This window comes from Manacus candei, unplaced genomic scaffold (genome assembly GCF_025592945.1).
Source record: "Manacus candei isolate 608988 ecotype Guabito, Panama unplaced genomic scaffold, ASM2559294v1 h1tg000027l, whole genome shotgun sequence".
Classification (NCBI taxonomy): Eukaryota; Metazoa; Chordata; class Aves; order Passeriformes; family Pipridae; genus Manacus; species Manacus candei.
Window position 1 is genome coordinate 5,733,216 of NW_026138075.1, and position 533,049 is coordinate 6,266,264.

A 533,049-nucleotide genomic window follows, 5' to 3' on the forward strand; every position below is an offset into this window, starting at 1 on the left:
CTTTGTTCATTACTAGTTTCTGTTCAGTGAATGGCAGGGAGTAAGTAACGCACAGTGTGCCCTTTCCAAGCTCTTTCTAAGCACACTGAATACGCTGTCTTTTGCTCTTGGAAGTACAGCACATGATACAGCCAGTTCCCAATTAGAAAATTAAAATATAATGTGTTCTATTTCACAGTATGCCAGGTATGAAAATAATATTTCTACAATCAACAGTAGTTGTAATGAGGTAAGTTCACTGTCATACTGGATTTCTATTACACGCATTGTCTACATTGACTGATTAAATATAATAGTTACTAAAGAAATATCATTGCAATTCTGCTATTTCTCTCTTTGCTATCCCAGCATATTATTCAAAGGACCCAAAGGTTGTTTTTCTGTGTTTTGGTTTATTTTTCCTTTTTCTTTTTGTTTGTTTGTTTGCTTGCTTATTTGAATTTTAAATGAGAGGATAGGGAAAATCAAACACCTTTTCCTCCAATATTCTACTGAGGCTGTCGTTTTTCAGTGTTTTAAAATAGAAGTAATTTAAAAACATTCAACCTTAAGTCACATTCTCATTTCAAGGGTTCACTGGGCAACCTGTATCTACGCTATTCTTTCACAAAGAAGCAGTTAGTTAACCCTAATTTTAGATGTCCCGGCAACTCTGTTTGTTGTACAAAGAAAGCCCTAGTCTACTGGTCTTTTTCAGTTAGGGTTACTTCAATAGATCACAACCACAACAATGTCTTCTCTGTTGTCTTCTTTTTTTTTCAATAATCAGGGATCTTCAGCACTTTGAATAGTGGAGCAGTTTTCTTTGATATAATATGCATTTTTGTTTTCCTTTTTTAAAGAGATTACATCCTTCTTTATTATCATCATAATTACCTGAATTTAGCCTTTTTATGCAGATTAATTTGCCATTTACTCATGAACTTTCAGTTTCTTCCCTTTGTTCCAAATACTTTTCCCAACAGCATATGGACTTTTGGGCCAAAAGTATATGAAACAGAAGTGTATGAATCAAAAGCATACGACAGTTTTGTCAGCAGTTCTTCTCAATTCTCAATTACATTTCGCATCACTGTTATTTTCCACCTATAGTAATATGCAGCTGATTTGATTCACAGATAATTTTCCTTTACATTATTTTTTCCCTTTAACCATTTAACATAACCAGAATTTCCTCTAGATAGTTGTAGCAAGTCAACCTGGGCAGTGGTTATTTTGCCTGCCTGGGTATGAGATGTTCCTTTCTTTTGCTTTCTCTGGTTGTAGCTAAGTGAGTTTAAGTGAGAGAGGAACATACAGGTTGGGTTAAAAGAATTGCCTACCAAGGTGACATAAATAGGAGGCTGTGGACAATGCTTCAGAAAACAGTATGCACATCCCAAGCTCAGAATAAATGGTCCCTCCTTTGTGACTGCTCTCACAGAATGAAAAAGACCTACTTTACTTTAAGTGAGCTCTTTCTATGACTGTGTGGTGTATTCTGGGTGCCGTAACTGAATTTCTCCACGCGCTTTACCCCAGTCTGGATTGCATTGCTGGTGTAGTTTAACCCCAGCCAGCAATCAAGCCTCACGCAGCCACTCACTCACTCCCCCTTCAGTAGGATCAGGGAGAGAATCAGAAGGGTAAAAGCCAGAAAACTTGGGTTGAGATGAAAACAGTTTATTAGGAAAAATTTGTGCAAACAAGTAAAGCAAAACAAAGAATCAACTCACTGCTTCCCCCAGGCAGGCAGGTGTTCAGCCTCTCCAGGAGAGCAAGGTCCCATCACACATAACAGTGACTTGGGAAGACAAACATCACTGATCACTCCAAACTTCCCCACCCCATTCCTCCTTCTTTCCCTCATTTTATATACTGAGCATGATGTCATACGGTATGGAATGTCCCTCTAGTTGGCTGAAGGTCATCTGTCCTGGCTGCATGTCCTCCCAACCTCCCATGCATCCCCAACTTCCTTGCCAGCATGGCAATACGAAAAGCAGAAAAGGCCCTGGCTCTGTGTAAGCCCTGCTCAGCAATAATAGAAACATCTCTATATTATCAACCCTGTGTTCAGCACAAATCCAAACATAGCCTCATACCACCCACTTTGAAGAAAATTAACTATCCTAGCCAAAACCAATACAATTGCTCAATTTTCAAAATAACTAGATAAGAAGAAAGATAACTGATCTGCAAATTGAGTCTTTTGGAGATAATAACAAATATCATAATTCCTAACATAGTTCATCACACTCAAGAGGTATCCTGACCTTATTTATGAGACTTAGTAGCACCAGGAGAAATCATTATAAGCATTAACAAAGAAGAATGATGTTCTGCAAAATGCTCTTAAGTTCGGGGGAACCAACAGGATCTGTCATTCTAGAATATGGTCACACTGGCAGAGAGGTGCTTACCAATCCTGGAGAACAGGTGTGCTACTACAACACTTTTTTTTTTCCTTCCATACAGCAATAAAAAGATGAAAAGAAGTTTTACAGGGTTTCATGAGAATTGAGCTGAGCAAGTGAAAAATGTTCTGTTATGTTCAGTCCATGAGAGATGACTGAAAAGTACGGCAGGTCCTTAAAAAATACAGCCTGTGTTTGAATACCTCCCTATTAAATTGTGAGGATACAAGGTAACTGACTTGGGAAGAATTGAAGTTGGAGTTTCTTTTTGATTATATTACATAAATTTATTATTTATTTTTTGGTGATGAAAAGTTTGAAATAACATTTTGCACAGAATAAATTATTATGGAAAGTTAAAGGAACTTTTAAAAGAGACAGATAAATCAGAAAAGGATATGACATTTGCAGATTTAGAGGTTTCAGTGACATTTCCTGGACAAGCATGAAATATTGATGTGTATCTTTTGGACATCAGCTTACATTTCCCTGAGTTTCTGCAAGATCTCATGGTATTTGTAGTCTAGACTAGGAGGCTAGTTCCTAAAAGAGAAGGATGATATAGCTACATGTGTTAAACCTACTATAACACTTCAGGAGCATTCAATAGTATTGATATTCAATTGATTGGCCTTGACATTAAATAATTAATTCAGTTTGTCTAATGAGGATCCAGAAAAGGAAGACACACAGACTGTGCACATCACAGCACCAAGATACTGCACAAGAAAACACCTTGTTCTGGGTCCTGTCATTGTTTTGTAATGTTTTAATGATTTCAACACTTCAGTTATAGGGGTGGCAATTAAAATAAAACTGAAAAGGTGAATGTAGGTTGGCATAGAAATTATAGAAAGTAATTTCTGTCTTGCATTTATTTATATATCACAAAAATGACTAGAAATATCTTCTGGACATTTTTTGTTAAGGAAACAGCCAAATTTGATCAATGTAGAAATCCTGACTACCAGGATTTTTGCACTGAATTTTCTCACTGCAGAATTATACATAAAGGGCAGAGGCATACCCATGAAACTTCATGAAATCACATGGCTCTCTTTGTGCTTGTACTGCCTTTAGGTAACGCCAGTCACTTGATGCTTTCCTGTAGTGTTCCCTCCAATGACCTCAGAGGAGAACATCCATAGAGTATGTGAAATCTGTCGGGGATCAGGGTGAACAAAGGGGAAAAGAAGGCCAAGGCATTGGACATCCATGCATCCAGAACTGGTGGCAAAATCTATGTTAGCAAATAGTGACCCTGGTGGTAGAGGTTGGAAGGCTTTCATCATTGATCTTCAGTTATAGCTGCTCTGGAAATTAGATTTCAGTTTGAAATAGTGGCATTTCACTCCCTGTTGTTCTAAATGGGAGAGTGATTGCGTATTTATGGAAAATTACTATCACAGCTATTCTCTGACTTCAGACACAGCAGATTACTTGAGAAAGAAAAACACATGTAAGCAATGCCTTTAGAAGCACATCTGAAGCCTACGCATAGAGTGGGCTGAAGATCACAAAGAAAGGATTTAAAAATTATCCTAATACTGTGTTAAATCTTTGAAATGCAGAAATGGGATGAGACTTTTAAATGGAATGAAGATGGATGACTGCAGAGAATTTTTCAGAAGTTAACTCTAAATAAGATTCAGATATCACATGCTGCTGTAATAACAGTTAAGTAATAGTACAAATCTTTGAGCATTTAAATAACTTTAAAAATCTGCATATCCTTCTAAAATCACCAAAAATAAGTAACATGAGTTTGGACTGCTCCCTTTACAAAGAGTTCAATTATACTATTTTCAGTCCTGAAGGTCCATTTCTCTACCCTCGCTGAAGATATGCTCCTGTGAGCTATCTTGTCCCTTTGGGTCTTATTTCAATACACACTGAACATGTGCTTTAAAGTCACCTATTTGGTACTCAGAATCAAAAAAGGATTTTGGTTCAGAAGCCAATGAGTAGCTTTCATTTTTATATTTCAGTTTGTGCCAAACCAGTCATGATTTCCTTCGAAAGTCACTTCTTATTTTGCGAATTTGAGAGAGAATTTTTACTGCCCTGTAGCTTAGTGCACCTAGACAGTCCCAGAGCATGAACACTAAGAGCTCTGAAGCTTATATAATAATAACTGGATGTCATGGCCTTCACTCATGTGAGCAGCTCTCCCGAGTGCAATAGGACAATATCTTATATACAGCAAGAGTAATGTTACAGAGGTGGCCAACCTTTTGCTGGAATGGAAAATGTGGCCAGGTCCCCATGGTACGTGGATGAATTGTGCAAGAATGCCACATTTTTAGAGCTCACAGAGTGGAAAAGGAAACAGTGACATCAGAGGATTTTTGTTATCCCTGGCCTAGCTTTATCTCTACATTGATAGCTCTCCACGATGCTTCATTATTCAGTGTAAATGGAACAACATGATGAAGCTGCTTTCTATTACTGTTAGCACAGCTCAGAAAAGGTTAAATGGGCAACTGCAACACTATATGTCTCTGTCTCCTAAGAAAAAACCTAGGACACAGGAGCATGGAAAGTACTTAGTCTCCCTTTCTACTTTTCTCTTCCCCTTCATGCACAGACTTCACATCTGTTCCAAAACATGCGTGACAGCTGTATAGATATACTGTTCCCTAGCAATAATCTTTTAGTTTCTCAAGGCAAGCTCCAATATTTCATGTCACTCTGAAAACAGTGTTAAAAAAAATATGAGAACTACTTTTGTTCCACTAACCTTTATATCTGCTCATGTCCATCTCTTTTATTCCCCCCTGAATCCTAATCCACATAATGTTTTATACAGTAAAGTTTAAGCTTTGAGCAGAAAAAGAATTACAGAAAATCTGAACTAGCATATTTTTAAATATTTGAATGAAAATGTGGGCAGACTAAGATATTTTTTCATTTCTCTATAGGAAATAAAAATTAGCAACTACAACATAACTGAAAGCTGTCTCTAAGAAGCACATGGTTGTACTTGTTTAAAACTTAGTTAATATCTCTTCTGCAGTAATACATGAAGTACATAATTGTAGTACTCCTTTATTCTTTTACAGTAGTAGTAAATAATAGGCATATTTACAAAGATTATTACTTTTTCAATGAATATCCATAGATGAGGTCCCATCTGCTAAGTGCTATATGAAAGGGAACACCTAGGATCTCAGTTTCCTAAATAAACAGAGCTGATGCAAACATTTTTCTTATTTGTTCTCCAAAAGCTTCTAGTGTCACAAGCCAGTTTAAACCAAGATGAGAAAGTTAAGATAGCAAGTGTTGGGTGCTAGGCATCAGTTCTAAATGCACCTTATATGATTGCAGGTCATCAACCATGCTTCAAACACTTTCAAAAAGACATATTTTTTTTTTATGTTGGTATAAGTACAACCGGTAAATGCTTCAGAAGCAAATCTGCAGTCCTTCATCCTTTGTGGGGATGAAAGTTGTAGGCTTTGGCAGCAGCAGAGATGTAACATCACTTAGCATGGCAACAGCTTTCTTTCATCCTTGTTTTAAAATGAAGTCTTTAATAAGTCACGAGATCTACCCTGAGAGTAAAGGCTGAAAAACTCTTTTCTAGTAAAGTAAATATATAAATAAAATGTTGCATCAGCAGTATTTGTTGGTTGATGCTTGAAGTTCAGACATAAGAAGGTCTTTAATGCTTTCAGCATCTCTTGATCACTAAATTCTGAAGCAGTCACAACACTTGGAGTTTCTGAATTCTAGTCAAAGTCTGACGGAAAGTGACTGGGTTATCTTATATTACAAAAAATTATAAAAAATTTACACATACTTTCAGTTTGGCAGAGTGGGAATTGACAGGAAGGAACAGCTCACTTGAAGGAGGTCTGTGCATGAGAAGCTGGGAACCAAAGGATCAAGCAACTCTCCCCCAGTGCGTGGAGAGGTATTAATAAGCTATATATGCCTTCTTTTAATTTCCTTCAAATTCCTCATTGCTTCGGTAGTCCCTCTCTCTCCTTCCATTCTACCTTTTCTCTTTATTCTTTCGTAGTACTTATTCATGCATTGCCATTTCAGAAATGTCAGTTTTAGACCTTGCTACAGGTGACCTTAACTCTGGTTCTGTCACTGAAGAGCACAGTGAAGCTTCTGTTGTAGTCTTAGAGTACTGCTTATATGTTGTGATATTTTGTTGAAATAGTGAATTGGTAAAGATAGGTGTGTGTTTGTGTGAAAAAGTCAGTTTAAAATAACTGAAAGTGAAACAAAGATGAAAGTGAAAATTTGCTTGTGGATTGTTTTGCATTAGCAGTTACCTACTCCTATGATCATCAGATGATATTATTTTATTTGGGCTTGAGTGAGATACACTAGGTCATTCACCAGAAACTAAGATTGAGTAGAGATGAAGATAAGAAAGTCCAAGTGCTCTTCTGACTTTGTTGTATGCATTGACAGGATGGATTAACCTCTCAGGGACAATACCCATAAGTCATTCAATTAACCGACTTTCTGTGGTGAGAAAGTCCTTTTAAGACAAGGTAACTTCCTGGGTTAGGCCAACTTTGGTTTTGTCCCAAATCTGATGTAATAAGCACATTTAAATCTAGCAGTCTTTCTGAGGGAAAAGCATAACGAATTACTTGTGAACAAAGGTCTCTTTGGTTTGGATCCTTGAGTTTGGGTAAATGTCAATTCAGAATTGATCCCTTTCTAATGTCGTTAATAAACTTTGTAAGAAAATACTATACTTGGAGTAGCAAGTGTGAAACAGAATTTTCAAAGATAACATTAACAGAGCAGTTTCTGTTTTCAGTGAAAAGTAATTAGAGAAGAGAATTTTTTTCTTTGTAGTTTGTGTTTATTTATGTTAGTAAGTAGGTTCAGATGCTGGTGTATGCTCTACTGATATTCCTTTCCCATGTAAAAGAAAAAACACCAGGTCACGGCATCGCTACTGTTTCCCTACACTTACATGGAAATTCCTTAGCTTTTGTTTAAACTAAAATATTACATTACAGCCTACAGCTGAAAACTCCATGCTCTCTGTTGAAATTTATTTTTCTCACTGATGTTTTTCTTTTATTTTCTGATTTTCCTTTCACAATGTCAAAAAAAAAAAGGTATCTTAACTTACAGAAGAATATATTAAAAATTTTCACTTTCTTTATTTTCCAGACTCACCTGGAGTCTTTCTCAGACAAACAAGTAATACACTTCACAAAGACTGGCAAGGTAAGTTGATATGATTTCACTACAACTTTTAGCTTTAGACCTATCAGTTATTACAGATACTTCCATAACTTAAAGTACACAAGAAAAACAAATAAGAATGTTTGCTGTTTTCCGTGTCTCTAGAAGGAAATGATGAGGGTCAGTTGACTATCCAGTTTCGTTAGTGCTATTTTATTTGTATTAAGACCAAAAGAACTGCAAACTATAAGAAGAGAGAAAGGAGACAAATGCCTGTTGATCACATCAAAATAAGTCAAAATGAATGTTTGGATCTGTAAATTCAAAATACATGCTCCACCTAAAAAAAAATTGACTATGTCAGTTGAAATGAGAAAATAATTTTATTTAACCATTTGATTTTGGTCTCACTGGAGACAAAGGATTTTATTGCTTCTATGTAATGCATTTTAACACAAGTAAGTGTAAAAGGGAGACCCATCACAAAAGTACTATGTAGTGAACAGAAGCAAAGATGAAATCAAAGAAAGATACCTTCAGGTGTTAGAAAAATAAAGGTAATAAGATCTTCTACAAGCTGCATCATATACATATGACACAAATGCCAGGCTCTTGTAGTGGTTAAAATGCTGTGCTCTGCAGGGTTTTGTTTGTGGAACTGTCTTTCAGTTGTAAGTGCCCTCAAAGCATACTGAAGACAGACTTAATAAGAAATTGCTGTGAGACTAGGGGAACAGTGTGGGAGAAAGTCAGGAAATAGGTCTGTGGGAGGATAACACAAAGGAAATAGGAGGGCAAGTAGAGGTGACTTTTTTATTTTTTTTCCATTGGTTTCCCTGGGAGAAGCATCTGGACCGAGCCCCCCCCCGCCCCCCCCATACCTCTGGTTTTGTGGAGGTGGTGATGGGTTTATGTGCTTCTTTCAGCTGCAGACCAAGCAGGGTGTGCAGCATCCTACTGCTCTAGGGCAGTGGCTGGGAAGCAGGAGGGACTGGGTTATGCGAAATAACATGCAGCTGGCCAGGAAATTTGGTTGAGAAATACTTCTGATTTCCCACAAAAAACTTTCCTGCTTTGTGGAGTGAACCCCCAGTGCCTTTGCTGATGCTTGGGGTGCAAAATATGCACACCCTGCACTCCTGACAGTCCACCTGGCTTGATTTTCTTATGAAAATTCCGTTGTTAAACACACCTCTGTCTCTGTTTTTATTCATTGGATGCTTCACCTTAATAACAGTGTAGAATAAACATTATCATGTTTTATACTACAGCATTTACAAAAGCATGTTATATGCCTTTGTGTAGTAGTACACAAATCTGAACAAACAGATTTGTTGTTGACCATTGAGGTGGGTTAATAGAAATTAATTAATCCTTATTTTTGTATTGTCAACCATTTCATCTTCTTTAGCCAATAACACTGAGATATATCACCAGTGGTCTGATATGCACAATGCTGTCAGTGCCTGTGAATGTGCTTGACCCAGTGCTGTCCAGGGTCGTCATGGGTTGTGGGATCTCCTGACATTTCTGGAAAGCACAGAGCAATGCCATTTCCTCAGTTCCTGGGGTAAAAGCTGGGAGAAGACATAAGTGCACAACATGAAGCATAAGTTTCAAAGCGAAGGGAGATGGGAGGTGGTAGAAGTAGATGCAAAAATATGGGCTGGAATATTATACAGAAGGGTTGGGGTGGGGAAAAGTAATTGAAGAGAAGAAAAGAGACAGAAAGATTTATGATGCCAATTGTGCACAGTGAAGGTGACAGTGGGAAAAGAAGAAATCTATTGCTAGCCCTTGGATCCCTGCACTTTTTTCCTGAGTTGTATTTCAAATTAACTTTTGTCTGAGATGGTTGACAGGTACTTCAATAGTGTGGACACTGTAAGGTCACTTTTTTTCACTGTGGTCCCAGCTGAGATGCCCCTATATACTTGAGTCCTTATATACTTCTCTAGTAACGCAAAGGAAATGCATCAGTGGTCATCACACTGTAATTGATGTGTCAGTAGTTCAGTTCTCAGCATGGATATCCATGCACAGCCACTGTAAAAAGGAAATAATCACTACAGGGACAGATTTTGTTTTCTCTCTCTCTCTCTTTGTTTCTTTTTTTGAACATAATTATTTAAAAAAATAATCTATAAGCAGTGAAATAATAGATAACACTATGAAAAATACTTTCATGAGACTATTTTAATGATAACGGTGTAAAAAAGCACCTTTATTAGAGTGACTTTAAAATATAAATATGATAGTGACCAAAGTACTAGTCCTATGGATTTTGTTTGGATTCCTGGGAATTAACTTGTCATGTTCATCTGAAAATGTTCTATATCACCTAATAAAGAATCATCATGGCTCTAAGAAGTGTCTGATCTTCTGGCTGTTATAGAAAAGATAACAATTGTTTCAATTATTTCTTACAGTAAGAATTCAAGAGAAAAAAATGGATGGTTTCCATCCTGAACACTTATTTTGTCCCAATGACAAATCCCAATTTGTCCCTCAAATGCACCTTCAAAACAAACTATTTTTAATTTGCACAAGCCTCTTACTATTAATTAAATACTAATTCTTCAAATATGCAAGCATAAAACTGTTAACTGTGTTGGTATGAATATTTCTTGTTGCAGGAGAGAGTTGAGAGACTAAGTGAAAATGCAGATAAAAAGAAAAAAAAAGAATGAAAATCCAGAGTGAATTCCATGGGAACTTAAAAAGTTTCTGGGATACTTATGTGCGAATGAAGTTACTTAATTGTAAGGTGTCCTCACTGATAAATGGTAACCAAAATATGCTTGAATAAATTCCCCATTATAAAATGAGAAATTATGTCATGACTTTGCCCTTTCCATTGCTCCTTGAGAAAGGTGAACATCTCTAAAAAAAATTATACCACCAGAGCTTCAGGTCTCTTGCACTGCTAATAAACAGATGAACTGAGAAAACATCATCTTTACAACCTAAGAAATGCCAAAGCTCAACTACTTAATAAAATAGAGAACAAAGAGAGAAAGTTTTAAAATTATTAATCCTAAAGGATGTATTTCCCCAGTAATTCAGTTCTGCAAAGAAGCAATCATTACTGCAAAGAAGTACAGAAAAAAAATAATGTAACTTGTTTTCTCAGCAGATAAATTTGAAGCATGTATTTAAAGTACATGTATGTCCCCCTTTAGTTCAGACAAAATGACAGAAATACGCAGTCCCGGCTCAAAACAACCCATGACAAACTTTGCCTTATGGCAAGATATGAAAAGCTACCACAAGCTATGCTGTGCTACTTGATGTCAAGGCAACTTGTTTGCCAGCGTCTTATACCTCCACAACAGCAGGAATTTTGTCAGCTGAAAATGCCCACATTATTCTGCTAAGGGTGTTTGCAACTGTAACGGACTCTGGATACAAGAAGAATTTGATTTTTGGGGCAAACTAGTATGTTTTGTTCCCTAGACAACACAGTGGAATAAGTGGTAGGTTCACAATCCTTTTCACACATTTGTAAGGACAACAATCCTAGAAATAGTATCATGCCCTGGACAGAAGGAAATAAAAGAGCAGAAAGACAAAGCAGTCTCTCACAGTCTGTCCAAGGGCAGAACCTTGCTTGTCCCATGCCAAGCAAACCATCTGAGGATGTAGGATGTGTCTCTGTGGCCAAGAGGCCCCTCTTGACATTTCTATCTCCAGTATCAGAAGGCAATATATTGAAAAATAGTTACATGATAGAGAGCAAGCCCTTTGTATCATTGCCCAATTCCTTCCAATTTCTGTGCCTTTTCAATCAATGATGCAAGTTACTCATGTGGCAAATAACAGTCATTCTAGATCAAAGGACATTTATCTGGAAATGTCATTGTTTCAATGACTGCTTGAATGGAATTGTAAAATAAACTTCAGCTAGTATTCCATTGTTCAAGAAAAGGTTGCCATGACTATTTTTCTATCTAGTGTGGTGCTGGGGAATGAGAAAATATGTAATGAGAATACTGTCTCATTATTCTCATTCACACATGTTCTATTTTGCGTTAATTAACGTACACAGAAAAATAGGTCACTGGAAAGATCATTTTTATGGTAAAGACTAGGTCTAGAAATAAAAAAAAAAAGTTTATTTGGTTCAGTACATTTTCCTGCAGTTCTGTATGTGGAGTAGATGCTCAGACCTCAAAGTAATGTTTATTGATGATTTACCCATTGTAAATTTTTTGACTACCTCAGCATATAAAATGCTGTGATGGTCTCTTTAATCTAAGAATATTAAACTGTAAAATGCGTCTACAGGAATAGTTTATAGAACTTCTTGTATAACTACAGCAGGTTTATTCCAAGAATACATATTGCAGATAATCTTTAAATTTGCTGAAAGTGCTTACTATAGAATATAATAAAAATCAATTGTAGAAAAGGAAATCAACTGCAGCATTGCATAAAAAGGCTCTTGCTTTGGAAAACCAAGGTTTTATTGTCTTGCTGTAGGCAAGGTATAATGTTAGCAATAGTAAATTCTCTGTTGCTGTAACTTATACTGTTCTGCATAAATAGATCCAAATAGTGATGTCTCTGACTAGATGATATGAGTTTAGGTAAATCACAAAAAACACTTACAAGAAAAAGGTTTAAATAGGCCATGGAAAATTAATATTAAATTTCCTGTCGTCTCCCTCATTACTTTGTTAGATGACTTGTATTAAAAGCAGTGAAGCAAAGAATCAGTAACCTGGGCCTTTGCCATTTCTGCAGTGCAGCAGATACACATATCACAGAATTTATACAGAAATTATGTATGTTGAGCATGCTTTCCTGGAATATAAGTGCAACAGACTAGAAATTATGACTTTATTGTGATACTTCAAGGTTCTGCTTTTTGAAATTATCCCTGAAAGCCATTGTTATTAAGATGCAGAACTGGTAGGTATCACAAGAAATATTCCTGCGCGTACGTTATCCTTAGATGAGGTTGCATGTCTATATTTATAATGTATGTCCACTTAAACCTGTGATTGCATAAACTGTTATTCACAGAGACATGGAAGCTGTATGTGACTACATCTGATTAAACAGAAATAATTACTGTTTTCTGGAGTTATTTAGTTTTTTAAAAAATTATTACAAGGAAAAATATTTTGACTACTGGTCTTAAAAATGGTGTTGCTAGAACATGCAGTTTTTTTTCTGAGAGTATAATTGAAACCCAGCTTTGGCAATGCATAGTCTTGCTGAGAAACCTCATTTGAGGTAATTGGAAAAAAAAGGACATGTAGGCTAGAGGAATTAGATGCACCATGAGATGCTGGTTTCAGTGGTGAATCTTGAATGCCTCCTGGAACTTCTGGAGCTGTTCCTGTGCAATCACTTTTGTCAACACAACCGTTTGTGTGTGGGACTGCATCATCAAACAGGTAGGAAAAGATAATCCAAGAAAATGTTGAATTTTTTGCCTTTCTTTCATTGAGCTGTTTTCAAAGTAATTTCAGTCCCTCTGAAAATTATACTGCTATGGTAAATGAAATTAAAAGGTGAAGTCACAGAAGAAATGAAACCTCTTCATCCACCTTTGCCACAAACTCCAGACCTTTGCAAGTCAATACCTTGAGAACTGGACCCAGCCTGCCAATATGTTTGATTTTAAAACCAATATTACATTGTTATTCACAGTCCCTCATTTTCCAAAACTGGAAGGAATTCCTTGGGTCGGTGTTTTAAAACTTAAAAAATAATTGTCATGATATTATAGGTTGGGTATGGGGAGAATTACTTCATTATTTAAAAGAGAAAGAATAACTCTAAATTACCCACAAATTTTCTTTGGTTTAATTTTAGAAGAAAACAGATGTAATCTGATCTGTAAGACCAATGGTTAGAAGTACAAGTACGAATCTTTCTTATTAGAGAGAAAAAACCAAAAAAGTTAGACAAAAATTTTAATTTGAATTAGAAGAAAGAAATTTCAGGTTTTTCTTATTGTTAAAGGTAGTAAAGAAGACATGGGGAGAGGACTCTTATTTCTACTAGACAATTATGGTCACAGAATATTTTCTTACTACAGCTACCTTATACATACCTTATGAAAACCATATGTACATTTACTTAATTGACAGGACCTTGGGAGCTCTTGTGCTCTATTGTTATACATGTAGTGGAGTTCCAGTTTTTGCAGAACTGCATAAATGCATTAGCTGATGGACTGAAATTACTCAGAAGTGCCACTATTGGCTATCACTTAGTAGTTCCAGTTATCAAATCACGTCACCTTGCTAAAAATATCACATGACATCTACAAATTCAGTGAAGGAGACCATTGTATGTGATTTGTTACTTACATTGAAATACACCTATTCATAAATATGGTCTTATTGTACTCTTCATCTTTTTTAATATGCAAGCATATGCAAAACTCAACACTGCTCACAGGATATGCTGACAATCTAATAGTGCTTTTAATCCTCCAATGATTCAGATGTGATGTTTTCATTACTTTAATTCCTTTTCATCTCCTAGTCTTAATTTTTTTCTTCCTTTGCTTCTCCCTACCTTTTTTTTCTACTTTACGTTTTAAAAACTGTGAAACTTGTGTATAATCTCTTCTCTTACATCAAAGTCTCATGTTACAGAAATCTGTAAATAGACCAGGCATAGATGAATTGAAAAAGAAAGGGAGTATTACCTGACTCATGCTGAAGATGGATCAGCAATATGCCCTTGCAGCAAGGAGGAGATAGCAGCCTCCTAGTCTGCACTGAGAAAGCATATCTAGCAGGTCATGAGCTCTCTACTTGGAATGTTTCTTCCATTTTAACGCCAGTTTACTACTGACACTGAAAATCAAGCACAGTTTCTTAAAAGTGTTTGGCTTGTAGTCTGGATCTGTGCCTAAATTTAAGTATTTTTATGGAACATCCTTTTTAAAAAAATCATTGCTAATGGAAACTCCTCTGTTTAACAAGCCGTAATCATAGCTGCTTTAAACTTCTTGTTTTTCCTCCATGAGTCCTGCAAAGAGACTTTCAGACTTTTATCTGCAAGTTTATGGTTGTGCAGGTAGAGTTTACAAAGGACTATAGGAAAAGCAAGGTAGTAGAAAAAGATGGGACAAATTTAACTCTGTAAAATTTATAGGAGGTTCCCCACTTCTAAGGAGACACAAAACCTGAAAATGGTATTATACCACTCCACCTTAGAGACATCCCATGTCATGAAACACAATTGTACCGTGAAAGGCAGGGAAACTTTAGAGAATGTTAGGGAAGGAAATTTGCAGCAGACATCACCTGCTGTCACCAGAAGGCTTATCTCAGAGTGCATATTACCCACTACTGGCTGCTCTAGGTAATTTTCTAAATTTATATTTATAACCTAATTTGCTAAATTAGGTTATAAAATGCTTGGGAAGAAAGGCAAATAATGGTACTTTTTCTGAGAAAGATGCACTGATAGATTCTTAATCATTCTTATCTATGTAATATCACCTTAGTAGCTGGTGTATTAGAAAAGCAGATAAACCTAAAGTAAAAGGAATGTTGAAATTCACAGTAATCAATTTGATATCTAAAAGAAAGTCAACACGTTATCTTTCCAACTAGTAGATGCTAAGTTCACTATAAAATATCTCTAGGAGGTTTTCATACATTTCATACCTCGAATGTAAACTCTCCGTTGAAATAAGGAAGACAAATAACTAGCATTGACTATTGAAATAAGATCCCTGCTGTCCCATTCAGTCTTGCACAAAAGGAGAAAAAGTACATTTTTATTCAATAGTTACTCAATATTTATTCAACATAGATACCCCTGGTGGGGGAAGAGATTAGGAGATACAACCTTCCCCATTTGACAGGTAAATTAAGCATAATTTGAAAGCTGCAGTGAGAAATTAATTTTACTTTCACAGTGAATTCGTAATATATGATACAGTAAAATTAGAAGTGTTACTTACTCATATTATCTAACCAAAGACAAAAAGTTGCATACATTTCATCTGTCTAGTTCATAGATTTCTTAGTTTTCCCAAAAGAACAAAAGCCATATATATGGTATTGAAAATATATAAAAAAATATATTTAAATATCTCTTTCTACATTATTACAAAGCCCTGGATGAACTTGGATCTATTGAGTCCTTCACGAGAAACTTTCAGGTTTGTTATTGCACTTTATTTCCTGTGTAAAACTACATTTTTCCCTTCCCCAAAATTAATATCTCTGCCTTTCCACTTTTCTTACTTATCTTATACATTCTTTCTTGTGATTTAGGTTTGTGTTTCCAGAACCTGATGAAAAGAAAAGAAGATTTAAGTATAAATTTGATGTTCTATTTTCATGAGAAACATTAGAGATACTGGGGTTTGTTTAGAGAAATAGAAATCATAAATGAAATCTTTAAGATTGATCAATATGGCCCCTTTTCTTTTGACTTTACTTCAGGTTGTTTCATCATTAAATGCAAATACATGAAAAAGACCCAGGCTTGGACACAATTCAGACTGAATCTGTTGTTAAGAATGCCCAGAAGCAATGTTACTGTGCTGTAGTTCCTGTGTAGTATCAAGAGAAAGGTATTTCAAGGTAATTTTTATTTCTTTACTTGGATGGGGTTGGTAAAATAGGCTTCTCTACTTTCCTTCTACATCTCAACAGTAACTCAACAGTTACTGTAGTTTGATCGAAACAATCAAAAAAATTGAATAATCATTTTGCTAAATAATATTTGACTTTACGTCTTTTATATATGAGTATATTTTAGGCTTGTCTTTCAAAAATTCCAGAAATTTTCTTTGTAGAGCCAAATTTTCACTTTAGGAGAAAGAAAATCTGTAGAACACTTTAAATATAACCCTACTATTATTACAACACTAAAATTTGCTGTTAGCAAGTCTAAACCAAGTGATTTGAAGAGCTCCCACATACTTTCTTCTACGCTTAAAGGATCATTGTTATTATAGAAACAGATCTTCCACACTTTTCATAAGAAAATAAAAAGGTAACTCATTTTTAGATATGTTTTCACAATTTGGCAGCATAATGATGAATTCCATAAAGAGACTGTATGTTTCTAATGAAACTTGAATAAAATCTGTCTGTTAACTTTCCAGTGTTCTGAATTGTAGTAAACAAAGTGATGGACAATGCTATTTTTGCACTGGTATAGTAAAATGATGCCAACATAATCCTTAAAAATTCACTTTCAATATTCTCATGAGGGAAATACAGTTGAACATCTGCTTTAGTATTTCAGCAGTTATGTTCAAGACCAGCTTTGACAATGGGGAAACTTTAATTTCCCTTTTAAATGAAGGGAAAGTTACAGTTTAAACATCATTCTCAGCTTTAGCAAAATCTCTGTGCTTTCAGAAAGAAATCCTCAGTAGTACTACTGAATGCCATTTTCAGTGGTTTCCTCTTTCATTTTCAGTGAAAAATTTTCAAGGCAGCCAATATATTGAAAGCTGGAGATTGCATTGCTTCTGAGAACCCTGCTCTCCAGGGTTTAATGTCTTGTTCATTACAAATTGTATTATTCTAACACTTATAAGATTGAGGTGGAAAAGTCCTATTAGACAATTGACACCATCAAAGCGCAAGATATAGTCTTGACAGGAAACATATGAAGTATTAGACTGTTGGTGAACATGATCAAATCAAGCTGAAGTACTTCAAACAGAATTTGTTAAGAGGAGAAAATTGTTGCAAAAAATATGTCCAATGAAGATTTCACCTCTCTCGGAGGCAGCAGCTAGATTTTAAGAATTTGATGAGTGACATGAAGGGTTTGAATCTGCATCTGTTTTGATTTATCATCCACTGTACTGGAGCTGTTACTTCAGACTTGCACTTGAGATAGCTTTTGTGTTTGATTCATTCCCCACTGCTTGACATCTTGTGCATTTATGCTACTACTCAACCACAGAAATAATCTAACTATGTGTTTCAGTAGTTTCTCTAAGAAGATTCCAAATTTTTAGGTAATAAATAAAAAACAACTGTAAAAATAGTAAAATGAAGTGCCAATAATTTAGGGATTTTCCCACTAGAAAGCAAATAATATAAAATAGAGTTTCGTGGTAATGATTATCAAGGTGCAAGATTTTTATATATACTTAGTATTGATTATTTGTGTAGTGGAAAACCATTCAGATTAGAGAGTCATTGCTCTGCAGATTTTGCAACATTTTAAATTCGTACTCCAAAATTTTCAGAAAGGAGTTCAGAAACTGATTGATATCACAATTATCATTGTTCCTCCTGTCTTTTTGCAATGACTTGTGAGGAAATAATCTGAAGTGCTGCTGTAGGCCTATCACTACTGGGAGAAAGAGAAAACAAGAGAAGGATTAGGACCAGCTCTTCCAGATATAGATACTTTCCTCCATGAAGTCTTGCAGTTAAATTTTTTCTGGGACTTGGAACAACACAGAGAATACAAATATATTTGAGAACTATAAAGAAAAGGCATAGTCAAATGATTAAATGAATTGCAGACAGTATGGTTATGTCGAATCCATGAATATGTGTTGCCCTTCTATTCATTGAAATGAGAAGTTCAGGTTTAGCCTGGATAAACCTAATCCTGTCTTTGATGTACTTGTGCTGCAGTATTTAGAGATACTAGCTAAGCTAACAGAAAAAGGGAGTATATAGGTCAATCTTGTACTTAAAATTCTTAAAAAAAAATGAAAAAGTGACCTTTTTGTTCAGAAGAATACATTTCATAATATCGGTAGTAGCTAACAAACATGTTACAAACAAGGAATGAGAGAGTGATTTCAGCTTTACTGCAAAAACTATGAACATTTTTATGCAGTTCAGTACACGAGATTTTGCTGTTGACATTTTCATTCTCCATTATTGCAGAATGGCTTAAAGACAAGTGTATCACCTACAGGATAAATTACAAAATCACTAAAGTAAACAGTTACATGCGGAACGTAACTCTCGTGTGTGTGTGTGTGCATGTAATAAAGAACCATATGCAACTGGCAGACAGAATGAAGTTGTTTGGCATGTGTCTAATGACAAGGTACAGTTGTTTGTGGCAAAAGAAGTGAAAACATTCTTATTTATGTTTTGGGGCTGAGTTGCTTCCTTGAACGTATTGAACTGCCCACAGTTTAGGGGAGTTTGTTGGCGCTTTTGTATCTTTTGGGGTTACTTGTATACGAAAATTTTGTTTTCATCCAAATTAAAATATTTTTTATTTTACCTTTTTCTTCATTGTTTCTAAGATGCTTCAGTAATTTTCTTAATGATTTATACAGGAAGCGACTAGGCAAGCTTATGTTAAGACATCTTTGTTGTATTCATTTAATTAGGAAAAGTTCACAGAGCTGATTTCAGGTTATGAATTGCTAAATTCTAATTTTGGTTTACCTCATGCTATATTCTAAGGCATGCTAAATTCTAAGGCATTCTAAATTCTATAGCATTCGTTCTTGAACGTATGGTGTTTTTGCTGCACTGAGAATGCATATTTCAGAGGCTGCTGTTCACCCACTTTGATGACATAACATATGGTATCATAAACTATAATCTAGTACTTTATTGGTTGCACATTTTTCTTTAGGCACATTCAATCCACTGCTGAATATGTGAAATCTAATCCCTTTCGATGTTCAATAACAAACAGTGCCACAGATCATTTAATTTGTCTGACTTTATATAAAAGTTAATGCTAATCAAGGGAAGTAGGAAAAACAACATTAGGAGAATCTTCCCTCTGCCTCTGGCAATTGAAAAGTTCAGGGCTCATATTTGAATGTGGTAGGAAATGGCATTTTGGTAGTCTTCTGTAAATGCCTTGTGTGTTCCTCATAAGAACTTGTTAAAAGCCATATTCATATAAGGTATACATCTTTATTTTCACAGAGTAGTAAATATCAATTTGAGTAGTAGGAGCAGTTATAACTTTCTTTAAAATTATCAGAATTGGTCAGAATTATGCTTTAGGAGGTAAGTTGCTTACTAGAGTCTTCTACTGCTGTATTTAATTCCTGATGCTATTTCATTGTAGACAACTTGAATTTTGCCCCACAGAGATTTTAATAAGAATTTGTCATGTCTTAGACTTTGTATCTGAAAATCTGTCCTTGAAATATACATATACCTTTGTGTATGTGTGAGTATATGTATAAATATAAAAATATATTTGTGAATTGAAGAAATGTTGGAATTTATAAATTTGAAACAATATTAACTCTTCCAACTCCTGTGTATTCAGTAGTTACATTTTTTTTACTTCATGATCATGTATATTTTTTCAAACAGTGAAGGATATTATAAGATATCTTGGTAAGATATCTTGGTAAGTATCAAATGCATGAGATTTTGCTTTCTAGTTACATATTGCTTTACTCTTTATTCCTATAGTCTTTTTTAAAATTAATTTTCCTGTTATTTCAACCTATATTTTCTTTTAAGTACTGCATAATTTCCTTTGTTCCTCCTGTTTCTTAAGCTGAGGCATGCCTGATGGAATCAGAAGTGAAAGAGAAGAAATAAACTCTGTGTCATGTAAGGGTCTGCAGGGTTTAAGCTGTTCCAGTATCACTGGACAGGTCCCATGACACCAGACTTCCAACTCAGCTTTACCTGGGCACTTACTCTGCAGTGCTCAGGTTCAAAGGCCTCTTCAGGGTTGCCTTCTAAAATGCACCAGCTTGTTTTACATTTGTTTCAGATTTGTTCTCCAAGGCACTGATCCAGCAAAATTTTCAATTGATGATTCAGAGTTGTTTTAATTTAAACTGCTTTCATAAAAACATGATCACCTGGGAAAGTAAGAAGAGATAGAAGGCTTTTCTGAACATCCATATGCCAGGCAGCAGTTATGAAGATGGTATTGTAAAGACCTTGATGGAAAGGGTTTTTTCTGTGTTTTTGATTCCAACACAAGGATATGAGAACAGGATCCCTTACTGTTAACTCCTCTAAGGATGGTTTGAGAGGACAGAAGTCATTAGCTAGATCTCTGTCTCGCATACCGAGATATTTAACTGTGACCAAAAAAAACATTCTTTGTTAAGAAATCACATAATATATACTCTTTATCCAAATAACAAGCCACCCACAAACTCTATATGAAACAGGAAAAGACTTATAGGGCAATTTTGAGCTTGGTTGTAGTGCACATGGGAGAAGTATTTGTGTCTGTAAGGAGTAAAAATGAGTGAATTAATTTGTCACAGAATCTAACGAAGTCAGGAAGAATGAATATAATAAATTAAAAAGAATCACAAGAATCCTCTTTGGTTGCCGGTTTATTACAGTTCATTATACATTCACTACTGTAGAAAACCAAGAGACCTCTTGATACACACTGTGTTAACTTATGGTTGGAGGTATGAGAACGTGGCTGTGTTTGATATTTTCACAGCGAAGAATAAATATTCTTTCAAAAATATGCCCAAGAAAAAAGATGTTTTTCCAAGAAAAACAGCTATTGTGGAGTGGTAAATTAAGCTTTTTTTTCTATGGCTGTGTCACAGTTAAGTTGAACATATTTAGTTTACCTTATTTATCATATAGGACAATTAAACAGAGCAAAAATAGAGCTTTTGCTAAGTCATTCAGTTCTACCATTCCACACATTTCCCCTAACACCACCCTTAAATTACAGATGCATTCTGATTTTTTTAAAGGATAGAAAGCATATTATTTAAAATACTTTTGCAATTTTTATTTTTTGAAAATATTTCCAGAGTTATAAAAAGACCACTAAAACTTGACCATATTCTTAATGTTTATAGTGATTGCAATGAATTTTTTGGTATATTCCTTTTTTCTAACAGAAGACCTTTTGAATCAAGTGACTGTTTTTATCAATCAGAAAACAAACAAAAAAAACCCAATAAAATCCCAAAACCAAAGAGTTTTTGAGGATAATGTGTGCTGAAGGCAAACTAAAATTTCAATTTGTCAACATCTTTAATATTTACTCTGAATGAAGATCGTTCTCTGAATACCATCCTGAGTTATCTTACTGGAAAATAATTGCATCTATCGATTCTCCACTGAGGAAAAACTGATGAAACTATCTTGAAATTAATGATTATACCCTAAAATACAACATTTGGACTAACATTACAAGAGGCACAAATCAAACACACCTTAATAATACAAAAGAAATCACAGAATACGGCAACTACTCAGAAAAGTTTCTGTTCTCCCTCTGCTCTCCTGCTTCTTCTAAACTCCTTACTGGGTGCTAGTAGCTGTTTTCCTTAGAGGTTTTGGCCAGCCAAGATCACCATCTCCAACCATCTCTTCCTGCGGAAGATAAATCATAGATTTTGTTCTGAAGTAAAGGGAATAAGAACAAAAAGCAAAAATCCAAGCACACAAAAACCGGGCCAGAAGGGAGGGACAGATCTGTAAAAGCAAAAAGAAAATTTACTTGTGTTAGCCTTAAGGGTTGGTCGATCCAGACCTTATAAAGGCAACGAGTCAGTTCAGTCTGTGTTGATACTAAGCAAATTTGTCCCAGAAAACTCTGTAAAGGAAAGTACTCTGATAAAGCTAAGCTGTGACAAATTTGGAAGAACCTCTATCTCTGAGTATGAAAAATTACCTAAAATTCCTATATTAGGGCTTTGATGTTCTCTTATCTGTCTCTGTTTTCAATAAGGGACACATATAGATACACACCAACATAGTGCTCTGGTTTCCTCTGTTCTAGAGAATGTATTTGTTGAGTAAGGAGGAGCTCACTTTACTCTCAGGATGACCCATGTTGACATGTCTGCTAAACAAATTTCTTGCTCAGCCACTCTCAAGAAGAAAGGAAAAAACAAAACGAAAAAGTAATAAAAATCACTGATTCTCTTTAACGTCCTTTTTTTCAGCAGCTCAGCCACTGAGTGATTTCCATTTACTGTTTCACTTAACGACTTCCTGAGTTCATGGCTATTTCCACTGGGATTGGCATAGGCTTTCTCCCTTCAGCAGTACTATCAGCTCTTAGTCTAGGAAAGGCAGACATTACAATTTCACCTATTCGGAAGTTAATTCAATGCCTAATTATTTAAAATTATATAAACCCCAGGTCTATTACCACAGTTAGTCAGGTCATAACCATACACCAGGGCGCTTAGGAAGACAGGATACATTTTATCTTTGCCTTCACCAAAAAAGTTAGTGTTTTAAGAGTTAAAGTGACATAATACTTGCTTTATATTATAAGTTACTAGAGAAGAAGGAGATGACTTATACTCAACATCATGCCAGGGCCTTGCACTCATCCACTTTAGACTGCCAACTAATTCATGACAAAACGGTCTAAAATTTGCTCTAGGTAAAATTGTTGATCAATTAGCCACAATTAGACGTATGTCAGCTAACTTCTTACTGTCATATTTAAACGGAAGAAAGTTATTGAGTATATGTGGGTAATAAGTGCCAGAGGTAGATCTAAAGTCTGTCCACTTGAGGAATTTCCTTCCCAGTTCCTTGTCTGCATATGAATGTTTCCTTTAGAAGGGAAAGAGTTACAATAGGACCTAACCCTGTTAAGGGCGTACACCTAAAGTGAGGGTTTCCATCTGTCCCACAAATGACTCACAGATTGGTAAAAGAAACAAGGGAATTCTGAATGATGAGAAGCACAAAGAAATGTAGCAGTATAAGCCAATGTTTTCTGACATACTGTGTGAGTTACCTGCAAGAAATAACATTTGCTTCTGGGCTTCATTTGGCTATTTAAACAAAACCATTTAATTTCTTGGTGAAACGTAATACTAATATTGATTTCAAATGACAGATAAAGGCTCCAGTTAACTTTTTTTCTTTATATACTTTGCATTTCAATACTTCTGTCACTTCTGGCAATTCTAAAGAGCTGAAGTTTATAGGACTTGATAAATTGCTTAATAATTTTTGAAGCCTTTTCTTTGTATCTAAATTTAAAAATTATTTAAGTTTGAAAGCATTTACTTGAAAGTGAAAGAAATACATCTTACAGTAAAATCATAATGAGTGAAAAATATATCCACTTAGTATGACTGCTTACGTTACTACTCCTTATCCTGAAATTACACATGTAGACTTGGAAAAAGTATGAAAAATATTTATTAATTTTTTTAAGCATCAAAAGTTGTATTAATATCCAGGATATGGCAGCTCATTTCCATTACGGTCCTGTGGGCAGAAACTAAATATTCAGTCAATTGACAAGTGCAAATCAGCTCCCAGGAACTTCCTCAGCATGGGAAGAGCATAACTGTGAGCCAAATGCATTGTTTTAATTCTCTTGGAGCAGTTTTTGTGTTGTTGCAATGGAAACTTATCATTGTTTTATGACCTATGCTGTGAATGTCTCTGCAGCCAGGCAATATACAAGGATCAGATATGCAGCAGATACACTTTTCAATTTGACTCTTAATTCTGATTTTTTGTCATAAGGTTAATTGCTCTGTTAAACTAAGCCTCTTATGAATAGGCAGACAAGAAATGAATACTCATGGTTAAGTCTATATGATAAGACACTGTGAGTCTTTTCATCTTAAGGTGATGTCTTATGCAAGGACACCAGAACTGCAGCACACACTGTGGAAGCAGTCTAACCCACAGTATAACGACTTAAGTAGATTTCATTGCTTGATGATCTACTGCTTAATCCTGTTTGTTCCATTCTCTCCACTTTATAGGGGATGTTTAAGAAAAGAACTAGCACATTTCTTACACAACTTTCTTGAGGTATCTTCCTTCTATTCACCATAGCCGCAGGCTTAGAATGTGTGCTAGTGGATGGGAAATCCATTATATGAATTTTTCCTGTTCCAATCTTCATATGGTCAGAGTGCTAGTGCTATTTCTTGAGCCTTCTCCACTTTCCAACAAACTGATAAAACATAAAAGCCATTTTCAGCCTATTTCAATTGTGATAAATTAACAACAAGCAAGTTTTTGACAGGCTGGAGAAGTGGGCCAATGCAAATCTCATGAAGTTCGACAAAATGAAGCGCAAAGTCCTGAATCTGGGTCTTGGTATTCCCAGGCACACCTACAAGTTTTAACAGAGAAGTGATTGAGAGCAGCCCTGCAGAAAAAGACTTGGGTATGCTGGTTGACTCAATGTACTCCACAGGTGTGCAGTCACAGCCCAGAAAGCCTGTTAAGTCCTGGGCTGCATCAAAAGGACTGTGGCCAGCAATTCTGCCCCTTTGCTCTGCTCTTGTGAGACCCAGCCTGCAGCACTGCATCCAGTTCTGGTGTCCCTAATATAAGAAGGACGTTGAACTGTTGGAGTAGTCCAGAGAAACCCACGAGGTTGATAGGGGGACTAGAGTATGTCCTCTACAAAGACAGCCTGAGGAAGCTGAGGCTCTTCAGCTTGGAGAAGTAAAGGTTGTGTGGAAGCCTCATAGCAACCTTCGAGTATCTGAAGGGGGCTTACAGGGAAGCTGGAGAGGGATCCTTCATCAGGAACTGTAATCACAGGACAAGGAGTAATGGATACAAATTGAAAGAGGGGAAATTTAGGCTAGATATTAGGAAGAAATTTTTAATGTGAAGGTAGTGAGACACTTGAACTGGTTGCCCAAGGAGGTTCTGGATGTCCCAAACTGGGAAGTGTTCAAGACCACGTTGGATAAGGCCTTGAGCAACCTGTTCTAGTGGGATGAGTCCCTGACCATGGAAGAGGGAATTGAGACTAGGTGATCACTGAAATCCATTCCAACCCCTTAACATTCTATGATTCTAAAATAAGTAAAATTTATTTAGTTGCCTTGCAATAAAAATTGGGAGTTGAATATTGACAGCTTACAATGAACGGGTAATTTGATTTGTCTTTATATTCTCTGTAGAATTTTTTGTGCCTCACTGCCAAATCTTACTGCAGGAATGTTGAATGTTAAAGAGATTTTTTTTTTCCTAGATAACTCTCTTTGGCAATAAAAGTCTTATTTATGCAAAATAGTACCAAAATTACTGTAGTGTCCATAAGGTTATTTTCTGTTCTTAAAATTCATACATAGTCCATGTTACTATGACATGTTGGACTCTTTAATCAAGATAAATAATATATTTATTTCAATAAGTAGCAACAAATATCTACTTTACTACAGAAGAAAGGATCAGAGAACAGTGTTTCATCTAGAGAATATATGTGATTCTGGCATTGATGTGATGACGTCCTGTTTCCATAATTTGGACCTGGCTGCTGGGAAAGTTCTGTTTGACTATTGCATGTACTTCCCATAGTTTTCACTTACCTTAATTGATTGTAATTTTATAGTTTGTAAACTATGTAGGCAACTGATCTATACTAATCTGTAGGCAATTGATCTCTTTTATTCTACTCTAATCATGTTTTCATTTACTAAGAATTAAGTGTAGCGTATTACCTAGAGAAAAGCATTGTTTTTTATCCTGCAAGTGTCATTTTCAGCTGCAATATGTTCTCTGGGTCCATCTTTTTAGTTTTTGGCTATATCTAAGCCAAGCAGACTGACATCTTCACTTCACTGGCCACCAGTGTTTTAATGTGCATAGGTGCTGAGAAGAGGTTATTTTTTTTCACTTTGGAACAGATGTAGACTTTTTTTTTTAACCAAGGGAAAGTAACTAACCAGCTAGGTCCCATTGTCTTTAGTTTAATTCTGCCAGATAAAAGTTTAGAGAGAGCTTTTCAAAGAATTGTGTTATATATCCCAGATGTTTATTTGTGAATGTTGTTTGCAGAATTTATGTCATATAATGAAAGACTGGAAAATCCCTTGGTCTGTAACTGCATAGACAGCTTTAAAAAAAAAGTGCTTATATTTTTAACAAAGTGCTTATATTACACATTTAAATACCAATACAGTTCTACAGCAATTCCAACCTATTTGCTACATAGCAATATTCAGGATTTTTCACTTTTAAGCAAATCGTTTTCCCAACAGCTGGAAATGTTTTCTAGCTTATGGTGTATTTATGTTTTTAAGTTGACTGGTGTCCAAAGTCAAATTTCTCTTAAGTCTTTAGAATGAAATGACAAGATACAAAATCAGAGGCTGATCTAAAATTCTAATGTACAGTCAGCTGAAAATGATATTGCAAAAATAAAAGGGAAGTTATTATGAGTATTTTTTTGCTTATGGTATCTGCATATTTCTAGTGTCAGTGTTTTTTTTCTGAAAAATGGGAAATGCTGAGTGGTGCTCTCCCAGTAGCTGAGAGTGTCATTTGTGACTACACTCTCTTCTGTTGTGCTGCGTTCCCAAACTGTAAGTCCTCAGTAAGCATGGGTTCCATAACTTTTTGGATAATGCGACATGGTGGGGAATCACAGTTCTCAATCCCTAGACAATGTTTCAAGGTAGGACACCAGAATTTCAGGTTTTGAGAAGATTGGGAAGATTTCCTTTTTTTTTTTTTTTTCCCCAGCCAATGCATTACCGGTGTCCACTTTGCTTGTCTGCATTGTCTATTCATTTCACATCTGTTGTGTTCTGTCCAGGTAGTCAAGGAACACATTTACCAGGCTTGCTAGTCTTTTAAACCCATTATTTAACCCCACTCTATTATTTTACCTGAAATAGGGAGAATTGTGTTCATTGTGAGCACATTAACAGAAAATTCCAGGGAGATTAGTTTGACATTAGAAAACATCAATCAGAACACCTTGTTTTCTGAGCAACATTAAATGGCATCTAGCTAGCAAATAAAAGCCTTTGCACCTCTCTTTCTCTTTCTCACTTGGTCATAGTGGATCAGAGATGTCAGTGAACTTGCTTCTTGAAAAAAGTTAGATTCTTTGCTTTATGTTGGAAGAATCCTTTCAGAATGTACTTTACAACGTAAGATGGTAGTCTGTCTTCTATGGTGCTCAATCACAATTCTCTTACCTTCCCCAGAGATATCAAGCAGGGTTTAAAAGTGATAGAGTTCACAAGCACCAGTTCTGTTATAATTTTTCTTTTGCTTTCTAGGACTCAAGCCTGCCAAAAGCATATTATGTTGTCTTCTTTAACTGATATATATATATATATATCTATTGAAAAGTTAAGAAAATCAGACACATCTTTACTGGAAGGTACAACGCAGGTAAAGGAGTTCAAGCCTTTAACAGGCAGGATGCTACAAATCAGTGATAAACAATTAGTGTGTAGCACTTTTTTCTGAGAAATCTGTGTGTGAACTGATTTTTGAAAGAACCATGTCGGGCTCTCCTTCCATTCCAGACTTGATATTACAAGTATTCCCATAGCTTAGCAGTCTTAAATCCACAAAATCAATATCACTATAGAGAAGCTAGCTGACTGTTCTGACTCTTGCTTTTCTACATCTCTCTGCAACTGTGGTCTTTGCTGAACAGCCATGCAGTTACAGTCCTGCAAAATTATTTCTGTTCTGAGATGGGAGCAGATGTACTGAATCAGAAATATGCCCACATTTTATTCCATTGCACATGTAAACATAAATTAAGTGCATATACTGATTTGTAACTATATTGTGGGAATATGAGATTCATGACCTGCTCGAGTTTAAGCTGCACTAAGATGTGCAAAAAACTTATTTCATTTCACTGTATGCAGCAGAGAGGAAAACTGCTATGTTTACTTTTATCTTGAAAAGTAGTGTGATGGTTTCACTCTAGGCCTTCCTGGAGACCAGCTTGTAACCAGGAAGGAGCTAGGAAAGTGATCATGGAAGCATTCCATGCTATTCCTTTACGTAACTTGATGTATAAATAAAGCCAGCAGGAGGGACCTCACACTCTTCCTTTCCGGCGAGGTTCGAGAACGGTGGGTCCCTGTCTCGGTCTGGCTTATCTGGAGCTGAGGCCTGCAGCGACTGCTGTTATCTGCCACGTGTGAGGGGAGAGCGCTGGGCCATGTCTAGCCATCCTGCCTGTTCAAAGGGAAGTGGTGAGATTTTGCTAATTTACCTTCAGTTGGCTGGTTGACTTGTTTGGTCTTTGTCCCTTTTTGTCCTTTTCCCTTCTCCCTCCCCCTCTTCCCTTTTTGGGGAGCTGCTTGGGATTTCTGGAGTTGTGGTTTATAGTATTCTCATTGTATATATCAGTCTCATATTTAAAACATATATATATTTTTACCATAGCTTTGGCTGCATAAGTCATTTCTTTTTCCACTTCCCTCTCTGGGAAGCAGGTCCTTGTTGTTGAGTTTCGAGGACTTGGCAGGAAGCCAGCTTGAAACTTGCACAAGTAGTAACATTATTTGAATGCTTGTAATTTAAAAGAGAGAAAATTTTCATGGGGTCTTGAACCCCTTCTATTATGGTCAAAGAAGCAGCTTTCATGGAATAGTGGGAAGAGGGGCCACTTCCCACTAGTAATAGAGGAAGACTTCCACAGAGAAGCTCCTTGTGACTTCAGAGGGCTGTTAGATTTTTTATTGGTTTGGTTTTGAACTTTGTTCCTTTTTTTTTTTTGGTCACAAGTTCTTGCTTTGCTGTAGCTTAAGCTTTTTTGTTTTAACATATGTCCAGTGCTAATCATTGTTTGGGGTCTACCAGAGTTTAACATACTCTCTCTCTCTTTTCCCAACTCTAATGTCCTTCCTCCAAAAAGACCTTTTCTAGACTGAGAATCTACCACTACATTGCTCTGCCATTTGGAGACTGCAATTGGTAGGAGAGAGAAGAGTTTTTTGTTTTTACTGGAAAACCAGTTTATGTGAGGGCAGTAGTGGGGCTAGGAATTGATTAGAGAACAGAGACAACAGTTTTCTCTGAGCTATAGTATTCCAGATGTAAGAAAAAAAAAACAACAAAAACCCCCCATGCATCAGTAAACAACTCCTGCAAAATAATCTTATATCAATTATCTTCTGAATAGATAAAATTCAGGGGGAGCTGTAATTTACAGACATTTTGTGCTCCATTTTAAATGCAGTTTATGCACATTAAAATTTGTATTTTCTTGAAAAAGGATGGAAAAGGAACATTTTTCAAAGTCCTCAAATAAAATGTTTTGTCAGAGCTTTTTGAGTCTTGCCAGCTACATTCTTCTTCAACTTTTGTGTTCCATCTCATTTTGGGTGCATTATTTATCTACATTGTGGGCTATTTAGTTTATTTGTATTATATTTTCAGCAGCTGAAAGGCCAAATTGAGAAAGTTGAACTACTAGTTTAAGAAGGAGGAGGAAAGCAATCATAGTTGCTAATGATGGCTATAACAAATAGAAAGATTCATTCAACTAAATCCTTCCTTTACAGCCTGCAGAGTAGAGAGAGGCTGCTTTAATGGTATGGAGTAAGAGAACAAATGTGTTGGCAGTATTTTTGTTTGATTGCTGTGTATATTCTCAAAGAATCTCAAGATCCTATGAAAAATACCATACCCTTTATATCTGTTTGAGTAAAAACAGTTTGGAATTTCTACTGAGTCCAGAAATGCAAGGCAACATGTTTCAGGATGTGTATCTAGAATCTGTTTTGTTTCCAATTGCTTCTGAGATGTAATGTGTTTTGTTGCAAATTCTCATTCAGATAAAACAGCTTAGACTGAAAAATGGAATCTGGCAGGGAAATAGAAATTAATGACAAATTATTTATTGCACTGCTGTGAGGAAGTTTTATTTGACTGAATTATTTAATTGAAAATCTACATTTTAAGTGGATATGTGAGAATATTCCTCTGGAGTTTTTAAAAAGGGTTTTGTTTTTTTTTTATAATTTCATGATTAAATAAAAAAGAAAACTTGAGGGGCTAAACTCTTGAAATATAGAGTAAGTACATGAGGAAGGGCATAGGCGCACAGGGTAAACCACTGAATTAATTAATAGTATGCTATAAAATAATAAAGTATTGTGCCATAGTTAAACTACCATTACAATTTGAACAAAAGAATTCCCACAGTCTTTAGAGACTTAAATTTCTCCTTCTCTCTGGCTTATGAAGTGGTATTCCTCCTGACATTTTCAATGTACTTGGGTTATTAAGACTCACTGAGGGAGGACTGACTCACACAGAGAGGGATTTACCAGCCTCCTAGAGCTTAAATCGTGGATGTCTTCCTCCTGAGTGCTTCTTGGTCTCACCAAGAGTAGTTAGCAGTCCTGCAAACACACAGAGTAATGGTCTTGTTTCTGTCAAGCACAAGTGCTGAGACTTGGCCTTTCTTCCACAAGCTCCTCTTTGCATAATGCACAGAGGTTTAAAACAACTTGGTGCATACAAACTTCAGCATTTTTTGAGGACCCAGCGAAATTATAAGGCATTATATGGTTCAGTTTCATAAAACCTGAACCGTGAAAAGCAAGTATTTGTCAACATTAAGTTTTGTTTTCTTCATGACTGGGAGTCTGAAAACAACATTATGAATATCTGTGCAGGAATTCCTTTCTATGGTGTAATAAATCTTTCAAGAAGTACCTTTTTCTGCCATACAAAAGTTCTCAAGGTCATGTCGTCACTTGCTAACAATGACATGGCAATCTTTAAAGAGGCATTTTCAGTACAGTAAAACTAGCTAGAAAGCCTTTGAACTTGAAATGTGCTCTAAGAACAAGGACTCCTCAGTGATATGAAATCTTCTGAGTAGTAGGTGGAAAATTACACTTAAAAAGAAAAAAAAGTTGCAGGAGATAAAAATAATAGCGGGAAACTTGTTCAAAGTTGGTGATTTGGAGCCAGGCTTTCCCTGAGAGGAAAAAGTCAATTTGACCTGTAACCAGTATGACAAAAATTATGAGTTAGAAGCTCTGACTCAAAGATATGCCCATCCTTGTCCTCCTGTACCCTGTGCATCTAAAATTAAAGCTTAATTTTCTGTGTAAAGTAAGAGTGGGGAAGAGAAAATCTTCCCACAGAAATAACAAGGAACATGATTTTCCTGATGCATTTTCTGGACTGAAATTCTTAAGCAGCATATCTATTTCACCTTGAAAGCCACAGTCTGGTCCCTTAAAGTCCACTTTCATTGTATCATAACAGAACCAGTGTACTGGGTCTGGCTGATTTCATTTCCCAGTAGCCCTCACAATGCTGTGCTTTGCATTGGTAGCTAGAAGGGTGTTGATAACACCTGGGTGTTTTGGCTCCTGCTGAGCACAGCATTAGCACTGTAACATTCCTTCCTCAGTCAAGGGCAAGATCCTGGGAGGAGATCCAAGTAGGCCAGCTGATCCAAAGCGACCAAAGGGATATTCCATACCATATGACGTCAGCTCAGATATAAAAGCTAAGAGAAGGAGCAGGAAGGCAGGCACTTGTCTAATGGCTGCCTACTGAGAAACTGTCCTGCATACCCAAACCCTGCTTCTCGGGAGTGGCCTACCACCTCTGCTCATGGGAAGAAGAGAATAAACCGTGTTATCTTTCGCTTCACTTCGCTTTTGCATGCACAAGCTTCCACTTTGCTTTTGCTTTAAATAAACTGTCTTATCCCAGCCCACAATTAGTTTTTCCACCTCATTCTCTCCCCTGTCTGGCTGGGAAGGGGAGTGATAGAGCAGCTGGGTGGGCACCTGGCATCCAGTCAAAGTCAACCCACCACAGCCAATCATCTTCAGTTTCAAACCTTCAGGTTATATGCTAGTTCTGATTTGAATTTTATTTTCCTTCTCCATTTGTCTTCCTCTGTAGCATCAAAGCTGTCTGTGAATAGGACTAGATTCACCTCTGTATTCATCATCATGGCTAGGTTTCGCGAACGAAGATTTGGGAAAGGCTCTATCCACATTTGTTACAAGCACGCTGGTGGCTAATAAGGCCAATATGAGATAGACATGTCCAACTGCAGAAGGCACAACAGAAAGACTCCTTAGGTGGTATATTCTGCAAGGTATGATTCTTTCTGCATTGTCTTTTCTCCTCAAGGGTGATCCTGCGTGCGTTCTCAAAAGCATCAGCAGCGTTATAGATGGTGTGTCTCCAGGTTTCCCGACTGGAGGCCAGAGTAGACCAGTTATGTTGATCAATATGGCCAAGGCTGAGATGTTGGTTCAGGGAGTCCTTGTATCTTCTCTTCGGGGCTCCTCTCTTGTGGCAGCCGGTGGCAAGTTCACCATAGAGCAAGATCTTAGGGAGGCAGTGGTCCTTCATCCTTGAGACGTGTCCTGCCCAGCGCAGCTGTGTTCTCAGCAACATGGCCTCAATACTTGTGACTGCTGCTTGTTCTAGAACAGATGTATTGGCCACATAATCTGACAGTGGATGTTTAGGATTGTACGGAGGCAGCGTTGATGGAAGCGTTCTAGGAGACGCAGGTGGTGGTGGTAGATGGCCCATGATTCAGATCCATATAAGAGAGTAGACAACACTATGGCTTTGTAAACATTAATCTTGGTACTTTTCTTCAAGTGTTTATTATACAATACTGTTTTATGGAGCTTTCCGAAAGCACTATATGCTTTTGCTAACCTGTTGTCTGTTTCTCCGTCAATCTTACCGTCCGAGGAGATGAGGCTGCCTAGGTAATTAAACTGCTGGACTGATTTGAGCTCTGATTGGCCAATGGTGATATGAGGATGATGGAAGACTTCCTGAGGTGCCGGTTGATAGAGAACTTCTGTCTTCTTTAAGCTGACTTCCAGCCCAAAGAGCTCAGCAGCCTCAGCAAAGCAGAATGTTAAACACTGCAGAGCTGCTTCTGTGTGGGCAACAAGGGCGTCATCAGCATAAAGCAGCTCCCGGACAAGATGGTTTAAGGTCTTAGTGTGGGCCTTCAGTCGCCTTAGGTTGAAAAGGCTTCCATCAGTACAGTATCGAATGTAGATACCATCCTGATCATCGAGGTCTGCTATGGCCCTTTGGAGCATCATGCTGAAAAAGATTGTGAAAAGGGTTGGTGCAGGAATGCAACCTGGTTTCACACCACTGGTAATTAGAAAGGGCTCAGAAAGTGCATCACCATATCTGACTTGGCCGCGCTGATCCTCATGAAGTGAGATGATCATTTTAAGGAACTTGGAGGGAAAACCTAAACGTTCCAAAATCTGCCACAGACCTTTTGTGCTCACAGTATCGAAAGCCTTGGTGAGATCAATGGTGAGAAAGGTTATGTAGAGACCTTTGCTCTATTCCCTACATTTCTCTTGCAGTTGTCTGAGAACAAACACCATGTCTGTGGTGCTCCTGTTGGCTCTGAAACCACACTGGCTTTTAGGTAGAATTCCTTCTGCTGTAGCAGGTATTAATCTGTTCAAAAGTATTCTTGCCAGGATTTTGCCAGCAATGGAGAGCAGAGTAATACCACGGTAATTTGAACAGTTTGATTTAACTCCTTTTTTCTTATACAAAGTGATGATGACTGCGTCACAAAGGTCTGATGGTAGTTGGCCTAGTTCCCAACAGTGCAACACAAACTCGTGAAATTTAGCATGGAGTGCTTGGCCCCCATGTTTCCATATTTCAAGTGGAATTCCGTCAACCCCAGCTGCCTTGCCAATTTTCACCTGCTGTATGTCCTTAAGGGTTTCTCCCAAAGTGGGGGTAATATCCAAATCATTCTTCACTGGTTGTTGTGTGATGGACTGAATTGTTGAGTCTTGAACTACATGGCTAGTACTGAAGAAAGTCTGAAAGTGTTCAGACCACCTCTGTATTACCAAGTAGATTACAGCCCAAAATGAGCAAGATATTTTCTGAGTTTGAGATGATGTCCTAAGTATTTAGGAATTGTAATTCCATTACAGCAAACACCATTTCATATTCTTCTGCTCTTAATTGCAAAGTTATGTCTCAGAAACAGCATGCATTCTTTCTCTTTTTTTAACCTTCACTTTTTCCTTTTTTTCTTTAAGCTAAATGGAAAGCTGTGCCTTACAGTGATAGCAGGAAATTCACATTCCTACCCTGTTCACAATTTTTTTCATAGTCATTGCAGATGAAATTTGCTATTGTGCAGAGAACTGGTAGAAGATCCAGGTATTCTTTAAATGTTACCTAAAAGCAGTGTGTTCTTGCCTGGTTATTGCCTCCTACGTTCTGCCGTGCTTTTAGTGCACCTCAGAAAATGTTAGTGGCCCTACTGCTGCTCTTGTCCCAGGGTTAATATCAGCTCTGGACTGGAGGTAGAGGAGCCCATGCAGCTGCTGTTGAAGAGTGTTGCTTCAATCAAAATCAGTGCTCAGCTGCTTCAGGCACCATGCAGCTTTTGGCAGCTGTGGCAAAGGGATTAGCATCCATCCAGGGCTCTTGCAACCTACGGTAGTGAATTATTGCGGGAACATGCTGTCTTCTGGTATGTTGGATAAAAGATAAAGGGGAAAGGCAGGTGGGAAGGCTTTTCCAAAACAAGTTGGGATTGAAGACCTGCAAGGTGGCGTGAGACAGACGGGCAAGAAGGAACAAATGGTGACGCTATGGAACACATCAGGTTTTATTTTCCTTTTACAATACCACCTTTGAAAACAGTGTGTCCATCTGCTCAATTCATTGACATGACAGAAACAGCCTAAGTTCATCTGTACTCTCTGGTTTATACTGAAAACACACATTGCTTTTGAATACCCCAAGGCATTATTGCACCCATAAAGAATTATTTGAAAATATTTGTTCTTAGTTGTTTTTCTACAATCTTCACTCCTCATTTCAGACTCAGATATGCAAAGATTTGGCAATGATTTTGAAGGATGTCACTTATGCAGCAAAAGGAAATGTAATGGTAAATTTTTTTATACAAACAGAATGATGACTTTATAAGAAATTTTTTTATAATAATGAAATATGTTACGTGCACACCAATGAATTCAGGAAATCATGCAAAACTAGGGATTTTCCTTTCTGAAGTTCAACGGGCAGATAGATCTTGCATCAGTCTTGCAGAAGCTTAATGATATAGATATAATGGGTCTTTAAAAGTATTCCAGATTTCAGGACAGTGTAGCATTTGTGATTATAAAGAACTTTAACTCCTTATAGTAAAGCAAAACAAAAGTGCTGGAAACAGTAGGACCCAATACACAAGCCTATTCTAACTTTCTTCTCTCCATCCCATCACTCTTTTTTTTTTTTCTTAGCCATTTGTTTCACAGATTGCCTATCTGCTTTTCCTGAAATTCAGCTAATACTAACATGTTCTGCAATGACCTAATGGCTTAGAGTTTCTCTGGGTGCTCAGGGGACTTTTAGCTGCTAATTTTCTCTTTTATCCATTAACTTTTCAACAAAGTGAAAAGAATATTAATTCCATAATTGCTCTAAATACTTATCTTGAAGGTACATGTGTGCTGTTCTGGATGTATATAATCTTCCAGATACTATGTTAGGGAATAGATTCTCTACTTACCTTGTTTTATTGGAAAAAGTAACTCTAAATTTGGAATAGAGGAAACCTTACCTGCGCTAATTCTACAACTCCACCTGAAATGCACTCAGTGCATTATGGTGCTAGGTTCTGGAACTGTTAACTATTTCATGTGCCCTCCTTCTCCTGTATAATATGTTCTGAACCAATATCATGCTTACAAAATACACGTAAAATAGATACAGGTTCTTTCAAAGGTAGCTAATTTTGGCTATTGGCAATGAAATACTGGGTTTAATTCTAACTGAGTTTGTAGGTTTGATACTTTTTTCCTTTGTCCGTGCTGATCTCATTCTCCTCCTCTATGGGAATTCCTGCTTTACATTTAGCTACCAGGACCAAGGAGAGTTAGCCTTTAGTTGGTCAAGTACTTAACTGTTATTCCTGATTTTATTTTCCTGACTCTTCTTTGACCTTGTCATACCTAAATGTTTTACTCCACTGGTGGCCCCAAGGAGATACATACGGAATTTCCTTTTCCCAGTCTGAGCAACACAGTTTGACTTAAAATATAAAAACTGTTGAGCAGCAGTGCTCTAATCCAATGGTTTATTCAGCTGCATATCCACTCTGTCACTTACGGACTTGTTTCTTTTGCTGCTGATACCTACTTCAGTTGGTGCAGATCAAAGAAAAACACACCATCAAAACCAAGTATGCTGGTCTCACGGAGGTTTCCACGTTGGTTATATTTTCAATTAAACTTTGCCATTTCCCCATAAACATATTTTACTTGCAAATACTTAATTTTTTGTGTTTAGCTTTATGATTTTCTCATAATACTCCTTAAGTGTAATCATTTCACTTTTGATTGGAACTCCATATTGCTCTTACTGAATTTATCGTAGCAAGGATTATTAAGCAAAAGATGAATTGGAAGATCATTTGTTTCACTTCTCCCTCCCTTTACTTCTTTCAGTATTTTTTTTCCTGTATAACTTTCTCTTCCGGCAGCTAAAAAAATTGAGGATGATAAACCAACCCTCTGACCCACCTAAATCACTCTACTCCCTTTGTTTTCCATGTTTCGTGGTGTCCCACTTTTGCAGAAAAATTGCTAGAGCACAAAACCAAAACTGCCAAGCTGATTGTTATCCTTTTTGTCTGGCTACCCTGGGTGGTGCTGAACATCTTTATGCATCATTCATGGTCACTGGAGTACACTAAAGTAGAGCCGTCCGGCTTTTCTGGCAGATTATTAAGTTTCCTCTCAACAATTAAAAATTAAAAGTGAAGATTATTCTTGAAAACACAGTTTGAAGTACAGGTATCATTTTGGGGTTTTTTTTCTGTCAAGCGCTCCTTTGTAAGGTGTGAAACTGTAATATCTACCTGAGATTTGCAAACCTAACACCTTGAAGTATAACCTGAACCAAAAATGGAAATTATTACACAAATATTTCTGTCCTCGTTCAGCCCTGTCCTGCCCTGGCTTGTGTCTTTTCGCGTTAAGGGTTGTTGACAAGAAGAAGTAGTGCCTAATGGAATTTAGAACTGACTACTGCTTTTTATTCTATTTGGTTGCTATAACTGTGCCTTCTGCTGTTTCTTTTGAAAATTTTCTGTCTATATAGTAAATTATTTAGCTTGTAAACAAAGAACTATATAATTATGATCGAATTCTAATTAATATTAGAACTTAATGATCATATGCAAATCTCTTCTACAAATAGCAGTACCTTGTGTTAAAAGCTACATAATTGAACTAAGAAACACATTTCATTCTGCTTGCAAAGCTATATTAAAAAAGACCAAACAATGAGTTGTGTCAATTAAAAAAAAAAAACACGAGACAAAACTGCCAAATTATTTATCTTTCATTAAGGAAGAAAATCACATGTTATTATCTATGCTATATGAGCACATTTGCTGCAAGTTGGCATGGAATTGAGCAGCAATAACCATAAAAAATGCAACCCATAACTATGCTGAATCTAACTAACTGTTATTAAGTAAATGTTAGAAAATGGGAATACAGAACAAGGACAATATTCACTAAATAGTGCTGCATTCTCCATAGTCAGAAAGGACTACTCATCATTTGAAAGTATAGAAGCAAAATTATATGGTTGGAACTTAATCAGTGAGTGGTTATAATGTACGTCTTTGTAGCTTTCCCATAAACAAATAACAATTGAGCCCTTTTTAAATTAAAGGAGGTTGATGCTTTGAAATTAAGCAAGGCTGTGATGCTTTGTGGTTTTATTCAGGCGTTTTGGAAAGATTAAATAGTAAGCACAGAAGGGAAATATGAGATCTGAATTTGCATTTCAAAACATCCTTTGCTTTTTATTGCTAGTTAAAATCTGTTCAGTAGCTGATATATTTCAGCAACACGAGGAGATCTAGTATCATTTGAGCTTACAAAACTCTAATCAGGAATACAGTCACCTTAAGAACTGTCCATTACCTGTGATTAGTATACAAGGATTTCATTTTCTACACCGTTACCACTTCATCGGCAGCTATAAATATATAAAAGGCTAGATGTGTTTTGAACAGTTTCAGTAAAAGACAAATTGCAGGGCTTTGTAACCTTTCTGTGGGAGTATATGCTGTAGCGCATAATAACAGGATAAACCCCTCAGTTTGGACACTTTACAGACCAGGATACTTGTTCTATTAGATTAATATTTTAGTATGTCTCTATGTTTCAAAGTGAAATTGCAGAAATTGTTTAAATCTGTCGACATACCAAGTAATTAACAAGACAAACATTCATTATTATTATCCTGATAGAAATCATAGTAAGTCCTTCAGGAGCTTTGAACCAGAATACCAGAAATTTAGACTAATTTAGAAAAATGTTTAATTTAGATCAAAACCAAATAAACTTTACAATCTTAAAAATTTAACAAAGCTTTAAAATGCATTAGCAGAATAAAATTATTTTTAAAAGTCAATGGTACTTCTTCCTCATAATCAGTGGCTTAGCATTTTTAATATATTTATCTGAGGATGGAATTTTCTTCAGTTGATACTTACTGAAGTAATGCATTTTACCCATCACTTCTTTGATGTGATAGTGACTGAACACCTAAGATGAGCCCAAAAGAAAATTCTGTATTTTTATTTGCTTGTTTTTCTTGTTGTTCCATTGTCACTTTTTAAATGTGTTTAATTTTATGTTAGGATTGAATTTACCTTGCATGCATCTGTTTGTTGGAACCAAATCTTGTCTTCAATCAAAACCTGGCAAAAATGTTTTAAATACCTTTGAATATTCTGCTTATACAATAAATTTTAATCATAAACCAAAACCTGCTTCATATTTTTGAAAGTGTTTTGTGAAATAAAAAAAACCTTTCAATGCACTTCACATAATCATTCTCCTCATAGTTAATCAGTGCTGAAAAACAGCCCATATCTGTGATCAACTTATCTTGAAAGTATTTTTTTGTGCCAGTAGGCTTTTCTGAAGTGATTTTTCTCATGCTCTAGGTACTTAATCTATGTATAGTAGGTCAGAATGGAATAAACTAGAAATAATGAAGATTTTTTTAAATTATTGAATATATGAGTCATATTGCTAAATTTGGAAGCTGTCAAGAACGTGAGCCATTCCTACCAATTGGTACACAGCTGAAAGGATTTATATCAGCTCTCCTGCAGTCAGTAGGGATTCAAAAAGGTGGTTTGCAGGGAGGAGATAACCCTTGGGGAAGACAAAGAAGGTGATTTTACATTGCTTTACTGCTTTGCTATGACTTGGAAGGTTATATGATTCGCCGTCATATTCCCTTGACAACTGCAGCACTAACAATGAAGGTTATGAATAGATTGTGTCAGTGCAGCTGTGCTCTGCAAAGGCTTTCCGGAGGGACTATGCGTAGGGTTGTTGCTGGTGGTTTATTAGGCACAGTTTGTGTTTTAGGACCTCATAATCCTTATGCTTTGGATCTGGATTACTCTGTGGGTGAAATCCTTCAAACCAAGCCCACACGTAGCTGATTTTGATGAGGATTAGTGCATAAAGATGAAATTTGTTATTCCATGTATTAATTTTCAGTCTAGCTTCACAGTGATTGCTCTGAAGAGAGCTGACAAGGGTGCAATTAATAGTGAAATCCTGCTCTCCGCAGCAGAGATGTTTCTTCAACGCTGTGAACTTCTGCTTGTATGAGGGAATACTTAAATTTGGCTTAATTTGTATGATGACTGTAGATTAAAAATACCACCTTTATTTTTATTTGCTTTGATGTATTACCGAATTCCTATGAATGCATACAATATTATCTTTATCAGAAAACAATGAAATCTGTTAATCTTCGCCTCTAACCATAAATAGGAAACTTCAAAAGCAATTTCTTACTGGCAGTCTATAGAAAGAACAGTGGGAAGTCTTAAATGTTTTTCTCTATCTGTCTTCTATAGTCCAGATTTTGGGCAGACCTGCCTTACTCAATTGTACCTAGACAAGTTTCTACAGATTCTACTGTTTTTTTCAACTCATTTATACTAGTTTGATGTATGAATGATCTCACATCTTGATCAGAAGATAAACTGTATTTCTTTATGTGTGTTTCTCTGTAAGGAAAGACAATCTATGCACTCCGTATGAGGTGCTTAGTACAGCAGCTTCCTTGGAGAATGCATGCAAACAGATTTCAAAGTCTTTTACACCTGCTGATGGTATATCTATCTTTGAATTAGGGTTAAGGTATGGGGTAAAGGCTAAGAAGGTGAGAGACTAAATGTCACTTCTAGCAGGTAAACCTTGGCATATCTGTCAGTCTGCAGAACCCAGCAAAATGAGCTTTCTTTTGGAGCTACTGCTACTGTGGCTCAATTCTAGTTCCCTTGTTCATATGTGAGGATTTTTTACGGCTGAGGATATAGGGGAGGATCTCTAATAGAAAACAGAGAAACAGATTCTTTCATGTGACTGCTTGACTTCAAACCCACCAGCAAAGCAGTGTTTCAGTCAGAACTTTCAGTGAATAAATTATCTTGGGCTTGTAAAAATAAACACACAAAGTTCAGAGCAGTTCTGGTGGTTAATATAAACCATTTGGAGAAGCTCTTATCAAAATAAAGCTGAAAATCTTTTCCCCAGCAAAAGCTAACTAAAGTAGAATGTTATCTCTTTGTTATTGCTTGTATTCTAGGCAAGGGTAGGGAGTGGGATGGATTGTTGCAGTAGACAGTCAGACCTTAATCTGAAGATCCATTTTTCAACTCAAAATTTTATGATACCTAATACACCACAGCCAAGTTTAACACAGTTCGTAATATCTGGTTTATGTAAAGATATATTTTTAACATCTGAAACTAAAGAGTATTAGAAAACTAACACTTATCATGGTTTTAAAGTCCTTTCTGGGAATTGGTCATAGAATGATGTTTTATTCCCCAAATTAAACAGAATATGTAGAGTCCTTTTCTAATTTAGCATATCAAATGCCATAAGTAGGACCAACCAATCCAAATAGGGCCCTTTGCATTCTTTTGAGGAAAGATGCAGTGGTGCATGTGGAACTGGTAATTACTACATGATGTAATTTCAAGAGACTGGCTGACCTTGAATTTGGAGTGTCCCTTCTTCATTCAGTGTATACTGGAGTGACAGACAAATTCTTTAGGCTTTATTTAATTAAGTCGTCAACTTGTTTTGAATTGGCCTTTGAAATTAATAGAACAATTAAATCTGTCCTGACGCTCTTCCATCTGCCAAAACACTCAAAAACGCATTCTGGAAAGAGTAAATTCCACTATTATTTTTATTCTCTTTTCCTGTAGGGAACAAGATAGTGGAGCAGTACTGCTTGCTTACATGTCCTGGGTTCTAAGCACTGGGATAAGCTGCTGTGGGTTAGTGGTAATTTAAGATACCATATTACTAATTTTTTGGTATGAAAACGCAATATATACAAAAGACTATTATTACATCAGTAGTGAGAATTAATAAGTTTTAAAATTTATATTTTGAAGATGAACAGAGTAAATCTAGTAAAGTAAAAAATAGCTTAACATCACTGACTACTTCAGGAAACAATGACAGGACCTTTATATTATTGCTAGAAAGGATCCTCTAGCAACACTACAAATGTGACAGTTTTGCAATATGAATTTTTTCAAGAAGAGAGTCATGTTCATGTTTTTCCAGACTACTATTTCGCTGGAGTTGGAGAGAAAGCTAAACACTTGCAAAGGATGGCTGCTGTGAGGGTGTTTGGAAACTTGAGAATGTATATAGTGGGCAAAAATAACTAATAGAAGGTTAAATCATCTGCATCAAGGTAGTGCTCCTTCAAATTAGTACAGAAGTAGATTAAAAAGCACAAAATGAGTTTTAAATGAATATAAATCTTTACAAGGCATGGTTAAGGTGGAGAAATTACTGTACTTTCATCCTGATTTTGTATGTTCACTTTGTGTCTCTGTGTCACTGTTTACTGAAAGGGGGAAAATAATCTCTTCACAGATAAAAAAACCCCAAGATCTGTTCTTCAGTAAATACAAAACTAAAAATTTGCATTTTCAATCAATTAAGAAATAATATAATTTTTGGAAATAGGCAGTTTAAGGAAATCAAGTCCACAGTCAAATTAAACATATCATAACAAACAATATACAAATTTAGGTTGTTTAACAAACTTCTCTTAAATGCTAATTTTGGTGAGAACAATATTGAGTAATGGTATATCCCTCTCCCTTGAACATGCAAGTCCACCCTTGCTTTTATCACAAAACTGTGACGATATAAACTGTTAAAAATAAAACTGAACTTCTTCCAAACAACCCCAGAGTGTGAGTTCTCCATCTGCCCTTTACTCCATTTCTGGGAAACATGTCTACTGAAGGAAGAATTTGAAAATGTTAAAGATTAATTACCTGTTTGGATGCTATTAAAGTTTTGTAAATGTTAACAATGTGAGTAGACATGTGCATGAATATTAGAACATCTTCTTTTGTCCACTGTTGCAGAGACTGCAGTGGTACACAGCCCCATGACACTGATTCAGTGGACATGAACTGAGGTGTTGAAGTTACCTGCAAGTGAAGAATGGGAGGTGTGCTGGTTTAAAAGTTAACCAGCAGGAGGAATGAACCCAACTCAAAGGAGAGATTATAAGTCAGAATAACAATTTATTAAAATAATACAGTAAGTACAATAATACAAACAAACAATTGGTCTCAACCCACAAAAAACCCAAATGTATAACCCAGTACCCTGGGGCCTGAATAAAGTGGTGTTCCTTGGGCCCTGTTTGAGTCCAAAGTAAAGGGAGAGGGGAAGAACCTGCTGGTGGGTGAGCTGCTGCAGTCTGGTCAAAAGTGGTGATTGCAGTCCAGTGGTGGTCTAAGTCTGGTTGAGAGCGATGAGATGCAGCCGTCCTCTGGATCCCACGAGTGGGTTGAAAAATGTTCCAAAACTCCAAGATTATATATCCTCCAGTTCAGGCAGGAATGCTTGGTACTCTCCTCAGGGTGGGGAGTTTCACAAAGGGTGTGAGGACAGAAACATCCTCCTATCTCACAGGCCTCTTAACACCTAGTTTATAGCCTGAGGAGTCAGGCTCTATGGGCAGAGGGTGCGAACAGTCTATTGACAACAATAGTCTAGTTTCTGGGAAATGACATGGAAGGCTATAGAATACAGTTTTGGGTTACACCCACCATGATGAACTGATCTCAGCTGTCCTAACTAGGACAGGAGGACCCTCTACTTCCTAAAGAAGTGCTTCCTGAAAGAAAGCACTAAAAATATTAGAAAGTGTGTGAATCAACCTTCTGGACCCAAAGATGGTCTGGACATGGTAAGAAAGCTCTCTTCATGGGATGCCTTAACAACCACGATGGATTCACTTTACAGAGGACTCATCTACAAATTTAACTTTACCTTTTTATGTACCCTAGTCAGCTTTTTTCAACTGCTACTAAAGCCTCAACTTTGATTTTAGTATGTTTGAGAACAACAAAAGTTTACCAAAAGACCAGCTCAGAAGATGCTTTAGCACAAGTCTGACATCACAAGGCTGTCTAGGCTTGGTACAATACAAACATGAAAGTTATGATACAGCTCCTAAGATTTATACTCAAGCTATTGAAAATTATCTCTCAAGAGGAGACTTTTTACAATTTCTCAGTACTATTTGGACTTCAGTGCTGTCACAAGAACCTCACACCATGAAGGTGTCCTGTTGACACTAATAAAGTCTGTCACCCCTAGCTTTGGAGGGACGTAGTTTGAGTCTGTTGTGATGCTGTTCATTTCCATTAAAGTGAGGAAATTAGAAATGTACAAGGCTAACTAAGGACAAGTATAAATGCTCATGGTACTAATTTTTCCACTTTACACATTTTAACTTCTTCAGATGGCAGCATTTCAAAACTACAGGCGAAAAAATCATGTTAAAATCATTTGAGAATGAATAGATTCCTAAGTCTAATGTTTTTTTCTCTCTAGCCTTGTACTTGCAAGAATTCTAAAATTTTACCCATTTATAGACTTTGCTTTCTCAAATGAAAAAGCACAACCTTCTCAAAACCTCTCCTAATCATTTCCCTTCAAAATAAAGGAACCACTGCACACATCTGGTCTGACACACCAAATTCCAATTTGATGTCATTCAAATGGAGATAAGTGCCGAAGACAGAAGTGTATAGAGAAAGAATACAAATTCAGCTTTCCTGTACATATATCCCCTTCTGTCTATAAAACCTGGAACAAGACATTCATTATATCCCTTGACTAGTCAGAATTAAGTGCCATCTTTATTTGAAATAGGCTTAACTTTACTGAGAATACACATTTTGGAAATTAGAGAGTAATTTAAATCTTGCCCCAGCATTCTATTTATACATGTATTTAAACTGACATTGCAGCTGAAGCACTCGTATTCTTAATCAGGCAGGGGTCTACTGTGACCTTGTTTCTGGCATTTCCTAATACGTCATAATTTGATGGGATACTAAAGATTTTAACAGAGAAAAAAACCTCAGCACATTCGGTATAGAATTTATAGCAAAAATATGCAATACCTCTTGGTTTGATTAAAATATGCTCAGGAACACCAAAAACTTTCACAGTTTCAATGTTTCCTTTGGAAGTTTATGCATTATACTTCATAGGTCAGTGATGGTGTTTGAACGTCCTTTTAGGTTTCTGTAGGAAAGTACTGAATGAAGACATTATATGATCTCTAGTTGCTTTCTATTCAGTCAATGAAAAAGTGTATGAAGAGGTTCTGTTTGGTTTGAATGACATGATTTTCTTCACTAACATGATTAATGGTAACTAGTTATCAAATTCTTATGTTTGTTGGAATGGACCATGGTTGGAAATCTGGTAGATTGTATAATAAATGACATCTTGTTTCTGCCCTTTTCTAGGATCAGTTTAGTTTATGATTCATAGTAAAGGGAAATACAAAATGGCAAGAGGTATTTGAACTCATGGCTTTAGGTTTCACTTCCTGAAATTTACTGCAGGTTAATGCAGTTTTATCTGGTATTACAATGTGAAGACACAGCCTTGGTTTTCCTGATTTGTAGTAAAACTCAGGCACGAATAACTCCAGATAACACAGTGTCTGTGTATGTGTATGTTTGTGTGGAAATGAGCAGTCTATGAAGAACTCAGTATTTAAAGTTAGGTTTATTACTTGTCAAGTAAGACCTTCCAGACATAGACTTTTCAAAATATAACAAACAGGCATTTTAAAGAAGCAGTTGGCATGAATATCTTAATTCTTATCTTGTATCTCCTTCTTGGCAGATTCTAACAATGGTAGAGTATGATTCAGCTTTCTTGTGGTAATTTAACTGTACATGTAGGATTATCTTTGACAAGTGACTGGTGTCTCAGAAAAAAAAATAGAATATAAGAAAGAGATTATTGAAGTGGAAGAGAATTTTTCATTTTTTAATTTAGTGAATGAACTTTCCTGTTTTGTTCCAGATTTACAGCACAAAAATAAGATAATTTTGGTCAAAAACATATCAATATTCCTTGTGAACAGAAACAAATGATCTCCCAAATACTAACATCTGGTCTAGACACATGCTTAGATTTCACGGCATATCCATTTAGACATTGCACCTCCATATGATGTCTGAAATGACTAAGTCTGAACCAGGATTTTTGAAGAAATGTATGTGAAAAATGAAGTGTACAGAGAAGTTTGAAAACATACACTATTTCTTGAAATTTCTCATGATTTACATTTGTTAAATATCCTCCATTAGCATTTTGTCTCTAAAGCAGCTTTGTGCAAGTGATCACATAGGAAAGTCTTTTCTTTTTGATTTTTTTAACACTGTAAGACATTAAACCTTCTTTTTTTCTAGGAAAAAGATGAAGTTGTGTTACTAAAATACCTTCGAACATTTCAAGAGGTGGTGCTGAGAGCTGCAATGCCAACTCAATCAAAGCTCTGATGTTTGCTGCTATCTCCATGCATGTTTACAGCAGCTGACATATGAAAAGCCAGGGAATAATTTGAGTTTGCAAGCTATGAAATAAGTCCATTTTGGATCTGAATCTGGCTGTCAAATCACTTTGATGGGTTAATCTGACACAAAATGAAAGGATACAAATGAAAGAAACTTTTGGCAAGCCTGAAAAAAACGGATGCACATCTGCAAGGCAAGTGATTAGCTTAGCAGTGTCCTTTCAAAAATCAACCAGGAACCCCTTCCCCCACCCATACAGAAACTAGTCCTTTTTGTTCTTCAAATGTTTATTTATAGGATTATAATGGGGAAATGGAGGAGAGAGGGCTTGTGACTTTGATGATAGTGAAAGTCTGTACCCCCCAAACGTGGTAAAGGAGATAAGCATTATAGGATTAAATAGGCATGACAAATTTGTGTTTCAATTGGGGACACCATTTCAGGCAGAGATTTTTCTGTCAAAGCAGAAGATTTAACTAATACATTCTGCAAAGGAAAAAAATCAGCAAAGGTGGGAGGTTTTTCACTGAAAACAGATTAATTGCCCTTGGAAAACAAAGGAAGGAATCATGTGCTAGGGGGTGGTGCTGCTCCTCTTTGAATGTCTTGTGGTGTCATGTCTTACACTGTTATTTACTTTTACACAGTATCTCTCAGACCAAAGTGTGCAGAATACTGTATATGGGAGATGAACATATATTTGGGGGTTTGGACTCAACATCTGCACAAAATTGCTTGCTAGCAGTGAAATGTAATTTCTGCTCAATATCTTGCTTACTCTTTGAAAAGAGCAGAGAAGGCAGAAGAGGAGGAGAAATGGCAGGTGGAAATGTATCATAGGTTATAAAGTCTCGCTGGAACATTGTGCCCGTGTCACACTTACTGCAACAAGAAGTTGTTGAGCTAGAACAGAACTTGTGAACAAACATGCCTGTGTTTGATAAGGTGAATTATTTCACAAAAGCAAAAAAAAAGACGCACAATAAATACCCTGGATTCTATGTCCTCCATTTCCAATGACTGCTAAGAGAGAAAGAAGGCACACATTATGGGTTGTAGAAGTTCTAAATGAATTCAATGGACAGTATACACCGAGTGGGGACTTATCTTGGCCACCTTACTGCTGACTTGAACTTGACTAGTTACCCTTCACTGTCACAGACAGAGAGAGCAGAAAGAAGCAAAACAGCAGAGAAGATGCCCTGTACACCCTGAGAATGCTTGTCCAGCTTGCATGGAAACGCAGGCAGAAGACTTCTGGAGGTTACTCTCTCAAGTTCTGGTTTTACAGCAGAAATAAACTTTTTTTGTCCCTTACACAATTATCCTGTAAGCCACAAAAAAAAAAAAAAAAAAAAAAAGGGAGAAAGAGCCTCAGAAAAAGGCTTAAAGAAAAAAAGTAATTGGTTCTACTCTGATTCATGACAAGCCCATGTGCCAAGTTAATTAAAATGAAAGTAGTAAGCAGACTCTTCTGTCATACTCATAAAAAATCTTCATTGCATGTTGAAGAAAACATTTCACGTAAGTATTAAATTCTACAATTATTTTCCAGACTTTCTGTTTATGGAGGTAGTGGGAAAGCATATAGGCTTAGCAGGGCTTTTTTTGATGTCACTGATCATACTTAAGAATTGGATGAACTTTAATTTGTATAGATTTAGTTATCATAGCACATTACATCACCATACCACTACTGAGTCCCTTGTAAACCTTCTTCTGTTCTCTTGTTTATGTGGTACACTCTCATTTTTCTTACAAGGACACACTGCAGCTTCAGATTCACTTGAAGATGGATGCCTAGTATGCTAGATATAGTACAGTTGAAACCATGATCAGTGTAAGAAAGTAACAATATGTCCATTGTTACACTGGTTACAGCAAAAAACCATAGGTAAAATATTAACTAGAAAAGAAAATACCTCCCTGAACAAACTAGACAGAAATAATTGAACAGGGGTATTTCAGGAGAGGCATGCTATTTTTTTAATCAGCTCTTCTTTCAGATGTTTTTCTGCTTGCTTTTCTTTGTTTGCTGCACTGGGTGCCTTGCTCTCGCTGTCTCCTGTTTCATTTCACTTGCTTTTACTGGGTGAAATGGGGCGGGGAAAAAAGGGAGGATTAAATAAGTGGTTTTACTTTCCCTGAGCATTGCTTTGTGTCTTGGCAGGGGGTCTCACTGGCTTTTTGCAGAGTTTTTAAGCTCCTCTTAACATTTTCCTTTAAAGAGGAAGTGTGTGAGAAAGTTATTATAGACAACAAGAAGAAAAAAATATTTCAAAACACTGTATCCTGACTGTGAACTTCACTTCACCTACAAATCTTCTGTATGCAGCTTTCCTGAGAATATATAATAGTGGTTGTGTGGGATTTCTTTGATTTTGAGGAGCAGACTGAAATATCTGGAAAACGAGCCCTAAAACATGGTCGACATCTTTTGAATTTTCTATGCCTTTGTGTCAATCAAGATTACTCATATGTTTGAGAATTTCATTATTAAAACAGCATTTGTCAGAATAAATATCAGGCAGTGCTCTGAATGTATAATTAAAAGAGAAACGAAGACAGATAATGGTAAGATATGTCTATAATAAAATTTACCTAACTAGTCATACCTAAGAGAAGTTAAATTCCACCTTATGATTTTAAAGATAGAAAAGCACATGGTTTATCTGCTTTTGGGCCCCCTGGTGGTCTAGTGGTTAAGATGCAGCGCTCTCACCGCCGTGGTCTGGGTTCGATTCCCGGTCAGGGAACTCCTCCGGGCAGATGGAGCTCGTCAGCCCTGTAAGGCCATCCATCTAAGAGAAGGGCACTCTAAACAAACCTACGTCCTGAGGACCTCGCTGCCACTGTCCAAGCTCGCTCGGCCCCGGCAGATGAACCTCAGGATTAAAGGGTGGGCTCAGTTCAGCGCACACTGTGTCTCACCTAAAAAATCCACTGCGCAGGCTCGAAGGGTAATGACCTTTCCCAAATCTTCATTCACGAAGACTGACCATACTATACTATCTGCTTTTAATGGAAAGATTGATATTTGGTTTTATGGCCAGTGATGATATTAATTTTTTTTATTTTAAATTCTACTTTCTTTATCTTTTCTTAGAGAAGTTGTTATCTTGTCTAATTTTGCAAATGCTTTATAAAACTATCCACGGGTTTCACAGACTTCAAGCAAGTCAACTTACTTTTTTCTCAAAACTAGGGTTTTTGAGGGTGTGTTCTGAAATTTCATTTTTCAAGAAATAGGGTTTATTAAAGGCCAGGCTGATGACTGCTTTTGAAAAAAACAATGAACAAATCACCCAGGCCCTTAGCAGGAATCTTACTTGGAGACCTGGGTCTGTAAGCTGAGTTGACATGGATAGCTCTGTGTCAAAATTCAGTATCTGATTGGCTATAGTGTGCTTTCAGTTTTCAACCTGGGAGAGCACCAAGAAGCTATGTGCAGCTTTGCATGTGAATAGAATAAATAAACTAGTGCACTAAGGCATACCTGTCAGCTCTTGAAAGCTCTACTGTAAACAGAAGCACTTGTCGAAGAAGAATACATTTTAAAATTCTCCTAGAAATTGCTGGACTGGAAAGGCTTCACAGAGCAAGAGAATAGGAAGTCTTGGAGGGTTGTAACACAAACAGGTGTCACTTTCATATGTCTTCAAACTCACACTTCAGTAACCTTGTTTTCCTGATAAGCTTGTGACCCTAATGCAAATAAAAAGCTAGGCTCAGAGTCATATTCTTGACTAATGTCTTAGTTACAGCAGTTAATTTTACCTTCTTCAATGATAAAATAATTAAATGTCTTTGAAACAAGTCCACAGTTAATCTAGCAATTTATTCTTTTGACTGACTCTTAAACTGAACTTGGCAATATATATCAACTCCCCGCCAGGGAAAAGGGGTGTTAAAAAAATAATCATGTAAGGAAAAAATACACAATAAGGAAACAAATCTGAAGCAAAAGACATCCACTGTTATTAAGCTAGAAAAAGATCCAAGGTTAAAGTGACTTCTGCAACACTACACAGCCAAGAAATTTCCACAAATCAACTATAGCCAGTAGAGAGTTGTCAATCCGCCAAAAATTCTCTCATATTCAGTGAATATTGACATTGCTTTCACATCAAATGTGTGACCTGCACAAAGGAAGCATGCATATGTATACAGGGCCTTATGTGCTGATACACAGATTTTGCCTGCAGCATTTGACTTGGAGCAAAGGATTCCTGTGAGGTCTCTGTCCTCTGGAGAGTGTCTGCACTGGATGCTTCCAGAAGAAAAATGTCACTTGCTCCTGGGTGCCAGGGCAAAATGCAGCAGTGAAAGAATGGAACCTAGAGAAATAAGTATGGTCTTAGGGTTTAAATGAACCGAGTATCTGTCACTTATGTGCACAGTCTTATACAAGTTATATCGGAAATGAATGAGAAAAGGTAATGTATGCCTCAGGGTAACATTTAGGGTGTGTTGGAGAATGCAGATATATGCCTTGGACACCCTCAACTTCACTGACACCATCAAAACACCAAGGATTTCTGTCCACAAAGGTAGGAGGAGGGAACAAAGTGACTTCAGATTCACTTTGTAGTCCATTTATTAAATGTCTCTTCTTATAAGGACTATATAAACAAGGCTGGAAACAGGGCATCTGTGCTATGACAGAAAAGACTGTTTAAGTTTCATCATCCCTGCAGAGATAGAGCAGTTAAAAGACAATTATTGTTATTTTGGTGCCCTTATTCTCTTCCTAGACCTTCACAAGATGTGCTTTTAGTCACGTTAGAGTACTTAAATTTTCATTTAGGGTCTGTGTTGCCTCAGGCCTATATCCCTCTTCTGATATACCTTCTATTTGTTTTACCATGAGAATGTGCCAAATTCAACTACCAAGGATGTGACACAAATTTGCAATTCACAGAATAAGTGACAACATATTTTAAATTTGAATATTACTTTGGACCTGGCAAGCATGAGATTCTAAGTGAAACTAATATGACAACAGCAAACATTCTCTTTTTTCTTCTTAAGGGCAAAAAAAGAATTCCACTTGAATGTATGCATGGAATACATACAAAGATTTTTGCTATTGATTTTAAATTACCTGTTTGTGGGGAATATGATGTAATAACTTTAAACACAAAACTTGAAATGTGTAATGCTAGAAATCTAGTTTAAAGAGAGCAAAATGTCATGTTTCAGATTTTCCTATTACTGTGTATTTGAGTTGTATTGAAGTTAATATCAGAAAATGTTTGCAGATGCCAGACCACTGAACATCATTGTATGAAAATCTAATACTACGTAATGCCAGTTAATAGGATGGGAACACTGCATTGTGTTAGACTTTCTCCCAGGGAAAGTCACATCAAATCTCGTTAATATCTAAGTGGATGTAGCACAATCATTCAGCTGCACACTCTCTTCTATGCCCAAGCTCCACTTTGCCTCCCACAAATACATTACTTCTCACCAATCTGCTTGCAGAATGTGTGCTATTTAGTACCAAATCAACCACCACACTAAGAAACCACAAGTGCACGTAATTTGCTGACTGCAGTCTCCAAGCAAGAAGGTCAGCCAGATTACACAAGGAACACAGTGTGAAGACAATTTACTTCAAAGGATATCTCCTGTCCCAGATAGCAGGGAAACTTTACCTACCATCAGTTTTTTGTTCTCTGTACATTAAGGCTTATTTATTGTACTTTGTCTAGAAAATATATTTTTTCTCTCCATGAGGACTATCTCATAGGAGAAACTGCAGTCTGGATAGTGTTCCTGGATAGTGCGAAGTGTTTGCTATTACTAGCTATGTATGTTGCAGACATTTAGTAAATACCATTAAAAGTACAAAATGTAGTGTTTGCAAAGCTATCATCTGTCTCCTACCTTGTGGTAAAAGCCACAGCCTCTTTTTATTCAGAAAGTCTCTAAATACATAAACAGAGAATATAGCAAGATATTCCAATTGTTCTATTCAGAGGAAACTTCATTTTTAGCTTGAATCTCTGGATCAGTGGATCTCCTCATGGCTTTGATTTGACGTAGCAAGAGCATGCCCTGGCTCTCTGGTCTTTATGTCGTTAAGATGAGGGATGCGGTGAAAAAACACTGACATGTGGGAGTGTGGATCTGGGCAGCATTAAGGAGGAGGAAGGGAAGGGGATGGTGTAGCTCCAATCAGGAAGCAGAAGTCTTGTCACAGCACTGTATATAGATATAGGATATCAGATTAGGAATTGCATTTTCTGTCATATCCTTGTCCCAAAATTCTTTTCTCTTTCCTGTCTTATTCTGGCTGAGATGTACATTTATTCAAAGTTTTCTGGTTTTGTACACATAGGCGAGTAACGGGCAGAAGTTTTTCAAACCTGATGAATTTTCTGTAGCACAATGAGTGTTGGAATTGTCAGTATGGAATTGTGAATACGCGATGGAAATTACCATTGCTAGGCTAAAACTTCCATGCTAGAGCAAATGCCCTGGAAATCAGAGATTTTACACATGTAGAGAGAAGGATTTTTTTACCACTACTTCAGAATTGAGGTAGTTCTGGAACTACTCTGTTTTTAGAGATATGTCCTCACTTGATTGCAGAATACAGTTATACTCACTGACCCTTTATTCAAATTTCCCAATGGAAAGACCTCTCAGTAGACTTTTAAGGTATATAGCCTGTGACCTGGTGGGAGACAATACACTGATTGTGCAGGACTCTGACAGGGACAGAGTTTGGTAAGTCTCAAATCCACTGTTTCATGAAGAAAGTGAACATCTACTTAATATATTGCAACCTAAGTTTAGGGTTTGAATATTTTTAATATTAAAACAGAAAAATCCCTTTTGACAACATTAAAAAGAGAAAAATCCCCTTTGACTGACTCATTTTCTGTAAGAAGAAAGTCCTTCTGAGGGGAAATCTTGAATGCAGACTTTGTTTGGAGAAAATTTATATCGCACAGTTACACGGTTCTCAAAATAAAAGCTTGTTACAGCAGGTCTGACAGACCTTTAACTACAGCACAGTGGTGCTGCCAAATGGAACACACACTGCTGCTTTCCTGTGGCAGTAAAACTGATGTTTTAAACGAGTCTTGCAAAAGGATTTCTCTGCTAATTGCAGAAATAGATAACATGTGCCTTGAGCAGCCATTATTCATTTGACAGTAATTTTTCTTAAACTGTAAGTGGCATTCTGCTTCAATAGCATTTGAGCGCCTGAACATTTCCCACAAGAAATGTTAAAACTCTTCAATTAAGGAAATCACTGACATGGATTCTGGCTTTTGAGACTGAAGATACCTGAGGTGGTGTGTGCTTGGCTTCTTTTAATCAGAGGGTTTCATATACCAGAAGGTACTTTCAGAGACTTTTTTTTTCTTCTTTCAGAGTATTTTGTATCCTATTAGCATATGATATTATTTAGCCTGGAAAAAAGCATTTCAAATATAGGAAGCAAAAACTTCCATGTTAATTTTTTTAAAGAGTAAATTTTGTCAGAGAAAGAAAGGTGATACCTTGATGGGAAATGAATATAAATCTACTCTGCAGATGGGATGATCTGATCCTGTTGAATACCAGGGGTAGCAAGACCATCTTGATTTCAGCCAACTCTAACACCTATTATAAATATATATAAACAAAGGAAACATAATATGTAATAAAATTTATCTGATATTGAAGTAATTTAATATAGCTAAAATAGAAATCACAGGGGAAGTTCACACTGTGAAAAGTATTGGACCCAACCACAAGGCTTCTCCAGTGGTAGGAGAACCCTGTGTGCTGTAGGTGCTGCCTCAGCTCTCAAGAAGCAGATCAGATTTTCTGCCCTCGATTTTCAAGGCCCTCAGTTGCCGCTGCTCAAATGTGATCTGTGAGATCAAAGTGTTGCAGATCAGATTTTTTATCCTCCATCCTTTCAACTTCTTTTCCTTCATTGCTTTAGCTATTATTTCATATATGTTAAGATTATGAAATTTGGGTTCACTATAATTTGATTCCCCAGCTCAGGAGAGCCTGAATTTTTAAGTGAGCAGAGAGAGTTTAAAAAGCCGTAATGTACATTAAAATCCAGTTAACAGAGAGCCTTTTTTAATTTTGTCTCCCCAATAAAAAAGAGGAGAGGACTCAGCTGAGAGAGGCATAGAGCTGAGCATAAAATGTCAGTGATTCTGCGAAATACTGTACTGTTTTTCTATTAAGAGTATGAGATGTGTATAATAAAATTGGTTTAAGATTAATAATAAATGACAGTTCAGTAGATTAGGAATGAGGAAACTTGCATAAGAAAGCACTACAGGGGAATTAACTGTTACATAAAATAAAAGGAGTTTGAGACGGAAGCCACTGTCTCTCCTTAAAAAATGCTTTATTGGTTCATCTGCTAGCCAATTTAAAATATACACATATTAACACTTGAATCATTGCTTAAGATGTCATTGGGAAGAAATCTTATGTATGATAATATAATTTACATGAAGGATTATTAAATTGTCTTCAATACAGCTCTAGAGAGAAATTGAAACAGTTTAGAGTTTTGAGTAGTGAATAGTGAAATGCTGCTTTTCAGAGCTTCTAGGGAAATAGCTACAGGATTTCATGTGGTAACATCCTTATCTGAAATCAAGACTAAATAAATTATGATTATTTATGAGAACAACAGGTGATTAAAAATAGATTAAAATATTTTTGCTACATCACTTCAAATAAAAGCTTCATGTTGGAATGGCTCTAACAATGTCAGTTGGTCTACAGAACTAGAAGCCTGAAAAATGAACGCAGCATGAAATCTCTGAAATAAACTTTATCTTAAAGTAGTATTTTTATGAAATAAAACTAGCTGTTAAAGTGAGTAATAACATGGAAACTGGGCAAAAAAGACTACCATGGTATTCCCTCAAAACTAAACTTTTAGCTAATTGAAGACAAGTTTAGTATGTGTATCTCAGAAATCTCCGTACAAGTAAGAAATTATGGGAAAATGTCTTTTAAAGCATGACTTCACAGATAGGCATCTAGACGAGTCCTGTATCTGTTTAATCTGCCTTCTACTCTGACTCCTAGCAACTGAACACAAAGTCCTGAGTGCATGTGTGCCATACATCTTGAACAGAAGGATGGTCCTTGTCCTAGGAAGCTCATAAGTGGAGCATAAAAGCAATGCTCCAGGTTAAGTGTTGAAGTGTATTATGCTAGACTGACAAGAAGATTAGGGTTGATTTAGTGTGAAGTCTTACAGTGTTGGCCACCACAACGTCTGCTGGAATCAACAGTAGTCAGAGCCAAGAACAGCTAGTACAGGAAAGTTTAAAACCTAGAAGTAGGTGTCTTTGGCAACACATGAAGGAAATCTTTAAAATTTGCACAGCATCTGCTGAATGAAAATAAACATCTTTAAATTCACACCCTTCTGGAAGCCATGCTTCTTTCCCTGGGCAACAGAGAAAGACTCTGCTTGAATTTGCAGAGAGAAAAATCCTCTCCTGGACTGCTCTTTTCCCCCAGGAGGCATAAGAGAGGCTAACAGAGAAAAACAGAGAAACATGGAATACACACCCTTTACAAAAAATTCTGTGGAAAGCTTTGAGAGAAATGCAAGTATTCGTTTTCCTGAGAAGCATGAGTGAGAGTTTTTCTTATTTAGAAAGAGTAAAGTTATAATTTATCTAGAACTTAAAACCACATTTTTTGACAATGATTTGGACATTGAAAGTAATGAAGTTGGAAATGCTCTTCAGTAAAGGGACTTCCTATAAACCTTCAAAACCTGTCTATATCTCAGTGTTTCATCAGGTGCTAGCTTCTGACATGAAGTTAAGAGTACTGTGATAAATAATCTATATGGGGCCAGGGAAGTATTGTGCCAAAAATGTATTTATGGGATTTGCTCATTTGGAAATCTCTGAGGAATATTTTGTCCATCACATCTTTTTGATTTGATTCTGGGGCCAAGAGTGGAAGTGAAGGTAGACTGTGATGCTAGATGGAGAAAATCTCCAATCTATCACATAATGAGAGAATGCTGTTATCAATTCTGAAACATTTGGTATAGGCATGTTACAATCGGGTTCTCTTTTGCAGCTGTCTTCAGCTTTCCTGGGACTTAGTTGTTTTGAGGGAAGTAGGTAAAGCAGAATATAATTTGCATAGTTCCATGAAACTATTAAAAAAATAAACCCACAAAAGTAGGACTCTGTTTCATTCCTCACTCCGAGTATTACAAACAAAAATAGATATGCAGCTTTAGCAGCTGTAGGCATCCATGGGCAAGGTCTGCTAGGAGAAATGGTACAGTAGCTTGTAGTGGAAACTGCAAAAAGAAATTATGAGCCTCTCTCTTAGGAGACACAAAGGTGATCACATCTGCTAGGCTAACAGGGAATCACAAAAGGTATAGTGCCTTCTGGGCATTGTATTGTGTCTAGCTGAGCTGGAGTTTATTTCCCCATAGCAACCCTCACAGTGCTGTGCTTTGCATTGGTAGCTAGAAGGGTGTTAATAACACCCCAGTGTTTTGGCTACTGCTGAGCTCGGCATCAGCACTGTAACATTCCTTCCTCAGTTTGAGGGCAAGATCCTGGGAGGGGACTCAAGTAGGCCAGCTGACCCAAACTGACCGAAGGGATATTCCATACCATATGACATCAGCTCAGATATAAAAGCTAAGACAATGAGCTGGAGCATCACAATCAGTCAGAAACTTGTATTGTGGGAATAACTGAAACATGGTGGAACAACTCACATGACTAGAGGATCATGATGAATGCCTATAGTTTGTTTCATAAAGATAGGCAGAGAAGAAGTGGAGTAGGAGTTGCACTCTTTATTAAGAAGAACCTTGAATGTATTAGAAGAAAACTACGGTCATTGTTGAAGTCCTATTTTATGCCTTTGGATCAAGATCAGAGGGGATCTTACAGTCGGCGTCTGCTACTGACCTCCAAACTAAGACAATAGGGAAAACAAAACAATATTTAGGTTATTTAAGCAAGCTTCAGGTCAACAGAACCTGGTTCTAATGGGTGCCTTCAGTTATCTAGACATTTGTGGAAAGAAGAGTACAGTATGTTACATGTCACCCATCAAGTTCTTGAAATACAGAGAGGACTATTTCCTCATACAAACATCAGGTGTGCCAACCAGGATCGAGGCACTGCTGGGCTTGCTACTCACAAGACTCACTTTGTAGTACCTTGGTTAGTGACGGCCTTGGCTGCAGTGATTGCAGTATTATGGAGTTCAGGATCCAGCTGAGCACGCTGAAGATTAGTACTAAGAGAAAGGTTTTATATTTTAGTAGAGCAAACTTCTGCTTTCTTAGAACGCAACTGGGAGGGTCTCCATTGGAAGCTTCTATGAAAGATAAAGCAGCCAGCAAATGCTGGGAGTTTTTCAAGAACACTCTACTGGAAACACGAAAACAGTTTATCCCTTTAAAGGTAAGGAAAATAGGTGAAGGAAGAAACATCTTTAGCTTATATTTGAGCTTCTGAGGCTGTTCAAAACCAAATGAGAAGTGTACCAAGATGGAAAAGCAGACAAATACCCATTGAGAATCATAAGGTCATTGCCAGGTGCAGTTAGAAAAGCAAAACCTCAATTTTAATTGAAATTGGCCACAAGAAAGGGTTCTTCAGGACCTCTCCTCAAGCTTTTACTGTTTAAGAGAAGACATGAATTAGTCACCAACAATGCTGAGAAGTGGGAGGTTCTCAACACTTTCATCTCTGTTGGGTCCTACACCTTGGGAACAAATTTCTGGCTTAATGCAAACACAGACCCACCAGTAGAGAAGGAAGAGCTAGTATTTGAGCTACTACAGGAATTTGATCCCTATAATTTGGTAGCCATGACAATATCCATCTGAGGGTGTGAAGAAAGCTGGTTGATATTGAGAGGTCACACCATTGCCTTGGAGAAGCTGTGAAGAGCAGGGGACAACCCAGAAGACTGGAAGAAGGCTAAAGGCACCCCTATTTACAAGAAAGGCTTAAAGAAGAATCCAGAAACTACAGGTCTATCAGTCTTACTTAATTCCCTGAAAAAATTGCAGAACAATTTCTCCTGGGAGATATCATAAATTCAGATGAAGAACGTTTTTGGGAAAAGCCAACATGGATTCACCAAGGGCAAATCATGCTTGACAAACCTGATTTCCCTCTACAAAGTTACCTGCTTGGTCAATGTGGGGCAGGTAGTCAACACTGTCCACATGGATTTCTCCAAGGCTTTCAAGGTTTCCTAGAGAAAGTCTGGACAAGTAGCCTGTGAGGTGGGTGAGGAACTGTTTGCCCGGCTGCACCCAGAGGGTGGTGGTAAAAATCTGCTTTCAAAATGACCAACCTATCACAAATGTGATCCCACAGGGATCAATTTTGGACCTAAAGCTGTTTAGTATCTTCAATAAGTGATCTGGAGTATGGGATCAAGTATACAGAGCTGAAATTTGCTAATGATTCCAAATTGAGTGGGGATGTGGACACCTCATAAGGGAGATCTGCCCTGCAGGAAGACCTGGATAGGCTGGAAGAGTAACAAGAGTCTTATGATGTTTGACAAGGACAAGTGTAAGATATTGCACCGGGAAAATATAAGCACAGACTGGGATCTACTTGTCTGCTCTGTCAAAAGGGACCTGGATGTCCAGTTGGACAAGCTCAATCTGAGTGAACTGTGCTGCTGTGGCACAGAAAGCCAAAAGGACGCTGGGCTGCATCAACAAGGACACCATTAGGAGAGAGAACTCTACTCATCACTTGTCAGGCTGGAATGCTGTGTTCTGTTTTTGTCCCCACTATACAAAAGAGATGTGGACAGGCTGGAGAGCACGCAGAGAAGGATCAAAAAGATGACCAAAGGACCAGAGAGGCAGCCATATAGGAAAAGGGTGAGAGAACTGGGTTTGTTCTGCCTCGAGAAAGAAGGCTTAGTGGATATCTGATCACTGTGTTTCAGTATTTAAGGGATGGCTACAAAGACCATGGAGACTCCCTTTTAGCAAGGAGTCATGTGGAAAAGATGAAGGATAATGCTTGCAAGTTACGCCTGGAGAGATTCCAATTGCATACAAGAGGAAAATTTTTCACAATGAGAACAATAATCCATTGGAATAATCTCTACAGCAAAATGGTGGATTCCCCAATGTTAGACATTTTTAAGTTTGTTTGAATAGAATGCTAGGTCATTTCTGTGTTTTTGCCAAGAAAAGCTGTCCGAGATGATCGTCGAGGTCCCTTTCCAGCCTGGTGTTCTATGAAAACCAAGAAATAGCCATCTTACTGCTCAGTCATGTTAAACCTGATGAGGTTGTATGTGGTGTAAGAAAGACAATACCTAATCCAAGTTACATAACAGCAGAATCAAGATCCAGCGTTGATCTTACATGTCATTGCAAGCACTGTGTGTGACTCACCTACTATCTGTATGCTTTTGTTCCCCCTCTGAGAGGGATTAGTAAAGATAGATACACTGATAAAGAGGTGCACAAATGTTGTGACAGTCTTACAGCATACTGTCTAATATGGAATAATGGAATGTTCAAAGCAAATCTAAAACTTTACTGCATCATGGAGATGATTTTCAAAATGTGTATTTACAGATACTAAATGCCATACAGTTTTGTTGAAAGTCAGATTCATGATCAAAACCATTTTCAGATCAAAAACAAGTGAAAGGTTGGAAATTGTTGGGAAAGAATTATGTGAAACAAGAGGACTTATTTTGCCAGCTGTCTCTTCAATAGTCTGAGTAGTTCTGATCTCTTCATCTTAAAAACAAATAATAAAAGGTCTAGTAGAAGTGAAGAAACTTCAGAAGGGGACAACAAGGAAGATCAAAGGTACTAAGCAATTTCTATATTGGGTCTGGCTGAGCAAACTGACACTCTTCAACTGGGATGAGAGAAATTTCAGGAGGCAGGTCCACAAATCATGGAGGAAGCAAATTGATTTTCTCACCATCTCTAGGACATGCTAGTGGGAGGTTAGTTCAAAACAACCAAAGAAGGTGTCTTCTAATCAAACAGAGGGCAAACTGTGCTCTCTGCCGAGTTCGTTGTGCTGTAAAGTTTGTATGAGGGAATGAAGCAGCAGACTGGACAAGTTCTTCAAGAGAAAGTTATTTAAAGACTTGGGATCAACAAATGATTACAAAATATACATACTCAGGCAGTCTTCTGTGTTGAATATAGTTAAATATGAATCAAGCAGCATTAGGAAGAAGAGACATGATTTATCCTCTCTCATTCTTTTAAAGTCATTTGCTCACAAATGGAGCTGGAAGCAGACGATTGAATAATATGCACCTGTGGAGTGCCATAGGACAGCTGTTATGTTGTAAAATTACTGCTAAAATTACTACAAATTAAATAACAATTGCATCATATGAGTGAAAAAAGCTGATACCATTTTATATCTCTAAAGTCAAACTGAAAAAATTCAGTGCCTTCCTTCAGTATTGTTGATTTCTTCTCATGGTTTCATTTTACTGATTCAGGAAAGTAAATTCTAACAAGTCATCAAATACTTCTATAGAACCAAAGGTCAAACAGTAATATTAGGAAAATTTGTATATGACACCACAGAGATATACTGATTATTGAGAATGGATTTTTTAATTTTCCATTGTTTTATATGTAAGTAGGTGAAAAACAATACAGTTAAGCATGTTACTAAAGTTTTTCTTCCCAATGACAACAATACACCAAATTTAAAAATCAATTAGATGTTTATAAAGTGTTTGAGTCCCTAATTTTGATTGACAAATGGAAGACCCTCATCAAAATACTCTCTCTTAGTGGAACCTAAAAGTACGCATAGTGACTTCACTCAGCTCTGCAATGACATTTGCTATAATTAAGGAAGTGATGACTTTTTATTCTCTTTTTGTTCATGAATTCATATTTTTACAATCAATATTTAAAAAGAAAGAAAAACTTTACAGCATCATTAAGCACTGTAGTATTAACATATATATATAAATTTCCAGCTACACTCTTGCTTTTTTATTGTATTATTCTGATAGACTCCCTTTTTGGAAACTGTTAAGTGAGGATAACATGTTTTTGCTTGTATGTTCAATGCATGACACAAATATGTAAAACTTTTCTTAGGTCTTATTTTGTATGCCTTAATGTATTATCACTTTTTGCTCCCCTAAATGAAACAGAAATAGCTTGAACTTTGAAGACCCATCTTTCAGATATCATGTGTGCTAAAAGTATATGTTGACATTACTTTTATTAAATATGACTTCTGAATCCTCGTCCTTCCACTATTCTTAGCAAGGCAGCTCCCACCTGCACCTTTTCTGAAAGGCATCGCCACATGAATGTTAAAGTTTGACGTTTCTTTAGTTCCCCTCTACCCAGGGAGCCACTTCCAAAGTGGAGATCAGGAATTTGTTTACGTATAGTGTTGAATTAATATCTCTGATTTATGTCTTTACCCTCTAAAGTGAAAGAACATTAATTTTTAATGTAGGGAAACAGAGAATGGAGCAAGGTAAGGGTTTTTTATGTGAACATTTGAGGGACAAAAAATGAACAAATAAATCTGTGTTATTCCATTTTCAGATTTTCATCCTTTCCATTTAAAATCACTAAAAGTTAAAGGAGACTCATATTCACAATCCATTCTGTCTTAGCTCTAAACTGGGGAAATTTCCTCTTTCTAATATTTCTTTAGCACTTCAGTCAATGTACAACAATTCAGTGTAGAACAACCCTAAAATTTTTTATATGCCAGACTCACGGATATTTTTCTCCTTCATCCCACAGACAGCAGACTACATCCAAAAACCAACAATGAATTCTGCATCAAGATACACTGAATACCTCACACATAACCCTCTGGTATGTGTTATGAAGAGAAACTTAATTGCTAGAGAAGTCTTGAACTTGAAATGTAGTTTTTCTGCATGCTGTTTCCAAGAGACATCTCTGCATTGCCTCAGGTGAATGTATCTGAAGTGTGACTGGAATATGGAAGCCCTCATTTCTTGTTTGCTAAGAAAAACCTATCCCAACTAAATAAGTATGAAACACAACAGAGCAACTGGAGGTTGTTTTTAAAAGGGCAGGAAAACTGGATGTGTAACAAGGATGTCACTCCGCCTTCTATATGGAAGACCTATATATTCACTCCTCCAGGATAATTCCCTTGATTTCTTGCCCCATGAAATTCAATTATTTTCAGTGATCTTTACAATACTAAGATCTTATCACTGGATATGTGTTTCGTATTTCATAAACATTAACTGAAGCTTTCATTTCTCATTTCAGAGTATTTTAAAACACAGATGTGACTTTCATGCATAACAGGAGGATCACCCCAAACTTTTATTAATTTTCATTTAAAGGTACTTTAAAAATAATTCACTTTGATGCTATAAATCATCAGTGCCAACTTATTTGAAATAATTTAATGTTAAAACACTGAGATCATTGCAGAAAATGGAAAAACAGTCAGTGTTTCATTCATTAAAGCTGAAAAAGTTGGTCAGATTGAATTGCTTTGTCTCCTTTTTTTTGTTCCTTCTGCAATGTACTTAATTTACATAATAACAGGCTGTAGAAAGCTTTATTTCTGATAAATGGGAAAATACCTAAAATTTTCAGCCAACTGTAACACGTACTGTAAACATATATAAACACATTAAACATAATATGCAATAAAAATCACTCACTTGATAGTGAAGTGATCTAATATAGCTAAAACAGAAATCCTAGGGGAAGTTCACACTATGTAAAATATTGGACATTCAAAATTTCTACAACAGAAGTCAAGATCAAGACTTATCTGTGTTTGGGATCTTACTGTCCTTTCTCTGTTATAGAAGTTGTTTCTCACTACAAGGTAGGTGGGAAACATGATTTCACCTCCACAATAGCTAATGGGAGAAATCTTAATTTAGTTAGGCTGCAACACAGAATTCAGACTTATCAGTGTTCTTTTGTTACTAAACTATGGGTTTTGATTATATATTTCGTTCAACCTGTCATGCAGGTATTGTTTGTAAGACCAGTCATGCATGTAGATTCTTATCCTATTTTTGTCATTATTTAAGATTGGTAATAAAACTTAGCTGGCCCACTAAATCAGGCACAACTTGTAATAATATATTAAATTAAGGTACCTCATAAAATTTGTTTAGTTATAATTGCATCATTTTCTCTGGCTTAATTTTTCTCATCTAATTGAGATAAGGCATCCCATTGTCTTTCACTCAGGTGCTATTTGTATTAATGGAAATATAGTTTGATTTAACTGTAAAACAGGAATACCAGCAATTAAAATGAAGCAATTTCAGAACAATTAGTACCAGATCATGAAACCTGAAGCCTAAGGAACTATATGATTAGACACACTGAGTCAAAGCAGTCAACAAGCTGGTTCACTTTATGCTTAGACTAAAATCATTATTACATGCTGATGAACAATTTATCAGACTAGCAGATGAAGGACTTTTATACAATATTAACATTTGAGTACATTAAGATTGCAAGATTTCTTATGTATGAGGTAGATAAGAGCTTCTGTTAAGGAACTGTCCTCCAAACACCTGTTATCTAACGAGGCATATAGTATCAAGATATAATTTATATTCTTTAAGGATGAAGGGATTCTTCAATTAGCAAGTTATCAAAATGCAAAGTATTATCTTTATAAGCAATTTGCGTTGCAATGAGCAGATGTGACACAGATGTGGGCTTTCTGCAATCCTCTTTAGGAACGATCAACTTAATGGTTTATAAGTCCTTTTGTGACATTGTTGGGAAAAAATTATTATCTTTCTCATCCATCTATCTATCATTATCATTCTGTTCAGTGAATCTTGTTTAAATCTCACTGAACTGGGGCATTTTTTCAGATCTGATTTATGATTGCACTCAACCAAACCACTCAGCAACTCATAGGTCAGGGCTTATCAGAACTTGCACTGGAAGATCAAGAGAGCCACCTCTGCTACTGAACAAAAAGGTGATCTGTAGGGACTCTCTAGTAATGTTTCAAGTTCGGGAAATTGTCCTTATTATAATGCTATGAGAACTGTAATTAAAACTGGTGTTGTGTCCTGAAAGTCATTCTGTAAAAACTCAGGAAATATGCTTGGATTGTCACTCCACATCATTATCAGAAGGTGAAATTAGGGATGCAATGCTGACACAGGCTTCAAATCCTTCTAGCTTTTTGTGGAAGTACATGAAAAATGAGAAATATCACACCAGTTTTTTTGGTCTTTTGTTAAGCTTTATTAAAAGTTACTTTTTTTTTTGTGCAGATGGCAGATAGCATCCTATAGAGATTTCTGGGTTCCTCTGCTCATCAATGTACCCTTCTCTTAAACTGAAAAAAGTGTTCTTGTTTTTTATTCAAATGTCTTCCAGATCAAGGTCTTAGTGTCCCGTTGGTTACCCTCCTTTCTGATAAGGGTAAGATAACTCCCCAGGCCACTGACAGCATGCCCAATAACAAAAAGAGAAAGATTTCTGAGACTGTCAGCAATACTCAAATCATGGCTAGGCTTCGTGAACGAAGATTTAGGAAAGCTCTATCCACATTTGTTACAGGTATGTTGGTGGCTAATAAGGTCAATACAAGATAGACACATCCGATTGCAAAAGGCAGAACAGAAAGACTCCTTAGGTGGTGTATTCTGCAAGACACGATTCTTTCTGCGTAGTGTTTTCTCCTTGAGAGTGATCCTGCGTGTGTTCTCAAAGGAGACAGCTGGGTTATAGATGGTGTGTCTCCAGGCCTCCCGATTGGAGGCCAGAGTAGACCAGTTATGATGATCAATATGGCCAAGGCTGAGATGTTGTTTCAGGGAGTCCTTGTATCTTCTCTTCGGGGCTCCTCTCTTGCGGCAGCCAGTGGCAAGTTCACCATAAAGCAAGATCTTAGGGAGGCGGTGGTCCTTCATCCTGAAGATGTGCCCTGCCCAATGCAGCTGTGTTCTCAGTAACATGGCCTCAATACTTGTGACTGTTGCTTGCTCTAGAACAGATGTATTGGTCACATAATCTGACAGTGGATGTTTAGGACTGTACGGAGACAGCGTTGATGGAAGTGTTCTAGGAGATGCAGATGGTGCTGTTAGATGGCCCATGATTGAGATCCATATAAGAGAGTAGACAACACTATGGCTTTGTAAACACTGATCTTTGTACTTTTCTTTAAGTGTTTGTTTCCCCAAACTCTTTTATGAAGCTTTCCGAAGGCACTATATGCCTTTGCTAACCTGTTGTCTATCTCTCCATCAATCTTACTGTCCGAGGAGATGAGGTTACCTAGCTAATTAAACTACTGGACTGATTTGAGCTCTGATTGACCAATGGTGATATGGGGATAAAGAGCTGTGGATATCAAAATGAAAAAAGTTTTCAAACATTTCATAATAAGAAGCAGGAAAAATATGTAATAAAAACATAATGAAATATTGTTTCAGGAGCAAATTTTTAAATAAGTGAGAAGTCAGAGAAATGTATCTAAGACAATTCTCTCAGGAAGACAAAATGGAAGAAAAACAGCCCTAAACCAACTCAAATATCTTTAATTTGCATTAGGAAACAAAATCTTATAAGTATTGTATGAAAGTCTGTACTACTCTTTTACTTCCAGGTGATACATAGTACGAGTACATGAATGCTCACTTTTGTCGATCTGAAAATCTGTTCGGAACGGAATGTGTGTGGTTGTTTTTTTGTAACAAGCCTCCAGATGAATTTTCACTTATGCAATCCTGTTGTTTTGCAAGTGTGCCCTCAATGTCACTTAAGAAATCTCAGCTTTTCAAAAGTTTCAGAACTTTGCAATGTTAGATTTTTTACTTTTAGCTATGATTTTCGTGCAGTGATAATAAGAGAAAGAAATAACCTTATGTCAGGGTTTGAGATAGCCCCAAAATCCAGTTCCCTAGCTCCATTTCCCCCTCCCACATCTCAACTTAATGTGAGATGGGTTTTTTTCCAGACAAAACACACCAGACTCAAAGTGGGGGAAGGGGAATACATTACAATGACTGTACAAATAAATACTACATCACATTATACACACGATCACAACTATCTCTACCATGACATATAGTATTTACAGTGGATCAGATCTCTTCTCCCCTCCAAATAAAAGTCCAGGAAGGAAAGAAGGACAGATCCCTTCCAGTCCTTAAGCAGCAGCATCTTCTGAGGCAGCAGTCTGTCTTCTTCACATGCAGCAGCTGATAGCTGGCTTTCTACCAGCACTCACGAGGGAGGTATTCAAGCCTCTCTCGGCCCCATCGCCTCCAACCGAGGGGTCTTCCGTGGGCTTCGTAACCCCAGACAAGGTCGTATCACCACGTCATATCACGAAGACACAAGGGGGTCTTCATGACGGTCTGGTATCTCCAGGAGACTCAGCTCCTTGCAGGGCCTCTGTGCCCTGTCTCTCAGGCTGCCACCGTGGCAGCAGTGCAAGGGGGGGAAAGCCAAGGTCAACTCCCCCTGCATTCCTCTGGCCGTCCCGGTCCAGCTCCGGGATGTCTTTTGAGCTTCTTAGCTCCTCTCTCTCCGGTGCTGCATGTCCAAAACTGCTCTCCAAAATAGGAGTCCATGTCCCTCTTCTCCAAGAGGGGTCTCAAGGGAGTTTTAGGGGATCTGGTACAGTCTTACCCCCAGAACTCTGTCTCTCAGGCTGCTGGCTCTCTTTTTCCCAGCTCTCCTTCCAGGAGTCTTCTCTGCGGTGCTGCATGTTGTTTCTGCTGCTCCTTCAGTTCAGGTGTTATCTTTCCTGGCTCTCTGCCACCGTTTCTCTGGTCAGTCCCGGCTGCTGCTCTGCGCCCATGGAGAAAACATCTCCCGGTATAACTACAGGCACCTAGCCCAGCTTTATGCTGTTCCAGGTCCCTGCAGCCCCCCCAGCCAGGGGCTGGGAGGCCCAGAGGGCCCAAGGGGCTCAGAGCCCCTTCCTTGTGGCCCTACAACATGGCCACCTCTCCTGCAACAACAAAACTACAATTCATCTCTTCCGGTGAGCTTGTGGGATGTTGACATTTTTGCAGGAGCGCCCATTGGACAGAACTCCAAAACTTACAGGGGTTTCCACCCCTTGGGGTCTACCACTTTTCTAGCCTCTGGGGGAAAACAAGATTCAAACCATGACACCTTACTACTCCGCTGATACAAACCAATGAAAAAGCAAAGAAATTAGTAGTATTTTATTTTCTCATTTTTCATGGACTAATCACACCAATTAAAACAGAATTTTATTACCTGACTAGCACACAAAGAAGTGAAAAATCTGTTTGACCTTAACAGCAATGATAAAATTCTGGGCTAGGACTAGATTCACACAGATGTCATATGGATCCCACTGGCTACAGGTGCTATAAATAGACCATGTCTCAGTAATGTTCACTTCATTTTCCTTTTTGTCACTGAGACACAATTCTGCATTGTCAGAGAGAAATGCTGTGTTATAGTCTCCATCAGGGATGTACGATGTTAGTGTTTTATGTGTAGGAAGGAGTCAATAAAAAGGTCATGGGATGGATGAACTCTGAATTTATGCAAAGAATGGAGGTGCGCCGTTGTGAAACTTGCAGTATTAACTCCAGATGCCCCTATATGCATAGAATGAAATGTACTCAAAGAGATAGAAGTAAAAATAGCAGCAGGTTTCTACAACCACACAGGAAAATTGTTTAGTCTGCCTAATACTTAAGATTAATAGATTAATAGATTAATAACAAAAGTTTCATGAATGTCTAAATACTTGGGTAAATGGCTTAAATACTAATTAATTTTTGCTGGTGCTGAAATATAACAACTGAAGGGAAAAGTGAGTTTAAAAAATTCCTTTTAAGAACATTTCCTTCCCTCATAGACATAAGGTCAAGTAACTAAAAATCCTGTTTGTTACCTTTGACCAAAGGTCTTTGTAGCTGAGATCTGTCTCATTTTCAGGTAACAGTTAAAGTCTCTTCTGTTTCAAGATTTAAATGTTTAAAACTGGGATATAGCTCCTGGTTTTCAAGTCTGCTGGGGTCCATAAGGGACATGAGGACGCAGCAGAGCAAAAATTCCAAGATGAATAAAGATGCTTGCTACATTATGTCAGAGAAATTTCTTGAGTGTCTTTTCTTTCAAGGGCCCATTTAAAAGGTTGGAGTAACTGGCAAATGATGGTTATTGATCCTCATGTCTAGATATGTACAGTGGATGCTGAGAGGACCATAACATGGAACTGCTCAGTTTCTAAGACAGGTGGGTACTCCCATAGCAAAACCTTAGAAGACTTTGTCAGCCCAGTAGCTTGCTATGGCGCTTCCAAAAATCCTCAGAATAGGTGTAAGAATTCAGCCTATATTCACTATTTGATATCAAGATGCCTGATAGGTTGTGAGATTTTTTGTGTAGGCTTAAAACATATTCTCTATAATGCGAAAGTGGAAATTCCATTGCCTATTGGTTATAATGCGATTTCCATATAAAAAGAGAACAAGAACAAACTGGAGAAAAGTTAACTAGAGAGAAACACAAAACATTTTATTTTCACAGTGTGTAAGTTAGTATGACTTTAAGCATACCAGTCATCTTTCTGAAGGTGACTTTCTGATTACATGTATATAGACATGGTGCCTAAAATATGCATTTGACTTGCAAATATATATTAATTTTACTTTCTCATAATTTTAAAATGAATGAGTAGCTGCAATTCTGTTTGATAGAGAGTGGGAGAGAATATATGTTGTAATGACATTAGCACTGTGAAGGGAACCCAGCTGTTTCTCTATGGTGTTCTCATTTAACTCTGCCTCTTTCTGCACTGGTTTGGAAGAATTCAACTGGAAATAGAATTGGTAAGCTAAAATTCAGCATCTTAATGCACCTTTTACTCTCATCATGAAAAGAGGAATTTTTTTCAGTGTGTGTCTCCGAGTGCTGCTGGTAAACTTTTAGCACTCAAAAGAGTAGATTACATAAAGAAAAACATAACATTAACTACCTTTGTTCTATGTTGTATGGTGTGTTTATTCTTAAATCTTCATAGAACAGTTCTATATTTTAGATAATGATGCCTACTTCATCATCATCATCATGGCTAGGCTTCGTGAACGAAGATTTAGGAAAGGCTCTATCCACATTTGTTACAAGCACGTTGGTGGCTAATAAGGCCAATACGAGAGAGACACATCCGATTGCAAAAGGCAGAACAGAAAGACTCCTTAGGTGGTGTATTCTGCAAGACACGGTTCTTTCTGCGTAGTGTTTTCTCCTCGAGAGTGATCCTGCCTGTGTTCTCAAAGGAAGCAGCAGCGCTATAGATGGTGTGTCTCCAGGCCTCCCGATTGGAGGCCAGAGTAGACCAGTTATGATGATCAATATGGCCGAGATGTTGTTTCAGGGAGTCCTTGTATCTTCTCTTCGGGGCTCCTCTCTTGCGGCAGCCGGTGGCAAGTTCACCATAAAGGAAGATCTTAGGGAGGCGGTGGTCCTTCATCCTGGAGACAGGCCCTGCCCAGCGCAGCTGTGTTCTCAGTAACATGGCCTCAATACTTGTGACTTGTGCTGCTTGTTCTAGAACAGAGGTATTGGTCACATAATCTGACAGTGGATGTTTAGGATTGTACAGAGGCAGCGTTGATGGAAGCGTTCTAGGAGATGCAGGTGGTGGCAGTAGATGACCCACGATTCAGAACCATATAAGAGAGTAGACAGCACTATGGCTTTGTAAACACTGATCTTTGTACTTTTCTTCAAGTGTTTATTACACCATATTCTTTTATGGAGTTTTCTGAAAGCTCTATATGCCTTTGCTAACCTGTTGTCTATCTCCCCATTAATCTTACCGTCTGAGGGGATGTGGCTGCCTAGGTAGTTGAACTGCTGGACTGATTTGAGCTCTGACTGACCAATGGTGATATGGGGATGATGGATACTTACCTGTCTTGCAAATGGACAGTCAAGGTTCAGTGGCATAAAGCTTGTGAAATATGGAGAGTATTAATTGCTTGATGTTATTATTTTAGATTTTCATAAATTTGAAGAAAGTCAACATATTGGAAAGTTCCTTTAAAAATTATTTTTTGTTTTGTTTTTTAAAACTCTGAATCATTTAGAGAAAAGACATTTAATCAAAGCTGCAGTGTCAGCTTAAGTAAATAATTTGTTTGTGTGCTTAACTTCAGTAACTGAGAACATTTCATAAACTCAATGTTAACCACTCTCTCACCTTTGTGTATCATCCCTACTGATAAAAAAATTGGGTCAAAATTTCCGTAGCTCAAACCTGGAGTACACAGGAAGAGATAAGTCAGAATCTGCCTTATACAAGACAAATGTGTATTCTGTGATTTCAAAAATCAAGTCTGTCTTTCTGTGCTTAATGTTGAGGGCAAGTCTCCTGTCATAACTGGTTTAATGAATTAAAAATGCATGAAATAATTGTGACACCTGTACCACCAGCAAGAAGTAGGTCCATATAACTCATGTAGTTGGCATTGAAAAAGCTTGTTTGTTTCCATACACGTTGCACAAAACAGCTGAAAGCATCAAAAGTTGAATTAGAGGGGGTAGATTAGCAAGTCAGCAAAAGAATGTTTATACATAAGGGGCCTAAATGTTGAGTACAGGATACTAAAGAGTTCTTTCTTAAAGCCACTAAGGCATATGTTTCTGAACTCTGCAGTAGAAAAGAAGTAAAATGGTTTATTATGTGGAACATGAAAATATCCCGAAATGCAGAGGTTCTGGTAAAGATATTCCAGGGTTCATTTATTTGAAAGTGCTCATGCAAAACAAAGTAGACATTTTCCTGAGGACTACATTCACAAGAAGCAAATTATACTAAGTCACATGTGTCATCTTTAATATCCAAGTATTCTGGTATTTTAAAGAAATGGAAGCCAATTAATCTCACATTATTTCCTCTATTATATGTATGCAGTACTGATTTGTCTTTTCTTTGCCCATGTAGGTAGTTACTATGAAGCATAAGCATTAATCTTTTGCTTGTATGTTAGTTAGTTTGTTTATTTTGGGGTTTGATATTTTTAACATGTGTTTGAAGCAGCTAGGTAATTGCTTACCTTGTTCACCATGCCTTGCTGTTTTGGGTTTTTTTGCTGTAACAAGCTGGAAATGAAAACGATGCATAACAGCTTAATTGAAGTATCTTGGTTTCATATTGTTGTTGTGAATTACTGAAACTGAATGTGGTCATTTTAAATAATGATGCATTGCTATGTTCCTTATGTTTTAGCTTTAATCTGGTTTAGTATTCATGATGATTGAGAGTAGTTTTCTGGCAGGCAGAAAAATGCAAAATGAAGTTGAATCTGTAATGACTAAAAAGAGTGACTGGATTAAAGGTTTTGTAGCTTCTCTGTTCTTGTAAGTATATTAAAGTTTAAGTCATAATGTAATTTTGAAAGATGGTATGTCTTTGTTAATTCTGAATATACTGTGTGACAGCAAGGCCTCATTTGACTAACTGAAATTGCTGGTCCTAGATACCTGATAATTTTATGTATGAGAAAAAGTAAGCCTATGATTACATGACCAAATTAGGTGATGACAAGCACACAATTGATTGCCTAGGTCTGACTCCAAATTTTTGAATACAGGGTAACCTGCAGCCTGTCTTAACCAAGTCTCAGAGAAGAAAATCAGAGTTAATATAAAGCTTTAGAGGCAAATACCTATGCCTCAGCTGAAAAATGTAGGCAGATACCTGCAAACTGCCTCTGAGATAGTGATCTCAGTTGTGAATCTACATAACAGTGAAAAGGTACAAGGCCTCCTCTTTTTTTATGTGCTTAGTGTACTCAGATTTTCTGTTTCAGTATTTCTCCTAGCATTTGGAGTTGTGTGGGGCAAGGCAACGTCTGAAAGACAATGGTGTTTTTTAGTATGTGAAAAAAAAGTCTGAATTATGTTGCCCAATACAAATTTCACCTAAGTCACTGGTGATATTTCTCCATAAGTTCAGATGGAATTTCGATGACTTCACTGGAGAGTGGTCAGCACAGACAGAGAGAGGCAGTGTAGGTCTCTATTTAAACCTAAGTATTCAACTTCATATTGCTGACCTAATTGAAATGTAACCACCTGCCTGTCTGCTCCTAAATCAACATTAAATGCTTTGCTTTTGATATATAACTTATAGGATCCTTACCAGACCTCTCTCTACTTGCAGCTCAAGGGAACAGGGCCACTCAGGTCACAGTGCTAATGCTGACAGTCAGCTCTGAAGACTCCTCCAACTCAAAGATATCATAAGAGTGAGAGGAGGGTTAAGAAGAAAGGAAGTGGGTAAATGATAGGAAAGAGAGATAGATACTCCCCAGAGCAATAATGAGGTTTGCCATTTTCCAAGGGAAGAATTTCAGCAAGGATGATGGATTCAGTAGAGGAAGAACCTGGGAAAGATATGGGCAATCCATCTGTTTTTGCTTTACTTTCCTGCTTCATCTACTCTTTTCAGTCAACACTGTCCTGCATCCACTAAGTCTAGACAGAAGTAGACATTCAATGCTTTTTTGTCTCAGTTTCTAATAATCCTGATAGACCTTGGACTAGGTCATAGATTGGATAGGATTGCCCAATGCCCTGAATGAGAGGACCATGCACATGAGAACAGTGACTTCCCATTTGTTTGGACACTGAACTTGTCAGGGACCTGCTGTGTCACTGGAATGTTCACAAGTCCTTGGGGCCTGATGGGATACACCCCAGAATGGTGAGGGAGCTGGGAAATGTTACAGCAGGACTAATCTATTCCCAAAGGTCTGAGAAGTCTGGGGAACTCTCCACTGACTGGAAGCTGGCCCATGCTCTTCCAGTGTACAAGAAAGGTATCAGAGAAGACCCAGGAACCTACAGACCTGTGAGTCTGACATCAGCACCTGGAAAAATTATGAAGGAAAAGGGTAGACTGGGAGCACTGAAAGTCATTTGAAGGACAATTCAAATATCAGTCACAGTCAACATGAGTTCACAAAGGGAAAGTTCTGTTTAAGAAATCTGATCTCCTCCAGGGTAAGATCACCCACCCAAGTGGATGAAGGGAATGTGGTGGATGTGGTTTTTTGCTGGCTTTTAGGGATGCTTTTTATACTGTCCCTCACAGCATCCTTCTATACAAGTTGTCCAGCTGTGGGTGAGGGGTTCATGGTGTGCTGCATGAAGAGCCAGCTGGATGGCAGGATTCATAGGGTTCCATGTCTGGCTGGTGAGCTGTCACCAGCAGTGTCCTCAGGGCTCCATCCTCACCTCTGTGCTGTTCAATATTTTGATCCATGACCTGGGTTCAGGATTTGAATGCCACATTAATGGTTCAAGAGCAGTCAGCAGTGTGATGTTCTTGACTTTTTTCAGTAAAGACTGTGATCTGTTTGTACTGTCTTTTTCATCAGAATGATTCCTTTCTGTTTTTCCACTACCTTTCCCTTCTTTTTTTAAATTTTCCTAATCTAAGAAGGATGCAAATTCATCAAACTGCAAGCCTAGAATAGCTGTGATCTTAGGCTGTTCAATCTCACTTTTAACCAAGCAAAGATAGTTCAGTATAGCTTACATTTCAATTCACTATGTATTTCAATTCACTATGTATTTCAATAATAAATCATTTGATAATACTACACTAGTGACCCCGTGAGAGCAAATTTCCTTATACTCAGTTTCTTGAGTAATTGATCTTTATGGGCTACTTTCACATGGTGTGAGTTCAATTGCTTCATGAGGAACATTTCCGGAGCTTTTTTGCTTTTTTATTTATTTTTGCTTTCTGTAATCAGAATTGATAGAGGATGAATAGTGTTGAAGAGCTAAGACACTACAACTTGCCCTTTATGACCCACATTCTCACATCTCCTTCTGCAAAAGAAGAACATGGTTGCTGCACAATCCTAAACTTGATTATTCTGACATTTATCATTCTTACAACACTATGCATGCATATAGCCTTAATGAAAGATAGTAAAGGTAGAGACAGGTCCCAGTCTAAAAATATTACTCAGTTAAGCCAAAGGAGAGAAAGTTTATTTTGACATGCCTTTCTGAACATTTGTCTACAGAAGAATATTTTCTTCCTAATAAAGAAAACCAAGAAGACAGGGCTATACAGCTTTGGGGCACGCAGTTGCAAGGTTAGCAATAGTATCAAGGTCCTAAGATTAGCTCTGTTGGTTAGAACATCATGTTCATAACTCCAGGGTTATGGGTTTGATCCTCACATGGGCCATTCACCTGAGAGTTGGACTTGATGATCCTTGTGATTCCCTTCCAACTCACAATACTCTTTGAAATTTCTATGAAATGTTCCCATTAATGCAGTATTTTACTATCATCTACCTTTCCGTGCATAGCTCCCGTTTCAGTCCTCTTTGATGCACTGCATGGCCTTGCTCTAGTCCTTGCATAATACAAACACAGGAAATTTAGGGCCAACAAGTCCTGCTAAGAGACAAAGTATTGTGCCACCATAACAGTATTATGCTGACACGGAGTGGTTACTCCAGGCCAGAACTGGCTAAAATCCATCTTAGAGCATGAACAGGGAAAATATATCTCTTCTTGCAACCTTGCGTGTGGATGTAACCTTATTAGCAGTCTTCTCCTTCCCATATGTCTCTCTTAAAATAGAATGTTTTATGCTGCACATAAATTGTATTTAGAAGGTTATTCTATGAACATTTATTTTAGACTCTAATGACTTCAGGGAGGGGAATGTCATTTGCTATCAGTTTAAATAGTGCTTAGCAGAATGGGGCTTTGACCTGCTCTGCTCTTTACAGCTGCCATATATAGAAAAATAAACACCTCCTGGTTTAACAAATGTCTGTAAATCAGCATTTTCAAGCACAAAAAAACCCCACACTCTTTCAATGAAATTAATTCTATAGTCACCTTTTTCCCCTTTAAATGTCCTCCTGGATTTAGGGAAAAGGCCAATACTTCTGTCCATGCCTCTGCCAAAAGGATTAACTCTTCTGATCACATTACTTTCTTTGGTTTTCCATTATTATAATTCATGGGGGAAAAAGAATAACTCATTGAATTCAGTTTTAGAAAGAAAAGGGAAACTTTTTATTTCCTCAATGTCGCGCCCTCATATCACAAGGCAGCATATTAACATTGTGCTCTGCCTGTGCTAATGATCTCTACATCTCAGTAGGGCTAATTAAACAGAAAACAAGGGGTGAAGGCAGTATCTGCAGAAAAGTTTATTCTGGGTAGTGTTCCAGCATCTTGGAAAGATTTTAATAATTGTTTTTATACAGGTCCAGCTGTTCACCATGCAGCCTGAGGGGAAGTCCTTATTTATGAGGAGAACTCTTCACCACTGCTGATTGTAATCATGTGTAAAATGGTCTTTTCATCTCATGCTCATGAATGAATCTTTGTTAGACTAAATGAGAGCTGCTGACTCAACAGCTGCCTGTAATGCATGAAATTCACCTTTTGATCTCAGCATCCATTTGGATGGTTAAAAGGAGTTTGTGCTTTGAGGGGACATTTCCATTAATTATTAGGACTATTTTTTGGTTTTTTTCTAAAACAGGAAGACAGTTTTTAAACAAAACTGTTTTCCTTTCATACACATGTAAGATGTGCCACTTAATATATTCTTTCATAGAAATACGTTTTCTGGAAATTATTAGGGGCTTTGTGTTATGACTCACCCTTCGAAGCAATGAAGGGTGAGAAAACATCCAAAACTGTAAAGGAAGCAATAATTTATTATATCCTGTGGGACTCAGCAGCTTGTTATAAATTCATTTCTCATGTAAATGGGCTTAAAAAAAGATTAAACTTGATGCTGGTTCTGTAATAGTTATTCACACAAACTGCAAATGAATTACATTCTTTGACTATCTTTAATGCTAATGTCCAGAAAAATCAATTTTCAGGTTTTTTGTTCTTGTATTTGAAATAAAACTAAGCTTACTGCAGTTTCGGGATTTGGATTATTAGCAGGTCTGACAAAGCGTATTTTGTACACAGAGATCTAAAGAGGTGACCTCCATTTAGCTAAATGTTCAGAACTCAGTAGTCTGCTAGCACATCTGAGTACTTCAGGTGATTCAGATCACACAAAAATTAAATATAAAATTTAAACATTGATCACTTGTTTTAATTTTATCCTCCTATCCATTATCTAGAAAGTTTTAGAGAAGCCCTTCTGGGAGTAGCCTGATTTGACCTTGCTCTATTAGCTGTCAAACTCCTTCCTGTGATGTGGGATGCAAGTCTGGGTGTAAAAGTAATACCAGGCTCAATGATTAGAAGAGAAAGTGGAGGAGGACCTAGGCATGGCATTCACTTCGCCATCTACCGATGATAGGAGCTTGATGATAGTGATTTAAAACTCTGTATGTTGGACTTACCCTCTTTGGGATCCTTTACTTCCATCTCCTACTTGATAGTCAGTCTGTATGATATAGAGGTAGCAAATGCCAGTCAACATTCTCCCTGCTGTGCACCTATGAAGCAAAACAGGACATTCACTTAAAGGGATAGCAAATGGATGCATAACTTTCACATCTAGAAACTCTTGTGTACTTTAAGGAATTGATAGTCATGTAGGATAAAGGTAGATTATCTCAGTTAAAAGCAATTTTTTCCAAAGCTACTCTTTCCAACATTGTAGTCAATTCAGAAAGCCATCTTAGTTGTCAGCAAATGTAGTAACACGACTTCAGTTATGTAGGAGAGGTAACAGGGTCAATGGCAGTGAGAATAAGGAAGACGCATTTGGAAGGGAAGAAGCATTGGGAACAGGGTAGAGGCTTGCTCCTGGCAGCAAACTTGAAGTATTTTCATTGTATAGTAAACCAACTGTAGTGTATTATAAAAGAAAAATTGTGAAAAGTTTGGAGCCTGCTTTTTCATGAACTTATCAAGTGTTTGAATGTAATATTTTGGCTTTTTAAAGGGGATATTAAAGTTACAAAATTGTTTTGGTCTAGAAATGATCAAAAACTAAGCAATGCTCACATGTGAAGTTTCTCAAAGCTTTGCATCTGTCTCCCTGAAAGAGGATCTTCTCATAGCTTCTTTTACTTTAAAACAGAATACTCAAATGACTATAATTCTTAATGAGCTAAAGGTTGGTTTAGTCTAGTTGTTCTTGGGTAGCAATTTTTTAAGTATCTTTCAGTTCACTTTCATCCTTGCTGGTTGTAATGAGGCATACTGGAGGTCATGCAAAACTGGCTGAGATGATTCATCTTTGTCTTCATCTGTGTGGTTCAGTCCCATGCTGTGGTTATTCTTAATTTATGAACTATCTGCTACATGTTCCCAGATGTTGGAACAGGCAGTACATTTCAAACTACTACCATGCCACAATAAGAAGGCCTAATTACATGCACAAAATAAAGTTTTTCCAGGTATCAGAGCAGAAGCCATTAATAATCGAACTGTGCATCTCAACAAACCCTTCTAACAGCACTCCACAGAGGAATTTGGCAAAGTAATGCAGGGTATGACCAGATGGTTAAGGCCATTTATGCTGTCCTTATTTGTTTCACTGTCTAGACTACATCGACTTTTGATCAGTAAACTCTGAGTTATATACTAAACATACATTGCAATGTATCAGGGTAAATTTAACAATCTAATACTGTTGAAATTGACACAGAGAGTAAACACCTCATATTTATATTTTACTGATAAGACAATTTTGTTGCAGAGTAGTATCTTCTCAAGAATCTGTAGTTTGTTTCCATTACAGAGAAAGGAATGATTTAAGAAGAAATCTCCTCTGTCTTCCTACACTAAAAAGCTGTAAACGTCGAGATTCAAAATCATCCTCATCATTTAGTGACAGAGAATCACTTCATAGGCATGGTAGCCATTTTTCACAGGATTCAAACAGCAATATTAACGAGATTAAGTCTCATGGTATTACTAGATTGAAGTCTCTCAGGTTAGGTCAAAGATACTCAAAGGTGTCCAAGTTTCCTAGAGAAGACTTGGTAGAGTTTTACAGTCGTTATAAATACCAAAGGCATAGTCTGACTGCTTTTGTAAGTCCCTGAGCATTCATAAATTTATTAAAGTCCCTTTGCATCACACTTAGCTCTGAGAGGAGGTCCTTGAACAAATAGTTGGTGTACACGTTTAGTTCTGCAGAACATCATGTTTTCTATATTTTAACTGGGATTCTTGTGCTAAGTAGACACATTTGAATGATTTTTTTTTTCCTGCCTGGAAGAGACTTTTGTTATATATGAGGTCAGATTCAAAATGTATAGCCACTCTTTCCCCTTTGCCTCCTCTAGGCTCATGTATCATTGAGCAACCAGCTGGAAATAGCTGTGTAAGCACAGAACTACCTGAACCATTCAGTCAGGATTCAAGGATATAAGCAAGGACAGGAATCCTTCTGATTAGGTCACAAGTGATGAGAGCCAAGGTTAGCTGCTCTCACATTTCTTTCCTTCATCACTAGATAAGTACTACCATATTGCTAATAGATTTTAAAATTGTGTGAAATATTTGTTTCAGTAATTAATCCAGCCCTTTTGATCTGGTCTTTTCACAGCAAAGCAGTCTTTTTCTCTTGGCTTTATGTAGATATGTATCCAATTAAACTAAAAGAAAATATTCTTTCCTGTCTTTAGGTATTTTCTTACAATGGTTTTCATAGAATTGCTTAATGAACATGGTAATGGTTAGTTTCCCAGCCTGTATATTGCAGGAATGAGAGCAATTTCTTTCTGTAAGATGGGAGGTAGTACTGCTGTTAAATTGGTTCTCGCAAAATGAGTCAGGTTTTGCTAAAATTACATCAATACTGAAAATAAAGACAAAATAGTAATCAGTTTTTTGCGAATTGAAAGTTAGAAAAACACTTAAAGTGTTGTACAATCACTTTCATCTATCTTTAGGGGTTTACAATACTTCTCACCCCATAATATTTTTCTCATAGACCTGTCAAAAAAATAGACCTGATGTTTTTCAGATAAGCTAGAGAGTTTTTGCCTCCAAAAATTCTGACCCAGTGTTGGCAACAACTCACAGGATAGGTTTTTAACGATGCCTTCTGAGATTCAGATACTATGAAGTTAGTTGATGTTTAGATTTTTGATGCAAGGTAATAATATTCTACTGCAAAATATGATTTCAGGAGGAATATAGACTATGTAAATTGAATTGTACTGTGAAACTACATATTTTTTAAAACAGTAAAATACTGCATATGGTGAATACTTCCTTCTGTAAAATATGCATTTTGATAACTGGGTATCAAAACTATGCAGAATTCAGCCATACAAACTCAAGTCATGTAAAAATGATGTTATCTCTTTCTGGCATAGATATCTCATATCTAGCTATATTTCTTATTTTATAGACCGAAAAGATTTGGAGAATTCTCCAGGGTTTAATAAGTTTGGATTTTGTTCTAGCATTAGTTTTTTAATTACACTAATTATTAACTGAAGTACTTTCTTCTAGGATTTTCTAAGCAATAGACAGAAATATTGTTTCTATAATTTAAAATATAGTATAATGGGTGCTTGTAAAATCTTTAAGTAAGCAGCTGATAAAGCATTTTTTCTTTTTCTTTTCTTTTTTTAACATTGTAATTTAAAATGCCTGCATTTTTAAACTGTACTCACTGAAACTTCAGGCTTATTTTTAGCTTGAGAAACCCTCTATGTTTCTTTTTTTGCCCATATTTAGTGGTGTCTGGCACTTCTTAGGTTCAATTAACTTCAGTTCTTGGGAAATCACATTATAAGAAAAATTTGCCCTCATAAACCTGCTTTATAAAAACTATATTTTTAAAGAACTGTTTCAGTAAAGATAAAACACTCTGACACAAATTTATGACATAGATCTTTATTTTATAAGCAACAGTTTTCTAGCATTTTATTTCTTTTTTTTCTTTGTGATAACAAAATGACTGTAAAAGCTAAATAGATTTGTAACAGACAGTAACGCTACAAATTGTTCTTCTCAGTTAATTCACACTCCCCAGCATAATGACCGATGTTTAGAAAAGGGTAGCAAATTAAAATTAAATATAGTGGACCTATTCTAGTTCTTATACAAATCTGTTCAACCCAATTAGTCCTACAGAGTTTTTTTGGGTATAAATAAAAACCAGAAATGGGTGACTTTTAACTTACTTTCTTTATTCTATTTGAACATCATGGGCTAAGTTTGTTGTCATATACAACTACTCATTTTCATAATTTTGTTGGGTCATGTAGTTAAAAATAAGAAACAATTATACCAGTAGGAAATAAAGACACATAACTAAAACTAAAGCTTCTTGAAATGTTTCTGCAAAATTTTGGAGGGACTGTAAGAATTTTTTCAAAAAGCTTCAACCCCTGAATTTTCATCAGTACATTAATGTACTTTCAAATATTCTGAAGTGTCCTAGTTAGGACAACTGAGACCAGTTCATCATGGTATGGGTGTAACCCAAAACTGTGTATTCTATAGTAGCCTTCCATGCAATTTCCCAGAAATTGTTAGCAGTAGAGGCCTGCGAGATAGGAAGATGTTCCTGTCCTCATACCCTTTTATGGAATTCCCCGCTCGGAGGGAAGGATTGATCATTCCTGCCTGACCTGAAGAATATATAAACTTGGAGTTTTGGAACCTTTTTACCACTCGTGGGATCCAGAGGAAGACTGCAGCTCACCACTCTCAACCAGACTGAAACCAGCACCCTCAAGTGGACTGCAATCACCACTCTTGACCAGACTGCAACAGCACTCTCACCAACAGGTTTTCCCCTCACTTTTTCCTTTGGACTCAGGGGGCCCAAAGAACACCACTGTGTTCATGCCCCAAGGTGCTGGGTTATATATTTGAGTTTTGTGGGTTAAAACCAATTGTTTGTCTGTATAATTGCACTTATTGTATTATTTTATTAAATTGTTATTCTGACTTATAATCTCTCTTTTGAGTTGAGTTCATTTCCCCTGTTGGTTTACCTTTAAATCAGCACATGAAGTAAATGCTGAAATTATAAATATAAGTCTAAACAAAAGCAAAGAGGACTAGTCTTGTTCCTATCTTTTGTCTGGTTTTTTTTTTTTTTTATTATTTTCCACTTAAAAAATAGTATTATTTTTGCTCTAGACGCAAGAGAGTCAAATTAGGAAACCGTGAAACAAGGAAAAAGTCTCCGAGCTCTTTTCCATTCTCTTAATTTTCTGCAAATATGTTTTTTTGAGAAAAAGATGAGATCAGATTGATGAAGACATAGGAAAGGGTAACAGCAGAAGGTAAATGCAGGAGCATTACCATCAAAAGTGGTAAAAGAAAAAAAGAGGTCAGAAGAAGTGCTGCAACTGCAGTAGAAGCAGGTGAACAGAATAATAAAGCTAGTACAGTACTACCATAATAGGGGCAAGAGTGAACGTTATCAAGAAAGAAAAAATCTAGAACAAATATTTCTGTTGCAAAAAATAGAAGCAGGAACAGACACTGCCATCATTATAAGAGTGAAAGCAACAAAATACGCAGGGGGAAAACATCAGTCTTGCTAAAGATGTCAGCACAGAAAATGCCAGCTGTATCTGTAAGTCCATCTACTAATGAGAAACAACAACTCAGAGGAAATGTATCGTCTAAGTGCTACCTGCAAGAAAGTGTGCCATCATGAGAAACCGGATACAGTGAATGCAGAAAGCTGTCCCAACACTTTAATCTTTGTGAATGTGATCCAAAATCCTCTGAAATCAAATAGAATGCTTTTGCATATTGATTAAATATCTTTTGAAGAACAAAAGATCCAAACATAACAAAATCCTGCAAGTTCAGTGCTGCAAAAAGCCTTCCTTATTTAAATCTTGGGTTAGACATCCCTCACTCTTAATTCAAAGACTCCAAAATTGGAGATGTTCAGGGGGAAAAAAATAATTTTGAACATACACTAGATCTATCCTAGGTTGTTTCACAAGGTCTGATACTTGCCTGGGACCCTGGAAGCTCAGAGCAGATGAAGGCTTGGGAAAAGGTGTCTATTCTGATGATTCACAGAATCATAGAATCATAGAATAGGTTGGGTTGGAAAAGACCTCCAAGATCATCAAGTCCAACCCCTGATCCAACTCCAATTACTATATCATGGCACTAAGGGCCACATCCAATCTCTTTTTAAAAACCTCCAGGCCTACCTCTCTGGGTAGGCCGTTCCAATGCCTGATTACTCTCTCTGTAAAGAATTTCTTCCTAACATCTAACCTAAACCTCCCCTGGCAGAGCTTGAGCCCATGTCCCCTTGTCCTATTGTTGGTTGCCTGGGAGAAGAGACCAACCCCCGCCTGGCTACAACCTCCCTTCAGGTAGTTGAAGAGAGTGATGAGGTCGCCTCTGAGCCTCCTCTTCTCCAGACTAAACAACCCCAGCTCCCTCAGCCACTCCCCATAGGACCTGTGCTCAAGTCCCTTCACCAGCCTCGTTGCTCTTCTCTGGACCCACTCCAGCACCTCAATATCCTTCCTGAAATGAGGGGCCCAGAGCTGAACACAATATTCGAGGTGTGGCCTCACCAGCGCTGAGTACAGGGGAAGGATCACTTCCCTGGTCCTGCTGGCCACACTGTTCCTGATGCAGGCCAGGATGCCACTGGCCTTCTTGGCCACCTGGGCACGCTGCTGGCTCACGTTCAGCCTCCTGTCATTCAGCACCCTCAGGTCCCTTTCCACCTGGCTGCTCTCCAGCCACTCTGTCCCCAGCCTGTAGCGCTGCAGGGGGTTGTTGTGGCCAAAGTGCAGGACCCGGCACTTGGCCTTGTTGAACTTCATTCAACTCCTTGTTGAACTTGGAGTCAGCCCATCTCTCCAGTCTATCTAGATCCCTCTGTAGAGCCCTCCTGCCTTCCGGCAGGTCGACACTCCCTCCCAACTTGATGTCATCTGCAAATTTGCTGATTAATATTGATTACATTTGTGTGAGCTGGGGAAACATGAAGTCAAAGCTACAAGGAATGAAAAAGCAATTGTTAACAGCCTCTTTTTCAAACATCTTGTGCCCTAACCCAGACATGGGAAGCAGTCTGAGCTCTATCTAGAGCTTTGGTATGGCAGCTAATGAGTCCTTTGACATTGGGGATTACTCATCTGGAGAGTCTGGGATATGATCACAATCCTATAAGACACATTCAGACAAGTATTCTGTAGAATCCCTTTTCTTCATGAGAGGGTTCTCTAGAACGGCTGGTCTGATGAAGTGCCCATTTATCATTGAAATGATGTACTATTTGAGGTTATCTATATAACAGAATTACAATTCTACTGTGCGTTGGGACTCATTATTGGGCTTTCTGTTTAAAAGAGTAACTGTATGAAATATAAACTTTAATATTGAGCTATAAAAATTTTGAAATGTCCTTTCCTCTCCTTGAGTTCATTAAGTCTCCAGAGAAACTTTCAAAGCCCACTGGTTTATTTCAGCTTGGGTTTCTCGTCTTGATCTCAAACAGCATGAAATAAGATTTAATGACTTCAGAGGTCGTGACTTCTTTATCACATACAGTGTCTTGATTTGGTGACCTGCTTCATTATGATCAGAACTTTACTACCTGTTTATTCCCTGAACACTGAAACTTAAAATATTCTCTCTCTCATTTTCAACCTCATAAATACAGCATTTTTTATTAATCATTATGAAATGAAGATATAAGCTGTTTGAGTACTTTGTTGAAGTTCACAGTATCAAAGGCATGTTATGCTGTGAGAGCCAGTTTACAGTTTAGAACCACAATCAAAAAATGTACTCACTTTGGTCACAGTAATTTCTGTTGGAAATGTTCATCAAGGTAATATGCAATCTAACAACTAGGTATCTGTATAGGACTGGATGGTCGTTGTGGGTCCCTTCCAACTCAGTATATTCTGTGATTCTGTGAAAAGAAGGAAACTATCTGTTTCTTTGAGTACTTAAACAAAAAGTCTGTCTAGAAACTTCTTGATGAGGGACTCCCAGGCAGTGAGAGCAAGTAAGTTCAAATCTGCACTAATGACTATCCAGACTTTTATGTACATTAGATTTCTTGATGTGCCCTTGCCCCACCTCTGGAGTGGACCCTACCTAGAGTGATCAGCTGCCTTTGATTTTGATCACTTGGAGCAAACCACTGCTCACACTTCATAGCTAGAGTATGTGTTTGTATTATCATTGATTCAGTAAGACCACAGAAAAATTTATGTTGAAAGGGGCCTCTGGAGGTCAGCTAATCTGTCTCAAAAGGAAGTTTAATATCACAGTTACATCAAGCTGCTCAGGGCTGTGTCATACCAAGTTTTAGAGGTCTCCATGGATGGAGATACTATAGCCTCTCTGGACAACCTGTGCTTAACTACTTTCATTGTCCATGTTTTCCCAAAATACAGCTAGAATATCCCCTGCTATAAACTATGTGTGTTGCCTCTGGTCCTTTTGTTGTATAGTTCTGAGAAGAATCTGGCTCCATCTCCCCTGTAAGCCCCACCTGACCCAGTTTTATGTCAGAAAGGCTGTAATTAGCTTGCTTCTGGCCAAACAAACCCAGTTCCCTTAATCTCTACTCAAATGTAATCTGTCCCAGACTTCTAATCTACCCTATGGCCCTTTACTGGTCTCACTCCAATTTTTCTACACTGGGAAGTCTAAAACTTGACACAAGTATTTCAGAAGAAATCTTCTTAATGTCCAACAGAGGGAAATAAACACTTCCCCAACCAGTACCAGCTCATGGACTTGCTCCATCCTAGGTCCCTAATTTCAGTGTAATCAAAAACTACAGAATTCTTGTTAGCCCTTTCCTCCAATTTATTATAGGTAAGTTGGTTTTATATTTTGTGTTATCAGTGCTTCCTCTCTCCCAAAATCTGGCATCAACTCAATGAGAAAATATTCCCATAAATGTCATTGACGATGATGTTCATATTTTGAATTGAGCAATATCACTCACAAACAACTGCCAGCTGTGCTACTCTTTAGGCTCAAAAATTCAACCATTTTTTGTGCTCACTTGGAGGAGTGTATTTCTTTAAAATGACTGGCATAATACTGTATTGAAATGTTTGGTAAAGTCAATATAAATAACTTTTTTTTTCTTTTTGTTTTTCTCATAAAACTAAAGCCAATTCGTCTTTAAACCAGGTAGATTAAGTGCTGTATGTCCTTGGTATATCCAGCCCAGCTATTTCTAATTGCCTTCTTGTACCTCTGTATTTGGAAGTGCCTTCTATGAAGACATGTTTCTTGATTTTCTAAGGGATGGAGGTTAAACTAAGGCTGCCTGGCCTGTGGCTTCCAAGATCCTTCTCTTACATTTACCATTTCCACTCATTTGAGATTTTTGTCAATGAAAAAACTCTTCTAAACTGATAGGGAATAACCTAAATAGGAGAGCTCTATCAACACCACTGGATGTACCCTGCAGGTGTATCTATCTATAAACACAATTTTAAAAAAGCAAAAAAGTGGACATTCTGGTTACTGCCACCCAAAAGGCAGAAAGATGAGCATCAATAATGTCAAAGTTTAATGAACTTAGATACAGACAAGGAGGATTGCCTCTTCCAGTACAGCTTCCCACCCAAGCAGAGCAAACAAGCCTCTTCACTGCCAGCCCTTGCTCTATTTGCATAATTTTGTACATTCAAAGGGACCGATGAGAAAAAATCCCCTCAGTCTCATGCTTTCTTTACTTTATTAGTCCAGTAATAATCTAAGTTTCAACTTTTTGTTATTTTTTAGCTTGGATTATTCATGGGAAGGTATTAGTTTCTCCTCCTTTTCGTCAGTGAAGCAAATCTCATAAGGCTATGAAGCTTGTCCATGCCAATTATACAGGCTATCAGTAGCAGCTAACACAACCATGTGTATTTTTGAGCCCAGATTCCACAGGCTGAGCCACAGCTGGCTTTGCCTTTTGTTTAGTGAGAAGAGCTGTTCAGGCTTTACACACTTTTGGACAAGTTAATGAAAATAGTGTTTTAGATGGACAGCAATAGTTCATGAAGGAGAAAAATTATAATTGTCTGAGTTCATTACAGTTGACTATTCCCTTAATAACCAAGATATTTTTGATTTACTTGAACTGCAGTTGAAGGTCTCAGGAGAAAGCAAGGTCATTATAAGGACTACATTTTATTTTAAAATAAGCTAATTAATGCAATAGCTTCCTGGACTTTCCAACAGCTGGAAAATGACATTTTAAAAACAGTGTGATCTCTAAAATGATAAAATGCTTTTAAGTAAAACTTTTAGGTAATATAGTCTTCCAGGGGCTTTATTAATATATGGATAAACCTCCAGCTGGGTCTTTAATCTTTGAAAATTGATGGAACCATGACTTATTTGAATATATAAGGTATTGAAGGATATCATTTTAAATAAAGTCCAAAAACTGTCAGAGTTTCTGGAATCTCAAACTGAGCTTCAGGTAGAGATAAGTGTTATGATAAAGTGTTTTGTATATTGTTTTATATTTCCATAAGTAAGTCTGCTGTATAATTTTTTTTAACTGAACAGATTGAAGTAATGTATCTCTAAAAGCTGTATAAATTGTCTACATTTGAACTAGACAGTACTCCTTTTTCTGGACCACTATTAGTAGTAGTTTCTCCTGTATAACCCTCAGCAAAACAAATCAAGAGCCCCAAATATTTCACCTCATGGACTAACTGTCTGCTACCACTTTCAAATCTCTGCTTTTCATCACATTCAGTATTTGAAAGTGGGTGCCAATTAGCTACTAACCATAGATAAACACTAAGTTCTGATTTAGGAATGGTATTCCCCAATTTAGTGTTTTCACTTAAACCATTCCAAATGCTGCTGCTTGCTAACTCCCTGTCCCCCTCCCCACTGTGGTGGGATGGAGATGAGAATTGGAGGCACAAAAAGTAAAGATCACGCACTGAGTGAAGAACAATTTACTGGAAACACCAATTAGATAAGAAAAAGAACAGTAAAAACAATAATACTAATGACAGAGGGTACAAGAAAGAGGCAGACGGTTCACATGGGAACTAATACTCAACCTCTCCCTCCACCATGCTACTCTGACCTGGCAGGGAGCCCTTCCCCCGCCCCCGGAAAATTATGCGAGGTGGTATAGAATAACCTCCAGATATACTCCCCCTGATACTGCAAAAAATTAACCCTGTGCTGTCTGGAACCAGGACATACTATTCTTATTTTCCTAACAGTTAGTGAAAAAAATTGCTCTGTCTCTGCTGAATCTCTGATCAGACTTGAAACCACCTCCAGCATCATCAAAGGGTTAAAGCTCATGGGAGAAAACTTGTGCTGTTATCACAATTGGATTTCAACTGCTTAAAAGGAACCTTCATTCTTTTCTATCATAACATGAAGCTAGATTTTTCAAGAAACAGCTCTATCTGCTTTAATGTTATGTCACAACAGAATGGTGATATTCGAATCCAAGATCTCTGAAGTCCACAGTGGTGACAGTATAACAAGCAATATATTTCCTTCCTTTAAAAGGGAGATACAGCTGCATTTTTGAAAAACAAACGCCATCACCAGCAACAGAAAAACCCCCAAATAAAAACACACACACACACACACACAAAACCCCCATGCTAAGACGCAATAGCAACAAATCAACTCCCCAACAAAATAAAACAAAAAATATCCCAAAACGAGCCTCCCAAAAGTCGATTGGATCAGTAAGTTATCTAATCTACAGTAGTTTCATAAGAAATCATTAGAATCAAAAAGACCCCCAAACCAAATACTCTTTCATAAATTACTGAGATTTGTCAAACTGCTAGCATAATTCAGAATATTTGGTCATGGCAAAGTTAGAAGAACTACTTGGAATAAAGTCCATTATCCTCATAATTTTGAAGACATTACCTAGAACAATGGTTTTATCTCCTATGATAAATTGGTATAACTCAGAGAATACAATCTGACCCATTGAAATGTTAATCTCTTTCCCTGGAACATTTTCAGTTGGAAAATAATATTTATTCTTTTGAAACTCTACTGAAATGACAATAAACTCTACTGAAATGACAATAAATAACTGAAAATGAAGTTCTCATCTTTTTTACTTCATCAGTGACGAGGATTTTTTTCACTTTACCCAGAGGACCATAGGAACTTTATTGATTGCATAAACATACATCTCAGTGAGCTTTTCAAATGTACATTATAAGTAAGGGCATGTTGTTACATAATGTAAACAGGTTCACACACATTAGCATTGCTAAGGCATTGCTGAAACATGAAACATCCTGTGAAATTAACACTGAGAAAAACCGTACACAATCCGGCTGAGAGAAGTATATACAATCTCAGAGGGACCAGTAATTATTAAGTCATAACTTTCCACGTATTTAAAACATATTCATGAAGAGCATCCATATACTCATATGCATGTATTTCAGGAACGTAGAGTGCTTAAAGGAAGCTATCACAGCTCACTTCACCCTTACTTTTCTGCCTTATATTTCTTTTGTTTCAACGGCCTGGTGATAGCCAGTGTGATTGTGTTTGGCTGCAAAGTGATTTGACCAGGCTCAATACAATACAACCCCAGAAGAGCCTTTGATCCTCTCTCGATGTGAGGGTGAACATCTCTCGGTTCCCTTGGCTGCTCTTTCCTACGTGGTTTCCACAATTCCTACAAAATCTCCTGTCAGACAGAGATCTACAGTCTTTGCAGATACTCTGTATGGCTACCCACAAGGATGTAGCCTTTCTTCCACTAGATTAAGGTCTATAGTACAGGGAAAGATCTGATGTTGCCTTGTTTCACCTGGGATCAGCATTACTCAGACCAAAGCTCTTCAAATGAAGTTTGAGGTTTTATCACTAGGCCACTGCAACAGTTACTCTTAAAATTTCAAATTTCAATTTCTAACTGACTTGCAAATCCTCACAAACTGTCTTTCAAATCAAATGAAATTGAACAGCTGTTATAATCCCCAGGCAAACAGGACTGATAAGACTGTGTCAGCTTCTTCTTTTCTTTTCTTTTAACTGTAACATTTCTTCACTGAGAGGGTGCGTTTTTATTTCATCCTTACCAAGTCCATGAGCTGGTTGTTTCTTGACATATAATTATCCTTATTTTGCTGTATGCCTATTTATTTGGAATAAAATACAAATGTAAGTAATACTGAAGTACCAGAACTTTAGTTTATTCAGGCATTACATGCTCTAAAAAGTGAGTGACCTTCAAGTTTTTCATGTAGAAAAATTACTCTTTGATCTTGTGCACACACAGAAAGAGAAAATGAGTTTCTAATATGGACTTTCTAGCACAATCATCCTCATCAAATATCTGGTTATGTTTTTTTGGGTGATAGCTCTTTTACTTCCCTTATTGAACAGCCAAATAATGTGACTTGCATTGAAAGAGAGGAAAAAGGACTATCTCTCTAGCTGCTGGAAATTGGTTTGGATCCAGCAAAATTAATGCACAGGTACTCAAATACAGCAATCAGAATGGACCCCTGACACGAGAGAAAGGAGAGAAAATATGATTTCACTGATCCACTTACTGTCTATTCGTAGGACAGAAGTTATTCAAAATATTGGAACTGAGTTAGACATTTTGAGAAGGCAGAATTCTCTTATTGAAATTTGGAAGCAAGGTACACCTTGTTAACAAGAAAACAATGAAAAACAAATCAGCTGAACCTTTTCTTGTCTAACAATATTCAAGTATATTGTCATCATTTTTCTTTCATTGTGGAAATTTTCCAGCTGTGCAAATATTTTGTTTTCAAAGAAAAAATATTTTTCACCGTGTTTGGTGCAGACAATGACCATATTAGAATAACACTTTCTTGCTTTCTGTACATGTACATGAAGTCAAACAGATTGTGTCTCTGTGATGGATTTAGGATGAATTTATCAAGTGAGTGGATGTTAGTAGTCTTTTGTGGTTTATGTAGATGCAGTCACAGAAAACATAGATGAAGGCAGTGCCTATAGTGCCTTTCTTGCTTCCTTTCCCTGCTCCCCTTTCATGGGTGGTAACTTCTCTGCAAAGACGTATTGAAAGAGAGCATTGTGGGCCTGCTAGAAGGTCTGCTTACTGTCCAGAGCACCCATATGCTTCTCACAAGCATGGCAGAACAATAGCAGCTCTGTAACCAGAGCATTGAGGAATTTCTTGTCTTCTTTATGTGTTTCTTCACACCCTGATCCTGTGTGATTTTCATGAAAATGTCCACGAGGTGATGACAGGCTTAGGTCTATAAAGCAAGATTTGCGCCCTTTTTTTTCTGCTTGATGAAAGCTCTCAGAGAAACATGAAGAAAAAGAATAGTTTTCAACCTTACCAGGTCTGTGAAGATTTACAAATTATATTTGCATTACACTTAAATTTACTTCATGTAATCATGAAATGCATAATGTTCACAGATAGCTTGATGTAGATATGAAGAATTAGTTTATAAATTAAACCATCTGATTGAATAAAACAATAATTGTGAGGAAGCAATTTTTTCCAATTAGATTTTATCTAATTCTAATTTCTACTAAAATAGTTTGAACTAGTCACTCACAAATACAGATTTTTAAAAAATCAAAACCAAGATAGGCCAAATATCAAATGTATTCATTTCTGAGTCAAGTACTAGTACTAAATACATGTCCTGCTCTGAGGCTATGACATGGGTTCATCATAACCTCACCTTAAGCTGAAGTTAATTGCAATCACAATTATCCACTCAGTATCTTTATTGGAAAATCTGATAAATTTTTAGCTTCAATTGATGGAGCATATTACAATATAATAGATGTGTTGCTAAGGCAAAGTTATTCTCTTCACATCCTCTGTGGTTACAGAAATGTTGAGCTTCTTCAAAAAATACTCTTTCTTTGATTAATTTTGACTGTATGCACTCCAGTCTTTATCTTGTTAAAAATGGAATGGAATATGATGAATATGACAAATACCCACCCAAGGGTACTGAGGAAGCTGGTAGAAGAGATTGCCAACCAACTTTCAATAATTTGCCTTCAGTCCTGGACAACGTGGCAGGTCTCAGGTGACTGGAAGTGGGCAGATGCGATGCCCACCTACAAGAAGAGTGGGAAGGAGAATCCAGACAACTATATGCCTGGTAGTCTGACCTTGGGGCCAGGGAAAGTCATGGACCAGATCATCTGGTCCATCTTACAGAAGAAAGCTGTAGTGGACACAACAGCATATATTCACAGCCTAGAGACGACTAACAAAACCATCGACATTAGACTCTAAAGGTAGTCAAAACTTGTATGAGACAGATGTCCGTGTCAGGAGAATTCAAGCCTAATTTCTCACTTTGTGTGATTTTGATACCTTTTACTTCATCTGAGATGGTTCTAGATGGTATCTACTGATATTATCTACCAAATCTTAGCCCACTTAGACTGACTTTGGTTTCTTAGAGAAAGCAACCCATGTTGTGACTATATAAAAGCTTTATTTCCTTTTCAGACAGCAAATGAATAGGTCAACATGGTGGCTGTTTAGAAGGTGTTCTCTTACATAATTTTTTTTGTCATAACAACATTGCTTTGCCCTAGAAAGAATGTTTAGGATGTATTTTATCAAGTTTAAAAGTGGTTTTACATAGACTATGGTTACAGCACATACTAGCATTGCAATTGCTCCAGGACTTTTCAGAACTCCTAGGGGAAATAATACTTCATTGAATTAATATTTTGGTGAAAATCTGCCTTCCAGTAAGGTAGGTCCACTGGCACAAAACAGTTACAAATATTCTATAGAGGTATATATGAGGTACACAGAAATATTAACAGAGGTGAACTTTCACTTGCTATCAGTATCTTGTCAACTGCCTGGAATAACAGAGACACCCTGATACATGGCAATCTTTCCATTTCCAACTTATAAAAATATATACTATCATTTTTCTTTGCTAACACATAAGCTGTACAAGAGAGATAAAAATTAGCTGAAGAGAACTTGCAGGCAATATGTAAAAAGGTAACACATAAATGGTTACTGCATCAGCAGAAATGTACCAAGTTTTCATCATGTAGTTATTTCAAAATATACCCAGTTCCACATCTAGGAAAATATATATATATGTACATATATATATATATATATTTTCTTTTAGTTGGGGATGAACCCCAAGAACCAGAGTTAAAGACAAGGTGATTCCTTGGCTTCTGATGGGTACTCCACTGAAATGCATTTACTTTTTCCTATTTATTATCAATTATAAAAGGAGTACTTTTAGGTGCAATGTGGAGACAAGAAAAGTAGAGATGGGCTAAAAGATTGTTTTTGCAATGACCTGTTGATTTAATCTCAGTTTTAAATGAGAAAATAACTTCTAATTCAAATATAGCTACTTATTCCAGTTTATCACTTTATATATGCTCTTTTGAGGACTTGTATATTTGTATAAATCACCCAAGACAGCATTACCAATTTTACAGAGAAAAATCAAATATTAATAACAAAGCTGATACCTCCCTAGGAGTCTCACAGAATCGAAGGAAGACTTGAAGGATCCAAACAAGTCACCAACCATACAGGTTCCCTACTGCAAAGCTATTTAAGTAATTACAAAATTTAACAAAAGCAAAGCAAAATAATATTTTTCACCAAAATAATGGAAAACATTCAGGTCTGCAGGGTGTACAGGTCTTATTCCATAGCCCAGATTCTCAGAACATGTTTGTGGTAATTAGAATATTTTATTAAAACTAATTCCCCTCCAGATCTCCCACAGAAATTCTCCAAGCAATAACTGTAGTCTTGCCACAGTAAATTCTTAAATTATATCATTCTCTGTAGAGCAAACCCCTACAGATATTATTTGATTGGTACTGAAGAATTCTACAAATGAAAAGGAAACACGTTAGTACTTTAAAGCTCATCAGGTTCAGAAATCAGTCAAATCAGTTTTTCACTTGTTTCTCAAACACTCCCTTGAGACTCTGGCATGCTTTCTTAATGTTACTTATTTCCCATGATATATTGAGTTTTACAGATTTCTTTTTTTAATTGCCAGCTTGTCAGTATTTATTTTATTATTTTTTCTTGTACATAGACCTTTCATTTTGGCTCTTTTCACTTGTGTGTAATGGATATTTTCCTGCTGCTCCATCTGTCAATCCTGTGAGATACCCATGTACACTTCTTAGGAGCTTGTATGACTGGCTTCTCAAAAGTCCCAAACCCAGGTGGCTGAATGGAACCACAGTATTACCTCAGACTGTGCCCAATGTTGTCTGGACAGGTCATTAAAGCAACAGTCCCTGTTATCATACTTTCAAGTCAAAATCTTTTACACAATGTAAATGAGTGATATAAATACAACACACACTCAGAAGTCGTGTACTGCTTGGATAACAGAATGACCAGCAGTGCTCACCTAAGGACCATCTCATGACAGAGGGTATCTCCCAACTCTTGCTAATTAGTCTCCATTCTCTGCTCTTCCTTGAAGTGCAACCTTAAAAAAGAAAAGAGGGAAAACAGTTTTTAAGCTCTAAATGAACGTTTTCCATACATCCACCCACGTATTTTTCTTGTTCTCCTAAATACTGAAATCTTTCTAACATACATAAATTTCTAACGTGTGTACTTTCTCTCTTCCACTTAGCTTCATATGTTCCACAACAAAATGTTTTTTATAGTAGCACCAGTAACTGTCACCAGCAATACACTGGTCTGTGTCCAGCTTAATGTCAATACATGCCCCATTGCTTTTCAGGCTCTGATTTCCTTTGATTGTAATCTTGTCCACTGGTCCGTGGAGAACTCATCACGCCTGGCTTCTGCTCACACCCTCTCTGTCCATGCTGTGTCAGCTTCAGCAAATACTTGCAACTTGCCGTAATCCATTAGAATATCCTAATTTTTTTTTCCAAGGAAATGGAAATTATTTTAGATTGTACTGCTGGATATCTTTTTTTCCTATCTAAAATTCAACCTCAAACTCAATCTACCTGCTTTCCATGGTAAGTTTTCTTTCTTGTAGCATTTTGGTATGTCTTCTTCATCAATGTCACAATACACTCATCTTCCAGAAACTTCTGTTTGTACTGAGTGACTTTTTACTGGGAAATTAATTGCTTTGTTGAGATTTAATTCTGACTCTTGCAGAAGTCAGTATTTGAAACTGTGTTGGTTCATTATTAAGACTATCATGAAATCAGCTCAAGTTCAAGGATTTTTTCTCTCCTGCCATTTTCCACCCTCTCTGCACCGTTCAGCTTGCCAATAGCTTTTCTTTAAGGAATCACCCTCAAGGTTTGTACTTAAACCAGTGATTGAACACTACCACGATCATAGTGGTGAATATTTCTGTGTCCACAGAGGCACTGTGACTCCTTTGGTGAGATGTTTTTAGGAAGATGTGGTCAATGTTCTCTTCAGCTATATCTTAACACACACAGAGCACAAACACCACCTACAAGAATGATAGAGGCACCAAATTCTGTTCACACTCAAAACAATACAAGTTACATGTAATTTCAGTTGTTCTCTGGAGTCTCCAGGGTACAAACTGGAGAAGAAACTTTGCAACACAATCTGTAACTGTACTTGCAGATTGCTTTAAAAAAGTAGAATGAAGAGCATTCTTTTTTTTAATTTTTATTTTTAGACCACAGAAGATTGATAACGATACTACAGTAACATATACAACATTGGGTTGATATAAATACCATTTAAGTGGATTAATTTGTTTGGTCTAAAGTTTATTAATCGTTTATATGTAAATATAAAAGGTAAAGAATTGAAATTATGTTCATGGCACAGAATCCTGTCTTGGCTAGATACTGTGAACAATGAAAAATATACTGTACCCCAAATGACTCCCATCATCATATGAGGCAATAACTCCCTAGAGACTAATGAGAAGTACTGCTCTCAGTGAGTAGTCAACTTTTATTTCAGTGCAAAAAGCACATATCAATTGAAGCAAATTTGAAGTGCCTGTTTGCACTTTAAACTTCAGCAAATTGCCCTGGGACATTTCATAGAATTCACTTTGTTAATCAGATCTGATTTTCTGGCACTTGAAGTGAAATGCAAAGAACTTATGCTCTCCTAATATAGTTCAATTTTTTTGTGCTTTCTAAACAAACAAAAAGGCAAAATAAAAAAAAAATAAAACATTGAAAGTCACTGATTAGGATGAGGTCTACAGTCAAGATTTCTGCTACTAGAAGCAAGCTAGCTTCCCATTCCTATCATCTAATGCATAATGTTATAGTTTTCTTTAAACTTCACTATTAATATTCCCCCCCCCCTTCTGATTTTAACTACAGACATATTATTTGCCAGCTCCCTGTTCACAGATTTTACATAAGCAATCAGAAAAGATAAAGTCACGGTGGGGAAAGGGAGAGTCAGCATCATCTGAGTAACTCTCACCTCTTGCCTTTTTGAGTGATATAACTGAAATCATTGACTGCCCTACTTGCCTGCAGTACAACAGCATACAGTTCATAGTGAAGTCCCTTAATGGGTCAGACCATTAGAGTGCACAACTCAGCGCATTCAGGCATACATCTCTCATACTAATTGCATCCAATCAAATAACAAGATCAGTACAGACTCCAAATCATTTAGGCTTGTTAAAATGCCACTGCTAAGGCTCTTTGTGCCATTTTCAGAGTGTAGTTACTTCATTCTCTAGAAATAAAGAAAGAAGGAGGAAAATTATGAAATTTCCTTTCCATGTTTGTAAATAAATGTAATCTTCTGTTTCATTAGGAGTTGTTATACTTCATCTCTATCATATGTCTTAGTTGGTTTTTTTCCCCTTAAAGTGAAATGTGCTGGTCTAGGTTTTTTGTTTTCTTTGTGTGATTGTTTCTTCTTTCTGTTATTCTGTTTGGAGAGCTACAGCTCTGAGTAGCTATCAAGGGAGATGGTAATGTATATATGAAACACATAGTGCCTTCTCTGCAGATGCAGAAATCTGACCTACTGTCTTCCTCTAAACCACTTCAGCTGCCTCTAAGGTTCAGAAGGTTTATACTCCCTGTATCCCAAAAGCAGTTCAATGTGTTTAAATCTTTTGGGGATTAAATTAAAATGTATGACATTATATTCAAAACTTAGTTTTTCAGCAATAAGTACTGTGAATAAATCCTTCTCATCCTCATCTTGTCTTCTGCAGCCATGTGCCTGCACCTCTAAAAGATCGGGTCACATCAGGTAGCACAAATGCTGAGCAGTGACCTTGAGCAGAGATAAATTCAATTACCTTCTCAGTGATTTTCCTGCATTTACCATAGGAAAAGGTTCAAGTGCATTAGTAGAGAATAGACGGAAGGTAACAGCTGAATGGTAGAATAAGTCTATCACTTTTCCCCCTTTCTCCTGCTAATTCAAATAGCTAAAGGGACAGACACAGTTATACCTCCATTAGACAAGCTGAAGTTGGTTAAAATGTTGCATGATCTGGGTATTATTCACTAGGTTACTTTAAAAAGTGCTATCTACATAACCTTTTTTGAACAATCACTGTCAGACAATAAGCAGTCATTAAAGTACCTAACAGGTAAAAATACGAGTCCAACTTAAACTTGTGAAGGTGGCTTACCTCCCTGATTCTTCCTATTTTGCCAAAAAGTGATAGTATAACATTCAGCTCTAACTGTTGTGAATCTGTATTAGTAATATTGCTCTGGAAAACAGAAATCAAGGGGGAAAATAATGTCCTTGATTCTTAAAATGCAGTGTTTGTAACATATTTTCTTAAATCTCTTGCTTGTTCCCCAATATTTCTGCAATATTTTTTTATGGTAGGGGTAGAAAGAGTAACTATGTACAACTCTGACTAAGGTATTGTTTTAGGGAAAATGTAAGTCAAATTCTGCTGGTACAAGACAATATAAATCTATTTCTATGTATAATGAGGATTTATGTACATGTTCTTTTTAAAATATATTTTTGTGGGCATATTACAGCAGATAAAAAAGAAATTTAAAGACCCCAGACACAACCACCCTCATAAATGGTGAACATATCCATCTACAAAGTGCGTAAAGTGAAAAATCAGAGTTCAGAAACAGACATTATTTCAAGCCTCTCAAGCACTATTAGCAGGGAGAGGCTGACTCTCTTAGCCAGAATGAGTTCCAGACTTGTGCACAAGCTATAAATCAAGCAGTGGTCTTTAATGTGATCATGTCTGGCTCTCTGCAAAGTTGTAAGAGCACTGGACACCCTCCTGCTTGTTCAGTGCTGGTGCAAGGGCTATTTGCAGCAAATAATGTTGGACTGTGTGCAATGCAGGTGTGAGGTTAGGAACAAGACAGAACTAGTATTACAAAGGACAAAAAAATGCCTACACCCAAAACAGTCACTGTAGAAAAGAAATGAATACATTTAAGAGAACGCAAAGCCAACAATGTATTAGCTGCTGGGACCACACCTGAGGGCCCTTCCTGAGTATTAGATTAATATTAGACTGAGTATTATGTTAGTGAGCATTAAGTATGTTTTTTATCCATGTACCTGTTGTTGCCTTTTTGCCTCCACTCCTTACCTCTTTTATCACAGCCCTTTCTCTCTGTTGAATCGGAAGGGAGGCACAGAACTGGTTCCTGTGAGTTAGTAAAGACATCAAATTGTTCAACTAATGTAAATAGTGTTCAATAATGAAAAATTAACTTAGAGTTCTTAGATTAATAAGCATAATCTGTGAAGACTCTTTATCCAGATAAGTATTCTGTCATAACCTTCTCACTGTAAGGTTTAGCTGCCACTGCTGTACACCCTCAAGCCAGTGAGAGGTGACAGCACTCCCTTTGGAACCCAGCAGTACCAATACTGACACAATGTGCATCCACAGCTGTCAAGGATGGCTGGAGGCAGACAGCCTCTTTGAGCAGTGTGGTTGTTATGTTTCCTCCTTGCTGAAAGCTCGTGCGAGCCTGACTTGAGAATGCTGCCATAACAAAGGTGATTTTTGGGATACATGTGCACAGAAAAAACTACAGTCCTGAAAAACTCAACAAACTCCCACTGTGACTCCAAATCCAAGATTTGTTTGACCCAGATTGATAATTTGTAATAACCATGAAAATTATGATTTAGACTTTTTCTAAGGTTCTGAGATGACAACATACATAAAATAAAACTTTTTATCGAATAAATCTTATTGTTGTTATCAGACATAACACGCTTTTACAGCTGCATAGTCTAAAGCACAGGTAAAACAGAATCTTTTTTTTTTTTCAAATTCAGAAATTTTAAGAAAGGATCATCATACCATCTGTCTGCTTGTCCATTACATTTAATCTCATTCATACTCAAGTGAAGTTATTGAAGTTCTGTGTAACTAAGAGTATGCTCATTTATAAATGTGCTGTATTAGTTATTTGAATGTGACTTTAACTTGCAGCAATTCACTGTCGTTATGCACTACACAAGTAGTTTAAAGAACACTTTAGTTTCAGGTATTTTGTCCTCCAGAAGCACTTGCACACCATAATCAAGCTGTCTCTTCACTGATATAATGAAGCAAGTTGTTCCTTGCCAAAAACCCAACTTCCCTAGCTCTGGAGTGTAATTATTTGCCTTCTCTGATTTTCCACCTATTTTTAGGGCTAAGGGGAAAAAACCCTATATATCATATTTATGGACAATGATGTCATATTTCACACCTAGAGGTTTATGTGCCTTCTTTTTTTCTCCAGATTACTTCCCTGCTTATAGGTGTAAATATCACCTCAGAATTTAAGTCACAGAAGTTCATGCAAAGTTATTTGCCTCCTATGAACTTTAAATCCTTCCTGACCACTCCTTTAAAGAATATAGATGATCATTCTGTATAACATAGTGTTGTGGGTTTTTTCGCTAGATTATTGTCTTCTCCTGGATTTTGCTAAAATTGTTTTGTTCTAATAATCCCAGCAGTCAGCTCCTGATCTTGTTTTGGTTGATTGAGCTCTTTCCTGTACTAACAGTCACAAACTGTGTGCAGTACCTCTGTGCAGCCTAATGAGTGCCAAACCAGTGGAGACAATCCTGTCCCTTAATTGACTGGCTAGTTCATACAGCCCAGGATACTGTTGACCTTCACATCTACCAGAAAACACTGCTGGTTTTTGCTCAGGTCCCAGCCTATGCAGATCCCCAAGTCTTTCCACCAGAACTCCTCCCAGCAAAGCAGTCTGCTGCAGGAGTTATCCTTTTCAGGGGCAGGACTTCCATTTTATCTTGTTGAATTCCAGAAGACTTCCATCATCCTGTTCCTTCCTGCCTGTCCAGGTCACTTCAGATAGTAGCCCTGACCTCAAGCACACCCACCAGTCCCATCAATTTGGTGTCAGCTTCAAGCTTGACATGAGTACAATCCCTCTGCTCCTCCACATGGCATAGCCACAATCAGGACATATCCCAGTACAGACCCCTGCAGTAAATCCCCCTGACACTGGCATTACCCGCTATCCTCTGAGTCCAATCATCCAGCTAGTGTTTCCTCCAAATGATTGTTCACCCATGTAGACAGTAAGTCTTCCTTGGATGCGAGAGTACTGTGTGAGATGCAGCCAAAAGCTTTGTTAAAACTGAGGAAAATGGCACTACTACTCTCCCCTTATCCACAAATCTCATCACATTGTCACACAAACAACTATATTTGTGAGGCATGGTTGACCCTTGACGGATTAATGCCCATGATTCTCAAACAGTCCTCCTTATCTGTGTAGCTAAAATTCTGTTTCGATTAATATTAGACTAATCATAGCATCTTCCTAAAAGATCTCCTTATTTTAATATCTTCATTGAGGGACAATGAAGCCAACTACATCCTAGACAAATTTTGAGACAAAAAACCTGGAAGAAGTAGCTGAAACATGAGAAGGTAGTGTTGCCATTCAGATAGATCTGAACTGGTAGAAGAATTGGAAGGACAGGAACATCATTAACTTCAACAAGGAGACACGAAAAGTTCTGCATCTTCGGAAGATTAACTGGAGCACCAGTAAATGCAGAGATCTGATGGTCGAGGAAACAGCTCGGCAGGGAAGGACCTGGGTTCTAGTTGACAACAGACACCATGAGAAAGCAGTGCTCCCTCTCAGTAGGAAGAGAGAAAGAAACCAAACAAACTCCTGGGCTGCATTAGGCAGAGCATTGCCAGCTAGTCCAAGGAGATTTATCTTCCCTATCCAGCAACTGGCATGCTGACTACAGTTATGGGCTCCTTGCTATAAGATATGAATTTACTGGAATAAGCCACATGCAGGGTCACAAAGACAATGAAGAGCCTGGGACATCTTTCCCATAAGCAAAGAGAACTGTGACTCTTCATCATGGAGAAGACAAGGCTCAGGAGAACCTTATCCATATGTATACATACCTGATGGGAGGGAAAGGAGAAGAGGAGATGAGGCTCTTCCTATAGCACCCACTGGCAGGACATTGGACAGAGTTAAAACATAGGAAATTACATCTGAGTGTGGGAAAAAACTTTTTTCGCTGTGTGGGTGGTCAAACACTGGCACAGAATTTCCAGAGAGGTTGTGAAGTGTGCATTCTTGAAGGTACTCAAAACCCAGTGCCACATAACCTGCTCTGGTTGATTCTACTTGAGCAGAGGGATCGAACTGGAAGAATTCGAGAAGCCTCTTCTATTCACCATTCTGTGATTCATTATTTTCCACTTAAAGTTCCATCTGTAAATCTAAATAACTGATACATTTTTAAATTTAGAAATAGATTCTTATCAAGATTGTCATATAGTGTCTGCCTATATCTTTCTAATTGACATACCTAAAGGTGGGAGCTTATTGATAGTTTATTCAAGTCGAGAAGCTAATTGTCATAGCTCAGGTATTGAAAGGCTTGGGGTTATATACCTTCAGTTTATGAAGACTAACTATGGAATTTCCAGTCTTTCATTGGTTGTGATCTTTTTAACATAATACTAATGCCCTATGCACATCTAACCTCAAGGTTTCTTTCCCAAAGTAATTTATATTCATGTAGAATGCTTTTAACACACATAGCAATGGAGACTTATTTTATTGGTGGGAGGGTTTTTTGTGTACGTGTGTTTTACACCCAGGATAAATTTTTCAGGAATACAGTTGTTAATTTGCAGTTTTTATTAGATATAGTCATGACTACCTGAATACATTACTGCTCCACAGGGGGAACACTATCAGATACAAGGCACTCCACCAGAAATACACATTCTCCCTATGCAGTGGTAACACACAAAAATGATCATGACTACACAGTCGTATTTATTTAATTATTTAGAATTATTTCAGCTCCCCACTGTATCCTGTAGACCTATTTTTGAAAGATAAAAGGAAGACTATAAACACTAAGGTTGAAGCTGACAAAGCCAGTGATTCAAAATATATAATGGATTAAAAAATAACATGAGTGGAAGGGGTTTTTGAGTTTTTTCTGATTTCTTAAAAAAAAACACAAATGTACACATCTATTTTCAGAGTACCTCAAGGTATGCTTGTCTGACTTATCCGTTTCCTTTCAGCCTCAACCCAGTCTCAGTAAACATCAGGGTAAAAGCTGACCTTACAATCTTGTCCCTAATTGTTCTCTCTAACAGACATTTTGCTTATAGATCTCTTTGATGACCCAACGTAATACAACATGTGAAATCCCAAGTGAAGCCAGCTGACCTCATCTTCTTTTCTTTCCATATGGGAGCACAGCAGTTTGTGTGATTTACAGCACTGCCTTGCCTATTTTTGCTGCTGAGTTTACCACATATCCTTTCCCTCTTCCTCCATTCCCCATTCCTAGCGCGAGGCCTCCACACCACTCAGCCCCTCCCCTATCTGGATAGTCCTTCACACACTTAATTGACTCTGTGGCTCTCTAAATTTCCCATCAGAGGAACTATCTTTTTTCTCTGTCTTGTAACCCCTAACCTTCTCTCTAATAAAACAATCAAATCTTACTTCCAGCTTTCCAAGTGCTCAATCAGTCTCCCTTGCCCTTTACTACACTCTTCACCCTTGCCCCAGAGTCTGCAGAGGCCATTCCTGTTATATATCGTAATGAATGCTTGTGAGTGTTTGTAAAATTTATATAAAAGGGAACTAAGTCCTGATTTTCTGCCTACTGTACAGGAGGAATCTGACAGATATGCTCTGTCTACTGTAGGGATAAAAGACTGTTAAAAAGCTAGGTAAAACAGACCTTAGTATTTCACATATATAATTAAATGTGCAGATGTATACATCTTTCCCTCTGTATCTGCTTTTTCTGTCTAATCCATATATTGATGGGCACGGAGATGATCCAGGCTCAGAAAAGCCCCAGGAAATAATAATGTTTTTGAAAGTGTTCATTCTGTCTTTGCTCGTCTACAGAGCAATTGCAGTACAGAAACATTTTCTTTGGTGCACCTTATTTCTGCCTTTACATGTGGTATGATGCACTCTTTTTTACCCTAAACCACATGCTCACTAGAGTAGAAATTATATCGAGCCATGCTCGTGTTTGAAATGGGACCTACAGACCTGATAAGGGGTTTGATGGGGCTTTATTCACAATGTACAGCTCATGAGAAAAGCAAAACACTACGTATCTCAGTGAATGGAGCAGAGAGTGTTTATTTTTCTAATTTTGTCAAAAATTTTATAAAAGGTCTTTTCACTTTCCAACTTTCCATTTTATCTATCTCAAAATGTCTTGATGTCAATATGATGAAAAGTTTTGCAGTCTATGTTTGTTGACGATACACTGAGAGCCATTAGCAGTGTTGATACCAGACAGCACTATAAATACACATGCATATTCAATATTTATTTCCATTTAAATTAATTATCAGATGTGTAAATAATGCAACAATTGAACTTGATTTATTACTGCATTGCCTTTTTTAAAAAAATAAAATATTTTGATATTTTCCAAAAGAAAAATTAAAGTTATTCTTACGGTTACATCATTTGCTGCTCTTCTTACTCCATTTATTTACTGCAGTCAAGGAGCAGAAAGAGTGCCAAACAATAAGGAGCACACACATGAAATGTTCATGGAACATATGGCCCTGCTGTTTTTACTGAAAAAAATCACTAATGAAAGTGATAGCTTCAGAAAAGAATATTTGTTCCTTAAAGTTCAACTTTTGAGGGCCTAATTCCCTGAGGTTGCATCGTTGCCCAAGATATGTGTCCAGACTTCCTGTAGAGTTCATGCAGACAGTGGACTTCATCACGTAATGATGACTCCTTGTCTTACAGTGTTCCTCAGCAGAAGGAGTAATGTCTCCTCTGGAAGCAGGGCATCTTCATCTATCCCAAATCTAGTCCTTTGTTGTTTCTTGAGGAAAGGGGCAAACCATTGCTTGGGAGAGCCTGGCACTGCCTATCTTTCCCCCCAGAAAAGCCACAGTCAGTATGGCTGCTGCTGGTAGTTGGTCTTTTGGACAGATACCACCTGGGTTCAAAGTGGGTTTGAAATTCTTTCAAATCCCTTTGCTCTACACAAAGCAATGAACAAACAGACTTTGGATTAAATGTTGTATGATTATGGCAACATGGAAAAACATAAAACTAGTGGTGTTGCAAGAACTTGCCTCATCCCTATCCTTCAAATAGAATATTAGCTGAGCTTCTTTAACACATACTTCAATAACAAGATATTTTTAAAACTGAATAAAAGCAGTATCAGTGTTGTTAAAATAGAAGGCAGAACTAGACTTCTAGGACTCCCATTTACAACTCAGAAGATTGTTCCTTTTTCTGTTATAATATCTCTGAAAACCCTCATCTAAAGATATCACTTTATACATTCTTCATTCATTTCCTTCTTTGCCTATAAAGTCGTAATCCCCTTTCTTTAAGTATCCTAGTTAGCAGGCCACACAAACAAAGAAACAAATAAAAAGAAACTCCAACTTTTTTTTCCTTTTCTTTTGCTTTGAATGTTTTCTGTAATACAGTGAATATCAGTGTAATTTTTTTCTCTTTTAGCTAACATTGATTGCTGAAAGAGAACTGGAAATCTCTTAGCATAAAAATGTGTGAAATTACTGAACACAGCACCACAGTAATCTGTAAAACGAGATTAATTTTTGCCAAGTGATAAAGAGAAGAAATTAATAAACACTCTGAGACTGCATAAGCAGAAATGTGTTCCCAGAGCACCTTTATTACAATATAGACTGAAAAAAAAAAAGCCCCCAAAAACCCCAACCTGTAATACCATAACTAGAAAGGGAGAATAGTTCACTATGCAGGCTGTAGCTGGTCGGACAGAGGGAAGACTCCTCTGAGTCCTTTACCAGACATGTGCCAGTCTCTAAATGACAGCAAAAAATCTGGACTGTCCCTTAATAGGACATCTGTGTCTCTGAATTTATAGCTGCCACACCACAAGATCACACACTGCGATATCCTGAGATGTTGCTTGGACACGTATCTGATCATCATTACAGCATTATTCTCACATGCCAGAGCTTTAGAGGGAAATGATTAAATGATATTATACACCCACCACTAATTGCTCATGGTAGAATGGGGATTTTTGAGTTGCTGGCAGAACATGATTGTAGCCTAAGTGAAACAGATTTGATAGAATAGTTTCAATTATGTACCTAAAGAAAGGTTCTGGACTGAATACAGCCTTATCAAATGCAGTTCACTGAGTCTGAAAACAGCTGTAAATTCAGTGGTACTAGAAACTGCAAACCATGCAATTTGGAAATGTTCATCATCCAGTACACCCTGCAGAATATAGACAAGGCCATTTCAGGGAAACAAGTAACTCGGAAATGTCTCAAGATGATGGCTATTCAAAAAGGGGTGAAACAATTGTTGTTACCCATTGATTTAAAAGCCCCACAATTTAGTGAAAACACTTGCAGTGATGTGAGGCTGAAAGTTGAACAATTCCCATTGTGTTTACTCCTAGGCCCCATAAATTTTGCCATTGTAAACGGTGTAAAGGCTGAAATAGACGTGATGAAAACAAAAATGTGCAAAACCTGCCAAGCTCTCTCCCTTGCACACAGTCCTTCTTGGCTTATTCTGAAACATATGCCATTGTAAAACTGTTAGGAGCCTCTTAGGATCCCTGAGTCCAGTAAATTAACAGCTTGAACCACTTCTTGAATATAAGAAGATGTAAGAGAGTCCTACAAGAAACAGTAAAGGAGTGAGCAGTAGGAATGTAGGAGTTTAGTGGGAGGGTAGAAGGAGAAAAAATTCTCCTGCTGAGGTTTCCAAATGGGAAATTTTCTAGTAAAATTATTGTATTCATCTGGTATAAAAGAGGGCCCTCATGAACTCCTACAGCTGTGTCCTAAATGCTGGTTTTGTTTTGATTCCAGCAGGGAACCTAATTTACCTACCATGCTTAGGGCACAGGTGAAATAAAGTTTTCTGTCTCAGTAAATGAAGGGAAGCTCAAAAAGACTGCAATATCTCAACAGTACTTTCTTTGAGGCTTAAATGAGGATTGAAAGTTTTCAAAGCTACCTGTTCAACCAAAATTCTGGGGAACACATATGTATTGCATTTAGAAATATAGTCAATCCATTGAGCTTCTCAACTTTGATTATGCTTGAACTGCTGTAAATCATTTTATGGCGGCATAGAATTAGTTTCTTCATAGATGTACTTTCAAGTTTATTAAATAGTCTGAAGAAATCCTGTGATTTCAGAAGAGAAATCTACATAAGTTATTTACTAGTTGCAAATTTTTACATCTTGCTTTGAGGACAGCCTTCTTTGCTGGTTAAAGAGGACCAGAAAAGGGAATAATAGAAAACGCTCTTTAAACTTTCGTCTTGGGACTACAAACTTGAATACCCTGTATTTCCCCAGGTCTGATAGGTCAGTGTGTACGATGAAGGCACAATGTCCCCCTTCCCTTCTCCCATATATTTGCCCTTCTTCTTCTTCCAGTCTCTAAACTCTCTCATTTTAAGGGTCTGTAGGAAGACACAAGCATATTAACAACCTGCAGCCGATTAACCAGGCTTGCTTTGCTTCATTGTATTTATCAGATGCATAAATTCTGGGTTTTTTTCCCAAATAAAAATTAGACAATACATGATTTAATATCAATGCATTATGTTAGTTTTAATTCTTCTCCCAAGATTTTTAATTATTTTTCATGTGATATGTTCGATACAAATTTCAAAGCGTAATAAAACTGCTTTGTCCTCATTACGTGTAATAAAATGGAAGGTTTACAGGCATTTTGAATCTTTTCTCAGAAACAGCTTTATACTCCTGCTCATTGCTGCTTCAAAATTCTTTACTTCCAGATGTGACAATCCCAAAGGCAGTTCCTTTGGGAACAGAAATACAGAGAAGTCAGAACAGGCTACCTTACTCTCTGCTGAATTCATCTCTAGTCAGTGCTAATGAAAAATAAAAATCTGCACCTCCTGTTCATAACAGTGTAATCACAGGTAATTAGAACTAATTAGCTGTCCATAGAAAAAGAAAAAGGAAATTTTCTCTTCATGAGAATATTGTAAATTGTCTAAAGAATTCATGCACTAACTACATTTTACTGTCTGTATGTAATTTATTTTTTTAAGAAAGTGCAAATCAGAACTGTTAAATGTTCCTAAAAAAAATAAACTTGCTCTCTAATTTCTCATAGCACGTCCTGCTAGAGTATTCCATGTATTGTCTCATGAGTTAGTTGGAAGACAGAACTTGCACAGGTTCACACTACATATAAGATTCTGTTTAAAAGGGAAGGTTATTAAGCTTTGGGACATTTTGCATGGGCTTTTATTGGGCAGGTCCAGAAAAAAAATGGGAAGTGTCTAAGTGTCAAAACAACCTGAGGACTGCCCAAATGGTTTAAAAATGCCTATTTCTAAAGACATTGTTTGCTTCATATGTGTAGGTGTAACTTCAGAGACAAGAGTCCAAGTCTTATTAGGAGACTTCTCAGTGCTTGAATGAAATATTTTAGCAACTGAGGTCTGAAACCTCATGGTGGAGAAAGCTAGGTGGTCTTGCCACAGAGAAGGCCATAGGTACTTGCAACAATTATTTTTTGAGGTTTTTGTGCATCTTCTTGATGTCCAAGTGTCAGATACCATCATAGCTCACTAGGTATGGCACTAAATGAGGCCCTTGGGGATCTGCTTTTAATATCTGCTTTCTGTCAAGGGAATATTCTCCCACCAAGCTTAGATTACTTGGTTAGTGGAGATACAAGGAGGCTGTAAGGAAAAAAATAAATCAGAATTATTGTAGAGCACAAGTAACCACGTGATACATTATTTGTATCCAAAATGAGAATGGTTCTAAGGTCTCTTGAGAACAGGAATCATGAGTTTCAGTCTCACATTTAAGTAGCTTTCCTATTACAACCAGCATATCTGGTCTTGATGAATTTTCCATTGCTTGAAATTTTATATCAGGCTAAGATAGTAGCAATTTAAAAGCCTTCAAGAAAACAGATGATAGAAGGGCAGTTACTGATATTAAGATGATGGACAAAGATATAGAAAAGTTAATTTTGCTGGCTAGTTTAAGTAAAATGGTAAGTTCAGGAAAAGAAATTTATAAATTCTTATACTAAGATCAAATCAATAAAAAGTACTAAAATGTAGAATGATTTTGATGTAGAAATTCTCCAGTTAATTCTTTGTATGATCTGTATATTGAGGTCAGAATTGTTATATTGTGGACCCTTCACTCCACCAAAAGCTTTCAAAAGTCATCATTATACCGTGTTCACTTACATAACTCATAGTAGACTTAATATAATGGCCAAAATATATTTTTGCATAATAATAATGATATTAAACGGAACTAAGTGAACTTGATGAAGGTTCAGTCTTGCTAATAGTGTGTTTTTTCATTACATGAAGGACTGGGGAAATACTTAGTGCACCATTTCACTTGTAGCAGTGCACACTAAGTGCGATAAATCTACTTCTTACTAATGTGAGGTAGCTCAAATGAATCTACTGTACCCCAAAAGAAATGGTATTTAACATTATCTCTCTGAGTAAAGCATTTTTTCAAATCAGTTCATCTTACGTGATAAAAACATATTAAAATTTCAAATTGTAGTCCAGTATGGTACTTATGTACAAAAATGGTCAAAACCCCCTCTGATATAATAAAATTTGGGTTAGAATGTTATTTCATCACCAAGCCACCATAAATTTTGTCTAAAGGAATAGAAATTTTAACTTTAATCAAACATGAGATGGAATTCTGGAGCAGAAGCAATTTCTTAGCCAGGGAATATATACATATATGTGTATATGTATATACACACACATGTATATATGTGTGTGTGTGTATATATATATATATATATATATATAAATATTATAATATTATACAGATTTTTTTAATATATATATTACAACTCTGTTGTTGCAAAGACCATAAATGTAAATAAGGTTTCCCTATAATAGAACAAAAGATATACTTTAAATTTTACCCCATAAAAGTCAGGAGTGTTTTGGGCTTCTGGATGAAAATGAAAGTAGATTAAAATGTTTTGTTTCTATACAAGCCTTCAACAAGGTTGGGAAGATCCAGGCTTGGAAATATATGTTGTCAGTTCTTAGAGACACAATGGGGGGCTTTAAATGCCATTTGTAAAGAGGAACAGCTAAACTACTTCGCAACATGATCCTAAAAAGTACTCTAGAGGGTTAGATAATTGCCAGAGAGATCCCATTGATTGCACAATGATTACATCAGTCGCCAGATATACAGAGGTGTGACAGCCTGAACAGTAGGAAGATATGGCTTGAATGATAAACAGGAAGGAAATGATAGAACTCAAATGAAGAGATGCTGGTTTAATTTTTTTCTTTGCTTTTCAACTGGAATCAAAATTTATTTTCTAGTAAAAATAATAAATACATTCAGCTACTCTTCATCTTTAGAAGGAGGGAAAAATGCATTCCGGCAGAGAAAAATAAATGGGTTTGTTTTGTTTACATTGAAATACTGTGGATGTCCTAAAGCTATACAAATAAATGCAAACAGCGCCTGCACTTGCATAATTTCATGTTACTTCAAGTAGCACATTTCCAATAAAAGTAATGAGTGACTTTATGTTTCAGAGACCTGAGGTTAGAGTAAAATGTGATATTGATAGCTTATAGAACCTGAAACCTCCTCGGAATGCTGTCTGCCTCCTGAGACCCTCCACAGACAGTTGCTGCTCTTATCCAGCCAAACTGCCCACACTGTCACCCCTTTTTCTACGTTCACGTCTGAGATGTTTGCCAAGTCACTGTACAGCATTCCTCTGCCATTGTAAATAACCTGGTGAGTGTGTTAAGCAACACAAAAAAATCACATGTGGTAGTAGTGAAAGTTAACATAAAGGCTTATTGTAAGCATATGCTGCTTTCATTAGTCTCAAAATCTCTATGCGTAATGCATAATGCCTGGTATTACCATTAGCACATACCATGTGCAACTTGGAAGTATAATAAAGACAAAAAATCCCACCACTGAACATTTTCTTACAGAAGCTTCTAATAACTGAAAAGATAATAAAATATTACTACAGGATTAGGTTGTTTACAGTTATTTTAATCTTTGCAAAAAAGCTGGAGGGGAAACAAACCCAACACCTGTGCTTGCTGCATACACCATTTCATAAGGAGATGCTCACAGAGGTAAAGAAAAAGGCACAGGGTGCTTGTGAGACATCTTACTGAGTTCTGACGACTTAGTAGAGAATAAGTAGTACAGATGCAGTATATTTTCAAATGAAAGGCTTAATATTTGATTAAAAAAAAAAATTTGGTTTCCAAAAACCCTGATCAAAAGCATAAGACAAGGTTTTTGGATTAGTATACACTCAGAAGATGCTGCCAGGCTTCTGGTAGGATGTGAATCCATGTGAATCATCTGGGCAACTTCTTGTATTTAACTACATGAAGAGATGGGCTCAGTATAAGCATGTCTTGACTGTTTTAATAGTTTTTTCTGTTTCCAACCTTAAACTTTCACCAGTGGAGAAAGAGTAACTCACCCCATAGACACCTACATATTGCATAATTGTGTTTTGACTCTTTCAGTCTTTAAATTTTGCAGGGAATCTGAGTTCTGAGTCCTTTTAGTGAGGCAGAAAATCTGATTCTGTAAAGTAGACATTATTACTATAGTAGTACCTCAAAGGACTGTTCTGGTTTTAAAAACTTGTGCAGCAAGTCTGCCAAATTTGTTAAAATTGTAGACACTGCAACACTTCTTACATAGGTTTTTGCCTTTAGAATTCTTATGACAGAATGTTAGTTCACGTTTTAGAGTTTAAAGAACTCTGGCCTCAAAAGGACAAAACACTGTGTTGAAATGACATGGTAGTTACTACTGAAAATCAAATGTAGCCCAGACTAGTAGTGCTGACTCTACCTGAACACTGAGAGAATGATCCCCTTGCCTGGTTTGGTATTTTGGCCTACAGCATTAGCCATGGAGGAAAACAATTTTATTCTTTTCTTTGTCTCTTGAATCTCACACGTAACAAATTGGTAGTTCGTTGGAAAATGTGCTTTCAAAGTGTGTGGTGTAATGATTTATTGTTAATATTTTCATAAATGAGCTCTGTTCTAAACACTTTTTTTCCCTATTCTGATGCAAATTTTCACATGGCTTAGAACACAGATATTTCTTGAGTATTCTGGCAAGCAATTCTTCAGAGAGCTTTGTGATGCTGAGGGAAAGTTATACTCTAAACTTTATTGATTTGATGAGTTTATATTATAAGGAAAAAAGAAAAAAGAGCATTACTTAATCTAGTTTGAGGTTACTGTGCTTGCTTATAATAGTGCAGACTACCAATGATTTTTACAAATTATTTTAAAATATGAAAATAAATAATTTGAAACAGGAACCTAATAAATAGTGTAAGTTTTTAATTCTGCTGTTTTTAGACAATGAATTAATTTAAAATAATATTAGAAAATATAAAGAAAGTTAATTTTACTGCCAACATGATCAAAACCTACAACAGTTTATGTTTCTATACTGATGTATGGTAAACATTTTCAGCATCATAATTTTTTAGCAGTAAGACTTGAGATGCACAACAAATAACATTATGCTCAAGTCTGACTACAGATGTGTGTGTGCTTACATTTCTGGGTTGTTTATGCTACTTCTGCACTTTTATTTTTTTTTGTCATAAACTGTGACCATCTTTGTTCAGAACAATAACTTTATGTTATGAAACTGCACGAAATATTTTCAAAAAAAATGTTATAGAATAAAATCCTATCTCATGGTACTTCTAAAAACCTCATTTGAAGAGTAAAAACAATTTTAAGTAAATATTGAAGGACAGTATCTTTTTTATCCTTCCCTCACACCCACCACCTTAGTTTTAGCTATTCACTTGGATGTTCAATGTTAAATGAATTGTAGACTTCTGCCTATATTTGTACTAGATGAGCTGGTACTTTCTTCAAGGATAAATGAAAAGGTCCTTCACTATTCAAAAACCAAGTGACAGTGAGTAGCATGTACAGAAAATACTATTAAATTTTCCTTTATGTGAGGCTACTTATAATGCCCTTTGTAGTGAATTTCTGTGTCAATAACTTTCATAGCCTAATCTTTTCTGCACCCACTTGTTGATGAGGGAGTTTTCAATTGCCAGTACAAGTATGCAGATTTTTCTTGAAGAATTTAGTACCAACTATAGACACTTGTTTCAAAATTAAGTGACCTGACATCCAGAATGATGAAAGTTCTACAGTCTCTTTGGGGGACTGAAAACAGATTTCAGGGCGACAGTTGAAGGATTTCTGCATACTCCACTCTCTAGTATTTTGTTGTCATCATTTGGAGCAGTAAGTCTCATAGGATAGAGATGCAGATTGAATACGCCTTGCATTTCTTCCTTTCTTTTAGAATTGGTCCTTTCCTATACTTTTGTACTGAAGGCCATGCCTATACAGGGAAAGAGAAGCTATATGAAACTGTGTTTACAAGCCCTGGACAGGCCCCAAGTAAGGCTGAGAAGCACTCAGGTGGGACTTCCATTAGCTGCTGAGCCCAGGTGTAAAATTCAGTCTCCTGCATGTGGGTCAGACATTTGCTGAGGAGAATGGCCTGTTTTGGTCAGCAAGCCAATCAGTATTAAGCTTCAGGTCACAAATTTTAAAAACTTGGATAATAATTGAAAGAGTTTACTTTGAGACATGGTGGTTTTTCATCACTTACAGTTTATTATTGAAGGTAGTATTTTGTTCAAAACTATGTCAGCTATGTACTTATAGAAGCTATGTACTTTTATAGAAACCCTTCTTATTGTATTAATTGCCATTTGGGTTTTAGCTTTCCTGATGTCGTCCCTGGATGTTTGGACATGGATCTTGGGGAGGAGCTCTTTGTTTACTCATGCAGGTGTCCTGTTATTTTTCCTGACTTCCTATTCATTGGAATGGACTGCCCTTGAGCATGGAGGAGGTGATCCTTGAATACTAATCAACTTTCTTGGGCCCCCTTCGTCCTCCTGTGTTGTCTCTCCAGCGGATGAGATTGGAGGCACCCATGAAGACCAAGTTCTGCAAACTTGAGGCTACTTCTATCTGTCTGTAGTGTTCTTCTTTGTCAGGTAGTCTATAGCAGACACTCACTAATATGTCACCCTAGATCATAGAATTGTAGAATATTTGGGGTTGGAAGGGACCATTACAGGTTATGTAGTCCAACATCCCTGCTATGAGCAGGTACATTCTTCAAGGAGATCAGATTATCAAAGCCCCATTTTACATGATCTTGAATGTTTCCAGGGATTAGGCACCTACCACCTCTTTGAAAAACCTGTTCCAGTGTTTCACCAACTTAATTGTAAAAGACTTCTTCCTTATATCTGATCTAAATCAGCATTTTTGCTTTTAAAATCTCAAGGAGGTTTACTATCAGCATGAAGCTGTTTGCTCTCTATCTGCTGGGTTTATCTCCATTCATTGAAAATCCTGGTGAATGTGGCAGTACAACGATAAAGATATTTAGACATATGTGCCTATATACTTTTGGAATGTAATGACAACTGTATATTCCAGTGTAGGAAAATGACCTGAACATCTTTACAGTGACAGCATACTTAACTACTTAGATATTTTTAGATAAATGTTATTATGCTTTTAGACTGATGCTACCTTAGAATGTCAAGATGTCTTAATCATACTAAGATGCTTAATATTTTACTATATTCTTAATTTCAGATGGAACTGAACCTTTGGCTATAAATTTAGTTGCAATCTCTCCACCATTCTGATACATCTAGCACATATGTAGGTGCTGACCTAATGTTATGTATACACACAGCAATACATACAAAAATATGTCAAATGAAATGTGATTAGAAGCAGTATTCTCAAGTATTTTGTTTCAAGTCAGGATACAGATTACCTCAAAGACCTTAATAAGCTAAAAAGAGTGATTTATGACATCGTGATTTACCTTGGATGTGAAAATGCACACTTTCAAGGAAGTAATTTTTTGTCACTTCACAATTGAATGGCATCTATTTCATCAGCTAAGAAATTAAGTCATTCTGAGACAGGAAATAAACACTGAGAATTTATCTCAAATTGCCTCAGGCAACTGATTCTCTTTCACTTAGAAGGTACAGAATTACTTTTCTGACACTTAAGACCAAAGTGCAACCTATTCCAAGGAATCTAATTGGGGTTTATCACAGCAGCAAGCTAAGATGGAACAGGTCACACCTGAGAGGAAATAACAGGCCACTGGTCAGCAATAGCAGTGCACTTTCCTCCACATGCTGTGGCAGTGCTGGCAGGGCTGTGCCTGGCATAGAACCCAGAGAGCTGCACCTCATACCTCATTGCAATGTCAAGGAGCTACCTCACAGAAGAGGGGACCTGAGCATGCCAGAGGCTACAATGGCTCCTGGATTTCCTAACACTGCTGGTTTCTTGTCTGCCCTATCCAGGGCTTGCAAGTAAATGAAAGAAGAATTTGGGTTTTAATGACACTTTAATTTGCTGGTAAATTTTCACTTTCTTTCTAGGTCTGTCTTTTCCAGGATAGCCCTCTTGAGTGAATTAGTGTAATCTACTGTAAATCTGCTGTATTGCTCATGAAGTCAAAATATACTCTTATCCTCCAATAAGAAAAACATTTGCACACAATAATAACATGATTTTCAGTCTCTTAAAAAAAAAAAGTTCACTGTCACAGATCTGTGCTATCATGAGGTAGCTGCTACACTTCTATAGTCCATTGAAGGGGTCTGGTTACCTAGAACACAAGTGAAATGGCTATAGATGACAGAGACAAGTGTTTCTTTGCTATGACAAGTGTTTCTTTGCTATTACAAAGCAGCCATTACTTTTGTTTCCCTACTCTTTGTTTGTTTGTTTGTTTTTGTTTTTAATTGGTTGGTTGGTTGGGTCTTTTTTGGGGTGGAGGGGGGGGGTCTACATCCTTTTTTTTTTTTTTCTTTAATTTGGTCAGGTAACCTGGCAGACTCATTCTTTCTCCCACAAAAAATTGGCTGCTGATTCTTTCCTAACACAACCAGACATCAATCTGAATTTTTTGAAGGAACAATCATAGCTGAATACCAAATGACAGAGAAGGGTGTCTTCAAGTGTGATTTTAATTTTTTTTTTTAATATTTGCTCTTTTCCTTTCTTATTTTTAGAAATCTCATTTTTTACTGGAACTGTATTAAATCCTGGAGTGGCTTATAATTTTTATCTTCCAATTCACCAATAAGAGAAAGGAAGGATCTTATGCTCTTTTTGGCTGAAAAGGCATGTATTTATTCAAAAAACTTATTTTAAGAAAAGAGTTTGATGAATGACCTCTAACCAGTAATTTCAAAGGATATATAATGCTGCTCAGTCTTGTATTTCTTGCCATCTGTTTTTGTCACACCATTACTAGTTTCCATTAATAATTTTTAAGCAGTCTTTAGGTAGTTATTTATTTCTTAATACAAAATTCATCCTTGTTTTCTTTTGTACCTTAAGGTCTCTCAGTCGTAGATACCATCAGAATGTTTGAACATGCACTTTTAGAATCATGGCCCCCACAGAGCAGAAAACAGCATTAGGCAAGGTCTTCATATATGTGTTATTCGGAAAAGTCTCTCTCTTTTTCTCTTTCTTTCTTTCTTTCTTTCCTTTTTTTAAAGTTATTTTAATGACTAGGCACTTTCCCAAATAACAGTTATGATTTTGGTAAGAGAGTTACCATTCGTGGCTAATTGATTATTGAATCATCTGCTTGTAGTATTAAATATGAAGGAGGGCACTCCTTCTGTGTCATAGAAAGATTAGGAGATAAGGAGATAATGATCTAAGGATAGACCCATACAACACAACAATTTCAACAGAATTAACCTCCTGCTAAATTTTTCAAATTAAGTTTCCTTGGAGGTTGTTTAGAAAAGCAAACGTGCTTCAACTTTTTGACTTCATAACTGGACAGTCCCAAACATGTCATGTATTACAGAATATAGAACAAACTCATCAGTGGTAGTTTTATAGGTGGAATTGTATCTAGGTCATGCCAGCATAATCAATTTTTAGTATCTGTTGCAATTTAAAACTGCAGAAGAAATCAGACGGGATCTTGGGGGGAGGGGGGTGTGGGGTGTGTGTCTTGCCTAACCTGCTGCTCAAAGTATTATCAATATTGAATTTAGACCATGTTGTTCAGGGCAACCCTCCAACAATGGAGGTTGGACAGCCTTTCTGTGCATCTCATTCTATGTGCAATTATCACCACTGCAAAAAAAAAAAGTTTTCATTATTTCCAGGTTTGTAACAGTTATGATATTTTCTAAATTTCAATTGCACACATCCTAGAAATCCTTCAGCTAAAAAGCAGACCTTAACAATATTATAATGTTTTGTGAACTCCTTTTAGTCACATGAATTCATTTTAATAGTACAGATGAGGTTTATTTACAAATTTAGGCAACATAATATATCAAAATAAAGTATCCAGATTTTTACCAGATATCCTGTAAATAATATTCTGTAAATGCTAAATTGTTAAACTGTTAAATTTTTAATTTAATGTCATGAGGCCAATACAAACCAGTCAGATAAAAAAATGACAAGGAAATATTGATTTTTCAGAATCCATAACTCCTTTTTTTTTTTTTTACATCTGCAAATTCTGGCAATATGCTGTGGAAAAAAATGGGTTTATTTCATATTACTTTCCTGTTTTGACTTTTTCTATATCAAAAGGGCTCTGACTGAAATAGAATTTTCTTTGGCACTAGAAGTCACTGGCAGAGTACAAACAACAGTCTGAAGGAAAAGTCAAAATGAAAGAGATATTGAAATAAAGAAAATGAATTTATTGATTCAATTAAAAACTCTTCACTTTCAACCTTGGATATGTATGAAATGTAAACTTTTTTCCAGAACTGAAGATATGATAATAACAAAAGCCTTTCATAAATTATTTCTTTCTATCTTTAAGGCTAATCAACAATATGCAAGATTTAAGACTGGGGTCTGTCTGCTCATCTTTATCTGTCTCTTATTCATAACTCGATTTCTTTCTACTGAGTTTCTCTTTATTGGTAGCTGACATAATATAGATAATAGTACTGAAAGAATATGTATAAATCATACACAAAGCAGATATAAATGGATAAGCACATCTTATAAGTTAAGAAGCAGGCATTGAATTTTAACACACTACAAGACTGTTGCTGTAGAGGTGGCACAGAGTGCTTGGCCAAGTCTGGATCCTCTAATGCACACATAACATAGAAAATTACATAATCCTTTCCTATTCTGGAAAATAAGTAGCAGAGTTATAGACAGGTTACAAACCTGTGATATTAAAAATATATAATCAGGTCGATGCAACACTTGCTTGATAACAGTCCTAAAATTAATTTATTGCAGGAACCAAGGAGGTAAAGACTCTCCCAGGAGTGTGTAGTCAAGCCAAATTAGCTGAATTTACTCTGGAATGATCAGGAGACAGAAATTTCTCTTACAACATAATTTTTTTTCTTTAGGTTGCTTCAATATGCCAGTTCTCCTGTTTAGTTCAGCTGGCCTATTTCCAGGAAGTGTCATTCCTCGAACAAGCTGAAAATGTAAATACATAATTTCAATTTCATGTAATTGAAATTATTTATTACATACATAACTTTATAAAACTACAGATCAATTGCATGGTGGTCTCCTTCACAAAATGAAATGAGAGCGAATAGTCTCAGTAAGAGCTGGACTTTCTTCAGATTTTATATTGATAAAATACTTAGCCCACTGAGTCCATGTTTCTGAACAATCTTAAATAACTCTGTGCCTGATGTTTTTCTGCACAGGCAGACATAGTGACTGTAAGAGAAGCACTGATTCAAAGAATGGTAGAGTCTTATGTTAGAAAAAGCGAACAACACAAAGGTCTCAGCACTAGCAAAATATACAGACCTACAAAAAGACAGAATTAATGAATAAGGGTTTATGTACAAAAAACAGTCATAAAAAGGATCTAGTCGGTACTTAGTACTGAGGCATCAAAAGAAGCATAATTATCCGAATAAAACTCACTGATGGGATTACTCATACACTAATCAAGCTTTCTAAAATTTATCTGGATAATATACTGAACAGATCACTCATTCCTCTTTACATGGAAGTCTGAAATCTGGCTTGCTGTCATGTAACACAGCCCAAATAAATATACTCTCAAATCCACAACTGGATGGGCAGCCTGCACTGCAGTACTTGGTAAAGATAGCTAAAAGACTTGTAGTTTTATAGGCATTGCTTTGCCAAGGTATCAGGTGAATGGCATACGAAAAAGCTGAACCATTTCTGAGACACTTGTTTCCTAAATGATCCCTGTCCTAAGAATTAATTCAGTTGAGCCGTGCTGCACCACGAGCACGGCATGACCCCAACTGTGATGAGGCATTTGCATCCACTCATGTTCACATTGTCTAAATGGATCCCTCTCCTCAACACTTTCATTAATTTTTCTTATACTTCATAAGGAGAGAGAGACAAACAAATCAATACTTTCTGCACCCTTAAGGGGCCTTGGGGTAAGGAGAAATGTGAGGGGGGCTGCTTCCACCAGCACAGCCACAGCTCCCCACTTCCAAATTTGCATGGATGCATCAGAGCCCAGAGACCTGCCAAGGAGGGCAAAGCAAAACTGCAGGAGCACCAAACAGATTGACAGGTGGATTGAAGATTCACTGTCTTTTTCTACTATTTGTAATATGATGAAGAACATTTTCTAATTCTCTGTTGTATTTCCACACACAAAGGTTGTGGAGCTGGATTTACTGAAAAGGTTAGTCTTCACTGGTCCACTGCTCACTAACTAGTCCTTATACTGGCAATATCTCAGATACTCCAGCCTGCGCCAGTCTGTAATTCACTCTGGTTTGTTTCCATGTTTCCTATTTAAAATCATCCTAAGGAAAAAAGCACATAGATTTACCTATTTTAGACAAACCACAATAAGGAAAAGAAAAATGTGTTGAAATTTCAGAGAAAGTATTGTTTAGTGGATGATTTTTTTCCTCCTCACTTCTATATATTTAATTAAAATAAAACTCCTTGAAAACTCAGCTACATTTTTTTTACTTAGATTGGAGTAAATGAGGTCAAGGTCTAGCAGACTAGTACATATATGTATACTCTGTAGTTATAAATCCAGGAGGAAACAATACATTATGAAATCCAAGCTGGAAAAAAAAAAGGAGAACAGTCTTCTGCACAAGTAAGAGTTTGAGAGGAAAGGTAACTTAATTTTCTTGGTCCAAAGAATATGAGTTGAAAACCAGTCTTGGGATGCAGAAGTTCTTTTTCAAGTCTGAAACAGAAGCTGGGTAAAATATGCTGGTATTGTTTCAGACATAAGGAAAAGTATGCTCAGAAAGTTACCCTGTTTATCTAACAGATGGACTTAGTTTGCAAATCTTTTCTGCTCATATCAGCCCAAATTATGCTACCACTATCGCTTAACTCTGACAGATAAAAATCCAAAACAACTAACCAAAAAACTAGCCTTCAGATATGATGGTGATGGGATAATTTATAAATGCAATAGGAAGGTGGTATCTGCTTGCTTTAAGAATACCTTTTAAAAGAACTATCTTGATACCTTGGTATCAATACTCCTCAACACCTAGAGTTTCTTTTGTAATTTTTTTTTTAAAAATACTTTCAATAAAACTTGTTACTCTAAAAATGTGGTGACAAGCATTTCTTTAGCACTGGAAAACAATTCAGGATTATTCTTTCTTTTAAAGAAAATGATAATTCAAAGTGTTCAGCCAAGCTACATGCTTTACTTTTCCCCTACATGTTCAGCTTTGTTGTTGCATTAAAAATTAATCATACTTCACATAATCATCTTGAATTTAGATTTGAATTGCAAAGTTAATGCCGTATGTGAATATGAGTATCTGTGAAGGAGCTAGAATAACCACTTACAGGCAGTTAGTGATTTAGAGAAGTGATTCTTCTAGCTGTAATGCTAGGGGCTTAAAGGCTTGTTTTCAGCATTTGATTTTGTATCTTAATCTATCAAAAATAATCTCTTCCTGCCACTAGCTAAATATCATCAGAAAGATAAAGAATGTCAATGAAAACCAGAGAGATTACTAAAACAATAAGGAACTTAAAAGCTTCTTATTAAAAGCATATTTTAAAATCAAACCATGAAAAATATAAAATTCACTTTAAAATATAGGAAATAATTCCTCTTGACAGTTTTATAATAATTTTCTTTTTCATTGGCCTGTAAGATGGTCTGAAAAATACGCCAAGTAATTCCCATTTTCCTTTGATCTCCAATTATGGGATAGAAGGATAGGTTGATATGAATCTTGAGCATAAGGTTCTTGATTTCTGTCTGAGCTTAAAGAAGAGAAATACATATAAATGTATGAATGAATGAATACATATAAATACAATACACAAAATAACACAATTCCTTCATAGTTGAATATGCTCTAAGTGGCAGAAAGGACATGGAAAAAATACATGATGGTGGAATTCTGTTCCTGTGGGTTTTGGATATATGGACTGTCCTAGGCTGACAGAGAATACAGAAAATCACCCAGTCCTTCCCTCTCATGTTTTTGACATATGTTGCATATGCTATAGAAATGTTTTTAAGAATGTTCTTGGTGGTTCTAAGACTATTCACCCTCTCCGCCTCCCTGGAATAGCTCCCCTTTGTCTATGAGGACAGCACTAATTTGTTTTAGGAGATGCAGCCTAGAAACTATAACTCCTGTCATAGAAAAATCATGCTTTCAGAATTAGCCATAGAATAAATCCTCTAATCTGATACCTCAGAACATCATGGCTAGGCTTTGTGAACGAGGATTTGGGAAGGGCTCTACCCCCATTTGCTACAAGCATACTGGTGGCTAAAGAGGTCAATGCGAGATAGACAAGTCCGGTTGCAAAAGGTGCAGCAGAAAGACTCCTTGGATGGTATCAACAAGACATGATTCTTTCTACGTTGTCTTTTCGAGAGTGATCCTGTATTTGAGAAGCATTTGACCATCTGCACTGAGTGGAGGGCTTTGGACCTGGTATGTAGACCCGTATGCTGTTTTCAAGGCCTCATAGAATCCTCTGTAATCATCCGTATCTGCACATAATTGAATTTTTCCTGCTAGATTGATCCACCACTTGTTCTGGATGTCACGAAGTGTCTGTTGGAGCTTGCTGCATGCAAGACAAAAGGCTGCTTTTCTTACATGACAAGATGGCTGAGCAAGGTGTGCTTGGTGAGCAGTTCTCTTCTTCCTCAACAATTCCTGGATCTCTTGATTGTTTTCATCAAACCTGTCCCTGTTTTTCTTGAAGGAGAACCCTAAGGATCCTTCAGAGGACTGCAGGATGCTATTTTTAATATGTTGCCAAAGTGTTTCAAGAGAGGGATCTATGGAATCATCTTCAAGCCTAGTTTGAAGGTTTGCCTGAAAGCTGTCTCTCAGTGTAGCTGTTTGAAGATTGTTAACTTGGAGTCTCCAAGTAGATTTTCAAGTCAGCAGATTTTCAAGTTTCGGGATAATAGAGTTTTTAATCATGAAGCCAACTCCTGAAAGATGCCTTTCAGTTCTGGGTTTACCTGACCAAAAGAGTGTGTAACCGGCACCATGTTCTCTAAGGCTGCCTTCCTCATGGAGACGAACCTCACTGAGAGCAGCAATGTTGATGTTGAGACGTGACAGTTTGTGGGCAATTAGGGCAGAACGGCGCTCAGGATGACCACTATCTGCAGTATCAAGCATGGTTCTGATGTTCCAGCATGTGAGTGTCAATTTGAGTACACCTTTGAAGGCAGGTGTATGCCTTTGTCTCTTGATCTTTGTGTGACCGCATTAGAAGATGCCCTTTGACCGTGGTTAACCAACTGGGTGAAGGGTGGAGATGAGCTTTGGTTAGGCCACCTTTTCTAGGTCCCTCTCCATGTGGAGCAAGCAGTGCTGTCCTTGAAAAAGGCTACTTGGTCATTCAGGATGCTGCTAGATGCGACTGTCATATCCAGGGTCAGTCTCAGGTGACCAATGTCCTAAACTGCCTGCATGCAGGGTTGGGTCTGCGGCTTCCAGTGCACCTTATCACCTGCCGGTTCGATCATCACCTGTTGCTACAGGGCTTTACAAATGTGGGTATATCCTTCCAGCCTGCACCATGGATTTTTTAGGTGAGATACAGCATGCGCAGAACTGGACCCACCCTTTCATCCTAAGGTTCATCTGCCAGGGCCTAGCGAGCTTGGATGGTGGCAGCGAGGTCCTCAGGACGTAGGTTTAATTAGAGTGCCCTTCTCTTAGATGGATGGCCTTACAGGGTTAAGCGAGCTTCGCCTGCCTGGGTTTGGATTTAGAGTTGTCCTTCTCCCAGGATGCCTGCTGGAAGGCTAGTGAGTCCATCCTGCCCATGGACACATTTTATCTGACCCTTCAGAGGTATTCCCAGGGACATTCCCTTGTCCTGACCACCCTTTCAGGATGCTATAATTCCAAAACAAACCAATCCTGGGCAGTAGCCACAGGTGAGCCAAAAGCAAACCTTTCCGGCCCCCGCACCCACCCGAGGCTTGGGTACCTCCCATGGCCCCAGCCCAGTCTAAACCCCCCAACCCCCTAGAAGAACCCACTATCCACCCTGACCTTACCCTCCCCCCATTGTGTTACCACAGATCTTCCCTCACACTGCCTACCCACGACACTCCATAGAGGACTACCTCGCCTGCCCTCCCGCCGGTCTGGGGACCCCACGGCCTACACGACCCCTTCCCCTCCCCCAGATTGGACTGACAAACCTCTGTGTGCATTGAAGTTCCTCCTCTCCTCTCCCACGAGGGCGCAACCCCCACCACAGCTGGCAGTGTGGCACAGTCTGACCGCCGTCCCCTCAAGAATATACTTTCTATTAAAAAAACGCATTGATGGAATACAGTTATTCAGATGCAAAAGGGCATTCAGTTAATTCCTCATTGTTAGAGGTGACTGTACATGACCTAAAGGTATCTCCTACAAATTGATCCATTTACAGGAAAGACATCAAGTTTTGTGTGAATTAGAAAAGAATCTTTTCATTGTTGTTACCTAGGCTGGCCCATTTATAAAGACTGTAGCAATCTGTTAAAGGAAAGGACAATAGAAACATGAGATAGCGGCATCAAGGACAGAAGAGATTTGAAACAATTTTTGATTGTTAAAAATTTGCTTTGTTGTCTTGAAATTTGCTTTGGCATGCATCATCCTCAGTACTGTGGCCATATCCCTTATTCTAAGTATCCACTATTTTATCATCTTCTCACTCCCTTGGTACAAATGGAAGTGGCAGGAGTAAAATCAAAGTTTTGCTGCAACAGATGGATCTTACAATCATCCTGTACCAGCTCAGAGTCTAAATTTCTTTTCTGAGGGTGAGTTGTATTCATTTTCTCAGCTACCATCCTGAAAATAACCTAATAATAAGGTGTACTGACCACCCTCACTGTGGACCACACCAGTAAAAGAAGACTCCCAGACCAAAGGACTCCAAAAAGAGGAAAAACCCACAGGGAATGAAGTGGCAGTCCTCACACAGGCAGTCATTCAACTGCTGGGGATAATAGGATACGGTCTGGAGATGCCTCTAGTAAATGGGGTTAGAGAAATACCTGACTTAGGGGAAGAGTGAGTTTAGTCTACCTATATGATTTGAACAAAGGGCTAGATATTTGCAGAAATCTCATCTTTTCCTACTTTTGAATCTGTAAATGTTGGAGCAGGTTTTAAAGTGAATTGTAACACACTCTGGAATGCTGAATGCAAATGTGTGTTTGTATCTGTGTCCTGGTTGTAGACTGCAGAGGCAGCATCTGTGGGAAGAAGACAGAGGCTGCCCCATGACAGACACAATCATTCCAGCTGTCTCCAACAGACATAACACAGGACATAGCTGAGCCCATGAGCCACGATAGTGATACCTCTCTGAAAATGCATTTAAGGAAGGTCAGCAAACACCAGACAAGCAGAGGGGAGGGGGAAAGGAAGATGAAAGAGAGAGAGAGGATGAGAAAAAGTAGATGGAACACCAAGGCCAGGTGAGTAGATCGAGACACTCCATGGTGAAGCAGACATCCACATTGCAGCCTGTGAGAGGACCCTCATGCTGGAGCAATTGCCTATTTTCTAAAGGAACTACAGTCTGTGAAGAGCCCATGCTGGAGCAGGGGAAAAGGGTGAAGAGGAAAAGGTAACGCTAAGAAACAACCACGTACTTACTATAATCCTCCATTCACCATTCATTGTGAGCCTTTTGATGTGGGTGGAGGAGTTGGGAGTGTAGGAAGGACTTCGAAGCTGGGAAAGGGGAGGAGGTAAGGTATTTTTTACCTTTTTTAAAATATGAAGATTTTAAAATTACTAATAATTATTTATTGTTTATAATAATTTATTATCTGAATCTAATTTAGCTGGAAATACATTGAATCTAATTTCCCCCAAGCTGAGACTGTTTTGCCCAAGACAGTAATTGGTAAGTGATCTTCCTGTTTTTATTTCAAGCCACAGGATTTCTCACCCTAGTTTTTCCCCCCATCCTGAAGAGCGGAAGTGAATGAACGGCTGAGTGGGCCAGTTTGTTGGCCGAGGTTAATCTGTCACAGTATGCTCTACATACACAAATCTTTTGAATACATATCCACTGGGATATTGTAATAATTGGAACAGAAACTTGTTTGTTTTGTTTTAATGGTGAGAAGGAAATGGATTTTACTCTTTAGCCATCAAGCTCTTCCACGCTCATGATGTCAGCATGCCAGTATTTTCTCACTGACTATGAATACAAGAAGTTCTCACTTCCATTAATTTGTCAAATTAATCACATCAAGACTTAGTTTGGACTTTACTATCCTTGTTGTCAAATTAATGTGATAGCAGAAATTATTACTTTTACAGTCTTGGATAGCTGAATTACATTTTTAAAGGCTAAAAATAGGAAGCTACATAATGTTACATAATGCATGAGTAAGAAGTACCTTGGGAATAGGTTAATATTTAATACTGGTTTGCAGTTAATGTTTCAATTCTAATTATAGTTTGAATTACTAAAAACATGGATTCAGCCAAGTACTAGCAGCTATACAACCTTTTTCCATATTTAAGCTGGTGAGAAAGTGTTTGAAAAGGGCTTTATTTTAGGTATTTCCTATACTGGAACTGCAGAGTGTTGTATAGGAATGGTCATAATTTTGGCTGTTACAGTTCTGTGCTAGCTGAAAACTAGGAACTGGTTAATTGAGGTAGTGTTATAATACTACATGTTCACAGTGGCAGTCCAAAATAAGTAAATTATTTCAGATGAACATGCTGTGTACAGAAAAGGTAGCCTTGGTCATCTATTTAGTGATTTTAAGTTTCTGTTTTGTTTGCCAGAGGTTAGGGCTAGAATTGCAATGGTGATTTCTTATGCAGAGGTGAAGCAATCATAATATGCTAAGATTCTCCCCTTCCTGACCTGATGGATGAGATTGCAATGTTCCCTGCAATGTTCCCACTGATGTCCTAGTGAGAACTGAAGCTATTACACCAGATGAAGCAGCAGCACCAATCAGAGCTATTCCACTCTACAACTCCCTATAGCCTAATAACTTGTTACATTTGCACAGCATCAAGCTAACATGGACTTAGTGTTCTAAGTTAAATTAATTCTTTGTGCAACTGATGTACAGCAACTACAAGCTGTTGTTTGGGATCCAAGAATTGGAAAGCAAGTTCTGCAGGCTTCTGGTTATTTTTGATGTATTCCAATATGTACTCAACAGTAAAACACTATTGCCAGCAACATAAAATTATTCTACACTAGTTCTTGTTCATTCTGTTCAAGACTATATTTTACAGATTTGCATTATGTAGGATTTGTTCACAATTTCATTAATAATCCATGTAGAATAGATTCTAGACTGCCAATAAGGAAAGTCTGACCAAAACAAAATCCTGTTTAAGAGAGAAACATCTGGTTTTCACTGTCTCATTTCATCAAAAATAAAAGAAACCCTTCCAATCCCCTTCCATTCCTGAAGGGCTGTATCTGATGTATAATAAATGATCTACTGCTTTTCATTAATGAATCCTGACAATTTCTTCAGACTTATATGCCAACCATTGCTGCATGTTCAACTGTTCATTAAACTATCTCAGACCTGAAGTTCTGTTGAATAACTTTACTAGACTTGAAGGTTACTTGAAAGTAAAATCTATGAAGAACGAAATAAAATCTCAGTGAATAAAATAATATCCATGTGAAACAGCACTGTTCTGCTTTGCTTAAAAAACCCCATAGGGCTTAAAATTGTACTATCAAGTAAATCAGAGAAAACATTACTTACCTAGAATAGTTGAACTCAAGTGATGAAGATTCTGTATACATTCACACATGCACAAAAACATAACTGTTGAAAGAATATGAGCAAATAATACATTTACCCGTTCAAATTTTAGAATAGCACAAAAAAATTTAGGATTGATTATGAACTGTTCTTTCACTACTGTTTTCATTTTTCTGTCTTAATTTTATTTTTTCAGCTCTATTCTTGCTATATAAAATAAGAGAATCAGAAGTCATCCATTAAGTACCGTAATTATTCAACTGCTACGGAAGATCAGACAGTAAGGTGTAATAGTATCAACACTGTCTTGCTTTCCAAACACACTGGTGTAGAGAACAACAAAGTTCATCTAATTTACATTATCATATTAAGTCTTCAATACAAATTCCTATTACTTGTTTCTGTAGGACTGTCATGGTTTGAGAACCTCAAAAAAAAATCTAATTCTCTAGTCAAAGCCTCCTCCCACATCTCAACCTAGTATAAGATGTGTTTTCCAGACAACCACACGAGACGCAAAATGGGGAAAGGGAATATATTACAATGACTATACACATAAATATTGTAATACATTACACACACGATCTCAACTATCTCTACCATAAGTATTTACAATTGATCAAATCTCTTCTCCCCTCCAAATAAAAGTCCAGGAGGGAAGAAGGAAAGATCCTATCCAGTCTCAGAGCAGCAGTTTCTCTAAGGCAGCAGTCATCTATCCTCTTCTCACGCAGCAGCTGGATCTCTGCCAGCACACACGAGGGGGGAATCCAAGCCCCCTCGGCGACTTGTTTCAAGTGAGGGTCTTCTTCCGTAGGCTGTGTTCACCAGGACAAGGGTCACTTCACTACATCATATCACGAAGCTCAGGGGTCTCCGTGACGGTCCGTGTCTTGAGGGAATTCAAGTCCCTTTGCAGAGCTCCTGTGCTCTACCATCAAGCAGCAGGGGAGCCAAGGTCACCTCCCTTCGCGTTCTTTCTCTGAGCTTTTTATCTCCTTTCCACAGTGCTGTAGCACTCCAAGGCTCTTTCAAGTAAGAGTTCATCATCTTCCTCCTTTCTAGGAGGGGTCTCAAAGGAGTTTGGGGTCTTTATTCAGTTCTTACCCCAACTTCCTCTCTCTCTCTCTTCTGCCGGCTTTCTATCTCGGCTTGAGCAACTCTGAGTCTTCCTTCACCGCATGCTGTTGCTTTCTTATCTTTTGGCTCTCAGCCACAGTCTCTGGACGCTGTGTCTGCTGCTGCTCTGTCTCTGCTCACTCACAGTGGAGAAAACTTTTTTAGCTTTGAGCTACAGGCACTTAGCCCAGCATTACGCTGTTTCAAGTCCCTGCAGCCCCCCCCAGCCAGGGGCTGGGGGGCCCCAGAGGCCCCAAGGAGCTCCGAGCCCCTTTCCTCGTGGTGTCAGAACATGGCTACCACTTCTATCAACTAACTACAACTAACCTTCTCTTCCGTTTGCTTGTGGTATGTTTATATTTCACAGAAGCACTCATTGGTTAAAACTTCAAAACTTCCAGGGTCACCACCCCCTGGGGTTTTACCTTTTTATAACTGCAGGTGGAAAAACTGTTTTCCCCTCACCACAAGGGCACAATCCCTCTCTTCATTAGAATGAATCATGGTACTATTCCGCTCTCACAGGAGTGTTGCACTCTATCTTGTGGAGCACCTTTGGCAGCCGTAGGCTTAATAGAACTGAAAACAATTTGTATTATGTTGGGTGGAGGACTGGGCACATATTCTTATAAATATCACTCTTTTATCATAAAATACAGTAACTCTTATGAGTAGGCATACTGATTCTGTTCTCTAGGCCCATAGGAATTGTTGACCTCTCTGTTGGAAGAGACACCAGGGACCTCCATCTGTGCTAGTTATGTAGATGGTTTTTATGAAGGGGTCATCTGTCTATTAAAAGTTGGACTAAAACAAAAAACATGTTTTGCTTTGGTTCATTAATCACTACTTGTTACCCTACTTCAAGTTCAAATTATTGATGAGTTCTCCAAACCTTTGTTCTGTTTCCACGTGAATTGTTAGATTTCATCCTGTACCTTCACCCCCACAACCAGAGGGACTCCTGCCTCTGGCTAATGACAAAAGCTATAGATTTTATTGACTTGCATCTCACAACATTGACAGTAGAAATCAGTTTTGCTTTGTTTAAAATAAAAACAATTTAATTTTTCTTCCTTTGTTGTTCATAAGGCTGAAGTGACCTGTGTGGATATGGCTTTTGTGTGCAACAGGCTTTTGCACAACATGCCAGACTTTTATATCAGATCCTTTATACTGGTACCCCAATTCCAGAATACTGACCTAAGTACTAAGGCTGACTTGCATACAAGCAAGATAGTATGTTTTATGGAAAATTTGGGCAAACATTTGCAGAAAACATTCAACAGGAAGCCGCAGTTCTAGAAATTAAAAAAAAAAACAACCAAACAAAAACCAAAAAACCAAAACAACAACAAAAATAAAACACAAAACCCAAAACAAACCAAAAATAAGCAAACAAGAAAACACCAAACCAACAAAAAAAACCCCACAACCAAACCAAACCAAAAAAAGCCTAAAAGTCATTTCACTGGGGCTTTTGAGTTAAACTGTTCTAGGAAAAAACCTAATGTCTGCAGGATAATTAGGTTTATAAAGACATTTTAATGGAACATAAAGTTTTTTTTGTTGGATTTCTTTTAGTTTTTATTTTAAAGCCTTATATTTTTGGAGACCCTCGTCCAACAATTCTTGTGAAATACCTGTGTTATACGCAGTCTTGTAATTTTACATTCATCTTTTGGCACCATTTTCTTTTATCTTGCTGGTCTCAGATGAAGCTTGAATAAATTTATTGGCTGGGTTTTTAGTAATGCTCCACCTACTTGCTGCTTCATGGTTCACATGATCCATAGATTAAAAAATTTTAAAAGTCATCAAAATAGTAACCACTGAAAAATATAACAGTGAGAAAGTAATTGCAGAGATGCATGAAAAAACAAAGTGATTCTGCACATGAATTTGCAGGAAAATTTCATTGGAGGTTTCATTTGAGGTCTTGTTATAAGTTCTGGGGGTTTTTGTTCATTTTTTTTCTATTACTGAATGCTACTTTCCAAGAATATGTAATAAAGCCATAAGATACAGGATTTAGTCTTTAAAATAGCTTCTTCATTTTACAATACCATACAGGCCTGTGAATGATGTGAGGGATCCCGGATAATATAATGGTTAGAGTATTTACCTTTGCTGGTCCCTTTTTTTTTTTCTAGCTCAAAGGAGCTACCAGTCTAGGCTGAGATTCAGAAGAGGTGATAACACAGCACTCTTTCCAGGCGCAGCTCTTCTGTTGCTATAAGGCAGGAGAGTGAACTGGAAAGTGACTTATGTTGGATCCTACTTCTGGCTTTTATATGCAGTCTGAAGCATTAATTGGCATAGTCCAATGCCTGCTTTGTTAATGAGGTGTGTGCAGAGGTGCAGATATGTGTACAAAAATGTCACTTGTGGACCTCAGCCAAACAGTTATGAACAAAGCTCTTGAGTAATGTTAAGCTAGTGGTCCTCATAAGAACACTGTTTTGTAATTTACTGGCTGAGAGTACAATTGCATATTGCTGTAACTGTGTCAGAAGAAAATAATGTGTGATTTCCTTTCTGGAAATGCCAATGTGAACGAAAAAACCCTGAAGCCAATCCTTTAAACTTTATTAGGTATGACTGAGTTAAAGGAAGTACTCTGAGTACTAACACACAAAAAAAAGTGGCTTGAGCTTTAAGGGAAAAATAATTCAGCAAAGTGTTTCTATATAGTTCCTCTACAGGTGCTCCTTGTTTTTTCAAAGATCATTCTTAGCATCTGAGAGCTAGCAGCTGAGAAAAAATTGCATGTTCAAGGTCCATTAAATGGAGGGGAACATCCATGAACACTTGGCAGAAGGAGGCATCTGTAAAAAAATGTTAGTATTTTGCAAGTGTTTCTTATTTCTTTTAGTTCTGTCCTTTCCTTCAACAACTTAAACTACAACAACAAAAAAGTTAAAATTAAACATTGAAAATACACAATCAATATAAAATGTACATCTACTACCATGACAGAACAAGTTCTGCACTAGCTTATTCTTTAAAAACCATATAGATTTCCAAGAGTTACACACATTTTACTGCACTATTTATTTGATTTTGACATTCTGAATAGAGAGAGAAGTCATGGATTAATTGGAAATATATGTGGGTTCTTGCTCCTGAGGAGCAGTCTGGCTGTGTTCCAGCAAAGCTCTCAACTTCCAGCACTAAATGAGTCCTAGAGATTGAGTACAAAGGCCCTTGAAATGTCAGGCCCTACAGATTTGCATGGCAGGATTTTGCACGTGTGTAAACTCGTGTAGCTTCTCTGCCTTGATGGAATTAGTCTGATATATGCAAGCTGAAGATTTGTTTCAGTTCAGAGTTTAACAGGAGATTTCCTAGGTCTTCCCTACCAAAAGCAAATAATCATTGCTCAGGAGAATAAGAGCTGCGGAGGAAGCTTGTTAAAGAGAGCACTGGAGCTGAAATGTGGTTTAACATTATGCAAGAATCAGAGAGAAGGAGAGAATTTTAGTTGAGTTTGACACATCCAAGAACTGTTTGTGAAATACAAGATCACAGTAAACACTCCACCTTGCTAAGGACTGATAGCAAGAAGTAAAATGAAAATTATGCTGCAACTATGGAGCTTGTACTTTTGTCATTCACATAATTATACTGAATATCTTCTCCCAAGCACAGCTGTTACTATGTTTCCTACAACAGTGTTTATGTACGCATAGATGATAATGTTAAAAAATTATACAATTCTAAATATACATGGGTTTCTTCTCTTTTGCACATGCTTTTCCTCTATTTTTTAACAATAATGTATGCTTCTTTTCATGTGTGTGTGTGTGCAGCTATCTCTGTTTTGTTAAATAGAAAAAGTAATTTAGAAAGGTCACTAGATAAAATATTAATACAGACACAGAGGTCTGTAGTAGGTGCAAAGAGAGATTTCTTGGCATTTTGCTATGATTTAAACAGGATTTACTAGTCCATATACACATATAACCATACATAAAGATTCTCGCAAGGTGTCGTGTGATAATAATAAAAATAAGAATGCACCATATAATATACCTGACCACAGTGGTAGTCAGAGGCTTCCAAGATGGCTCTTACAGAAAACAAGATCTCTGCTTAAACACAATTGCAAAGCCAAGCATCTTATCCATAAGTGCTGGTATAAATTGTTTTGTGCCATCATTCAAGGAGCATAGAAATCTATGAACTGCAAAAGTGTTCAAAATTGGTTTCAGTTTTTCAACCAACATGTTATTTCAAATCATTCCAAAGTTGAGATGTCACAGACAGATTCAAACAGTTTGTATAGAAAATTGGAAACAAAATAAAAACAATGTGTTAGAAGAGAAAAAATTAAATGTATTTACTTCAATGAAATGAGCAGAAGTTCTTCTAGTTTATTATCATTAATGCTGGACATTAAAAAACATTTAGGAAAACATAAGGATAAATTAAGAACATTACCCTTCATCAGTTTTCAGTAAACATTTGGGATAGTCTGTCAATTTTTGGAGCAGTAAAAGTGATGCTTACTCTGCACTAAGATTAGCCCCTGGAGGCAAAGTGTGTCTGACATCATATTTGAATTACAGTCATTACTTGTTGCCCATGGAAGTTTGTAATTTACTGGTCTCCTGTCTAAATAGAGCACTGCCTTTCCTTTGCCAGGCTATCCTGCATGTTAAGGCCCAGGAACAGGCATGGAGTTACCACCTGCTCTGTTCTTTCTCTCTGCCTCTTTGGACTTCATACTCCCTGGAAGAAAATGGAACAAAAAGCCACATCTCCTTCCATGATACCTTTATTTGAAGGTAGTAAGAAGACAGATTTTGGGCATATGCCAAGTCACAATATAATTCATTATATTTAGCTTCTAGAAGCTTTTCATCATGGCTCCTGTTATCTGAAAAGATTGGTAAATTATGTGAAAGAGACCTTGATGTGATCACCTACATGATTATGGAACCAGGAAGGAGACAATAAGCTCTACAGATCTGCTTCAGAATATTTTACAAAACAGTAACCACTTTCAGCTTGCAATTACCATATTTTCTGTGCTGATTTAAGTGAAAAATGTAAACCAGCTTTGGCTTGAATATGAAAAAGTTAGTTGACATGATAACAAATTCCCAAGTTCTTGTCTTCTTGCTTATTACTTTACCTGATACAGTTATTAGTCATTTAATCTGATCAATAAACATGGCATGATGCTCTGATCACAGAGTTAAAAAACACTTTGGAGCATCTACAGGTAAATTTCCATAAATAAGAAAGTGTATGTATCTCAGAAGTTTCTTTTTTAAGGACCACAATCCCACAAAAACCTTTTTAGCATTGTAAGACCACTATAAATCTTTTGCACAAAAAAACCCCTAAAGCAACAGAAGCCACCAAATATGTTGCAGGGCGAGAGAACAGGGAATGTGAAAGGCAATTCTAATACCTTCAGTCCCTCCAATAACAACAGCAAATGATTGGTAAGGCTTAAATGCAAAGAAGCAGCATCATTCAAAGAGGCAGTTAAAATTAGCAATTTTAATTTTAATCATCAGCTTCATAATAACTGCAAAAATATCGTTACGGCTCTATATTCTTAATCTACACAGTTTTGACTTTTTCTGTGGGTATTTTTTCAGAGTCTACTGGGCTTTCAAAACTGGAAGCAATAGAATGCTGGAATCTGGCTTCAGTGATCACAGCCTATATTCATTTTGAAAAATAAGCACAAATTGGAAAATTTGAATGAAGTATAAAGACCTAATTCACATCTCTTGGCATACTGTGAGCACTATTTTAAATCTTTGTAGCCAAATATATTCAAAAGCATGAAGGCCAAACATCAACAGTTTGTTTTTTTTTCTAATTAAACTTTGAGGTGCTAAGGGAAATGTTTGCAATAGGCTAAGCAAAACATCACAAAAAGACTTTTCAATACACCTGAAACATTGAACATCTTCAAGGGTAAGTGGCATTGGCAGCTGTTTCATTTAATGAAAGCTATGAACTGGGGCTTTGAAAATGGAGGGCATGAATACAACTAAATTCAGAGTCTGTGATAAACACAAAATGTCAAGGGAGAGGGGGAGGATTTTTGTTTTGGAGCATAGAGCTCAGCACAACTCTGATTCAGCAGCACCAATCTATTCCTCATGTGAGGAAAATATTTATTCTGGCAAGATCCTCTCACAAGGGCTTACAGCAGAGGAAATAGTGCTTGGCAGAAAAGTTCTTACTGTTTTTCTCCATTCAAACCATTCTCTTTTGCTGGCTTCCCTTTTTAGTCCACAGAGCATTGAATAAATGCGTCAATTAATTGCTTAAGCCTTACAAAGGAAATTTTACTGTGACTGATTCAATAAAAATTAGGTAGTCTCCTGTTACAGTATCAGCAAGTTTGATGAGTAGTAAAAATAATCATTTAAACTGCACAGATCAAATTATATTTGTCTCTTTCACATTTGTTTGATCACACTAGGCTGGGAAATGTCTTGTAGTTTAGTGAAAGGTACCTCTCTGATTATCTTTAAGTGAAAGGTTTGATATTAATTAGTTTCAGAATTTTCTAGAAGATTTCATACCACAATACGTAAAGAAATCTATTAACTCTCTTTTTTTCAATAAAAGAAAACCCTAGTAGGAATATCAGTGAGAAAATGTGGGTTTGGTGTTGTCCTCTACAGGACATCAAGTCTTTATGTTATTATTGCCTGAATTTTACAGGAAACTTGGCTTGCAGGTCATTTGAAAGAGGTTTCTTGGAAGTAAAGAACTGTGCAAATTAATGTAAAACCAGCTGTAGACATGTTGACACTAGAAAAATAGAAGACATATGCAATCAGTTTTGTCCATGAGTATGTGTTTACATACTATTTCTTTATTCTTCGACATAACGCTGAATACAGAATAAGCAGGGCTCTTTCATCATTCAAAAATACTTCAATAGCTGCATTAGCTCCCTATATTGTTAGTTAATCAACACTTTTCACCACCAGGACTGTGCATGTGCCATTCTACTCTCTTTAAGTACAGTCCAATATGTTTTAAAACAGATAAAGACAAGTATGACCTTTTTTGTTTGTTTTCCCGTATTAGATTTCTCTGTTCTAATGCAAGTTAGATCTTCAAAACTCTCTATCAAACTGTTTTTAAATTGATGATAAATCACTCTGTTAGGAGGGTGAGTCGGGCCCTCACAGGAGGATCACAATCTCACCTAGTTTAGTGTGCTACTGCCTTACATGTGTGACCCTCACAGGCCTGGAAATATCACAGATTCTGCAGGATAATGAGAAGCTACCTTAAGTAGCCTCCTTTCAGTTAGCAAAATTAAAATGGGGCTTTGTTCAAATTAGAATATAAGATTAAACTGAACAGTTCTGTTCATATGGCATTAACACGTTCAGTGCCACCTGAGAGCCCAGGTATGGCAGAAAGTGAAAGTGTGACACCAAGGTTTACCTGGTTTTAAGTAAACCTGTCACTGCACTTGTTAATGGTGGCGATTTAAGGAATAAGATTTTTCTGCAGTTGGAGAAAAAATTATGGGTTTCTGACTGACAAGATTATCAACTTGAATTGCACACCAATTTGGCATTTGATTTTTAAAGTATATAAGAGCTTGAAACCAACCAATATGTTGCCATCATCAGGCACCTTTAGAACTGGCAAAACAAATATATAAATCTTTTCACGCTACTGCTATTAATTCAGGTGACATGTTACTGATCTTGTAAACCTAATGTTACAATCCAGACAGAGACATAAATGGGGTTTGTAAAAACATTTCCTAGAGCACTTCAGCATTTTTACTAACCTGAAAGAAATCTGAGTTTTTTCAACTGAAATACTGTTATGGGTTTCTCCATAATATGCAAACTGCCTATACTTTCTGTTTAATCAAATCTGAAGGCTTGTGAACAGATGCATCACCTGAAAGTACAGCAACAGTTTCTCTTGTGTGTTAGACTTAATTGTCATCAAATATAAAGAGGACTGTCACTTATTGGAAGAATATTGAAAGGAATAGGCAAACACACCAGATAAACGTGGGATTCCAAGGTTGGTGCTGTCAGCAGAATCTTGAGGTTTTTGTCAGCGGATGGTCTATAGACCACCTGTTCCACTAACACCAGATGGGATGCATCTTTCTCAGAGGGGAGAAAAGGGTTTTTTCACAGGGGCTAGCAGAAGTCATTGGTAGATCTTGAAACTAGATTGGAAGCGGAAAGGGACAAAACCAGTATTGCCAGTGATAAATAATGGGGTGGCACATCAAATCTTGAGGAACAAAAGGATAGTGAGAGCTCTATCTACTCCATGAGGTATCAGATATAACAAGCCACACCTGAAACTTTTCTATACCAACACACACAGCATAAGGAACAGGCAAGACAAGCTAGAGGCTTTAGCCCAGAGATATGACATAATTTGCACAAACAAAACCTGGTGGAATGAGTCCTATGACTGGTGTGCCATGATGGTTTGAAGAGGGAGGGACGGGCAGGGCAGATGAGACAGGAGGGTGATGGTGTATGCAATGGAGGGGAATGTATGGAGGTCACAGTTGGCAATGGCATGGCTGAGAATCTCTGGGTAAGGATTAAGGGACAAACATGGGAGTCTACTATATAACACGTACCCAGAATGATGACAGCAAAGAATTATTCTTCAAGGAACTAAGGGATGCAGCTAATTAAACTGCACTTGTTCTTATTAGGGGTTTCAACTTCTGGATGTTAACTGGGAATACCACACTGCTGGTATAAACAGGTCCAGAAGATCCATAAACCACCTGGATGATAACTTCATAGTACAAGTAACTAATGAGTTGACTGGAACAGTGCCCTCCCTGATTTGTTGCTTCTTAACAGTCTCGTGAGTGAAGTGGTGATTGACGGCAACCACAAAGAAAGAAGAGCTCATAACTAGCTACTTATACTGAAAGAATTTTCTGAAGTCCAATTCCACCATTTCTAGCTTCACCATCTTCTAGCAAAATCATCTTCTTCATTTAATAATTACATTTACCAGCTTGAGCCAGCTGGCAAAATTAATAACAAAAATAAAACACCTGGAGTACTTTCGGTAATGAAAATAAAACTAAGAGGTGGGGAAAACAGGTAAAGATGAGCAAAAGATGGATTTTTCTAAATGCACGGGGCTAGAATTTTATGCTGCGGAGGGAACTGACTGAGAAGCAAGATTCTTCTAATTCCCTATGATATATTTACTACCTTCTTAAATGTACCTCTTCCACCAGCCATCTGTTTCTCATCAGTATTAGGTTCTTTCACAGGAAAACACATTTCCACTGGTCCTTCTTAAGCTAAAGACAGTCTCCTGTTTATTTCCATCGTCAACTTCACTGAAGGAGGAGAAAAATTAATGAAGAAATCGACAGCAGATAAGACTTTACATGTAGATGCACTAGCACAGTTACAGCATTTTTTGTGTCTTTTATAAGGTAGAGGCAGATCCAGTATGGTAAGAAAATCTAGACCATGTCTATGACGGCTCTGTTTGAAAAACAAGACTTCAACTGCAAATTATTTTTAATTTCCTTTTAATAATTCAAGAAAAATTTTCCAAGACCATCTAAAAATTACTTTAGGAGACAGTTTTGTTTTTTCAAAAAGTGTGAATTCTTTGATAAATCTGGGAAGCATTTTTAGCATGACATTGTTCATGAACAGAGGTTTTTTTCCTTCTACATCTCCTTGGTGAATATACTAAGAGTAGGTAAAATATCACTTGGTGAGGGGGTTGTTATCCTTTTGTGGGGCGAAAGTAAGAAGATTGCAATGAAATAATGAAAACTCTTGTGCATCTCTACATTTTTTGCACCTGAAACAAAAGGTAAAAGCACAACTGAGCTTTCCATTCACCAAAATAAAATACAGTTAATTTCACTTCCTGGTGTAGAAGAAACTCTTTCAGCATAATTTCAATGATGGAAAGATATAGCATTTAGGTTTGCTGCCAGGTAATAAGTAGTGCTCACTTTACATTTTATACTATCATTTGAATTGAAAACGGAAAAGGAGATGTTCAAGGAGAGAGATTCTTTGCCTTAGTGGAGTATTAAAAGGATAAGCAAAAGTGGGAAAAGTGATATCTTTCTTTTTCTGGAATTCTCTTTTGAGTAAAAGAAGAAATAGCAAGGATGGAACACTATTTTCTTTTTGAGCAGTCATGTGTTCCAAGCATCTAAACCCAAAATCATAGAATCACAGAATCAAAGAATCATAGAATGGTTTGGGTTGAAACGGACATTAAAGATCATCTAGTTCCAATCCCCCTGCCATGGACAGGGACAGCATTCACTAGACCAGGTTGCTCAGAGTTCCATCCAACCTGGCCTTGAACACTTCCAGGGATGGAGCATCCACAGCTTCTCCAGGTAACTTGTTCCAATGCCTCACCATCCTCACAGCAGATGACTTCCTCCAAATATCTAATCTAAATTTACTATCTTACAGTTTGAATCCCTTCCCCCTCATCCTGTCACTACATGCTCTTTTAATTAGTCCCCTTCTGTCTTTTTTGCAGGCTACCTTCAGGTATTGGAAGTCCACAGCTAGATTGCCCTGAAGCCTTCTCTTCTCCAGGCTGAACAAACCTGATTCTCTCAGCCTTTCCTCATAGGACAGTTGTTCCATCCCTCTAATCATCTTGGTGGGCTCCTCCGGACTTGCTCCAGCAGGTCCATGTCTTTCTTCTGCTGGGGACCTCATAGCTGGACATAGTACTCCAGGTAGGGTCTCACAAAAGCAGAGTAGAATTGCAGAATCACCTTCCTGTCCTTCTGTCCACACTGCTTTTGATGCAACCCAGGACACGAGTGGCTCTCTGGGCTGCAGGTCACACCCATCACATGAACTGATGTTTAAAGTCTTGGCTGCACAACAAGTAGCCTTTGCTACATTAGGTTTGCACACCTAATGCTACCCACTCACTGTGTAGCAAAGTCAAGCAAGCTCTGCTACATGGAAACTGCGATTCAGGTCTGCAAAAACTTCTGGGAATTCTTTCTCATTATGGCTGGGCTTTGCGAACAAAGATTTGGGAAAGGTCTCTACCCACGTTTGTCACAAGTGCGCTGGTGGCTGAAAAGGCCAATACGAGACAGGCATGTCCGGTTGCAAAAGGCACAGCAGAAAGACTCCTTAGGTGGTATATTTTGCAAGGCACGAGTCTTTCTGCATTGTCTTTTCTCCTCAAGAGTGATCCTGCGTGCTTTCTCAAAGGCATCAGCAGAGTTAAAGATAACGTGTCTCCAGGCCTCCTGATTGGAGGCCAGAGTAGACCAGTTATGGTGATCAATATGGCCGAGGCTGAGATGTTGTTTCAGAGAGTCCTTATATCTTCTCTTCGGGGCTCCTCTCTTGCGGCAGCCAGTGGCAAGTTCACCATAAAGCAAGATCTTAGGGAGGCGGTGGTCCTTCATCCTGGAGACGTGCCCTGCCCAGCGCAGCTGTGTTCTCAGCAACATGGCCTCAATACTTGTGACTGCTGCTTGCTCTAGAACAGATGTATTGGTCACATAATCTGACCAGTGGATGTTTAGGATTGTACAGAGACAGCGTTGATGGAAATGTTCTAGGAGATGCAGGTGGTGGCAGTAGATGACCCATGATCCGGAACCATACAAGAGAGTAGACAGCACTATGGCTCTGTAAACACTGATCTTTGTACTTTTCTTCAAGTGTTTATTTTGCCAGACTCTTTTATGGAGTTTTCTGAAAGCTCTATATGCCTTTGCTAACCTGTTGTCTATCTCCCGGTCAATCTTAACATCCGAGGAGATGAGGCTGCCTGGGTAATTAAACTGCTGGACTGCTTTGAGCTCTGACTGGTCAATGGGGATGATGGAAGACTTCCTGAGGTGCAGGTTGATGGAGAACTTCTGTCTTCTTTAAGCTGACTTCCAGCCCAAAGAGCTCAGCAGCCTCAGCAAAGCAGGATGGTAAATGCTGCAGAGCTGCTTCTGTGTGGGCAACAAGGGTGGCGTCATCAGCATAAAGCAGCTCCTGGATGAGATGATTTAAGGTCTTGGTGTGGGCCTTCAGTCACCTTAGGTTGAAAAGGCTTCCATCAGTACGGTATCGAATGTAGATACCGTCCTGATCATCGAGGTCTGCCGTGGCCCTTTGGAGCATCATGCTGAAAAAGATAGTGAATAGGGGAATTCTTTCTATGATGTCAGCAAACTCCAAGTTAGGGCTGCAGGACTGAAAAGAAGTGCAGGATGCAGGTTCTTCATCTTCACTACTAGGTAAAACAGTTAAATCTTGTAACAAATCTGTAAGTGTTGGTACAATGTATTCTGCTGTTAACATTTCATAAGCCTCCTTAAATGATAAACAGTAATCCAGAAAATTTTACTTGGTTTTATTTCACCAGTGGATGCCTCATTTTCCAAATGGTACAAACTGATCAGGTTCCACCCATGACTCCAAAAGAAGGAGGCAGGAAGGAAAACTTTCTTATTTGCTCTACCACAGGGGTGATCAGTTAAACTGAGAGAGAGAGACAGAGAACGAAAAAAGTATTTCCAGGCATGGCATGGACAACTCAGGTAGGACAATATGTATTTAACAATTTTAAATTGGAATTTATTAGAATCAAAGTAGATTTGGCATTGTTTCACCTTGCTAAATTCTGCATAATTTACTAGAATGTGAAGTATAATTTTTTTTAATGTATGGGACAATGCCAAATGCACTGCAGGTGCTAAGATTGCAGCCACACTGAAGCAATGGAAAAGAACATTTATTGGCAAAAGTTGAAGAAAATACAGAAAGGATTTTTATCCATCTTCTCTCAAACTTAAAATGAATCAAAGTGAGGGTCTCCAATGAGTAGCTGGATTTCTGTTATGACAAAAAAAAATGTTTCATAACATTGTTTTACTCTGAAATGATCAATTAGATGAAACAGTGGGAGAGAGGGCAAAGTGGTTCTTTTCCCAGTTTTACTTCTTTTTCTGTTCCTTTCAGAATGGTAGTAAAACATGAAGCCATTCTACTCAGATTTGTTCCTTCAGGCAGTAGCTGGCTTTAAGCTTAATCTTGTGCTTCGGTTCAGTATGTATGTAGCAGCTGGTAAATAGTCTTACCCCTACAATCAGCCTTCCTGGAAGAGTAAGTCACATGAGGGGGAGGGATTTCTGTTTCTGGTGCATGGGCAGAAGGATAGAAAGACCAAAACTCAAGGTCAGGATCATGCTGGCAGATATTAATTTCAAAAACATCTCACCATCAGAGAAAAGAACAAAAGGAACGCCTCAGCATAACTGTTTTTATTTGAAGGCAAACAAGCAAAAGCACTATAAATTGAGAGATCTAGAGCTGCTTAGCCATGACAAAATCCCACCAAAGTGTCAGAAGCTAACACACATGAAATCAAAAGTTTATTTTGAAACAAGTCTCATTCATTTGAAGAGTGTTATATGGATATCCTGGATATGTAGGAAGTTCTAACTTATTTTCAGAAGCATCAGTTATAAAGTGACTAAGTTAAAGGTAAATTAACTTAGTAAATTAAGGCTATGGTATTGCATTGTTGTTTTGTTTGGTTTTTTTTTTTTTGTGTGTGTAAACCTCATTTATGTAAGGTGAAACCTGGCACAGTAGGATTTATGACAGTCAGTTGTATACATTGCTTTCACAAAGCTGAAGTAAATGAAACTTATACACTTTTGAACCAGTTGTTGGCAGATTTCTCCCTCTATTTTTTCTTGAACATAGAGGGGAGGAAGGAGATACAAAACTTTGCTTTAGCAGAGTTTACTAAAATAGAAATATATGGGAGACAGTCAAATTTTTCTGAGATAATGGTAGAGGACACTGCTAGCAAAAGGAAAGAAGTGACAGCTGTTGAGCTCTGCTTTCAATTCAGATAAAAATAGGGAAAAGACAGTATAAGGACAAGAACATATTATTTCACATCCAGGTAAATAGTATTAAACTTTTACAATCATCTGACATTTTCTCTTGAAATTACTTTAATCATCATGAGAGGATAAACTAAATAAGAAAAGAAGTCAACAATGAAAAACAAAATGAGTAGATAGCTTTTGAACACTTGGGTTTTAAAAATATGTTGTAATGTCTTCCTTCCAATTCATTTTATGGGGAAAAAAAAAGACTAATTTTTAGAGAAAAATAGGGAAATGAAAATAAGGATCAAAAGGTGGATATTAGTGAAGAAAATGCAGTTGAAACATATAATGATCACCTAAGACTGCTAAGCAAATTCTCCCTTAAGGGCTCCTAGGATCTCTCATGCGTCACTTTGAACTCCTTAAGAATAATTCATTGTACCAATACAGAACCACTGAATCAATGAGGCTAGAAGAGATCTCTTGACATCTTCTAGTGCAGCGGTCCCCTGCTCTAGCAGGGTCAGCTACAGCATGTAGTACAGGACCACTACCAGCTGGGTTTTGAGTATCTCCAAGAACCCACATTTCACAACCTCTCTAGGAAACTTGTGCCAGTGTTTGATCACCTACCAGGAAATAAAAAAAACAACACAACTTTTCATGTGTTCGGATGGATTTTCACGTTTCAATTCTGCCCTTACCCTATCAGTGGGCATTGCTGAGAAAAGCCTAGTTCCCTCTTCTCCCTTCCCTCCCATCAGGTATTTACACATGTGGATAAGATCCTCCTGAGCCTTCTTTTCTCCAGGATGAAGAGACTCAGATCTCTTTGCCTCTCCTCATGGGAAAGATACTCAGTTTCTTAATCATCTTCATGGCTCTGCATGGGACTTCATGTCTGTCTTGCACTGGGAAGTCCAGAACTGTAGTCAGCACTTCAGAAACCAGTATAGAAAAGCTAAATAATGTCCTTTGACTTACTAGCAATGCTCTCCCTAGTGCAACCCAGGAGGCTGTTGACTTTGCTGTGAGGGATCATTGCTGTCCCCTAGAGACAGCTTGGTGACAACTGGGACCCCAGATCCTCTCTGCTGAGCTGATTTGAGAAGTCCCAGAGTAGTAATACTCTGTGGTTGGAGCTCATTTTCAAACTCAGAAGGAAAAGTATTCTGAGAGACAGGACTGTGCATCAATTATGTCTTGTAAAATGACATTAGTAACAAGGTTGAAGGCTTGATTTCTAAGGACAACATTGTGGGACAACACTTTTTCAAGTTTGCATTGGATTTTATTTTCAATATTTTAATATGAATATTTTCCTTGTACATGAAACCAACCTTTCAAGTTTGTACTTTGCAAGACCATATTAATGCAATGTTCCCTTGTCTCTAAGGGAGGGTACTAAGTGCCTACTGTTAGCTCAAAAAAAGCACCTGAGAATCTAGGACAGAAATACCTTGCCACAATTTACTATTAAATGAAGTTACATCTCTTTAAAAACTTGTTTTTGTTCACAGAAACAGAGTAAACAAAGCTTCAAAATCAAGTTTCACCAAACTTTCAAGCCTATTTTCCTAATCTTCGTGGAACAGAAGAACTGATGAATTTTCATCCATTTTGAGTCAAAAGTTGTGGAAGGACTGGAAAAAAAATTTGATTCCTGCAAATCTAAAAATAAGCTCTTACCTTTCTGTAAAATCTATACTTCAACATTATGCATAGTCTCACCTTGGCAAAAATCTGAATCTCAGCTTGCGTTCTTTCTCTAATATACCCTTGACTATATTTATGATGTCAGGCTGCTTCCTACAGTGAAAGATTAAAGTGATACTTTAATAACGGTCCAGGAAGGCTGAACTGAAGAAAAAGAAAGTCCCTATAGTTATATGCCTGCTGCTTATTATTAAAAACTTGCAGTAAAACAATAGTACTGTTATTGAATAACATTTAACTCATTGTCTTAATTTATATTTTCCTGTTCCTTGAATTTTATTCTGAGCTAAGAACAACTCTGGTTAAATAATTTTAAAGAAAAAGAACAAAACAAAATGCACAAACCACTAGGCAGAAAAAATATTTAGTGTAATAGTGTTGGTTTAAGTCCTATCTCAATAAAGGGGGATAACTTTATCTCAAGCATTAGTAAGTTGAACAGGACTTGAATATGTTTTATTCCTTTCTTTTGTTAATCTTTTATCTCCTGGGGTACATACTTCAACCTATAATGACATACAGCTATGCCAATTGAGACCAATGAAATGTAAGATTTCGAATTCGGTATTTTATCTCCAGTGACCGTGAGATGATTTAAAATTGATTCAGTTGAGTAAAGTGCTTTATTCTTTCTCATAACATCATACTTTCTTAAACTGAGAAGGCCCAACACTGCTCCATTTTCATGTTTGTCTAGTATTGCTTTCCACTTTGTCAGTATGAGATCCTAGCAAGTCCTCTCACTCTGTGTGTTTCACAATCAGAGTATATTTTACTGTGTCTCTCAAACATACTTTACTGTTTATCCTTCAATGCATGCACAAAAAACTTTCCCTAAAAAAAGTGTTTCTAGTTTACAAAATTTGGGTAGAATGTCTGTAGAACATGAGAAGAAAGAGAAAGCCTAGAGATTTGCGTCTGAAAGTGAAGTACAAGGAAATATGGACAGTTTGAGCTCCAGAATGCCTGGATGCATCTACAAAAGCAATATAAGTAGTAGATTTTGGACTCGTACATGCAAGACAACAGCACTGAAGAAAAAAACGGTATTATGGTAGGGCATGTTAAAATGCATGATGTGCTGTTTCACTAGACCTGCTACAGACCTTCCGGATGGAAATAGCATTGGTGTTTCCAGCTTCCTATCTACATACCTGACTAAGATCAATGAAAAAGCTCCTAGGATACCTTCCTGACTTTCAAATAGAAAAAAGTTTCCTCTGACTGACTTATTCCTCAAAGAATGTTTTAATTTTGTTCTTTGTAGTAAAGTTCTGGATTAAAAGGGATTAAGTAAGGCATAAAAGACAGAATTGAAACGACTGGCCGCCTTGATGGTTCTATTACACATTCCCCACCTAAACTCTCTTTCTCAAGCCTCCATCTGTAAAATGGGTGATGCCTCCCTGCTTGTGTGGAATGGTGGTTTTCAAGAATGATCATCTACAAAAATTAGTTTGAGACCTACTAGATAAATACGTGAGAGCGCAATGTACTTTCTGCCCCTAAACAGGGTGAGTTTAGTAGGTGTTTTGCTCCCTTCAGTGCATTTTTCTCTTCTAATGCTAACTTTCCATTTATTCTCATAGAACAGCAAACTGGAAACTTGTGTCCTCTCAGCACGGCCTCGCACTGGACTGGGAATTGAAGGCATTGAGATATAATTTTTGTTTTTCTTTCTGGGACGAAAGACTAGAGCTCTTTTGCATTTAACTTATAACACCGCTTCAGAATCCCCATTAAAAAACCTATTATACACCATTGCCTGATTTCCTATCCATTTCCAGATCAGATATTCAAGTGATACAAATCTTTGTGTGACAGACTAAACAATATTACTTTTTTTTTAAGAGAGACACTTATCAACAGTTCTATTTGTCCACTTGTATCACATGCGCAGTATTACTGCTTGTATGGAAAAAGATACTTCTATTGAAATTAAAGGATATATTTTATAACATGAATGACCTGTTAGGTTAGTTAGATGCAGTGACTTTCAGTGTCAGGCATTAGTAATCATATTTTTGCACATCCGCTTGTGACAGCTGCAACTGGAAGTTTAAAGCCTCAGAGTTTTCTCACAGAGATTGTGCCCTAAGAAGGGCCAAGCTGTTGGACTGACCAAAAAAATTCTATTCTTTCAGGGGAAAAAAAAAATAAAATCTCAAGCTTCTCTACTTAGTCTCTCACTTCTTTTTATGTAATCTTTCCTTCTGCTTTTCTGAAGCTTTTTTGCTACTAGAAGTTTGTAGAAATGGAAGGGTTAGAGTCAGAGGGGTCCAAAAACTGACATCAAGGAATGCTATCTTGTAATTCACAAAAACCTGAGTGAAACCAGTAACACATCAAAACTGAAGAGACACTGAAGTTCAATGAACATAATTTACATATACATACAGACCAAATACACATTGTAGAGATTGTTGTATTGCCCTTTAAGTATTTGTATCATTTGTTGTGATCAAGAAGTTTTAATTATAGAACTATCATATAGTCAAATGATGCATGTTATTCTCATATGATATAAGCTTTCTTTTTCTCATTTCATTTACTGTACTAGTTACAAAAATAAAAGAGAGTTGGTATTTGATTCTAAGAGAATTGGTGTTCATCTGTCTTTTCATAAGATAATAAAAGTCAGATAACATTGTTATGAAGACTGGCAGTGTGTGGAATATGTTCCATTGGTTCTCACTCACATTTACTCACTTTTCTAATACTACAAGCTTTTCACCGTGTGATGTCTATGTCAGACACGACTCTGAATTGATAGAAATATTGATTTTTTTAATAAATTCTGATTCTCAAAAAAACAGAAAAAAACCTTTTCTTCCCAGTATCACTCAAAATCTTTGAGTAGGTGCTATTTCTTGTCAAATACTGTACATATGCAATATTTATCTATTAACATACATAGAGTATAAATTCATTGCACTCATCTTTTTCATTACAAAAAATACAATATAGTATGTTTTAATTCAAAGTAGGTGGGAATAATATTTTATTAAATAACTGGATTTTATTGTTGTTTAAGGTAATAAATATAAATGTTTCTGAAGAAAAGGCTCAGTCTGTGATTTCTCCTTCAATATGACTCTTCTGGAAAAAAATTTAACTGTGGTAAACTAAGGGTCTGATTTATCACTTTATTAATAGGAAGAACCTGTTGTAGCTTCACATAAAGTAAGAGTATAAATGTTGTGGGAGACCATCATGTCAGCCCAGTCCTCGTAACTGGTGTAGTTTTATGTAAAAACAGTGTTCACCATGTTCAACACATAGAGAAAGGTTTTAAAGGAGGACCCTTTCAGGTATTTTCTTCTAACAGGAGACCCCAATATTGAACTATATATTTTCTTCATTTCATGTGATTACACCACTCCCTATATTGTCATTTATTCTCTGGGAAAGATTTTTTTGTTCGGTTGGTTTTGGTTGTGGGGTTTTTATGTGTTTGCTTTCTTTTTATATATTCTGCAGATAAAGTATTTTTTACATCCTCCATTTTCTCTGAAATAGGCAACTTGTTCACCAAGCACTAAGAATACTAAGCTTCTGTTTAACGAGCAATAGAGCAGCAAAGACCCCTCAATTTTGTAAACACGATAGAAAATGATTAATGAAGAAGACATCCTATTTGGTAACTTTGGTATGCAAGTTGGGAGCAAAATGCGTAGAAGGCTTCAGAAAATATAACAGAATGGTAGTGGAGCTAAATAATTTTAATATGTCTAAGAGTGAAATAATGTTTCTTTCAAATGGGTTCAGCAGAAGGAATGAAGGAAAACATTCAGTGGAAGTAAAACTATTTGAATTGTTGATAATTGCAAAGTTTCCAAGGGAAATGATCTTTACCTCAATTTCTCAAGTTGCCAGCCTCTTCTAATTTCCTTTCTCTGTCCTTCTATTAAAAAAATAAGCTGTTCAGTGGAAAAAAGAAAGAATGTTTATATGTTCAAGAAGTGCATCCAAACACACGCGTGAATGCCTAAGTAGTGCAGTTTTCCTTTCAAAATGGTCCTTTGTTCCCTTTTTCATTTACCTTACAAGCTTTGTTTGAAAATGTAGATAAGTAAACTGACTGTGTAAACTTCAGTGTAAACTGAAAAGGCAACAAGCATACTGTAGAACACATGTTCTGGATTTGACCTGAGAACAAAAGTAGTAAATATGTTAGCAGACATCACACTTTCTTCTTATATGACTGCAGTAAAGTCAGTCCTTCAGATAAAGTAAACATGGTAGCCCTAGTGAGGCTGATGGATTCACAGCCATTAAGGAGATAGTTCATTATATTAAACTAAGTCACTTTTGACAGGAGAAATTATTTAACTTTTTCACATATAGCCTTCCAATTAGTTTCAGCCTGAGACATAGCAGATAATTCTCTGTTTTCCCCTGTCCAAGAGTTACACAGCCAAGTATGAACAGTAATGGTTTATAAACCAAATTGGAGAGCAATTAAGATAGAGAATACCACTTAGTGTATAATCAGAACATATTTCTGTCTTTAGAATTTGCTTTATCACAGCTTTGTAGGACATCACTGTGCAGTAGATACTTCTTTTTTTGTTGTGCAGTGTTTTTGGAATGGTACTCAATGATTCAGTACACCCACGAAGACTTTCCAAATCCATGCTGCTCTCACGCCCCATCTTTTACTCTCTCCCTCCCTGCTGCGGTGGGATGGAGGCATTGGAGGCACAAAAGGCAAATATCATGCATTGAAATAAGAATAATTTACTGGAAACAGCAGTGAGATAAGAAAACAAACAGTAACAGCAATGGAACCTTCTGCCTGTCACCAACAGACAATACCAGACAGCTCCCTCTGCCATATTTACTTGACTGAAAGGACTTCTCTTTGGAAGTGAGTCCCTTTTCCCCCACCTCCAGCAATGATGGGAGGTGGTATAGAGTCACCTCAGGGACCTGGGTATGCCCCTTCCCCTCCCTCAGTGCCCTCTCTCCTTAAAAAATTAACCCTGTCCTAGCTGAAACTAGGACAGACTGTTAGAATCATAGAATAATTAAGGTTGGAAAAGAACTTCAAGATCAACAAGTCCAGCTGTCAACCTGGCATCATCACTATGTTGACCATACGTCCTCAAATGCCATATCCACACTTCCAAGGATGCTAACTCCACTACCTTCTTGGGTAGCCTTTTCCAATGCCTGACCACTCTTCCAGTGAAGAATTTTTTCTCAGTATCTAATCTAAACTTCTCCTAGAACAACTTAAGGCTATGTCATCTCATCCTGTCACTTGTTACCTGGAAGAAGAGGCTGATCTCCCCCTTGCTACAACCTCCTTTCAGGTAGTTGTAGAGAGTGATAGCCTGGTCATGTTGGCCACACTGTTTCTGACACAGGCCAGGATGTCATTGGTCTTCTTTGACCGCCTGGGCACACTACCAACTCATTTTCAGTTGCTATCAGCCATCACCTTGAGGTCCTTTTTTGCTGGGAAGCTTTCCAGCCACTCTTCCTGCAAGCTTGCAATGCTGCATGGGGTTGCTGTGATCCAGGGGGAGGACCTGGTACTTCACCTTACTGAACCTCATACTATTGGTCTCAGCCCATCATTTCAGCTTCTCCATAACCCTCTGAAGAGCCTTCTTACCCTCCAGCAGATCAACACTCCCACCAAAATTGGTGGGAGTTCTTTTTTCTTCTAAATACTTGAAATGGCAGTGTTTTTGCTCGTTAGACACCTTCATCTGTTTGTAATCCATGTTTGCAATACATGAGGGATTCAGACTGCACCAAAGGGTATGCACACTTCAGGCAGTAGATACTTCTTCAGACAAGATTTGTTTAAGTAAAATCCCAGGACTGCAGAATATCTGAAGTTGGAAGGAACCTATAGGATCATCAAATCCAGCTCCTTACAGGACTACCAAAAACTAAACCACATTACTAAGAAGTTTGACCAAATGCTCCTTGAAATCTGGAAAGCTTGGTGCTTTGACTACTTCCCTGGGGAGCCTTTTCTAATGACCAGACAGCCTCTGAATGAAGAACCTTTTCCAAATGCCTTCTGTGAACTACCCCTACCACAGCTTCATTACATTTCCTTGAGTTCCACTGCTGGTCACCAGACTGAGATCAGCATGTTCTTCTCTGCTGCCTCACTTGAGGAAGTTGTAAACCACAATGAGGTCTCAGTCATCTCTTCTCTCAACTGAACTATCTAAGTGACCTCAGCCACTCCTTCTAAGTCTTGCCCTTTCACCATGTTGATTGCCCTCCCCTGGACACACCATAATAATCTGGTGTCTTTATATATTATGGTCCCAAAGCTCCATGAAGAAGTTGAGGCAGAACTGCAACGGTGCATTTGCAGTGGGATATTGACACTAAAGGTCCATTTCCTTCCTTACCAGTGAAAAGTCACAAATGACAAATGAAACTAGAGGAGCCAGATTAGAGGTAGCAATAGCCTGCAATTAGCTGACCTCTTCCCTCCAAGAGTAGTGCTGGTGGTTCTGTTTACCTTCCTCTCTTCCTGTTCAAAGTCAAACAGACTCTAAGAACAGGTCCTATTTTTTCTGATGGAAAACTGAGACATACAGAAGGATACCTTGGACAGAGGTGAAACAAGGAGAGTAAGCATCATCTCCCATGAGCTGCCTGCAGAATCAGGCTGCTTAGCCTCCCCACCCTCCAGTAAGACAATGTCTGCTCAGCAGAGCACCTTGAGCATGCCTTGGTTGGTACAGTCTCTATCACTTCTCAACTACATGCTAGACAGTCTTTGGATCCGTTATCCTATTTTGTATCTCAATTTGTTTAGGTCTTTTAGTGGGTTTTTTGTTTTGCTTTTTAAAGAAATCTGGGCATACAGGCAGTGCATGAATCACCCTGGTTTGAGGAAGAGGATCTGAGTCCAAGTGGGAGACACAAGAGCTTGGAGGCTTAGGACCTTCATGGAAATCAATGGCAGACTATAACACATGCCTAAGTTCATATCTGGTCTAAATATGTTGATTTCATACTCACACTTGTGGTTCAGTTAATTATCCTAGTTATTATTCTCAATTCCTATGTCCACTAACTGAAACTTCATTTTAATTTTGTATTTGGAAATCTTCATGAACAAGATGAGAGCCAGGGTTGCATAGGGCTACCAGGGTCATGCATTATGGTTTCATTCTTCAGCAAAAAGGAGTCCAATGCCTAAAAATAACAGATCAAAAGTAATTTTCTTAATGCTAGCATGCTACACTAGTATAATTTATGTAAACATCATATATTAATTAACAGAAAAATTTTCCATCTTCATTGACAAAAGATTACGATGGGGAAAAATTTACGAAAAAAAAATTTACTAAAAAAGATTACGATGGGGAAAAAAGATTACGATGGGGAAAAATTATGATCAACTCTAAATATCCAAAATTCTTTGTTAAAATACATGTTATGGACTCAAGCCATTCAGTGCACATACAGTCACAGACAAAATGTTTTTAGGGAAAACTGATTATTTCACAGAAAGCAATCTTGAACTCCTGAATGTGACCTGCTCGATGTTTTATGAAAAGGTTATACATAATACAGTGTGAGCATATTAAAAAGGGAACACTGGTGCCGTTGTCTTTACACTTTTGCTCCATGCTGATTTTGTTAGGATTCTCTAAAAAGCGCTTTGTATCCTGATTAACAATAAACTATAGCAAGCTAGATAGGATATAAATTCTGTCACTGTAATATATTTCATGGAAATTTTAGAATGCTTCTTTTTTGTTTAAGTGGGGCAGGAATCAAACTGTATCTTTTCATTTGTGAACCAGAGAGTGATTTATGTCCTTAACCAGGAAAGCGTCTGAGTGTTTGTGCAACTTCAACAACATGTATGAACACAGAGTTATTGTTTTCCTATTCATGTTCACTTAAAATGAGCTTTTTCGTATACCTTCAGGCGAGTCTTCCTTTGCCAGAATCTGCACTGATGCAAATTGGAATTTGAATCCTTTCTTCCTTATTGTTGGAGTCTAACCCACATTGTAGACATTGTGTTCCTCAGATTTTTCTACAAAGTTCAGTGTTACATGCCAAGGATCTACATAACGCGTGGACAAAGTCAGGACCTTCAGTAATACCAGGTGAAACCTCTACGTAGCAAGCAGAGAAACAGTTTAGGGAGAGGTCAGCAACAGAAAATGCAGGAGACGCACTCTGGTGTTCCCATGCCCCGAAGAACTCTTGCCCAGCATGCTGCTCTCCTGCAGCTCCTCTACCCAGCAGAGAAGGCCTTTGACTACCCCATGCACAAGGCCCAGGTTCAGGATAGAAATCAGGTTTCAACTTTATGGCTGGTGTAGGATGCTGAGTCTGAATCTTTTCAAGATGAGAAGGTGTAAAACCTCTCTGCTTTTTGAGGTAAACTACCCTACCACTAAGCTACAACAATTCTGGAACATACTGCCCTAGCATACCAAGGTGTACTTTCTTTAAAAATCGTTATTCTTCTCTGGAAGAGGAGTGTGTTCAAATTAGACCAATCTCTTGGTTTATCATTTTTGCAGTCATCCACATCTGTGTACTAAAGAAATCAAATGTATGCAAGTACCTAGCTAGCCTTCTCATCTGTGGGCTCAGACAAGACTACATGTTTAATTGTTGAGGCCAGGGACAAAATAGGATGTCAAGAGTTGAAACTATAAATGCCTAAATATCTTTACTCTTCAATGAGCAAGCATTTTCAGGATAGCCTGGGCAGCTCCAGGAATGCAGGTTTCCCTGAAGAGCATACATGCTTAAAATCGGCTTCAATATTTTATAACATAAAAGCAGATAACAGATTAAGATAATAGCAAAACAATTATATCACTATTAATTTTTTTAGGAGTTCCTTCACACATAAATCTAGCCCAATTAGCTGTGGAGATAGTAAGCTGTCTGAAGCCTTTGGAAGAATTTCCATACTGGAGAAGAGGTTGAAAAGAAGTAGATCAATACACTGGTTAGAGATGAGCACTGGTAAAGTGATTTCACAGCATTTACAGCAATGAAGTGTAAGAGTCCAGGCTCTTCTCACAAGCTCATTGAAGGGGTTTTACTTAAAAAAGATACAGCATTCCCCAAGACCGCCTGACAGTTCCATTAAAAGGGCCTTCAATTCTTTTATATCCTTGAGGCCATGAATGGTAGAAACGTTATGACACTTCTCAGGGGGTCAGAATAACACACTTTTAGTGGCAAACTTTGGAAAATAAGGGAACCTGGTAAAAATTTAAAGTAAATATTTAATCAACATAAAGTATTTCACAAAACAAATTTGATTTAGCAAATTCCAACCCATCCAGGTTTAAGATACCTAAATATCAAGAAAAGGAAATTAGGAGTGAGGAAGGAGTAAAGAGAGAGAGAGAAAGAGGAAATTATAGTTACCCCCTTAGATCCAGTGTACATCCAACTACCAAGAGTCAAAGGGCCGTGAACATACGGTGTCCATGTGGTGTAGGTTTTATTTGCCCTTGAATCCTGTGGCAACCCCTCACCTCCCCCAGGTGGGGCTTTTGATCTGCAAGCCACTCACAATTTGCATTAAGGCCTCCAGGGGGTGTGGTGTGGTTTTTCAGGTGTGCCAAAGGCTCATAGTCATTCTGGGCTGGATTACAGGCTTGGGGGATGGGAGCGGGATGGGGCATTACACCATCTCACCTAGGCAGAATTTCCCCTGTCCCCTTCACAAGGTTCCTTCGAGCCATTCAATTTCTTTCAGTCCCTAATACCATGCCAGAGTTAAGATAAGTCTAGAGATTACCCTGAGTTTCTATTTTTCTTCCTTGACCAGTCAATAGGTTTTTTTCTTTTATTTTAATCTTTCTATTTCACTCTCTGTTATCATAATCAACAAACCAAGACGTGAAGGTATGTTCATGCTTCTTACAGAAGGATATTGCTATCCTATTCCAAAATGTTATTTGTTGCATAAACTTTTCTTTTACTCTGTCTAGAGGGTAACTACACTGGTATTTTACAAAAAGAACATGGGAAAATTGGAAAACTCTCAACTGAGACCTGAAGTTTGTAGCACATATTAATGTAATGTGTCTTGCTATAAAGAATCATTCAGCTTTTACTGTGCCAGCCAGCCAACTCAGCACAAATTCAGCAAATTTTTGTGGCAATTTTCAGCTATTCATAAACATGGTAGTGCACACCCACACTTGGCATGGGAAATGTGGTGTGAAACAACAGCAGATGATGGATTATGATGATGGCAAATAACAAAGATTATGGCTATTGATTTTTTTTGAAGGGACACGTCACTGCATATTGTGTGTGTAAACAGTGACACAAACAGCTAGTGTTCCTAGATATGGTGAACTCATATAAGGAAACTGGACATTTGCAAATATTGCCATTCATGGACGTCAGAAAAGTCAACTCTGTTTCCCATATGAATAATAGATGAACATATCCTGCATTGCCTGGTTGTTTGTGGTTTTTGTTTGGTTGGTTTTTTCGGGGGGGGGGTTTTGGTTTGTTTTTGTTTGGTAGGTTGGTTGGTGTTGGTTTTTTCTATGTGAGGAGTTAGAAACTACAATGATGTTGCAAAACAATATTTAGTAAAAAACTAGTAGATTATGTCAGTGATCATCAAAGCATTGCAACCATGATTTAAGTATTGAACAGTGTGAGGCTTGGTCAGTTTGTACCTATTACATACTGATGAAAAAGGAAGAAAGTTCCAACTAAATTATGGTGGTTAGATTTTTGATAACAAATAAATGACCTTTCCAGACAATTCAGATTCCTTTATTTTTAAAAATTTGCATGCAGCAGGTATCTAGTGTGAAGACATGTATAATCTGATAAGTAGTAATAGCGCGTGGCACAATATTCAAAGTCGACATGTTCTTGGCTAACATGCTACAAATGACTATTGTTGAATGTGAGAAATTAAAATCAACACCAGTCTTCTTGGTTAGCTCCCAGACTTTTCAAGCTGCAGCTTTAATGATCTATCTTTTCTGACTTCAGGGGGATTGCTTAAATGAAGAGTGTGAGCAAAAGTTTGGAATAATGGTGATTCAGTAATAATGTAGTATATGGTACATATCTTTTATCACTTCACGTTCACTCAAGCTGTTAATTTATTTTTATTAGGTTTACTGGTAGTACTTCATTTGTCATTACCATCCTACCTGAAAATTATGTCTGTTTTTTCCCCTCACTGTGTAGTCTCTTTTTCAAAACACTGAGTTTTAATGGTGAGTTGGGAGAATATGCTTCCTCCCTTGCTTGTGTCTTTGTATAGCATCTGAAGAGAGGTAGGAAGGGGTTTTTAGCTTTGGAAAGCTAAAAATCACCTCACTAGGTGATGGAAGGGATTTTCTACCTCTGATATGCCACGCTGAAAATGTGCTGAGAACAGAGTGGCAAAAATCCAGTCTACCACAGCAAGCAAAGGCAAATGATGTGTAGCCACCCAAGCTGCTAATGTCAGCCCCTGAACTTTTGAAAATATTGGCCTCTGTGGAGTACAGCCAGATTTCCCATGTTAAGTGGAAAGCAAATATGTTGAAACAAATGCAGCATATCCCCACCTCCATGGGAGAACAAAGATATTTGACTACAGCTCTGCTGGTGGCCAGTTGCTTATATATTTTTATGGATCTTTCAAAGTGGCTAGAATCTTTGATGTATTATCATTTCCTGTGAATTCTAGAAAAACTGCAAACTTGTTTGTACTGCTGATTCCCATATATTACTTCTGGTTCATTTCCTCACACTGTATATGGGGGAAGACAGACCCTTCTTTATATGATAGAAACTCCCATTCTTTTAAAATGGGTATAGACCTTTGTTTAAATTATTTCTTTATGTTGGTTATAGTAATAGGGTTATTTTCTGTTACTGAACTACCATTTTATGTTTGTTGATATGAGAGTGGCTTGCTAAAAGGTAACTCTAACTGAATTTATTCCTGAGGTCTAGCTGAAGTCTTGACAAATTTTCTATATAATTTAGAAGACAAAAAAAAAAGAACCATAAAGGAGAAAGCAGAGGCTAAGCACTGCTTTGTTTCAGACTGGATTTTAACTGTTAGCTGAGGGAAAAAATGCAATGCAAAAAAAGAGTGAAGATAGAAAGAGAAGCAAAGAAATAGAAAAATCAAGGAAGCAAGTAATCATCCAACTTCCTATCAAAGCCCACTGACTCCAGTCAGGGAAATATGTAGGACTATGAAGTGGAGATCACACACCACCCTATCCCCCCACACCACCATTGAGTTAGTTTGTCATATCACAAGATACAAAACAGCTGTTTAGTAAGAAAGTGATCTTTTACTGTGACTCAAACAAAGCAGAAAGTGTGCATAAAAAGGCAGACATCAGGGTTTGATGTGGATGGGCCTGGTAGAGGACTTGCACATTATTCTATGTGCAGTCTCATTAAATCATAAGGGTCTTATCTGAATTAAACATCAGTTTAATAATTTGTGGGTTGTGATCATATTTTCAAAAGCATAAAAGATTCTGAAAAGTCTCACTAAGCCAGTGGGAACTAATGACACTTTTTGGGTTTTGGAAGATAATGATTAATTAAGTAATCACATTTTGGTTCCCAGTTTTAAAAATTACCTTTCTGGCACATTCCATTTAGCATGTGTAGTGAGATTATTTATATGCCATATAGAACACCATGTATTTTCTACACGTAGATGGATATATTCCATAATGACTATCTCCCTCTTCAGAAAGCCTACACCACCAACAAGAAAATCTCAGATAAGATGAGAGAGATAGAGAGCTATTGAGATAGAGAGCCTATGGACCTTAAATACTATCTTGCTTTCATGCAAAAATCTTGTACTGTTTCCATATTTGCAAGCAAAGACTGACATTGCTTAGCTGGTTTTCTCTGGGGAAAAAAAAAAAAAAAAGAGAAAAAAAAAAGGCAAGCTAAATGTCAGCTGAGTCTGCAAGGCTTTGCAAGTAACAAACCTCAGATTGCAAGTGCTCAGCAGAGGTTTCTCAGAGGCTGGCAGCTAAACTTGCCAGAAATTCCTGCTGCAACAAAGCTGTGCCAGAGAAGGGTACTGGGGCTTAGCAAGACAACTTTGCAATTCTTTCAGCTGGCAGCCAAGACAGATTAATTGTGAGCAGGAAAAAAACCCCCAACCTTCGCAGTCTTCCTTCCTAACAAGTAGTAGCATGAAGTGGGAAAGCACAAATCGGAGGAGAGAGAAAAAGCAAGACCAACAAATGGGAACAACACGAAAGCAGACTGAGAAAGAAACAGCAGAGCTGGGAGGAGGTGTTTCAGAGAGTCAAGGGCATGACGAGGGTAGCAAGCTGTAAGGAACCAAGACAGATTTTGTGCTATGACAAAAGATTTCTTTGTACCCTCTAAGCTTCGGGTAATGTCCCGGATTTCTTTATTCCTTTACTGCTCTCAGGTAGGTATAGGAAATGTATCAGGCCTCCTGGGATGTAGGCTACACTTGCTGCCAGTATTTGTGCTAGGACATATAAGAGAGAGTTGTGATTTGCATCTGATTTAAAGGATTTCAGCCTGCTGAAATAGGAGTCAATATTATTATTCATAGTGGAATTCTAGTATTTGTCTCTAATCTAAGGCTGTCTCCAGAAACACAAAACAGGAATATGATTATGCAATTAAAGGTTGTATAAGAACATGCATGAAAACATAGGAAATTAAGACTGCATGTGAATAATTCTAACTGTAAGAGACTTTTAATTTTATACGTTTCAACTTTCATATTTTTAGTGCTGATTTTGTGTGCCCCCTGGCATATGTGTATTTGTAGTCAGAAAAAATTGTAGAACTGCTTAGCAACTGCTACACGAACACTCATTTTCTTATCTTTACCCACAGGGTCAGCTGACTGGGAATGTCTACTTTTCTGAATGTGCCTTAGGGAAACACACACAATGAATTAACAGATTTTGTTTTCTCAGTTAAATCATTCATAAAATTAAAAGCAGGGTACTGCATTTTCCTTTGATGTGTTTCAGTTGTTTCACATGGCTGTAAGTTTGAACATATTTTTTTTACTTTTTTTTTTTCTTTTTTGTTATTTTTACCAATCTGCCTGCTGCTAATTCTCAGCTTGTGGCAGAGGAAGTGAGACATGAACATATGCTCTGAGAGGCTCTTTCACATTTGTGTTTCAGAGAGTTTTGTTGCTCCTTGAGCCCAATAACCTCACAAATTAATTCCTTTTGCTTGCAGTGACATCTGTTGGTGAGGGCAGAGCTGATTAACTGTGGGGCTGGCTTCATTGATGGCATTTAAATGCAGCAGATGTTTCTTCCCACCATCTTATTTCCAAGAAAGTGGAAATATTTTTGGAGAATTAATATAAACCTTATTCACACAGATAAATTAAATCCCTAAATCTGGATATCTATTGTTGCTGTTAAGTAAAGTGCCTAAATGACCACTAGGCCAGGGCTATTAATTGCTAAGTCTATAAACACAAGAACAAGCAAAAACTAGGTTTTTATAATCAAAAGATATTTCTGTCCAGAATATATTATTCCTCCTTTAATGTGTGTACACACGATAATTGTTTCTCATATCCTTATAGATCTCTGCACTGAGACAAAGGAAAACAATATGAAAAGAGATAATTCTTCAAAATCTGAACCATAGGCTTTTTTAAACCAAAGAAAATAGTAGCATTCTTAAGACTCTCAACATTTTTACTTTATTTTTTTTCTTTTATGAACTTTTTTCACCTGATGTTTTGTTGCTACACTAAGACAAAAAAGCATATGTCAGCTTTCAGGTATTTTTATATTTGTCATCCATTGATTATTTTAACATTAAAAAATCACTTTTTTATAAAAAATACACACATATTTTTAGAAATTAAACTTTTCTGTATGTAATTTACCATACGACAAGGAAGCAGGTCTTTATTTTTTAGTCAAAACTGAAACATAAACTGCTGTTAGACTTGGTCGACATAATCTTTTTCCATTTCTAGAAAGATATGTTTGCTCCTTTTTGTGTACTCCTTTTGACAGTTACTATTGTGGAAATACTTTGGCAACAAATATATGACTACCTTTTCAAGGAGCAAGTTGGGGACACCTTTTTAAAGGAAAATATTATCTAGGATAGTTTCTTAGTTTCAGTTGCCTACAATAAGAATGACACAGCTTGAGTACACTGGAAAGCATGGCAATTCATGTACTTTCATTTTTACAAGGGAGAAGCTAATTTCTATTTTTTTTTTTGAGTGACTCATTGTTGAAGTCATATATATGGGCATTATGAGGAATTTGTTACTATGCTCAAGTGGATGAGATTAATAGAATCCCCTAAAAGGAATCTCAGGGTTCCTCTCTCTCCTTGTGCTCTTGTTGTAGGGATTGTTGTCATGGTTTTGCTGCTACTTGTTGCAAAAAACTAGGAGATAGTTTGCATGAAATTTCATTGTAAGTGTTCCAAGACTCTGAACATTCTCCCTGGAAAAACAGACTGTTTTGTTTTTTTTCAGAGTGAATGTCTGGAAAAAGTTCAAGTATGGCGAAACAGCAAAAGGGTACATAAATCACTGTGTAGATTAATTGTGTGTTTAGCACATCTGATATTTATGCTATTCCACTTTATTATATTCCACTTTATTTATTTATCACTGTATCTGGTATGGATATCACTTCAATATGATGAAAAATCAGAATAAAAGTAATGGGACGGGAAAAGCAGTGAAAAGGAATATCCCTCACTGATGCTTTGTAAACATTTGGAAATCTGACTTGTAATTGCAAGACTTCACTACCTTTCTCAGTTACCCAATATATACTCGTCAGCTGAGAAAAATCAGGATTCAAAGCCCTTTTCATCCTGTGTTATCATATACCCCTTTGCTAAACCCCTAGGCTCCAGGACAGCTGCCAGCAGTGCAGCATGAGCTACAGCCTCCCAAACACCCTGCCCAAACTGTGGCTCCTTTCTGCAGCTGGAGAGGCCCCTTGGCATGTCCTTAGGACTACAGAGACCCAGAGGGGCCTGCTGTCCTCTACCAGGTGCAGGTAGGACAGAAGGACAGGAGACTGCAGAGCTGCCCCACTGACAACACCTGTTTTCCCTGGCAAGACCACGCAATATGTATGTGCTGATCTGTTTGGCTGGTGGCACTGGCTTCTGCTGTCATGGTCAAAATGTGCAGAATTTCTCCATGACAATGGTGAGGTAGCCTCCAATACCTGCTTTTCTTTCCATTGAATCAGCCATTGCAATTTCATTTACTTACGAGCTGGCTGAGAGAGCTGTCTGAGGCTTTTTCCAAACACAACTGGTTAAGATCACAGGCTGAAAAATAAACCCAGGATAATCAACGGAAATTGTCAGCAATTTTTTTCCAAAGAAGTCTCACATTAAAAAAACTTCTATATTTTTTTACTGACTCTTTTTCAGATCCATTTTTAATATTTGTTTTTCTTTCCCATATTAAAAAAAAAAACCAAAACCCTGAAAAATCATTGGTTTCTAATTTCCTTCCCTTGTCAGCAGAAAATACAAGCATTTCTCTTTTGTGAAGCCTAAAACTTTCTTTGACATTTTCAAGATATTTTGAAAGCTACCGTTCAACTCTGTTGTCCATTCTGTTTGTGAGTGTGTCTTACTTCCAAAATACAAACTCATAACCTCAAATTTCCTTGATAAATATAATCTATACAAATATAATAATTAATTTCTATATTACATACCAGAAAAAGAAAGGGATGTTACCATCAAATGATAGATTAAGTAAGGGATGGGTTTGTACATATTTGTGTGTCTTTTCCCTACAGTTCACGTTGACACCAAAACAGACAAGAAGGTGTGAATAGGCCACAGTTATAATTTTTTTTACCTGATAATACAAAATGTCAATTGACTTGCTAGAAGAGAGTGAAGGAAGGGAGCACTCCGTATTGACTCACGGGCTACATTTTTGTGCCCTATGGATGCAAGAGTTTAGCAAACAATGTTGTTTATGCTTTCCAAGTGGTCAAAATTTATTTTCAAACATCCCTTCATAGTTTTGCTTTTAAATTATATAACTAATAATTCAGTACCCTTATTAGGCTTTTTTCACAGATACATTATTAAATATAACCTATACAATTTTACTTTTCTTATTATTTAAGTAGATAAAGTCAGTGATATATTAGGAACAGTTTTAGCTATAAAATATGCAGTATAATTATGCATGCAGTTACGCAACACAGTTGAGAAAGTACGAGAAAAGAAAAAATAACTGTGCTTAGACTTCAACAGTATTGCCAGGTCCATCTGTCTGCACTAAGAAGAGGCTAAGGACTTCTGTAGTCACCAGAATAAACTAATGTTAGAAGAGGGTAAATCCAGCATAAACTTTTTCCCTTGAGCCATGAATGTTTTTCTTTTAAAAGTGTGCATAATAATGATGCTATCCTTAATTTTATGAATATTTATATAAAAAAGGTATATTTAACTTAAATCATGCACCTAACTTCCATTAGGTCTCATAGGGTTGTGAGCAGGTGTTTAGTTTTATTAATTGATATTCCTCACTTAAATCATTTGACACTAGGTCATTTGACCATTTATTAGTAAGGAGAGAAAGAAAAAAAAAAAAAGAAAAGCTGGTTCAAAGAAAGTTCCCTAGACCAGCAAGCTTTTGTCACTTTGGAATGAAAAATTATTGCCATTCACGCAGATGAACTCAGTAACTCAAGAAGTAGAGAAGAAATAAGAGGAAGAGTGCCATATTTTAGGCAGCTCATACAGTTGAGGCAATTCTAGTTCCCGCAAAAAAACTTCAAGGCTCTGAGGCCATGAAGCCAACATAACTCCTTTCCTCTTAGAGGAGCAAATACTTTGCCTCCAGGATTTCTCATTTCCTAGACAGGAAATCTGCAAGGGAAAAAAAAAACCCACATGGTAACTCTACTGAAATCACACACAAAAAGCATTGAAAGGGGTATTTGTCTCTGGAATCTCACAAGAACAACGTTTCTCAGAAAAAGTTGGCACAATCCAGTGAATACACCCACTGTTTATACAGGTGGGCTCCTGCTGCCTTTGGCAGAGAGAGGAAGGACACTTTCTCTCACACGAGTTCTGACGACTTCTGGTTCTTTTCAGTAGTTCAGGTTTTCTGAGGGGGGAAATTTGAGGATCAGGTCAGAAAACTTTTGTTTGTCAATCATTGTGAGAAGTAAGATAGACCATTTCTCAGCAACTCAGATACTCAGCAGCCTTGCTAAGGGGAAACTGCAAAACTATGAATTATCTGAGTAGCACAGGAACAATATTACCTTGTATTTTGATAACATTTAATTTGAATAAATGTTTGACACTTAGCAAGAATTCAAATTTCACATAAATTCTTTTGTTACCTTAGGATTAAAACATGTAGTTCCATAAATCTTTCTGTCTCTCCCCCTCTCTTTCCTCACAATTGTCACTTAAAAATTCAGCTGAAGACAGTAGCTCTGAGAATAAAAACAAGTGCCAACAGAGAAATGAGAAAGTAGCATCAAATTTTGGTAGGAGGGAACAATCCTTAGCTGCTTAATCCTGGGTCTTCTACACATCTGCACAAAGCAGAGTATGGTTACAGTGTTTTTTATAAATGCTTGACCTGGTCCCATTTTATCAGAAGTCAATTTGCTCATTTACAGGACACATTACAATTTATAAATCTCTGGAAGATATTGCAATAAATGCCATTTTTAGCAATCAAAACTTGGATCAGGCAAACTTTTCTTCTTTCTGTTTCCATATGTTTAAAGTCGTTTATTTTTTTTTTCTGAATAGTGTTTCTGGGAAGACAAGAGGTTCTTGAACATGACAAGACACTTAGTCTGAGCAATTTTCTCAGAAAAGGCAGAAGACAGCAAAGATCCAGCAGCTAATGTCATAGGCAAGGTTGATGATACTGAACTGGAAGTCTAATTAAATAATAAAGGACAATGTAAAATGTAATCAGATTCAAAATGACTGGAGTCATTTATGTACCTGCATAATAGAGTGCAAATGGAGTTCACTGTAAATTCAAATAAATTGGTAAATTCTAGAGTAAAGGACTACAAGATACAAAATAAATAATAATACATCTTAATAAACCAACAAGGAAACAGATTTCAAGGAAAGCATAGGCAAAACTGTATTAAAAGTATCAGACTGTCATCTTCAATGAAGAAAACAGCCAGGAATATTTATTGGAAAATATCCTAAAGAAAATGTCTAACATATAATAAATGTTGCAAAGAGCTGTATACAGTGCTTCTCAAAAAGAATGCAGTTACTTGTTGTGTTATCATGTATTCCTTTATTCTCGTTATAAAAAAAGATTGAGAAAGTAGGACTTATTAATTCTGAAGAGGAAGAAGATTTTATAAGGTCTTAATTTCAAGCTTTTGAAATTGTAAAGGGATTGATAATATTGATCCCTATTGCACTTAGAAGTTACACTTCTGCCTTGAAGAATTTTGCAATCTCAAGGGTAGTAAATCACTATAATTTATCAAGGGCCTCCAGGGAACTTGAAAGTAAGATCTTAGAGGTGCATATTGTTTATTTTTCAGGTGTGGTAGGAAAATGGATAACCAGAGGAGTGGACTAGAAGGTAGAATAATTTGGGACAGCACAAACTTTCCAAATTTATCACTAAAAGGTTCACTAGCTTTGCTCTCTGAAGGCACTTGGGTTGCAGCCTCTACAGTGCCAGAGGAATTAGCATGTGGAATTATGTCACACTTTTGTAAGGCTCTACAAGTAGTCATGGGGTAGATGAGTATCAAAAAGAAGATTTTGAAGGGAAGATCCTACAGACTCTTCTATACAGACACAGGTTGTAAGAATATTCTTTTATTTTAAAAAAGAGAAACATTCAAACACTTCTGTTCATCATTTTGGATGATGAACAGGTGTGATTTCACAAGGTTGAAATTAGAGGGCTGTAGTAAGGATGCAGTGGTAACTACCAAAGAGGGGCAAGGGTTGCAGATCAGGTTAAGTCTTTTAATAGGCCATAGGGAAACCCATAAAATTAAGCCAGAGAAGAGCAATATTGAAAAGAGACAGTAGACTTTAGCAATCATTTTGAACAAAGCCCTAATTATTCAGGAGGAAATTATTTCTGCTAGAGGGAAATGACAGCAAAGGATTCAACAAACACATTAGTGTATATATTAGAAAATATCCAGAAGAAGCTTTTTCTTTTGTTTTTGAAGTCAGAAGTAGTATACATGTGGTTAACCCTATCCAACAGCATCCAGCTACTTTTCCCTAGTTGTTGTCTTTTAAGCTGCTTCCAGTTTGAACGCCAATTAAAGGGATCCAGGATTTGAATTAAGATTTTAAAACAAGAACAACCTTTTGGTAGCATTATGACACATAGGACACAGTAAAGAGGGTTGTAGGGGTCCCTCCCAGTTTGGCAGAGGGGTGTGTCTCTACTAAGAGCAGCTGGAGAGGAGAACCATTTTATTTCAAGCCTAATATGAGACTTGTAAGAGAAAAAGTTCTTCTCACAGATGAACTTGTCACACCAATACTCATCCAGAATCAAGTGTTTTCTTTTTGCTTGTTAGATATTAAGTTTCCTCTTTTCAAATCACTTTATCATCAGCGGAAATCCTCTCAGCATTGAGATGGGACTTTATGTGGTGGACATGACATTTCCTGGATTAGGAATGAATGCACTCTTGTCCCTTTACCAGACTTCCATTAGATGTTAAAATAAGGTCCTCACCTGAGACTAGGCAACAAGCTTGTATTCAATAAATGAATATGGAGTCTTTTTCGATTTTCACTGAAGTGCTATTGTAACAACTACTTACAATACTGGAAGATTGGTTGCAATAATTTTTGTTGTACTTCCCTAAAGGGTTAGTAGCCACTCCATTGCCTGTAGTTCTCTAAAGCTTCTAATTGGTTGGTTAAATGCACACAACAAATCAAGTAAGGAAATATTCTTGTGTAATTTTTTTTGAAGATTCAGAATCAGAATGTATTAGGAATAAACTTATATATACATGAAAAGTACATTTGTTTGCCTAGAGTTACAATTTGGTCTTAATTCACCATATTATGAAACAATAGAACTATATTTATTAGTGCTTTTGAGGATATAGATGTCTTTTTGGTGCTGATGACATTTCGTTTCCTAATTCTTTCATACAAAGACTATAAAGTTATAAAGGGGAAAATCCCACTCCTTTAAAAAAATGTTATTAAATAATTTCATTCTTGGGTTATACTGGGTATACTTTGGCTAAACATGCCTTAGGCTCGTAGTAAATATTTCTTTTTTTGTAAACCCTTTCTTTCCTCCTTTTTAATAATGGTAAGATTTGCTAAGACTTAACTGTCTGAATAAGTATTATAACCATATCAATTCAAGAAAAAAAGTAAAATAATAAGAACTGTCTTAACGTTTCAGATATAGAGTTACATCTCTGACATCTGTTCAAGTTCAGAAGGAATAATGAATGAATTGGTACAGACTTCAGTAGACAAGTGCATTTTCTTACATAAAAACCATGAGCAATCATTCTGGAAACCATCACCTTCTAGGAAGTGGTAAAGTGAGTAATAATTAATAACTTGAAAAATAATTTTAGGATCTTAACACTATTTTTGCTGTTTAATTACTCTTATTTTAACAAGCAAATTAAGGATTCTACTTTACAATTACCATTAAATCTTCTTAGAATAAAGGAAACATGAAAAATAATTTTTTGAAAATGCTATACAGATTGTGTGTCACAGTTATATATGGCAAGCAAGTGTCTAACTCAAAATGTACAAGAAAAGGATAAATATAGGGAACTGGAGTTGTTTAGTCTGGAGGAAAGGAGGCTCAGGGAGAACTCATCACTCTCTACAACTACCTGAGAGGATGTTTCAGGTGGGATTTGGTCTCTGCTCCCGAATCCAAGTGAAAGGATGAGAAAAACAGCCATGAGTTGCACCTGGGAAATTTAAATTGGCTGTTAGGAAAAATTTCTTCCATGAAAGGAGTGTCAAGCATTGGAAGAGAGAAGTGATGCAGTCACCAATTCCAGTTGTAGTTAAAAGACATATGGTTGTGGCTCTTAGGGACTAAGGCTTAGTGCTGGACTTGGCAGTGTCATGTTAATGATTCGACCTCATGATTAAGAGTCTTTTCCAACCTAAATCATTCTGTGATTCTGTGATTCTATATTCTCTGAGTGATCGTTGCTTTTAGAACTAGATTCATTGATGCAAAATCTGTGTGAATGGGTATTCTGTTGGTCAGCATGGGTTTATGTTCATCAGATTTGAAGAAAGGTCCCTGGGGATATTGTTTCATTGAATGTTCTCAATGTAAAGAATTTCTTTCTAATATCAGGATGAAACCTATCCCAATGCAACATCTACCCATTGCCTTTTGTCTTGTCCATGAGGGTCCTTGTAAAGAGAGAGCCTCTTCCACCTTTATAGCCACACCTTAACTATTGGCAGAAGTTCCCTGTGAGCTTTCTTTTCTTTAGGAAGAAAAGCCACTTCATTCCTTCCTCATAAAACAGGTCCTCCAGCCCTTTGATCATCTTCTGTCTGTATCTTTCTTAAATCATGAGGACCGGAACTGCACACAGTATTTCAGCAGCAGCCTGATGCTGAATATAGGGGGATAGTCTCTGATAGCAATGCTTCTGTGGATGTAGCTCAGGATCAGATTTGCCCTTGCTGCACCAGCACACTGTTGACTCACATCCAGCTTGTGTCCACCAGGACCCCTAGGTCTCTTTCAGTAAAGGGGCTCCCTGGCCACACAGATCATAGTCTGTCCTAGGCTCTTCACTTACTCTATTCTAGGTTCAGGACTTTGCACTTGTCTTTGTTAAACATCACACAGTTCTTTCTAGTTATCTTTTCTAGATCTCTCTGTATGATGGCTGTTGCTTCTAAAGTGCATACCTCACCACTCAATTTGGTGTCATCAGCAAGCTTGATGAGGGTGCATTCAGTCATAACACCCAGATGAATAATGGAGATGTTGAGCAGCCTGGGGACCCAGTAGCAAGCCCTCAGGGGACCCTACTTCTGACAGGCTTCCAGTCTTAGTAAAAAACATTGATGACCACACCCTTTCAGTGAAATCTGTATTCTCCCCCTCTTGCAGACCACCTGTTCAATCTGTATCTTGCCAGTTTGTATAGGAGTAGGCTGAGGAAAAAAATGCCCAGTGCTTCGCTAAGTCCAGAAGCGAAGGATTTGCTTTTCCTGTGTCAACAAAAGTTGTGATTTTGTTGTAGAAGGTGATCAGGTTAGTCTGGTATGATTTGCGCTTCATAAATCTGGACTGTTTTTTCAGATCATCTGCTTCATTAGTAATAATAGCACTTTATAGGAGAACTCATTCTCTTAGTTTCCCAAAGATCTCTGTTTTCTTCAGTCTTATTTGAGCCCTCCCTGTAGATAGGTAAGGTGTTTACTCTCTTCCAGTCATCAACTATGTCCCCTGATCTCCCCAACTTTTCAAGTACTCTGAACAGTGGCCTTGCAACAGCCAGACTCTTTAACACTCTGGGGTGGTCCCATGCAGGTCCATAGATTTATGTGGGTTGAGCACTTGCAAGAGCCCTTCCTCCACTACTGTAAGGTCAACATGGAGTTGTCGTAGCTACTTGATCCTGCAATCTTGTGTTCAGCTAAGAAAAAACATAGGTAGAGACTGCACAGAGAACCTCTGTCTTGTCATGACGTGTTGACTTCTGCCTGCACTTCTATTCTACCTGGAAAGAAAGAGATCAGTTAGGCACCAGTTGTTTTCTCCTGCCCCCCCCCAGGGATCTGAATTCTTGCTTAATCTTGCCCAAGTTTTGCTTTACCATTTCACTCATGTCCATATGGAAAAGAAGTAGGGGATAGCAGTCTGTCCTTTGAACCAGTTATGGTAGTCTTTCTGTGGCATTCCTGGTAAGTAGGAAATGTCCCTTGACAGTCTATCAAGACAACAGCTGGATACCTTAGTGCCTCTCAGCAGAGGCACCAACAACTTCTGTATTTAATACCTCCTTTTGCAATTGTTAGTATGTACTGCTGGTATAGTTTCTCCCTGTGAATCTTTGTCATTAGTTTTGGCTGCTGCCAAGGCTTTGTAGCTGTTTCTGGTTGATATATACATGAAAAGGAAGTGATATCCTCTTCCAAAGGATTGGTAGAGACCATGGGATCTCATCCAAGGTGATTTCTGCTCATTGTTAAAGCTCTGTTTGGTTGTCTGTGGGATCAGTGCCATAGGAAGTAGAATTTCTTCTTGCGAAGTCTTGAATATTACCATATTTTTTGTTCACCCTCCTTAATATACTGTAGCCTGTTAATTTCCTCTTGCAGCCCCTCTACCTACTACCTGAGTGTATGCACCATAGCATACCCTAGTGCAGTCGTTGCAGTAGGAGTTAGACTCTTCCATCTAACAGTGGCAATGCCACATATGAAGTGCTGTGTCCTGTTTAGGGCTTTCCAGTGCAAGAGGATTGACAACCTAGAGAGGGTCCAGTAGAGATCCCTGATGATGTTACTGTTTGGAAGCTCGTGGCCTATAGGGAGGAACTGGGCTTGATTTAGACAGAAAGGAGAAGATGAAGGTGGATCTAATCACATCTTGTCTCTTCCTAAAAAGGTGGTAAGGACCAAGATGTGGAAAATGGAGTCATATTCTTCCCTGGGTTGCGAGGCAAAGGACAAACCATAATTGTCACAAGCTACAGCAAGGCAAATGATGATTGGAGTAAAAGAAAATACCTTTTTTGTCCAAAGAGAGGTTGTGGAAGCCTTGGTGACTTTGACTGCTGAAGGTGTCAAGCAGCATACTCCCACATCAGAAGCAGTGTAGTTTGGCCAGGCAAATAGTTGTCCTCCAGAGGAGCCTTCCAATCACAATTATTCTATGACCTTAAAATGAGAAAAAAAGCTCAAAGGATACACTAGTAGAGATCAGAAAGAATCTGAAGTCACTGAGATAAAATTCTGTTATTGGGAGTAGATATCTATGTTGTGAAGTTGCTAAATATTTAGTCGTGCTTGAGGAAATGACACACTAAACTTACATTTGGAGCTGACATTATACACCTCTGCCCTCCCTTCTGAATTACTGTGGTCATCAGCAATTTGTGTATAGTACATATGAAGTAAATTCTCTTCTGTACTTCATGCTTTGAGGTCTTTTTCTGTTTGAAGTGTTGTGTGTGGTATATGAACAAGGTAAACAAGCTGAAGAGAATACAGACAGAAGTAAGAATAGTAGAAGTTTAGGAAATATATCCTTTGAGGAAAGGTTGATGACTAAAAACTAACAAAAAAAGTCTGTAATGTAGAGTATTATGACAATATTCCAGAAAAAATAATCCTAGAATGCTCAATTATTTTCTGTGGAGAAAGATAGAAGATACAGGCTTAATTTACAAAAGAGACCGACCTTAGGACTTAACAAATACTTAGTTTCTAAAAGGTGAGACAGTTACAGGATATCCAGAAGTCATGGATGCTTTCCACTGAAAATTTTTAGCAAAAAGTCAGACAAATCTGTGCAATGGATTATGCTTATAAAATGCAGAGCTCACTAATTTTCACAAAGATTTAATACTTAAACTGACTCTACTATACCATTGTCTAGTAAATCTAGTAAGATTTCAGAGCAACATCAGTGATCACCACAAAACAGATAGTATTTTTATGACTCAAATGCTTTACATAAAACCTTAGACAATCATATTATAAAATTTAGCAGCAAGATTAGCTTCCTATTCTCAGAAATAATGTGTGCTGATTCAGCACTGAACAAGTAGAAATGTGAATTTTTTAAATGCTAAGCTAAAATTTGAACAAGAACTAACAACAGGTGCCAGAATTACACACAAATGTTTTCCTTTTTAAATAATTTAAATCTATCATGAAATATTCCATGAATTTCACTTATTTAGTGTAACTTATAAAATTATATCCATTTATTTTGGAAATATGATTTTAACCTTTATAACTCTGTTTAAATGACTATAACTTCATAATTAAATTGAGCTTCAAGATACAGTAGAATTATTCTTAGAAATTATATTTGTTTTGAATCAAAAGGATACACACAGTCATTAATTCATAATTAATTTCATGACTACTTTCTTGCCTAATAGGTGATTGAAGTTTGTTTATACAACTAGTTTTCTCTTCTCTCCTCATTGTAGAAAAATGTGTATCAGCAAGCCTATGTAAACTGCCATTTTAAATAGCAGAATTTGTAAAAGAGTGTGGAATTCTGTGAAAATCTTTTGATATACCTTTAATAGAATTGTCATAATATACTATGAGGTGAACATTGCCAAGAGGTAACTTATTTTCATTTACAATGACCTAAGCAATTTTTTATTTCTATTTCCCGTGAGTGAAACAAATATGACATTCAAAATTGTGTGCCATATTGTGATTATGTGAGGAGATAATTCAAGTAATGACACTAATATTAATTCTGAGCAGAAACTAGGTTAACAAGGTCATACAACACTTTTGTTCTGGAAAGAAAATTAGACTGAGCATTCACAACAGTGTTTGAATGACAGCGGTGCAAAATGCAGTATAAACACTACAGTTGCAGGCAAAACTATATTAAAGAACATTATGCTGGATGGTCAGCCTTACAGAACTAGTAAATGTCATATTTTTCATGTCAAACTACAAAGTCTGAATCATAAGCTTTTGTGTTTGCTTTAAGAAAAGCATAGATTTGAGTTTGAGCACTAACGGTACCATGAAGCCATGGGTCAGTGATTTATCTTGGGTCCTTTCCTCTCCAGAGGTTTGGGTCACATGTTCTGTTCTGTTTCCATTGCTCCACATTTTTAAGACAATCAAGACAATCTTCTTTGGCAGCCTTTTAGCATAATTATACTACCTATTATTTGATTTATTATAGCACCTTACATTTGGGGTTGGATTTGGGTATTTTTGGATTAGAAAACTTCCAAAGTGCTAGTATCAATTAAGATTATTAATTATGATTATTTATGTCAGAAATTACTCTGAACATTGACATGCCATGTACTCTAAGGACCTTCCATACTAAATTTTTGTCTTCGTAAACTGCTACAATTCTGCAGAGGCAGCAGATTCTGTTTCTGCCATTGCTTGTGTTACACATTCAAATTTTAAAGGTAATAACTTTGGGAGGGCTAGTGCCAAACCAATATCTTTAAAATTCATTTGTCAAAATAGTAGTTTATAGTAGAGAACATGTGTTTTTTACCACTAGCAAAGAAAATGTGGAACAAGAGGTATTTAATATGAGGATATGAAAGACTATAAGAACCAATGTTTAGTTTATTGAGAAGAGATATCTTGGCATAGAGTTATTTTCTTTGTAGAAAATCCCTATTTTATTGAAATCCGACACTACCCTCATTTCATTGCCTCCTTGTTTCCTTGTCCAAGAAAGGAGTCATTTCTAAGTCCAATACCCTAATACAATTGTCAGTATAAATCACCAGGAAAACAGAGCAAGCCTTTGGAAGAACATCTGTAATTAATTTGGAAGCTGAGACTGTAACTGACACCTAGAGATAAAGGAATAGAAAGCTATAAACCCCTAATAAATGATTATGCATCACCACAGATACTCAGCCTACTTACCTGAAGCAAAACAGCACAGGGCTTTACATGTAGCAATAGCTTAGCCATGAACTTCAGATAAGGTTGTATACAGGTTGGAGTCTAAATAAGCAAATGTCCAGAAACAAAAATTGACTTCCCACTGTTTTAAGATATTTATGAACCATCCTTACAAAATTTGTTGTCTTCTCTAAGCTCCAAATAAGTCTCTCCAGGCTTGGAAATGTTCCCACTTGCTCTGGTGTCCCTCCATAGAAGCTCTGTCAGGACTTTTTCTGTCTCATCTTAACTCCTTTGAAGAGGTGGAATTATCAGATTCATACATAACACCAGAGATATTTTTGTTCACCTTTAGTGAAGGACTAGTGATTTTGTGAAGGAAGGTATTTTCTTCCTTTTAGAGTCTCTTGTTTACTTAGAGGAAACACAGTACTGTAAGGTTTGGAGTGACAGGGACCAGTGTCCTCTACCACTGTAATCCCCAAGCTATTCAGCTTGGGTACTAAACAAAATTTGTGAGAAAAAAGTCCCAGGAAAAAATAACTTTTATCCCCAGAATTATTCTGGGGATATAAGATGAGGTCTCTTTTTTATTTATCTTCCAACCACCAACTACTTGCTCTTCATCAAGGATTGCAAGGCATGGTGTATACTAGATTTTCCTTCATGTTTTCAAATGCTGAGAAGAAACTCCTTTGTCTGAGAGATACTTTCCATCAGGTAAAGAGACAAAGGTCCATCCTGTGTGAATGCCAGTTACAGAAAATTATAACACAATTGATTTTTCTTGACATTTAAAAACAACAACAAAGTCAATGCAAAACACAACTCCACCACCAATTTAATTCTTTACTGTTTCTGGACTGAGTCATAATTGATAATAGGCATGCTCATGTGTGAGATGGAGATATTTTATGTTTGAAATGGAGACATTAACTGTAGAAGACATTGATTTTTAAAACCCTAGTAAGCCAAGAAGAAGAAATATTTAAACCAGGTGTTCTGCCAGGTGAAAAATAGGAAATTTACTATCTTGTTGCAAGTACAGTTTACACTGTCACTTATTTGAAGTGTGCCTAAAATACCATTCCCATGGCTTTGTTTAAAGGTAGATACTGAATTGATTTTCCAGTTTGAAACACATTGCTAATACCTTTTAGCTATGTCCTCTGATTTCACCCAAAGTGTATTTGTTCACTTACTGCAGAGCAAAAAATTCTTTCAGTTGCATTTTATACATATGCATAGAAGTGACCATCTTTCCTTATTTGATCCTACAACAGAAAAACCTCATAAGAACCTCTAGGTGGTATTAATAGGAGGGGAGCCCTGATTTAACTCAAAATTGTTTCCAGTAGAAATTTAAGCACTAAAGATCTCTCTATTTTTTTGACAGAGAAATGAGAGGAGGCAGAAGAAAGGAAAAAGTATCTCTATCATTACACACATATATACATGAACACATATATATACACATGCATATGTAGCATATACCCATATAAAGTTCTTAGCACAATAATAGCAAGCAATAGCTTCTGACAGGAAATGAAGGATATGATATCTACTTTGTACAAAGAAAACTAGTAGGAATGAAGACAGATGTTCATTAGATGATTTTGTTAAGTACAAATACCAGCCTTTACTCTAGGCTGTTATTAAAGCAATTACTTTTTTTTAAGTGCACAGTAAAAGCATAGCTTTGTGGTACTCCAGTAAGCATTATTACATTAATATAGTGAATTTACCAGATCTATCTGTCATTACTGAACCTCACAATGATATTCTGATTAATGATGCATACTGAAGATATTGCAGATGCCAGCCAGATGTTCAGAGAAAATGAATGTTTTTTTGGCTTGAGAAGTTAAGTATAAATCATGTATATATTGACACATCTAGTGGAACAAATGGAAGGTATTCCTTAGTGCACTTGCTATCTAGCTCCAATTTATTCTTACTTAGACAAGATACATGATACGAGACCCTGTTCATCTCAGCCTTCTAGATAAAGCAATAGATGAGAGAACCATGCAAAAAAAATAAAAGCAAAATATGGCCTGCTATAGGGCATCTCTTTTGCTGTAATCTACTCCCCTACCTCTTTCATCTGGTTGCCTTACAGGACAGGAGCCTTAGCACATATCTCCCAGTCAGCATAAAGGAAAAAGAAAAGGAGGAGCTGCTGACAGCATACCTCCCAGCAAGGAACCGGGTCAGTCAGGTGTCTCATGTCCATCATCATATCCTCTCCTCTAGCCTGTGTTTCTGCTCATGTATGTACGTATCTGTTCCTATGAAGGGAAGAGACCTACTTCATTTTAGGTAGTATTAATTAACTTCACAACATTAATTTTTCTGCCTTCATAGTAAGATCCTAAGCTGGTATGTCAATACTAGCACGTTATTCAGGAGACAGGAGCTGTGATGGCTCAAAACCCATTTAAGGTTTGGAGAATATTGCTTGATGTTGCTTGAACTCTCATCCTGCAGCTACAGACCAGGCAGAGACTGTGTTCTCTGGTTTTATAATATGGCATTTGAGCTTTTGCTTGATGTTGCTAAAAGCTTTAAAGGTCCTGGAAATATGGGAACTTATTTCCTAAGTCTTCTACTGTTGGAGTAACTCTGTGTGGTTAGCTATGTAACTTACCTAATCAGGTAAGTCATATGTTTGTTTCCCATTCATTAGGCTTCTGTAGCGATATTGACACGAGGCTATTGTTCTCTATCTTTTGAGAAATCACGATAGAAAGAAGATCAGAAGGACTGGAGTGACCACAGGCACCCTCGGTTTAAATATTCTAAGCCATATCAAACCAGGTTTTGACAGAATTCACTATACTAAAAGTTTCTCATAAACAATAAAGACATTGAAGAAAGGAGCGTAGCTGTACCTGAGGTGTACCTGTACTTACATATTCCTCTCCAAAGGCTACAGTTTTCATGGTGTTAATAGGCAATTGGCTGGCTGGGAACATCCAAGTCATGAATCTAGGCAATATTAGATTCTTCCTACCTGCACCTTTAGCCAAGTAGGGAGTAGCCTCTTCACTCACATTGCACTCAAAGACAGTAGCCTCAGGTGTTACTGAAGTTGATCCTCCCCTACCTCCACATCTGAAATCAGCTCTGAAACTAGAAGTGGAAAAACAATTTGAGACAGTGTAACAAACCTTAACGACATCTTTAAAAGAAAAAAAAGTTGCATCGTCATCTGCCTCTAGGACCATCCTTCTGTCCTACAAATGCCCACAGCAGCTTCTGTGTTTTTTTTACCTGAGCAAAGGAGATGAAACATAGACCTCATAAATGTGTGTCTGGTCACTCTGTCCCTACTTAAAAATATGTTGCTTTTAAAGAGAGTAGCTAAGAACCTTTGTTCCTTTCAGGTATGGGTGAATGGCCAAGAACTTCAGTTTTGGGACACACAGAGAGTAGCAAGAGGAAATTGACACTACTGTGTGGCTCAGCAATTCTCCAATCCCTGCCATTTTTTCTGCTCACTGCTTTTCACTGCTTCCAGAGCAGCACAAATGCATCAAGCTCAGCTACTTCTTGGTAGCTTTCTGCAGAGTACAGATTTTTAGTCACACTGCATTAAACAGTGAAAGTGGAGCAGAACTGCCCTGTGCAGCAGCAAAAGAAGATAATAATGGATTTTCCACCTTGCCAAACAATAGTGGTTTGCTCAATTTGCATCCACTTGCCAAGTCAGGGTCTGCAAACAGTGGTGTGGTGGGTGGAGTGCAAACAATTGTGAGGAGCAAATACCATTATTGCTGTCAGATCCTGATCTTTGATTTGGATTCGATCAATTCTTCTGATTTTTAAGGGAGACAAAAAACAAGAAGATATACAAGATGGTTTATTTAACCTTTTACATCTATTACTATTAATTGTATTTTGCACTCAATCTGGACAGTTTGTCCTTTACTGACTTGGACAAGCCATGAAGTACTAAAGCTACCCACTTTCCAGCGCAATTGCCCAGCACTGATGAGCTCCTAATTTTAGCATGTCCACATCTTTCTCCAATATGGCTCTGATGTTGTATCTAAGTGTTTGAAAGGGCAAGAAAAAAAAAATGTTTTCTCTTTTTTTTCTTTTATTTCTGTTCAGAATAACATAATAATGACTCCAGTGTGTCAGCAGATTTATTATAGTGTTATATAGTTTTCCTAATCATAGAATCATAGAATTGACCAGCTTGGAAAAGACCTCTGAGATCATCAATCCAACCCTTGATCCAACACCACTGTGGTTACTAGACCATGGCACTAAGTGCCACATCCAATCTCATCTTAAAAACCTCCAGAGATGGTGATTCCACCACCACCCTGGGCAGCCCATTCCATTGTCTGATTACTCTCCGTGTAAAAAGTTTCTTCCTAACATCCAACCTAATTTCAAACCAATATCCAATGTTCAATCTGAACCTCTTTAGCTGCAATTCGTCACTTGTTGTGGTGCCGACAAATACTGAACACTTTGACTGTGTAATATCTGTGAATCTTCCAAAGAACTTGTAGGCTCACCTTTAAATCCTTCTCCACAAGGCTGCATAAACCCTTTTTTTGGTTTTAGTTGCTAGATATTGAACCTCTTATTATTAACATTAGAGTATGCTAGTCCTTCCAGATGAAAATGCCACAGGAGACAGTGTCAGAAGTATTACTAAAGTCAAGGTAATTTGTTTGCACTACTGTTCCAGGTTGGTCCAGAATAATTTCATATTGACAGATATTTTTGATTGCTCCTGATTTCTGTCTTTTTTTTTTTTCACATATATGTTGATAGATTAAAAAATGCATTACATATAAACCATCCAAAAGAAAATAATAAGAAAGATCAGCTTACCTGACCTTGACTCAAAATACACTCTGCCTTTGCCTTAAGCAGTAAAATCAAAATGTAATAGAGGCTATATTTTTGTCTGACCAACAGGAGAAAAGACTGCAAGTTAGGCTTCACAAAGGTACACAGGGAAGGGCTTATGTCTTCAAATTCACATCAGTGAAATGACAATGCAAATTATCAACCAAATACACACTGAACAAGACCACTAGAGATCTCCTCACTTGACCTGTGCTTATTCTCCAGTATTCAGCATTTAGGACTGTAGGAAGGCAAAATAATTCATGGGTTCATTTGTGCCAGGAGATGTTAATCTAAATATTTAATGTTTCCATGCATTTTCCTGGGGCAGATAAATATAGAAATCCATTTGTTCTGGCGGGGTGAGTGGAATAGAAAGCAGGAGAGTGAAGTATGGTTGTTTTGTCCAAAGTATACTAACTAATGTGTGGGAATTAAAGGTTATTTTGTGCTATAACTGTTCCCTAGCACATACTGATCAATTTCCATGATATGCTGTAGATATGCACTGTAACTTTTCAATTTATTAACAAATGTGAATGGTGTTACAATAAAATCAAAGTAAATTTCAGTTCATTGTAGCTTTTCTTCCTTCTGTTTCTATTATCTATGATCCATTCCCAGCAGAATAACCCTGTAGGTATTTCAATTGTACTTGCAACATTTGTCAGAAAAATGTGTAAATCCTAGAAATTTATCAGATCCTGTATGAGATTCTTAAAAAGACAAACATTAGTGTCACAACTGCTAACAGAAACTTCCTTACTAATCTTCTGGATTTCAAGAATGGACAAAAACCTGTAATAAACCTACTTTACTAAAGGTTTTTCCTTTACTAAATAAATATGACTATATTAAGATATCCACCTTTTAGCCTTGTACAGTGAATACGGTAGTACTGGGCTGATTTTGAGTTTACTCTTGTTGGTATCTTTTGGAGAAGAGAAAAATGTACTATTAGAAACATTGGTGCCTTGTTGTCATGGTTTGAGATGGCTCCCCCGGGAGTCGGGGGCTCAGAGATGACTGGGTGCCAGGGCAGTGTTCCCTGGAGAGCCGATCACTGCTCATCTTGTTCGCTTCTGCTCAAAATCACATATACACAGCACTGGAACCTGTTGGTAGTTCTGCTGTTGGTGTCTGCTGTGTGTAGGTGGAGAAGGCCAGGGGGTGGTTGGGCTCCTTCTTTCCCCCCCTCTGGAGGGGAGGGGAGCCCTGTGGCCCCCCAGCTCTGCCTAGGCCAGAGTTAGAGGCAGCATTTGGAGTGAGTGTTTGTGAGGGACATGACTCACAGCACCTGAGGTAAGAGGAGAGAGGCAGGCTCTGCAGCCAAGCCTTCTTCCCCCACCCTTTTTGCAGTTAAGCTGTGGAGGGGGGCCTTTTTCTTTCCCTCAGCTGTAAAGTGAAGGAGAGGCTCAGCATTTGAAGCAGAGCCAAGTGGACAGGTTGATAATAAAACAGCTCGGCGCTCAGGAGAAGAATCCCAGGCGAAATTGGAGACGGGCCAAGAGCTCGGGAGTTGCCCTGCTGAAGCTGATCATGGGCAGCCGAAAACTGACTCGGAGGAATGAAGATTCCAAATGCCTACTGTGATAAGCTACAATACAGCAACAGCGAACCGAGATATGAGACTGAGAAGGAGAGATCACACAGCAGACTGAGGAGAAAGGACTCAAAGCTACTTTCTTGGACTTCGTGAGGAGAAAGACTGCAGCAAACAGCTGAAGGTTGGTTAGGAAGTGTTCAGGGGCCCAGAACACTCCCACGAGAGAGACTGCGTTACCCAGCAGCCTTGAAAGGCTCTTCCTGGACTAAAGTTAAAGGGAGGGGCTTAAAAGGACTGATAGAAATGTAATATATATATAGTTACCTTTAGTTTGCATAGTATTTATTTTTGTAAAATAAATGTATATACTTCCCCTTTCCCCTATAGAAGCCTCTGGCCTGAAAGTTTCTCTCCGGTGTTGGGATAATTGTGGGAAAGAGTGGGGGGAAGCCTGGAAATTGGATTCTGGATTTCTAATGTGGCTCAAACTGCCACACTTGTACATAATTAAAATTGTATTTATTGCTAAAATTGCACTGACTATTTACAGAGGACTAGGTGTGCTGAGGCTTGTGCTCCATGAATAACGAGCTGTGTGAATAGATTTCCTTCAGAATGGCAGGTTGAAGGAATTTTGACTTCCCCTGATCCTCTAAAAGGGCCATCAGAGGAGGTAAAATGCATTCCTTCTTACAGCAAGTGTAGTAAGTCTGGAGTGAAATGTGCACTCTGTGAATCAATCCTGGGTTTCTGCGTAAGTTAATTCCAGAACCTACCTGAAGCTAAGGTCCCCGAGTCATTAGTGCCTCATCTTCATGACACTGATCCAGATCAAATGCATGACTGCATCTCAGTTGAATTAGACAAAGCAAGGTATAGAGCTCATCAGGCACAAAGGAGATTGCCTGTGTGAAATTAATATGTCAAAATATTTTGGCCAGATTTGAATTCGAAGTGTAGTTTTGTATCAGATCAATGTTTTGTATGAGGCAGCTACAGCCTTTTCAATCTGATATCAGCAGACTTAATAATGGATATTCCTGACAGAGGTACTTAATTCATAAGTATTTCTTCCACTACTTATTTTTGTATCAAGAGATAGGTATTAGATTTAAGCTCTAAGTCATTTGTCTCATTAAGCTGCATGAAAACATTCTTGATTTCTTTATCTCAAGATCCACTGGTCTAAATTCAGGGAAACAGAATACTGTGATTTCTTACTTGGAAAATGAAAAGGTTATCCATTCTTATTGCCTGGCTTGAGTAGCAAAAAGCTGTACGCATCAGTTTTTAACACTTTTTCTTAGATAATACTGAGGGTCTGTCTCCCTGAACTGCTAGAAAAGAGTCACAATGTTTTTTGGTTGCTCATCAAAACCTGTTGTGTACGGGTACGGAACTACACAAGAGGATGACAGACACTTTCTTGCAACCTTGGTGTACTGACACATATATTGCTTGCAGCAGTGATCTCCAGGACCAGGTGACCAGGGACAGAGCCTGATGGAGATTTGATGGGCCATGTCCAGAAGTACTGGCCCAGTCCCAGCCCATCCAGATCAGCATACCAGGTGGATGTAGCAGGCATGAGGCTGTCTAAGGCATGGGAAAGGGGGTATTGATACAAGTGCTATCACACCAAGCCTTCCTCCTCACAATGCTTTCACACTGAGATGTCATCAGGGTTGTCAGACTGCAATTGTGGCTAGCTTTTATATAAATATAGACTCATTAGCAGAGAAGACTGCTTGCATTACTCTCCACATACACACACACACCATGAACCTCACAACAGGACAGCACCTCATAGAGCAATCTGCTTACAGACTCTCAGGGTGGGTCCGTGGGAGAAGTGAATCATTTTACCCCAGAAATTTTCCAAATGGGTGTCTGACAGCAGAAAAAGATCGTCAATTTTCTATTAATTATGTTTCTACTGCCATTAAGAGCACTAAGGATTCAGACAAGCATGATGCTGGAGCATACAGTAAACTATGATGCTGCAGGTGAATTAGTTTATCATCTTCTCTTTACTAGTGTTTATAGCTTTTTCATACCCATCTTTTTTTATTCTGAAAAATGTAAAAAATTTTGAGTTGAGCAGCCTTAAAAGTGTTCTTTAGAAATATATTCCTTAACTTACAAAAAAACATGCGTGTAAGATCATTTTAGTATGCAGTTTAGTCATATAAATTTTTATGGTCCTTTGTTTTCATGTTGTTTTACTCATTTCTGCTTAATCTACATAAGCTATTTCTCATATGTTATAGCTATCTTAGCCAACAGATGGTGCTATGCATAACATTTTTATGATATTGTATAAAATAAAAATAAATACTACAGTTAAACTGTACATGTAATTACTTTGTCAGAAAATAAACATGAAATTGAAGTTCACAATAATAAATGCTTACCATAAAAATTAAATGCAAGGACCAAGAAACATTGAGAGTCACTGATGAATGTTCAGCCTGCAGGTAGGGAAGGATGGAGTTGTGTTGCATATGTAAAACTGGTTGTGATATCAACAGTACTGTGCTTGTACGCAAGGATCTTTTGCAGAATCTAGACTTCTGGTTGGTAGATTTTAAGAACACTGAAATTGTCACTCTCTGTTCTGGTTTCTGCTCTCTGGGATTAATACACTTTATCTAAATTGAAATAGAGAGATGTGGTACACCATGGATACTCATACAATTGAAGTAGGACCATTCCAGTATATAAGAATTATGAAATGCAATTCTAAGCACCAATTTTGAGGACCACCAGTGTTTCACACTGTGCCAACATTCCATCATCTGAACAGTGCACTAAGTTTGCTGGTACTACTCAGGCCTGTAAAATTAATTATGTGCATAATGATATGGCAAAGATATTCTGTTTTCTATGAGCTTGGTCTTTCTCTCCATAATAGGGGTGGGAGCTTCATTGAACAAGGCATGACCAAGCCTACTGTGATAAATATATTCTGGTAAAGCTGCTGTCAATAACACCTGGTGCAATCTTTTCTCATTCAATTTTATTTTTTTTTCCAAATTTGCTGCTTTATCAAACTAGGCAACAGGTAATAATATTTGTCCAGTCTTAGCCATTGCAGTGAATTTAAGTTAAAAACATTTCACCCTCCATTTATAATACTTCCAGAAAATGCAGATATCTTTGCAAAATAAAAATAAATATAGCAAGCCAATTGCAAACAGTCTACATGTAAAAATCATGTACTTAGTTCTTTGCTGGAATGAGTTGTCAAAGGCTTCATCGCTGTGAAATCCCATTTTTTTAACAGGGCTCATTGAATGTTTCAATGAATGCTAAGACAAGATGCTGTCAGTCTTACAAATGCTGGTCTTTGTTCACAGGAGCAGATGTAATTTTTCCTAGATTTTGAAAATACTTCATTTATTTTATGAAGAATTTTATGCTTTAAGTTTGATAAAGTAGTCTCCATTTTAAAGCTCCATAAAACTGAATTTCTGGTGACAACTGCTAAAATTACCTCAACCAGCTATTCCCCATCTCATTTTAGTCTCCTTTGTGCACATAGTTAGGAACAAAAGCATGTACTCTCAATAAAGCAGTTGATCATTGCTGTTGAATAAAGATTGAAAATTGTCATGCACAGTGTATTACAAAAATTTCATATACTTGCAAAAAAATTAACTTTTTTAATATATAAAAAAACAACTTTATTTCTAGTCTGCCTTGTAGATTTTATTAAATATTGTGTTGATTCATGGTCAGGAGTAATAGAGTACTGCAATAATTTGGCTGTATGTCAAGAGAATTTTTAACTGAAACTGAATTGCTGATGTTTACTAGGCTGAGTGAAGAAAACATAATTCTTTTCCTTTTTAAAATGAACACTATTTTTAAATGAAAATTGTGTTAACTTCAAACCACTTTCAGGATGTCCAGACAAAAAAACATTCAGAATTTTCTTCTAATTTGCCCACTCTCTGCGCTTTCCTTGTGTGAGTGAGACAGCACTAAGTTAATAGTGGCATGAAGCTGTGTTAGGAGACGTTTAGGTTGGATATTAGGAAAAGGTTCTTCACCCAGAAGGTGAGGTTACTGGGTACTGGAAGAGGCTCCCCACAGAAGTAGTCACAGCACCAAGCCTGAAAGAGTTTAAGAAAAATTTGGATAACACTCTCAGGCACACAGAGTGATTCTTAGGGGTCTTCTATTCAGGCCAGGAGCTGGACTTTGGTGATCTTTGTGGGTCCTTTCCAACTCAGAATATACTATGACTCTATGTTTCTATTTTTAGTTATTCTACTACAGCCTTTAGTACTGTTTTTGTACAGTTTATCACAAAGAGTTCCCAGGACTGTTTTTCTGCCAGAATTTGGAAACAAGGCAGGGATATTGGCTGCTGGTGCATAGGTTATATAATGTTTTATTTCAACTAAGTTCATTGGAAAAAAATGTATCTTTAGTGTAGCTGGCAGACTAATCTGCTGCTGGACTATCCCATTGTGCCACAAAGGGAGGAGAAAATGGTTGGCGGGATTGTAAATGGAAAGGAATGGGGAGGTTTGGGGAAGTGAACGCAGAAGCTTGGGAAGAGTGCCAGGAGTAAAGCCTATGGAAAGCTTATGGTTTTGCATAGGACAGTGTCACCTAAGTAACATTCTCTTTAATTTTTTTCAGCCTCTGCGGCACACTACAGTCCATGATCTGAATTACACATTACCCTGTAATGAAAGCATAGACACTTTATCTCATCGTCACTATCTCTCTTGTCAGGAGGAGAATCCTGTTGCTATAAGGATTTAAAGGCAATAATAGCAGTGTGGCATCAGTTGCAGTGATGATACTACCAGTGAACCAACTCCTTATGCATTTAGGATGAAGGTTTTAGATACTATCTTTGTTACCAAGAGTTCTTTTATTTATTTTTTTTTGTCGCTAGATATTCTAGGTTTTAATTCACTGATTATTTACTTTGGAATATGTCTAACTATACATCTACAATGCAGTCTTGAAGCTATTCAAACCAGCAGTAAGATGTTAACTAAAGCTGGAGATAAAGGAGATACCAAACACATTGAATAGATCTACAAACACAGTTGTAGTTTCAGCCAGCTGAGGAGCCTAGACTTAATTTCGGTTTGAGTGTATGTTGCCTCTGCGTTTAAACTGGTAGCATCCATCCTGCTTGTCCACTCATATTGTGGCTCAAAACAACTGTGCCCTTACTGGTTATTATTTCCTCTGCAAAATTTCTAAACCATCCAGAACAGACTCCCACTTGACTTAGGACATCCTCTCTCTCTTTGCTTCTGTGGTGGGTTGACCTTGGCTATATTTCAGGTGCCCACTTCCTCCTGCTTTCTCTCGCTTTTCTTGACTTTCATGCAGGAAGGAAGTTTTTGTCCTTAGAAGACATGAAGAAAGTTATATTTTTATTATAAGATTTTCATATTAGACAGCACTCTACATGAATATATATTCAATGATTCTGATCATAAAGAGTATTGCCTTAATGAGGAAAGGTCTTAGTTATAACTGCCATTCCTCATTACATCATCTTGGACCCTAGCAGGGGCACAGACAGGAAACATCACAGAATGTCTTGAATTCCCTCTAGGTTGGATATGAATTGTCAGCTGCATTAATTCACAACACCACTGCTTTGTCAAAGTTAGTTATATGTGCTATTGTATTGAGAATATTTGACTGATACAGTTGCCTCTATAATTAGGAGTGTGTCACATTTCAATTATATTTTCATAACACTTTCCAAATGTTTATAAATCAGATAAACTCCCTCTAGGCTGAAATGTACCATGATAATTGGTATGGGGATGGTTTTGTTTGTGTGCTGTTGTCCATTACTTTGATAGAATATTATTATACAATTAAGGTAGATGTGTTTTCCTATCTTTTAGACCTTACCTCAACAAAAATGAGGGTTGATATATTCAGTTTTCACTTAACTGTTTTCTTATAGAAGACACTAGAAGTTTTACCATTGCTTTACTTGTCTCAACAACATCCTAGCAATTCTAAATACCTACTTAAAAACACTTGCAATATGAAAGTACTATATTTCATAATACTAAACGATATTATCTCAATGAAAATTTGAAAGAAGAAAAGGAGGATCAAATATTAAAGTACCTTATTTGTGAACACCTTTCTCGGTAGCAATCCTTAGCAAGCATACATCATGTGAATATACAATGTAAAGCAGTTGGATAAGTTGCAATTGTGTTTAATTAGAAGTGCGTCTTTGGAGATTGTTTGTGGAGGAAGAACAATTAATGCCTTGAATTTGTTTTCTTGAGCAAGAGTTTTACGAAAAAAAAATTATGTTGTCCAAGAAAACCCTTAAAACCTGCAATGATGCACAGATGTGCTGTGAAATACTTAAAATGTGAGATAACTTTAAGAAGATACTCACTGAATATTAAACAACCTTGGAAACTGCTACCCAGAAATAGTTTTTTTTTTCCTCCATTCTTGATGTAGGGGTGGAGTGCTGAGAGCTCATTTTTTTCAGAAAAGAGGCAGTTGTCAATTTTTTTCAAACTAATCTAGCTTTGTATGTAAGTTAGGCTACTGGATTTGCATTTATGGGTTGTTATTGGATAGGGACTGGTGCTTTTAAGGCTGTGTCATGCATACTAAAGAATCTTTAAAAGTTTTCCCATGTTCATCCATAAATATTGGAATAAATAAAGGCATCGACTGGGTGGCATTTGCTTGTCCAAACAGGCAATATGGTAGAAATTTTTCCTTCTGCATGCAGTCCGGCTGCTTTCAGTGACATCTCTTCTCTCTGGGGATAGCATCTTACTGGCAGTGCAGGGAGACAGGATAAATAGCTATGGGATGTGGGGAGAAAACATACACAAACATTCTGAAATCCTGTTTTCATGCTAGCAATCCAAACTGAAACTGTGGAAAAGCGTGGTTGTTTTTTTTTTTTGTACCTCGCATGAATACAGGAGATATTTTCAATCAGCTTTTCTCTTCCAGAATGTTGTCATTATTCTGAAGCATAGAAAATTTATTATTGTAGAGGAAACTGGAGCATGCCAACTGTGAGGCTGTTTAGCTTAGCAGTGTTTTATAATGGTCACATAGATAGGATTTAGTGCTGCCTCCGTTCTGTTCAGAGCGCAGTGTATTTTCGTAGAGACATAGAATTGTTTGGGTTGGAAGGGACCTTCAAAACCTTCTACTCCAACTCCCCTGCCATAGGTAGGCACTTCTTCAAGACCAATTTCCTCAAAGCCCATCCAGCCTGGCCTTGAATACTTACAGGGATGAGGTACTCACAGTTTCTCTGGGCAACCTGTGCCAGTGTCTCACCAAAAATTTTTCTTTGTATCAAATATAAATCCATTCTGTTTCAGTTTAAAGCCATTACCTCTTGTTCTATTACTATATGTTGTTGTCAAAAGGCTCACTCCTTGTTTCTTGTGGGCCTCCTTCAGATACTGATCAGCTTCCGAAGCTGCCTCTTCTCCAGGTTGAACAAGCCCAACTCCCTCAGCCTGTCTTTATAGGAAAGGTGCTCCATCCCTTGGATCATCTTCATGGCCCCCTCTGGACTTGCTCCAGCAAGTCCACATCCTTCTTATGTTGGGCGCCCCAGTGCTGGATGCAGCACTCCATGTGGGATCTCACTGAGAGTGGAGAGGGGCAAAGTCACCTTCCTTTCCCTGCTGGCCATGCTGCTTTTGATGCAGCCTAGGATACAGTTGCCCTTCTGGTCTGTGAGTGCACATTGCTAGGTTATGTCAAGCTTTTCATCCACCAACACCTCCAAGTCCTTCTCCTTAGGGTTGTTCTCAATCCATTCTCCACCCAGCATTTTCATGTGCTTGGGATTGCCCTGACAAGACCTTACAGTTGTGCTTGTTGAGTTTCATGATGTTTGCATGGCCTAGGACTGAAACATGCTATTTAACCCCTAGCACATTTCCCTTTGTGATTTTCTTCTAGCTGTCTAGTACTTTCTGAGCCAGTGCCTCTGCATGGTTTGAGAGATAGCCTATGGTACAGCATAGTCTCAATGACCAGCTTTATTTTCTGAAAATAAAACCAACCCATGCATACAGAGATGAGGTATGCTAGCTCCTAGTCTCCTAGCTTCTCTGTTTTGTCTGTGAACATAATTTGGAATGGACATAATTGAAAATACTAAAACCATAGAGCTAAATAGCAGACAGAATTAAGGAAGGAGGGAAATCATTGTTCAGAAATCACTTCAGAAATCACCTCATTCAGGTGGATGTACTTATATTCTTCTGGAGATCAGAAGATATAGAAGACCTACTTAAATTTAGGTACTTGCTTAAGTGTACTATCTAAAATAATATTTTTCTTTCAGACATGCAATATTATAAGGACAGTTAAAACAGTGCATTTTCTATTTGCCTAATTATGGTAATCAGGATTTCTCATGCAAGGTTTGCATTTCTCCATGCATAGGTTCTCTATTCACCCTTAAAACACAAAAAGGTTTAAAATCAGTGAGGAATAGGCACTTTGTATTACTTTCTGACATCCTGCTAACAACAGAGAGGAAAAAAAAGTTCAATTTTAATATTTCTTGGATTTGGTTCTACAACTGAGAATTCCTTCAAATTTAATTAATACAAGTATACTTTTATTTGCATTTAAATACAGTAAAATATTTGTTGCTAAAATTTCAAACATATCTGTGAAAGGTTAAATTCTTAGTTGAATAATTACTTGGATTGTCCTTCATTGCTTGTTTTCTTCCTGACAGCTTCCAACAGTTGTCAGTGAGATTGCTTTTTCATAACTTCTTTGGAAAATTACCAGCAATATTACTAATTTTCCTTGCTAATTTTCACTATTTTTTCTTCAATTGAGAAAAGCTGGTCGTTGGCTTTTTTTTTTTTTTTTTAGATAAGACACACACACACACATAACTACAGTGTACATATGTTGAGTGCTGTACTGGTGTTTATTTTAGAAGTGAAAATTTGTTGTGCCGTCACGTGCATGCACTTCTGTATGTGTAATGCAGTCTGTAATCTGTTCCCAGAAGCTTAGCTGAAGCTCTTTCTCTGTTCAATAATAAATGAGCAGAACCTCAACAGCAGCCAGTGACTGCTGAATGTGCCAAATAACTGAGCTATCATCTGCAAAGACAGGTGTCAGTTCTCAAAACTGAAGGTGATTGACTCCTCTGAAATGTTTAAATGTATTCTAGCTTGCAGGGATCAGTTTATGGTGCCTCAGTCACCTCTGCCAGAAGCAATACCTCCTCATAGACCAGGCCAACCTCCCTGGCTTCCCACAGAACCATCTCCGTGAGAGACTTCTCTTTTCCAGTTCCCCTCAATTCAAGGGTTTTGTCATTCATCATGCTTCAGTCAAGCAAATAGAGGACAGATGTCTTCATCTTTCATTTACCACTTGACATCTGAGTCCATTCTCCTAGATGATTCAATTCTGAAGGCAAAGAAAACTCTACCAGCCTTATTAGGGAATTTGCATTCAGATTCCCCTGAAAATGCTAGTCCACAACATACCTTAACCCCATTATTCAGTGTGATGTTGCAGGTCTTATCCAGGTACAGTGTATGACCTCTTGTAGGCAATATGTCATGTATTTCCACGCCTTCCCTTCTGTTAGATACTGTTCAAAAAAGTGCTGCTCTTGTACGCTGCTACCAGGTTAGGAGAGCCTTATTTTGAGAAGGATCACTAGTGCAAAATAGTGATACAAAAAACCTTTCTCTGGGTGCAAACTTCAGTTGATTAAGATTGTTACTGTAAAGAGTTATGAGTAATGTCTACTTCTCTTGTGTTTTTTTTCTTCACTAGAATTGCAGATTCACAGTGAATAAAAAGAATTGTGAATAAAAAGTGTTTGGATTACTCTATATATTCACATTTTAAATACTTTCACAAAAACATAATGTCTGTGAGAATTTTATAATACCCTTCTCTGGTTTTATTTTTACATACTAGACTACAGTACTCAGACCATTTCTATGTAAAATTCCTTGAGGCACCATTTATGAGTTGCGTGTTCAGAACACATAAGTTACACCTCCAGATTAAGTCTTCTTGCTCTCTAACTGGTTGTTTTCAGCTTTCCTAGGCAATTGAAATGAAAAATTTTGAATTCTCAAAAATTTTCCCCAATATTTTGTACCGATATTTTGTCTTGAGGCTCATAGGCATGTCTAGGAAGAGATTATATTTTTTGATATTTGTTAAAATGTTTCATTTTGATGATGAAAGACATTACTAGGTACTTATCGTTGGGTAGCTTCGACAAAGTACTATTAATGTGCCTTGAAGAATGAACAGACAAACTAATTCATGAATATTTGTTTGACAGCTTTTAGTACTTATACCTATAAATACATCTCTCATCTGTCTAACTATCGAGTCATTTTTTAAATGATACAATTTTTTGTTCTTTATATGCCAGTTATCTTAGAAATTTGTCTATTCACACAGCACACTGCCCTGAACAGAGCAAAATATTGTAGAGCAAATGAGAGAAACCTGGCTCTTCACATGGAGATAGTTTAGAATATGGGAAAATGGAAATAAAAAAAATTTATCAAATTTGACAGTACTTCACTTAAAAGCTCAGTTTATGATTTATATATGAATTACAGAGCATATTGTACTTATTCATTGTACTAGTACTCCATGGTAGAATACAAAGATTGGTATATTTATGAGAGATTTCTCATTTTTCTGCAAAGTACCTAGCATTAAACATTCCCAAACACACTTAAAATAGTAAATTCATGGAGTTATAGGGGTGACTCAAATGTCTTTGATAAATGTTGAAACAGTGTGCAGATGTAGATGGAAATACCTCCAGGAGCAGTTCCAGCAGAGCAAGGGTAATGCAAGCCACAGCTGCTGATTGATTATACACCCACACAGATACAGGCTCCAGCTGTAGCTTGTGTTCCTGAGCAAAAAAAAAAAGGTATCATGAGTACTGTCTTCTATGAAATCATCCTACCAAATGATTGGAGGGCAGGAACACCTCTCCTGTGAAAAAAACCCTGAGAGTTGTAGCTGTTCAGCCTGGAGAAGGGAAGGTTTCAGGGAGACCTTACAGCAATGTTCCAGTACCTAAAGGTTCATACAAGAAAGTTGAAGAGGGACTTCTGACAAGGGCATGCCGTGACAGGACAAAGGCTGATAGTTTTAAACCGAAACAGGCAGATTTACAGTAGATATAAAGAATAATTTTTTTTTTAGAATGAGGTTGCCCAGAGGAGCTGTGTGTTTAGGTCATGTTGAATGGGGATTTAGCAACCTTGTCTCATGAAAAATGTTGTGGAAAACAGTGGCCTTTGTAGGTCCCTTCCAACCCAAATAATTCTATGATTCTCTGATCTACTGAATGACCACGTACTCATTACGCTGATTTACTCATATTTGTACTTGAGGGCATTGTTCCTTACCTGTTTTTTCAGCACATGGGGACAAATAACTGTTCTGACCATGACATTCTTTTTTCCACTCGGTGGTCTAGAATCTCACAAGTGTTTGATGTGGTATCACAGAGAAATGGAATATGACAGACTAGGAGAGCAGCAGTTTTGACTGCTCTGACAGTCTAAGAGGAAAGGAAGTTTGTCCGGATGTTTTGTAAGACAGGGTCTGTGTCTCCTATCCAAGACATCTTTCAGAGTTCATGTAGCAATGCTGATCACACACCAGATTTTCTTTAATGGAAAAAAACCCATCTCAGGGCTCTCTGAGCTATCACAGAAAGGATCTGCCAGAGGCAATCAAATGGAAATATCTCTAGTTAAATGTCTTGAGGGCAGCTGACAAAACTACACCTCATGTGGTCAGGTTTCTGACACCTATTATCTACTGTCACCTCAAGATTAGCTATGAGATCTGTGGTGGTTATTTTGTAACCAAATGAGAGAACGTGAGTGATCAAGTACCATTTGACTGTACTGCTGCTGGATGTGACGTTGCAGCGACACAAAAAATGTAAAAAGGGAAATTAAAGCTCTGAATTGCATAATGTTTCTTAGCTGGGACTAAAAGTGAAGATGTATTATTTCAATAGTTAAAAATACATTATTTTTTTTTTGCAAATACAGTATTTTTTCCCTTCAACTATGGTTTGAAACATTTAGCACTTACAGAGCTTCCAAGCATCCCTTAAAAGCAGAGGATACAAATGGAGAATAGAAGTCTATCTAATAGAGAATACATTCGAACAGAACAAGTCTAATCTCTATTTATGCAATATTAAAAAATAAACAAAGTTCCTATTGTTGCAGGGAAATAAATTTGGTAGTCTGACTATTTTAACTTACAGCTTTTACTGCAGCAGTAATGATATTTTTAACAACCAAAGAACTCACTATAAAGCTGTGATCTGGTTAATTTTAATATAAATTATGTATTTCAACTGCATTAGAAAAGCACTTAAAGTGATTGCCTTAACAGAACAATATTAGGTCATTAAAACCCATCCCTGGACATACTGAGATAAGTACTTACTGTTCTAGGCTCTCTTCAGAGTTTTCAGTGTTGGCAATCACAGTGGTAAACAGTCTTCTTGGCACTTAAACTCCACATCTTCCTGTTAATGATGAATTTGTTGTAAGAGTATTGGTACCACTTCAGTACCTTCCATTTTAATTTATTGAGAAAAATTTGTACTAATTGTGTTTGAGAGTTGAGTGGCTTTGCTAAAGGGTCCACGCATAATTTGTATGTCTGGTTGACATGAGAAGGTCTAAAGGGCAGAAGGACAAGAGTATATCCTTCCTTAGAAATGTAGTTTGTTCAATATTTATCCAGATGTTTCTTGGAATGAGTTTGGTCTTTGAGCTTGGCCACACTAGCATTGATATACTTAATTCTACATGGTTTTTCTTAAGTATATGGGACTGAATTCAAAATCAGACATAATTTTTCCGTCTCTTTTGTATGCCATAGTCTCTATTAATGCTTATGAACAACATCTGCTATTTAGAAAACCTGTCCCAACAGATGTACAGGATCACTTACTAACTAAAGGCTTGCTCAGACTTCTCTAGTTCAATCACTCTAGAAAAAAATATGTAAACCTCCCCATTAATTTTTTACTGCAGAAGTTGCAGATCCAGCTATCTAGGATGACTTTGAATTTGTTTGTGTATTGTTTATCTTCTACTCTTTTGATATTTTTTGAGCTTAAAGTAAAATGTTTGTATAACACCAGTTTTGCACTGTCTTTAATGGGGGGGGGGGCAGACAGGGAAGAATATTGCTGCTTTTATTTCCTCCGTGAGTCATTCTTGCACTGTCCAAGATATCAAAGAGCAGGATTGCTATAAAGAAGGAAGATTATGCTTTCATTATACCGCTCTCTCTTAAATTTTCACTTTGGTAATTTAAAAAAATCCCATATCTAAGTTCCTGTCATCGTCCTCTAGAGTTTTCATATTACCTGTCTTGTAAATTCAAGGCATCCCTTGTTTTTGCTGCATAACTTCTTTCAGCAGTTAATACCAACAGTTAGGCACTTGTCCTAAGTAAAGGATTTGGTCTCCACTATTATATTTTACTTCTCTCATATGGCTATAAGATTTTACCCATAAGATTTTATTTCTCAGTAAGTGTATTTGTCCTTTTTATTTAACATAAGTATAGTTCAAGCAGTTTATGCAGCGTTCACTCACATAATGGACATTACAGATGAGCTACAGAAGTGGAGGATGACTGCTAGTTGATTAAAAGAAACTGTTTCATCTGGCATTAAAGCTTTCTTCCATGGCTTTTCAGGACATTAATTTGCTTATAGTTTTACAAATAGAAGTGTGAAGACCTAAGTTTGCATATCTTGCATATTTAACTCAATTTAATCAGTCTCTTTGAATAGCAATTAACTGCTGGTTTCAAATCCCCTCACAGCAGTAATTTATTATTCTATTGAGGTACCTGCTTGTCAGAATGCTAAAAAAAAAATCTTCCCATGTCCCTATTTCTCTGTTTTTCTGACATATCAAGTGTGAAGAAAACTTTGCCTAAAAAAATTGGTTAAGCTCTCCTTACTAAAAAGAAGTGTCTACCCTCGGTTTACAATCAAAATGGAAAATATCCATTGCAGTTACAACATCCACAGATTGGCTGCTGGCTGACATATTGTCCAAAAATGCTGATTTCACACATATTGTTGAGAAATTTAAAAGCAATTGATTCGGATATATACATTGAGAGTTATAAAATATTGAGTTTTTTACAATTTCTTAACCTAGAATTTTGAGGTGATGAGAGATTATTGAGCAAAAATACAGCACACAGTATTCCTGCAATGAAGTGCACAAGTTTGAAAACTCTACCTCATACACATCAACTGTTTGGCTTCTATGAATTTCATTATTAATGTTATAAGACATACATGTCATTTGCTGAATAAACTGCTGGTGATTTATTCTATCCGTTCAATTATTCAGTGAAGATTTTCCGAAGAACTTTTATCAAGCTTATAAGACATCCATGTAGAGAGGTCCTGGTCCAGTAGACTATCTAACAGTACCCTTTCACTTCATTCAGAACTGTTTCTGGAGAGTTTAGGACTTTGAAATTCAAAGGTATGGGAATGGGAGACATTGCTTATGATAAGATGATAGCTATAAAGCTGAAAATTTTAACTCAGATCCTTGACTGCCCATAAAGCAAAGTGAGCTTGCCTCCAACAAGCATTTGCAAAACCACAGACATATTCTGTGAGGTTTCTATCAAATTGTCTAGTGCTGCTATTTACAATATACTGCATGTTTTTTGCTGTTTACTGAAGTCATGACTGTGTTACTGCCTTAACATTAATTACCAGCATCTTTCACTGTACTCACATTCTCAAACTTCCCTTTTTCGCCTCAGTTCTCAAAGCCAGAAGCCTATAAACACCTTGTTAAATATCCAGCATTTGAGTCAGCATTTGGTGCTTAGCCATTTTTGACAGTTTAATAAACGGGTTGAATTAAGCCATGGTAAATGGACATGCAGTGCTTGCCACACTCTGCAAACAGCCCAAAACATTCAGTGCATAACCAATCCTTGTAAGTAGACACACATAAATACCTGGTGGAAAATCATACATGCATATAATAGAGTTGGGAATTAAGGTGAAGTAATGTGATATTTGGAAGGATAATGTGCTCCTGCCTTCTCCAGTCCTTCTGCTTACAGAGCCCCAGGGAAGGACATATATAGGTTTTCCTCATCCTGCCAGCTTGTCTATTGAAATTTGGCAGTCTACTTGCCTTGAAGTGGGATGGGTGTGGGGTCCTGCAGAGAAGGGGTCACTCTCTTATAAATTGACCTAGCCTATCATCTTGCAATTGAAATTTAACTACCCTCAGCTTAATGTTGGATAGTAGAGGGCATCTACAAAAATCAGGCAAAACACCTCAGTATTACAGATAAACTTATTTAGCTAATTATGCATAGTAATCCATACTCTATGTATGAATTCTTGCTAATACATCAGTCCTGGTGTAGGACAGCAGAAACAGGTTAGCCTTATATTTTTCTGAGAAACAGATGAAATACCAAGGAAGACCTGATCTGGACAGTTCACGTGTTTCTGTCAAGGGGTTACCCCTTCGGCAGGAAGATCTTGTTCTGTGACAGTGACAAATCACAGGCACCACTTCCACTTACACCTGTTGACACACGTGTTGGTGCCAAAAACATATAAAATCCAAGAAAAGAGGTGTAAAAAAGAAAGCAACTCCAGGTGCTACTGACTGGAAGCAAGACAGGTTATATTATTGGTGAATGGAAAAGTCATTAAAACCTCTTTGAGTGTCATTAAATAGAGTGTTTAACTTGAGAGTGCAGGTTTACATCACTTCTTGTGCAGACAGTTAATCCACTGTCAATATAGCCCAAGTAGGCACTTGGCTGAGCCACAGGGAGAGGTATAGCAGAGTTCAAGGCACACATTGTGTACTTTCTGCAAGAAGCTGTCAGCTGGTGGAAGATTTATAACTGTAGTTGGTAGGGATGCCAAAGCAGGACAAGGAAGATGAGAACTGGTCTGAATCTTACATTCCATATTTCTCAGATTGTTGAGGTGGAAAGGGTATTTGTAAATAAAACCTGAGTCCAGAAAAAGTTTGAGTATATGATTTACAGGTATCAAATAATCCTAGTAAATACGCTAATAATAGTGGTAAATTGGCTCATTTGAAGGAAGGGGCCTTGGTAAAACAATGGACAAATGCTTCTAAAACAAAGGTATATGTTTAAAAACTTGTATAGTCTGATGTCAAAACAGTGTTGCAATGGTGAAATACAATATTTCCGCTGACTAATATAGTTCTTCCCAAAAATTTACTAATTACCATAAATGAAAAATGTTAGAATTGCTCTTTCTCTGTTTCATGGGGGAAAAAAAAATGTGGATTTTTTTGAGAATGTCTTCTCTATTTTGAAAATTTTCATTTTCTATATGCTTGGAAAAACAAAGTGTAAAATACTTTTTTTTAACTATTAGTTAGTAACATCTCCTTTTCCTATCGTTTTCTCTTTCCTTGATTAACTATTATGCAATTTTAGTTCACTGAAGTAGTAAACAGAAAGAAGATTTTAAGGACTATGAGGAAAAAAATGAAATACAGGTTAGTTTGCAAACATTTATGCAAGGATTTTGATGGGAAGAATTACGGTTGTGCAGTCAAAAAAATATATGTAATGTTTCTTCCTAAATCAGAATGACTCAAATTGAGAATCCTGAGTACCCATGATTAATCTTGAGAGACTAATTTAGAGATTTGAATTTTTTTGATGTATAACTGGTGTATCATTTAACAATCAGAATTCCATATAGAAAAGTTAAGAAGATTAGCTGTACTAAATCTGAATTTTCAGGAATTGACACCTGACAAAGTCATAGAAAATATTCATCCAGTTTTCATTTTTGCTTTACTCACTACCTTTCTGAATAAGTCAACTGATTCAACAAACTACTCTTTTAAGCCATTAATCTTATAAGACCATAACTAATTAGTAGGTACATAAGATAATTAAATATTGCTGGTGACTGTTAAGCAACTTACGAGGTCTATAGATGTGAAAAAGGAAGCAGATTTGTTGGGATGTGATATTCAATGTTAGATATTCTTTTCTGGATTTCTAGTGTGAGGGGAGGAAGATATTCCTATGTGAGACAAAAATGTAGAAATGGGGCTGTTGTACACTGGGATCTTACCAACAGGTTTTCATCTGTCTCCTGGCAGATGGTAGAGACTCTCTTGTCATGCTGGATCAGCAAAACTCTTTTTTTTTGGTGGAAGAACATGAAAAAATGCAAGACCAATTTCTCTTTCAATCTAACAGCTTTTCCACACTCAATCTGTAGCTTTAAGCTTCCTTCTAGACTATTGTTGTCTGAGGAGTGGGACCTGGTGCCTCTCAGATGCTTCAGGGATGTGCACAGAGGGTGGTTCATGCTGGTGGTTTTCAGGGATGGACCTCGCGTGGGGTCCTGAAGTTACACCACAGTATGTTCAACAGGCAAAATGATTGTGAGCTCTGAGGCCAGCTATTGTTCAGACTGTTAATAATAATCTCCAACTGACAATTAAAAAAACGTGGATCAGAAACCCAGCCCTAAGAATCATTCTTCTCAGTCAGGAGATAGAAGTAGCCCTTTGGTTTGCATGACAGCAAATAATCACAAAAGAGTTTCAGTACCTGGAAAGACTGATGATCTCTTTCTAATGCAAATATTAAGTAATTTTTCTTTACCCACTATACACCCCTACAGCACAAATGAACCTGGTGTACTACGGAACTGAAATATACTATTCATTTCTTCAAAAATTTGACAAAAAATTGGCCAAAGAAATAATGGTGTCCTTGACAAGTGATCTTTAAAAACATTTTTTGAGGCTGTTCTTTTCCCAGAAATCTTTTTATATTTGATTAATATTCCTTCCTGTTTTTTGTTTGAGTTACACTGGATCTAAAACTGAAAGTGTAAAAACTCCACAACCTTTTGATCCTAGGAAAACTGACTCTATTTTTTCCATGTCTTCAGAAGGCACAATAAAGATATGGGTTTTGCATATAGTGCAAGAAAAAGAAAGGAAAATGTAGCTAATGTTTTTCAAGCTAAACTTGCAGCTAAACACTTTTCAGCTGTCCCAAAAACAGCAGTTCAAACATCCTAGGATTATGTTCAGCTCTCTCTGAGAGCACAAGAGTTCATTCCAAATACTCCATAAAAGAAAACAATGGACAAATTCATTTAATAGTGGTCACAGAATTTCCCTTTGGTTAAACACAACAGAAAACACTGAATCTGTTTTAGTGAATAGCTGATACTTTTTCCCACTGGAGACATTAACAATAGTATTCCAAATATTTATGAATTAGGCTGATGTAATCTTCCAGTTGTCCAGAAATGTCTTGGACACAGTGGATTGTGTACATATATTATTTGGCAGATAATATGCTATATGACTACAAAAGACTTTTTGTGAGCACAAAGATGAAGTCTCACAGGCTTCTGATATGCAGTCTAACTAGGAAGGTGGCATCTAGTAACATGTGGAGTTTCCATAAGTAGTCACAGAATCACAGAATATGCTGAATTGAAAGGGAGCCATAAGAGTCATCTAGTCCAACCCCTAAATCTGCACAGGACTATCCCCAAGGTTCACACCATGTACCTGAGAGTATTACCCAGCCTGCCCTTCCTACATCATTGTTGAACTCTGTCAGGCTTGATGCTGTGACCACTTTCCTGAGGAGACTCTTGCAGAGCCCAACAGCCCTCTGGGGGAAGAACGTTTTTCTAATATCCAACCTAGACCACCTCTGACACAACCTCAGGCCGTTCCCTCAGGTTCTGTCACTGGTCACCTCAGAAAAGAGATCAGTGCCTGCCCCTCCTCTTTTGCTCACAAGGAAGTTGTAGACTGAAATGAAGTTTCCCCTCAGTCTCCTCTCCTCCAGGCTGAACAGACCAAGTGACCTCAGCCGTTGTTCATATCACCGCCCCTCTACTCTTTGATGTAGTCTATTGTCAATTTTTTCATTCTTTGCTTTTGCTTTTAAGAGGCTTTCATTTCCTGCTTTGCAGATTTGATCCAGAACTTACAATTGCTCCTTCATCTTGAGTGGGCACTGGAAAATACTCCGGTTGACACTGCTTATATCTTTGTAAAGAGTTCTTTTCTTACTTTTCTACACCACTATACATCAAGAGTTTTTCCATTACATTAATGGTGCCTGAGCCATGTATAAAAGATAAGATACCCATATTAAAGATAATGTGTCCATTGAAAATTTGACAAGGGTCCTGCTATAAGTATTCAAATTCAGCAGGCATCACCTGAAGTTAGGCATTAATCTCTCCAACATATATGTAAGGATCCTTTACGTGGCAGTATGTTGAGTGCCAAAATCAGTCTAATCTTCAGTCCCTGGGCAGCTCCAGAGACCCCAATGAGATGGAGCAGAGGATTTTGGGATTTATAAAATATCAACCAAATGAGACAATTGTATAACAGCATCTGCAGAAATGAGGAAGGCTGAAATAGAAAGAATCCTTTTAGAGAGTATAAGCATAGAGAAAGGCCATTTATATACTTTAAAATTACACTTTTTTTTTTTTTACATCCTGCTAACAGTTCTTTACGCTTAATTGTCAATCTGGATGTACACTGGTCATGGCTCTACTGTGTTTTGTCAGATATCCACTAAGAAAATGTCAGGCTATGTCAATCTAGGGTAGGAAACCAGTTGTTAACTAATTTGTTGTTCCTGTGTGCTGTAATGGAAAAGAAGTATATTGTGTATTGTAAGAAACGAATGGCTGTCTTCAGAGTTGTTGTTAATGCTGTCTGTAATGCCCCACACAATCCCACGTAAACAATGAGATTAGGTCTCAGCTACTCTGGCTTCATTACTATGTGGATAGTGAAGATACGTGATGAAACGTATCTCTTTTTCAAGAGTAGTGCTATAGCGAGACACTTGCAGAGTCTTGTCTGCATATTGCCCTCCCATCAGACTTCCCTCTGTATTAAATTCCTCCATGGATCTCAAATATTTTTTAGCCATTTTATCATACAGGTCAAACTAAAAAGTTTGGCAGACGGAAGGAAAAGAAAAGGGAAATTTCTATTAAAACCCAAATAAAGACAGTGTACAAACACATTGTTCTTGAGGGAAGATAAATGGGATGCAGCAATACAAAAGGGTTGAAAAAGCCCTTGTTCTGCCTGGGAGAGTTTGATACGTCTTTTCTCAACAAGAACTGCTGCAGTTTTATGTCACTGAGCATAAATGAATCTAGAGGTGTCTCAGCCCCCTGTACTGGGTAGCAGGTCAGTGCAATGCTGTCTGTAATGGGGATGCAACACCCTGTCCACACCTCAGGGCTTCTTCTTCAAGTGACTGACATGCACCCAGCCCTGCTGGCAGCCTGCAAATTCCTGCCCCCAGGACTCTCCTCCACGACTTTTCCTTCCAGGCCTGATGCCTGACTCTGCACACAGGTGCCATGTTGCAGGCTGTCTGTTGGCCATTCAGTCAAAAGCTGCTTAGATTAAGAGTCCTGGTTTATATTTATTTGAAAGTACAAGATTAAGATAGCAGATTCCTAGGAATTGCAATGCTGCTGTAAACCTTAATGTATCTCTTTGCATGCAAAATAATCCTGTTGTAACAAAAGCAGTACTGGATGTGTTTTAGAAATTCATCTTATCTCTTTGGGAACTTTGACCTCTGAATATTTTAAAAATTACTAGAAGTTATTTCTCCTTAGTTCTCTACTAGAAATTATTTCAGAGATACCCGAAAATTGTCCTTCCATACTGTTTCCCAATTTTCAGCTTTTGATTTATTATGTCAATCTGCAATTGGTAATTCACATTACTTCAGTATTGCTGTGTAAATCCAAAGAAGTACTAGCAATTTTATCATGGTTTATTCTGCAGTAGCAATAGAGAGAGACAGCAGAAAGGAGTGTAGAATTGGCTGTTAAGGATGATTGAATGGTTAACATTTCCACCCAGGCTGTGATACTAGAAATCAATACTTGACATGGTGATTTCAAATCCAGTAGATAACGACACAATGATTACAGTATCAAGGGCAAGTACAAAGGAATCTCTCAAACAACCTCCAGTGCTACCCCATGACTGAGCAGTAGATGAATGTGCAAAGAGAAATTTGAAAATTGGTGCCAAGAAAAGGTTCATAAAATGGTGTGATCTGTAAGAAGAATGCATCCCCAGGTTTTGTACAACTGACCATTCTGGAGCCTGACAGCTTCTCATCTATGAACAAAGATCTCTTGATTCTGCATAGCAAAACTGACATTGTACAACCTTGTGGATAGGACAGTACCTGCTTGCCTTGTTGTACCAAAAAAAAACCAAACAAACCAACAAAACCAACAAACAAACCTAACACACTAAATTCCAGTACCTGAGCAACAGTCTCTTCACAGCTGCTGCCAAACACTTAGTGGTCTTCCTTGCAACTCCAAAAGCAGTTTGACTCCTCTGATGTGTCTCTCTCTTTCTTTTTTAACTTTAAATCTTAATATAACTGCTTATTTCTATTCACAGATTTAAGACTTGGGAAGTGTACTATAGCTTTGTCAGCGAGGGGGGAAAAATGAAGACAAGGTGAATTCTAACTCTGTGATTTTTAGCAAATGTCTGGTAATTCTGTGGGTGCCAATGGACAACTTCTAAAGTCCTATGAAAATTGGTGGACTACTTTTTCCTATTTGAGACAAATTAAGGAAAAAAAGAAAGGAGAAGAGGGGAGGGAAGGGAGGGGAGCAGAGGGAAATGGGGGGAGGGGAGAGGGGGGATAGAAGTCTATATGCCATATGCATATCTTGACCATAAAAATGTCTAAAAGGTGCTAAAAATTCTTAGGGGACCACAGGTAAAAAGAAAAAAAAATATTCAAAAGAACTGGTTCTTCATACTTTCTGTTCAAGAGCTGGTTGGTACATAGCAGCACAATTTTTTTTACTTTGCAGAAATGATTTTTTTCCATACTGAAAAAAGTAATTTTCCCCTCAGGGTTGACACGCTTTCACCACTGTTGGCTGCTTAAATTTTGGACAGGATGTTTTAGAAACTGCTTACATGAAGGCTCTTGTAAGAAACTGATCACTCCTCTGTGATATGCCTGGGAAGTGTCACCCAGTTGCCCTTTGCACTGCAGCCCTTAAACATTTTCCACTTAGTAGAGGATGCTGCTGGGAAGAAAGGTTGCAAACACTTGGTGCTAGGGTTCAGATGCCTCTGTCTTAACATCTGCTGAAATCAGTGTGATTTTAGAGGTACCCACACAACCAAGATGCAGCTTCCAAACAGCAAATTATACAGGTTGAGCTACAGTAAGAATTTAAAACTGTTCCTCAGTTCTAGAGGCATAAAATCATCAAGAACTGGAGGGTTTGGTTTTGTCTTTCAGTTTCAAAGGAAGATTATGAACATATGTAATTGTGAAGGTACTTCTTTTGACACAGTATCGTTGCTAACAAGGGGAGAACTGAATACTTTAAAGTTTGGTTTGTTTTGTTCTACTTGTTTCCTCAGTAACAACCATTATTTCTCAGCACAAATTTTTAAAGTTGATCCTGACAAAAAAAATTTCAGGTCTGATTCTGGAGAAGATATTTTGTGCCAGAATCTTTGCTTGGATTACCAATAAGGACTCAGCCGATCTGATTCAATTAAAGGCCTGCTAGTAAGATTGGATGATAAGCTAAAAAATTGCAAACCAACTTTACTTTCTCCCCTAAAGGTAAGACTTTTTATTCTGTCACTCTTATCATTTCTGATATCAAGTGATGGAAAAATGACTCCAACAGTAACCTCCTGCAGCCAGTTCAGCTGCACTCTTGCATTTAGTAATGTGAACTGAAAAGTGAGACACTTTTTTTCCTAAGAAAAGAAAAGAAGATATTCTAGAGAGATGCATTTGCACTTTGGTTGATGAAACCAAAGTGAATAATTTACACGTACAGCTGCCTTCAAGGCTGACAGACATTCACTTGACAGGATTGAGCAGCCAGATATACCAGAAACGAATATTTCAGAGCAAAACTTGGCTCTTTCTGATACACACGAAAGATGTGCTGGTGGCAGCATTGCCACAGACCAGCTTCTGTTGGCAATGAGCTTTGTGGCATATAGATGGTGTCTTTGACATCCAGTCTTTGACTAAGGAGTCTCGAGTCTGTGATTGTCTGATATCCTTTTACATTTTAATGTTATTTTATGTCTTCCATGATGTCAGCATGTTTTTTCTTGGGAGAAACATGATGTTGATAGTAGTGATCTATGATAATTTTTGTTTTCTGGTAGGACATGATAATCAAGATCCTTGTTTTAGTTAAGGAAGGTGTTGAGTGACTAAGGACAGCCACAAGGAGAACTTGTTTATTAAGTCTAAAACAGAGAAGGTGTCTATCAAACACATATAATTGTGTAAGCATTATTATATCTATGGTTATTTTTAATCAGTGGTATATTTTCTGTATTAGTCATGTGCATATTGTTCTTACACTATACAACTTACTCAGTTATATTACTGATTTTTTAATAATAGCTCCATAGTTTTTCTGAATGAGAATTTGTTTAAAGAATATACATGGACACATACTTAAGCACTAAGCCACCTTAAATTAATATATGGACTTCTGAATAGGGAATTCATTCTCTAACTCAGAGATATCTATCTTTTGAAGTCTGGCAGTCATTCTACTGGATACTGTATGTTAACAAACTACTGCAGACCATCTATCTTTTCCTTGGGATAGAATAAAACAATTGCTTATTTCAAGTTTTTACGTATTAGAATCGTTCAGGAAGCTACAACAAATGTCAGCAAAAATTCGAGATATTTAAATTTCATGAATGGCTTGTTGGATCTGAAAAAACAATACAGAAAAAAAAATTAAGCTATAGCTTTCTGATTACATATGCATAAATCACCCATTAGAATAATCAAGATTAATTGCTATAAAGATACTTTTCACAAGAGATTCCATTAACTGAAAATCTAGGTCTAATACAGTCCCTTTGAAATAATTAGGTCACAACACTCCTAGATTGATTCATTGTACATCTATTGTTTTCCAGAAAAATAAAACACACAGTCAGTTTTATATCCTTATTGCGCAAAACTTAGAGGTTCACTGGTTGTCAGAGACACCTCTTACATTGCGTTATTTATGAACAGAAAAGCAACAAATTTAGCTGAAAGTTGTAACACTCCTAATTCCTCAAAAAGAGGACAAAACTCATCCTCTGTAATTTGTAGAAATCAACTGCTGTCTAAAGAAAACAATAAACATAATTCTCCCTTTCACCTATATTTTGCAGCTTAATTGATTATGTTGAGACTCAACTAGCTTTCCACACACAATTAAATTTTTTAGTCCATGAGTTGTCACAGATAGCTGAATAAGGTTATGGGGGAAGTATGATATTAATCACTGCTAAGAAGGATAGCAGGATCTGCATTCACTGGTAACATAAATAAAAAACATTGTGCATTTAATATTTTGTAGTCTAGTCACAAAAAAATGTACAATAGTAACCAGAAAAAATCTTTCCTCTCTCTCATGCTTTCCTAATTATATTTGTCTGTCTTCTGGTAGACACCAATTAGACTTGAATTCAGTGCAAAATGCAAAGAAAAAGAAAGGAATTAATAAAGTTAAGAAATTGTATAGGAATTTTCAACAGTGTTACTGCTATTGGGTTTGGGGCTAGAAAAAAATGAACAAATGCTGCAGAAGTTTATTTTCTTATAGGTGGAACTATTTTTCATTGACTTGTGCCTGAAAGTATAGCAAATTTTGCTGAAAAAGCGTCCCTTATATATCTTGCAGTAATTACATACTTGGGGTCTAGGAAGAGAAGCATAAATATAGAAGTCTATATTGTGTGTAGCAAATGTAGATGCGACAATATATAATTTTTCTCATGTAAAACAAAAGTTAGCTGGTGCTTCTAGGTATATTGTGAAATTAATTATTTGTAGCTCTTCTAAACATTTCTAAGGAGAGAGACCTAAAAGAAGAGCACTTGGGTATCGTGCTTTTTAAGACTTAGAGAATAATGTGAAGAAGTGTCCCAGCATGCTTACTCATGAATATCTACTTCACTGTCATAAGCATCTAAACCCATTTTCAGGGGGAAAATGAATACAGACACACTTCAGATCCTTCCTTTCGAATGTGTCTGGGTTTTAGCTGTCCATGCCATTGCTGCATCAGTCCCTTAAGGTGGAAGGTGAGCTCAGTGCCTGCTTCTGCAATTCCTCATATAAATCATAGAATCTCAGAGTATGCTGAATTGGAAAGAATCCACAAGGATCATCGAGTCCAGCTTCTGGCCCTGCACAGAACTATCCCCAAAAATCACACCATGTGCCCAAAAGTATCATCCAAACGCTTTTCGAGTTCTGTTGGTGCTGTGACCACTTTCCTGAGGAGACTCTTGCAGAGCCCAACAGCCCTCTGGGGGAAGAACGTTTTTCTAATATTCACCGTAGACCTCCTCTGACACAACCTCAGGCCATTCCCTCAGATTCTGTCACTGGTCACCTCAGAAAAGAGATCAGTGCCTGCCCCTCCTCTTCCACTCACAAGGAAGTTGTAGACTGAAATGAAGTTTCCCCTCAGTCTCCTCTCCTCCAGGTTGAACAGAGCAAGCGACCTCAGTCATTGTTCATATCACTTCCCCTCTAGACCCTTCATCATCTTCATAACTCTCCTCTGAACACTCTCTAATAGCTTAGTATTTTAATTATATGGCACTGACCAGAACTGCCACAATACTCAAGGTGAGGCCGCCCCAGTGCAGAGCAGAGCAGGACAATCCCCTCCCTCGACCGGCTGGCGATGCTTTGCCTGATTCTCCCAGGATATAATTGCCCCTCCTGGCTGCCAGGGCACTGCTGACTCGTATTCCACTTGCCATTGACCAGGACCCTCAGGTCCCTTTCTGCAGCATTGCTTTCTGGCACCTCATTCCCCAGTGTGCGCAAAGCACTCTCTCCCATTTTCCAGAGTTCTTACATGACTATGTTCATAATATAATAGTATTCAGATATATTTTTAAACAATGAATAAAAAAATAAGAGCTGAAAACATATAAAATATTATCTCTTTTTTTCTTTCTTTCAGAGAATTATCATGGCCAGAGACTGTTTTTTTGATTTGTTATAGCACAGTTTCTTTGGGAAAGAGGTGATTTCAGGTCAGAGTCAGCTATTTCAGGAAAAGATGCTGGCAATATCAGACCAGGGCTTCTATCAGTGAAGTCACACACATCATTGTGGAAGAAAACTCTCATTAATGAAACAGGTGATGGTCTCAGAACTCACTAGGGTTTTCATTTAACTTGGAAAAAGCAGAAGTCATAGTATTACATTTTTTTAAATAGTATAAATTTTTCAGAGTGAAATGTTAGACAAATACATTATCCTACTCCCAGAGCACTACTAGGCAGATTTCTTTGACAACAGGATTACAAGAACTATAGCAGTAACTGTAGTAACGATGGATGGCAAGAAAAGTTATGAAGGAAATGTAAATGACTAAATACATATTATATGTTGAGAAGCAGCTGAAATGGTTTACACCTCCAGAAAAAGTTAAGAATAGGGTAGTGAATGCAAATTGATCTCAGAAAAGTATGAATTTGGAATTGTTACTAAGAAGGGTCAACTGGACCCGAAATAATCTCTCAAGAAAAGTAACAGAAGCCTTAAATGTGTGGCTACAATTGTGCAGAACATTTAAGAATATGATATTGATGATAGGATGGACTGAACAGGTGGTCCATATTAATTTCCCTCATAAACATTTTCTGTGGCTCCATGAACACATTCAAGAAATCTACAGTACATAAAAATCTACTGTACACCCCTATCACACATAAAAGGGCCCTTAAAAACTTGTATGACTGTAATATCATCCATATGTTCTTATCATCTAAAATAGCTGCAAAAAACACAGTAATGGAATGGAGCTTCTGAGTTTGGTCAATTTTTAGCACCAGAAAACACACCACATAATCTAATTCAGAGATGTGTGAAGCTTTATTTCAAACCTAATTTAATTTTACCCCTCTTATTCGATCCAGTAGCTGCTGTCCCAGTACCTCACTCTCTTCACACAAACCTTCATTTAATTTTAACCTATATTTATTCATGACTGCTTACACTCTTTGTTCTTGTGCCAGCATCATCCGTTGGCTTTTATAGCTCTTCTCTTCCCTGGTATTTTTAGAAAGGGCAATTATACCCCCTTTTTTCCCTCTGTGTTGCTAGGCTAAAGAAGCCAAGTGTCTTTACTCTCTTCATATAAGATGGGCTTGTCATTCCTCTGATTATCTTAGCAGCACTGCTTGGTACTTTCTGTAGCTTGAGTTCATCCTTCTTGCATGTGTGACCAAAGTGTGCACAACATTCCTGGAGAGCTCTTGCTGATGCATTATGCAAGGGGATTTATAGGTTCCTTGTCGTTAGTGGGAATACCTCACCTGATGCATTCATTTTCATTACAACAGCAACATTTGAGGGTCATAGTCATGCTGTGATTGATTAAAACATTAAATCTTTCACTTTCACTTGATGAGTTCCCTGTTTATACCAGTGGATCTTGCCAAATGCATGAGATGGCACTTTGCATGATTAAATTTTTTCCCTTCTCAGTTAGCTCTCTTGACCAGGACACTTAGTTCTCCCTGGACAGTATTCTGATTCTTCTGTGTATTGATGATGCCTCTCAAACTTGTGCTATCAGTGGATTTAATTACTAAACTCTTATTTCTTGCTCCCAAGTCATTACTGTCTAAGATCAGTCTGTGCAAGTCTCTGAGGTCTCCACCAGTAGCTTCTGTCCAGTCCCGTTGGTAGCATGTGTTACCATTTCTGTCTTGTCTTCCTTTCTAGTGATTCCTGTAGTAATGACTGTTTCCGTCATCTTAACCTGACTCATTCCTGTGAATTACTATTCTGTGATATATTTTATTGAAATCAGGTGAGATAAGTCCATCATTCAACCTTTGTTCAAAAGTATACATTATCAAAGGGTCTATTCTACATGACTAAAACCACGCTTGGCAATCCTTTTTTATGATTTTTTACCAATGTATTTAATTCAACCTATATTTTCTTATACTCCTGTGTCTTTCTTCTAAAATTTGTTCAAAGGACCTGTACAAGGCTTCTGTTGAACAGATTGTATCTTGCTTGTTCTGAATACCTTGCCTTGACACAGATATCTCTACTGCTCTGCAGTCAGGCAGTATGTCTTCAAGTAGAAGATCAATTATGAGATCTTTCTACTGGACCTAAATCTATGGAACAGACCATATATATATTTCAGAGACTTCATCTTCTACCTCAGCCTGTGTTTGTTGACCTTCTATGGATAGACATGACCATTTCCAATTCTGAATATAATTCTGCTGGCAGTTTTGCATCACCCTTCTTAATGGAAAATGAAGCAAAGGACACATCATATTTGTCCCACATTTGAATCCCTTCTACACTGTATCCTGGCCTATGAACATTTTTCCTGTCCTTTTTTCTATTTCTGCAACAAGAAAATCTCCTTCTCTACTGTGTGTATATTTTTTATTTTCCTTAGCAAAGCCTAATGTGGTTTGATTTTTTGGCTATTTTGACTTTATCATATGCCCCCTGCTCTCCAAGACTGCTGACAGTCTTTTTTAACAATCAACCATCTTTTCTTGCAGCTTTTTGTTTGTTTTGAACATCTTTTACCAAGAGGAAGAAAGATATTCTTTGTCAGTAGAGTATCAGATAATCTTTTTTTAAGCCTGAGAGAACTTTCCTAAGGCATCTTCTTTATAAACTACAATACTACAGGTATAAAAAGGCTCTCAAGAACAGAAGAGGCCTGAGGCTTATATAATACAGGATCTCTTCCCGTCAGTGAAAGCAGAAGTGACTGGTATGTTTTAAGTGTACTAAAGGAAGAAAAAAAACAGAGAAGGGGAGGTAAAGATGGAAAATGAAAGACCTGGGTATTGGCTGGATTTTTCCTCCACAGAATAATTCTTGGGATGGAAAACATTTATCATAGCCATTATCAGTATTTTCACATGTCTCTAAAGAAAAAATTGTGTTTTCTCTTACTTTTTATTTTGTCACAACTTGTTTTCCTATCATGTTCAGTTATTCTTGCTAGATGTTATTGTGGCACTGAATAAGGTCTTCTAATGTAGTAATTATGTTCTGAAAGACTGGGACAAATGACAGGTAAAGCAAGAACAGGCGAGGCAAGAGACAAGAAGAGAGAAACTGGAGGAAAGAAATATTTTATAAGCCCAGGAGTAAAGACTGAGTGGTGAAAGGATGGATGCATGGATGGATGGATGAATGGACAGATGGGTGGATAGAAAGAAGAAAATCACAGTGAGTCTCTAGAAAGAAAATATCTGATATTCTAATATTTTCTTCTGCTTATGAAGAAACTCTTATGAAACTGATTTAAATTAAGAAGGAAATAAAAAGTAATTTTTTTTTATGTGTTTCACCAGTTTACTCTCTGCCCTTTCTCTGTTTTTTCAGTTTTAGTAAGACTGTGCTGTCTAGAAAATTCTTGTCACATCATCCTTTGGAGAGAGCTGGGTGGAGATGGAGGTAATGGAACTCAGGCTTCTGTATGCTTCAAAAACCTGAGCACTACCACAGGCATCATCAGTCTGGATGCTGCACAATGGTGTGCACAATGCTCCACAGACACAGGTGGCATCACAGCATCTCTTGGCTGACTAAAAACTGCTGAAATGATAAGTAGAAATACAGTAGAAGTATGGTAGTATAACGGCATGAATCTATAATACCTGTAAACAAAAAAAATTTTTATATTAGTGCAGGTAGACTAGGGAACAAGATGCTGGTGAGAAGCACTGTGGAAAAGGACCTGGGGGTCCTGGTTGATGACAAGTTGAATATGAGTCAGCAGTGCCCTGGCAGCCAGGAGAGTCAACCGGGGGCATCAGGCAAAGCATCACCAGCTGGACAAGGGAGGTAGGAAATTGCCCTGCTCTGCGTTGCTGCAGCCTCACCTTGACTCCTGTGTGCAGTTTAGTCACCACAATATAAGAAGAATATAAAGCTATTAGAGAGTGTCCAAAGGAAAGCTATGAAGATGGTGAAAGGCCTTGAGGGGAAGCCATACAAGCTGCAGCTGAGGCCACTTGGTGTGTTCAGCCTGGAGAAAAGGAGACTGAGGGGAGACCTCATTGCATTTGATTCTGTGATTTATAATATAAATAAGTCAAGGTCCTGATCAACTGTTGAATCAGCAGTAAAATTGTATTCACTGATGAAATAAATTTCAACAAAGACTTCACTTTTTGGCACTGCAGTTTCTACTTGCTTGTTTTTCTTAATTTGCTTCCTACTGTTACAGTACTAGGACTAGAAAAAAACCACTGTATGTAAGAAGCTCAGCTTATGCCCTTGAACCTTGCCTGCAACTGAAAATGGAGAAGCAGATAATATGCATTTTTGGTTACAGAGCTAAGATTAATGTAAGTTGTCTAAAATTCTTAGTGGCATTTCTATTCTCTCAAGAGAAGGAGTTGATCCACATCTTCTCATCCTGTTCTTGTTTGCTATTCCTTGGTCTTGCATGTGAAATGACCGAAAAAAAGATCTTCAAAATTTTGTCATCATGTGAAGGATAATTTCAAACAAAATGTGATGTTGTGTGTAAAATAGCATGGAGGAAGATGAGATTTTTTTTTTTTAAATAGGACAAATATCTAAAAGAAAAATTTGAGCTTGAAACTAAAATATGTGAAATACAGGAACTTCTACTTATGTGCATGGCAGCTGCAAAATACTGATGAATATGTCAGTTTAAATGTACAGGAAAATTACTTTCTTGCAGAAACTAGACTTTAACCTCCAAACACTAAAACAAATGTCCTAGAAAATATTTTCATCTGCTCTCATTTTCTCTATGTCCAGAAAATAGTGTGGGTATGTTTAATAGTTACATTCTTACAAGGGCTAGAAAACTAATAAATATTTAGAGACATGTCCATGGCTAATTAAAATTACATAAATAGGCAATGTATTACATAAGCAACTCTATTTATTACCTTGTTTTAACTGTTGAAGCATTTCACTGAATACACACTTTTAAGAACAACTATGGAGACCATTAGTATGCACCTGTAAAATAAGTACCAAAACATTAATGGTCTTATAAGTGAGCAACAGCTATGGTATTTATGTGAAGCATGGATCCCATGACCTTATGTTCTATTTCAGAGAAACATTCAATATAAATTCTTGGTTTTCTGCACTGTATTGGCTTTTTTGTCACAATAAGTACAACTAAGAAGTGATTTGTCAGGGATGCATGTTACTGACAAGATTTTAGAGGCAAGGACAGAGTTTATGTACTTAAATCAGACTACCTATGGGTCAGTAAGAGTAGCTTTCTGGACCTAGCAATTTCTATGATCTATTTTAGGCTCCTGCCCTGTGATTTCCTGTTTGGGATCTGTTATGTTTCGATTTGTTATGTCTCCTGGGAAGCTGATGTCTACTCACTGCTGTCTTCAAGTTAAGATGCAGCCCAAGATGAGGGTCTCCGGATAACAGAGCTACCTTACATGGTCAAAAGTGTTCTATTTAAACAACTATTTAAGTAACATGTTCTTATTTCAGGAAAGTCATGGGTTTGTCTCATCTTACCAACAGGCCAGAGACAGACTGCACTGACTTTTGTCCTCACCTCCACATCATCTTCATCAGGTGGCTTAGCCTCCTGGCAGCCAAGTCAATTGCTGCAGTAATTCAGATATAAGATTTCTGTGTGGATCTTGTTTTTCTACTGAGAAAGGAGAGAGATAACATGGCTTATTTCACAGAAACAGAAGAAAACACCTCCAAACTGGGCAGCAAGATTCTTCTATCCTTTTTAAAAGAGAGATCTCTTCCACCTAAGAAAATATTTGCTGCCTGTACCTTCTGCCTCACAAAATAGAAGGCTCTTGAACTTGATAGAAGCTTAAAGCACATGTGAATGCAGGAGTATATAGTGACCATGGGACTTCCCTTTCGATTAGCAACCTGGTCAACACAGCATGTGAGCCTGCAGACCTCTGTGGTTAGAAGGAATTACGATAGATACTATTTTTAAGTACAGATTTAGCAATAAAAACTGTAAAAAAATGAAGAAAAAAATTGAGAGGAAGAGATGATAATGTCCTGGAAGGAGTTTTAAATTAATGCAGAGAGCTATCCCTCTGGTAGGTGCATAAAACCTGCAGGCTGGGTATTCAGTATCCAAATGAATTACTTGCAGAATGATTGCTTGGAACTGCATCAGCTTTTGCCTAGTTAGCATTCATCAACACAACTGCCATAGCTCTGCTTACAGGCCTGCATACCAGCCCACATGCATGCCAACAAAGGGAAACATGAGAATGGATAAAATGAGAGCAGTGAGAAGAAATAAAAACCTCAGCAGCACAGTGTGGTCATTCACTCTGACCAAAGTAGTCTTGCCCAGCTTTCCCAGAGCACAGAGATTTAATGAAGAGAAATTACAACGATTGTGCTAGTCGGGTACAAACATTTTCAATGAAATAGTCTTGGTCAGTGCAAACAAAATGCAGCAAGGGCTGCACTCTTACTGTGAAATGTGTAGAGGATTCAAGTTGTATAAATATTCTATCAATACACAAAAGGAGACGATAAAGTAGCAAAAACAGATAACATTTCTGATGACGAAACCAAAATTCTTTGAAAGAAAATTTACATATAGCATTTATCTTCCACTTCTCAAGCAGGAGGTGCTACTCCCTTCCTTCACTCACTGCCTCCTACGAACTACCTAATCAGCCTTTTAAGAGACCAGTGACTTCCTCTGAGAAGTTTCCTCATCCTATGGGTGCATTCATGAACTTCAAAGACTTTTATTCAGGCAATAAACTCCTATTTACAGACAGGAGTTGCAGAATATTCTGAGTTGGAAGAGACCCACAAGGATCATCAAGTCCAACTCTTAAGTGAATGTCCAATACAGGGAATCAAACCCACTACCTTGGCATCATTAGCACTGTGCACTAGCTGACTGAGCTAATCTCATACTTTCTCTGAAGCAAGGAGTACATATTAACTACCCAAAGACATTTGACTCCAGGCTGTATCTAGTGAAAACTTCAGCAGCCATGCAAGTGACTGGAAGCAAAAAAAACAAAACAAAAAAAACAAAACAGAACAAAAACCAAACCAAACCAAAAAAAAAACCAAGAAAAAAAAACAAAAACAAAAACAAAAAACCGAAGCCAACCAAAAAAAACCCAAAAAAACCCAAAAAAAAACAAAACCAAAAAAACGAAGCAAAAAAAAAAAAAAAAAAAAAAAGAGAAGAAAAGAAAACCAGGAAAACCAAAACCAAGGATTTAAATCAACACAGATTCCTACTACCAGAAGCAGAATTGTCAGGTATGCTTTGGGGGATGTTCAGGACAGCAGAATGCCAACTATGGCTCGAATCTCTTATAGGTATTATTGCATTTTTAAGGAAAACTATTTTTTTATGATTTGCCTAAGATTTCTGCAAGCATTTCTTATTAATTGTCAGATGAAAATAATCAAATATGGGAAAAAACTGTTTGATTTCATAAACTTTCCTTCTCTTCTGTGCAGTCTCCAATGGCTCTTTGAATTTGAATAATATATTACAACAGTGTCATTTCCAACCAAAACTCCATGCTTGTATATAAGTGAAAGGGAGAGAAAGAGAAAGGTTTGTGAAATGTCTAGCTGCAAAATGCAATAATTTGCCTTTAGAAACAAAAATACTCAGGGAAGATTTTACAGAGTGAACAAGTAAAGCATAAACTCATAAATTGATATGTAGGATATAGCCTAGGTCACTTCTAGAATTTCCTTAATCCTTGTCAGATCCCATCCTGATGTCACCCCCCTGCAGGAATAGACCTAGAATTTAATGTTACTAATCACAGCTTCATTCCTTCGTCCCTCACTGAATCAGTTCCCCACATTTGTTTCGCCAGGTGATGGAATTGCATAAGAGAAAACATTCTCTCCTGCATGGGCAAACATCAGTAAGGCAAGAAAGTAATCTCTGAAAGGGTGGGTAACACATATGAGAGACAGAAAATGATTTAGACTCTCAAGCCAATTGAAGAACTTGTGGTAAAGACCTCAGCAATTTTGCTGGGAATTTGTTTTCAATTTCACTTTCTCTAAGTGAGCATGTGTGTTTTCACACAGTATTCTGTAAGGTGATACACTACTGGGATTTTAAATAACAGCAGAAATGTATTTAATGCAATATCAGCGTTGCTAATTCAAGTAAAGGAAATATTCTCTAAAAACATCAGTTGCAAAAAAAAAGAAAAAAGAGATAGCTTGCAACTAGAAGAAAATAGCAATTGTTAGGCTGCATCTGGAGTACTGTGCCCATTTTGTGCCCCTCAGTTCATGAAGCTACTTGAGGAAGAGTAGGAGGAGGGGTAAAAGGAGGGGAAAACACACTACGACCTGTACTTTTGGAAATATTTTTTATTCATTAGCCTGATATTCTTAATAGAAGATAACTATTCAGGTGCCACATCAGTTATCCCATCATGCAGCTGACTCACACATTTCCACACAGTTGCCTGGTTGGAGCAGCAGTGAGGAGGCCAACCCCAGCTGCAGACTCACAAGCTGAGGATTGTGCTGCCTTCTCCATACCTGTTTGAGGAGTGCCCCAGGGACCCTGTGCTTCATCATGTGCTTCATTAAGTGTGCATGTAGCCCTGCAGTTTTCATCTGTGCATAGCAGTGGTCCATCTTTCATACTAGTGTACACTGTTGACCTCCAGCAGGTTTCCCTGGATCTCAGTGTCCAAGTTTATCAGTTCTTTCAGTTTCAACAGAACTTACAGCACCCAGAGCTTTTCACTGATTGGGAAATTTCTGCATGCTTCCTTCATTGAAGGTTATGTTCCCTTACACTGTGCCTGCTTTTCACTGGTAATGCTATGTTTTTCCTTCCAACCCTGCAGGTACTATAGACCCCACTCCCATCAGCTCACACAGGAGGATCCTTCATGGCAGAGTGTGCACTACTGGAGCAGGCTGCACAGAATGATTGCAAACTCACCATCCTTGGAGGTTTTCCAATGAGATCAGGCTACATCTGACCTGTTTTAGTTTTGGCCACCATCCTGCTTCAAGATGTAGGTTAGAGAGATGACACAGACCCAATCAATATTTCTATGATTCTATGAAACAGCAAAGCATGTTTTCTAAAAGATTTATTTAGGAAGAGGACAGATTTTGATGTTTGTTGTTTTCCACATTGGATAAACTCCCTTCAGTCAAGGACAGTCTCCATCAAATAATGTGATCAAAGCTTCCGCCAGAACTAATACACTTTGGAAAACACTTTTTGGCATAAGGTGATGTCTTCTGCTCTGAAGAAAAAAAATAAGAATCAGAAAAGTAACTTCAGTTCTATTCTAACCTATTTTGTAGTATTGTGTACTCAGCAGTCATGGAACACTTTGGATAAGTCAATAATATATAAACATGGAAAATATTTGTGATTTTTTTTAGTTTTAAATATTAAGTCAGTCTTCAAATATGCATTATTTTATTTTTTTTCACTTGAGTTTATAGACCGTATTTTGTAGCTATGATTAAAAGTCAGCTTTTTAGCTAAGAACTCGGATATGGCTGACAGAGTTTTACTCAGATTTTCCTTCCACTGAAAGTTAAATGGCATTATTAATGCAAGAACCCAGCTGAGAGAGAAACATGAAAATAACCTCACCATTTGGGTTTCATTAGGGAAACTTTGCTCATCCTTGTGCAACCTTCTGCCAGGTGCTGGCAGCAAAAAGGGCCAAGTCAATCTGCCTATGGGCCCCTTCAAACACTTCAGTAATATTGGCTCATTCCCCAAACAAATCACCTTGTGAAAGGTTCTTGCTGTGGCAAATCTTTCCTATTCACAGCTGAGTCCAAAGACAACTGTCTAAAGTGAGCAAAGTGGATACCAATTAATTTGGGAAAAACAGCAGTTAGATCAATGATAGTTTAATTGGGTATCCTGGCAATAGTCTTAGGTGTGACCTTCCTCTTTTTTAACAACTTATGAATGTAAGCAGTGCTTCACTGGAACCTAGGATGTTGGGACCAGGGTTTTGTGATCTTCCCATCAACTCCTGGAAGAAGCTTTTCTGTGATATACAGTCCCACATTGCAGCTACTCTGCTCTCTGTGAGTTTCATGCCACCTCAGCGGCATGTTTACATATCCAGGTGCCCTAGAGTATATCCAAGTAAAAGTGTATCATCTCTGCATGCAGATAGAACCAAGCTTCCATAACAATTAGGATGAATTTTTTGTGGTTTTGTCATCTGTCGCATTTTAGTGGGGGAAGGCAAATAGTTGGGCAAAGCACAAACCAGGATGATTTTGTCCAGCTAGAGTTTTTCTGTTTCTACCATGTTTGCAGGACAGAGGTGTGAACAACTGCACCTTCTTACTTACTGAGTTTGGGGAGCAGTGCATAGTGTTTCCTCTGGTGTGGGGTTAAGAGCACACAGCAACACATGCTCTGTCTCTGCTCTTGGCATGATGACCTACCAGGGTGTAAAATTTCTATTTATCTACAAGGTGCAAGCCTTGAGTTTTTCCATGTAATTGACAACAATGTCTACAGTATATAGTTAAAACTCTTTACTTTTTAGAACTGTTTCTTTGGTTAGAATACCTCCTGAAAACTTAGTGTAACAGACTCTGCAAGACCTAAATATTTCAGTAAACTCTATTATTTTAGTATGAGAAAGGATTGACTCCTGTGTCCCAGTCATTAGATTCTTTCAACATCTTGATCTGCAAGCAGCTGCAACATACTTTTCTGTATAGATACTGGATAACAGATGTCAGGCTTAGTAAGGAAAATATTTAGAAAAAAGATGTACAGAATTGTTGAATCCTCATAGCTAAAATGATGAAGGGCAGTGGCTGCAGTTTAAGGTGTTGTAGTCTTGACAGAGGAGAATGTTTTCTAAAGGAATGATTTTGTGTCAGATTTTAGATATTAAAATTCAAATATTAATTTTGCAATCTGAGTAAAATGCAAAACAAAAGAAATCAATCTAATAATGTTAATAACTGTGATTCTATAACTCTCTTATTGAACAGTTGAAAAGCAGATGCACTCTGATTAAGTGTACAAATACTGAAATATATTGGTTACAGAACTGAAGCTCCTTGAAGTGTTCCCTAAAAGAGACTGATGTGTCTTCTAAGAGTAAAAGGTCTTACTAGCCTTTCCATTTACACAAAGTTTCATGAGTTGACATCTCAATAAATAACAGATACTTACTGACTTCTTTATGAACTCTCAGAAACCTGGGTCTGTTATACTGAATAACATTAACAGAAATGTACAGAATCATAATTTGATTCCAGCTCATAGGTGTAACTCTTGTTAACTGCTGGAGACTGAAGCAGAAGAGTGAACAGTGATAGACCTGAACTTGTGTAAAGTCTGACCCCTGGGAATCTTTGCAAGCTTGCAATCCCTTGCACCAGTATTCTGTTTTACCTTCTTTCCTCTGTTCTGAAACAATTAAATTGAAATTGATTTGTCTCTCAGGATCTCTTCCAATTGCTACTCTAGTGTACATGAACCAGCCTCCACTCACATCCTAAGTCATGCAAGTTGTTGCTTTGGTATGTTCCATACAGGGAATCTCCTTGAATAAGGCTTATATCATCTTTCTTTGCTTTCCTATCATGAGGGGTTATTTTAATTCCTTTCCTGTGAACACCATGAAGAAATACTTGCAATAAAATGTAGTATTAGCAAAATTCATCTTTATCATTCTCATTCACTTTAGATACAGGGAATCAACATTACAATTCAGGTCCAGTTTCTTCAAGAAATATTGCAAGAAAAGCATATGTCCTATCCCACGTTACCATGCTTTTGTACAGAAATTCTATTTGAAGCAGTTGTTAAAATAAATAACCTAGTTAACAAAGAGATTCTTCACCTATTTGGAAACATCTGTAAAACTGTCTATTTGGCAACAGCCAGGGAACTGAAAACTCATTGCATGGTCACTAGAAGCCAGAAGACTTGTTCACAGCAATAAATTCAAAAACCATACAAAGACTATTTCCACTATTGCTTGTGTGGAAAGTTCTCGTGCTCTGCAGGTAGTGGCAATGAGTGGAAGGTGGCTGAGCCAGCACCCATTTTTAGGTGTAAAGGACATGGGAAGGAAAGTAGAGACTTATCACATTCATATGGAAAATGAATGCAGCATAGTCTATTGAAGTCACCTATAATTCCTCTTTAAGCAACAACTATACTTCCATAGAGTAACACGTTCTGTCTTATGACAGGTCTATAAGCTTCCGTCTAGTCTGGTTTTCCTTTAAGGGACTTGAGTTGTGTTTTGATGTCTTGAAAAACACTAATTTGTATTCAAATCTTATGTCTGATCACATATTGTGTCCACAGGGGCAACATGAGATAGTACAGTATTAACAACTGTTTTCCTCCTCGCCTTGTAACCACAATGAAGTGCTAACAAGGAACTCTCTGACAGTACTGCCTAACTGCCTAGTTCAAATCCTTTTACAACATAAGTCTTGTGGCATGAAAATGTATAATGTCATCCAATACAATAGCATTAAACTTGCTCTAAATTAACCCAAATGGCAAAAGCAGAAGGCTAGAGACAGCTCCTAATGTTCCTCTGCTGCAAGTAAATCTCGGGTCCACTTAAAAGTATAATATAAAAAAATTCTACAGTGCATTTGCAGGCTACTCCAAATAACAGTGGGTAAACTTACACTCTTTAGTGCCTTCTCAAGCAAGTAGAAGATCAGGATAAGACCAGCAACATTAGATGAGAGCAATGGAAAATAATTTAACATTGGGATTTCCTTTCACTAATTAGTTATTTAATTTTCTTCACTTTATTATTTTTTATCTTTATTTATTTTCCTTTTTTAATCTATACATAATATAATTGGAAATTATCATTAAGTATTTTTGGTTTTCTTTCCAGAGAAGGTTCAGATGTTCAGATCCTAGCTGCAGAAGTGCAAAGAACACCCAAAAAACATTGATAGACCTTTATTCTCAAAACAAACTAATCAATGCTTTTTAATCAATAGAAGGATCTGCAGACTCATTACACACTAATGGAAGTTAGAATATCCATGGTGGTTTTGGCACAGATACTGTAGTTTGACTATATTTAGGAAAAATCACTGTAAATTACATGAGCTGATCCTTAATATTTCAGAAACATGTTATTAAAAGTAATGGGGGGCAGTTTGGTGGCCTGATTAGGGTACATTTGAATAGACTATGGTTAGGATACAAAACAGTTCAATGCAAATATTCTGCTATGTACTTTGATAAAAGAGTCATTATTTGAAAAAATATTTTGTCCTGCTACTTCATGCAGACAGTCATTGCAAGAAAAGAAAGAACTTCAATATTTTCTAAAAAGCAGGCCCATTTTTAAGAATCTCAAGTTAAAGCTCGAAAACCATAGATTGCCAAAGTCGTTGTCATTGATCCTTCCTGAAAATATAAGGAAGAAACCTATGAGTTATGTGTGTTTTGCTCGACTGAAAAGGAAAATTAGTCCTTCCTTGTTATTGGGAGCTCTACAATTCAATTGATTAGAAACACATACTCACTGCTTATAACACAGGTCTTACATTTTAAATGATTTTCCTTTTCAAAATTACAGAAAATTTTAAGCACCTTTGGCATTATCTGGGGACTCTTTTTTTTTTATTCCTAAGGTATTATGGAATACCTTAGAAGACCAAGCAAGCATATGACCTTAAAGACATGAGAAGGCTCCAAAAATGATATTTTTGTGCTTATAATCCTGCCTAAATTGCTGCAATTTTTTTTGAACTAAATTCTTTGAGTTTCAAAGTAAGAGTTATCTGGAAGAAGCAACAGCAGTTCAAATTCATGTAAACTATAATAAAACATATTGGTAATAGAATAGTTTACTTGCCTTTTGCCTTTACATTTTAAAAATTGGTGTGTGGTATTTTATTTCTTCATTAGTTTTGAGTTTATTTTGTTTTTATTGATCTTCGGGTGATTAACTTTTACGCATATTCCTAACCTGACTCTGCAGGCAATACGAATAGAAATAAACCATCATGCTATTGTTGAGTGTCATTATAGCACATTTTATTCATTTGGAAACTTTCAGCATACCTGATGTTACATACTAACAGAAAAATCCCACTGTCAAATATCATTAGGCACAATATTGATGTATACATATAGAACTCTATGATTTTTCCCAAGCTTTGTCTTTCCCAAAGAGCTACTGCTTTCCAGATATGATAGGGAACATTTGATCTTTATCAGTATTTAGTTTGTCATGGAAGTTACTACCAGTATTAATGTAGCAGATATTTGTTCTCATTCATTTTGCTAATATGTACACTACATTGAAGTCAAAGGAACTGTTTCCATTAACTTCGTTCAGAATGTGTAAGTTTGTAAGAATCAAGGTCTTAAAATTCCTTTAATATTTTGTATTGGGTCTGGCTGAGCTGGAGCTCATTTCCCCACAGTAGCCCTTACAGTGCTGGGCTTTGCATTGGTAGCTAGAAAGGTGTTGATAACACACTAGTGTTTTGGCTACTGCTGAGCACAGCACCAACACTGTAACATTCCTAACATTCCTTCCTTAGCTGAGGGCAAGATCTTGGGAGGGGACCAAGTTGACCAGCTGATCCAAGCTGACCAGAGGGATATTCCAGACCATGTGACATCAACTCAGATATAAAAGCTAAGGCACAGAGGAGGAAAGCAGGCATTCATTGTCTCCAATGGCTACCCACTGAGAAACCATCATGCGCGCTGAAGCCCTGCTTCTCGGGAGTGGCTGGACATCATTGCTGATGGGAAGTAGAGAATAAACCATATTATCTTTCACTTTGCTTTTGCATGTGCGAATTCAAATTTCTGCTTTGTTTTTGCTTTAATAAACTGCCTTATCCCAACTCACAAGTTGTTTTCCATCTTACTCTCTCCCCTGTCTGGCTGGGAAGGGGAGTGATAAAATGGCTGAATGTCCACCTGGTGTCCAGCCAAGGGCAACCCACCACATATTTTTATTGTAATGAATATTCTTAGATCCATGGTTTTGATATTCAGAAAGAATACTTTTCATACTGTAATCGGCTAATACTCCTAACACTAATCATATAGCATACTGCTAATCATACTGGTAAAATTATGGAGAAGATTATTCTGGGCATCATTGGAAGACACCTGAAGGACAATGCAGTCATTGGTCATAGCCAGCACAGCTTCAGGAGGAAAAAGTCCTCTTGTTGAACCTGATTTACTCTTACAACAAGGTAACCACCTAGATGATCAAGGGAAACCAGTTGATGTACTCTATTTCAGTAAAGCTTTCAATACTACCTCTCACAGGATCCTTCTGGACAAGATATACAGCACACAGCTGGATAAATACATCATATGGTGGGTGAGCAATTGGTTCATGAGTTGAGCACAGAGGGTAATAGTGAGTGGGGTAACATCAGACTGGTGACCTGTCACTAAGTGGGGTTCTGCTCCATTTTGGGCCCTGTGCTCTTCAACACAGGGTTGGATGCAGGACTGGAAGGGATACTAAGCAAGTTTGCAGATGACACAAAACTGGGAGGAGCTGTTGACTCCCTCAAAGGCAAGGTGGCCCTGCAGAGAGACCTCAACAAATTAGAAGACTGGGCACTTGGGATGGGGCAACGCTGGATGTTTGTACAGACTGGGGAATGAGAGGCTGGAAAGCAATGCTGCAGAAAGGGACCTGGGGGTCCTGGTCAATGACAAGTTGAATATGAGTCAGCAGTGCCCTGGCAGCCAGGAGGGCCAACTGTGTCCTGAGGGGCATCAGGCAAAGCATCACCAGCCGGTTCAGGGAGGGGATTGTCCCGCTCTGCTCTGCACTGGGGCAGTCTCACCTTGAATATTGTGGCAGTTTTGGGCACTGCAATACAGGAAAGACATTAAGCTGTTAGAGAGCATCCAAAGGAGGGCAATGAGGATGGTGAAGGGCCTTGAGAGGAAGCCATACGAGGAGTGGCTGAGGTCACTTGGTCTGTTCAGCCTGAAGGAGACTGAGGGGAGGCCTCATGGCAGTCTACAGCTTCCTCACAAAGGCAAGTAGAGGGGAAGGCACTGATCTATTCTCTTTAGTGACCAGAGATATGATCACACTGAATGGCCTGAAGCTGTGTCAGAGGAAGTTTAGGTTGGATATTAGGAAAAGTTTCTTCACCCAGAGGGTGGTTGGGCACTAGAAGAGGCTCCCCAGGGAAGTGGTCACAGCACCAAACCTGATAGAGTTCATGAAGCATTTGCATAAAGCTCTCAGACACATGGTGTGATTTTTGAGGCTGTCCTGTTCAGGACTAGGAGTCAGACTTGGATGATCCATGGCACTTCCACAACTCAGAATATTCTGTGATTTTGTGATATCTTTGCATGTATAACAGAGAATAGGCAATGCCATTTTTTCTGAGGGTTATTCAGGTTTTGAATTGTTACCAATTTTGTACTTTCTTCCTGTATGCTACATGTCTTCCCCAACACTAAAACATCTACCTTGACCAAAATTTAAATTCTTCTTACTAGCACAATAGGATTCTTCCTCCCGGAAATATCACAGTTTTTAAACTCTGGGATGAAGGTACTTCAAAGACTTTGAGATCAAACTTACTTTGGAAACTGGTTAGAGAAAGGAGGCAAATAATCCACAAGAACCTCGGGACTCCAGAAAGGAAGATCCATTGGCACCTGCTCCAAGCAAGCTAAAACAATCATAAATCTATTTCTAAGAACTGCAATGGTTTGGGGCAGTCCAATCCTTCTCACACCAGGGCATGCACCACACCATGGTGTCCATGAAGGCAACACAGGCGGGAATGGCAGACCAGCACTGACTTTGATCTCACAGAGGTGAACAGTAGGTGGAGCACATTGCAGGAAAAGGACAGAGGAAAGAGGGGGTTGAACCTAATGCGTTAGTGTTCAATTAGTAACCCATGTCTATTTAAGCTAAAACTACTGCCAAGGTACTTTAATACAGAGAGGAGCCTTTCTTAATAAGTATTTTTGGTGCAAGAATTTTCAACTTTCCCTAATTTATTCTGTTCCCTATCCTACCATAGAGTTTCCTCCATCTTTAAACCTTTAAAGTAATTATTTTTGTATGAGCAGCCTTTGACTTCAAAAGAAGTCAAGGAACTTACTCGGTCCAGTTTCCTTGAAAGGGGCTCAAGTTTTTCATGAATGAACTGGTTTCTTTTTCTGATGGAAACACTAGACTTTTTATGGTTCTACACCATTTTATCCCACCACTCTCAATTTTATTGCTCAGTAGATTTTCCTTTGGTATTAAATCACTTTTAAAGAGTAACATTTTTCGGTACTTCACTTGTCGCATATGCTATTAGGGACTGAGCAAAGAACAAGAATCATTCAGATTATAGTATGCTAAAATCTAATATAATTTTCCTGAGAAGAAGAAAAACCTTATTTCACATAATTTATGATTTCCAGTTTCCTTCCTGTCAAATTACTCTGTACACAGCTCATGGAGCGAATACCTTGATACAGAGGGCCTCTGAAAGATAATTTATTCCCACTATATTTCTCCTGATGTCATGGGAAAATGTGATATTAGTAAATTTGTCTTCTACTTCCTTTAAAATGATCAGTTCTTTTCTTTAAGCTTCAGAATATATTGTTTGTCTTTCACTTAGGTATGTGCTTCATGTGCTCCATCCTCTATTCCTGTGCCAAATAGCTGTTACTTGGGACTCTGCACTGTCCTCCATGAGGCAAGAGACTCTCTGCTTCTCCCAGAGGTCTCACAGGCAGGAGAAGCTTATTTCTATTGATGCCTGCTCGGCTGGTGTTAAAAAATGTCTGGAGCAGTTAATTAGGGGTGAGATAAGGAAAGGGTTTGTTGTGCCAAGGCAAAAGATGTTACAAGACCCGCGCCCGCTGTGCCCGAGATGTTACATTTTATAATACCATCCATCCGATCCCAAATGTGTCCACCCTGTGGCCTTTACTCTGGACCGCCCCGGGTCCACCCCCTCAGAATTGAGTCTGGGGTGTATTTCGGGACCACCTCTTCATCAGTCTCATCATCTTCAGAGCACAGAGGGTACATAGTCACCTAATTTTTGACTGTGTTCTGAGGTTTAGGCCAAGATACAAGCATTCTCCAAACAATCTAGGCCTTGCCTTGACAAAAGACTAAACATTTCTACTGGATTCGGGGGAAGGAGTGATATAGGGTGCATAGAATGGGGTAAAAGGGTTAAGGAATGTGTAAACTAAGGGTACTACAGGGAAAGGGACAAGGGAGTGAGGGTTAATGCTTTTAAAATCTAGTTATAAAACTTATAAGGGCTTACAAATATTAGAAAAATAAAAAAACCATTAGGGGCTTAAGGCATCACTATCCCTGCTTGGAGTGCACTGCTGACTCTGGTCACTCCAACATGCTGAATGATGGTGAGATCTATATCTTCACACCGTCCTTTGTGCATGCTGTCCTTCCTCCTTGGATGTGTTCTTATTTGCATATGTTGAGCCGTAATTAGAAAAGGAAGCATCAATCACTTTACTCACACTGTTCCATTTGACATGACTGTGGTTTCTTCTTATGTTTCTTACCTACCTAGTTTCATATCATCAGTGCACAAGAACTTTGTACTTTTCAATTTTGCTGGTTTCCTTTAGCCTCTGAGATAACAAGCCCTTTTCCAACAGTCCAAGTGTCTGTCTTACAGATTTGCTCACAGCTTTTCCTCACAGATCTGCTATTTCCTCAGCTGTGTGAGCCAGGGCTCTGTCCCTAACAGATCCATAGAGAACTGAGCCACAAACCACAAACCCTGGAGCACCAGGAGGCTAGAGAGATGGTGACAGATTCTGGCTTGTTTCTGTGGCAGAAAAAAGGGCTAGGAGGACAACACCTGCTGTTACGTCATATTTTCACTCTCTTTCCCTCTCCTCTCCAATTGTCTGTTTCTTAGTAATTATTTTCTTCCCTCAGGATTTCCAATTCAGTTGACTTCCTTGAAGTTTGTTCCTTTGTTTCCTCAGTCCTCTTGCTCCTACTCAGTTCTACTAACTTCCTGTTTAGAGCCCTTTGATGCTTCAGCAAAAATAAAAAGCTCCCCAAAAAATTAAGATGGGAGCAAATAGAATGAGATGTTCTGAAATGCAATATCTGTGTTGACAGCAAGTAACAGAAGGATGTTGTTCACTGAAAGACTTAACTGAACCATTCAAACTAAGAAGGAAGAAGAGAGGGGATTAGAGTGATTAATTTTTAAGGAGCAGCCCAGGAATATGGTGCAATTAAAAAGTTGAACCAGTGTTAAGTAATTGACATTTTTTTCCCTTTGCTTTTATTACTTCTTTACACCCCTGGTTTCACTGAGTCTAAAGGGCAGAGGGATCAAAAGATTTCTCTCTATTGATTTCCTGATCCTGCCAGAACTGAAAAAGTGGAAAACATTATTATGAAGCCTCTGCTAATGACGCCCACAGCTATATAGTTATTCTAAATCTGGTTAGAGGCATCCACTTCTGAAAGGTCAGTTGTAACTTGAGTCACTGCCCCTTCCGTTCTAGTAACAAAAGTGAATTCCCTCTACTGCCTTTTCTCCATTTTTTCCCCAAATTACATTAAAGTCTCAAGGCCAAGGAGAATTCTTTATCTACATAATTCTGGAATCAGAGCGGTGAGTGAAAGGAGCTGAAAACTGCCTCTATGACTTCCTTTCAAAATATGCACTGTGCTGATCACTTTTCACACAAACTAAATATCGAAAAAATATTATCTATACAGGTAGAATAAAGTTTTAATACTGTGCTTCTTTTTAGACATCTTTCTGACTCTCCCAATCCATTTTTAATAGTCAAAATATTTTTGGCATGAAAGCACTGGAATATACCATATATATATACCTGTGACCATTAAGGAGGAAACATGCATGTTACACCTGGCACTTTTCTGCATGTTCCAACCCTGCCATCACAATCAATACTTGTTTACTGCTTTCAAAATGCTTCAAAACAGCCTTACATTTTGGCAGGCTCAGAGGCTTAGAGGTCTGAAGTCTTGAATAGGGATAAAAATCCCACTGAAGGTATTTGGAAGCTGCAGCCCAGTAACTGAGATGCTTGTTTATCTGAGGAGCTCTAAGATGTATTTCTCTAAAGATTGTATTTCATCAGTTTTTTCATTTTAAGAGATCAGGGAGGTGACTAATATCTAAGCCATGCTGAATTGTGTTCTTCCAAATGTTTCAATCCAGACTGGAAGGAAAGGACCCTTGAATTTCCTTGATAAAGGCTGACAGAGAAACAAGAATTCTGTTATTTGAAAAAGTTTAGTGTTTTTATTCTAAAACTAGCTTTTGAGGGAAGAAAGGTCAAAGAGAAATTCCAGGAGTACCAGCAGGAGAGAATTTACCTGAAAATCTAGAAAGCAACAACCACATCCTTGATTCCAGCTAGACAATGCTCTTTCCTTTGTTTTGAGCTGGAATCCCATGCTAGACACAAATTACAGAGCTGTTAAGATATTTTTTTTTTAGGCTGAAAAAATTTTCTTTCTAAAATTTCTATAAAACATTTTTTTTTCTTCATGTTCCTGGCATAGTACCACTGCATTTTGTTATCTGTTTAATCAGAGTTCAAGTGGTGGGATTGATATCCCATGGTAGTTTTACTCTTGTGAATCAGGCTCTTATTCCACTGCAGAGTCGTTGTGGCTTTTTTTTTTCCTGTATTGCTAATATTATAATTCATCATGAAATGTATATTGTACCTTAAGTTTTCCAGGTACTGTAGACTGCCCAGCATCTGTCTGTGCATCTCTTAAGAGTTGCACTGCAGCTGACCCAAGAAAAAATATTAATTAAAGTGGGTTTTTTTCAGACACATCAGTGTGCTTCAATGACTGTTCCTTGCAAGGTTAAATATTAGTCTTAGAATCTGTAACAGAACCTTAGTTATGTCAAGGTCTGTAGAAATACTGGCATAAACTTAAGCCATATCAGGACTTTTTTTCCACTTTTCCACTGTCAGTACTTTGAAGTAATAATTGAAAATAAATTTTCCATTAGTATTATGCAATATTTGCTTAAAAACTCACTGTTCTAGCTAAAAATTTCCATAATCTCACTACTTTACTTACAGAAAGCAAACATGATGGGATGGGAACACAAAGAAATTAATCACACTTAATAACTCATTCTAACTAAAAAAACTAAACATGTTTTTCTAATACTGCTAGTCCTAAATTATTCTTAAGTTTGTTAGTCTTTCTACAGAGTTCAATGTGTTTTGGAACCAGCAAAAAATATTAGAGCTTTCCTCTGACGAAATTCTAATTTTAATTAATTAGCACTGATAAAAATAATTCAACTTTAAAAATGTAGTTAATTGCGAACTATCCAGTTATGATTATTCTTCCACCAGACACCTATACATACAGAATTTTAGCTCTAAAAACCTTGCATTCCAGCATCTGACTTAATTCTCTATTGTTTTTACAATTAACTGTTGGGGAAAAAAGAGAGCAAACAGAAAGAGCAAGGACTGCTTTTCACACACAGCTGCAACACGCTCTGCAGCAGAACTGCCCAAATACCTTGGATCAAAGTCGTCACCCCAGCCTAGGGAAGCCCGATGGCTCACAAACCCAGAAAGTCCAGCAGTAGTTTTGCTTTAACACAGTGTTCAAGGCAGATGCACAGTATGATCACAGTCACAGCATGTGCTTTGCTGTGACTAGTTCACTCCTTGCCTGTCACCCGGGGACTTTGTTGTCCAGTGACATTGTGTGCCACATAATACCTGTGCCACATAACACCTTTGAAATCAGTTGGACTCTTGAAGTCACCTATCTTCTCAGTCTTCCTTTTTAATAAGCTTAAACCTAATCACTAAGGCTACAAAAGGAAAATCCATTAAGGTATGGGTAGACAAGCATCAGAGCCATCAAAAGTTGAGGGAGAGAAAAAGCGGAGAAAACAGAAGTCTGTGAATAGGTGAATTAATCAGAAGAAAAATACAACGGGGGAGAGAGGGAGAAGAATGAGAAAATGTGTGCCTGTGAGAGAGTGAGACCTTTGAAACTTCTTCTTTTTCCTGGAAGCAAAAAAGATGGGTTAAACTAAATGAAAGGAATTACCGAAGGGCTAGGTAGAAATAAATAGTCTAAGAAATATATTCTGAAATATTTGCATCTTCAAGAAAGTACAACCATATAAAGATGACAGAAAATGCTTGAGGCTTGTCTATCAATACTAAGCACTTTCTGGGGGTTTCTTGTCCGCACTGTAGATTTACTGGTATATTTATGTTTGCTTTGGTCACAAAAATGAGCAGGAACAATGATAGTGAGGTAAGGAAGTGGAAATTGCTGATGACTTACATATTAGATACAGTAATTTGAGCTAATAGCATACTTTAAAATAAGCATAATACATCTTTCTAGGCAAGAGTTTCCTTGGCATGGTTATGGTCCAATTGATTTTCCGCTCTGAGATGAAAAATAAGAAAGACCTATGATGAATCAGACTTCTAAGTTATTCTGGGATCAGTGTAGTTGGCAGAGACCTGACTTTGCCAAGCCCAGTCCACAGACAGAGCTAAACTCCGTATCTATTCAACCTAGTTGAAAACTTTGAGAAACAGCTCTTGTAATCATCAAATATATGCAGCACTGAGGACTCTCAACTCACAGCAGAGTCTGAGAAACAACTCACAACCTAAATGTGTGGAAAAAGCATGAAACATGGAGATGTAAAGGAGCAAAAGCAATGTCTGCTTTCTCTTTAGAAAATTAGTACTGCTGAAAAGCAAGTAATTAGTCTCGTTAAACTATTCGTTGAGCCAATGCCTACACACGTTGGAGAAGAAGGGTGCACTTACCAAAATGGATGACTTAAGGTTATTCTCCATAGTGTCCTTTTGGGCTCAGTAGGAGGAGATACTTTTCAAGGGATGGTACTGAGCCAAAGCCTACATCAGATGTAGTGGGATGAGCTAAAATTAACCTTTGGGAGTATTGCACTTCCATTCACTATAATTTATCATTAACGGATATTAGATTATGTTCATGACCATAATTATGACCAATCATGACCAATATACCTTTCAGGGGACACGTTTGTCCAGTGAAATTAATAGTCTCTTAGGAAAATGTTTCCACAGAAAAGATCAGAAAAACCTCATTCTGAGGTACAGACCAATAGTTTTGCAACAGACATTGAGAACTCTATGAGGTTCTCCATATCTAGAAAACTAGATATCATATGATACAATAAAACTATATTTAAAGCCATTCTGGCTCTAGTCCTCTTATACGTCATTCCTATCTATTGATTGAAATCACTTCAAATTAATCTTCCCAGCACACTAGCTAAAGCTAAAAGTTTGTCTTGCTTCAAAGAATATACAAAATGTTAGAAAAAAATATTAAAATGTTACATTATAAATAGTGCTGAAACATAGGGCAGGCTTAATGGTTTAGAGGGAATAATGGAAGATATTAAACTGATATTAATTAATGTAATGGTCCTACTTGTCTGAAAATGGTAGCAAAAGGGTGTAGGATTAGACTCATATTTGCACACTGATCTAACCTCTTGTCCTTCAAGAGGATGTGGTTTATTTAGTCATGCCATGGGATTACTGCTTTTTTCAGTCTTGAGATTGATTAAACTCTGTGATCAAGACAACCTGTATCCTTTATGCTACTGATTATCATTTTTAAGAACATAATTTAAATACATACATTAGGAACTGTACATTTCAGAGAGTATGTAATTCCTGAAGTAGGACTCATCTCAAAAGTTGTTAATCATGTTAATTGCAGCCCATTTGGACAGTTGTGTACCAATAAGGTTGATTACTTACAGACTGAAGCGCAGTTGACATAGCATTAATAAACACATAGTTGTAGGGGTTGTATGCAATGAGAGAACTCCTTATTCAACTTATAAAAACTAATAAAAGTAAAATTAGAAAAAAAACCCAAGGATATATTGAAAACCATGTAGCCGTTTATTAAGTTCTGTAAAACTTGACTTTGAACATTTTTTTTAATTGAATCAAAACTGTGGCTCAAAAGAGAGCCAGAGCATAAATCTACAATTGAGAAAATGTTGACAGAAGGAACACTGATGCCACAGACTCAGTATTTTTTTTTATTTATTTACAAGAAGATGAAATGCAACATTAAATAATCCACCTGGATTACTATAAATAATAATAAAGATTAGATAGATAGAGCTAGAAAGAAAAGCAAGACTAAAAACAAAGCTGAAAAGAGACACTATATACATGATGTACCATATACATCCTGGATGATGAATCTTTGTCCAAGAGAAGTTTCGGACAAACTAGAAAAGCAGATCAGTGGAAATATATTTTGGTTTCATTCATTAAGCTGAAGTTGTGAAACTGTTCCTGGTTAGGGGAGGGGAGTGGTCTGGGGAGATGGGGGGAGGATGGGAATTTTTGTTTATTTGTCAAACACCATGCAACTTATGCTCATACTGTCAAACAAAGTTTACAACCAGTTTTGGATCTGAGGATTTTCTGAGCTGAAAACAAAAAGTAAATCTGGAGGCAGTAATACGGAGGACTGGCAAAAAAAGCAAGGGGAAAAGCAGGAGGAAGTGAGTAGCACAAGGAAGGGAGACGATAAAAAATGGAAAGTATTTTCAGGCTGTGAAATTTTAAAGAAATATGCATTTTCCTGTAAGTAGGATTCCGAAAGAATATTAAAGGCGCAATACAGATCCTGAAGATTCAGTTAGCTTAGAATCTAAAAGGAGTTATGTTGAAGAGCTTATTTCATATAAGTAAAAGTTGGTTATTTTGCATAATTATTTCTGATTATCATAATGTCATCTGTAAATGAATCAAATAAGAAGTTTTCCCTTTCTGACCTAAATGATACAACTAAAGTCTTGAGTATTCCAGTATCAGAGCAATTTGAGGAGTTGATGTAAGCATTTGGTTGTTTTAGTAATTAATAACAATTTAAAAAAAAATCTCATTAAAACATCACTTTAATGTTACTATTTTAGCATTATTATGAAATACACTTTCTATTAACATTAGTAATATCAGACATAAATTTACTTTCAAAATATACCAGATATTCAGGGTTATTGCCAAGAAAAAGCTATTGTGAAATATAAGTTGAACTTTGAAGTAAAAAAACCGAACCCAGTAAGAAAAACTACCTGACTAAAGGTCAGCAACAGAATCCTAATGTGGATACCTGCCTATTTCTACCTGCAGGAAAAGTACATGTACCCGTGAGATGTCAGTAAATAATAAAAATAAATGGTCTTTATAAATAAAGCTGAGAGGAATGTATGTAAAATAATTCTTAAATGCATATTTTCTGTTTATGTCTATAAGAACTTATGTGTGATTAATGCACTTACGTATAAACTTACTTATGAAGAATGTATAAAGGCAATTTTTAATTTTTCAGTCAAATATCTGCAAACTTAGGACAGTAATAAAATTAAATAGGAGCAGTACATCATGTAAAAATTTTTCCAGTAGACATTTACTATATTTCAGTAGTGAAGTCCCACAGATAGAGACTCCTGTGTTAGAGATATTTTGTTCATTCCTCTGTTAACAAAAATAAAGGTGTTTTGTAAATATATGAAAGAAACAAAACCTATATTTATTAACTTAGAATATTACGAACAAATGTAAAGAGCTTAAGCAAGTGTCCTGTGTTTTGTTTCACAATACCAATTGGGCTTAGTTTCACCTTGGTACACATAACAATGATACATCAGAAGCTTCAGAAATTAAGCACAGCTAAAATCTTGTAATGAAGTTGCTTACATCATAAGAGAAAGTACAAAACCAATTTTTTTCCACTTGGAAGACATAAAAGGAAGTGTTTCTGGAGTGCAAGTCAGTAGCCACATAGTTCAGTATGCTCCGTCTACATACTGTAGCAAACACTTTAAAGAGAATGTAAAGAAATCTTTCATGAATCTGGATTCCAAAATCCTACCTGCCCAAAGGGGCAGCCTTCTTCCTAGCCCACATGCCTTCATATTGAACTCATACCCTGGAACATTATTGTGCATAATTTCTATTAAAGTGCACAGTAAAATTTTAATATCTTTTCTAACCAAGACAACACTTCTAGTGACACACATAACAGCTTTTCACTCCTTCTGAACACGTATTCACACTATTGTACTGTGGTAATGAGCTTGTGGTTAATTTGAAAAATTCTTTACATTTTGGTTCAGTTGTCCTAGATGGAAATTTGTTCATACCCTCCCTGAAACTGGGATTTACCCACCTCTATTGCTTCCCACTCATTCTTTTCCTGCTTTCTGTAATTCTTCCACCTTTCATCAGAGGAAACTTGCAGTTAGGGGGAGAAGATGTGATTCCAGGGCATCCTTATGCTCTGGGCACTACTAGGTGATCCCAAAAAGTGTGTTGGGTCTCCCAATGAGTTTTCTTTTCTTTCTAATAACCTTTTTGTCCTTTTACTAAATAATAATAAATTAATTAACATATCAACTTTCATGGAATTCAGAGATCAAACACCAAAATTCTGCCATGTATGTCCTAGGAAAAAAATTCAGGTCATGGGAAAAAATATTTCCACACATATATCAAAACTACGAATGCCAAATTGGACTCTGAATTTCACTTGATAGACTACCATTTTCAACTCTTTATTTTTTTTCTTTTATGGGTGTTTTAAATGTTCCATATTATGACTCTTTGCACAAAGTTACCCTTCTGCCTTTTTCTTAATTATCAAGCATTACAATCACACCTAGAGGGGAAAAAAAACCAAAATATACAGAAACTTCTCTGTAAGTCATAAAATTTAGTATCTCTGAGGACTGACCTGAGAAAAATGGCTATTGGTTACCATATGGAACCACAAAATATTTCTATGAAATCAGTCAATTTTTTTTGTAAAAAGCTAATTTTTTCATCATTGCAAGAATAGTTTACTGTGTGATCAATAACTTAATCTGAAGATAACTACATAAATTCATTAGTATTTTCCTCTTGCAGTTTCTGCAATCACTTCAAGGCTAGTCATAAAACGTGAACAACATTTGTGTTCTCTAAATACAGTGTGTGCCCATGGTTTCACATACCTTGACTCGCTTTCACCCCCAACTGGAGGTCCAGTGCCATTCTTTCAGAAATTTTCTATTGATATAGAATAACAGTCTTAGAAATCTTGCTATTCCTGAATTTGGAAGATGTAGACAATCTGATGGTACAATATATTAGGTGTTCATGTTGACAAAGGAATTTAGAATAGATTGACAAATTAAAATAGGTCAAACTTGGTTACTTGGTTTCAATTAGAAGCTCATTGTGCTTAGCCAAAAAAAAATTAAAAAAACCTGAACTATCCTAACGGTATATTTGTGGTACTGTAATATTCAGGTGAAACCAAATATCTCACTCAACCAGTACAGTTATGGTTTAGAACAGTGAAATGTTATGTAGAGTAAGGTGAGTATTCTTTTTGTTGAAAAATGTGTAGGAAGAGTAAAGACACTTAACATCAAGATTGAGATTTAAAAATTTTTTATTTCAACAGCATTTAATGAGCATTCAGGAAAATTTGCATTAATAAATAAAGCCAAATTCTACTTTCAGGTTGCATTAATACATAAAGTTCACAACCACAGAACTCAGGGACTTAATTACTTCATGCTGTAACTGCCAGATGAATGGTAAATCCCATTGCATACCACAGTGCAATTTGAAATGATATTGAGCTGCTGTGCATAAAACCAAAACAAATTATACTTATAAAAAATTTCAAGAATCACATCAAAATATGTAATCAGGAAGACAGTGTTTATATAGTCATGAAAAGAAAAAGGTTGGCCTTTTGTTTCTTTTTTTTTTTAATGGTTGAGTAGTTCTGATATTTCAGTGTATTCGAAACCACATTGTATCCTCTGAAAAGCCAGTTAGTGGTTCTATACACAATGTATGCTCTCAGGTTTACTGATACTGGCAAAGAAATTTCTAAACACAAGAAACTCCCCTTAAAAAAACTCCATGACAATTATTTATTCTTGTGCAGAGACCCCTTGTGCATATTTATAACTTGTTATAATAAAATATCTTTCTTCTGAGTGGTAAAATAAACAAAAAAAATTAAATTCTTGTTCAGTAGATAATGAGGAAATACTGAAGGGAAAAGGTTAAGAAAGCATCTTTCTCTGGCAAAAATAGAATCTTCCAATTAAGATCAGTATCTTGTTTCAAAATTAAAGATGGTATGCCTCTGTCAAGAATAACTCCTTTGCAAATTACCTTTGGTTGCAGGAAATCTATGACATCTTTTTATTCATAGAACTAAATAACATTCTATTAGCTGTATGTTTATCTGTTATTTAGAAAAAAATACCAGGTCATCTATTCTGGGCCAAGAGACTGTCTCATTAAAATAAGATTATTATAAATTATTGGAAACATTTGCTTTCCATCTGACTATTAAATGGGAGCTCACTTTGTTTGTTTATTGGCATTTACTTCCTCCTCTACAGTTATTTTGGTCACCTGCATCCCTCATCTGGATATTGTTATCCACGAGCTATGTGAAAAAATAATTATGTGAAAAAAATATGTATTGTAGACTAGAGGAGAAATATACCATCTGGCAATGCTGTGCTTGTAGAGTTATGAGGGGATTCTTCTGGGTGCTGGGGGGAACATTAACATTTTATGATCTTGCCCAGATAACCTGCAAGTGTTACACTTACTGATGGTAATACGTGCTGAGTACTACAAGACTGAACAGTTTCAGCTAGGTAGTTGAATGGTTTTTGCTCCCTGAATATGTTACAGAACCCAATTTTCATCAGAATGCACACATACATGCAGGACTTTGCTGACAAAAACACAAATTAGTATTACACTGTAGGAAAAGTCACATTCAAAGGAACAAGAGGAATAAAGTTAAACTTTTTCAAACAGCCTGCGAGGGACAAAATGAAAGGAGGACTGTTTAATGCAGCAATAAATAACCTAGATCTCAATACGACCTCTTTGTGGAGTCAATACTAATGTTTACTGATGTTTCACCTGGCACCCAAGGGCAATCATTCTAAGTTTAAATCAAATTTAAGAGTACCTGCAAAGGCACAAACTATGCAAACCGCACAGAATGAATTTTTCCAAACTTCTTCCTGATAGCTCTTTTGCTATCACAATTTGTCCCATACCTGACAGGCTCTGTTAATTTTTTCATTAGTGGAAGGACATTTCTGTCAACGAAACATGTTATTATAAAGTTTACTGAGCTTAAAAATCACTCTGCAGACAAGAGCAATGAAGTTAAAAACAAATATCTGAAACCTGTATTTGCACATCACACAGAATGAGATGTTTATTATTCAAGATGTCTTTGATGGTCCAACTTTAGAGGTTGGAAATAGTCCAAGAGAGGAAGGTAGAGTAAGACTTTGGACTTGAACAAGTTGAGGATGTTCTAAGCCATCTCAAACAAGATGAAAAGACGTCATTGAAAGGTCATCTGCTGAGTCTTGTAATATGGGCTGGTGCCATGGTTTGAGAGCCCCAAAAATCCAATTCCCTAGTCCAAGCCCCCCTCCCACATCTCAACCCGGTGTGAGATGGTTTTTCCAGACACCACACGAGAATCAAAATGGGGGGAAGGGATTATATATTACAATGACTGTACAAAATAAATACTACAATACATTATATACAATCTTAGCTATCTCTACCATGACATAAAAGTATTTATAATGGATCAAATCTCTTCTCCCCTCCAAATAAAAGTCCAGGAGGGAAGAAGGAAACGATCCTTTCCACTCTTAAAGCAGCAATGTCTCTAAGGCAGCAGGTCTCTCTGTCTCTCTCTTCCATGCAACAGCTGTAGCTGGATCTCTGCACACGAGGGGTATCCAATCCCCTTGGCCCGTCGTCTCCAAGTGAGGGTCTTCTCTTCCGTGGACTGCGTAACAGGGACAAAACTCGCGTCACCACGTCATATCATGGGGTGTAAGATCCCCATGAAGGTCCCTTCCTCAGGGGATTCACCCCTGAGTCAGAACATCTCGGGCAGCTTTCAGTTGAAAGCCTTTGCCTCAAGAGTTCTATCAGAGCTTCTGCGCTCTGATCTCAGGCTGCTAGCTTAGCTTGGCAGCAGTGGCAAGGGGGGCCAAGGTCACCCCCTCCGCATTCCTTCTGAGCTTTTCAGCTTCTTTCTGCAGTGCTGTAGCACTTCAAGACTCTTTCAAGTAAGAGTTCATCATCTTCCTCCTCGGAGGTCTCAGAGGGACTTTTTCAGTTCTTACCCAAACACTCTCTCTCTCTGTAGAGCTTAGTCTTGCTCTCTCTGCTGCTGGCTCTCCTTCTCTCGGACAACTCTGTGTCTCCTTGCTTGGCTGCAATGCCTCTGCTGCTTCTCTCTTATCTCTTGGCTCTCTACCCTCCGTACACTGCTCCTGCCACTGCTGCTGCCGCTGCTCTGTCTCTGCTCACTCACGGTGGAGAAAACTCCTTCAGCTTTCTAGCTAGAGGTACTTAACCCAGTTTTACACTGTTCCAAGTCCCTGTAGCCCCTCTACCAGGGTCTGGGGGGGGGCCCAGCCCCCAGTGGGGGCTCCTGCTGCTTCTCCTCATGGCTTCACAACATGGCTACTTCTTCTGCAACAACTACAACTACCTTCTCTTCAGTTCTGCTTGTGATATGTTTATATTTTGCAAAAGCGCTCATTGGCTCAAAACTTCAAGGGTCACCACCCCCTGGGGATCTACCATTTTATAACTTCAGCTGTTTCCCCCCACCACAGCTGGCAAGGATGGTCAGCCCTGTATGATGGGATAGATTTGCTTTTCAATAGACACCGAAGTCCTGTTTTGAAATATCTTCACAGAAGGGTTTGTCTTAGTTTTTGGCTGCTTCCTGCTAGCATGTGTACCAAGACTTCTTTCCCCTAAGTAGAGAAAGGGGTAGAAGAGATGTAGCATGTGTGGACCTCATATTAGATATGAGTAGGATGAAAACACCCCTGTCCAGAGCAGGAAACTCTATAAGAGGATTATCTCTCTGAATCACTAGGGTATTCTTATCGTTTTGTTTGCTTTCAGGTCTCTTCCACCACTTGATGGAAAAATGATACTCTAGATAATCAGAAAGCGTTTTTTAAGAATTATTTTAATGTATGTTATACAAAGCTTCATCAAGACTAAGCTGGAAAGCTTTGTTTTCTAAAAGAAGACTTTGCAAATATGTATCTTTTCAGGCTTTCATTTTAAAAGCCCCAGACAGAATCCCTCTCTCTCCTTCCCCCATCTTAAGGACTTTTCTGGCACAAGACAATTGAGTTTCAATCTTAAAGCTATGCCATTACCTTACCAGTAATGCAGTACCTTTGCATTAAGCACCAATGACTACCATTTGCTTTTGTAGATCTGAGTGCCATGAGGTATACTCCTTTATTTTCTCTCTTGAGCTTTTTCATTGGCAAGATGCAAGCAATTGCTATTTGACTGTGTAACTTTTCCCTCAGGGACTGTATTTCACTCATCTACCTATTGACTGGAATATTTTAACTTCTGGCAGCAAAAGAACTTTCTTCTCTCTTCAAGGCTGTTTAGGTTCCTCCAAAACTAGGTGAAGCGTATGGAGTTCCCTGGTGCTCCCAGGTAGTTGTGCACACTTCCTCCTTTCCAACCTATTTCAAACACTACCTTTTACTGTATCAGCCACAAGCCCCTTATAACCTGTATCCCGTGGTCCCATCACTGTATGTATGACCTTCTCAACCTGCACATGACAGTGACTACCTTTCTTCCTCCTGCTACTGCATTTCCTTTCCCCAGTGAGAAGCAGTACATGAATTTTGGTTAGATTAAACATGATGAGTTGGGTGGAGTTTATACTGTGACCCCTATTTTGAAAAAGAAAGGAGCCTGGTGGGTTTTTTTCAGACAACTTAAATACTCCTCTTTTGCACATTTTTTCATATGACTTCTGGCAGCAAAAGTGCAACTAAGTGACAACACTTCTCACAAGTCAGATATAAAGTTGCTTTTTGGAAAAGGAACAAGTTGCCCCTTTTCTTTCACTCTTCAAGTAGTTCATGGGTTTTATATTCACAAAAACAATCATGAACAGACATTTCTTGGGTTAACCAAGAAGTCAAACTTGCTCCAAGTCTTCTTTTTTGTTGTTGGTTTGTTTTTGTGGGGGTTTTTTGTTGGTTTGTTTTTTTTTTTTTTTTAATTAGCAGGACAGAAATTTCTTTTTGGGTTGGGTTGGGTTGGTTTTTTTGCTGGTTTCTGTTTGTTTGTGGGGGTTTTGATACTTAATATATAGTTGTTCACTGCTGATGAATTTTGGTCCAACTAGTTCCACACTGAAAAGCACTTGTTTTGGTTAAAGTGTAAAAACTCTGAGATGGCACTTGAACAAGAGTACTTGCTCTCTGGGTCTGGGAGCTGGCAAAAAGGGTTGTTAGGAGAATTATATTCCCTGACAGATGAAGGAAAATTAAATCAAACTCAATTTTTTTGTTTACAGTGCTTCCTTTTCATGCCATCTGACACATATACACACAGAAAGTCATTTATGATTCTTAGAAAAACTCAGAAAAGTTAAAACTGAGGTGGTACAGTTAACAAACTATATAAACTCTCCTGTGGGAGATGTGCAGATTGGTCTTGTTTTGATTTTGTATCTCAAAATTTAAGCTAGAAGTTTCCAATTATTGTTGTATGGTAAAGGTGAAAAAAAGAAGTGGAAGATATGTTCGGAGCCTTGTGAGCTGCTGTCTGAAAAAACAAAAAGAAAAACACTTCCTTTTAAATGACTTCTGTTCTACAACAGGCAGTTAGCAAAGAAATGGTACAGTCTATTCCTAGTTAAAGAGTCCCTGAAGAGCCTTGCATTGGCATGGCAAGGACCGTGGAGATACATGACCTATGCTAGGATAGTTACAAAGCTAGTTTGTATAAGAACCAGTTGGAAAACACAGAGGACGTGACAAATGAAGACTCAGAGGAAGGAGAGAACAATCTGCAAGAAACAAAAGGGAGGAACAATCATTTAAATGATTTTACAATTAGCTACTGCAAAGCCTTAAAATAGAGAAAAGTTTTCTAATTTCTGTGTATAAGAAATAGTAAAACAAACAACTACAATTAAATAGTGTTCTTATCACAGCCTAACCATGCTTGAGAATAGTTTTCCCATAAAAGCACTAGGATTTCTAATACTGCTATAAATCAAAAAGAAGGAACACCCTTGTATTGCTTGGGTATGCTACTGGCAGGTGCAAAAATATGGTGACCCTGAAAATATTCACTACATTTTTCTTCTTTACTTCCTACTAAGTAAAAACTTGAAATGCATCTTACAGCTTTCCAAGAGTTAGGTCACAAACCTTTGCACACAGTGTCATGCTGTATTTTATTTCCTGTTGATAGCTTCCTTTTCAGATGATGTCTTGTCCCTGATTCTGTCAAAAGTTCAGGGCTATTTTGTTTCAAATTGCGTCAATCAATCCCTAAAAATACTGAATTAAAGCAGTGTGCACAGCCTACGATAACCTTTACAATAAAAAGGACAGGCTTTAAGTGTTGAATGCAGTGTAGAGAGCTTTTTTCAGTAATTCAGTTTGAGGTGTTCAAATACAGCTGTAGCTGTAGGTTTCTTCCTTAATTATTGTGCTGATTTTGGCTGGAATAGAGTTGATTTTCTTCGCAGTAACTAGTATGAGGCTGGGTTTAGGATTTGTTCTGGAAACAGTGTTGAAAACTCAGGCATGGTTTAATTACTGCTGAGCAGTGTTTGTGCTGAGCCAAGGCTTTTTCTGCTCCTCACCCCACTCCACCACCGAGTGCTACCTATGTAGGGGACTGCAAGTGGTTGACAGCCTCGGGTGGTATAGATGAATTAGAACTTGCAGTAAAAAACAAAGAAACCATAAGTCTTTAGTATTAGATCATTTACTAAGAGAGGTTGAATAAGTAAGCTCATGAAAGTAAAGGAGATTTTTGAGGGACAAAACCAGGGAAAGAAATTAAGAAGCTACTGAGTCACAGAAAATGGAAAGGCAAGGAAGTCTGTAATTTGAAAAGCTGGACAATTTTCCCAGTAATAATGCAAAATTCAAAGAACACAAAACAAAGCAAACCCACCCCACCATCCACAAACAATCAATCAACCCCCACCCTGAAACAAACAAACAAACAAACAAAAACCCAAACAAAAACCCACAAAGAAACCCCAAACCAACAGAAAAGTTCAAGGGAAATTAACTATTGACTATTCTCTGTATGGTTTACCACCAAGCTGTAAAGTCAAATGGCATACTAAAAGTCACCTAGTATGAAGTCCTTTGTCCTCTAAAACCAGTTCAGTCAGTCATGCTTCTTTCTCCCACACAGAAATCATTTATGTCTGCACTATCAACAAGGAACCTGTATGTTTCAAAATTAATTCATGTGCTTAATGTGTCAGTTTTCAAGATGAAAACTCACTGTCTCTGAAATGACAAGAGTGAAGTTAGAGAAAACCAGGAATACGCTATACCAGGGTTCTCCTGTCATCTTTCCCATAGTTCACTACTGAATTAAAATGACTACTATTGGAATTTCTAACATGCTCATCATTTAAATAAGTAGACATCATTTTTCAATTCTAGGGAAGCACCTGTTCTTTTTGCTACAGAAACCAAACGGTACTCCCATTGGGATTTAGCCTGAGTCACTACTGTATCAGGCCATACTCTCTAGAGGCACTAGATATAGTAACACTAAACGTGGGCATGACTATGATGCCATCATTTTGTCTTCTTTGAACCTTTTTCCAAGTCAAAATAACTACTTAGTGTGTGTAAAATGAAGAGATGATAGGCAGTAACATGCTGTCATTATTTTCTTGAAGGAAAGTGACTGTCATTAACATGCTGAAAAGTTAGAGTGCTAATCATGAAGCTGATTTGAATTACTGTCTATAATAAATCAGCAGAAGGCATTGTCAAAAATGATCAACTGACAGATCATAAAAGTCTCTCTTTCTCTCAATTCAGGCTTTACTGTTAGATATACATTCTCTGAAAAATCTGTGGCACAGAAGACAGGTTAGGAATGTGAATCCAAAATTCATTAGAAAATAGCTATGTCTATGCATTTTTCTAAACACAGCTACTGACAAGTATTGGATGACCTTACATTACCCATTGTTTGTTTCACAATAAATTACATATATTATAATTTCTTATTTTATTACCTTTCTTAGTCATTGAAATAAAGTTGACATACTGAGTGTCTGAGATGGACCACTCTGCACTGCAGTAACCATTCATAACTTTCTATTGTCTTCGTAAATATGATTTATAACACTCATAAGGGTATAAAGCTATGGCAATGTGTTACTTGTTTCTAATAACTAACTGCTAGCTAATTCCTTTATTCCTAATGGTCAAAAGTCACTACCGTGTTCCTTAAACTTATGATTCAGAACACGATAGTTTAGGCTATTTATCAAAATTAATATTTCTTCATAATTCTTCTTTAAAAATATACCATCATGAACTCATACAATAAACATACTTCTGGGCTTTTCTTTTTATGTAAAAACATTAAAGCACCCTACAGTTAATTTTTAAACAGCCTTGCTGGATGGAATTTTAGTATGTGATGATCCTTCTGGTTACTATGGTTTAGTAGAAAATTGCCTTTAAAAGATGTAAAACCTAAGACTTCCAGGCTACCTCAAACTCCATTAAAAGCACATAAACAAATTTATTTTCTAAACCAAACCAAAGAAGACACGCATTTGGACTTTGGTTTACTTTTCCTTTTTCCTTCTTGTTTCTGCCTATGTCCATTTTTCTTTACACACAAGCTTTCTTCAGTATGATACAGTACACCTCTCACATTTATATTAGCTTCAAAGAATTAGTGATATTTTCATTGTGAGGGCAACCTTTCTTCTTATTTTTCATCCATCTTTCACAATTTGCTATTTCTAAGAAACTCCTCTCACTTTCATTTCTCAATTTTCCAGTTTCTCTCTTTTTTGTTATTTTCCCTTATTTAATTCATGAGTAGCAAGCCATATTTCATTAAGTTATCATGCCCCTGGTTTTTCGCTTCTATTTTAGACTAAAAAAAAATACACATCAAACCTGACACGTTTTGTCAGTCTCTACAGACAGAAATAGAACTGAGGTTTTCTGAGGTCACAATCCTCACCTTTATTTCACTGACTGTATGTGAAGTTCTGTGTCATGGAAGAATGTACCAGAAATATCCTCTCAGCTGTACTGCAGAGCTCTGTGTTCACAGATGTAGCAAATCAACCTTCTGCCATTTACCTAAGCCTAGGAGATGATCAAGTATGTTTGAAAAGTTGCTCCTTATTTTGATTTCAAGAAGTCTTACCTTCGCCAGAGCTCAATTCAGATGTGAATGCAGGTGTTAACTCACTGTGGGTGAGGTTCTGACATTTTGCTAGGCGCCTCCACCTCGAACTTTCTATCATCTTGACAGTAGAATCTCATTTGCAGCAAAAAGATAAGAAAGACAAATCTGTGGCTTGACACCTTATGACACTCTCTATGGGTGATGAATTTCTGTTACATGACAGGTTCAAAGTTACCAAGCAGTGGATGGATGAGTGGCACAGTAACTTCAGACTTGCTGAGAATGACAAGAATACGTCAAGTCATAAAAATCAAAGCTGTGTGATATGTTTAGGAATGGGTTTTTCTATGTACTTAAGTAGAAGCGAATATATTTTATTTTATAGATACTTAAATTTTGTTAAAAGTAACAGATCCAGAAGACACCATAAGAATAAATGAATTTACTACTGCTTCCAGCCCCTTAATATTTTAATCCCAATAGAACTGCCTCAATGTAGGGTATGTCTCACTTTTCCACTGACCATCATGGATTTTTTCCTAATTGTTCTTTGTCTTCTCTCTCCTTATTTTCACAGTTTTTGAGCTTTTTTATTTCCTGTCAGTTTTTTATTGCTATAGTTTACCTCTGCTTATTATTTTAGACCTCTATAACTTTTCTTACCTCTAGAGTCACGCTGTTTGTAAAAGAATTTCACAGGGAACATACATGCTGATATTTAGAGTATGCAGACATGGGTACCAGAATGTGCATACAGAGACACAGAGCTCTGGTTTCAAATGAGAAAAGGAAATGCATGAATTGATATGACTCTGTATCAAGATCATCTACCCAGACTATGGATTGTCCTGTAACATCCTTCTCTTCCTAAGTGAATTTGAGCCTGTACTTCTGAGGCAAAAGCCTTGAAAGCGTAACTGATGTGGGCTCTGAGTATATTGTGTTTTTCTTGCTGAAGATGCTCTACTTTGTAAGGGCTATTTAAATATTCACCCTACCAGAGAGAAGTAGAATCTGATCACAGTTTAGCAGCCAGGGCACTAAGCATAGTTTTACATTTGAAGGGAGATAAAAATAAACTATCTCTATTCCATTAGGACATGGAATATTAGGCATCTAGCCTGTGATTAACTTTTAAAAAATAAATATATATTATATAAAATTACACATATATTTACAAATAGATAAACATAAAACATTAAAAATAAATATAAGTCAGATTCACTGATAACAAGAGTTCTAATAGGGAATATAACAATGAACTTTGTGGAGCAAATATACATTATTTTGTTTGTTTTCCTCCTCTTCTGGAGAAATATTGACTCTTCAGAAAAATCAAACCTCTGAAAAGTTTATAAGAATAAACTATTGATCTACCCACGATTTTTCTGAATTTGGAGATGTCTCCCTTGATATTTCAATAGAGGACAATCCATAGTTAATAAGGTTTTGGTAGCAGTGGTTAACTGAAGAATTACTCCTTTTTAAAAAAATATTCTGTTAGTCCTAAGTGTATAAAAAATTGCAAATTAACATCTGTAAATCTAGAAGTAATAATTGAAGCCCACTGATTTATAATTTTTAATCCTTTCAAGTTTCTCTTGGCACTGTATTAGCTTTTAAAGGAGAGAAACAAGAAATTTGGTTTGCATTCCACTTTCTCAACTAGTGTCTTGTCTGACTACAGGCACTCTAAACACACCAACGTAGTTTGGAATGATAACTGCCTCTAGATGTTGGCAACACAAGATTTGACCTTTAAATGAAGTATTTGCTTAGTTTTATTTCCTCTATAGGTTAGTGAAATGAAATTTCCCAAAAATGTCCATAGCTTTTAAAACCTCTGTCTCTAAAAGCCAAGTTTGTTATATGAGACACAGATACTATTATTCAACTTCTTTCTTTTTCCTAGTGTTAACTTTTGGCATAGTTTTCAGTGGAATTTTGGTAGTAATTTGATAGATAAGTCCAATTATAATTTATTCTACAGTGATGATACAATATGGAAAATTCTTAATTTTCTTGTGCTGTTTTCTGTGACATCGTTTTAATCATTATAGAATGGTTAATCACAGGCTATATTTTCTTGCAGTCTCTGACATTAGCCGAATTCTCTTCTTAATTGTCTTAGCAAGGTAGTCAAGTAGTTATTTCTTGGTGCTCTGAATAATAGTGAATGTCCCCAACAACACTCAGCAGTCACTTTTTGCATGATGCCTAGTGCACAACCTGGAAGGAGATCATATTGATGCTATCAATGGCACACTATGGCTATAAAAATGAGCTCCATTGTCTATGAAAAAAGAAAGATGAAGAAAGATGAATGAGAGTTAAAACCAACATAAACACACTAAGAGAGATGCGGTAAGCTGTAACTGCCCTCTTTCCTCCATCTGTTTCTTTTTCTTCTCTTCGTTTAGAAAACTACTAGCAATTTTCTAACACTACAAAGGCTATTTATAGCTGTTGCACAAGGGCTGAATGCATTATAGATTAAAACCCTCTTCGCACCCCTCAAATTCCAATTTTCACCTACTCACGTGGTATTCACCCATAGCTTATAAACAATATGTTCCTTTGCTGAGTGAAGGACATTCAAATTCAACATGAGCCGAGCAAAATTACTTTTTTTCCTTGTGCAATTTTAAGGCACTGTCCTTTAGAAAGTGTGTGGGAGAGTTTGCTATGTAAGGCTTAAGAGATCATTGTGAGAAAGGAAAGAAAGGAAGTAAGAGATAAATTCTTACAAATCAGAAATTAGAGGAACATAAATGAATGCAGATGAGAAGTTAGAGTAATATAAATTAATAATGTGGAAGAAGAAAAACAACTGAACTTAAAAGCTACAGAGAGACACTATATTGCACCTATCCTTGTGCTAACTGCTGTTCAATTTATTTTATAGTCTAGAAGACTAATACTCATTTCCTCTTGTTTCATTGAGAGATATGACGATCTCTACAGTTTAAAACATATTTTTTGTTTATCAGACTCAAACTGCATTTTGGATCATATTCTGCTTGGAGTGGAGATGGTAGACTGTGTGCTAACAGGATAGTAAGTGTATGTTAATATCAAGGAACTGGAACTAGCTGAAATAATTTTCAATTTTTAGATAAATTTCTTCTATCAAAACTTCAGATATTTGATCAGAATTTCTATGAACATTCTAATACAGATTTATAATTAATGGTGGAATGAAGTCTGCACCAAAGTCACAAGATACAAATTTACCATATGCAATGCATGGAGAGATACTAGTATCATTGTAAATTAAGTAATAGAAACAAACAAACAACAATAACAAAAACCCTGAAATTTTAATTTTCCTAAATAAAGGCTTAAATAAGATTACAGTTAGTCTAAGTTATCTTATAGTAAATAGAGAAATTTTATTCAAAGTAAAAGAACATTAAGTATTGTCTCCTCAGTAGGAAGTATGATAAGTAAGTCAGAGATATCACTGAATATAATACTTGCATATAAAGACAAAAAATATGTTCCTGGGATATTATAACTAAACTGACGTATTCCTGAGTTTCATAACTACTAGTAAATAAAACACTAAGTTAACAAGACATTTTATCTCATTGGTAGCTGGCTGTAAAAGTGTTAAGCTTCATGGATGAAAACTGAATAGACTACAGTACAAAATTTATTGTCAGGTAGGATACTTTTACTTTGATTATTTGTTTTTGTCTCTAGACTTGATGTCTACTATTGTATTTTAAACACCTGTATGTCCCAGAGATTTATTTAGAGGCTGTTACTACTTTCATTTGTGTCAAAACAGTGAAAGTTTAAGGGACCTCTAGAAAATCCAATTAAATACTGCAACAAATAGTTTGCTTCTAAAAAGGTATTTGAACTACCATATACTCTTGGTGAAAGCTCATAAAGAAACACACAAATCTGTCTTCAATTTTATGAGAGATGGGAAGAGGGGAATTCTGTTGCATTCCCATCATATATAACAAACATGTCTCTGCAATCATCTCTGAAATAAATATTCTATTTCATTGTGATTTTAATCTTTATTTTAGCCTTCAGTAGACAGTTGATGTAATAGGATAACCGCACTTAATTATTTATGATATTATTTATAGAAACACCTCATATCAAAATGGTATATGCAAGCAAATAATAAAAACATGTGAAAGGAAAGATTTCTAGTTGAGTTTTTTCTCTTAAACCCATAATTTCAGAGTTATACACATAGGAAGAGCTATTGGATTTTCAGTGTGATATTCTGATGTGTCCACACATCCTGGGTTTTTCTCAGTTGTTCAGCATCGTTACCTGACTGACAAGGAGACAAAGCTTTCAAGCAAGATCCATGGTTTTGCTGTTGAATTCCCTGTGTTTTTCTACATTGACTAGAAGAAATGTCCACTAAAACAGAATCTAAAACCAAACTGGAGAGGAAAATCTTAGAAATTAAACTGGCTAGCTAACTGGGGGGTTGGAGAAAGACCTTTCTGTTCCTTTTAGGTTGAAATATTTGAGTGTTATTGCCATGACAAATGCAGTCAGAAAAACAGAAGAAGCCTACCAAGAATATTGAGAAAATGAGAAGGGCTAACTGAAAGTAGAGAACTCAGATGTGAGTGCCCACTTCATGTGGGCTCTTGATGAGTAGGGATTGCACTGACCTCTTTTTCTTTGGCAATAAGATGTGCTTATTGAAGAAAACTAGCACTTAAAATGAACAAGGCTGACAGAAAGTTTGGATGAATTCTTTGATGTTCTTTTTTGGTTGTTTTGATGTGAGTGAAACAAATTCTTCAGAGGTGATAAAAAGTTAAATGTTCAAGAGCCAGCAGTACCTTCTATGATACCTCACTCAGCCGTTTCTTATCTTGAAGAATGCCAAGGCAAACAAGATCATTAGTCATAGTCATTACCCTCCAACACTGGATCATTTTTCCAACCATTTATCAGTATTGCCCTTTCATTCATTATTTTTTTCTTTTCTACCTGACTCAGTTGAGAGTGCCCATTTGTGACTCGCTATTTAACAAGGCAGTGTGAAACCAAGAATGGAGGACAAAAACTTTTGAGGATTTGTCATATTGATAAAGATGACTACCCTCATATTTATTTGAATGCGCTAAATCTACATTCAAAATGTACTGGTAAAAACTTCAAGTAGTTAAGACCATGACAGTGAAAGCTTTCTGGAAGCCCTTAGCTGCCTTGTATTGCCAACATGATGGCACTGGATGGGTATCTGAGACATGTGATGGTGGCCAAAGCATGTGTGGCTTTTCCATACTGTAGCAAGTTCTTGGACTTCTGCTGATAGAAAACAGAGTTTCAAAGTCACCTTCTATCAGATGCCCGTTGTACGCTTGCAGAAGAGTTTGGGCTTGCACCCAAGCAGTACATTCAAATATAGATATAACCAAAATGGGAGACTTTATCAGTGCTGAGTGATATTAAAGCATCTTTGTTACAGAGTGTCATTTCATTATGAATACAATATTAATAGCAGCAAGTACATTGTTGCTGCATGTTTGTTACTTTTTGTTATCTAAATTTATGCTTATTGAGTCAAATACCCATTAAATTCAGAGATGGATGTAATGTCTTCATTGTAAGCCCCTCCCAGCTGCAACAAACTCCAGTTAATGAATCAGTATATTGGGTAAGTATAGAAAGAGTGAACAATGTAATATAAAACTTACTCTGAATGCTTTTTGCACCTGAGTGCAGCAGCATCTTGTGTTTTCCTTTTGGTCAAAGTTGACAATTACAACAAATGGCATTGAAATTTGTAGGAATGCTGATCCTGAACTGAAAAGTTACCTATGTGATTGCCTCAGCAAGGACTTCACAGGAAACAAACTGGGTAAATATGGTAAATTCACCTCATTAATTTTCTAACATTCTCACAGTTGATAATTTTAGTTGAGCTTTCTGAGGTATTCTACTTCACAGAATAGTTTTGACCAGACCCATCCTATAAGGAAGTCTTCTGAGTCCCTGAGGCCTGGATAGGGGATGTTATTAGAAAATCCTTAGTCTTGCATGGCTGTCTGATTATTATCTGCTATTCATTCTTCATATTGGCAGGGATGAAATAGCAGAGAAGTCCAAAGGCAATCAAAAGAAATTTCAGGGTCTTGAGGTGATTGGTTGAAGAATAAGGAGCACATGCAGCATTTTTCTTGATTGTTTCAGTAGGCGGGAGGGATATTAAAAGGAATAGGCAGACCAATCAGGTCAGCACATTGCTCCAAGGCTGACATTATCAGCAGAATTTTGGAGTTTTTGATCTTGGGATGATCTATACAACACCAAATCAGTTGACACCTTATAGGATACACCTTTCTCAGAGGCTCAAGGACATAGAGGGGAAGCCATGTGACAAGCAGCTGAGGCAACTTGTTCAGCCTGGGGAGGACTGAGGGGAGATGTTATTGTGGTCCATAGGTTCCTCATGAGGGGCAGTGAGCAACTGATCTCTTCTCTTTGGTGACCAGTGAAAGGACGCGAGAGGATGGCATTAAACTCTGTCAGAGGAGGTTTAGTTTATTCACACAGAGGGTGGTGGGGTAGTGGAAGAGGCTCCCCAAGGAAATGGTCACAGTGCCAGGTCTAACAGAGCTCAAGAAGCATTTGGACAACACTCTCAGTACATGGTGTGTTAAAGTGCAGGGTCAGGACCTGCACTTTAATAATCCTTGTGGGTACCTTCAAACTCAAGATATTCTATGATTCATTATCATTATTATTTATTTATCTCAAAGAACAAAAACTGTCAGTAAAATTCACAGGAAACATAAAATAAACAGGATGCTTGAATTATATATTTTTTTTTCTATTTTCTTGGGGACTCACTCAAGTCCACCAGCTTCATGACAACGAACATGGCTAGAGAAGGAAGGTCATTACCAGATAATGAAACCTGTTTATTGTGTCTCCAGCTACTAGGATGAGCTATTTTTCCCAGTAGATTATTCAGTATTTCTAAGGGATAACATTTCTACAGCACATCTTGCTTGGTGGTGGTTTTTTGTTTGTTGTGTTTTGTTTGGGGTTTTTTGGTGTTTGGTTTTTTTTTTTGTTTGTTTTGATTGCCTTTATTTTATGATAGAAGAAAAAATAGCACCCATGATCAAAAGAAGTAATTTAATGGTAAAAAGTTTCTCTGGTATTCGTAGAGTCCTAATATATCCTGGGAATTAGCAAATTTCTGTAACCACTGGGAGAGAAGGACTTTATCAATTGTTATGTCCATAATGATTCTATTCAGGGTTGAGAAATGGCAAGAAGCTTAAAAAATATTTCTGTTACAGCCAAAAAAGCACACATGAAGCACTTTACACTATGTGCCTTATGGTCTACAGATATTGGTCCTATACCTGCATACTTAGGATCTGTTCTGCCTGGAGGGAAACAGGACCCCATTGGCAACTCGCAGCACTTTGGACCTTGTATTCCCAATGCACTGTCAGGATAAGCTGCACAAAGTCAGGATGTATTGAGCTGTCCTACAGGATCAACTCTACGTATGCCTTTGTGAAGTGACAGGGAGATGTGAAGGGAGGATGTGAAGGAGTAACCCTGCATATCATCCCTGTCAGGAAGGTTGGAGGCAGCTGGTATGCCCTAACATGGGGAAGGGAGGTCTACAGCACTGGTCTAGGCTGAACACTTCCATCCTGCAGAGCACTCAATCCAGAAGTAGGTGCTTTAGCACAACAGAAAAAAAGCCAGACCTTGGAAAACAATGAAGAAAGGGAGTGAAAAGTAGTGTCAGAGGCAGACCAATAGTCCTGTAAGCCCATGGGATGACTCTGTTCTTCAATAGCTATAAAGATTAACAGAAGTATATTCCATTTAGCAATCTTGAACTGCACAATGATAGGATTCAAGGATCTAAGGGAGCCCCCAGATAAACTGCACTGCAATGTAATTCCTTCTCTGTTCCCATTCTTTGCCCTGCCTTGGTGCATACTAAAAAACCATCTTATTTCATTCATATAATTTCTAGAATAGTATGAGGTATAATTTTCAGTGCTAGAATGTCTAAACAGAATGTTTCAATAGTCCCACAAATTAAATGCTAGCAAATTAAATGCTATATTTATGTAACAGATTTTTACATTTATAATTTTTGCTTTTTCTGATAGAAAACCCTGCACTGAAAACTGTATCATGTCAATAGTATTTAGAAATTGGTGTGATGCAGAAACTACTTAACCTTTATATCACTAATGCTGTTAAGGAGTTGTTTCTTGATGCAATTTAGCCCATGCTGGAAAAATGCATAAAATCTCACAAGAAGCAACTACTTCTAAGGCTGATTTTTTTTTCGTTCCTCCATATATCATGCACTTGTTTTCATACGAATTTTTTATGATCCTGAAAGAATTATATAATTTATCCTTTTCACATTTATAAGTCTTATCTTGTGAATATTTTGTCTCACTGTGGTGAACAGGGATTTATTATACTTTAATAACAATTAATTCTACCATCCACTGTGCAGTAATGTTGAAGTTTGCTCAGGATCAGTACTTATGAAAATATCAGCACAGGTAAATGGAAGAAATTATATGCACAACAGCACAAACTGGAAGGAAATAGCCAGAAGTCACAGGTTAAATGGAGTTAAAACCCATAGGGTGAAAAGGTAAAATTTTATGATTTAAAAGGCACATTTTTCACCAAAAATAAACCCAGATCCTTTATTTGGGGAGAGAAAATGAGGGATGACAATTAGAAAACTGTATTCAGTATATTACAATATACATTGCCCAATGTTCTCCTGAAAACTTTGCTGTAATATTGCTAGTCTAGTCTACTCTCCTCAAGTTTATCCTCCTTCCTACCAAAAAACTCAATGAAACTGCATGTGTATGACTTCATATGGAAAACATTTCTTCCAAGATTTGCCCAGTTAGCAAAAGAGTAAAACAAAGCATCATAGGAGTACTAACACCTACCTTATGCACAACCTTAAATAATAAGAATAAATAAAATGATGATGATGATGAAAACAAAGCATCATAGGAGTACTAACACCTACCTTATGCACAACCTTAAATAATAAGAATAAATAAAATGATGATGATGATGAAAACAAAGCATCATAGGAGTACTAACACCTACCTTATGCACAAACTTAAATAATAAGAATAAATAAAAGGAATAAATAACTTTAGTCTTTCCTTACTGCTTTTGACACTGGTTTTTAGTAGATTTATGTGCTTCATGTATTAGGGAGTTAGAAAACTTATGCTTTTTCACTGAAGAAAAAGATAAATCACATAGAATGATTAAACAGACTTGGGTTTTCAATGACAGTGAGAATATAATTCTTTTTAGATTCTGTTGAGTATTGACAAGTAGCTAGCAGAAGCACAGGAATACTGTTTCTTTTCTTTTCTTTTTTTTTTTTAATTTTAACTATTTCTATGCTTTTAAAATCACAGAATAAATTTGGGTATTTTTATATAGAAGGTCTTACTTTTACATTTTTGTCCCAGAAACCTAGACCAAACACTCATTGCTTGTGGTTGTGTTAGAGAGGAGAAATGCCAACTGCTAGTCATAATTAATCATCACTAAGGGTTGAAATCTGTAAAAAAAAAATTAGATTAAATGAAAGTTGACTTGTTAGAAGTATTTACAGAAATCTCTATGAACTAGCATATTCTATTGCTTTATATGCTTAGAATGGTTTGATCAGAGCATAGGATGGAAGGAATAAAAAAATCAATTTAGCAAGAGGTGGTATACCTTTCTTAGTGCTGTCTAAAATGGAGAGCTACAGAGCTTGGACTTCTATTATCTATCATTAAGTAGATATCCCATTTCATGTAGTACATAGTATGGGGATACTGGCAATAGCTATCTGTTAAAAAGAAATAGAGAATAATCTGAGACTGTAAAGTCTTTCATTCCTATAGCAGTAATGAAACCAAAAAGTACATAGAAAAGAGAACAGACATTGCTTGCCACTTGTCTCTACTGATAAAAGAAAAAATATAAAAATTAATGTTTACTTAGAAGAATTTAAGGAAATAAATTCCAGTGAGAGTCATGTTTTTCATTCTAGTTGTGTCAGAATCTACCCTCAGCTTTCTGTTCATGCTCATTTCTTGCAGCAAATTGTCACTGTATAAGGAAACATTTCCTTTGATTTCTGTCACCCAGAAAATATATGCATAAATTCATATTACATTTTCCTTCTTCTTGAACCCTTGAAGATAGAATCTGTCCTTCATGGTTTCGCAAACGACGGTCTCACAGCTGTTTCCATAAATACTTCAGGACTTGCTATGGTAGCAAAAATTATCATTTTAAAGGAGAGTTTCAAAAAATTCTGTACCACAGGCCTTCCTTACTTTAACAGTACTGACTGTTTTAAGAGGCTCCTGAATAAATATGCAGTTTGGTAACACAGGCTGTTGTTACCACCTCCTCATCCCCATAGTTCAGCTTAGTAGAGAGCTTTGTGGATATGAAATAAGAGTGTGAATATCAAAGGCAATGGAAAGAATCATAGAATCAGACAGGTTGGAAAGGACCTCTGAGATCATCAAGTCTAGCTCTTGAATACAGAAGTGGCACTGGACTGAGATAGCTCTGTTAAGTCAGGGGTGCAGGAAACAAATTTCAGGTGAAGGGGATTTTCTTTTCATTGAGGAAACTGAATAATTTCAAATAATTTAAAAATAATTTAAACTTTGAATCTATACAGTTCATTTAGACTTATTTTACATTTGCAATAAAAAGGTAAATTTGAGGGAAATTATAAAAAAGTCATGTAAGTAATAAATTGGTTCTGAATTTTCCATTAATTCTTTCAGTTTTTCCTAACAAAGTTTACTAAAAACAACATGTATTCTCAAAAAGTTCACCTAATTCTGATTTATCTCAGTTTAATGTACGAAAAATCAATAAGTACACTGAATCACTATGGTCATGATATATCTTTATCCCCTTTGGTAAGAATTGGCAGGTTTTGACAGACTTTTAGGACTACTTTTCACGTGCTTGGGTAGTTTGCTTTTAGTACCACATTAAAAGTCATAGTTTTATACACTATGTCAGTATACTGTAACTACTCAACGGTCACACGAACTAAAAGTCTGATATGAGGAATAGACTGTCGCAGTAAAATGCAAGCATAGAACAAACAAACTAAAAAAAAAAAGAGTTAATTATATTATGTCATTAGGCCAAAATCATAAACAGAGCAATGCAAAGAACAAGGAAATGTGAGCTTTATATAAACAGTTTTGGCACACAAATGCCATTGAGAACAATCTCAATCTACAGAAATGGGCCACTATTCATCATTCAGTTTTTTTGCTTCTTTTGTCAGAGCTGTGAGGGTCAACAGTCCTGAGGTGAGATAAGAGCAATGTTGACGAGTCATGAGGGGAGACTTCCCCATCTAAATGGAGAAACACTGAGCAACCCGCTACACAACCCAAAAAGATGTTAGGAAGATAGGTCACTATTTTAATATGGAAACTCAGTATATATTATGTTATTTTTCTTTTTTATTGAATTTTGTAATTTAGAGAATATGTTGTTCCTACAGTGTTGATAGAGAAATAAAGGATGTAAGAGAGCTTGGAGATCATGTTGAATAATGCTAGTATGTCTTTCTTATTCATTAAGGTTTCTGTGGTGACCTATTTATGAATTCTATTAAATAAGTGGGTTTGGGGTATTTTTAAGAAGAATTGGACAATCTTTTATTCCCAGCTCCAGTTGAAAGGCAGACTTTAAATGACACATCTAACATCTCAAATTTCAAGATCAGGAGGACTGATAACATTTCTTTTACTTCAGTGATCTCTGGGAATTCAAGGTTGTGGTGGGTTGTCCCTGACTGGATGCCAGGTGCCCACAAGCCAGTCTATCACTTCCCTCATCAGCTGGGCAGAGGAAAGAAAATACAACAAAAGGCATGTGCATTGAGATAGGTCAGGGAGAGATTACTCTGCTGTTGCCATAACGGGTGAAGAGACTCAACTTGGGGAATTTAGTTTAATTTATTACTAATCAATGAGAGCAGGATAATAAGAAATAAAATCAGATCTTAAAACACCTTCCCCCCACCCCTCTCTTCTTCCCAGGCTTAACTTTAGTTACAATTTCTCTCCCTCCTCCCTGTCAGTTGTAGAGGCGGATGGGGAATGGGGGCTGTGTCAGTTCATCACACATTGTCTCTGCTGTTCTTTCCTCAAAGAGAAGGACTCCTCACACTCTTCCTCTGCTCCGGCATGTGGTCTCTCCCATGGGAGACAGTCCTCCACAAACTTCTCCAACATGAGTCCTTCCCATGGGCTTCAATTCTCCATGAATTGTTCCAGTGTGGATCCTTTCCATAGGGTGCAGAGGTTCAGGTGCTTCAGCTTGGGTTCCCTGTGGGGATCAGAGGTCCTACCTGGAGCTTGCTGTGGCACAGGCTTCCCACAGGGTCACAGCCTCCTTTTGTCTTCCACCTCCTCCAGCATTCTCAGGTGGATACCTTCTCCACAGTGGACCTCCATGGGCTGCAGGGTGACAGCCTGCCTCACCATGGTGTTCACATGGGCTGCAGGTAGTCTGCCTGGAGCACCTCCTCTCACTCTTCTTTGCTGATCTTGCTGTCAGCAGGGCTGTTTCGCTCACATATTTTCCCTCCTCTTTTCTCTGGTTGCAGTTGTCATTGTACAGGTTTTTTTCCCCTCATCTTAACTATGTTATCCTAGAAGCACTACTACCATCACTGATGGAATCAGACCAGTGGCGGGTTTATCTTGGAGCCAGCTGGCACTAATTCCATTAAACATGGGGGAAGTTTCTAACAGCTTCTCAGAGTAGCCCTCCCACTACTAAAACCTTGCCATGCAACCCCAATACACAAGGAAAGACAGAAGTCTGCAAAGACATTTTAAATGAATACTGACAAATTCTGTCATCAAAGAAATTTAGTTTGCCAGTACACTTTATACATCCAAGAATTTTCATAACTATTCAGCTAGTGATTTGAACATTTCTGATTAAGCAATTCTTCAAAAGAAAATATTTAAACATATATAGTTCTGATTAATTAATACGATTAATTTTTTGTCTATGTGTACATAGGGCTGTTTAATATGTGTCAAAATTTTCATTTTGGTATCCTAGTGATGAGCAAAATAATTAAATAAGGTGACAGATAAAGCTTGCAAGTATAGTTTTCTTTTCAATCTCTGTAAAAAAATTTACAGAAGCATATAAGTTCTTTGTTCTTCAGGTCACTTTTAATGAATTTATGGAAATTAATATATTGCATGTAATGTAATAATGGAATCTTGTCAGTTAATAATTTCAACTGGTGACACAGTTTTTGTGGTGAATTATCTGTGAGCAAAAAAATTATCCACTTACTGCGAACAAGATTTCTGCTTAAATGGATTGAATGGCCATATTTGAAATTATTTCCTTATAAGCTAAAGATTGTATTTAGAATTATTTTTAAACTCAAAATGTAGTATAATTTGGCATTTTTAATGCAGCAATTTTAATAAACCTAAAAAAAGTAGTGTCTGAATTTTAATCACCAGACAAATTATACACAGCTCCATTCAGGTCTGAAGTGATTTTATTCCTGTCACAAAATCTTTGACCAAAACTGTCACTTGCTTCTGATGATCACATGCTATTATTTTTACTTATAAAAAAAAGGGCAAAGAGAGGGAACATGGCACATCAAGACCTCTTAAGAAATCATTCAAGCATCTTAAATATTTCATTTTAAATGAAGAAACAATGCATCTGTAATTTTGTCTGTATAGACCTAAAATACTTCTCATTATGAAAGTTAACTATCACTTTAGAGTCAAACCTATTCTACCCTCCTCAAATGCCTCTTACTTCTTTATCATATATTTATACTTTAAACAGCTCACAGTTAATTTTACAGTATTTCAGATTATGGTAATATGGAATCTAAATTATAACATTCATCCTTAAAATTCTAGCTTCTTTCAGAGGCTTTCCTAACAAAAAGAACAGATTATGTTTACTTTTTACTTGCTCAGTTTCTTTCCGAGAATGCAGTCTTCTGTGCTATTGTTCATTGTTTAGAGAGAGATTACAAAATTCTGTAATATATTAATTATTCAGAATTATCTGTTAATTTCCTCAGTCAAAGATCTTTGGTCTGTAGATCATTGAAATTGCAACTATTACAACAATGTAAAATTGGAAATAGAATTTGTATACAAGGCAGGCAATTGTAACATACTTAATATCCCAACAAAAGTGAATACAAATGTTATATGCAATATATTACAATATTTATTATTTATAATGTTTTATTTATGTAAATCACCTACTGAGATACCGGCAATACTAAACCATGCTTTATAGACTTTATCAATGTAACATAAAAATTTAATACATACATTTTCAGTCAAGCATTAAATGCAGGAGTATTTGATCATGTGATCCAAAAAAGTCTGACAAGTTGAATTGCTACAAAACTCATCCTCGAGCTATTAAATGCACTACCCTAATGCCTACAATCATAGGCCTCCAAGATCTCCAAGTCTGACTGTCAACTTCATGTTCACCTCTAAACCATGTCCTCAAGTGCTACATCTGCGTGTTTTTTGAACACTTCCAGGGATGGTAACTCCACCACTTCCCTGGCAAGTTTGTTCCAATGCTTTACGACCCTTTCAGTGAAGAAACTTTTCCTGATACTCAATCTAAATTTCTGCTGGCACAACTTGAGGTCATTTCCTCTAGTCCTGTCACTTGTTACCTGGGAGAAGAGGCCAACATCCACCTTGCTACAATCTCCTTTCAGATAGTTGTAGAGAGCAATAAGGTTTCCCCTAAGTCTCCTTTTCTCCAGCCTAAACAAACCCAGCTCCCTCAGCCACTCCTCAGAAGACTTGTGCTCCAGACCCTTCATCAGCTGTTGCCTTTCTCTGGACATGCTCTACCACCTCAATATTTTTCTTGTAGTGAGGGCCCACAACTGGACACAGACTTCAACGTGCAGCATCATGGCCAAGTACAGGGGAAAATCACTGCCCTGGTCATGTTGGGCACACTGTTTCTGATACAGGTCAGGATGCCATTGGCTTTCTTGGCCACCTGGGCACACTGCCAGCTCATAGTGTTGACCAGCACTCTAGGTCCTTTTATGATGGGCAACTTTCCAACCACTCTTCTCCAAGCCTGTAGTGCTGCATGGGGTTCTTGTCACCCAAATGAAAGACCTAGCACTTCACTTTACTGAACCCCATACAACTGGCCTTGGTCCACTGATCCCTCTGTAGAGCCTTTGCACCCTGCAGATAAACAGTGTTCTACCAGTGTTCTCCAGGACAATGCCATGGAAGACTGTCAAAGGCTTCATTGTGTCTACCTGAAGTTCAGATAGACACATGCACAGCCTTTCCCTTATCCACTAACCAAGTCACCTTGTGACAGAAGGATACCAGGTCGGTCAAACAGGACCTGCCTTTCCCAAACCCACAGCGGCAAAGCCTGATCCCCTGGTTGCTCTGCACATACCATGCTCAGTGACCTCCCCTGGCACCAAGGTCATGCTGGCAGGCCTGTAGTTCCCTGAATCCTTCTTTTGACCCTTCTTATCACATTTGCCAGCTTCCAGTCACCTGGGACCTCCCTGGTTATCCAGGACTCAAAGTGGCTTGGCAAGCTCTTTCGCCGTCTCCATCAGTACTCTTGAGTGAATTCCATCCAGCCTCATAGACTTGTGCAGGTCTAATGGCATAGCAAGTCACTGGCCATTTCTGCCTGGATTATGGGGGATTCATTCTGTTTCATGTCTCTGTTTTACAGCTCAGAGGGCTGGGTACCTTGAGGACAACTATCTTGCTATTAAAGACTGAGGCAAAGGAGTAAAATACCTCAGTCTTTTTCTCATCCTTTGTCACTATGTTTCTGCCACATCCAATAGAAGATGGAGATTCTCCTTGGCCCTCCTTCCATTTGTTGCTGATGTATTTGTAGAAATACTTTTTGTTGACTTTTACAGATATGCTCAAATTAAGTTCTGTGTGGGCTCTGGCCCTTCTCATTTTCTCTCTGCATAACCTCACACTCTTTTATTCTTCCTGAGCTGACTGCCCCTTTTTTCCTTTTTCCTCTTCCCTTTTTACTTTCTTGATCTTAACTCAAAGCAGTCAGGTTCTTAATCTAAATAAAATGTTAGATCTCTCTTGAAACATTACCAAATTTTATAATTCAATTCATATTGATACTCCTAGAAATATTTGATCTAGTCCTTTTAATCTTTAAATCCATTTGATAGTCTTTTAAAAATATACAGTGGGATTAAAAGTTCCAGAAAGTTAATGGTAAAATGGAGTATGATACATTAAAAGGTAGAGGAGGGAAGAAAATTTCTAACTTGAGGACAACTGAAATGCATTATTTTAGAAAGGTATTCCTATTTTTTTTAATTTCTTTCCAAGATGATTTATACGTCCTCAGATTTATTATTGAAGTGCACTCTAAAACCTGTTGATATCCAGACTTTATTCTGGCTCATTATGGTTCACCCCTCCCTAAGCAGGTCTCTTTTCCGAATGTGTGCCTGTTTTCTGTAAGTACACTGTTAAAACTTGTTGCACAAGAAAAGTTTCCACTTTTAACTGATTAAGAGCTGAAGTTCACAATTGATTTTCAATGCTTGTAATGAATCAAGCTGTTAAAATGTACATATTAATACAGATGATTATTTCTTGTCTCAATTAATATCAAGATTAATTCTCTCTTAAGAGAAATCTTGACCTTAGCTTTACCTCAGCTAGTATTTAACTTTGAGGTCAATAAATCATAATGTCTTTCTCTGAAGGAGTCAATATCCACTTATTGTGAGTATAATGAAGACTTAAGAACATACACATGAATTTGTATTAGAATACATTGGCAAACACATGAAGAATTATGACAAATGTGTCACATACTTTGGTTTAATTATAAGCCAACATTCCTACCTTGTAACGAGACAAGATTGGATGTTATTTTTTAAAATTTTCACCTACTTTTTGGTTACTGAATCATTTAGAAACACTTTCCATATTTTTTTATGTACATACATATTTAATGTGTATATATATATATATATATAATGATCTTGCTGAAAATCATTTCAATCTAGTCTGAACAGTGACTTGCTGTTTAAAAATTCAACAAAAAATGTGGTTATTGCATGTATAAACTTAAGCAAGGAAAAAAATATATTTTTTCTGCTGTGACAGGATCAAATCATGCCATCTACAGATAGATATAAACAAGTGTAACTCTGACACCAAAATGCATTGTTCCTTTGAAGACTAGCCTAGTCAGCACCCACCTCTCTTACACCCAAGTAACCATGTCTTCTCGGGGTCTATCCACTCTCTGATTTTTGTGAATCCTCTCAAAACACAAGACCAGGATAAAGCTGGCTTTTTCATTTTTTTTCCTTTGGAACAAATGGTGAATATACATGATCAAAAGCAGATCACAGGTTATTTACTTATCAACATTTGAATCGTATTTTTCTCTTCCTTCACCACTATGAGAAAACTCAAAGCTATTCCTTTTCCAGAGTATTTATCTGTTGATAGGCACTTGGTGAGGAAGGATTGCATATTAAGTCTTTAAGTTTCATGAATACAATACTGCATGCTTAAAAACCGTATTTGTGCTATTTAATGGTGTCATTTAACATCTGAATGGACCATAACCAGGAATAAAATTTACTTCTGTTTGACTAACTGGTTTGATTATGCCAGGAGTGTGACCAGATCAATAAAAGGTGATTAAAATTAATGAAGCTTTGAAAACCTCGAAAGCCTCAGTTAAAGAGAGAAGTTTTAAAGCTGGTGAGCTTTCATGTCTTAAGAGAGCCTAATGAAATTCTCACTTAACTCCTTCTCACCCTAACATTCGCAAACATTTAAAACAACTGAGTTCCATTCCCATCATACTTTTTCTGTACCGCACAAAACAATCTTTTTCTCTGTCAGCTTTCACACTAAAATGAAAGAAACAACTCCCTGGAACCAAATACTGTCAGCTTTCAAGATGGAGTGTCACCCATCATGCCAGGCAAAGAGCAAGGAGCTTGTGAGACCTCTTCTATCATACCAGACCTGAAAGGGTGCAAAACAGGTGAGAGGTGGAGGATGAGTCTTTCAGTGATTCACTAGTCTTTGACTTCAGTGGAGAGTATTTAATCATCACTGGCCTTCACACATTTAGACTGAGCACATAATGCTATTAAGTTTAGATTGAACAAGTGCATCATTTTTGTACAGACACCTCAATAGAATTTTGAGTTCTTGAAAGTGCTTTTGTGAATGTTATTGACACTCTAGCAAACTAAAACTACAGTTGTGAAGTTTGAGCTCTCTCCAATGCAGGACTCAAGATGAGTGTCTTGCCATTCCTTATTATGGCATGGGAATGGAAAAACTAGCAGAATGAAGTCCTGAGCAGGAGTATTGGTTAATCCCAAAGCAACTCAGGTATTCACAAAAGGCAAAATTAACTTCACAAAGTATTTAAAAGAATTCTTGTCTTTCCTAACTGCTTGGTCCCAAGAGCCAGGTTGCCAGCTTTGATTCCGGAGATCTTACAGAGATGAATGTATTTTATTCTATTTAACTCTAGCTTCACATCCACTGGTAAATATTTTGCTCTCATCTGTGTATTCAGCAATTAAAAATGTAAAAACTACCTCTCCAACATATTTGCTTAATGAGGTCATAAGATAATTCCTTTTAAATGGTAATAAATCCCAGTGACAATGATCAAGGAAAATGGGACCTTGCTGCACAATTTCATTTCCTGCAGGACCTGCTGAAGGCTTGATATATTCTGTACTCTGCAGTAATTTCTAAGAATGAAATACAAAAAAGGTAATTTAGCTTGTATACCAGTAAACAAACTGTATATATGCCCCAGAAAAACTACAAAACAATCTGTCAGAAGTACTTATTCACAGTCCTTGGGAAAGCTGATGGATCATGATTGCTATAGAGATTTCTCTTCTGTTTTTCAGTAGTGACAGCGCTTGGCTGGACTTAAAAGTGTAGCTCATGTTTTCTGGGTGAAACAAATTAGTGGATGCTAGAAAATCACCTACTGTGTTGATGGACCTTTACACATAAATCGAATGGGAGTAAACGAAAATTTCACAGGCTGAAGTCTGATAGCAAACTGAGAGCCATGTGACGTCTTCATCAAGAACATGTTATCCTAAGAGGGGTTTGGCATATTGACAGTTATTTTTGGTGTACACAGCAGAGTTTAAACACATATGTAAAAATTATGTATAGTTTTCTTCCTTGTTGACTGTGACTAACTGAATTAATAAGATCCAGCATAATTTCAACTATTTTCTTTAAAAAAAAAACAGGCACTAGGATATGGGCCACATTGAAAGTGAAAAGCATAAATATTGAAAGAGTTCTGATAAAAATTAGATTTACAGTTCTGAACCCCAAGACTTAAATGAGAAGAAAATAAGTTTGATTTTCATTTGATTGTTATTGCTGCAGCATCCAGAAAATAAATCTCAGATCTGAAGACCTATGTGCAATCATTTAAAAATCTGGATCTGATTCCAGTTTTGGATGTTGGGACTCATGCCCTATTTAATCTAATTAATATGAAAGTTAAAGCTAAGGCTAAAAAAATAATCTCCCACTGATGCCTTAAGGTCCTTTCAGTTTTTTGATTTTTCTAATTTTTATAAGTTTTATAAGTAGTTATATAGCAGAAGTAGATTTAGAAGCAGCAGCATTTCATTCCTTTACCCTTAACACAGAAGCTACATAGATTACCAACCCTCTAACCCCATTCTATGCTTCCCATATCAATTCTACCCCTGGATTCCATTAGAACATGTTTAGTCTCACTCTAAGATAGACCTGTTTGGAGAATGCTTGTGTCTTAGCCTAAGCTGCAGAGTACAGTCAAACTCTGGGTAACTATGTGCCCCCTGTACCCCGAAGAAGACGCAGATTGACAAAGAGAGGGTCCCGAAAAGATCCCCGCCTCAATTCCCCAGGGGTGGGACGGGGGTGGATCAGGGTAAAAGCATCTGAGACACGGGGGGCACGCGCACGTCTTGTAACCAAATTAAATCCTTTTCTTATCTCATCCCCAATTAAACTACTTTGCGGGTTTTTTCCTCAGCTCCTTTAGGCTTCACCACCAACAATCATATTCAGAGACCTGGCACTGTATTCTCTTTTTGCTTTTATAAAAGCATGCTGTAACTCTTACACAGTAGTCCATGTAACTTTACCTAAAGCCCTAGGTAAAGACAAACATTTCAGAAGGAGGTAGAGTGTCTTTAATACTGGCTTTCAAACCACTATTTTGCATGGAATTTTTTGGATTAGGTTTCTAAAACACCTGAATGTCTCAGGATACTGCTCAAAAAGCCTTCCTTTGTCACTTACACGGGGCTCTGGCTTACATCTGGGATTCAGACTTTGAAATATTGCAGCACTGTACTTGCAAATACCTATGATTTTTATTGATGCTGAATCCTAACTAAAAATCAAATTGATACTAAAATTATATAACAATTTGCAAATGGCTATGTCTTTATATATTTTGTGGGATTCCTTGTAATCTGTGTTAGATTTTCTAGAAGTATTTAAGTACATGCATTCTAGAAAATATCATTAAGATAATATTAGGTTAGAAATGATGAATTTGCTATTGATTATGAAATCATTCTTTCTAAAAATGAAAGTTAGAGGAGATTCAACCCAACAGTTAAAAGAGCTTAGGGAACAGAAAGCTTAACTGACTGACCTTGCGTACCTTCATTTGTAAAAACTTTGCATTGCCTGCAGGAATTGACCATTTTTACATTCAAATCTTCCCTAGCTTAGAGAGAAGCATTACAGTGCTAAATTTATACATGGAAAATCTCTGGACAACGTTCTGAGTTATTGTATTTGAAGGCACTGAAATTTTTTATACGGCATTGTATGGAAGTCTAACTCTAAATCAGACCTTGAAACTGAAGGATGGAAATGAAGATAATAAATGTGTTTCTCAATTTCCCATTTAAAAATACTCAAAGGTTTTGAACACATTTTGCATCAGCTGACTAGAAGAATGAATCTTAATAATGGCTTTACAGGGAAGTTCCTAACTTATATCTCACTACTTGCAAACATATTAGTCTTTTAGGATGAAATTTCAGGGCATTTTATAGAGTTGGATAATATGTATAACTATAAAGATAGAATTAAGTATTCACAAACCATGCTGCTGTTTTCTGCATAGTTCTTAAAGATTAACATTACATATTTTCTTCCACTTGTAGGGATTTATCTTGTGCGCTTGTTTATAATAGTGTCAATTATCCTGACATGTGTTTGGTCTGAAAGATATAGGGTTTCAGGGCACCAGAAAAAAACAACAACAGAAATAGAGGTCCAAACTAATTTTAAAATACTTCTATAGACTCTTTCCTGAGCAGGTTGAAAGATGTTGTACCAGGCCAACCACACAGTTATTTTTGACTGAGAGGCCATACTTACCTATAGATATGTGTGATTCTGCTGTCTGAGACTTGATGATCTGCTCCTGCATGACAAACCAAGGGTTGAGGCCTGCAGTCTACATCAAGCAGAATTCTCACTGCACACACAGGGTTTAACAACTTCAGAGGAAGCTTTGTCAGTAGCTGTGAGACAGGTATTACTGCTGTCTCATGACAATGTAGGTACTGGATAGATACCTTCAGTTCAGTTTTGACCCTACAATTCATTTTATGAAACTCCAGGCATTATAGAGTTTGCTTCTGTGATTCAATGTACTTATTCTCTCAGAATTTCCATCCTGAAGTATTTCTGTCCAGGTTTTTATATGTCTGTTCTAAAATTGTTCCTTCAGACTGAGACTTGGTGTTTTAAAATAAGTGTTTTCCTTATCGAAAAAAAAAAGGGAGTTGAATTTGAAGAAAAACACTCCTGTAAAACTAAACTGACACAGGTAGTTGTGTTTAATTGGACATCAGTGGTCAGATATTCATCAGAAGCATTGTTTTCCTAAACAAAAAAAAAAGGCACAACAATAAAACCATTTTCTATTGACTATGCTCTTCAACAATAAGGAGCTTATATGATGAAATTAACATATCTGAAATAGGGCAAATATCATCAATGGAAACAGGATATTGACTAAGTAGGTACGTGGACTAGATTGAACTAGATTGAACTATTCTTGTTTAATAAGGCTATTCTCATCTTTATGTTCACCACAAGGAAATGTGTAAGCATGTTTAGGCCATTAAGGTAACCGTTTCAGAAGGTCATGAGGTCATGCAGATAGAAAGACTTTAAACACTTTGTCACATGTAATAATACTAAGGATTTAAAAAACAAAAAAAATAAAAAAATCTTGAAAATGCATTTTTCCTAGTGACCATTCCAGAAGTGCTATTAGGACAACACACGTGACAATTAAAGAAAGGATATTTCCTTCTCTTGAAAGATCATATGTGAGACATTGTTGGAGAATGAGATGAAATTGATTGCACTAACTGAAGAGCAGCATAGGTATTTCTCCCTCACTCCATCTTCCTAACAGCAGCAATAAAATAAATCTTAGCAATAGTCAGTGAGTAAAGGAAGTCATTCTTCAGTGACTGATCACTGACAAAGGTCTTTCAGGGGATATTTGTGCAAAGTCCTCTCTTCATGCATCTTTTCTACAATGGCCATTTATTTTTCAGCTGGCAAATTAAAATTTTCAATAAAATAATTATTCTCATTTGGACTCTATTTCAAGAACAGTGTTTGCTTGTTTTCATTCTTTGGAAGTCAAATGTGTGTCCTTGCATTAAAAATATTGTGGAGATTCATTCAAAAGCAGTGTCAGTATTCCATTGAGAAGGTGAACTAATGAATAGCAAAGCAGTGACAGAAAAGTGTAAACAGCAGGTAGTTTACAGATAAGGGTGAAGCACTACGTATGTCCTCCAGAACTGAGGCACAGCAGGATGCTCTCTCTGACGTTGTCTCAGAGCGTCCTGTTGTGCCTAACTGCTGCAGGGACATATGGTGTATGAATTTCTCAACATTATGGTGTCATGTCTCACTCTTAATACTGTCTTGTGTAAGAAGAATACAGAACAGGGCAGCGTCAGGGAGCTCTTATAATCTGTCTGCCTTGAGTGCTCATCCTTAGCAAAACGAAAACTTCAGCAAATAAAAAGTTAGAGTTGGAGGGCAGACATAAAACCAGAGAATTTATAATTTAATGATTTAAACATTAATGGATTAAAAGAACTGATATATGTAAGCTGTCATTTTTTGAGTGTCAGGACAGATGCAACACAGATTTATGCTTGCTACGCCGATGTGAAAACAATCAGAAAATGAACTGAAGAGCAGGATTGGTTTTTAGATTTAATTAAAACTTGGATAGATGTGTCTGTACGTATTTTTCTCAATTATGTCTACTTTTTTCTTTGGGAAATTCTAGCTGCATTACATGTAGGAAAAAAAGAGATAGAGTATTAAATTCAGATAAATGTCATTCTCTCCAGTAAATGTGGGAAGAACAGTTCCTGAATATCAACACGGAAGGGAACTAATAAGTTTTTTTCCCATTTGCTGTCATATTCCGTATTTATTGCAAACATGTCAATTGCCTGGATTCTCTACCAGAATGTAGGTTTTGGAAAAAGTCTTCATTTCCTAATAACATTTAAATCATCAAAAGCAGAAATGAAGACTTAAAATTTCAAGCCCTGAATAGGTCAAAGGAGAGAAAGCAAAGGAGAAGGAAGCATCTTGCATTTAATGTGATAAAATTATTAAAAATGGAAGAAAATGTAATTATATTACCTGAAGCACTAATGTGATGCTTTTAGGAACCATCATGTAATCTCCAGTAACAGAAATACACTTTGAAATCCACAGATTGACATTAATGAAAGAGAGAAAGATGACAATTGACAATTCATTGTCAATCACTCTTCTCCAATTTGGTGAAACAATTGAATTGGTCAGCAGTTGGGTATAAGCATTTAGAGTTAAGGGTAAACATGACAATATATTACTGAGGTTCTTATTTATGTAAGTCATACCCAGAGTGTGGAAACAAATGTCCACTCAGCCCCACAGCCAGAGAGCTTGTTCACCTTCACCACTGAAGTGCCTGTGGCACGACAGGTGCTGTGTTAGCCAAGCTGAAAAGTGTGCTGATATTGCTCTGTATCTCATCTTCTCACCCCTTTTGCCTGCTCTGTACTCAGTCAGCCAGGCAATAAGAAGCACAATTAAAATTCCAATCCAGATAATTTGAACTATATAGACGTATTTTTTTCATTCCAATGAAAAGTTGTCACTAGGAGGATATTACAATAGAAAAACAGGTTTTTCCTTGTCCCTTTTTCTGTCTACTTGATTAGGAAAGCCAGCAATAATATTTTTTAAAAACTATTCTTAAAAAAGACATGGCTATACCTGTCAGTTAAGCTTCAGGTTTACTGGAAATTTTGAAGCAATTAGTCATTTAATATTGTAATAGAATTTCAAATCAATAGCTGAAATACCAGTAGAAAATAAAGAAAGCCATTTGGAAGAGATACAGAAGTTGTCAGATAAATGTCAATCTATGATATTATAAACATTATATCTGCCAAAAAATGAATGCACTGAATACATTGTGTTTGACAGGTAGAAAGGACTGTTGAATATACTCATTGTAAATGCTATTATATTAGCATTCATTCAGACAATATTACTGCTTGAGCTGAACCTGATGCCAGTACACACTCAGTCACACACATGCATGTTCCACATATCACTGAAGAGCAAGAACATTGCACATAACCATATATTCCAATCAAGAGAAATCCCCACATGAGTTGAAATAAAAATGTAAATAACCTCACTGCAGAAAGCAATCCAGTGATAGAGAAGTCAGGGTAAATTACTACATCCTTATCGTATGATGGGAATTATTGGCAATTTAATTAAGAACACATTGTATACAAAGCAGAGTGGTATTTTTTCCTGGTTCACAATCATACCTAACAAATATTTCTTCAACAAAACATAAAATCGAACACAGGTTGTTTAGGGGATTGTTAAAGGTCAGAGACAGAGGCGAAAAAATGTCTTTTCCTCTCAAGTGGTAACTACTAATCTTTATCACACTTTTTACAGTTGTACAACTCTTCATCTGGTCTCCAAAATAAATACACTATGAACTGCATGAAAACTTTCCATAGGACATTAGCAATATTTTCCTCTAGAAATCTGAATCTGAGAACATTTGTTATTGGACCAAGCTTTTGTTCTGTATCAGCTGATTTAGAAGCTGAGAACAAGCCTTTTTCCAGGCTGTTTCTATTTATTTTATAGATACCAGTATCAAGAATGTTACTACATTACTCTAAACATTGTGAACTTTGGTTTTCATGAAAAATGTACAGGTGAACTAGTAACAATAGATGGATAACACAGGATAGAGATCATTATTGTTACCTGCATCTCTCGTATAACTTAATTGATATATCTTAGTTTTGATATACAGCAGCCATATCCCAGCTTTCTGTTAAGAAAACTAATTGGCAATTGATTGAATTTTCCCATATTTCTTTTTTTTTTTATATCTGACTTAGTCATGGTAAATATGATGCACCTTATTACTTTGTTATCGCAGCATCTCATGGCACTATAATCTAACACAAGCAGTATAGTTGCAGTAAAATAAGTGTGTGATAGAAGAGGAAAGGCATTTCTATCTTTTCCTATGATATTAAAACAGAAACTAGTGTATCATTAAAGTTGTGGAGATATGTGGAAATATTGCATTTCTCTGATGACCAGTTCGTGAAATATTGTATTGTGAGCTTTGGTGAAGCGAGAAAAAAAGGTTTAGTGCTGTCTGGTGAGATGATCCTTGGTTGCTTGCTTGCACTCTGACTATTCAGCGTATGAGACTGTTCTGCAATGCATGCAGCACTCCTGTGCAAATGGGCTAAAATCCTATTGTCTCTTCGGGGTCTTTTGTAGGAAGTTCATAGCACTTCCTCATGTAAGAAGAGGCTATAGGGTCAAACTCATACACTCAAGTTTTATTTGCAGCTGGTAAGCACAGCCTCAGAATGAATTATGAGAACCAAAATACAACCCTTGGTTGAGTGATGAAGGAGTACTTTGAGATCTGATTTACTTAGGAAGTACTGCACTTAAATACTTTTGGTAATTTAGATTGTTTGATGGATATCTCGTCCCCCACACGCATACAACTGCTTTTGCTTATCTGATGATTTAAAAGAGAGGGGAAAATGTTCAGTCTTTCCTTGGAAGGAAATGTGAATTGTTTATGCTTGAGAGGAAGAACTGGGGTTAATCCACACATTCTCATTGCTCCATTTGATACTCTGAGGAGAAGTGTTTTTGACTGGGGCAGCAGAAGCACCCGGTTGAAGCATGGAAGAAAAAAAAATCAATTCTCCAGAGGGTAAATTCATGCAAAAGCAACATAAAAGGATGAGCTGTTTGTGTGAGAGGAATCAATATTCACATGCAAATGAAGTCCCTGAAGTTTATGAAGCAGTCCCATGCTTAAATGACTCACTCCGGAATAATCACGTGAAGGTTCAGCTCTAGTTTATTCTGCCACAGGGATTTTTGAAAGCATTCTTTACCTCTGCATTTTTTATGACTAACGGGTCTGAGAAAAATATGGCAAGTAGAAAAAAGGGGGCTTTGGGATCACTTATACATGAAAACACGGTTTGCCCCAGAACTAGGAGTCTTGTGCAATAAAACTCAAGGTTATGTTAAACATTTTGCACCTGCGTTTCAAAAAATCTCTTTCATGTCCTGCTAACATGTATTAGTCTTAAGTCAGTGGAGGCATGTAGATCAATAGTCAAGGGAAATCAAAAAGGCTTTTTCAAGGACTTTTCAAAAAGGTTTCTCTGAAGCTTTGGAGTTGTTTCACAATAGCTGTCTGCAGTACAAGGGGGCCTTTTATTTTGAAAAAAAAATTAAAAGGAATCCAGTATAAGGGATGCACTATGTTGAAAAATATGTGTTATTTGTAGAGTCCTGTGTTTTGATTTCTATTCTTTGTTTTGGTTTAAGTCTATAAGCAAAGAGGATGGAATCTTGTACTTTGAAAGACAAATGGAACTAGATTATAATGGTGCCTTTCATTTCTAGAGCGGTTAGCTGGAGGGCAGCACAAAATGTTTAGTCTAAAAATAAATTTAAATAGCTTTATTTAAAATATATATATTGCTGAGTGTACTTTTCTGGTTTTTTTCCCATTAAAAAAAGATCCTCCTTTTATAAGGATCTTTATGAATCTGCCTAATCATAAAAGGAGTACATTTCTGTCCCTTTATGGGGAACTGCAGAACTTTTAACAGATAAGAAAGTAAGTGTTCACTTTGAAGCAGCTGGTTTAACCACTAAAATTAAATTTTAAGGCCCCAGTCCAGCATCCACTGAATGTAATGGAGTTTGGAAATTGACTTGAGAGCAAAGAGCACAAGCTGAGAAACTTAAAAGAGACCGATTTCTTCAACATTAGGAATTCACGTCTGTTTTACAGTGTTAAAAGCTGATGAAATCAGATTGTCTGATCTCCTGGAAATCTCACCATGTGAAAGCTGTCCCTGTAATACTATTAGCTTATGCCTTTTGCAGTAGGCTACTTCCTCAGACACTTATATTATTGGACTAGAATATATACTTGCCTTCTGTATTCGGATTCGGAATGAGGAATGTAAGACAGATATGAAATGGGGAGTGAACGGCTCTGACTAACAGAGACTCTGTTCTCATCTACTGCATAAGTCTGCCCAGGCTTCATGCTAAAAGCCAAATTAAATAGGTCAGTATCTCACCAAGTATGGTCTGATGCTGGTGGAGCAATCATTTATTAACTAACTGGTAAGTAGGGAGACTCCAAATCCTAAAGCTTGCTTTATCCTAACAAATCTATCCATGCAAACTTTTACTCATAATTCTGTAATTCATGCTGCTTCAGTTGTAACAGTGAGAGGATATCCTGGATATTTTTATGTGCATTATAAAGGTTTTCTCTCTTCTACTCTTATTCCCTACATGGAATTGTTCATCTTCTCAAAATATTCATAATTTTAATAAGTAAAGGTACATTCCAGATGATGCTGTAAAACTATGTAAGTATTTCCAAAACCAGGAAGGGACTTCCCCATTTGCTTCTTAGAAAATTAAGCAGACTTTTTTCAATACTTCCCAGAAGCACCATTTACCAAAACAAATAACATCTTGCTTTGTTTTCTTTAATTTCTACAGAGACAGGTTTGGAAAATTTTGGATTCCTCCTGGAGGAGGAATGCATCAAGACTTTTATGAAAATCTGGAGCCTGCAATTCTTAACTGTGAGACAGATCGATCTTCATAAGCTGAGGAATAAGAAGGATGATGATCTCTTCTTATATTCACATATAATTTTAAATACTTTCATACAGTTTGACTATACCTGAATGCATTCCTCTCCAGGAAGAGAGCAATATTCACTGGTTTCCACTAACTACAGTCAGGATGATCACACCTCTAGAGGATGTGACTAAACACGGCAGGTAGCCCATTTTGGCCTCAAGGATGTGTTTCAGTTTCCTCTTGAAAAACAGCACACGGCCATTGAAGTATACTATTTCACACATAGGGGAGTAATTGACAGACCAATGTCTCTATAGAAAGATGGTGAAGCAGAGGGGCTTAGTTACTCTGAAGAAATGGTTGCTGAAAAAATGGTATAAGCTGATGTTTTCCAAGTAGGAACATCCCAACCCTTAAATTCTAGCTCTCATTTAGCTTGATTCAGGTTTTGAGAATGGATTTTTCCATTAAAACACTTGCTAAGTAGTTCAGCTCAAAGTCTGCCACATTACTTTTGCAGATGACACCAGCTGAGTGGTATGGTTGACATACCGGAAGGACAGGATGCCATCTAGAGGGATTTGGACAAGCTTGATAAGTGTGCCCATGGGAATCTCATGAAGTCCAACTAGACCAAGTGCAAGGCTGGGAGATGACCAGATCAAGAGCAGCCCTGTTGAGAGGGACTTGAGGGTGCTGGTGGATGAGAGGGTAGACAAGAGGTAACCACATGTGCTCACAGTCCAAAAAGCCAATTGTATCTTGGGTGGCATCAAAAGGAGCATGGGCAGAAGATCAAGGAAGGTGAGTCTGCCCCTCTACTGGTGAGACTCCACTCGGAGTACTGCATCCAGGCCTGGGGTTCCCAGCACAGAAAGGACATTGACCTGTTGGAATGAATGCAGATGAGGGCCACCAAGATGATCAGATGGATGAAGCATTTCTTCTATGAGGAAAGACTAAGAGAACTGGGATTGTTCAGCCTGCAGAACAGAAGGCTCCAAGCTGACCTTACAGCAGCCTTTCAGTACCTGAAGGGAAGCTACAAGATGACGAGATCCTTTTTACAGGGCATATAGTGACAGGACAAGGGGGAACAGCTTCAAGCTGAAAGAGAATAGCTTTAAATTAGACCTAAGGAAATAATTCTCTACTGTGAGGGTAGTAAGGCACCAGAATAGGTTACCCAGAGAAGTTGTGTATGCCCTGTCCCTGGAAGTGTTCAAGGCCAGGTTGGATGGATATCTGAGCAAACTGGTCTAGTGGAAGGTGTCCCTGATGCAGGTATTGGAACAAGATGATTTTTAAGATCCCTTCCAACCTAGCCCATTCTATAATTCTATGATTCTCGAATTGTACTTTTAAGTTCCCATTACAGAAGAGAAACTTCAAGCTAGCTGGGTGAAAATGGAACAAATAAAAGACTATCCATATATTGTAGTTCTTGTTTCACAACTTGAGGTGAAATGTTCATTACATTGTAGCTCCTGCTTTAGGATTATTTTTTCATTTTAACTTGGACAATCACTGAGTAAGAAACTTCATAAATCATCTCAGGAGCAGATATTGGTTAAGTCATACTCTTTTTTTTTTTTTCTCCAGAGAATGCTCTAAACTCTGGTTGTACAGACATTTCTCCTTGTTCTTCTATTCTGGCTGAATTAACTTTATGTTCATTGTTACAAAACTTGCACAAGACTGAAGGAGACTTTCTCTATTTTTCTTCTAATCTGATCTAGAAGTGTTGGGTAAGGCTTTCAATCAAAAGGATGTGGATTTGAGCTTCAGCAGCCTCAGATTAAAACTACTGCCTGGATACATGTTCTGGGCCAATGTTTTTACCTAAAAGGTGAGAACCATATCTCCTTTAGTAATTATTATTCTAAAGAAATAAATTCTCCCTTACGATTGAAAAACCATGGAAGTTCTGGATCCTGAACAGATGGAGGAGTTACTTCCAGCATCTTGGCAGGTACCTGGAGCTTGGAGAAATACCAGAATTACAAGTTGTCCTGTTAGCTAAGATAACTGCATTTTCCCATTCAGCATGTAGGGAAACCAGTCTGAGGTGACTGGTTGTTGGAGAAGTTAATAGTGATCAGATATTGACTCAGCCCATCCTGAGGTTTTTTCTCCAGTTTTCAGACACATTACCTTTAAAAAACAGAGACACTTTTAAAACTGGCACCTCTAAGCACCTCTTTCAGGTGCTTAGAGGTGCCTCTAAACTGTTAAAACGGAGCTGTTTTAACATGTGTGATGCTTTTCACACAAGAACAAGCACTGAGGAGTCTAAAGTTTGGCAAACATCTTGCGCCAATGGGGTTCAATTTTTATTTTGCTTTTCTCTTAATTTTAGTGGGACCGATTTTCACACTTTTTATTAAAAAAAATTCAGATCTTTCTTTATAACGTATAACTACAAATCATGGATGTCGAATAGGGACACAGGTCATTTAGAGATTTGTGTCCATCTCTACTCTTGCCCCTGGGTCTGTATTATTCAAGATAACTGTTCCCTTATCTAGTTACTATTGCTCAGTGTATAATGCAATAACTACTATTTAGCAGGATCCAGATCTGACATGACACCTTATTTTTAATTAGCATTTCTAAATTTTTTTACTCTTAGCTTTCAGAGCATTTCCTAAATATGAGCATGAAGCAAAACTGCTCATTTAGAGTTTTTGAACCCCTAGATTACATTGAATTTAATATTTGTTGAGAAAAGATTACTTGGAGTTTTTTGTTACATGTATACAAACAACTTCTTTTTCTATGTACTGACCTCTAAAAGAAATAACATTTTGTGTTTGTGTTAAGAAGGTGGTTGTTTGTTTTCTGTGTGACTTACCTTGGTTAACCAAAGCATTTGGTCTCTTGAATCCCATCATATGTGAGGGTTATTTCATTAAACAATGTATTTAGTGCAGCAAATATTCAGCATACATCTTGTAGTGCTGCTGGGACCTAGATTAAAATTCTAGTATACCAAATAGCCCTTTAGATTGCACAACTTCTGTGGATTTTATTTGTAAAAACAAGATATCCGGATAAAACTGAGTGAATACACTTACTACTTTAAAGAAAATTAAAGTGTTTCTAAAATGCATCATGGATAAATTGTATACTCTGGGTACCTTTCAGGATACTTTAACGAACTCTATAGGATGGAAAGGTGTCAGGGAAAAGATTATTATGGCTGCCAAAGATGAATCTTCACTATTTCAAAAGAGATTACATTTAGTTTTAGTTCTCACTATCTTGTGATAGCTATAAAGTCAATATTGGTACAACATCCAGACTTGAAAACTAGTTTGAGCTCATGTGTAGCTAAAGAACCATTAAAATATTCTCAATTAAAATGAATGACTTTTGTTCCTCTGCAAATTTCAGTGGGATTTTGTGAACTTACTGAATAAATCTACTAACCACTCAAATCATCATCATGGCCAGGCTTCGCAAACGAAGATTTGAGGAGGGCTTTACCCACGTTTGTTACAAGCGCGCTGCTGGCTAAAGAGGCCAATACGAGACAGACAAGTCTAGTTGCAAAAGGCACAGCAGAAAGACTCCTTAGGTGGTAAATTCTGCAAGGCACAAGTCTTTCTGCATTGTCTTTTCTCCTCAAGAGTGATCCTGAGTGCTTTCTCAAAAGCATCAGCAGCGTTATAGATGGTGTGTCTCCAGACCTCTCGATTGGAGGCCAGAGTAGACCAGTTATGTTGATCAATATGGCCAAGGCTGAGATGTTGTTTCAGGGAGTCCTTGTATCTTCTCTTCAGGGCTCCTCTCTTGCGGCAGCCGGTGGCAAGTTCACCATAAAGCAAGATCTTAGGGAGGCGGTGGTCCTTCATCCTGGAGACGTGCCCTGCCCAGCACAGCTGTGTTCTCAGCAACATGGTCTCAATACTTGTGACTGCTGGCTGTTCTAGAACAGATGTATTGGTCACATAATCTGACCAGTGGATGTTTAGGATTGTACAGATGCAGCATTGATGGAAGTGTTCCAGGAGACACAGGTGGTGGTGGTAGATGACCCATGATTCAGACCCATATAACAGAGTAGACAGCACAATGGCTCTGTAAACACTGATCTTTGTACTTTTCTTCAAGTGTTTATTTTACCAAACTCTTTTATGGAGTTTTCCAAAAGCTCTAAATGCCTTTGTTAACCTGTTGTCTGTCTCTCTGTCAATCTTACCATCTGAGGAGATGAGGCTACCAAGGTAATTAAACTGCTGGACTGATTTGAGCTCTGATTGGCCAATGGTGATATGGGGATGATGGAAGACTTCCTGAGGTGCAGGTTGATAGAGAACTTCTGTCTTCTTTAAACTGACTTCCAGCCCAAAGAGTTCAGCAGCATCTGCAAAGCAGGATGTTAAATGCTGAAGAGCTGCTTCTGTGTGGGCAACAAGGGCATCATCAGCATAAAGCAGCTCCCGGACAAGATGATTTAAGGTCTTAGTGTGGGCTTTCAGTTGCCTTAGATTGAATAGGCTTCCATCAGTACGGTATCGAATGTAGATACCGTCCTGATCATCGAGGTCTGCCGTGGCCCTTTGGAGCATCATGCTGAAAAAGATTGTTAATAGGGTTGATGCAAGAACGTAGCCTTGTTTCCACACCATCAGTTATTAGAAAGGGTTCAGAAAGTGCGTCACCGTATCTGACTTGGCGGTGCTGATCCTCGTGGAGTGAGATGATCATTTTAAGGAACTTGGGGGACATCCTAAATGTTCCAAAATCTGCCATAGACCTTTTCTGTTCACAGTATCAAAAGCCTTGGTGAGGTCGACAAAGGTTACATAAAGACCTTTATTCTGTTCCCTACACTTCTCTTGCAGTTGTCTGAGAACAAATACCATGTCTGCGGTGCTCCTGTTGGCTCTGAAACCACATTGGCTTTCAGGTAGAATTCCTTCTGCTATAGCAGGTATTAGTGTGTTCAAAAGTATTCTTGCCAGGATTTTACCAGCAATGGAGAGCAGAGTAACACCTCAGTAATTTGAACAGTCTGATTTAATTCCTTTCTTCTTATACAAGGTGATGATGACTGCATCTAGAAGGTCTGATGGTAGTTTGCCTAGTTCCCAACAGCTCACCACAAACTTGTGAAATTTTGCATGGAGTGCTTGGCCCCCATGCTTCCAGGCTTCAGATGGAATTCCATCAACCCCAGCTGCCTTGCCAGTTTTCACCTGCTGTATGGCCTTAAGGGTTTCTCCTAAAGTGTGGGTAGTACCCAATTCATTCTTCACCAGTAGTTGTGTGACGTACTGAATAGGTGAGTCTTGGACTACCCAGCCAGTACTGAAAAGAGTCTGAAAGTGTTCAGACCATCAATTCAGAATGGAGGTTTTATCTGTTAGAAGCGTTTGACCATCTGCACTGAGTAGAGGGCTTTGGACCTGGTATGTAGGCCTGTATGCTGTTTTCAAGGCCTCATAGAATCCTCTGTGATCACCTATATCTGCGCATAATTGAATTTTTCCTGCTAGATTGACCGACCACTTGTTCTGGATGTCACGGAGTTTCTGTTGGAGTTTGCTGCATGCAAGACGAAAGGCTGCTTTCCTTACGTGACAAGATGGCTGAGCAAAGTGTGCTTTGTGAGCAGTTCTCTTCTTCTTCAAAAATTCCTGGATCTCTTGATTGTTTTCATCAAACCAGTCCTTGTTTTTCTTGAAGGAGAACCCTAAGGATTCTTCAGAGGACTGCAGGATGCTGTTTTTAATATGTTGCCAAATTGTTTCAGGAGAGGCATCTGTAAAATCTATGGAATGGTTTTTGAGCCTAGTTTGAAGATTTGCCTAGAAACTGTCTCTCATTGTAGCTGTTTGAAGATTATTAACTTGGAGTCTTCTTCTTTTAGGTTTGAATTTAAGATTGAAGTTGAGTTTACAGTGCACAAGCCGATGGTCTGTTTGGCATTCTGCACTGGGCATCACATGGGTATGATGAACATTGCGAACATCACTCTGTCGCACCAAAACATAATCAGTGAGGTGCCAATGCTTAGATCTGGGGTGCATCCAGGTTGTCTTCAGACTATTTTTCTGCTGAAAGATAGTATTAGTGATGGTGAGCTGTTGCTCCACACAGAGTTCTAGCAGAAATCGACCATTATTGTTGCAGTTTCCAACACCATGCTTGCCTAAAATTCCTTTCCAGGCTTCAAAATTCTTTCCTACTCTGGCGTTGAAATCACCAAGGATAATTATCTTATCATCTGCAGGCACCTTTTGGGTAAGGCAGTGTAGGTTGGTGTAAAATTTATCTTTTTTGGCAGGGTCAGCTTGGAGAGTTGGGGCATATATACTAAAGAGGACAATGTGTTGCTTATTGTGAAGTGGGAGGCATAAGGAGATAATGTGATCAGAATGACCTGTCAGCAGATTTTTGAGTTTAGGAACAATAGAGTTTTTAATCATGAAGCCAACTCCTGAGACATGCCTTTCGGTTCTGGGTTTACCTGACCAAAAGAGTATGTAACTGACACCATGTTCTCTGAGGCTACCTTCCTCGTGAAGGCAAACTTCACTGATAGCAGCAATGTCGATGTTGAGATGTGACAGTTCATGGGCAATTAGAGCAGAATGATGCTCAGGACATCCACTATCCATAGAATCAAACGTGGTTCTGATGTTCCATCATGCTAGAGTTAATTTGGGTACACCTTTGGAGGCAGGTGTGTGCCTTTTTCTTTTGATCTTTGTGTGACCGCATTTGGAGAAGATGCCCGTTGGCCATGGTTAACCAACTGGGTGAAGGGGAATATGAGGTTTGGTTAAGCCACCTTTTCTAGGTCCCTCTCCACGTGGAGCAAGCAGTGCTCTCCTTGAAAAGGTTGCTTGGTCGTTCAGGATGCTGCCCAAAGAGACTGTCATCTCCAGTCAGTCTCTAACGACCAATATCCAGAACCACTTGCATGCAGGGTTGGGTCTGCGGCTCCCAGTGCATCTTTCACCTACCGTTTCGACCTTCACCTGTTGCTGCAGATGTTGTCCTTCTCCTGGGATGACTGCCAGAAGGCTAATGAGCTCATCCTGCCCAAGGATGTATTGTATCTGGCCCTATGGTTTTGACCTGTCTGGCATGGGCATACCGAAGGCATGTACCATTGCCAGCATAGCTCGCAACCACATGGGGTACACAGGCTTCATTCTTATTAAAACGATTAGGGTAAGTCTTTCACTTCCAACTTTATTGCCCCCTCTCTATATTCAATCCCAAGGAAATACCGGGGGACAACCCTTTGTCCTGACCACTCTTGTAGGATGTAACAAATGCATCCAGAACATACTGGGCCTGGGCAGTAGCTGCAGGTGAGCCAAAAACAAACAGACAAACCGTTTGAGCCCCTGTACCCACCTGGAGCTTGAGTACCTCTCAAGGCCCTAGCCTGGTTGAGACCCCAAACCCCCCAGAGGAAACCGTTATCCACCCTGGCCTTATCCTTCTCCCACCACGTTGCCTCATATCTTCCCACGCACCGCTTACCTGTGATACTTCATGCAGGGCTGCCCCACCTGCCCTCCTGCCAGTCCAAGGACCCCCACAGTCCACCCATCACTCTTCCCCCCGCAAACTGGATCGGTAAACCTCTGTGCGCTCCAAGGCTTCCCCTCTCCTCTTCCACGAGGGCACAAAGCCACACCAGCGAAGCTCCCCATCTCCTTTCCCCACCTGGGAACCCGCACAGAGGTTCCACTGGGGGAAACCACTCAAATAAAATGGAACTATATTGCCAAGAGAGTTTAATATGAAAAAAACAGATACCTACAGAAAAATTAAATGTCTGTGTTCCAATTAAAAGACAAAACATGATGCCTGGTAGTAGCTGAATACAAGTGGACAAGTCTGTACATTTCCCTTCCCTTTCCCCTTCCTCTTCCCTTTCCCCTTCCCTTTCCCTTTCCCTTTCCCCTTCCCTTTCCCTTTCCCTTTCCCTTTCCCTTTCCCTTTCCCTTTCCCTTTCCCTTTCCCTTTCCCTTTCCCTTTCCCTTTCCCTTTCCCTTTCCCTTTCCCTTTCCCTTTCCCTTTCCCTTTCCCTTTCCCTTTCCCTTTCCCTTTCCCTTTCCCTTTCCCTTTCCCTTTCCCTTTTTTCCCTTTCCTGCCTTGCCTTGCCTTGCCTTGCCTTCCCTTTTTCCAAAAATATAGGCTCATAAAACCTTAAACATAATTTTCTATCTTCTTCTACTCTACTAATTCCATTAGCAAGCATTTTTTTTTTGGCCTCTAAGGAGTACAAATAACACACTAAATAATTTCATGGGCGCACCTCTTTTTAAATTATCTTTGTTGCAACTAGCTTCTAAAAGCCACCTACAACCCTCCAATAGCCACAGAACTTTTGGATTATACTCTGGAAGTATTTATAAAATAGGATGTAGCGTCACACTTAACACTCTGTCATGAGGTATTGCCAACTAGGAAAAACAGCTCATTCTTGTAATCTCACCTAATGTAAATAACATGCTCAATTTTCTTGTGTTCATTTATTACCCCAAATTTGTTTCTTCTATTTAATCATGAGCCTTATTATCCAGTGAAGAAACTCATCAGATCTGAACGATATTTTACAATGGAACACAATCTTTTTTTAAAAAATTAAGAATGAAAATTAGCTGGAAACAAGCTACAGTTAGAGATACTGTAGTTATGCATTAGAGAGTATTGGTCCTCTACATGTATTTTTCACTCATGAATGACTGAAACATGGTAAAGATATTAACATAATATATCTCAATTATTGCCACTGTGGTGCATGAATAAAATACTTCCCACCTTTTTTTTAATTTTTCAATAACTAAAGCTTATCAACTCTATCAGTTACATAAATGTGTGACCAGGGGAAAGAAGCATGCTACATGCTCAGTACTTATTTGGAATAACACCTTCTTACTTTTCTGTACTGAAATGGCCTCAATATGTCCGCCTTATTTATTATGGTTGTTTTAATTTTTCTCTGATTCTTGACATATTATTCCTAAAACTTGGTTAGCCAGAGCTTTAGAAAAGAACACAGGATTTCCAAGAATTAACTGGGTGAACTTGGTCAGTCCCTTGATCAAACAGATTCATTTGATTTGTCTGTTTCAGTGACCTTTCAACTTACAGTCATCTGCATTCTGTTCATGCTTTATTTCATTTTCTTTTACTGGAGAGCACTTTGGAATGTTTGTCATGAAAAGTGCTACATAAATATTAATGTATTGATAGTGTTATGGCTTTTCAAGCCTATTTTTCATTTCACGGGTTTTAAGAGCAACAAAATTTACTGACTATACAGAAAATATAGTATAATGGACTTTCTGAAATGCCCTGAATGAGATAAAATACATGAATTATTAATCCCATGGAAGTCAGTACTGTCTTGCTTATAGACGAAATTTTCTGTGCCAATCCAAGATTTTATATTCTACTGTGCAAAGTTTGTGATGAATACACTGTATGCCTCTAGTTTGTAGGTAAGCATATGTTCCTAATTACATTCTAAATATAGTTATATGAATTTTATGTGCACAGTGTTATCATCAGGATGCACCCTGAACCTCTAAAAACTATGAGGAACAGGCAGGGAGACATTCGTATTGGACTGTGTTTCCTACAGATACTGTTAGCAGGCATCCTTCATCAGAGAAAAGCAACTTCAGATTATGAATGAGACAAGGAGAGCGTGCTTTAGGGATATCTTGTCTCAGTTTATTCCCCACTATTTTTTTTTTCCATGACCTGATGATTCCCTGTCTTTCTTTTTTAATTTCTTTTTTTTCTTTTAGTGGTTATTCTGCCACCTGGGCTTAACAGCTGAGTTATAAACTGTGAGGCTCATTTATCACATCGTGGGAGGGAAGCTGGCAGAATCTGTAAATCTGCAGCAAAGCAGTAATACAGGCCAATGAAAACAAATGGACCTCAAGGTAAAGGCTACTCTCAAATCTTAACTCATCCAGATGTTTTCAAAATCATGAATGTTTAAGCCCCCAGAATCTTCCATATCTTTTATAAGGTAGTGGCCAGATTCAATGTATGAGGCTTGGAACCTTGTCCTTATGATTTGCATCAATTGTCAACCTAATACGAACTGTGATAAATTTTCCTATCAAAAGCTGAACTCTAAACATTAATGTTCCATGTCGAAGAAAGGCCTGAATGGTGTTGAATGACTTTTTTTCCCCCACTGCAGTCAGTTATACCCACTTTCTCAAAGTTCACTCCTACTTAGTCCTACTGCATCATGGAACATCTTTCAGCAATGTTGGCCCCTTAAAGGCCCTGGTTCCCCTTCCCTGTATTTTTATGACTGACTAAGGCATAAGATATCTAGCTGCTCATGAAAGCTTCTGCAGCTACAGAGAACAACAGACCAATACTTGATATTCTTCCTTATACACCTTAAGCCAAGAACACAGGTAATTCTTGATGGAAACCAACACCAACCCTCAAACTGTGTGAAAATTGTGTAGTCAAATACTAAGTCTTTATTTGAGGACAGCCTGATGTATAGCATCCATCCATCCATCCATCCATCCATCTGTCTGTCTAAAGGTGCATTATATCATCTGTCATCATAGTCTGAACTTGTTGAGTTTCACAACACAGAGCAAGATTCGTCTAATAACTCAAGTGCTTGCCAAAGTGATATGGAGATTCATGTGATCACAAGTATCTATTTATATTTTAATCTCTAGCCATTCTCTCAGAATTTGTTAGGTAAGTGCATTTTAAAAATCAATCAATAAATAAATATGTCAGGCCCACTTCAAGAGCAGAATGTATATCTCCCTCTGAGTCATAGTTATGACAATATTGTGTATAACCTCAGACAAACAGCAAAAAGTAGTACAGCAGTGTGGAAAACCTAAGAGCCAAATTGTACAACTACTTTTTTACTGTTCTATTTTTTGAAAAGTAGTAAAAGAGAGACTTCAGAATTGAAAGAATCTGCAGGTATTTTATATATTTAAAATAAATAATATCTCTAATTTAAGCTTGCACAAAACTATGTAGTTGTGTAATTTTGTTTTTTTTCCACTCTTATAGTGTTTTGCTTGTTATCGTGCCCAAAGCTGAAAGGCAGTTACAATCTGGCTTTCAAAGCTTCCTTTTACTGTGACAGGAATTTTATTCCTTTTAGTAGGAAAATTAGGCAGCTATTTAAGTTGTTGAACAACTGTCTTCCATGGTTTTTGCCTGAAGACTATTTGCGGGGAGGGGGCAAACAAACAAACTAACCAACTAACAAACAAACCAACCAAACAACAACAAAAAAAAAACCTGCCCAAAATTCAAACTACTCAGCTTTAAAATATAGATGTTTTGACTACATATAGAGCATGTGCAAAGGATTACAGGTGATGGTCATCAGTGTTTGCTAATATACTACAAAAAATTTAGCATATTATTTCTTGGTAGGTGGTTTTCCCACTGATTTACTGGAGGATGAATGGAATAGACATTTCTGTGGAGAGAAATAGATGATAGATACCTGGCTACACAGAATTGTACTTTTTTCTTTTTGTATGAAAGATGTAAGAACCGCTGTCTTTCAAGCTGACTTGTTCCTTCCAGAGCAGACAGGAAATATAAAGAATTTGCCTAAAAAGAATTGTATTTTTACCAATCTCACACAAGCTACAAACACTTAGTCCAGATTCTGAAGTGTTTTATGGGTTAATTTGGTACTTATCTTCCCAATTAAAGGTAAGAGACAAATCTCTTAAAATACCCTGCATCTGTGCAGTGGTACTGAAGCACATTCCCAGAAATCCTCATTTAAAGATAATATTTTGAATTTTTACTGTGAAATTGTTGTCAGGGAGTGCATGTTGGTTTGTTTTCTGTCTCTTATGTCATCATTCAGAAAATTCATAATGTCTTCTGAAGCTGATTAATACAGGACTTTGTTGAGTATAAGAGATGACCTTTAGATCTCTCATTTTTCTGCTAAATTTTTAAGAACTCTTTAAACCATAATACTAGCAAAATTTTTATTAAAGTGAGGTGTTATGATGATGTTTTTATTCTTTCCCCTTGAACTTTCTCGAGGAATGTAGTTCAGGTTGTTACCTTAGTATTTCAGTGACTTGCTTGCACATGTATTAATTTCCTCTTATTCTCCCAAGACTTTGAAAACTCCAGTATGTTCACTCTGTGACCTGGCGGGACAGTCCATGCAGCTCTTTTTCCCAAAATCAAAACCAACTTCCTCCTTCTTATGTTTTGGAAGAGAATAAAGCATAGTTTGTGTATTAGGAATTAAAACATTCTGCTGTCAACAGAAGCAGAGTACACAGAGGTAATAAATATGTATCACCAATCTGATGACAAGTGAAAAGTGATTTTTAACAATATTGATACTAGAAGCACTGGTTAGACCTCAGACATAAAAATTCACAAAATTGAGTGGAAAGAAAGGTGAGTTCAATTCCATCTCTGTGCAAGTGGAAACACAACATATGAGTGGAGATTGTTCTACAAACTGAGATAAAACAAGTATAGAGTGTTTCAGACTAGTAAAACACAGACCAAAAGAATATGAATATTGACCCATCAGAGAGGCATGTGAATAAAAAACATATCCAAGCCAAAACATGCTGTTGGAATGAGATCTAACGGGTTTACAATTATTATGAACGTGTTTTGACTAAGAGTTTAGAGGCTTTGAACTATCATAGCCATAAAGTCTAGAAAGCTTTGAAACAAGGGTAATTGCAGGGAGAAAGTGGGAAGCTGATGTAATTCATCAGGGGAACCTTGTGGGGGTACCTCTGCATGGTGCAGGAGGCAGATGGCCTCCATCATCTGAGAAATCTCCTCAAATCTTGTACTCCCTCATCACCCATGTGCAGACTCAGTAGGCTAATTGCAGAGAAAAGCAAAATTGGCAGTTATTACTGGAGATATGAAGAGAAGCATGTGATAGACTGAAATGTTGTTAATGTCTTAAATATTGTCAAAAGCACAGAAAGAATTTTTGTCAAACTGCAAAGAAGTAACTAACTCCCTTCTGGGACCCCCAAAGAATCCCCCTCGCCAATATTCCTCCTGACTGGCACTTGGAATGTGATGGGAACTTGAGATAAGACTATTGTCCAATTATCTCAGGTCTGAGGAGAAGTAAACAAGGCTTAGGGTGGAAGTACCTGTGTCAAGAATTAGCCCTAGCTGGCCTCAGCGAGTGCAGGAGGAGAAGGATTCTGGGTGTGTGATGGCAAAATCTCTCTGTGCAAAGCAGAAGTAAACCCACCCCTGCAGGAAGACCACGTACACAATGGATATTCATGTGAGAGACAGCTAAGAAGGGGTGCTGATGACTTCTTGCACTACTGCCCGTTCTGGTTTTCTTACCACAGCTGTCTTTAGCGGCGTTCAAGTAGCGTTAGATACAGCAGAGTTGACTTTAGTCTCCTCTATTTTTAGTAACCATCTTGATGATAAACATTGTTAATGAAGAAAGGCTATGAAGGCAATGTTAAAATATGTTTTGATTTGTAGTCTTTTCTTGATAGCTTAATATACCTTATTCTTTTAAATAAGTGAAGTCTTCACTTTCTAGCCTTCTTCACAAATTCTGAACTGTGTTTACAACAATTTCAACCTCACTTGGACTGCTGGAGGGCAGCATTTTGTTGTGGGAAATGTGACTGGAGGGGGATAAGAGAGAATAATGGGAAGAAGAGATTAGGTTGGGTAATAAACAAAAAGTTGGGAGAAATGTGATAGTAGCTGAAAGGGAGAGGATTGTCACCAAGTTGATTAGAGGTGTGAAACAACTCTGCTATGAGAAAGGGCTAAGAGAATTGGGTTTGTTCAGCCTGGAAAAGACAAGTCTTTGGGGTAACCTAAATGTGGGTTTCCAATACCTACAAGGAGCCTGCAAGAAAGATGGAGAGATACTTTGTCCAACACTGCATAGTGACAGGACAAACTGTCCTCTTTCAAACTGAAAGAGGTCAGGTTTAGGTTAGATACTTGGGAAAAATTCTGTACTATGAGGGTGGGGAGGCATTGGAACAGATTTCCCAGAGAAATTGTGGATGCCCCATCTGTGGATGTATTCAAGGCCAGGCTGATTTGAGGAACCTGTTCTAGTGGAAAGTGTCCCTGGCCATGGCAGAGGGTTGGAACTAGACAATCTTTAAAGACCCTTCCAACCCAAACTATTCTATGATTCCATGATTCTGTGAAAAGGAACAGCACAGCAAATGGAGGATAAAAAAGAAAAGGAAGCAGGGGAGAAAATCCAGACAGAAACAGAGGTGGAAAACTGTACTGGTGACAAAAAATAACAAAAGCCGATCAGTTGTACACAGTGATGTATTTTACTTAATTTTTCTTTTGTGTCCTTGATCATTTATTATGACAATTACTTTGTATAAAGACGTTCAAAAATACTGGGATCTCCCATCACTTATCTACATGAATTCTGCCAAATTCCCATTACTGGCCCCTATAGGAAAGGCAGTGCAAAAGTGTAGCCTAGTGCCTTAATGCTTATGGCTTTTGTTTTCCCCCTGAGTTGACCCAGATAGGAATAATTGCTGTGAGATCAATGCTTTGCTTGAAATATGAGATTACGCTGGTAACACTTTGCTCAGAATTCTTTCAGGCATCCATGAAGAGCCTGCTCTACACATGCCAATAATTTTGCCTTTTAAAAATACTACTTTTTTTTTTAATATTAGATTGTTAACCTATTATTGCAGGGTAGATTTATTATTACTACAAGTTCTGATTTGGAGTTCTCAGCAGGCACTGCTTAGGAGAGTGCCTACATCTTGAGTGTTTTCAGTGCGTTAGAAAAGGCACTTCAGAATTTCAAGGCTGACATCCTACTTTTGGTGTCAACTGCTTTTCCTTGTTTATAAGAGAGGAATTGAGGGATTGAGGGTCTATCTAAAGTGCATAATATGCCAGCAGAAAAGTATGTGGATACTTGAGTCTATGACGATGAGAGCTAGATAATTGAGTTCCAGGTAAGGAGAAGTATAGGATGCTATTTTCTCGAACACCTGGTTTTGCCAGCATAATACTCTCTGAAGTGGAACAAGCAGGGCTCACCAGACGTTCATTGTATTGACACTACCAATACTGATCTTGTTGATCATATTATTGCAGCACTACTGAAAGGCTAGACCTTTTTTTCAGGGAGTGTTCCTCTTATATGGACTTATAGTTCACATAGTACTCAAGGTATTGAGATCTGAGCATGGAGGTGAGCTATGGAGACAAAGCAGGAGTTCTGAGTTTTGGAGATACTCATTAAACACTGTAAGAAAACTCTTGGCATTAGCTGAGCTTCAGTCTCCTTCAAAGTAGATGATAATGTGGCATTCTCATATATGAGTCGTAAAATCTGCTCTGTTTTTTTGGGTAGAACCTTTTGTCATGCGCTTCCTGGAAAGACAGCACAAAAATGTAGCTGTAGTGTCTACTCTTTATTTAATTGGACCATGTAAAGCACTCCTGATGCAGCACAAAGACTTTTAGGATGTAGGCCAAGATAATTACATGATGTAATTTTGCCTTTCAAGAGCTGCTCTTAGTTCTAACAAAACGTCAATGAAGTTTGTTTTCCTTCAAAACAGACTTTATCTTAGAGCAGGAGACATGCAGAGTTCAGTGTTGGTAGCTGTGACACTGTGGGCCTAGCAGACTTCTGCAGCCTTTGATTCTCCTAAAATCACTATGTGTCAGATGCTTTTGAAAGAAGCAAAAGTGGTTGTGTCACTCAGAAGTCTGAAGCTGGTGCCAAGAGTAGTTGTAAGACTATCAGCCAGTGAAATAGCCCTCACTCAAGATTTGTTCTTCCCATTCAGCTGCTGGCTACTATTTAAGACGATCTTTTCTACTGAATTTCTTATGGAACTCTAAAGCAATATTGAAATATCAAATGCTTTCCTGTCCTGGTGAATGAGTATGGAGCAAGGTGTGGAATTTTTTCACATTGATAAATGTTCAACTTTTTATTCAATTTCTTTTAAAAAGAAATATTCTGAACGTCATGTGAAGTTTTTTGGTAAATGTTTCCCATTAGATCTAACTGATCATATTATAATTATTCTGACCTAATCTTTATGGTTCTTGACTAAGCCTATCAGATTAGATATTTTATTTTTTGAAAAGTGATTGTGATGATAAACATTTTATTAACAGAGGTATAGATGTCTGTACTGTAATCATTCATGAGGGAAACTGCATCCTTTCCAAAACCATCTGAGTTATGACTTGCCAGTATTTCCATTTACCTCTAAATTTGTATTTCTCTTTCTGTAAATATCTGGCTATTTATGCACATACACACTTCCACACTGGTGGGAAAGCCTTGTGCTTCCCCTTATGCTTCTTCCTTGTCCTTAAGGTGACCTTAATTTGACCTCCTCCAATTAAATTATGTTTTCTAATACATAATAATGTTTCATACTGCTATAGGACTGTATATTTAGCAGATGTAAACTGTAATGATCATAGTGAATTTCCTTTTCTATCTATACAAGCTGAGGATGCAAACCACTGTAGTTAAGTGGATATCATATACATAGGTAAGATATATGATGAGAGGGCAAACTGGAGATCTAATTGTGTATTAAACTGGTCATTGAGACTAAGAAAAATTGATAAGGGAAATAATATAGATAACATGTGTGCTTACTGGAAATGAAGAAATTAATGTGATTAATTGTATCCAGAACACTATATTATAAATTGTATTTCAAGGTTTTGAAATAGAGAAAATTCATAAAGTGGGTCACAACTGTTAAACCACTGCAAACTTTTCTGTTGTGTCTTCCGATAAATCTGCATAACAATGGACTAGGGAAATAGATTTTTCTGGATGAATTTAATGAATTTGACAAATGCATGTATTCAGACATGCTGTAATACAAAGATATCCCAGGCTGTCTGAAGATGGTGCAAGTGGGAATGTCATATTTTTTCAATTAAAATAATATGCTTTTATTGTTGTTCTGTTATTTAGCTCAGTACTGTCTAATAAGCATATGCAGTACTCCCAGAGCACCTTTTCTTGTTATATTCTGGTTTTTTTCTCTTCTGCTTCAGTTTATTTAAGCAAAATTTGATTTTTGTGCCTGTCCACCTATAAGGTAATGATACAGCCAAAAAAGTACTGTCAAAGAATGTAATTTCTTGCAGGTATATGTGTCTAGGTGTTTTTAGACATCATCTTCACATAGGCTGTTTTCAAATTTTCTACTAGAATAATCAATGTTCCTGAAACAGGAATGAAAATGAAGGAAGTGTGCAGTCATGGCATTTTGTCAAAATATTTTGTTGCTTGAATGAAGAAGATTTGATACTCTTCAAGACCATTGAATTACTTCAGATTCTCTGATATTTAGTTTTCCATGAGCTCCAGTCCTACAACTCTTACATACTGAGTCTGCTCTTTGCAAATACAGAATGCTTTGGAAGGTTCTTTACCTTAGCTGTGTAGATCAGGGCCAAAAATACTGGGGTGATGGGAATCCAAAACTAAACTGGGTCCCAATTTTATAATCACAATCATATGCATACATATTCCTCACCTGTGACAGTCCACCTTACAGTAAATAACAGCAGAACTTTTCTGCCAGCTTCATGCAATCTCTTCCAGCATTTCCTTCTCTGAAGTGTAATTATTCTGTGAAAGAGTAAGGAAAAGAGGGAACACAGCAGTCAGAGTGTTTCACTGAAATGTAGTGAGAATGAGGTATGAAGCCAAGGAAAGTGAAAGAATATTACAGTATGAAGGTACAGGTGGTAATACAAAACACAGATCATAATATAATGTTTAAAGTGTTTTCTTACTTACACTAGTTAGTTTTTACATAATCTTCAGTAAAACAGAAGACAGTGTAGAATTCATTAGTAACCTGGTTTTTTGCAAGCTTTGAAGCAAGAAAACATGGGTTATGTAAAACTAAATATTAGAAATTAATACTACATTTGAGGCTAATGCACAGTATTTATCTAAGAAAAATCTGGGAGAGGGCCCATTCAAGTAGAGGGAGTTGTTTTTAGAGATACACCAGAGTATCTGGAAAAAAACGTAGCAAAGAAAATTGGTCAAGATTCAAGACACTTAGAGAAAACGAAATTACACTTGTAATTAGAGAGTGGACAAGAGGTAGAAGTTGCTTGCCTTGTCACCCCATTGGAAGCACTATTGGATGAGCTCTCCAGATTTTTCTCACTGTCAAGTGTGACTCAATAGTGTTATGCACATGCATTTCTTCAGAAGCTGCCTAATTTTCTTAGTAGTAGGGCCCTCTAAACCCAGTTTCAATACAATGAAAACAAGATGTGACCAGCAGTGTAACACTGACCCTCCTGGAAATTCCACCACTGGTTAAAAGAAAAATTGTGAAACCATGTTGGAAAAAAAAATCTCTAACTGCTGTGAGCACTTTCTCTAACTGAGAAGTTATAGTACTTTTCATTTCAACAGCATTGATGGAATGTCTCTAAAGCTGTTTGCAACTAAAGCCTCATGAAGTTTCTTATTTAAAGTTCTGTACAGACTTTAAAAACCACTTGCTGATTGACTATTGTTTAGATTTGTCCAGCTATATTAATAATTGTTCATAAGTAATTGCTTTTTCTCAAAAGAGCGCCTTTTTTGGATAAAGCTCACACAAATTTGTGAGGTTTAGATTCTGAACACGGCATTAAGTCAGTGTTGGCCTAGAATTGTTCCCCTTGCCTACTTGTGCATGCTGGTCCAGGAAGGGAATTAAGAGTAGGAACCATTTCAGACTTTCAGACCATCTGAAACTGCTCACTTCATGATTATTGTAGTCTATTGCAAAAAGTGCTGCCTACAGTGTCTGGAATAGAAGCAAGAGAGTTATTGTTAAAGAATTTCACTATGATTTGTAGCATGAAATAATTATGGAGGTGCCTAAAAGCAAATAGGAAAGATTTTTGTCAAATAGGCAAAAAAATTCAAACAAAACAGGCTCCATTTATTATCTTCTTAAAATTGTTGTCAAAATGCAATTATGCAAATGAGGAGCTGTGATCCCACTGAGTATTTGTTCCATTTTTTACGCATACACTTACTGGATTGAAGCATTATTTAAAAAAATAACGCGCGCGCACACACATACACAGAGCCATACAGCTGAATTCAGGGAATGTGAAAGAGCATGAGAAATTCCCATTGGACCCATTCCCACTACATTGCATAAATAAAAGAGAAGTTTTGGGGTGTGCTTCCCCTCCTCTATTTTTCAGAGAATGCTAAGTGTGGGGTATGAAGCATTGCTGAGGTAGTCAGCAGCACCTCTTCTTTCCTGATTTCTGCCTTGTTTCCCCTTTCATATCCACCAGCTTTCTTTCTCTTCCCTCACTCTTCCACAAAAGATTTCCAGCAGAGAGTAGCTGGTGCCTCGTTTTGGCTGCTTTCCCCAGATGCTGGGGGCTTTCACTAGAAATCAATGGCTGCTTATTTTCCCCAGTACTGTGTTTTTTATGTGTGGACTGACATGGCCTCAACCATACTGACCCATTCTGCTGTGCTGTTTCCATTCAGACGTGCCTCTTTACAAATAGCGGAAATTAGTAGAGGGCCAGTGTCAAACTGCTTGTCACATCTTGTTTTCAATCTGTTGAAATCAGGTTTATAGTGTCCTATTCAGAAGCCTAGGCTGCTTTTGAATGCACACAATGCATTTCAGGCGTTCCATCAGGCGATAAATGCAGAACTTCACATTGCTATTAAAAAATAATCATAATGATTAGTCTTTTGAATTTTCCGAAGTAACTTATTTGCTTGGAATTTGTTGTCTTAATTGCACTACGTCACTTGCTCATAGGTATTCATCTCCATAAGATGTATAATCATTCCTAGCTGATCTGTCAATGTAGCAGTTGTAGCATGTGAATAAGTTCTCCCATTGATTTAGCAGTAATGAATGAATGAGTAAGTGAATGAATGAATAATCAGAGAATTACTAGCATGTATGCACTAAACCTGAGCTGCTTATATTCTCTGCAGTTTCTAGGAACTCCTGTCAAATATTGTTTTGATTTTTATTTACACCTAATGAGCAACCATGCTAGAATTTCAATGAGGTTGAATATTTCTGGAGTTACACTAGGTATTTTGTTATTTCAAAAAGAAGAAGGAACTTTTCTAAAGTGCTTATAACCTTAAAATTTCATGGAACAATGTGGGTTTTGTGACATTTCTCAGGACTTTCTTATGCAATTTAACAATATATTATTGATATAAAGTTATCTAAGCATTAAAGAAAACCTTATCACAACCTTTAGAACAATAATTTCAGTTCAACTCACTTGAAAGTCTTCACACTTGCCAAGGATTTTATCCTTGATGAGTGAAAATGCTTTGGGCATTTGAAGACATTATTGAAATAGCATATGCAAATGAAATTTATGTGAGTTTCCGCTAATTTTTAACAAAATGCAGAGGTTTGGAGCTCCAGATACAAGCACAACTCTCTACATGCTCTAAAGAAGATGCTGTCATGTACTTGTGAGAACTTTCAAAGGGTTAACCTAGGGATATTTATTTGAATCTCAATATGTGTTTATTCAAATGAACAGCCAGCCACAATTTTCCCTTTTCTTTGGAAACAGAAGAAATCAAATGGGGGTGTCAAAAATCCACAGAACCTCATTGCAATAGTGGAAGAGAAGTTAAAAAAAAAACACAAACAAATGTTCTGTAGTACACAGCACCCACAACTGCTGAAAATTCTTCATTCAGTTCCAATATTCAGTAACTGTTAAGTTCTTAGGCCTGATTGCAAGGAATGAAGCTGTCTCTGTGCCAAAGCCAATAAGGGGCTTCATCTGCTAAGTGGGGTCCAGCAGTTAACACCAGGAACTGTGTGTTCTTGGAATCAGATCTTGGAGTATTTTTGTCTATGGGGACATTAGTAAAGATAGAGATTTCCTGTAGACTGAATTCCTACTCCCTCTACTTGAGCCTATTATCTTTGGTTTGGGTGTGTAGACACTGCAGGACCTGCACAATTCAACAATCTGTTCTCCTTCTTTCCTCAAAGCAACTGCTTTTGTAGATCTCAAGGTTATAGAGACAAGATTGGTAGTGAAAGATGCGTTCTTGTCTTACAGACTGGTTGGATGACTGTTAAGTATGATTTAGACTAACTAGTGGGTTAACTCTAAGTTAGAAAATAAAAATAAATACTACACAGCTTTGATGATGTGGTATATAATTTCTTCAATATATTCTAATATCAGTTGTTATCTTATCTCTTAAGTCTCATGGAACTGTGCTATGTCCAAACTCCATTAATCAATGGTCTGACTTACGTTTAAAGAAGTTTTTCTCATGCTTTCCATGTATGACATTTTGAATTGTGGCCTGAATCCATTACGTTCAGTCCATTTTTTCAAGTTAACTAGACACAGAGCCAAGTAGCAACATATCACATCTTTCAAATGCAAGGATGTTTTTGTCCAGAGCTTCAGACCTCTCCATTTAAAGCAGTTTTCATAAAATAATTTTCATGGAGGCCCAAAAAGCTTATTTTTCTTTACATTACACCTTAAAAAATGTATTTTCTTTCTGAATGTCTTGTGTCAAGGGAGATTCACTGAAGTCATTGCAGGTCTGCAGAAAGGTACATGGGCAAGCTTTTTAGGGTACTATTTCTTACCTGGCTTGAGGAATGGAGAATCTTGAACTCTCATTGTCAAAGACTGGCATTAGAGGTTGAATTGTACACACCAAAAATATCTTGAAAAATATAATGTTTCCCTTTATGAGAGTTTTTATTCTTTTCTTTATTTGAAAAGCCACTTTTTTTTCACTTTTGTCAACTGTTTTCAAAACTTGAAAATGTCTGGATTTTGGTCTAAGGAAACTCTGATGAGAATATGGCTTTGTTCAGTGATTTTTAAAAAATCTCTTTTAAATATTATTTCTTTGTTATGAAGGGGGGAAAATGTCGGACCACTTAAGCAAGGTCTTATTTCCCTCCTAGGTCTCCTTTAGAATAAAACAGAAAGTATTCTGATTAAGAGCAGAGAAGAGGGATAAAAAGAAAAGATATTTGGATAGAGCAGAAACAGGACCTGATACAAAGGACTGAGATGCCAACTACATCATATCATCTCTTCGTTTTGGTAGAGAATTTATAAGGCAAATCTTGGAAGAAATAGGCATAGCTGTCTAATACTGCTTGAGATGACTTTTTCTTCTTTCTTTTTTTTCTTAATTAAGAACGTGAAATCTGAACCTGGACTTATTGGACAAACTATATAAAATTTTTTTCTAATCTTTGTTTTTAAAAAAGAAAATAAAAATCTAAGATTGACTAAGAAAAAATTAAAGTTTGCAAAATTTTCAGTAGTTCATGTGATTAAAATGGTTTTGGACATGTAATGATTATTTTTCAACACTAAATTGTTCTGTTGACTATTTAAAAGTGTTCTTTTTTTTACTCTTTATAAATCAGAAAACACAATTTTGAAATGAATGTATGAAATCTCATTGTCAGATACAGGAAATGCAAAGATCTTCCATCATTTTGGCTATTTCAAATGGCCAATTTATTCTAATTCAATTTCCAATTATTCCAATGTTGCCATAACTGAATTTTCACTGCCAACAGTTTGGAGGGCTTATTGAGGTTTGAAAGAGACATTAACTCATTAGGCATATTTACAGCCTTCTCAAATTAAAAGTTCCAAGCAGAACTTGTTGAGTCTTAAGAGAAGCCAGTTAAATGCACTTGCCAGTGTGCAGTGTCATATGCAGGGAAAGGAACAGCATGTCTCTCCTTACAGCCAATGCAGTCATTTCTGTAATATCCTACACATGATGAAGGACAAAAGCCATCCTTAATGACTGAGGGCCATAGAATCAAATGTTGATTATTCCTTTTTATGATCTTTATGACTGCCAGCCTGTGTATACTCAGGTAATAAAATGAGTGAAAAAATATTTCTTGTATGCTTACAAGCAGAGATTTCAGGTATAAAGTACTTTAATAACTGATAGGTATTAAGGGTGCATATTAGGCATATAAAGCAGTGGATGGTTTGGGTGACTACATAGAAGCAGAAAAAGAATCAGTATAGGGACCAAATCTGTGAATGTAGGCTGTAAAGGAAATATAAAGCAGGTCTGTGTGTTGCAGTTTGGAACAATAATATATTCCTGGAAAATACTCATGTCTAGCATTTTTATAGACCATACCTGTTTTGTCTTTTTTAGTGTTGTTTTATTATAGTCAGAAAAATGAAACTATTTTACTATATTCAGAAACAGTTCAATGATTCCAGAGGGTACTAGTACACATACTTTTACCCCAAACAATACATCAAAAAGGCACTTCAAACACAATAGCAAATTGAGTGATGAGAAGTGTATCAAACCAGAATAACTGGCCCTGAAGATCACAATTTAAAAGTGGATGACAAATGCCCTTGGATAAAAACAGCGTAGAGCTCTTTCTCTCCACAAAGAACCATCAGCAGCAATACAGATTTCCAGAACACTGAACAAAAAATTTTGCATGTTATTTCCTATCACTGTTTGCAATAATTAGGGGATACAGAAATTGTAGTGTTATATATATGACTCTTAGTAATGAAGGGTATTAAATTAATGATGTGCATAGAAGCATTAATTTATTCTCTTTCCAATAACTATTTCCATGTGATCTTGTAGTAGGTTGCATAGCAGTAGTGATATGCCTCAAGCAAAGTATTACAGCTACAGGTTGAATTTTAAGACAACCAATCTCTTCCACCTCTATGTATGCTAATAACAGCAACTACCTCTTCAACACCACCTTACTCCCCAGAAACATGGGACCTTCAGAACACTTGGAATTTTGAAGAAATTGTGTATGTGCTGCATTCCTGTGTGTGTGTATTACAGACATATGATTAGAAGTCCTGTCATCACATCTTAAGTTTGTATTGACACAATAACAGCCTAGCATATGTGATGCAGATCTACATGCGAGAAGGTCTGGTTATATTACAGGAAAGGTATGCATAAGATGCTTCATGATTTCACTTTAGTACAACTTCTGTTATAATGCTGAAAACACTCTTCCGGGGACAGAAACCATGGTTTTTAACTCATGGTCCAGAGTTTTAGGAGTCACTCTCCTATAATTTCTATGCTCTTATAGTACAAGTGTAGAAGTGTATAGTGTTAGAAATAAGACTTTAAGACACAATAAGAAGTTACATGAGCCTGCTTTTAAGGCTTCATAAATGTCTGCAAACCCTACTGGGTTTCTTGTTCTTGATCTTGATATTCTACCCTGATATAAGAAAGCACCTTTATTGAAGTGAACATTTATGTGGGCAAGAGTCACTTACATATTTTCTGAATGGATATGAAAAGAAGTGTGCTTAACATTAGAGTCAATAGACATCAGAATTCACCTAAGTTTTATTATACAATATAAAAATTTAATTGATGCCACTGTCTTACAATAAGAAATCTGTTGATTTGACTTTATACTCAGTTACTGTAGATGCCCTAAAGGTTAAAAATATGTTTTCTGCTTCAACCAAATGCTCACAATCTTTAAAAATCATATTCTTGTATTCAGGCTGCTTGCTTTTTCTTACAGCAGATACTCTTAATCCATATTAATATAATATGAAGGTTATTACAAAAACTAGACTCAAATACTCAATAGGCACTTGTGAGAAATTTTGGGAAACTTTGCAGGATTCAGCAAGGGTCTGACTCTTATTTGGCATTTCCTGATAGAATATAAACAATCTGCCCCATTCCTATCATGCCACACTCCTAAAGGACTGACAAAGCAGCTGCACAGGGGGATTCTAAAACATCAAACATCCTGGTTTTTTAATATTTGTGAAGAGAAATCATATTTTGGGGAGAACAGATTTAAAAAAAACCCCAAACAACCAAACCCAAAAAAAAAAAAAAAAACTAAAAAACAAACACTGTGACAAAACAGAACAAAAACACAACAAAAAAACCCACCACCACCGGGGGAAAAAAAAGCCAAACAAAAAAATAAACCCAGAACTGAATATACATACATTTTGAAGAGTGGCCTTGAAATGTCTAAACTACAATATTCAACATTCAATTTTTTTTTCATTTAGAGGGGAATCTTCCAATGATCTGTCATTCAAGACTTTTGACAGTAAATGGAATTTCTACAGGATTTGTAGAAACTTTTGACAAATAAAGTGTGAAGTTGATGCTCAGTTATTTAGATACTGACTCTAGATGCACCTCTACAGTGAATGTCAGTATAGTTACTGAGCTTAATGGGACCCCTTAAGTCAGAATAAAAATCCATCCAACTAACAAAAGTGAAAGACAAGCAGAGTTCAGATGGTTTCCATTCATGTTTCTGTAAGTGATGCATGTGAGAGGACATCTTTAAGACTTCTGTAATAGCTACACTGTTGGGCTTGTATTAACGCTGAGCTAAGAAATCTTCCAGTAATCATCTGCGCTGTCAGTCTTTCTGATATTTCAGGCTTTTACACTTCTGCAATAAAGGAAAAATACAGGATCCTAGGGCAATGTATGATATAATACTCAATATATAGATACTTAATTATTACTACTGAGATAAAGGATTTAAATTATTTGGGCATGTCCTTTCTAGCCAGTGGCGCTTTCCGTTTCAAGACAAAGCCTACATATCACAAGCTCAGACATGTATCTGTAAATATCTGAGAGGCAAGTCCATTAATTGTAAAGTAAATAGTCTGATTTTAGTATTGAAATCTATTTTTCTGGCTGTCCCATGACAAGGGCTGGTTTTTGATTCAGTGCCACTTAAGATAGGAAGTTATATGATTGATGAGCAATCCTTTATTGGCTCTCAACCTGTAAAGGGTAAGATTTTAACACCATACTGTGTGCTGTGTAACACCTGGGTGCCTGCAAGCACATATACATAGTATCCCACACTGTCTTTATATTCCAGAGATATTCACTGGTAAAATATTCTGGTTTTTTGGTTTGGGACTCTTTCCTACCCTTATCTTCTCTTTTCAGTAACTACACATGCTTCTAGCACAAACACAGTCCATTTCATTGGTCCTATGAATACACTGTAATTTGCCCTTTATTTGTTAAATAAATAAAGAGTAACTCATATATATCACCAGTGTAGAAAATTCCACAGTCTTAACAGGAAAGCAGAACCTTTGCAAAAGTCTCTCTGCTTATAAAATGCTTATCACACAAGTCAAGCTTGTTATGTCCTAGTAATACACAGTGAGTGTCTTTGGGTGGGATTAGTGCTTGTTTGCAATAATGGCAACACTATGCCAACTGAGTAAACTTTCTTATTTCAGATATAACCCTTATTTCACAGGCATGTATATTTCATATACAGCAGTATGCTGTGTTTGGTACCCTGCTGACGAATGCTCTGTTAAGCTGCAAAAACAATTTCAGTGAGTTATATTGTTTGGACAACAGAATTTATTGACCGATCTTTTCAGGCACTGGTTACACTTTGAAAAAAACTGGTTGGTGCAGTTACTTTGCCATCTGTGGCAGCAATAAGAAAATACGAGGGTGATGGTCATGATTCTTACTGACAACTTATATCCTGGTATCTAATAACAGCTGACAAAAAGGCACCTGCATATGTTCCCTGAATTCTTTAAAGGTTACAGACTCAAAGGTAGAAAAAAATAAAAGAACACAATGCAAAGTGATTTTGATGTGCAAATTTTGTTTACATGAACTAAGTATTGCAGAAATCATAATAAGACCAACATCTAAAAATGTTATCAGTAGCAATACCACCAGGGTTTCTATTTCTAATGAGCCCAGTCATATCAAAGCTCTGGCAAAGATGAGAAATGAAATAGCATCATGTATTTTTCTTAAGTTGAATTCCTTTGGGTTCTATTCCTACAGTATTTATCAAAACAGCACTTTTCAGTAGCTCCTCTGAGGAAAAAAGCATTCCATTTAAGTTCACAAAGTTAGTGTGATATTTTTGGACCAAACTGGGGTGGACGGGAGGGGGGGAGATGGGGAGGAAGGGGAAAAAACAAGCAAAACCCATGAGCTGAACAAAAGAGAGGAATTAGGTCTTTTGCATTTTGCAATACATCAGTATTTTCTTGGAAATCAGATCAAAAATTTACGTAGTAACTGCCATGGAGGGGACAATGGCAGAAAGCACTTGTGTATCATATCATAACAAGTTATCATAAACACAGTTAATTCTTTGAACAGTAATTTGAACACTGGGATAAAAATACAGATGCTGTCTCCTCTTTATTAACCTAACTGTGTTAACCTACTTTTTTTTTTAAAGGGTTCTCAATATTTTTGTGAAGTAGCAATTCCTGCATATGGACTTAGTATTGTGGTTTTTTCTCAGCATGCATGTTAAAAGCAAGTTGTGGATTCACCAAGGGCAAGTCCTGCCTGACTAACTTTTGGCCTTCTGTGATGGAGCGACTACATCAGTGGACAAGGAAAGGGCGACAGATGTCATTTATCTAGACTTCTGTAAGGCCTTTGATATGGTCCCCTATAACATTCCTCTCTCTAAATTAGAGAGAGATGGATTTGATGGGTGGATTGTTAGGTGTATAAGGAATTGATTGGATAGTCACATTCAGAGCATAGTGGTCAATGGTTCAGTGTCTGGATGGAGATCAGTGACAACTGATGTCCCTGAGGGGTCCATACGGGGACCACTGCTAATCAATGTCTTCAGCAATGACATCAAAAGTATCACGTGCACCCTTAGAGAGTTTGCAGATGACACCGAGCTGAACAGTGCTGTTGACACATCTGAAGATGGGATGTCATCCGGAGGGATCTGGACAACTTGAGAAGTGGGCCTGTGAAATCGCAAGAGGTTCAACAAGGCCAAGTGCAAGGGGCTGCACCTGGGCAACCCCCAGTATCAATACAGGCTGGGGGATGAATGGATTGAGAGCAGCCCTGCTGAGAAGGACCTGGGTGCTGGTGGATGAGAGGCTGGACATGAGCTGGCAAAGTGTACTTGCAGTCCAGAAAGCCAATTGCATCCTAGGGTGCATCAAAAGAAGTATGGACAACAGGTTGAGGGTGGTCATTTTGCCTCCTACACTCTAGAGACCCCATCTGGAGTACCACATACAGCTCTGTGGTCCCCAGCACAGGCAGGACATCAAGGAGAGAGTCCAGAGGAGGACCACAAAAATTATCAGAGGTATGGAACTCCTCTTCTATGAGGAAAGACTGATAGACTTGGAATTGTTCAGGCTGGGGAAGAGAAGGCTTCAGGATTCCCTTATAGCAGACTTCCAGTAACTGAAGGGAGCCTAGAAGAAAGATGGAGACATACTTCTTACAAGAGGATGTGACAAGACAAGGGGGAAATGTCTTTAAGTTGAAAGAGAGTAGGTTTAGATTGGATATCAGGAGGAAACTCTTTACTGTGAGGGTGGTGAAATAGTGGTTCCGAAACACTGGAACTGGCTACCCAGGGAGGTTGCGGATGCCCCATCCTGCAATTGTTCAAGGCCAGGTTGGATGGACTTTCGTATAATCTGGTCTAGTGGGGGGTGTCCCTACCCATGGTCGGAAAGTGATGATCTTTGGGGTCCCTTCCAACCCAATTCATTCTGTGATAATATGATATTCGTGAGAATACCAGCTCTGCCTTGGAATTTTTACCTAAGGATTTCTCCTCTAATTTGCAAGTACAATGGAAAGTACACAGGAATTTTTGCAATAGCAAGATCAAGTGAGAAGCAAAGGTATCCATTGTACTAATCCCTGGTTTTAGCACTTAGAACTATAGAGTAGAATTTATAAGAGGTTGGGTTTTTTCCCTTATGTTTTTTCCCCCTAAGCTGTTTACCTTTCCAATAACAAATGCTAGAAATATAGGGAAATGAACTTCTAAAAATCTTTTAATGAGATCCTCTGTGAATGGGATCATCTCCCTTCACTTTAGACACACACATTTGAACTATTTGTTTAGATTCTCTTGAAGCAAAAGGAAAGAAGTATACCTTTCTGAAGTATGATTCATTTCAGCAGTCTACTTTAGGATGAGATATATTACATTCTAGAGATACCAATTTTTCTCCTTTGACTGCAAATGGCATCTAGATTATTAACCTAGAGATAGGTATCTGTAACATCTAAACTTCTAATGCAGAAAAACATGTGAAGTTAGACGACATGAATCTCACCCCATATATCAGGTCTAGAAGCATTTTTGCCAGTTCAGTTTAAGAAAAATACAACTATTAGGTGCAATGTATCTCTTTTAAGACAAACACAGCACCACTGATGCCTTTTTGTTCTCACTTTATCCATGAAGTTGTCAAACACAGGTAACAAGTTTGTGCTTATAGATAATGTTTGTAATTCAGATATATCACTGAAACTGTGCCAAGAATGAAAAAGTAATTTAGGGTTATACCAGACATTTTAACATGAAACACTGTGAGACTGGGGTTTACACACCAAATATCAACACACGTGACAATGTGAAAGTAATCCTATCTTGTGACTGCTGACTTTTTATTACATCCAAGCTGAATGACAGTACCTCAGTTGGAGAAAATCTGACTAAGGAGGTAAAATAAAACTTGCTTTTGGTACAAACTACATCATAGAGCAAAAGGGTTAGGATTAAATGCAGAGATTCAAATGCTAGCATGAGAATTCCAGAAGATACAGGACTGGAGATCTTGCCTTGATCATGCCACTTACTGGCATGAACAAACTGGAATTGTGTCAGATACTGCATGTGCCAAGTTGATTGTGAGGGATTGAAAAGGATGCACAGAAAGCCATATCCTATTACAGAGTTAGCATTGTATGTAGTGCTTTGGAATGGCCAAATGTATCTTCATAGGAAAAACTCTATATGTTTGGAAAAACTGACAACCTAACAGGCTACATCTGGAAAACAACTTAAGACCATAACAATAAAATACCAAATTGAGACGGAGCACATTCAGTCACTGGGAAAAAACTCCTCTGAGTTATGATTTAAGCTAGTAACTCTTGAAAATTTTAAGTGCTTGCCTTCATATACAATGGGATATTGCTCACTGCAGTCTTTTCATATTTGTAGATTACTTCAGTAAAACAAGAGACAATAACTTTGTGTTCTGTAAGCTGAATTTAAAACCAGATGCACATGTTCAAGCTATTTGCTGAATGCTATTTTTCAGGAGAGAGGTTGAGCATATGGATTCTAGGCATGAATATGCCACTGAAATAAGTACATGGATGTAGTTTCTAGTTTACAGTGCAGCTGAGAGGAGCCACTGCTACATTTTCTCCTAAGCACAAAAAGGTGATCAAAGGCCACTTCGCTTACACTACACAAACCAGTAAATTTGTAGTCAAAATTGTTTCACAGGCATGAGGATTACACGGAAGATGCTAAGTGAGGAAGCATTGCCTTGCTATCTGAGGGTCTTAAAAGATGTCTGTTCAGACGGCAAGTGCTCAAACTCTGCATGGGTGAGCGTACAAACACCCCTTTAGAAAAGGCCGGGTACTTCCACCTCTGTGCTTCCTGAGACAGTCATGTAGCACCACTGCAATGAGGAGACAGGAGTATGGCTCCAATCCATGCTCCTTGTTACTTAAAGTGTTTTTTTTCCCTGGAGTTTTTAATCTCTCATTCGCAATTGCTAGTTTACAATGGTGCTAGCTATTGTAGCTTAAGTCTGTTCTGGCAACACTCCAGAGAACAAATGCAGAAATGCATGAAAGAAGATGTGTTTCATGTGCCAGTGGAATTTTGCTTTCACTGAACAAGTGCGCTGGCTGGGAGTCCTTTCTGAGCTGGAAGTTTGCCACAGAAAAGATTTCTATAAACCCCTCTGTCATGAATAAATGCAGGGATTTTTTGCCATGACATTCAGTACCTTAAATGAAATGCAAAATGACAGTTACCTGTGCTGTAGAGCACTGGTACCTGAGGCACACGGAACACAAATCAGTAAACAGCTGAAGGACAGATTCACCTTCTTCCTACATAACTATCTGTACTACAATTATTTGTTACAACTAAATCAATATAATTAGCATAACACTTAGACACCATTCTTAGAAACATTGGTAAACAGGTTTTTTGTTGTTTGCTTTTCAATAAAGAAATTTCTGTGAGCTTGTTTCTCAGACATGTTTTAATAGCATAAAAATGCATTAGCAAAATATTTCCTTAGAAGTCTCATATTTCTAATTGTCATGTATATGAATGTGCAGCAATTGCACAGAGAAATGAAACTAAGCTGCTATGTATTCATAATACTGAACGCGAGTGAAATGCACCTTCTTCAATAAGTCCACAGTTATCAGCCACCCAATTATACACAGAATAATAAAGATCCAAGGCTAATGAAGATGTTCCGTGGTTTTTACTTTTGTGTTGTGCACATGGCCTTCAAAGAAAGCAAAAGACCCCAGGGAATAGTTTTGATATATTGAAGACAAGTAAAACGTAGAAATACTAGGACTCAACCACTGAAAATTTGGGAATTATTAATATAAACTAGAGACCTCCTACCATGTCAAGAAACCCATGTGGCACATGTATTGACAGCACTTCATGGACTTATACTGTCTGCTATAGCCATAGATGCTTGAAACGTTGGGGCAGGGGCACAACCAAAGGATACAGAGCTATTCTGTAGGGACAGAGTTGCCCTGAGTACATATTCTGGCATTAGGGAGCAACTGATCTGTTGTTGCAGTATGGGATTTGTCTCTTACTTTCTTTACAGGTTACATCATTCCAGGAGAACAATAGCAGTTAATTACTGTGAGTGTTCTTCATATTGGTGTTTTCCTAGGGTCAGATCAGAGGGAGCTGGAGAGCTTTTATTACCTACATTTTTGCCTCTGTGTCATGGGTTTACTCGTCCTTTTCCGCCTGGAACTTAAAATGGTCAGTTCCCGAGTGGACTTCCCGGTTCTGACTCGGAGAAGAACCAATCGAAAGCTCTGGTAACGCCTCTGCGAATGACATATTTAAACAGCCAGAAAAGAAGGCTTGTGGCTCAGTAGAAATTAGAAGCAGGAGGGAAGCAGAGAGAGAGAGCTGTGGGCCTTGGAGGCTCGGCCCCACGGCCCAGGCCCCTCGGGCAGGCACGCCGGGTGCCGTGGCAAGGGCTGGGCCCCCCTCCCCTCCCACTGTGAGCTGGAGCTGGGCCGGCCGGGCCGAGGGCAGTGGCCATGACCCGGGGTCCGTGGGAGCTGCTAGCCCAGACCAGGCACCGGGAAGGGAGCAGCCAGGGCCAAGACCGGGTCCCTGGCCAAAACGTGCAGCAGAGCTCAGAAGAAATTCCAGAGAACGAGAAAAAAGCTGCCCAGAGTGGCAGCAAGCAGAGAGGCACCTGCAAAGGGGCAGCAGCAGGCACGGAGCAAGCCCCGTGGAGCCCGGAGCGGGCCCGGAGCAGCGTAGTCTGTACCAGCAGCCTGCCGGAGCCGGACCGAGGGGTGCAGGGAGCGCCCTGCGAGCTGCGCCAGGGTGGCCGGAATAAGTACCGCCAGCACAACTACCACCACCACTCGAATTTGCAACAGAATGAGAGAGAGAAGCCACATGCTGAGCAGGTTTATTCTGGGCGGGACTCTGGTGAAAACTATCAGGGTATAAAGAGACTGAGCCAAACCCCAGAATCTGCGACCCAGGGGAGGGGTCCCTTGGCAGCTTACTCCCCTGGTAGAGACCCCAAGGAGCAGGGAAAAGACTCGGAGCTTTAGCTTCCTGTAACCGTGGTGAAGATCATGGTACAGCGTGTCCCCTTGCAGCCCATGAAAGGACCTCAAGGGGTGCAGAGACCCTGCTCACCCCGATGGAGACAGAGACTTTAGCTATCGCCCTGAGAGTTTCTCTTCCTGCCCTGATGCAGGGGGCCAAGTGGTGGTAAACAGTGTGTTTAATACTGTGTATTTTATTACTTTTTAGTTTCTATTCTGTTAGCAATAAATTCTAATATTTTTCCTCACGTCGAATCTGTCTTGCCTGTTGTGAAACCTCTCTCAATTTCTGGCAATTTTGTGAAGTTTGGAATCTGACCAGAGTAAACCCGCAACACCCTGCATCGAAAGAAGTCTGGTCAGAAGGTCAAGGCAGGTGATTCTGCCCCTCTGCCCTTATGACACCCCACCTGGAGTGCTAGATCCAGCTCTGGGATCGTCAGCACTGGAAGGACATTGACCTGTTGGAGTGAATCCAGAGGAAGAACACAAAGATGGTTAGAGGGATAGAGCACCTTTCCTATGAAGAGAGACTGAGAGAGAGCTCGGTTTGTTTGGCCTGGAGAAGAGAAGGCTTTTGATACTTAGAGGAGGCCTACAAGAAAGTTAGAGAGGAACTTTTTACAAGGGTATGTAGTGATAGCACTTGAGGAAAATGACTTTAAACAGAAAGAGAGTAGGTTTAAATTGGATATTAGGAAGAAATTCTTTACTGTGAGGGTGGTGAGGCACTGGATTAGGTTACTCAGATAAGTTGTGGTTGTCCCGTCCCTGGAAGACTTCCAGGCCAGGTTAGATGGGGGTTTGGGCAACCTGGTCTAGTGGAAGGTGTTCCTCACCATAGCAATAGGGTTGGAACTAGATGAACTTTAAGATCCTTCCAACCCAAACTATTCTATGATTTGCTGATATCTTCAGACAAACATCTAAGGATTGGGACTCTGAAGTAATATTTCACATTTGTCTGTTTTACTCGAAGACACAGAATCATTGTTTACAAAGGAAAACTGACGGTTTGATGTCATCATTTGAGGCAAGTAATTGGAGGTAAGTAATCCATTTACTGTATTGGAAATAGGTTAAAGTGACTAAATATCATGAAACAAATGGGAGAAATTACTTTTTTCTGATCCAGTAATACATGTTCATCCATTTCATAATGTTATGCAATAGATTATCTTAAACTGTCTTAGGCTTTGATTCAGATCTCTCCTCAGAGAAAGGGTAAGCTTGAATTTGGATGGAGTTTCCAGTAGATCATACTTGAAAATCATGACCCTCTGTGTGTTTTGTTCCCTCTGTCTATTAATCTGTGTCCACAAAGTGGAATAGCATCAACACAGAGATGAAGACAGCCTCAAATGAGAATAGTTCTGTAGTTAGCTTGCTATTTTTGGGAAAGCAAGTTTCTTTTTTCCTGCTCTACAGGCAGTTGAATGAGGCTGACCTAAGAGATTTATCAGCTCCAGGTCTAAACAGTCTTAAGTGCTTTGGAATTGGTCATGATCTAAGACTACTACTATATAAAAACTTCATAAATGAGATTGATGCCAGCTCTGAGATTTGATAGCATGCTGGAGATCCTGTTGTCATCCAATGGTTTTTCATGTGCATGCAGTAGTAGCCAATAGTAGTAACATTTCACTGACACCTTCAGCAGTGCCTGGTAATCTCCTCTGAAGGCATAGTAAGAAAGAACGAAGTTGTCAAAGGCTTGCACAAGGAAAGGTAAAACAATTCTGATGTATTGTTTTTTATTTTTCAATATTTTTGCTGTTTGCTCATGCCTTTGTTTAGATTTATCCTGAAACTGAATACTGAAGACTTCTGGAGATAGAACTTACAGAATAAGCAGTGTTTCAGCGCTGTAACTGACCAACTCATTGTAAAGTTTGCAGAAGATTAATAACTCACAAACTGGTTAAGACTTAGTGTAGACAATGGACTTCACTCTCCAGAATCTGACTAATCTCAGCTTTGCATTCAAATCATGATTTCATCACTTTATTTTTGTTGTTACCAGAGACATGTTTTCCTGTGTTTGTAAAACCTTCTGAGAATGGCAAAAAAAAAGCCTGTCCCTGCTACATACCTCCTTTTGAAAATGGTGCTTCTGCTATTTTCTAATTTTCTTACAGCATTTCCAGTGAAGCTCTACAGCATGCACTGACAGAAGTGTTTCCTGATTTTTTTTTCTATCCAAGTTTATGCGATATCTGAAATTAATTAACTGAAAATGTGCTGTGCTATCACGACTTTTTATTGAATTTCTCTTACATATTTGAGTGCTGTCGTAATTCTATTTCAAGTGTTTGGGCATCACAAACTTATTATACAAGGGGCAATTTGATTTTTAGTGATACAATAGCTTGTGCCTGAAGACCACCCCTAAAAAGGCCCCAAGTGGCTTTACACTCAAGTAGACTCATTGTAAAAGTAATGAAATGGGTTGAAGCATGGTGTTTGGGCAGGAGGGCTGAGGGAGGAAGTGATACCCAACTCTAGCAGTAAGTTTGGCAGTACTGAACAATTCAAACAGCCTCACCCAAAATCAAAATGCAACATGACTTTTCCTGACTTTGAAAATAAAGACATAACCAAAGAAAGCAGGGAAGAGTAAAGAAGAAAAAAAAAATGTTTTTGACTGAAACATAGTTACCTTCTGCTTCTGTAGATCACATGACCCGGCTTTCTCTGGTATGCTCTTTCCTATAGATTGTAAACTTCTGTGCATGGTTAGGTTTGTTTGAAGAAAAAAACCCACCACACTATACACACAAAAGAATATCCATGTGCCAACCCAGCTGTACCACAGTAGTTTAGGAATATCAAGCCCTCCTCCTCCACCACTGCCTATCCCATACGCTCTCCATCTTCCTCACTCTGCTTTTAATCATCCTTCAGATGCTGCAGGGACAATATGGTACACAGTTTCATGGTACCCCCATGTTGACCCATGCATTCATCTGTTTTGCACCATCTCTACCTTCATGTATATGCTTAATTTGCTCCTTAGAACCCAGTACCCAAAATGTTTTTCAGTTTACACTTTAAGATTTGGAAGTATGTCTCTGAATCTAGTTTCTTTAGATAAGACAGTTCTCAATACCCTTGCTTTTTCTACTTTTCATTATACCAGAATTGAATGAAATGTGAGCTTTGAATGATGCAATCATGGTGAGGCTCTTTGTCAGCTGCACTAGTTTCCATTCGCATCAGTTTGGTAATCTCTAAACTTTTCCTTTTATTTATTAGTCTTGCTATTTTCATAACTATATTTTTGAAGACAACCCAGGACTTTTCTATTCCATCAGAGTATAGTTGCTCCTTGATTTACTTCCTGAATTATTTTTTGACTTTTCACCTCATTCTTCCCCTGTCTTGAGTTCTTATTAAACATAAATAAGATTTCTTGGGAAACTAGGAGTCATATTTGATGTTTTGGAATCACTCTTCATGTTCTACATAGGTATTGTCATAAAACTATGATCCGTGTTAAACAGTTTGAATTGCCACTTTTTTGTTTATCGATGAATTTAGCTTTTTTTTATATTTGGCCTCATTCTGTTTGAGGGATAAATTCTAACTTTTAGGAGGCATTTGAATAATTGTGGGAATATGTCAGACTATTTTTTCTTTTGCTTCTGAAATGTAGTCACAGTCTGATACTGAATCACATTAACAATAAAATTGTGGGTTCACTGTGGACATGTGTAAGATCAGAACTTGATATCCAGATCAAAGAATGTGAAGTAAAAGGAAAATTGTTTTCCCAGTTGTGCTGTAAACGGAAGCGGACTTACTAGTTGAAAGGTGTCTGATTTGAAACTCCTGAATTTGGTTGTACCATGTAGTAGCACAGTTGTGATACTATCAGTAGAGCACACAGGGCATATAGTAACATTTTCTTTATGACAGGCAAAATGTCATCATCCATTACACTTACTTCAGGAAAAAGAGAGATATCAGAGAAATTGCATGACTAGTGTGTATACACACCTTCCCAGAATTTTTAATACTATTAAAAAAAAAATTGATTCTAAAACCAAAAAGAAGTAATGTAGGGGAGAACAATAGAACAGATAAGTACACCTTTGGATGGGACAGTTTTACTGAGAATGGCTTGAAATGAGTCTCTTGATGCAGAGGAGCTCGAAGCTTTGGGTCAGTTCCAGAGATCTGACATCACTGTGTTGCCGTGGAATTTTGGTGCTGAAAAAATCTCCAGAGCAGTTAATTAGGGGTGAGAAGAAAGGGTTTATTTTGCCAAGGCTAAGATGTTACAAAACGCACGCCTCTGTGCCCGAGATGTTACATTTTTATAGTACCATCCATCCAATCCCAGATGTGTCCACCCTGTGGCCTTTACTCTGGTCCGCCCCGGGTCCACCCCCTGAAAATGGGTCTGGGGTGCATTTCGGGACCCTCTGTTCATCCCACCTTCCTCTTCATCAGAGCACAAAGGGTACATAGTTACCTAATTCTTGACCATATTCTGTGGTTTAGGCCCTGTTCTGCCAACAATCTAGGCCTTGCCTTGACAAAAGACTAAACATCTCTGCTGTGTTCAGGGGTAGGATTGATATAGGGAACATAGAATGGCGTAAGAGGGTTAAGGAATGTGTAAACAAGGGTGCTAGAGAAAGGGAAAGGCACAAGGGGCAAAGGAGGGGGGGGTTGCTGCTTTTAAAATCTACTTAGAAAACTTATAAGGCTTATCAGTATAAAACCATTAGGGGCTTAAGGCATCACTGGCATAAGTGAAACCTGGGCAGATGAATCCTGTGACTGGAGTGCCCTGTTGGACAGTTACAGGCCTTTCAGGAGGGATAGGCAAGGTAGAAGGGGTAGAGAGGTGGCATTGTGTGTAACAGAAGAGTTAGAATGTATGGAGCTCACAGTTGGCAATGGCACAGTTGGGAGTCTCTGGATAAGAAGCAAGAGGTAAAAAAATAATGTGGATGTCATTGTGGGAGTCTAATATAGACCTCCCAACTAGGATGATGATACCAATGAATTATTCTTTGAGGAACTAAAGGACACTTCCAAGTGAACTACTTTGTCCTTATGGGGGATTTCAACTTTCCAGAAATTACCGGGAGCATCACACAGCCGGAAGATTCCTAAAAAAACCTGGATGACAACTTTATGGTACAGGTACTAAGGCAGCCAACCTTGAAAGATACCCTCCTTGATTTGCTGCTTTTCAGCAGAGGTTGTCTCCTGAGTGAAGTAGAGCTTGGTGGCCGTCTTGGCCACAGGGACCACAAAGCAGTCAAGTTTAAAATCTCTGTTGACAGGAGGAAAAGTGCCAGCAAAACCTCAGCTTTGGACATCAGGAGAGCAGACGAAGTCTGCCCAGGAAATTAGTAAGTAAAGTCTCCTGGGAAGATGTTTTTGCAGATACTGGGGTCCATCAGTGATGGTAAATTCAAACTAGCTCCCTAAGGGCACAGAAGCAGGCAATTCCCAAATGCAGGAAGTCAAGCAGGTGAAGCAGAAGGCCAACTTGGTTGAATAGGGATCTTCCCTTGAAAATAAGGCAAAATAAGAAGGTGTATGCCCACTGCAAGCAAGGCCAAGTGACATGAGAAGAATACAGAGATACTTCTTGCCACTGTAGGGAGAATATTCATGCAGCCAAAGCTCAACTGGAGTTGCAGCTGGCCAGAAGTGTAGGGGACAATAAAAGGAGTTTTTTCAAATCATCATCATGGCTAGGCGTTGCAAACGAAGATTTGGGAAGGACTCAACCCACATTTGCTACAAGTGTGCTGGTGGCCTAAAAAGGCCAATGTGAGATAGACAAGTCTGGTTACAAAAGGCACAGCGGAAAGACTCCTTTAGGTGGTATCAACAAGACACGATTCTTTCTGCGTTGTCTTTTCTCCTCAAGAGTGATCCTGCGTGTGTTCTCAAAAGAATCATCAGTGTTATAGATAGTGTGTCTCCAGACCTCCCGACTGGAGGCCAGAGTAGACCAATGATGATGATCAATATGGCCAAGGCTGAGATGTTGTTTCAGGGAGTCCTTGTATCTCCTCTTCAGGGCTCCTCTCTTGCGGCAGCCGGTGGCAAGTTCACCATAAAGCAAGATTTTAGGGAGGCGGTGGTTCTTCATCCTTGAGATGTGCCCTGCCCAGCACAGCTGTGTTCTCAGTAACATGGCCTCTATACTTATAACTGCTGCCTGTTCAAGAACAGATGTGTCAGTCACATAATCTGACCAGTGAATGTTTAGGATTGAACGGAGGCAGTGTTGATGGAAGTGTTCTAAGAGTCGCAGGTGGTGGTGGTAGATGACCCATGATTCAGACCCATATAACAGAGCAGACAGCACAATGGCTCTGTAAACACTGATCTTTGTACTTTTCTTCGGGTGTTTATTTTGCCAGACTCTTTTATGGAGTTTTCCAAAAGCTCTATATGCCTTGCTAACCTGTTGTCTATCTCTCCATCAATCTTACCATCTGAGGAGATGATGCTACCTAGGTAATTAAACTGCTGGACTGATTTGAGCTCTGATTGGCCAATGGTGATATGGGGATGATGGGGGACTTCCTGAGGTGCAGGAAGTTAAACGCTGCAGAGCTACTTCTGTGTGGGCGACAAGGGTGGTGGTGTCAGCATAAAGCAGCTCCTGGACATGATGATTTAAGGTCTTAGTGTGGGCCTTCAGTCGCCTTAGGTTGAATAGGCTTCCATCAGTACAATATTGAGTGTAGATACCATCTTCTTCATCAAGGTCTGCCGTGGCCCTTTGGAGCATCATGCTGAAAAAGATTGTGAATATGGTTTATTGAAGAACGCAACCTTGTTTCACACCATTAGTTATTAGAAAGAGTTCAGAAAGTGCATCACCATATCTGACTTGACCGCGCTGATCCTCATGGAGTGAGATGATCATTTTAAGGAACTTGGGGGACATCCTAAACGTTCCAAAATCTGCCATAGACCTTTTCTGCTCACAGTATCGGAAGCTTTAGTGAGATCAGCAAAGGTTGCATAGAGACCTTTGTTCTGTTCCCTACACTTCTTTTACAGTTGTCTGAGAACAAATACCATGTCTGTGGTGCTCCTGTTGGCTCTGAAACCACATTGGCTTTCAGGTAGAATTCCTTCTGCTATAGTGGGTATTAATCTGTTCAAGAGTATTCTTGCCAGGATTTTACCAGCAATGGAGAGCAGAGTAACACCTCAGTAATTTGAACAGTCTGATTTAATTCCTTTCTTCTTATATAGGGTGATGATGACTGCATCTCGAAGGTCTGATGGTAGTTTGCCTAGTTCCCAACAACACACCACAAACTCGTGAAATTTAGCATGGAGTGCTTGGCCCCCATGCATTCCAGGTGGAATTCCGTCAACCTCAGCTGCCTTGCCAGTTTTCACCTGCTGTATGGCCTTAAGAGTTTCTCCCATAGTAGGGGCAATATCCAATTCATTCTTCACTGGTTGTTGTGTGATGGACTGAATTGCTGAGTCTTGAACTACACGGCTAGTACTGAAAAGTCTGAAAGTGTTCAGACCATCAATTCAGAATGGAGATTTTATCTGTTAGAAGCATTTGACCATCTGCACTGAGGGCTTTGGACCTGGTATGTAGGCCCGTATGCTGTTTTCAAGGCCTCATAGAATCCTCTGTGATCACCTATATCTGCGCATAATTGATTTTTTTCCTGCTAGATTGACCCACCACTTGTTCTGGATGTCACAGAGTTTCTGTTGGAGCTTGCTACATGCAAGATGAAAGGCTGCTTTCCTTACATGACAAGATGGCTGAGCAAAGTGTGCTTTGTGAGCAGTTCTCTTCTTCTTCAAAAATTCCTGGATCTCTTGGTTGTTTTCATCAAACCAGTCCTTGTTTTTCTTGAAGGAGAACCCTAAGGATTCTTCAGAGGACTGCAGGATGCTGTTTTTAATATGTTGCCAAAGTGTTTCAAGAGAGGGATCTATGGAATGATCTTCAAGCCTAGTTTGAAGGTTTGCCTGGAATCTGTCTCTCACCATGGCTGATTGGAGATTGTTAACTTGGAGTCTCCTCCTTGGGATACTGCCCCTTTTAGGTTTGAACTTAAGGCTGAAATTAAGTTTACAACTCACAGGGCAATGATCTGTTTGGCATTCTGCACTGGGCATCACATGGGTATGATGAACATCGAGAACATCACTCTGTCGCACCAAAACATAATCAGTGAGGTGCCAATGCTTGGATCAAGGATGCATCCAGGTTGTCTTCAGACTATTTTTCTGCTGAAAGATAGTGTTGGTGATGGTGAGCCGCTGCTCCGCACAAAACTCTAGCAGAAGTCGACCATTATCGTTGCAGTTTCCAACACCATGTTTACCTAATACTCCTTTCCAGGCTTCAAAATTCTTTCCTACTCTGGCATTGAAATCACCAAGAATAATGATCTTATCATCTACAGGAACCTTTTGGATAAGGCAGCGCAGGTCAGTATAAAATTTGTCTTTTTCGGCAGGGTCAGCTTGGAGAGATGGGGCACATATACTAAAGAGGACAACGTGTTGCTTGTTGTGTAGTGGAAGGTGATCAGAATGACCTGTCAGCAGATTTTTGAGTTTAGGGACAATAGAGTTTTTAATCATGAAGCCAACTCCTGAGACATGCCTTTCGGTTCTGGGTTTACCTGACCAAAAGAGTGTGTAACCAGCAACATGTTCTCTGAGACTGCTTTCCTCATGGAGACGAAATTCACTGAGAGCAGCAATGTTGATGTTGAGTCGTGACAGTTCATGGGCAATTAGAGCAGAATGACGCTCAGGATGTCCACCATCTGCAGTATCAAGCATGGTTCTGATGTTCCAGCATGTGAGTGTCAATTTGGGTATACCTTTCAAGGTAGGTGTATGCCTTTGTCTCTTAATCTTTGTTTGACTGCATCAGAAATGCCCTTTGACTGCGGTTAACCAACCAGGTGAAGGGTGAAAATGAGCTTTGTTTAGGCCACCTTTTCTAGGTCCCTCTCCATGTGGAGCAAGTAGTGCTGTCCTTGAAAAAGGCTGCTTGGTCATTCAGGATGCTGCCAAAAGAGACTGTCATCGCCGGGGGCAGTCTCAGGCAACCAATGTCCTGAACCTCCTGCATGCAGGGTTGGGTCTGTGGCTTCCAGTGCACCTTATCACCTGCCGTTTCATCCCTTGCCTGTCACTACAGGGCTTTACAAATGTGGGTATATCCTTCGAGCCTGCACAGTGGATTTTTTAGGTGAGACACAGCATGCACAGAACTGGACGCACCCTTTAATCCTGAGGTTCATCTGCCAGGGCCTTACAAGCTTGGGTGGTGGCAGTGAGGTCCTTAGGATATACGTTTAATTAGAGTATCCTTCTCTTAGATAGATGGCCTTACAGGGCTAAGCACAGATAAGGGATCCCCGCACCCACCCAGGTCTCAGGTACCTCCCACTGCCCCAGCCCAACCTAAACCCCCAACTCCCACAGAAAAATCCACTGCCCATCCTGACTTTACCCTCCCCCCGCCGTGTTACCAGAGATCTTCCCATGCACTGCCCACCCGCAGCCCTCCAAACAGGACTGCCCTGCCTGCCCTCCCGCTGGTTTGGGGACCACATGGCCTGCCTGACCCTGACCCCTCCCCCAAATTGGACTGGCAAACCTATGTGCACTCCGAAGTTCCTCCTCTCCTCTCCCTTGAGGCCACAACCACCACACGGCCGACTGCTCAGTTTTTTGGTTTTGTTTTTTTTTTCAAATATATTAATGACAATAGACAGTATAGATATATCATTGGCCCTTTACAGGATTAGGAAGGTCACCTCCAAAATAGGGACAGAGACAAAGCAGAGGTGTTTAATGCTTTCTTTGCCTCTGTCTTCAACAGGGATGATGGATCAAGGGCATCTCAGTGCCTTAAGCTGGAGGACCATGACTGGTCAACTCCCACTCAACCCTGAAATTACACAGGATCTGCTGCTCCAAATGAATCCCTACGAATCTGTGGGACCTGATGGGATTAATCCCAGGATCTTAAAAGAGTTAGCTGATGTCGTTGCAAAACCCCTCTTGATGATTTTAAAGCAGTCTTGAGAATCCAGAGAGGTCCCAGCTGACTGGAAGCTGGTGAACATCATCCCAGTTTTTAAGAAGGGAAAGAAGGAGCAGCCCAGGAACTACAGGCCTGTCAGTCTCACTTAAGTAAGTCTGGTAACCTCAATGAGAAGAATATTCTGGGAAGTATTGAGAAACCCCTGAAAGACAACACTGTCATCAATCACAACCAGCATGGCTTCATGAGAGGAAAGTCCTGCTTATCAAACCTGATTTCATTTTATGATAATGTGTGGTGGATAGACCTTGGCTGGATGCCAGGTACCTACCAAGCCAGACAAGGGAGAGAGAATAAGATGGAAAACAACTTGTATGTTGAGATAAGGCAGTTTGCTAAAACAAAAACGAAAGTTTGCACGTGTACAAGCAGAGGAGAATAAAAAGGTTTAGTCTCTACTTCCTATTATTAAGCAATGTCCGGCCACTTCCTGGGAAGCAGGGCTTTCAGAACATGTAGAAGGAGAGCCAACCATGTCTGAGGGGCACCAGGCACAGAATCACCAGCCAGTCAAGGGAGGGGATTGTCCTGCTCTGCTCTGCATTGGGGCGGCCTCACCTTGAATATTGTGTGCAGTTTTGGGCACCACAATATAAGAAAGATAGTAAGTGATTAAAGGATGCCCAAAGGAGAACAATAAAGACGGGGAAAGGCCTTGAGGGAAGGAACTGAGGTCACTTGGTCTGTTCAGCCTGGAGGAGGGGAGACTGAGGGGAGTCTACAACGTCCTCGTGTGGTGAAGAGGAGGGGCAGGCACTGATCTCCTCTCTGTGGTGACCAGTGACAGGACCCAATGGAATGGCCTGAGTTTGTGTCAGGGGAGGTTTAGATTGGATATTAGAAAAAGGTTCTTCCCCCTGAGGGTTTTTGGGCACTGGAACAGGCTACCCAGGGTCACAGCACCAACTTTGACAGAGTTCAAGAAGAATTTGGATGATACTCTCAGGCACATGTTGTGATTCTTGGGGATAGTCCTGTGCAGGGCTAAGGGTGGGACTTCATGAACCTTGTGGGTCCCTTCCAACTTAGCATATTCTGTGATTCTATGATTCTATGAATTAAATAGTTTGTAGATATTTCAGGAATATTTAATGGAATAATTCCATTGTTTAATGACACCTTTAAGCTTTAATAGAACCTAGCTTAAAATTCAAAATATAAGACTTCTCAAGACTTACTATAGAAGACCAAAACAGTCATCCCAAAAATGTTCAATATTTGCATCTATAAGGCAACAAATCTCCATTAGAGATCTAATGATTACTGAGAAAATCTCCCAAAGATATCATTTTATCATAGACAACAAAAAGGGGTTAGAATGCAAGGAGGAATAAATAAATATCCAGTCTTGCATAAACCCTTTCATTTAAAAAGATAGAATATATCACAAGCAAAACACAACACTGGATAGTGCATCTCAGCTTTGAAATCTTACAGGGTAGTGGTTTATGGGAGGTATAAGAGGGTTGAATGCAACACAGGGGTTTCATTAGCTAAGAAAACACTTTCTCATATCATAGGAAGGAGCTGTTTACGTAGTAGAGAACATTAACAAATCAGCCAAGCTTCGGGGAAGATCCCACCGCAAAAGTCAGTGGAATGTTCCCAGTGCATTCATTTTTCCTGTTTATATCCTATCTTCTTCTAACGAAACAGTCATTCTACAGTTTCCTTTGTATCCAGTATCATACTTGTAAACTCCTTCTGAATGTTGTGACTCTGCTTCTTTTGGCATTCTTTGGTGAACATCACTAACATCTTAAAGTGATTTGAGATCCAAAGATCATTAATGATTTTTTTTTTTCCCCACTGCAAATATAAATTTGCTTTTACAGTGGGTTGTTTTGTTCTTTATTGGATTCTTTATTTCACAGACTATGGAGCCAGTGGTCAAAGTGTTCCTTTGTGGTTTCCCAGCCTGAAAAGAAGAGGGTAAATGGAAACATATATGGTTTCCTGAGTTGCCTTGCAGAATTTAATATACAAGTATATTGAAAACCAAAACCTCCAGGAGACCTTGCTGCAGCAGTCTGAAACATTACCCTTCCAGGGTAACCACCATTGAAACAGATGCTTCCTCTCTTGGCTACTTTGACTAGAAATGTGACAGCCCACAGCAGAATGGCACAGTGATGGCTGAGGCAGGTGATACTTCAACAATCCATGAATTATGTTTATTGGAATCTACAGAGCCTTTTCTAAGAAGGCAGCAGCTCTTTATCTAGCTTTGGGAGTGAAACTTGAGTATGACATTTACTCTGCTTCAGTTAACTGCATTCCTATATCTTTTCCAATAAGGAAAAGTGTTCTCTTACTACACGCATCTGCAGGTTGAGAGCATTGTCCTCACTCATACTGCAAACCCTTACCATAGACTGTAATGCACTTGAATTATCTCTGTGTAACTTCATTTTTTAATAAGATCCAATATGATTTAGGAAATTTCATCATTGCACAAAATTTTTCTTGATATATTATTGTCATTTTCTGCTCTTACTTGGTATGCCTGTTATCAAAATCTTGCTGCATGCTTGCTTATTTCTTGTTAAAGTCTCCAACCACTGTTCACAATGTTCTATCTACATCAAGTCAAATCAATATCAATAAAAACTCTTATGTGTGGTACTCCACATAAAACAAGGAGAATCTGGTTCATCAGATTAAAAACTTCATGGTGACGAGGACCCGGAATTTTCTCCCCTCTCTGTGATATCATAGAATGTTTGGATATCTCCTCTCTAATAGAAAGGGCAGAAACATTTTATAGCCACAGTTTCAACCATTTTACATTTGAAGTCCTGCTTTTAGTTTCCCTGTAATCTTGGCTTGGATGATTGTTTCAACAAGTGAATATCAAATGCAAAGTGCTATATGACAACTAGCCCAATAACAAAGGTTATCTCCATTTGCATGGTAATGAACAGTTCTCTTCCAAGTCATGCCAAAACAATAAGAAGAGATGAATGAGATTTTTATGTGAAGCAAGCACTAGACATTCTCTTGTATTTAAAAAAAAAAATCTTAGTGGCAGTGGATTATTATTCAATTTGAAACAATATTATTGGAAGTCTGATACCTGAAGATTATCTAAGGTCAACTTGAGAAGAATCAGTGCAATAATCTGTGTGAATAAATATTAAATTATGTTTTTGTGACAAGACATTGGACAGTGAGTTACTTTAACTGAGATGGAGATAAAGACCACTACATAGGAGATTGATTGCCCTCGAAGGACACTATAATGCAAAATTCCATATTCTTTGTGTTCACAGACTCTAATGGCTGTGCACTTGTTTTTCTTTGCAAGGTATTGCACATCTTTCAGAACATCTTTAGTGAAGTGACAGAAGCTGGACTGTTTGGGTGTTCTCTCCACATTGCTCTTCTAGTTTTTCACAAGTAATAAGCTGTTGTCTAATAAACCCCTCTGAGTTTGGAATGAGGTATTATGTTAGTTCAGGTTTTAATTGTTCTCTGTGTGAACTTCAGCATTTGTGTTGTGTGGCTCATTAGTGCTATTATAGTGCTTTACAGGGATCCTTGTTTCTGGTATCTGAAATGTCTACAGTATTGTTTTGGCTTGGCCTACTCTTTTTATGATTAAGTGGCAATATACCACTGAACTATCTATTCTACCATGTAGTCCAATCCAAAAAACAATATTACATGATCTTAAATAGTCAAAAATCAATTTCCAGTATCACAAAGTACCACACATGAGGATGCCTTAAAATGCAGTAGAAGAGACAAACAAAATTTCTGTAATGCCCCTATAGTTAGCCATGTCATCCATCCATATGTATCAAAAGGCACCACAGAAAAATTTTTTCAAGTGGGGAATTCTTTATTTTGACAAGAGATATCTGAGCCCTTACTTCAATATTGTGTACCTTCTTTTAGCTGTATTGTTTTAAAAGTCTACCTATAATTGTCAAAAGTGACAATTATTTAAGATCCTGACAGTCTTTCCAGTGTACATGAAATGTCTTTTAAAAAGATGAATGTGTCTTAAGCAGTTTTACAGACTAAAATACCCAGGGATTTTAAAACATGGAACATATGTAATGTAGGAGACATCAACTTAGTAAACTGTGTAGGACATGGAAAAGTTCATAGGCTTTTGGGAATTTTTGTTTTTAAATAAAAATAGTTAACTTTATAGCACAACAAAGTATGAAATTGGTGATGGGAGGTGAGGAAGGTGAGGTGAAAGTCCCTTTAGGACCTTAAAAAAGTTGAAGGTGTGTGTGTGGGGCGGCAAAAAAATTTTAATAATCCATGAAATATATAGCTAAACTAAGATCCTAGGGGGAAAAAAATTCCTTTTTCCAGAGTCTGTCATTTTCCAAATACAAGACTGTCGTTACCATTAGACAGATACATAAAGATTCCCAAAACCTAAAATCTTAATGTCTCTATATGTGTGCTTAATGTCTAAATTGGTTCACGGCCAGCATGTCCAGTTACAGAAGACAGGCATAATGGACATGAAACTGTCGAGAATCAAAGGGTTTTGAACTGATTGGGTTTTGAACTGATTAGGTTTTGATTTGCAGTACTATGAAATATTAATTTTTTTTAAGTTTTTTGACAAAAGTATTTTCAGAGTTTCTGAAAAATGTTGCTCTACTAGATCTCACACCATAAGTGAGTATGGGGACTCCATAATTCCTTTGATTACTAATGTTTTGGTAATGTAAACGTGATTTTTTTAAGCGCTGGCATATTGGTAATTTGTGGAAACTAGTAAGGGGCTGTTTATAGGTAGGGAATTGCTGGTTCAGTTTATCTGTCTTGTCTGACCACTTGTGTCATAAAAGTCATTATATTACTGACTATTATATCAGGAGCAATGATTTGCTTTACAAAACTATCAAAAAATCCTTTCAGTACAGATATTCATATACCAAGAGAACCTAAGTAAGAAAATCCCACAGTTCTTTTATGACTAGATTCAAATGTGACCTGAAGCGACACAATGCTCAGCCTTGCACATTCTAGTTTAATGGGTTACTTGGTTACTCAGTGGACACCACACCTCTGAGTGTCTTATTATGCATCTTCATTTTGAACTACCCATGAGGGGATATTTATAGCTCAGAAGTAGGCCAACAGAAGCCAGAACACAGGGTAGAGAAGTATACAAACTTAGCTGATTATGAAACACCACAATGATTATGATCAAGTTTTGTCATTCCAGATTTGCTGCCATTTTGAGGATGTATCCATTTTGGGGATTTACCTTTGTCAAATGATTTCGAGACAGCAAGTTATCCAAGCAGTCTTTCAGAAAGTAAAAATACAGGAAATGTTGTCAGCTGTTTCCCTTACAAGGCAGTCACTGATTCATTGTGGAACATCCCTTCCGTCTCATAACTCCGTCTCACTGTGCAAAATACTGTATGTCATCTCTAAGCTCACCACGTATGAGAACTGAGTGGTTCTCCCAGAGAGTGTTCTGTGGAGTACGTGTTTTCTGGTATCTAGCCTGCTTAGAGAACCTTGTTCTCTAAGCACCAGCCTGCACCTTTGATGTCCAAGCTTAAGTGCTCCTCACTGAGAGGAGCTGTACACTCCTGTACATAATTACACTGTAATGTAATTATGAGAATCATCTCTTAAGTTTATGGCCATTTTGAAACTGAATTTTATTATTGCTTCTTTTGCAACCTTATCATCTCTTTCTCAAGGACTTTCAAGCACTTGGAATTCACAATAATGGAAACTTTTGGTACTTTAAATTTTATAATTAAATACATTTGCTGAGAAAGGCTTCAAAGGCTTATGAGAATCTCCAAAGATACTAGGTGACTTCCACAGACTTTGAGTTTATATTCATTGAAATCAATTAGGACATGTCTAGTTGATTTGTGAGAGTGATAATTAACGTGGTCCCAGTTAATTAAATTGATAGTATCATGCAATTAAAATAACATGATATGCAAATATTCTCAGTAGCAATTTCATGCATAATCTGCAGGCTTTGAATTATTTGCAGAACCTATTCTGAGCAGTAGAATACAAAATAAACTGAGGAATGTGGTGGTTTTATTCTCGGATGCTGATTGAAGAAAAACATACTCACATGATGCGTTAGTTTACTAACTCTTAGTCTGCAATCTGCTCTGTACTTTTAGAATCTTTGAATGTAGTTTGCAGCAGCTTTGCTAACCATATATTGTCATGACAGTCATCAGGAAGAGCACAGAGGGGAGTGGTACATTATCCCCAATACAGCGGTATCAACAACTCACAAGATTTTATGAAAGCAGCAGAATTTTTTTAATTCTATATTATAAACCAGTAATTTCAACAAAACATTTGAATACCTTTAAAATACTCTATTTTATCTGGGGAAAAAGAGCTCACATCTAGATCTCTTAGCTCTGTGGCCTAGGCTGCAACAGTCTTGCGGCCGTGTCAAAGTAATGCCGCTGATTTGAAAATGGCCTCAACTGTAGTCAGTCACAAGCAGGTGACTGTTTTGTATCACTGTATTAAACATAAATGAGGGACATTAAAAAATATCTTATAAATTCCTCATCCTAAACAGAGTTGGGCCTTCTGGATAATCTTGTAAGTTACAGTAATAAACAGTTGTTGAGAAGAAAATACATCATTAAAATTACTTAGTAAAGACATCAATTTCCTCAATTTGGGAGCATGAGAATTTTAATTTTTTTGCTTAAATACTATAGATTTGAGGATGGTGTAACAAAATTTTAATTTTAAGATCATGTGCTGCAACTACATCATGAGGTATTGTGACTTTATGCAACAGAATTCAATGAATATTATTTAAAAAATTGCTTCATGGATGGCTAGTTTCAAAATCAGTAACATTTGTGGGCTGTAGTCAGATCTGCAGTCAGTACACACCGCAGACATAAAATTATTATTACAGAAGAACCCACCAGGAAAAAATAATTTATATCTCTAATCAACTCACAAATACCAATATATTTACTGTAATATCTTTTTCTTGTAATGTTCTCTTCAGATCATCTTATTGCTTTTTAAAAGTATAAGTAGCATCTGTTTTATGTAGTGTAATAAGGATATTTTTATAGGTTTCAGCAGCTTGTTTTTTATACTTGCCATGATTTAATTTAATGTTTTGATCACCCTTTCTTCCTATACTCTGTGATGTCACCCCACATGCTGCCCATTTCCTTTGTATTTACATAACACCATTAGGAACCAGAGATGAGCCTTTTCAGTTTCAAAGTACAATCTGAGCAGTCCCACAGGATACGGGGCTTTCTGCTGTCTGCAGTGTAACTTATTATGTCAAGCCTGAAATTGATTTGTCAGAGGGGTCACCAGTGGTGTAAGATGGTTTTAATTTCACTCTGGATTTTTAGGCACTATTTTCTGAGGGTAATTATGTAAAACCTATAATTTCAACAAGCCACTTAAAGGTTGAATTAGATATTGCTTGCATTGTAACACACAAACTAACGTGGCCATTACTATTGTTACAGCTACTCAGACATGAAAAGCAAAAATGAAAACTGTACTCCCACTTCTTCTTTAATTTATACAATTTTTAAAGTTTTTTCCCCTCATATTTCCTTTCAATCTGCAGAAAGCATAGTTGTAAACAATTTCGCTTAGAAAAGAGGAACTAAATTGTAGTGAGTTTATTAAAATGTATTTGTATTACATCTGTTTGCAGTTCAAAGCTGTCTCATGTTTTCACACTATCTCAATTGCAGCTAAGATCAATGCCAGTTAAATAAAATCACATTAGTAGAGAGATGGACTTTCAACCCTCCATGCTTTTTTAACATTAATTTTGTATATTTTATCAAAAGAATTTTAAATTTGAGTAACTACCTTGATTTTCTTACTTTTTTTTTTCCCCAACTGGCTAAATCAAGAATAACAGTAGTAACCGTAATCAACTTGATTACTTTAGTGCTCGCAAAGGTACTGTACCACATTTCATTCCTAAGGGACCAGGAATAGAATGCTTTAGACTGGAATCTAACTAACACTAAAAGGAACAGCTGTCTTACTCTCAAGGTTTGCTTCTTGCGTGGCAGGTGGTGAGCAGAGACAGACTTCTTGTTATGTTATTTTATTCTGTGACTGTTTAAAAAAGTCTTCTATTTTTTACCTGTTTCTTGTAAAGGAGATATTGCAGTTATCAAAAGCTTTCACGTACATGATGTGAAAGAGGGCTTTCTACACAAGCGACGACTGGTGATAATTTCAAGTGGGGCGTTTTGTGTACTTAAAGAGCAAATGACATGAATCCATGTAAAAAGTAACATATTTGAAAGTAAATTTTTTTTTTAATTTTTTTTTTTAATCTCTTCCTGTTTATTTCTCATAGCAACTTTTACCAAGAGATTTAAAGCTCTAAACAGTTGCACTCTGGGTATCTGAGTATGGGTAGTTGCAACCAGATGTATCTCTGTTCTCCTTCCAGTTGTATGCATCATAGGATCCCATATGGAATATGAAATGTGTTTCCTCATACTTAACCACAGAGACAAACATAATTGTCACCCTTTTCAAAGGTGGTCAAGACATAAGGGCACACACACAATTTATAATACAGATCAGTATCATTTTTTTTAAGGATTGTGAATGCCAGGAAGTTGTGGTTACCTTTGAAGATTCTAATGTGCTTTGAGAGAGGAAAATTTGAATTGAGACTGGATCAAGCTGGGGAGTTATGGTAAGAATGAAGTTATTTGAGGATGTGCAATGTAGCATCTGAGGTTTTGCAGGATCCAATATGTGCTATATAAATAGCTATCCTGTATCTTCTGTGGTGGGTCAGTGGAAAATAAACTACAGCCTACTAGTTTGCATGCTGGTGGCACAATTTGTCAAGCTCACAGTAGAGGCTGACTTGAATTGTGACTTTTAAATATGTTTCTAGTAGGATCTTCCAGCAGCTTGCACGTCCTATTTTACTGCTCTTTGAAGTCAGAAAAAAACATTAAATAAGGGCAGCAACAGATAGCATCTGCTTATCTCATATAAGAGATAGAAGGAGCTTATATCCAGAGCCACTAAACTGAATTAAAACATTGAGAAGATGGTATCATTTTAAATGTGTTTTGTTCAGTGATATAACATTCAGTAAAAGAGTGACTGGAAGAGATTCTGTGGTCTTAATAGGAAAGTTCAGATACAAGTTATGGGTGGAAAATTCAAACAGATGAGTCTATTGCTGTTTGACAACAGAAAAAAGAAAGACCTTCCATATGTTTAAAGACCTTTCTAGACATTTAGTTGAAAAATTAGTTATTTAAATGGAATAAATTCCTATCTCTAAGATAGCTGATAAAATGTAGAGATAGGATTCCTGTTGATGGTTCTTCTTGAGAAAGGTATCAGAAAACCAAATTATGAATATTTTTCTGTGTTTATTTCTTAATGTTTCTTTAAGAAACATTCCAATATCCACGGAAAGTGATTGTTTCAAAAATGCTGATTTTTGAAGGAAATTATTTTGATGCAGTTGTAATCTCATAGTTTTGATGCCTGCTCAGCTGGTGCAAAGAAAAAACTTGGTAGCAGTTAATTAGGGTGAGATAAGGAAAGGGTTTATTGTGCCAAGGCAATAGATGTTACACGACATGCCGGCTGTGCCTGAGATGTTACATTTTATAACAATATCTGTCCAATCCCAAGTGTGTCCACCCTGTTACTTTTGCCCTGATCCACCCCCCACCCCACCCCCTGGGAGTTGGGGCTGGGGGCTTTTTGACGCCCTCTCTTCATCAATCTTCATCTTCTTTGGGGCACAGAGTGCACACAGTCACCCAGTTCTTGACCGTGTTCTGCGGTTTAGGCCAAGATACAAACATTCTCCAAACAGAACAGGCCTTGCCTTGACAAGAGACTAAACATTTCTACTGGATTCGGGGGTAGGAGTGATATAGGGTGCATAGAATGGGGTAAGAGGGTTAAGGAATGTGTAGACTATTTGTACTACAGGGAAAGGGATTGAGGGATGCTGCTTTTAGAATCTACTTCTACTACTTATAAAACTTATAAGGCTTACAAATATTAGAAAAATAAAAAACCATTAGGGGCTTAAGGCATCAGTTTGATGCAATGTATATGAGGTACTCTTTACTTACTCTCCTATACATTTTTTCTTCTGCAAATTGGATTAACTGTAGTATTTTATTTCATGTTGCTGATGAAACCCTAAGTTAATATTAGGCCAAGGAGAAAATTATTTTACAGAAAATTCTAACTGTACTTCTGTATTTAAAAACAAAGTAGGTAAAATGCAACTAAAGAAGCATCAAAATTACTTGAAAGGCACAACTTCCATATTAGTTGGAATTGTTCATTGGAATTAATTATGTATGCAATTCTTTATTAACTGAACTCCACCTAAGTCGTACTGTTATTTTGCCTAGATCAATGTCATACTGACGAGCCAGTAATTATCCAGTCATCCCATTTACCTTTTCTGAGTTATTGATGTATTAGCTTTCCTCCAGTCCCTTAGAATTCTCAGTGTTCTGCAAGACTTTTTAAAAATGAAAATTAGCAATTTAGGGAGATGCTTGGCCAGTAGCAAGGATGCAAGTTATTAAGGGTGTAGTGTTTTAAACACTGAACTTTAGCAATAGTTTTTTAATAGCATTCTGAGCCAGACTTAAAATGGCAAATAATTTCCTCTTCCTGTGTATCAGGCTTGGAAAAGTTTTGGTAGTAGCAAGGTGGGCAGGGGGTGTGAGAGAGGAGGGGCTGCAGGGGTGGCTTCTGTGAGAAGCTGCCAGCAACTTCCCCTGTGTGTGACAGAGGCAGTGTCAGCCAGCTCCAGGATAGATCTGCAGCTGGCCAAGGCCATCAGCAAGCGTGTTAGCAGATTTAGGAAGGGGGAAAAAATCCTGCACGATTTGCAGCCAGAGAAGAGAGAAGTGAGGAGATGTGAGAGGAACAGCTCTGCAAACACTAAGATGAGTGAAGAAGGGAGGGGAAGAGGTGCTTCAGGTATTGGAGCAGAGATTCCCCTGCAGCCTATGATGAAGACAATGGTGAGTGGCAGACTGTCCCTTTGCAGGCCATGGAGGTCCATGGTGGATCAGAGATCCTCCTGCAGCATGTGGAGAGCAGATGGATGTCTGAAGGAGTTTGTGACCCCACATGAAGCCCACAGTGAAGCAGCCTCCTGGCAGGACCCGTGGCCCCTTGAGGGAACCATGCTGAAGTGGTCAGTTCCTGAAGTACTGCACTCTGTGGAAGGGACCTATAATGGAGCAGTTAATGAAGAACTTGTGAAAGACTCACATTGAAGAAGTTCCCATGAGTGAGATCCCATACTAGAGCAGGGGAAAAGTGTGAGGAGTCCTTCCCCTGGAGGAAGAAGTGGCAGAGAAAATGTGTGATGAACTGACCACAGTCCCCATTCTCCATCTTCCTGTGCTACTGGGGAGGAGGAGGGAGAAAAAATGTAACTAAAGTTAAACCCAGGAAGAAGGGAGGGGTAAGGAGAAGATGTTTAAAGATTTGGGTTTATTTCTCATTATTCTATTCTGTTTTGATTGGTAATAAATTAATTTCCTCAAGTCAAGGTTGGTCTTCCCATGACAGTAATCTGTGAGTGACCTCTCCCTGTCCTTATCTTGACCCAGGAGACCTTCATTATATATTCTGTTCCCTGCCCAGCTGAGAAGGGGAGGGATAGAGCAGCTTTACTGGGCACCTGATGTCTATCCAGGGTTAACCCATCACATACTTTATTCTGGTATGAGAATCCATCATCTGACCTTTGCCAAACTATTCACTGAAAATGGTATTAGTGCAAAAAAAGATGAAAAGGCAATGAGCAGCTTGTAAAATGAAAAAGTAGTAAGCAGAATAAAGGGAACAGCAACTAGGAATAAAAGAATGCTTAAAAATCCATGAATTTGATTGTCTGGCTTTTCTTTCTAACAGCTTTGCTACAGTGGACATGCTGTGAAAGAAAATGCTTCTTTGTGGACATGCATGTACACACACAGGCATGAAACAGCAGAAGTTAGAAAAGAACAAGTAATATTTAATTGCAGAAGCCAACTATTTAGGCAGGGTGAAAATGGCCATTACCATAAAAAACTAACATAATGGAAAAGGTTTTTCCAGTGCTGTTAGCACTTTATTGTATCATGAAATACAAATATGCTATAGACATCATAAACCACCTACTCCTTTCTCCTTTGATTTCCAGTTGGTTAAGATACAAAGGTGTAGAAAAGACATTTGGCTAGAGTTTGAAGTAAAATCATGTATGTTAACTGGGAAGCCCAACTGATGTTTAAAATACTGTTGTTTCTCAAGTAGAATGCAAAAGAAATGCTTAACTGAAAAAAGACTTACCACAAGACTATATACAGGAAAATATATAGATTTGTGTGGGAATTTGAGAGAGGAAATAAATCTAATGTTCCCACATTAAAATATTTTGTGACATGGTGCCCAGTGTCTAAATACAGTTATCCACGTACAGCTTCCTCTGTAGTTTTAATTTGAAAGAAGACAATTTCCTACAGCAATACACCTTAGTAAACAAAAAATTCCAGTCTTAATGCAGCTAGGTTTTGTGATCTATTCTGTATTATTGCCCAGAAACAAGGCCTGGGACTCCTCAGTAAATTTGAGGCTTTATAAGAGGTATAAAAACCTTTTGGAGAATGAATGGCTTGTTAGCTAGATGACTGGACCATCGTTTCTTCTTCCAAAAGCTGGCAGTGTGAGTTCAGTGAGGATAATATTGTCTTAGAAATCTCTAAGAATGTGAGTGAAAATCCAGTCAGGTTTTTTATAGGATTAAATAGAACTGTGAGCTATTCATGCATAAAACCATATCACAAATACAATTTCCAACACTGCAATTTCAAAAGGATTTGGCTCATTGTGTAGATGAGGGTGTTTATATTTGAAAGCAAGGGTTTTCCTGGAATTTCTAAATCTTACTTTTTCTTTAACTCAGGCAAAAGCATGGTGTTTGAAAGAACTTACGAAATTCTTGGAAAAGAGAAGTGATTTTAAAAGCAGGAATCAACAAAAGTGCTAATAAGATCACTGATAACACATACATATGGAATACCAAAAGGAACAGATAAAAATTGCTCTCCTTTTATTTTATTTGCTACTCAGTTTCCTCAGAATCCTGAACTTCTGAAATATTGAAAATAAAAGAAGTGTGAGGCCTCTGTAGAACTTGAAATTTAGGAAAGAGGAAATTTTAGAAGTAGCTGTAGGTTACCTCTCTATAAACATCAGCCCAAAGAATAAAGAAATTAAAGTAACACACACAGAAAAAAAATGGCTGTGCTCCAAAGAAAATGTTTTTTGCCAGTAGACACAGCCAAAAACATTCAAAACTAAGTAAAATATTTAACTAGTGTTTATATCATTTCACAGGATGTCTTAATATATCTTAGTCACTCTTCATGGCTAGGTTTTGCGAACAAAGATTTGGGAAGGGCTCTACCCACATTTCTTACAAGTGTGCTGGTGGCTAAAAAGGCCAATACGAGGCAGGCACGTCTGGTTGCAAAAGGCACAGCAGAAAGACTCCTTAGGTGGTAAATTCTGCAAGGCACGATTCTTTCTGCATTGTCTTTTCTCCTCAAGAGTGATCCTGAGTGCTTTCTCAAAAGCATCAGCAGTGTTATAGATGGTGTGTCTCTAGGCCTCCCAATTGGAGGCCAGAGTAGATCAATGATGGTGATCAATATGGCTGAGGTTGAGATGTTGTTTCAGGGAGTCCTTGTATCTCCTCTTCGGGGCTCCTCTCTTGCGGCAGCCAGTGGCAAGTTCACCATAAAGCAAGATTTTAGGGAGGCGGTGGTCCTTCATCCCGGAGACGTGCCCTGCCCAGCGCAGCTGTGTTCTCAGTAACATGGCCTCAATGCTTGTGACTGCTGCTTGTTCTAGAACAGATGTATTGGGCACATAATCTGACCAGTGGATGTTTAGGATTGTACGGAGGCAGCGTTGATGGAAACGTTCCAGGAGTCGCAGGTGGTGGCGGTAGATGACCCATGATTCAGATCCATATAAGAGAGTAGACAGCACTATGGCTTTGTAAACATTGATCTTTGTACTTTTCTTCAAGTGTTTATTTCCCCAAACTCTTTTATGAGGCTTTCTGAAGGCACTATATGCCTTTGCTAACCTGTTGTCTATCTCTCCATCAATCTTACCATCTGAGGAGATGAGGCTGCCTAGGTGATTAAATTGGTGGACTGATTTGAGCTCTGATTGGCCAGTGGTGATATGGGGATGATGGGGGACTTCCTGAGGTGCCGGTTGATAGAGAACTTCTGTCTTCTTTAAGCTGACTTCCAGCTGCCGAGCTCAACAGCATCGGCAAGGCAGTTGGGATTGATGGAATTCCACCTGAAGTCTGGAAACATGGGGGCCTTGCACTCCATGCTGAATTTCATGAGTTTGTGGTGCACTGTTGGGAACTAGGTGAACTACCATCAGACCTTCGTGATGCAGTCATCATCACCTTATATAAGAAGAAAGGAATTAAATCAGACTGTTCAAATTACCGTGGTATTACTCTGCTCTCCATTGCTGGCAAAATCCTGGCAATAATACTCTTGAACAGATTAATACCCACTGTAGCAGAAGGAGTTCTACCTGAAAGCCAGTGTGGTTTCAGAGCCAACAGGAGTACTACAGACATGGTATATCTATATATGGTATGTCTGAGTATTGTGTTCAATATTAACTGTATTGAAGAATAATTTGGGATCCAGTTCTTCAATGCTCGTTCATGTGAGAAGTGTAACTTTATACCAAAAAACAAGTTAAATCAAAAAGACTGTATGAAATTTAGTAGTTACTAAACATAAGCAAAAGTTGGGAAATTGATCTATAGTTGGCCCTGGCTCATACTCATCAATATTTAAAATATGACCTTAATTAAAGACATTTTTTATACAAAATGTAAGGTTTCCAATCAAGAAGTCTGTGGCAAAGAATATTGTTAAATCACTTTCTTCTGCAAAACTTATTTTTCCTGATTATGACTGTCCATGTCAATAGATTTCAGTCCGGATGCTTTGAATGCATTTTGCTTTTTCCTAAGCAGCTTTAGAGCCTCATTGAAACAGTATAGTATGGGTTCTTCACCCTGGTTCAGCTCAGCTAACTATATCTCTCATGACATAGCCCAGTAAGTTTATCCACAGAGGAATAGTCCCAACTAAAGTACATTTCCCTGGCAGTTAAGAAGTCAAATTTTTAAAGTATGAAACAACTGTACTGCTTTTCCTATAAACCACAGTACTGGCTTAGGTGGATACAGAATATATCTGAGCCCATTCAGAATGAAAAATACTTTCATTGTTTAACTGACCTTTCTGGAAAATGTTTGCTCTCTGGAAAGTTTTGGAAAAGAAAGTAAAATGTCTAAATATCAGCTGTCTCACAGAGTTAAAATCTCATTTTCAGTTCTACTAGGTAAAGTATCCTTGACTCAAGATAAAATAAAATTTGTTAAGTTTGTTGTATTTGATCATTGAGAAATCTTATTTTGGGATAAGTGCCATGGTTCTAATTTTCCACTATGGACCACTGAGTGTTGGAAGTTGCTTTTGTTCACTGTGTAAGGGCGCAGGAGCATAGCTTTAATTATTATATTTGTTTGAAGCAATAACTATTGCACCTGTTGAAAACAATTATTCATTTCCCCATTTTGAAATATCACCTTTTTTTACTGGTGTAATTAAGCAAGTCAGAATGACTAGGATAGAAGAAAGCAGACAAAAAAGTTGAATGTCATTATCTGCTGAAATTACATGCTTTTGTACTATGTATTTTACGCATCACATCTTCCAAAAAGAAGCTTAAATGGAGAGAAGTTAAATGAAATGGTGTCAATACTCATGGTAGTCTGTGTCATATAAAATAAGCCTTGCACTGTTCTGTTGTTCTATGCAGAAGCTGGTGATAATCAGTACCATCTTTATGTTCAGACCTGGAAAAAAGATGAAATCTGTGTTCTCACTCCATACAATACCAGCAAACCCAGCCTTGTCTCTGTAAAAAAAAGCTTCTGTAGCCTTTGATATTACAATAGTTCACTGAAGGGCAGTGCCTTCAAAAGTTCCTTATTTGTGAGAACAGATTCACATTACAAGCTCCCACTGGCACCATCTGGCCCAAAGTTAAATGGGAAATCCAAAGAATACACACAGAATGAGTGCACGTTAAATGAAACTATGATAAAGGAGAGTTGTGTCTATTTATATTGGTAAATGCTGTAGGTCTTGCAGTGATCTTGGGGGAGCACGTCTGTGTGCATGTGCATATGAGAGTGGTGTTTTTAGACAAAAATGTCAAATGCGAGTCCATAATCCCATAAGAATCTTTAACTACTTTAGGGATGGACAACTTGACACATGAGCTGTTAAAACCTGTAAACCGTTGTACTTTTACTGCATCATATTATCTATCTTTTTTTTCCGAGAGCGAATTTGACTGTTTCAGAGTCTAAAATATCTAAGTCAAATAAAACCACTGCTCCCAGAAACATATTATTTAACAGAAATGATTTAATGATTTCAGTACTGTAAGGGATATGGTAAAGCACGATGCAAAAATGTGTTTCTGTTGTTTTGTTTATTTTTTTGGTTTTTTTTTTTAACCTACTCAATAAGGTAACATGCCAAGATACCTTTGAAAAAGCAGCAAAATGCATTTGTACACTTAAAGTCTGTCTTTTGCGTGTACATATTGATCCACACAGTGTAAATATATGCTTGAGTAACCCTGCTGAGTGAGAGCAAAGTTTACTTGTGATCACAAGGTCATCTCAGAGTGTAGGCAATACAGAAGATGCTCTGTATCTCCACAGCTAGAAACTATGACTTGGGGTTTTCTGAGTTACAAGTCTTGCTTTTAACTAGTCCTTAAGACTTTTCGTAGTTTGCCCAGATCCTTTTTGAGCCTACATAAAGTCTGAGCATAAAAAACATCCTGAGGAGCTGTGTGAGGCAGTATCTCAATTTTTTTTGCAACTTATTTTTTTCCTGCCCCCTAGGCCTTCTATTGGAAAAGAAAGGAAATAATAACACCTTATGCTTTTTCATTCTACTCATGGTTTTTATAGACTTTTATTCTATTCCTTCTCAGTCATCTCTTTCCCAGGCTGAAGGGTCCAAGTCTTTTTAGTTATTCCTTCTACCAATATTATTCTTTAACTTTGATCATCCCTGATACCCTCCTCTGCACTTTCCTCAGTTCTTGTTCTCATATCTCAAAAATAATATAATAGAAATGAGATCATTCAAAATGTAGTTATATGATGAATTTATGCAGTGGCATAGTAGTGCTTTCCCTTCTGTATTCTTTTTTGAATAATTTCTAGCATTCTATTTGCTTCTTTCACTGTTTTTGATGCGATTCTTTCATAAAACTGCATTACAACATCATCATCTCTATTTTGTGCCTGCTACTCAGCTTGGATGCAGACTGAATTCTTACCATGTATGAAATCATGTTTTGGAGGCAGAAAATTAGAGCCAGGTTTGCTTAAGAGTAGTCAGCAAAAGAGTAGTTTTGGGAACACCAGCAAGTCTTAAAGAGAACACAATTTGAAATCTTCTACCTAAAAAATTCTGTGCATCAAATTATAGGGCTTTGTTTTCACAGAATATTCTGAGATGGAAGGGACCTACAAGGATCATCGAGTCCCACTCTGAAGTAAATGGCCCATACAGGGATCAAACCCACTACCTTGGTGTCATTCCCTAACCAGCTGAGCTACAGAAATTTTGAGTAAATCTTATAAATACCCTGTGAGAGTCTGATGGTATTGTTATTGTAAGGTTAATATATATTAAGAATAATTTAGGATTTTTCCACAGTCTTGTAACAGTGGAATTTATGGTTGAAATTTGAAAACTCCTAGATATGGCTCTGGGACCATTCCACTAATTATTTTAATATAATGATGTTAATTTGCAGGTTCTGATGTTGAAACTTTGTGTGATTTTTAAAGTTTGTAGAGTTTTTGTATGTTTTGATCTTGAGCCTTCTACTCTGCTAAAATCTAGTGGGAAAAACTAATCCTTTATTTTTCACTTCAAAAAATTCAAGTAAAGGGGTGAGCCACACACTGTTCATCCCCCCTTTGGGGGGAAAAAAAAAAGAGAATAATTTTTACCTGATTTGCCTTCAAGCTGGAAAACTTAATGGGAATTCAAAGACTCACTATGAGAAGAAAAGAGCAAATGGTGATAAAATCAAATATTTCTCACAAAATAAAATAAAATATGAAACCTCAAAGAAAGATTGCATGAGAAAAAGTTTCATTACTGCCTTTTTCTCACTGTTAGAGGGAATGGATGAAAATAATTTCTGTGGCCGTTTATTTTCATTCATTTTTACAAGTAAGACTTGGACCTTCTGTTCTAATCAGGCTGCCTAATATTCCTGAGTATTTAATCCTCTTAAGAAAGGAAACCCTATTGGGGAAGTAAACTTGAAAAATCATACTATGCACCTCTATACATTTCAACTTGCACTTCAGCCTCTTGAAGGGCTCGATAAACTTTTCTGCTACTATTATTTACATCTATTTTACATTATTACTTACATCTACTTATCTAAACGCTCTTAGAACTAAAAGTTATGGAATTCTGTGTCTGTTTGGATCTCTGTGATGGAGTCAGAATCCTGTGACATTAAAGCATAGAATCATAGAATGGGTTGGGTTGGAAGGGATCTGAAAGATCAGCTAGTTCCAACCTCCCTGCTATGGTCAGGGACACCTTCTTAAAGTTCCATCCAACCTGGCCTGAACATTGTCTGGGATGGACCATCCACAACTTCCCTGGGCAGCCTGTTCTACTGCCTCACAGTTAACACGAAGCATTAAATAAAATTTACAGAACATCTAAATGTCTGTATTGAGTGAAGTGCTTGGTCTAGTGACTTATATCAATAACAATACTTTCATTTATCCCTGTCCAAGATTGCTATTCATATTAAACCAATACTTGCAAATCCTTATTTTTTCGCATCAAAACCTGCTACAGCTGTTTTCAGCAGTAGTGCAGTCCTCCAGCAATTTCAGAAAACTTAAGTAAAACTCTTTAATCTCTTTACACTATCTTAGCTTACAACAATTTTCAGAGTATAATATGGAGTACAATTCTGCAAAGTATATGTGAAAAATTAAGATATTTTTGTGTCTAGGGAAATGAGCAGTCTCTAGCTTTGCTTTCACAGTTTTTGCTTTTCACAGTTCTTGATAGTGGTCAACCCCCTTTCTAGTGCTGGGTCTTCATGAGGAACTTATGGAGCTGGGAGTACGTTAGTAGTCTGTAGATTAATTTTGTGACTATAACCCAAAGTATCCTTCAGATTTTTAGAACTAAAAAAACTTAAACAAACAATGATAAATACCAGAGAAGGTGCAAACTGGAAATTTAATTTTAAATAAAAATTTAAAAATTTTAAATTATTTTATTAATAAAGTTTTGCAGCTACACGTTGCAACATATACATTTTAAGCTTCCAAATAGTCGCTTATTATGGAAATAGTGATCTTACTGAAAAACCCAAATTCCTTTTTCAGAGACTATGAAATCATCAGGACAGATGTTACACAGAAAGCACAAAAAATGTTCTCTGACACAAATATCTTGCAGATTAAGTAAAAGGCAGAGATAGCATATGGATATAGAATAGCTGTAGAGCACAAGGAAACAAGGCAAGTAAAGTTGTTCAGCCTGAATATCCTTGTAGTAGCATCCTGTTGCCAATTTTTGCGTAAACACCATGGAGAAAAAAAACATATTTAAAGATTGATCATAGTGCAGCTTTGTGGAGGTTTCAGGGGAACTCCTCGCAGAAAGAATGGAATATAAAAGACATAAACAACTCTGTAATTTTAATGAGACCTTGGCACTATGATGGGCCAGACCTGGAGTTTGGGATTAATAAGAAGATTGCCAGGGAAGAGAGGACTAAAGAGGTTTTTTAAAGAAAAGATACAGTTTACTTTTCATGAAACAGAGGAAACAGTAAGAAAAAAGATAGATGAAGAGTTACATCTCTGTCAGAGTCTGACAACACATACGAACGTTCCAATAGGATTTCAGATGAGTGTGAACCAAATGGGACCACATTTGTTTGAGAAAGTAGTTCAAGAAACCTACAAATAAAAGTATGAAGATCACAGATAGAAATATAAAAGTAAAAATTAAACAAATGTGAATAAACTTGTTCTTTTCATTCATAAGCAAGGAGTAAGTTTATATAATATCCTTGATTTGTATTTTATGTGACTGAAGCAGTCCAACAGTAAGTAAGTCCAAGTGCTTAACAGTCCTTAAGCGCACTTCTGGTATTGTGCTTAATACCAGAAGTGATTACATAAAATTGCAGTTTTGTTTCTTGTGAGAACATGTCTTGTGACAACGCGCTCTCTGTCATTTCTACCATACCTCTAAATTTGCCTGTCAGTTTCAGCCAAAGGTGAAAGAATTCTCAATGATAAGTTCCTACAAATTTTATGAAAGCTGAACAAAAAAGGAAGAGATTCTCAAGCTGGTGTCCCAGAGAACGCTCAGACAAAACAAAACCTGTACAGATTGACTGGGAGCAGCCAGCTTACTATGTAACTTGCTCTACATGACAAATGCACTGATGGGCCAGCCAGCACATAGGTAGGTCTCTATTCACAAGATTGCCTGTAGGTCCCTACAAGAGAAGAGACAGAGAACAGTAATTGGATGTATTGAAGTATTAAGGGACAAAGGAAGCAAATCCATAAAGAAAAAAGCCTCATCAGCACTGCTCAGGGAAGGAGCTTTTTTAGTGTCTTAAGCAGAAACAACTCGGAATTTGAAAAGATAACACTACACCTGAACAGTCATAACCTGAGACTGTTAAAATCATCATAGTGTGTCACTCTAGTTATACTATAGTTCCGATTTTTACTAAAATTTGTTATTTTAAATATTTTATACTAAATGCACTTGCAGTGTCGTAAAGTTATTCTTCCATTTATGCTGTTGTAAGACTGAAGTTAATTGATCATACGTGGTAAACACTGACTTTTGGGAGGGGGCAAAAATAATAAGACCCCACATATATACAGATATACAGAGATGACAATTAGTAAGTGAGTCCATGTGTGCATGGGGTATCCTCCAAATGCACAGTGAATAGTGCTTCCCATCCCCAGCTCACCAGGGCTGATGGCAGGGTCTCCAGGCTCCTAGGCACTGATCGTCTTCCCTCTCACTATATTCATGAAACTGTGATGTCTGGAAAACAAGATGAAAGAGAGGATTGATATGCCCTTCTGGTTCCATACTACTAATTTTGCTAAAATAAAAACTAGGTAACTTATCAGCATGAGGACACCTCTTCAGAGGAGTAAAAACTTTTTTATTTTTTTGTCACTGAAGTAAAACAGTGTACTGGAATGTGGATAAGAAAATCTGCTAAGCAACACAGTTATTTTGACACAGCTACTTCTCAGAGTGAAACAGCAGTTTAAAATCTATATAAAATTGAACTTAGCAAGGAGAGTCAAGAACAGAATGTAGCTGTTTTTCTCCTGAATTGGATAATTTGAATACAATTTCAAGTTAAAGTTAAAACTTCAGAAGAGTAGGACGAGAACTGGAAGTCACAGATCTTAAAATGTCACATGGATCTTAAGATGTTCAGTTTGCCTGCTGAAAAGATTTTAAAGCACATTTGGTCCAAGCCAAAGGGTATTTCTGAGATTCTAAATATGACATCTTGGCAATTGTTGCTTATGTTATGCCAGTCTTAAGAGTTATACACATTGAGTATCGATACATATTCTGTTTTTCAGAAGTATAACCAAATGCACTGAAGAAAAAAAGGCAAACAAATTCACAGGTACTAATGCTTTCCAGGTACATTACAACATTGCCTCCTATGGAGCTATTTAACAGGAAAACCAGGGAGACTACGTGCCTTTTTACAGGGTAGACTTTTTCATATTCTTTGTCTGGAAGCAGTCATAGGCACCTCTCCTGTATGGTCCCCATCATAATCCGGTATAAAGCTTTGAATTACAGTGAAAATGACAGTGCTTTATGCCACGTTTTCCCTAAAGAATATTCTTAGCTATGTTCATTCAGTGAAGTAAATACACACTTTTAGTCATCTTTATGAATTTTTTTTATTTTAAAATTATTTTATTATTGAGTTTGAGCTATCCTGCAAAGCCATCATAAATAAAGTACTCTATATCACTTATAGTGCCTTAGCTATTGAGAAGGCACACATAGACTCAGAGCCCAATCAAGTAAAGAGTAGAAGGCTGGTGAGTAATTTGACAACTTAATACAAACCCTGGATCAACAGATATACTAACTGAGTTGTGTTAATTAATCTGTGCTCTGAATGGAACTCAGACTTTTTCTGAATGTTGATTTTTGGGTTTCATCACCAATCTTCTGTAACAAAAACCCACAAAGCTAAGGAAGATGAGTTACCTTAGTGAGACACTACCCTTGACAATGTATTTTATTGTGAGTATGGAAAAAACTGAATTCAGGAAACAACAAAGTCTTCATCTGTGAAAGGAAAAGGGAGCAACAAAAGCCTCAAGTGTCTATATTGTTGAGAAGATCTGAGAAAGAGGTTAGCAGTGTAGCACACACAAGTCTGACAGCTGCTCTTTTAACATCACTGCAGACCTGCTACCCTACTGTTATTTTCTTCTAGTGTTCTAGAACTATTTCCATTTCTACCAGCCTCACTGTTGTTGTCACCTCTTTCATCAAGTTAATTTTGACTTCAAAATAACCCAAAATGATCCAAAACTTTGAGGTCAGCCTCAGTTTCAGTGAGAATTTGAACTCAGTGATGCCTAGATGTTCCCTCTAACATTAATTTTTCTCAGATTCTATGATTTTAATTCCTTCAGTGGAAGAAAGATCAAATTACCATGGAGTTTCTTATCCTGTATTGCGCTTATACTTTCTGTTGTGATTAGGACATTATCTGGTTATTATCATGGATGTAAAAAACCTCCTCATTTGTTCATGCTTTTCTGCAGAAACCGTCACGTGATTGCTCGCAGTGTCTGGGCCTTGCCACCTAACCATATTACTCTGTTAGGAACAGATAGCCATTTTAGTGGGGGGTCATAGGCTTGCCAAGAAAGCTGCGTGTTGAATTCTCAGGCACTGGAAAGGAGACAGGCAGGCTGAAAAGCCCCCAGGTTACCTGGCCAACACAGCTGATCACTAGTTTCCATTTTATCCCTGTTTTTGTCATTTTCCAGCCTTTTTTCCAAAAGAAAATTAAAACAAAAAATGTTTTGATTTTTGCTTTGAAAAAGTGCTGTGGAATTTCAGTGTTTGATCAAGATGTAAAGATTTCATTCCGGACAGTCTGGTATAAGTTTTGTTTTTCTGAGCTGCCCCATATGAACTGCTGCTCAGGTTGGTCTTTTATTGCAGTTCCCTGGAAGGATCTCAATTCCCACTGGGCTCCACAGTCGCTGAATAGATGGTGCATCAGGGAAACACTTGGCACTGGTACCTTCTGGATTTTTTCACTGAAACTGTTTTTACAAGCTCACCTATTATTACACACCGGAGGATCCACATATTAAAAAACACGTGTAGCAAGTAATAAGTCCTTCAGTGTCAGGTAAAACTGAGTGCTTCAGGACATTTGTGTCATGGCACTCACTGTTCATGCTCTGATATTTGATGTGAAATTTGTTACGTTTGAGATCTCTGCTCCAGTAGGGGCTGACAGAAACATGAACAGACACATACAAAAGTCATATCCATCATGTTACGTTAATGTAAATCAATGTGTCTGCAGTTACTGCAGATGGGAATAAATTGCATATTGGACTACCAAAGCAGTTTTGCATAAGGTGTGTTGGGCTTAAAAGGCAGCCTTAAAAAACAACAACAAATCTTTTTCTTATCAACAAGGTGGACTCCCTTTTTCTAGATGCAGGACTTAGTTTTTATCTTCTGAGTTGTGAAAGAAACTGAAATAAAACAATCCTTTCTCAAACTTGTAAGAGAAGCAGAGGGCAGTGATAATCTCTAAGTTGTGCACAGTCATACTTGCAGGATAGCAATAAATTTTCCCACAGCTTTCTAATTTATTCGAATGGGAAATAGGGGTCTTTAAGCTGCAATTGTTATAATCAACAATGCTGTTAATGACTATTCCCATATTTCTGAGACTCTATTAAGTAAATGAATTTTAGGTCTCTGTGACATAAACTGCATGTCCTGATGTTGCTTTGAAATATCACTGAATTTCTGATTAAAATTATTGTTTAATACGTCAAGTGTTGGTACAATTGATCACATTTATCCCACTTATATAATATTATCATCTAATCCTATAGTATAGATAACAATATTCCCTGTCCATGGACAGGGAATAAGGACTATCTCTTATTGCCTTGGTAAAATTTGGGGGTAGAAGACATCTCTTTGGAAACATCTCTTTGCACTACTCTTGGTTTTACTCAGAAGGACAGTTAAGATATAGAAGTAGATACTAAACCCATATAATACGTTAGCCTTAGGAAAAGGAAGAATTACAATTCTTTATTGTTCTGTGAAATAGGTTATATTATGCTAAACCTTTGCAACCTTTCGGAAAATGTCTCTTTCAAAAGATTTAAATACAAGATGAAATTATGAGCAAAACTAAAGTTCAGGCAAAGGGGAAAAGGTTTGCTGTTGGCAAAAATGTCATGAAGGAACAGAAAGGAGGAGGAAGACAAAGCTGGGCACACTGCAGCTACTGGGAGGACATTCAGCCTGTGACTGCAAACTGCTGAAGAGTGAGGTGGGGGAGGAAAAGCAAACTAACAAAAAGGAGAAAGTGTCTTTTTGTGTTCAGCACAGAACTCCTTAGTACCTTGTCTCCCTGCAAGTCACTGATTAACTGGCTGAGAAACACAGTGAACTGAACTCAGTAGAGTAACAGAGAAGGATATAGACAGAAAGGGAAAAATGAGAAACTTTTGCCATTAGAACAAAAAGAAATTTTTACATACCATATTCAATCCAAAGGTGTGAAAGATACTTAAAAGAAGCATAATCACAGGAAATAAAAAAAGAAGGAAAGAGAGCAGGTAAGTGAGAGCAAAATGGTAGGTAAAAGCAGAGTAATGTTTCAGATACAAAAGTTAAAGACAAGAATTTGGAGAACAAAGAATAAATGGATTATGGTGTCTGAAGTGATAACCAAATGAAAAATGGAAAACATTAAGGTGGATTCACAAAACACTAAATGAAATATGGAAGTTAGACTAAAATAAGAAACATGGGCAGACATATAATGAGCAGAGATATGGCAGAGGAATTTTCATTTCTTTGGTATTTTTTTTTACAGAGAAAAATATATTTTTAGTGGATCAATTTATTTTAAATGCTTATGTTTTGGTGACATTTCAGTGCAGAGAAAATGAAAACACAATTCTTTCTTTTTTATCACAGAATCATAGAATACCCTGAGTTGGAAGGGACTCACAAGGAATGCCAACATCCAACTCCTGGCCATGCACAGAACAGTGCCAAGAATCACACCATGTGTCCAAGAGTGCTGTCCAGCTGCTTCTTGAACTCTGTCAGGCTTGGTTCTGTGAACATTTTGCAAGGGAGCCTGTGCCAGTGCTCAAGCATCCTGTGGGTGAAGAACCTTTCCCTAATATCCAACCTAAACCTCCCCTAGCACAGCTTCATGCCATTCCCTCAGGTCCTGTCACTGGTCACCAGAGTGAAGAGACTGGTGCCTTCCCCTCTGCTTCCCCTTGCAAGGAACCTGTGCGTACTTCTTCCACCAGTGAACTTACCCTCACCTATGATGTTTTCCAAAATGATGATTATCTTCTTTCCAGAAATGTTACATTTACTAGCTGTATCTAAAAGAACTTCAAGTTAATGACACCAACATGCAAGAGCAGATATTGAGAGTAAAACAAAGACTACTGGTTAAATCAGTGCTCATGCAAGATGCAAAAGGAACAGCAATGACATTTAATTTCAGTAACCTATTCCAGATGGGAACGTGGAATAATAAATGTGTTCCTCTCTTTGGAAAAATTTTCAAAAAATACCTGCAGGTTTGCAGATAGCAACTATTACAACATATCTAAAAGTTTGATTTTCTACCAGCAGTTATACGGTAGATATAAGTTACATAAGTATGGATCTGGGGAAATTAATTTAAAATGCATACATGCTATTGTTATAAAATTAAATTAAACTTGAGGAGAAAGATTCTTGATTTTTATTTTAAGTCAAATCTTGAGAATAAATTGCAAGTACTCAAGTTTAGTCCCTAAAATGCATCTGAAGGAGACATTCTTAGAATCATATTTTAGCAGGAAGGTAGTACATGAGTAGGTTAACCTGCACCTCCTGTAATCCAGGCAGGTTCTGACTTTCACAGAAGGAAGAAAAAAATTGAGTAACCCTGTCAAGACCATGAAAGATTTTTTTTTTAAAAAACTATTATTTATTAACAAATGCATGTGCATGTGTATTCATAAATTTATGTATTCATTAATGACCAAACATGTTTGCATGCATGAGCACTGGATAAATTACTTTTGTGTTCTTCCCATGCCATAAATTCTGCTACCTACTTGACTTATTTTCTTCTGAAGACAGAAAATTCAACCTTTTATTAATCATAAGATGAAAGCCATTCATCTAATTGCTCGCATTCAGCTGTGTAAAATTAACCTACCTGGGGATGAGAAAGTTCAACAAAGCAGCACTGTGTTTCATTTATTAGAAATTACAAATCCGAAATTAAAGAAATATAAATAACCTGTCATTTTCATACAGGTTAGTCTTTCAAGGGAGTGTAATACTTGCACATCAGAAGTTTTACTTTCCTAGGGATTTCTGTAAATGCTGTCTCATACTTCTAAATCTGCCCACTCTACAGAAAAACCCAAACAAAACAAAGCAGATAATGGAAAATGTGAAGTTCCTCATAAGCCTCCTCTTTTAGTTTCCTTCTTTAAAGACATAATGGAAATTAAGAAGATATGAAGTAAACTGATGCCAACAAAAGCTGCCATTAGGAAATATTTCCAGGTATGGCCTACAAAAAATCAATGAAAAAATATAGTGTTATTGCTACTTCTATTTTGAGACTTCATTTGATATTCAAGATTCCCCTTCTACTGTTTTAATTGATTAAATGTAACATGTTAAAATTATAGTATTTTTTAGGGGTTTCTTATTGAAAAAAAAAAGGCATTTACACTATAAGCTAAATTTTTAGAAGATTCAGATTCCATAGCCCAGGGATTTTAAATTTCACCGTATTTCTGCAGTTGCAAAACCCAGAATTTGACAGTTGAATATTGAAATTAATCAGACAGATATATTTCCACATTTTCAGCCCATGCTTTGCAATGCAAGGCAGTTTGTTTGGTAGGTGAGAAATCTGCCTATTTCAACAAAGGTCACCACTCCAAAAAGTGTGTCTGGATCTGTTTTTCTGGACTTTAAGTGAATTCTTCAAGGGGATGTTCGCCATTTCACTAGGAACAAAAACATCTCATTTAATTCAGAGTCACCTGACCCAGGAGTGTAGACAAGTGCATTTCTGTAAATAAAAGGAAAGTGCCTGAAAATAAATGCAGATAATGGAGCAAACTCTAATTTATTTTCTACTCATTATTGAATACCTATTTATATTAGGAACGCATCCTCTTAAGATAACTTCTCTAGCTTACTCATTTACTTTTTCAGGATCGTTTTGTTTTAAGGACAGTGGAGAGAGGAGAAATAGATACAAAATAAAGATGAGATGGGTCCTATTCTGATCACAGCAAATTCCTGACATTTCTTCTACTGTTCTACATTATAATTTTCCATTGTATTGCACACTGTTTTGAGTTGCAGTTGGAACACCATGTTTTCCAACAAGAAAAATTGGAAAAAAGCAGTCTAAATGGAGGAAATCAAGCAAAGAGTTACCTGGCTTTAAAATACCTTCAAAAGAAGGATTTTGGTTCAAACTATACAAAGATGCTCCAAACAAGGATGTGTATTATCCTGATTTAAAGTGACCCTTTATGTATCTAGGAAACTCCCTACCTAAAAATCAAAAAATTGCGGATACTTACACGGATTATGCCCAGGAGCTTTTCATATAACTGAGAATAGCTGCGATTTTTTTTCTAGGGAGAAACACAAGAATTAGACAAAAACTGACTGTATCAAAAAGGATTTTCTTAGAAGGAAATTAGGAATACACAACATGATGAAAATGCTCCTAGCGTGTGACTCAAACTTTTAGTTACTAAGGACATCACTTGTCCCCAGGATGGGGTACGCTTACATTTTTACCACTCACAATTTATACAGTTTTACTTCTGTGTTAAAATGGAAATATAGAGAGACAAATAAATCAATTCTATCTGAATGCAACAACATCCTGTTTAAAAATTATATATTTTTAGTCCATTGAACACTTTCTAAGGCATTTTGAGTAGTTTGAATTTAATTACATTACATAACTCTTAAAAATTATTTCTTAGTCTTTATTATTTATTATATTACACTTTAATATTAAGATGCAATTTTCAAGAAAACACATGAAGAATTTGTTCTCCATCTGCTGAAATCTAACCATCAGCTTTTGCAAAATATTGAGGAAAAAAATTAAGAAAAATCTTCTGATATTTTCAGAATTCTGTCCTTCAAGCCCTCACTTCTCAGAGGCTTGGTCAGATTCCAGAATAGTAATTCTGCTCTCTCTCCAGCTTTAGCTACCTTTTGTGGGGGCATTGCTTCAATCTTTTGTATTTCTAGTGTCATGGGTATTGAAGACAATCCCACAAAAATCGTTACCTTTTAAAACAATATGGAAATAGGCATAGCAGGAATGAGAATATGATTACCTTTTTAACCATTAGCCTAAATATGTCGAAGTGACATTTTAGTAATTTAAATTAGAATTAATTCACATTTTGGAACATTCTGCTGGTCTTTGATGAATAATACAAACGGAAAACAAATTGAGCAACTTTTCCTTGGTCACAATTAAATAGAAAAACACTGGAGAAAGAAAGTGCTTTTTTAAAAAATAGGAAGAGGAAATGGAAGGGGAAACCAAAATAATTCAGTTATGTAGTCCTAGATTCCCTGGATATTCTTTTCTAGGATAATTGAGGGACATAGGAAACTAAACAGAAAATTGCATTTTATACATTTAAAAATTGTAGGATGGCACGTTTTTTCCCCCCATACATCCTGACAAAAAGCAGAGCAATACAATAGCAAAAAGTTGGTCTGCTGCCTATTGATTTGATAGGCATTGCAGTGCCTTATATTTATGGTTTAACTTCTGATTTGTATTTCCTTTTCGCTCACTCCACAATGAGATACTGTACCATTCAGCCAAATAAATCAGTGAAGAAAAATACTGTTAAGAGCTGGTTTGACTTATGGACTCATTCAATTCAATAATCTGGAGAGCATGATTGCTTTAAGGTCTGAAATTGAACAACATCTTAGTAAAAATTAAAAACAAAGGAATGGACTCTGGTAATTGCTTATTAAATTTTCAAGCCCCAGTGACAATAACAAGTTTAATTTGATTGCTCAATACATTTAAAATAGATGGCACTGAATGCACAACAAAACCACACCAGCATAGCAAATAACTAGGCATTCTTGAATGGATAAGTACCTCGGTACTTTACTACCTCTGGAGAGTTTAAGGAATCCAATAAGGCAGACTTGAACGGATCCGATGAAAATGCTGTGCATCATGCACAAACTAGTGCTGGATTGCAGCAGTCACTGCCTCAGTTTAGTGCTTCACTGGAGAAAAAATGCTCTCTCCACATGAACATCCAGGAGGCCTGAAAAAGCCTTCCACTTTCTTTCTGCTGCCTTAGATCCACAATGTGTTTGTTTGCCTGCTGCAAACACTGAGTTTCCTCATGCACTGTTAAATTTTCACAGGACATTTCATTTCAGTATAGTAAGGTCCAGGAGTTCAACACCAGAAACCAACCAAACAAAAACACTTTAAAATATGAGAGTTGGGAGGGAAAAGTTGGACTACAGGGTCTTGTCAGAGCATATGGAAGGAGAAAGGAGGAAGATAAGGGAACAGGGGGGAAAAAGACCAGAATTAAAAAAGCAGCTTTTAAAAGAAAAGCTGACTGGCTTGTAAATCTCACTTCTCATCTTCAGACAGCTTTTCAAAAAGCTAAAGGGCATTAAAGATGTGAGTTTAAATGGTTTTCCGAAAGACTGTTTTTGCAAAAGCTATAAGATATTCTGAAGAAGTCATATAAGCTGGAGAAAGGGGGCTAGGAATATATTTATAAGAGAGAAAGGGAAAAATAATTGAAGTACTTGCACAAAAGGAGCAAATTAGAGTTCTCACTTTCACCCTGACTTTTCACAATACTATATTAACACTAATCAAACATAGTTTTTGCATGCTAGTAGGGAAAAGACTTTTTGCTCAAATCTGTGAAGTGATACACTTTTGGCTTGTCTTCTAGAGAAAACATACCGTGAGAGAGTCTATCAAGTAAATATGGAAAAATACAAAGAAGCATGAACTCGGCCAACTAAGCCTATCAATGAGAGCCAACGTGCCTGTGCTGTTACATCAGCAGCCATTCCACACTTTAGTGTGCTGCTGCCCAGATTGCTTGGCAAGCTGCAAGATGAAATTACCTTCTTGCCAGCTGCCATCTTTAAGACTGCTTTAGATTTGAATATAGATTTACACCACCTAAAGTTATTGTTTAAACACAGGTTCAAGGATCACTTCAAAGGTGTCCAACTTGTGAAGTTAAGTAGATGAAAACAAAATTATAGGTCATTAGAAAGAGCTCAAATGTGCCAAAGTTGCCCTGAAATTGTGGCATACAGAAAAAACTGTGAGCATTTACTTCAGAGCATGGCTCCTAATAGCTAAGCAATGTAAGTAGAGAAATAGAATGATAGAACGGAATGTTAGGATTTTTTTCACTTGTCTTCCTTCCTTTTTTTTAATACTTTTTATTCTTTTACCAAGTTTGAAGTAACACACGCTGTGGAAAAAAGGTAGAACATGTGTTGAATAAAAATAAATTAAGAAACTGTTAGCAAAGGGTGTATAAGGTGTTCTGTTTCTATTTCTCTTACCTTCCTGTGATAGGTGAGATCTTGCTGATTGATCCCAGTTTTCTTTGGTATTTTTTAACATCAGTACTTGAAAAGTAGGATTATCTGGAAATCAAATCAGACTTGTATAATGTAACATTAAAAAAATATTAATGTTTTTTAATGACTAAAATTAAATCAATGTGGTTTAATCACAAAAATGAATCCTTGCCATCAGCAGTAAGAATTCACATTTTTGTCTTACATAAATTCTGCCTTTTATTTTATTCTGGTCTAAAGAACCATTGAGAATATTCTTACATTTTCCATGCCATTTCTTTTTATCCTTTTACTAAATTTTCCAGAGCTAAGACTTATTTAAAAATGTTATCTTTTTCTAATCCTAAACAATTCAGACATCTTCTCATAATTTTAGGGCTCTACAATGCTACCTCTAATTTTTTACACTTTTATATAGTCTCAATTGCCGTCAAAGGGCTGGAGATTTTATTTCAAGTCCTGAGTCTCTGAGATCACATTAAGAAGTGAGAATCTCGGCATTCCATAAGGTGAAGGAGTGTGGTGGGAGTAAAGAATACCAATAGCAAATAAATCACAAGATTTCTAGCTGTTGTGATTTAAATATTGTTTTACAATTCAAAAGAGAAAAAATTAAAGAAAATAACTAGTAATATAGCTATTACTTAAACTTCACATGAAAGAAAGTGTAATCGTCATGTTTCTTCCATGTTTTTTCAAATAATTGCCATCTCCCAAGTCTACTCACTCCATTGTTGAGTGAAATATCCATCTGTCAGCCGCATAGTTCATCTTCTATTTCTCCACTGCTGCCTTCTATTCATCTTGAGATGAACTATAAGCCTCAAATCTTTTATCTTTCCTTTAAGAGGGACTTGTGCTTCAAAATTCTCAGTTCTGAACCTCTCCCCAAATTCTAGGGAGATTTGAATAAGAACCTTAATTTTGAGACCTACACTCTCCTCTACTTTCCTTAATGGGCAAGGTTTTTGGTCATCATATCTCTTAAGAATATATTGAATTCTCCTGCCCTTCCTCACACAATTTTGCTACATACAAAGGTAACTGAAATGGTACTCCTCAACTTTACAGATGAGAATATGAGGTCCAGAAGTAGGAAAGGTTCAGAAGAGCTATTTGTCTTCTGGATTGGAAAATGCTTTTAGAATTAGGAAAAAAAAAAACAACCAAACAACCAAACAAAAAAACTCCAACAAATAAATAAACAAAAATAGTTGCGTTACTCTGCTAACACATGGTGGGAAATGCAGCTGGGTGCTTGCCATCAGCCACACCCTTTCAAGGCAAACAGGAATCATGAATGACTAGAATTAGTGGACAATTGCAAAAAGATCCATTCTGATTGCCTTTCAAATCAGAGAAAACCAGTACATATTTAGAAATCACTTTACTTTGCTGGAAATGCTTTCCTGGAGCACTGTCATCAGCCACCATTATAGAGAGTATTATTATATTATTTCTTCTTATTGCTCAGTCTGTTAAAACCCTCCAAACTCAGAACCCACTTGGGATTTGCTGAATAAGAACTGAGGTATGAACTGGAGAACATGAAGCAATGCTTCCCAGCTGCTTAACAGGCAAGAGAAAGCGTCTCTTTTTCTTTCCTTGTTTGTGGGTGATATTTCTTCACAAAATGAGGAGAAAAAGGTATCAAGAAAAGTTAATTATACTTTTAGAAATTTCTCATCTACAATTCAAATAAGGATCTCCCTGAGAGGGCTTCAGATTTTACATAGTCTATATGCTAACCTTCATTACACCAAATGGTTGCAGAAGCTGAAATATTTTCCATATCAAGTCTATTTTATATACAAAGTTTAAAACCACCCATGCATTTATGCTAGAATTAATTATCTACTTTAAACATATGAAATAAGGCAGATCTACAAATGAGGTTTCATTTCAAATTCATACCTTCTTGTCCCTGTTTCAAAAGGGAAAGGGAAGCTTACAAAACAGTGAGAGATGACTAACTTTCATGTAAATGATTCAGGGGAAGAGAAAAGATTTTAAAACTGAGGTTGTTGATAAAACAGACGGAAACAACACTAGTTTTTTTTGGCTCTAGTATTTGCTTGGAAGTTTTTCTTAGCAGCTTGTGGATCAGAAATGTAGGAGCAACTATTTCTGCTCACTGGGACAGGGCAACACATACTGAAGGTAAATAGCCAAACATGGAAAGAATAAAGTACAACAGACAACCAACCTGACCCTTCTATGACAGACACCTTGTTCCACAAATAATTCTGCACACAGTCTTTATTCTGTCAGTAAAAGCCACTTGTAAAAGAATAATTTCTCAGCAGAAGGGAGTTCAGTACAAAATGGTGGCTTCTGACACTTTCTTCCATTTATGCAAAGTGTCTCTTTTAACATGCAGTTAATATGTATTTATGAAATACACCAAAAAGTGTCAGTAGAAAAAAAAAAAGAAATCGTTTGAACACAAGTGCTCCCAGAACCAATTGCATTTGGAAAATGCAGCACACTTCATTTTTCTGTTATGCTTCATTGTCTATATTTTCCTAAGCACTTTCCTTTAGATAATAGGGGAAATAATTAGTTCTACTCCCCAATATAGGCAATTAAATATTAATATTTGGGTTTTTTTGGTGATAAACCCCTATGCCAGAGTAAAGGGCACATTATAAATAATTCATTAAATATGTAAATAACAAGGAGTATGGAAAATGTCTTTGTTAAGAAGAAGCATTGATATCTGAAAATAAATACAGCTTAAAGATAAAAAGTTCATATAAGAGCAACAACCAGAATCCAAATACTAGCTATACCCCTGTGCTACTTGCAGCGTAACAGGGAAATGAAGATACCTCTTTATTAGTGTTTTATTTTGAATCAAGAGAGTACTATTGAAGTAAATAAGCACATCCTCCTTGTTTAGAGTATTTGGGCTCCCACTGCAGTGTGGTCTGAGTGAATGCACTGAGGTCTCTGTACAGGAACTAAAGTTAAAGATGCACCCCACCACGGTACAATTCGTGGAATCTGACTTGAGCTGGGGTGAAACTGCAATGTCCAAGAGCTTACCAGGAAGGTGGTGGGTCTTCAATACCATGTGCATCTGTACTTATTTCTATTTCCATTGCCTGCCGATGCAGACATGAAGCATCTTGAACAAACTCTGTAATTCATATATGCTTTTCTGTAGTCTTTTACTTTAAGATGGATAATAATGTAGAAAAATTTTATTTGTGACGTAAAAATGAAAAATATCTTAGCAGAAGTTTTGTTCTAAAATGAAAAAATCCAGGAAACTCTAATCTACTTTTTCAAATAAAAGCAAGGAATAATTTAATGAGGAAAAAAATTATAATGCAAATTTTGTTTGTTCTATCATCCTCATTATATTTGCCAAAAGCATCAAAATGCCACTAGTCTCCAAACTGCTGAATTTTTAGCTATCTAGATATACCTATGCTGCTCAGACGTTTAAAGTCTCTACTTGTAATTTAACTATGATCTGAATTGTCTTTTTAAACTACAAAAGCCATTTCCATGTGAGTAAGTGTAAAGTCATCTAAAGGGAAATGCTATGTAGATATTAAAGGATAATGATATGCAGATAATCCTTTAGATGTGTGTAGATATTGCTTAAAGGATTTTGGTTTGGGATTCTGTAAAATGAAATTACCATTGGGACTATGGTAAATAAACAACTCATCTTGATCTCCTGGTAGGTGGCACAGAGGACCGACAATTTAAGACTGCAGAAACAGTGGGGCTTTGAGTAATAGGTGTATTATAAATGTTGGCTTTGGTATCTGTTTCTGTAAAAATTATGCATTTCTAGAGTATTAGAGAATTCCTTAATGTTCCAATTGAAAAAAAAAGATGTAGAAAAAATTTAAATTGCTTCTGAGAGATGAAAATAACTAGTGGATTGGACAGTATACCTTATAATAGAAGGCTCCTTGAGCTGATGACAGAACTAAAAGCTAAAAGGAAATGGCTTTTTCATAATCTAGAAGTAACAATATGGGAAAGAGGAACTTCAGAATAGAGGCTTTTCAATAAAGCAGACAAGGAGAAAATAGCATTCACCAGCTAAAAGCTAAAGCTAGGGAACATCATCTCCAAATGGAAAGTACGCTTCCAACAGTGGCTCTAAATGGAACTTTCTCATAGCAGTAGCAAGTTTTCTATCAGTGGAAAACATAAATGGAGATTGGCAGCTTTGCTAAAAGCTTCTTCTGGTTCAAAGAGTCATTAATTCAGCACAGTCCTGTTATGTAGGAGAGGAGGCCAAAAAAGATGGCCACGGTGATCTCATTTAGCTTTATTATCTACATATCTGTTAAGTGCATGCAACTTTAATGCTGATGTATATGTAAGAATGCCATCTCTCTTGACTAAAGGAAAAGAAAACCAAAACCCAGTGACTACTCTGTTCCTGGGTATCTGAAGGTTGGAAGCTTTGTGTGTCCTCCTCCCAAACAGTATTATTTTCCTTGTGTACTTTCCCTTTCCCAGCCAAGAACACTCAATTTGCCTTAAATTATATTGATATTCCACATTATACATTGAGAAACACGCAATTTATAGGAATGTGGGGTTTCATCTATGTTAGCATATCATCCTTCATAAACTAACTTCCTCAATGCTCCTGTTCTGATCATCCACTCTATGACTCAGTGCCTGAAATTGACTGCTTAGCAGAAAACTGGTAGATTTTAGCCAGACTGTTTCTGTTGCAGGGTTTTCATTCACGGCTGGGCTTCGCAAACGAAGATTTGGGAAGGGCTCTACCCACGTTTGTTGCAAGTGCGTTGGTGGCTAAAGAGGCCAATACGAGACAGGCACATCCAGTTGCATGTTGCAGGGTAAGTTGTTGAGAAATCACTATCAGACATTAAGTTATAACTAGCTGGTTATTTTACACCTTACTTCTCAGTGTTACTTGCTGAGTGATGTTACTCAGTGTAACAGTGTGATCCTCAGAGGGCTAATGATCACCATTAGTTCCTTTCAGCAATACCTCTAAGACATTTCCAACTTGAAGATGGGGTTTAAAGTTCCCTGGTTTTAGTAGCAGTAGAGGAAAGTTCTTGATGGAACTCCTTCTCAGCCTCTGTGTTTCAGCAAAAGGGAAGGAGAGAAGGTCATACTAAACAAGGTCATCAGAGCACCTCTGCAAATACCTACAAGCTCAGGGGAGCTTGGCTGGGACCATGGTACTGTGTTTGCAGGGCTGTACTGTGGTGGTTTCTTTGTAGTCTAACAGACCTGGAAGAGGCAAATGTATGCAAGTTCAGCTGTCAGGTGTAATTCAGTAGAGGACTGTCTATAATAGAAAGTCCATTCTATAATAGAAAGACTGTAGCGCCCTTCGGGGCGAATTCCATGAATCGCCATCCCTCCCTGCTACAATTAATGCCTAGAGTGCCAGAAAGAGCTCGGTGGGGAATATGTGGGAGTACCTGCCCTTTACAATTGTAACCCAACACAAAGTATCCTTGCAATCACGCTGGAAAAGCTGTGCTGAGGAGAAGACTTGCTCAGCCACCTTGAATTTGCAAGTGATATTACCACTCCCTCCTTCTACTCTCTCACCTGCCCTTCTGCATCAGAGGCAAGACATGGAGTTTCTCACTTGCCGTATGGTGTTGACAGTCCACATACTGACATCCTGTAGTCCATTGCTGTGGAGAGACATGTTCTGTGCTGGTCCATGGCCTTCATTGAGCTTGGTGATAGTTCCTAATAGCCATGTCCTGTTTTAAGACTGTTGAGTCATTGAGCTTTACAAGCTCATGCAATGCTGTTCTCACCCAGTTGGCCAAGGTGATGTTTAACTAAGCTAAGGAGAGCCTTTTTAATGTGGGGAAGATTAAGGTACTTTTCCCTCTGTTCAAAGTGGCTCATGAGTTCCTTGAGCTTTCTTTGTAAGGGGCAGCAGCCATATTCAGCCATATTCAGCTTGTGGCTATATTCACAGGAGTGAAATCTCCAATAGAATGGGAGGCAAAGGGCACCCGCCCTTTTAACCGCACCTTTATGGGTTTATCTTGATTGCTAATATGAAGCAATCAAGAGACTCCTTGCCTGGCCCATCTGGAGACAAAAGGATGATCCTCTCCTGTAGATTGCTACTGCTTTCTGTATACATGTCCACTGAAAGGTGTTTTCTTCATTTCTGGTTTCCAAATGTTCAGGTTGTTTCACACCTAACCTGGGTCCAACACCCGTGAAAGAGCTGTTAGGACCCGGGGCAAGAGAAATGGCATCCCTTCCAAATGTGTCTCCTTCAGTGGGCACCCTGTGGCAATGTTTTCTGTGATGGCCCAGAGTATTGCTCCCAGAGGATTACACATTTGCTGGAGGTGACCAAAGTAATCCCAATATGCTGATCACTCTTGAAAGTTGTAATGAGAACTTTGAATAGTTATACCCTGAAGAAGCAACTGAAGAAAGTCTGAACTGCACAAGTGTCCTCAGCTTTAAGCAGTCACAAAGTGAAAGATCAATTACTTGGAAAAAATTCCTTAGGATTCATTCACTCAACTGAACACAGTGCTTTTAAAGAATCCTTAATAAGTCCCCTCTATCCAAACAGCTGGCAATTCACATTATGATCTGTTTTAATTGAGGCAGAATGGCCATATGAACTACTGCAATTGAAAACTAAGTGTAAAAACAGATCAGCAGGACTCAGAAGGCAAACAAATCCATTCATTCCACAAATACATATTTTTACAGGTGTTCAATGCTTCTGTGCTGCTTGAAAATGCCTCAGCTTTAGAAAGAGGTCATTTTGTTTTAAAGGTGGTAAGTCCTTTCATCATTCACTTTTGGATGTCCTTTCTCAAAACAGAGAATCTGTCTTTCCTGAACTCCTAAACCTTATTTGTTTAAGTATATAGGGCTGAAAGTTGTCCATAAATTCTGTATGGTATCACATATCATACTTTTAGATATAGTTATCTGTTGTATTAAAATTTTGGGGCCATCAAAAATATTCTCACTTGAAATCTATAATTCATTAAATGCTCAAAGACTTATAAAGCTCCTGAACAATTAAACAGTACTAACCTGTACTCCCTTCAGGGCCATCAGTTTTCATGACTGATGTTGTGGCATTGCGTCCTCCACACAAAAAAGGCAGGATGCAAGACTGTTCCTCGAGCTAATGGAGTGGCTCTTAGAAAAGAGCCAGACACCAACATTTCTTTCCAATTGTCCAGGAAACCTCACGCTGTCCAAGGGCTCACACAGACAATAACTGCACAAGACAATGACTCTGGGCCAACTTCAGATAGCAGTAATTTATAACATTTCTAACCTATCACTGCAAAAAATGAATGATAGATTTATCAAAGATACTATTTATTAATAAAATTCTTTCTTTCTCTCTTTCTTTCTTTCTTTCTTTCTTTGTCTCTTTCATTCTACATCATATTCAGGTATGTGTTCATCAGTTGAAAACTCATTTTGGACCCAAAGTTCTTTTAAAATCAATAAGAAGTCTTTCTGATTGCTTCTATTAAATTTAAAAGGGAATAGTTTACTTAACTGACCTAAAATAATCACTAGATTTAATTATAATAACAGAAGTCTTATGACCCTCAGTTCACACGATTTCAGTATGCCAAGGCTTACAAATGCAGTGCTCCAATGTACTAGTTTTATTTATTCCTAAGTAGAATTAACATTGGCTACCTGAACTTCCTTTAAATTTGTTGTGCAGGCAAGTTAACCTACCACTTCATTCTTTAGCTTTTAAATTAACAAAAACAGATGTTATTCCAGTCCTACAAATATGTTTCAAGTGAACCAACTGATGAGTTGTTACTTCATTTTATTGTGGGCTTGGACAAGTATTTTAGAATGCTTCCTATCTTGCTGGTTAAATATGTTTTATTTTAAAATATTCATCTATTCATTTTCTTGGACTTGAATAAACAATGGTTTTATGATGATTTTTTTTAACAATAGTCTTTTAATAATATAGTTACCAAGTTTATTTCTTTAAAGATACTGAATTACAGAGTAGTCTGTGAATATGAACCTAGTTCTAAATGAACTTTCTTTAAATATGAATGGAAAAACTAATTTTCATTTCTTTTTGAAAAACAAATGGTGCTATTTTTAATTACTCAACTCCAACATCTGTTCTAAAGAGAAGTTAATATTTTAAAAAACACTATAACATGCATGGGGTAATGGTAAATATTATGAGTTAATGATCCTGCAAAAGTCTATCTTCAACTTTATTAGTATAAGCTAATAATAATAAGAAAACAAAAAGTAAAATACTAGCAGTCAGTTTTGGTCTTCCTCGGGGACTTGTGACCCAATAAAGTGACATCACCAGGTATCTTCAGAACTGCTTCATAAACACCTATGAAAAATTCATTAATTAGTATTAATACCACTTTTAAGTATTAGCTGATTCGACCAGAGAATTCTTTATAATGCTTAACCTATCCAAGTTTATAACTAATTACAATAAATATAAGCAGCATAGAGGCTGCAGACATTTCTGTACTAGCTCTTGTACTGATCTTTTCACACAGAGGGGCTGGAGTTCTAATTCATCATCTTTCAGAAAGACCAAAAATGTATATAATTCTAGCCATAGTATTGTATCTCATATGTGATGATTTGTGACTACAAACCCAGGTCAAAAGCTATAATGGGTGATACAGATCACCCAACTTCTCTCCCCCTACAGTACCAGAGTGCCAGAAAGGAGAGTACTAGTTGTCCTAAGAACAGGTATTGTCTCTTTCATGGTGTTTGCACATAAGCAACGTTTGGAAATGTAATTAGTTTATCATTCAGATACAGATACATTTTGCATATTGTTCAGAATGGAATATCTTCTTGGGTACCAAATTCATTGGGTGTCTTCGTATACTGTGGAAAGGGTATTATGAAGGGTTTTGTGGTAGAGGCTAAATGGTACAATTTCTTATGGAAATACTAATTTCTACTTTGATACTAATTAATGGCCTTTGAAAAGATAAAAGGTGTGTAGGATGTGTTATTTTGAAACCTATAATGGGTTTCATGTTGTGCAGTCAAATCCTCATGTAATCTGGGACTCTCCCATTTCTGAGTCTTCAGATAGATTACATCTCTAATTGGACAAACATAAACTTAATTTGCTATTAAGACCAAACATAATTTTAAAGAAACCAATAAATATTTCCTGTGTTTCAAGCTTATGGTTTACTCGTATATCACTGCATACTGCATAGCTGTAGTACAAAATAGGAAATTAAATGTATGCTCCATTTATAGTAAGTAAAAGCTTGGAATGACACATATTCACTGATCAATCAAAATTAGGAGAAATTGAAGATTGCAAATTAAATATGTGATGGAGGAACAATGGTCATAGTTTTTCCAAGGGAAGAGGGAGAAGGTGTTACTCTGAACATAATTACCTAATTCAAAATAAATTCTTAGGAAAAAACACTAATTTGTTCAAAGTATGGAAGTGAAATTTAGCACCTTTTTATCAATGCACCAGTATAGTCAAACAAATATTTGTTTCAATACCTCTAAATCCAAGCTTGCCTAAGCTTGCTACAACCAGATTGACCAAGTAGTATATATGGATCTAGGATGGGGAAGAATAACTGCTTTGGGAACAGATTTATGTTATCAGGATTTGTATTTCCATCTGTTGGGAGTGAATTCAAATCCATTTGGCTCTGTAAACATGTAGTTGATAATAGTTCATTTTGGAATCTGTATTTAGAAGAAATAGTAAAATTGTTAATTATAGGATGATGAAATTAAGGCTTTCAGTAGAAGCAGAAAGTTGATAATGTTTACTGGTCTTACCAACAAACACAGAAGCAGACATTTCATTTTAACTGTTTGGTTATAGAAATCATACAGAGCACTCAGTCTTGTTTAATCAGACATTCCTGTGCTTTTCCTTTGCCCGGCAATACAGTCCGGTTTTTGTGAACACGGTCTACGAATGAAATATCAAGTTTGGGTAATCAGGAAATGCTATCAGTCAAGTAGCTGGGACTAGAAAAGAGCTCTGCCAAGATTTATTTAATAAAGCTCCTGCATCATTAACTGCCTATTCTGAGCAATGACTAATTATCGAGAGAGCCTATCAACAAGCCAGTTTTTGAGTATCCCTTCGGAACTATTTGATTAATGAGGTTCTGCTTCATGACATAGGTGGCTTCTGTAAGTCCTAGAGGAGCTGCCTTATCTGGAGAACTATTTTTGCAAATTTAAATACCAAATTTTGGGGAGTTTAGCCTAGAACATTCAAATGGTGTGCAAGTATTTTAGAAGGCAGATTGCACTAGTAATACTCTCTCTTCAGACTCAGAAAATAAAACCAGCCTCTCAGTTTTATTCTGTTCATCTAGTAACTGTCTTCAAAGACTTTTAAACTACTATAAAAATTAGACCCAAGAAGTCTTTGACTGCTGTTTAGTCCTTGAGAACAAACTTGACAGCTCCCAGGGATTTTCTGAGGACTCCACTCTTGTTTGTGAGTTTAGAAACTGTGATTCTTGGACAAGGAAGATAATCAGTCTCTGTTGTTTTTTCTTTGATGTGAATTACAGTATACAATGTATACTGCATATGTACAGTGCATAGCTGCAGCATAGCTGTGAAGAGATGAATGAGCTGCAACATCACATACCATATTGTGAGAGCAAATTGTGGTAAAAGCACGTGCACTTATGCTAACCTACACTTGATTAACCCAAATTATCCTCCACAGCCTGAGTAGTATCATGGTCAGTATCAGGTAAGTCAGTTTGGTTCTTGGCAACTGTGGTGCAGTTCAGTGCTGTAGCAAGTAGAACCAGCACAGCAGGAAAACCTTGCATTGCTCAAGAGTAAGTCTCCTGAGCTTTCTGAGAGATCCCACTTGTATAGTGAAATGCAAATATATCAGAAAAGGGTTCTATTTAAGCAGTGTGACACACAAAAGTAGTCCATTGCACTCCTGAGAAAGCAAACAGAAGAGGGTTCTTACAGTCTTGCATAGGGAAGTTCAGTTTCTGTTGTATCAGTCATTTTTCTATTGGTTCCTTTGAAAGCCAGTAGTAAAAAAGAATGACGTTTTTTATTAAAGTAATATGCAGACAATCAGATACAAAATGCTGAAAAGAAAGAACTTATTAATTTTTCACAGTGAATACAGTATTCCGTTCAGTTGGTTATCCAAATGTAAAGCCTCTGGGAATTAATCAAATATTCTTTATTATGTACATAATTAATATTCATTTTATATTATTTCTTTATAGGCTTTTTTCTGTGAGGAAAATATGTCCTGTTTGGGAGTACTAGTATTACTAGCAAAGAACAGCAGATCATGAATTAAACTCAGTGCTTATGCATGTAATTCTGTATACTTGAAGATGTGATTACTTTGATTTAGTCAAAAGATGAAATAACTTTTTCTGTTCTGTTTCTCCAGATGCTACAAAAAGCTAGTATTGATTTATCTTACAGATGGATGAAAGCCATGACAACTTGGAAAAACCTACATGACACAAGAAATTAAAATCTGACTCAGATATAAGGTAAGAAAGGAATATGGTACCATGAAATGTTACCTTCCTAGAAAATCCATCCCCAGATCATGAGATTTGAAAGACCAAGTGTGGCACACTTCTGCTGGTAAATAGAATATTATGGTTTTTAAAAATTATAAGGTCCACTCCTTTCTGAGTGAGCCTGGGGCTCTGTCTCTGATTTTGTTCAGTTCTTAAGTCAGGTAGATGTCTCTATCATAGAGAAATATTGAGAAGATGAAAATTAAGAAAATATTTCAAGAAATTGTCAATTTGGTGAGGCATAGTGAACATTGAGAATGAAATTTTTGTGACAGCATTGCATAAAATATTGGTTACAGTCATGTAAAATCTGACCAAATAAATTTGTAAAATACTTTCCGATTTTCAACTTTACCAGTTTTGTCAGCATAAGCATTTATTTTTTTTGTGGAAAGTGCATTCAAAGATTTTGAAAAACTGAAATGTTTTGTTATCAGAGAGGTTCTTTTAAAATTTAGGTCTTTAAAAGAAATTATTTTTCCTTTGATGGACTAACTTTTTTGATTAAAATCTTGAATGCTAATCAGAACAACAGTAACTTGTAGAGACTTAAAGCCTTTTATTTACTTCAACTTAATAGGCTATTTTAAGTTTCAAGTCAAATGAACTCATCAGGTTGAAAAGGACCTCTGAGATCACCAAGTCCAACCTCTGATCCACTATCACTGCAGTATTAGACCATGGCACTAAGTGCCACATCCAGTCTCTTCTTAAAAACCTCCAGGGACAGAGAATCCACCACTTCCCTGGGCAACCCATTCCAATTCCCGATTGTCCTCTCTGTAAAGAATTTCTCCCTAATATCTAACCTGAACCTCCCCTGGCAGAGCTTAAGACCATGCCCTCTTGTCTTACTAAATGTTGCATTTGAACATTTACCTTTACTCCCCAAAATCTTGTTGTGTTTTTTTTAAAAGATTTTTTTTGTCATTAGTATATGACTTGTGTTCTCAGTTAAGCAAGAAATTATCATTTACTCTCTTAGCTTCTTCCTTTTAATTCTTTGATGATAGTCTCTTTCTTGTTTCATGTGATCCAAAATTTTGGCTACGTTTTCACATATTAGGTCTGCATTTTAGTTAAATCTGATTCCTCCTTTGGACACCTTAGGAATTAACTGATCAAGGCACAACAGTTCTGCTTCAAATTCCCTGACAAATAGTCGGGAATAGTGGTAGTCAGTTCTAGACACCGTTAGATATATAGTTACACTAGATCTAAGTTGAAAAATGTATCAGCTTTGAAAATCCTGATCAAAACAAACACCATATTTTCCAAATTGATATTTTTATTCTTGTTAGCTTGTTTATTTCATGCATCCTCTAAATTCCCATCTATTTTATCTATTTAGGTGTAAGTAGTCTTTCATAGTAGATATCTGCCTCCTATTTACAACTTTGTTTTTTTATCAGGACTGTGGTAGCCATTGAGACTTAAATCAGACTGTCACTTTAGGTAGGTATAAACTATTGTGTTTTATGGTCAGGCTGAATCCCAATTAAACACAAAGGAGGAAACTGTTACATAATTTCTGTACTAGTGACAGACTTAATTTTAAAAATAGAATCCAAAGTTTCAGATACTTTAGCATATTTGCATATCTTTTTTTAAATTACATTATAAATTTTGCTTAGAACAAAATAACACTTAGAAGAAAGTATTGAAACTACTCAGAATGGTTTAAAGAATTGTCCAAGCACTTGTGGCATTGTCTAAAGTCATCAAATTGTACTTGACAGTCAGTCATTTCAAAATACCAGTGATCCCCTGAAAGATGAAATATTATTTACCGATAAAGAAGAGAAATCTTTGTTGTTTCTGACATTTCTTCATTTTTTTCCATGAGACTTTTACATGTTTAGCTCAGTATTCATCTGTCCCATCATGAAGTACCATTTACTGAAACATAGTAATGATATTTGGTGCATCAACGTTTGTGGTTTCTTCTCGTATTCACTTATCCTCCAGATTTCAGATCATACAAATTTTAAAAAAGGTGCAAAGATTTTTTTTAATTTTGCTCCAATTTATGGAAACACTATTATTTAACACATTTGGGCAATATGTGACCATTTGCTCTTCTAATCAAGTATGTATATATACTAAGTATATTTCTATAAGGGATGCAAAAATATTTTCTGAGGTTAAATTATGCTAGAGAAAAAGTATGCTACCTGTTGCCACTTTTTTAAATTAATGAAACTGATGTCTGTGAGCTGTTATGGAAGGCTAATGTCATCTGATTACCCTTCAGGTTAGATATAGAAATTCACCATGACAAAGTGCTCCAAGACAGGTTTAATTCCTCATTACCAGCATTCCAGATTAAAATTCTCTGGATTGTTGAAGCGTGCAATATTGCAGTAATAAACATTGAAATCAGTTTCTCGTTTTATACACAGCATAATTTCAGCTGAAATCAATGGGACTTCATTGTCTTCAGTAAAAGTCCTTTTGCTGGAAGCCAAGTTTCTTCTATAAAAAATGTTTTGTTTCTACTGTTATTCTCTCTGATTATCCTACCAGTATAAGTGGTCTCTGGATCATGTAGCAGATGAGATTGCTATTTCAATAACCTCTTGCTATTTGTAACTGTAGTTTTAGAGAGAGAGAAAAAAAAAACAGTGAGTACAGTTACATTTGAAACTGGTGTTTTCCTAAGGGCCTAAAGAAATTTTCATACAGAAATGCTCAGTTACTCTCTGTGTCTGCATTTTTTCGGATGTAAGAGATGTGCCTACTGTACTTACATCTACCAGTACCTGCTATAAAGTACAATTGCAAAGAAATAGTCTCTGTAAAGAGGGACAGCAGGCTCCGTTGATTTTAAAGATCTTTGTAAGAAAAACTACCTGAAATAATTACAATGATGAAGACGCCTTTAGTTTTCTTTGCTAGTCACATGAGTAATAGAAAATATGTACTGTACTCTGTATGTATAGTATTACATACACACTGTTAGTACTCTAGCACACTCTATTTGTAATGCCCCTGTTGTTTTATCCCTATTTCTACCTATGCTTTACATGCAGACTATTTTTCCATGGAGGGAATCAAAAATCTTCCAAGGTCTTCTCTGCTTCTGGGACTCTTAAAATCTCTTTGCCTCTTTCTTTTAGACTCTGGAAAAGAGAAGGGAACTTCTTCCAGCTTTTATTTCAGGGTTGCAGACCTACCAAGATTTTTCTTCAACAAATGAAGTCACTTGGCTAACGGTAAGAATCAATGACCAGTAAAGCCTTTCTGCAGCAATTACTATGTCAGAAACTTCCCAAGTCATTTTCAGATTGTTACAGCATATGTAAATGCGTATGTGTATCTATATGTAGAAACATTTACACAGTTACAATATCTGTGTAAACTTTAAATGAGAGGAATAACAAACTGAATTACAAGGTCTTGCCCTTGTTCCCAATCATTCAATATTTACTCCTGTACTTATCTTATGAAGTACTCTAAGATGGGATCCAGCTGCCTAAATGTAGGAGTCTATAGTCACTTGAGAAGCAATAAATTACCCTATATGTTGTCCAACAATCACTCCAGAGCAATGCAGCTCTCCTGGAAGTCCTGTGTCACATGTGTGTGTCATACAAGCTCTGAAATGGCACTGCTTTACTTTTTCCTGGCAGCTGAGTTTAACCCCTGGAGTCTGATTTTTCCACAAAGTAGGAGGTTCAATAATGCATAGACTCTAAGGTTTCTGCCATTCAAATGGAAAGAAATTAATTCGGTGGCTTGACATATTTACTTATGCTGATTTTTAAAATTTATATCAAATTCTTTTGCTCTGTGAAAAAGCTGTTTGCAAGAAAACAACATCAGATGAATCATTTCATTTAGCCTTTTGTTGGCGTGCTTAATTTGCCCGTCAATTTGTGACATGAGTTCAAAGTGCATCCAACCATGTTGTTGCATTTGTACTCCCTCAAGCAGCTTTCAGGCCTCCATCTTAGCATCTTTACTTCCACTGATGCCCAGAAAAGGCAGGAAAACTGCAAAACTAGCTCACATGCTTGTGTAGGACTACACTGCAGCCCATGCCTGTCTGTGCATAGCACAACAACATTCTCCCTTCCCATCCTGTGCCAAATGCCCAAGTCATCTAGAGGAGGAGTAACCAAAGGATGCTGCTCCTGATTTGACATGGTGGGGAAGATGGGGGACCTATGTGAGGATGCATGGTCACTGACTTCCTTCCACAGTCATGTTGGCAGCTACCTGGTGCCAGCAAGAGCAGCAGCATGTTGTGTGTCACTCGTATGTAGCAAGGAAGGGAGCAGAAGGCACAGCCTGACTGAATTTGCTCCTTGGGCAATAGTTGGTGTGTTACCCCACACATGGCACCCTCAACAATATACACTACTGCCACAACCCCTGCATCAGACCCAGCATAAAAACAGTTGTACTTCGCTTGTAGCTTCTCTTCCTTTATCTGCTTTTATTTTTTGTGGAGAAGCTCAGTGTTTTCTTCCCAGTACTTCTTTTTTTTATTTATTTTTTTTTCTTTTTTTTTATATTTTGGTCTTCTTTTTTTAATTCTTTTTTTTTTTCACCTTCACTGAACAGACAAAATAAAATAAGTAGCTGTATCGACTTCTGTTTTATGCTACTTTGAACACCAGCTCCTTGTGGACACTGTCTTGTGCTGGGATTTTAGCAAGGTGCAGATGAAGGCAGAGGGCTTTCATCTGCCATCTCTTAGCGGGTACTTTGCAGCTCCTCAGATGCAATCAGAGATCTAGCCCAGGGTGCTTTACAGCCAGAGATATGCCTCCTTCTGAGTTGCATTTGCTGACACAGCTCAAAAATTCTTCCTGAAAGAGAGCCCCTATTATTGCTTAAGACAGTAAAACAGTATTTATTGTGACCACTGCTTGGATGAGCTTGATCATAGCTTGAGGGCCTAGCTTGGGACTAAAATAGATAGCCTATGCAGCAGGTTCCCATGGTCTGCTGGACAATCATGTAGAAAAAGCAGAATTGCTTTGACGAGAGTTGGTGAATAACGTGTGTTTAGACAGACTTAGCCTGTTTTTAACAATTTAAAAATACTACTAACACTGCCAAGATGTCTTTTGAAGGTACTTAGAGGGGATTCAGGTCAATGCCAGTGGGAATAAATTTGATTTCCACATCCTGAAGCTGTATCTGCAGCTGCATCATCTTGTTTGGCAGTGCGGGTTCACCATTCAGAGCTGTAGTCTAGCCTCATATACAGGGTGACAGGAGAGCCTAGGCAAGCCTATGAAAGTGTATTATGGTACTACACAAACTAATAACTTGAAAACTTATGCACAAGGCAGTAAGATGGGCACTGCAATAAACCACATTAGGCAGGAGAAAAAGAGGGTTGGACTTGAGGCTTCTCATACCCATTAGATGTGTTACGGGCAGTTATTACATGGAGGCATGCTTCAAAGTAAAGTTATTATGACATGGAGGCATGCTTCAAAGTAAATCTTTAACAGATAAGATGAAGAGAGGCCAGTGTTATTCTCAGAGCTGTTAATATTAGTTTCTACTAAAAAACATGAGGAAGTAATTTACAAAATAGTACTTTCTTAATAAAAAGATAATAAAAGATAACAATATCTGCTGTGATACATCCTTTTTTTACTCATTAAGCACAGTTTACAGGATAAAATTGAAGACCATTAAATTTCTCAAAAGTAATGACACACTCCAGTATCAGTTGTTTAAATTCTACCTGGAATCTGTACTATTGCTGTTCAGCTTCAGGAAATTGTAACCAGTCACTGGAAGGAAACAGATGAACTCCCGCTTGGGATGGAAGCCAAGCTGAATGTTATTCTAAAAAAGTACTTATGTTGTGTCAGGATATCAGGGGAAAATTTTCACCCACCCTTCCTTTTTGGTATATATGATTACAAACACACAGAGTTTTCAACTGTATAGAGCTCAAGGACAGTGAAAATAAAGTTGGGTGCCGATTGGTAAGAACCAGGGTAGAAATCAGGCAGACACCCTGGTGGGAGTCTGTAACAGACCACCCAACCAGGATGAAGAGGCAGATGAAGTATTATGCAAGCAGCTGGCTGAAGTTTCACAATTGTTAGCCCTTGTTCTTGTGGGAGACTTTAACTTGCCAGATGTCTGCTGCAAACTCAACACAGTGAAGAGGAGGTAGTTTAGGATGCTACTGGGGTGTGTAGAAGAGACTTTCCTGACACAGCTGGGAAATGAGCCTACTGGGGCTACCTTGTTGTTTGTGAAAAGAGAAGGGTTGGTGGGGAGGTGTTGTGGTCAGAGGCCGTGTTGGGCACAGCAACCATGAAATGATAGAGTTTTCAATTTTTGGTGAAGTAAGGAAGGGGTCAACAAAACCTCTGCTTTGGTCAGCCAGAGGGCAGACTTTGGCCAGTTCATGGCACTGGTTAAGGGAGTTCCTTGGGAAACACTCCTGTATAACTAAGGGCTCCAAGAAGGCTTGACTGTAGGAAGGAAATCTTAAAGGTACAGAAGCAGACCATTCCCTGTATGCTGAAAGACAACCTGCCAGGGAAGACTGGCTTGGCTGAACAGGGAGCTTTCACTGGGACTAAGGGTAAAAAAAGAGAGTTCCTGACCCTAGGAAGAAGGAGCAGGCAACTCAAAAAGAATACAAGGTTGTCATTGGGTCATGTAGGGAGAAAATTAGACAGGGAAAACCTCAGCTAGAACTCAATCTGACCAGCCACAGCTGTAAAAGATTAATAAAGGTAGTTTTATAAATTAACAACAAAAGGAGGGCCAAGAAAAATCTCTGTCCTTTATTGATATGGCCACGAAGGATAAGGAAAAGGCTGAGGTACTGAATGCCTTCTTTGATTCAGTCTTTAATAGAAAGTCTAGTTATTCTCAGGGCAACCAGGCCCCTGGGCTGGTACACAGGAAGGGGGAGCGGAATAAATTTCCTGCAATCCAGGAGGAAGTAGCTAGTGAACTGCTGTGCCGTTCAAACACTCACAAGTCTATGGGGCTGAATGGGATTCACTCAAGGGTACTGAGGGAGCTGGTGAAAGAACTTGCCAAGTCACTCTCCATCGTTTATCATCTGTCTTGGTTAACTGTAAGGTTAGATAGTGCCACACTCATATAAGAAGGGTCAGCATTAGGATCTGGGGGACTGCAAGCCTGTCAGCCTGACCTCACTGCCAGGGGAGATTATGGAACATGAGTGTCATCACATGGCATGTACAGCACAACCAGGGGATCAGGCACTGCCAGCACAAGTTTAGGAAAGGCAGGTCCTGCTTGATCTGCCTGTTGTCCTTTTATGACTATGTGACCTGCCAAGTGGATTAAGGAAAGGCTGTGGATGTGTCTACCTGGACTTCAATAAGGTCTTTGATATTGTTTCCCACAGCATTCACCTGAAGAAACTTCAGGTTCAACAAGGCCAAGTGCCAGATCTTGCGTTTGGGTCACAACAACCTCATGGAGTGCTCCAGGCTGGGGGAAGACTGGCTGGAAAGATACCTAGTGGCTGCTGGTGGTGGCTGAACATGAGCCAGCACTGTGCCCAGATGGCCAAGAGGACCAATGCCATCTTGACCAGGTGACCAGGATTGCCAATGGCATCATGGCTTGGATCAGCAATGGTGTGGGCAACAGGACCAGGGCAATGACTGTCCCTGTCTACTCGGCACTGGTTAGGCCACATCTCAAATCCTGTGTCCAGTTCTGGACCTCTCACTACAATAAAAACATTGTGGTGCTGGAGCTTGTCCAGAGAAGGGCAATGAAGCAGATGAAGGGTAAGTCCTATGAAGAGCAGCTGAGGGAGCTGGGATGTTTAGCCTGGAGAAAAGGAGACTCAGAGGACACCTTACTGGTCTCTACGACTACCTGAAAAAAGATTCTAGCAAGGTGGGGGTCAATCTCTTCTCCCAGGTAACCAGTGACAAGAGTAAATGGCCTTGAGCTGCACCAAGGGACATTGCAGCTGGACATCAGGAAGAATTTCTTCACTGAAAAATTGCTTAGACATTGCAAAAGGTTGCCTGGGGAGGTGGTGGAGTCACCATCCCTGGAAGTGTTCAGTTAAGAACTGGACATGACATTTAGTGCCATGATTTAGTTGACATGATGGTATTCAGCCAAAGGTTGGATTCAATGATCTTGGAGGTCTTTTCCAACCTTAATGATTCTGTGATTTTATGATTCCATAATTCATCATGTTTCTTTCTTCTGCCTTTCTAGCTGGAAATCTGCAAGGTTTTGCATGGATGCCTTAGAAAGTAATATAGAGGCAGGCATCGATAAATGGAGATGAAAGTATGTCAAGTTATTTGAAGCAAAACAAGTGGAAACAGAAAGCTGTGCTCACTGAAATGTCCCAGTAGTGAGAAAGAGAGTATATCTAAACCACTTTTCTTAAAATTGCAACGGGTCACTAGTATAAGTTCAGACAAAGTTTGTCCAGTTTGTTTGAAAGTCTAATATTTTGATGACATGGCTATGAAAAACTACAGCCATCATACTAGTGTAGTGCTTAAAGTAATTCTCATGTGGGCACATGTACCATCCAAAAAAAGCCCTTTGTAAATAAACTTTAAATCAGTTTGTTTAATGGAATAAGCTACAAGTGTGAAGTGCATAAATGGTATGAGATCAGATACAATAAGAACTGCTTCTCCAGTAGATTTTTTTTATTTTTTTTTGGTGTTTATGTGTATGAGCAACGGTCTGAAGAACACATTTTTTGTCTGGAGAAGTGTTGTACTTCGCAGTCCACAGGGAACAATTGGCATGGTTTCCTGTACTCTTGAGGTACGGATATGGAGTATCTGTGCTATTTTCTGTATGCCTCCCACCTAAATGTTGACTGGAATAAACACCAGGGAAAAATCCTCACTCATCTCCCTGTTTATACGATCAACATGAAAAATATACAGGACAACAAAGATTTTATAGTTTTTGAGTACAAGATGAGAGAACATTAAAAAAAAGAAGTGTCATATCCGGGGAGAAGCTGTAGAGGGGAGTGTGATGTTATGGTGATAGTAATAATAGTACAAATAAAAGAGGAAATTTTCTTAGACTTAACAAGCAAGAGCAAAAAATGTGAGTTTGGACTTCAAGTATTCAAGCAAGACAACTGAGCAACAAAGAGGGATGGCAGAGAGGAGGATGGGGAACTAGAAATTCTATGGAAAAAGATGTCTGTTGAGAGCTGCTGTCAGTGTTGTGGAAAATCTACTGTGACCAAAGGGGTGTTTTCTGGCTCTGTTTCCTGTGAAGCATATCCTTCTACTTCCTCCGCAGCTACAGAAAAACTTGTCTTCTGTGGGACTGCTGCAACGGTATCACTGTGGGAAGAGTGTAGGAATCTTTTTATCTATTTATAATAATTTTATGCATGCAGCATTAGTAGAGACGGGTAAGGCTCAGTACTTCTAGTTATGAGTCTAGCACTTTGCTGCATCTTTAGGTACCTTGAAAAAATTGAGTGAAAGTATTGTTGAAGAAGCTTAAACCACTGTTTTTGTAAAACTAAGCTGCGAAAGGGAAAATGTACTTTTAATGATTTGTCAACAGAATATGGCCAATGTAACAGGAAAAAACCAGCATATTAAATTACTAGATTAATTGCATAATAATCCTTATATGTACACATTTTCATAAAGTGTTGCAGTAGATATTTATTATTCCCTAGATACACTCTGTTCTTTCAGTGGAATTGTAACGGTTGTAGTTATGATCTGGTACTATGTCCAAAGTCACCTTTATCAATGACATTGATAAAATGACATATCAGTGACAATTTATGGACTAATAAGGGACTTTTCACTGACTCTCAGTGTTTATACCAGCCTAGAAACCTAGCAAAGTATGCCCATTGTTGAAAAATGGAAGATGTTGCTGGGGTGAGAGAAAGCATGATGAGAGAAATGGGCTGGGCCTCCTAAAGTACTTTACCTAGATCAAATGTACAGTTGGTGTGTACTCTTCAGGCAGCAGTAGTTTCCATTGGTAGAAACTGTAATAAGAATGTCTCCTGTTTCAAAATAATAGAGCCACACCTCCTCCAGACTTCCAATAACCCAGGAGCAATCCCTACACTAACTTTAGTACAGTGGGTGGTTCTGATCAAGTGAACAATTTACTGTGGTGCCATTTGTTTTCAGCACAGTGAATCATATTCATATAAAGCTTGACTAACTTACTATCAAAATATTAGCTTGATATGACTCCATACTGTATAAGAAAGAGGCTTACTGCTGTATCTGTCTAGTGCAGCAGTATAATGAAAGCGTTGATGGGAAGACTCCTGTTTCACACAGCATTGTACTAAGCTAATACAATGACAGAGAAACTTGCTAAGACACTGTAAGGTATTAAAATATGAATATTTAATATTGATATACAGAATATATGAATGTTAATCTTACCCATTGTAGTTCCTAGATACTGCCTTGGGGCATAGGAAATAGGGTGATTCTGATTAATCCAAGACTAGTACCACACGAGCACATGTGCATTGCCCTGATAAGGTTAAAATTATGCTTTGCCATGTAAACATATTAGGAGGTTAAACTATTTCGAATTACTCCCAACTTTGAGGCTTTGATAAAAAGTTATTGACTTTTCTAATTGTGTAAAGAATAATTCTCTCCTTATTGTCTCCATTGGAATTTATTAGCAATTTCTAGAAAACTTTAAAAGTCTGTAAATCTGGCTTGTTAATGGTTTCGCTCTATTTATAGGCAGAAGAGCCTGTGCTCTGTTCTTTAAATTAAAAACAACTAAAAGATCATGGCTTTAGATTAGATATTAGGAAGAAATTCTTTACTGTGAGGGGGTGAAACACTGGACCTGGCTGCCCACAGGGCTGTGGATTCCCTGGATTCCCTATGTTTGTAAGTATTCAATACCAGGCTCGATGCAGCTTTAAGCAACCTGGTCTAATGGAAGGTGTCTTTACCTGTGATGCAAGGGTTGGAACAAGATGATCTTTAAGTTCCATTCTCATCCCAACCACACTAGGATTCTATGATTTCATTAATAGAATCAAACAACAACCCCCCTCCCTCCGTATCACAGGACTGTTCTGACCTGTGATCCTGGTAGATGCTTAGTCATTGCTTAGTTGTATGAGAACTAGCAAATCTGAAAATATATGAAGAAAGAAACCAGCTATGTCTAGCCTTTGTCAGATAGATGCTGCATAACTGCCTCATAACTTTTCTTCATGCAATATTCTACCTTTTTCTGAAAGGATTAAAAGAATAAAGGGAATATTTAATGAATTTCTGAATGTGACTGAAAATGGTGCATGAGACAAAAGGTTTTCCTGTAAAACTATCTGCAGACTTGGGACTGAGATTAACACTGACAACCTCTATAGCTGCATATTAGCCACAGGAGTAAAACTTCATCTTTTTCACGTGTTTCCAAGGCCGCTTGTAATAGAGAATCTCGGATCTCAGTGTTTTTCTCTGCACTCCATGCAGCTGTTCAGAATTTCTAGTTATTTTTTTGAAGAAGCATTCTGTGTCAGCTGAGAAATGTTTAAGATTAAGTTAGCAGAAGAGTTTGGGCTGGGAAATTGCAAATACCATATGGAAATTATATTTGTATTATCGTGAAATACTTAGTATTAATAATGAAATGCAGAGATGCCATGAAATTGACACATGAATAGATACACAAAACAGACATATATAGGCAGATTGGTTTAATACAAAGCAACTTGTGTATGCATATAATTAAAATAAATGCAAAAGAATTTGTTTTGCAATTAATATAGACACTAACTACAGAAGATGTATAAATGCATCTCTTGTTGGTTTAATATGCTGCCAGGCATAAATGATCACAAGTCTCATTGACCTCTCATTACTAATATGGAAAAAACAGTTAAATAGTAATAACGATTTACATACATAGAGAACATACTTAAGTTGATGTAAGGCATAGACAACATGGAATTGAAATCAGCAAAAGTAACATCATCAGCTGGAGTGTTGAATGGTCACAAAGACAAATTGAACTCAGCTAATTGCAAAGGAAAGCCACAGGTGACATATCTAAAAAAATAGATGCTGAAATTGACAGCAGAAGAAATACCTTTCTCAGTAGAACATGCATGGCTTTAAAGTTTAAAAGAAGTAAATGGTAAATAAGATTTGGTAAAAAATAATGGGCATTAACTCTTGATTTGAAGGAATATGAGGGAATTGGCGTTGTAGAAACTATTGATGGGAAGACTCGTGCTGGTAAAGACAGTCGAGTGTTAATAGAGAAAATCGACTGACTTGGAAACTAATTAATGCATAAATACAAAAATCTAGCAGCTAACATTGAAAAGAGAGAAGCAGCATAAATGACTGCAGAGAGGAGACAACCTTTGAAAAGTGTTACATCTGCTCATGCCATTTTATTACATACTGAAAGCAATTAAAAGAAAAAAGTTACATATAGCCTTGATTAGTACTTTTAAAGATTTGTAACTTTAAAAACATTTGATTTCTATATAACAAAATTCATAGAGATATTTCTTTCATGAAAGACATGTCATGATAACAGACTTTGGGGAATCTGTACAGGAAATCAAGCAGGTGTTCAGGGATGTGTCTCATTTATTCCCAAAATTGTTGATAAACAAATAAACAATACTCTCAGCCTGATGAATCACAGGTCAGTCAGTCCCTGTGGGAATACCAAGGGGGGGCTAAGGTAGTCTTAGTAGAATCCGCTGATGAAGACAAGAATAAATTTAGGATATATCTCATTAGGTGCTTCTTTTGGGAACAGTGATGGCGTAGTTGAGAGAGGCAGGTCCTCCCTCAGACTTGAAGGACGCAATGATAAGATGAAGATACAAGCCAGCAGAAACAATCACAGACGCGTTTTTAAAGACTTGGAAGACAAACGACAAATGATTTGAGCGTGTGAATGCATAAAATCACATAATTGTGAGGAAGGGACAGACACAGGGCAAAAGAAAGGAGTGGTAAAGAAATTTTCTGAAGAGTCTGCTCAAAGGACACACGCCTTTGAGGGTGGGACATTGGAATGACTATAAACAGTATACATCTGGTCCTGTCCCTTAACTGAGAGATCAAAACTCTCTGATTGGCTCAAATAGCAACTTGGCTTTAAATGCGATTTTAAATGCAATATAGACATGAAAATTTGATAGAGCGAAGTGCTTTGTTTAAAAATAAAATATTTATATTTTTTTATCACAAAATTCCTGCTTTGTTTCAAAACTATACATAATTCTGAAGGTAGAAGGATAAGACCAAGCAAACCCAGGGACAGGGTAATATTATCAAAACTTTGTGTGATACTACCTATCAGCTAAATCACTGGGATTGTATGCTCATTCTTAGCTATCTAAATTGAAAGGCAGCATAGTCTCTGCTGAATTTCAGTAGAAAAGATTTTCAGTTATGTTGCATTTCATTGCAACTGAGAAAGGCTAAGAGCACATTGGTGTATTTTGATAAAATAACTAAAAAAATCAGTGTTTAGGCCAATGTTATTCCTAATTACAAAAGTGTGGTACACAAACTTACCATCTTAACAGCAATTTTTAAAACCCTCTTCAAAATTCAACAGATATTCTCTGTGTTTTTTTCATATATATTTCATAAATATTCCATATGTATTTTTACAGAGTTTTTTTCTGAGATAGTGAAGGGAAGGTAGTCTTTGAATTAATATTCAGACATACTCCAAAATTATTAATTAAACAGAGTGACACAACCATGGGTCGAACACTGAAGTGACAGTCAATTCCAGCTGAACTTAAGTGGGAGACATTGGTTTTCTGAAGCCTGACATTTCTCTGAATCATGGAATCGTAGGCCACCTAGTCCAACTCCCCTCCTCCACCCCTGCAATAAGCAGAGATATCTTCAACTAGATCAGATTGCTCAGTCATGTCCAGCCTGACCTCGAATGCTGGGCTGGCTCTGCAATCATACTGTTATTTCCTCGCTGGCTCTGATTTGTTCCGATTCAGTTTCTCACTAAGAGAAACCTGTTAGCACGGATATAGATGTGTTGTTACTTACGTGATGTCTGTTTCATTATGAGTAGAATTTACGGGTAGAAAAAAGGTCTCTTCTCACATCTAACTGCTGAATGGGTACAATCCAAAATTCCTTCCCTTATACGAGAAAGTTATCATATACATTGTGCCTAAAAGTGTTGCCATTGCCTTCTACTAAAGTCACATGGGTAGCTGAGTGATGTTATTTCTTCTTCATAAGGAGGTATCCTGAATGTCCTCAGACCTCTGAAAGGAGCTGTGTTGCATGTGCTTTCATGCAAACTTGTGAAACACCCTCAATAGTTGGGATTTTGCAGACTTAGACCAATTTTTGATGGAAAACTGAAATTCACTAGAGCTCATATAAAGATGTATGAGATGTTTTTCACTCCTAATGCATTTTATTCTCATTTGCACCCTTCATTGCCCTCCATCTACTTCACTTAGACTGATCTCTTCAGTACAAGTTATTTTCTCAGGTAAACATTCTTATGGAGTTATTTTTTATTCTGGTTTTGGTTTTCTTTGTTGTTTTGTTTTTTTTTTTAAATTTTTATTTACTTTTTCTTTTGGTGTGGTCAGATGACTTTATCAAGCAGATTTTCTCATGTGTGTGACAATTCCTTCATGCCATCTTCCTCATCCACTTTACTGAACCTTTCCTTGAAGTTGTAGTGACAACATAAAGGACAAAAAAATCAGCACTACTGGTGCTAATTTTCATCTGGGGACGAATGGCGATGAGGTATGTGTGTTTGTTCCATGCTTCATTTATTTCAGTCCGTAACACTGACAGAGCTTGCTACAGAGTTTCCTCTAGAACCCATTTCTGGTGTAGTTGCTTCACACTTTAAATTCACCCTCATGCTCACCTCTATAAGGCTTATTTTGGACTCAGAGGTTTTGTAGCTGTGTAGTGATATTTTCTTTAACTTCATAAGGAAACTAATCAACTGGTATCAATTAATATTTTGTTTCTGACTTCTATAGATCTATATCAAGTTGCCAAAACCACAGACTTGGCCTAAAATTTCCTTGGCTTGGGGACATGTTCCTCTGAGAATTCTTTAATTAACACCAAATTTTCATCAATCCTTCCTCCCTCACTCCTGCTAATTGCTATTACTATGGTACGTGTGGAGAAGAAACATAACTGTGAATCAAGTCTTGCTCTGGATGGCCACATATGTATGTTCACCTTTTCACTGGGAACAGGTGAAGAAAGATGCTCAGTCTTTCCAAATGTGTCTAATTTCTCTTTGAATTTGAGTTTCCATGTATTTTTTGTTCTCACTTTTCAATAGTAAAATTGTCCTCCTCAAGTTAAACACTATAACATTGTTAACTGAAGACAATAGAAATTATGGACTATATAAAAGCAATTTAGAGTAAAGGAGAAGAGAACTGATCCGTTTATTCTACTTCATTACATCTTCATGTTTTAATGTGTTTAACATTTCGAAATCTGCCAAAAAAGTAATTTTTACCATTCTCTTCTTGGCTATTGCACATGAAAATATTTAAGTAACAGCTGCTCAGTCACTAAGTTTTTTTCTTAGAGATCCAGTTCTGTAATTTGCAACTTACATTATCTGAGTTTATTAAATAATCATTTAAAAATTTATGTAAAGAATTAATAATTCAGCTTCTGCTGATAAAATGTGTATCCCTGAAGACATGATATCTCTCACAATCACTATTCTGTCACAAATGTCCTGCCAAATTACACTAATACATTTTCTAGCATTCATCTTGTTTCATATGATCTATTCAGTTATATGCAACAGTTTGTTCTCCACTTTTTCCGTACAAGTCACTTTCTTGTCTAAGACACTTACTCCAGATGTGCATTGAGATGCATGTATGTTATATAAAGATTGATAGTCAACAGCTAAGCTAATTAAATTTACTGAAATCTTTGTAACACTTCTCCTTTAATTTGATGTTACTTCAAACATCCTTAATTGTACATCAAAAAAAGAAAACCTTAAGAGGGAAACTGTTTTGGAGTTAAAGAAATTAGCGTCATTGTATTATGTAAAACTTGGAATATCTGAACTTCATTGTTTCTGTTTAGAAATGACTTGACATTTATGCAGAAACAGCAGTTGCTTGGGTGCAGTTCAAGGTACTTTCAATCTTTCCCTGTTTATTTGGTTATGTTTATTTGACCTGGCTTTACTGGAGAAACAACCACATATGCTGCATTTTGGAAATGCTTCTTCAGTGCTTCACACCCCTTTACTATTATGTGCTTTGATCATTGCTACTTCCACTACAATTTACTTTCATCTTCTGGTAGGAAGCAAACAACAGAAATTAGAGAGAGAAAAGCCCATTAGGTCATTTCCTTCTTTTGATTTTGTCAGAATGAGATTTTTTTTTCTGCAATATAAAGGAGAGTCTACTTTGTTTTGTACTGAAAAAACCACCACCTTGTGCTGATACATGAAGGGCAGCATGTATAGAAAACCTGTGGGCTTTGCAGAACTGCAAACCAGAATTGTAGGTAAGCGACAAGGTCTTCAGGGTAAGAGTAGCCAGAAAACTGCCATATACTAACAGAGAGGAAGCCCTAAGATTTTTTGGCTAAAACTATCTTTACTGAAGAATGCAGATTCAAGTTAATGAGAGCATTAAATGCATATTAGTTTTGCCAAGATATGTCATGAGCAGAAGGAAGACATAAAAAATCCTCCACGCTTTCAATCTTTTCAATCTTTACAAAACAAAATAGTATAACCTCACATGAAAAACAAAGCTTCTTTTTACTATTCACATCTTCTAAGTAAATTTGAAATACAAGCTTAAAAAATAAATTCTTGCAACATAGTGCAGTTTTCATTTTAACACTTTTTCAATAGCTGTTTGTGTAACCCTGATAAAGCAGGATGACCAACTGTTCACATAAGTCTGGCAAAAACATGATTTTGTAGCAGATCAGATTGCAGACACTATGATGTGAGGTCTCTCTGCTCTCCTCCATACCTCCCACATGGCTGATTTTTTCCACATTTTCAACCCACTTATAGATTGTATATGCCTCACCCTGTAGATTTGGTACCACCCTTATCTGTCCTCCTGTAGATCTGTGCATGATCCTGACAAAAACACATAAAATGACTGAGCTTTAATGAAAAAGCTAATATCCTGTTCAAACGTGGTCTACATATATATCTGATAAGTTCTTTTTATGTCCTCTATTCCCCCAAATCTCTAGTGCTCCTTTGCATCTAATAATATTCAAATATTTGTACATGGGTATTACGGTCCTGTTTGCTAATCATTAGTCAAGGCAGCCATTTTAATTTTGTTAACCTTTCCTCACAGAATAATTCTTCTGTTTTGATTTTTTCTTTGTTTTTTCCACTTTCTTCTTTGCTTGAATCAGTCTTATGAATGCCCTAATTGATTTTAAGTTCATCTTTACCTAATAAGCTTAAGGAAGTTCACCATGGCAGTGATGATCACAGAGGATCATCATTGCAATGGACATCCCTCTGGTAAACCTCAGACTCAGGCACAAAAATTGCAGATGAGCAGTGTTGCTTTTTTCCTCCATCTGCTGAAAGAGAGGGATGTTGACAGTCTTTATGTGGCTCCTAAGTCAAGCCTCTTGTTAGTTTATATTTTTAAGACTGATCCAGTGAGCTGTTGCACTGAGGTTTGAAATACTTTCCATTTCCCAAATTTATTATTTACTCTCCTTTCAAGAGAATCTGGAATCTTCCCATCCTGTTCTAGCACAACAGAATATTTCTCTTTAAGAGGAACTGGACATGTTTATCTCAGTGGTTAACTGGATCCCAAGTACATCCTCTGTTGATTGGGAGCTTAGTAGTCTCTCATGCAGTTTGCAACTGTAAACATCTCTAAGGATATATATCTAAAGGAGGAAACAGAAGGTCAACCCAAAATCTGTCAAACTAACAATTTTGAACAAAGCAAAATCTAAGTGGAATTTCAAAACTTTGTCTTTGCCACAATTCACTGGGAATACTTTTCTTCCTTCCCTGACTATAATATTTTTCCTTTTTTTCTTGAAAAAGCATAAAAAACCTTGTAATAATTACACTGAAAAAAATTTTAAGACGTGGTGTTTTTAAACTTTGTTTAAATTAGAAGAGTCCTCTTCTGTAAAAAAAAAGAAAGACAGGTAAAGAGAGAGAGGGGCAAAGGGAGATCTTAAAAGGATTTCTGTTATGACTGAGCACAGGACACTTACATGGGACTTATCACACTTTCACTGTATATATTATAATTATACCTTTTTTATTTTTAAATTTATATATATTTTGATATAGTTTACTTGATAGAAAAATGGGTAATGGCTTTTATCTGAAACAGGGTAGATTTGCACTAGATATTAGGAAGAAATGTTTTACTGTGAGGGTGGTGAAACACTGGAACTGGCTGCCCAGAGAGGTTGTGGATGTCCCATTCCTGAAGGTGTTCAAGGCCAGGCTGGATGAGACTTTGAGCAAACTAGTCTAACAGAAAGTGACTCTGCCCACAGCAGAGAGGTTGTAACTAGGTGATTTTTAAGGTCCCTTTCAACCAAACCATTCTATGATGAAAACAGGAGCAGTTCAATTTTTACTACACTTAGCATAGAGAAAATAACAAGTTTTCTGTTGATGCCAGTTGATGACCTAGACACAAGGATGGGATTGTTATTTTTCCATACTGCAAATACTTTGCTTAAGCCGATGCAGGGGCCCAGGCTTCATACACTGTCAAATGGTAGATTTTGCATAATGAAAAATATCTGTTTTGAGAAGCAAAATCGACAAAGCAAAATTAGATTGGAAAGACTAGCAGAGTAGAGGCATTTGATGAAGAAATCAATGACTGATTAAATCAGGTACATTAGTATCTTCCTCTCAACAGTGTTAGGCACTTACTACTTTGGCATGTGCAGTGACTCCAGGAGGGAATACTTGGTTGTTACAAGGACTGTGCTAACATGGATCATACCATACGCCAGATTGTCTGGCTGTAACCTATTTAATTTGAAACTGTTGTGTGTGTTATGCCAATCTTTTGAATTAAAAAAAAAACTCATGATGAGTTGTTGGCTATTATCTTGAAGCTCTATCCAAGTCTAATTGATTTGTGACCATGATATATATTGACAGCTGACTCAAATTCACAATAACCTACTTGTTGAGGATTGTCATCTTCCCTTCGGTTGTCCAATATCATGATGAGCTGTAACTGATCCATCACAAGACTGTGCTCCTCTCCCATAGAAAATAAAAAAAGAGAACACAGGCAAAGAAATGTATCCTAAGCAGTTGACAGAAATCTCCCAGCAGCGAGGCTAGGGTCCTGCTCTCTTTGCAGCATTTTCCAGTGACAGCCTCATCCCTGTAAGGTCATACCACCCAGTTAATACTTACCAATTTACCCAGAAAAAAAAGACCAACAGACTGGACTGGATAGGACTTCTAGGGAAAGTATTTTGAAACCATTCCAGTTGAAGAGAAAAACAGATTCAGATCTTCTGATAAAATGTATTTTTTTTTATAGGAGTGGCTCTCATATGGGAATGATATGTAAAATTAGCAGCGAGATTGTCTGCAGGAAAAGAATCAGGGGGCAGTTTCACCTCTATCTAGCTATAGCTGCCTCTGAGAAATGCTCTTCAGGTTTAAAAAGAAAAAGAAAGTATTCAGAAAAGATAGAGAACTATGCCTCATGAGTAGAGGAACTTTTCCCTTGTTTTTGAGTTTAAGGCACAAAATCCCAATAGAAGCAATATTTAAGAACTAGCCCTGCTGATGGCAATTCCTGGTGGCTAGCGGCAGACTCTATGCTTGAATGTATAAAACTACCTACAGATAAAGGAATCATAGGCATCAGAATTCACAACACATGCTTTGAAATGGGTGTAAAAAGCCTGGAAGTTAAACACTCCCATATCCTAAGACATGGCCCTTTTGTGGTTTTAGCTTCTTGGATCCTTGAGTATGGGAAAAAAAAAATAAGGGAACTTCTGTTGTTTTATTAATATTTACTAAACCAGTTGCAATACATTGAACAATGAATTGGTGCCATCCTGTAATCTCCATGTTGCAGGAGCATGTGCTTTTAGCTGTCGTTTTTCTTTGATTAGAAGTATAAGCACGTGTCACCTAACACAGTCGTGGTGAAGTTCATGGCAGGGGCAGGTTGCAAACACTTTGCCAGTGCTAAATAGATGACCAACCCCCATGAAATTAGTTGAGTTATTGCACATGCATGAGTTCCAACAGGTGTCAGATACCCTGAACTTATCAACTAAGCACAGGTTACCTTGCTATTTCTCTGAAAAATTTGAATATTGACACTTTTCTTCTGATAGGCTTCAAAATCTGTAGGGATCCTTCACAAATGCACAGCATCAAGAAGAGGGATACGGGATGATAAAAGAAGCTTCATCATTGTCTTATGTATCAAAATACACTGAGTTTATGAGTTTAAAATATTGCATTTGTAGCATTTTGCAACATATTTATTCAGGCTAAGGACTGCATTTGCAATCTCATTGAGTCATTGTGTAGTTCTTTTTTTTTTTTTCATATGGAACACAGAAGATGTATTCTTAACTATGAGTAATGTTTCTTAGATAAATAGTTTCCAGAGACAGCCCATTCCAATATTGCAGACTTCTGTGGCTGCTACATCAGAAACATCTTCAGAAATAGTCAACCAGACACAGATTTAATTGCCATAGCTGAAAATAAATGTAATTTAAAATGTGACACAGATGTATCTAAATCATAGATGCTAGAACATATTTCCCTAATACTCTGGTAATTTAGCAGTCATGCACTAACATCACTGTTGGAATTAGAGAGATAAACTCTTCAGCAGGGCAAGACACATGTATGTTTCCTGAATTTCAGTCACAATTTCTACGAAAACATTTTAATTCATTACCTGCTATGCAGAAATATAGATCCAAGGGAAAACAAGTGTACAGAAGGTATTGCAAACAACAATCTCTGTTGGCCTGCGGATGTTTCTTGTTTTTCAACAACTGTAAGACACAGAAATGTAAGACAGAAGAGAACTTCGTAAGGTCATATAGCTCACATCTGTGCTCTGAGATAGGATTATATACACAGGCACAGGTTCTTGCCTAATGTGTTTTTGAAAACATTAAATGTGTGTTTTTACGCAGCCTCCTTAGATAGTTATTTGTGGCATTAATTACCCTGATGGTTACAAAGCTTTCTGTAATATCTAACTTCAATCTTCTTCGCTATCAATTAACCTGATCCTACTCCCTAACAATATTACTCTAAATATAGCATTAAACATAACCTACTTTAAAATTTCATCTGATGCCAGTATCACAAACAGAACAATTTTTCTAATGCATTCTCCAAGCTAATCAGTGACTGAGATAAAAATAATTCAGATGTAGTTTGTCATGTGACAGGAGGATAATTCAGGAAATCAGGCTTTGTAATATATTTTCTGTGTTTTTTTCTTCCCACCAGACTAAAATTTCTTAGTTCCCTTTTTCTTGAGGAAATATAATGAACTACCTTGAATATGAATATCTGGTTTTTTTCTCCTTGTATTTAATTTTTGGACAAAAATAATTTAAAAAACTGAAGCACATTTTCATACGGCCTTCAGAATTTATGGATAATTGGTCTTAAAAGTTACTTATAGAAAAAATTAAAAAGGAAAACTGCATGTCCTCAACATGGAAGTCAAATATAGCATGCATATTAATGTAAGCTGTGTTACAACAAAAGACAGTATTAGAAGAATGTGATATTGAACAGCACTGGAATACTGGAGTAGCTGCTGACAAAGCACAGCTACACTGGCAGACAAGTTCACCTGCTTACAGTATTCTGTGATGTCTGAAGAGGAATCTTTCCCTATAGGATTTACTAGCTTGAACATGAACTTGTGCAAGGATATGGCCCTTCCAAATGAGAAAGGTAAGTATGCTTTACCATACTCCACATTTTAGAAAAATTTGAGGTGACATGGCAGCTGTTCTGCAGGACACAATGTTTTTATGCATGTAATTGTGACTTTTGGAGTAATGTGCTAGTCCTCTTGGTGGGATTTACTGGTGACATGACAGATTTATAGTTGGGAACAGATGTTCCTTGTTCCTTAATAGCTGTAGAAGACTTAGGTTTACTGATGAAATTTCAAAATTATACGTATATAGTGTGGAATTAGATCCATTATTATTAGAAATGTACACTGTTTGTGTGATGTTTGTGGCTTCTGAATGCTGGGGCAATTGAAAATCAGTATCAGTTGGAAACTTCCCCTTGAAAATGCTCTCAGAAAAAAACAACAAACTACAACTAAAGCTCTTTTCTTTCTTTTTTCCCTTGTTCTTTATCTGAAAGATATTAATCTTCCCCTTATCCTGAAAAAAGACTGAGGTGAAGTAGTTCCTGCACCAAAACACTAATTATTAGTTTCTCTATTTCATCATGAAAATATAGTGGCATATAAACTATAAAATATTTTTATTCAAAGTAAGGAAGCAATGTTTCTCTCGAGACAAATTTTTTACAAAACAAACTTGGAGATACTAAGAATACAGGTATATGAAAAAATTTGACAGTAAAACACAGTGAATACAGTGAGCCTTGATACCTTTGCAAGAGAGAGAATTTACAAATTGTATTAGGTTGACACAGCTACTCCAGTATTTTAATGCTGTTTAATATTACATTGGTTTAATAGCAAGTTTTATTCTGACATAGATTACATTAATATCTATATTCTGCTTAAGTATTGAGAACATTCAGTTTTCCTTTTTAGCTTGTTCTCTGGGTGATATTTAATACAATCTATCCAAAAATTCAGAAGATTGTATGAAAATGCACTGTGGGTACTTCATATTAATTTCTTCCAAAACTTAAATACAAGGTTTAATACTTTCTTTCTGCAAGGAGAAACGTGTAGCAGAGGTGAAAGGGATATTTTTCTATGACAACTTTTTCAAAGTGGTTCCTCCATCTTTTTTGTTTGGTCTAAGTGCTTTTTTATTACAAAGAAGAGAAGAAAAAAAAAAGAGCTGAAATCTTTTCTGTAACTTTAATTTTTCTTCTGCACTGTTTTGCGGTGATAAATTCAGCACTGTAAAATAAAACATTTACCTAAGAAAAAAACACACAATCAAACCTTAGTAATATCATCAGTGTGCTCTCCAAAAAAGGGAACAAATATAGTGCTCCGTATAAGGTGGTGATTTCTCAAGATGCTAGGTTTGCTTGATGTTTCAGGAAAAAAAATAAAATTAGTTTAAAACCTCTTCCATCCAATTCAGTTCACCTAACCCAGTGTAAGACCAGTGCTGACTTAAACTTACGTTATGAAGCTGAAATAATAGCTTGATGGTGACCTTGGTGGAATTTTGTTTCACTTTCAGAAAGTATTGGGCAGATTTCTTTACTGTGAAACTTCCCATCAGAGGTGGCATCTTGGCACATGGCATGAGGGACCCAACATTCATGGGCACTGGAAGCAGGAGCCAGATTTGGCTCAGTCAGCACATGCTGTTCAGTGCTGTGCAGAAACTGGTATAGGTGCTACTCAACTACCCCATTAATATTTTGCTTCTAATATGCATTCTATACTTGCTTGCAATATCAAAGAGACATCTCTGATAAATACCATCTTAAGTTCAATATTCAGGGTACCTAGATTTAGCTTTAATGGAAGAGCACTGTATGAAGGGAAATATGGGAATGAAGAACTAACTTGGTGACAGTATTGGCAAGAAAAAATTTTAGCAAATGTAGCAAAGCAGGAAGATGGGAACAGTAGGGAATAGTAGGTGTTGGGTGCAGAAATCTTGGTCACAGTAAAGTAATACCTTCAAAATATGGGTAATTTAGTACTACCTCTACACAAAAGTAGAAGACTGACTCAGTCTGTCACACTAGTCCTTCCTCTAGCTAGTCTGTCCCCGCCCTATCAGGGTATATATACAACAGAGATTATGTTAGTCTGCCCCTCTATTTTAGCACAGCAAAGAATAGTTAGTTACCTAAGGAAACACCACAGTCTTTATTTCCAGCTATGTATGAAGATGTGTTTTAACTCAGCAGCACTTAGCACGTAGCTGTCTTATGGGTAAGTGTTCCAGAGAAGAGGTAAATGTAAACTGTCCTTCTTCATTTACAGACTCAAGATTTGGTACTTAAAGTTTAAATCTTGTCTAAGAATTATGTTGAAACAAACACATCATTCTGCATTGTTGAAGAATTTTCAAGAGGTTTCAGGAAAGCAGTTAGCTTGGACATGACATTTATAGCACTACTGGTATATTCATTTATTTTTGCCCTTGATGAGTGCATTTGAAAAGAGTCCTTATAGTTGGAAGGTGTTCTGAGGTTTTTAAATGTTGCTAGCTTATCTTTTACTTATTTACCGACAAGTTTCTCTGCTCTGTAGGAAGTTTTTCAGAGCTCAGTCTTTCGTTTTGAGAGTCAAATTTTGTCCCTTTAGCCCTGAAATTGCTAAACAGTCCAGGTGCTTAAACTATTTTGAGTGACCCTCTTAACTTTCCTCCCAACCTGCAAAAGAGAAAAGTGTTTTCAATTTTAATAACTGTTCTTGTTAGATGCCTTAGTGGAAAGTAATCTGAAGCCTGTTAGTACTAAACCCTAATATTTGACTAACAGTCTAACTCTGGGCTAACTCTATATAATTTATCTGTGCTCAAATCCAAGTCTTTCAAGAAAGTGAGCACAAAATACTTAAAGGTATGTATGCACACTTTAAAATCAAAGAGATACAAATCTGATTTAGGCACTTCAGTAAATATTTCTTTCTCTTCACACTTTCCTTCTTGCCTTCTCAGGTATTATTATACCGAACTGCATCATTTTATCTCTTCATTTATACCAATTCTCAGATATTACATCAGGACTGTGGAATTAATAAATATCTTGATGATTAGTTTATACTTACACAGATATCCATGTGGATCTCTGTCCTAGTTAGGACAGCTGAGACCAGTTCATCATGGTATGGGTGTAACCCAAAACTGTGTATTCTATAGCCTTCCATGCCATTTCCCAGAAATTGTTAGGAGTAGAGACCTGTAGATGTTCCTGTCCTCATACCCTTTTATGGAATTCCCTGCTTTGAGGGAAGGACTGAGTATTCCTGCCTGAACTGGAGAATATATAAACTTGGAGTTTTGGAACCTTTACCACTCATGGGATCCAGAGGAAGACTGCAGCTCACCGCTCTCAAACAGACTGAGACCAGCACCCTCAACTGGACTGCAATCACCACTGTTGACCAGACTGCAGCAGCTCTCCCACCAGCAGGTTTTTTCCCCTCTCCCTTTACTTTGGACTCAGGGGGGGCCCAAGGAACACCACTTTGTTCATGCCCCAGGGTGCTGGGTTATACATTTGGGTTTTGTGGGTTAAAACCAAATTGCTTGACTGTATAATTGTACTTATTGTATTATTTTATTAAATTGTTATTCTGACTTATAATCTCTCTTTTGAGTTGAGTTCATTTCCCCTGCTGGTTAACTTTTAAACCAGCACAATCTCTTTATGAGTTAATTTTCCACAGTCTGTTAGATTAAGTACATTATAAGGTATTGCAGGTGTGATTTTAATCAATCTTCTCTGGGATTTGGGGGGAAGGAAGGGATTGGGTGTTTTGTTCTGTTTGTTTGGCTTTGGCTTTTCATGTAGTCTTTGGTAATATATTACATCTTTCTTTAGCCAAAAAGCAAACTTTTTAACATCATTGTTACAATTTTATCTAAAGAAAAAATTCTGTTTCTCTTTCCTGGAAAGAGCAATTTTGCCATTCCCAAACAGTGGTTCAACGGTACTATCCTGAAAATAAAGTTCACCCAAGAAAGGGACTTAAAATCAGAATGACTGGATTATGTCATTAATACAAAATGGGAACTTCACAAGACTGCATAGAGAAGAATGTTCCATCATGTTTGACGTCCACTGATGGTGTGCTCTTCATTATGAAGAGCAGCACATAGTTTTAAAAAAGTGTGGACAGCAAAATATCCTGTGAAAATGAAAGGGAGCAGGAGGGGTAGGACTGCCATCCCTGCCAGTTCAGCCTGTATGTCGCAGAGCAGACTGTTTGGAGACCTTTTTTTTTAAAAAACGTGACTGTCAGCTGATAATCAAACCTAGCTCCCATACCCTCTTTTCCACCGAAATTATCATAAGCTATTGGAAATCTAGCTGCAGGGTACTCACTGGCTAACTTCCTATTTGCCTCTGCCATCTGTCTGGAACTCAACCCAATGGACATAGGAGACTAGCTGGAAAAGAAATTAGTGTCCTATATTTTAAGTTGCATGTCATAATATTAATCAGAAGTTCTTCCAGTCTGTAAATGGTAGAAATGGTCCAAAGTAAAAAAATCCACAGCCTGATCATGCATTAGATCTAAAGTTTTCCAAATTTAGCAATGTTCCAATCTGTGGGTTTGATTTGGAGCCAGATGAAATTAACATATATTTAATAATAACCACAAAGGCTAACTAAAGATCTGTTTGTGCTAGTAACAACAACCCTTTTACTAGAGCTGTTCAAGCAGAAAAGTTCATTAATTGCTATATACAAAACAGTATGATTACTTATACTCTGTGACATTGCATCATTCATTACTTATGAAGCCTCTAACAACAATCAGGTGTCTATAAATTTTCCAGATTTTGTGTTTAGGTCAGCATTAAGTAGTTACTGATTGATCAAAATTCAAACCAGGGATGATATGTTGCTTTTAAGAATATATCAAATTTGAGAGAATAAACAGCAGCATGTAATTTACTTACATTCAAAAATAGAGCATGATAAGAACTTTCAAAAAAAATTTACTCTGCATTTCTAAAGGACTGAAATTGTAAGATCATAATGGTTACCTAGGATGTGAGTCATTAACTGTAGAGTGGGCATCCTATCTAGTAAACATAAATTCTGATAAAGATGCTAATGCATCACTTTTCTGTATTGCTGACAGACTAGGCTGCAACCCTTCAGATTAAATTGTTTTATACTTTCAGTTGTTCTCCTTTTCCAATATGCTGCAAAACAAGCTTTATGAGAGATATTAAAAATTAAGGATAATCTGCCCATAGAACGAGTCTTAATATCAAAAAAAGGCAATATAATAACAGTAAACAGCTGGAGACGTGAGATCTCTGAATCTCTCCATAAGAAGAAAAGGAGGAAGCTGTTTTGCAAAGCACTGACCAGGAGTACTACTACTTAGGATATTTTTCCAGCAAAAAGATCAAAAGACTAGATAAAATTTTTTTATTTGTCTTTAATTTTCAGCAAAAGATCAAAAGACTAGATAAAATTTTTTTATTTGTCTTTAATTTTCAGCATATCTGCCAAAGAAAGTGTAATATTTTATATGATTTATATATAACATCCCTAAAATTAATGTGATCATTATTTTATGTATATAAAAATGGAGGCCAGTACAAACTTTCACTATCAATTGAAAGGTTTCAAATCCATTTACACATTTACTATAAAAAGTTGTACAGTACTGGGTTAGAAATATTTTGAAGAGCTAAGATACTTTAAGTCTTACTCCAAAGAGTTGAATGGCATGGTTTTTTAGGTTAAATAGATTAATCTTTACTTCTATATGTTCACATCCACCACTTAAACTTCTCTCTAGTGTTTGTTCTCATGGTTTCTGATTGTCATATTTTAGCTACAAAACTACCATGCATATTCTGAAAAATTTTCATGCTCATCTGGCTTTGCTGTTTTAATATACACTGCCCCCAGGTACTGATTAAGGCTGATGGATTTCTCTTTTTGTCTCTTTGAAAATGGTGTTGCAGTGGTATAATTCCGGCAATAATTTTGTCTATTGGGCACAGAGTGGCTGGCAAGCAGCCAAGCAGAAAGGAGTTTAGATTGACAGGAAGTTGAACATGAGCCAGCAGCGTGCCCAGGTGGCCAAGAAGGCCAATGGCATCCTGGCCTGGAGCAGGAACAGTGTGGCCAACAGGACCAGGGAAATGATTCTTCACTTATACTCAGCACTGGTGAGGCCACACCTGGAGTACTGTGTTCAGCTCTGGGCCCCTCAGTTCAGGAAGGATATTGAGGTGCTTGAGCAGGTCCAGAGAAGAGCAACAAGGCTGGTGAAGAGACTCAAGCACAAGTCCTATGAGGAGAGGCTGAGGGAGCTGGGGTTGTTCAGCCTGGAGAAGAGGAGGCTCAGGGGAGACCTCATCACTCTCTACAACTACCTGAAAGGAGGTTGAAGCCAGGAGGGGGTTGGTCTCTTCTACCAGGCAGCTATCAGTAAGACAAGAGGGCATGATCTTAAGCTCTGCCAGGGGAGATTTAGGTTAGATATTAGGAAGAAATTTTTTACAGAGATCAGATATTGGAATGGGCTGCTCAGGTTGGTGGTGGATTCTCCATCTCTGGAGGTTTTTAAGATGAGAGTGGATGTGGCACTTAATGCCATGGTCTAGTAACCACAATGGTAGTGGATCAAGTGTTGGACTTGATGATCTCAGAGGTCACTTCGAACCCGGTTGATTCTATCATTCCCTTTCTCAAAATGTTCAATTTGCTTGGTGTCATATTCTTAAAATTGATGGGACCTTTTTAGCTGTGCAGTACCTATTTCCACATATTGTATAAGAGAAGGACATTCTTTTGACTGTGAACACTCATATCTGCAGACGTAAACATAATGCAGTCACCTTTTTTCAAGGTACTTTTCAAAGAGTTGATAAATTGATTCTTGTGAAGAATGCCACGTGAGGATTTTTTTTGTTTGTTTACATTGTCCTTGTTTTTCATTAATCTGGCAGCTGCAAAAATCAGCCTGGTGGAGAGGTTGCTGCTGCACATGGGAAGCATTACCTAACATTACCTAGTTGATTCTGAGGAAAGTTAATTGGGTATTTTAATGGAGTGTATTGGTATTTCCCATCTTCTGGAAGCCTTGATAGCCGCAAAAGGATCACTTGAGTTTTAACACTGACAAGCAGAACACAAGAACATGCTCAAACAGCCCTTTATGAAATTGGTGGTGATGGTGTACAAACTAAAGGATCTGGTTTTAGCTGAAACAGCTGTAATACATTCATATGTGCTATTATTTGGTGGATCACAAATGAAATCAATACCAATTGTGTCTTGGCAACCCACCAAGAAATTACAGTTACCTGTGGATTCAGTGTGTGAACACCACAATTTAACTTTGAAACTATTTTCTAAAAGCAATTGAGAAAGGAGATTACTATCTGAACATAACTCGCTATTGTGTATGGATAAAATCACAGACTGAGCTGGTATCTCAAAAATCTAATTCTGATCAAAAAGAGCATCTTCAATTTTGAAAGGCTTGAGAACTGATTTGCATTAGAAGATCCATACACATTAGACAGCATCAATATGGTGTAATTCCCTGATTTTGTGAGAAAGAAACAGACATAGCAACAATGCCAGGTTGTTATAATTAAAAGACAAAGGAAAACTTCAGTTCATCCTAAGAATAAGCAGTATATGTCTTATTGGGCCATTTTACTCAAAGTGTTGATTATTGTAGCTAAACATCTCTCTTAAACAGTCCCTCCAGCATCAGCTTCAGTGTCTGACATAGAAAATGCCTTAAATTCACTAATGTACTAGAGACTGTTTCTGCCTGGTTTTATTTATAATGTATTCTCTTAGGTAAATCTCCTTTCATTTAGTTGAAATTGTACATCACCTTTTATCAAAACTAATTAAGCACTTCCAGAAAGAGCCTTTTTTTAGTGAAATTCAACTGGCATCACTTTATATTCTATAAAATATACAGGGAAATGTCAGAATTTGGTAAAACAGTGTCTACTGTTAATCATCATATTGCCTTTTGATCTTTATTGAGTGAGGTCAAAACATTTACTGAATTTCATTTCATGACCACAACTCATTGCCTTGTGTTCAGCCTAAAATTGAACATGGTGACTTTGACCAGCAAGTGGATGAAGTTACATGGATATTGACCTTCCTTTTCTATGAGGGCATATTTATTTCTCTGTGGAATAGGAGAGCAATCTCAAAGTATTCAGGATTTCTTTTTACTCCTTTGGTGTTTCTGTATTGCTGGGTAATTCTAAAATTTTATTCTTTCCTCCAGACCTAGCTAGTGAGAATTCTGATTTAATACCTTCTGGAACAGATAGTTAAAAAACCCTCTGTCTATTGCTGCTGTAGAGTTGCCTAGAAACTCTTAAAGCTTCAAAGCTAGAGCAGACCAAAGAGAATTTTTTTCTTGTGTCCAACTCTCTAGTTGCTGCTAAGTCAGCTTGGGATTTAATTCAAGTTTCTGATCCACATCCCTACAGCTCTTTCTGGTAATAACTCTATCTTTCCAGTGAAATAGGATTTGTCTTTCAGTTTAGTGGGCAGAATTAGCAGGGACAAGATGCATTCTGTTGAGAGAACCCTTGAACATTGGATTCACTGCAGCTGGAGATCCATCTGAGCCAGTCTTGACTCCCGCAGGGTAGGATAAAAGGCTCATCTTTTTGTTCTGCCTTTCCCCATCTTGGATTGCAGACTGCTCTTAGCAACTATTCTGGATGCTGCCTTGTTTTGTTCCATTTTTAAAATAAGCTACTACACTGCAGGAACAAATACTGAACTTTATTTCTGTGTGTAGTGTGAAAATGGTGACAGCCATTATAAAAATGAACAGGAAGAAAAAAATACTTTACAAGACTTTGTTTAGTTTTGTCGTATTTGGAGTCTTATCTATAATATTGAGGAAGGCATGATGCATTCATACACCATCAAACATTTAGCATTTTTCATATATTGTTTGTGAACAGTTAATATGTAAAACCAGATTAAATTCTTCAGGTATAAATAAAAACCAGAACTCTCTTTTTGACAGCTATCCTAATGTTTGCAGCTGTTAAATGTGTATTTGTAACTCTGTCAGGGGCAGAAGTTGAAGGAGATTCAGCTGATCCTTGCAAGATAGTTATGGCAGTGTTTTTCTAGTTTATCTCCATATCAGAGAGTGATCAAAGTTAGACTGGAAGCATGATGGAAAGAGAATGATGTGGAAGGGGGAGATTGAAATAGTCAATCGAAGAGAGGATGCAATCAAGGCAAGAAGGATTTAAAAGCAACATTAGGGTGTATTACAGAAAGACATACATGGAAAGTAGGGAAAGGGAAAAGTTGTTAGATGATGAGGGAGGATGATGTAGATTATGCAAAAGGCCCTGGCTTTTTTGTGTGTTCGTGGGCCCAAATTTCTCTTGCCAGCTTTGATTGTCATCAATAAAACTGCTTCCTCACCATTACCATATGTATCTGGAAGCTAGCCACACTCCTTGTTTAACCACAGTACATGCTTTGGAAATTTCATTTAAATGTCAAAACTGTCTGTTTGAATTGAATTGGATTCTATTTAACTATTTGCTTTTATCTAAGTCAACTTCCAGCACCAAAATAGCTACTGAATTTTCTAACTTTTAACCTTTTCCTCTCCATTTCTTACTTTCTGCATTTTGATTTCGTTATGTGACTGTCTCACACACACACTAATAAAAGAGGAGTGAAGGAGGTCTGGAATTTTGGCCCAAACTCTGTAAAGTTTAATAATGGCATAGCTTTGAACTATAATGTGTAGCAGGACAATGGTTCATAAAATGCTCTTTCCAGTGCTCTCTTTGGATCATCTAACTCTTGTTGTTCATGATTACCAAGATGTCACAGTGCATGGTTAGAACCATCTCTTTCATCCTTTTGTCTTATGCCCTTTTTGGTTTTTCTTAGGGACTTATGGAGGGTGGAACAAGTCAGTTATTTACATTTTTGCAACTCTAACAAAAATATTCATCTGTTTTGTAAAAAAAAAAAAACCCTCATTTAAAAGATCTTTTCATGATCTTTTCATACTTCATCCAAATATTTTAGAACTCTGTCAAATTTTGACTGAGTTTGTCAGCCCTTTTTCAGCAGACATTAAATCATCTGTATGCATCTTACTGGAAGACTTTTCAGTTTGTTATCTATTAATAACTGGAAAAAACAGCTGGTGCCAAAGCTACACCATATGGCAGATCTTCAATGACACAAGTGCTTAAGGTGATATAATAACGAATGAAAAATGGAAGAATTAGTTGATGATACATAGCATAGAAGACAGGCTTTGAGGGATCACCATTTGTATGGATCACACAAACAGTTCTGACCTGGCTGTTCAATACAAGGGCAAGGTCTTTCATTTATGATTATTATTAAAATGGATGACTGTATTTTGGAGCAGTACCAGTTGAGCAGACAGTTCTGACTAACCTCTTGTCTACAGAATAACCTGAATCCTATTGTCCCTCTTTAGTCTTGCATAACTTAGGAATGCAGAGTAATATAACATATAGCCCTGATTGTACTTCATTTTTTTTACCACTTTCCTATTAAAGTTCTCTTGCTTCAAGCTGTGCCTTGCCTATTTTAGCATCTAACCTTCTTTTCTGCTGGTTCCATTATGTTTCATTAGCTATGTTTTTACTGCTTCATCTCTCATTTGTTGTCTGCTTCAGCTTTTTGCTCTCTTTCTTTCAGTATAAAATACTCTTTCACAGTATAAAATGAACTACAGATGCTTCAATATTAAACATCTTTAAAACATACAGAAAACGTGGATGTTTTATCTGATTTTCCTTGTCCCTTTGTCTCTGAACTCCTACTATCTGTAGCTCTTCCCTTAGCTGTACTTTTTTTAGCTATTTTTCTCAACTTAATCCTTTACTGGTCTTCATCATTACTTTGTTCTTCTTCCACAAAAGTCCTCACTGCCACTCCTTATTTCTCCTTTCTTACCTTGCTTGATGCACAAGCAGAGACACTGATCTCTGTGCCATCTGTCCTCTCTCCCTATTCACAACCTTTCATTTGCCTACAAAACAAAAGCTCAGGCAATCTTTCTGGCGCTTCCACAAGAGTAAGTTGTGCTCACGTCAGGCTTAGTATGATGTAAACAGATCTCAAATTCATTCCTATTGCCGAGTTTTTCTTTCTTGGTGATTATGTAAAGTGATTTATCACTCAGGCACATTATTCCAAATAATTATTTCACTCCTAGAAATACCACTGAACTATCACTTCCATCGTGTATGTGAATGTGAAACTCTCGGGCTCTTTGCAGCCCTGGATCTATTATTCCAGGTTCCGTTTCATTACTGTTGACAAACACTGCCTTCACCTGTAAGTGCCTATCCTGAATGCAGCTGCAGTGGATGTTATCCTGCCCATTATTTCCTCCTTTCCTCTTTGTCCAACATGATGAGTTTGCTCTTTAGTTTCAAAGCTTTTCATGGGAAATCACCAGTTATCCTTCAACCATTTCTTTGCATATTTTCACTAGCAGTGAGTAGTTACATAGAAGCAAGAACCTTTGTGCTTTTCCTCCTGGGATAGTTTTCTTAATTTTCCTCTGGAAAACTATCTTTTGATGGACTGCTTGCACATTACTTGATAACTGTTATCTGTGCCAATCATTTCTGCACACTGAAATCATGTTATCATGGCACTGCCTCCCGCACTTAGCTATCTCATATTACTTATATGATATGCACCATTTTTAGTTTGTCACCCATATCTTGAAGGAGGTTTTTTTAAACTTACTCTATGGAGATTTTTGGGCTTATTTTCAGGTAGAATGATCTACATCTGTTTGTGCTCAGTTCTGCAACTGTGAGCTGGTGTTTTGCTGCATCTTCAATAAAAACTACTGATGCTGTTTGATAGTACAGCGTTTGGGATAGAAATAGATAATTTATTGTTTTCTTCTGAATTCCCTTTTCTGGTATGTTTAAACATTCCTTTTATTTTCTAGTTTAAATATCTTTACTTTTTACATAAATTCACTTCTTTTTTTTGGTACTTCTCATAATTTTTTTCCTTTTTTTTTTATCTTTCATTCAAGTTAGCATGTCCAAAGCTATAGTTTTCTGTAATTCTATCATCTAGTTATTCAGTACACTTCAGCATAAAGTATTTCCTATGTGTCAAGCTTATCTTCTGAATAATCCACTATTCATTTTAACGTTTTTGTCTAGCTGTCCACAGTCATATAACTTTTTGTCTAAAGATTTGTATTAAAGATATATTCTTCCAGAAAAAGTCTGTAGTAATGTCTTTTGTGCTGTTCTCTAAAAGGAACTGTCCCTTAAAGTCATCAATTATATATGACTTCTCCATTTTTAAGTACCAGGACACTATTGTTTTGCTAAAAATACATCCACTGAAATCTATGCCTTTATGATGTGACTGCATGTCTAAATCTTTTGTGTCAAATGTTCTTCGGACTAAATCCCAAGTCTTTTCTTATCCACACCTCAAGCAGTCTCTCAACAGCCTCTTCTTTAAAGGCAGAGTTAACTACATCTGCCTAATTTTTTTCTGTTGAATTTATTTCTCCACTTTCTAGCTTTTACATTTTAACATAATGGCACTGAACAGACCTCACTCAGGAGAGTCATAGAATTGGTGAATTCTCTCAGCTATATGCAGCAGTTCCCCAGGATGCACCAGACTATCTTCATGCCCTTCCATGGCTATTCAATATTCCTTTCATAGATCCCCTAAGTGAGGAAGAATGCTCATCCAGTAGCTTCCTCTTGTTAAAAATGATGTAGAATATTTCTTTTCCATTTAATTCCCTCAAATGCCATGAGGTATGAGTGTTCAGACTGTCTTCTTATCCAAAGTGTTGGACTGAAGTTAATATCCCCAGTGTTTGTACAATCCAGTCTTTTTCCTCAGTGTTCTCATAACAGCACCTAGCACTTTGTTGCTTTTCGTCCTTTTCGGCTGTTCAGTAAAATCTAGCTGAATGTAGTCCCACAATTCAAGATGATACAGCAATTCTGTCTTTTTTTTTAAGAGCTCCACTAAGCTATCACTAAGAGCACTTAAAGCAGGAGAGTTCTTGCTTTCTTGTACTATATTTGTTTACAGTTTTACATATTTATTTTGTTTTAGCAAAGCTTTCTCCTTGCTGTTTTACTTAGTTTTTTCCATTTTCAAAGAATTTGCAATTCAAGAGGGAACAAGATGAAGTTATACCAGGAATGAGGCCATCTGTTTTCTCTGTTAGGGGCACTGTCTTTCCAAATGGAAAAAGCTCTTTGGAAGCTCTTTCCAGTTTCTTACAGAGTCATTCATTTGCCATAACAAAATTTTGAGATTAATATGAATTTAGATGCCTTCAGTTATCTAAGACATCAGTAGGGTCATATAGTATATGACACAGGACTACCAGAAGCCCCCCAGCCATCTGGAGCAGCAGCAAAACTTCAAATGGAGTACACTAGCAATATTAAAATGGTACTAGAAAGGACATGGAGGCAGCTGAGCTGCTCCCTTAGGATATACACCAATGCTTTCTGTGCCCACCTTACAGAGTTGCACAGTTTAGCAAGAACTAATATTTTAATGGCAAATGCTGAGAATAGAGAGTGACTGGAAGCATTGTGTTTTCTGTAGATCAGGTTGAAGCTGCATGCAGAGCAGCAGGGAGGGACATTTCCTGTTCTTAGGAGTAAGTAAGTCTTTTGTAGGTCAGTTTCCTCAACTGTGAAATGTACAAGTATTCACAGATTCAAACACAATCTTCTTTTAAAGCATTTCACCCCTGTTTTGTCTCTAAAGCTTTCGTAGGTTATATTTCACTGTGTCATGGTTTAACCCCAAGTGGTAACTCAGCGCCACACAGCTTACTCACTCCCTCCCAGTTGGACAGGGGAGAGAATTGCGAGGGTAACAGTGGGAGAAAACTTGTGGCTTGAGATATAGACAGTTTAACAGGTAAAGTAAAAGCCTCACAGGCAAGCAAAGCCAATCAAGGAATTAATTCTCCACTTCCCATGGGTAGGCAGGTGTTCAGCCTCTCCAGGATAGCTGGGCTCCATCGCTCATAATGATGACTTGGGAAGACAGACACCACTCTCAATGTACCCCCCTTCTTCCTTCTTCCCCCAGCTTTATATGCTAAGCATGATGCCATATCCTATGGAATTTCCCTGCAGTCAGTTGGGGTTAGCTCTTCTGTGTCTCCTCCCAACCTCCCATGCACCCCCAGCTGGTGTGGGATAAGGAGCAGAAAAGGCCTTGGTTCTATGTGAGCACTGCTCAGCAGTAGAGGAAAACATCCCTGAGTTATCTGCACTGTTTTCATCATAAGTCCAAAACACAGCCTCAGAGTAGTGAAGAAAATTTTCTCTCTCCCAAAAAAAGGCAGCACAAACTGTCAAGAATCTTTACAGTCCACTAAATTCTGGGAGCTGGCATAATATCTAGAATAAAATAGGCATTTATTTGTGGTTTGGTTTGGTACCATGAAACAAATTAATTGTGACAAATCCACATATATATGTATGGTGTTCAAAACTACTACAAAGTAACAGTGCATGGTTTGTGAGTTGGTACAGGATTACTCCTGATCACTAAACTAGATTCACAAGTATCACAAGACTATTTACATCTAGCATAAATTTGGAGAATGTTGATGGGATGCCTTATTTGTCTCTGGTGAAAACTTGGTAATATACAGAATGCTTTGTTGGCTGCTCTTTTTATCAGACTAGTTTCCTGTTTCAGAAATCATCCAAAAATATTACCATTTCTAGCAGTGAGTTACAAGAATATAAATTATCCTACTATTATGAGCTAGGATATATCTCAAAAACAGTTGTCCACATTTCCTACTTTTTTGAGAGAGGACTTGTTGTTGTTGTAGTGGGTTGACCCTGGCTGGATGTCAGGTACCCATTAAAGCCACTCACTCGCTCTTCCTCTGCAACTAGACAGAGGAGAGAAAAAAAAACAGCTAAGGATTCATGACTTGAGATAACAGCTGGGACAGGTCAGATACTGATTACCTTCAAGGGCAAAACAGACTCAAAGTGAGGATATTAATTAAATTTATTACCAACAGGATAAAAGCTAAAGAGTGAGAAATTAATAATCTTAAAAACACTTCCCCCCACCCCTCCTTCCTTCCATGTTCTCCCTCCTCCCCTCCAGTGGTGCAAGAGGAGGGGGAATGGGGGTTACGGTCATTTGTTGTTTCTGCCGCTGCTCAGGGAGAGGAGTCCTTCCCCTGCTCCCGTGGGGTCCCTCCCATGGGAGACAGTCCTTGATGGACCTCTCCAGCATGAGTCCATCCCTTGGGCAACAGTTCTTCCCAAACTGCTGTCCCGTGGGTCACTCCTCCATGGGGTGCAGTCCTTCATGAATGAGCTGTACCAGCGTGGGTCCCCCACAGGGGCCAAAAGTCCTACCTGGGAAAAACCTGCTCCAGCATGGGCTTCCTTCTCCATGGAAGGAGAAGGTCTCTGGCAGGACCCTGCTCCATCCTGGGCCTCCCACGGGTCACAGCCTCCTTCATGCATCCACCTGCTCCAGCATGGGAAATACCTTTCTGTTCTTAAATGTGTTATCACAGAGGTGTTACTGTTACTCCTGATTGGCTCGGCCTTGGCCAGTGGCAGGAAGTCCATCCTGGAGCCAGCTGGCATTAGCTCCACCAGACAGGGGAAGCTTCTAGCAATTTCTGACAGAAGCCACCCCTGTAGCCCCTACCTGCTACCAAAACCCAGTCACAGAAACCCACTACAGTCATATGCCTGCATGGCCAGTTGTCACTGAACTTTATTTTATATGCCTCTTCATTTCACACTAAACTTTTCCATCCACATTAATATTACAGTCAAAAAAAAAATTTACTATCAACCATCTTACTCCTTTATTGCAATTATTTTTATCAGACTCTAATACTAGATTTAGGACAACAGTCATAATATTTTTCCATGACAGGATGTAGCACAGTAGGAAGCTTTTATTCCAACATATTGTCAAGGTAGAACTTAGTGCCTTCCAGTGCTGCATGCAGGTGTAAGTAGAGGATTAGGATACTAATGCTAGAAGCAAACATTTACAGAATTAATGCAGAGACTAAGCAAGGTCAAGATTAGATTACTTGAAAGTTCTCCTGTTTCTCAAATTGTAGACACCAACCTCCCTCTTTTCCCTCCTCCTCTTTCTTCTCAGATGCGAAGACATTTTTTCTTCTCATAAGAAAATAGAAGGATGTTAGCAGTAAGATAAAAACTTAAACATTTTATATTTCTCATACTTGAAAATCCCAGTCCACACTTTCTTAGGACCTCTGACCCAGTCCCAGCTCTTATACCAAATGCTTTAGTTAACAAATCACAGTATCACTTACATTCCACCTTAACACCTCTAATTTTCTTCAAGTTATGCAGATTTGAGAAATGTGTAATTAGGAATACACAACCTGCTGACTTCTTATGATACAACAGAATCAGTAAATAGAAAAAGTGCTGAGCATTCCTGTATACATATTTGTGACATATAGGGAGCTTTGGTGCAATTTTCTGTGCAGGAATAATTGTTTGGTGTCTGTTCAGGGAGTGGGAAACTAAAGTTAGCAGAATGAGTGCTAGGAAAACTAGTTATCAGTTGTACAGTATTTCCCACTTTGTTTCAAAATCTTGAAAGGCACTCTAAGTCATTCAAGACTTATTGCAGCATTCTTGAATAGTGGTGATGTGAAAGGCCAGGTAGAGTGAAATCTTGTTCTGCAAGTAAATATCGTATAAACTTAATACCCTGCTGTATGCAAATTTAAGTGAATTAAAGTATTAACCTTCATAAGTAGCTTATCATCATAAAAAAATAACATATGGTGTATGGATAACACAACTCTGGTTGATACCTCCTTGGACTCTACCAAGTTGTCATGCTGAACTTGTATGCCTTCATGCTTCATGAAGTCCAGAGGGAGCCCGCACATTACCTGTGCCCTGGCTCTCCAGGATTCCTTTGGTTAAATGGATTTCTCTTTTTAGCAATTTAGTTTGTCAGCTCTTGCAACTGGCACCAGTTTTTCACAGACTATTCTGTAACTCAAGTACACCTTCTTCCACAGTGCCAGTCTTTAAAGTAATTTAGTTCAAATTTCATCCCTTTAAAGAATATGACTGTTGATCACCTGAAGCCAAGCTTTATGGAACTCATGCCTATGCAAGAATAACATCAAGTTTTGGAATTCACCTCTGTTTTTCAACCAGGCTACACTGATGTTTTTATTGTATAATTAATCATGAGAGTTGCTTTTGTATTATTCCAGCTACATCAGTAATTCTGTATCATTCAGGTTAACATGTAGGGTGAAGAAATACTTTAAAATATATCCAGTTACCTTATACTTCATCGATATTACATAATTTTAAGAAGTTCATCTGCAAAATCTATGGAGGAAAAATCTTTTCCTTTAGCCATGTTATTCTTCATCCTGTATTCTCAGAGTGTGTGTGGGACATACAGGTACTGAAGAGCATCTCTTTGCCTCCATTGGTAGGTGCACTGGTTTTTACTTCCATGTTCACTAGACTTCTCTGCAGGAGAAACAATCTGCTCTTTCTCATCTGACCCCTTGATTCTGTGTTTTGAAAAAGTTTGAAAGCAAATGAAGTCTGAGATTTTGTTCCTTCTTTTTGAATATGTAACAGAAGTAGTCCTAAGCAAGTGAAAGAAAGACAGATGTAAAAAAGACCTTGAAAAAAGTATTGAGAAAATCTGAAAGTGAAGTTGGAACCTTGATTTGGGCAAGTTATGATTGAGAAGCAGAGAGTGAGGAAGAGAGACTAATATGATTAATTCTGAGGGCAAAGTCACATAGAATTTTCATCTGTATCACCATAAAATATCAAATATATTTTTGAAAGATTTGTGGGGGTTTTCATAAGTTAGAGAGTCTGCTAAAAGGTGTCATGTTAATCATGTTGACTGAAGTGCTTTCAGAATAATTTTATATATTGCCTAACCTTTTCTTTGTATAATACATAATTTAACAACAACGCATCTGAACACAAAAAACTTGTCATTTGAAAACTTGACAAGGGCCTAGTCTAACCTAGAGCAATGAGTGAGTAGTAGAAAAAAAATTTTTAGGACTAACATGCATTTAGAAAATGGTGATATAATAAGTTTTCTCAATTTATGCCATCTAGTTTTGGAAGAGAAAATATTCCCAAGGTTCAATCAACAGTCCATGAAAAATCATTGTAAACATTTTCACAAATATGCCTACTAAGTAATCAAAACAAGAAAAATGCTATTGTAACTTTCATGTGACAGGGGCTTCTTACAGCTCAGCTTCTTGAGATTGAAATGCATGAAAAAGATGCTAAACATGAAATATAGAAAAATATATACGCAAAAACATCTCTGTTGGTATGCCCCACATTATATTCTATACATTATATTCTCTACCAATGGCCAACATTTATCTGGACTTCCTTTCCTGTGCATTTCTTCTGTGTCAACATGAAGTCAGAATACAGTTTAAATACACAGATGGAAGTAGTAGCTGGAAGGCACTTTCATTTTGTTGAATCTCATGACCTCATAGATAGAAAGATTACAAACTGTAAGACACCAATGAATCCGCAATGATTTTTAACAAATAATGTTTTTACCATTTTTCTTTCAATTCTTTTTTAAAAAACAGGTGGTTGTCTTATAGCCAAATAACTGATGTACATTAGCTGTCTCGATTTAAGACCATAACAGAGACAAGGTATGAGTAATTTTTTTTCTACCACTCTGTAACAAGGTGAGGTTAACATTAAAGCCTGATCTCACCTACCAACATCATGGTCAAAAATTTCATTTCCATTAGGATTTTACAGAAATCTCACTAATGCATACAGTTATCTCCTTGTAAAAAAAGTGGGTTTTTGACAATGAAAACACAGCCTAAGTCTACATAGTAAGACAGATGGGGCTGGTTGTGTGAGTGAACAGGATTTGGTTCCGTATGGCTCTCAATCAGAGAAGCCATAAGCAGAATGGAGCAAAATAGCAGGAGGTAGCTGAAAAATATGAGAGGGACATTTGGAATAGAAAGAATGAGTATCAATAAAAAAAGCAGGTTTATAAGCTAATATTAATTTTGGAAAATTTTCTGCCAGTAGATATATCTTGCTAAGAACTGTTTATTGCAATAACAGATGTATACAATTGTATCCTGAGAAAATGGCATTGGCTAACATCAATCCCATACGCTTTTTGTTTTAAGGGAAAAAAAAGTAAGGTAGTTATGCTCCAACCATTCTGCCAACGTTAGTTCATTTACAATGCCAAGCTGTCTCTTTTTAATCTAAAAGTTATAACCTGCAATGTTACCTGATTTACATTTCAAATTGACAGGTCACTACAAACTTCTATAGTGGTTAACAGATGTTCATATGAGCTGTACTTAGCCATAGAGCACCTTAAAGAAAAACATGCCAATGGAATGTCAAAAATCTCCATCAGAAATGCCAGGGGGCTAAGTCTTTCAAAAATATTGGTGTTTGCTGTTAGTTTTGCTGTAATCCCTTGTTCTTTGTCCCACTGGCTTTCCATGAATCACAGACTACTACTGATTGCTTTAGAAATTTTTATTCACTCAAAAAATAACTTCAAGACTCAGAGGTAAAGTAGAATTGCAATATATATGTGGATTTACTTAAGCTCCATGTTTCTGCACATCTTCATAGACAGTGCCTTGCTCAGATGTAAAAAGACTTGTACTGTTATGATGTCACTGCCACCATATTTGTACTTGATTAAATGTCTCATGACAGTTAACAGTGATCATAACAATTCATAACAAATCATAAAAACAAGACCAGGTGCCAGGTGCTTCACTTTGACCACAACAACCCCCTGCAGCACTACAGGCTGGGCACAGAGTGGCTGGAGACCAGCCAGACGGAAAGGGACCTGGGAGTTTGGATTGACAGGAAGCTGATCATGAGCCAGCGGTGTGCCCAGGTGGACAAGAAGACCAGTGGCGTCCTGGCCTGGATCAGGAACAGTGTGGCCAGCAGGTCCAAGGAAGTGATTCTTCCCCTGTACTCAGTGCTGGTAAGGCCACACCTCGAGTACTGTGTCCAGTTCTGGGCCCCTCAGTTCAGGAAGGATATTGAGGTGCTGGAGCAGGTCCAGAGAAGAGCAACAAGGCTGGTGAAGAGACTCAAGCACAAGTCCTATGAGGAGAGGCTGAGGGAGCTGGGGTTTTTCAGCCTGGAGAAGAGGAGGCTCAGGGGAGACCTCATCACTCTCTACAACTCCCTGAAAGGAGGTTGAAGCCAGGAGGGGGTTGGTCTCTTCTACCAGGCAACCAGCAGTAAGACAAGAGCTTAAGCTGTGCCAGGGGAGGTTTAGGTTGGATATTAGGAAGAAATTTTTTACAGAGAGAGTAATCAGACATTGGAATGGGCTGCTCAGGTTGGTGGTAGATTCTCTGTCCCTGGAGGTTTTTAAGATGAGAGTGGATGTGGCACTTAGTGCCATGGTCTAGTAACCACAATGGTGTTGGATCAAGCGTTGGACTCGATGATCTCAGAGGTCTTTTCCAATCCAGTTGATTCTATTAGTCTATGATTCTATGACAACAAAAAGGAAAGAAGCTAATTGTTAATATTACACTGTTGAGGGACATATGAAGCTATTCCTTAACTTGAGAAATGAGGAGAAAAAATTAGTAAAGTATGACAGAAGTTGTCAAAAAAGTTAGTTGTAACTTTGTAATTTAAAAGCAAAGACATTTTCTACAAATCTTTGTGTCCAAATTCTTCCCTCAAGATTGTTATATTTCTAAGTAACTCTATGAATGAATTAGGGTTTGCAGTGGTGAGCAGTAGGTCAGAATCAGGTCCTCAGAGTTTGATTCATTCACTTGACCACAGGCATCTATTCTCAAACCTGTGAATAATTTCACAGCTTGGGCTGAAGTATTATGGTTTGTTCTCACCTCTCACTGATATATATATGCTCAGAATGACAATTCACTTCAAAGTCATGATATACCTTCCAATAGGTCTTAAAAGCAGTCTGATCAGTACTTTTGTAGACAGAGAATTACTTGGGGCCTCAACATTCCTCATTTAAGGAGAAAACACAGTCTCTGGCACAGTCTGGAGCATGGATTCATGACCCACTCCCTCATACCACAGGCTCTTTTAGAGAACAGCAGGCTGATGCTGAAATCAGCAACATCATCAGTGCTCTCCTGCCTTTGCCCTTTCGTATAGGGCAGAAAAATAGCACAAGAAATGTAGAGGGCTTTGTGAATAACAGAAGGAATAGAGAGGGTTTTTCTCAGGCCTAGTGATGTGCATACACATTGCAGGCTGCCTGAACATAGCACTCTTGCTCCATCTGGAAGGTTTCCGAGAACAAGCTTCAATTTTCTTTGGAACAAGAATATTCCAGCATATGAAGCATCTTCACAATGCTCTCCTCCTTATGGATAATATTCAAGTATTTCTGAGTGAACATTCCTCTTAAATTCTGATCAGTCCAAATCAACATGTGGATTTGGGTGGCCACAGCTGGATGAGGTTCAGTGGCCAAAGAGGGCGGGCTCATGTTCCCATTTCAGTGAAAGCAGATTTCCGCCTCCAATTTAGTAGAACCTATGATGACAGCTCACAATGTCTTCCCTGGATCAGAACAAGTACCTCTGTATTCCTGGCAAAAACTTGTTATTTCTTATCTTGGCATATTCTTATAGGGCTCCAAACCTCTTTATTTTCATATCTAAAAGTTTGCTTAATTTTATTGTTGGAATGGAGATAGTACTCTCCCATTCATTTTATGAGGCACTGTATTGTCACCACTTTGTGAGATGCCTTCTTTGCATGTTTTTTTTTATCCTATTGAGTTTGCATGGGAATAAAGTTTCAAATGTTATTTGATACTAGCTGTACTAACAGCACGTACATTCCTCTGTAGACACTGTGAAGGATTGAAAGAAACAGCATTTAAGGATGCTAATCACAGGGCATGGCTCTAGTTACTCTGCCAGCATCTCACTGTGATCTGGATCATCCCTTAGGTCATCCCCTCATTTATTACTTTTCCTGGTTTCAGCTACGATAGACTTAATTTTCCTCCTAATAGCTGGTACAATGTCGTGTTTTGGATTCAGTGCGAGAATAATGTTAATAATACATTGATGTTTAAGTTGTTGCTGAGCAGTGCTTACCTTAAATCAAAGGCTTTTCGTGCCTCGTGATCTGACAGTGAGGAAGTACACTCTGGCCCCCACCCAAAGCATCCGTTTAGTTGTAATAGAGCCTTTGAGCATTACAATTACAATAACTCACTTTTCCCTGGACTTTTTGAGGCAGAAGAATTTTAGCATACAGCCTTTGTTATCTTGTTTCCTCTTCCCTAAGTACCTTCCTGAAAACTTAAGGCTCCCATTTCTCATGAGAATGAAATGTTCTGGGGAAACACTCCAGGTGGACTTTTTAGCTGTAAGATGAATTTATTTAACTTTTAATTAAATTATTTTGGTTTTCCCCCATAATTGAGAGCCTGTGTTTCACTGTGTGACTGCTCAGGAGGTTGAAACTCTGTGCTGGAGCTGTCATCTGCAAAATGTGCAACTCATAGCCTGAGGAAAGACGAGCAAGGATGGATACCAGTCACTTCTCCAGTTTCCCTTTCTGTGCTGCTGCATGGCTTATTGCACAAGTGAAAAGCCCTGAGGGACCAGTCTCAATTACAGTAGCCTGCCATGCCCTTTTTCATGGCTATGCTGGAGGTGGTTGGGACAAAGCAAGTCAAACCATCTGTTGAAATCACAGCTGTCTCCTTGCCTCTAGCAAGCCCTGTTCTGTCTGTGCTTGCATCTCCAGGGCCACATTGCCCACACTTGGATTAGCATGAGACTCCTCTCTAACAAAACATTAAACACACTTTAGTTTGGACACCGAAGTCCTTGCTTGGATTTTAACATTCCTGCCTTGCTTTCATGCTTCTCGTGTCCACCTTTCAACCCATGAAGCATTATTTTGTAATACTGAAATAGTATAGTCCTGTTATACCTGGCCACTCAGTCTCCAGGACCACATTGTTGGTGGGGCAAAGATGTTCTGATGCCATTCCAAAGGGATCTGCAGGTAGTGGCTTTGCAGTACCTTTACATGCTACCTTTACTGAAGGAATCAATTAAAAGTGGAGCTTGAAGACTGCTTTTTACATATTCCTCACACTTTTTTTTGGCAGGGAGGGGAAGGGAAGACACTGAGCAAAGCATAAATCCACTCCTTTTCCCAACACTTTGCTTGCAGAACTGCAGAGCAACTAATAATGCCTAACGTTTTAAGAATAGGTTGAAACCAAGTTCTCTACTCATAAAGGACCTTAATCAACATGTCAGACGTGTCAGGAATTGAGCTTGTGTAGCCTTCTTTCTACAATCCTTCCCCATATAAGGAGCAGTCCTTTCTCATGCAAATGGTCCCTAAAACCTATTTGATTTCTGAATGAGTAATGCCATTCAGGACTGGCCCTGCTTCCTCTCACAAATCACGGCTCCTATATCCAGACAAACTTTTACCAATTTCATGAGCAAAAGGTAAAAGGCACCCTTTTCAAAATATCCTATGCTGGTTCTGCAAACATTATCACTCTAAGGAAGGATATAATTATACATGCTCATTGACACCTATTAATGTCAGACTCTACCCTCTCCAAAAAAGAAAAAAGAAAAAAAAAAAAAAAAAAAAAAAAAAAAAAAAAAAAAAACCAAAATCAAACTCCATTGAAATGCAAAACTCTTTATACATGAGCATAGAGTTTTGGAAATTGACCAAATCTAGAAAAATAATCTAACTTCATTGAAACTCATGAGAGTGATTATAAATCAGACATAAGTTGCAAAAAAAGATTCTATATATGTTTTGAACAGTAAATTCTGGCCATTTGCTGGGCAGTAAAATGGACTTTTAGCCAGATAATGAAATAATAACACACTGACTGTATTTCTCTAGATGTTTCCAGGAAAGGAAATATAAAATCACTTTGGTTTTTTAAGCAGATTTTCAAATTTTGTATTTTTAATAGTTTCATTTTCAGTCAGTTGGCAAAAGAGCAATATCCAAAAAAAAAAAGCTGAATTCAGTCTTTCTTCCCCATGCAAGTTATGGCAGTGATTTAGACAGAATGACTGATGCTGGTTGAGTAAGATGTGGAATAATTAGCACAACCTGCCTGGGTCAGGCCCATAGAGATCATAGGGTTCAAGGGAAAAAGGACTATTTTTTAATCAAGGCATAGCATTCACTTCTGATCTTACTGAAGATGAAGAGTGTTTGCAGCCGACTTCCTCAACAGTACTTGTATTTTATGCCAAACTCACCACCTTTTGAACTAAACCTTTGGACTGAATTTAAAGTTAAATTAACAGCTAAGTGATTAGTTCATTTAAAATGAACTTATTTAAACTGCCAACTCGGTGATGAAAAGTAGCTGCATGGTCTATTGAAGCACTAACACTTGAAGAAACTAACTTTCAATTCACGTAAGTAAACTCATTGTTGTGCTGCAGGAGTGTTACTGTCACATCTTTGTACTACAGCCTGCACACTTGGCACATTGAGCAAGGGACATTAAGGTGCTGTGTTTAAGAGATACTGGACTAAATGCAGTTATTCAGGACTGAAATGCACTGTCTTATGCTGTCTTATGATGCTTTCCACTTACTACTGAACAAAGCACTGTGAGGGTATTTCTAGCCTGCTTATGAATTAATTGCATGCAGACACATGCACCAACTCACCTACTCAGTAACTGGCAGCTTAGAGTGAGGATCATTTGTTTTAGTGCAATCTGTGTTAATCTGCAGTGGTATTAGCTGAGAGAGGGAATATAAACAAGGATGCTTTGCTTCCTATCTATTATTTTTCTTCAAATAATTTTAAACATATATTTAAAAATCACCAGAAAAGAGAAGATATGATATTTTTCCCAAGGGACATAGCTGGTATATGGGATATATGGGATATATGGGATATAATGGATATATGTCTGATACCATCTTTAGATAAAATGCAAGAAATGTACAAAACTCCAGTCTGTAATAATTAAATTTTTGATCTACTGAATTTACACTGCATGTTAGCTAAGCTTTTCTGCTTTTTCCAAGCACACATCCACAAAGTTTCTCAGGGATCAATTATTTCTCTAGGTTTTTGTTGTTTTAATCATTACTGTGTTTTATAGTGCAAAAACGATGATCCTTTAGAACAAAACATAATCAACAGTGACAGCGAGTGACTAGAGGAATTTCTGTATGCTACAGATCATTTTTTCAATATTGATCATTACTTCACACAAATTTTAACTTTATTTTCCTTTTTCTATGCTATATACAATATGGTGTGACATAAAAATAGTCTTAGTGCTGTAGCTCCCTTCACAACATAACGAAAGCTTTCTGAGGAAGATTTGGGTCACCTGAGGTCACAGAATCATTTAGGCCCAAATTTTAAATCCACTGAAAGGAAAAACATTCTTTGACTTGAGTTACTCAAAGCATGGAGCTGCAAGAGATGTAGTATGGGATCGACACTGATCCTGTCTGTACTCAAAACTTTTTTTTCAATTCCTTATGAATGTGAGAGAGTGGAAGTGAGGAAGAGTGAGAGCATCAAGATGCTGAGAAGTCAGTCATGCCTCTTATATTTGCATCACTCTGCACTGCAAACCAACAGATCTTGACAGTCACCTTCTGCCTGTTCCTTGCTGTACCTGTGTCAGGATATGTTCAGCCCAAACACACAGAAAGACCAGGAGGAGGATAATGGCACAGTGGAAAAGAGTTTCTATTTTGTCATTTGCACTGAAATAATAAGAAAATTTATCTGAGCAGGGGGACTTTCAGCAGCTTTTGGTGAAGAAAACTACCAAGAGAACAGTAAAGCTACTGACAAGAAAAAATATTCTATTCAATGTCTAGGAAAGATAATAAAAAGTGTAGAAGACAATAGTTGAAATGTCTGGTTTGGCTCTGCGAAACATAAATGGCATTTGTTACTGATTTTACAGAAAAAAAATGCTGAGGATCCCATCTTGTTCACATTTATTCTAGGAAAATTCCATTGACTTTTGGAGGAATAAACCCAGTTCTTTTCCAGGGAAATGTTCCATGATTTTATAACAACTGAGGATTTCAGTAAGTATGGTTTCACTTCAGTAGATTTTAGAATCATCCTTTAGATTTTGCAGAGCAGATACATGATTTTTTTTAAGACTTTTATTTTTTCTCAGTTTCTATAAAATGATTAAAAAACAGTGAGAAACCATTACATACAGAAAGAGAGACAGGGTTTAACCTTGTGTTTTCTAGACATTTCCAGGGTATACACTTTCAAAACATACACCCATGAGATGAAAATTTGCCAACTCAGTTCTTCTAAGGCTCCCTCAACTCCCATTGAAATCAAAGGGGCATGTGCTTAAACACTTTCCAGGAGAGAGACATTTTCTGGAATTAGTCATAATGAAATTAATTAATTTTGGTCTATTTCCAGTATTCCCCTAGAGTCATAGTTCTTATATTTTCCTCCCAGTTGTAGTCTGGGCGAGATTTGATGCCTGGAGTTTTTGAGCTACAGTGTTTTGTAGTCAGTAAAGCCTATTTCTGCTTAGCACAACCTCCTACTTTGCCGGTTTAGTTCTAAAGTAGGAAAAGAAAACTATGTCACAACACTAGAAATAATGTTTTCAAGAGACCATGTGTATATGTATGCAAGTAAATTAGGCTGAAAGGGAACAGCTGATGTCTCAAAGTAAAGTTTTTAACCTCTATATCCCAGCTATAAGGCAGTAAATCTAATTCATTAACAAAAATACAGCAACCTTAAAATGAGTGATACAGGAACAGTACTGCCACCTTGCTGGAGGAACAAAATAGTCTGATTTCTATTTCTCAACATTGTTTGAATAGCCTACAATTATCAGAATTAAGTATGGTAATAACCTTGTAATTAACCATAATTTCTTTTATCACTGTGGAAATGGCACTACAGAAGCAACAATGACCTATAAATTGTTTCATGAGTTCTAAAGTTGTTAGCACGTATTTCTAATTACCCTTGCAGTCACCCAAAGTATTACAGAGCAGTTACTGAAATGATGTCAAAGCACAGTAGATCAACTTATTTTCTTGATGAACTGACTAGAAGTTAAAAAAAAAATAATGATAACCACGATGTGACAAGCATGGGGTACTGAAGACGTAACTAGAACTATTATCTGCCACTTTTTAATTTTTGATAATATTAATGTATTGAAATGTGTTTTTTTTAAAAAAGTAACAAGGCTGTTATTGGTTTTGAATGTTCATTTGTAATCAAAATTTTAATTGAAAAAAAAAGGAGCAAAAATTCAAGATGTTGAAGAAAATGCAAAGCAACTACATCTGTTCCTTGACCTGTCTGTTGATTGCTACTACCATCAGTGTTTTATATGCCTTCTCCACAGCAAACAGGAGAATGAGTTGCTAGTGGCAGATTTAATTTGATCCGGGATTTCTCATTCCTCTTTTTCCATCCCTGTGCAGCTTGTAAATGCCATTCCAGATAGCTGCTTGCAGAGAAGTGCCCCTGGAGCATCTTTGCTGTAACTGGTGTCAGAGTCTTGGCCCAAACCTGAGTGACAAGGCCATGAGGGCTTCTTCCCACCAGAGCTACAGAGGGGAGGGCATGCCAGGAGCTGAAGGACCATACACCTTCACATGGTCCCCTGGGAGCTACGGAGAACAGATAAAAGTCAATGTATCTCTAAATCCAGAAAAGAGTAAACTGTGAGATTGGCTGAAACTGCCTTTCCTTCTCCTATGCCAAGTTTTTGTCCCAATGACAGCTAAACGAAAATACGTGTCCTGATTACCACAACAGCTTAAGAGTGAGGAAGCAATTTCTGCTGAGGATGGTTCATGGTAGGAATCTCAAGGCCGCATGGCTTTTGACACCTAGACAGACTACCCTTTTGAAACTTTTATTCAGTGTTTGGATGAAGATCACTTTCCATAGGACTGTTTTAACACTTTAGAAAAAGGTAGTCAATTACTAAGTGTATTCTCCTGGAAATGGATCTTTCTGACAATGAGGAGAGGAAATGCTGCTTGAAATGGAGCTGATGGGGACATCAGGGGTGCCCTCAGCTCATCTGCCTGAGTGGAATTTAATACTCTGTACAGATGTCTGTGGGTGAACATGCAGCAGAAGGGAATAGCAGCAAAAAGAACAGAAATGGTACACAAGCGAAAGCTTCTCCTTTTGTTTTTGAAAAGTTCCAGTTTCATCCCTTTGTCAGTTCCTTACCATTGCACTTATCCACCCCAATCCTTTACCTCTCTCTATTTGCTTCCTCTGTTCCTCCCTTCACTTCTTTTGCTGTGCTTTTTAATATGGAAAGTCACTTGACGCTCAGTACTTACCTGTGAATCCATGGGTAGCACTCCAGCTTGTCTCCAGCCCGGCAGCCTGAAGGGCCATGGTTTAAACATGCTCAACAGGTAGCTTTGGAGACTGTATGGCTCTGAGAGGCCCCCATGGTACTGGTGCCAGTGAATATTAGCATTTAATCTGGCATGTGTGTCATTGAAATAGCTTATGCCTATAAAAATTATAATAGTATGTTTGCTGTTTCAACTGCCATGCCTTAGATAATAAGATGGAGGGATTTGGCATTTGTAAAGTTCATGTTTGTGTATTAGCTGGCCTTAGCGGTGCTCTGCCTGTGAATAACTATGTGTGCATTGATTGACTTCATGTGTCTTCTATCAAGCACTTCTCTGGCAACCTGTACATCTTCATTCAAACACCTTTAAGGTTGCTATGGCACCTTAAATACTAGAAGTTGTAAAAAAACCTGTAACACAAGCCTATCTTCATAGCTGCTGCTTCCAGAGGCAGTTCTATCCTATGAAATGCAGGTCTGTAGTGTTTATACTTGGACGTTCAAAACTCTTTTAAGATATAGACTATCTTTTACTACAAATTGTCAACACATGACCACATAGATCAGATAGTCCATTTAGAAATGGCAAAATATTTCTAAGAGAGAAAAGTTTCCTAAGAAGAGAAAATTTCTATTTATACATATACTTATAAAAAAAAAAATAAACCTGCTAAATTTCATTAAAATGAGAAAGAGATGAAAGTACATAACCTCTAGATCTCAATAAGCCCTAGATGCTGCTCTTTAAGCCATGTGAAACATCTCTGACTTAACTTTATCGACAATGAGAGTTGGCTTTCTAGAAGACATTCCTTCCAAAAAAGAAAAGGTTAAGTTATTTGATCTCAGTTCTTGTCTACAACAATGATGGTGTACATTGCCCTCTGTCTCTGAAGCTGCAGCTGCTAGGAGCTAACCATGAGTGGGAGGTATTCACCAGGGAACTCTAAATCACCAAAGTAGTAGCTTCTGATTCCTGTGTCCTGAGCCATTTCTGGAAAAAATCTGTTCCTGGCAATCCCACTGTGCTGCATGGGCCCAGCAAAGCTGATTGCTGATGTTGTACATTACCACCGTAATTACCTAATTCATGCTAGTTTTATAGCAGACCCTGAATCAGGAGGTCACAGCAGTAATTGAACTGTGAATCCTCCTTTTTCCTTTGAGTGTCTCTTTGCCTTTGGTGAACAGACTATCCTGGATGTGTGTATTGTCTTATCCCAGATAGTCATACTTCCAGAGAAGCCAAAAAATTACATCAGTGAGACATGAACCAGGGTATTTGCATTATATGTGTGAAGTTGTTTTACTTGCTCCAAAGTGGTTAAGATCATACCACAAACCTGCCTGAGGATGACTCTTATTTATTTTTCCTTATAGAAGTTCTAGTATTTAAAATTATTACAGTAACAGCTATGTGAAAAATGTTACAGAGTTAGTTACTGTCTCTCTACATGGAGAATTTATGTAGTCTACAAGTTGTGGAGATTTTTTTTTAATATACTAAATATTCTGCAGCTTAGTCACTCAGGCATACCATGAGAACATATGAGAATCACTCTCTAAGAATGCAAATACACATGGTTAAGTAACAAATGAGTTTAGGGAGCTGAAATTACTTTAGTGGTTCTTGATGAACTTCACGGACAGTTACCTGAATTTTTTTATCTCTAACTTTATACATCTCCTTGACTAGATTTTCATGCTTCTCTTCCCTGATTTTCCTTTGTGGAATTGCAAACATGGATTTGGGGAAAAAAATCTGCTAGTTGGACAAGGTGATAATGAATCTCCACATTGCAGTATCCCATCGAGTGTATTGATTACTACTACCCATTCACTGTAGAGTGTCACACAATAGCTATTTAAGTTTTTGCAGCTCTCAGTCTAATTATATAGTCTTTGATTTTGCAAATAAAATAAATTTTAGTGAAAGTTGTCTTATTATAATAACTCCTTTTATTGCTTCAGGATTTAAATTTTGTACTTCTTAGTCAAAGGACATTTTCTATTATGTTTCGGAGATCAGTGAGTTATGTAAGAGATAGTTCTTATTCCTGAAAACAAACTTTGCAGAAATACAAACCTCTTGCGAAGTCTCTGATGTCACAGACTCTGTATGAGCTTCGATCAACTTAAACAATGAATTTCAGAGGAGAAGTTAAATGAAAAGAAGATGATCAAATAATTAAAATAAAATGTAAACTTAACTTACAGTTCCTGCATTTATGATGAGGAGCCCATGTTTGTAATCTGTAAATGAGCTGTGGCATGTTTGTGCCTCAGTTTCTTAATCTGTAATGAAAAATCAAAAATGGGAATTACTATGTGTCTCATGAGAGTGTTGAAGGGCCTACATTTACAGAATCCTAAACCACTAATCCAAAAATCAGTCTGATCTTGTATTTTGTTCACTGTGGGTTCAAAGCTGGGGGAGGTCAATGGGGGAAGCTGACTCTGTACCCACCATACACTGAAAGGAGTTTCAAGTTCATTAAAAACTAAGATTCCACAAAAACTGGGCACATGCTTGCTTGGGAAATTTTTCAGAATTCATAACGTAGAAGAGTAGGTACAAGTGGAAAAAAGGTTAAAACCTCTGCATTTTATCTGCTTTATGTTTGTCATGAAAACACAAGAGAAATTCATAAACAAAGTGGAAAGCTGTCTTTTAAATTCCAGGTCAACTTTTGTGCTGTTTCAGCATATGTCATATGTCCTCGGGTCTCAGGAAGTAAAAATCAAAAATACCTGGCTAATCTCAGAAATCACTAGTTTCATATAATTATTTTGATTGGACTATGAGTTCACATGTGCATTTCACTAGCACTGCCTAATATGTGATGGTAAGTTACATATTGCAATGGATCACGCCCTGGAGAGGAATCTGCCTAATTCAAATTCCCATTGATCCAAGCATAGTTATGCTTCAACTTTAGCTCTTTCATGTCTCTTTTTGCTCTTAGATGTCAAAATGCATTGGAAAAAGAAAGCATAAGACATGCTCTAAACTCGTCTGCCTGAAATGACTAGTTAGACATCATGTAGAGAGTCATGCATTTACTTGCATACAAGAGTATATACTTATGTTAACCTCACAAAGGGTTGAATTTCTCCAGCTTGGCAAACAGAAGGCAAGGAGTTAAACTGATGTTATCCTTAGCCAGAACATCTGCAGTGCTACCTGAAATTCTACATTTGTGTACTGGGAGAATCTGTCTGAATATAGGCTCCTCTAATTGATTCCAGGTGCCTGACTCCCTGGAGGGCAGGTAAAATAAGGAGAGTGGCAGGCAGAAGGGAAACAGTATGAGTTTCTTCTAGATACACTTGAAACCATCAAAGATCTATTCTCTGTGATTAAGCTATATGCTGCAAGAAATTGGCTCATTTATAGGGCTACCTAGTCGAAGGGAATTCTTGTTTACTTTTACAGAGTTGGTTCTAGATCTGTATGCAGTATCTATCTGCTGCCAAGTAGTACCTAGATAACACCTAGAAGGGCATAGGCTTGACCATAACATTTTGTGCATCAGAGGAATTACTGCAGGAAACCAAGGACCTGCAGAAACCGGGGACTGGTCAAAATTTTCTCCATGTAAGTTGTAATAAAAGCATCAGGAATTCTGTTCACAGTATCACAGAATCTGTTAGGTTGGATCGTTGAGTCCAACCTATGAACCAACCACACCATGCCAACTAGTCCATGGCACCAAGTGTCACGTCCAGCCTTTCCTTAAGCACCTTCAGGGACAGTGACTCCACTACCTTCCTGAGCAATCCATTCCAAGGTCTAATCACCCTTTCTGTGAAGACATTCTTCTAATGTTCAGCCTAAACCTCCCCTGGTGCAGCTTAAGGCTATGTCCTCTCATCCTGTTCCTGAGGGGATATTCCTTTTATGTGTATTGCAGAAGTGAAGCAACAGATGATTTTAAGAAAGAGATGGACTTTTTTTTGGCTCCTGGTAGCATTCTAGCAGCACACATTCATAGTCCGTGCTCTGGTATAGATTAGGCATTAAAAACAAGATTAAGGGTTAAAAACTATAACAAGGAAGCATGTTTTGTCAGAATGTGTTGGTTTTTACAGACTTTAGCTGTACTTTGATACAAGCCGAAATTAGAATTTCAACTGCTAAAGTTAACCAGAAGTTTGAGAGCATGTTTGAAAGAAAGAGGTGGAATAGGGATGACATAAAAAAAACCTTTAGGTGTAAGTTTTATACAGTTTTAAATGAGGGTTTTATGAATACTTTTTACTTGGTTTGAACTTTCATTAAAAGTCTAGGCTGTGTAGATTTATAAGAGGGTCTCTTGTACTGAAGAAAAGAGGAGAAATCAAAAGTGTGTGATAAATTCTTACTCTCCCATTCCTAGACCCAGAACCCCTCACACTTCAGGACATATCCTGGACGTGTTTCAACCTCAATAAAACTTATGCATGCTTCAGAGAAGTCTTGAGACAATTCCATGTCCTAACCACCAGGGCAAGTTCTTTGCATTTTCAGAGATTTGTGTGCATTTCTGTGCTCTCTCCTTTCATGAGAATTACCTGAAGTCATTGAAAAGGTAGAGAATGACACTTTTCTGTAGAGAAAATAGGCATCATAGAGAATCAGAAATATATCTTCAGTGTGGTCAAAGGCATCCTCAAGAATTTACATGTTTGCAATGCCAGAGATTTATTTGGCTGAATATAGACTCAAGAATCAATTTCACATATGAAAAAAAGATTTCTCCAGCTGTTGCCACATCTGTTAACAGGAGCTGCTACCATGCCAGTGAATGGATTTAAGCAATCATTACAAGAAGTAGTCTTTGTTTCTTTGTGTCTACAAGAAAGAGGGATCCATTGGAATCTGCGAGACATGAACCTTTCAATGCAGAATATCAAAAGTGGATTTAAATCTTAATAGAAAATAGTTAGGATACTGGGATATCAAAATCAGACTGGGAAAAATAGTACTACAGTACTAAACAAATGTACAAGTGAATGTCTTCAGAAACTTAAACATGGTATTAGGAAAATTTATGTAAAGTCTCTCCAAGAAATAGAATCACAGACCTTCAGCTCAAAACAAAAAGACTCATATGTGTAAATTGGCGTGTGTTGCTGGTTTAAGTGTACACCTGTTTACTCTAGATGGACAAGAATTCCCAAAGGTTTTTCTACAATTTTAATGTTTCTTGATTTATATACTATTCTCACAAATTCTGTTTTGGATTAGCACATGAACTGAGAAGTAAAGAAGTTCTCTGAAAATATAAATAACTTGATCAGTGCCTATAGAGGTATGAAGTTCACCCTATAAAAGTATAAAATCTTGACAACGAAACAACTGGTTTAAATATATATAGATAGATAGATAGATAGATAGATACTTTTAAAATAGGTAAGATTTTTTAAAAATACTTTTTATTTTCACAGTTTTGTAAGAAACTTAGAGAAATAGAGATACACAGTACATGACAAATCTTCTATGCAAGTCTTTAACAGTCTGGATAGCTGTCATGACTGTGGTTGTTACATTGTCTTTAAAACTGTTCAATTAGTGAAGGATACCAATACAAATAGCCCTCTTCGATGATTTTCTTTTCAGGTCAGTTTTTTCAGCATGAATCAGCTTTTGGCATCTTTCTTACTTTATGTTCAGTGCACTAGTCAAACAAATGTAGTGTCACAACCATCATAAAAAGTCAGGCATTCCAAACTGAACAAATTGGTTTGTACCTGCCAAATACTTCACAATTGTCATTTTGATACATTCTGCATTAAAGCAAAATCCATCAACAGAATAGCTGGAGAGGAAATAAAAATCTTATCATCTGGGGAGCCCTAAAAGACCATCTTAGTGGTACTGAAATTTCTGTACCATAGTTTAATTTTGAAAGAACATTGTCTTATATTTTCAGTACTAGATTTTAATTCAGATAGTCTTCTCAAGAGACAGAGGTAGTAGTCCAGATAATAAAACTGCTATTACAGCTGTTTCTCTTGTACAGCTATTTCTGGACCTTAGTGTTTCATCTGGGGACTGAGGCACTCCCTGTGGTGTGCACTATCCATATATTCAATAAACTAATAGTCCTAGTTCCAAGAAGATGGCTGCTATCTGTGAAGAGCAGGAAGCAAAGCAGTAAAAAGAAACCTTATCAAAGGGTTTATATTCAACAGACCTTTCCCTTTCCTCTTACCTCTTTCCTGGACTGTGTCTTCTTCACTGAGGTACTGCTTTCTAACCTGTTTTTACTCAATCTGTTCTTAGAGTTCCAAATTCTAATCAGCATCTTTCCCTCTGAAAAGTGGAATGCAGTTTCCACTGGAGACTGTAAATCCATCTTTACTGCAGAAGTGATACAACACACTTCTATCTTCCAGAAATTATTTTAGACTTCTCAGTATGACATTCCAAAGTGATAGGTCCTAAGGTTTTCTTAAACGTATACAGGTATGTGCAAGATATCCATATATCTTGCATGTATGTTATCTGGACACTTATCTGATGTGCATGCAATGTGGACTGAATCTACTTAATTAATTAACCTTTGACAGTTGTTTGTGAGTTTAGAGCAGCTTTGCTGTATGAAAGAATGAGATGCTTTAACAAGTAACAATTTTCCATTCATTTTCAGCAAAATGAGAATTCTTACTTTTCACAAGGTGAAGGATTTGTGTTTCAGTACTTGTTATTGTGCTGGTGTTTCAAACGGGAACCGTGTCCAGAAATACTAAACCAATGAACTAGAAAATGGTACAGCACATAAAATTACAAATGGCACATTCTCCTGCTACAGATGCAAAACGTCCAGGCCCATTCATAAAAGTTCCTTCTGCACACTGAGCTCTTTGGAGCATTGCTAACAATGAGCATAATTCTGGCTTTCCTCAGTAGGAGCCCAGTCTGTAATGAAGCTTTTAGGTACTATAGTCATATAATGTAAGAGACATAATTATACGAGGTTTGCCTTCCTTTGTGATGAAAAGAAGACTCTTAATGTAGTAGCAAGTGGAGGACGCTGCTTTACTTTACATTAGCCTACTTCCATTTATCAATGGAGTTAAAAAACTCAAAAACAGAAGCAGGATGAATATAAGACCTTGTTCAGAAATCTGTTGTCTCAGGTTGTTTTGAACTGGTGCAGTGAAATTGCAAAGTACATACTGTGTGACTATTGCAGTTTTCAGTTACATTTCAGAAACATCAAAGGTAACATGTCTTGTATTTCTCCTTTTGACCTGGAAATTGAAATAATCACAATGAGATGTGTTCCTTCTGCATGATGGAGCTCAATCATTATGGAAGCTTAGTGTTGATGAATAGGTTAAACTCAGTTGAAAATCAGTCTTTGCTTCCAAAAAGCTTATTTGATTCAAGACATTTCTCATATTTTTAAATGTAAACTGATTTTCTTCAACACTTAAGCAATCACAGGTACTTATGAATAGTCAGTGCAAACACGAAAAATTGTCATTTCATTTGCTCATTTGCTTTTCTCTCTTGCTTCCTGGCAAAATGTATAAGTCTGGTTTTCTCTAACAGCAGACTCAGAAGTGCTCCTTCTTATCATGCCATGGTTGGTATATCTTTGTAAGACAGAAACACGGCATAATAATTCTGGTTTTAAATAGAACACATCTTTGCGATGATACAAATGCCACAATAGCACAAATTCTGTTCTTGATTGTGTCATTTATATGAAAAATTCTTACCTAAACATGCACATACCTGTGTCTTCTTTAAACATTCTTTACTGTCTTTTCCTTGTCCAACTCTTTACTACTAATAAAGACCCTTCTTTAGGAGCCACGTTCAGAACTTAGCTGGCCAGAGCACCATGATGAAGTTGGTTATGAACCAGAGACTGTTTTGCCTTTATAGTACATTTATCTTTCACTCACCAATCCTAAAAGTATTCTTGTCAGTCTGCTCTAAGTACTTCTTTAAACAACTGGCTTTTATATGCAGAGGAGAATTACTCCCCTAGCAACCCAGTGCAAAGAGTATCATCCATAAGTAGCTCCTGCCTTCTTCATTTGCAAGTGGAAGTTGCATGAGGTGCACACGGGAAAAGTAAAAAGAAGCCTCAGCCTTTGAGCCCTATCCAAGATCAGCATTTCTTCTGAAACAGTCTCCTTTTGTATGTTATTGCCAGACACTGACATGGGAATTGCATGGAAAACACCACAGTTAATTCAACAATATTCTCTGCAGAGGAGCAAGAGGGAGAATCAAGAAATGTAGCGGCTGATGTGAAGGAACAAGACTTCTTTGTACTCAGAGACTAAAGTGCATCTTGTAATAGGTTCATACGTCCTAGGAAAAGCAAATTCACCATTTCCAGTGCAAACAGGAATGGTGACCATTTCTCTGTCATTGCACAATCAAAGGGGTCAATTTCTCAGGGAATCTTGCTTTCAGAGTAAAATGTCTTATTTTATTATGAGTGTAATCCATTTCTGTATTCACAACATGAACACTCAATAGAGAGTAATACATTTTGATTGCAAGCATCTGTTGCCATCTGATAAAGGGATGTATTACAAATATTTTAGCAAATGTTTCTCCCCCTCCTTTTTTTTCATGAAAGACTCCGAAAAAGTTGATGCGTGACTAGGAAATGTATTCATATGTGAAGAAACTCCCCATGTTGAAACCCCAGGCAGTAGGCAAAACCATTTCACAGGCACACACATCAAATGCCACCTGTTAGAGTTTAAACCTTGACTAGATGAAATGGCAAGAGAGGTGTGTGTTTTAGACTGTGAAGTCTGGAGTTGATGAGGATCCCTGTCGACTAATCTGAAATCATAAGGCCTGTAAGCAAGAAGCTAGACTTTCATTATGTGTTCCTGAAGTGCTCCACTGAGAACACAGTGTTAAAATCAGAAATGTTATACTACCCCAGAAACAGGCTCTCCAGAATTGCTATTATGACTGCCAGAAAATATTGTCTATTGTAGACCAAGGAGAGGGAAAGAGCCTTAATCTCTTAAGGAGCTGTTTAAACAAAGTCCCATACTCAGATCTAGAGGTGAGAGAGCAATCTACAGTGACAGAGTTCCTAATCCCTAGTTTTAATATGATTCACTACTTTGTTAACTTCTCCTATGAATAACGTGAGCAGGATGTGAACAGTGCTGTTATTCTATGGGAAGAGATGCTATTTGCATGTGTTATATTTAAATCCAGACCCAAAATCTTCCTCATTATATGATCAGGTTCTCATTCAAAGGTGGAAAACTACTCCAAAATTGGCTAATTACTATGCGTTTCATACAGGAAGAAAATCAGAAAACTTTGATGCACAGAGTTAATTTTTCCATTTCGTATGTACAAAAGAATTAGTAAGGTGCTGTATATCTCCAAATTGGGTTTGCAGTCTATGGGTTCCTTGCAAGTCCAGCAGAGATGGCAGGTGCTGACCTCTTCCTAGAAAATATGTCATTCAGAATACTTACTGTATGGAAAAGGCAAGCATCCAGCATTTCACTTGATATCCCTAGGCAGTTTGCTGCAAGATTAATTTCAAGTTTTAGTGAAAATAAGCAATAATGATCTAATGGCGTTTTTAATTAGAAAACATACAGTCCTTCAGCACATTCCACTAGAATTCTGGGTGACTGAAAAGCAAATCAGAACAATCACTGCTGAATAAATGCTTATTCTGATTATTCTAGGATATTGTAGTTTTATACTGCATATAGTTAACACTACCATAATTTTTCTAGACATATAAGGTCAAATACTGTAAATGCACATGAGATATTAATAGTACTACTATAATCATCTACACCTCCATCAGATGACACCTGTAATTAATATGAGTAAACAGCCCATTAAAAAAAAACAAAATCAAAACAAAAAAGCGCCTGTGCCTGTACAATACTTGTGCATCTGCTAATATGACTGATAAGGGTACAGGTTGGATCCTGATTCCTTGATCTCTGTGTGTAATTTCTGTTTACTTGAGCATTTGCGAGGTGATTTCTGTGGTAGATTCCTCTAAGCATGAGGTGTGAATAGCCCCTTGCCCTGTAAGTGAAAGCTAATCATGCTCTTATGTTTTTATTTAAACTGCCTTCACTTTCTCAGCTTGAATGATTCACGTTAGAAACTTTACCCTTATGGTTTCCTCTTTGTGCTCTTCATTTCTTTTGCTGTTGGGCTATTCAGAAAATGTAAATAGGTTAAGAGTGCTTGTGCTTTAATTAGATTTGACCACACAGAACAATATTGTTAATAAGGATCCCAGCAACTGTGAAGTGTAAGATTATTCCTTGGATTTGCTGTTAAAAATCCTAATTCCTTTCTTCTTGGTAGCTCTCTGCTAACCTAAAGTTCCACGATGAGTACTTGTAAGTTTTTAAAATTTTACTACCTGGGAAAATCTCCATTACATTGTTTATCACCTTGACTAAACTAGGAAGCTTGTTTTTATGAGATAAAAAGTTATTGAGCGTGTTTAATAAAGTTTCACAACAAACAAACAAAAAAAAGGAATTTAGTAGTAAAGTAAAAAAGAAAAGAGAGAAGAAGCAATGTGAAAAGCAAAACAGCCTTCTAGGACCTAATTTTACCATTTTTAGGTAAAAATACTTCTAATTTATTCTTTCTAAATGCAACATTTTTATTATAGACTAGAAAATAAATATGCAGCCCAGTGAGAGCCAATGAAAATGATTCTCATGGCTGTGCAGACAAAAGAGACCAATGTATGGAGCACAGAAAGCTCTGGTGTCGGAATAATCTCTTCAGAAACAAAGTTCAAAGCGGTATGAAAGAGACAGACCACTCTCAAGAATGATAAGGGGAAGTGTCATATATTGTTTCATGGTTTGAAATATGTTTAGCTCTAAATACAATCATTAACCAGGAAGCTTTCATGCAAGAAATCATCCATAGTTACAGTCTATATATAGTCTCAGCTCTAACTCTGTTTCCCTTTTACCAGGAAATAGTTTTTGTCTGCTATTTTATATAAATGGCATAATTGCTGATTAATATTTAATGCAGCATGAACCCTTTAATGATGACAGACATTATCTTGTGGACTTGGATCCTAGTTGTTGCAGAGGATTGCCTTCAGTTTTCTCTACATGTCCAGGTTCTAGAAAAATAAGCCGGAATTTCCACTTTTTTAGCTGACTGTCCTGTCAAAACAGGTCTTCAAAATGTAAAACAATACACAGTAGGCTATTTCTGTTACTGCATTTTTCTTGCAGATGGCTAGAGAGCAGGGGAACAGGCCAATAAATTACTTATATACAAATATGCACAAAGGAATGCACAGAAGCTCCGTAGTCAGAAACCAGTTACATTTGCAGTTAACTTAATGTAATCTTCCTGGTTACTTCTCCAAATCTGTAGACTGGATCTTTGCTTTGTGGACAAGAATAGGTTGCATTTTTGTGGGGGAGGATGGACGTGTTTTGCAGGCTCAGACAGACTCTGAATATTAACTCATGGGTGCAACCTATATATACATTTTGCAAGACTTTCTCTATCCACTTGTGGTCAAAATTGTCTTCTGTCCTTATTCATCCTGACACAACCTGCTGTGTTTCCAAATATTTGGGTTTGATAATTGTTCCTCTGGGGACAGGATTGCTATGGAGGACCAATGAATATTTGGTAAATGGACACTTGCATCAGAATATTTCTGTTTAGTCTGATGATGAGGGACATACCTTGATCCTGGCAGAACATTATGTTATTAAAGCTACTTAAACAGCAGTTTTTAAATTTCTGAGAGGGAAAAATTATCATCTTTATATTGTTCAAATTGAAGTTACTCATGATGTCTTAATTTTTTCTATGCTATGGATTTTGTGAGATCTGAAAATATTATCTTTCTATTTTATATTGTGTATATATTTAGATAATATATACGTATATATATTTCTCTTAAGTAATATGGAAGTAATTTCCATACTGACAACATTAATGTAAAGCTATCAAAAGAAAGTAATAGTCTGTAAACAAGCACTTCAGTTCTCTCCATTTAGGAATGGTATAAGGTCTTCCCTGGATTAGATTTCTCAGTAAATTATTTCTCTCTTCTATATCCTGCTATCTTTCCCAGCCTCAGGGTTTCCTCCACAAGCCTTCTCAAGGCCTGATACTCCTTGCCATTTTACATCTCTGCATCCCCAAGGCTACTAGCTGAGCCTGTCAGATACCGTAAGATTTCCTCTACTACTGCTGACAATCCGAAAACACGCCTGTGCATGAAGGTTATTTTTCATGTTTAATGAGGTGCTGTGATTATACTGGAATTTCTAGTGTTTGCCATGATGTTAAAGAGTCACCTTGTTTGACATTGTAAATGAACTGTATTTGCAAAGTAAATATTTTCTCAGAGATTTCAGTTCCCAAAGAGCAAATTTGAAGCTGCCTAATGTCCAGATGTGCTGGTATATGATTGCTCATTGGACCATGTGTTGTATTTTGCAACATTCTTCAAACAAGAGCCAAAATTTTAGCTTCTGCCATGTGTCTTGACTAAACCACATAATTATAATCACCTAGGTGATACCTGATAACTATAACATTTATCTCATTACATGGTAAGGGTGGCTATACTGTACTATACCCTGCATTCTGTGCACGTACCAGTCAGTCCACATTCAACAGCTCTCTGGAGTCTTAAGTTTTCCACCTGGTTAAAAGAGTATGATGGAGATGAAAGCATTGGACTGGGTTATGTCAGCACTACATTGAAATCCCAAGTGCTGATTAGCCTTGGGGCAGAAGGGTGTAGCTGGCTACTGTTCAGGGAGCCCAGACAAAGGGTGCTAGTGAAGGGTGGTGGCCCATGCAAAAAAGTGAGCTTTATCCAAGTCATCTCATATCTGCACCTTTCAAATGAGGAAAAGTAATAGCTTTTCTTCACAGTGACACTGTGAAATGAAGACAGTTGATTGTAAGGTACTTGAAAATCCTCCAATTTAAGATACTGTGCAAATGCAAATTGTTTATTGTGTCTACACATTAAACTTACCTGTGGGCTTGGCTGGCACACAATAAATGATGCCTTACTAGCACAGGCTAATTAGCTGACTTTAAGGGTATAAAATAGACAAAGCACTCTGCCTTTAAGGTATGCTAAAATAATTCAGTTTCACCCTGATTTTGCTCTCTGCTTTTAAACAGGTAGGTGATGTGACCCTGTAATCTTTTATCCCTCTATGGTATCTGTCTTGTCAACCTATTTCCTTAAAATATTTTTGACTGGCAACTCTGTTTATAGGAGAGAAAATCTACTTTCTCATTCTATTATTTTCTCTATGAAAAAGACTCGATTAGAACAATAGTAAGAGTTCTACTGTATTAATAAGTGCTATATTACTTTTTCCATATTAAAAATCTGATTTCAAGTATTTTGTTCCACGTTTTTATAAATTTATCCCTTGCCCCAAAAAATCACTGACTTACCATTAAAGCTATTCTGTAATTTCCAGGCCTGTTAAAAAAAATAATCATTTTCTGCAGAAGAAAAAAAAAAACAATAAAACTTTAAAAACTGTGGGAATGAATTATAACCACTGTTTTCATTTTCAATATCTCCCTGAAAGCATAGGCTGCTTTTAATATTCCTTTGGCTAAATGTCGACAGGTACATTTTCCAGTTTTCAGATTTGCTGTAAATGGTACAGATTTCTTTGTTGTGATGAAAAACTAATCACCACTGGGAAACAGCCTTTCTGGTAACCCAGTTCCACCTGATTGAAAACACTTTTTTCTATAAGGCTTTTTTAAGAAAGCTTCCCTTGTGCGTAGGAAGAAGAAAGTCCTATTGTCTGTGTAAGCTTAGTTGTAGAAAAAGGGATAGCAGTTCCTGTTTTCCAAATGAGTTTCTTTACTTTGCACAGTAAAGATTTTCCCTTAGAAACATGATGCCATTAATTAATGACATTAACGACTTTAATCAATGCCACTTTTCATGTAAGACCAATAACCTTTCCCTACTTACATTAAGACTGTAGAGACAACTGGAGCATGACTTCTTACAGTCTTGCTGTGGAGCAAAGATCAAGCAAATTGTCAAATTTCATAAAATAGGTAGCCATAAGAGCATAACAGGGGAAATGTAGACTTTGCTGAGAGCAGTGAAAACAGAGGCACTCAGGTGACAAGAGCTCAAAGTGTGAATGAGTCCAGGAATGAAAGTGAAACACACCATTGAATAGTGGCTGCCATGCCACTGCCTCTGTAAACTGCAATCTTAATAGACAACTTGGGTTTATTTTTACAAAGATGGAGTTCTTTCCTGTCACTACTTATGTTACACAATTAACTGCAAGCCAAACAAACACCATACCACATTTAAGTAGACGACTTTTCTTAAGCAAAGTCCTTTCATTTACCAGCCTCGACAAAGAGCCTCAGTATTTGTTTCATGTGATGACCCATAACATGAAATACTGACAAAAATGGAGATTATATTTGAAGACAGTTACAGCATTTCTTGTGTGGGCTCTAAATCTTAAAAAAACAACTCAGTATGTTGTTTACTGAAATATGCTCTCTGTTCATATGTTTCAAAACAGAGCAAACCTTGAAAAAACAAACTTTATTTGTAAGGTGTTTTAGGCATTTACAGAATTTATATATTTCACAGAAAGATTAAACTTGACAGAATATGCTCTGTCATATGTTTGAATTGTAATAGTATTAGATTACTTTTGAAGGGAATACAGAAGAACCAGAGGTCCCAGAACCCTCTGGATTTTTAAGCCTCAGATACCCTCTGCTAAGTGACACCTGTGCAGCCTTTTTTTCTTGCTTATATCTAGATAACTCTTGAAATTTGAATTAAGAACAAAGGATGATGTCTGCAGTTCTGAAACACTACCTGTGTCTTCTCCTTTCCTCCCTCCCTCCCTCCCTCCCTCCCTCCCTTCCTTCCTTCCTTCCTTCCTTCCTTCCTTCCTTCCTTCCTTCCTTCCTTCCTTCCTTCCTTCCTTCCTTCCTTCCTTCTTCCTTCCTTTCCTTCCTTCCTTCCCTCTCTCCCACAGTTATTGTTTCCAGAGCACTATTAGGAAACTGTAGTTCAGTTTTTGGCATGCAGTAGAAGGCAGTGGACAGAGATCCACTTCAGGAGTATCAGGATATCTGAGCCCACATTGCCATGGTTGCAGATCTTGTCTGCCTTCCTGCTTCTGGCAGATATGCAAGTCCATCCCGCTGCCCAAGTTTGGCTGTCAGCTTGAGGATTCAGCAATTCCTGGGCATTTCTGTTGTAATAAAGTTATGTGGGCTGACTATGACAGACTCATCTTCACCTTTTAGTCCCGCAACATGCAGTAAGGATGGAGGCTATCGCAGTTTGTATTTCAATTTCTTGGTTTGACAGTGTTCAGTGACTCCACTTGATACTGTTACACAGATCTCTAAAGTGTATTTTTTTTTTCCTGTTGTTTCCCAGCAGACTACAGCCTTTTGTCCTTCTTTTGGGAAATCTGTCTTAGTGCTTTCTCTGGCTCCAGGATCAGGACACATGGGATTTCTTCTCACAAAGTGATTTGTTCAAGTCAAGAGCAAGTCCTGGCACCAACATGTCTAAACAGTCTTTAGTTTCCCTGACTTTTCTCATCATTTAGATTATGCAAATTCAGGTTCCACAGATTTTCTTTAGAGTCACAAATTTATGCAAGTATTTTTCTTTTTCTGGGACTTAGCAGTTTGGTTTTAGTGTTCATCTTTCTCAGATTTTCCATTCGTCTTTTGCAATTCGTGAGAACTACTTGAACCTGCCTTGTTATCATTAAATGCATTGCTATAGCCACTAGACAAATGTCACTACAAGCAAAAAAAATCCAAATGCTAATCCAGTATGAAATCTTAAAATGTTAGTAATGGTTTCTAGAAGTACCTCAGCATTTCAGAGATGTAGTGAAACTTAAACTTACTGGGGATTCTGGCTTTATTTGTTTAGGAGGGATTTTTTAGGAAAGGCTCCCACATATCTTTCCTATGGGATAAGAGTATAGTGTTTGAGTGTTTGACAGTTTAAACAAGGGTCCTGCCTCATTGTGGAGAAGCAGACAGCAGTCCTTAGCAAGCACAGACAATAATAACATTTTCTACATAGCTCTTTTTTTCCTGTAGAAAAGCTGACAGTGATTTCACTGTTTAAGATGCCAGCATGGTGTGATGGTTTTGGCTGGGGTAGAGTTCATTTCCTCCACAGTGACTAGTATGGGGGTTTGCTTTGGATTTGTGCTGGAAACAGTGTTGATAACTCAAGGATGTTTTCATTATTGCTGAGCAGAGTCTACACAGCACATTTTATGCTTCTCAGTCCACATCACAACCAAGAGGACTAGGGGTGAACAAGGAGTTGGGAGGAGACACAGCAGGGACAACTGACTCCAGTTGACCACAGGGATATTCTGTACCATATGGCATCATGCTCAACATATAAAGCTGGGGGAAGAAGAAGGAAAGCAGGGGGACATTCAGAGTGATAGCATTTATCTTTCCAAGTCACCATTGTGGGTGATGGAGTCCGGCTGCCAGTGGAAAAGAGTGAATTAATTCCTTGTTCCACTTTGCTTATGTATGTTTTGCATTACCTATTAAACTGGTTTTTCCTCAACCCATAAGATTTATCACACTTTTATTCTTTCAGTTCTCTCCCCCATCTCACTGGGTGAGTGTGAGCAAGCAACTGAGTGGGGTTTAATTGCCAGCTGGAGTTAAAACACAACACATGGGAAAGCCTAAGAAGTCATCCTAAATACATTTCCTTCTTTGTGCTTTATGCTCCATCAGGACTGCATTAGCTTCAGGAACCTGTTGTCTGTTCAAAGACAGTATAAGAATACCTATTATACTGCGGAGGGAGAAAACCCCAAGTGAAGGCTTTAATGAGCCTCATTCCTACTTTACTGGAGACAAGAAAATCCATACAGAAGTTTCTAGAGCTGGGTGCTTTCTAATTTACTTAAGTCCCGACTACTTACGCAGTGAATAGTAGAAATGTCTTTTAATTATGGAATTTCACTACTTTTTGTGCTTCTTCCTGTGGCATTAGACTAGGAAAGGTTCAAACACCCTTCTAGAAATTCTGTACCAAATTTTCCATTAACATTTCCTAAGGGAATATGACTAGGAGGAACAGATCCCTCATTTATCTCATAGTGGATATATTTGTCATGAAATGGCTAAATCTCACCTTCTCCAAAGACTCTCTAGAGAAATTCAGCCACAGTTACCCTAGGGATCATCTGTCACCAACTATAGGATTATTTGCAGAGATGGTGAGTACTTGAAGAGATTTTTGCCACGAGGAACTAAGGAAATGCTGAGCATTCCCTGTAGCTAGGAAAATCAATGAAATCTGTGTTGTGCACCTTGTAACACGCTCTAGTAAAGCTAATCCTTTTGAGAAAGTCAGCTCCTCCCTCATTTAAAATGGACACCTACAATTAATGTACCCTTCTGAACACTTTGATTTCACCATGACCTATCTCTCCCCATCTAAGACTAGGAAAATAACAACACTTCATCCGATGGAGATTATAAGGATAAAGGCAGGCCTTACAAAGCTCTTGGATAATGTAGTGAGGAGAATTATAGAAAAATCTATGAGGAAAATAATGATTCTGCACTGAGCACAAGGATTGACTGACATATAATAAAAAGCAAGGGTGGTAACTGAATTCAGAGATTGCAGTACAGCCTGTGAACTGAAGAATATAGAACATTATGGAGGGAAGACTGTGTAGATTCATACTGTCAAAAACTATGTAAAGACAGTGTAATTGACCTTTAATCCTCTTGAAACTTACTGGGGTCATCAAGAAAGAGTTTCTTCAGATCTCAAGAAGCTCTGGCTTCAGACTAGGGAGTCAAAGTAGGGATCCCAAATGAGATTATCAAAGTAAAATGACAACATGTCTCATCTTAGTCCGGTGTCATCGGCTGGCCCATGCACTGCTGTTTCACTGTGTGTGGAAAGTAATGCAGAAACCTTCACCTCACAGAGAAATTTCAAATCTTTCTCTTCGACTTTTGATGGAGATATCTAGGCAGGGGGTGTGTGTAAATAGACTCACTGTAAATTAAGACTGAACTCAGAAGTCATTTGGGAGATCTGGTCATTTGGGGTTGAAACCACTTTGTGTTTCCACAATTAAAAAAAGGGAAAGATTATGTCTAAAGACTGGAGAAGGAAAAAATTGCCCTTCCTGTTTATTAAGATTTACCCTTAAATGTCAGCAAGCATTTAGAAATGAAAGCACATATAAATTGTTTATTTATATGCAACTTACAACAAAAAAATCTTTTGAAATAGCAGTAAGGGGAGGCAAACAAGACAGAGTGTCCTACCTGCATCAGCTTTTCCTCCTGACATCAGCAGAAGTCAAGAGAGTTGCCTTTCTGAGTACCAGCAGTGAAAATTATCAAGCCACAATTTTGTCAGGGTAGATGAAAAAAGTAATTTACAGCCTGTAGTGATATATATTTTATTACACGCTGTGAAGAAGCTGCAGTGGCCTTATACCACTGTGGTGTATAAAAAGATTCACTTAATAAGTCCCAAAAATAAAATAGAACTAATTAAAAGTCTGGTAAAAATGTCATGCTTCAAATTTCAGTCCAAATGAAGGATCAAGCAAAAGTTTTAAACAGAAGTAAAATATTCCAAATATATATTTGATGGTACTCAGGAGTCAGGTGTGTTTTCAATGTAGTGAAAATAGCGTGTATGATGGGTTGACCCTAGCCGGATGCCAGGTACCCATGAAAGCCACTCTATTACTCACTTCCTCAGCTAGATTGGGGATAGAAAAATACAAATAAAAGCTCATGAGCTGAGGTAAGGACAGGGAAAGATCACTCACCAATTACTCTCAGAGGTAAAACAGAATCAACTTGGGAGGAAAAATTTAATTTAATTTATTACCAATCAAATCAGAGTAGAATAATAAGAAAATAAAATATAAATCTTAAAACAACTTCCTCCACACACACACTTTTCAGGCTTTATTTTACTCACAAAGGCTGTACCTTGGCAGCAGCACAGGGAATGATAGCTGTGGTCAGTTCATCACACATTATCTCTGCACCTCTTCCCCCTCCTTTACTGACCTTGGTGTCTTCAGGACTGTTTCTTTCACATATTCTCACTCTTTTCTCCTTTGGCTTCTGTTGCCACTGCGCACTACCTTCTTTCCTTCTGAAATCTGTTGCCCCAAAGGTGCTACCACCCTTTCTGTTGGTCTTGGCCAGTGGTGGGTCTCTCCTGGAGCCATCTGACATTGGCTTTGTCAGATACATGGGAAGCTTCTGGCAGCTTCCAAAAGGAGCAGCCCCTACAGCCCTTCCCTCTACCAAAACTTTGCCAGGCAAACCCAACACAGCATGATATTTGGAGAGGGCAGAGGAGGAGGCTCTATTTCATGCTCAGGGTACTGAACTTGTATTAGAATAGGGTTTCCCGGTTATCATCTTCCCCAGGTACATTCACAAAGGCTTTTTCTCATCCCCTCTGCAGTTCACAGATTCCTCTCCTGGTCTTTCACAGAACAGCTGCAGGGAGCAGTTTCCCCACAATTGTTTGGTTGTATTCCAGCCTGCAGTACCTCCTACCCAGAAGGAGATGTCACTTTCCCTGGGAAGGAAGTAAGAGCAGAAGAGCAGCAGTGATTGCAGGAGATAGAGTGTAATTCATTTTTCAAGGGTCATGATACCAACACTGCCATTTACCTCATGTCATGTTGCCACAAGCCTTTCAGCTTTCTGAATCTGTTATTTTGAAGACTCTGACTGCTCATATTTTTCTGAGGGTGAGATTTCTCCTTTGAAGAAGTGCTTTAAAGTGCAGTTCCTTTGATATACACATTTAACAAATGTCTGCATGAAGTTAAAGGAGAAAAAAAAACAGTAAAGACCAAAGTGTGGTAGTGCCCACATTCCCTTTCTAAATGTGCAAAACTGTCTATGTGAGACAAACCAACATATTCAGATAGAAATGATAAATAAAACTAGTGAGAATTGGGAAAAAGGGTTGAGGAGAAGGGAGGGAAGTGCAGTGGAGGGGAAGGGAGGGAAGTGCAGTGGAGGGGAAGGGAGGGAAGCGACATTTTATTACAGGTGTGGAACCTCTGTTTGCGGCTTTAGGAGATTTTCAGACAGATTTCAAAAAACGTCATATGATTCATCACATATGTCCATGTAATGTGGCTGAGAACATCACAGTAGACCCTAAGGTCTTAGTATATAGATCAAATATTCTTTCATTAAATGAATTGCAGTCAGTCTGGCCTGGTTTTGAACAATTTAAAGTAAATTGTATGGTTTCAAATACTCTTTCACTTTAGAGAACTCAAAACAAGCTGTATTTTTTAATAATATTTGCAGTCAACTCTTCCAAAATGGAAATTATATTAGTTTTTTCTGATATGAAAAGTATATTAAACTCAATCATATTCTTTCCTTTAGAAAAGTAGATATCGTTCATGCTTTTAATTTTACTTCTTTTTTTACTGTTAGGTACGTAACTATTGAAGGTTCCTTGAACTGGGTCATGGCCTTTTAACAAGTCAATTTTAAGACAGTCAGTACTAATGAATCAATAAAATTTAGAACAGTTTGCTGTTATTAAAATGATCCTGGTAATCTTCTTCCTCCTAAATGCTTCATTAATACTGTTGTATCATCATGTGCCAGTGGTCATCAAACATTATCCCTGGGCCTTGAGACATAAGAAATGATAAGTGAGAGAATTCAGAGCCTGTAATAAGATATCCCAGATAAATTTAAGGTATTAACTAGTGAAATTCATGCTTCTTACTTAGCATTGCATGTTTGGTTTTTTTCACCTGGGGTCTTTGGTTATCAGTTTTCTGCCATGACTTAATATTAGTGATCAAAATGTCTATATCTCTTTGGAACCTATTTTCAGAAATAATAATTTCCATATGGAAGATCAAAACATTGTTGATAGAATATGCCAAAAGGTTTTCTTTCATGAGTTTGCTCTAGATTGTTCCTCCAGAGATCGCAATCTTCATCAGCACCAAAGGCAGAGAAAATTGATTAATTTGCATAATATTTGCATAGAAGTCTTGTGTTTGTACCTGACCACAATGGGTGTCTTAATCATCACTTTCGCAAAGGGATTTTGTCTGGCTCCACATGAAGATGAAACCCCTCCTTCAGAGATCCAAGTTGCATAAGAAAAGAGGGATCATAACTAACCCCTTCCCTCCAATAAATGATTGGAACACTGAGAGCGTGTGCCCTGCCCAACACAGACATTCAGATCAACTTCACTGTTCAGAGAGATGCAAAAGGGGCAGGAAGCTGCTGAAAAGAAAAAGACTTCTATGCCTGTTCATTATAGCATCCTGGCTAACATTTTATTTGGCTAGAACCTGTTATACAGAATTTACAGAGTATGAGGAAGACACTGCCCATCTGAGTCCAAGTGTTTTTTCTAGGGTACCCTCTTTCAAATGAAATGTAAATTAATTAAAGAGTTAGAAGGTCTATTTGATATCATGTTCATTTATAATATAGGAAATGAAAATATTTGCAACTTTATAAACATTTTATGAACCATCTATCAAGTGCAGGCTGGAAAATTTTTTGGCTCAGCATGTGAGGGTAATGAGTTTATCTCATCATCAATGATTGAATTGGTGGTTTGGGACTGATTAGTCTGAGCAACCCATTTGCAGATTTGAATTAAATAAGTGATTTGTGACTTAGGGAGAAAGAGTAATATTGATAACACAATTCCCTACAGCAAAAAGTAAGTTAACACGGAGGCAATGAACTTATCCTAGACTCACTTTACCAACCTACACAATAGCAGAAAAAAACACTAAAAAAGTCTAGATGACTGCTGTATTTTAAGATAAGATTTAAACTATTAGGGTGTGTGACATCGCATTAAAGTGAAGTTTCTTGCTTAAGCAAAATAACACACAAGTCCTACTTAGATGTCAGTCAACAAGTGTTCTGGTTTTGAGTGGGACAAAACTCACTTGCCAAGTTAGTAACGAACAAGAACATCCTTGACAATGGGATTAAAATGTGAAAAAGGCAGTTATAAGGAAGAAGGTGTTAATTAATGTATGTCTACCTCAGAACATATTGCTTTTCTGCATCAGCATTATAAATAATTGAGTAAACTCTTGAGGCAGTCATCCAGAGGCTGTTTGTAAAAGCAGTAAATTTAAAAAAAAAAAACAAACACAAACCTGAATAAATGGCTATACAAAGTGTTCAGTTGTAAGCCAAAGGTCAACAAAGGTAAATACTAGGCAGGTTTCAGACCTTCTGTTGTATTTTACCTAAATTCATGTTTGGCAGTGATTGGTTTTGCTTGGAGATGAAAGTACAGTGGCCCTCCTCCTCCTTCCAGCACTTAATTTTAGATTTAAAATGCCAAAATGCAGTTGTCTGCTAAATAAAATCACACTGCAAAGGGTGATTGAGTCAAAGCTCACTGCCATGACTTGAACATCAGTTATTTCTTTTATATTAACATATTGTATGGAACATTTTTCTTACAGATATCAAACAGTTAAGTTTACACATAAAATGTCACCCCTGATACTCAGAGACTATGGACTGTAACTTTGATTTACAGAAGATCTACACAGTAAATTCAACCCCCTCCCCTCCCCTGAGGTTAAATGATTTTGGAGTTTAGGGAAGCACGTGTCTATGTCTCTGTGTGTGTGACTGTTTTGCTCCTCATCATCCCCACTATTCACAACAATATTTCTTGCTGGTCAGCTTTCAATGAATTTAACAGACAGAAGAGGTCTTAAGGAAATAAAGTTCCCATCCATTTAATGCCTTTGATGGTTAAGCAAAGAATCATAATCCTAATACTGGCACCACGAGTTTTAGGGGCAAAAGTAGGAAAAACAGCCATATACATTTGGCAGCTGCTTCTTGAAGGTAATGTAGGATCTACCACAACCATTGCAATCTCTCACTCATCTGACCCACCAAGGAAGAGGAAAGGCCATGTGAAGGGAGGTCCATATGCTACAATTGTCATTAAGGGAACACAAGTTACTGCAGTGATCATCTCAGGTGAGCCATGGAAAAGCTGATATGGGAGTGAGTATAAAGGTTATGGGGACATTATGTGCTCTCTCTCCTGCAAACAATTCTTCATTCCTTCTTTCTTAACACAGTGTCAATTTTGCTCTGCCATTTTTTTTGTTATAAACTCTAACCATGGAGAAAGAGAAGACATTTTCACATGTGTAAAAATCTATTGAGTTCATGGGTTAAGAAGACAGGGAACAGGAAAAGACAGGAGGGTATAAGAAATGGCTTTTCTGGTGTTGCAGGAAGGAAACTCTGTGGCCATAGACTTGTGGGAGAGAAGGGAGAAGAGTGGAGCATTTTGACAGAGCAGTCCAGCAGATTAAGCAGCTCCCATGCCAGTTGCAGAATAACAGAAAAGAGGCACATGAGGGCAGAGTATGTTAGAAGACAAAGACAGCAACTAGTGTAGCACAGTAGGAAAAATCTCTGGAATGTTGTTCAACAGAAGCTGCAGAGAGATTTCCTTCTCTTGAGCAGGTCTTAGATCTCTTCCACTGGAGCACAATGGAGTGATCCACCTCCAAGAACTATCACAAGAAATCTGAAAATCCTATTGCAGATGAACTGCTGTTAATGTTATTTCCACTCACACTTGGGAAGCGTCCAGTAAGATGACACATGCTGAAAAAAAAGCTTAGCAGCAGTTGTTTGCCAGACTAAGAAACCGAAGAACGTTACAAAGGCATTGTTTTGCCTTTCATTGTCATCTCCTGCAGTACCAGTGATTTGAGTAGACCAAAACTTGTTTCAGGACCCTGAAGAGCTGAGGTGCTGTCGGTGACAGCGGCAGCTGCACATTTCAGCTACACGAGGTTGGTGCACAAACAGTGCATGTGATTTAAGCAGGAGACCCACATAGGAGAAAAGAGGGAAAAATACATAGTGTCAACTCGTTCCATCCAAGTGAAAAAGCATGAGCTTGGCTTCGAACACTCAGTTGTAGCATTGCTCAATTTACTGGAATAATTTATCCTCTTAAAGATAAGCATATGTCTATATGTTTTGCTGCATACAGTACATTTAAGCAAAGCGTTACATTCTTAGTTACCCCATTTACATTGGCTAAAATGAAACATCATTTTAGTGAGACACAGCTTTAGAAAATGAGGCAATAAAATGGAGCATAATAAGAGTGAAACCTTGTGACGTTTATTTGTTGAAGTCAGTCAGTTTGCTAGGATCTCATGGAACATCCCAAGGAAAACTATGACAAAACCCAACATTGTGGTATATCTGATTGCTGACTTATCTGTCAAATGTTTCTGTAATACAGCTCCCCATGACTCAAGTGTTGCTTTCTTTTGGGGACATTTTAAAGAGGAGTTAATGAAAAGTTTAAAAATGTTTGTCTTCTATTTGGTCTGGTTTTCTTTCTGTTGTATTTCTTTCCAGTGTTTTTAGGAAGGGGTTTGGCATTTTTGGTTGGTTGGTTAGTTGGTTGATTGATTTTTTTGGGGGGGTTTTGTGTGTGCAGTTGGTTGGTTTTTTTTGTTACTGGCTGCTGTGGTAGGAGTTCTGAATGCTAGTCACTATTATCAGCCACTTGGTTCACTCCAGGAAGTCATGCTGAGCGAACTACTGCAATGTGAAAATGGTGTGACAAGTAGATTTCACATTCCCCTTGAATCAGATGGATGAGTGCAAATTTAATTTTGCACTAACTTTGTAGCACACAATTGCTATCTGAGTAAGTTAATGGCAATGCGAAAAAATACAGAAAATTAGCCTATTTGAGCAATGCACAAATATAACAAAGTATCTCTCACCACTATCAAAATTCAGGGACTTTTAGGCACTCTGATAGTGATGCAAAGTTCTTTAAAGAATGCTGCATAATACATATCACACTATACAGCTTTCAAAACTAGCCAGGGCCTATTACCAGATGGGTAGGAAACAGAAACCTTCAAGGCATTTATTACCTGAGAATACAAGGCGCTGCGACCTAACAGTCTGAACATAAGGAGTAAAGGATTTAGTTCTATTCTATCACTGATTATCTATCTGCACTGAAATAACTTTTATTGCTTTTTTTTCCTTTGCATCAGTTTCCCCTAAGATGTTGACCTCCTGTTAATCTGTCAGTTAATGAAAACTGTAGGCTGCATTTGTTTTTTCCCCCGTCCTGTCGTAATACTGGTCTTGGAATCTCACAATATGCTTTTTAGCACTCTGGAATCTATTGTTTCTGGAAAAAAACCTGGTCAAATGATATTGTTGATAACCATGTAACCATTCACCCAGGTGTGGCCTTCCCCACAGGAGAGCTATTTTGTCTACCTGCAGTCCTCACTGCTATATGGCAGAACTGGCCATGGAGAAGCTGGCAACAGCACCACCACCTCTTTCCCACAGGGTCTATTACTTTAAGTACAGCCAGAAATCCCTACGTGCAGCAACAGTTGTTTATCCAGCTTTGTGACTCCTCTTTAACTGTCTAGTTCTGCATTCAGTCTTTCCTCTACCTGGCATATCCATGCATTGAGGGGTGGTATGAATGCAAAACATGAACACCTCTGAGTAGTCACACCAGAACCTGGGGCTTCTGGATTTCAGTGGAGCAGGCATTGCAGGCTGTGGGAATCTGCAGTATCAGACAGATTCTCCTCAGGATAAACCTGTTAGGCAGCATTTGTTCTTTATCACCATGCAACTGGGAATAGTTTCAGGGCTGAGACGTGTTCTTGGACATTGTAGAACAGTGCTTTAACTAGTGCTGTGGCATGAGGGAGAAGAAACATTTGTAACAATGTTTGGTAAAATTTCCCTTTCAAAAATGCAGAAATACTCAAGCTAAATAGTGCATCTTCTAAATCTCACACTCTTCCATGAAACACAATTGTGAACAAGCAGCTGTGAAAAACAATGGGTTGTAGAAACAACTTCAAAGTTCACCCTTGCACCTTTATAATGCAGGAGATAACAGTACAGAGTTCATACATGCAAATGCACCCTCTATTTCAAATGTCATGTTTGAATGCCTCAGGCCTAATTGTTGGTTCAGTTGTCATAAACCAAGGGGAATGTTGACTGAAGGTCTCAAGGCAAAGGAGGATAGGGGCATTGTGTTTTAAATAGCCTAGGGGATACAGGACAAAGGCTTCCTTGTTTCAACCAGGGTAAACTCATGGAGTCCACATTGTTTCAACATGGGTTTTACCCTGGGATCAGAAATGTCTAGAATAACCAAAAACACAAAACCACAAATGATTTATAACCCTATGGGGAAAAATTACATTAAATGCAATAATAAACCAAGAAAAAAAAAATCTTTATTTTTCTCCCATATTCATCTATATGTAGTCGTTGTCATCTCTGCTTTGTAGAGAGAGCTTGAATTTTATCACTACATAGCTAGGTTTTATATGTCAGGTTTTTTTGGGTGGAAGGGTTTGTTCTTTGATTTTCTGGGTTTTTTATTTGGTGAAAAGAAGGAAAACTGAAGGAATAGCATAACGAATATTGCATGTCTTTTTTTAAACCAAAGGATAAAAAGGCTTAAACACACTCTGAATCCTGCAATGGAAGAGAAAAGTGTTTCACATCTTTCTGCTGTAATTAAGCAGCAGTTGCTCCAGATGGCTTAATTTTAAAAATTGGTAAATTTTGGCTCTGCTGAACATTTTATTTCAAAGAGTGCAAAATACTAACCAGAAGCTCTTAAAAACTTCAGTTTGAAATGTCCCAAAATATTGGAGACTTTTTGACATTTGCCATGTGTGGTAGAGATATAATGTCCCAAACTCTCCGCTCTGTGTGTAACACTGTGTCACTTGGCTCATGCAGTTCCCAGGATCCAGTCCATACCCAGCAGCCTTTCTGGTGCAGATTCAGCATTTCTCTCAGTTAGGCATTCCTTGTCCTCTTTGCATCAATTTTCAGGGGTGGCAAGGGATATTTGAAGGGAGACATCTGGCCCTAACACACCAGTTAAAACATGAGTCATGCTGATTGCTTGAGACAAATATGTGCAATACCACCAGAATCAGCATTAAAACGATTTGCCACAGTTGCTCCTGGAGGTCAACTGGACTGAGTTTCCATTTGTTCTCTGTCTGTGGCAGCCATCTGCTTGCTTTGGGAGATAGTCTGCAGATACATGTCATGTGCTTGTCCTGCACACTCAGACCTGAGTCTATGCTGGAAGGTACCAGAGGGTTTATGCCCTTGCAGGCTCCTCTAGACCAAATTAAATCCAGTCTTTAAATTTAAATTCCTTTATCAGCAACTTAATGTGTCTCTGGGAAGGAAAATATTCCTCTGAATGTTTTGTGCAGTCTTTTCTTACAATGGCATGAACTTGTGAAAAAGCTGTTCAGTGGATGATTTGTTATTTGATGTTTTCTTGCAGTTTAGTCCTGAGGATGGACTATTTTTACAAATAAACACTGCATTGAACTTAGAAGTCTTCAGGCATTATGAACACTTTTTTCGTATCCCACACCATTTCTACTGGATCATTTGTGGCAACCTTTGTTATGTAGCTCCAAACTTAATTCAAGCCTGAGACCACTGAAAGGCACATTGCTTATGTTTTCCAACATCTTTGCTAAGGTTAGGCCACTTATTACTTAGATTGGAAAGCAAGTTTTAGCCTATAGTGTGGTTTTGGGAAGGTTTCACTGATAAGATTAATTTTTAAGGCTATAAAAGATGTAAGTTAAGTCTGCAGTAATCTGACTGAACTGGTATTTCATATCGATATCTGGCACTGAAAGGGGAGTGCTCCTTTTTCTGGGTCATAGAAGACACAGAGCATGATTGTTGTTACTAGTTTCTTAGAGGTGATTCGCCCACAGTGCTGGGACACAGCTGGTTGTTTGTGTTCTCACATTCCCGAGTTGATAGTACTGAGTGATTGCCAATACCTTGTACCAAAGAAGAAAATCACTTTGTGGAATTGATTCTGGTCAGACTCCAGCCTGTGCTTGCTCTGTCTTTGCAGTATCACTGCCTGGCTGCTCACTCACTGCCAGGAGCAGAGCAGAGAAGATGCACAGTGTCTTTGCTTTGTGTCAGTGTCCAGAGGTCTCCAAAGGCCACTGAAGCAATCCAAATTAGTCTTGTCCTTGGCTCTCCCAGTAGCTGAAAGATGTTGTGTGAGATAGTGTGTGAGGCCAACATCATCTGAGGAGTCAATTTTGCAGACAGAACTCTCCAGGTTTGGATTTATGGTTGCCACATATTGGTCCATTAGCATGAAGCTGCTGCAACACAGTCAATATTCTGGGTCACTGTTTGTGACTTTTTGCAGCTTTTTGTACTCTTGTAAGTAAAGAATACTCACTATCAGATCAAGATGATTACAAGCAGCTTGGACTCTACCTTCTGGTTTTATCTTCTATTTTCATGTGCGGATCAGTCCCAGACCTTTTACCATATTTCCTCTGAAGTTGCATTAATAAAAGAGCTTTGAATTTTATCCACCACCACTCCAAACACCTGTTTCCACCTCTGAAAACAGGCTTATTGTAACTGACTCAAACCGCAAATGAGAGCACAGGGAAAGGGATTGTTTGATTTGCTGTAAGGCCACCAAAAGCTTTCTTTCAAGCTCTGACAAACAGGCTTCTCAAAGATCTTAAAAAGCATCTCCAGGGCCAGGACCTCTGTTTACTCATTAGACTCCTAAACCTACTTATGAAAGGCTGTACTTAAATGAAAACAATTCCTTTCTAAGACCATGGCCATTTGTGGTGGGCTTGCATTCTGCACAAGGAATGGTCTTTGTGCCCCGAAGTGTGGGGCATCGGGCAGTTATAGAAACTGCAAGACTATGGGAGTAGTGTAGGAGCAACTTTCAGATTTAGGGAAGAAATAACAACTTCTAGGACATCAGAAACACTGAGAGCTGAGAGTGGGAGCAGAGAATGAAAAAGGCAGTTCTCTAAAGGATTCCCTTCTAAAGATGTCATCAACAAGGACTGCTAGAAGAGTATCAGGGGTGTAGAGACTACATCAGTAACAACAGCAAGTGGTAACAGCCCTGATAGTAAGATGAGAGTTTCATCTGGGTAGCTCCTTCCAGTTGCTACAGGAGATATAGGAACTGAAACACAGAAGGGACACTGCATCCTCATACTGGCAAGCCTGTACCACAGCATGGAGGCAGCTCAGGAGGTTCAGCTCCCAGACCCACATCTTACTCACTGTTCTTTGTTATATCTCCTCATATTTATACTGCTGCTTGTGAGATCAGGAGCAGGATCTGCCAGCTGGAGCAGCTAGTGGGAGGGGAGGTCTAGGAGCCCTTCTGCACCCAGCCCAAACCTCTGAGTGTGTGTTGTGCTGTGGTACTGCACACTCCACTAGCACCATAATGAGCTTCACATACTGCACTCCCTCTGTTTCACAGCATTTTCATCTTCACTTGTCCTTCTGCTTCCTTAGGACTGCTTCTAAAATCCTACATCTCCTAGGTAGCTTCAAACATTCCTGTTTGTGCCTATTAACACATTATCAACAGCAACAACAACAACAACAACAAACAAAAAAGCAAAAACAAACAAAAAAAAACAGGGCAATTTCCTCCTTCAAGACAAATTAGGAACAGTCAGAATCATTCCTAGATACAGTGCAGTTTTGAAATGCTGTGATATAATGTAAAACATTCTAACTTGAAACATCTATTTAATTATTCCATTGGGGAGCTGAGGCTTAGTTTAGGAAGATTAGTTTCTAGTGCAAGTCAAGCATAAAATAGTTGTTTTTAAAGTATGTCACTTTATTGTTACCTTTTTTTTATTCAAGAGTATTTCTAGGATGTTCTTCTATGTCTTTTTCTCTCTTCTGCAGTTCTCTTACACACTGAAATTTAATGCAAGATAACGAAAGTGTGGTAATATGTAACATAATTAAGCAGCAATAGATAGGATTCACATTTATGGCCCTTTCACAATGCTGAGTTTTGTGAACAATACCACTACATTGAATTCACCCTATTGAATGATCCATTGCATATCTGGCAGTCCACAAAGTTAACCACTGAAGATCTCTTTTGAGTCACTCAGATCTCTGAATCTGTCACAGTCCACCCAACACCAATTAAAAGATAACCTAACGAACCGTAAGTTAGCTCAAGAAACTTTGATATAGTAAAGATAAGCAAAGTATCTTTCAGCATTTCAGTACATCTCAGGACTTAGAAAAATCTGGAAATCTGCTATCTGGAGCAGAGAGTAAGTGTTTGTTTCAGGCTGAATGACTGAGAAATTCAGCGATTTGTGTATTATTTTCTAGTTTGGTGGTTCTCAAAACAATAAATACTTCTAAAAAAAAACATACCGCAATCCTGTGTGTGAACACCCACCTCTTTCCCAGCCTTAATCCAGTGTGTTAAAAAAAATATTCTTGCTGGATTGCTGGTGCTATGCTGGATTATTTTTATTACTTTTTTTAAAATGTATTTTCCATTTCCCAGAGATTTTACCTCACTTAAGGCTGTGATCTGTCATCCGTCTATTTCAACATTATATGCTGATCATTTTAAAGTGAGACTAAGAACAGTTAATATTCACAATAATGACAACTTTGAAATAATTATTCAGGTGAGACTAGTTAATTTTTGAGTGTTCCACCTTCATGGGCAATGCACAACCCTCTGGCAGGGATGGTGATCACCTGGATCATCTCAGGTTAGCCTTAGGAAAGACCATGCCTGAAGGGGAAGCAGAGTTCTCTGATCTTCTGAGCAGTGAGGAAGCTGCCCATACCCAGCTCTAGTCAAAGAATGGAGCAGTGCCCTCGCTGTGTCTTCCAGTGCATGTAGTTGAGTGTTTTGATGACTCAGCCCCACTTTAAGGCCACCTAAGACCTGAAGGAGCATAACTAAGCCCTACTGCTGGTCTGGGTGCTTCCTCTGTTTCTATTTGAATAGACAATGAGTAGCAGGGTACAATCCAGGTGTTTTTGCAAAATACAACAGAGTATGTTTAAGAGCAGAAACTGAATCACATAGAAGAAATTGTTAAAAGAATGAATTTCCACCAAACTTCCTTTTTTTTTTCATTTGCCATTCTTAATAGAAAATGAGAAGAAAGAGCTGACATTCAGAAGTGATCCACGGGATCCATTTGGGTGGGAAAGTTTTTTGGTAAAAAAGCTCTGGTCACAATCCAATCCCCAAAATATTTGTATAAACATTGCAATATTTTAACATTACTGAAAGCCTTTACAAAGTAAAAATGAATAAAGTGGTGCAATATGCCAATTTGATATTTTTAAAACAATTCAGTTTCTGAAACAAATTTTAAGATGTATGAAATGCTGTTTGAAAGATGTCAGCTTTACTGAAATGCCTGTTTCTAGGGCAACCTTGTTTGATTTACACTTTCTGAACAGATTTTTCTCTACAGAAGTTTCATGCTATTACCCTCTATTGCACTCTGCAGTCACAACCTCTTCAGTGCCTATTAGTCTCTTACCCTTTCTAAAGTGCTCTGTAGTAAGTCAAAGTAAATGGGTAAGGAGAAATGGCGTTTAATATTTTACTGAGTAAACCTGGTTATAACCAGCCTCCTGTCACGCAGCTTTGGTTCTTGAAGTGTGTATCATTAATTCTTCAGTATGTCCTGCGATAGCCTTTCTGATCACCATAGAATAAAGCTCATTTCCTTCACACTTTTTTGGAGTTCTTTGAGGTGGCTTTCATTTTTGTTTCCAGATGTACCAATAGTTTTGCACTTCTAAGCCAAATATGGTTTAAATTTCCCTTCTATTCAGGAAATGACCAAAATAATCCATGTCTGTGCTCATGTAAAGCACATCATTTGTCTCCCAAGTGCCTGCAGTAGAGTCAGGAAAAGCAACTGAGCACTGACTGTCTTTAACAATGAAACTTTCTAATTTTCAGCCTAAGACCCGTTACAGAGTTGCAGTCCATTCTCCAAAGCAACCTCAAAACATTTTGTCATTGTGTCAGCCACATCAGGTTATTAAGTTAAAAGACAGTAGGGATATTTGAGGGAGGTGGAAATTGCTTTAGTGCTTTCTGCCCCACGTGTACATTTGGTCCTGAAGCACAAAAGTGAACATGATTTCGCCTCAAAATTTAAAGACATGTCTGATCTCAAATCATACCAGTATACTTCTGCCCTCTCCAGACAGCTGTTTGGAAACCCAGCTCCTGCTGAGTTTGTGGCAAAGTGTCAGGAGAAACGTCTTTTGGCTGGTATGGGAAGGAATACTCTGGGGACGCTCAGAATGTGAAAGTCCAGCTGCCCTCAGCCCCCAGCATGAATCATCCTGCAGGTGCTGCAGTCTCTCTAGCAGCAATTTGATGGGTTGCTTTCTAACACAGTAACCTTTCAAACACTGTGTAACCTTGACAGTCTGGATCAGACCTGAGCATTAGGTAAAACCTTTTTTTTTTTTTTTTTGTTTTGCACATGTATATAAGCACCTCATTCATAACTGGTTAGTGTTTACCTGAGCAGGGGGAACCCTAATGCATCTAAAGTATGAGCAAGTCAAAATCTTAGAAGAATATGTTCAAAGATAGATGTAGAGTTACTCACTCTGTGAGTCAATATCATTGTAGAAAACAAAGATGCTGATATATGCTGTCAAGTAAATGTAACTGCTTTTCCTGTGATTCCTTGCATGCACACATATACTCACTGTTCAGCAGTTATCTGTTGCTCTTCTGGGTTTCTATGCTAGAAAAAGAGGTAGGAGATTTTTGCTTAAACAAAGAGACAAACAATGAATCCTTGGCTTTTGGTCTAGCAGTCTGAAGCCAAAATCACTACAAATATATTATAGCACATGTTTCAGATTAGCACAAGAACCCAAACATAGAGGAAAAAAAAGTCCCTTCAAAGTTGCCTACTTTTTAAAGCATTAAGGCCTAAACTACTCTGATTGGCTGGGCCAGTGCTGGCAATTTTTATTCTCATGGCTTGTGCCATAACTCAGCCTGATACATTGTCTTTGGACTTCTGGTTGTCCTGAACAAGTGGACGAAGTGCTGTGAACTGACTCCAGACCTGGCAGGTATCTTTGCAAGCATGCATGAGTTGCACTTGATAAAGACATTTGTCACATTATTAATATGAGAGTCTGACTTGGGAAACTGGGGAGCACTCAAGACAAAGAGCATCAAGACCTTAAAAAGCAGTAAATGAAGGGGGAAGTAACACAAATAAAACATCGCAGAATCCAGTATCTGGGGGAGAAGAAGGTGCTTGTTGCATTTTTAAAGCCCATCTCTTCATGGCTGCCTGGGATGGGAAGGTTTGAGAAGTGCTTGGAAACAGCTGAAGTCTCCACTATTCAAAATAGTTTAGAATATTTCTGTTCCTAATTTAATTCTGGAAAAAAAAAATTGGGTAGGAGTTCAGAATGTAATCTCTAACAGCCAAAACTACTCTGAAAACCAGCAAACATTCAAACTTATGGGATGTTCTTCTCTTGGCTTTAGCAGGCATCAGACAGATAAAATTAAACTTCTTGCAAAATTTTATGATCCAAGAAATAGAGATAGCGAGCTAATGAGATAGATTCTAGATTCATATGATATACAAATTATGTTGTGTGTGGTTAGAAGAAAAGAGCTTTTCATGTGAATCACTCTACAGCTTGTTGGCAATACCCCATTCCTCTAGCCAATCACTTGTGCCAGGTCCTCACTTGAACACAGAGTAGGAAAGGGCTTGGTCTCACACACTGATCAGATGGCCAGAACGCATCCAGTGCCTCCTTCACACACAAGAGTGTTGTTCTCATCCTCTTTACTACACTTTTTCAAGAGATTGAGTCTCATTCTTCTCCATGCTTATGGATCAAACCTTGTCTTAAAATGAACAGGCACAACTCATTTAAATAATTATAGCTCTCAAACCCAAATAATGGATAGACCCTCACAATGCATAGCTATATACCTTGCTGTGGCATATTTTTGGTGCATGTGGCTCTGGACTATAAATGGTAAATTCAGGTTATTTCTTATTATTATTTAAAAGCCTCGTATCCTAATGAGAGACTCAGCCAACTAGGTCAGAGAAAACTGATCTGACCTTCCTTCTGGAAATTTTCGGCAGGGTAAAAATATAGAAAGAAACAAAAATATTACAGTTTCCTTCTAAATTATCACTAAATTTTTTGTGATTACAGTATTTTAACTCTGGACCTAATTTTACAAGATGTGAAAGAGGAGCTGGCATTAAGCATCTAACACGTAAAAAAATCTTTCATGTAGTTGCAAGATTTATACATCACTAAAATAAAGTATTATATTCAAGCTGATAAGGTAAATATAAATTGTAGTACTTGGCTGCTTCTTAAATGAGATATATTTTAAAAACCCACTGCTTCCAAAACTTGGAAAAACAACCAAGTCATTTAAAAACATGCAGGTTTACGTAGCATATAGATTACAATAAAGGCAATCATAATCCAACATAACCAAAGGTACTGATTTGACTAATTTTTAGTCTCATAAAACTCCCTTTAAAAAACAACAAAATGTCTTTGACCTGTAGAAACAGAGGGAATTGGTCACGCAAACCCTATTCAAGTCTCCTCAAAACTGCAATTGCATTCTGTGGGCCTTAGTTCGATCAATAGCTTAAGTTTCTTACTTTTAATTTTGCATATTTAGTTTCACCCTTTAAGCAGCTATGGTTTTAAAGAGAGCTTATTAGAAAGACAAATTGATTGATTGATCATTTCATTCTTTTTTCACATAATAAATTCTGGGTCAGATTGTTTACTTTCAATCAAGTGGTAAGTATACTAGAGAGACTCCATCTGAATGTTAGCATAAGTTAATTGTACTCTGTATCCGGCCTCATTCTCTCAATGAAGTGAGTAATATCCATTTGCCTCACCTCCAGTCTGCATAGAGACACATAATTTTCCTGTGCAGTTGCAAATATATTGTATCTTTATCATTTTTGACAGGCTGCTTTCTCCACAGAGAGCATGTCTTAAACCACAGAAAACATCTGTCTGTTGAGAAATATTCCTCAGTGAGATATTTGTGTGCCTTGTAATTTCTGGTCTTTGTCAATATAGAGCATTTTGTTCTCCATAACCTTACTTGTAAAATGAAGTCTATTCTCTTTGACCACAGAAATTAATCTGTGAAAGCCAGTAGTTTTTTATTTCCATGAGTAATTACTTCCCTTGCCCACACATATTCCTAAAATAGCACACAGGTAGGACACAAGTTTAACTGCACTACTTTTTGTTTTATATATCATTCCTTCAAATATGAGCAAGTATAAAGTGTTGACATGAGTTTTGAGTAGACAAGATACACAGAAGCTGTACATATCTGAAGGTCAAACTATGTTTGATACCCCTCTTACTCCTTACTATTATCTCTATTGGACAACAGGATATCTATTAGGCACAGGATCAAATACTTTGTGCATTGTAATTTCCCACAGACCTTGCCCTTTCCCAAAGACTATAAGATCACATCATTTCTGTATCCACCTCTGACTAAATGTATGATTTTTTCAATGTCCCATAAAACTCGAGTCATTTGAAACTGCATCTGATGTGGTACACTAGACATTCCCAGTTACTCTGTCTATCAGTGATGGTGCTCTCAGCAACTCCGAAGTTTAGTAACACATGGTTTGCAGGTAGATATGAGTGAATTATTCCTTTCTGCATTCCTGGCCCCTACATGCTTTAAACAAATATAGAGAAGCAGAAATACAGAGCCCATTTTGATATTCTTCTTTTTCAATAAATACAGAATTTGGGAACCAGAAAGTTACCTGAGTTTTGTTAAACATTATGTGGTTTTACACTGAGAAAGAGACATGTCTGTACTAACTGCTCCTGTGTTATGCACAGAGGAATAGACTTCATATAACTGTAAGTGAAAATAGACATTTTTTTAACCATGGTTGACTTTTATATGTCATATCTTGTGAAGAAGCAAATAGAAAGTTTAATTAAAACTGAGTTCAGTCATGTTGAACCTGTAACCTTTGAAATAAGTAGGGTTTTTTTCCATTGGCTACCTGGTCTCCATGGGATTGCATGTATTTATATATAATATATATTTATATATATGGGAGTTTACTTGCTGCACTTATGTTCCCTGAGAATAATTGTAACCTGTATAGAATACAACATTAAAAGTCATTTTCAAAATCAAATATAAGTAATATTCAGCTCAAACAGAAACCATTCCGCAATTTATACAAGTGCATAGAACATTTACTGAAGGTTAGATTTGCAGCAGTGGTCTATTATTTTGCTTGAACCAAAGATATTTGAGTAGTTTTAAGGGCAAAACACTAGCACTATTCAGTACATTAGTTATTGATTTCAATGGGATCAAGGTTTGGCCCCCATGGCCTATTCTGTAATTCAAATGAATTTATTGTTTGACTACTTTGAAAAGTCTCTTGGCAGTGAGCTGTTGCAAATATAATGGTTTGATAATGAAGGGCCATTTTTCCACTCTATGCTGTACTGTCGGTATTTTCAGCTATTGTGGAATAGAAATATTATTCAGCAAAAGAACTATATTAACATTAAGGAAGAAAGTTAATTACAAGTCAGCTGTAAGTGCTGAGTGCAAACACAACTCAGTCCTTACTTCTTAACTTCATATGTAAACAAAATGTAACAAAAAGTGAAGCTAATCTACTGTTCTATTTTATCAGAAAGAAAACTCAAATGAAAATGAGTTACATATTTCTTTAATTCTTAATCCATAAATATATGAAGAAAGATGATGCCAATAAAGTGACTTGGAGAAATGGAAGTGAATGCGCCTCTGCAAGCCCATCAAGGGACTAATATTTAAGAGCTTGGTATTAAAGTTTCCATCTGAATATAAATTATCCCTGGAATGTCAGACAATATTTAAGGCCTAGAAAAGAGTATATATCCATGCATATCCTAGCTTCTATTTTTTTTTGCAGTGACACTGCACAATATCACCTTTTATAGGCAAGAGTGAATCATCACAGATGAGAGTGAAAATCAACATATGCCATCTCTAAAGTGAATTAAAAAAGACATCATCTCAGTAGGATGCTGAATTTAAAATAACACTAAATGCTTGACAGCAGTCTTACACATTGTTGCACGCTATGTTGAGGGAAAAAGTGATGTAAATTATGCCAAAGGAAAAAACAAGGTATATACCTGCTCATTTAAGCATGAGGGCTGGCATGCCTTTAAAATGTCCCATCCCAACATTTGTGATGTGTCTTTGGACAGACACCAACTCTCAACTGATCTTGGGTCTTCAATTCAAAATTATTCTTGAAGAGCCATATTTAACAGCTCAGCCTCCAAAAACTCAGCCTCATATCAAACTGTCTCCTCATATATATGACATTGGTCTCTATCAAAAATACAGGTCAACAGCAAATGTTAGTCAACGCAACATGGTCTCTCAAACAAGTTGAGCTTGCTCACTATTCCTGAAAACCTCTTATGCAGGATGCACAGCATAAACAGGCCCTCACTTCCTCCAGGAAAACCAGGAGAGATGTGACTGGCATCCTGGGAACGGGAGTGGAAATTTAAAGTTATATAGAGTTTGAAGTATCAAGTAAACAACTAGTCAGTGACAACTAGTCACCTGAATAAACTGAAACACCCTCTATGATCTTCCCTTTTGGCTTTGGGAACTGGTTAATGGTTTCTAACAGATACATTATCTCAGTGGGAGGGAATTAATGAAAAGGACCATCAATTGATCACAGATGCACTTAACATAGTACAAAATAATGTTTCTTTAGCTCTTAGTCATATCCAAGCTCAACTGTGGATGCAAAAAATACCAGATACTCCATCAAGTATCATCTTGTCTACATCACATTCATGAAACTCCCTATTAAGCTGCAATCAATCATAACTATGCTGAGACAGATATGTGTTAAAGTTTAGTGTATGCTGATGGCTACTAATTTCAAGCAACCTCTCTGACATTGCACCGTATGTATGTTTAACCAGGGAATTTGGCTTTCACAGCAGGATCATCTACAGCAGCAACGTTAGAAAGGTAAAAGAGTTCATTTTGTCCAAGTGGGAGCCGCTGAGTGAAACACACTCCATGTTCACTCTGGTAACTCCTCAAATGAGAGAGTGACAGGATGCTATAATTTGCTACGAATGTTTGTTCCAGCATGTTTCAGGAGAAATCTGTTCCTGTTTGCTGACTGATTCAGGCCACTTAATGAAATTCTTTGTGTGTACAATAGCCCTCTGCAATGATATGTAGAAAAAGGGAAGAGCAGCTCAGTGGAATTGCTGAACAAAGCCAAAATAGTTATTGTGCTTTACAGTGCATCAGAGATAGCTGCATGTGTTTCTCATTTATGTATGCCATGAAGAAATTATGCCATAGTGGACAGGTCTTGAAATATAAGGGAAGGAGCTATAGAACTGACAGTGATGTGTTTTCAGGGTTTTAGTAGTCTATGTCTCAGCAACAGCTCCATTGCAGAAGCTGGGCTATTCTCATTATCTTTTTCAAAGGCATAGGTTTTATGTACTCAGTCTTCTCCCCTCAATCATTTGAAGTCTAGCTACCTTCTTGTGACACTGATGAAATATGATTCGGGCAGGCTGAAAATGTCACCACTTGCAGCTGGAATAGTGGTCTTATTTTAAGTTACATTTTAGTAGTAGTGGTGTTCTTGCTGATAGCATTAGGACAGTTAGCACCAGAACTCCCACCCTCTCTGCAACCCTTCTGCAGAGCACTCAGCAGCAGTGGGTGACAGGGCACAGACAGAGAATCTTTGCCTATTTTAACTATATAGAAAAATAAATATATTCTTGACACACAACCTTGTCATAATTGTAGTTCAAATAGTGGACTTAAATTATGGAAAAAGAATTCTTCTTTAATAATTCCTGAATGACAACACTCAGAGATGAAGACAAAAATTATATATTTAAAATTACCTGTTTCAACTATACTGCAAAACCAGTATTGGGATGTTCTTGGAAGTAAATATTCCACAGTCCTCGGACTGTAAAACCAGGCCTGTGATAAGTTAGACCATTTATAGTTACTTTCTCCATTTTCTGCTATTAGTCATCTTCTGCACCTCTTCTCTCACAAGCCAGCAATGTACTGCTGGTAGCAGTGGGCACCTAAACATACACTTTAATGATGCTTACAAAGACTCCCTAAACATTTGTGCTATGCTTCTCCATAACTTTTAATACGGACAAAATATCTAAGAAAAACATCTGGGAAAAAAAAAAAAAGAAGCAGCAGAGTACAAAAGCCTCCTGATTAAGTGTAATCCTGAGATAAATTACACATTTATGCAGGAGGCCAGTCACTTCTTTAGCAGAGAAAAGCGAAATATCTGGTGAGTCAAGCATAACAATTGTACTCTGAACCCTTGACAATAGATAGAATTCACCATTTGATAAAATTGTTTACTCAAATTCACTTAGTAGGAATAGCCAGTATTTAAGTGAGGCTATATCTCACAAGAGTATAATCTATGGAAATGCATGTAGCATTCCATGAAGGCTAAATAAATTCATTATGATCAGCAGTATTTTCAAAGGATCTGTAGTGATGGAACCTTTAAATTAAATTGTATCTCTTGTTTTTTTCTGTGTAATCAAGTTCATCAGCCCATTTTTTTTCCTTATTTAAGTCATCAAACCCATGAGCTCATCAACATACGAAAGCACATTTGAGTAGCTCAGCTCAAGACCAAAACAGAGGGAAGGAAACAAAGGAGTCATTCTTCACATCGTGGAGCACCAAATTCTTTATTTGAAAAAGCACAGTGAAAAGAGGACAGGGATTAAGAAATACAGAACAAAATACTGATGCCAGAAAAATAGAAAGGACTCAATTTCCTAATCTCTATTCTACAAAGGTATTGTAATGCCTAAGAAGGATAAAATACCCTCTGACACTTGGAACAGTCAGAAAGATTTCTGAAAGACAGTTGTTATGAACCTTGACCAATTTCCTCATAATGAGACAAGCTCCCAAATCATATGGTAAAAGAAAAAAAAAACCACATTTTTTCATCTGTCTTTCAAACTTTTACCAGGAGCACCCCAGTGGTGCCATCAGTAGACTGTCTGCATTTGCACTGGTCAGGAAAGAATTTTCTTCCTCTGATAACAAATGGTTTTTTTAATTTGGGTGAATTATCTGCCAGAACACGTATCCAAGTGAAATATAACTTCTTTCATTTCTTCAACATTACAATGGAGTCATCAGAGAAACAACAAACGATCGTTTTAACTACTGTCTAGTATGATAAGAAACCTTACTCTCCTTCATCTATCAATGATGTTCCTTGTGACATCATATTCCAAACAGCACATTTCACCAGCTGCATTATTTGCTCTTACAGTGCTCAAAATCTGTAAACAGTCACCAAAAGGTAAACCTACTAATTCTGTCTAACAGTTCTGAGTTTATGCCTTCATATTTCTGTGTTGCTCCCAGTAGAATAATAGAACAAGTCAGTGTCAACACTCTTGCTTTTATCTGAAACAGAGAATATGCATATGAACACCTTGAGCTTTAGTGTCTTACATTTTTTTAAAGAGCACTGCCATCTGGAATGTATATTTTTAAGCAGAAAATTCTTCTGTACCTAGTAGAATTTTTGAAAAGAGCATTTACTGACAATAAATGACAGCATTTATCAATTTAATTGTATCAGTAATCTCTATATAAATTTCAATATTTACCCCAGTGAATACCTTCTCAGATTCTTTATTTCTCTGTCAGAAATTAGTTTGAGTGCTGTATAAAAAGTGTGATTTTATTCTCTCTATCCAGTGCACAAGCATATTTTAAAACAGAGCATCTCACTTCAGTGTATGTAAATTAGAATTAGTCAAGGAATCAGAGAAACTTGATGTCATTGTTGATGATAAGTGGTATTGATAATTTTCAACTAGTCACAACAGAATTGCAGCATTCTTATTAACCAACAGGTCACAGTGTGTGCATTTTGCTATGTCAGCATTTGAAACAACTCTGTAAGTAGATTTCCTGCATCCAATTTTTCATGTATGAAAAGGTAGAGATGATACTTTTTCTTTTAGTAAATGTGCTTACATTTCTCACAAATATTCTTTGGTATGTGTATAAGATACATAAAACTATAGACAGGGTTGAGTTAAATTCCTTTGAAAATAGAAAAGAATCTTTAAAAAACTTTTTCTTTTTTGGTATTCATTTAGCTCTCTTACAGACATGGATGTATCTTCCTGATTTTTCATTTATCTAGTTTCCTATTCAATACAGATATAGAGAAGGACACCATTTGTCATATCAAATCAGCCCTGAGGTCCATCTAATAGTGTATGTCTTCAGTTGGTATGATAAATGTTATATGCACCAGAGAAAGTTTAGACCATAACTGAATAAACTGTCTCTTGATGTCTGTTAATGGAGACTGACTAAAATCTTGAGGATCAAGACAATATCCCTTTCAAAATTTGTCACCACTTTGAAGTTCAGTGAGTGACTCAAATGTTCAAATATTTCATCACCTCATCTAGCTAAAACAGTGCAAAATCCTGAAAAAATTACCATATTTAATACTGTGGGCAGACGTCAAGTTGAGTTCTAATGTACTTGGTGTAGCCAACACCTGCCATCTCCTGAATTCACTGAGCACTCTTCACTCATGCTCATGTACCTTTGAATTGTTTTACTCTGTTACATCTCCCTAGAAGAACTAATAGGACAAAAAGTGTTTAGTGCATTGTGTGACCTTTCTCTTTCACTCTGGAGTGACTGCAGTAAACACATATTTACAGAAAGTAGGTAATACAACAACAGAGCTGAGATATGTCACTGCAAATATAAGTGGCTTCATGAAATTACTTCTCACTTTCAATTGTCCTATGAGGTACTGTGTCAACACAGATTCCTGCTCATCAGCATTTCACTGCTCTGAGTGTATTCTTCATTTTAACATGCTTTCGCAGATGTGTATTTTCAGCAACACTATAGTCAGCTATTGAAGTCCCTACATGTAGCAGCAAAGCAGCATCTAGGCTGCCTGTGCCTAGCTCTACACACAGGCCTGGATTTCTATTGCTGGCAAAGAAAATCTCCTTTTGATCATATAAAGAAAGCAAAGCAATCCTTAATAGACTTTGCTGCTGTACAGTTTCCATTAGCATTTATTAAGCCTCTCATCCAATACCCATACAAATCAATTGTCATTTTTCCTTCTTTGCATATCAATAAGCATTTAGATAAGTCCCAAACACATCTGTTCATCTTTTCTCAAAACTGTTAATTACTATGTCACAGAGAATGTTGTTTACAGTGCTACATTATTAATATCTACAGGAGTGCCATGGTGGACTTGACATGGCCCAAACAGAATGGATGATACGGAAGATGTTTACCAAGCCTTAGAGTATACCATTTTACACAACAAATATTCATATTAATAAAAAAAAAATTAAAAAGGCCCTTCAATCTAACACAAGGTTCTTTAACATTTACTGTCTAAAGACATTCCAGCAGTAGTATTGACATGACTGTTCCAGATTCAGAGAAGGTGAATCTTTTAAATAGATTTATGTATACAAATCAGTCACAAAAAAAAAATATTTGGAAAGTTTTGATTGGCAGGAGTTGGAAAAGATTACTATGTTTGACTAGTGGCAACTAATCAACACCTTTACAAAGGTAAGTATCAAATTTCTGTTAAGATCATGATGGCAGAAAAATGTAGTATGAATAAAAATATTAAAAGTTAACTGAAAGCCAATTATACAATCTCTTTAAAAAAATTTGTGTATGAGACTTCACTTGGCTTTGACTCCTTGAAAAGGTGTGCTGCTAAAATAGAAGAACCTTCCACTTCTTTCAGACTAGAAGTAGCCTTTTTAGTTTTTTTTTTTACTCAAAAAATCCAGTGAACACTTCAGGAGGAAATCTTTGAAAAATTATATTAGTTGTAAAAACTTCTCAAAGTAGTTGAAGTATTTCAGGATATGATTGATGAACCCATGACAGCCTGAGTACTTTGAAGGGATGCACAAAAGCTAGATAGTAAGTATGCCCAAGTGAGGTGTCCTATAATAAGAGAAAAGGTCCCTGAGTCTTGCCTTTATCCTGCCCTTCTGAAATGCCATAAGAACTCCCCCATTTTTAAAGAAATCCTACAGACACCAAGTATTTATGGAGCCACAAATATCTCCCCAAAGTTCTTGTTGTCTTCTGAATAGGAAAATACTTGATTTTTCTTGTAGTTCTTATGACTGTTATCTTCCTTTTCTTCCTTAACAGTCTTGTTATCTTGAAATTTAACCAGAAACTGACATAAAGCTTGCCAGTCTATTAGCCTCTGATATTTTCTGCTCATTTAATAACCAAAATTTCAGAAGGTAAGGAAAGAACATACTTGTTTCAAAATGGAGACCTTTACCAAGAAGCTTCTTTGTCTGTTATGTAAGAGGAAATATCTCTGACATACTTAGAACTCTTTACAATATCTTAACTGAAAACAAGTTGACAATGGATTATATAAAAAGCAAAATAAAAGAACAGTGTTACAACCCAGTGTCACTTGCTGTAGTGCTTCACTGAAATGAGTAAGAACAATGATTGGATGCAAAGTCTATTTACACAAAATGATAGCTATCTCACCAGTGTATCAAGTAAGTTAGCATCATGGCAGGGACAGTGGACTGACGTTTGAACCGAACTCAGAATTCCTTGTCAAGTTCAGCTAAAAAAAAAAAAACCAAACCAAAAACCACATTGTGGCTACTGCCAGGATCATCCTTCTTATTATTATTGTATCCTTATACAAATACCTATATTTGGCCTTAGCAATAATGAAGATGAAATTTCAAGATAAACTAAACTGAGTATATATATTGCTACTGAGTCAGTGAAATGGTCATCATTTTTCAATTTGTACTGTAAACCCATCTCAGCTGGGTGAAACTCCCCAAACAAAATTGCATTTACACATAATGTTGTCTTGAGTTATCTGGCACATAGTTCTTTTCAACTGTTTTTATTGTCAACAGGCTAAAAAGTCCTACCCAGCAATATGCATACACAAAATTTCAAAAGGGTCTTAAATATCTCTCTTGAAAATAGCAGTTATCCCTTAAAGGCCACCAAGTGTTCCTCTTAGATTAATTTTTACCCAGTCAAAAATGTCCAGTTGGTTTACACAGGGAGCCACAAAGACTAGCAGTCACTGAAGTGATTTTCCTTTGAGCAAAAACAACTATAGGAACTGCACAAAACAGGCAAGAATTATTAGACTCCATGGTACTGAATTATAAAGAATTTTCAATCAAACAAACAATTGAACAAATATTTGAACAAACTCTGTACCCTACCTTGCAGGAGGTTCCAAACATTTCATGGAAACAACAGAAGTACAGCGCAACTTTGATGTTGGTTCTATCCTGAGAGGGAACAGGACCTCCAGAAGCCCCTCCCAATCCAAACTGGCCTATGCATATCTGTTGTTCTGAGCAATGAATGACAGCTGTGAAACCAGACGTCTCATTTCTTAACCCTTGAGGAGTCATTATTTGCTGTACAGCTCTGTATCTATCCAGGTAACAACTGGAAGAGCTAATGTCTATACATCAAAGTTCTGTTTTCTCAGACAAATATAGAAGGAGTCTGAAAAACTGTAATGAGACTACTTGACTCTTCTTTGTTTAGGAAGTCACAGTGTCCTCAGGAGATGACATATGCAAAAGATATCTTGAATAACAAGATACTTAAATAAAATTATTTCCCTGGATTAAGTCATTTATTAGTATAGACATTTAATCTGCAGATCCACACATTTCCCTGTATTCCAGTCTTCCAGATGGGTGATGAGGTCTGCTAGTTGTAAGAGGATAAGCAACTGAATAAATATTAATACAATTAAATTATTGCCACAATGCTAGATACAAATAAATATGCACCACTTTCTAATTATAAACATTCAATATATAGAAAATAAAATCTATTAAAATAGGTACTCTTCTTGGCTTTTTTATACTTCTGAAAAAAAAAAAAAAAAGAAGGGAAGAGAAAACAGAGGAGTAATTTTATTTCAATGCATGATTTAGAATGCAATATTGGAAGAATTTTTATAGCCTGTCCTAAACAAGAATAAAGCATCCTTTTTCTGTTTTCCGGCATGCACTTTTAATGCTGATTGGAATGACTACAGTCATTCAACCTAATAATACAATAAGTTATTAAATACTGTTTGCAAACTGCCTTAATCTGTGGCCTCCACGGGTCCCTAGCATTGTAAAAACTTTCACTCCCTTTCTCTCTTTGTCTACTGTAGGTTTTTCCAAATTGTATTGTGCTAATCAGTTGTTCTGTAAAATTTTAGATATTTTATTGTAAACTTATGGCAATTTTCAAAGTATTATTTTTGTAACTTTTGTTTTGGCCAATAAAACTCTAAGGAAACACAGCTAATGTCTCTTTCCAAATAATATGACTTTCACTGTCATGTTATAGTTTGTTTTAGCAGCAGTTAATGTAAATATGCAAGTACTCAAGCTTTTAGCTAATTTCTCATTTAAGTCAAATTCTAATGAATGCATCAAATACTATCACAATTGCTATAACATTTCTAAGTATCCTTTATTTAGTGGTCTCCTTTGAGTAAAATTCATGTTTTTTCCTAGGTCTCATGGCTAGTCAGAGCAACGGCAAGAGAGAAACATCCAGAAACAGTGTTAGCTGTGGGGTGTTTCTCAGTGTAGCAGATTGCTCCAGCAAGAGGCATCTCCCTCTTCCATCTTTCCCCCAATAGTCTGGGGACAAGAGGAAGGAGGCCAACCTGAGAGAAGCAAGCCATCCTGTAGGAAACATCACACCTCTGGAGTGGCTCCCTGCAATCCAAAAGAGGAGTTGTTGTTCTGCAGATGCTGCAGGCTGCAGCTCTCCAGAGCAGAAAGGCTAACACTGATGAGGGGCAGGGGATTTACTTTGTCCCTATAGGGTACTAATGGCAGTGGGCAGCCCAGGCCAAAACAGGTAAGAGTGGAACACAGTGACATCTAGACCACAAGATCTATTTTGTTCTTCCTCTAGGACAGTGGAATATAACTTTTACCTACACTACTGAGAGACCTTAGCAAGCACTTCTCCTCCATGCTAATATATGTGTTCTCTACACAGGTTTGAATCATACCAGAGAACAGCAGCTGAAATAAGAATCACATAATGTTATGCTCCAGAAAAATTTTTGAGGAGATATTTGCTTTCACAGTTCTTAATATTTGCTCAAAACAGTCTGATCATTATCTCTGTGTTCAGTGCCACCCTTAAGGGGAAGGGAGAACCCAAGATGCATAATGCTTGTTGTCAAAAGTAGCAACAAATGTCAGATGATCTGCAAAAGCTTACTAAGTTCTATTAATAAATCACAGACTTATCATGGAAACTGCTGTAAGTTAGACCCTGACTTCTTATATGAGCACACAGTAGTAGGTTTTGGATAAAGGGGCAGGGTGAAAGGGCAGAGAGACAGAGAGATGAATTAAAGATGGGGAGAAAGAAAGGAAGAGATGGAGAGAGATCACCAGTCCTGGTTCTATCATCAGTCCAACTGATGGGGTGTCCAGGGCCCCAAGGAATACACACGCCTGGACTTTGTGTGGGCACCTTTTTGTAGATAAGTTTTCCCCACCCTGGAGATAAGTTTCTCTCCTTATATGCAAATCAATTACCATGTGCACTCGATTGTTCTAGGCCTCTGTGGAAATGGTTCAGAGGGTTTTGGGGGTGGTTAGTGGTCCTAATTCCCCCTTACTGGGTCAGTCTGTGGTCGACAGTCCATGCTCACTTCTTGACCTCATTCCTGTACTTGCACTATACTGTGTTGTGCTTATGTCCAGCATCCAGAACTAAGACATTTGTCCCAGAAAAGTGCTGCCCTACCTCTGTATGGCCCCTTCTCCAGCCACATCCTGTTCTTTCTCACAATGTGTTTTTACCAACAATCCTTGTTTTGCTCCACAGCTCTCCGGCTACTGGTGTTTGAGACATACACATTAGCCCCCTTAACCTCTAATCTTCTACATTGTGTGAGCAAGAACAAGTGTCAGCAACCACTCACAAAAAAAAAAAAAAAAAAGTTTTCTAACAAAAGAAAAATCTTTCCTTAACTGCTTCTTCTGGAGATGGATCTGGCTAGTTGAGGTCAACGTTTGATTGAACTCTATTCCTCTGCACTGAGAATGTGTGTGGAGCAACTATCTAAATGCTGAATGACTCTGCAGTCATGAGTACTGTTCATACTCTCAGGACGACAAGCAGTCTGACATCTCACATTGCAGAAAAGAGTAGCAAGAGGTTTATTAGACAGTTCGGCATGGAAGAGATGTTTCTATGTGAACTCTTAAATGTTCAAATATCTGAGTTAAAGTTTAAGTTGTGCAGACTCTGATATCACAGGTGGCATCAAGCTACATTAAAATGAGCAGCTTAAATGTTTCTTCTTTTTCAACTGCCATGTTTGTGAGGCACAGAGAGGATTGGTGGTGGTCCAGACAAAAAAAGACAAGAGTATTGGAGAGGCCAGAGAGTGTTGTGGAAGACCAAAGAAAGTGTAACAGATGAGGCTTGACTTTGTGCGGCAATGTGCTTCAGGAAATCTTGTATTCCTTGAGTTTTCTGTTTGTAGGGCTAAGTGTAAAATTTTCTATCCTGGCTATTCACCAGTAAAGCATCATATTAGAACTTATAGCACTTTATTAATATGTCAGATTATTCCATTCAATAGAATGAGATTTCTTTCACCCAGAAAAAAAAAATGCATAGTATCCTACATAGGACAATGTTAGTAGATTTTAAATTCTAACTCTGTAGGAAAAATTTAAAGTCTATTTTCCTTCTTCCAACTGTTGGGTGGGTTATTTTTTCATCATTGTTACTCTGTCTCACATGTTTATTACACATTCCCCCTCTTTTTCTGAAAACCCTGATTGCCTTCAGCTGTTTGTTGTTATTTGGTTTTCTGTATCACCCTTCCTCTCTCTTTTTTCTATGAGAGAAATTTGCTTTTCCTCTCTGCATTTTCCTTTCTCTTAAGCACTCATCTCTTTTTCCCTCTGTTTTCTTTTATTAAATATTCTTCCCCCATCATGTGTTTACTACCGTATGGTACTAGCACAGAAGAAAGTTATAAGACTCATTTATGGCTGCCATGTCTTATACAGTTGGAGTGAGAGGGCCTATGGTGGATTCAGGAGTTACTACTGTCACATGGGCTGTTGTCCTGGTTCTTTGCTGTACATGGCCCAGATACAAGATCTTTTCTTTGTACTCTGGAGTCATCACAGAGAATATCTTCAGGAAGTCCTTCCATGGGGGACAAATGCCAGAGACATAGAGTACTTTGGTCATATATCTCTAACAATTTTCCCACTTGAGTCAAGGGTATTTGAAGCAGTAAGTGATAAAAATTTTGCATCTTCTACTCATAACGTAAAAAACCCTGTGCAATCTGCAAGTATAAAGAGATGGCACAATAAACAGAAACAATACTAAAAGTAAATACCAAAAATGCTGGCTTCAATCAGATCCTTCCTGCCACTTCTTTAAAGTATCCTGCAGAGGGGACTTAGGGTATGTGACTGCTGCTCCAGCCAGCAGGAGTTTGGTTGTTAACAACTGTGGGCTTTAACAAAATAAGTACTTCTGCTACTCATTTTTATTTCCTATTGGCAAATGACACATATGACCAATATTTGGCCCCAGTGCTCTGTTTATCCCATCACTTTTATGCATTTCATTCAATCTTTTTTGCAGATCGTTGCTAAATGAAAAGGCAGTGGGAGCACATGCTTCCAGAGATCAAACTTTCCATTGTTCTTTGAATAAGAGATTGTATTTGAGTACAGAGGTTTGCATAAGAATTACTCTCCTTTCTTGTATTAAGTCAGCTATTTTGAGCTCAGTGTAGCAATCTTTGATTTCTTGGTTGTAACTATGGCAATAAGATTAGATAGTATTCAGTAAAATTCATTTTACAAATTAGCATGGGAGGGTGCCCATGACTGTGATAGGAGAGATGTAAAAACATTGTGGAATGAGTTTAAAATTAAACCAGAACTCAGAATACTCCTCAAAATAATGATTCTCAAACTCATCCAGCACCATCTGGTAGTTTGTGAATGATTTACAGTTAGCCACAATAAACATGATGGGATCAATGGGCCTGATGGGGGTTATATTTCCTACTCAAAGCCATTTCGAAAAGGCATTTTAACCCCATTTTGGGTCGGTGCTGAATTCTTTGATCTGGAACTTTTGTAACAGTAGCAGTCAAATCAATTTTAAACACTTTCATTACAGTACAAATCTACAAAGCTCATTATGGTCTGAAAAGAAAAAAAAAGAGAAGAAATAAAAAAGTCATCCTCTAGGCCTCAGGCCATGTTATAATGAGAGTAAGAATGAGCAGTGGTAGCTACTATTTTGGATTCTGCCTCTGCATTTCTGCTGCATGGTACAGTCCTGTCAATTCACCAGAACAGCACACCTTAATTAGCACTCACTAAAGATGGCTTCCTGAAGTTTTGAATCATTTTCAATAAATCTTAGTATTAATTGTATTTCTTTTCTAATGAGTCTCCTGTCAATACCTAGCCTTTGCTGTTCTTAATTATATATCCCATCAAAGGCAGAAGGTAGTTAGGTTTAGATATGTTTTTTTTCCCAGAAGTTTAATGAACACCTTTTTTATTATTATTTGCCTTTGTCACAAGAAAATAGTTACCTTAATAAGAAAAGTATTGGAAAAAAAGTCTTTTCAGAAAATAATTGACTGGGATTTTTCTGTTGGTATGTTATGATATGACATTTAACTTTATATATCTGATACTGAATTGATATTGATAGGTTTCTTTTATTGTTTAGGTTTCTTTTATGTTATATTAAGAAAATACCAAATTTCAAAAAATAAGTGGGGTTTTATTTTGCTGCTTCTTCTTCTAAATACAGTTCCTTAGATTAATCCTGCAGTCTTACACAGGAAGACAGTAGTATTGCATAAAATTTCTTCTCTCAACACAAGTTAAGATCAAATTATATCTTTCAGTATTGCATAAGTCCTGTACTAGCCCTCCATAAAGTGAGTTGTCCTCACAGAACAAACATATTCAAATTGCATAAAAAGAATAGGTAAAACAGAATTTTGCCTTTATGAATAATATGCAGCAGCTCTGGATTCACAGTCTGTGCTGGTCATACTACCAAATTGCATTCCCAATTTACAGGATTAGGGGTAGCTGAACCTGACCCTTCAGGAGGAAGGGGAAATAACAAATTATCTAGACTTATGCAGGACTATTATCTCGGTCAGGAATGGTCCTCTTCAAGTATTTTCTCAGTGCTCAGTCCAGATATATCAAAGATCTTAGAAAGAGTACTCAGAGCCTTTCAGGATATAGCCATTTTTTCCTGTTTGACCATTCTGGGCGTTCCCAAAGCAAATTAATGTTCAACTATGTTTACTACTTTTTTCTTCTAATACCTTCCTTTGAAGTTATTTAATTGCAAATCCTCACTGAAAGCTAGAAACAGGGACATTACTTCAGTAGACACATCATACATTATCAAAATTGCTTTGTTTTTCTTCTCAGGTAAAAACAAAACCTATTGGGGTGGAAATTTACTTGCTCTCGCTATTGGTTATCTGAGTAATTGTTTGCTATTCTAAATGAAAATAAATGGATGTTTGTATACAAATAATCATAACCCATTTTCTTGTTAGCAATACATACTCCAATTGCTGGTATATAAACCATCAGCTGCTCAGTGGCTCAGAAATTACTGTGCCTTTTAAAAATGGTCTGTTCTGCAGGATAAAACAGTTTCTAACAGCATAGACAAGAGCTTGCAGTCGCAGTTTTAAACCCTCCATGCTTTTACAGCTCGGAATTCAGCAGTATGCTTAGTTTGCTGTGAATTTCTGAAATAAATCACATCATGGCACAAATCATCTTATACAGGGTACGCATTAAAACCAGGGGGTAAAATGCAATTTGACAGCAGAATGACAGTGCACATACCAGATTACTAAAATCTGTGTAATATGCAGTTCTCAGTGTAACGAGTTTAAATGAAGCAAAACAGTGGGAAAACTGAAATCAAGTACTGTAATTGAGGAGACGACATGACATACATCCTAATTTCAAGAGCAAAAGGTGAAAGGATCAGTCGGGTAGGCCTGTGAAGGCTGGTCTCTTACCAAGTAGGAAGAGTATCAGTTGAGGACACAGTTTGTCAGGCAGCAATCTAGGTGAGAGGAGTGGAATGAGACCATATAACATACGTCACAGTAGTGTTAAGCTCTTAGCATCTACCATAAAATACCAGATAGTCCTCCTAGGTTTAGCTTGTGGCATTTAGAAGAAACACTCCTAGAATAGGTAGGAACCTGTTAAGGACAACTTTTCAAGAATCACCATAAGGAATATCTACTATTACATTCATATGCAATGGAGAGGTTTACCTTGGATTTTAGCTCTAAATCTACTCTTGTATTCAGGTGTCAGAAGTGCTGCATAAAGATGTTAAGGGTAGCACAGCTCCCTAAGTAACTATCCTTATAGCAGCTGCCAAATAAATCTCTTTACTTTTCCAAGCATCAAAGTGAATGCAGACCCTCCAGTGCTCCCTGTTCCAAGAAAAAACATCCTGGCTTATTTCTTTATATGAGTTAAATTAGCATGTGTTCATGTAGTAGGAAATTGCCGACAGTCCAGTCAAGAGCAGGTGAGGCAACAAAAAGTTGCTGAAAAAAAGCCTATCCTGCCTATCACGGGAAAAGTTGTAAATTTTGTGTATAAATAAAGAGAAAAGAAATCCACCTTAAAAGAAGAACTAGTTTTCAGACACTAAACCGACCTGCAGACCTGTTTATGGCATCTCTCTCCTGTCTTAGCCAATCAGGGCAATACAGCCTTGAAATGCTGCGGGACAATCAGGGGTATCAACACAGACTGTGCTTCTGCTTTTAATTTGTGAATGCACTGTTTCATAATGCCTGTCTCTGATAGAAGGAAATGCTTCAGTGTAACCAGAACGTGTGGATATGGTTTGTTCTCCTGTTGTCCTTCATATACAAGAACAATGCAGAAAATTACTCATTACTTAGCTGACAATGTAGCAGATCAGAAGTAGCTGATATTTATCTCTGATTAGGAAAGCATCACTATAATTCTTTTTACCTGAGCAAATGGAAGGTTTAACTGATACAGCGAGGTTCACTGTCTTTTTTTAATACAGTTGATACAAAGATGATTGGTTACCATTATCACAAAAAACAGGGGCCGATCATATATGTAAATTTTTTCTGCAGTCATGTGCTAGTTCACCAGACTCATGAGGAAATCAGAGCTTAGCTTAGTTTAGTTTTGCTCTGCCTGTGCTTTGGGATACTAAGGGAATGGTGTTTGATTCACAGGCACGAAGAGCACACCTTTGTGAACGAGTCCATAGTAAGAACAGGAGGTTCTGCATTGAGTCTATCTGGCTTCTTCTCTAAAAATCATAACAAACCCTCCCTTGAGGATGAAAAAAATGCATGGAAAGGGGGAGGATCTTCTGAACAAGGACTTTGAGGAGTGAAAACTCATAAGAAATCATTGTGGTGAATTCATTGCTTATTCTTTACAGTTGAGAATGCAGATCAAAAACTGCCTTTTCATAAGAATGCCCTTCAGCTGCTTAGTGATGGCAATACTTCTACTGCTGTGACTCATTCTCAGCTTCTCACTATCTCATGGTTATTAAATGTATGGGTACAATCTCTGGCAGCAGCCCAGCATTGGAAGTCTTTGCACCACCTGCAATTTGGCAGCCACCCACGGGTCAGCATGCTCAGAGCGCAACAGAAAGTGGGACCCATCCTGAGGCCAATACCCTAACTGTGTTGTCACAGATCACTTCTGTTATTACAGCAGATCCTGTAGAAGTGCCCCAATTCCCCACACAATAACAAGAACCTGTTTTCTGAATACATATTATGGTGCAGTCAATTCCTGTAGGAGATGCAGCACTTTAATGTGAAAATTTCCTCATTCAATCTTTACTTGTTCTTTCTGAACCAGTGGAGCCGCTCTTCACTGCAGAGTGCTCCTACTGTGCCCTTTCCTGATGTAAATCACATTACACCCAGCTAGAACTCTACTGCCTGCTTGCTTGCCAAATCGACAGGAAGGCTCACACTTAATTTACAGGTATCTGCATTTGCTGACTTGTGCTATTAAGCATGTTGACTGGCTGTTTTACTAATTGAGAGTGCAATAAAATGAGAAAGAGGAAGAAAGAAGAATGAGCAAGCAAGCACAAACTGAGAAAAACCAGTCATTGACTTTCTGGAAACTTGTGGTAATTTACATGTGGTAACTCTGAAATGCCTGACTGTTTGATAGAAATTGGCTAATGGGTTCAGAGCTGCCAGTAAGTAGTGAGAGAATGCCAGGAGAGTAAAAAGGCAGTGTGGTTACATAGGTCTCGTTTCCCTGGTGAAAGCAGCAGGGAACAAAATAGCATTAAAATAAAAACTAAAAAAAAAAAAAAAAAGAAGAAAAAGTTGTCATGGAGATTTTTCCTTAGAAAACTCTGGCCCTATTCAGACGCTTTAGCAATACAGTTCATCACTGGTCACAAGGTCCATGCACCACCGAAATCTAGTATAATTTTATTTGAGGATTGAGTACAACTCAAGAGGGATGAATTTTTATTGCTTATGGTCTCTGCTCAGGCAAGCATTTTGTTCTAGTTGAGCAAAGCTCGGTAACAGGTTGAACACACAGGACATCTCTCACTTGTCACTAGAAATAAGACTTAATTGCAGATACAGAAATTAGTTTTCATAGAGCTTGATGATGTTGGGATGCCTGCTGCTACTTTAGTCTATTTCTAACTGTCACAGAAAGGATAGGATTGTGTGAGAAATGTACCTTACCAGGGTGTGCTAGATACACCTAGAAAGAGTCATTAGACAGTTACCCAGAACAAGAGGTCATTGTCTCAAAACAGAATCAGCTCAAAAATGAAAGCAACCTAGAAAATTGATTCCTGCAGCTACTTGATATTAGCACATATGTAATGCTGAAGAAGATCAATAATGTATTTTATTATAGGAGTTATGATAAGGGATATTGTGCTGGTTTTAAATATTACTGCTTAGATATTGTCCAAATATCATGTGTTTTGGGTTTGATGAATAAAATGTAGTGTCAGTTGAAGTGAAATATAAAAATTTAAGCTTCTTAATCTCTTCTAAAGCAAAGCCATATCTGAACCAAAAGTTCCCATTTAAAACATTTTGGATTTCAGATTTATTGAATGACTTCTCTTTAACAACATTAAAAATTCACAGATGTATTTATAAATCATGTGAATTTTGCAGAAAAAAAATTTACTTTAATTTGTTCGGGACACACTGTGGCCATATTTCCTAGCATTTTCCAAGGCGACAAGACTGAAATTCTTCAGAATGCATCAAATTTTTACTAGTGAAAGTCTTGACCAGGGCTTGTGACACACTGTCTCTTACAACAGTGAGCTACTTGAAGGAAATACTCCAAATGGGCATTCCTTTCTTTTTCCTCTCTTGTGAAAATCTTAGCTAAACAATAGCCTCAAACACAGCAAAAATTAAAAAACTGGGTGGGTTATAGAAGATGTAGACATACTGAGGTATGGCATAGCATGCTGGTTTAGACTGTCAGAAGTGGACTGCATACGCAAATGTTTTCATTTACAGCCAAAACATGTTATCTATGGAACTGGTCAAACTGCATACTAACATAGATACACTATCTGACTATGAATCAATTAAAATATTTATTTTCTAATTCTGCTTTCTTTTCTATCTGTAAATATTAGTTCATTTTTTCTGTGTTTCACCCAATGCATCATATAAACATGTTCAGAACTCACCTAGACAAGGCTCTGAGCAGCCTTATTTAAGTTGATCCTGATTTTAGAGGGCAGTTAGACCTCCAAAAGTCCCTTCTCATCTATATTAACATACAGTTCTTTGAATTTACCTTTTAATTATTTTTTTTTAATAAGTGCCAACCAGGTGCACATGAAGGAATAGAAATAAAACTTCTCTGTGCCATTACAGGGCTGATGATGGACAGTAGTCCTAGGCACAAACTCCTAAAGCATGACAGTTGACTTCAGGGCAGGCACATGTTTACAGGTACAAGTTCTGAAGATGGAGTGGGGTGTAAGATGCATAGCCGAGAAGTGATACTTCTTCAGATGCTTTCTCTCAGCACTCTACTGATTTTAGGACCTTTTCATTGGTCATGCCAAAGCTTTCCCTCCACTGAGTCTCCATCTAAATTGCCAAGTTTATCAACTTGTTATTTTCTATCAAACAGAAAACTTCATCCAGCAACAAAAATTTTAAGCTCCTTCATTTTCATGACAGCTGACATGTGGAGTTTGTTTTTTTCTTTAGGGGGTGAGAGGGAGGGACAAAAAACCAGGTCATTTTTTTATATATATTGAGCCATATGTCACTTTCTGAAAAGAGTTATTGCTGGGCTGGAAATAGTTCCAGTCAGTGAAACCTTTAAAAGTTAAACAGCCCTCTTAGACAGCTCTGCCAGAGCCTTGAGCCACAGCCAGTGTGACCTGATAGGAAGTCTGAGTGGCCCTGAGCCTTCACTGACCTGGCAGCAGCAGGAGCTATGGGTGCATTCTGTGGCCCAGCAGTGGAAGGCTGTGGATATAGATAGTCTTCTTACCTCCATGTTCCTCTACTGTCCCATCAAGGACCTGCTGCCTCACCGTGGGGACTCATGCTCCTGTCCTGGCCCTGCTGCAGCTGCCCAGTAGCTGCCAGTCCTTGGAGGCTCAGCTGCTTGTGGGGGTCCCAGCTCACCTGCAATCCTTGTTCTCAGGTCCCAACAAGGAGCTGGAGGAGATGGCAGGTTTCTCTGCTCTGGGCCAGGGCAGTGACTGCTCAACTAGGGGGTCCCAGTACCTCTGAAGAAAAGGTGCAGCAGCCCCCCGACAGTGCCCTGACATCAGTCCGCAGAGGTTGGCCTGCTTTAAAAAGGCTGAAATAAATGGTGCTTTCTTCATTTGACAAACTCTTCCAAACAGCAGATACACCGTAAATCTGTTCTTTGAGAGAGTGTTTGAAGGAAAGTTGATAACCTGGTCCACCTACAGTTGGTGATGAATTTGGTGGAATAGGGGTTTGTTCTCTTATGAAAGGATTCTGCACAGGTGAGATTAAATATGTTTACATGACTTTTTGCTACTTGAAAATTTCATAGCAAGAACCTGGTTATCCCTTGCCTTGCTTTGTTTGGGTCTTTTCAAAGCACTTATAAAAGGTTGCCATTAGCAAAAGCAGAGATCTTACAGTATTTTATCTTGTGCACAGACCTGGATACACTTTATCAAGGTATAAATGATTATGCAATGTAGAGAAAAAGCTAAATCCCTATATAGTTATTTGCAGAAAGGACTGTATTTCCTACATATTTCTCTTGGGAAAATGAATGATGCATGAAATCATAAGAAATAGTCTCTGAGCTATGCCCTTTTCTATTCCCCTTCATTCACCTCTCTGAGGCATTTCTGATCCAGTCCAGCACAGATTCAGAATTTTAACTCTTTATGATAGGAACTGCGCTTTTACTTTCTAACAATTTGCAGTGTCATCATCTCCATTAGACTGTTCCTTCTTTCCGTCTGAAATTACAGGCTAGTTTAAATCAAATTTTTGATTTTTTCAAATGTAAAATATGTGTTTCTTCCACAGGTGATTTAACAGAAAGCACATTTTCCATGACTTTACATGAAATACAAATGCAATGTTTGGCCTCTGCATCCATTTTTTTCTTTTTGCTTTCATATAGTCATTCCAGGTAGCATATTGTAACGCCACCTGTAGTAAAAATACTTCCTGTTTTTGTTTTATTTTAGCAATTTTGAGCCAAATTCCCATGTATTTATTTCTTATCAGATCCAGCTGATTTAATTTACTGCATACAGGTGAAAAACAATTAATGAATTTCCTGTACCATTGGTTATATAGAGAGTCAGATAACAATCCTTAATGTCCACTGGCAAATTTGCTTCCTCTTTCATGACATGAAAAATTTCTTTTGGAGGTGTTTTTGCCTTATCTCAAAGTTGAAGCAATTCATCATCAAGAACTAAAGCTTCTTTAATCAGCAAACCCTAATAGCCATTGGCCCTGTTACAAGCACTGGGCATCTACCTTCCATCTTAAAGTGCTTGTTTCAACATTCGATAATTAGGAAGGAAGAAAATAAAATTTCTGTAGTGAAAGTGAGACTGCAAGAAATTTTGAACTCTCACTGAAAAAAATTTCATTTATCCAGCAAAAGGAGAGAATATATCCTTGGATACTGTTGGAAGTTGCATTCATAGTGTTTATCTGAATAGATGTGATGGAATATCCTTATAAATCTAATATTTTTATTTAGCTTAAGACAGCTGTGGCCAAGATCAGGAACTCTTTGTACTAGTTTCTCTAAAGACATGTGTAACAGGCTGCTTGGCACAGCTTACTACCTGAATAGGCAGTGAGCGAAAAGTGTGGGAAGAAGGACACATTATGATTAATGCTCATGTTTTACAGACAAGGGACTGAAACGCCAGAAGGACTGACCCTTTGAAGTGTAATAAACACACTGGGAGCAGGGTAGACTCTCAGGCAAGTGGTCTGGTTCCCTGCTTTTTTGACCAGTGCCTATTCCTCTGAAGGATAATGCCAGGAATCTGAAAATTCAGTGTTGTAATAAGGGTGCTCATTCTTCAGAAAATGCACACTGTAGGCAGGGTTATAAATCCATCATTTATGCTACTGTTTGCTTTTTTGGGAGCTAATGGCAATGTAACATCTTTGAATATGACTAGTGAGCTCTCTCCTGAAAGAGTTCACTTGAAGAGCTTGTTCACCCTTGGGCCTGGCCATAAGTACAGTCGGTGTCATGATCCCAAGTGTGCATAGTTGTGTCTGATTATGGATTATGACAAACCCTGCCAGTCTGCCTGGACTGGAGCTACAATGGCCTCTCTGGACTTTCCTAACTCAGGCAAGATCTTGGCAGAAAACAGGTCTTGACAAAAAAACCAAACAACAACACCAACAAAACAACTAAACAAAACAACTAAGCATACAAGCTGATGCCTAAAAGAAAATTTAGGGAGGAAAAACTCCAAAGCAAATTAGTTTTGAAGGTGAGATAAGGAAAGGGGTTTAATTTGTGCCTCTGAGGCATAAGGTTACAAGATGCGCGCCCTGCTGTTACAGATGTTATAATTTATAATACTGCTTGTCCAATCTGAGATTTTTCCACCCCCTTGCTTTTGCTCTGGACCACCCTAAATCCACCCCTTGGGAATTGTGGCTGAGGTCTTTAAGGCCCTCTCTTCATCAATCTTCATCTTCTTCAGAGCACAAAGGGTACACAGTCACCCAGTTTCTGACCGTGTTCTGCGGTTTAGGCTAAGGTACAAGCATTCTCCAAACAGAACAGGCCTATCTTAAAGAGAGACTGAACATTTCTTATGGAATCCAGGGGTAGAATTGATATAGGGAGCACAGAATGAGGTTAGAGGGTTGGTAATCTATGTAGCTTCTGTGTTAAGGGTAAAGGAATGAAATGCTGCTGCTTCTAAACTTACTTCTGCTATATAACTACTTATAAAACTTATAAAAATTAGAAAAATCAAAAAACTAGATGGACCTTAAGACATCAAGCAAAGGTCACTAGTGAGGAAATATTCTCACCCTTTGACTGCTGGTGTCTGCCCATTCACATCAGCCTGATCTCTTTCAGCCTTTCTCTGAAGAATTAGCCGTCATGAGAAGGGAGCACAAGTAGAAGGAAGTCCTGCTGCACAGGTTGTACATAGGGGACATTTCATGCCTTGAGTCTTTCTTTAGTCAGTTCATTTCTAGTTCAGCCAAATATATAATAATCCTTGAATAGAGAGAGGTTTGGTGGTGGGAAAATACAGATTAATTATTGTTCTTACAAAGATAAGAATCAATATACTTCTGGACTAAAATATAAATTAGTTTTGTGGCCTCTTTCACTCTGCAGTATTCCTATTTTTGTTGAGTAGCAATTTCTTTATGTACTGAACCTGCTTCTACACTATCCTCTGCTTCTATTTGGGGTTTTTTTTGGGGGGGGAGAGGTTGTTGGGGTTTTTTTTTTAATTTTCAGGTTCCTTTTCCCAAGATTTTCCAAATTATTAAGGCTTTTCACCTTCACAGAATTTGGGTAATTGATTCTTATTTACTCATATTGGCCTTTTTAGCCACCAGCGTGCTTGTAGCAAATGCGGGTAGAGCCCTTTCCAAATCTTTGTTTGCAAAGCCTAGCCATGAACCCTGAACCAGGATCACACATTACAGCAAGAATTACAGTGTCATCAAATTTTCTCCAAAATCGGGGTTTGGTGTGTATGGTTTGTTATCATGTATGTGTGTTTCTCCAAGAAAGATATAAAAAATCTACTTTTTACCAGCTCTGTCAACATAGAATACTTTCATGCTTAATTACATATTGTCATTACACCGTATGATTATTTCTGAGACATACACAGATATGACCTTTATTATTCAATTTTTTTCTTAATGTATTTTCACATTGCTGTGCTTCTGATTCATGTAAAATAGTTTAGGTTTCTTTCTAAAATTAGACCACTTAATAACAATAATGAATGTGAGCTTTAATCTGCATGCAGCCCTGTCCTCTTACTTCCATAATGTACTAAATTGGGATCTTTTCATGCATTGTAATTTGGGAAGTTGTTCCTGAGCAATTGCACACACAGTTAAGCTAATCTTTCTTCCTCAGGATGGGAGATTCCTTCCTGATGCAAAACTAGGGACTATTATTTCCTTTTCCAGGATACTTGACTTTGACTGATAGCAGCTAACCTATTCCTTAAAATGTTCCCTGAGGCTGATGCTGGCAAGGCCAGGGCTGTGTGACCTGCCCTCCTCAGTCAGAGCATCCTGTGCGTAAAACTATTGTGTCCCAGGGTGTGCGTGAGTGGCAATCTCTGTGGGTGCATATGAGGGTGCATACAGAGAGAGCAAACCTCTTTCATTAGGGTTGATGCAGACTTCCAGCTGAAACAGCAAGTGGAATAAAAACATTGAATTACAAGGCAAGAAAGAAGGAAAAAAAAGAGTATTTCAGCAGAATATAGATGTAGAAAAAACTGCTTTTTTTTTACTAACATTAGCAAGAAAAACACATCGACATAATTCACTTGAACAGGAAATCATGTGTTCTTCTAATCTATTTATGACATTTCTGAGTCAGTTCCTCACTGTTGTGATCTGTTTCATGGTCATTTATACCTGTGTGAAATGAAAGTCTAAAAAACAACTTTTTTCCTTTTTACCCCTGCATTCATGCTGTCCTTTCAGTTTCTGCTCATTCTGCAGCAACAACCGTGGAGAATGAGCTTTCCCAGAGGTGCATACCAGTTCATTTCGGTATCACACTTTTCATTCTCACCTTGATAGAGGGTAACAAGTTTGCATTAATGCCATCACAGTTGCTTTAAGAAGGGATTAATTTAAGACCGTCTCCCACCCAGGACACTGTCTGTCTGCTTCCCAGGCTCCCAACCCCCAACCAGCCAGTTCCTCCCTCCCTTCAATGACTTCAGACTGGTGTAATTTTTCTCCCACCCATCAGGCCCTTTTTTCTGCCAGGCCTGACCGGTATTCCTTGTCCAGCATCATGCACTCTGAAATTTCAACATCATGTTATCTTACAGACCCTTAATTTTTGACTCCCAATCCCTGCTCCAGCTAATTCCATTCTCTATGTTAAGAAAGTAAGAAAGCCCCTGTCCTGATCCAGGCTGCTCCAAACTTCTGCCAGTTGGTGTGGCATTTATCTCTTTGATGTAGCATTGCATATCTGGGCATCTTCAGGGAGAGCAGAGAAGACGCATTCCTCCAACTCCAGAACATAGACCCTGCTACCACCCTGGCTCCTCAGGCACAGGAAGGACACAGAAGATTCAATCACTTCAGTCTCTAGCCATAGGCTGTGGTATGCACAGCACAGAGTTGCTTCTCTTAGAAATGCTATTCTCCCTCTCAAGTCTTTCTGGGTCACACGTGACCTAGTCTCCCAAGGGCCTGTAATGTACACTCACCATGTGATTTAAAAGACCAGCTCCTCCAGTCTACTTCTGAATAACAAATGCTTACCACACAGAAAGTTGGGACCAGCCCAGAAGTTACTCACAGGATGAATATTCCCCAGTATAAAGTAAATCAGAGCACATAGGAAGTTGTCTTCTGACTTGTCACAAGCATGGAGGGAAAGGAGGAAGGAGCAGAAATTAAAAAATTAACTTGCAGCAAATTATTTACTTAGACCTAACAAAGGACAGATCCTCAGGTGACCGACATAATTTTAATCCTACTGAGGTCAAGTCATATGTTTTAAAACCAGATTGGACTTTTACATCATGTAATTTGACCTCTATCAGGACACAGGACAGGAAATTTCACTCATTCATCCATCTCTTTGTTGAATTTAATAGTAAATATTTGTCAGAACAGATATTAATGGGTTGTTGGACTTGGTATGTTTTTTTCAGTGTTTTGTAACACTGTCACTATGGAGCAAATATATATACTTATATATATATCTCTACATAGGTTTGTGTGTATTTACATTCACTGTAGGTATGTGGTGAGTTCTTTAATGTTATGTTTATTTAATTAAGCTCAGGAAGGGACTTTTCAACTTATTTTCAGACTAGATATACCGGTATGACTGAGTGAAATTCACATCTCCAACACTTTTTTTAACAGAGCCCTCTTGTTTCCCAGTCTCTGGCTAAACCCTCTCAAATTCCAGTAGTGCACAGAGTTTTTTCCAGACTGCTGTCTTTGTCAGTACCAAGGAAACACATTCTAAGTGACTGGTGTGAACAGAATTTTAAAAATTTAGTGATGCATCTGTGAGTACAATTGGAGAATCTGGTAAGGTACCACAGAGCAATGCTGTGTAAAAAAAAAAAAATTACCATAGAGGGAAGGTCCCACATCTTCAAGTCAGCGTGTCATCCAAAGTATAGATGATATTAAGTGAGGTTCCGATATTAAATGTTTGTTCTCTGGGTCAGTATCACAGCTGCAAAGAGCGTGGATACAGGCATAGATCTGGTGTGTTGCTTCTCTCAGCCCTGAGAAACAGCATCTGGATGCAAACAGCACAGTTAAGGCAAAAGAAGTACCCAACTTGCAGAGGGCAGGTTTGACATCCTAGAAGAAACAGATTATGTATTGGATCCAGCTGGGATGGAGGTAACTCCACAGCAGCCCTCACAGTGCTGTGCTCTGCACTGGTGCCTAGAAGGGTGTTTTTAACACACCAGTGCTTTGGCTACTGCTGAGCAGTGCTGGCACAGCACCAGCCTGTGTCTCCAACATTCTACCCCACACGAGTAGGCTGGGAGTAGGCAAAATCTTGGGAGGGAATACAACCAGTGCAGCTGACCCAAACTGAACAAAGACATATTCCATACTATATGACATCTGCTGAGATATAAAAGCTAACAGAAAGGGGAAGGAAAGGGGGGCATTCGTTATTTACAGCATTTGGTAGAAGTGTGTTTCCCTGTTTTCAGTAGAAGTCACAGCAGCACTTGAATCACAGACAGAAACCTAGCTTGAACAACATATTGTGAATTGTCTTCAGTTTCTTCATGCTAAGTTCTTCTGTATCTGTACATGGTTGCTAATTTGTATATACGACAGAACAAACTATAATTAAACATTTTATATTAGCTCTCACCATTAAAAATTGCTACAGCTGACAACCTGTTTTCTGAGTTTAGATTAATGGTGACAGCTATAACTGAGCTGCAGCTGGTTATTCATGTACCATTATGGGAGTGCCCAGAGTCACAGAAAAGACTGATAGAGATCACCCTGCCTGTCCTCAATGTCTTGAGTAACTTGGGATGATAAAATCAATCATATGCAATTAGACATTAATTTCATTGTTGAAAATCTACCGCACAGCGAAATATGTCCCTTGTGCACATTAACAACAAATAGGGCACATCCTTTTCACTATACAAATATTTTTGTCATCTGAAAAAATCCTGTTAAATGTCTTAACAATTTTTGAAGAGTAATTGCTTTTAAGAAACTCCCTGATAAGTGGATTCTGATTCTTCATGCATGGTCCAGTGCAAGTGAAAATATGTTACCTATAAATTTGAATAAATATTCTCCCACTGCTGCTTTTTCCATATTCAAATACATCTTCTAAATTGCTGCTTGTTTGTTGTAATGCTTATAAGATGCCTTTTTACCCACACTCGTTTTTGTTGCATGATACCAACCTCTCCTTAGTGACCACGTAATCTGGTTTTTGTTTTCATTCATGCTCTGCTGCTCCTAGAATTCTTCCTGCTATGTCTGTATGGAGGAGACAAGGGAGGAGGAAGGGAGTTTTGTTCTTTTATTTTACACTCTGTTGTGTCTGGCATAGTTCAAATTGGTTGTAATTCTGCAACTTCAGCTCAAATGCCTGATACCTGACCCACTGTCCTCAGTGATCATATTATCTGATACTTTTTGGATTTTAGATTGCAGCCCCTTGAGAGAAAGATCATGTCTTTGTTCTACTGCAAGTTGCCCGCTACATGTATGAAAAGAGTCTGTAAACATAATGATAAAAGTTCACCAAAAAAGTTTACAAAACTAAAAGCTTTTGAACTTCTCAGAGTAATTTTTCTCAACAGTTTTACAAATAATTTTTCCTATAATTTAAGCAAGTCTATTGGTTTATTTTCTAACCTATCCTCCAAGTCTGTATATAGCATAAAAGTAAGAGCTTTGGACAAGGTCTATCAGAACAGTCATCCCTCCTTAATGCATAAATCAGGCTTTGTAATCCACAGCGTTCAAGTGCTTTCATGAGGGTGTCACTCATTTAGTTCTTAGCTTCCTCAAATAAACCACACACAACAGCAGCAAAATATGAATTTGTATTTTGATCAAGGGATTTTAGTGGTAATATAAGGAACAAGAACAAAGGCAGTGTGATTTTAACTCAAATGCACATCTATAAAACAATAAAAAAGACACACAGACATTCCGACGATGCACTCTAGGTGCAGTCTGTTTATATGGTTCAGAGAAAATATGAAGAAAAAACAAAATCAGCTGATATACATGTTTACATTTGGAAAAAATTGTGCAAGTTACATCACATGCTTCCATCCTTTTTGGTATCATGTCACTGAATTCCCCACAGCAATGCTTTGAACATGTAAGGATAATTGCAAATATGAATAGCTTTTCTTAAGACTTTCATTAAAACTTGGTAGTTCCTATCAGAATCACACAAAGTGGATATTTATAGCATTTTAGCTCCTTCTGTATGCTTCATTGCATACTTGAAAGCTTCACATCATCTTATTCAGCAGTCACAGAATAAATAGCTTAGAAGATTACAGCATTTAATTTTGCCAAAAGAGCTCTTTGTATTTCATTACTTTTTGCTATCTTTTATGTGAGATATTGATAGAATTGCTACACTTCAATTAACAATTACAAATGAAAGACAGATACAAAGCAGTACCTCAAAATACAGGTGCTTTGTTTTGAATTCAGGATGGATTCACTCTTCTCTGCTAAATAATGCCATCATACCCCATCATACCTCTGTGTCTTTCTTCAGGACATGCAGCCATACTGTGGTCTTAAATAGGGGCCTAGACTTATAGTGCAGTGTTCACATGAATCTCAGCATATTTCACCAGTAATAAGTGCTGGCTTAATGGTTTCATTTTTTGGCCGGAGTTATGATTCAATTACAGTGGAGTAACTGACTTTGAAACCACAACTCACTTGCCACAGAAAACAGAATAAAAAATCATCAGTTTTTCATGACACAGTAGCATGATGGGTCTCTGTTCCTCCCAGAGGTTGAAGCCATAGTCTACTATGATTAGGGAAAAGATGGTACAGAGGGGTTAAGGTATAGAGGCCAGTGCTGATCAGCCTAAAATGGAAGAGAGAATAGTTCAGCAGGATGAGAGAAATTTTGGAGTTGAAGGTGAGGCATAATGGAGGCCATCAAGAGGAATTCTGCCTGCCATCCCTCTCCCGTCTGAAAAACACAATAAAACCATATGCAGTCTCACTTCCAAGTTTCCTTATGATTATTATGATACTAAGCAAAAGTTTTCCAAACCACAGGAATCTGAGTGTTATCTTCTATTATACTTCCATGTGTTTAGTATCCTTCTTTTCCTTCTGTTGCTCACACAAGAGCAGTCAATGTAAGCATTCCCAAGGACATTTTGCTCCAGTTCAGCAGGGGAAATTGCTGTCTGTCCATTTGCAATCCAGACATTAGATCACAAAATGGATAGTTACTATATGCTCTTTGTTTTACCAAAATTTCTCTCTATGTCATGTGGTGATTTTCCCTTTGACATGGCATGATGTGCTCCACATTTCTCTTTAAACATTTGTCCACTCAGTGACAATATTTTTACAGGATTTTACAGGAGAGAAAGCAAAGATAAATGCTTGAGAGCTTTGTCAGCTGACTGTGAAATGAACTACGTTCCCTTCCCCCTCTCCAGCTGATGTACAACCTCTCGAGTGGTGGTCTGACAGCATAAACAGGGACAGAAATTTCTCATTCACTGTCTCATAGTTAGAGAGTAATTTCTCCTCTGCCTGCACCACAGTGTGCTATGGAAATGCAGAGCTACTACAAGGGATGATGGACAGTCCTGCTGTGCGTAACTAACAGGTGCCACACAGATAGATTTCACTGGCCAAGCTGGATGTGTCTCTGCAGAGCGTCTCCTCACAAGCTGTCATATAGTTTCTGCTCCTTCCATCAAGGCTTTATAAATCCATAGGCACATGTGTAATTTGCAGGGAGGAAAAGGAAGGTAACAGCAAACAATTTCCTATTTAAATTACTTCTCTCTCAAATAGGTTCACATGGCACAGTTTCTGATGTCATTTACAATGGTGAAAAGGTGGACTTCCAATACTGACCTCTCTGGAATTATAACTGGATTTACACAGGTGAGGTCAAAAGTCATACTTGCTTTCTACAGAAATCTGCATATTTGTCTTTCTTGATAAAGTGCTGAAAACAGTGGGCACAAAACTGGCAGTATGCCTTAGGTACAAACCAAAAATAAAGGCAGGAAAGAATGATGACAAGTTTAGAAATTATTTTTTCACCCACATTTGAGAATCAAATAGGTTCTTACTTCTTGAATTGTAAAACCAAAAAAAAAAAAAAAAAACACAAAAGACTTAGCATTTCCTTAAGTTTGTCGCACACATTGATGAGGGAGGGGAGGAAAAAGGAAACAGTTTTATTTCTTTTCTCTTTTACAGTCAGTCTAAGTCCCCTCTGTGTAAAATGCTAAACTTTTTCTGACCTTTTCCACCATGAATTTAAAAAATGTCTCCTCTCTGCTCAGTCTCAGATTTATAGCAGAATGTCTAAGACCTGGTTTGTGCATACACAATTAAAAAAATAAGAATTGCTGTTAGTAATCCGTGTAATACTGTGTGGGTGAATTTGGGTGAGCATGAAAGCTCCAATGAACTGTTCACCTCCCTAGTAAATGTAGCAAACAATCCCCTCTAAGTTCACAAACTGAATGCTGTTTTCCCATGAAGAAAAACTCTTTATCATTCAGCTTGAATGTGCCCATTAGGATGGCAAAGAAGTTTGGGTCTAAAGAAAAAACTTTTTCTGGCGTCTGCGGGAAGGGATTCTACAGTTCCATGGCAGAGCAGAGTCCTCTCAGCCACAGACTCTGGATCCTCAGTGCTCCCAAGGACTGTATCCTGGCTCTGAAGCCAAATACTTCTGAATTTTCAAGCCTGACGAGTTGTCTCAATTTGCATCAGTGAGCCTGAGATCAGAACCTAGGCTATTGTGGACATTCTGTCTGAAAGATTCATTACTTTTCTCCCTCAATTTCAAGGCAGCATCTGGACTATTGATAACAATCCCAGAGCCAGAAGCTGTGAAATGCATCATGAAAACCAAGCTGAGAGTGCCAGAGTGAAACAATCATTAAGGACTGTTTTCAAACTAGGGACTCAACCATCCTACCTGTTTGCTTGCATAAACACATGCCATCAGATAGATTGGGGCTAGAATATGGCTTTAACACACCTTAAGTTATCCCTAATTATAATTTGGACCTATCAGATGTAGCTGTGGATTGTCTAATTAGGTACATAAATGTTTAATTACTGTTTGAATCCTACTAAGCCATTGGCCTTGGTGAGATTTAGTGGCAATGATTCACAAAGCTTACCAGTTGCAATTAGATAGCAGTAAGGCACACTCTGGAGGAGAGTGACTGACACCTAGCACCAAGTAACTCTTTCAGTGTGACAGCAGGGAATTCAGGTTTTTACTACCAGAGATGTTAAAGGACTCACTTTGTAATCCTTCTAGGTATTTTAATCATGGAACCCTATCTACCACAATTTCTGTATATGGTGGTCACTGTCAAGTTGCTTTGGTTTCAAGAGATCACCCATCGTTAGGGTTTCTTGGGTAAAAAAGGACATGCTTTTAGTTTTCCTGTCTAAACGAGTAGGGGTGAAAGGGCAGAAATGTTCCTGAATTTCTTGGTCGGAGCCACTTTGCCCACCTCCTGTTGAGAAAGGTGCAGTGATGTCCAGAGACAAAGCACAGATGACTGGGATGTTTGTAATATTAAAAAGAAACTTAATCTAAAGCACAGAGGATAGCTACAGTCTTTGCTTGACTAATGCCACATGGCACAGATGTCACCATCAACCTACCCTGATGGACGACAGGATTCCTGCAGGGGCAGCACCAGGGAACTCACAGACAGTTAAAAGCTAGCATTGCTGCCTTGAGGAAGTCACTGTTGCCTGATCCATTGAGATGGTCCAGGTTTGCCTGGGGCAGAAGGTGCAGGGCTGGATCAAAGTGCTATATGCAACTGGACTTGGTGGAACAATGCACAGGGAGCTGTTAAAACTGCTGTCCCTTTCACCAACTCACCCAGCTCAGCAGGATATGGAATAAAGCAGGTGTGCTTTTAGAAACACTGTCATCATTTGTCATCATTTGATGACTGCCCACCAAAGTTTGGATTCAGAGAATCATGAAATAGGCACAGGTCACCTGGGTTTGGGCTTGTTACAGTTGTCTGCCTTTCAGCTTTGAGATTCTGGAACTTGCCAGGTGGGTACAAGCTCACCAAGCAGGCAGCAATACAGCTTCCCTCCTAGGACCGATTCTCGTTACGCTTCCCTCTACCAGCAGTCTGGTGATTAAAACCACATTCATAGCATAGCAAGGCACATCACAGAGAGTTTCATATAGAAAGAAAGCAAATCATGCTTGAATGCCTGTGTCTGATCTGTCTTGTGTCTTCCTTGCTATGCTCTCCTGTAAACCAGAATTTCAAGAAAATGTTACACAAAATGTAGCAACTGCTTTTCCCTTAATTTGTGACCAAAACCAGTAACAATATTAGGTGAGGAAAAGCTTATGAGAGATAAGCATTAGCTCTCTGAACAGATATTTCTGTGGAATACTTTATCATCTCCTAAATATCCTTTTAGAGCATTTGGACAGCCATTGCTCTGAACGCTGTTACAGAAGAGCTTGGCTCTTGGAGCAGCTTGCTTAAGCTGCTGCTTGCCATTATTTCTAAGCCTTATGCTGTTTTTCAAAGCCTCAGTGCAGGCCAAGAGTACATTTGTTTCATTTCTAATTCCTGCATGACAAACACACAAAACAGAAATCCAGTTCTTTCACTCAAGGGAATGAAGGGCTGAGTATAAAAGGTCACGGGCTGAGGGCTGTTACTCTGTAGATTAATGTTCCGGTGGACTTTGGCTGTACATTATAATTTCTACAGAAATAAACCACTCACTTTTGGGGCTCTCTGTCTGAACCACTGTTCCCTTTGCAAAGTAGAGGGCTGCTTCCCCCAGGCCTGCATGACCACGCTGCGTGCATGTTGCAGAGCTGCAGCATACACAACACTACTGGAGACAGCATTGCAATTAGCCATCCTCCTTAGTCAGGAACACTCCAGCAGGAGGTATTGTAACCCAGTGAAGATTGTGGGAGTGGAACTGGAAGAAACAGGTAACACATATGTGCTGAGGATTCCTCTGGGAACTGGGGAGAGGAGACCAAGCTGTTACTCTCTGTACACCTGCTGCTTGGTGTCCTGAAAGACTGCCACTGAACCAAGCTTTCAGCTTCCTCCTGGCCCTTAGTGAGCACATTAGCCTGTGGCTCTGGGTCATATACAGAGTCTTTCCTCAAGGTGGGAAGCTTCCTTCTCCTTTCTTCCACTCTGACATGTGGCAATTGTATTCACTCCCATTTTCTCCAGGTTGACTGTGGGGAAGCTGAGCAGTGTGCTGGTGCTCTTCAGAGTGAGGGGAATTCTGAAGGTGAAAACAGAAGCAGCAGGAGACCACAGTCTCCTGCATATCTCATTAATACATCTTTCATTCCGTTTAGCAACTGGCATAGTAAGCACTGTGACTTTGTTCCCATAGCATTTCATCGTGAGAATGAGTGCAGCTTTGGACAAGATATGTGGTAAATCACTTTAGGAGTTAGTTATGAACTAACCGAGTCAAAATCTTCTCTTGTTCAAGACTCAGAAACACTCTTCCTGCAAATATGTTTGAAGATCTAGGTAACGAGCAAAGACTCTGATGATAATTAGACCTCTAACAATTGTGGTGAGTCAAAGAACAGACCTGTTATATCAGTCTTGAATGTAGTTTTACTAGCCCATTATTTAGCTCTGTTTTTTAACCATCTTGCTTGAAGGTTTGTGTCCGTTCTTCCTTGTCACTTATCTCTCTGTTTCTGGACCTGTAAATTGAAACACAGATCACTAGTAACCTGTTTCAAAAAAATGAAATAGTGAAACGTTAGGTATCACTGAGGATTTAAGGGAGGAAACTTTCATAAAATGTCACTCAACACATTCAAAACTATATCAAACACTTTCTGTACCACAAACATCTACAGACCTCAGTATTCCTTATGAAAAAAAAGCCTCTTTCTTCTTCCTTCTTCCAAAACAGAAGAGTAGAGATTATGGTTGAGAAAATGGGTTGCTTTAGAGGCTTTGTATTTTTTCCAACTCAAAAAATAGAAACTTTATGCATGCACAACAAGGAAAGAGTAACCAGGAAGACTGTATTACATGAAGGTTACTTTCAGTTCATCTTTGTGTTATTCTTAACTGATTCGTTAATTTTTAGAACTTCAAAGCTTTTAAATGTTGTTTGTCCTCTGGGCACCTGGATCTCTCTCAGCTATTAGTCTGAGACTTACAAATTTGAAGATGAGATTTTCAAAGCTGCAGGAAGAATTTGAATGCTTAATTTGGTTGCTTCAAGTCCTGTTGGTATTAAAAGACCTATCCTAAGTGTTTAAAGCCAGACACCCATGCTATGTTAAATTCCATTATAATGGTCATGGCAGTGTTAAGCTTATTGATTTGTATTTTTCTTTTCATGCTTAAAGTGTTTATTTAGAAAGTTAAAAATGGATTTGAGTCTGTAGCTAAGGTTCTCAATATGAATGCTTTGCCCTTATTACCAGTACGTCATACATACACACACATACACTCTTTAGCATAATGGCAGCTGCTAAATAAAAGGCACACCACACAGACAGCTCTCACTCCTTGAGCATGCCAAATCTAGGAGCTGCAGACATCTCAGGGAGTGGAACAATCACTTGGAGCTTACTGGGTTACTGGCAGCACCCAACAAAATGAGACCATTATGACAGACCTTTAAAAGACACTTGTGTTATACATATTTTGGACTTCATAGACTTAATGGTTAGAAAATGAGGTTTGGTGGCAAATGGTGCATGGTATATCAGTGCTGAATTGCTGTAAACTTGGTTATCAGAAGCTTCGATTTTCTTCTTAAAAGTAGTCCTAATTAAAGTGCTTAATTGTACTGTAGCTTTAATATTTAAGGGTTAACAGTTAAGTAAGCCTTGTTTAACTGAGAAACAGCTTCTGGACAAAATATAGGGGAGAACAAATATGTTTATGTCTGTGATATGTGTGAGTGAGCAAATTGCAATTAATCCTTTACTAACGAAAGACAATCTTATGCAAAACTTACTCCTTAACTTAGTTTGTCAGATGTGCTTCTTTTTCATCTAGAATGAGATTCCTCTTATTCCTTTCATCACCACCCCAGCCTTCTTTTTCTATCTAGGAAATAAAAGCATAATATCACTTAGACATCTGGGAGATCATCTGATCCAAAAATCAAACAAACTAAACATTATGAAATGCATTGTCTATGCATGGTATGTTTAAGGTCTTGTAAGGTTGTTGTAATACATTTGTAATGTCTATGTTCTATGACTTTAAGAAATTGCAAGGACAAACCACTTCAACAGCACACTCAGTTTTTTTCATGGAAAGCCTTAAGGAACAGGGATGGTGAATTCATCCTAGGCTGGCAATATCATTCCATATGGCTCGACCAGCAAGAAGTATTACAAGTTCTTTTAATTCCCACAGTGGTATTATCTTTAAAGAAGAACATCCCATGGTGAAATGTTGCACTTTGTTCTGCCTGATATAAATAACTGTATTAGGTTAATATGATTAATGCTAATGAGACTCTGAACCTCATCCAGAAATTCTGTCATTAAAGCACATTTACTACTGATGAATTAATTAGTAAAATACAAATCAACTTTTAAGCAGGATGTGTGCCAGGGCTATTCCAAAAATGCCATCATCCTAGCATTTTCTCTGTGGTGCTTCAGCTTAAATATCCAAGAAAAGTATAGAAGATACAAATACACTGTTTGTGTGTGTTCTGACACTGAACCTCAGCACCCAGAGAGCAAAATTTAGCACAGGGGGAAGGAAAAAAGTAGAGTAGATATTTACCAGCATCTTCACCTCAGGGGACTGCCTCTTGACACAGTTCCCACCTGTTTACACCCTCTTTTCTGTTATATTTTGGAGGAAAAAAGAGAGGAATATTTGGCAAGATTTTGTGAATAGCAGAATATAATTCTGGATGTATTTGGAGTACTATAGGTCATGACTGACCTTCTCATGAGATGTCTGTGGGCAGTTCTCAAACAACATACAAGAAAATTTTAGGAATCACAATTAGCACTGGAAAGATGGTTAGCTTCAATTCTCTGATATTTAAAGAGGTTCTAGTTCCTTTCTAATTTACTTAAACTCTATTGAAATTGAGAGATTAACAAATTCAAGGTGACATGAACCAAAATGATTATGTAGTCAGGTTTCTGCTGACATCACTGTGTTTCTGTAACATAAACTTTCCAGTCATTTTTCATCAAGCCTGTTGCTCCTTTTTGAGCTCAGGCATCCACTTTTGACTCCACTACGCCTCCAGGTGAATTGTTCTTACGACTGATGATGCTGCTTTATTATTACCCATCCCTGTTATTTTTTTTCTGTTAATTCAAACCAAACCTCCCACAGTTTGGGTTTCACTGCAAGAGTACTGAGCTCAGTTCAGCAGCAAGAGAGGAGACTATGCCTGACCTGTACTAACCTCCATAAGGGTTGAAAAAATTTGAGTTGTTAATTTACGATCACATTCTTAAATCAGTTGTATGATGGCCACTCAACTATTTCATGGCCTCTTTTAAAACCCCCGCTACTTTGTTGGCCTGAGAAGCAAGTTTATCATGGGATATGCATTTGCTAAGGACTGTTATCCTGATTTTCTGTAGTCATTATGTGAAGCTATATGGAGTTTGGTTAGAGGCTGGCTCATCTTTTACTGATCCCCAGGAGAAGCTGGTTGCTTAAGAAAACTGGGAAGTGGACAAGTTTTAGCCTTATCAAAATGTTCACACTCTCATAAAAGAAATTAGCTAGTTAAGCTGATTATGGACTGATAAGAAAATATCAAGTTAACTTGAAAAACTCCCTGGTAAAAATGTGTCAGTTTCAGTTCACTTATTTAGTCAGGCTCTTATACTGACATGTAAAACCTTTAATCCATTGATATCAACCAAGGTAGTGCCATCTACATTCTCCTGTCTGCTACTTGTTTTCATTTAATATATTAAGTATGTTTAGTGGTATTGTAGAAGGGCTAAAAAAGAGAGACTTGATATCAAAAACTGCAGTCCTTTCCACATGGTTGCATTAGGCAACAGAGACATGATTCTGTTATTCCTTTGCTTGGCAAAAGAGAGCAGACACATGACCCAGACACATGTCCAACAGACATGGTATTGTGTTGGTGGGTGGCAAAGGACAGAAGGTCAGGCCTGTGTGTGCAAATTCCCCACGCTAGGGGATTGAGTGCTCACTGTGCACACTGTAATTACATCTCTACCACACGCAGGCTGCAAAAATTGCCTTTCTTGAGAAAACAGACATAGGACAAAATTGTGATGCTGTCACCAGTCCATTTAAAAAGAACGATAGGCTTGTTCCTTGGTACCTGAGTACCTGTAAGAGATAAACAGGCAGGATCACAGAGTATGCACCCAATTTACCCTCTAGCTGATCCACAGGGACAGGAAGGTACATATCATCAGTCAGAAAGCACACATGGGGACAGTATGCCTTTGCAACACCTTGTATGTAATTAAGTTGTACTGTAGAGCAGAGCACGTAGCAATTACTCTCACCAGATGAATGTAGTTCATAAAATGAACCCTCTGGTTTGGTAAGGACTTTGGTCAGGGATTCACATCATACACAACAGTGTCGCTATCTTTTGTTCGATATTTTCTTACAGACTCTAAAGGCAAAAACTTCTTGAATATTTGGAATCCACATAGTTACCACCATTATATTTCCACATTAAGATACACATTATCAAGAGCTTCTTTAAAATACACTTGCAAGTACAAAATACAGTTTTGCATATAATTTTGTATATACTTAGTAATATATAAATGTAAAGTCAGTAATTACATATGCAAACATACAGAGCTGTGATCAGCACTGAGAGATGTCTGGAATGTGTCTGACACTAAATTGGTGGGCCAAGGAATTTTGAATTGGACTGATGTTATTATTCTTCCAATTATGTCCATCATCATTACCTGACGAATCTCATGTACAGGGTGTGTTTAACCATGATCTCTAGCTCCTATTCCACTTCCTGTTGGAAAGTTATTGCTCTCTGCAGCATTGGAAACACATTTATTTCTAGTTCAACTTCCTTTCTTATCCTTTTTTTATTATTATTTCTGTTAGATTTTGTGTTTGTTTTTTTTTTTTTTTAATTTCTGGGGTTTTTTATAAAACAATTCTTCAGAAGAAAACTAAATCCAGAGTTTCTGGATGTGAAGGCCTGTATTTAGACTTCTATAATGAGATTTATGGTTTATAAACAAATAATTCATCATCAAAGTTGTTGAGAACCCATAATTACCATCAACTTCAGTATGTATCTCGTTTCCACAAATCAAGAGCTGTGCAGGCTGGTTTTGAAAATATGCAGACCAGTGATGGTCTGTTTTTAAAACTATTTGTGAAACTAGTGGCAAATCTAGAACTGAGGAATTCCTAGCTTCCAGGCCTATGAGTGATCCATTTATTATTATAGGTGGTTACAAAAACACAGATCATTTCCTTAAAATTCTATCTTGTTTTAACTGGAAATTCATTAGTTGTTTAAAGCATAAGGTAATTGTACACCAAGCCCATGGACCCAACCTTTTTTTTTTTTAACAGCATAAGAAGCTACAAACCCAAAATCAGTCTTGCAGATTGGCTCCCTGGTACATGACTGTTTGTAAATCCTTACATATATAATTTTTCATCACCGAAATGTTCTAGCAATATAAACCATTTGCTAATTTCCAAGAAAGACTCTTTGTATGTCAGCGCTAAACAAAAGTGAAAGGAAACTGTTGATGAGGACAGTCTCAAAACACCTACCCATTGTGTAAACTTGCAAGGGAATGCAACTGGTTATTTAATATTTTCTTACAATGACTAAAATATTTTTGACTTTGGAGAGAGATACTTAATGGTCAGAGTAGATCACTCTAAAGGGATTATCTTTCTTCAGCTCTGCTTTTTACTTGCATTTTTGTTTTATGAAGCTCATTTATGAAGCTTATTTATGAAGCTCATATTCAGTTTTTGTTGTAACTGTTTCGTTGTGCTACCCTCCTTCCACCACATCCTCTCTAGAACGATCTGCATGTTGCTGTTTGCTAAAACTGTGTTAGATCAATTCTCTGTAAGGAGATGTTTCAGGTTTTCTTTTATTCAAAGCTTTGCAGGAGGAAGCATGGAAGCAAAGTCAGAAAAGTTAAGACTTTCTAACTTTAGTTCCTAGACGTGGCAAGATGAAAGCCTGCAGAAAATATTGCCTGAGACAATTATGTGAAGATGAAAAAGGAAAATATATTAGTTTGACACTGGGAAATGCTTTGAAAAGAGTCTTTTCCTGATGGTGTAAATTAGGGGGGTAGTATCCATTAACAATAGAACTCTTGCTAATGAAAAAGACTTCGTATCTAGATTCCAAGCTTTATTTTGTTCCTGTTTTAACAGTCTGTGATGTCTGTAAGTACTTTACTGATATTCTCATATACTGAATGAAGCTGACATTCATTAACTAGTTTTTGGCTTCTGAGTATGCTTCGAGCTTAATTAATGTATTTAGGCAGTTAGGAGCTACATTTTCATGGAAATGAGAGTATAACCAGTGGAACACCTACTGATTGGTTTTTATGTATAAATAGAGACACACTTGGGAATGGACATGGGCAATGAAAAAATACAAACAAAAAGTTTCTCTGTTTAGGGTAAAACAGAAAGAATACATAGGAAAATATGAATCATTGAAGAAGTTACTGGAAGAAATGTGACAATTATGGATGTTATAAGAAAGGGGTTTTGGTTTTTTTTCCTTTTTATGTCGTCTTGATTAGACATTTCATTACTGTGATGCCTTTCCAGCTTGTAGCTAATTAGCTATGGTTGATCAGAAGATATCACAAAAATACCTTGTACCGTATCACCATGTCATTGGAGGTAGCATAGGGCCAAAACTTGCCAAAAAGCTCCTGGAATCAGCCTGCAAAGGCTGAAAAACTTCCACTGAAAGGGACTAGGTATCAGACACAGCACAGAATTACAAAATGAAATTGCTGTACAGGGTGCATGGTACAGCAATATGCAAAAGGAATTGGAACCTATGCATGATGGTGACACACTGGTTTATGGGATGTTTATCACTAAAAGGGTTGTCAGAGCCTCTCACTAAAGGAAGGAGAGAAACAGAGCAGAGAGACCACACACAGAGTAAGCTGGCACAGGAACAGGGTCATTTCTCAAGCCTTTTCTCCACGTCCACTTCAGATTATTCATACTTCCATTTAATCTGTTGTTTGTGCCTTGTATTAATGAATAATTTGCATTAATGAAGAGCTATTCAATGTCTAAAAATAAGTTAAGTTGGACAACCCTAAATAAGGGACAATAGTAGGGAAGCTTTTTCAGGAAAAGGGGTATTGTGCAAGGCAAGGTTGCTTTCTTTAATGAATGAATCTCAAAATTAGGATTTGCAGGCTCAAGCAATTTCACGTCACAGGCTTAACTTGCTATGTAAACAATTTTTATATCAAAATATGTACCTTGAAATACATGAGATATTTCTGGGTGTCTGATGTACGGGTGAAATGTATCTCTTGATATAAATAATTTGGAGAAGATATTCTATAAATAAATATGAGCGAGGAAATGTTTCTGTTTTGCTGAGATGAAATAAAATTATTTTGAAAAATTTATTCTGATTCATGAAAAATATTTGGATCAAACTGATCCTGTTAAGTGAGAGGTGAAGGGGAAAGACTTTTTTGTCCTCAGAATAGAAGGGATTATTCACTTGCTGATTTATTTCCTTCTTCTCTCTGTCTCTCTCCTTTACTTATATTATCTGAGGCTAAATGACGTAGTGCTGAATGGTAAAAGCATAAGGGTTTGTAGTGACAGTGTTGCTGCCTCTGTTGATTCCATTAATCTTTGAGACTCCACACAGGTGGCCCTGAGGGTGTCCACTGCAGCCACCCAGCTCATTAGGCTCTTGATGCAAGTGCAGGACAGGCAGCATGAAGGTGCTGTGCCCTGACTGCTTATACTCTCAAAGTCAGCTGCTCTACAAGGAGGATTTGGGGTCATTACTTGGCTACTGAGGCAGCTATAGAAGTTCACACCTACTAAACTGTCCAAGGGGAGCAGGGATTTTGGTGCCTCTCTCTCCTAACTGCATAGCATAGGACTTCTACAGCAAAGAGGTCTCATTTCCACAGGAAGGGTACATCTCAGAGCAGCCAAAATTTTGGGGTCTGTCTCTTCTCCAACTCTTGTATTTGCTCGTGGTGCAATATTCATATCACAAGTTTTATGATTCCTTCCAGTGATGTAACTTCAGCTGTGGTGTGATGCTGTGAAAGTCATTTATACAAATCAAGTAAGAAACCACTCAGGGAGACTTTGCATGGTCTGCCAATCGATTCCTGTCTGCACTGGGAGGAAACTCTCTGTGAGTGAGAAAACATCTCTGGTTTTTAGCTGTTGGGTGCTAAAAATGCAAGTCTTATATCTCAGATCAGTGGTTCCACTGCTCTGCTATCACATGACCAAAAGGTTTTAGTAAAAGTTGTAAGAAGGAACATTTAGGGACCCGTAATAAATACTTAAGCAATTACATGAGACAGAAGGAAATGTTTTGGGGTTTTTTTTTATGTAGGTGCACAAAAAATAAGCTTGGACTCACAGCTCAAACCATATTTCAATAGCATTTGGCACTTAAACATATGTGTTGATCAGAGTTTCCATAAATGATGCTAATAGGCAAGATGGTTTAATAATCTTAGGTGAGGATGTTCTATAGTATAATGAGCTTTTTTGTAAAATAAGTAACTGTCAGATTTATTTTCCTGCAGTCTATTAATGTTTTGGTAAAGTTGGGCCAATGTTTCGATAACTGTTAAAAAAACTATATAAAATGAAACCACTGAATTCTCATGATTCTACATAAAATCTTCTAAAACTGAAACTAAGCAAGTACAATTTCACAGTCACGTACATGCGGATGTGATTGATGTGATGTGATGGTAGATTAAAGAAACTGGAGATCAGTCATTCAGTTTCTTCACTTGGCAAGACAAATGCCTTGTTTTAGGTTGCAGAGAAGAAGTTTAAAACCAACTTTGCCTTCTAGCTAGAGGTCACAAGTTGTGATACTGGAGCAGCATTTCAGCTTGGACAGTGACCTAGAACACCTTTAAAACAGGATTGTGAAATTGTGTGTGAGTGCAGAGAAAACACAGATAGGTAGAAGTTTACTGGGTTCAATGAAAAAATTACAGCAAAACCCCTGCCTGCTAGCTGAACAATTAAGTTTAGATTTCTTGCCCTCCCCTAGGTACGAAAGTAATGTCACTGTTTTTAAAACTTGGTTTTATTAAAATCTAATGATTTTATGGTGGAGAAAACAGACCAGGGTTTACAGTTTCCGTAAGTCTTCAGTATTTAACCTGTCCTTTGGGTCCCTGAAAACATCCAATGCCCTCAAATTCCTAGTGAGTTCGTAAGATCTTTATCCTGTTACTAAAGTTTAGACAATCACATTAGGGAACACTACATGAACTTAGGCTAATCAGGTCCTGAAATGACTGTAAACTTCCCATAGATACAAAGGGCAGAGACTGTAGTCCTTAGGATCTTAGATACAGCCCAGCCTCATTTTCATAAAGGTTAGGAAATGCCAGTATTTGGTTGCTGTTGACTGATCTGTGCTGATGCCACCCTGCAGGTTCTCCTGGCAGGCCCATTGCTGCTGCCCATCTGCTCCCCACTTCCCAGCCAGGTCTCCCCAGCTTCTGTGGATGGGCAGGAGGCTGGGGGAGGTGCCAGGCCTCGCTGATGTGCAGAAGTACAAAGCACTACCTTAATCCCCAAGGTAGTACTGGGGGTTCTCATGCAATACAGAGAGAAGAAGTGTTATCCCTGGCCCTTTTTTGTTGCAGAGGATGGTAAGCACAGCAAGCAACTTCATGCCTAGAGACATACACCCAGGGTCTTATCTTAATTATCCATAATCCTGTCAGCTGTCTCTAACTTTTTAGACATACACAGTAGAAAGAGCAGGTATGTAAACACAGGTGAATGAGAGGCTGTACTTGCACACCTCCTGTACAACAGGTACAGGAGGTGTGCTGTTTCCTGCTCTTTGAGTACAAGGTAAAAACACAGACAAGATGTTGACCAGCAGAACTGAATTGCTCTGGTGCCAGCTGAGACAGATTACAAAGTACCCAGACAGGTTACAGGTGCAATCATAGGTTGCATGTTTTTAACTGACACATCTCCAGCAGATTACACCATTTTCAGAAGTACTTAGGTGCTGACATCTGGGATTTGCATCTTAGGTGGGCAAAAGGGGTTAACCACATTTAAAAGATAAATTCAGTGTAAAACATCAGCTCTAGAGAACTTCATCTGTGTTCTTTGGTTTTAGGAAGACTTTTTACTTCATTTGAATTTTTGGTTCACCTGACTAGTTTGAGGTGTTTTCCATGATGATGATGATGACAATTGTTTTCAAAAACCAAACGTAGCCTCAGGTTTTCTCCCCATCTATTTCTTATTATTTATTGTGGCCATTAAAGAGAACACTGAAATAATTAATGTTAGAGCAGAAGTTGTGATTTAGACATTGGAGCACTCCTATCAGCACATAAGTTCAAGCACATTTTCAGTGCTGTACCATTGCCAGTTTACCCATGAGCCAGGTTACGTTTGTCACTGTGATTACAAGTCTCTCTCATGGGGGGAAAAAAAAGAAAACGAGAGAGCATTTTCTGAAAATCTACAGTTTCATCCTCAGAATGAAAACAAGTTGTCTGTCTGCCAAGCAGAAGGATGGGTCTTATATCATATCAGTGAGCTGACCATGCTTTCTCCTCTCCTCTGTAGTCTAGCAGTACAAATTCATGTTCATTTGCACACAGGTGTTCAGCGTTCCCAGCAGTCAAGTGACAAGAGATTTGAGTTTATTTCATTCCAGGATTTTTACTTTCCAATTTAATGTAGTAACTTCAGTCATTTCTTGAGCACAAAGGACTCCTATGGCTGTTTCCTGAGAAACCACTTGGATGGGAATGGGACAGCATTTTCTGCTGTCTTTCTGCCAAGTCTCCTGTTTCAAAAATTAGCTTTTAGGATTTCCCATTAAAAAGCTGAAGAAGAAGAAAGAAAGATTGCCACAACAATTACAGCAGAAAATAATCCTTCCTTACCAACAGCTATGGAACTTCCTGGTTTAACTTTGCAACCTTGGCCCTACTAGTCAGAGCTACGAATTAACCCCTACACTGCTTGACTGCTGTTACCATTTATTATTCATGTTGCTGCATGGATGCTCCAGTCAGTGACTGAAGTCCTTTTGCTAAACACTACACAAGTGTGAAGCATAAAGACAGCCCCTGACCTCACCTCAAGGGCCTGATAGTTGCAGAGTTTGATCAAACACCCCCTTTTGTGCTTCTGCTGAAATCTTCTCCTTATGTTGTCACATTTATGCTCCATCTAATAGCTAAATAGTAATTAATAATTAAATAAGGGAAAACTACTGAGGCTCTGTCTTGTCTGTTTTAACTCTGCATGAACCCAGTTAATTTATAGTTAAATCTCTTCTGCACTACACCACTGTAGCCATGGTACCCTATCATGTACTTACATACAAGCCTGCAAGAAGAGAGGCTGTTAATGGGCTCCTATAGCACTTCTATATGATGGAAAGAACACAAACCTTGCATCCAAAGGTCTCTGAGCCCTCTTATACTTCTGGATTTTTTTCTGGGTTGACTTCAAATACTGCTGTGTGCACTATTACACTGTAAAAGCAGTGAAGTCTGGTCTTTATTCTTACTTTATTTGCAGGAAGAAAAAAGGCTTGAAAAAAAAAAGTCTTTGAAATTGCTTATGACAGCTTATCATGAACATCATTGTTATCCTGTCAGAGAAAATACAGTAGCTTTCATTCCAGTGGAAGAGTATCCGCACTGGACACATTCTGATCTAAATTATATAGCATAGATACAGAGCAGTTCTTTAGTTTTCCTGATTTATTGTAGTACAACTGAGCTCAAAGTAGGTCTTACTATTTAATCTGCAGATTAATATTTTATTCATATTTAGAAATATTGCCAAAATGATCCAAGATATTAATAGAAAGAGACCAACACAATGAAGAAGTAGATTGTTTTCCAAATCTCCTTCCCAGAAATCTACTACAGACTGGCTGAAGATTACAGCAACATATGAAATAGTAATTGCTTCAGATGCCTTAGATGAAATCCACAGAATAAATGCATATTAAAAGATTCGGGTCAGAAATGTAACAGGTCCATATAGAGATTTCTGAAGAGAAATGCCAGTGCCTATGTGAATTTTTAAGAACCTGCTACATTTGCAGTCATCCCAGACAGGGACTCTCAGGAACTGTTCTTGCAGTGATATTCCTGGTCTGAATGATGATCTGCAACAGAAAAGGGAAGCACCTGTTGTACACGGGAATTTGGTTTTCTCTGTTTCACTAAATGTTACTTTTCCCCATTCCACTTTCAGAGGCAGGGGTTGGTCATATATGCAACTGCTGTGTATAGAAAATCACACCAAGATTAGATTGAAGGAGAACTCAATGTTGGACAATCAAGGACCCAAAGTTCAGAATTACCAGATGTCAGTCTCTCCTGTGTAGTCCCTATGATAAATTTGTTAGGTGTATGCTTTTACAGTGGTTTCCACTTGGTCCCTGTCTTGCTTGTGAATAGACCACTACTCAGCTGATTAGAGGCTTTTCTGTATACTCCTCCCTTTGCTGCATGGCTGGGGCATATTGGGGTGATTTCAATGTGAAAGTCTTGCTCTGTTCTTAGGGCAGTTTTTCTTCCTGGGATTTTCTGAGGTGAACATCAAAATTTTGTGCCAGAACCAAAGAAAAATTGGACTTTGTGTTTTGACTTCAAAAGATTTTGTACCTGCCTGCCAAACGCTGGGCTGGTTGGCTAGGTCCCCTGAATGACATGTGTCATGAGGTAGACATTGTACGAGACAATCCCTAAGGACAAATACAGAAAGATGAACAAGGAGAGAAAGGGAGAAAGGACCAATGGGGACAAAAGCAAGTCCTGTATCTCTGTGGGGCTTAGAATGCCCTAGTCAATATGAGCAGGTGATACCTCCCTACAAACTCCACATCTTCAACAACTTGTGATACCTTCCTCTTGCTTTGGGGAAAGAAGCCCTATTCACTCCTTTCTTTCACAGTATAGTCACTAAAAGAAGAAAGCAATGTACCTAACCTTTCATTGGAAGCAGTAGGAGTAGAAGGGGAACATGCATAGTCTGTTTCTTCTCTACCCAGGACAACAAAGTATTGTTCCAGAAGGCTTACAAGTTTCCTCTGAGTTGGCAAAGGAATATTCTCTTTCCAGGTCATGGGAAATGAATTCAAAATGTCTCTCAGAGGAGGTCTGCAAACAAATGTTCATAATGGGAGATATTGAGAATATCATTAATAAATCTGGTTGTCCTTTTGTTGATTCTGTTGATACCTTATGTAACTTTTCACTTTCTCACCCTCGGTAGCCTAATCTTTCTAGTCTTGCTCAAGAAGAAGTAGTACTTTACTTCCTCATGTATTCCCAGAGATGTGATGTGATGACTCCTGTGACTGGCATGTTTGAATAGAAGGATACAGGCTCTTTGGGAAGGACAGGCAGGGGAGATGAGGAGGGGTATCACCCTCTATATCAATGACCAGGTAGATACAGGGAGCTCTACCTGGGTATTGATGAGGAGCCGATTGAAAGCTTATGGGTCAGGATTAAAAGGAGGGCAGGGACAGGTGGCATTATAGACCACTAGACAAGGAAGACGAGCAGATGAGTCCCTCCATAGACCAATAGGATCTACTTCATGTTTACAAGCCCTGTGCTTCATGGGAGACTCCAACAACATTGATATCTATTGGAAGCAGATGTCAAGCAGCACAGCAGGGAATTAAGCTACCCAGGAGGTTCCTGGAATGCCTTCACTACAGTTTTCTTCTCCAAGTGGTAGAGAAGCCAACAAGGAGAGTTGCTGTGCTGGACCTTGTTCTCACCAACAAGCAGGGGCTGGTGGGGGACGTGAAGCTCAAGGACAGCTGTTGTTGCAGTGACCATGAAATTGTGGAATTTGAGATCCTTAGGGCAGCAAGGAGGGAGCACAGCAAACTCACTGCCCTGTACTTCAGGAGAGCTGACTTGGCCTCTCCTTGGTGGAATGCCATGGAATAAAGCCCTGGAAGGAAAAAGGCCCCAGGAAACCTGACTAATATTCAAGGACCATCTCCTTCAAGCTCAAGAATGATGCATCCCAATGAAAGTAAGGCCAAAATGTCAGGAGGCCTGCATGGATAAACATGGAGCTCCAGGGCAAATTCAAACACAAAAAGGAAGCCTACAGAGAGTGGGAGCAGGGACAGATAGTCTGGGAGGAATACAGATGGATTGTCCAAGTATGCAGGGTTTAGATTAGGAAAGCTAAATCCCTGACCAGGGACATCAAGTACACAAGAAAAGCTTCTATAGGAACACTGGTGATAAAAGGAAGACTAAGGAAAATGTGGGCCATTTCCCAAAGGAAAGAGGAGGAGAAGGTCGAGAAGGCTCAATGACTTTTTCGCCTCTTTCTTCACCAATATGTTCTTCAGACACACCTCTCGAATTGCAGAAGGTGAAGGCACAGATTGAGAGAATTAAGATCCACCCTGTAGGAGAAGATCTGGTTCAAGAACATCTAAGGAACATGAATGTTCATAAGTCCACAGGACCTGATGAGATGCATCCATGGATCCTGAGACAACCTCAGGTTAAGCCACTATCCACAATATTTGAGAAGTTTCATCAGTCCAGTGAGGATCCCACTGACTGGAAAAGTGAAAATATAACCCCCATTTTTAAGAAAACATGTGGAAATACAGGCCAGTCAGTCTCACCTCAGTGTCTGGCAAGATCATGGAGCAGAACTTAGGCTAAGACTCATGGAAAACAATCAGATTATTGGTAACAGCCAACACAGCTTTACTAATGGCAAATCATGCCTGACAAATTTGGTGACTTTTTACTACAGGGTTATAGCATTGCCACATAAGGGAAGAGCAACTGACATCATTTACCTGGACTTGTGCAAAGCCTTTCCCACTGTCCTACACAACAGGTTGTTTGGTGAGTGTCATGGTTTGAGAGCCTTAAAAATCTAATTCTCTAGTCAAAGCCCCCTCCCACATCTCAACCTAGTATAAGATGTGTTTTTTCCAGACAACCACACGAGACTTAGAATGGGGGAAAGGGAATATATTACAATGACTGTACAAATAAATATTATAATACATTACACACACGATCTCAACTATCTCTACCATGACAAATCAGTATTTACAATGGACCAGATCTCTTCTGCCCTCCAAATAAAAGTCGAGGAGGGAAGAAGGAAAGATCCTTTCCAGTCTCAGAGCAGCAGTTTCTCTCTAGGGCAGCAGCTTATCTTCTTCCCATGCAGCAGCAGCCGTGGCTGGATCTCTGCCAGCACACACAAGGGAGAATCCAAGCCCCCCTCGGCCACTCGTTTCAAACAAAGGTCTTCTTCCTTAGGCTGTGTTCACCAGGACAAGGGTCACTTCACTACGTCATTTCACGAAGCTCCGGGGTCTTCGTGACAGTCCTTATCTTCAGGGGATTTAAGCCCCTTCACAGAGCTCCTGTGCTCTGCCTCAAGCTGCCAGCTTGGCAGCAACGGTGAGGGGGGAGCAAAGGTCACCCCCTCTGCATTCCTCTCCATCCTGGTCTAGCTTTCCAGGACGCTTTGAGCTTTTCAGCTCTTCTCTCTCTCTGGTGCTGCATGTTGCATCTTAGGACTTCCATCCAGTAGGAGTCCACCACCCCAACTTAAGAGGGGTCTCAAAAGGGTTTTGGGGGGTCTGGTTTAGTTCTTACCCCCAAAACTCTGTGTAGAGTTTAGTCCTGCTCTCTCTCTCTCTTCATTAGACATCTCTGTGTCTCTCCTACTTGGTTGTAATGCCTCTGTCGCTTCTTATCTTTTCTGGCTCCCTGCCACTGTTTCTGGATGCCACTTCTGCCGCTGCTCTGTCTCTGCTCACTCACGGTGGAGGAAATTTTTTAGCTTTGAGCCACAGGTACTTAGCCCAGCATTACGCTGTTCCAAGTCCCTGCAGCCCCCTCCCCAGCCAGGGGCTGGGGGGCCCCAGAGGCCCCAGGGGGCTCTGAGTCCCTTTCCTCATGGTGTCAGAACATGGTTACCACTTCTATCAACTAACTACAACCAAGCTTCTCTTCTGTTTGCTTGTGGTATGTTTATATTCCGCAGAAGCGCTCATTGGATAAAACTTCAAAACTTCCATGGTTACCACCCCCTGGGGTTTCACCACTTTATAACTGCAGGGGGAAAACTGTTTTCCCCCTACCACAGTGAGAAGCTCACCATGTCTCAGCAGTGTGTGCTTGCACCCTACAAAGTCAACCATTACCGAGCTGCATCAAAGCAGAGTGTCAGCAAGTCAAGGAAGGTGATTCTCCCTTTCTATTCCATTCTTGTGAGATCCCATTTGGAGTACTGTATCCAATTCTAGGGCTCCTGACGTAAGAAGGACATGGACCTGCTGAAGAGAGTTCACACAAGGATCACAAAAATTGTCGGAAGGACGGAGCACCTCTCCTGTGAAGACAGATGAAGTATGTTCAGCATGGGGAAGTCTCCAGGGAGAACTTAAAGCAGTACCTTCCAGTACTGAAGGGGGCTACAAGGGAATGGAAGAGGGACTTTTTATGAGGGCGTGTAATGACAGGACAATGGAGAATGGCTCTAAACTGTAAGAGGGTAGGCTTAGATAGAATGAGGAAGAAATTCTTTACTGTGATGGTGGTGAGGCACTGGAACAGGTTGCCCCAATAAGTGGTGGATGCCCCATCCCTGGAAGTGTTTAAGGCCAGGTTGGATAGAGGTCTAAGTAATCTGGCCTAGCTGAAAGTGTTCCTGCCCATGGCTGGAGGCTGGAACTAGATGGTCTTTGGGATGTCTTCCAACCCAAACTATTCTCTGACTTTATGCTTAATCGTGCCAAAATGGTGCAAGTAGGAAAGACAAAGTAAAGGTCCTGTGTAGAAAAATTTTCTGAAAACACCTGATTATTCTGGGAGAGTGAATTATTATTTTTCACTATCTTGTCAATTTTTTGCCTTTGAAAGGACTTATAAGCATAAGGCCAAATCACTGATGAGTCATTTGTGAACAAAGATGTTCTGCAGTGTTGCTCTGAACATACAATTATTTGCAAATATACATGCTTCCCTGCAGACGATTAGTCTGAGAATCAAGGGCTGAGATCACAAATTTCCTTCAAGCTTGCATTCAACTTGTTTCAACTAGTGATTCCACTATGCTTTTCAGAACAAAACTGCATTGCGTGTTTTTAAATCACAAAATAGTGCTACTAGCAGCAACTCAGACTCTGAACGTCATGTAAGAAAAGGAAAAGTTGCTCCCAGAGTCACAGTGCCTTACAATAAGAAACCTTGTAGATGAGTTTATAACCCCGAGGAAGAAGAAGAATGAAAGACAAAGGTCAACAGTAGTAGTAGCTGATGCTTTTCCAAGGTAGCAACTTCAAGAATTAATTCCCTCTTTAATTCTTACCCCTTTCCACCATTCTTCTTGTCACTGATGTGACTAACACAAATGTGTTACTACGCCACATTTACAAACATGATATCAGAGCACATCCTAAAAGGGGAAAATATTTTTTTAGGTAAAAATCAAAAAGGAGCCACACCAAAAAGTAGAATGGTAAGACCTCCCACTACAAGGTTAAAAGTCCATTTCAAAGTCTCGTTATAAATTGTACTTTACTGTTCTGCTCCCCTTCATTGTGTGAGTCGTTTGCAGCATGGCAAGCTTCCAAAGCTATTTTTCAGATGCTTCACAGCAGATGTGATAATTACAAGATGCACCATCACAGGATTTTGGCATTTATCTCTTATCCTTAATTTCCATTTTACTACCTTTCCTTTAAAGAATGGATTGAGACAATAAACTGCCAAATTCTGTATCTTATGAGGCAACCAACATCATGAAAGAAAATTATTTAAATTTTCAGTCAAATGGACAGAAATGAAAAATTCATCATAATTCCAATAGAAGCATTTAAAGGTTCTCAAGCGGGATTTCTTTTCACCTCCTTCCAATCTTTGTAGTTTTGGTAGTAACACTAAACTAGACCTTGTAGAGAATTTTCATGTCCAAAATTAGATCAGGGTAATAATAGGATTCTAAAGCAATTCAAGGTTGTTTCTCTTCATCTTTGCCTTGGTGCTTTTAGGAACTTCCTTCCCCCAGATAATCAGGTTATGTGGCATGATTAATTCTTGCTGGCAAGAAATAAGAACGCTATGACACTTGCTAATCAGGAGGGGAAAAGGTGGGAAACAGTCACTCATCTGCTCTGAAAGAAGGATTCCTGTATCTGAGGATCTAAATATTAATAAATCAAAACTGGAATTGACAATTAGAGTAGACGGTCTGTGGACAAAGCAGCAGATGTGGCTATTCTTTTTAGGTAAGAAAAGAGGATCTTGAGCAAAGGCACTGTGCTTCTCCCTCAACCCCAGCCCCCTATCAGAATATGACATTGTGAACACACACACACACACACACACACACACACACACATGCATTCATCACTACAGACGCAAATTTGTCAAGTGGCAGCAAAAGAAAATGCAACCTGCAAAGTACAGGGAGAAGTGGAGGGAAGGACATATGGTGATGTTTTGCTGTGCTTGATATTGTCTTGACATGAAAGACAACTCTGCAGGAGGATTTGCAATGCCCATCAACATGCAAAAGGCAGCTTTCAGCTAAGCAGTTCTGATAGCATTCAGTGGCTAACAGGCATGGAGAAGTGTAGGCCACCTGGGGTCACTGGATAATTAAATACAATCCTGGTTTTCTCTCCTTCACTGTGGAAAAAATACCAACAAAACACAACAGAAAACAAAACAAAACCGATGAGCCCTGACCTCAGAAAACCAAACAGATTCAAAGCTTTTTGTCATGTAATTGGTTACTTCTGATTAAGTTTTTATAATCACACATAGGAGCTCTCACATCAGTTTGATATCTCTGTGCGAGATGTCATAGGATAATAGAAGAGCTGGTGGCAAAAGTTAAGGAAATGAAGTAGTGGGAGGGGAAATCCTGTTTCCACATGAACTGTTGAAACCATTTGCTCCAGCTGCTCTTGTTGAATTATTTTGCATCAGAGCTGTTTCAGGGTTGCAAAATATCAGGTGTTAAAAAAGCACCAAGTATTTGCTGGGCCAAAGGTGATGTTTATGCCAGTCAGCACACTGGGATAGCACACAGCAAACCAGGTTTCCCTGCAATCACAAGAACTGTGAAGGCTTCTGGGCACCATAGGTTGCAAAGCTGGGTGAGGGTTTTTAATGAGCTGCACCCAAGTAAAAGCCAACATATGTTTTGTTTTGTCTAACTGCAGTATGGCTCAGGTGTGAAGCAGATTTCAACACGTGAAAGCGAGAGCACTTGGTTTTGAAATTAACCCCCCTGTCAAGTATCTGAAGCTTTATTCTTGCACAAGACTTTAAATTTGGAACCAAGGATTTTTATGCAGGTAGAATTTTGTATATCTAAACACTATGCAACCAAACTGATTCCATTACTTTGCTTTGTTAATGTAGAGATTTCAGGATTTTGAAAGTAACAGGTCTTGGAAAGACTCTCTTTTTGTTTCTTTTTTAAGCTACATAAGAATACTTGGTAGAACCACTACTAATACTACTGCTACTAGTAATAATAATAATAATAATAATATGCACTTATATAATATTTTCATTTTTTTTGTCTTGAATACGACTTATAAGCACTGCCTATGAAGTGGGAGCAAGTGCTATTTTTTCCATTTTACAAACTAAGAAGCTGAGGTAAAAACTAAAATTTCACTATTTTACCTCTAGTATAAAACCTTAGTTGCTGAAAATATTTTACCTTGCTTTCCTCTGTTGTTTCCACTAATTCAGCTCCAATGTATCAGAATCTCTGCTAGTGAAGTTTTCAAGCTAGCAAACCAGCATTGCTATATCCTACTCAAGTTTTTGATCCTTCTTTGCTGATTTCAAACATATTGATTATTATCTTTCCCTTTTGTTAACCTGTAATGCGTTCAGCAGTTTCCAGCAGCAAAAGAACTTTCACTTCTGCATATCCTTTGGCCTAGAAAGCATTTCTGACTGTTACTGATGTTGCTCTGCAAATTATTGAGCCTGAGGGCTCACTCATAAGTTACGTGCTGTCTTCTGCACAAATGCTTACCAAAAAGACAATTCTTTTTAGGAGAAACTGCACTGTACAATTTAAGTACTGCTTAGGAGGAGCACCTCTTTTACTTGAGTTAAGGATTTATTTAATGTAGCTTGGTGTTTCTCATTGGAACTCATAGCAGCCATGCATGAGACAACATGCCCTTTACACACTTGCATTTTAGACAGGCCTAAATTCAAAACTTAGGTGAAAAGATATTTTCATCTTGTTTTGTATTTCTGCATTTCTCTCTTCTTTTAATATTTCAATCTAAAATTGTGTATTGGATTTTGAAAGGATTCAGGGGATTGTGTTAGCATGACATATATTTGACAATGTAAAAAAAGTGTTTCACTGTAAATTTTTGCCTTGAATCAAAATCTACAGTACTTACTGGAAATGTTTCTGGTGATTCAGAGACTTTCTTCAGACATTCCTTAGCAAATGCCTGAGTATTTTGCTGTGGGGTGGGTGACTGGCTTAATTGTCACCAACTTGTTTTAGAGCTGGTAATTCTGTATTATTCAGGCTATATTTTGTTTTATGAAATACCAATATTAATGATACATATTTCCCCTTGAGAAAAATATTTAAGACAGATTATGTGCTAAAACATGTGATACCATGGAAAAAAGAGGATGCTGTTTGGAGTATAAACAACACAGGCATATCATCATTTCATCAGCTTAAGACATGCCTTGTTTTTCCTCGTCCATTTCCCCTCCTGTAGTACTGTACTTCATGAAATTATATTAAATACCCCATAAGTTACTGGTATGCAAAAGCAAATTAGACCGTGAAATGTTACAACATAATGCATTATAACAGCTAATACATTTTACAATCATTCGTTTATTTCATTGTTCAAGTGAATATTTGCCTCCAGCTCAGAGTGACTCTTCAGCCAGTAGTATCCTTTGGCAGTCTAAGACAAAAACAGTCATCTTGGCAAGGGAAACTTATTCCATCACTCATAAATTGCAAACTGCTCTGCTTGCCGCACACTCTGGGCAACCCGGCCTGAAGTCCCTGCTGCAACTGGAGCACACAGCTTAAACTGCGGAGACCATACAACTGCATGGAGAGTAAAAGACATCCTTGGAGCCCCAGTGAACAGGGTGAAGACTGAGACATTGATTAACCAATCTGGTTTTGCATCTCCACAACAATGCTTACTGTTCCATGCTGGCCAGGAGGACGGCAACATGTGTGTTCGACATCAACGCAGTGGAGCACTGACCACTCTAGTTTTCTAATTAAAGAAATAACTACGATTTTTATTTCCTCTGCAATGCTCTAAAAGTTATTTGGCCTCTTTAACAATGTAAATTAGGATTATTTAATTTTTCTTTTGCTTTCTCTGTCTGCAGCACAGAACCACGCCTTTCATATCAGGATGTCAGGGATTGTGACAGTGAGTATTTTGTGTCTGAGCATATTAATGCCTCTCTATTCAGCACAAGCATATAGCTTAAGGAGAAAGTATTTTTTTCTATATTTTCTGACAGCCTTTTTTGAGAAAGAAGTCTATGAATCATTCATTTTTTGGTGTCTGAAACACCCCACAATTATTAAGACTCTACAGAGCTAGAAAGAGTAACACAAAACATACCCAGCAGCCATTAGCTATTAAAGTCCTGATTAGATATGACTTTTGTCAATCTGTCTCATTCCCCTTTGTAATCACATAAATTATAAGTTTTATTTATTAGGAAATTATTTTTATTTAGTTTTAAACTGGCTGAGAATTCAGATTTGTGTTTAGATATGTGCATGGGAATTTCTCTCACCACACCTGGGGCTTTCATCTTCCCTCCCTCATGTGCTGGAAGTCTCTTGAGTGTAAAAATTTATTGTAAACTTTCTGGAAAAAAATTCAAGAAAGAAAAAGAAGGTACTGTTGAAAATAAGTACAATAGGATATCACTGAACTTGAATGAAAATGTGATATGCAGTATAGTGCCATATGCAGATGCCCTTACTCTTTAACTAAACAGGAGCTGTCATATCTGCAAATCCTATGAAATTAATTGTCAGTTTGCTTGGAATTAGTTAATTCTATATAAATTCCCTGCAATCTGTAGTTTGCAGAAGATGGGGTTTATGTCTGATACAGATCACAATTAACTATATAATCCCCCTAGGTACAATTTTTCCAACATCTGGTGCTATGACAGCTGGGATCCTATTGGGATCCATGTAAAAACTACTAAGTAAATTAAGAACAATAGGCCTCCAGATTAAACAGAAGATGCTCTTTGGTTCAGTTACACAAATAATTAAACAATAGAAAAGTGATAAGACCAACATCCACCAATTTTAGTCTTGTATAGCCACATAGGCTGCTAATTGTATCATAAACAGTATGACCTCATGACATTACAAAGATTACGTTTTGGTTAACCAGAAAAGAAAATGTCATGATGTCTTCCATTAATTTTAAGACACAAGTCTTAACGTGATTACATTTGCAGGAGCTCAGCTTCCCCAGTAAGGCCAGCATTCTCAGAAAACCCAGACATCTTAATGAATCCTGAATTTTCCATGAGCATTCAGTGCATAGTGCTGCTATTGCATGATATTTGTGGCATTTTTTTCAAAAGAGCTCAGTATTTAACATGACGAGGAAATGATTTCATGAATGCTGAGCTATTTTGAAAATCCTGGATGTGAAGTAAAATTTTCAGAAATGCCTAAGACATTGTTTCAGAAGCTAAAACACAATCTCAAATATACAAGAAGTTACTGTGAATAAACAAATCAAGCCTTACAGAATAATAAATTGTCTGCATGTACTCTGCTAGCTCTTTCTCACCTAAGCCAATTTAAGGTGCTATTATTCAATAATGCCTGAGAGAGCATTTAGGACAGCACAAGCACCTCATTAACCCATTCACTGACGAATAAAAAAGCATATAAAGATGACAAGACATCCTCAAACACTCATAAGCCTTCAACTTCTATCAAAAGCAGGAGAGTAGATATTTTTGAAAGGAGAAAGAGGCTCCTTATCTGCAGGTTCTTTAGACACTTAAAACAATTTTAAAATGTGGTTCTAAAGCACATTTGACCAATAGTATATACATTCTTCTACATTCTTCTACAAGCATGTATTTGTTAAACAAGGGTGAATAACTAAAAAACTTTTAGCTAATTCAATCATATTCCTTCTTTTCTACTCAGGAGTTATGTTCACAAAAGCAAGTAAATACATATGCTCATGAGTTCCATGAATCATTTTCCAATCTAGAGCCCATTCAGCAATAGTTCACTGCAAATATTCAGAAATTAAGACTTGTTACTTAGTTAGATAAATTACATGACATTGTTTCTTTTTGCCTGAGTGGATGACTTGGATAAGTAAACTGCAACAGGAAGATTCTCAAAGTGCAATCTGAGTGTAAAATCTGACATTTGGAATTACAGATGCGATTAGAAACTTACTGAGAGTTATGTCTGTGGGTATATTCCAGTAACAGGCTCATGTATGCACATGCACATGTCTCCATGACCAGCTCTTTGACTGGTATAAATCAGAGTACCTCTGTTGAGAGCTGAGAATCTGGTTTGTATGTATAAATCCACTTCTCAGAGCTACGTAAATCAAGTCAACTTGTATATGTATCTTCTTCAAAGTGCTGTAAGGAGTGCATTGCGGATTTTAATGGTTGATGGACAGTGTGCAGCAAAGCAAGCAGATCCCCATGTATCCCTGTGGCAGTATTCACACTAAAGTAATAGTAATTAACAAATAATTAAAGCTATTCACATATATCCTAGTCCTAGCTCTTAGCCCAGCCATAGCCAGCTTCTAAGCCTGAGAATAGCACTGCTTCAGGGAAGACACAAGTGATTTATTTTCTTAAAGGTACTTACTAGGGTATCCACAAGTGATACACCCCATTGCCCCTTGATCAACTTCCTAATTACCTAAAAGAGACTGGTGCAGCTGCACACTCCACACCTGATTCTGATTTTGCTTACTCTCAAGCAGGAACTGCTAAGAATACATCAGAATTTCAGAAGTCTAAACTGGATATAAATAACGATCATAATCTCCTCTGTGAAAACTTAATAGAGATCCAGATTGGCCTGTGCTCTGCCAGGGCATTAGTCAGTTTGAAAATTATGATAATGCAGCTTTAGTCAGCTGCACTTCTTCAGTCTGTATTTCTTTTCCTTAATGGAGTCAGCACACTAATGCAGATGACACAAGATAGTGTAGATTGAGTCACTGGTTCTCTTACCGTATTTGTCCATCAACTTATCTACCATTTGGGGGATGCCACTTCACCTTTTAGAGCTTACTCATATATTAAGGGTATGTATTAATATTTATTTCCCTTGAGAAGTCTCTCTGAGACCTGTAAGGACCAGCAAGAAGAATCCAGTATCACTATTGTTGCTTCAGGGTGTTAGATTTATATAGTACAAAAGTTACCAGAGTGGCATGCTGATAAACATTGTGGCACAGAGAGGCTCAATTAAGATGCTTCAAATGTTGACAAAATTGTGCATCCTTATGTTACCTGCAAAGCAATCTACAGTGTAAGTTACAGTTCTCTATTTGGTATCTTGTAACATACATGTCTCAGTATGAGAAATTTTGAAACAATCGTGTTGATGAATATTTCAACAAAAGCTCCCGTACACTTCCGTGCTTAGCTGGCTGCATAACCTCTATGTTGAGCTATATCTCTGGGAAATTTACTCAGCGGAAATAAAGCCAAAACACTTTTTCCTAACCAAAAGGCAGGCACCACAGCTTGTTAAGTGAGTAAAATTTCTGAAGGCAGAAAATTCTCGCTTGTGAGAGAAATACAAGTACCTCAAGCAATATGGGCAGATCTAATTTCAGCCCTAGATCATTTTCAAAATTTAGCCATGGGAGGAATTTGCAACCACCATTAAAATACAAGAGTAAATCAGAAAAATTGCTCCTCTGTGTGTATAATTGAAGGGACAATTAAAATAATTAGAGAAAGAGGTGTACAGAGAGCTGTTCATAACTCAGTTTTTTATCTCTCAAAGTCCTTTGAAAAATGTAGCCCTAGCAGGATTTTCTGAAAATGACAACATATTTCTCCTTAAAATATACCAAACTATACTGTCTAGCATTCTACATGTGAAATGAAGGCAGGTTTGAGTGCCAGTACTCTAAGACAGAAATATTATACCTGTGAAATAAGTGATAATGTGTGCGACATGACAGCAAGAACCCAAGTGCCTGGGAGAAGTCCTCTCTGGCAAAAATCTTTTACCTGTAACCAGAGAGAGCTGAACTCTGTGAGAGGGAGAGATACAGTTCAGGGATAGTCCAAATGTATTTGACGGTAAAATTGTAGTGAGAGTCTCCAAGTCCTGAGTAATTTTTTTCTGGCAAAACTTCATTTTAGAATTTTGAAGCCATGTAGAGGATTGCATGTCTCCAAAAGAAGTTGCAAAAATTGAGTGTGGAAGCCTTGGTATGGATACCTGATCAGTTACCTCAAGGAATAATAGATTTTAGCAAATAACATAGAGGATAAAGTCCTTTCTGGAGGTCTCTTGACAGGCTTATTCATTCTGCTGGCTTTATTTACTTCTCTGTTGCTCTAGTTTATGCTTCAGTCCTTAAAGTTACTCCAACATAAAACTTGAGTTAGGTGTGAATCATCTCTTATGATTCTGTAATGCTTTCAACTCAGTTGTGGCTGCTAAATCTTGCTGTGGCTGACTCACTATTGATTTTGCCCAAACATTCCTTTTAAATTATTTGAACTATATATATTTTACAGCAATTAAGGAAATAAGAATTGAGAATCCAGTAGAACAACATAGTGGACCTCTATAATCAGGATGACAGTTTGTGTGGTACATTTTTTTTCTGTGTTTACTGGTATACATAAATTATTAGCCTTTGCAGATCTCCTTTTACTGTGATGGATATAAGAAATTATAATGATCTAATAATTCTCATACTGCAAGGCAGTTATGTGTAGCTTTTGCAAATTTATTTAACTAAAATTATATAGACAGGACCTCAAAGTTATCAAGGCTGACCACCCATGACTCCCACTGAAACTCATAGAAGTTAAGGGTGCTCATCACTTCTGAAAGTAGGCTAGTAATGTATTCATGACAAGCTTTGTGTATACAAGCCATCCTGTGATTAGCTGCACTAATTAGGTCTGATTTCAGGAAGACTGTGTTCATACTTGCCTGCCCTGAAATAACTCCCAATACTTCCACCATGGCCCTCTCTCACCTCTATAACCTCAGTTCCCCCTGCTCTGTTCCTAGAGCTGCCTTGACCCATGCTTCCACCTCTTCACTTATGTACCCCCTGCCCCAATCCCTCCTTAATATTTCTTGCTTCTCCTACACCTCCCCCCGGGCACCATACACTTACTTCTTACCTCCTTTCCAGTTCTCTTCTATGCCAACTGAAAAAAAACCTGATTCATCATTTGATGATGGGCCTGAAGTCATTTGGCCATGTTGGCTGGCCAGCTGGCAAGCAAAAGTGAGCAGGTAATTGTTTGATTTGTGCTGAAACCCTCCCCTCATTAGGAGTACTTATTTAGTTCTCTTTCCTTGTCTAGCTGCCAGTTTTCATGAAACCTGGAGAAACAGAATATATCTAACCTCTCTGTTAAATTGAGTTGAAATAAGCCAACAGAATCAGAAGTTATTTGAGGGTAGGATAAAAAAAAAAAAATGGGCAAGTGGTACTGTTACGCAAGTCTTATTTCCTTAGGAAGTCAGGCTAGTAAAACAGATAGGCAGCTGTTCACTGTGTTTTCCTTCTCATGACCTTTCCTGTCTCCTCGGATCCCTGTTCCACAATTTCATCCACATGGGCAATTTCATGCCCATTTAGTATCTCAGTTACACCAGTGCAGCTACATGCAGACATCACCTATGGACTGTAGGCTATAGGAGTTTTAATTTCCTTTGGGTAAGCCATTTGTTTTGGATGAGCACCTTTCTGTGACAGTGACTGTTCATGATTCACCTTGATACTGCTAATAACTTAGAGACCTCATGCACTAAAAGCTTCCACCATCTTCTTCCTTGATACTGCACGAACTACTGGGAATCTAATCCATTAACAATAACTTTACTGTTAGTATTATTATTCTATGGTATGCTTAGAGTTGCAAGCAATGTGGGGGCTTTTTGTTTTCTTCTTAGATAGCAAAATAAATATTTTTGTTGCTTTCTTCTATTACAAAGAAATTCTATTACAAAAAAAATGAACTTTTTTTTTCTTCTCCCAGGAGCTTTTGCAGGTATCCATAGAGATGTGTCATACAGACATAAGCTGAGCAGTGCTTTTTCCTCCTTGTATGGGAGCTGTGGATGTGAGATAGCTGTTGATCCTCAGAATTGCCAGAGCAGTGTAAAAGTCTGTGGGAGAAAGCCTGTGTAAAGGCTGGCCAGTTGTAAACATGGATGTGCTTGTTTGCCTAGGGCAGCTGCACTAATATGGTTGGCACAGCAGAACTGAATTTTTTCATGAATAGTAAAATAGAGTTCATTGGTGGTCCTGTGGCTTATTCCACAAAAGGAAGGACTTTTGTCCTACCGTAGACAAATTCCATACCGAGCAATTTGTGGAAAATTAATGCAGTATGGTTTTCTTCACTTCTTGCCTACAGAAGTTGGAACTTTCTTTTAGCCTCATCTAAAACCAGTGGAGTGAACTGGGTTTAGAGCAGACCTTCCAGGGACTAAAGCATGCTGCTCGTGAGACCAGCTCTAGCTGAGTACAAAACTCACATTAATACCATCAGTACATCCTAAATATAGCACATGTGTATAGCAAGAGGATTTTAATTACCACAAATTGTTCTGATCACAACTCCATATCACACTTGAAGTGATATCAGTCGTACCACCTCTGAGAAGATATTGTTTTGCACAGACTTGCTTATCCACTACCCCTTTCACCACACCTAAGGGCACTGGCATGTCTTAACTACAGCCACTGCAACCAAGCAGCTCAGTGAAGCAAAGTACAGAAGAGGTATTGTGGCACAGATAAAGGCTTCCCCTACCTGACTTCCCAGCTTTGAGCCTGTTGGCCTGAAGACAGACATGGAAAGAGCAGAAGCAATTCCAGCTACAAGTTCAAGGAGATGCCACTGTCACCCTTGGTGTTTCATCTCTCCAGGTGGATACAGAACCCATCAGGAATGGCTGGGCACTTGGTCTTCAGTCTGCTTTTCTCTCAGCCCAGGCACTGATGCACAGAATGGTTAGTTTATCAGGTCTCTCCAGCAGTAAAGGCTAAGCAAATTTTGCTGACATGCAAGTGGAAAACAAATAACTTCCCTGGACAGGTCCTCATTTTGTCCAGATTTAATTTTTTCTCTGAGGGAACTGAGACAAACCCTCTACCAGACTGAATGGATTTTGCCTTTCCCTGAGCTGTGAACTTAGAGGATGATGCAGGGATGGCAGATGGGAAAGTCATCACCACCTCTTCTCCTCCTCCATGGGCCTTGTTTTTGAAGTCTCAGCAGCTTGGCTCCATCCAGAAGCAGCTCAGTCCTGCCATTGCTAAATGCTCCTCCTGAGAGGGGAAAAGAATGTCCAGTGGTGAGGGAAGCATGTTCAGCTGCCATTGTGCAAGCACCAAGGCCATTGCTACTCCTTATTGTGGTAGTCTCTGTCCCAGAGTTGTCTCCCAGGGGATGTCCCATCTGCACTGCCTGCACAGTCTACCCATGGCCAGAACCGGACTTAGTGGCAGCCCATTTCACTGGAACCAGGTTGGGTTGCTTTTGACCACAGAGCTGGGGCAGCAACTAAAAATGATAATATAAGAGGATGCCTCCTTCTAATGCAGATACAGCTTTCCCTAATTGCTGAGGTAATGCAATAGCTTCTAGCCCGACCCAGCACACACACCCATGGTTTCTGACCATCCTGTTCAGCCACATTCCCCTCGGAAGTGTACCAAATCTTTTGGCAGGTGTGGATGGTTGTCTGCTGAGTACAGCAGGGGATGAGAGCTGTTCTGCTCCTTGCACTTTTGCTTAGCTCATTCTACATTCTGTCAGCTCTGAAGGTGGAAATCAGTGTCTGGTTTCACACATGCAGCAAAAAAGTCTGAGTTTTTCTATAGAGAGACAGCTCTTCAGTATGGCAATTTAGAGCACTATTAAACCACTCCTTGGAAAGGTCTGCCTCTTAATTGAGAGAAGGCAAGTCTGGGCTACAGAAGAACTTAAAATCTATAAAATCCATAAGATTATCCCAAGTATGTATTGTCTCAGACCCCAAAACCTCTTGCTGTGCTTCTACAGAACAGGAATGCAGCCATAAAGCTTAGATGTGAGTCACAGAAAACTCAACTGATGATAAAGTCAAAGACAAGAGATAGCCCCGTGCCCTACAATCAGTTTATAGGCAAACTCAGGCAAACCAAGGAGATCATCTTCCTTGAGTTGCCTAAACTAATGAGAATCCCACACTTTTGGAAAGACCCTACAAAAGACTTATGACATGATCCATAAAGACCTGGTTCTATCTAGTGTATCTTTTTCATGCTTTATTTCCATGTAATCTCAATGAAGAGGGTCTTATATGATGCAGTTACCACTTCTGTGGAAAATCTCTTTGCAAAAGGAGACTTGCACAGCTGTCCTGAGAAATAAGGATGGTGGAGAAAGCTATACAGATACTACTATGTACTCAGGCATCCTGTATTATCAACAGTACTGGGTATTACAAGCATAAGTTAAAGGAACCATAAACAGACCTGTAGTTAATACTAATTTCAGTTATTAACCTACAATTGATTCTATTTTATCCCAGCTAATACTTGAGAAATTTTACAAAATAAAATCAAATAACATCACTTGACTTACATGTTTGCACAATGTATTATAACTAAATTATAGAGAAGCTTTTGTAATTATCTGAATTATACTGGAGCCCTTTTTCTTTCTCAGAGGTGAGTGCAATAATGGAAGAGGAAGAGGCAGGGTTGTACTTCCCAGAGCTTCTTGTCTTGGCCAGCACCAGGTGACATTTGTGACCAAGCACAAGGAGAAACTTTCAAGAAGGAATTTGACTTAGCCGTGGCAGTCCCACAAGCCGGAGGGACTCTAGAGATCCTTGAGTGCACAACAATCTGGCAGCTGTGTACTCTGAATATTTATAAATTACTTTTATGAATAACAGTGCTGATGGTGTTTTACCATATTTCTGGCTTTTCCTAACTTCTCCCCAGGTCTCTCTGTAATTGGCTAGAGTGCCTTCCAATAAGGGGACCTTCAAAGTTGAGGCGTGGCCTTCTTTTTCTCCAGCCATGAGGGTGAAGGCCTGGTGATGCTTTTCAAAGTGTTTGGATGGAGGCTCTCCATACATGGGTGTTGTCTCTGATGTGTGCTGGACTGAATTCCAACCTCTTTTTTTTCCTAGCTTTCCCCAGTTGCAATTCCTTTTAACACAGATGATTGTCTACAGAGTTAGCTCCCAGGTTCAAAAGATTTTATAATAGTTTATCTTGACTAAAATACTTCACCTACTAATTCCACAGTCTAGAGATCCTACATGTTCTTTAATGTGTACAATAATAATACAAAAGCAACCCTCCCATTAGCCTAGCAACAGCCAAATTGTACCAAATATATAAAGAAAAATGGCATAGACTGCTAGGCTTTGCAAAACCAAATCCTTAGGGGAGATTTAATCACAAAATGCTCTGAAGCTGCAGCTGAACAAAAATAACAATCCAGTGGTTACAGGCCAGAAGAAGGAAAAATTAGAAGTCTGTTTAGCCAATAGTAACACAAACAATAAATACTCTGTGGGACTGGAGAGCTTTCATTGTGTGATATGAAAATGCATCTTATTCTTTCTGCTTATATTCAGTTCTTGGTGAAACCACTTGTCTGTCCCTTCCCCTTCTCGTTCTAAAAAGGAACCATTTTTATTTCACATTTACTAACTCATTTTGTTTCTAGAAGAAAAGAGAGCTCTGTCAGTTGTAATGTCTCTTCAATACTAAACAGCAAGCTGAAGGTCTGGAAAATATACATTATGCAACAAGTTAATAATTTATAGTATTTCAAAAGTTACTTCCCTTCCAAGTTTGCTAAAGAAATATGAAAGGCTGCTAAAACCAGAAAGAAATCAAATCCTACCACTGAGAAGAGTAATGAAAAGATGTCAGTACTAAACTCTTAAGTTTAACTCTCCGCTGCTATAACCATTAGTGGATGAAGAGTGAATCTTTTGTAATTGCAAAGAACTTGGTTAAGACTTTTTTTTCTTAACCTTTTCAGCTCAAGAATGTAAAGAATGCTGTTCCTGGTAGCAACTCTTCAACTCAGTCCTTCAGTGAGACTTTTAAATACAGCTATGTGAAATGGTAGCCTTTTATCTTGGGAGTTGGTGGGAGTTGGTAGGCTTTTTGTTTTTTCTTTTTTTTTTTTAATGTTTGTGGGAGTTTCATAGGAACCTCCAAATCTCACAACTAAGCACTTGTAAAGTGACCACTCTCTGGATAGTTTTGGCATCAGATTTATTAAACCAAAACTGGGGTCAGATTCACCAAAAACCTGCAGTTTCTCTGAGTTTTCTCTCTGCCAAACCCTCTTTGCTAAATGCGGGACTCAAAGCAGACTGAAGGCTTCTTGCAGCCCTGGGGAACTCTTTGCTGGCAGATAGAGGAGGGAGCCCAGCCTTCTTCCTCTCTTTCCCAGTGTCAGGATTGGATGCAGATGCACTGCACCACCTTCCAAGTTCCTGCACTAACACAGGAAAACACAGACAAAATTAAAAGTCAGCACAATGCAGACATGAAGTAAGATCTCTCTGTAGTCCTGGGGCTGGTCTGATGGCCACCAGGCAGGAGAAAAATTGAGGTGAACTCAAGCTGTGCTTGCTGAACAAATAGTTCCTCCCTATAGGACAGCAGTCTGAAAGGTAGTTCAGTCACAAGCATTTCAGCAAATTCCACTTCGGTAATACCAGAAAACTTACGTATGATCAAACTGCTCTTAAAACAGTGGGCCAAATTTCTGAGCTCAGTTTTATAGAACATGTCCAGAAAAACTTCTTAAGCCAGTAGAGTTGCAAATTAATATCAGTATTTATTTGGCCCAATGCAATTGGGCTGAACTTGCTGAAATTATGGCAAAATATGTAAATGAGGAATGATTTTAGTGTCTTAGCTCTTCTTTTGAGGGGTTTTCCGTTTCTCTTTTGGCTCCTGCTTCCCATTTAATTATGCCAGACTCTAAAACACATTCTCAAGGGCAAGCCAAGATTTTGAGTAATTGCAAAGAATGGAGGATTTCTTGTTCCGACACACACATTAGCTAATTTTCCTTCGGTTTCGATACTAACTATCAGATTCCACCACCCCACCCCCCTCCGGGCTGGGTTGGGTTTTTTTCCACTTGTTTTCCAATTGCGAAGCAGACATCTGGCAGCTCTCTGGTGGCAATAGCTGATACACTCACTCTGCTTACTGCACTTTACCATTTCTCTATGGGAGGTACAATAAGAGGCAAAAGAAGCCATCGTTTCAGATTCAAGCCCTTATTTTTATCATATGTAATTCCATAGGATATGGAATTATTCCTCCTACCACCCTCAAGCTTATGCTTTCTATTATCACTGACAGACCAAACTAGCAAAAAAGGCTACCCCTGCCTTTTAAATCAGGGAAATTATTTCTGGTTTCTCCTTTCACAAACACCATTTGTTTCTTCTGCTCCTAAACCTCAGACGAACTCCTCCTTCTTCAGCAGCCCCGGAGGCAAGGGGCACCTGAACTGGGGCAGGGGATGCCTGATTCAGCACTGCCACCTGGCCTGCCTGATGCTTGCTGCCTTGGAGATCACAGCAATAGAAGAAGTGACGTGGAGAGCACCTGCCATGCTGTTTTTCTACCCCTAAGGGACACACTGACATGTGGGAGGAGGAAGAGAGAAGGGAAGCAATGCAAGACTTTATCTGCCATAATTTGCCCTGTTTGTCCCTGGAGTTCTTGGAGGAGAATGTAACAGACCCCTCCATGACCTCAAGCTTTCACCTTAATATTTAATAATGATTTAGATTACTGTGATGTTGATTAAGACTAAGTAAATATATACTACACATAAATGATTTCACTCTAAATCAAGAGCCACATTTTTTCCCTGTAATGATCATCATTAGCCTGGAATGTTTTTCATGCTTATAATTTTTTAATAGATTGAAATTATTTGCATTGTGACATAATCCCCACATGTCCTTGTGTAATTTTGAATATTAATTCATTCCTATTCCCATATCTGTGACAATCCTGCCTGAAGTCATTTAGGATCATATGAGAACAATCAGCTTTCATGCTTATGCAAAATATAGAGTCTTCTATTCTTTTGATATCAATGCATTTCAGCTTCAACACTGATGCTGACACAAAATAATTGTCGAGACATTTCAAGTGGTCTGTGTAAGAGCCTAACTTCATGTGAGACTTTCTTCATTCTCCATCATTGTGTACATGCCTGACAGTCTAGAAATTATTTTAATAGTTGGTTTCAGCTGTGCAGGCTTGTACACATAATGAATAGATATCTCTATCATGTTTGCATTCTACCATGTTTACCTTACTATCTTTATTCCAGCTTAGTTACATTGCAAGAAATTGCCCCCTGATATTTAAGAAAAATGGAAGTACTGAATGTCGATATTAAGCAGACTTATGTCTCTGCAAGAATAACAACTACGATGTGTCAGCCTTAGATAACACCTTCAAGTCATTTTCTGAATAATACTGATAATTCAGTCTCAAAACTGCATTTTTCAATTTCTAAACAAGCCATCATAATTTTTGGAGTTTTCATTTGTATATGTATTATAAAGCTTTAGTACCTCAGAATGTCTGAATGTATAAACATGAAAAAGAACATATAAGAAAGACTAAAATGCTTTAAAAATAGGCTCAACTGCTTGAAAACTCTGGCTGGAAATTTCTGTATTGTAATCTGGGAATTCACAGTAGCAATAAGCCTGGGATGTTGAAGATGTGCCATTACTTTTTAACCATGTAATCTCAGTTTGAGACTGTCAGCAGCTCTTAATGTACCCTATTAAAGGATCCTGCTAGAATATGTAGAACAGGCTTGGTGCGTAGACACACAAAGAAGACCAAAAACCTGCAGCCCACAGTTCTGGCTTCACCGCAAGTGGTAGTACTAATTGTCACTGTTTCCTTTAAGCTTGATCACAGGGCAGGACAGTGAGGACTTGCAAAGAAGGCTTTAAGCAGAAAACCAAGCATGAGGCAGAGTGAGACAGTGTCAAAACAATACTTTTGTGGAAGTGTCTTTTATGGTAAGCATATTTCTGTTTCAGTTTAAGAAGGGTTAACACAACACTCCAGCTAGAGAAGGGACATTCATGCTCTCCAGCAGCAGAATTGGTCTGATGCCGGTAACAGCCTAAGGGCAGGTTTCTACCAGTACAGGGGTTTACTTATCCAAATCCCTGGTCCATTAGGACCATTCTAAGTTTCAGAGACCAGCAGTGCTACAGCTGCTGCTCATTTATCCTGCTCCCTGCTACAAATCTCTGTAAGTAGGTCCTTCCTCAGTGTGGGTATATGGGCAGATTACCTCTTCTGTCTGAACAGAGTGGGCAAGGTTACACCTGAGCTGTCTGTCTGGTGTGTCACTTCCAGCACACAAAGTTTAGCCAAAGCTGTCATCACAGGTGGATGGTATACACTAGTGGTGATCTATTTGACTATTGTACTGCTTTATTTTATGTCTTCCTACATTATGGTGCCTAAACTCTAATGTGTGTAAAGTGCTGCTGTCAATCTTAACTCAGGGTGAGCAGTCTCAGCAGGTCTCGCTAATCTTGAGGGACCGGTGTTGGCTCATTGTCAGAGTTTCAATTGCTTTTAAAATTACTTTGACTACCTACATATTTGAGGACCAAATTAGCAAAAAAGTATTTGTCTCCCCATGTAAGCTGAGGCACCAAATGAGATGTCCTCACCCTCACCAAAAGTATAGACTGGAGTCATAGATAGCATCCCTGTGCTGCAATTGTTATGCATCCCAGACCCAGATCTGTAAGTCAGTTACAGTCAAGAGGGAAAAGTTAGTTAACTCATTTTAGAGGCAACTTCCATTCTAATTATTTTTCTCCAGTATTGCTTTTTAAATGGATCGGTTCTGTTCCCTGGAATTTCTGTCCCACTCAGCTTTTTTAAAAGTGATCTACTATATGTTTTAGATTCAACCTGGATTGTTTCTTGCTTGTATAGAAGTTAATCATACGTTGAATATTGGCTAAGTAAGAAAAAAAAGAGACTCAGAAAGAGAGTTGTAAGAACTTATATTTTACCTTACATTTGAGACAGAATAAGGGAATGTATATGATTGGTTACTGTGGCTCTCCTGATGTGCACTAACTCGTTGAGCTGCAGTAACCTTAGCATCTGTCTGAGCCCTGAGGGTTTCTCTACACACAAAAGTTGTTGTGTTTAACCATACTATTAAAGTACAACAATGCCCTCAAGGACAGATGAAGTTAGTTAGATATAAAAGTATGTAAAACCACAGGACTTAGTCCTGTAAGAGAATAGCAGTAAGCTAGAGAGAATAGCAATACACTAAAGGTAGAGTAAGTATCTTTATGATAGATACTATGACATTATCTATAGGAGAATATGCCGGCATATCACTACTATATGCAATTAAACCAGCTAAAATACTGTGCAGAAACCAGGCTTGAGGTAATACAGTACCATGTCTGGTTAAAATTATAACTGAATACATGTTTCAAATCCTTTCACTTCTGTGGTGTGTGCCACTCAGAAGGGAAAAATAAAATTCACCCAAACTGCACTCAGGAAAAGTGTGTGGGGTGGGAGGGAAACACACAAATGATAAAATGTCACAAAGAGTCTTGTACAAGAGATATTAAACATTTTTCTTCAAATAAAAAATGGTGTATTAAAAATTCAAGACTAAAGAACAGGAAGGAATCTGAATCAAGGTCACACTGAATTGCTAAGCTTCCTATATTATGTTTTTATTTGATAATTCATGACAATTAGGTGACTTTAGGAAGGTGGAAAATATGACAGTAACATGGTAGTAATCAAACAAGTTTTTCTGGAATTCTTGTGGGAGCTAGATTTGAGACTTGAAAGCCATATATCATGTATTCAACTGTTTTACAGAGGAGCAAGAAAACATGGCTCTTGCACATGCATTGCATGGGTAGACCTAAAATCTAATATGAAATATATGCTGAATACATGCATAGAATGTGGTCTGTGAGGAAACTGTTTGTGATAGAAGGACAGCATTGCTTCTGGAATGGAAAATAAATTACAGATCATTTCTGACATGATTTAGAATATTTATTGCAAATATCTGTCATAATATACTCTGCTGTGTGAAATAAATTGGTAAAATGTGTAGGGTGTACTCTTTTTTGTTCTCTGAGAGAAGTGTGAGGTCTGAAATTCAGTGTAGAATATGTTCCTGAAGAGGTTGGGTCATCACTGTCAAATGCAAAATGATAGCCACTGTTGGAGGTAAAATGGCCATTCTTCATTGCTAATGAACAGCTTTATGCTGTTGTATTTCCTTTTCACTTCCAAGATGCATTTATATCTTAGTTATTGGGTTTATGTGATGAGGTTTTGATTGCAGATGGGCTGCAGAGGTGTGTGAGAAACTGAAATGTTAAGGGTTAATGACTCAAAAAATCACCCATTTGCAAAGCAGCACATGCTTTGCTGAGGCCAGGTTTGCACCCCCCAGCCAAAGGAGAAGAAGAAAGTTTTTGTGGTTTGGAAACCTCTGATCTGCATAAGAACAGCCCAGGTGCAGAAGGGATGAGCATCCACCTCAGAGGATGACTACGCAAACCAACATTTGTTTAGCAACAAGCTGGGTTTTGAGGCGGATAAGGAAGAGGCTGATGAGAAGCAGATTTTGAGGTGGGATAATGCTTTCTATCTGCCAATGTCCTTCCTTACACAACTGACTCAGGTGTAAAACTCCCCTCCAGAGGAGGTATAGGAATATTAACAGGTAGGCCTGAAGGTATTGATCCCTTCTGATAAGGCATACATGGCTCAACTACACTGACATGAGAAACAGCAATCATGTCTTAGGAGGTGTCATAAACCATCAATGACATCCCAAACACCCTCAGACTCATTTCCAATACCTTCCACCAGACAACTGGACGTGACCCACAGTGTTGCAACAGTGTTAAACTCTCCCTCCCAGGGGAGATACTCGGGCATTTTCACCTGAACCTGAATGTATATTAACTCATTGAACTCTATGTTTCATGGGCTTCCCACAGCCCCAGTGGATCAAGGCTGCAGCCATTTACTTCAAACAGCAGAGGTCAAAATTGCAACAATCCAGTCTCATCATTGGATCTCATAGTTGGGTGATGATATCTTTCCTCTCCAGTATCTACACTTTTTCTTCCTTATATATTTTCTCAAATTTTATTTTTATACTTTCATATTGCTATATTTCTATAGATAAATAAGCAAAATGACTACATACTTCCTTGCTGTTGCAACCAAATTCTTCTAAAATAAGCAAACCACATGTACATACATATAAACACTGGTCATTCAGTGCTGTTTCACTCTAATCCACCCCAAGGGATCTATTAACAACAACCTCAGTTACCCTTACCTTCAGCATCAGGTCATAACAGGGTGCCTTCAGTGAGAAGACTCCAAAAGGTTCTTCTCCCCATATTGGAGAGAAGGAGTTCCAGATGGCTCCAAGGTGGACCAGGTGCTGACTGAGGATAAGCCTGTCAGTGATGCTGATGGCAACTCTGTGACTGACAACTCTGGTAACTCAGACATATTTAAGGAGGAGTAAAAAAAGCTGCACAACAGCAGCTGGGAGAGAGGAGAGAGAAAATATGAGAGCAACAGCCCTGCAGACATCAGGGTCAGTGAAGGAGTGGAAGGAGGTGCTACAGGTGCCAGAGCAGAGCGTGGTGAAGACCACAGTGAGGCAGGTTGTCCCCCTGCAGCCCATGGGATCCACACTGGAGCAGAGATCCACCTACAGCCCCTGAAGAAACCCATGTTGCAGTAGGTGGATGTGACCTGAGGGAAGCTGGGACCCATGGAGAAGAGCCACACAGAATCAGGTTTTCTGGAAGAAGTTGTGACCCTGCATGAGACCCATACCAGAGTAGGTATTCCTGAAGGACTGCACCTCATGGTAAGAACCCATACTGGAGAAGTTCTTGAAGAACTACAGCCTGTGGGAAGGACCCGCTCTGAAGCAGTTTGTGAAGGACTGTATCCCAGAGTCCTTCAGATGAAGAGATGAAGTGTCATGAGCTCACCACAACCTCTATTCTCCATGCTCTTGTGCTGCTTGAAGTGAGGAGGTAGAAAAAGAATGAGAGAAGCTAATTTTAGGAAGAAGGGTAGGGGAAGATTTTTTAGTTTTGCTCTTATTTCTCACTATATTAGTCTGTTACAATTAATTTGCAATGTATTAAATTAATTTCTCTAATTTTGATCATGTTTTGATTGTGATGGTTATTGGTAAATGACCTCCCTGTCCTTAGCTTGATCCAAAAGCTTTTAATTGTATTAAAAGTAGTGTCTGAGACACACAGCTACTCAGGATGTGAAGATATCCTCAGCAAGTGAAAATGGCTTTCCAGTCATCCTTTCTAGTTACCTCTCCCAGCTTTTAATATGCCTTCAGTATTTCCTCTGTAAGAACTGTTGTATAGAAGCAGGTATAGGTGATGACTCTACTGGACATCATTCTTGCACAACCTAGATGGCAAAGAAGAGAAGGCACTTTGAAGTTTCTGCTAAGTGAGTCCAGCTTCCCCACAAACTATACCAGAATCTCGTGTGAATTAGGTTCTAGATGGCCCACAGCCTTTGTCACCCTTACTTAACACATTGAATCAAGTATAATCCATATTAGGAAAGCTGACCACATACAAACTCGTACATTGTCTCAACCATGCAGTAAAATGCAGTAACATAATGAGTTTCAGCTTTTATGAGGGAGAACATATTTTGCCTCACCTTTTAAATAACCATACATATAATCACCTATCAGTGGTGCATAATAGATAAGGCAACTCAGTCTTGTATTTGAACCACGTGTTGGGTCTAATATATTTACTGTTATGTGCACATATGTATGAACTTTATTTTATATCTTCTTTTACTGTTTTTACATCTATGTATGTCAATTAAGTTCAATTCTTGCAAACATACGTGAAAGAAGAGCCAACTCCATAGATCTGAATAAACTCTAGCCTTTATAATTGCAGTTTAATCAAACACTTCTGGTGTAAATGATCCCTTTGGTTGATTATAGACACTGTTGATACATTATGGCACACAAGACAACCTCAGCCTTGTACCTGTATCTTTCTAATTTTTAGTTCATTTGTGTCAAAAATTCTATGTCAGGTAGTTTTAATAATAATTTTTTAAAAAATCACGCATTTATGATGCATATCCAACAATGGTAACACACTAACCACACAGCAGAGTAGGGTACTTTAGCCATACAATTGCATTTCATATGAGATCTTTGAGAAAACACAAGTTTATCCAGTTTATAAAGTAACAAATAATCAAATAAGGCCATTAGATGTAATAAATATATGAAACACGCAGGCCTCTGGAGTGGGATCCAGAATTCTGAATTAGGTGCTTTCTTCTCCATACATAGAGCCAAGGGAGCCAGAATCTCCTTGGGTGGACAATCTGGACACCTTGTAAATTCAGCAAGCGATTAGGAAATCACCATTACCAAAACTTGTGCCATCCAGGGCTGCAGCAATGCCCCTCTGCATGCTGCAGCTCAGAGGCTGGCTTTAGTGAGCAGGTGAAACTCTACTTGTGTTTTACTGGGAGAAAAAGCAAAGTGAGAGGGATGAACAAATTCTGCCCCTCCCTGTGACTTCCTGTTTCCTACTCCTTGTAAGAGTATGAAAACTTTCTCACCGTAGTACAACAGTTTCATTCCAGTGTAGAAAGTCTCAGCTACCAAAGAGGTAATGTGCAGAGATGGAGATCCCGTGCTTTCACCAAGAACAGTGCTCTGCTGCTGCAACTTGCAGTCTCCTTTCTCATGCCTAAAATCTGAAAGACAATGAGGATAATCATCATTTTTCCTTCTTGCTTTGGATACATGGGAGTGAGAAATTACGTGCAAGTTTTCTCAGGCTGTGAGGAGGACTGAACTGAAGTCTCCTGTGAGTTTTGACTGAATGGTTTTGTTATCCAGTGAGTATTGGCTGCTCCTTTCTCTCCTGAGACAAGCAAATTGACCACATCAACATTTAGATGAGAATCTGATTCTGACAATAAGGAGTCACATGTATTTGGAGGTAGTACCTACACAGAGTTGTGGGTCATATCACACAGAAACACGGAGCTCAGCTGCACTGAGAGCTGCAAAAGGATCTCTGAACCAGAGGTCTGGGCACATTATGGACTTTCAAGACAAAGAAGGATATACTTAGGGCTAAAATTGAAAGATGGCATATATGGACCTCAGTTTTACACTTTCATGGCATTGTTCCATCCTAGTTCTACTTTAGCTATGAAAGCCCTTTATTCGGTATAATTCATGTTTTCATCTTAGCCCACACAACTGGATCTTCCAGTTAGGATAAGCTGTGAGTGAATCACTGATTTTTTCAGGTGTTTGACCTTTTAAAAGTAAGATTAAAAAAAAAGCTAAGTAGGGAATATTATATGTTTCTATTAGATTTATGTTTTATATGCATACTCAAACATACCAGGAACTCTAGGACAAAAGTAACCTCTGATGTCTTGGTGATATTGTAGCCATTGTCTTTCCAAAATAGTGAGATGTTCATAACAGATATTCATTGAAGAAAGTGTCTATGTCAAAAGACGTACATGTAGTGAAATATTCTCTGTTTCTTTAAAAAAAATTAGAAGGGAACAGAAAAATGTTCTTCATTAAAAAAATTCTTAAACAGTCTCCTCAGTTTTATGCAAATTGTTCATTATTTGCAGAACCTCAGTATTATAAATTTTTCAGTCTTGAAGCAAAATGCTATATACAGAGGAAAATAGAAGCTACATAAATAGTTATTAGTAGATTAAAGAGAACTTACCCATGAATACATGGGTTTAAAAAAAAAAACAAAACAGAAACATGCAATTACTGGAGATCTATTTATTAATACTTCCTGACCAGGCATATGTCAAATAACACTTGGAAATGAATTGGCAGAAAACCAAAGCTCCCTGCAAGTGCGAGTATGAGACAATGAAATTAACACAATCTTGAGTTAATTTTAGACGTGTATAGTTTAAAAAAAAAAAGACACAAAAAAAGACCTTCTTTCAACATGTTTTTTTCTTTCTTCATTGTGTACTTTTTTTCCCCACTTAAAGACAAGAATTTGAAAAATCCTTGTCAGCTAAATTGTCTGAGATTACTTAATATTTTCAAAGATAAACATTTAGATTACACAGAAGATCCACAACTCTAAACTAGAACTGTAATATTCAACTGACTTTTGTCACTCAGATCAATTCTTTTCCAAAGAACTTCAGATGTCATCAGCAGTTTATGACCAGTTTGAATTTCAGACTCTATGTGTATTCTTATACCTTTTCAAAACCTTACTACAGAGAAGCAGGAATCTGAGTGTTTCTGTCAATTCTGTGCCATCCCTCTCCGAAGGGGCTTTAAGACGTTTATTTATGTATTTTTGTGCTGGTTTAAAAGTTAACCAGCAGGGGGAATGAACTCAACTCAAAGGAGAGATTATAAGTCAGAATAACAATTTATTAAAATAATACAGTAAGTACAATAATACAAACAAACAATTGGTCTCAACCCACAAAAAACCCAAATGTATAACCCAGTGCCCTGGGGCCTGAACAAAGTGGTGTTCCTTGGGCCCTGTTTGAGTCCAAAGTAAAGGGAGAGGGGAAGAACCTGCTGGTGGGAGAGCTGCTGCAGTCTGGCCAGAACTGGTGATCGCAGTCCAGTGGTGGTCTAAGTCTGGTTGAGAGCGATGAGATGCAGCCGTCCTCTGGATCCCACGAGTGGGTTGAAAAATGTTCCAAAACTCCAAGATTATATATCCTCCAGTTCAGGCAGGAATGTTCAGTGCTCCCCTCAGGGCGGGGAGTTCCACAAAGGGTGTGAGGATAGAAACATTCTCCTATCTCACAGGCCTCTTAACACCTAGTTTATAGCCTGAGGAGTCAGGCTCTATGGGCAGAGGGTGCGAATAGTCTATTGACAACAATAGTCTAGTTTCTGGGAAATGACATGGAAGGCTATAGAATACCTTCCATGGTTACACCCACCATGATGAACTGATCTCAGCTGTCCTAACTAGGACAATTTTATATCATATGATTATAAAAATTGCCTGAGTTGATCAGAACTTCCAACCTATTTTCTCTAAGATGGGTCAAAAGTTATTTCCTAGAGTGATGCCTTCAGAACAAAGCAAGAATTCAGTTAGACTTCCCTTAAATATTTTCTAGATTCTCAGAATTTGCAGCTTGAAGGATTACTGAGTCAGAGATGATTTTTCACATCTTAGAAGGCTTCAGATATTCATCTTCCATTAGCTAGTTCAATTTTCATTTGACCCTGTGTGAAATATTAGGTTTTACAGCATCACGTGCTGAAGAATTTCCACTGCATAATTGCCTATTTTGTGTGTGTAAGATCCACCTCCTCTGATTGTTCTGAATTGTCCTTTTCTGGATATTTTCTAAACCTATGATAAACTTTTTTAAAGCAAAAAACTATAGGACTCACAACAGATTTACAGAGTGCCAAAATTCTATTCTCTGTATTCTTTCCTACTTCTTTCCTAATAATTCCAGTAGTCAGTGTGGTTTTTTGACCACTAAGAAGACTTTGTCATGAAACTTTCTGTTATAAACTCAAGTCCAATTCTTGACTCATTACTGTCAACTAACAGACCATATTTTATATAACTCATGGGGAAAGGGAGAACAAGGGCATGTCCTGTGTTCATCAGTTTGTATTTATCTTGTTAAATTTCATCTGTAATCTTAATCCCCAAGTACAAAGTTCCCCAAACAATTTCTGCAATTCTACACAGGTAGCTCCATCACTATTCCCTAAGGACCTTGGTTTTGTCATCAAACTTTGTCACCTCTCTATATACACCCCTACAGAATCAGAGAAGTTTCCTAGATTTGTGGCAGTCAGCTGTCATGCACATCTATCACACCCATGCAGTAAAGGGAGAAAAGCTACAGAGATATCAGAGCCATGGAGAACAGTGAAACAGTCACAGATTTGAATTATTTGCTCATGGATTCATTCTAAGTAGATTCAAGGAGACCAACGAGGAAAAGGTGAGACAAAATCACTCATTTGGAAAAAGTCATCTCTGAAACATGGTCTTATTCATAAAGTGAAATTCCTTAAAGGCACATCAGTTGATAATATTTTAACAGAGTTTAGACTTCAATGCAGTTTAAACTAATCACTCTTCAGTCAATTCAGAACCCCTCTAGCAGACTTAAGGGGAGAAATATATCACAAAGTAGCCAGTTTGTTATTTCTTTCATAGCAGAACTACTACAGCAGATTACAGGTAGTGTTACCATGCAGACTTGGCCAAAGTGCATGAGAAATGAGACATCTCAACACACTACATTGTTACCAGAAATAGAAAATGGATCCACAGCAGTCTTCCAGTATGCTTTATTGTGACAGGAGGCAGAAATGTTCCAATTACTCATTACTTTTTTATTTATTTACATTCTAGTTTATTAACACAGACACTGTTCAGAAATGCTGTTGTATTTATCTCAGTGAAAACCTCCTTCTGGTAAGCCTGACCTATCTTGTGAGCTGTGTGTCTGACACTGCTGGACATATGAAAACCAGGAGGATACATACCAGATACAATTGCTGCCTGCTGATGATGAACTCCTCCTTGAGCTTCTTGAAGGCAGCACATAGCAGAATGGCATAGAAGATACATGACCTAAGAAATTCCCAAGCTAAATAGAAGCAGATCTATCACAGAAATAGCATTGTAAAAGTGCTTTTTAGGGCAGTGACTAACACAGAAACTGCAGATAACAGAGCATGAGAATAGCTGTGGAGGGACGTAAGCAGCAGCAGTTGTGGCCCAGAACTATTGGTTTGGATCACGACCATTTGCTGCATCAACCCAAAGCCGTGACACTCCAAGGAGGAAGGCAGAGTAAAAGACTCCAGAGCTACATCAACTGTTGAGCAACTGGTCTGGGATAATATTGGTTTCCACATATTAATGCAACCTTTTCCTGTCAGCCTATGGGAAATAAAATAATCTGGTTTTATTATAAGTAAAGTTATGTAAGTGGGAAACGGGGTGTTGGGACTTCCTTCTTACCTCCCATTTAATTTTATTTCAGGCGTCTCGCGAAGATTGTAAGGTGAAAGGCCCCGTCAGGGCTGTACACCAAGGGAATATTGCGGCCGAGGTAGGATACAATATATAGATGGAAAATTTACATCGACCACGTGTCTTTTTGTACAGGGGGGTCCCCCTGCACATGTACAGAGGGGTACGTCACCAATCAATCAAGCTGTACAGGGGGTATGCCCTGATCCAATCAGGTGGGACCAATCAAGTGAGGAACCAATCAGGTGGGAGGGTGACACCCACCCGCCGATTTGAAAAGTACCCTTTAAGGTAAAATACTTGTTACCTGCTGAATATTCAAGATATTGGGTAGCTGAAGAGTATAAAAAAGACACGGGCTCTTGGAGGGGTGTGCTTTTCCAGGCGGGTGGCTTGGGACTGCACCCAGCGCTGCAAATAAAGGATTCTTTTCTGTAAGTTTCCTTGTCCTGCGAAAGTTTTTTTTGCCATTTCTATAAATTGATAGAAGAGAATTTTCTCACAAGCCTATGGACCATATATGGACCATTCTGCACTGCCTCTCCAAGCATTGCCATACCAGCTGGTTCAGCTTTCATGTGTCAAGTGGCATTGGATGTGTGGTCTGCCATAGGCTCCTGAAAGGTTAATCTGGCCTTCAGCAAGGGAAATAATCTTGTATTAATCATTGTTCCAATTTTTTTCTGTGCCCTGCTGTAGTTTTTGCTCTGAGATAACAACATAATTGAAATGAAAATAGATAAGACAGAAATTAATAAAAATACCTATCTTCTTTTAGTTCTTCGAATTTTCCGAATAAACGGAAGAACACTGTGTGACTTAGAAAACAGCCAGTGACCTCTGACTAGCATATTTCATGATAATGTATTTCCACTGAAAATTAAGAAGCCATTTCCTGAGGCCACCTTACTTTGCTGCTGGCTGGCTCCTCTAAAGTCAACAGCATAGTTGTGCACTCTGTGCTACCAAATGCAGATTATCGTCTAAACTGTGGTAGTAGACAAAACAGCTCCACTACAAGCTGTTTATGAGTTCATGAGTTCATTTATCAAAACCTATTCCTAAACTGTCAGATGCTTTGTTAATCCATTTTGAATTTTCTGATAGAAAGTTCTGGGTTGTCAGTGAAGTAAAATTTGAGATAGCTTCTTTAAACACAGTGGTCTTGGGAGCAGTGAGGAATCACAGGTGATTATACTAAATGCCTGAGAGGAATGCTGCCCTCTTTGTCCCCTCCTAAACTATGCCCATTGTTGATAATGGCTGTCTTCCTTTTGTTGGTGTTCATTGTGGAGAGAAATGCACTAGTTATTTACTGGTAAAAATGAGATGGCAGTAACAAGCAATGGAAGACAGTGTTGTTTTTCATTTTGCATTGATGCTCCTCTACAGAGGCATGCATTTCTCACATTATTCTTCTCAAAGCCTTTATTGTCCTGGCTTCCTGTTACAAATCAAGCTAGTGATGGCAGCCCCACAAAATCCCATTAGCATACTGAGAGCAGTGTATTACAGTACCAGGCAATAGAATAAATCCAGAACAATAAGTATAATAGGGAATGCATTACCCCAAGCTGAAATAGCAGCTCTGTACTGAGTACCAGTCTATGAAGGTGCCTCCTCCACTGCTTGAAAACAAACAAACAGCATTTTTAGGGTTCAGTTGCACTGTCAAGTAAAATCTGACTAGTTTGAGACAAGAAAAACAGAAATGCAAAAGGAGCTACATGCCCAGGTGCAAATGTCTGTCTTCCTGTTTATGGACTCTAATTTTAATTTCTTTGATATACTGACTTTCAGGTATAAAAAGCTTCTTATTTTTTGATCTACAGATATAACTGGACCCTGCAAACAGTTGAATTGATTTTAGAGTCCTATTCTTTTCTTGTCTGGCATCAATGGCAAGCACATGACGGCAGCCTTCAGAAGAGAGCTGTCTTTAAAAGCACCAAGGCTGATTTTTAGTATTAATTTTTGTGAAGCCTGGACCAGAAGGGAAATTGCTAGCTCATAGCCAGTCAAGAAACGGCCTGCTGTGGATGAGCAGGAAGACAGTTGGGTCTTCAACCCAGCTAATACATCAGTAATGCTGACAGTTCTCAGGGCAGGCCTGTATATGGCCTCTCCGTAGGAGGTCTTAATGGCCAACAGTAAAGGTATGTATAGTAGGCAACCTTTGGGGAAAAAAGGGATAAACCAACTAAGATAAGGAACAATTCTGCAGAGGAATTAACACTTACCTTTGCCTCAGACAGGGACTGTAAAAGCCTCTTCAAAGATGTGGATTCCCACTGCCTGACAAATACCGATGTATTCAAAGGTGGGAAGGCAGCTGTATTTATCCATAATGAAAAGGATGATCAATTTGAAAGACTTTTAAGAAAAGCTGTCAAACATTTAAAAAATGTCTCTAAACCAGACTAGTATTGACATATTGTTTCTGATGACTAATCACTTTCTATTTTTGAATATAGTTTGTAATTCTGAAAGTGGTGAGTTCAGATTTTTTCGTGATACAGAGTTTCTGTGTTAGTAAGTTATGGTAATATAATGACATGGAATATACTTTCCTCTCTGAAATGGTTTAATTTTTAAGTGGGTCTGTGGCTTGGCAAGGAAGTCCAAAGAATCTCTTAGACCAACAGTCTCCAGTTAGCTCTAGCACTCTCTTTGCAAATGAACAAATGAGTAAAATATTAAATGAGAACTTCTCAATAAAAATTTGTATTAGGACAAACGTTTATCAGTTTGGAGGTTCAGCTGAATATAGCTGAAGTGCATTGTCATGGGTCTTAGTACTAATTAATGTTAGATAAAGGTTTGAAGTTAAGAGAGAAAGCTGACACATAGAAAGGCTTCTAGTCTGTGCTAGGTTCATTCAAGTTTTCGGGCAGCTCTGTCTTGCCCCAGAAAACAATGGTTGCACAAAAAGCATGTCAAACAGCAGATATAGGCCTCATTATGTGAGCATGAAGGGACTTGTAAAGATTTCCCTCCTTAGGATACCAAAGAAGATGCCCATATGGATTTTGCATAGAAACACAGAACCTAGAAGTGTCCATTTTGGTTGCCAAGTATAGACAAGCATGAAAGAGGTTTTTAATTCACATAGATCCACAAGATCTCTACTTCACCTGTTACTGCATATCACATGCCAAAGAAAAAATTCTTTCCCCTTAAAATGGAGATCATTCAGTAAAACAGATGAAAAATGAGGTTGAACTACAGAAAGGGAGTACAACAATTCAACAATGTTGCCTACAGGCTGCTCTAGAATTCATAAAACCCCATTTCCTCAGCAACATGTGTTTAGGAAGATTCAAGTCATCTTAGCAAACACAGTAACTGCCCTTAACTCCAGAATAAATGCTGAAGTATTCTTACTTGTAGAAAACTACAAGACAGGAGACTTCATCATCTTTTGTAATGATAACTGCTTAATTAAGGAATGGGAGATGTTAACAGTGTTTTTCAAAGAAAAGCCCAAGTGGTCTAACAAATATGGAGGTACTCATATATCTACGCATAGTGTGAGAGGGAACATGCTAAAAATGTTATAGCTAATGGCAATTGATTGTACAGCTTTTGAAATTATTACCAGCAATTGTGTAATTGTTTTTCTCCTTGTAGAATCATGTACGTGCATTACATGTCATAAAGATCTATGAAAAAGAAACTACGTCATGTTCACCTCCCTGCTTCAAAATATTGCCCTTGTAAGATTGTCCTTAAACAAACTTGAAGTGGCTTCTGAACCACTCCAGAAAGTGTATATGCAGGGCAAGGTAATGGGTGAAATTATTCACCCTTCAACTACTCGGAAGTTCCCTTTTGACACAGTGGGCTCATGCTTTCTAAATTGTTAGTTGTTGTTGTTGTTGTACTGAGGTGAGCCTTAAAAGATCACTGACTTAAATGAAGAGACATATGCATTTTTTCACACTAATCTCATATTATTCAGTAGTTATGAGTTGCATAGAGAGCCGGTCCTGAAAAGTTCAGTTTCAATTTTAACTGGCCTTTGAGATTGAGTGCTCCTTAATATTTAAGTTTTCAAAATATATGTGTAGCACAAAAATTAAAATTATTAATATGTATATAATATTTGGTGTAAGAAAACCATTAACAAATATTTTAATAAAGCACATTTGTTCCAAGTCTCCATACGAAAACCTTATTAACACAGTAATCCACTCTGTAATACCTTGTCCTAGAGTTAAAAGCAAACTGAATGAAAAACATCTCAGAGGTGTGTCTGAGCATAACGTGCTTTGAACAAGAGCATATTAAGTTTTATGACAGACTGAGCTTCGTTTATAACAAGTCCATAGAAGATCTTGAAAAGTCAAGCCATTGCTGTCCTGAAAACAGATGCAATTTCCCAAAGCCTTACTTTTCAGATGCGGTCTTACTTCTCCTTCAGATCTAACAATGTGAAATAATCTATTCCTCTTTGAAAAAATAAAATGAACAAGTGATGTTGTTGACTGCAGGCACTGAGGAAATTCTGTGCATTTGCATAAGTCCCTCTTAGCTATTCTGGTCAGATTAGGGTTCTGCTGTGTCAAGCCCTATTGTGAAAAAATGCTTCCTGTCTCACAGACCACAAGCCAGGATGCAGAGAAGACTTCAGAGATCTAAAATAGGCTTTTTCTGTGTAAATATGAATTGCAGTCCTCACAAAAGTCACTCAGCTCCTGCCTAAATCTGGAAAGGGCTCAAGTTTACAGCATTACACTGATTTACACCTAGGCTTATGGTCATTCCTAAAATGACTGAGAAGCCCTGGCAATACCACACACTAATTTATGTCTTGCCCAAGCCTGGCTGATTCCCTAAGTCCAGATCTCTTTTCTGCTGAGTGGTTTAATACAATCCAAATAGTGAGAGTACATCTTTCAGATGGGGTCTGTAGAAGGCATGGCCATTGCATTTCTCCCAAATGTGTCAGATGACAGACAGGATACACCAGTGCTCCTGCTGCTTATGGAAAATCTATTTTAGTTGTCTTCCCTACTTAAGAAGAACCTAAATTATCTGCCCAGATACTTCCCTCCTTTTCTGTCACCTGCCCTGGTAAGAGAGGGACTCCATCATCAGTTTTTCCTGTTGTGGATCCACTTGCAATTGAATATATCAAAATAAAGTCGGGACAGATAGTGAGCGTGAACCTGTCCATCTGTCATACTAAGAAAAGTCCCTGTGTATTGACATCAGATATTTTATCAAATGACTGTTTAATGTAAAACATCTAAGTAGAAAGAATAAGGCAGACTGTCTGCTCTAAATGTGCACATTTTCAAGTGCACATTTTGGAGGTATGAATAACTTAAAGGAATTTGAATATAGTGACCTATATTCAGACTGTTCATTCAGTTACATCAGTCCAAAACTGCACTGCAGGATGTCTGATGCTGTATGTTGTCTTCCAGCATGCCAGTCAATGAGGCAGTCAGTGAGGTATAGCACTTCCAAACTGCTTCTTCTGGGAAGGAAGAAGGAAAGAAGGAGAGGAAGAAATGAAGGAAGGAAGGAAGAAGGGATGGAAGAGATGGGAGGAAGGGAGGGAGGAAGGAAGGAAGGATGGAAGGAAGAAAGAAAAGAAGGAAGGAAGGAAGGAAGGAAGGACGGATGGACCTACTACTGTGCCTGTAGAACAAGTATTTTGTAACCCTGGACTGTCTGGATCCCCTGACAACTTTCAGTTTTTAATGGAGCTGAACATGTGTTTAGTCAAAAACTAGTCCTAATTTGGCAACTGATGATTCCTGTCTCTCATTTGGAATCCATCCATTGTGAGGGAGTGGGGTGTACTTGCTTTCGTTATATTCAGTTTACTCCTGTTTCTACAGTTTGTTAATGTCACGGGATTCCTTGCTTTGGTTACCTTTTTTCTTTTCCTTTCTGTAACTGTCCTGGGGTTTTTTCATTTGTTTGTTTTTTTTTTTTTTCTTTCTAATTTCAGCCAAAGCAAACAGGAAAATATTGTAAAAGAAAAAATCTTTAGTGGAATTACATTTCCAGAAATTTACAGGCCCATTTCTCATCCAAAGATGTTTAGGCAAGTTTGATTAATCTTTGCATTAATCATGTAGCATAAAACTCTGCTAAAGCTCTGTGCCAAGCCACTAGAACTTTCAGTATCATCAGTATTGTATTAACCCACCAGAGAAGTTCATTCTGACTTTACACCAGCTAATTGTCCTGTGGCTCTGCTGGCTTGCCCTCACTAGGGTTTTCCCACCATATAGCTTGCTGACCTGCAGATAATAGTCACTAAACCTCTCTCTGAGATCTGTAGAGATCCCTAATAAGATGTGTGTTCATCTAGAGGTCTCCCAGTCATCTATGGCACCCATTCCCTTATTCCTCAGAAATGTGACTCTGGAATTGCTCCTTTATTCCCAGGAAAATATCAAAGCAACGTAAGCCTAGGCTGTGCAATACTTTTGGAGGAACAGCCGCAGTCCAAGAAAACTCTAGAAAAAAAATGCTCTCGTTCCTACTCATTGCCTTGTCCTATCTTGTTATTATACCCCTCCTTGCAGAGGCCTCCCAACAGATTTGATCGTGGAAGGCTGGGGGATGTGATTAAGATACACCTTCACTGAGGTTAAAAAAACCGGGTCACTTCACCACAGATTTCTCAGGGAAACAATGTGGACGCCCCACTGTAAATGAATTACATTTTCTAAGATGCCTCAATGTTTGGGATGCTGATTCCAAGTAATTAGAAAAAATATACAGCATGTAAGTAAAGTTAATATTTTAATCTAGTGCTTTTTTTGTTGAATAATGAAACTGTGCGGTTTTCTCTCTGGGCATTAACAAAAGGGAAAATAATAGAAAAATTAAGGATTTTCTTTTTCTGTTTGAGTTCTATTCAACTTTATTTTAACTGAAAAGGGAAGAGAACAGTGAGGGCCCTAGAAAAGCTGGTCTTATCAGTTCAACTAATACAATGAAATATTTTACTTTTGTATGAAAAATGATGATACTAAAAATGGTTGTTAAAGAAAGGAAGTCTCATATGTTTTCATGGTTTGAGATCCCTCAAAAATCCAATTTCCAAGTCCAAGCCCCCCTCCTACAATTTGCTTCAGTGTGAGAGGGTTTTCAGACAAAACATAACTACTCAGCACTGGGGGAAGGGTAAAATACCTACAAGGTTTATTTACATACATATATATATAGGTAACAACCTAACTATCTTTTTTACGATAAAATAATATATTTACATTAGATTAAATTTCTCTTTTTCTTCAACAAAGGTCCAGGAAGAAAATAGAAAAGTCCTTTTGTCACTTTTCAGGTCACAGTTCCTTCAAATTAGTTTCTGTGGTATTAGTTAGCGTCTTTCATTTTTAAGGCAGCAGATTTGAGTATTGTAGTCAGAATTTTTCTGTTCTTATTTTGTGAAAATCCCAATCCTTCAAGCCTGAGCCTTCAAGGGACTTCCTGAGAGACTTTCACTCCTCCTCTCTCATGCTGCTGCATTTCAGAACTCCCTTCAAATGGAAGTCCACCTCTCTTTCCAAAAGAGGGTCTCTAAAAGGGGTTTTGGGGAGATTTAATTCAGTCTTACCCCCAAAACAGTCTTCATTGAGTTTTCTCTGTTCTGTTGCCAGCTCTCCCTCCTTGCAGGACATCTCTCTGAGTCTTTGAGCCTGGCTCCCTTTTTTGGCTTTCAGCCACTGCTGTCTCTGTTCAGCTCTGCACACAGCTGTCTTCCTTCCCCCCCCACAGAAGAGGGGAAAGAAGGTGTGATCTAGGGGTCTCTCCGATTCTTTCAGAGTCCCCCTCGAGCACCAGCCTCGTAGAGGGGGCTCCACTCAGCTACTGTGCTGCTCCAGGCCCTCCAGCCAGGGGCTGGAGGGGAGGGCCTGCTGGCGCTCCCTCCTTGTGGCTTCACAACATGGCTACAACTTTTTCAACTACCTCAACTTCCTTCTCTTCCAGCCTGTGCTATATGTTGATTTTTACAGTAGCAAAATGTAGCTTCTGAGTGGCCCTGGCACACCAGGAACACCACCCCCCGGGGTTAACCACTTTTTTAACTTTTTATCCCAGGACATATGTCTATCTGTTGCCAGCATTTTTAACTAGGGCAGAATTTACACTAAAATTTGTTATTTTTATTGTTAAGTTGTTAACAGGCTTCTCTGGGTCTAAAGCTTTCCACAAGTTTCTGTTTTTAAGGATATGTAGGAAATCAAAACTCAAGGCATTGTGAGAAAACAAAGTGCATTAATCTTTTTGAGTATTTAAATCATATGAGAAGGTAGACAAGTCACATCATTTTATTTCTAGAATTATTCTCAATAATCCTGCATATTCTAGCTGGAGAAGACTTTATAAATAAGCCCTAGACACAGTATACATATTAAGTTTAATTTTTTATAAATTCATATTTTCTCGGAAAACAAAGTCGAGTGATCTGTCTTACTTTCAACTCAGTAGATTAAAATAATCTCTTAGGGTCCTACTGAGAAAGAATTGTACAAATACTTCATCAACCATATTTATATAAAGCTTCACTACCAGCACCTCTGCATCTACAAAGCAACATCTTTCCACAGCTCAGTTTGGGAATTTTATTTTCCCTTCATCCAACAGTGGTATCCTCAAAAATAATGAATGTTTCAGTCAGGGCTCCCACAGTTCTTTAAGAATACCACAAAGACTTCATGACTAATTGAAGAAATAGATAGCATGTGTCTTCACCAGACTTTATTTATTTTATGGACATTTTTCATCAACTTACAAACATTTTCTGATTGAAATTCCACATAATTTAATGTTCCCCATCTGGAATGTTAATACTCAGCGTGAAGAAAAGGAAGTCAAAGGGGGGGAAAAAAAGTAACAACATTTCTTTCACTCCCATGTCAGTAGTACCAATTAGCTACATGAATTTTCCATCTGCTTTCACTAAAGAATACGTGAACAGCTGCATCCTACAGGAAGACAACCTGATGCAGCCAACAGAAACTGTCAAGCACCTGGTCATTTCCTGTCACTAGCTTCACTGCTGCTGCAGATAATGAATCACACAGGCTTTGCCACCTACCTTTGTACAAACTTTAATAAAAAAAATTACCACTATTTTCCTTTCTTGCAGTGAAATCCCTTTGCCTATTGATTTAAGTGTTTGGGGTTTATACTTTATGTGCATTGGATTGAATAGCATAATGCTTTATGCCTGGAAATTTATGGGTCCCACAGTCTCTAAACAATAAGTACACCAAACTAATGCTGCAAATTAAAGAGAAATCAATTACTTTCTTTGGCATGGTCTAACTCTGCTGTTAATTGGGAATATATATTTTGGTGGGTAGTTGTATCTAATCTATTTATTTCCTTGAAGGAATACCTATCACTTTGCCCTTATGTTTCACAGTATATCATGCAAACTTTCTTATTCCTCAAATTTAAAAGGAGACAATAATTTTGACCCTCCTCCTCCTCCCCACACCACCCCTCTGAAAAAAATAAAACAACATGCATAGATAAGATGGATTGATAGATGGATGGATGGATAGATGGATGGATGGATGGGTGGATGGATGGATGGATGGATGGATAACTTCAACATGTCTCGCTAGCTGACTTATAGAACTGGAAGTACTGATGTTTTCAGATGTTCTGCATGAAGCACAAAGTTCCTTGCAAGATACCTGGACCTCTTGCAGTTGTCTGCTGCCAAAAATTTTGAGGGAATACCTTTCTCTTTCCTCATCGTTCAGTCAATCTTCTTACTCGCATGTTATTGTTCAGATCTCTTGCTGAATCAGTGAAAGGCTTACATAGAGGGAAGACCATCTGTGGTGTTAGGCAGAGAGTGAGAATGCTTTCTGGAAGTGTCAGGGGAATTAGGAGATTTCTGATCTTTTTAAACTCAAGGATTGTGAACACTGTAATTTTGACTTAGTTTGTTAGGATATTTACCTGTCTGTAAAAACTGCCTTATAGACTATCTGCATTATTAAATGGGCTGACACCATGCCTGGGGTCTGCGGAACTCTAAATGCAAAACCATCTTCTTTAGAATAGTTTTTAAGATCTATATTCCTTCTAGTTCCAAATGATCCAATAAATTGTCTTTCTCCTCAGTAATGATCTAAAACAACTCTTGCAATGGAGATTTTGTATTGTACAGGCATGCATACGCTGAGAATGCAGCCAGGGTTTGCTAACAAAGCCGTGCCTAGAAATAGGGAAGATTCTTAAACAAGACCTTCCCTGTGCTCTGTGAAGGTCTCTGTTGAAAAGACTGTGTCTGTGTGGTCTTCCCAGGTTCTCAGCAAACACATGCTCACAAAACCAGCAGTAACACGCAAGCCCACATCTGCACAGGAGCGTGAGCAGACTCTGGGGGATGGAGTCATGCTGGTGTAGCCTCATCGTTGCAACTGAATACTTCTGTTAGGCCAGCCCACACTGGGACATGTGACACAGCAATAGCTGTGTCCTTTGACTGGGAAAGACAGGTTTTATGCCACAAATCCACTGTCGTCCGTGATTTCTACACAAACATTTGTGAATCTCCTACACTTTCAACAGAGGAAATTGAAATACGGGGGTCAGAACTATGACCAACACGTGTCTTAGCTAATTGCAGGTGCTCATCCTGTGAAAAGCACAACATAAATTTAAAGCATTTTGAGATACTTCATAAGTTCTGGGTGAGCTGTTTCATCTCACTCCTGTGTTCACACCTGTCCCCAAAGCACCTGTCCCTCATTTTTTCCTTTCACAATTGACAGCCAAGCCATTTTCTGGTCTTAGCTCAAGGAGCTAAAAAAAACCAATTACTTGGATTCTGAGTGATGATATTGTAAGCAAAACTGAATAAGGATCTTGGAATGCAAAATGCATATGAGTGGTATTCGGCAAACTAAAGTTGTGATGGTGATTATTAAAATTCAAAGCAGAGAAGATCCATTAGAGATAACAGTGAGTTCTTTTATGGCATGTTTTACTAGTCCTCAAAACACTCAAATGTCTATATATCTATGAAAAAGCAGTGACATTTTAACATAAATATCTAACTTTTAAAGATAATATCTGAAACTAAAACTTCTTTTTTTAAGATACATTTAGATCCTTGAAGACAAACATTAATGACTGACTTTTGGATCTTGAACCATTAGTTTATTATGTTATAAAGGATTTTTTTTTAATCAGAATATACAAGCATATGGTTTATGAGAACCTTCTCTCTTCATAATCCATTCTGTTGCAGACATATCTCCATTCTGGTTTTCTCTTTTAGGCAATTGCCCTTGTCAATAACTGTTACATGACATAATTATACTTTAGATCTGAGAACAGAAGATCACAATAGGAGATTCTCAATTAATTTTCAAAGCTAATATCCATAAACCAAAGATTAAGCTTCAGCAGATATTCATTATTGGAGCTATTTGAGCGATGTTTATTCTTGACTCTTATTCAACACCTTCTACACTTGCTTTAGCTGTATACAGGCTCCTGTTTCAAAAGATTTATAATAGCTGTACCATTGTCTATAAAACCAGTTTCTCATACTTGGCTTTTGAAAATCTGCATCTATTCTGTAAGTTCCCAGCTCTAGCTTATCCTCCATAGAAACCTCTGAAACATCTAGTCATTATTAGTATCCCATAACAGTGTAACTCTCCCTTTAAGGCTCTTTTAGGATGACAAAATCTCTGATAAGGGCTCCTGGTATATCAAGCTATATCATTATCCCTTCTGCTGTAACAGTATCCTCCTACAACAAACAAAAAAAAAAACTAGTTTTGAAAATTGTTTCAGATTGTGTAAAGTATCCATTAGACAGATAGATACAGTATGTTATATATCTACATTAGATAGTAAGAAAAGTGGTTCATTTTTTCAGATGAGGGTCTGTCCTACTAAATGATTTGTTTTTACTGATTGACTCACTGGGTGAACAAAATGCTGCTAAGCAGGGAGTTATGTCAGATCAAAATGATGAACAATAATTCAGTTATAAGTTGAAATAGAGACAGGTGTATTATCCTGCACTGCTTTATTCAGAAAACAGGAGGATAGTGAACCTGTCAAGGTAAATTTATTTTTATTTCTTTTGATTTATAAATCCACGCATTTTGCAGTCTTTAAGCTCGACACATTTTGTCATGTAGTAAAAGTTCATACTCTGAAGCATCAATCAGCATATATGTCTAGGTACAAGGCAGAGATCTTTTAATTCCATAATTGCCACTGTATAAACATATACACAAATCTATAGCATCAGTCACCAGTTTCTTTGGTGTTTCCCACCAAGTGTAGGGCTCTGCTGAGAGAAGTGCTGAACCCATAAGGAAATATTTAATGCCTTTCTTATTAAATAGAATGCCTTTCATTTAATCCCAATGGTTACTGCCAGGCTTAAGTATTGCAGCAGCAATAGCACACTATCAGAGAAAGGTAGGTGAGAGGTGTTTGAATGGAAGATTGTGTATTTGCACATTTCCAGAAATGTACCAGGAGAAAGAGGGACCAAAAGAGTGAGAATAAGAGGGAGAGGAGACAGAAAAAGAGAAGACAATGGTTATTCAAAGTGCAGGAGAAGCAGTGGTTGAGGGGGGGGAAAAGCAACATATTAGCAGCATACAGCTCTGAGGAGCTCCACTGGAGAGACAGAGAGTGCAGCTTGAAGGCATTGCAGTGAAAACCATTGGCTGTGGTGTCAGTTTTGATATGGTTCTATCTCTGACTGCTGCTGTGGTTGTTCGTGCTGCTCACATCTATCACTCAGAAGCCTGAAGGAGAAGGCAAGCTTTACAGCAGCATTGGGTAGGTGTAAAAAAAACAGTAAAGAGAGCCAGCGGACTGAGAGGGGGAAGGAAATTCTTGGCTGTGAGGATATGTCAAGCCTGTCCTTCTAGCAACCCATTGTTTAAATCACAGAGCAACAGTTAAAGCTCCTCCAAGCAGTAACGTGCTGTGCCCTGCTGTGCTGTACTCCGCTGTGCTGTGCTGTGCAGGGAGTTACAGTTGTCTTGAGCATGCAGGTTTGTGCCAGAAATTGTCAGCCTCAGTTAAAATGCATGTTGGATGGAAGTATTTGTGCTAGTTCTGTGAGTAAAGCTTTATACTGGAGACTTCATAGCTTTATCATAAAGATTTCTTAAGGAAGAAGTTGAAAAGGTAGTGCTCAGTGACTAACTTCAGATACTGCAAGCCAAGAGAAAAGATATTCAGTGAGTGTTGAACATGCTCATATCAGTCAACCAGCAGTATCTCCTTGTTTATTCTGGATTAATAATTTTCCTTCTTTTTCAAGTCACCATGGATTTTTTTTCCTTTCTCAGTGATATAATTATTATATAGGCAAAATCAACCACTATAAATGAATTCCTCATTCTATTTATCAAAGCTGTGGGACTCAAGCTATGTGTAAATGATGAAGACTAAAAAGAAGGCAAGTTAATTAAAAAGAGATGAGAATATGAATTGATTTTTTTTTTCCATGGTTCAAATTTTTTCTTATCAACCTCTATACCCTTTCTTGATGCACTCGTGAAAAATAATGCTACTACTTGAATCAGTCCTCCAAACTCTTTTCAAGTCTACTGTGCACTCCAAACTTTAATGACAAGCACTTGAAAAAAAACGCACTGTTCCACTGGATTTACTGTGAGTCTCTTAAGAGATTCTTCTGGTCAGCAAACTCACTTGAAAGCTTGACAATCTAGCCCTTTTTTTAAGTTGAAGAGGAGCTAATTTAAAATCACTGGAGAAATCAAATGTAGGAAATTAAAGCAGCAAATCAAGAGAGGAAAGGTGAACAGAATTAAATGGTCAGTGATTTAACTGGTATCATCTCCTCTGATCACAGATACTTTATGTGAACTTCAACTTCTTTCCTGCCAGTACTTCTTCAAGACTTCTAGAGATGCAGTAGTTTCTTAATACACATATTATGAGTAAAAATAATCTTAACATATTTGTTCATAAATGCCTCCATTTGACTTCAATTTTCTATAGTGAAATAACTGTGAATATAAGCTATATGTTTAAAATGGCTTCCATGGAGTATGATCATGTGATCACCTAACAGGAATCAGACAATAACAGAACTATGACTGGGTATGTTTTTTCCTTTTGAAACCAGTTACCAGCCCATTTATTTAAGCCATAACCCTGGCTTCATGGTCCTGAAACTAGTTATAAACTTGCTAAATCATTTTTTACTTACACCATCCCCACCCCCCGAAAAGCAAACAAACGAACAAACAACCCTAGCAATCTTCAAAGTAGGCTTCAGAAAACCAAGGAAGAAATATCAATGGTGCCTATGCCCCTTTTCATGTTATGAGCTAGTAATATGTGTGCTCACTCAAGATCATCTCTGTTGTCCCCCCATGAGGATTTCACATGACATCTTTTGCAGCACACTGCCTCTGTCAACATGCCAAAGTTTATTCCAAGATGATCAATCTCCCTGTTCATATCTTGTAAGCCTTACTGCTGTCTTGGTGCAATGGTTCTTCGGATCCATGACAAGAAGTGGGATGTCATAAACAGGGCTGGGAGTGACTCTGCCTCCCAAGCCTGGCAGCATGTCAGAGGCAGCAGCACTCCCCTGGGGCTTACCAACACTGAGTCTTCTCAGAGGGAGGGAGGAGAGGATTGAATCCAAGCCTTTCCTGAGCCATTGTACAGACCAGTCCCAGACTACTGCCACTGCAACCACGTCAATGCTAAAAATCTGCCCAAAAGTAGACTCCACTGAACTTGAAGCAGAGCATGTGAAGTTTTCCTCACTTCACCCCTCAGCTTCCCCGTCTGCTTACCCAGTCTGTAACTCACACTGTGTTAACCACTGGATGCACAGTACTGAATTACTGTCATTAATCAGTTGATTTTTTAAATACTCCAACACCCAGTGACAACTCTGGCTCTCCAAGGTCAGCTTTCTGCATCCCGCCTGAATTATCACCCTCTTTGATCTGCCAGGGGAGCTGTTTGTGTGATTTTCTCTTTAATACGTTTCAATATAGAGGTGTCAGACTGGCAAAGCCATAATACTTGATTTGTCTAAGGCAGATAAAATGTTGTTTAAACAGGCACATGAGGGTCTTTCATACCTATTCTCTCTGAACATATTTCAAAGACAAAACACTTGCACTAAGCAGGAGAAATGTAGAACCATTGTAACTTTGTGAGTGACTAAAAATAGCACGTCATAGGAGCTTGTATTTTTTCCCCATGTCTGCTAAAAAGAGAGAAAAGCTATTGTAAATATACTGTCCTGTTTTACACAGGACTAGATTTCAACCCTGAGATATAGTAATGAACTATCAAATCACACACAGAGGTTTTCGTAAAATGCAAACCAAGGACTCTCAAACGTATTTTAGGTCTTTGTTTTTGCTTTTGGGTGTGGGATTTTTCTGCCTTTGCCTGCTGACTCCCATGTAAAAGAATAACCTTAAATTTTATCTCCTAATTTTCAAATAATTTAACTGGAACACAGGTATTCATACAGTTTTTGTACTTGACTTTTTCAACATCTCAGCCCTGCGATAGGCACATGAAAAGACCTCCATGATGGTATCATGACCTACTCCCATTTAACAGACTCAGTGAAATCCTGTCCCACTGAA

The 533,049-nt window shown here is 37.7% G+C and overlaps 2 long non-coding RNA genes across 3 annotated transcripts; both read left to right on the plus strand.

Moving 5' to 3' along the window:
• Nucleotides 1-33,039: 33,039 nt before the first annotated feature.
• LOC127471976 (uncharacterized) lies at nt 33,040-307,024 on the plus strand. Its single transcript, XR_007904822.1, has 3 exons — nt 33,040-33,120; nt 271,979-272,029; nt 306,956-307,024. It is a non-coding gene; the product is annotated as an uncharacterized LOC127471976 (long non-coding RNA).
• LOC127471965 (uncharacterized) lies at nt 42,650-62,538 on the plus strand. Of its 2 annotated transcripts, none has more exons than XR_007904810.1 (4): nt 42,650-42,772; nt 43,420-43,519; nt 46,053-46,354; nt 61,943-62,538. It is a non-coding gene; the product is annotated as an uncharacterized LOC127471965 (long non-coding RNA). The 2 variants fall into 2 exon arrangements; XR_007904809.1 differs by lacking the exon at nt 61,943-62,538 and adding an exon at nt 47,323-48,711.
• Nucleotides 307,025-533,049: the final 226,025 nt, after the last annotated feature.